This window comes from Pygocentrus nattereri, chromosome 24 (assembly GCF_015220715.1).
Source record: "Pygocentrus nattereri isolate fPygNat1 chromosome 24, fPygNat1.pri, whole genome shotgun sequence".
Lineage (NCBI taxonomy): Eukaryota > Metazoa > Chordata > Actinopteri > Characiformes > Serrasalmidae > Pygocentrus > Pygocentrus nattereri.
Genome location: NC_051234.1, coordinates 5,412,356 through 5,907,129, shown reverse-complemented (window position 1 = coordinate 5,907,129; position 494,774 = coordinate 5,412,356). Strand labels below are relative to the sequence as shown.

The following is a 494,774-nucleotide window of genomic DNA, read 5'->3' as shown; positions in this document are numbered from 1 at the left end:
AACGGCTGGGAGCGTTCATGCGGACGATGTGCGGAGACAAGCGAGATTTATTAAGTGCAAATCCAAAATCAGGGTCAGAACAGTCCATGGTCAGAGAGCCAATACGTAGAGCAGAAGGGACAGACATGACAAAAAAAAGAACACAGAACTCCAAACAGGCCAGAAATAAACAAAACTTCTTCAATCAAAACATACACTTCGAACACAAACCTTACATCAAACATACATCCAAACAACAATTCAAACAAAGACCTACAACCAGACAGGGGAAAACACAGGGTTCACAAGACACAGGTGGAAAACAGGTGGAAACAATCAAGGGCGGAGACAAGAAACAAGGGGCAGAACTGATAGGAGACCAAACAAAGAAGCACATGGACAGGATTAAAAGATAAACACAAGCACATGAGGAGACTGGGAGGGGCCAATCGTGACAATTGTATTATATATAATACATATAATAAAAACTAAATGAGCAGTCCCACAATGAGGGAAGACCCCCCACCCCTTTGAAAATATCGCTTCATCTTTATTTCAAAATCAAGAGCAGGGAGGAAAAACATATTTATTAGCTCAAAGCTAAAATATTAGCTTGGGGCTATAGAGTTATTATAAAATATTGTGCTTTTTAAAATGTTGAAATACATATTAACATAAGTAATAGTTCTCTCTTTTTGATGCAACAAAAAATGAATAAAATTAAGACTATACTGTATCAAACTGTCAATGCCTGGGAAAATGAATAAAATAAGTCTTGAATATGCTGCAAATTCACTGCAATCTAGTGTAAAGAAAATATTAATTTAATACACAACAGAAATGTTAGCATCATGTCACATCACCTAAACTCCATGGTATACTGATAGTGACTCTGCTGTGCCAGGGGTCAGCAACATGCAGCTTTCATTAAGTAAATTTTTAGGTAAAATTAAAATAATTTTTCTTTGCAGTAAAATAAACCTCTGCTGATTGTTCTAAGACAGTTTTTCGGAATGATATGGTCGTAAATGATGGAGTTAATGTAGCCTATATCTGCTAATTCAATCTTTAACCCTGAGGATTGACGCACAGACTGCTGGTCACCATATGCAATGCGGACAACAGTCTCACCCAGTGAAAGATTTAAGATGAACATCAATAACTTCAAGACTAATTGATTTACTTGCTTTTATAAGCACTCCAGCTGGTTTCCTGATACATTTAATCTGCAATGATAAACTGGTAAACACTAAAAAGTGCTTCTTGTTCAAATTGTTCCATTCCACCTTAAGTAGTGCTGCAGTAACAGTCTTGTAGCTCAACCACCATTTAAGGTGAAACAGGAAGATTCAACAAGGAGCTGGTGAATGAGAAGCTGAGTTCAGCCTTGGACAAAAATTGAATGTTAAAAGACGTTTTTGCATAAAACTATTCTACTTTTTAGGAAAAGTTTCCTGCCAGAGATGCGTGAAAAGCAGCTATAGCTAAACTAAAGAGCAAGTCTGGGTTTTCTAATATATTGTATTTTTTTTGCCTATACTAGGACACCAGCACGTACTGAGACACATTTATGGCCAAGATGGTAAATAGACATAAAATGTTATGGATATCAAAGTGGTTTGATTTTTGTTGAAGTGACAAAATGGCTCTTCTTAACATTTGGGTTGCGACCCCTGGTCTATACTATTTTAATGTAATAATATACTATAATAACATACTCAGTTACCTACAACTTAACTGTATAATTACTTAATGGCACAATGAATTACATGGAGTCTACACTAGATTCTGCAGGGTACTGACAGTTTGGAGCCCTCATTTCTTTTTTTATATGTTTTGATATCAGACAATGAGAAACACAGCAAAATGTAAAAGATGCTTTCTTCCCACATTGTCTTACACACACTGATGACTTCCCATTAGAAATTTCAATGAGAAAAATTGAACACAAAAAAACACAAAAGTAGCCTTAATGTAATGATTGAAGGTTCTCTCGTTTGGGCAGGTGAGCAACGATGAAAGAATCCTCTTGAATAAAAAGCGGTTCACATGCTTGTTACCACACAGATTTTTGTAGCTTGAACCGACAATGCTTTTTACAGTGTGCTCTTGTCCCTCATGACAGCTCCACCTCCACCCCCCATGCCAATGGCCACTGTGTGCAAACAGATGTCTGAGAGCGTGCCCGTTTCATTCCCCAGCCTGCCAACTCATGCCACTTTGGTGCCAACCCACTAGCCGCCCGACCCCCCCCGTACCTCTTTCCCCCTGCACTGTAAAAACAAATGCCTGTTCAACCTAAAAAGTGTACTTCATGACTCTACCACCTTCTCTGCCTGAGCAAGCTCAGCGTGATCCTACATCAGCAGTGCTGTGGTAGTTACTGAAAAAAGAGTAATCAATTACAAATCACTAATTACCTTTGATATTGTAATGGAACAGTGTAATTATTATTAAATCATTGCTTTCCTTCTGCTACTCTCTAAAACCAATATAACACAACCATATAAGCACTGGCCTATCATTAGGAGATTGTGAGTCTGATCCCTGGTGAGTCCACAAGAACACAACTAGCTTTACTCTCTGTGGGTGGGTAGCATACCCCCCCCCACCAATTACTCAGTGTGATGCTAGCCAGCATAGAAGGCTGATGTAACAGAACTGGTGATTATTGTTCTCCTCCAAGCGTGTTCAGCTGTACAATGACATTGTGTGAGCAGCATTTCAAAAAGTTGGGGTGGCTGGCCTCACATGACGCAAGGAAGCTTGTGTTTGCCTTTGCCTTCTTAGTGATGGTGGTATTGTTTGATTGAGGGAGTCTTAACTAATGGGTGGAATTGGATATGACTAAATTGGGGAGGATATTATAACCCGCACCCCCCCCCCCCCCTCCCCAAACAAAAAAAAATATGCTGATCATTTTTGAAAACCTATAAAATAGCCACAAGGCCAAAAACCTCAGAACAACAAAAAAGTGCTACATATTAAAATTTTTGAAGAATATAATGTAAAGCCGTGAAACAGCTTTCAGCTTTGCAGTCGAACACCACCAGTCCAGGCATCCTCATAGCTGCAATCCAGTGTTGCCTAATCAACCAGCCTCTGTGGCCATGTAGCTGTGATGTAGCATTGCTTAGGCGGATGATTGAAGTAGCCTTGTCACTGTAGCGTACTGTAGCGCATTCAGTGGAGCATCACTTGTCCAGACAGCTTGTGTGGTTGACTGATTTGTAGTTGTTGCTCCTAGACACTTCCACTTCACATTAACAGCACTTATAGCTGACCAGGGCAGCTTTAGCAGGGCAGAAATGTGATGAAATGACTGGTTGGCAAGCTGGCAGTACCACTGTTTGTTAGAAATGAGTGTGGCTGAAATAGCTGAGACCAGAAATTAGAAGGGATGTCTACATAATTTTGAATTTACTGTATTTTGTTGTACTGTATGTTGTCACTGTGTTTTGAGCCTAACAACAATCCTCAACATTGTCCTCATCAAGCATTGCCCAGTTTATGGGATTTGTTGCTTTATTGTTTATAACGTGATGTAATGTAATACGTAATGATGTACGTCACACACTCTGCTGAAAAATTCAGGACTTCCGGTGGAAAACCACCTTTCCAGTTCCTGTTTTTCGGTCAGACTGATTTGTTGATTAAAATGAAGCTAATGAAACAACAGTTCCGATGAACAAAGGCATTTATCTATCCAGATCTTGCAAGCACTTAAAAATCATCCCTAACCAGCTCTGCTGTTTGTACAGTTTGCCCCGTGCCGCACTGCACTGGTTCGCTCCTCTCCTCCTCTCTCTTTCTCACTTCTGCTGTGCTTTTTTTTACAGCTCTTCAGTGAGATTCGTGCTATTGGTCTGTTTGTTTGTCTGTTTGTTTGTTTGTTTATTTATTGAAACAAAAGAGATGGAAGGGGAAAAAACCAGCAAGCACCAACTGTGGAGGGATGAGATTAGGGCGCGCACATGTAGGGGGAGTTCAAAGAGGACGTAGTGGGGGAAATCAAACTGGAGGAAAAGAGTGCGTGGCCTTTGGGAGAGCAGAGCAAATCTGAGAAGAAAAGACTGCTTGTGTATGTGCACGTGTGTGTGTGTTCTTGTGTATTTTCAGGGCAAAAATGGCCAGTAAAATGGTCCTGACTTTGTGAAGTGTTCATTATAAAAGCCTTGCTTCATTTTTTAAAACTGAAAGAGCAAAATCATTTCTTCCTCATTTCTGAGGTTAAGATTAGGATTAGGTTTAGGATGAAGTTCAGGAAAGACGGCCCTTTCTTTCCCCTTTTTTGGAGCAACAACGTGGAAAATCCAGACTATGGACCAGTTTAAGCTTCCTGGCTGAGACAGTCAGGTTTTGATTTAATATCTGCTGGTACTTGACAAAGTCTGTCATACCATGTGTTCAAATAAATCGTCCAGGGCCTTTAGAAGAAAAATAGCCCCAACATCACAGATCAACCACCATACTTCACTGTGGGGAGGAGGTACTTTTCTGCATGGCTGTCTTTGTGTCCACTCCAAACCCACCTCTGGTGATTGTTGGCAAAAAAAACTTCTGTTTTGGTCTCATTTGACCAAAGAACATGGCCCCATGGAAAGTTCCAGCAACCTTTGGCAAACTGTAGGCGCTTGAGTTTGTTGGTCCTTGATAGAAGAGGCATTCTTCTGGCAACACCCTCTAACAACTTGTGGTTATGTGGGTGGTGTTTGGTTATAGTTTGGTGGGATGTTCTGACCCCAAGACGTAACTATTTTCTGTAATTCTCCTTCTGTGATCCTTGGAGATTCTTTGTCCACTTGAACCATCCTTCTCACTGTGTGTACAGACATGCGGACTCTTCCGGCAGATTCTTAACATCTCCTGTTGTTTTAAGCTTCTTACTTATTGCACTGATTTGGAAATGCAGCTTAACCACCCAAGGTGGCACATCATTAATGTTTTCTCTGGTCTTTCTGATAGTGATGGATGACTGAGGGAATTCGGTGTTTCATCTCATATATGTTCCTTAGTGAATCGAGAAGTTATGGCTGACCATTTAAGTGCTCCTAACTGCTCAGGTCACACTTATTGTATACGTGCAATAGACCACCATGTGTGCACATTTCCATTCCAAGTGCTCATAGAAGTTCTATTCAGTTATGTATAGACAGTTATTCATGGGCTATTTTAACTATGAGGTTTGTGTTGTATTAAACATTGTTTTCACATTGGCCAAGTCATTACTTCAAGCGTAGTTATGTGAGCTATTGTGCAGGTTTAGTTATAGTGCTTACGGTAGTTGTAGTCCATCAGGAAATAAGAACCCTAGCAAACAAAATCACGTGTCTGTAAAATACAAACATCAAAATGCCCGAAATTTGATTCGTTTGGGACAGTACATCATATTTAATGCCAGCAGTGCTTACAGTTTAAAAATAAGTCCACCTCAACACGTCTCTGTTGTTAGAGGTACGCCTGCACTACTTTTGGATGTGCTGTCTTTCCATCTTTAGCCTGTTTTGGAGAATTAACTGATTCGGTAAAAGAAAATATCAAAATACTAAAAATGGTTGAATCCAGCAATACATGTTACTGCTGATAGTGTTATGAGCTCCTTATTTGGTAATAGAGCCTGCTTGTGGTAAATCATAATTATGGAGAAAATGAATTTCACAACATGACCATGAAAAAAACTTTTCCAGTTTTCTTTTCACAGTTAAAATTACACTTCATTACAGTTATTGAGACGCATAATTTTTGAAAAAAAATCTTGCAACTTTTACAGCACCAGAGCTAAGTGCTCAAAATGTTTTCATACAGTCCTGCATACAGAACATTACATAATTATTATATACAGTTACATGCATATTTAATATACATATGAGACATGTTACAAAACCGTGTATCTCCAAAATGGTAACAGGATAAAGTAGAAATGTTATTGATTTTAAATAACAGTTAATGGAATAAGTCATTTTGGGGGATTTCTATTGTTCTATTCATCGTGAAATAACAAACAAACAAAAAAACAATGAAAATAAAGTTTCATTCCGACAGCGACAATCTATATATTACATGAAAGGCATTCTCATATATCTATATAAATATATATAAATGAACAGTGCTGGAAGCGCTCATGCAGCTCCAGACCGTGATGCTACCACCATCAAGCTTGACCGTAGACAAGAGACAGTTCTCTTGGTACTCCTCACCAGAGCGCCACCACACATCCTGGACACCATCTGAGCCAAACAAGTTCATACTGGTCTCGTCAGACCACAGGACATGGTTCCAGTAATCCATGTTCTTTGACTGCTTATCTTCTGTTTGTGAGCTTTCTTGTGCATCAGCTTTAGAAGAAGCTTCCTTCTGGGACAACGGCCATGCAGACTGAGTTGATGCATTGTGCAGCATATGATCTAAACACTGACAGGCTGACCTCCCATTTCTTCAACCTCAGCAATGCTGGCTGTTTGTTTTTTGAAGCCAACCTCTGGATATGACACTGAACATGTGGACTCAACTTTTTTGTTCGACCCTGGCGAGGCCTTTCTGACTGGAACTTGTTCTGGAAATCCTCTGTATGACCTTGGTTACCATGCTATAGCTCAGTTTCAGCATGTTAGCAATCTTCTTATAGCCTAGGCCATCTTTGTGGAGAGCAACAATTCTATTTCTCACACAAAATTTCATGGTAAAAGATTGAACAGAAATGCTCCAAAATTACCTGGAAATTATGATTTCTCCATTGTATCTTACTAAAAGTTAAAGTTTTTGCCTTCTTCTGTAAAGTTACCTTTTTGGAGATAGAAGTCTTTCACCAGTTCCAACAGTAACAATACAATACATATTGTATATAATATTGTTATTATTATGTATTAGTACTTACATGTATATATATATAAGACATATGGGACATAATATTATACTTATTGCATATAGGCACTTCCATAGACATAATACATGTGATTATTATTTATTATATACAAAATGCTTACATAAATAAAACACATATGAGAAATTATTATTATTATTATTATTATTATTATTATTATTATTATTATTATTATTATTATGTATACAGTCACTTATCTTGATATAATACATTTGGGACATTTTTATTGTTATTACATTTATACACTTACATGTACATAATATATATTTAACATATTATTCTTTTGTTTTGGTACTTGCATAGATATAGAGCATATATAACATATTATCTTTATTAAATGTTGGAACTTACATATTATACATGTGGGGCACATTATTATTAATACACATACAGATGGAACATATTTTTATATATGTCTCCATGTCCCACACTGTATAAAACAAACCAGTGTGTGTATGTGTGTGTAGAAAGGACAAGACGAGCTAACGCCGTCTGTACCTTTGAACCTTTTTTCCTTGAATTCTCAGTTCCAAGATAGCTTACCCCAGTTTGAGAAAGCTTTAGATTAGAACACATCACATATCTAGTGTCTTAAATTCCCAGGCTGTGAAGGTTTTTTCCATAACATTCTGGTGTGTTCACTTGGTTAAGCTTATGCTTTACTATAACGCCTAAATATTTATGAGTGAGAAAAGAAAGGTCAAAGAAGACTTTCACTACTCAACTTTTCATTTCATGTTATGTTTCTATTGAAACCTAATCTCAGGAAAAAAAGACGTGTGACTGATGTGACTGTGTGGTTCACATATGTATGGTTCACAATTTTAAATTGCGAAATAATGTCTGCAAGCTTTTCCTTCTCTGTAGTATTAGTGTGGACAGTTATTCAGAAACATACTGTTGTGCATTTTGGGCTATAATTCCTGACTTGTTACAGAGGGATTTTGTGCAAAGCTGAAGTTTCTCCATCAAATCATTCTATATCATCTGATAAATGGCATCTGGAGATGCAGCACCAACTACTGAAAATGAGTGAGATGGTTTGGAGTTTATGATATCAGGTAATGACTCATGTAATATGTTGAGCTGATCTATCACGGGCCTTTAATGATTGATGGTGATGTTAAGATGATCATCAGCAACGGTTTTCCATAAATATTTTGTCTGCCATTCCGACTTAAATCCAATCAATTATTAATTTGACAATTAGATTTTATGATCTGGAACTTACTGTTACAGATGATTCTGAGTTGTTTCAAGGGGAAACAATGAACAGAGGAAGTGAAGCCAGACGTGTCAAGTCAAGTCAAGTCAAGTCAAAGTAACAAATAGCAGATCTTCAAAGATCTGATTTGAGAAACAAATCCGATTTGCCTCCAGTCTGGACATAGCCTCAGGGTCCTCTTACACCTATCTTGTTCAGCCTGGACCTTCTGACTTTTTAGTTTGGTCTGATTCAAAATAGTGGGTGTGATAGGTGCCTCGGACCATGGTCCAGGCTAAAGGACCAAAATTTTGTCTGACAAAAAGAGGTCGTCTCGGTCCAGATCAAACTGAGCCATGGTTCAGTTCTTCTGCAGTGTGAAAACACTTTTTTGGAAGGTTCAGACTTTTGGAACAACTACAGGGACTTGAGGCAGGCTATCATCACCCTTTAAACAATAGAAGATGGAAAAGAACCGGGAGAGAAGTAAAATGAGCAGCAGTGGCACACGGGGAGAAGAAGATTAACCTCTAAATCTCCAGGGTATATTTTGGTTTGTCCATTTGACTTTATGTGACCAAATCATAAGGCAAATTATTCAGTAACTACACTGTAAACAAAGGTATCATGCAGGTACATGATTCGTTCATCAAGGTACAAACAATGTAAGTGTACCCTCAAAGGTGCAACAGTGGTTTTAAGGTCCAATTGTGTACCTTAAATAAGTTTATCTTAGTGGAAAAATAGACTTTGTATCTTTTTATAAAATAATGTATTAAAACAAAACAATAAAATAAAAGCCTGGAGATGAGACGGCGTGTGTGGAGTCAGTACAGCTTAGAAAATATAATTTCAGTGGATTATAGTTCAGTTATGTTTCCTGACTAAAGGTACAGAGATGTACCCCTGTTGGTACCACCACAGTGGCAAAAAGAGTGCTGCCCCAGTGACAGTGTTGTGCCTTTTTTTCTGAAAGTATACATGAAATAAATGCACGTTTTATTTTATTTATTTCTTTTTTTAATAAAAGTTACCCTCTAATGAACAGAACATGTGTTTTATGATCACACATATTACTATAGGCCTACAATTTATTCCTGAAAGTCAAAATTATTACTTTATAAAAGTAATGTTTCCAGAGCAGATCACTGAAGAGACGCCATCTGTTTATAGTTTATAGCCCAGATTTGGGGAAAAACAGGTTGACTTTCAGTAGAAAACAAAAAGTTCAGCTTCTTTTATTATAAGGGTTTAAAATGACATCACCGTCTATTAGACTGGAGAGAGGACGTCATACGACGCCCAGCTTCTGAACGTAGCTTATGAAATATGAAAGTTATGAAGAATATGACAAAAGTGCGTTTTGGAGCCACCGGTGGTTCCAAGGAGTTAAATAATTGTAATTTGATCCAAAAAAGTCAAAAGTCAACTTGAAAAAAGTGCATTAAAATGGCAAAACCTCCACCTTATTTTCTGAGAGGATGAGAAAGAAAGGACATTTGCTTTTCTCCAGTCAAATGAAAAAGGCTGCCTGCCGAACTGACAACACCCAACGTCATACGCGTCATCCTCTATAAACCAATCAATGTTAAGTATAGGAAGACGCAGCCATTATAGGTAATGACGACAGGACATAGGAATATCATGCAAAGTTCTTTAGTGCACTCAATAAACTTTAGCGCACTTAATTAAAGAGTGAAACCAAATCAAATGTATAAAATGTAACAAAAACATGAACCTTGGTTCAGTCCTGGGTCTGGACTTTTAGGTGTGAAAACACTGTGAGTTCTGTTAGTAGTGAATCAGAACAGTACATGCTGTTGACATTGTGCATTATTTGACATTGTTTTATTTCAGAAGATCAGTGAAGTGTCAGGATTCAAGTTTGCCTTTATATATTAGAAACAAGCAAAGCATCAGTATCGTTCCATAAGTCCTCACTCAGCACTTAAACTCCAGACTTACTTACCTGGTGAAATGACACAGTCACCACAAGGCTGAAGTTGATCTTTTATTCGCCAGCTTCTCATTTCTGGCACCTGACTGTTATTTTTATTTGAGTAACATGGGTTTTTTATTTTATTTGGAAGGGTAAAAAAGAATTTTTCCCAGGTAATCCTTACAGGTCAGTGATATCATTTGCATCAAAAATCACTGGAAATAAAATAATAAATATCTCTGGAACTTTGCATGCTACAGACTTACTTTTACTTTGTCCAGAAAGGTAGCATTGTGCTATCGACAAGCCAGGACAACAGCCTCTGATTCGTCAAAAAGTCAGGAACACAGCCTCTGATTCATCAAAAAGTCAGGAACACAGCCTCTGATTCATCAAAAAGTCAGGACAACAGCCTCTGATTCATCAAAAAATCAGGACAACAGCCTCTTATTCATCAAAAAGTCAGGAACACAGCCTCTGATTCATCAAAAAGTCAGGAACACAGCCTTTTATTCATCAAAAAGTCAGGAACACAGCCTCTGATTCGTCAAAAAGTCAGGAACACAGCCTCTGATTCATCAAAAAGTCAGGAACACAGCCTCTGATTCATCAAAAAGTCAGGAACACAGCCTCTGATTCATCAAAAAGTCAGGAACACAGCCTTTGATTCGTCAAAAAGTCAGGAACACAGCCTTTTATTCATCAAAAAGTCAGGAACACAGCCTCTGATTCATCAAAAAGTCAGGAACACAGCCTCTGATTCATCAAAAAGTCAGGAACACAGCCTCTGATTCGTCAAAAAGTCAGGAACACAGCCTCTGATTCGTCAAAAAGTCAGGAACACAGCCTCTGATTCATCAAAAAGTCAGGAACACAGCCTCTGATTCATCAAAAAGTCAGGAACACAGCCTCTGATTCGTCAAAAAGTCAGGAACACAGCCTCTGATTCGTCAAAAAGTCAGGACAACAGCCTTTTATTCATCAAAAAGGCAGGACAACAGCCTCTGATTCATCAAAAAGTCAGGACAACAGCCTTTTATTCATCAAAAAGTCAGGACAACAGCCTCTGATTCATCAAAAAGTCAGGAACACAGCCTCTGATTCGTCAAAAAGTCAGGAACACAGCCTCTGATTCGTCAAAAAGTCAGGACAACAGCCTTTTATTCATCAAAAAGGCAGGACAACAGCCTCTGATTCATCAAAAAGTCAGGAACACAGCCTCTGATTCGTCAAAAAGTCAGGAACACAGCCTCTGATTCATCAAAAAGTCAGGAACACAGCCTCTGATTCATCAAAAAGTCAGGAACACAGCCTCTGATTCGTCAAAAAGTCAGGAACACAGCCTCTGATTCGTCAAAAAGTCAGGACAACAGCCTTTTATTCATCAAAAAGGCAGGACAACAGCCTCTGATTCATCAAAAAGTCAGGAACACAGCCTTTTATTCATCAAAAAGTCAGGAACACAGCCTCTGATTCATCAAAAAGTCAGGAACACAGCCTCTGATTCATCAAAAAGTCAGGAACACAGCCTCTTATTCATCAAAAAGTCAGGAACACAGCCTCTGATTCATCAAAAAGTCAGGAACACAGCCTCTGATTCGTCAAAAACTCAGGAACACAGCCTCTGATTCATCAAAAAGTCAGGAACACAGCCTCTGATTCATCAAAAAGTCAGGAACACAGCCTTTTATTCATCAAAAAGTCAGGAACACAGCCTCTTATTCATCAAAAAGTCAGGAAAAGGGACATGATAGCAATGCGATTGCCGTCACACTACCCTTTCAGGAAAAACTAAGTCTCCAGCATGCAGTGCTCCTGAGAATTGATTTTTTATGTATGATATCCGCTGATGTAGTATATGACATCGTCAACCTGTAAGAGTTGACCCCTTAAATGGCCAGGACCTGCTGGCAGCCCCAAAGTTTTATTACACACTTATATAACCTCAACCAGTCTGCACTGAAGTCCCTTTAGTTAGTGAATGATGAGAACTAGTATATAAGATGCCTGGGATTTTAGCCACATGCTACGAACATGCTGCCTTTAAAAGGCTGTGTTACAGTTACCATCATTTTTGGAGGTCAGTGTAGAAATGGCCAGAAATTAGCTGAATAAAGCACACTGACCTCACAAATCTCAAAGATTAGAACTTTGGACTTAAGACTTGACTGTACTGACTGAGCCTCGGCTGTCTTGACTTGGGACTTGAGTATCGAGGCATATAGTGCATTCCATTCTGAAGGCAGCTGGCTTACTAGTCACTGCCTTCAAAGGCAGCTCTCTTGTTGGGCAGCATTTAACTGAAAAGGAACCTCAGTAGGCATCGCATTCAGGACAGAGCTTCAGAGCCGTCATACGTCATAACTTTGCGCAGTACTGTAATCTGTTTTCTCACAGTCGCTCCTTGGCTTACACTCGCCTCTGACTAAGGTTGATCATGTCAGTGTAAAAGGGGCTTTGAATCTACTTTTTTCCTGCATTGACACTGTTGTGGGAATTTGTGTATGAAGAGCAGGCAGCTGTGAGGACTCGACATCCCAGATAAATAGATAATTGTGACTATTAGTTTATGAATCATTTCAATTCATTCCGTCCTCAGCCACCTTAATAAACCTGCTTTATTTCTGACACACAAAGGATGAACAGTAATGTTACGTTTAATTTTGTACAAAATGCAGATCCCACGCAATCTGTTAAGCAGCTAAGCTAATATGCATTTTATTTTATGCATTCTGGTCTTATTTATGAGCTCAGTCTGAAATTTCGCCGTCATCATTCACCTCACACTACTGTGACTGTAGTAAGTAAAGCAATACAAGACAAGAGGAGGAGTAAAACTAAGCATCAGTTGTGTTTGTTTAAAGTTTATTTCTGAACTTCTACACAAGCCAGAGCATTTTTCATCGTTCAGGGAGAACGTCAGTCTGTAGCGCTGGTCCTGCAGGCTTGTCTGTTCCTCTTCCTCAGCCCCTCAGACAGCCTCTCCTCTTCCTCAGCCCCTCAGACAGCCTCTCCTCTTCCTCAGCCTCTCAGACAGCCTCTCCTTTTCCTCAGCCCCTCAGACAGCCTCTCCTCTTCCTCAGCCTCTCAGACAGCCTCTCCTCTTCCTCAGCCCTTCAGATAGCCGCTCCTCTTCCTCAGCCCCTCACACAGCCTCTCCTCTTCCTCAGCCCCTCAGATAGCCGCTCCTCTTCGTCAGCGCCTCAGACAGCCGCTCCTCTTCGTCAGCCCCTCAGACAGTCTCTCCTCTTCCTCAGCCCCTCAGACAGCCATTCCTCTTCCTCAGCCCCTCAGACAGCCGCTCCTCTTTCTCAGCACCTCAGACAGCCGCTCCTCTTCCTCAGCACCTCAGACAGCCGCTCCACTTCCTCAGCACCTCAAACTGCCTCTCCTCTTCCTCAGCCCCTCAGATAGCCTCTCCTCTTCCTCAGCCCCTCAGACAGCCTCTCCTCTTCCTCAGCCCCTCAGACACCCTCTCCTCTTCCTCAGCGCCTCAGATAGCCGTTCCTCTTCCTCAGCACCTCAGACAGCCACTCCTCTTCCTCAGCCCCTCAGATAGCCGCTCCTCTTCCTCAGCGCCTCAGACAGCCGCTCCTCTTCGTCAGCCCCTCAGACAGCCTCTCCTCTTCCTCAGTGCCTCAGACAGCCGCTTCTCTTCCTCAGCCCCTCAGACAGCTGCTCCTCTTCCTCAGCCCCTCAGACAGCCACTCCTCTTCCTCAGAACCTCAGACAACTGCTCCTCTTCCTCAGCCCCTCAGACAGCCGCTCCTCTTCCTCAGCCCCTCAGACAGCCTCTCCTCTTCCTCAGCGCCTCAGACAGCCTCTCCTCTTCCTTAGCGCCTCAGACAGCCGCTCCTCTTCCTCAGCCCCTCAGATAGCCGTTCCTCTTCCTCAGCACCTCAGACAGCCACTCCTCTTCCTCAGCCCCTCAGATAGCCGCTCCTCTTCCTCAGCGCCTCAGACAGCCGCTCCTCTTCGTCAGCCCCTCAGACAGTCTCTCCTCTTCCTCAGCCCCTCAGACAGCCGCTTCTCTTCCTCAGCCCCTCAGACAGCTGCTCCTCTTCCTCAGCCCCTCAGACAGCCACTCCTCTTCCTCAGAACCTCAGACAGCTGCTCCTCTTCCTCAGCCCCTCAGACAGCCGCTCCTCTTCCTCAGCCCCTCAGACAGCCTCTCCTCTTCCTCAGCGCCTCAGACAGCCTCTCCTCTTCCTTAGCGCCTCAGACAGCCGCTCCTCTTCCTCAGCCCCTCAGATAGCCGCTCCTCTTCCTCAGCGCCTCAGACAGCCGCTCCTCTTCGTCAGCCCCTCAGACAGTCTCTCCTCTTCCTCAGCCCCTCAGACAGCCATTAGTCTTCCTCAGCCCCTCAGACAGCCACTCCTCTTCGTCAGCCCCTCAGACACCCTCTCCTCTTCCTCAACGCCTCAGACAGCCGCTCCTCTTCCTCAGCACCTCAGACAGCTGCTCCTCTTTCTCAGCGCCTCAGACAGCCGCTCCTCTTCCTCAGCACCTCAGACAGCCGCTCCACTTCCTCAGCACCTCAGACAGTCGCTCCTCTTCCTCAGCACCTCAGACAGCTGCTCCTCTTCCTCAGCACCTCAGACAGCCGCTCCTCTTCCTCAGCACCTCAGACAGCCGCTCCTCTTCCTCAGCGCCTCAGACAGCCATTAGTCTTCCTCAGCCCCTCAGACAGCCACTCCTCTTCGTCAGCCCCTCAGACACCCTCTCCTCTTCCTCAGCGCCTCAGACAGCCGCTCCTCTTCCTCAGCACCTCAGACAGCTGCTCCTCTTCCTCAGCACCTCAGACAGTCGTTCCTCTTTCTCAGCGCCTCAGACAGCCGCTCCTCTTCCTCAGCACCTCAGACAGCCGCTCCTCTTCCTCAGCACCTCAGACAGCTGCTCCTCTTTCTCAGCGCCTCAGACAGCTGCTCCTCTTCCTCAGCACCTCAGACAGTCGCTCCTCTTTCTCAGCGCCTCAGACAGCCGCTCCTCTTCCTCAGCACCTCAGACAGCCGCTCCTCTTCCTCAGCACCTCAGACAGCCGCTCCTCTTCCTCAGCACCTCAGACAGCCGCTCCTCTTCCTCAGCACCTCAGACAGCTGCTCCTCTTTCTCAGCGCCTCTCTGCTGCTGTAACGTTTGTTCCTGAGGACAGAAAAAAATCCCTAAATACCGACACTAAACTAAACTAAATGCTACTAAACACTGAACAGCCAGTATTTTAAACCAGACTCTCTCATTTTGAAGAGTCAGCGCATTCACACAGGTAGCCTGCTAGCTAAGCTAAATAATGGAATTGACCATTGAAGCTTACTTGGTACTTGGCACTTACTTTTCCCACCTCTGTTACAAAATGTAGTAGATGTCTTAGAAGAAGAGATGCCTTAGAAGAACCTTTCACTGTTAACCTTCTCTCCATTTTTGCCTGAAATGCATACCCAAGATAAAAGGAGCACTGTTCCCTCACACTTTGGGCTGCAGTCAGGGTCTTGGTCTCATTTAAAAGGGGACAGTCTCAGGTTTTTTTCTCCAACCCTCAGAACAACTGTATGTATTACTACCACAGAGTAACACAGGCTAGAATGAAGAAGTTTATTTCTGCCTAACTCATAGATCTCTAAACTGATCTCTGATCTCCTGCCATCACCTCATGATTTGGATTGTGACGTCTCTGTGGAGAACAGCAAGGCTTTGAAAGTAAAAACCCAGTGATTTGCTAGTATTTACTCATTTGGTGCTTATGTTGCTAATGGGACAATTATTACTGCTGTAAATAATGGATCATAGAATAGTTTACAGGAGATTTCAAGCTTTCTAATGGTATATTACATCACTGTCACTGGACGATTGTGATCTAGAAAAGGTTTTAATTGAGATGTGAAGAACTAAAATCTTGTGAAGAAGATACAAAGTCAACATTATACTGATATGATGATATGATGAGAATAGTAGATAATTCACTTACATCTTTGGAAGACATGTTGCTCACCAGGTTTTGAATGAGTTTTCTTTGGATACTCTTTCGATGTGCTCACAATCATCATATTCGCACACTCAGGAAAAATCCTCTGAAGAGCAACCCATGATCTTCTGCATGTTGCGTGCAATTATATATTTCCACCAGAGAGGTCTCCAAATCCCCAAAACTGTACATAGTGCAGCTTTAAAGAAATCCCATTAAATATAAGACGCCCAAAGGTTCCTAGAACCATACATCCAAGCCAAAAAACATTTAGAAAGGGTGTGATCTACAGCACTCAAAAGTAGTCTTGAATCATCTCTGTCTTTGTTGAATTATTTGATTTGTTAAAATTTTATGGTAATTGTGCTTTGCCATATTAAAAAGTACACATGCAAAAGTACATAATTTCAACTGCAGCTGAAACAGAACTCCTTAAAGTCCATTGCATACTTTGTCATCTTTCAAAGTAGGTAAAAAAACTGTAAACAACTAAGAAAAAGCTGTTGCTGGCATTAGCCATGTTGAACCATGTGTTGAAGATGAATAACAACAAAAGCACATTAGCTTGAGAATGTGGTTTTGAGAGGAAACACAGAAGTAATTCTGCAGTAAACGGTTATCCTAAAAATACATTTTATGCCAAAATTTTATAACAAAACTATCACAGAACAATGTCTCAGGTATCAAGCAACACATTCATAACTGTTTTTCTGTAATAACTTAAGGGGATGTAGCTTTTAGAGCCATTAAATGCTTCGGATGTTCCTAGTACTATAATGGTGAACAATTCTGACTCAGTAAATTTCTCCAGAAAGACACATTTTACACTGAACCATCTAAACCACTGAATGATAGGGTGGAGTGCTGTTGACAGTAGCCTGTCAATTTTAGTACACAATTTCTGTTTATTTGCTGAGTTTAACTTGCTGGAAAAAATAAAACATATCAAGTGTGCCTTAACTTTTGCACAGAGCACAATTTATATTGATTTTTTTTCCCCAGTATGTTAAATTCAGCAAATTAACAGTAGTTGTAAACTCCAATGTGCATAAGTTTGTTCTTTATAGAGACTGTGTTAACTTATTTTCACTTAGAAAATCAACACGTATAATTGGATCAGGGTGCCTAAAATTTTGCAGATGAGTGTCACCTTGGAAATTCCAAAATAAAGTGTGAAAAATGTACCGAAGTGGAGAAACAGACAGGAACATGTTCAAAATCTGCCATGATTGGACCATCCAAAAGAGAAAATCCTGGCAAAGATGTTATGACGCTGTTTTGACTTGCAGTGTGAACTTTACTAGTGACACCTCAGTGTCAATGTGTCCACCAGCCGAACATATCCAGCCAAAAGCGTCCTGTGGGCAGCATCCTTTGACCATTGATGAAGGACCAGAGGATGACCAAGACAAACTGTGCAGCAGCAGATGAGCTGTCGTCTCTGACTTTACATCTACAAGGTGGACTGACAAAGTAGTGGACGGTGAGTGGACACACTGTTTAAAAACTCCAGCGGCACTGCTGTGTTTGATCCACTCATACCAGCACAACACACACTAACACACTACCACCACATCAGTGTCACTGCAGTGCTGAGAATGATCCACCACCCAAATAGTACTGTGTAGAACTACGAAGTCCACCTATATAGTAAGTGGTGCTGATAAAATGGACAATGAGTGTAGAAACAAGTACATAATGTTTGTTGGGTTTACGTTAACCTGTGGTCTCGTTATGTCTGTGATCTTGCAATTGTTTTGTCTCAGTGGAAAACTGCACCTATAACAGTGATGTGTACAACACTGTGGTTAGTGTACTGCCATCATGGTGCTGCATAGGCCTTGTGTCTTGCCATGATATTGTAAAAATATCATTGACCATCCAGAAAAGGTAGCCAGGTAGTGACCCACCAAACAACTGGTGCCCACGTAATTTGATAATCTGGGTCTGATGAGAACTTGACACACACATTAAGACTAAAATGGGAAAAAACCTGAAAAATCAACAACCAAAACGTTAACAATATTGTTGTTTTTGTAGTTGTTATTTCCTTTAGGGGTCCAAGCACTTACTGAACCCCTGTCACTTACACTATTATTATTATTATTATTATTATTATTACATAGAAATGTAAATGCCATTTGGATGCAGATGGATTCAGACACATTGTCATTGATCTACACCTCAGTGATCATCTACATCATTTACAATCGCCATTGACCTGCATGGATTCACTTAGCTTCTACATATCTGAGCAACATTAACTAAAGTTTACTTGTATCTCCGGGTCACCACAATTTCACTTTCCATTGTCTCCATTTGCATTGTCTGTTTCAGTCGAGCACATAGAGTATTCAAAAGATACCAGATAACACCTTTTATGTCTTATTATTCTACATTTCCACATTATAATGCCCTATCATTGGCTGCGGATGTAATATACTCCCTTGGTAATTTATGTATGCATGGCAGCATCATTTGGAGGCTTCTTTCAATTTGGCTTTGTGAGAATAATATACGATCAGTATCAGACAGCAATGGCATATGGATGCTGAATGCATAGTGCTCAGACACGAGGTTTTGACAGATTAATTGTCTTGAAATACAGCTGCATTCAATTTATGCAGTATCTTCCCTCAGACTGCCAAGGGAGTGGTGTCGGGGGGGGGCACCGAATATCAAGTTGATTAATCTATAATTATTAGATCACAAAGGTCCGGGACTGGGTCCGAAGCAGTCGTGGTTAATTATGCTCTCGCGTCGGGTTGCGGCTGCGAGTGACAGACGCAACTATAACTTCCTAATGTCCGATTTCATCCCCTCTAGCTGCCAATTAATCAGTGTCTCTTATTTGGACGCCTGCGTCCAGGAACATAACAGTAACATGCTGTAGGCTCATCCAAATCTGGATCATCTTCTTCTCTGCAAAAGTGTGCCGGGCTACAAAAAAACAGGCTCCATTTGTGTTTTTTAATGCCGACACGCACCGGTTATGACTCACATTTTAGTAAACATATCCATCACATTGCATTTGTGCTTTTTTTCAGGTATTTCCTTTTTTTTCTCTGTCGCTTTGTGTCGGCTGGTTCACGCTATGTTTATACCAACTGCTTAAGTTATTGCATATGCAGAGGCAACAGTGCACACTGAAAAATGAAAAAAGAAAAGGGGGGGGCATCAGAATATTCGCGGGCAGGCCTGAGTGTAGACAGCTCAGAGAAATAAATCTACATCTGCCAGTCCACTCCAATGCAAAACAGCACTGCCTGCCTTAATGGCGAAAAACCATCGATGAAAAACAGATAAAAATATTAAATATTCAGGCTCTCTTTTCAGCCAGTATCAAAAGCCGCCAGATGTGCGAGGCAGGAGTTGTTATCAGGCGGCCAAACGACAGGCATTGAAAGAAATTCCTCTGAATTTCCAAACCATATAAAAGTATTTTATGCGATGCAAATGAATGGTAATTTCTTGACTATGGAGGAGAGAGAGAGGCAGAGAGAAAAAACATGCCAATAAACCCTATCATTTGGGACTAAAACTCCACAAACAGGAGACACTTTCAATTTGCCTTGCCTGTCTCCCCGCGTTAGATGCTGGCGATTGCCGCGAAATTAATCCATTTACCAATCAGTGGCTTAAATTTGAGGATTTCCAGCCCCCCCCCCCCCTTCCCTCTTTTTTTGCCCCCCCCCCCTTTTTTTTCGGAATATCAATAAGTTCCAATTGAAGAGAGGATTCTTTTGCAATTCAGGCATGTGAGGGCGATAACGGAGGAGTTGGCATGAGGAGAGGCAGAGATGGATTAATTATGCAGAGAACATGGAAATTCCGCTTATCATCGCTTAGCAAAGGAGCCCGGCTCACACAATCAGAAAAGCAGGATGAAAAAAAAGAGAGAGAGAGAGAGGGAGAAAAAAAAATAACAATGCAATGGCACCTTCCAGCCCCATCATCTTACAAGTTAGATTTTTCCCTGTAATTAAAAAGTAACATACAATTATATTCATATCTCATAGGGAGACTATGAGTGGGTGTATATTAAATAATTGCATTGGGATATAAGGAGTGGGTGAGGGAGATGGGGCGAGAGACAGAAGGAGAGAGAGAGAGAGAGAGAGAGAGAGAAGGAAGAGGGGGTAGAGGAACAAGTCTCTGAAAACCTTCTTAAGCTCGGGTAAAGGTCCCCTGGGTCGGATTGAACTACTTGGAAATGGAAAAAAAAACAACAACAACAAAAAAAAGCTATCATTTAAAAACCCCAAACAATGACAAAGCTATGAGGGGAAGACGCACAGACTGCCCTCATTCGCGGCCAGAAAGAAAACAGTTGAAATTGAAATGTACTCTGATGCATTTAGCCACTATTTATCGCCCGAACTTTGAAGTGAATGTCCATGGGTAGACTTGGTAAATCCCCTCAGAGCAAGCGTGATACAGGCAGATAGACTTTGTGCAGCGCTCAATTCTACTCGCCTGATATATACAGAGACGGTGGGGTAAGGGGGGGTGGGGGTGGTGGATGCTGGGTAATTTCACATTTCCATGAGACAAATTGGGGAAAGTTTGCGGTGGCGGCAGCAGCAGCGCAGAACAAAACCCTTTGTTCATTTCACTCCTTGCATTTTTTCCCAGGAATGGGAACAAAGGTCTTCTTCCCCAAAACAAATTCAGACGGATTTGTGCTTCACGTCTCCCTCTGTAATGGCAAAGCTACTAACCTTCATTCCTTGTTTTTTCCCCCCTAGTCAATAGATGATATACGAACTGAAACGACTAAATATTTCAAACCGCAACAGGATGGGTCACCGCCTCACTTCTTCAGACCAGTGCAGAAAGCTGCTTTTTAAATGAGAGGAGTGCAGTGTTTTTCAGCACACTGTGCCACACACTCCGCTGTATTTCTGACACCTAATCATTTACGATGAACTCCATACAGTGCTGTGTGAAAGTCAGAGACCAGTCGCCTTTATTTAACATTCAAACCTCTTCAGTTTTCCACAGAACATTACACAGTAGCCTCAAGATCATCTAATGTTTTTTTTTTTTATTTAATTTGTCCACTCTTTACTTTTATTGCAGCTTACACTCTTTTCAGAAGGCTATCTATCTATCTATCTATCTATCTATCTATCTATCTATCTATCTATCTATCTATCTATCTAACTGCTGTCATTGTTGTCAGTTTTCTGCAAGCTTGGTACTTACAACACTCTTTTTCTACAAAAACTGAAACATCTTTAAACCATCAAAGGTAAGACATGAATGGACTATAGACATTTTTCATGCCCACTGTGGCACTATGCTTCCATTCCATGATTAGGTTTAGGCTTTTAGATTTGCTGAGCTGTTTTTTGTGTGAGTTTATCTCTCACATTGTCTTCTTTGAGTTTAGTGTCTATTGTGTGTCTGTTGTCTACCAAGCCTACACACTTTTTCACAGGCCTAGACAAAAACTGATTTCTGCCTAGGCAACTGGATTAATTGATAGACTCTAGCTTGTTTAGGACCTCAGTTGTTAGGTGAGGTTGATGGTTTTGCAGGATAAACTGTGCCATGCACCAAATGGCTTTCAGTGGTTAGGTTCTGGGGTCTAAGTTGGTGAGGCTGAAACTGGCTTCCTATTTCCATTCAACCTTAACTGGTTTAGCAGTTATAGGTGGCAGAATAAAACTGCGACTTCATTAAAGTTTAGGCAGTAATGGCAATGTGATGGATGTTGGCACTGGAAGTCCCTGACAGACCAAAAATAAATGTTTTGAGATATGGATGGTGTGTAAGTAGACCAATAGGGCCCATGACCACCAGTAGCCTAGGGTCCCTGAGCAGGGTAAAGCACCCTGCAGGATTAGCAACAGCAATACATGATTAGTTTTTCTTTCTAAAAAACTTTTTTTTACAATCTCCATTGAAAAAAATCTGAAAAATCTTTGATGAGTCCAGAATTCAGTGAATATTCTATACTTTGCCATAGAGAGGATGGGTACTGACACACTACTATACTACATCTCTTGTTCAGAGCTTTCTCATGGAGGTTTCACCCAAGCAGCAAACCTTCTGATCTCAAGCTCCCACCTGAAACATCTTAAACCTGCTCCGCTTCCTTGAGTCTCGACAGACAGACGGATGAGTGGCAACTGCAGGAAGAATGGAACCTTCTTGGGCTCATTTGCAAGGCTGCGGCCTGCTCCAGAGGAAACCAGCGCACCTGTTGCCAAAGCCTTGATTCCATTTTTGATCAGAATGCTTTCGGACCAAAAAAAAGGCAAGAAGTGGAAGGGGAAAAAAGGCGAGAGGAAAGAAGGAGGGGGAAGAGAGAGAGAGAGAGAGAGAGAGTGGAGGAGATCTTTATCAAAAGAAAAAACTCTTCACCGGACAATGAGTTTTTCCGCCACCATTCAAATGTATCTGCAGAATGCTTGAGTGATTCATTACAGATGATCCTGCGGGGCCACAATGGGCTGGAGAAATGAGTGATGCTATCTCCCTCCTGATGTCATTTTCCTGATCCGCCTCATCCCTTGGCCCTGTGTACCTCCATTAATTAGAAAGTAGGGGATTTCCACTCATCAGCCCGTGCCTTCTCGCGCTCCGTTCCACCACAAAGCTCTGGATCCCACTATCTCCGAGCAGAAACTTCCTCCGTCTCCGGGAAAGGAAGATAAAAAACAAATTCGTGTTTTGACCAACACCTTGCTGGCTGCCGAATGAAGATGACTTTCGGTCACATATGTCCATAAGGCTCTTATAAAAAGCGCAGAAATGATTAAGTTGTAAGATGGCGGTTGGGATCCTTTTGGTTCCTTAAAGATTCCTAATGCTTTTCGCTAAGAAATGTGGAAATGATGCAGGCTTGTGTGTAAAAACATTGTTGCCCAGCTAAAAGCAGTTCTCATAAGTTCCGGATAGATGTAGGATCTTGAAAACAACACTCAACACGAAAAGCCCTTAGCCTTTTGGTTCATTTATTCAAAGGCTCAAAGAACCTGTTGTGGGTTTTTACACAAGTGTAAGCGTTCTTTCTAGAATCTTTGCAACGTGTGGAGGTTCTGTACTCCTAAGAATGTTAATCACATTCAAACGTCACAGTTTTAAGAAACCATAAGTGGTTCGCCTACGGCATCTCTCAAAGAACTCAATTTAGCTTTATTTCTAAGAGTGTGCAATGTAAAAGGCATGTGTAATCTTTACAACTGTGTTGCTGATCCGATGTGGTCTGCCATTGTGCCCATCTGTACAGCACTAATGAACGTTAATAGATTCCCTCTTTAGCAGTAAAGATCCCCCTTTACAAGCTAGGGTTAGAGTGCTAGCAGGCTCGTCCTCAGCCGAGCAGCCTACTGACCATCTGGTGCAATTCTCACCACTTCCATGTTCGTGCCCTCAGATTCATTGGCACCTTCTTCATTGGCCATTGTCTGGGCTCTGATATTGCGAGGTGACATCAACATCTATAGCTGCATTGACTCCTCTTCGTGTCAGCCACTAATGGCTGCAGCTCTGAATGATGCCACTGGCTACCTTGACGGATGCGGCAGAAGAACTACTTTTGGTTCCCTAAAGAACCAGGTTTGAAAAAGATGTATGAAGTATGTATGAAAAACCTTTGAAGTTTTTTTTTTTTAAACTTCATTTCTCTTACCAAGTTAAGGCTTCTGTTAAGAACCTTTCATTTACGTGGAAGTTCTTTCATTTTTAAAAGGTTCCTCACATTCACACATTTCGTGGACATGAATGGACCTTTAACCTTTTCTAGATCACTGTGCTGGTGCCAGAACACTTCCATCAGAGTGTTCACTTCTGTTTTTCTCCATCATTTTAATGTATCAATTCATCCAGCAATACAGTGACACAATATAACGTTACAAGGCTTGAAATCACAGGATTCATGCAGAAGAGCATTTTGTAACATAGGCCATGCTTCAGGCCACTCTCACTCAATGTGACCAATGTGAGCATGTTCAAAGAGAACTCATGAGAGTTCAAAGAGTTGTGAGCATGTTCAAAGAGTTAAAACTTGGTAGACATGTGTTCCAAGGATATAACTTAAATGTCCTCTATTGCCATCATATCTTCATTATCTCAGTGGACTGTTGATTTAGCATCTTCTACACAAGATTTGGGTTCTTTGTTCCAATTCTCAATCAAATAAGAGGTTCCTTAACCTTTTCTAGATCACTGTACCGGTAGTGGCACCGTCGAGGCAATATGGTGTTGCAACACATCATTAGAAAGCTTAAAATCTAGGAATTTGATTGTTGCAAAGATTTTATAATCAGTTATTCACAGCAGTAACAATCATCTCAGTAGTAACATAAGCACCAAATTAGCAAATATTAGCAAATCTCTGGGTTTTTACCTTCAATGAGACATCATACCCCAAAACATGTGGACTTGATAAAACGGCAAGAGTCAAAAATTAGTTTTATGCCTTTAGTAGGTTCACTACACTATACAAAAGTCTGAACAGATTAAAAGATTGGACGTCTCACACTGTCCGACTGGATTTTGCAGATTTTTTGGGCAACTGGAAATATTGGGGGTCACACATTAAATGATTAGGGATCACACACTACTCAACTTTCAGCTGCTGCTGGAACCAAACTGAACTTACTGGACTCTCGCAAACTCTCGCGCTCTCCCATTACCAGGAGATCCAAATAAACACAGGTGGAACTGCAGCTGTTTTCTCTGCCGTTTGCGCTGACGCAATAAAGAAGCAGCAGGTAAACATGTTTAAGTGAGGATCATGGATTTAAAAATGTGATCAGTGGTGATTTATTAGTTTTAAATGTACAGAAACGTGACTGTGCTCATGCTTTAAACTCAGTTCATTAAAATGCGTCACTCCACGCATGAGAGACTTTTCACTTTGTTTACTTGCTGTATTTTCTTCTTTTCAGCTCTCAGTTTTCATTGGCTGCTGCAGAAATCCATTCAGATTGAGTCGCTGAGCAGTTTACACTAGATTTTGCTCGTCTGCTTGAGTCGCCTCGAAAAAATTAAACGTTTGATAAACTCTGAGTGGTCTAAAACGTGATCGGGAGGAAAGAAATCTAAGTCTGCTCCCCTCAAACACGACTCGATTCTCTCTACAACTGTCAACACACAAATGTGTAGACTAGAGCCGACCACCTCAGACTCGGCCAGACTGAGAATTGGGGCTAAAAGTTGTATAGTGTTACCCTGGCAGTAATTCCTAGTTATTCTGACAGGGAAAATGTGAGAGTGTTTTCTTTTGAATGAGACCAAAATCATGACTTCAGCCCAAACAACGGGGGAACAGTGCTCCTTTAACTTTGAGTAGGCCTTCCAGGCAAAAATAGGGAGACAGTTAAAAGGTTAAAGAATCATCCACAAAAAAGTTTCAGGGACCCAAACACCTATGAAAAAAAATCACATCTAATGTGTTATAACAGTAGAATGTTGTTGAAAGCATTGAAGTTCCTGAAAAACACATTAGGCCATATTCACCAACCTTTCAATCATTTAAGAAATTTCTTCTTAAAACTCACAGTTTTCACAGAGATTCTGAGAAGCACTGGTCTCAGTTAAGAACAGAATCTACTCAAACTCAGGAGCACAAAGGTTCAAACAATTCTGCGGTTTAAGAACACATCGAGAATGTGACTGTAGACTTTTTCTTAGGACTTTTCTCAAGAACACATTTAAGAGAAAACTTTTCTATATTGGTGAATGAGGCCCGATGTGTGGAAGGTAGCATATCGCTGTCTTTGGAACAAAATCTCATATCTCAAAAATGAGAACTTTACAGGAGAAGGATAAACCTTCTTTACTTTTGATGTAAGTCAAGGGATCCTGACGTTATTCCAAGTCACTTTGGGTCATTTCTTTTGGTCCATTCTTCATTAAGGTTACACACAATGTAAAGGGCAATGAGCATTTTCAAATAATGTCAAAAACAAAAAAAAACCCCACCAAAATAGAGGTATAAGTTTTTCTTCCGACAGCAGTGAAATATTGCTTCAAACTGTGAATAAATCCTTGAGGTTCAGGGTGGCTTTCATAGATGTGCAAGGTACCAATGCCATGGGCACCAAGACCCCCAAAACCATTACAGGCCTAGTAACACCTGAGATGGCCCATTACTTTTTTGGCCCAGAGTGTACAACGGCCATTTGTCCCTGTGTTTCTATTTCAGATGAGCTTGAGCCCAGAAAAGTTCACGGCATTTCTGACATGTGCTTGTTGACGTAGGTTTCAGTTGTGCATAGTAGTCTTAAATTTTTGATGCAGCCATGAACTATGTTTGTTGTGCTGTTGTGTTTTTTGGCATTGTCCTTTATGCACACAGATTTCTTTGAATTCTCTGAATATTTTAATGTTATGATGCACTGTGGAGGGTGCAGTAACTAAGGTCACAACAGATTTTTGGGTAACATTTTAAATTGTTGGATTATTTCCGGACAGATTTTCGGTAAAGCGGCGAGCTTTGACCTATCTGTGCTCGTTAAGGACTCTCCTAGGTTCCCAAGTGGCGCAATTCTCTTAGCGTTGGCCCTGTCAGGAGAGCACGAGTTTGATCCCTGGTAATGCAACAGCCGTCCATAGCCGGGAGTCCAAGAGAGCATAATTGGCCTCGCTCTCTCTGGGTGGGTAGGATGGGCCGCCCTTCTCCTCCCATCACTCAACACGATACTAGTCAGCACAGGTGTCTGTTAGCTGATGTAACAGATCTGCCGGTTGGCACTTTCCTCCGAGCGCGTTCAGCTGTCTCATGGTGTTGCGTGAGCAGCAGTTCGAAAAAGTGATTGGGTAAAAATTAAAAAAAAAAAAAAAAGGACTCTCCTGGAGCCTTTTTTTATATCCAAGCATCACCAGTTTAAGATATCTTTTCATAATGTGCAAAGTCTTTGTTGCACCCATCTCTTGAAATGTGTTGAAAACATCAATTTCAGAATGACCGTGTACGGACAAAAAACATAAAATATTAAATATCTTGTCTTTCTACTGATTTCATTTACAACCCCAATTCCAATGAAGTTGGGACGTTGTGTAAAACAAAAAAAACCAGAATATGATGATTTGCAAATCCTTTTCAATGTACATTCAATTGAATACACTACAAAGACAAGATATTTAATGTTCAAACAGATAAACTTTATTGTTTTTTGCAAATATTCACTCATTTTGAATTTGATGCCTGCAACACATTCCAAAGAAGTTGGGACAGGGGCGTGTTTACCACCGTGTTACATCACCTTTCCTTTTAACAACACTCAATAAGCGTCTGGGAACTGAGGATACTAATTGTTGAAGCTTTGTAGGTGGAATTCTTTCCCATTCTTGCTTGATGTACAACTTCAGTTGATCAGCAGTCCGGGGTCTCCGCTGTCGTATTTTGTGCTTCATAATGCGCCACACATTTTCAATGGGAGACCGGTCTGGACTGCAGGCAGGCCAGTCTAGTACCCGCACTCTTTTACTACGAAGCCACGCTGTTGTAACACGTGCAGAATGTGGCTTGGCATTGTCTTGCTGAAATAAGCAGGACGTCCCTGAAAAAGACGTTGCTTGGATGGCAGCAGATGTTGCTCCAAAACCTGTATGTACCTTTCAGCATTAATGGTGCCTTCACAGATGTGCAAGTTACCCATGCCATGCCAGGTTTTTGACTTTGCGCTGATAACAATCCGGACTGTCCTTCTCCTCCTTGGCCCGGAGGACAAGACGTCCATGATTTCCAAAACCAATTTGAAATGTGGGCGCGTCAGACCACAGGACACTTTTCCACTGTGCGTCAGTCCATCTCAGTTGCAGGCATCAAATTCAAAATGAGTGAATATTTGCAAAAAACAATAAAGTTTATCCGTTTGAACATTAAATATCTTGTCTTTGTAGTGTATTCAACTGAATATAGGTTGAAAAGGATTTGCAAATCATCGTATTCTGTTTTTATTTATGTTTTACACAACGTCCCAACTTCATTGGAATTGGAATTTACATATTGCCGTGTTCTACGTTCTGAGTTTATATTTATAAGTTATAAAAACTAAAGCTGAGAAAAAAAGTAAAAAGGTTTTGACATGGAAGTGATGATATCCCTGATGGGAGATGATTATATGTAGCTTAAGTGTAAAAATGAGATCTCAAGCTCAGGTCTAAGCTTGAGTCCAAAAAAAAAAAGATTCAAAACAGATTTTCCACTCAAGACACAGCACACCCAAAGAAACGGGAACAGGCGTGATCCATTCTTTATGCAAAGCAACGCAGCTAAAAGTACCCGCGAATTTGCTTGTTGTGTGCACGACTGCAGGGTTGCTTGAGGGTAGAGACCTGCAATTAGCAGATACGTGGGTGGCCATCACTGACTACATCAAGGTTTGTTACTCTGATGACTGCACACGACGAGGCGCGAGCCTCAGCTCAAACCACGCCTGTCTTCTTCCTTAAATATGAAGACGTTAACCTTGATTAGTGTTTCTAATTACAGCGCGCTCCCTTGACAACGGAGATATTTGGGCTCAAGGCTTCTGTGCATCTGTGTATGTGAACTGCGTGTCGTGTTAGAATGCAGTGTAGATTCACTGAAAAAAGGGATGCATTGAGGCATTTACTTGATTCAGATGTGTAGATTAATTATTGCGCAAGACTATATTCCACTGCTTTCTTCTATTCTGTATTATTAATACCTTGTTTTTTAAGATGCCACAAAGGGTTCTTTCAGTAATGCCATAGAGCAGTGGTCTCCAGTCCTGGTCCTGGAGAGCTGCCTCCCTGTAGAGCCTCGTTCCAACCAATTTGCCGCACCTGCTCCAGCTAATCAACCTCTTCCCAAGTCCCTGATTGACTACATCAGATGTACCAGAGTTAAGTAAGGGCGGGGGAGCTTGTTGAATGCTAACTCTTAGGTTGGAACTAAGCTCTGCAGGAAGGTAGACCTCCAGGACCAGAGCTGGAGACCGCTGCTTTAGAACAGGGGTCGACAACATGTGGCTCTGCTGCTTGTTCTAACACAGTTTTAACACTAAATGCCTGTAAACACTGGAGTTAATGTAGAACTGCTTGTTCACCAACCTTTCCCCCTGAAAGTTGGCTCACAGACTGCTGGTCACCAAAGCAACGCATACAAAAATCTTGCTTAGATTTAAGATTTAAGACGAACATTGATAATCTGGAGACGAATGGACTTTTTTGCATTTATAATCACTCCAGCTGGTTTCCTGGTACGTTTAATCTGAAAAGTCATGAAGCTTGTCATTCAAATTGTCCCATTCCACCTTAAATGGTCCAGACTCTGCCGTCGCAGGCTGCATTTAAGGTGGAACCAGAAAATATGAACAAGAAGCGAATGAGAAGCTGACTTCAGCCCCGTCAAAAGTCAAATATTGAGAGTCTTCACTTTGGTGGAAAAGTTTCCTGCTGGAGATGCAAGTTAAGCAGCTATAGATGAGCTAAAACTTAGAGCAGAGTAAAGTAGTTCTGCGTTTTTTTATCTTATACTGGTCCATCAGCACATACTGAGACATGTTTACAGCCAAGATGGTAAAATGGACATAAAATGTGGCTTTTAATTATTATGTAAAATTAATGAAGAACACTGAAAAGGGGATTTACGTCATGGTAACATTTCCATTACCTTTGTCAAGCCAATTTAAACTCCATTATCATCAATCAGAGGTGTGCTTGAGTAGAAGTAAAAATCCACATAAACGTAAGACATTATATAGTATACATTCCAGTGTATAAGGGTAATAAAATAACAGATTAGTTCAAAGTTTTTGTTTCTTTGTTAATGGGTGCTGGTACTCATGCATTGGAAGAAGTGTGGGCAGTTTTATTTTGCACTGTCATGAATTGTGGTTGTTTTAATAAAAACACCAGATTCGAATGCAAAGGAAGATGGGAGAAAAAAATGAAATATTTCCTGGCCTTTGAGTTTTTTAAGAAGTACTCTGAAGGTCCAAATGAAAATGTAAGGAAGAAAATGACATATTATTATTACATACTAAGGCTTATTACTCAGAAACTAGATGGACTGGCTGAGCAGTGTGTAATGAAACAGTGAGCCCTGGCCATTTAAGGGCTTAAACAAAGGATGTAAGTGAAGTAAACTGAATTGAATTTGTGCATCAAGAAGGTTCTACAACTACCGTGACGGCACGAGTCACTGAAAAGTAGCGCCAACCCTGTATTATCTGTGTGTGTGTGTGTGTGTGTGTGTGTGTGAGGCAGAGATCAAACAGCGAGGGGCCACTTGACCTCAGATGCGGTTTCTAATAAGAGCTGAATTTGATCCGCAGGCTCTTACACACACACACACACATACAGGGACATGACTGGGCAGAAAAGGAGCCCCCTCAGCTGTGAGATTAGTTTTGGCGGGCCAGCCTGTGGACACGGGGCTTCTAGTGGTCAGCGGTGAGTTATTATTATAGAGATCCACTCAAAGATGACAGATGAAATCTTTCTCCTCCGGCAGGGCGAGAGAGCTGCAGGTGATACATGATCACAGAGAGAGAGAGGGAGAGAGAGAGAGATGGTTTGATGATGTCACAGCTGCAGGTGGCTGACCCCCCCAAACATCAGCCTCACTGAGCAGCTATTGTGTACGAGTGTGTGTGTGTGTGTGTGTGTGTGTGTGTGTGTGTGTGTGTGTGTGTGTGTGATTCACAGAGAACCTTTATCTCTGCCTCATCTGTGTGGTCTCAGGCGTGATGATCTTGGACTGCAGCCATGTCAGTGAGAGAGTGAGAGAGAGACAGACAGACAGAGTGAGAGAGACAAGCAGACAGAGTGAGAGAGAGAGAAAGAAAGAGAAGGAGACAGAGAGAGAGCGACAAATATAGCTAGATAGATAGATAGATAGATAGATAGATAGATAGATAGATAGATAGATACAGACAGAATGAGAGAGAGACAGACAGAGTGACTGAGAGAAAGAAAAAAAGAAAGAGAGAGAAAAATAGAGATAGAGAGAGAGAAATACAGACAGACAGACAGAGTGAGAGAGAGAAAGAGAGAGGGACACAGAGAGTGAGCAAGAGAGTGAGAGAGAGTGAGAGACAGAATGAGAGAGAGAGTGAGAGAGAAAGAGTGAGAGAGAGAGAGTGGGAGAGTGAGAGAGAGACAGTGAGGGTAAGAGAGAGTGAGAGAGAGAGACAGAGGGAGAGAGAGTGAGAGAGGCAGAGAGAGTGAAAGTGAGAGAGAGAGAGAGAGAGAGAGAGAGAGAGAGAGAGAAAGAGAGAGAGAGGGAGAGAGAGGGAGAGAGGCAGAGAGAGAAGGAGAGAGAGTGAGAATGAAAGGGTGAGAGAGAGAGTGAGACAGGCAGAGAGAGAGAAAGTAAGAGAGAAAGAGTGAGAGAGGGTGAGAGAGAGAGTGAGAGAGTGAGAGAGAGAAAAAGAGAGAGAGAGAGAGAGAGAGAGGGAGAGAGAGTGAGTGAGAGAGAGAGAGAGAGAGAGAGATGCTTGTTGAACTCTTTGTCTGCTCTCTTTGTTCATTACATTGCAGATAGTTGTTAAAACTGTAAAACGTGTAAATATGTATACAGTACTGTTTAGAAAACACTGCCATTACAATAAATACAAATAACATGAATACAGTAAGTGATTTTATATATCAGAAGGCTTTAACAGTCAGAAGAACACATGGTTGGTTCCTGACGTCTCACTGCACTTCGTCTTTGAATGGATTTCTTTAGCTCTATCAGCAGCATCTGATTTAATAGACCAATAGAAATCACCCAGCATCAAACATCTCATTCCAGTGTCTAATACAGAGTTAAAGATAAGCTTTAAATGCGTCATTTGATTGAATCGGCTTAAAGTCAGAGCTGAAACCACATTTCTCACTGTTAAAACACATTTCTCACCTGGACTTCAATCTAAAATCCTTTTGTTTTGAGTGACCCTGTATATTAATTACATGAAAAAATCTTCCATTTTGCCTCTAACAAAAAAAAATCATAACACTACTGCGACTTTAGTGAATGTTTGGGTCGTGACAAGTTTCGCTCATTTTGGGCAGAACTCAACGTGCTAGCCAGCACATGACTAGCAAACCTTAGCAGTTGTTCACACATAAAATCATAATCTATCTGTTCTTTAAAAAACAAAAAAGTTTACTTAATTGCAGAAACTGTGTTTCGGTAGTGACACACAGATTTTCGGACTTTGGGACACATTTGCTTCAAAACAAGGGGATCTAACGGCTCACCATGTGGCCATGAGGGACAGGGATGCAGCCTCACCTCCTGCTCTAAAATGCAGGGGTGTGGCTAAAATAAGACTCAGCCTACGGACTAAAACTCTTTGTGTTCCAGTAGTGACATGAGATTTTTTGAAGAATTAAAAAGGAAAAATTGAATAAATGATAAATCGAAATAAACCTCCCAATAGAAAGTACGCTACAAAAAAATTGATATTTCGTTTATTACTGTCTCAGTTAATGCGCTGTGTTTTTCAGAACACAGTTCTTGTAGCCATCTAAGGTACAAATACTGAATTGTTTTTAAAACTTTTTTTTCATTGTGGGACCACAGTTTGAACTATGTTCAGTATGTTTACATGGATGATTTGTATATACTTCTGCATCTCTATATGGTTTGAAAATGCCAGCTGCCCTTTACATGTCACATAACAAATAGACCAATAAAAATGGTCCAGAATGAAATGGATTCACGGTACATTAACGTGCGTTAAAGAATGTAAAAGAACATTTAAATGTTTTCTTATCCTTTTCCTCTCCTTCTGTTAGAGACTTCAGAGCTAAAAGGTTTTGTTGTGACAGCAACAATAACTTTATAGTTTATAGTTAGCACTGCTTCTGACTGATATCTTTGAGACAAGCTGGTCTGCAACTGTTCCCATAAGAAATGATCCCATTTCTTACTTTTGTCTCTACTGCTTGTTTTTGAGGTGCAGTGATTGAAATCTTCCCATAAGAAGTGAGACCCTCAAATAAAATTGGAGTTGGGCTTCAGAACCATCATCCAACTGTGTTTACACACTGTGGAACTAGACCTCCAAATTTTATGCACACACACACTAGGGGGCAGTGAGTACACTTGCCCGGAGCAGTAGGCAGCCCTATCCACGGTGCCCAGGGAGCAATTGGAGGTTAGGTGCTTTGCTCAAGGGCACTTCAGTCATGGACTGTTAGCCACGGGCATCGAACTGGCAACCTTCCGGTCACAGGGCTGGTTCCCTAACCTCTTCATTAGCAGGCTGCTCTGTAGGCGGCCCGGTCCATCTGCAGTGACAGCAGAGGAGGGTAAAGTTCAGCTCCTCACTGCTGGGCTTTAGTCACATTTAGGGTATCATACGCCTTCAAAGAGGGGGCAATTATTTATTATCACCCACCCCTAATTTTTTAGTGATATGAAGCTGAAGTCAGATATTCACCAGGTTCTTGTTGAAATGTTCCTGTTCCACCTTAAATGGAGTGGCAGTTACGTTCTGGCTCTTTTGACGTCAGAACTGCTGGACTACTTAAGGTGGAACGGGAAATTTAGCTAGCTGGCTAACGAGACGTCAGCATACTTTAGCGGTTCTTCGTGCTTGTAAAGAAACGACGATAATACACTGAAATGACATTAAACTAAGATAAAACTGTGGTTGTCATTTTTAAAGCGAGAAAATTCTTTCGTTTGTTTTTCGTTTTCGTTGGTCGTTTGTTCAGCCATCTTGCCGTTGTTTCCTTGTTTAGAGTGCGCCTCTGAAAAACCTCTGTTTGGAGGGCCATGTAGCCCTAACCCTTCACCCTGCCCCTCCATCTAACCAACAATCGACACACCCTATCCTTAGAAGTGAACGTGCAAAACAAAGGGCTAAGGGCTAAGTGGAAGGGGCGGGGGGCGAAATGGGATTGGGCCTTATTCCATATTTGAAGGACAAAATCTTGGATGAGTCAAATATTTCTTATGTCCATCTTTTCCAAATCCAGTTTTCACCTGTTTAGCCTTTACCTAATAGAGTAATGTAATGAAGCTAATGAAGCTAATGGTAAACATCCTGTTTTCCTCAAACAGCTCTGGACTGTATACTGCAGCTTCTTGCATTGCACTGCATTAGAGTTACATTTGAGCGTGTTTCTCCAATGTTTACGGCACTTTAAGGTGATCAGCCCGCGAGACACACTCGTGTGTGTGATGCGGCATGCCGTGCGGTGTCGGCCCTTGCTCGTGTGTTATCTTATCGCTGGAAGACACCTGTGGGCGGGTGAACAGGGAACAATGATGTGCTGCTGCCGCCGGACTGAAACAGTGCGAGGCCAGCTCCACACTGCTGCAGCCAACAAGCCCCCAGCACTGCCTCCTCTCCACACTACTGTACAGACTCAAAGGCCACGAGGAACCGCCACCCTATGATCTTATTTAAAGCTTTAAAGTCTTTTATTGGTCATGAATCTTTCCTTCAATGCAAAAAGTAGATAATATATCACAACCTATACTTTTGTATAATTTTAATGCCCGGTTGCTGTTCACATTGTGTGAACATTTCGTGATGAGTGGACACCCAGAAATGGCTTAGAATTAATACAAATGTATGGTTTATGGTGAAAATTGGACATACTGCAAAATGTTTGGTGTGAAGAAGTTCCAAGTTGCATTCGATTTAGCATCCGAAAGCTCAGAACAGAGAGAAGAAACAAATCCGCGGTGTACAATAAGTGTGGCATTTCTTGAGTTAACCACTTTAATCACTTCATCACTGAGGAGTGTTGCTTAATTAATTTCTGTAATGAAATGTTTAATCAATTTCAGAATCCAAATAATAATGAGCGGAGACTTCTTAAGGTTTGTGTGAGAAAGGTAATACGTTTTGACCAAAAAGAAGGAGCGGGGAAAAAATCAAAAGGCTTAACCCTGCTTCCAGAGCCATCAGTGTAGAAGCTCCTAAGGCCTCTAATTAGCCTTTACCTCGATAATGTGCTTAATTACTATTGCGCTTTTGTTATGCTTTTTGTTTTTTCTTCCCTTAAGATTCTGCCTCTGTATCTCCAGCTTAATAAGTTATTCCGAATGCCTCAGAGGTGTCCAGTGGAAAGGATTTGAATCAGCGTTCCAATTAAGGAAAGGCTGTGGATAGGTTGCAGAGCGATTTTTTACTCTGAAATCAATGAGAAGCCGTCAACATCTGCCCTCGCATCAAGCCTGGGGGAAATAAAGGTCCCGAATTTGTCAGTCACTTCTTTAGCTTTTCGGTGTTTAATCAGACGCTAGAGCACTTTTATGGGTTGGTCAACACTTAGGCTCAAAGTAGGGTCAATGTGGAGGCTTGAAGAAGAAAGGAAGAAAGTTTGGAGGGGAAAAACCGCGACTCAGGAATAGAAAGAAATAGAAATCCATGGTTGTGGAAAGTTTAGCACTACTGCACTTGTCAAAAATGTCACAGCGGAGCAAAGAATGGCTGGTCGATATCAAAAGTAGCCATGTTAAAAGCATCTTTTTAGTACCAATTCCAGCATGCGTTCAGAACTGAAACTTTCTGGAGATGATGTTATTGTGTCTCACTCAGAGCTCATTGAAACAAGCTGAGGAATTCTGTTGAAAGTGCAGATTCTAAACTTTCAATCCACATTTATTATTGTTATTATTATCATGTGTTGGAGTCAGTTCTGATTCTTGGCTAAAGAATGTCCTCCTGTCTTCTGTTTGGGCCTTCAGGCTTCTGAATGGCTGATTTACGAGTCCTCTGATTCCATCCGTCGTGTTGCTAGTCGTCCTCTTGTACCTTCAACTGTTCCAAGTATAATGGTCTCCTCCAATGAGTTGGTTCTTCTCAGAATATGGCTGACGTAAGAGAGCTTCAGATTGGTTATTTGAGCTTTAAGTGTGAAGTAATACTTGATTTGGTTGATTTTGGTTCTTTGCTCTCCAAGGAACTCTCAAAAGTCTCAAAATTCAATGGCATCAACATCCCAAAAGTCCCATCTTTTCACTCTGTTCTTTTACGTTTCTACAGGTCTTCCAGATTTTCCACTCTGAGTGTTGTATCATCTGCATATTGAAGGTTAGAATGTTAGAATGTAAATTAAATTTAAATGCAATTCATTATGTTACTAACTATGTAAATCACTGTGTAAATACATGTTAATAGTATCACAAAGCAACAACAATAAGCCAACTTCTAATGATTAATAAGCTAATTTTGCACATTGAAAAAAGTTGCTGGATTTACTTTTTACATGATTGTAAAAAGTTTATATCACTTCCACACAAATTAAATATTATGACACCAACTTAATTAACTCTTCGAAATTTTGGGAATTTTTATTTTATTTTTTGGTAATTTGGCTCAATTACAATTATGCTTGCAATAATAAAGTATTTGCATGAAACAATCACACATGCCAAATGTTATTTTCAGGAGACCCTCGGCTACTCAGATATGCCATTATTTGACATGTAAATGCTAAAAGACATTAGATTTTTTAATGATTTTTTTTATATAAAAAAAAATGCACCTGCAAAATTGTGTAATATTTTTGCTTCTGGATATCTTGAAAATAAATGTAACCTCAGATATCTTTTCAGTAATTGAAAGTGCAATAATTTTGATGGTCATTTTATTCTATTTGTTATGTGTCATGCTTCCAAGACTCCATTTCCCGTAGTGCTCACTCTCACGTGACTCCTAACTGGAGTCACATGACTTACCCCCCCCCTCCCCACGCCCAGGTCTCCTGATTTTTGAATGTTTTCACCTGTGCTTTAGCCTACATATATCCCCACCCTGATGTTTAGTCCTTTGCCAAGTTTTGAGTAGTCCACTAACATTACGAAGCGTCCCTTGTCTGTATTATTTCTCCTGTTTGACCTTTGCTTGTTTTTGACTCCGTGTTTTGCCTCTCCCATTTGGACTCTATTTTCTCGTTTTGGATCTTTGCTTGTTTTTCTAGTTCATCTCCTGGTATGCCCCCTTATCACTTATATTTTTTGCTGTTGCTGTCTTGGACTGTTTTTGACCATCCCTTTGTGTCTAAGCCCTTCTGGGAATCTGGCAGTGTCTGATTTCTGTCTGGTCCTGACATTATGAGTAAAAGTCTGGGTTTTGTGTTTAACAGAAAAAATTACTTCATCTCTGTTTCTATCCACTGAACTTCTGTTGACCAGGTATTATTTGGGTGGAGTGCCATTCTCAGCACAGCAGTGACCCTTGAGCTGAGAGTGGTCCACCACCCAAGAACATCCAGCCAAGAGCTCTGTGGTCAGAAACTGGCAAGAGCAGTAGTGCCCAATCCTGGTCCTCACCCTGGTGAGATCCGATCCAACATGCCTCTGAAGGCCTTCATTGCCTGGATCAGGTGTTTTAGGTTTGGCGCTAAACTTTGCTTGGCGGTAGATCTCCAGGGTCAGGCACGCCTGGACCAGAGAATGGCTACAGGCTGCAACCTCTAAATGCACCAACAAGGTGGAGGGACTAATAAAGGGACTGCATTTCCATAAGTAATGATAACACAAATTACACCTCATGCCCAATTTGCATATCACACAAACCACACAAATAAAAATAAATGAAGGTCCGTTTTGAATGGCATGTGATTATCTGTCCAATTGATGTGTGACTGATAAAGGAAAAGTGTGAGGAGAGAAAGCAGCTCAGATAAATGTTTACCTGCTATTATTTCTTTTCCCCTCTGCACATGTTCATCTCCTTTGCATTTGTTTTGGTTCACTTTTGGTCTGCAAAGTGTAACACCTGCTTGGTGCTCGCGTTAATGGTCTTTTTAATGCTCTCCTCAAACCCATTTAAGGAACAATCCTTTCACCACTTCCTTAATTTCTGATGTAATTTCCCCCCCGTAATTACTCTTTTCGTTCCCCCTGTTTATCAGACAATGTACCTGCAATGGAAATATAAAACCTCGACTCCACTTCCGCTGGACCAAAACGAAATTTAATTTGATGTGTTTGGCCGTCGAACATCATTGTCATGGGGGGTGTGGGGGTGGGGGGATGTAATTAAGACAATATTATCTGTTTTTTAGTTTCGCCACAGAGCCAGGACATGTGGACGCTTTCTGATAAGGAGGTAGAAAACCGCAACACAGAGGGATGGCCGGCCAGTATCTGCATCCGTGACTTCAGTGGCTTCCAGCGCAATTAATGGCATGGAGATTGCTGGACAGCCATGCTAATGCCGGATGCGGATGCGTTCGTTGGCTAGCCAGGTAAGGAAACAGCCGTTTCCCTACACAGTGAATGACCAGGCGGAAGGCCACATATGAGTCATGCACACTTGGCCTTCCTATTTCCCACCACTGAGCTCCTAAAGCAACAATGATGTTTTTTTATTACCTTGTCTAGCACTTGACACTGTATTGACCACATCAGTCATATCACATTTGGGTCAAAGAGGTTTTTTAATAATGACAACTTTTTAAAATCTTATTGAAAGCACATGATGTGCGTTTTTATATCTGCGTGCATATTTGCATTATATCTTTATGCACTTCATATCTTGAATATAGTTACTGTTATCAAAGCTTTTACTTTGTCATTAAAACTATGCTGGTCTGGTTGCAACATTTGACTTGCTGCCACCTGACTTTTCAGACTAATTTCAACAGGCACCTACTCAGGCATCTGTACATCTTTGACCTTGACCTTGTGTACAGATATATGCAGAAACATGTATGTATGCATGTATGTATTGGGGCCACTCAACAATACTGATTTTTAATTTTAGAGGTATTGATAGATAACAACCTTTCTATCCAATTCATAATAAAATAATAAACGTTCCATGTGGGTTGACGAGAGGTGTTCAAAGTCCAGCCCAGGGCCAAATGCTGCTTGTGGACATATTTTAATTGGTCCATAGCTTCTGTTTAAGAATGTGGCCTAGCCAGCCAGGTGGTTGCAGCTTTTCCTTTCACCTGACAGTGGCAGCAGTTGTGTAAAATTAAAGTGTAACTAAGTTAGTTAAGTTGAAGAGCATGACATTTATTCAAGACTACTGCTATAAAGCACAAACCTAACACTTGAGAATTTTGGTGAGATGGAAATCTGAAAGAGCCACAGCAAATGTGAGTTCCTCATAATTCAAAAGACTGTAATGAATTCAGTACTGCTACCAGAGTCTCACAGCACCAACCTCTTCTCAGAGCAAGTTTAGTAGGACAGTAAAAAAATGAACCTGTCAAGACTGATCAATAACGTGGCTGTTTATGCTGTTTAATCTGCTTTTCTCATTTAAAAAAGTGATTTCTGAATGTAGTTACTGTATTTATTTAATATGTAAGGAATATTATTTAACAACACTGAAAAATGTATAGATTTTTGTTCAATTTTAGTCCAGTAAACACTTGAATAGTAACTTAATTAATACATTAGTCGTGTTTAATTGTTACTCTAAAACAATTAAATTGTTTGTTATATGTGCTTAGAGAACCATATTCCTCGGAACAATCCAACAACATAGAAAGCCTCATGCATCTTTTACACAGTGATAGGAAACACACTAGCATTCCAATTCAATCCAATTCCATTAAATCAAAATTTTAGTTCATGCACAAATACATTTGGATCAAATAAAGCTTGTACATTAAGGTTTTTCTAACAATTTTATTTGTATCCAGAAATAAGGCAGATTGTGTTATTTGAACTAAAATGAACATTTAAATGACTGTTTTTCAAATTCTTTGTTCAGGCAATATAAATGCTACACATGTCAGCAAATTTAAATTACAATATTACAGAATATTACACAAAAGTGCAATTTAAAATTTTGTGCAGTATAATAATGAATTATAACTCATTGTTTATTAAAACAAGCAGAGAAATTGTGCCAAGAGTATGGTTTCAAAGCTTTTAATTGATACTACATTAATGTGTGCGAGTAGAAGTATAATTTGAATTTGATTGAAGATCATCATTGTGTGCTTTGTTTTAAGTGATACTTTTTTGATCCCACAACCGGGGAAATTCCACCTCCGCATTTAACCCATCTGTGAAGTGAGACACCACAAACACACTAGTGAACACACACACTAGGGGGCAGTGAGCACACTTGCCCGGAGCGGTGGGCAGCCCTATCCACGGCACCCGGGGAGCAGTTGGGGGTTAGGTGTCTTGCTCAAGGACACCTCAGTCATGGACTGTCGGCCCTGGGGATTGAACCGGCAACCTTCCGGTCACAGGGCCAGATCCCTAACCTCCAGCCCACGACTGCCCCTTGGAAGTGAGGAAGTGAAAGCATTCTTTACAATTTTGCTATAACTTTAAAACAAACAGTACAATGTCAGGAAATACACAATGTAAATGTAATACATTTTTATATATATATATATATATAATGTGTGTGTGTGTTTTTTTTTAGTTTCTCATCCAAAAAACACTGCACTTTCTTATATACAGTCATGTGCAAAAGTTTTGCAACATATTACAAAAGAAGTGCCAGAACTTTTTAAGACTAAGTGACCCATATTAGTCTCTCAACGGGTAAATTTCATCTCAGCAATCTAACCCATCCACGCAATGAAACACCACATACACATTAGTGAAGACTAGGGGGCAGTAAGCACACTTGCCTGAAGCAGGGGGCAGTCCACAGCACCTGGGGAGCAGTGGGGGCTTAGGTGTTCAGGGGCACCTCAGTCGTTTACTGTCAGCTCAGGGGATCGAACCAGCAAACTTCTGGTCACAAGGCTGGTTCCCTGACTTCCAGCCCACAACTGCCCCGGCCACATTTTATGTTTAATTTTTTTCTGCAGTATAGTAAATTGTCTGTAGAGGATGTGTGAAGTGATTTTATTTATTTATTTATTTATTTTAAAAAATCAACAAAACTAAGATTAAGGCTGAAATATCCAGTTAGGGAATGGAGTTATAATTTTAGGCAAGGTCAAAAAAGTTGTGCCTATTATTTTTGTGGTCATTTTTGTGTAATTAAATGTCTCTAAGATGTCTCTGGGACAGCAAGCAGTTTGCTGCAAGAACAGGGACGTTACAAGCATAAACAGTACAGAGCTTCATCGGTGAATGTGGCTTTATAATAACTGCTTAAAAAAGCCCCGTTGTTAGAGTTGAAATCTGCCTGGGAAATGCAACCAGGTGTTGAACAGTCATTTGAACATCACTGTTTGCTGCTAGCACTTTCTTTAACTGCTATACTCATTATATTCTTTCTATAGCTGGATTCTGCCCTCACGTAGGCTGAGCAGGTAGCAGGAAGCTTACAGGCTAAAGGTCTATTCACACAGTCTAATTTCTGTGAATGAGAAAAATGTATGTGAGATGTATATTAGTCTGGAATTGATTGGCTACAGTGCTGCATATATTTTTTAATCACTTGATTTTGTTTTGTATGGACACACCAAAAATCAGGTTGACCAATCAGAGCTCGGTTTTGTGATTTACAATCCAAACAAATTTGCATCAAATGACTGCAGCACAAAAGCATATCGCTGTTGTCAGAGGAAAACCTTGTATCTCCAAAATGGCAAATCTACAGGAGAAGGAAGAAACCTACTTTACTTTTAATGTCAGTCAATGGAACCAGAATTGTTTGAAGTAATTCAAGTAGTTGTTTCAGTGTCAAAGACTGAAAAAATGACAAAAAAAAAGGATATATGAGGTTTTATTCTGATAGCAGTGAAATACAGTAAGTGGTTCCAATTACATCTTGACTTGCAATTTTGCACTTGTTTATACAGCTTGTGGGTTCTTGCTTCAGTGAAGACCCTTGAGCTGCTGCATTTGTTAGTTTGGTGCTCATTGATTTATCCGTAGGTCTTGCGGTCTTCCTCAGAGCATGTGAGCAGTGAGGAGTGGGAGTGGAGTGACATGATCTTGCTGCACGAATGAGAAAGAAGATGGTGTTAATACCATGCGCATTTGTTTACCCTAGCAGTTCTCTAGCTTGTGATTGAACCATCGCATCGAGCCTAAACCTTCCAAAATAAGCCTATCCACAGAATGTTGAACTAGTTTTTCAGCTAGTAACCACCACATATTATATTTTAATGAATTCATCAAATAAAGTGTGTAATCTTTAATGTCTTGTCCAGACATTCAAGGCATAAAATAACCATCACAAGAATGGATGATATGGAGCTGAGACTGAGCGGAGTTTCTCTGACACAGAGTGATTACCGATCAGGGAGAAGAGGAAATATCCTACTCCACTCACATACTATGAGAAAGTGCTGAAGGTTTTGCTTTAAAAGCCATTTGCAAGCTGTATTTGAACAAGAGGGCTACAATCCCAGATTCTGTGTGCTGCAGCTGGGCTTCAGCCTGCACTAGTACAGTTCTATGGCATAAAACCAGAAAAATGCATTAACAGTATTGTCATTATTTCATTAACATGTCATTATAGTGTTGTTGCCATGTTATTAATGTGCTGTGAACATGTTATTAATGCATTAACGTTAACCACGCTTGTGGTTACATTTTACTAATACGGCAAAATGAAAATAAGTGTGCTCAATAGTGAAGAGAAAAGCTACTGTGGTGTGCAAAAGTTTAGATGCCCCTAGTCAAATGACATGTTTTTCTGCGTGAAAATAGGTCAACCCAGCCTCAACCGAGAACCTAGTTGTGATACATTCTAATACGCAAATACTGCATGTTTACTGAATTTGGGAAATAAACATAAAATGAGTGAAAAAGCTACAGAAATTGCAGAAAATGACATAATTGGGTTTATTCTTTCATCATTCTTTTGCATCAAACTTTTACATACAGCTATGTGTCAGATGTGTGGAGCATAGCATGGACTCGTTATCTCTATTAATGCAAACATACATATACTGTGATCTTGATTTTTTTCTTTACTGCACACCATTGCCCTAGTGTGTCTCTCTCTCTCTCTCTCTCTCTCTCTCTCTCTCTCTCTCTATCCCTCCCTCCCTCTCCCTAAATGTCCTTATTTCTGTCTGCATCAGTCAGACATGTAGCTGGCGTGACGATTCTTCAAGAGTTCGGAGTCTTGATGAAGAAAACCAAGCTGTCAGATTGTTTTCAATGGCAAAACTAACAAGCAATCTGTCAAACGTTCTCCAAAACGAATCAACGGGAGCGGCACTTCCTGACAAGCAGATGAGAATTAGTTAGGAAAAGAAAGACGCAGCTAATTCAAATGTAGATTCTGTTTGCGGAACCGCGGGGTTTGTTATGGCGGCCGCATCCTAACAGTCGAATTTCTGCTCATTATGACGAGCGAGACAGATCGCACAAATCCCAAATGGTCGCCTTTCATTTGTCAAGCTCGAGCATCGTTCCGATCTTGTGATGCAAATTTGTCTCCCATTAAAATCTGTCTGCAGGAGTTGAAGAGACACTCGGCAAACTTGCCACTACATCGAGGAGCATAAATACCAGTACAGCAGCTTTAACGAGGACCAACGGACTTACACGTGGCCTTGCAGGGTCTGCAAGTTGTTGGGCACCAAAAAGCTGAAACCATGTCTTTGAATCAGGGAACAGGCAAAGGATGGACTGATTTATAGCAAAAACGTCATTCATCACAGCCATAATGGCTTCTTTTTATTATCAATGCAAGCAATGTAATCAGTACCGACACTGTAGGATGTCATTATGTTGTTTACGTGTGTTGTTTGTTTCAGCTGATGCATAAATTAATTTCATTTGTGAACATGTGCAGCCCTGCAATACAAATTTGTCTCCTAGTAAAATCGGTCCAGATTCGAAGAAACTCTCCACAAACTTGCCACCACATCTATGTAAGCAGGCTGCCCTGAAGAGATGGGGGCGCTTTTAGACTTGATGAAAGATTCTTAATCGAAATGCTTCTTTCATTTTTAATAGGTCATTTTACACAAACGTCCACATTCGTATCGGTCCATAGGCGTCCCCGGTGTTACTGATCGTCACTGGTGTTTCACATAAGAAAGGGAACACCAGTGACACTTTAATGAAAAATGCATTTTACAAAACGGCTGCTACAGAGCATCAAACTACATGTTGGATCATGGAATTTCCACTAAAATATGTAATTTAATCCATTTGTGCTCTATTTTTTACAATTACCTCAGAAAAAAGTTGGTCACACCACTGACATCAACTAAAAACTTCATGTGAAATCACGAGCTAAATGAGAAAATGTCTGATAATTGAAAGACACAGTGGACTGACCGTGTGCTTTTCTACATAGACCCTCAGAAAACAGGTAAAGGGAAGTCGAGTGATGTCACCAGTGTGATTTTTATTTCAAAATAAGAGACTTTTTGTTATGCGGTAACGCCACTGACACGACTCCTGGGGAACTTTCATTATGTAGTTTATAATATTTATTTGGCATATGTTTTCTTTGTCATTTAAATCATATATTTCATAGTCATGTATAGACTGTCATTAAAATTGCAGAAAAATGTTTTTTTTTTACCTCCAAATATGGCCTCAGCCTTCACACATGACTGTGGGGACGAGCTCTTCTGTGGTGCTTGGAATTCTATATGATTGATTGATTGATTTAAAAAGCAATATTGCCAAATTGATGAATCAAGAAGGTGTTACTGTTAAAATAACATTGTTTCATTTTAAAATATAAATAAATTGTAACACTAACATGCTTTTTAAGTGTAATATATCTAAATTCTAGGGATACGCAATAGATGTTTCCATAGAATGTCTCTAACAATGAAAGCCTAGTCTTTAAAACGGTTCAGCTGCAATGCATCTTTTATTCCATCAATTCTCCACTGAACCCCTTCTGTGTAAATGTTTGTGATCATGGTCTGTAAAAAGAAAAGGATTGTTTTCATTCAAATGAACATGCTGCCAAAAATGTTTATAAAACAGCAGGAAAAAGAAAAAAGTTAACAATAACAACAACAATGCAACAACTGCTGAAGTATTACAGAAGCATATTATAAACACATGTCTATCTTGTCAGTCATTTGTTATCATGTTGTTATGTGTTTATAATTATGTAATTACACATGATTAATAAGACGATGTAAATTACATTTGTAAAAACTGCTAATTTTTTTTCAATAATTCCAACTACTACTAATTGTAATAGGTGTGTAATTCCCTGTACTATTAGTGCTAACTGCACTAGCATACTTATGTGGTGGAAGGGTTACCTAACCAAAGTTCTGACTTTTAACTGTTCTGTAATAAAATGTCTCGCTGCCAAAATCAACAGTTCAGTCTGTTATACATGTGTAAGTACACAAGAGAAAATCTGCTATATCAGGACACCCTGTTCTGTAAACACCACCTATGTAAAAACTGAAAGGGATAGGTGTTTATTTACATAATAAACATTGTTTACATATGTTTATTTACTGTAATCCATCTGTAACAGTGGATACATCAGTTGTAGTTACATTGCCATTGCACACAATGTTAATGTATAATTACATTGTTATAAGCGACACTATTTTTCCACTTTTTTTGGAACGGATTTTTAAGTTTTTTTTTTAAAAGGATTTTTAGCAACATTGTCCAGTTTGAGTGGTCAGCACAGTAAGATTAAAGGTACATCTATTAAAATTTCTTTTTTTTACTAATTGTAAGCCGTTGTTAAATGAAGTATTTTAAAGCTTTTCATTGGCATTTTCATTAGTTATTGTTTTGGTTGACGCCACGTCATGTGAGCAAATCGTTAAAGTGAAGAAAGTCAACAGTGAAAAGTAACACAAACTCTTTTTTTTTTTTCAAATTAAAGAAAGCAAGAAAAGGAGAAATATCACTCATGAGAAACGTGTTGCGGTCATGAGCCTCCTCAGACGTTTTGCTGCACAATAAAGATGGTCAATTGATTTACTGAACGATATGAATATTTATCTGTGTGATGTTTACGACAAGCTTCGAAGCAGTTTTGTGAGAACGACCCTCCCGTTAACAAGGACCGGGGGAATCTGCTTTGGCCTCGTGAGGTCTGCAAGTCGTCTGGTACAAAGAGCCGAAATCTTGTGGCTTCACGTCAAAGCCTGCGGAAGTTCGAAAGCCAGCCTCTTACTTTTCAGTCTTCCTTTCTTCCTGGACTGCTTGGCCATTTTTTTCGAGCAAAGCCAGGTTTTTGAACACAACCCGCTATATGTTATGCTGTCAAAACGGTGGATGTCCCAGTGCAGGGAAATTAATGAAGCTGGCGATGGAGAATTAGTTCTCGTGTTTGGGTCGGTGGCGGAGAGTGCCAGAATGCAGGTGCACAGCTGGGGGGGACGGCTGGCCAATCCTATGCCTTCTGTGTCTCACATGGCTAACCGCATAGGAGCTCTCTCTCTCTCTCTCGTGCTCTCTCGCTCTTTCACTCTCTCACTCTCTCGCTCTCTCTCGCTCTCAAAACAAAGTATTTAGAAACACTAATGTGGAACTCAGAAAGAAAGAGCAAAGCATAATAAAGGACGGTGGCCTGTAGGGATGAGCGTAGCAAAGCGGGCTCCGAAGCAACAATAATGTTGCCGAGCATTTCATCAGATCAATTTTTGCTAATCTGTATTTGCACAGCAATGAGGGCTTGAAATCTGTGACAAAATGTTCTTTGCAACAGAACAGGTTCGGCGGAGCTGCCAAGCGCGCCACAGCATCCAAATGACTCTGTACAGCAACGTAAAGCAAGTGTTTCATGACAGGTGTGCTTCAGTACTGACACTCTATTTAAAGCACCAATCAGTAATTACAGAAACAATGGCAATGCGACACTCTTGACTTTATTAACGCAGAACACGACGAACAGCAACTCTATGTGCTTTAATGGTCGCTGGCTTGTAGGACGTTAACGTCTTGTTAATGTTCTCTGTTGTCATGTGGATGGACTAATTATACATTCACCATTCCTTTTACTTCCACTCGCTGGCCACTTTATGAGCTCCACCTGCCTTATAGAGCCATTATGTATGAGTAGGTGTACAATTACAGAATGTGGTCAGTCTTTTTTCACGCACAATTTGTCCGCTGCCCTCCACTCCCTTCTTCGCTGGTCAGATTTTGAACACAGGGCTGCTGTCGTGTCGATCAGATATTATATGGATGGTGGACCACTCTCAGCATAGTATTGACACTGCCATGCCGGTGTCTCCAAAATGATAACTTTACAGGAAAAACTTGTAATGTCTTTTTTTTTTCAACATAACTTTAGGGACATTAATTTTGGTCCATTCATCATGAAGATCACACACAGTGCAAAGGGCAACAGACGCTTTCAAAGTATGTTAAAACCTAAAAAAATGACAAAATTGAAGATACAAGGTTTTCTCTCTCTCATATATATAAAGTTGTGATATTCACGCCTATCGTAAGAACTCCTTCTTCACTCCTCGATGAATCACTAAACAGCCAATGTTAGCATTAACACCTGTTTACTTACTAGTCTAGAAGAATTGTTGCACAGCATCAAACTTAATCCCTTTACACGCCAAGATCTGTCTCCAGTGATGGAAAGCAACACCACTGGTAACTCTTATTTCTATTTAAATCACTTCTTATCTTTGTTGTTGAACATGGTTCTGGCTGGGAGCAGGCAGCAGTAATGAAAATGATCGCTTGCCAAGAGCTTTAGCAATGCTAACTTCAGTAGATATCTCTGCAACATGATGCAAACATTATTCAAAACTGTTATTTCTTCACATTCTGTTGATCATTTAAGTTAATTTTGGAATGCTTTAGACTAAAAATCGTGCACATTGCACCTTTAATATGTAGAGCTGTGTGAACTCTGGAGCAGTTCGACTGGGTATTGTGTTAGGGGGTGTGAGGTTTGGTTTGGCCTACAAGGCCTAGGAGGCCTACAAGGTAAGGGTTTCTAATAAAGTAGGCAGTCAACATACAATACTGTGTCAATTGCAAAATGTGGGTACAATACACAAACACACTAGGCTGCAATTTGTATAATAAGACATACAGTTTGTGAGTGTCAGGCTTTTTCATTCGCAAGCTGTAAGCAAACTAGCATGATGTACAAAGTACTAATTACGTTAAGGGCAACTCAACTGAGTGAAGGCAATTACATCCCATAAACCATTTGAGAAAATTCAACCACCTTGGCTTTCGCAGCGTACGTGACTTTCTCCTCCCCAACTCCTTCCCTTCTTTAAAAGCCAACCTACAGGCACCTCTAAGCGAAAGGAGATGGGGCGATAGGACAAACTCACAATTAACAGGAATCGTCATTACCCTTCTCCCCCCGCCAATGCAAATCCAGATAGACGAGGGGTAGGGAAATGACGGCACGGGGGGCTTGGGAGGAGAAAGTGGCTTGCTTCTGTTTGCCGAATTAATCGCTTCCTAAATGGCTCGGGGCCAGGCAAAAGTTAACATTTGCAGTTTCAAAGGTTTTCAGCGCCTGCAATGAGCCATGAAATTACTGCATGCCGGGCGAAAAGCGGCAGCTGATGAAAAGCCCAAGGAGCAGGTCCCACAGGCGGCCAAGGCAGGCTGGGCGAGAGAGCTGCGGCTCCGCTGAGGAAGAGGGGAGGAAGAGGAGGACGAGGAAGAAGAAGAGTCTCCGGTAGAGGCCGTGGAAGTCCGTGAGTAAAAGCCATCCAGCTTCAGCACTCTCTCACCATGACTGAATCACTGATGGACCAAAGGGAGAGGAAGATGAAGGGCTACAGGATCTCATGATTGCAAATGAGAAGCGATCAAGGCCAGAGTCTCATTTTGGGATTTGCAAGTTGTAGCTTTTCCTATTACTTTGTTCATATGGAATCCAATAAAAAGGCCCTCAGCTCTTGTAATTCTTGGAATACTTACAAATGCTTGGAAGAATCTGTCTGGAAAGGGAGGATTGAATAAGATGATAGTGTGAAGATAAAAACAAAAGAGAAGAAAACAAAGAGGAAAATAATCTGTTTTTTTACATTATATCATTATAGATAATACACTGAGTTTACAGTAAATGTACTGTAATTTTAGTTGCAACACTTTTCAGTGCATTATGCTGAGACTGCGTCCATTTATACTAAGTGAAAATAGCATTAATTAACCTGCCTGGCTCTCTGGACCAACTCCACCTGGTGAATGTGATTAAAGCACACAAAATAGCCTATTTTTCTCTCATTTTCACACTTTCCATAAATTCAATAAATCCAATAAATAGTTAATAAAAAAATTATCTAACAATTGTTAAATGTAAATCATTAAGACAATAGAATGATGGCCTTTGTGTTTAACACTAGGGGTTGATTCCTCGTCTTTTTAACAATTTAAGTCTTTTTAATATTTTAAATAAGTCAAGACAGAATGTTTGTTTTCTTCTCATATTCCTAATTGAAAAATCCTCCTTCAGATCAACTTTCAATGCCGCAATCAAAATAAAAATGTACTTTTAATTGTCATATGGACAGATTAGATTTTCAAAAAATGCATATATACAGATATAAGCAAAAGTAGATATCAGCAATAGAAGTAACATACACTATATGGAAAAAAGTATTGGGACACCTACACATTACCCCTACAGGAGCTTTTATGAATCCTATTCTAAATTCTAACGCCATGGGCAGTAATATGTAGTTGGTCCCATCTTTGCAGCTATAACAGCTTACAATCTTTTGGAATGTGCCTGTGGGAATTTTTGCTCATTCGTTCAGCAGAGCATTTGTGAGGACAGACACTGATGCTGGGTGAGAGGGAATGGCGTGCAATCTCCGTTCTAGTTCATCCCAAAGGTGTTTGATGGGTTTGAGGTCAGGCCTCTGTGAGGGTCGGTCATGTTCCTTCACACCAAACTCACCCAGTCATGCCTTTATAGATCTTGCTTTGTGCACTGAGGCTCAGAAAAGGTTCTTCCCCAAACTCACAAAGGTGGAAACTCACAGTTGTCCAAAATGTCTTGGTCCACTGAAGCATTAAGGCCAACCCCTGAAAAACACCCCCATATCATTATCCCTCCTCCACCAAAATTTACAGTCGCCACAGTGTAGTCAGGCAGGTAACATTCTCCTGGTATTTGCCAAACCCAGACAGATAGAGTATGATTCATCAGTCCACAGAATACATTTCTACTGGTTCAGAGTCCAGTGGCGGCATGCTTTACATGCTTTACACCACTCCTTAACCCCCCTACACACCTCATTTGGCAATGTGTATTTTGATATGAGCCATTGAAACCCATTCCGTGAAGCTCCTAACATGCAGTTCTTTTGCTGATGTTGCTTCCAGAGGCTATTTGAAACTTTTTAGTGAGCAATTCAGCAGAGAACAGGCACTTTGTACTTCAGCACTCACCGGCCTCAATCTGTGAGTTTGCGTGGTCCACTGCTTCGTGGCTGAGCTGCTGTTGCTCCTAGATGTTTCCATTTCACAATAATAGCACCTACAGTTGACCGGGGCAGATCTAGCATGGCAGAACTTTCACAAACTGACGTATGGCATTGTATGCCATGTTTAAAGTCACTGAGCTCATCAGTACAACCCATTTTACTACCGTTGTTTGTCTTTTAAGCCTGCAAGGCTATGTGCTTGATTTTATCCACCTGTTAGCACTGGGTGTGGCTGAACCTGAAGCCAATAAATAGGAGGGGTGTCCCAGTACTTTTGTCCATAGTATATCAAGCAGGGATAGTAACCCCGAGGGAGAGAGAGAGAGAGAAAGACAGAGGTTGGTAAAAATGACCTCAAGTACAGTTCGGACGACAAACAGAATAATCATATCACTGAAATACCAATGCTAATGCTAATACAGCCGAATCTGTATCAAGAGATAATATAAAAGAGCATGTGTAAATAGCGTTCCATTACTTTGAACACTAAGTCTAAATAGTAAAGTCACAACCAAGCATCTGCCTTATAAATGCGTCGTATGGCACCTTTTAAAGCAAGTGCAGTCAGTACTTTGTTCTCTGATGAGGCCAGATGATCGAGCAAGCACAAGGCTCAGTATAGAGTGGCAGCATCGCACCGGGAAGTTCTTCACTCTGAATAGCTTACTTGATTCCATGAGCATAAATATTCAGACAGATTACAAACTGTGGCATGGTGAAGCCCCAAGAACATACTGCCAAACCCTCCATTTTGCTTGCATGTTAGAAATAATGCATGTGATTAGGTCATTAGAGAAACTGCTTTTTCCAGATGATGTTCATCAAAATGTAGCATTTTCTGTCAACATTTTGTCAACATGAGCCAAGAAGTTATATTTATAGCTTATAGATTATCCTCGGTTGTTTGTTTTCAGTCCAACACTTTAATATTATATCTGGATGTATGCTGCACACTCTGATAGTGAGAAACATTTTCCGAATTTTCTCTAAATAAGTCTAAGCCGTGCGACTGCATCTGCATAAAGTGATTCTTGTGCGTTTAACCCAGAGGAATAATTCCTCAGAGATTACGTTCAAACGGAGAGGGGGACCAAAGTCTTTATCATGTTATCCCTCATAAAGCCGATCCCATTCCACTAAAACTGGAATGACATCATACGGAATTTTTTTGCTTATCTAAATTTTACGAGGATGTTTTTTTAGTAAATAATTTCCCTCTAAAACCTCCCAGAATATTTTATGTGGGGTGTTTTTTTTTTCTTCTCTTTTTGCGTGCGTTTGATTTTTCATTCCTCTGTACTTTGGCAACGCACCTTAGAGATTAGCACTCTTCTCAAAGCTCTAGACTCCCACTGAGCGCATGCAGAAGCGATCCGGGCCTTGCTTCGCAGATCAATCTGAGCTGGAGGTGGGAGATGAACGTAACACTGTCTATGGAGGAGCTGACCCTTATTTCAGGCCTGTTTCCCTCCATGCTGCATCTGTGACTTTGAACATTGTCCTGCAGAAATGTTAATGAGTGTTTCTCTCGTTCTGGGGTGGACAGGGCGCCCTGTTCAAAACAGCAACGACAATGGCGCAGACTGTCTAATCCAGTCTGTAAGTACAAATTTTTTTAGGGGCATTTTAGTGAACATGACCTAAGCAAGTCTGTGGAATCTGGTCAGAAAATGAGTATTTTTCATTAAAACTGTACTATGTAAGTTTTGTAGAGATGCACCAATGACACTTTTCCCCTTCCGATACGGATACCTGATCCGTAGTTGGTTAGTGTAGTGGTTAACACCTTTGCCTTCTACGCTGTAGGCTGGGGTTCAATCCCCCACCTGGGTAAGCACCCTACACTATACCAATAAGAGTCCTTGGGCAAGACTCCTAACACTGCCTTCGCCTACCTGTGTAAAACAATCAAATTGTAAGTCGCTCTGAATAAGAGCGTCAGCCAAATGCCGTAAATGTAAATGATCTTTCATCAAGTATCGTCCAATACTGAGATACCAATACTAACTCTGTCCAACCTAACTTGCTTACAAGCGCTCTCAGTTATACAATTTCTCTTTTAATGTTTTATTTTTGGTAAAAGGTGAGTACCAGGCTTGAATGAATGGCATTGACCTTGTACCTTGTATCTCCATTTTTGCCTCCATTTTTAACTTTTTTTACAAAACTATAGTTACTCTTTTCAGTGTGTCAATATTTCATGAAAAGATGAAAAGTAAAGGTCCGAAATTGCTTGAAAGATTTTGGTCAATTAACTAATTGTGAGTTATTATTGTTTTTCCCTTCCTCCGTAAAATGATAATTTCGGAGATACAATGTTTTGTTACAGATGATGTTCGTCTTGTTTACTTGCACTTATATTCTATGAGCATTAGACGTGTAAAGTGGTGAAAATAATGTGCTGTTTGATGCCTTTTTGCGGTTTACGATAGTGGTCTGGTGGACCCACCACATTATCGTTTTTTAAAATCATAACCATAACAATTTATGTGAAAATACCAGATGTTTAAAATATCACAAGTGGCCAGTAAAGGGTTCTCCTTTGGCAGCTGTAGCTAGTCAGCAGCCTGTCCATCTTGTCCACCCTCTCTCTTACACACACACACACACACACACACCCAAACTGCACTAACTGTAGGAAGAGAACAGAGTGAAGGACACAGCATCTCCACACATTTCATTCCCCGCAGGTTCACCCAACACCACATGTGTAATGTAAGTGCATAGGGGGTTAACAGAGTGAAGACACTGAAAACGTGTTGTTGAAGGCATTAAAGGCCAAGGAATCTGAGGTGGAAATAACAGTAAATATCATAATTTTTTCTTTTGGGAATCATTGGAAATGAGCCCCACAGACCCCAACACCACACAAGGGTTATTCCATTTATGGTAGAGGTACATGAAGAAACCCCCAAAGAGAATATAATATTTTCAGGTTTTTCACCATTTTACCATCATCAGCATCACATATAAAAACTCAGAACGTTTATTTATTTGTGTCTCCTAGTAACAGGAGAATGCAAGAGTTTGTGAGAGTCTGGGCGAGTTCGCTGAGCAGCGGTCAGTTCAGCAGCAGCTGAAAAGTTAAGTAGTGTGTGATCCCTAATTATTTAGTGTGTGATCTCCAATATTTCAGTCGCTCAAAAAATCTTTAGATTTTTCAAAGACTTTCGATTTTTTAAAGACGTTCAGTCATGGAGTGAACCCAAGGCTTTAAACAAAGTAAATTTAGACCGAAAAGAGACAGATTTCACTGCGTGTGGAGATAATAACATCAAGCCACTCTGAACAGCTAGAGTTGGCAATGTTAACATTACCAATGTACACAACATCAGTTAATGATAAAAGCCCTTTGCTCGTCACAGAAGCATGAGATTGAGGCCGTTACTTGTCTTCAATCCAACCATCTAATTACCCATTCCAAGAAGCGGCCCAAAAACTATGATATTTTAATTTATAAATGTTGCCTAATATTCATGTGTAATTATTATTTGAGATGGGACCCTCTCTGTTCAGGACACCACCTATTAACACTAATAGGTTATAAATATGTTTATCTGGCTGTTAATGTATTAATGTCATTTAAATATGTTATGCCTGAAACATTGAACATTAATACGCCATTGTTGGGTCGGACTCGGAATGGGATGTTTATAGACGGGCACTTAATTAATTAAAGAATACATTAGGATTTAATGTGAATTGTTAACTTTCCTGGCACCCTCATTAATATGAGCCCTATGGGCACTGCAGTACTATAATTTCAGCTGTATCCTGCAGGCTGCTCTGTCTCTCTCTCCCTAACCCCCTCCCTCCCTCTCTCGCTATTTCATGCTGCTACAGATTGATTGCTGACAAAGTAATTAATCACTGGGAGAAATGAAGCGGCTCGCTGGCCCATGTGCGAGTAGCAGAAGCAGCTGAGATGATTCGCTCAGGTCTGACGCACTTCACTAAGTTGAACTGAGTCATTTCGAAAGGTTTGTGCTTCATTCAGAGCATAAAGACACCGTGTAGGCTGTCAGCAGAGCTCTTCATTTGCTTTTACTCCAAAGTCTTGCACAGTGTCCAGCCACACTTATTAAGCACTTTATTAGAAACACATACTTAATAGGTCCGTTATATGGGTCATGCAGTGGTGGACGAAGTACACAAATCATGTACTTGAGTTAAAGTAGAGACACCTGAGGTAAATATCACTCCAGTAAAAGAAGTTTCTCCCTTTAGACCTCCACTTGAGTAAAAGTACAAAAGTATTTGCCCTCAAATGTACTTAAGTATAAAGTAAAAGTACTAAAAGAGTAATTATGACTCTATTGTCCTATCATATTTTTTGTAACAAGACTCTTGCTTCATTAAAATGGTCATAAGCACAAAACACTGAAGATAAACAGTTTCCATCAGGGAGAACCGAGTGGCTCTGAAATCACTTTTTACAAACAAGCAAAGTTTCAGTTTCAGATTTATTTACAACTTAGTTCCAAGTTTAAGTTGAATAAAAACTGGCTTTAAACTCAGGATCACAGATGAGCTCCTTTACTATGTTGATCTGTAGGCGTCTGTTCATAAACATAAACCAGCCCAAACTCATTTACTATAAAATGAAATGGTGTTTGTAGAAATTCAGAAAAAAGCCGCGTCAGTCTCGACTGCATATGTGGACATATTTCTATATTGTGCTCTATTTACACAAAGTTAGCTTAGTTCATCATTTATGTTGAACAGACTCTCCCAAATTTTACGCTGCTGCGCTGACGTTGAACCGTGTGCTGCACTGGGTCGGTATGACCACAACAAGTGACCGCTGGGCCCTGATTCCCCCAAAAATGGAAAAAATTCAGTAAAGTACAGATAAATGAAAAAACTACTTAAAAACAGCAACCAATTACATTTACTTCATTACTGTCCACAGCTGGGGTCACACTACCATCTGGTTCAAAGCCAAAGTTAAAAACGCATTCTGAACTTTAGACTAAAACCCTTTTGCTTTGAGTGACCCTTTCCCCTTTATTATGTTTTTTATTTAAACAAATGGTAGAACATTTCATGTAATCACTACCAAGACGTTCATGTCATTACCGGAACTTTAACAAATGTTTAACAATTTTAGCTAATTTTGAGCAGAACTCAAAAGTTCTAGGCAATACATGACAGCTACACACATAAAGTTGTAATATCTCTCAGTAAAACACAAAGAAATAGCTCTCTTGCAGAAAATATGCGTTTCAATAGTGACAGTTCTTAAGGTTACACACTGATTTTCAGACTGTGAGGTACATTTACTTAAAAATAATGGGAACTAAGTGCTCACCATGTGGCTATGAGGGACAGGGATGCAGTCTCACTTTCTGCTCTAAAATGCAGGGGTGTGGCTAAAATAAGGCTCCTCCTATTGCATCTTTGACACTGCACTGTGAGTGTACAATTACAAAATCCATCTGTTGTTATACACAGTTTATCATCTATTCATCATTACTCAGGTTCTGGACACAGGGCTGCTGTTGTCCAGATATTATTTGTAGGCTGGTTCATTCTCAGCAGTGACTCACGGTAGATGTGATCATTAGTGTCACTGCTAGGTTGAGAGTCCACCATCCAAAAAATATTCAGCACAGAGTGGCTCTGTGGTCAGAACCTGACCACTGATGAAGAGCTTCAAATTGTCATTAGTAGTCTGGTGGAGCTGCAAAGTAGGGGTTTCCAATAAAGTGGCCGCTAATTGAGCTTTTGTACTTGCAATAACATCTGGGCTCATCATCAACTTACAGCCAACAAGTGCATATTGCTTCATTAACAGCAAATCCGTCCATCATTTTTAGACCAAAGGCACCCAAGTCCAGTCCTGGTCCCAGTTTAATAAGCGTGTTAGGAGCATATTTGCTGAATTTAGCATATTGGGGGAAAAAACAAAACATAACGTGCTCTGAATAGGGGGTATGTTAACTTATTTTCACTTAGAAATTGCACGTAATTTGACCAGGGGTGTTAAAACCTTTTCATATGACTGTTTGTATACAACTGCTGATACTTTGTCCATTTACCTGCTAATTTCAGTGGACATGTACCACAAGACTTCAAATTTAATATCTTGCTAACGTGCTTCTACATGGGCTAACAGTGGCTGAAGAGGAGCAACGCTGGACTGGTCTCGACACTTGCTCACTGGGCAGAACAGGGCCATAAGGAGCAGCCTGAGGGCAAAGCAACTCCCTACACCACTCGAGCAGCGCCTGCCCCAGCCTCTCCCCCACTAGCTCCGCTGCTGGCCCCTAATTACCAGCGCCTCTCCAGAACGTCCCGCACCCTCTCCATCTGTCCAGTCACCTCGTAAAATGGTTAACAAATGGGGGGCCGGCACCCGGACACAGGAGAGGTGGGGCCGCAGCAGGGGAGCCTTCATTTCCCAGCTTGCACCAGCAGGCCCAGGACTGGTGGAGCTTGCTGGCCACTATTCATGCGAAGACAGACGGGAAACATGTACGAATTCTTGGGAGAGTAAGAATGGAAGAATTCAGAGGATGCAAAAATGGGAATATCATCAAGAGGAAATATAAGAAGATGCCATATGTTGCTGTATAGAAAGCTGACTTGTTGTGGAATTGGACTGGAATAATAATAACATTGTAAGAAAACAAAGTATCTCTGAAATAGTCATTTCACAGGAGTGAAAACGTGATGTCCAATTAAAAAAAAAGAATATCTTCACATTGATGTTTTTTAATGGTTTATTTCAAATTCAAAAAGGAAAAACACCCAAAAAATATAATATTCCAAAATTTGGAAATTTCAAAGTTTGGAAATTTCAGGATCAGGGCTAGCTAAAAATACATGAGAAATATTTGTACCCAATAAATTCCCTCCATTTCCATATCTACTTCAACCTGTTAGCCAGGTGTCACACAATGTTTCAAAACTAAACCATGAAAAATACATGGCTGTCATTTTTCGTTCAATTTATTCAGTAGAATCCTGCGTTTTTTATTTAAATTCTTCAAGTTTTACAGTACAACTCTTGTTCATTGTTAAGTTTTGGATGGAAACAAAAGGTTGGAATCTTCAAACGTGGAGCGGAAAATTGTCCGGTCAGGAATTGTTTTTTGTTTGTGGTATCTAGGTAGATACATTTTACTAGGTAGTAAAAATTTTTTGTGATAATCATCAATATTTCATACCATCAATATTTGTGCTAACATGCCTCTTGCAATCTTTTGCTTAATCAGAACCCAGTTCTGCGTACGGACATCAGCAAGTTGCCGGGTATCTAATCATACTGTGAACACTTACCTGCTCCTACGCACCATGAGGCATTTTTCAAGAGCCGAACTGAAGGTTGAACATGTTAGATTAATGGTCAGCAGACTTATGAAGTGGCTGAAGAATCAACCGATCATGTTTTGATTTCTATTGGATGGGACCAAATTTGTGAGAAAACAATGTCACTCTAGTGCTTTTGGAAGTCCTGTATAGGTCACTGACTGAAAAGAGCAACAGCTCAACTGGTAGCTCGTTAGAAATGGATAACAGCAGCGGCAGCTCTATATCCTAGCCTCTACGTTGAAAGAATTGCTGTGAAACTGCTACAAAGTAAAATATGGCTAATATGTCTATTATAGGCTTCATTTGAAACACAGTGTCTTTTGGAAGCTTCAAATATCAGTGTTTAATTTAGAGCAGAATAAAGCCCCCTAAAACTGCAAGGTTAAGGTCTTAACAACGTCCCTGCCCCCATCCAACTATTCAAACTTCTTTGTAGATACCATGAGTTTGTAGGTCTATCACTGGAGATTGAAAGGCTATTATCCTCAGCTTTCAAGATTCTCAGGATTTCAAGTTTCCGTTTACCAGTTCGTCTGAAGTTTTCAACCATGAGAAGCTCCAGCACCTATAACTTTCTTCAAGTCATCAGTAAGTTCCAGTCTGAGGAGGACACTCATGCCCCGCTGGCTCATTTACACAATGACACAATGTTCTGTCCTTCTTTAACTTTCGTAGCCATTCTTTTGGGCCTGCAGGTCAAATGCTGACCACGTTGGCTCTCAGCTTTCACTGGAGAGTCTTCGAGAAGGCCTGGTGAGTTCTGACGGCCTTGTACTAATGCGGACAAAAACTTCTACGAAGGCTGGCAGCAGAGCCTGTGATCTGAGGACAGGGCAGAGAGAAGTCCGCTTGTCTGTCAAACTAAGAGAGACAGGAAAAGGGCAGGCCAGCCTCCAGCGGCCCGGGCAGTGATTGTGCGTCCGTCTCTCTCTGATCCAGCCCAGATTCTAAGCTCTTGTCTCCCAGTACCCTCTCTTTCTCACTCTCTCTCTCTCTCTCTCTCTCTCTCTCTCTCTCTCTATAGCTCTCTCTCTCCAAACACTTGATCTTCTGTGTGTCAAAATCGCCTTACAGAAGATGAAGGCAAACGAGAGAAAGTAGCTGTTTGTCGCAAAACTTTCCAACTTTGCTGAGAGAGGCTTGATGGTGCTTTGAGATTTTCCTCTGCGCTGTTCATACTTTTTGAGAAGCAGCTGAGAGGCTGTTGTTTTTCATCATTAGGCTTGAGAACCAGCAGAAACGTATGAAAACGGGCATCACAACAATATTCCTCATGGATGCTATTAATGAACTGGTTTCTGGAACTCAACAAGAAGAATTCTCTATTTTGGTTCTACACACATCATTAAAGGAGAACCAGACAACACACAAAAGGTTTTCTCACTTAATCAATGCTAAAGGCCCCTAACTAAACGGAATGCATAGAGCAACTTTCCACACGTTTTTGGTGATGCTTGATAGTGATTCAAGTTCTAACCTGACCTAAATAAATAAAAACATAAAAATTGAAATAAAAATCCCACTGATGACATCACCCGACTTCCTTTTACCTGTTTTCTGAGGATCTATGAAGAAAAGCATGTGGTGAGTCCACCGTCTTCTACCGTTGCTAGATATTTACTCATTTAGCTCATGATTTCATATGAAGCTTTCAGTTGAAGTCACTGGTGTGACCTACTTTATTCTTAGGTAACTAGGAAAAAATATAATACAAATGGATTAAATGACATATTTTAGTAATTTAGTGGATGTTCCTTGATTGACAACATGTGGTTAGATGCAGCCGTTTTTGTAAAATGCATTTTTCATTGAAAATGTCTCTGGTGTTACCTTGTCATGTGTAAAAGCAGTGAGGATCAGTAACATCTATGGATAAATAGACATTTCTGCAGCAAAAGTTTTGTAGAAAATTGTCATGAGATTATACTTTAAATTGATTTAGAATCTAAGACATGCAGTGTAAGTAACAGGACTTTCACAGCAAATGTGAATGCATGCATATAAAAGGCTGCATCAGCGTTAAAGGTATTCCATTACTGAACTGGGTTCTGAATGTGGAAAGGCCTACACATGCGTTTGTACCCAGGCATTCAACACTTGATAAACAGGAAGGGTTTAGGTGTGGATGCAAGCCAAAGTCAAAATCCTGATAATCCTTGTCTGAGACGTGTGCAAGATCTGAATCCTGGGAGCACAGAGGAATTCAACTTGGCAGCACCTGGCTGAAGTTTGCTGTGGCTGGAAACTTTGGCCTTGTTTTGATTCTGTGGGTATTCGACTTCTGTGACATCCTACATACATTTTTACTGTGGAAGGTCTTGAATACTTTATCGATTGTTATTTCTACCTCAAGATGGAAGTGGAGATGGACCTGAAGGAAGATGCACACAACCCAGCTAAGTGGATGAAAATCGACACGTCCATGAACAGGAATTGAAATACAGGTCAGTGTATTGGCATCTATTAAAGAAACTATAGATACCTGTAATACTGCACCAGAATGTGAAATATCTACGAACCAGTTTAGAATTTTCTCAAGAACAGATAAACGACCTCCAGTGAAATAATAAAGAACTTCAAAACTCAAAAAATGTCGAACTGATCAGAAACGAGAACAAAGAAATGAAAGAAATCGTTCTTGACATTCAGACTAGAAGCATGTGAGACAATCTTATCTTTTTCGGAATTCCTGAAAATGAAAGGGACAACCCATTTACTAATTAAAGACTTTATGTAAATGAACCTGCTGACTGAAACAGTGACAAACCACACTGTACACCATCTTGGAGTCCAATAATTGCAAAATTCGAACACTGCAAACAAAGTCCTAGTGAACCTATATGATGGTTGCTGTTGAGCACAGACCATTCCCAGGAAATTCCTGGAAGGACAAGTGTGAACAGAAGATAATACATAACCAGAAAGGCTAAGTATGCCAGCATTCTTTCCCTTTCTGAGGGTAAAAGGGGTTCAGCTAATGTTATTGATTTCCCAAACTTGCACAACATATTCCATGTGTCACTCTCCAAAGTGTTGAGGTTCAAGGACTTCATAATTATGACTTTGCAAATGGAAAATAAAAGCGCATGAAGACAGCACGAGCCTTGAGCTGATCTGTGTCTGGCCAATGCACCTTAAGAGTATGCTATTGTTCAGTGTAGCTGATGAGCACGGTTGGAGACACAGAAGGCCGAGGCGTCCTCAGGCCCCACTGGGAGGATTCGGCTCTGCTTGTTAGAGCGGGTTTCGACTACACCGCTACTCTCTACTTAGGCTGACATTTCCAATGGCATTGTCTGCGGAGAGACACACTCGAACAGGGGGGACCCGAGCGCCAGAGTCGCTTCCAGCGAGGTGAACGCCACCGCCGGTGTTAAATGAGATCCCAAAGGGAGTGTGTGGGGAGACAGGCGGGGAGGGGAGAAGGAGGCAGCGGCATTATCTAGCTCACTAATGAACGATTGTCTAATTTCCATCAAAAGCAGTCAGAAGGCCTGGGCTGCCTTAGCTCTATCTCTCTCTAAACACTGTCACGATAAAGGAATGTTAAAAGAAAAGGGGGGAGGGAGGTGGTGGTGGTTGGTGGGGTAAGAGCTGTCAAGAGGGGCACCATGGTCAGAAACGAAAGAGACTGAGGAGGAGGGGGGAGAGGAAAAGTTCTCTATCCGTCTCTCGTTATCTTCCATTTCCTGAGCTCTGCCTGGCTACATGAATAATCTTAAAGTACAGACAATCACACACCGCTGCTGAAGATAAAGCGCGAGTGACAAAATATCAGCTTCATCCTTCCAGAGAGAAAACGGAGCAGGAGCGCCTCCAAAGTGGTTATTAGAATATCAGTACAGGCAATAATTAATTTCAACTTTAATTACTCGTGCTGTTCCCGGCGATTAGATCACAGGTCTAAGATGGGTTATTAAAACAGCTGGGAACTATACCGTGTGTAAATGTGTAAGAGGAAGAAGTGTGTATTCATTTCCTCAACTCCTTCTTAACCTGCTTGTTGAATGTTGCAATTACATAAAAAAGAAAAAAAAGGAGCCACACATGATACAGGCGAGATGAGAAATCAGGCAGAGAGGGAGCGCAGACGCCGAAGGAAAAAGGTTCGTTTGAAGAATGCTGACTGAGGCGGAAGAGACGGCGGCGATACCATCGTGCTCAATGGGCGATGCTCAGGTTTTTGTTTCTTGAAGGTCAATAACAGTTTGGAATTAATATGGCTTTGTGATATCCAGGGAGCACAGCATTAGCGGCACTTGCTCGGGGGATTTTTGCCTGGGATCTGAATCAGTTCTAGAAGGAAAACTGATAAATGGGGCATCTTTGCCTCTGCAAAGTCAATTTCTAAATCCGGGAGTTGGAATTAGAGTCGCAACGTCGTTATCGTCATTTGGAGTCAGGGGAGGAACAAAAAATATCTAATTTTTTACCTTCACTGTTGAATAATTTACACGGATGTGCCATGCTTTGCATTACATCTTGTCGAAGAGAATATATCTCCAATTTTTTTTATTTTATTCATCATTTTAACACAGCGGAGGTCCTTCAGCTCAGGGGTTCACAACCTTTTACACCCCTGGGCCTGCCTATTTTACACTAGGAAGTACAAATGCTTTCAACTTTTTTGTTTAAAAGACTGCAATACATGATGTGTATCAACTAACATACATATAACACAAGCCTATTCCAGAAATCAGGCAGAACGTGGGAGCAAGGGGCAAAAAACTGATAAAGGCACCGGAAGGCACTATTGGGGCTTGTATTAATATTGTTTACCATTTCAAAACATTTTATATATATATATAGATACCCAGGCTTTATCAGAGCTCAGTAACACTGAGATTAATAACTGATAATCACATTGATTTATCAGTCTACTCAGGCTTTAGCAGAGCTCAGTGACACTGAAATTAATGACTGATCACATTGATTTATCAGTCCACTCAGGCTTTAGCAGAGCTCAGTAACACTGAGATTAATAACTGATCATATTGATTTATCAGTCTACTCAGGCTTTAGCAGAGCTCAGTAACACTGAGATTAATAACTGATCATATTGATTTATCAGTCTACTCAGGCTTTAGCAGAGCTCAGTAACGCTGAGATTAATAACTGATCACATTGATTAATCAGTCTACTCAGGCTTTAGCAGAGCTCAGTAACACTGAGATTAATAACTGATCAGCACATTGACTTATCAGTCTACTCAGGCTTTATCAGAGCTCAGTAACGCTGAGATTAATAACTGATAATCACATTGATTTATCAGTCTTCTCAGGCTTTAGCAGAGCTCAGTATCACTGAGATTAATAACTGATAATCACATTGATTTATCAGTCCACTCAGGCTTTAGCAGAGCTCAGTAACACTGAGATTAATAACTGATCATATTGATTTATCAGTCTACTCAGGCTTTAGCAGAGCTCAGTAACACTGAGATTAATAACTGATCATATTGATTTATCAGTCTACTCAGGCTTTAGCAGAGCTCAGTAACACTGAGATTAATGACTGATCACATTAATTTATCAGTCTACTCAGGCTTTAGCAGAGCTCAGTAACACTGAGATTAATAACTGATCACATTGATTTATCAGTCTACTCAGGCTTTAGCAGAGCTCAGTGACACTGAGATTAATAACTGATCATATTGATTTATCAGTCTTCTCAGGCTTTAGCAGAGCTCAGTGACACTGAAATTAATGACTGATCACATTGATTTATCAGTCCACTCAGGCTTTAGCAGAGCTCAGTAACACTGAGATTAATAACTGATCACATTGATTTATCAGTCTACTCAGGCTTTAGCAGAGCTCAGTGACACTGAAATTAATGACTGATCACATTGATTTATCAGTCCACTCAGGCTTTAGCAGAGCTCAGTAACACTGAGATTAATAACTGATCATATTGATTTATCAGTCTACTCAGGCTTTAGCAGAGCTCAGTAACACTGAGATTAATAACTGATCATATTGATTTATCAGTCTACTCAGGCTTTAGCAGAGCTCAGTAACGCTGAGATTAATAACTGATCACATTGATTAATCAGTCTACTCAGGCTTTAGCAGAGCTCAGTAACACTGAGATTAATAACTGATCAGCACATTGACTTATCAGTCTACTCAGGCTTTATCAGAGCTCAGTAACGCTGAGATTAATAACTGATAATCACATTGATTTATCAGTCTTCTCAGGCTTTAGCAGAGCTCAGTATCACTGAGATTAATAACTGATCATATTGATTTATCAGTCTACTCAGGCTTTAGCAGAGCTCAGTAACACTGAGATTAATAACTGATCATATTGATTTATCAGTCTACTCAGGCTTTAGCAGAGCTCAGTAACACTGAGATTAATAACTGATCATATTGATTTATCAGTCTACTCAGGCTTTAGCAGAGCTCAGTAACACTGAGATTAATGACTGATCACATTAATTTATCAGTCTACTCAGGCTTTAGCAGAGCTCAGTGACACTGAAATTAATGACTGATCACATTGATTTATCAGTCCACTCAGGCTTTAGCAGAGCTCAGTAACACTGAGATTAATAACTGATCACATTGATTTATCAGTCTACTCAGGCTTTAGCAGAGCTCAGTGACACTGAAATTAATGACTGATCACATTGATTTATCAGTCCACTCAGGCTTTAGCAGAGCTCAGTAACACTGAGATTAATAACTGATCATATTGATTTATCAGTCTACTCAGGCTTTAGCAGAGCTCAGTAACACTGAGATTAATAACTGATCATATTGATTTATCAGTCTACTCAGGCTTTAGCAGAGCTCAGTAACACTGAGATTAATAACTGATCACATTGATTTATCAGTCTACTCAGGCTTTAGCAGAGCTCAGTGACACTGAAATTAATGACTGATCACATTGATTTATCAGTCTACTCAGGCTTTAGCAGAGCTCAGTAACGCTGAGATTAATAACCGATCACATTGATTTATCAGTCTACTCAGACTTTAGCAGAGCTCAGTAACACTGAGATTAATAACTGATCACATTGATTTATCAGTCTACTCAGGCTTTAGCAGAGCTCAGTAACGCTGAGATTAATAACTGATCACATTGATTAATCAGTCTACTCAGGCTTTAGCAGAGCTCAGTAACACTGAGATTAATAACTGATCAGCACATTGACTTATCAGTCTACTCAGGCTTTATCAGAGCTCAGTAACGCTGAGATTAATAACTGATAATCACATTGATTTATCAGTCTTCTCAGGCTTTAGCAGAGCTCAGTATCACTGAGATTAATAACTGATAATCACATTGATTTATCAGTCCACTCAGGCTTTAGCAGAGCTCAGTAACACTGAGATTAATAACTGATCATATTGATTTATCAGTCTACTCAGGCTTTAGCAGAGCTCAGTAACACTGAGATTAATAACTGATCATATTGATTTATCAGTCTACTCAGGCTTTAGCAGAGCTCAGTAACACTGAGATTAATAACTGATCACATTGATTTATCAGTCTACTCAGGCTTTAGCAGAGCTCAGTGACACTGAGATTAATGACTGATCACATTGATTTATCAGTCTACTCAGGCTTTAGCAGAGCTCAGTAACGCTGAGATTAATAACTGATCACATTGATTTATCAGTCTACTCAGGCTTTAGCAGAGCTCAGTAACACTGAGATTAATAACTGATCATATTGATTTATCAGTCTACTCAGGCTTTAGCAGAGCTCAGTAACACTGAGATTAATGACTGAACATCACACTAATTTATCAGTCCACTCAGGCTTTAGCAGGTTTCTGTGTTTGTCAAGAAGCTGTTAACATAGGTTCTTTTTTATAATTTGTCTAATAAGCATGTTTGCTACATGCCATGCACTGATTCTAATATACATAATACACAAGAATTGATGGTGTTTCTTTGAAAGATAGATTTTTTTTACTTTACTTTTCTGCAAAACTGATTGACAAAATGACAAATGTATCTACTGAGACTGTGAAACATTAAAGGCAATTTAATGCACACTTCTACCACAACAGAAAAGAAATAGCTTCCACCTTAGATATTCAGAAACATTTGTTTTTGCTTTTTTGCTTTTTTCCATACTCATTGAAAAACAGCGAGAAGAGCAAAAAGAAACCTTGTCCCAAATGATGACAAACAGGAGGCCAGAGACAGTATTTGTCAGGAGTAATGTGTAGTAGATTTATACAACAGTGAACTTAACTAATGAGGTGTGTCAATGTAGATTTGTATTGGACCCTTTTTCCACCTTCTGTCATGGACATGCCATGATTGATGATCTGGTCTATAACTGTTTTGTCTGAATTTCTTTGAGAAGTTCTGTTCAGTATGGCGTGCATATAAAGCCTTCTGTTTGGGCTCCTCTGATGCAGTCTTTTCCTCTTTGAGTCTTTGAGTAAATATACTCATAAAACCACTGAAGTAATTGAATTTGATTATGCCACACACTTCCTTCAAAGTCAGTATACAAGGACTTTGTTACCTCAACATAAAAGTCAACTGTAACCGGAACAAAAATGAAACATTTCATCAGAATTTATAGTTTCTTTGGAAATGAATTCTGTTTGGAAAAACATAGTTTTCATTAACTGAACTATATTTTCATTTATCATCATCCATTTTACAGAAAAGCGGTCATTGCTACCCACAGCACTACCCACTGCACATATTTTCAGCTTGTCAGCAACCGTGGCTTATTTTTTGGAGTGTACAGTTGTTTCTGTTTGGGATGATTTTCCTTTTGCGGAGGGGGTGTATAGTATATGGCACTGAAGACCAGAATAGGTTCTTTTGGCACTTTTTGGCACATTCTAAAATAGTTTACAGGAAAGTATCTGCTAATACTACATAATACAGCACTAATGAAGTCTGACACTTGAATTCTGTGGTTTTTTGGTTTAGTGAATGATTGGAGGAATATACTCTCTGATGAAGTAACTCTGTAGAAGTTATAGACTTTGATGAAAGTTTGCTTTTGTGGCTGGAGCGTAGTGTTTTGTGGGATTAGACAATTTTGCACAGAAACTGTTAAATTGGCCAGGAATCCTCTGTTTGGTATTGTCTAGAAATTTTAACCAGGAGTGGAAAAAGAGTGTCAGGGTTTTACGGCAGGGTGGTAATGTCAAAGTGGGAGTTTGGGGGGGGGTTGACAAAAACAACTCTTAAACATCAACATCATCCTCTTAAAGGCAGAAACACTCACCTCAGAGTGAAGTGGAAGCCAATGATGTGGTAGACATTTTGGGGTGGCATCTGAGGTGGCCAATCGGATTTGGGGAGGGGGACCAGGCACCCTGGTTACCCCTTTTAAACCGTGCATGGTGCTGTGGTTGACAGTTCTCTGGTTGTAATACCACTAGAGTGGATGTTTTGGTGGAATTAATTCATTTTGAGATTTTGCAGTGTAGTAGCTGTGGTGCATTCTTGTATGAACTGTTGTGCCAAGCTGTTTTGAAAAAGTGAAAAATGCTTCTTAGCTAATGCAAAAAAAAATGTCAGAAGATTTTACCTTCTGAAAAGTTACTTTTCTTTGTTTGGACAGATGATATGTTGCAGTCAACACACTCACTGTTCACTGTTCAAGGTCAAGTCCAGTATTTATTTTCTCAAGACGAGCTTTGCCCAACTTGTCTGGACCTCAAGACGATAACAGGCCTTAGCATTAGTGACTGTCCACTCAGAGTGAAAGCAATTCCACAACAGAAACAGGTATTCCGAAACAGAGTCCCTATAAGCTGGGATGATGTACAAAAAAATCCTCCGAATGTGGGGTATCCTTTTGGAGATCTTACCAAAGTGCTTTAAGAAGTCTTATTGGATCCACTACAGGAAGCATGCTGCTGCTAAGGATGAAAAATACTCTTAGAAATAAAGATGCAAGATAGGGTCATTTGGACCAAAGCCCTCGAAGAATCTTTCAATGGATGGTAAGTTTCATGTCTTTATTATTAAATATTACAGAAGGATTTCCTAACGTACAACCCTGTTTCCAAAAACGTTGGGACGCTGTACAGAATGTAAATAAAAATAGAATGTAGTGATATGCATACAATGTAAACCATATTGTTAAAGGTAAAGACTACAAAGACAATATATCAAATGTTGAAACTGAGAAATTTTATTGTTTTTTTTAAATATCTGCCAATTTTGAATTTGATGCCAACAACACATTCCAAAAAAGTTGGGACAGGGCCATGTTTAGGACTGTGCCTCATCACCTCTTCTTTTAACAGCACTTTATAAGTGCTTAGGGAACTGAGGAGACACTGCTGTAGTTCTGAAAGTGAATTGTTTCCTTTTTTTTGTTTGATACAGGATTTCAACTGCTCAAGAGTTCGGGGTCTCCTTTGTCGTATTTTTCATTTCATAATGGGCCGACTGTTTTCAGTGGTGACAGTTCTGGACTGCAGGCAAGCCAGATTAGCACTTGGATGCTTTTACTACAGAGCCATGCTGCTGTAATACTTGCAGAATGTAGTTTGGCATTGTCTTAATCAAGGCGTTCCCTGAAAAAGACGTGGTCTGGATGGCAGCATATGTTGCCAAAACATGTATATTATCATTCAGCATTAATGGTGCCTTCACAGATGTGCCATGCCATGCACACTAATGCACCGATATACCATCGTGAATACTGGCTTTTGAACTGTGCACTGCTAACAAGCTGAGTGGTCTTTAGCCCGGGGGACATAGTGTCCATGATGTCCGAAAAGAACTTTCTCCTGATTCGTCAGACTACAGAACACTTTTCCACTTTTCCCCTCAGTCCATTTTAAATGGGCTTGGGCCCAGAAAAGGCACTGCTATCTCTGAATCTTGTTTATATCTGGTTTCTTCTCTGCATTTTAGAGTTTTAACTTACATTTGTGGATGAAGCGGCAAACTATTTTCACAGATAGTCGTTTTCAGAAGTGTTTCTGAGCTCATGCAGTGATTTTCACTACAGAATCATATCTGTTTTAATGCAGTGTCACCTGAATTGTTGCACTATTTGACTTTGTCTTTCACAGAGTGGTGAATGTGGATTCTTTTAGTGTTTCTTCCTCATGTTCTTAATGTGTTTTTCCTTTCAAATCTTGGTGTCTTACAGTGTTTCTTCCCAATGCGTTTAGGAAGATTACCTTTTTGAACCTTGGTTCCTTTCAGTGCTTCTTCCTTATGCTTGGATCCTTGGTTCCATGTTTTTTCCTGCCACAGTTGCTCTCTGCTTGATCATTAGGACCTAGACCTGTATTTCTGGAAAGCTGCTTTGGAACAGTGTCCATTGCATTACATAATAAATGATTAGGGTTGAACTGAACTGCTTGCTTAAGTGTTGTTGGTGAAAGTTGATATGAACGACTTGACATGAACTACTGACTGGGCCATTTTGCAGAAAGAAAAGGATGTTCTTTACATGTTTGCCATGACTTTTGACATTAAAACTAATATCCAACGTGTGGAGCTGAACCTGTATATACAGAGTGTAAATCAAATGTAAATATAGCCCATTGTCATAATGCAATGTATATGTTAAAATACAATTGAATATATCTGAGAATGCCTCTTGCTCTCAACGTAGAGTAATTGACAGTAATAACTCTAGATTACTGAGCTATATTGCCTATTGTTAACAAATAGATTATTTCAACTCATTAATTCCCCTCTTTGACTCCCCACTCCTCCTCCATAAGAGAGCATCTCTCCCAGACCATGTGGGGAAAGTGCATGGATGACCTCTCTCTCAGAGGGGTTCCTCTGGCCTCTCCAACTTCTGCAACTGCTCAAGCGCTAGGCAAGCCAAAATGCTGATCTTCACTCAGGAGTGGCCAATGTCCTGCTAAGCGCGTGTGCTGAGATGGTGGTTAGCCATTTGGAAACAGGCTTCGAAAATGAGGAAGGGTTCAGCAGTTTTTCCAAATTAGTTCCACAAAGCTGCCCTTACCCCGAGCGTACGTGATTGATGGAGAATGCTATTGGCCTTTGCCTTCGTCATTTCAACACGGGATCATAATAGGAGCGGATTGGGCCAAGATTCGGGTGTTTGGCATGCTGCAAATGCTACATGTTGTTAACAGTCTGGAACTCAGCACACGGCTCAAGGAATGTTCTTACAATCCTCCACTAATCAGTCGCAGTGTGAGTTTGAAACGGGAATTTTGAGAAGTCAGTGTCAAAGTAGAAGTTGGAAAGCCCAGCGATAACCCCTACAGAGACTTCATAAACATCCGATATCTCTCTAATGCATGTGGTAAATAATGCCCCATCAGCGGGTAGGTGATGACATCCAAGTGAATGGCAGGTCACTGTTTCAGAAATGAAAGGTCACTTAATATTTTAATTGAATCGTGATAAGGACGCTTGGATTGGCACTTTGATAAAAGCTTGCAATCCATCTTCTGATTTAAGTGTTATCTGTTTCAGAACTTATAAACCATCCTGCTCTGTCCCTTCCTTCTCTCTCGCTCTCTCTTTCCCACCCACCCACACGGAAAATGGACTATTTGGAGTGGGGAAATAGCATATGATGGAGGACAGGGATGGGGCTGGGTGGAGCCGTGCTGATTAAGTGATTGGAAGGGTTCTTCGGTCGCCCAAGTGCTTTCTTCAATCCGCCAGATAGCATCGTTCCGAGCCTTTATCTCGCTTCTTGAACTTCTTTTAAACACCCCGCCATCCCTCCCTTGCTGCGCACTCTCTTCATTACAAACTGTCTTCCCTCTTTGGCATCCACTTTCATTACCAAGGTTTATCACCTACATCTTCTTCTGTCACTGCTCTGAATGTGTGGCAGGAGTTTTGAGATTAGCCATCCACATGTGGCGGGAGTTTTCATATTGCAAAGCATTCCGGACCCTCCATCCTCAGCCTCCATAGGCCTAGCATGCCACCAAAAGTACCAAACATTTATTTATAGCTTGAATAATTTAATTAGACGACCTGGGAGAGGCAGGCAACCCATTGGACGTTGCGTATCTGCTCAGCAATCCCACAGCAAATATCCCAACTGCTCAGTCAAATGGGGAAGAACGCCTTGGAGCACAATTTGCATACAGTATGTGAAGCATAGGAGGGCGTCTCTGATGGGGCTTTGATTGATGAGGAAGGAGATGCGCAGCGGCCTTATTAGACCTGGCTGGCTCTCGCTTTGTGGGATTTAAGGCAAACAGCTTAACACAGCTGCGTATTAATGCACAGCGAGGAATCTGAACCCGTGCCTGACCTGCCATCAGATCTGCTGAGTACATAAATCAAACTCTTCATCAGAGAGAGAGAGAAAGAGAGAGAGAGGGAGGGAGGAAGAAAGAATACAGGACTGACAAAGACAACACAGGAGGATAAGCATTAGAGTCAGCCTTAAGATACAACTGCAAAGACACTATTACTGTGAGGAAAGTACAGAAGTAAATTCATTTCTGTTGTGGATGCCAGCGACAGCGTCTGAATTTCAAAATGCGGTAGGCCTCAATAAATCACAATTAGGCCTGAACAAATCTTATTTTAGTGTGGGGACCTGTATATAATAGTGTTAGCATTGCAATAGGCATTACTAGTGTACCTCAAATCCCCAGCACTCAAGTGAGCACAGTTGGCATCACCATAACTTTCAATGCTGACTCCAGACTTATGCATATAACATTAACTATCTTACAACAATGGCACATATCAATGTCTGGGATGTATTAGACAGTAAGTGAACATGTTAGATGCAGGGAAAATGGGGAGGCATGAGGATCTGAGTGACTCTGACAAGGGCTGGATGACTAATGCTATCTGTCTGCAGTGGTGAGTACCTACCAACAGTGGTGAGAGGTATGACAAACCAATGACAGGGTCTTGAGCACTTGGGGCTCATCAATGCATGAGGGCAACAAAGACTATCCCGTCTGGTCCAAACTGAAGGGACACTCTTCTGTAACATCATGTAGAGAGATAGGCATATTTGCATCGCTTACGTGGGGAAGTGATGACACCAGGATGCATTGTAAGAAGAAGGCAAGCTGGTAGACGGAGTGTTCTGGGCAGTGTTCTGATAGGAAACCCTGGGTCCAGCATTCATATGGACGTCAATTTCATATGTGCCAGACCAGGCACACCCCTTTATGGCAATGGTATTCCTCAAAGGCAGTGTTCTCGTTCAGCTTAATAATGCATCCTGCCACACTGCACACATTGTTTGGAAATGGTTTGAGGCACATCTTTAAGGGTTCAAGGTGCTGTTCCAAATTCCCCTTGTCTCAGCATGTTAGAACTGTTTTGACACAAAAATAAACTTATTTCAGTGTTGCACAGTGTGAAGCCATCACACGACATACATCACAGTGCATAATTTTCATTGATAAACCTATAAATGTCCAGTGTGGGACAAGGAACAAAATAAGTGGGCCCAGGCACCATGCTTGGTGGACATGGAAGACTGAATAATTGAAACATTATTAGGCTTGTAATTCAGTCCCAACATGGAAAACAAAGTCAAATGACTGAGCACTTATTAAGGTACAGGTCTCAGGAATGGGCATCTGGATCTACTGGTAGATATGTGAAGGTTAAAGAGTTTAAAAATTAATACTAAAGTTATCGTGACACTATAAAATGAAGGTCCAGGATCTTTCCTTTTACTGTACGCACCCTGAGTCAATAAAGACAACTCTATTTTCTAAACAGGATGGGACAAATGAGGTGATTCTTCTCAGATATGCTCTAGATGGAAGGCACACTGCCAGATTGTCTTGGCTTCCCTGTTTAAACAGAGGCAGAGATAAGATTCAGAGACAATAACAGAGTTGAGGCGATTTGCCTCCGCTTAGATCAGCAGACAGCAGACACGGCAAGCTGACGAACCCCTAAAACACTCCATCTTGCAGCGGCTTTCTCATGCAGATAAGACAGGCCATGCGCGGGGCACACATTTCCATAATTGTCTATCTGTTCGCTTGTACAAACAGTTCAGGACAGACTGCAATAAGAAGCGATTAGGAGAGCAACACTGACCTGTGCACTTGCATTCCATATGCAGTACTAAGGCTTCTTAATTGATAGTCACATCGAGGGGAATTTAGCAAGTTCCGCTTTATTAGAAACACCTACCTTATAGCTCTATTACAGACAGAATTGTGCAAAGTTTGGAGGCCACTCTTTTATTCAATTTATTCCTATTGAAAACAGCCATTTTCAGCATTTTGAAATAAGCAAAAAATTGATATTTAACAGAAATTTACAAAAACAGTTAAATGTAATTGCCATTTTTTTCAGTAAGTTTTCCTTCTTTTGCTTTTATTTCCACTTCTGTTCTTTTCAGTAGACTTGCTTTCAAACTTTGGGGATATTTTTTCACACCTCCAAAATTCAGTCCTAGAAGTTTTTTTTCTGCTTTTTCACTCATGTGAAGTTTTGTTGTCAAGACCAGTAGAGGCAAGTCTGAGTTATGATTGGGACGCAGAGTCTTAGTCACAGACCAAGACTTTGTAGTAGTGGAGTTTGATGCAAGACAAGAAACCATGTGTGAGAAAAGACCAGACTGAAAACAGTTTTTTTTCTTTTTTTTGTATATAAAATAGCAATAATAACATTCCAATCTGCCCTCAGAAGACATTTGAAATTTGGAACCAATGAACACCAACAAACAAATAATGCCCAGTTAAATCATAAACACAACAGATTTTATTTGAATGTATAGAGAAAAGACTTTTATTCTGTTTGAAGATATTGTTAATAATTAATAATAATTTTTTTTAAATGGAGGCATTGCGCTTGGCTGGTCTCGAGAACGACTTCCAAGTCCACATGATGTTGAGACTGAGACAAGACATAGCCTGTTCATTTAAAGCCTTGAGACTGGACTTGAGTGCTACAACACTACTTCTCACAGTGGAAGGACCCGTGGATGTTTCCAGATCTGAAACAAGAGTAGAGCTTGATTTTCTCCTCTTTCTCAAAGTTGACAGCTGAAAGTGCTGTTCGTCAGACGGAGACAGGTTTGGGGGCCTACCAGGTCTTGCATGGTTGTTAGGAGGCCCATTTTCTTAGTGGCTTTTAACCATTTTTGAAATCCACATCTGAAAGCTAATGTTTTTAGCACTTATTTTAACAAGTGAATTATGTTAAATCTAACCCACTCGAAAAAAAAACAAACAAACAAACAAACCAAAAAAAAAACAGAATGGAGAATTGCAGAATTTAACATACTGAAAACAATAAAACATGTGCCATAACTTTTGTACAGGTTATATTTTGTGATTTACCTTTTTCCCCACATGTATATGCAAATCACTTAAAAATCAACGAAATATGGCATTTAATCAGGGGTGCCCAAATTTTTGCACACAATTGTGTGTTTCTGGCCTTAAAGTGTCAGTAAGGTGCACAAAGAATGGACAAAATAAGCACTGTTAGAATAGATGTTACTCTTTGTGTGGGAGGCCTTTAAGTCATTTTCTATTAAATAAGTGTTTCCTGCTTATTGACCAGTACCATAAACGGGTAACTTATAGATTCCACTGCCGTTACACTTGTCGCTGTCACTTGTCGCTATCTCTACCCACTGTCCATTTAATCAGCTCCACTTACTGTATAGCTGCACTTTGTAGTTCTACAATTACAGACTGTAGTCCATCTGTATACTTTGTTAACCCCCACAGGACCACCACAGAGCAGGAATCATTTGGGACACAGATGTGATGGTGGCTAGCTGGTGTGTTGCACTAGTACAGGTGGATCAGACATGCCGTGCTGATTTCTTGATAGAAGATTTCTTGAGTCATAGCCAGAACTCACTGTGCCTATATGTATGTATTAAGCTGATGGAACGTCAGCAGTAAGGCCTCGGAATGCTTTTTCCTTGTTTAGGAATGCTATCTACACTTAATAGCCATTCTTACTGCAAATGAAAAACACAAAAGGGTGGTCTCTGACTGTGAGTGAGTACATGTCAGTGTAAGCCAGGTTAAGAGTGGTCCACCAGCCAAGAGTGGCTCTGTGGTCAGAAACTGACCGCTGATAAAGACAAATTGAGCCAAAAACAGAAATGTACACCACGGGGGGCTGGCCATGAAAAGAAGCGTCTTTTATTAGAAATGCTGGCGAGCGGGTATGCATACTGTATGCGCATTGCTGAAGCTTGCTTTGCTGTGCATTTTGTAATCTACAATTCCCTGTTTACTTATTTATTTTGGTATGTAAATGTCTCCTTTCCATTTAATTGCGGGGAACCGATAAGCGGAATACAACTGCCAGGAAACAGGTAGGAAAATGGGGCGAAGTCAACTTTTGTTATTCTTTTGATTACGCGACATCAAAAGAATACGTAACGTTTTGTCACATCACACCGTAATTAATGCGAGAAAAAAAAGAAGTAAAAGGAGAAGAAGGAGAAGGAGCGCATTTGCAAGAGTGCCAGTTTTTCGGAGAGAGGCTGATTGGAGTGCGGAGCGGGCGAGGCGAGCTCCTCGGCCAGCGCAGCAGTTCGGAGCAAGAGAGAAATAATTAACAGATAAAAACAGATTGCGCTAATGAGACTAGCGTTTGACTAGGATTCTTCACTTGACCTCCGCCGTGTTCTCCTGGCCATTCCGGAGAAAAAAATGGAGGGGGGGAAAAAACACGTCCGATTTATAATTACACCCGGCAATGCAGCATGAAATTGTTATTGTGGAATACCTTTTTGAAAATGTTATCAAACAATTACTTTAATTTGGCCCTCCGGATAACTGTTGCACATGTATGCTAAGCAAAAGAGGCCTCCGGAAAAGGGCCGCTCACGCAGGCAGGATGTTCCTCTATCCCCTTCTTTCTTTCTACCCCCTCTCCTTCCTCTTCCCCTTTCTCCCTTCCACGGATCAGACGGAATAATGCGCTGATAAAGCCGAAATATTTCACGACAAGACGATAATCGGCGCCACCGATACCACGCCGCATTTGAAGCAAGAGAAGAAATAATCTCTTTTATGGCCTTTTTTTGCTTTTTTTTTTTGTTTGTAAAAAATGAATCGCATCAAACGAGAGACAGAGAAACGGGAAAAAAGGCCCACAACTTAAAAAGACAGTTCCAAGATGAGGCAACTCCGGGAGAAAATGACCTCCTCGTTCTGGCGATAAAGTTCGAGCCAAAATATGATATCAGCCCCGGGACGTGACTCATTAGAAATGTGTGTACGGCATGGAAGCCCCGTCTGCTGCTATCTGGCAGCGCCCGGCTTGCCGACTGATAAGAATGCGAATGCAAATGTCCTGATAAGAACTGAATGCAAATATTTATGATATGATATTCCCTGGGAATTATGTGTGGATAAAACAAAGTGCATTATTTCCCTGGATTCCCTTTTCAGGTTTGCCAAAAAAAGCACCCCCCCACCTCCCCTCTTCACTCCCTCCCTTTCTGCTTCTGGAATTTGCATTTCTTCAAAATTGATTGGGCCTGCGTATTATGTTAAGCTATTTGTTTGCTGAGGACGGTAATTAGTTACTGTAATTACAGCGATGACAGTTGCTAAATTGTTTTTAAAGCATTACAGTGCGTCTGTGCCAGAAGATTGCAGCACTTATTTTAGGATTTAAGCAATTGCTGGTGAGAAAAAAAAGAAAAAAAAAAAAACCAGAGAGGAACAAAAAAAATAAAAATCCCCACTCCAAGACCGGAGTGGTCCTCCTTTTTTTGAACTACAAAGCCGCCATTTTCTGAGCAAAGGCATTTTTGAAAATGTCTGCTAATTTGTGCTAATTGCCGCTTGACTGCGTTTTTTTTTTCTTTTTTGCGGTTTTGCCGGCTGATCGCGGACTCGCCACTGATAGCAAGTCTTGCGGGATCGCAGTTGGCTTGAAAAGTCGATACACATGTCTGTGTTCGCTTTGCGGGATCCTTTTAACGTGGGCTTTTATGCTTTGTGTCGAGAAACGAATTTGCTAGCGCGGGCGTAATTGTAATTACTGCGCAAGCAGTCTGGACGTTGGCGCACGCACTTTCAAGCTTGGTAAACATGCATTTCTGTGGCGGCGCGCTTTGATCATTTAAAGGCCATTTCTTGAACTGTGGCGGAATTGTGAAATTATATTGGTTGGGATTGAAGGAAGTCGGCCCACGCAGGCTTATGAGACGTGCTGGCTTTGCAAAACAATTAAAGTACGTTGAACTAAGTGGGTTAACTTGGCCACAGCATGAGGACAGGCAAGGATGTTAAGTTTGTATTGACTTTGTCAAAGATTTTGCTGTTATGTTACTGAGATGCCGTATTAGCTCATTAGATTACATTACAGTGGAGCTAACTGCTTCCTCTTGGATTAACCCCTTAAAACTCACAGGCTATATGCGTTCTAAGGCTTATTATTCAGTAACTACATGGACTACAGTGTGAACTGGCTGAGTTATTCTTGGGTTATAGAGGTATAATATATCTTTGGATGCCAAGGTGGGTGCTGGCCATTTAAGGGTTAAAATCCCTCTTATCTTCAATAAAGACGCATTGCTGTTAGTGTAATGACAGCATGAATTTTTATATATCCTCATGAATAAAACAAATGCTCATTTGGTCAAAAAGACTTTTATGAATGAAATTTGTCACAATAATTGGTTTATCAGATACATTTTATGTGCTAAACTTCAACTTTGACATGCGAATTAGCATTGCCAACCACGACTGCTGAGTGTTGACCTCTGAAGGGGTGCGCCTTCATGTAGCAGCACTGAAGATACAAAATGGGAGATATACTAATTTAAGCAGTGTCTAACATGGCATTGTATGTATTCCTTCTCAAATAATTCTAAATCGATGCTTAAAAGGGAGCCAGAATGGTACAGAGCCAGTCAGCAGGCTAAATTAGCTGGTAAAGCTATCTTCACGTTTGTGTACCTAGTGTTATGGTTGACAAGCTGGCTAAATTGCTAACTGCACCAAAACCAAGGGTCATGCTTTTGAGGTGATGGGATGGGCAATTTCGTAAAGATCTTTGACTTTTTGTCTCACCATTCTACAACAGCAAAATGTGTTTTCTTCATAGGTAGCATGGAGGCTAAAGTACTTATATATATAATATTCTGCTGTGGCGACAAAAATGTTTCACTGTCCCAATACTCATAGACTAATTGGTAAAATAAGAAAAAAGTTATATTATATTGACCTGACCTGGGACTATAGACCACTGTAATTGTGTGGTCATTTTGTAGTTGGCGCCACGCTCTTATGCCCATATTAGGAACTCCGGGTCTCAGCTTCATCTCTCTATGGCCAGAATGAATAGGGTTTTCGAAAAATCGTCCCCTGTGTTAAACAAATATCTTCAGAACTTATGTCCTGTGAACATTATTCTCCACTGGATCCTCTGAACTATGAGATGGTTAAAGAGTTTAAATATGTATATTGCTACATGTGAGCTAAAGCTACTGCGCACTGAATTCACGTCATTAGACTGGCAGCCTCCTTAAGCATGTTTTGTCAGTGTATATTTTCATGTTCAGACTGAGGGTGATGAAAAGGAGTCAGCAGATTTTCCTGCAGTTCTCTGTTCTTCATCTGATGTTCACTGAAACACTATAGATCTCTCCTTTTAGCTTGGTTTGAAAAGATCTACAAACATGTCTGAACTGCTGCACCATTTAAGGAGGAACGGGAAAATTGGAACAAGCAGCCGGCGAAAAAGAAGCTGACTTCAGCTTCGTGGAGGGTTGAAAGGCCTGATATGAGGATCCCATTTAAGGTGGTATGGGAACATTCAAACAAGAAACTGCGAAAAAAAGAAGCTAAATTCAGAATCGTAGGTTTAACACGGGTAGTATTTTAATAAGGAGGTTTAGCCTATCAAAATATCCTGCCCAGAGGTTTTATTTACAGGTATGCCTGTAATTATGTGCTACTGTAGAACATTTTCATAAGGTAGCACAACTTGTCAGAGCATCACCATCACAGCCTGCCTTAGTTTCGTGTAGTTCAGTGACATCAAATTGATGTGCAGTAGCTTTAGCTCACATGTAGCAATATTAGTATTATAGCTCTTTGCAACCTAATAATTCAGAGGGGATCCGGTGATATTTGGGAGAAAAATATACACGGGACGAAATGTATCGGCTTCTGAACATTTTTACGTAACACGGCGATTTTTTAAAAACCCTATTCGTTCTGGGAGGTGAAATGTAGCTCAGACCCGGAGTTCCTAATATGGGCATAACGAGGACTACAGAATGACACACAACTACAGTGGTCTATTATGTTTGCAAAATGCAAAGGCTTTAACTTAACTCTTTAAGCAATTCAGTGAAACCAGTAGTGATATTCCAGTGGTGAACTAGAGCTAGGCCTTCAGTTTGGGCCAAAAGTGTGAAAAGGCACTGCTAAAAAATGCTAACTTTCTCTGTCTGAGATCTGTAATGTTAGTACTAAGCTAGCGGCCGTGCACATGACCACTTCTTGGCAGTTCTAGCTTAAATATGAACATGTGAAGCTTGTAAGACATTCTTCTAAGTAGATCATATTTTTAGGGACCACCCCCCACCCCGCTGAATTTTGATTTTAAGACATTTAGGGAGTCCAAAACATAAATTAGAGGTGACCCTCTGTATTTCACTCAATGTACATCAAAATGTGATAGGTGGACACAACAATCGCTTCCTAATTATGCTGGTAGTTAATCTAATGTGTAAAGCCTTCAGTCCAGCTCCTGAATCTGCTTAGACACCATTGGAAAAAATCCCATTGGATCAGTTTTCCGTTGGGCATTTCAAGAGTTTCACCCTCTTGTTTCCAGACAGAATTTAACAATGAAATAAAAGTATTACGACTGTACTTGTACAGTTTCCATACAACAATCTTGGTAATTCAATTCAATGAGCTAAAAATTAGTTCCCAGGAATCATCATATCTTCTCTGAAGGCCTTGAAGGCCTGAGTGTTCCCCTCTGAATAGTTCCTAGCTTATAAAAGACTAATTCTAATAACATTTGGGGGCAAGGACGATTTTTTTAGTCTTAGCGATTGCCCCTCTAAATTCCTGTGCATAAGATCCAAATTGCTTATATAAATTAAAAGATGAGGTGAATTTATTTCAGCCATTCTGACTCGTGCTTGCCTTTCTGCTCTCACCCAGGACATTAGATAGGAATATGTCGGCCATATGATGTTGAAAGCTCCTTGTTGCACAAAGATAACCAACATGAGACGTTATATATTAATCACACGATACCCCATTACCCAACAGAGCCCATTACTAGCACTCCTCAAAGTCCCCACCCAATAATGAAAGTAGTTTCTCAGCCGTTCTGCTGTGAGTGTATAACAGGATTTATTACATTCTTAATCAGAAAGCATGCACGTCGACCCCCTGATTCCCTTAAGCTGGAAATAGTACAACTGAGCTATATAGAACAAGGCCATACGTATCCTCGGAGGTACGAGCTGTTTGTATATCTTTACTGCGAGCATTGATAATAAGCGTGGAACAGAATTCTGTGAATCTCTGAGGCGCTGTGAGATGCGTGCTATATCTGTCCACAAATGAGCTGAGAGAGGACGCAGAGGAAAGCCTCCTTTAACGTTTATTATAAGGCAATAGAGCTAAATGGAGCTCTGCTGGAGCATTTGAGACAAACAGAGTTTGAATCAGAGCCGAGCAAGACCAAAATGTGTGTTGTCCACTTTGCTTTGAGGTCAAGATTTGACGATAGCAGAAATGGCAGAACTACAAAGACAATAATAAAACAGCTCCAGTTCTAAAATCTGATTGGCTGAGCCATTTTCAAAGTCATTGCGAAATGCTTGATATTTATACAACAGTTCATTCAGGCCGCGCAAGCTGATTGGTTGAGAGGCATTCTGACCCTGATGATTTTTCACAAATACTGTATCACTCTGCTGAGACGCCGTTGCTAGGCAACGACTTTGATAGGAGACGCTCAAGCCAATTGAACATTGGACCGACAGCTGATTGGGTCAGACTCTGAAGATGAGACTACACTAAATTCCCAAACTGGTCTGTGTGGAGCTGGAGAACAAACTGCCGGCTGTGCAGCGAGTGGGCGGAGCTCTTTACTCTGACGTAACAACAAGCTGCTTGTTAAGAAACTATAATTTGGCGGAAGGAACTGCAAATATTAAAACATGTTAAATGACACATTCACGGCCCAAATGATTCATTTCTTACGTTGTTTATTTAACTACTGTGATAGAACGCTCAAGGTCGTGTGTTATCACAAATAACAACACGGCTGTTATGATCTACGTTGACCGAATCACAGCCTTGATGATATTTCACGATAGCACACTCACTCTTGTGTTCTACTGCTTAAACATATCAACTGTACTCTGTATTAATGCACCAAGTTATAATTAACCATTGTGGAATAATCTTTGGCTGTTATGTAGCTTGCAACCGTAGCATACTGTCTGAGTAACAGCTTTGTTGCGCTTATTGCTAATAATGTGTTCAATTTTTTTTGTTGTGTTTGGTCACATTGTATTTCATTTTAATATAATGCGTCACATTGCACCTATCAACCCTTTAATCATGGTAAATCACTGTAAAGCATGGCCTCTCGTGGCTTTTTACTGTATTTGAATGTACTTGTTTCACAAAAGTGTGTTTCTGTCTTTCTTTAGCCGAGATTTTTGCTGCGGGATTTTTCAGATGTTTACTGATACAAGCTGATGTATAAGTGAGTTTAAGTACAAGGAAGGTTTTTCTAATAAATTGGCCAGTGAGTGAAAGTGCATTGAAGGTGTTTCTTTTAAAGTGGCAAGTCAGTAGGAGTACAAGGAGAGTGTTTCTAAGAAAGTGGCCAGTGGTACAGTCACTGTAAAGCAAGGTCTCTTGTGGCTTTTTGCTGTATTTTAAAGTACTTGCTTCACAAAGAAGCAAAAGGTAAGCTGCATTTCAGTAAACTTTCTTTACCTGAGATTTTTGCTGCAGAATTTTTTTTGGTATACAGACTTTTACTGATATAAGCTGATATATAAGTAAGTTTAAGTACAAGTGTTTCTAAGAGGCTAGTTTATGAAAGTACACTGGAGGTTTTTCTATTAAAGTGGCCAGTGAGTAGAAGTACAAGGTAGGTGTTTCTAATAAATTGGGCACTGAGTGGAAGCACAAGGAAGGTGTTTCTAATAAAGTGGCCAGTGAGTGAAAATACATTGAAGGTGTTGCTTTTAAAGTGGCCAGTGAATGGAAGTACAAGGTGTTTTTTTTTTGAAGTGGCCACTGAATGCAAGTACAGAGGCGTCTCATTATGAGTTGGCAGTATATATGACTGTGCTTAAATGCATTGCTCTCTGCACAAATGCAATTTACCGTTTTAAAAACATCATCTTGAATTACTTGTTCAGGATTGAATCCTGACTGTATATCTGGTTGATGTTCCGCTGCCTTCCTTTGTCTTCTCCCCTCCAAATTGCATAGAACATCTTCCTCTGTCAGTAATTAGAAAGCTGAATCTTTAGATGTATGGGGATTTAGATGTGGGGTGTTTATCTCTTCCTTGGCCGTGCAGGAGAGCAGCATTGTGCCCCTGGTTGTGAGGTGACCTCCCAGAATGCACCGCAACGGCATAAACAGCTCCGGATAGGCTCATCCCAGCGCTTAGCAAACGCGGCCTTTGGTGAGAGCTTAATTAGCACCTCGCCGCCCCGATTGCCCAGCTTTCCGCATTCACCAAATCCCTCAGAAATCGTGCGGGATTAAGAGAAGTTGGTTGGTAAATTGGGGTGTGCATCTGTAATTTAATTGCATCTCAGAACATTAATTAACAAGCTACCTATGCAATAGTTAACGTTGTGATTTCTGTTAATTAGCAGCTAGTTGTGATAAAGTCTCCCTGAAATATTAAAAAAAACAATTAGCACAAGGAGGCAAGTGTCTTTTATAAATCCTCAATTGTTCACATTAGAGGTAATATAGCTTGAATGATAAGGATTCAAGAACACATTTTAATTAGTGAGTAAATCTAAATATTTGACATTCATAGGGGAATTAACATGCTCTCATTACAAATACTAAGCCTACTGCAACAATGGATGCAACACAACCGACTCTTTCAATTGAAATGCTGAAGTTATTTTGCCGAGGCTTGGAGTGGAGGTAAAGATCTAAGCAGGGCAGGATTTGGTCTTGCTTGAATGATACTTGCACAGCTATGTGTGAGCACCTATGATATACTAATGACAGGATTTTTGCCTTTGATTAGCCTTTATCTTTGTTCAGTGGAGAGTTTCTTCTGTGTGTCTATCATATATGAGACGTATGAATACCATACCCCTTAGTACTGGAAGTGCACTAGATGTAAGCATTTTGTGGTTGATATAAAAACTATAAATCTATAAAAGGAGAAATCAGTTATGGTATTTCAAAGTGAAAATGCACCAGAAACAGCCTTTTTAGGATTCATATTTGTAGGAAAAGAACATTTAACCTGCTGAATACATCAATTTTTTATTGTTCTTGTTTTATTATTAGTCTGATTAAACAGTCATGAAAAAAAGCCCAGTGATCAGAATTGCCCTCTGAATGAACTTGAATGCTCAATGCAATAAAGGAAGCCTTGTGCATCTTTTATGCAGGGATAGAAAACATGGTAGCTTACGGAAAGTGACGATTTCACATGCTGATACATTTTACTCTGGCTAACATTAACATGCACCGCTATGGCTTCAGTCTGCAACCTTGCAGACCCCTCAGCTAAACTATGCAGTTTTATTTCTCTTCAATAACAAGTATTATACTATTTTTTATGGAAATGTGATTTATGAAGACTGGAAGAAAACTATTTTCATCTCTGCAGGTGAGCAAGAAACAGTATACTTAAAAGTGTTTTTAAATGCTTTTTAAATTGTGGTAGTTGTGTGTGATACAGCTGCTCACTAGCAGCTCAGCATAATTTATGTTATGCATGTGTTACATATACACTCACCGGCCACTTTTTTGGTACACCTTGCTAGTAAAAGGTTGGACCCCCTTTTGCCTTCAGAACTGCCTTAATTCTTCGTGGCACACTTTCAACAAGGTGTTGGAAACGTTCCTCAGAGATTTTGGTTGGTTATTTGAGTTCCTGTTGCCTTTCTATCATCTGGAACCAGTCTGCCCGTTCTCCTCTGACCTCTCACATCAACAAGGCATTTTCGTCCACACAAACTGACCGCTCACTGGATATCTCCTCTTTTTCGGACCGTTCTCTGTAAACCCTAGAGATGATTGTGCGTGAAAATCCCAGAAGATCAGCAGTTTCTGAAATACTCAGACCAGCCCGTCTGGCACCAACAACCACGTCACGTTCAAAGTCACTGAAATCCCCTTTCTTCCCCGTTCTGATGCTCGGTCTGCACTTCAGCAAGTTGTCTTGACCACCTCTACATGGCTAAATGCATTGAGTTGCAGCCGTGTGATTGGCTGATTAGCTATTTGTGTTAACAAGCAATTGAATATTGAACCTAATAAAGTGGCCAGTGAGTGTATGTTACCTATATATCATATTTGTTTTCACCGATTGAGGAGGGCTTTGAGAAACAGTGAGTGTGTTTACATGCACTTAATAATCCGATAACTGCAGAAAATCAGATTTTGTCAATAATCTGATCAACACGTTTACGTTCATTTGAAAAATGAACATACATCATCTAGAAGAGTGTGGTTCATCTGTGCGATACTCAATACCAAACTGTGTTCATATGTGTAATAATAATAATTATGTGTGCAATAACTCAGAGGTACAACTGCTTTATACAAGATGTTTCATATTTATTATCACAGTCATTGCCACTTCACTGTATTCATAAGAACTTCCTGTATCTTGTGTACATATCGCAAATTTCTCTTTATCTTTTGTTTTAAATTATTTTTAAATTATAAATTATTTTTCCTTCTGGGATCAATAAAGGATTCTGATTCTGATTTAAATCCTTCACTTCGTCAAGCATGTATTTGGTTTCAGTGTCGCCCCAAAAGTGTTTTGCTGCGTCTTGTGGCGACGCTGCTCACTTATTATTGTACATTTGCAGACTGCAAAATCTGAAAGTAGTCAGAGTAAGAGCTTATATGCACTGGGAAATCTGATTACTGAGCTGAAATCCAGCTCTACTTATTTGACTTTCTTAATCAGATTTCTAGACCTCTGGTCTGATCTAAGAAATCAGAGGATGCGGTTTAAATGATCATTTGAATAATCAGATGACTGCAGAAATCTGATTATTGGGCACATGTAAACACACTCAATATTTTGAATTACTTGGAAATTACTGGAAAGCTTTGTTGATAATAAAGCCACCATAAGCTGAGGAGGTAGACACACACACACACACACACACACACACACACACACACACACACACACACACATATATATATATATATATATATATATATATATATATATATATATACACACACTACTAATATACAGTATTGTATAGTGCAGAAATCCAAACACATTAATATACTTTGAACAGTGTAACAGCCAATGGTTTTCTACACCACAGTCTCCACAGTGAAATATTTAAATACGGAATATTGTAAGTCATTGCACATATTTCATCACATGGCTCGTCCACTTTCCTTCATATTTCTGTATCGAGTGTAATGAAGTCCCTCCATTAGGAATAAGTACATATAACACATGCAGAACGAATGATTATGGCACTAGACACCTAATAGAACAAACCAAGCGTGGTGGTCCACTACAAATACATGACAGTGTGACCTCAATTTTCTGTGGTGAGTGATATATGCAGACTCTGAGCAGGCAGCATTTCAGAATAGACAGTCTGTTTTGGTTTTGGTGCTGGCAGTTTTCTGATAACCTAGTTTAAGCGGAAAACGCCCCGATTGTAATTAAAGTCAATAGGATTATACATTGGTCAAATAAGCAGAATCAGTGCAGAAGCAAACATGCTATTATGTCAAATCACTTGTCCCAAAGACGTACCATCATTTATCAGTTATTTTTTTAGTCAGTCTAAACATAACCTGGCAGGCCTAGTAAATATTATTTCAGAATTTTTTAAGATGTCAGGTGGAACCTTTCAATTCAGCCATACCTGAAGTGTAACATAATAAAACGTGAATTGTAAATGCAAAAGCAGTGTTGAGAAATCACATTGTTAAAGCAGAAGAGTAGATCAAAAGGCAGAACAGTCCTAGCACTAGTTTAGGAATAAAGGGTTAAAGGAGATTCTGTAAAGAACCAGTGAGGAACAGTTCTCAATGCATACTTAGAGGTTCTCTGAAGCGTATTAAATTAAATTAAATTAAATTAAATTACAACAGAGATTGTCTCTTTATCATTGTTCTGAGACATGACCATCTTCAAAAGCTCAAAGCATAAACTTCGTCTCCTCTGCAGACCAGTTTCTGCTCCCGCCATGTTGAACGTCATAAACATGCGGAACATACTTAAACTTTCTGATAGGGAATGTAATCGGATACAGACGTTTACACAAATATTATTCTTCTATTTAACAGTTTATTTACAGGATTACTCACCTCGTTGAGTCAGATAGAAACTGTATTCTGAAAGGCCTCAATCGGACTAGTCTGTTCTGATTAAGAAGTATGCATGGACGTCTTATATTCAGACTGAGCTATTAGTCGGATTATTAACGGATTTTCAGGCTGCACGTAAACGTGGCTAATGTTGGTGGTCTTACACAGTTGTCTATATACCATCTTTATACAACAGTTAGTTCCGGCCGTGCAAGCTGTTTGGTTGAGAAGCTGTTATTTCACCATAACATCACAGGTTTTTCAGAAACACTGTATCACACTGCTGAGACTCTGTCGTTAAGCAACAGCTTTGAAAGAAGATGCTCAAGCCATTTGAATGTTTTTCTTTTAAACCACACCCGTGATGTTATTTAGCAATAACTTGCACTTTTGGGGCATATTGACTGGAAATGAAATAAATGATTGGGTGGTCTCTGACTTTTGCACTTTACTGCTGCACCACTGCTTCAGCCCATTCCAGTGTTTGCAGTATTATTCGTACAGTATCATGTTGGCGTGATTCATAAAAGCTGTTTTCATGGTTCCACGTCAGACACTGATGGCAGAGAACTTTATGGAGCCTTTTTGGGAGTAGAATGGTGGTCTTACATTTAAAGGGTTGCATCTAGATCCCTGTAACCCTGTCAATAACCCCATACAAACCGTAATGCGTACAAAATATAGATTTATTACACCCTCTTTCGTGAGACAGGGTAGCCCTGGAGCTGTTTTGGCAATTCCTGACTTGGGCTTCATAAGGTCAGGAGGACACATTCAAAGGTTTCTCAGCCAGCTGAAAGGTTAATGGGCATCTGTGGCCTTTCTACACCAACACTGTCAGCTAGTTATCATCTAATATGCAAGATTGCTGTTAACGTTTCTCTAGACGTTTAGATATTGCTCAAGACGCTTGCACACTTGCATTATTGCTGGTTTCATCGTGTACTCAAGGGTCTCTCTCTCTCTCTCTCTCTCTCCCTCTCTCACTCTTTCTTGCTCTCTCTCTGGTGAATGCAACAGCAGGCCCAATAGGAAAGAAGGGGAACAGGCCAGTTCTCCAATGCCTCCGCAGGGACTTCAGTAGGTACGTGTGTGTATGTGTATCAAGTATGTGTGGGAGTGCGTTGCTCATTAGCTCACTTATGTAATTCAGGGTGTTACTAATCCTCAAGTCGAGAAGAGACAAGCACCTCAGCAACAGAGGCAGCTGTCAGCAAAAGGCAGGAACAGAAATTTACATGTGAATGTAAATGTAATGGCAGATTTCTCACCCATATAGAGTACTGTGTAAAAGCAAGATATCACCCCTCATTTATTTAATTATCACTCAAAACAGCCATTAAGTAGAATTTATTCATCATTTCAGGAAGAGATTAGATGTGAAATAATCCAGTTGCATAAGGAAACTGAAAGTCAGAGGTAAATAAGTGAAAGTTTATAAAACTGAAGTTTAGAAAATGATTAAAAGAAAAATGGGCCTCCTAACAACCACCTGCAACACCTAGTAGACGTCAAAACTGTCCCCATCAGATAAACAGCACTCAATGCTGTCATCTCTGAGATAGAGGAGAAAATCAAGCCCCACTCTTGATTTAGCCCTGAAAACATTCACAGGTATTTCTGTCCATCCTTCCACTGAAAGAAGAAAACAATAAAGCAATGAGCCATGAGAGGCTATGTGTTACTGAGGTGGAAAGGGTGTTCTAAAACCCCTATCCCTGCAATAAAATCACAGTAACACATGGCCTCAAGTGGCTTGTTGCTTTTATAAAACGGCGGCCGACATAAAACATGATAAAACACCCGATTTTTCAGAAAATAATTTGAGTTATCATTAATTATAATCGATATAAACAAGTGCTCCAGCTATTTCATATTCCGATCTATTTTATAATATGGGTCTGAAAGGATGTAACAAGCAAAGCTTCTTGTGTTTTTAAATAATGGACTGGCCACCCCAGACTCCAAATCTCAACATCACTGAATATGTTTGGGATTTTGGGATTACTTGGATGGCGAGAAGCAGAAAATGCAACTAACATCTAAGACGGGACAGTGAATCTCTTCTAACAACTGCAGTTTTGTCTACTGGTACAATAAAAGGTTCTGTTGTAGGTTCATCAAGGTACAGATAATGCAAATGTACCCTCCAAGGTACAATGATCATTTCAAGGTCCCCCTGCTTACTTTACTTAGCTTTTTTTCAGGGACCTAATATATTACCTAATATTTAAAAAACAGAACAATGAAATAAAAAGGAGTCAAGACAACCTAAAAAATGCAATTGCAATGAATTATGGTACAATTATGTTCCCTAACTAAAGGTACTGAGGACATATTCCTGAGGGCATCACCATAGTGACCATAGTGGTACCACCTGAGTGACAGTTCGGTACCATTTTTTTCTGAGAATGCTTACTGAAAGATTTACAACACAAATACTGCGAATACTTGACTGCAAATTATGCCTTCAAGCAAAATGCTATCTGATATTTTCTTTCCATAATGGAAGCTAAGCAGATGATGGCCATGGAGTATTCATGAGCACTATATCAACACTACAGCAAAATTACTTGTTTCATAATGTTTTATAATAAGTGAGCATGAAGCAGTTACCATGCTTTTATGAAGGGCACATCATTTCAATGCAGTCATGTTTCTTATTATAAAATGTTCATTGAAGTGGTGTAATGATACTGTAACTGTCCTCTGGGGTTTGATGATATCAGCAATGCACAATGCGCGGCACAGTGTTGTGTAGCAGATGACTCAAACCATAGAATGAGTCGCAATGAGATCACTGATAAACATCAGGCTCTGGTTCATTTTACATTCTACTCATATAGATTTAATAGAACAAAACTGTCACCGTCATTTAGGGAATGTTTCTAACTCTGAGGTGAAAACGCTAGGCTAATAATGCTGTCTGAGGTAACAGATGATTAGCATTTGTCTGTTTATCTAATCTGTCTGACTTTAGCTTACAGTGTTAGCTAAAATAGACGTCATTGGAGTTTAAAATTAAGTGATACTTTTTTTACTCCCACAAACGGGGAAATTCCACCTCTGCATTTAACCCATCCGTGAAGTGAAACACACCACACACACACACACACACGGGGGTGGGGCAGTGAGAACACTTGCCCAGAGCGGCGGGCAGCCCTATCCACAGCGCCCGGGGAGCAATTGGGGGTTAGGTGTCTTGCTCAAGGACACCTCAGTCATGGACTGTTGGCGCTGTTCCGGTCACGGGGCCAGTTCCCTAACCTCCAGCCCACCACTGCCCCTAAATTACAGCAGTGTCGAATTTATACTACACATAAACTATCATTTATGGTGTTTGAGGCTGTTTTTGTAGCAGGTAGCATTCTACTGAAGTGGCTTAGCATGCACCAGCTTCACCAAACCAGAGCACAGGCTCATTATGGCTCACTGAGGCTTCATGTACACAGTTTCAGAGAAAAGAGTCAGTATCCAGTATCCTCAGTATCCACGTTAGCACCAGAGGCTAACATTAGCTCAGCAAGAAGGCTAAACCACCAGCAATATGGGCTCACTGACACTGAACTGAGGCTAGTTTAGAGAATAAAGACTCAAGTCTGAGCGGGTAAAACTGTTTTTTGTGTGTGGAGCTGTAAGCTTAAGATACATTTCCCTCAGTATCCTCATTAGCACCACAGGCTAACATTGGCTCAGCAAGAAGGCTAAACCACCAGCAATATGGGCTCACTGACACTGCACTGAGGCAAGTTTAGAGGATAAAGACTAATGTCCGAGCAGGTAAAACAATTGTGAGTGTGTGGAGCTATTAGCCGAAACTACTTTTGCTTTAATATCCTTGTTAGCACCAGAGGCTAACACACATTAGTTTAGCAAGAAGGCTGAACCACCAGCAGTCCGGGCTCACTGACTCTGCACTGAGGCAATTGTAGAGGATAAAGACTCAAATCTGAGTGAGTGAAATCAACAAAGATAGAAAGATGTGATGATTTGTTGCTGCTCTGCCTTCGTCTACTTTAAATACAATTTGCATAATCGTGCATATTCATAGATCTCTGCATTCTTATTGAATATTGAGGCTTAAGGTTGCTTGTATGCATTTCTAATAGTTTCTTGGACATGGAGAAAATATATAAAAATCTTTATCTAATTATGAACGAACACAGATTCAATTCTTATGTTTTTAATTATGATTTCTATGTACTTAGTGTAAAAATGCATGCATGCAATGTGATGTATCAATCTAAATCCATTTACCTGCATTTATTTTGAATGTTTGGAATGTTATAATCAATTATAATAGTATTTAGTATAGTATGTGCTTATTTTCAGCCTAAATAAAAATCTCAGGCCATTTTCATTTGCAAAAATGAAAAACAAATGTTTTCACACGAAGACTTTTAAGATTAATTCTGAACCACACACAAAATAATCTAATCAAATCCGTGAAATGTGAGATTTCACAAAGAACTGATGGTCATTTCCTAAAGAATTACAAGCATATCAAATCAAATGTGAGGTTAGACTTTCACACCTGGTCAAATATTCTTAACTTTCTTTCCTACAGTCTGTTGCAAATCAGCAGCAGCGAGATTCTGGCCAAATGAGATGCAATCACTATAGTGGACTGGACGGTGGTAGTGTGATAGTGTCTATATCAATCAGACTGACTCACGCAGTGCAATAACAACACACTACTGAGCATCATTTAACCTTTACAGGGCCCATATTGATCCACACGCGGCTTATCAGGCTACGATCAGAGCTCCGAGCTGGCCTCCGCTTAGCGTCTCTGGGTGTTAGGATTCACCGAGCATTTCCCAGCAAGACAAAGCCGTCCCTTGGCGCTCATTAGTTAGTATTTCTCGTGTGGTCACACTTTTATTTTCTTATCTGCTTTGTTCTTACTTCATGCACTGCAACACAGATTCATCTTTGTTTCCAAAGACAAAGAAATGCAGTCTATGGTTTGAGATAGAAACCGTGGGGGCTTAAAAGGCTTGAGCTTGCATTTGAATCTCACTGTAGCTTCCTGTGAAACTGTACTCTACTATGGTTTTCACTTTATACAAGACTCTGGGGCAAATTTACTGAAATAGGTGCTAATTACTGGTGCTGTACAGAAAATGTCCACTGGCGGGAGTGACCAGTTTAGCCAGTTATCTGGGTCATTCTCCGTGGCTCAGTCAGTGAAATTCGGGTGGACACATTTTAAAAAAATCTATCTGATTCATTCCAAAACTAAATCATCTTAATATGTCCATTGACATCTCCTGTTATCATGTATGCAGAAAGGAGCTTATTTCCAAACATACTTTACAGTCTCTGGTGTTATATGAGCATGACATTCTGGTTAAAACTGAAGATTTTGTAAATTGGTTTATTTATTGGTGGTCAGGTGACCTTGTGCAACTATTCACAATAATAATAAAATGATATATGACATTATTTTGACCATTTTAATTACCCAGCCATTAAAGCATATAACAACTGAGACCCATAGAAGACTGATAAGCGCCGTCTCATGCCACGAGAAAATACTGCTCAAATGTATTTTTTAAATAAAGTACATCTTTTTAAATGTAGCTTAACATTAATGATATAAAAAGTTATAGAATGATATAAAATGTTATTTTACATAAAAATAACTACATTTCTCAAATGTAGAAATCGGTTTTGTGACGCGCTGTTTTACAGATGCAGAGCAACAGTGAAAAGGATAAAAAAGAAAAATCAGAGAAATCATAAGGGAAAGGTATTATGTAATCTTAGAAATGTACTTACTGACCTTTGGAGCTGTGCCTGATATTTTAAGCACCTTTTTTAAGCAACCTTTGTGACATGGTTGCTACTAAAGACTCCAGCTACTAAAAATGTGTCTTTTTTCCCCCAGTTGTTTTTATTTCTGGAGCAATACATTCATATTTTTACGTTTCATATCGAAAATGTGACTTTTCGTCTGAAAATGATACCTGATTCAAAATAATGACTCATTTTTATCAAGATTTGGACTTCGATTGTGTGGCATGCCCAACCTTTTTACCTTTACATTGTGTTGTGCCCTGCTGTCCCTATTCATTAAGCAAGATTTCAATGAAATGTGAAAGATTTCACCAGATCTTATGCAAAGAGTTTGAGGCAGTTTACAATTTTAAACAGCATCCCACATTGAATTCTGGGTGAATAGTTACAGTACAGACAGACTGTACGGTGTCAATCACTTTACTGTATGGGTGCTTCCCTGAAGCAGCACTGGACCATAGTCTTCACTGCAATTTCATATTGGGGTGAATTTAGGAGGGATTGTTTGTTTGATTCATTACATAGACTCTCATTATTGTGTGCACAGTCTTGCTATTGTTTTATCCTGGTTGGAAAAACATATGCATTCATAGCCGTAACATCCTCAAACCTTGATTCTTACGCTGCCATTGTGGCACTGCATAGTCCTCATTTAACTTAAGTTAAGTGATACTTTATTAGTCCCACAAACGGGGAAATTCTACCTCCGCATTTAACCCATCCGTGAAGTGAAACACCACATACACACTAGTGAATAGACACACACACTAAGGGGCAGTGAGCACACTTGCCCGGAGCGGTGGGCAGCCCTATCCACAGTGCCCGGGGAGCAATTGGGGGTTAGGTGTCTTGCTCAAGGACACCTCAGTCATGTGCTGTCGGCTCTGGGGATTTTAATAGACTTTTTAACCTGCTATGATATCATAAACAATCCCTGACGTCCCAGTAAACGTAGCCAGCTTGGGGCCCACCAAAGATTTGTGCCCAGGGCCCAATATTTTGATGTTTTGGGACTGATATACTGCTGTCAACTTCAGATGTTGTAAAAAATAAAGTTTTGTACTGCATTTAAAAATACAGTGCAACATGTCATTACTGTAAACTGACATTACAGGATGAGCACTGTAAATATTAATTACAGTGAATGTCGGTAAGTTGCTCCACTGTATTGTTACAGGGTATGATTGCTAATGTCCCAACAGTTAATGCCCCCATGTTAACTTTTCTGAACTGTCCACATGATTTGACTGCGACATATAGAGTTTGTGTATGAGATTAAGTTGATAGTTAATTAAGTTGATAGTTATGCTAAATGTCATGAAAGAGTAAGATTGCAAAGTTCTGATGGTAAATTCAGAGTCGGTCACGTGCAGTTTCACCCCAGCAAGAGCAGCAGTGTGTTCTCCTAAGACTGGAAAGCCTTCCAAGATCATGTCAGTATGTTCTGGATGGAGATGCTCAACAGGGAAATTCTCATATTTCCCTCCTTGCTAATAACAGATATGTTTAGCTTCAGGGGAGCTCGGCTTTAATAGACTTTTTAACTCGAGATCTCGGAGCAGAATTAAACATACGGTGTAATTGAATCCCTGCTTCAAATTGCGGCGGTCCTATTGTAAATCATTCTCTCTGTGTTCTACAGGCCCCCGCTCTCACTCTCAGCCACGTTCCTCACGCGGAGGTAGGGCGTTTTCTGCCTCCGATAAGCACTAACAAATTACCCGAATTTCAAAATTAATGGCTGACTGCCTGCTACTGAGAGATATCATTGTGTCCCCATGAATATTTTGATTTTGCGATTAGATCAAAACGCAGCGAATTCCTAAACAGCAGCGCCCAAGCTCGGATGATCATAGGAGAGAGAGAAAAAAAAAACTCTTCCCTCTTTTTTTTTTAAAAAAAGAAGAAGCAAATTGAATTCCTAGCGAATCTGCTGATATGGAATAATTAGGGAAAGTTCTGTATATTTTTTTCCTCTCCCATTTGCATGACTGTTGATCTTGGAGCGGTGTGATCTACAGCCGTGCAAAATGTTTATTTATTTGTTTATTTTGTGCCACTTGCTGGATTCACCTTGCCACAAGACATAATGGATTTTATTATGATGTTAAAGAGGAAACGTTTACCACCAAACCACGCACAATGCCAGAATGTGGGTTAAAGGGGGGGGGGATGTCATGAATTGAAGCGCATCCTCTCGACGTTGGAAAAGTAAATGTGTGTAATAATCGGATGATATCTTCATTTCAGTTACAATCTTCTGAATTCCCTACTCTTCTTAATTATTATACTGATTCTATCAGGTGTGCTAAAGCTATAGGACAACGCTTGGGTCATTTCTCAGTTTGTTTTTCACGTTTATGTGCAAGGAAACGTTTACATTTACGGCATTTGGCTGATGCTCTTATCCAGAGCGACTTACAGTTTGATCATTTTACACAGGTAGGCGAAGGTGGTGTTAAGAGTCTTGCCCAAGGACTCTTATTGGTGTAGTGTAGGGTGCTTACCCAGGTGCGGATTGAACCCCAGTCTACAGCGTAGAAGGCAGAGGTGTTACCCACTACACTAACCAACCACATGAAGCGTTCATCAAAAACAGGCTAAAAAGTGACATGATACTAGAAAGTCCAGCATAGACAAGCATGCCCAGTCAAAACCAGCATATCGCTGTTGTCGGAACAAAACCTTGTATCTCCAAAATGGTAACTTTACAGGAGAAGGAAAAAATCTACTTTACTTTTAATGTAAGTCAATGGAACCAGACTTTTTCTCAAGTCATTTTGGGCCATTTATTTTAGTCCATGCATCATGAAATTTATATACAATGTACAGGACAACAGGTCTTTTCAAATTATGTGAAAAACTGAAAAACAACAAAAATGGAGAAAATGGAGGTTTTGTTCCGACAGCAGCGATATGCTGTGTTTTGGACGCTGGAATGCTGGTCAGCAGGGATGGAAGTCATTATGCTGATCACCAACAAAACCAATATAAGTTGTGTTCTGAATTATGGATTGCTGGTCAACCAGTATGACTGCACTGGGTGACCAGCTAAACCAGCACAAGACCAGCATAAAATACCATAGCTGAGCTTAGACCAGGCCTACAAAGTGACAGGACATAACAGGTATGTTAGCTGGTAGTTCAAATATCACTTCATCATGCGTGAAGAATGCATCAGCTTCATGCTTTCTCTTACATATTAATGCTAATGGACAATGTAGAGGTTAGTATGGACAATGTAGAGGTTGCAGTGTATGTAGAGCATGTTTTTGTCTCTACATGTGAGGACACATTAAGTATTTGTCAAAAAAGGGTGAAAAAGTGATGTGATGTAGGTGTTAGTGTGCAGTTGAAATGTCACTTTTCATCCCATTTTTGATGAAAGCTTCATACTACTTGCTAATACTAAGGGACCATGCTACGGTTGCAGGGAATGCTGGTTTTTGTGTGTGTGTGTGTTCACGTTGGTGGGAGTTGTGTTGTTTTGCAAGGTGGTAGGCAGGCCTCTGCAGGAGTTTTGTGGAGGGGCCGGCATCTGCAGTGCCTCTCCTGGGACGGGCCAGTGAAGACTGAGCCTCAGCGACAAGCTGCTCATTAGCCAGAGCGGAAAGGAACCCTCACAGATGGCTGTCAGCGTTCAAAAACACAGCCAGGCTTCAGCAGACAATTCAATCGAGGTTTGAGTTCCGTCTGCTCCTTCGTATGACATTGCAATATTCCAACGCTGGTAGTTTATTTCCTTCCTGCTAGTGAAAAAAAGAAAGGAAAAAGAAAAGAGCGGAGCTCGCTGACATCTGAAAATGTGTTTTCTAATGAGTGTGCCGACTATCTAACAGGAGTCCCCCTCCCACCCCCTGCTTGTCATTCATCAGCCTAAATTACTGGCTCTGCTTTTGACGTTCCTTCAGCGCCACAGATGACGCTGTCGTCTGTTCCGTGAACGGCCTGGACGCCGATGACTGCTAAAAAAACATAAAAAATAAAAAAACAGACCAGGGTGGGGGCTCCCAGAATCAATTAGTCTGTTTACCTGTCGCAGTTCAAAAAACGTGGCGCTCCCAAATCCTCCCCGCTCCTGTTGTGTGACGGCTAGCCGATCTCAGCCACTTCGTAAATAAACGGACTGCCGTCCAGATGTAAGACGCTGACGGTGATTCCATCAGCCCTGCCCGATCTCATCAATCTCAAGGGGGACTAATTGCCGGGACACCTGGTGTGGCTCTAGGCTCTTGGAAGCGAAGGAGACGGTATTGGAACGAAGCGAGCTTCATGAACGTATGCGCCGTGACTCGGCAGCAGCTGACCAGAAAACAGAGCCAGTTTGTTCCTTCTTATTTCTGTGATGCTTTGATGTAAGATCCTTATGAATGCTAATGACACATGCTAATTGCGACATATACAGTTAAAATACAACGATGATAATAGCTGTTTATTGTTTTGCCATTCATGTGCACAATCAAAGTAAGCTTATATAACTGACCGTGTGACCACTCATTAACCTCTTTAATAAATGTAGTTACTGAATAATACGCCTTAGTATGAAATAAGCCTGAGATTTTAAGGGGTTAAATCAAGGCCAGTCTTAGCATTCTTGAATTTAACTTGTCTTAACGCCTTGCTGGCAATACATTCACACCGAAGTGCCCCAAAAGTAGTTGGTGTGTGCTTGTCCACAGTGTTTATAGTAAAATGGATGAGCATTTGGAACTGGAGCTTTCTGTATGCTCCTGTGTTTCCTATCACTTCTTATCACTTTCGGGGCAGTCGTGGGCTGGAGGTTAGGGAACTGGCCCTGTAACTGGAAGGTTGCCGGTTCGATCCCCAGTGCCGACAGTCCATGACTGAGGTGTCCTTGAGCAAGACACCTAACCCCCAATTGCTCCCCAGGCGCTGTGGATGGGACTGCCCACCGCTCTGGGAAAGTGTGTTCACTGTCCCCTAGTGTGTATGTGGTGTTTCATTTCACAGATGGGTTAAATGCAGAGGTGGGATTAAAAAAGTATCACTTAACTTTATTGAAGTGGGGGCATTTCTGAACATGTGACCTCACATGGTTTAAACCATATTTTTTGTATGCAAGAATGAAAATGAAGTAATACAAGCTAATCGATTGTTTCCTAGAAAAGTAATGTTAATGCAGAGCTTAAGCTATGATTATCCTGCAGTTCAGGTGCAAACAATATATTTCGCTATTCAACTAAGCAAGACTTTGCTAACACTATGTACAAAAATTATGTATATATAAATTTAACTAGATAACTGTAATATACAAATTTCACCTTAATTTGCAGTCTTTTTACCACAGTACTACACAGGAATACTTGTAGACATATTAATTAATATGGAATGAATTACTGTTTTGGAATAAATGTACCTGCTCTATTTTACAGAATACCTCTCTATTACATCAGCATGAATGTACTGCAGCTGTCTGCAGTATTTAGCACTTTTTGTAATTTATATATACCTGGTATTTCTTGTATTAGTTACTCTGTACTTACATGTTGAACTTAGAAAGTATGCACCAAATATGACTTGGAATGATATATTTACCATTAAATTATAATTAAGTGCTGCTGCATGTGCCTGGCAATTTGTATATAACTTACTTGTACGTGCATATATATGTACCAAAAAATACTTGTAAGTACCACATATTTACCAAATAAATACTAGTAACTTATCATACTGTAAAATAAAGTGCTGCCATTATTTTCACATACTTTATAAATATAAGCGAAGGCTACATAAGATACATTGGGTTGGGCTAGACCTGTTATTCAGATTTTAAACTTAAGCCCTATTATTCAGTAAATACTAATATTAAGTAGTTGTACGACTGAGGAATTGAAGTCTGGAAGGGCCCACGGGTCACGAAAGTATAAAGATTTAGGGAGAATTTCTCAGATTCTGCATAATTACACTGTTGCAATTACACAGTAACAGTTGACAAAATTATTCAGAGCAGTTTAGTGTGAAACACTATTCCAGATAAACGTACAGAGTCAGAACTGTTCACAGTGGTAGTGACAGGAACCAGACGTCTAACTCTCCAAACGTCCAAACTCCCTGACACAAAGTTATTATGCTTACAAATATGCTGCCTGATTTCTTAGACACTGTTTTATGACAGCTTTGAGAAAGTTTAGGCCTAAAATATGTTTTTTTTTAAATACATTTATGATTGAGAGGTACATGCAGGATGTTATGAGCCAAAGAAGTCCACAAAGAAAAAATATTTTTACATACTTACCAATCATATCATTATCAATATTATACACGTATATAAACTAAGAAGACAGGTGTAGATTCACTGGTTGTTTTGGATATTAAATAAAATGACTATTTTTGTGTTGTAGATTATGGGACATCCCTGGTTCCTGTCACCACCACTGTAAGGAAAGCTACACTCCAATGAAACATTGCATTTCAAACCACTGCAAATGACTTTGTTTACATCTCACTAATTGAATTAGGCAGACACTTTGAAAAGTCAGTGCACTTCCCCTTCAAGTCCAGTAGCTATACAAGATTACATTTGTCACAATAGTGGACTACAGGATAACTGGTGCAGCTAAGGGGAGTTTTTCTGGAGAACTGTAATTGAACTAACGGCAGCATGAGCCTGCATCCAGGCTGACCTACTTGTGAAGCTCTCAACTTTTTCTTTTTTTTTTCTTTTGGCTCTGACTTCTCATGCCAACTCTAAAAATAAACCCACTGTCCAGTTTTAGCAAGCACTCAGGCACTAACCTGACACTTGAACACGGTAGCATAGACAGGACACCATTAGAAGAGCTGTCCTCATTAAAAACCATATCCTCCTAAAACACCGTCATGTAACCTAAGCTATTTATCTAAATATAGAATATATGCAAGGTTTCTAAGAAAATTCCTAAAAAACTGTAGCATATTTCTAATTTCCCTATGCTAGCGCCTGAGCCTCAGAGATGCACTGTATGGCCAAAAATATGTGTACGCCTGACCATCACACATATGAGCTTGTTGGACATTCATTCCAAAACCATGGGGATTAATACTGTGGTGTCAACATAGAAGAAGCTGCAGGAAACATGGTGCGTACTGGCAAATGCTCTTTTATTTCAAGGCATTTCAACAGACAGCAAGAAATGCCCAGGCAAGCACTAACTCAACACAAAATCCAGGGAGAGATAATGTGGTAAGACATGACATCTATGGAGGGTTGACACACTGTAAACAAACCTTGCTTGGTCACAATTACTCAAACAACACAACTCCACTAATAACATCAACAACAATAACAACAGTAGCAGTACTTTTTAACCTGGGAACTTTGCATGGCAACCCCTTCTAAGTTCCTAACAGCAGCACCACACCACAGCCACACAGCCACCCCCCCAAAGTTTGGCCATCCCAGCAAACCTCACAGCCCAAACAAATCCCTCGTTCCAGCCAGCACATGTGCCATGGGGTGCACACTTCTTGCCAGTGTGTGGCAGTCCTGTCTCAGGGCTGTGTCCTTGGTACAGTGGCTCCTTAGAACACCTCACACTGTTACGCTTATGCTCTGTGAGCATCGGTGCAGCAGAGACGAGAGTGCTGCGTCCTACTTCTGGACACCACGGAACTCCTCCCAGATCCCAGCTTCAGGTTTGGTTCTACTTAGAGGAGTGGTTCTGTGCAGGCCACTGGACCTGGGCCGGAAACTGTCTTCCCCAAATTGTTGCCACAAAGCTGGAAGCATATAATTGTGTAAAATGTATTTGTATCCTGTAGCATTAACATCACCCTTCACTGGACCTAAGGGGCCCAAACCCTGAAAAACAGCTTCAGCTCATTATCCCTCCTCCACCAAACTTTACTGTTGGCACTATGCATTCTGGTAGGTAGTGTTCTCCTGGTATCCGCCAAACTCAGATTCGTCCATCCAGATAGTGTAATTGTAAGTTGTAAGTTTCCACTGCTATAGAATCCAGTGGCGGCATCTTCAGCACCACTCTAGCCAACTCTTGGCATTGCGCATAGTGATCTTAGGCTTGTGTGCAGCTGATAGGCCACAGATGCCCATTTCATGAAGGTCACAGCGCAGTTTTTGTGCATTTTTGGCTACACAGTGTCCTACTTTTTGCAAACTAAATTCTAAAATACTGTGTAAGTTTTCCTCCTCTACACAATTAAATGGCTTGAAGGAGCTCAGCCCAATGTTTGGATGTAATGTATCACTTTACATACAAAAACATATTTTCTCAAAACACATTAATAGTAAAAGCCAATGATCAGATGCTTTAGTTTTATGTTCATTGCTACGTACCTGTAAATATGTCTAAAATATTCTCTATGGCAATGAGCTGCATTCTACAGAAACAGAAGTTGGATAATAGGCTGAAAAATGCTGGAGCATTAATTTAAGGCCAGTGTGACTGTCCTTAGGTCACTTTACCCAAAATAATTAACCCATTTTCTCATACATTGTTCATTTGAGACAAATTCCCACAAATGACATAGAACCCAAGGTTGATAAAAGCTGTGCCAACTTTGCTGTTTAGCCACATTCTGCCATCTTTGTGAGCGCGAATGTCTCCTTCTGTGGCTCCACGCAAAGATGATGTGGAATTAGAAGAGCTGAACGGCCTCCATATTGTGCAGCCTGGTGGGGCTCCATTAACTGAAATCAAAGAGACCGCCGGAACTCATGGAACCGCACAATAGCGGGGCGGCCCTCTGTTTGAGCAAATAAACACCAAAATCCGCTGCGTCCCAAAGACCATGCTAACCAACTCATTAAGGGGGGTGGGGGGGGTGGAGGAGTGGGGCAGCTGATCTTCCAAGCCAGCTGGTATTATGTTGGGCAGTATCGTTTTAAGCATAAAACGAAGTCATGTGAGCTAGCTTTGGAAACTAAACACTTGGCTCAGCACCAGTGGAGACAAAGCCATGAGTCCTTCTGCATGACTGGAAGATCCAAACCACCAAGAGTGTTATGAGCACAGTGCTTTGAAGAGAGAGTTCAACCAGACAAGTGTTTGTATGAGGCATATTGCGCAAAAGCCAAAGACTACCTTTCATTAATTTCATTTCCAGTCAGAATGGCTGTTAAGAACCAGCAAAAGTTTGAGCACTCCCAGACAAATGAAAATTGGTTGTCAGTGAAGTAAAAATAAGTTAATACATCCTCTACAAGGAATAATACCTACAAGTTTTGCACACAATTTCTATGTGTTTGCTTTGCTTTAAGTTTCATTGAACATATTGGAAATAAAACATTTTAAATGAGCCATACATTTTGCACAAGGACATGTATGTTTTTTTTCCTACCAGTATGTTATATTTGGCAAAAAAACAGTAAATGTGCATTAATTTGCACAGAACTTTCTGTAGAGGACATCAACTTATTTGCACTTAGAAAACTGTCAAAACATGGCAGCACCTAGACTTTGCATGCAAATGCAATATTTCATTTTTCAGTATTTACTGCGTCCACTCTTTGCCTTTATTATGGCATCCATTCTCTTCAAAGAAATCTGCAGGGTTATTTTTTTTTACACCACCAAAGTTCAGTCTTAGAGGTTGGTTGCATTTTCTGCCTCTTATGATCCAAGAAATCTTTGACGGTCAGAACACCAGCAGCCTCGATTTGTAAATTTTCTTCTTTTTTAGCAATTTCCTGTCCTCAGTGAGAGCCTCTTGACAGCTACACATCCTTTCAGACCCTGGGCACTGAGTTGTGATCTCACAGTGGAAGGATGGACAGAAACACCTGTGAATGATTTCAGATCAGAAGCAGCTTGATGTTCTCCCCTTGGAGAAAATGGTTGTTAGGGGTCCCCTTTTATTTTTTGAATTCCAGTTTTGGAAACTTGTTTGACTTTGGGTTTCCTGTTCTCTATGCAAGTTTCTGCACCGAAATATCTCTTGACACAAGGAATAACTTGTGCTTAATATCTATATAATTTAACCATTAACATGTGAACAAAGTCATTCAGAGAGGTTTGATGTGGAAAGATCCATTTTAGGGAAACTCACAGAGTCAGACTTGATCACTTTGGTGGTGAGAGGAACCAGATGTCCACCTCTAAAAGCTCCCTCACAAAAAGTTATTGCATGAAATGGTTATGAATTCTCTGCCTGATTGTTTTATGACAGTTTTTGCTATGTGGTGTTGGCCTTTTTAAATACAGCCATGGCAGAGAGATACAGTCGCATACACAACTCTTGGTCACCCTCGGTCACATGATATGCTTTGCTGATTTTTTGAAGTTCTTTACAGAGAGCACACTTAAATATTACATATTCCTGCCAACTTTAGCGCACAATTTTTATTGCTTTGAATTGATTGAAAATTGATTTTATTGATTTGAACATTTTTATTTATATATAAGATGCCATAACTTTTGCACAGGCCACAGTTTATGTTTGCTACTTTATACCCCAATATGTGAAATTAAATGAATAAATTGTAATTGTGCTTTGAAATGTGCAGATGTGTCCAGGATGTGTTAACCTACTTTCACTTGTTTGTTTAAATCAACAAATGTCATTTGACCCGGGGTGCCCAAACTTTTGTGTGTTTCACCCTGTAACTTTGAAGCATTCTCAGCATTTCACTCGGAAATTTGGAAGACACTTGTAGGTTCACTGGTCATTTTGGATAGTAAATATATTTGGGTTGTATACATTGTGACACCAAGTTGGTAAGTTTCTCTGCGGGGCTTCATTTCACAACACATTAGTCTGACCAGAGATATCAGTGACTGAATTATTACACACACACATATATATATATATATATATATATATATATATATATATATATATATATAGTATATATACTATGAAGTATTTTCCTACTAGCAGAGCATGTTTACCTTTGGGTAAAAACTGCTTCCTAGACTCCTGCATGCTGACTGCCACCACCATGTTTCACTAAAATCAAGCACTGACAGCTGCCCACAGTGGCCACTAGTGGATATATTAGTCAACTTGGCTAGGCAACCCTTGCATGAATCCTGAGCGCATTGTGTTTCTATATTGTTGCCATCTCCTTCCATGTTTGACGCACCATGGAAAGAGGGCAAGAAAGATGAGGGAAAAAGTGGTGTTTATGGGTTAACGTCTCCACAATTGCGTTGGAATATTGCTCTACATGTCACAAAATGCAGGATGATATCGACGACGTCCTCTCCGTTTAATTTGACAGCAGTATCCCCGTGCTACGAGCGAAGTGGGTGCGCGAGAGCAGAGCTTTGGGGTGTCAGGGTAAAACCCTTGAGGCTCGCCTCTCTGGCTGCCATGCAGAATAAAAAAACACCCAGAGACACTCTCTCCCCGTCCAGACACACAGCGGGTCCCTAATGGCTAATAATACAACGATGTCAAATCCCTCATTACTGTTTCCGAGTTGCTCTGGTTGGCGAGACGCTCTCTCACACACATACACACACCTCCATCGTTAAAGAGGATGATTGTGATGGCGGCTGACGGCAGCCTCTGTGCACCTCCAGCCTGGCCTGCCTGTCACTTTGAGTGACGGGATGGGGGACGGTGTGGGGGGGGCCTATCCCAAAGGCCTGGCAGCTGGATGTGCACCTGCAGTTTCACACACTGAGGCTTCAAACACTCTTCTGCATGTACAGACTCACACACACATCCCTGCACTCTTACTAATGGGCAAATGAAGGAGCATTGAATAGCATTTTAATATGAGAGTGTCATTCTGTGGGAGAACGTACAGCACATGCAAAGGTGAGTGAACTCAATGCTAAAATAAAAGTCTTGTTACTTCATAGAAATAATGACACAAGCAGAAGTAAAAGTAGCATCACATATGCATAGAAACCTACGTTTGGTGCTTTTCTTCTCTTTTTAGTGTCCTTTTGACCTAAAATTGCATGCTAATGCTTGGAAGTGACCATGGAAGTACACTGAACAGTATAGTGTAGGGTGTTTACCCAGGTGGGGATTGAACTCCACAGCATAGAAGGCAGAGGTGTTATCCACTACACTATACATACCACAGCATAGTTATATTTAGGTAGTTAATCTAGCTAGCTGCATCATTAACTAGAAGAACAAAAACAAAACACTTAACCAACTAATTACCAAAGCTAGCTACAGTGATTAAAGTGGAGTTCCACTTATTCAAAATATCTGCATAATTTAGTAATGTTTAGATCTAAATAAAGTTTGGTTGTTTGGTGTAGAGAATCTTGAATGTGACAGTCTTGACCCTCCAGCGGGTCCTAGGACGAACCCGGGGTCTTGTCCAGGACCCCGGGAGGCGTCCAGGGGGCATCCGGATCAGATACCCGAATGTGGTCATGCTGGGCAATCAGTTTAGTCAAGCTGGTCATGTGGGTCAAACAGTTAAAGCATCACACTCTAAAAAAAAACTTCCCCTACTCTGGCCAACCTGCTACACTGGTCTAGTTTAACCAGGTGAACCAGTCTGAGCTGGCCAGGCTGTTGTCTTCAGAAAACGCTCACTTAAATCTAAAATAATAATGAACGAATATAGAACTTTTAGCACACTCAGCATTGGAAATGTTTGGTGCTATTTTTCTCTTTTTTGGGAGCTTCTTTGCCCCAAAATAAGAAGCTAATGCTTGGAGATGTCCATGATAAGGCGTTGTTTGAGCAACCGTTACCTAGCACTAACTTTAAGGCTAGCACTAAATTTACTGTCACGATTGGCCCCTCCCAGTCTTCCATGTGCATCTGTTTTGGTCTAGTCCACATGCTTTCTTTGATTTGATTCCATCCCAGTCCAGCCCCCTTGTTTTCTGAAGCCCCTGAATGTGACCTGTGTTTTCCACCTGTATCCTGTTTTCTGTCACTATCCCTGTTTGTATTTAAGCCCTGTGTTTGCCCCATGTGTTTGCTGGTCTTTGTATGCATTGTTTTCTCGTGCTGTTTGTTTCTTGTTTGAGGTGTTTGTATTGTATTCTTGTGCTGTTTGAAGTGTTTGGTGTTTGTTTATTCCGACCTCCGTTGTTTGTTTATCCTTTGTTTCTTTTGTCATGTCTGTTCCCCTTTCCATCCATGTTGGCTCTATGACCCTGGACTGTTTTGACCCTGACTATGGATTTGCCCTTAATAAATCTCGCTTGTCTTCGCACATGCGTCCGCCTCCTCATCGCTCCACCCCAACGTTACAGTTACCAATAGCATAGTAAAATTAATGTCTAGTTGCAAAGCTAGCTAGATACATTTATTACATAATCGTGGAACAATAGCCTGAGCAAGTTAGCTTATGCTCCTTAATGAAACTATGATGGCAGTTTTAAGCCATCTTCATGATTAATGATAATGTCTTGGCACGACACAAATCTATGATGATAAACATATAATGAAGTACCAGATTGTGCTTTTTTGCTTCATTTTACTTAGTCTATACAAATATGTGATGTGCTGGTCATAGCGATGGCAATTTCCCTCTCTCCACCACCCGCCCTGCCACCGTTTTCCTCAACAGCGCTAGCAGTGATGCAAGGTTTTGCATTTTTTTCCTTTGTACCCAATCTGGTTTTTCCCCCTGAAGAACGCTATAGCGCCACTTTCCTAAGCGTTCCTCCTTTTGCTCTTACGTAGAGGGAGCTGTCTGATGTCTTCATGTCTTTATGTGAAACAATTAAGGGCCTGTCAAGTCAGGTCAAGCAAAGGCGGCTAGGCCTGAGTTAGCAAAGGAAAAGAGGCTGGAACAAAAAATTGAATTTCAAGGCTCTTTTTTTTTTTTTATATTATTATTTCTCTCCTCGTCCCGGTCCTTTAAGACACTGAAGTGAATGTACTTCGCCCGTGTAAAAAAAAAAAAAAAAGAGCCCATTATCAAAGCATTAAGATACGATTAGACTGACATTTTCTTATAAAAACCAAAAGACTGGGAGAAAGCGAGAGCGCAAGAGAGAGAAAGGGAGTTGGGGGGAGAAAAAAAAGAGCATTATGAAAAGGAAAGAGGGACTCTGTACTCCAGATCTTATCGTTGGTGTGGGGTGGGAGGAGGGGGGTAGTAGCACACACACTGATCTTTGAAGCCGCTTATTACGGGACTACGCTAAGAAGACAAGTGGACCGGTGTACAGATCAGAGGAATGTTCCTAAACGCACCTGCTCGATTTCGCTATCGTGGCATGTCAGTCAGTTTCAGGCTGGCAGGCGGGCACTCTCGTTTTTTAATATCGGTCTGTCCTTGTCTTTCATCGTCTGAAGGGACTGGTTAAAGTCTTAGAAACGGACTTTTAGGATCAGTGTGATTAGGATCGTGCAAAAAGTATGATTTTCTCTCTTCTTTTTCCAGTAAAGACATGGAATGGATGGTAGGCCCCATGGATCTTGTAGACATGAAATCATGTAGTCACAATTAAATTCCAGCTTTAGTTAGGGGCTTCCTTCATTTACTTTAAGTGCTATTATGAGCTGCATTTTGCTCCACCATCAATTTTCAGTCATTTTGTTAGAAAAAGGGCTCAAGCTGAAACAGTGCACTCTCAGAAATAAAGGTACTAAACTATCATTGGGGCAGGACCTCTCGTCACTGGGGTGGGACCCTCAAGTGTACGTCTCAGTACCTTTTTTCTCAGGGAACATAATTGAACCATAATCCACTGAAATTATATTTTCTAAGCTGTACTGACTCCACACCCCGTCCCGTCTCCAGGCTTTTATTCTGCTGTTCTGTTTTAAAACATTCAGTTATGAAAAGGTACAAATATGAACTTTTCACCTGGATAAACTTATTTAAGGTGCACAACTAGACCATACAACCACTGTTGTAACTTTGAGGGAACATTTACATTGTTTGTACCTTGATGAATGAAACATTTACCTGCACAGCACCTTTATTTCTAACAGTGCACAGTAGCATTTCTGATGATTGGACCCAGAATGCAAGCAGTGTGAAGAACAACAATGTTCTTGTCGACAGAGCTGAGCTGTGAGTAAATGTAGACATTTTGATTTATGGTCTGATCAACGCAGCTCCAGTACAATGGAGACTTTTAACATACACGTCTTTGCTCTTTTTTTCTCCTCACATTTATCTCTGGGCTCTTTCTGTCACTCTTTCTTTCTCTCTCTTCTTCTGCTCCTGCTCCTATATTACACCGGTTAACAATCCTAATCCCCATGGCTTGTGTATTGTAGTATTTTTTCTTTGCTCTTACACACCAAGGAAGTTCCTGTTAATTAGCTGGTTAGTTGTATTAGGTGTGTTGCAGACAGATGACACCTAAACGTGGCAGGCAAAGGTTTTGCACCGAGTCTTGTGCCCTCATAAGTGTTGCTGAGGGCTACAGTGGCAGAAACACCCCCTAAGAATCAGGACAGAAAAGGAACCAAGGAAGGACTCTGTTTGCTGTCCAGTGTTGACCAGAGGAGGATGGGTTCCCCTTTTGAGTCTTGGTTCCTCTCAAGGCTTCTTGCTTTTTTTTTGGAGTTTTTCCTTACCACTGTCGCCGTTGGCAGCACTCATGGGGGCTTGTACCTGGATTTTTCTGTATAGCTGCTTTGTGACGACACTTGTTGTAAAAGGCGCTATATAAATAAACTTTGACTTGACTTGACAACTGAACCAAGACTCAAAAGGAAATCTTCCTAAGAGCGTGAGGAAGAAACTTAGAAGAACCAAGATGTAAAACGAGAAAAAGAAACAGAGGAGCCAAGAACTCAAAAAAAAAAAAAAACTTTTTATTATTTATAACTGCTTTTACACCAAGTGCAAAATACAAAACACATAATTATATAAAGCCAAATAAAACACAATTTGAGTACAGCTGGATTGCTCTGTGTTTGTCTGTCCTCTCAGGGCATGTCTGCAGTGATGCTACTCTAAAATCTGTAAAAGTCGTCTTTCGGTAGCCTTTGCTGGAGTATCCTCGGCCGGCATTTCAAGCAGCTTCTGTCGTCTCCTCCAGAATCATGAAATCGGATTCTGGGTCACGGAGAAGAGGAGGAGGATCATTAGGAAAGAGCAATAACTTTCAGTGTTTCAGTATGAGCAAGAGCATGAGGAAGAAACACTGAGAAGAACTTAGACTCAAAACTTTCTAAGAGCCTGAGTAAGAACCACTAAGAAGAACCAAGAACCAAAAGGAAACATGAGGAAAATTATGAACATTATTCAGCAACCATTCTTCCATTTTTCATTTTTTTCCTTAAAACCCATTAACGCAGTTTTCACAAAGATTCTGACATTGACCAGTGTTTTCTTAATTGAGATTTGCTCTTAGGTAAGAACAGAATCTACACATTCAAGAGCACAATGATGTGGGCAATTCTGTGGTTTAAGAACACAACATGAATCTGATGTAGGCTTTTTCTTAGGACCTTTCTAAAGAACAAATTTAAGAAAAAAAACTGATAGGATAGTGATAGAAACCGAGAAATTAAAAGACAAAAATATGCTCTCCAAAACCAGAGTGTGATGCAAGTACCCCCTCAAAAATCAATGTTCCAAATAACTGCTTCTTAAAGGGTTTTTTTGGAGTAGTTCCTGAAAGAACCATTTTAGTTCCATAAGGCACTTTCACTTAGCCATTGGCAGTGGTAGGTGGAGGACAAGAGGACATCAAATCAGATCCAACAGAGAAGAGATGCTGGAGATAAAACTCAGTCAACTTCCTGGTGGACAGGTTGTGCTGGACATATAAAGGGTGTTAGATATGTAGAGATTATTTTATATTATTAAGAAATAGGGGTTGAAGACTAGTTGACTGGTTGACTTGTAAATTTTGTTTGGTGATGAAGCTTTAAGCTTGATGCCAACTAGTCTCTGATCAAGTAATTTGACAACGTGCCTTAGAGAAGACAACAGGGGAGGAGCTTGGTGATCTTGGGGTCTATGTCTTTGGCTTCTCGAAGGCTAGCAAGGCATGTCAGACTCTACAGACCTGTGAAGTTTGGTATCATTCGCTTAATGCTCCAACGAAGTACTGTGCTTCAAAACCCACCACTGAATGTCATTATCTTCAGTTTTCCAAAGACTACAACAAAAAGGCATTTGTCTTCGTAAAGGGAGCATGATGCCATATAAACCTGTGAAGTCTGAAGTCGGTTACTCTTATTTTCGCTGAGTTAAGGTGTTCTAAATTTATCTGGCTCTCTGGACCTCGACCGTGGACAAGTGTCTTGGCAACAATGCCTTTTTAGATTCAAATTTGCAAGATTTCAGGGTCCGTATCTCCGGTTCCCCGAAGGCTAGCAATGCGATCCACATGTTTTGATGCTAATCACATGGACACCTTAGAGAAGACAACAGATATATCTTTGGCTTCCAGAAGGTTAACAATGCGATTCAGGGCTCGTTGAAAAGGGAATGTCACAGTCTACGAACCTGTGAAGAAAGCCTTCATCACAGATTTTTAAAGTGGCTTGTTGCAAAGTATTCCCTTCTCCTTGGTTTTATTCTTGACATCATCAGCAATTAGTCAACATCACATAACTTGTGCAACCCCTAATAAGAAGCATATTGTTCTTCCTATCCTCCTCTTCTCTCTCTCAATGTTCTCTACCACACCTAATCAGATGTAATCACCATATCCCTTTAGGCAACCGAGCTCCCCATGGACAACTCCTCTATGGAATATTCTGCAGGATGGCTGGCGAATATACGGGTGTCCCCTCCATGGTGTCCCCTCCACAGGCATCCCATCCACAGCACACCCACAGCTCATCAGTCTCCACATTGTGCTAATACATCTGACCCCTGCTTAATTAAAATAACACGCTATCTTCTGCTCAGCACCATAAAAAGAAAACCGAGAATCAGCACAGTTTGAGAATTATTCCAACTAATCACTAATTAAGATTCCGCAAAACAACAAGGAACCCATGGAAGATCAGTCTATTTTTAGGGCAGCAGAGCGGAGGAGGGAGAGAATTGCACTCATTCAGCAGAGGAGAGCCTGTAAGCTTATTATGTGAACCGAAGCTGGGTTTTAGGCAGCGAGGGCCGGAACCTTATTTGGACCAGCATCCTCAACCAAAGGTTATCTTGCAAGAAGTAAACATGTGCAAGTCCAGAGTTCTTATTATCATTTTGCTGTCCTACTCAAATGTGATGGCGTTACTACATCATTAAACACATATTTGCATGATTAATTCACATTTTATGGACAAGCTGCAGCTTTCGTGGTATCAAAAATCATGTACTACAGCAACAATGAAAATAATTGCACAATAAAACACTTTTAAAATTGCCGGATTGCTTTCTTGCTTGTGAGGATGAACATTCAGTCTGCAGGGCTCAGCACATTGAACTGAATTCTACCTTTGGCGTTAGTCAGTTCATAACATTTCTGACCTGCCCCAGTCAACAGTAAGTGCTAGTATTGTGAAATGAAAGTGTCTAGGAGAAACAACAGCTCAGGCACGAAACGGTAGACCACACAAACTCATAGAGCCACTGAGTCCTGAAGTGCATAGTGTGGAAATCTTCTGTTGTATCACTCATTACAGAGTTTTAAAATGACCTCTAGAAGCAACATCAGCACAAGAACTGTGTTCTGGGAGCTTCATTAAATGGGTTTTCATGGCTGAACAGCTGCAGGCAAACCTAAGATCACTGCACACAATGCCAAGCATTGGCTGGAGTTCCATTACAAATATGACACCTGCAACAAATTCCAAGAAAGTTCGGACAGGAGTATGTTTGCTACTGTGTTACATCATCTTTACATTTAACAACACTTAATGATCATTTGGGGACAAAAGACAGAAACTGATCCAGTTTTGAAAGTGGAATTATCTGAATTATCTGCTTCTGTAATACAAGCCTTCAGCCGAGCAAACATGCAGGGCCTTTATTGTCATACCCTGCACACATTTCTAGTGGAAGATCAGTCTAGCACCCATACTGTCTAATTATGCAGTCATACTGTTGTAACACTTGCTGAACATGGCTTTGCGTTGTCATGTTGAAATACACATTGATGTCCCTGAAAAAGACGGCATCTAGAAGGTAGCACATTTTGCTCCATCATATGTTCTGTGTTAATGCTGCCTTCACAGATGCGCAAGTTACACACTAATACCCACTATGTCATCATAGACTCAGACTTTGGAACTTTACACTGGTAAAAATCAGAAAGATTATTTTCTTCTTTTGTCTTGACCCAGAGAAGATGGCATCCATTCTTCCATTAATAATCTAGACAGTTGACTCACCAGTTCAAAGAAGTTGGTGTCATTTCTGAAAGCTGTTGACAAGTCTTAAATTGCATTTGCGAGTCCAGAAATAAAAAGTATTTATTGAAGACAGTTTATCAAAGTATTCCTGAGGCCATGTGGTGATCTCCATCACAGAGGCATGCTGGTTTTTAATGCAGTGCCTTCTGAGAGGTTGAAGGTCACCAGCATTCATTTGCCCTTTACAGGCAGAGATTTCCTGATTTTATTATATTATTATGCATGTTAGAGCATGAAACACTTAAAATCCTTGCCATCACTCACTGAGGAACATTATTTTTAAACTGCTGGAATTTTTGCTGAGGCATTTATAACGAAGTGGCAAGCCTTGACCTGTCTTTGCTCATAAAGAACTAGGCCTTTCCTGGATGAGCCTTTTATACCCAAGCACGATTGCGTCACTCGTTTACCTTTTCATTTGCAATGTAGACTCAAATTGCCCCTGTTCGAACATTTTTGGAAAAGGTTAAATGAATTTATATTTACTAAAAACAGTGAAGTTCATAAGATAAAAATATTACATACCTTGTCTTTCTAGTGTTTTTGTTAAAATCACTGCTTTCTGTTTTTGCTTGCATTTCACATACTGTTTCAACTTTTTTTGGAGATGATAGCACAGATTGGCACACGTGACGGAGGCCTTAAAGCACGTTTATGGCATGACAGGGCTATAAAAAGGCTTCTCTCTATAGCTATAGGGAAAGATACTAAAGGATATGTTGATACTGTTGTCTTCTGCCATCTTTTGCGCTGGCTGCCGTTGTGGCTCGGCCTGTAATGCCACGGCCCAGCTTGTTAAGAGGATCTCATTATCATGAGCTTTCCGCAGTAAGCCGGAGATTTAGTTAAATATAGTGGTGTTGTTTTGTCGCCCCTTTTTCTTTTGGGTTTTTTTCCTCTCTCTTTCGGGTGGAAAAGCTGGGTCGAGCCGATCCCTCCCGTGACAATTTCCTCACATCCAGCCGCCAGCGTTTTCTCTTCTTCCGCTGCGGCGGCCAATCTCCGACCCAGGGCCAGGGAAGCGATTGAAAGAGGGACTTACATGTTTCAAAGCATGCTGGGAATTGGGGAGCAGGCGGCAACCCAAAGTATTAAAGCTCAGATGCTCACCAGCGTGCTATGAAAGAGCCCGGGCTTGTCCCGACATTCAGAGAGAACGGATAAGGAAAATGCACAGATTTCAGAGTTGTTTCAGTTTTATTGGTTTTAATCATCAGACAGAAGGAGCAGGAATAGCATAGGGGAGCTACATAGAACTAAATGGCAGGTGTGCCATTATAGAGTAGTTCTACCAATTGTTAAAAAAATGGCATAATTCAAGTATTAATGTAAATAAAGTCATCCAGAGTGGTTTAATATGAAATGCTCTGTTCTATATAGTCAGAATGGTGTACAGTAGGGGTGATAGGAACCAGACGTCTGAAGAGTTTAATGTTTCTAAAGGCACCATCATAAAAAAATTATGTGACATGAGGTTGCATACGTGTTGCCTGATACCCAAGACATTGTTTTACAATAGTTTGCCATTAAGATTGTTGGACTTAAACTATTTTTAAAATATTTAAATACGGCATTGTATACATGTATGTATGTATGTGTGTATATGTGTATATATATATATATATATATATATATATATATATATATATATATATATATATATATATATGAATGGTTTAAGTGAGCATAAATTTATTATGTAATTTTACAAGTGCTCAGTATGAACCTCCTCCAAAGTACAGATAATATCAACACAATAGTCAAATTCATCCCATACTCCCTTGAACACTGGAATATGAATTTGTATGTCATTGTTTCCTACGTGCCTCATGGTTGTAAAAATATGACACTCTGAAATTGGATTAATCTTTTTCAATCACCCTATATATATATATATGTGTGTGTGTGTGTGTGTGTGTGTGTGTATATAAAGTCTTGTAACTCCGTTTTCCAGTTTTCCCGTTTTTTACATAAGTTGAAAGTGCCTGGTTGTATCACGCTTTCATGATGAATGAGCCAAAGGATATGGCCTAAAATATGTCGGGTTCAATTGACTTACATTAAAAGTATGTTTTTTTCTTCTCCTGTAAAGTCGCCATTTTGGAGATACAAAATTTTCTTCTCAACAATTGGAGTAGGCAGAAATTTTGAAAGATTATAAACAATTTTCCTCTTACTCCAAATGTATTCAATCGACCAAAATATTTTTTTCTGTCTAAAGCTTACATGTTTGCTTTTGCACTGCAGCTACGAGGCTAATGTAGCTAACAACTAGTGGAAGCTTTTAGCCACTGGTTAGCATTGTTCAAACGGCATGCCTGAATCATAACACACTTGCCTAAAACCATGCTGAGTTGTTAAAGCTACATCATGCAAGAATTTGGGATTTGGAGACATCTCTGGTGGAAATATGTATTTTCACACAGTTAAAGGGAAATTCCATTAGGTTCAACCATTAAGATTCAAGGCCATTAATAAGATGTGATATCTGGTGATGTCTGGTGGTGGTAAATCTGACTAATTAATTTTTCTGCGTGGACTATTTTGCCTTACAGAACTTTGCATGTACCTCTCCACCATGAATGGGTTTTGCTGTAACACATAATAGGCCCAAGTCTCACCTCCAAACTGTCATGAAACAATATTTCAAGCATAAGTGTATTTGTAACGTGTAATAACTTTCTGTGATGTTGTTTTTAGAAGCATTAAATGCTTCAGAGATCTGGTTCCTATCATCACCACTGTGAAAAAATCTGACTTGCTTAGTTTCACAAGAATAGCACAAATATAAAAAAGGAATTTCCTTTTAAATTCGACTCCCAATCTGTTTGTCTTTGTTTTTCTTCTATAATTTTGCACTCTGTCTGCATTAAAAATCTCAAAACAACGCCCCCGTAAATGCCTTCAGTGTGCACCCCCCACAAAGCTATCTTGGCTCTTCTCACCTATTTTCAGGCCTGCTTAATTAGAGAGATCATCTCGTCCCTGAGCATGCAGGAAACAACACCGAACACAAAACTGTTTTCTTTTTCTGCAATTATGGAGATCATAATCACCATCGCTGAGAGAGATTCATTTACATTCTCCGTTTGGGGGAATATTGTCATCTCTCTTGGCGCTGAGCGTGTTTTCCTCAGAGACCCTGTGGCTATCTACGGGAAGGATCTCTGCGACATCTCCACCACAGCGCAGCACCTTTCCATATTTATTTAGCTGTCATGTGTATCTGAGCAGATCATTGGGAGCGATAGGTGGAGGAGATGAGAAAATAATTGTTCTCTCAAATGGCTGTTGGGCTCATTTTATAGAAGGAAGGTTCCAGGAAAAGCAGGTAGCGATGATGAAATTGCCTGTACACTCACTGGCCACTTTATTAGAAACACCTACTTTGTACTTCCACTCTCTGGCCACTTTATTAGAAACACTTTCATTGTAGTTCCACTCACTGGCCACTTCATTAGAAACGCCTACCTTGTACTTCCACTCACTGGCCACTTTATTAGAAACACCTTCTTCACCAAGTACACAATCAAACCAATACACTGTTTTATTTCTTTAAAACAAAAACTGTTTTATTTCTTTATTAATTGTTGTTATCATTTTTATGTTAAAAAAGAGCCTCAGAATTTAGTTTTGACTGTAAAAAAATCCGTATCCTGTACCAGAAAGTCTCTACCACAGCATAATGGGAGATTTCTAAAATTAAAAATCAAATAATCAATATGAGCTTTTATCTACCTACTTTTAAGTAAAATAAGGTGGAAATAACATACCAGGCAATAGAACAGCTGAGCAGCCAATTGTCCAATTCCTTTTGAGCCCCTACAATGAAGGGGCTCTGCATGAAATGGTTGCAATTCATGCAGTGTTTACAAGATTTCGACAGTTTGAAGGAATTTGTGGTTCTCAATCCTTTTTGTGTTTATGCCCATCAGATCTCTCACTGCATTACCCAGTATGCATTACACAAATACATCATACAATTATTGGCAACCCCACCCTCCATCACAGCAACACAGAAATCCACTGATTACCTTAGTCAGCTGGAAAAAAACAGTTTAGAACAGGTAAAGTAGTTATATTTCTCATTCATAAAGGTTCAAGGTTTCAAGGTTCATAAATTGTCTTTGGATTCTAGGAAAACTTGATTACTCTAGAACCTTTGCATTACGTAGAGATTCTTTTAAAAGGTTCTTCTCACTCACACGTCTGGGTGGGTCAAACACGAGGCCTATGGGCGAAATTAGGCCCCTGACACAGTCCTATTCAGCCCGCGACATTGTTTTAATTTTCTATTCTTATTAGCCCGTTTCACCCCAAGATGCACTACAGTCCCCAGTATGCACTTCAACATTGTGTGTGCACTGACCCTCAACAACAATCTATGGGCCACCAAAAGAAAAGATGCCTGGTGTCTAGTTAAAGCAAATTAGCAGTTTAATAAAAAAAATATCTAAAACCATTTATTTCTATTAAGAATTATATTGGCCAAGTATTGACTGTCTGTTTATCTGTTAGCTAAATGTTTCGAATAAACAACGGCCAATGGAAAAATCAAATAAAAACCTCCCATTGATTTGCTGAGATTTTTTCCATTTGGCCATTTTAGTGGTTGAGTTTGACACCCCTGGTCTAGAGGAGGGCTAATACAAAGCCCTGGTCTAGAGGAGGGCTAATACAAAGCCCTGGTCTAGAGGAGGGCTAATACAAAGTCCTGGTCTAGTGGAGGGCTAATACAAAGCCCTGGCCTAGAGGAGGACTAATACAAAGCCCTGGTCTAGAGGAGGACTAATACAAAGCCCTGGTCTAGAGGAGGACTAATACAAAGCCCTGGTCTAGAGGAGGGCTAATACAAAGCCCTGGTCTAGAGGAGGGCTAATACAAAGCCCTGGTCTAGAGGAGGGCTAATACAAAGCCCTGGTCTAGAGGAGGGCTAATACAAGGCCCTGGTCTAGAGGAGGGCTAATACAAAGCCCTGGTCTAGAGGAGGGCTAATACAAAGCCCTGGTCTAGAGGAGGGCTAATACAAAGCCCTGGTCTAGTGGAGGGCTAATACAAAGCCCTGGTCTAGAGGAGGGCTAATACAAAGCCCTGGTCTAGAGGAGGGCTAATACAAAGCCCTGGTCTAGTGGAGGGCTAATACAAAGCCCTGGTCTAGAGGAGGGCTAATACAAAGCCCTGGTCTAGAGGAGGGCTAATACAAAGCCCTGGTCTAGAGGAGGGCTAATACAAAGCCCTGGTCTAGAGGAGGACTAATACAAAGCCCTGGTCTAGAGGAGGGCTAATACAAAGCCCTGGTCTAGAGGAGGGCTAATACAAAGCCCTGGTCTAGAGGAGGACTAATACAAAGCCCTGGTCTAGAGGAGGGCTAATACAAAGCCCTGGTCTAGAGGAGGACTAATACAAAGCCCTGGTCTAGAGGAGGGCTAATACAAAGCCCTGGTCTAGAGGAGGGCTAATACAAAGCCCTGGTCTAGAGGAGGGCTAATACAAAGCCCTGGTCTAGAGGAGGACTAATACAAAGCCCTGGTCTAGAGGAGGGCTAATACAAAGCCCTGGTCTAGAGGAGGGCTAATACAAAGCCCTGGTCTAGAGGAGGACTAATACAAAGCCCTGGTCTAGAGGAGGACTAATACAAAGCCCTGGTCTAGTGGAGGGCTAATACAAAGCCCTGGTCTAGAGGAGGACTAATACAAAGCCCTGGTCTAGAGGAGGGCTAATACAAAGCCCTGGTCTAGAGGAGGGCTAATACAAAGCCCTGGTCTAGAGGAGGACTAATACAAAGCCCTGGTCTAGTGGAGGGCTAATACAAAGCCCTGGTCTAGAGGAGGACTAATACAAAGCCCTGGTCTAGTGGAGGGCTAATACAAATCAAACAAAACAACACATGTTCTTGAGCTAAACAGCTGCACAGTACACTCTTTGAAAAGAGTTCTATAATAATAGTAAACAAGACGTTTTGTGACTTGTAACAGTAGTGGAACCCTTCAAAATCAAATCAAAGCAAATCACATTTATTGTCAGATCAACATGAACACAGGTGAGCAGGTGAGTGAAAACTTTAGGCACATAGTTCCTAAAATATGAATACATTAATATACACTAGTATTGCACTTTTTTCCAAATGTACAAGTTTTGGAAAACAGTGCAACATATTTTGTCCATGGTGCTGCATAGAATAATGTTTTTTAAAAACTTTCTTTAAAAACTCATGTATAACCAGGGGAGGACATTTCAACATGTAGGCCATTGTTTTCATAGGAAAAAAATCCACATATGGTTGTTTAATACTGTTTCTACAGCACGTAAACAAACAGAAGTGGCGTTGAATGCACCTCAAGTCCAGCCTACAACCTGCCAGCCAAAAGAAGGTTGTGGTGCGGCAGGGACCGCCCACCCCGTCTCCATGGTAATGAAAGGAAAGGCCGCAATTCATAATAAAAGCGGTTGTATCGTATGGGCGTCTACTCTGTGTACATTTTTGATGATTCATAAGTTTGTTGAAAAGTTCTATAAGTGAGCTCATTTTAAATTGTCTATGATAAATGAACATGTTAACCAGCACGACCCGACTGAGCTAACAGGCGTACTAATGTTAGCCATTCTCTATGCCTTAGATGTGTAGTAATCTTTAATAGGAGTACGAGATATGCTGGTTGAAAACAAAAAGTTTTTGTATATCTATCTATCTATCTATCTATCTATCTATCTATCTATCTATCTATCTATCTATCTATCTATCTATATGCAATATTAGTCCACTTCAGGTCAGAGAACTAGCCTATAACTCATGTTTAGCCACACACTCAGAGTGGCCAACGGTTGGCGAGGGAATCGACTCACTTCAGTCTGCAATGCAGTGTTAACTTAAACAATGCATGGCTACATATTGTGGCGCTGCCACTGGACTTGGGCCAATTGAGGGAGTGGAGAGGAGCACACGGAGGACACCCAGAATGCCGTGCGCCTCTCTGCAGCCTTTGTTTAGCTCAATCTAAGGCGTTAGTTGTTGGTGTTTTAAAGCGGAGATGTGTGAACGTTTTGGTTGTGCTTTTTCTGTCCTTTTGAAGTGTCATCAGCATGATTGAAGTGTTACGTCTGCTTTTTAATGACCTGTCTCTCATTTTGACTCGTGGTTTAGTTCTTGAGGTGAATGATTTTAAGCAAAGCAATGACATCTGCGTTAAGTTTGTATTATTATTTCGTTTTATTTATGTATTGTTACTGTCTGAAATCTCTAAAATGGTAACTTTACAAAAGACGGTAAAAACCTTCTAAACCTTCAATGCAAGACAATGTAAAGAGGTTTTATACCAAGGGATTTTGGAACATTCCTATTGGTCCATTCATCGTGACATTTCCAACAATGTGAAGGACAGCTGCCACGTTCAAATAATGTTCAAAAACAAAAACTCGGCAAAATTGGAAAGAATCGGTGCTGTAGCGTCAGTGCTGAAGTAGACCTGTGGTCATTTTCTGTTTAAGGAAAATTCTCCCTGTTAAAACACTTTAAAGTTCTGTTCTTTTATTCTTTTACTGTTCTTTAGCAGTTGCAGGTAAACAATCCTGAAAACTGGGGGTGCTGCGGCCCCCTCCCCACCCCTACTTCCCGCATCCCTGCATGCATTTTTCAGGTAGTAGTTTAAACTGGAGAATGCTTTTCTTAAAACCATGAGGGACTGAAAACCCGTAGTAAAAAATAGGTGCTAATGTTTGACGTGGACGGAAACCCTGTACCCAGTACAGAGTGGCTAAGTATACGTTCTCTTCTCTTTCTTCCTTCTTTCTTCTCTTCTCGTACCTCCGTGACATTTGGGGCCGAGATGGCCGGGGTCACGTTGTTACCTCTCGCCTAAAGAGGAGTTTAACACGGCGAGGAACTTAAGCCGGCAGAAAATGTCCTGCCTGATTCGGAAAAGCGATAAGTTCAAATATCAGCCTCTCTTCCCTAAACAGGATGTTGTTGCTCCCTGCTTTCAATCTCTGCAGCGTGCTGACCCATAATTCCTTTCTGTCTTTCAAACCGCCGCCATTTAGAGCCTTTCAGAGATGCATCTGCAAGTGAGGATGTCACAAAGGTGCCCTGTTCAGCCACAAAAATGTCTGTACAATAGCTGAGATTGTTTGCATAAGAAGGGGGAGAATGGACAGAGGGAGACAGACAGACAGACAGACAGACAGTAGGAGAAAATGGAGAAAAAGAAAGAGAGGAAAAGAAGGAAGGGAACAGAAAAAGGACCACTGCTGCTCAAGGGTGACATCTAGTGGCCGCACCATGTAAAAAAGATCCTGAACAAACAGCTCAGAGCCGTTTGTCGGACGAAATAGCAGGAAAAAAATGGGTCTAATACTGTGATCAGTATTATTTGTATTGGCTGGGGCCGTCTTTGTTCTCAGATTCATCCAACTTCAATTATAAGAATAGCATTAAAATATCAATTAATTAACTCAATGGTAAGCAGATTGATTCATTCTAAATAAACATCAGATTGCTGCAGCAAATGAGTTCTGCACTAGCAGGGGACTGAGGGGGTGGCAGTTTGTACACGATTATCGGCTGACACGTGTATTCACAAATCTTTTAATTAGCGCAAATAGATAGTACGGAGGCTGCAGTGGAAACTGCGTCACTCGTACAGTGCGCTCGGAGGGGGGAACGCTTTGCAATTATGCAGAGAGATTATGACCTTGAGTTTCTATCACAATCTGCGTGCTGTTTTCATGGGGCCCCATTGTAGGGGTGGCCAATATGACGATATTGCATCATCATCGTGATAAATTAGGTCACGATACTGTTTCGTGGGTATTGTCAGTACTAAACATCTGCATCTGCGTCATAAGAATGACAGATGCAGAGCCTGAACAACAACAACCAGTGTTTACTAACTGCAGAAACTGTACAGTAGCTGATTGGACCAGCACATTATGACGTCATCATATTTTCTTAATTGATTCGTAACAGTTGTTTGATTTTTCCTCTTGTTTCTTCTCACATGGTTTATTTTTTGCAAACCTTGAAGGCAAAAAAAATAAATTTTATATATATATATATATATATATAATTGTAACTACAGTTGTGTGCCAAAGTTTTGGCACCCCTGCTTTTGTTGCTATTATAAGTGAAAATAATTGTAATAGTTTTTAAATGCATGATTGCTGTTTCTGAATTTAACACATTGGGATATTAAAGAATAAAACAAAATGTGGCCTGTGCAAAAGTTATGGCACTCTTTGTATTTTGTGTTTCATTGCTTTCCGCAGTGTAACAAATGAATAGATATCGGCGCACTAAAATTCCAGTTTAGGTTGAAGTTCCCTGTAGGGGATGTGACCAGGGGGTGCTCCAACTTTTGCATACAATTGCAGCACTGCTGTTCGGATGGCACATTTTGTCCATTCTGACTACACATTATGACAAACTGTCGAAAATGGTTCGGCAGTTCAACCTAAAGCAATGACTTCGTATGGTAACGACTAAATTAGCCAGTTTTATTCAACCTCAATAAATACTTTGACTACTTTATTCTCATGTACTAATTTATGTATGTTTTTTTTATTTGAATTAAAGTAGTTCAGTTGTTTGCTACCATATGACGTCATTGTTTTAAGTAGATCTGACGAGCATCTGATGTGCATGTCTCCTCCAGTGAATGAGCTAGTGACCATGCACTGTAAATGATAACCTGTCTTAACACTTAATATACCAGGTCGATTCTGATTTTCCTGTATTGAGGAGACTGAACTGAACCCATTACGTTACGGCTTCATTGTGCTTTTTAACATTAGAGAACTTTAGCTTCAATTAATATTGAATCATTTGTTTGTATCAATGAATCAATTGCTCATTAAAAGGCCCATATAATGCATGTTTCTTGTATATTATTGTTCCCCCGATGGTCCATTTATAACTATTTATTTTGGGTTTATGTGCTAATTATTTTTATGTATCCATTTGCCAACCTGCACCTCATCATTGAGATTGATATACCCTCACTGATGCAACAAAACCTTGTATTTTTGTTATATATTTTACGTAATTTGAAAATGGCAGCAGCTGCTTGCACTGTATTTAAATCATGGCGAATGAACCAATACAAATGCCACAAAATCTTATTTCTTTAACACACATTGAAAATGAATTTCTTCTTTGGTGACGTTGTTCTGGAGATGCAGGGACAATGTATAAATTACTTCTGTTCTCTTTGGATGCCTCGTATTGTGGCTCAGTCAAAAAACAGTCCAGGCTGCAACACTCTTTATGACTTCAGTGTCAAGGGGCAGGACTGAGCTGCTATAGGCTGAGCAGGTGGATATAAGTAAATGTAAGTTTTCCAGGACATGAAAATAGTTCAAAACAGGCTATTTTGTATTGGCATATGTTTTGAAACTTTGACAAACTTTACTACATCAAACTTTACTACATCAAACTTTACTTCATCAAATAACTAATGAAATTTTGGATTTCCATGATATGGGAACTTTAAGAGACACACACATGCACAAAGTTATGAGAAATGTCAAATATTTTCCAAAACATATCCTTAAATCTTGTAGCTTTTCAAGAGAAATGTATTTTAATGTAACACAGTTTTCTTCCATTTCATTTAATGAAATGTCTATGGAGTGAAAAGAGAAACAGGCATTTTCAAATGATATAAAAACACAAAAAGTTATGAGGTTTCAGGCTCACAGTGGAGATAAATTTAGGAAATAAATTACCACATTTTATTGACAATAAGAGAGATGCTAAATATTCACCACTGTTACTTTTATTTGTTCAGATAAAACCCAGCTATTAAGAACTACTTATTCATTTTTCAGTGTGAAGAAAAAAACTGAAGGCATATGTTTAATAGTATGTTATACAGAAGCCTCAGCAACTACATATCATATCAAATACATTATCAAACTCCAAAAATGATAAGAAATAACACTTTTCTGGAGTGGTAGATAATTAATAAATGCTTAACAGAGTATTGGTAGCACATCAGTCAAGTAGCAGTAGTGAAGCATCTTAATACATTGAAGTAAATATCTTGTAGATGTTCTGTCGATTTGTTTTGTAAATATGTTACTTCCATTACACAAAACCTAAGCTTACCAACTTTACCCAACACCTAACCCTCACCCTGGACCTAATCCAAACCCTGACCTGAACCTCTACCCAAAACCTAATCCTAACGCTCACCCTGGCCCTAATCCAAACCCTGACCTTAACCTCAATACTACCCCTAACCCTGGCCCTAATCCTAACCCTAACCTTAACCTCAACCCAAAACCTAATCCTAATGCTGGCCCTAATCCTAACCCTAACCTTACCCAACTTTATCCAAAACATAATCTTACCCCTGGCCCTAATCCTAACCCTAACCTTAACCTCAACCCAAAACCTCATCACCAAAGATGCAGTGAAAACGGGCCTCCTAACAAAACCTAGACCCACAAAACTGTCCCCATCAGATAAACAGCACTTAAATCTTTCATCTTTAAGCTGCTTCAGATCTGACAGATTGCACAGGTGTTTCTGTCCATCCTTCCACTGTGAGAAGACGACTCAGTGCTGTGGGTCTGAAAGGCTGTGTAGCTATTCAAGAAGATGTTACTGAGAAAATAACAGACAAAAAAGAAGAACATTCACACTACAACACCAAACCATTTGAGATGCTGAGTAAACCTTTATGGACTGAGGAGTCTACATTTGGATTGTGAAAAGCAGAAAATGCAATAAACTTCTCAGACTGAACTTAAATAGGCGTGGATAACTATCCCTACAGATTAGTACGAAAATCTGAAAGCAAGTCTCCTGAAAAGAGTGGAAGCTGTAATAAAGACTAGTTGGACAGTAAAAACTGGAAAAATATGGTATTATGTTTACTTACTGAGGCTTCTGTGAAGTTCTCTGTGATTTTATTTGTTTTTATCTTAACATTGAAAAATGAAAAACTTGCTTAATAAAGACTAGCTGGGCTATAACTTTTACACATTGCCGTGTGTGTGTGTGTGTGTGTGTGTCTTCATCTGTCTGCTCTGCAGTGTAAAGCAGAGCTTATCTCAGTTTATGAAATGTCTTTCTGTAGCTGTACACATTTGATATAATGGGAATCAATTGGCACATCAACATACATATCACTTCCCTGCATCTGAATTTCTGCCAAGATGTGTTTAATCTCTTTTTGAACGTACCGAGGTGTGTGTGTGTTGTGTGTGTGTGTTGTGTGTTGTGTGTTGTAGTAGCGGAACAGAGGCAGATGGCAGCAGGCGGCAGTGCGCAGCCGCAGCCCTGGAGCTGCACTCAGCATCTGCACACGCAGAAAAGCCTTCATCACACAGATACCCCTAAAGTGCATGTAATACTTCCTCGATTTAATGCAGTTTTTAATTGGATAGGGGCCCATTATTTTTCAATACAGAAGGGGCAGTGAGGCACGTAAAGCTCTTGAATATTTTTGCAAATCGTGTTCGACGGCACAATGATTAGCCGTGGCACTAAATTTGCCTCGCAAAATGAAAAGCAAACTTCATGCAAGGCGTAATTTAATTGTTTCCCTTCACATCTGCCGCCTCCCATTGTTGGAAGCTTAACGTTTTTTTCCTTTCTTTTTTTTTTCCGAGTCTGCTTAACCTCTGATGCGATGCTCAACATGCCACACTGTGCCATGTTTGGGAGAATCAGGGGGTTGGCACACGCCCTTCAAGAAAACACAGAGTCGACTGTGGAAACATGCACATCATGGAGTCATAATATGTCATCATTACATGGCCCGTTATGTCCCAAAAAAATACCAGTTATATACTATCGTCCTGTTGGGACAAAACCTTGCATCTCCACTTTGTAGGCCTTTTTATTTTCTAACAGAAATAGAAAAACGGCAGTTGCTCTTAAAATTTTTAAAAATGTCATCATGCAGAAATGCTTTAAAATTACTTAGAAAATACCTTATTTTATTAACTTCCTTTTAAAGTGAAGAAGATTTTGTTCTTCCTCTTGTATAGTTGAGTCATTCTGTGGAAACGTCTACAGATATATTACACTTGGAAAACATGTCAGGGTTACAATTTATTTCTATTTTGAGAAATCAAAATAGCAATATTGTTTTTTTTTCTTCAAACCAGTTGTACAGAATTCCAAGCACCACAGAAGGCTGAGTGGCATATTTTGATGTAAAAAAAAAACATGTTTTTCTGTGATTTTAACTGCAACAATCTATACATGACTATAAAATATATGATTTAAATGACAAAGAAAACATATGCCAAATAAATATTATAAAATACATAATGAAAGTTCCCCAGGAGTCGTGTCAGTGGCGTTACTACGTAACAAAAAATCTCTTATTTTGAAATAAATATCACACTGATGACGTCGCTCGACTTCCTTTTACCTGTTTTCTGAGGATCTATGTAGAAAAGCACATGGTGAGTCCACTGTGTCTTTCAGTTATCAGAGATTTTCTCATTTAGCTCATGATTTTATATGAAGCTTTTAGCTGACGTCACTGGTGTGACCGACTTTATTCTGAGGTAATTGTGAAAAAATAGAGCACAAATGGATTAAATTACATATTTTAGTGGAGATTCCATGATCCAACATGTGGTTTGATGCTCTGTAGCAGCCGTTTTTTAAAATGCATTTGTCATCAAAAATGCCACTAGTGTTACCTTTCTTATGTGGAACACCAATGACGAGCAGTAACACCAGTGACTTCTATGGGTAGATATGATATATACATGTTTTATACTATTATTTACCAAATCTTTATCAAATGCAGGTGTACTATTATATATCAGTTTATTAGCAGTTATATACTATTACATTACATACCATATGATACTATCATACACCATTACATTTTATGCTGTTATTCTCTGTCAAATACATATTATTATACTAGTTATATACTGTTATGTGCCCTTTTATAACTGTTACATTATTACATACATTATATATTATTACATGCCATATTTTACAATCATAAACCATCACATTTTATGCCAATATTTACACATCAAATACCTTTGCATATCATTGTATACCAGTTATGTGTTATTACATACACTTTTTCTATTACATGTCATCTCATACAATCAAATGCCATCACATTTTAAGCCATTTTTCCACCAAATACCATAACACCATTATAACCCAGTTATATACTTGTACATACCAGTTTTATACCATTACATAAAATTATGTACTAGTATATACCGTCATATGCTGGCATATGTCTTTATGCCATTATTTACCACCAAATACCATTATATTCTACTTATGTACTATTATATATAATTATATATCAATTATTTGCTGTTGCAACCATTATATGGCAGTTATATATTATTATACACATTGTATGTTATTCTGAAATAGTAGATACCACTATATACCAGTTATATACTATTGTATGCCATTATATACCAGTTAAATACTATTACATACTATAGCATATGCCATCACATACCATCACATTTCATATCTTATATTTATGCATGACTATATGTTAGGGTTGTGTGGATTGAACTCAATGACAGTAAACATAAGAACTGCCTGTATTAGGTGATTTCAACCAATCAGAAGCAAGCAAATGCCTGGCAGTGCAACACCAAATACTAAGGGGGTATTAAGATGTCACGCTTCATCTCATAAAATGTGGTGATGGTGGTCTTCTGAGCAAAACATAAAGGTCTTCGGTGAGTGGCAAAAATGTAAGGCTTTATTTCATAACGTGTCGATGAAAACTATATTAGCATTTGCTGCATTGACAATATTTCCCATTTCCGTCTGCGTCCATGTTATTGCCATATTAACATTGTTTGTCTTCTCATTAGACTGTATTGAACATTTAATCCACTAATATAAAACTACAGACATGTTTATACCTGCAGTCTGAAAACGATGTACATGTTGTGATTCAGTATTCGCTTATGAAATCAAACTATTGTGTTGTTCATCTTTGCTTTTCACTCACGGTGTAAAACACCTGATTTAGGAAAGCTGTTCAATGTTACAAATCATTACTCACTGCTGCAGAGCCACACACTCTGCTCTTACTGGAGGTGAATGCTGCCATCTGGTGCTACACAGGCTTATATCACTCCATTTGACCACACAGCTTTGTCTGATTTGACTGCAGTTATACTCAGTTTGAATGCTTCAGTAAAGCTAAACACAGTGTTAGCCAATTAGGAATGTAAAATTTCAGGCTTATTACACACTAAGGCTTATCATTCAGAAACTACAGGGACTTCAATGCAAACTGGTTGAGCTATTCTTACTTTACAGAAATGTGTAATAAAACTTTGGGTCTGCCTTTGGGCCCTGGCCCTTTTAAAGGGGTTAATCAAGAAAGCTGCCTTATCCAAATTCATGTTTAGAATAAGGTTCCTCAAAGATCATCATCATACCCTTTGTTCTAAAAATCCCTTTTTTTCATAGAGAAAAGGGCAGTTCAGGCCGACCTAATGCTGTAAGTTTAGAGCAATGTGCATGTGAGCTCAGGTAGACCCTGGAAAAGTTCATTTTTTCACCGAAGGAGTCAATTTCACACTGATTTCACTCCACTTGCCGAAAAGGCGTTCATTTCTGAATGTTTCGCAAGTGTTGCGTGTGAAGTGGACGTTAAAGCCTCTGAGACTGCTCCCCAGAGCAGTGCTGTTTTAGAAACTGTGGGGGTTCTGAGCAACATGCTACTTGGAGGTCCCTCAAGCCACCTCAATCCTACCTCAATCAAAAAAGGTTCTATATAGAACCATCTACAGCACATTCTCCATCAATTTAAAGAATGCTTTCACAATGCAAAGAACCCTTTAACCATGCAAAGTGTTCTTTGAACATTCATGGTTCTATTCAGAACCATTGTCTATGCTAAAGAATACTTGAACACTTCAAGAATCATATTTTTTAAATGTTTACTGGTCAAATTACATGTTGTGTTGATTTTCTACATGATGGTTAACACATCGTCTACAAGGAACTTAGTTCTGCATGTTTTAGTGTACAATTTATATATATAAATATATATATGTGTATATGTATTCGCATGCATATGAAATTGAGTGAGATCCCATTCTTAATCCATAGGGTTTAATATAATGTCGGCCCACCCTTTGCAGCTATAACAGCTTCAACTCTTCTGGGAAGGCTTTCCACAAGGGTTAGGAGTGTGTTTATGGGAATTTTTGACCAATCTTCCAGAAGCACATTTGTGAGGTCAGACACTGATGTTGGATGAAAAGGCGTGGCTCACAGTCTCCACTCTAATTCATCCCAAAGGTGTTCTAGTGGGTTGAGGTCAGGACTCTGTGCAGGCTAGTCAAGTTCTTCCACACCAAACCTGCTCATCCACATCTTTATGGACCTGCTTTGTGCAGTGCAGCACAGTCATGTTGGAACAGGAAGGGGCCGTCCCCAAACTCTTGGTGCTGAAGCATTAAGAGTTCCTTTCACTGGAACTAAGGGGCCGAGCCCAACTCCTGAAAAACACCCCCATGCCATAATCCCCCCTCAACCAAACTTTACACTTGGCACAATGCAGTCAGGCAAGTACTGTTCTCCTGGCAACCACTAAACCCAGACTCATCTATCAGATTGCCAGATGGAGAAGCGTGATTGGTCACTCCAGAGAACACGTCTCCACTGCTCTAGAGTCCACTGGCGGTACTTTACACCACTGCATTCAACGCTTTGCATTGTGCTTGGTGATGTAAGGCTTGGATGCAGCTACTCGGCCATGGAAACCCATTCCATGAAGCTCTCTACGCTGTTCTTGAGCTGATCTGAAGGCCACATGAAGTTTGGAGGTCTGTAGTGATTGACTCTGCAGAAAGTTGGTGACCTCTGCGCACTATACGCCTCAGCATCCGCTGACCACGCTCTGTCATTTTACGTGGCTGACCACTTCGTGGCTGAGTTGCTGTTGTTCCCAATCTGTACCACTTTGTTATAATACCACTGACAGTTGACTGTGGAATATTTAGTAGTGAAGAAATTTCACGACTGGACTTGTTGCACAGGTGGCGTCCGATCACGGCACCACGCTGGAATTCTCTCACTAATGTAAAAGCAATCTGCAGGCCTAGGGGCTTGGCTTTATACACCTGTGGCCATGGAAGTGACTGGAACACCTGAATTCAGTGATTTGGATGGGTAACTGAGTGTTTGTGCCAATATAGTGTGTGTGAGTGTTACACTTTTGCTTTTTTGGGTCTACGTCCCACCAGGGCAGAGCCTGTGAACTCCACCCACATCATCACACTGATAACAAATGAACACAAATTCCCACCTCTTGCAGGCTGGTCCCTCTATGAAAGATCAAATTATACAGATTTTCAGCTCAATTAAAAAAATACAGATTAAACAATTCCTAAAAGTGCAGTTTCACAAAAAGCATTCAGCAACTGACCATTTGCTTGTATGACAACTATGTGGAGTCAATGAGTTTTATGGTCTTTTCTAAATACAAAGGAAGATATCCAAATGATTGACCTTGGTAATTCAAAGGACACTGCAGACAGTAGATAGACATGATGTTGAGGGTATGCTGCCGTTTTCCTTTAACACCAGTCCAAGGTATGGGGCCCTAATGAAGTCATATTCTCTTAAGAATGTTCAGTAACACTGAAAAAGAGAAAGGAGACTAAAAGAGCTGCAGCGATGTGCAGAGGTGCTGTGCTGCTACCAAGACTTTCTCGTTAGCATTTCCTACACTGATTGCTCTTCACATCGCACTGCAAATCCTCTTAAGGCATGCAGTAGTGTTTACTGTGTGTGTGTGTGTGTGTGTGTGTGTGTGTGTGTGTGTGTGTGAGAGAGAGAGAGAGAGAGAGAGAGAGAGGGAGAGAAAGAGAGAGAGAGGTATTTGTAAGCCCAGAGGACTTGCTTATCTCACTAGTACATGCATCTTTGTCTCTCTGGAGCGTTTCGCCTTTCTATTTTCTTTAAGAAGCGAAAACAAATAAAGTTGCAAAAAGATGACGTGACATTGACGACGTTTCCCCTGCGCTGAATGGGCTAAAGCAGGCTGCAGATAGGGGGACGCTGCTGTTCACTAGCTGATGCAACCCAGCCATGGGCCTGGATGTCACACCACAACATATAATGAATTAATAAACAGGGCAGGGCAGAACAGATATTATTCACATGTTTTAGTAAGACACAGTGAGTACTGATAGCACATATATGACCAGTGTAGCCTTTGTGATGCCACTGGCAATCACTGCATATCGCTGCCCTCTGAACAAAACCTTGTATCCTCATTTTTGAAGTTTTTGTTGTTTCGGGCATAATTTGAAAATGCCTATTGGCTTTTACATTGTATGTAAATTTTATGATCAATGGAGCAAAAGAATTGTCCCAAAGTTACATGGAAAACCGTCTGGTTCCATTGACTTACATTAAAAGTAAAGTACGTTTATTCCTTCTCCTGTAAAGTTACTATTTTGGTAGATAAAAGGTTTTGTTCCAACAACAACAATATGCTACTATACTGTAGGCAAGTACAGCCACTAATAGTGCTTAAGTGGGATAGATATTATAATTTAATATTTTATTTGTTGGGTTATGTCGCATCCTGTGGCTCAGTATGCATCCCTCAGTCTCATCAGCTGTTTTTTGTTTACATCCATCAATGTTCTCTCACTACAATACCCAGCATGCAATACACAAATATGCTGTATGGCCAAATGCATGTGCACACCTGACAATCTCACATTTATGAGCTTGTTGGACATGCCATTCCAAAACCATGGTTATCAATACTGTGCTGCCCTCACTTGTGCAAAATAAATAAAAAAAAACTGCTACTCTTCTGGGAAGCTTTCCACAAGATTTTGGAGTGTATCTGTGAGATTTTGTGCACATTTAGTCAAAAGAGCATTTGTGAGGTCAAGCACTGATGTTGGATGAGAAGGCCTGGCTCGCAGTTGATGTTCCAGTTCATCCTAAGGTCAGGGCTCTGTGCAGGCTACTGGAATTTCTTCACACTATACCCGTGATGCTGGAACAGAAAAGGCTCTTCCCCAAACTGTTGCTGCAAAGTTGGAAGCAAATTATTGTCTAAAATGTCTTTGTGTACTGTAGCATTAACTTCACTCTTTACTGGAAGTGAAAGGCCCAAAGCAAGAAAAACAGCCCCAGCCTATTATCCCTCCTCCACCAAACTTTACTGTTGGCACCATGCATTCCAGTAAGTAGCATTTTCCTGACATATGCCAAACCCAGATTTATCCATCAGACTGCTAGATAGCGAAGCGTGATTCGTTGAGTTAAGTATTTATTGTAATGTATTGTACTGCACTTATTGAAATGTATTGTACTGCACTGTGTTTAACTGTTTCTTTTTCTCTAGGTATCAACATGGGCTTTTGTGTCTAGGAATATCTGAGCTCATGACTAGCTTTTTCTCTAACCTATTGTAACTAGCAACGTCACTCTGGATAAGAGTGTGGCGGTACTTTACACCATTCCAGCTGACACTTGGCATTGCACATAGTGATCTCACCCTTGAAAAGTCTCTAGTTGTTGCTGGTGGGTTTCTAATGAAGGTTTGGCTTTTTTTTAGATGGGTTGACATCAGAGTGTAAAGGATTCTAATTATTTAACATGTGACCTGGGACCCTTTTCAAAAGGTTCTATATAGAGCCAGTTTCTTTACTAAAGAACCTTGGAAGAACCATCTTTTTTGAGTTTGTGGGTGACCAGCTAAACCAGCACCAGACCAGCACATGACTGATTGTGTGCTGTGTTTTTTCCAGCAGCGATGGTGCAAGCCAAGAGGCACGAGCTACTCTTTTTGTCGGTGAAGATTCCAAGTCATCCAGGTTACTGAAAGTCCAGCAGCAGTAAAATATGAACTTCTTAAATATGTTTTGATGTTACTCCTTCAAGAACACATAGAAGTCCAGTTGTTTTGACTAAACTACACTCCTGCTGATGGTTTTGTCCTGGTTAGAGTCCAGATGTAATAGAGGATATTGGGTCTCTCATTGAACACAAACTAGCTCAGCAATGTTTTTCAACTGTGTGAAGCCATCAATGCTCAGTGGAAATACACTCACCGGTCACTTTATTAGGTACACTGCTAGTAAAAGGTTGGACCCCCTGTTGCCTTCAGAACTGCCTTAATTCTTTGTGGCATACTTTCAACAAGGTGTTGGAAACGTTCCTCAGAGATTCTGGTTGGTTATTTGAGTTACTGTTGCCTTTCTATCATCTGGAACCAGTCTGCCCATTCTCCTCTGACCTCTCACATCAACAAGGCATTTTCGTCCACACAACTGACCGCTCGCTGGATATTTTCTCTGTAAACCCTAGAGATGGTTGTGTGTGAAAATCCCAGTAGATCAGCAGTTTCTGAAATACTCAGACCAGCCCGTCTGGCACCAACAACCACGCCACGTTCAAAGTCCCTTAATTCCCCTTTCTTCCCCGTTCTGATGCTCGGTCTGCACTTCAGCAAGTTGTCTTGACCACCTCTACATGCCTAAATGCATTGAGTTACAGCCATGTGATTAGCTGATTAGCTATTTGTGTTAACAAGCAATTGAACAAGTGTACCTAATAAAGTGGCCGGTGAGTGTATATTGAGTGTATATATTCTGTAAAAGGTTATCTGCAAGGTTAACCACAAGATTTCAACATTTAAAGAAATTAAAGGGAAACATTTCTCAGTGTCACCCACCCCTCCAGCCATGACTTTCGGGACTCCAGTTCTCAGAACCCCCTGGGTGATCATGTGACATCAAGGCCACCCAGTTCCACCTATCAAAGATCAGCATCACAGGACAATTGATGTTTTTCACCTGTGTATGTTACTATATCCAGTTAGCCCAGGCTTTAGGCTTTGTCAGTTAAAAGGTTTTGTTTTGTCTAAAGAGCTACAGAGCATTCTTATCAGTGTTGTTCCTTGTGTATCTGACCCTTTGTATTTATTGACTTTGCCTATTGCCTGTTCCCTTTGTGGATTTCGGTTGCCTGGATGTTTGCTCATGATTGCTTATTTTGGAACTGACCTTTGCCTGTTTTTTTTACTTCAATTGCAGATTGTGGACAAACAAGTAAAGCCTATTTTCATCTTTTAAACATGAGCGCTTGACTAATCTGTCCTGTTACACTCATACTAAGTCACTTTATCTGTTTGTTTAATGATTTGCTGTTAAAACCATTAAAAGTATGGCAATTTGGGCCTATTTTATGCCCAGGAGTCTAGTACCAGACCGCATTTCCTTTCATTTACAGTTCCAGAGCCTTTTGCCAAAAGATTTGTATGTTTTCAGTCAAACCTATTAATTTTACCCACAAGTTGGCTGAAATAGCTGAGAACTGAAAAAAAGAACAGCTTTACAGATCACTTTTTTATGCTCAATGAACCTCTTCTGATCCAATGTATGTTTGACCAGCACCCTTGTGGCAGAATTAATAAGAACTTGCTCTAATTCCAAGTGAAAAGTAATTTGAGGTCAAACATATGGAATAAAAAATGATGATGCTGACAATAGTATTTCAAAATAACAACTAATTTTGTTCAAATATTGTCTTATTTTGAAGAATTTTTAGAATAGAATTTTTGCATCAGAATAATTGTCCTCAAACTTTAACTCATTATTTTAACATGATATGTCAGAATATTTACTTAAGTCAAAATTAGATTTAAATAAGTAAAATACGTTATTAGTTGACATCCAGACAAAACATCTGGAAAAAAAGGCAAAAACATTGACGTATTGCGAGCATTATTTAGCCTTAAACTGACTAGCAGAACATAACTAACAGTGAATGTCCAGTGGAGACCCTGTTGGTGTTGACTCATTCATGTAATGGGCTCCCTGTCATTAATGTACTAAACTGGTTTGTACTTTTGTTGCCTAATAACAGTGAAGGAGAGCTGCTAAACCTAAGATATTATTAGTGGAGAAAGAAGGAGAAAAAATAAAGGTTATGATTGAAGCATGATTGATGTCTGCCCTGCGATGGACTGGCGTCCCATCCAGGGTGTATCCTGCCTTCCGCCCGAAGACTGCTGGGATAGGCTCCAGCATCCCCCCGCGACCCTGACGGAGAAGCGGCTTAGAAAATGGATGGATGGATGGATGATTGATGTCTGTTAGCCATGAGGAATGTGTGTTTGAGGCTTCACTGGGGGAAAGGGATGATGACCGTCCTCGTGAGAAAAGAGTCATGACATCAAAGACATGACAAGATCTCTTGATTTCGTTGTTGGTTACGCTTTTTTGGTTTCCTGATTTCTGTGTTTTTGTTGGTTTCACTCAGACTGATATGTATAGTAGTGTCGGCGCAGAAGAAGACACAGAGTCTGCCATTTTCTGTCAGGAAAATACTCTTTATTGAAACACAGGCAGAAAGTGGATCTGAAATTCATGAGGAAATGAAAGAAAGTCCACCACCAAAGAAACACACCAGTTTCCCTGCGAATTAAGGCAAAAGCATCCAAACCATACAGGCATCTTAAACTATACATTAATTGTGCTTTTTAACTGGGAGTGCGACACATTCTGAGAAACACTTAGCATGGCCAACCCACACAGCCTGAACAAAGTCCCTGAAGGGGCACATATTCCTGGACTATCCACTGCGACCAGCACTTGTCCTGTGAGGTGCTTCTTCCTCAGCAGCAAGCACCCCCAGTCCTCTCTTGGGGCTGTGTACTTGGTGTAGTAGATCCTTGGCATACCCTGATGTGGGTGCGCTGTCCTCCTCTGAGCACAGCTGTGACATCCGTGCGGCAGCTTGACCATGCCTATTCCAGTTGTTCCATGCATTGCATCCAGCACTGTCGTCATCAGGCTGGACACTAAGGATGAGTTTTGCCCTCTTTCCTTGGTGGCAGCTTCTCAAGTAGCAACACATTCAGGAATTTTTCCTTTTTACGCAGAATATACCTGTCAAACCATTGTGCTCAGCTTGACCTGCACAGTTATCTGCAATCATTTTAGCCTTTGCCTCTCTAGGAGCAGCCACCTGGCATTGCTGGAGGGCTGTGGTCAACACCAGTTGTGCTATCCCCTCTGAAGCAACACAGCTGCGTTGCGATGACGGCCACCATCTAGCTGTAATACCAGGTGAACAATTGCAGCTGTTCGGAGTACAGCTCCCAGGCACCTTGACCGTAGCATGGTAAGTAGACATGAGCTGTCTCTCTCTCTCTCTCCCTGGGTACCAGATGGGCTCTGCTGCCAAACCTCACTGCGCTGTTTCTTTTGCTGTCTTCCTCAGCCAGCCACCTCAATCTCAGCTGCCTGGGCCTTTCCAGGTGGTGGCACCCTCTTCCTTAGAGCTATATCTTTTTCACCACAAACTTTCAAATTTAATGATGACCAATTCAGCTCTCCCATCTAAGCAGCTATATCCCACTACTGACACCAGTGTAGCATCAGCACAGAATACTGAAGTCTGACATTTTCTGTTAGGAAATTTCTCTGAAACTAAAACTCACAGGGAAATGAGGGGAAGGTCATCAAGAGAGAAACACAGTTCAAAGATGGTGAATGTTTAAACAGACTACAGAAGAAAGATCAAAAACACAACCAAAACGTGCACACATCTTAAATTTTTAACACAGAGTGTGGCCACTTTGTATGGCCACACCCCCAAAGCTCCTGTGGTGGATTTATAAGAAAACCTCATATCTCCAGAATGATAACTTTACAGGAAAGGAAAAAAACCTACTTTTCATTTAATGTAAGTCAATGAAACCATGATTTTGTCCAAGACATTTTGGGCCATTTCTTTTGGTCCATTTTTGATTAAATTTACACACAATATAAAGAGCAACAGGTATTTTGAAATGATGTGTGTATGTGTGTGTGTATGCATATATATATATATATATATATATATATATATATATATATATATATATATATATATGTAATCACATCAAAAATTGCACACACACACACACACACACACACACACACATAAACAACAAATTACTACAGTGAGTCCACAAACTATGATAATGTGGCCACAAATTACTATATAGAGGCCAGACATTACTACACTGCGCCACAAATTACTATATTGAAGCCAATAATTTATATATTGAGGCAACAAATTAATATATTGAGGCCACAAATTACTAACGGCACAAGTTAGGAGAAACGTAACTCGTGGCTTCAGTATATTAACTTGTGCCCACGCCTTATTAAAAATGATCTCCATGTCACCGTTAAGGATAGCTCATGAGTTGATGACATGTGGGCGGATCTTTTTCAGACTATCTGGGGCAGACTTCACTAAAAAGGGGTCGAGCTGAGAGGCAGATTAGAGACTAGTGCGCCTGCAGTCCGTTAGTTCTAAGTCTGCACACCAGAATACCTACAGTACTTATTTTTAAGCCTGTAGTCGAGCGTGTTATGTTTCTTTAGTCATAAAATTAGGTTCCTGTCCCTTGCTGATTTAGAAGAGGGAGTAAACTTCGCTGGGTCACAGAAATAAACTACGCAATAACTTCATCACGGCATAATAACAGGTTTATCGGGCTATACGAGGCCAAATAGCTAAGTATGACGGATCAGTGCCGGATTGTGATAAAAGGAGGTAAGGTCGTGAATGAGGACCGCTCGGAGACGGCGGATGTTCTGCTTGAAGACGGGCTCATCCAGGCTGTGGGCCCTAACCTGCAGGTACCACCCGGAACGCGGGTGATCGATGCCTGCGGGAAGCTGGTGTTGCCCGGAGGAATAGACACGCACACGCACATGGAGCTGGCCTTCATGGGAACCGTGGCTGTGGACGATTTCCACACCGGGACCAAGGTACCAAACAACCCCCCTGAAGACACAGACCCCACCAGCCATAATCAAGACTGAGGCGTTTTACTAGATCCACAGCAGCGGTCAGTGTTTAATGGACTCTGAACAGTTCAAGAGTTCATTCAGCACAGTAACTTCTTTAACTTTATTTATGGGTCATGAGATGAGATGAGGGTCGAGCCCACGGCAAGCAGTCTGTTCATGTTTGTTCATGCTTAAATATGTGCACTTGTTTGCAAAGGTGTGTGTGTGTGTGTGTGTGTGTGTGTGTGTATAATGAATAGTGATTTTCTGGATGTTTTTAGTGTGTTTGTGTGTTTGTTTACCCATTTCCAAGCCTCTCCTCGGGGAAGCCCAGTATTATATGTAGTTAAAAAGCAGCTCCTGGTTTGAATCAGTGCTCAGTAAATTGAGCTCATGATATAATTGATGATATTAACGAGTCTCTGTGGCGGCTGTGAAGGTGTCAAGGAAAAATATGGACCCGAGAAATTCTTGTTACTTTTTATAGTTTTTATGTTTATTTGAATTATGAATACGACATTATTCTAATGTATATCGTGATAAACTCACTGCTAAGGTCATTTGCTTGGATGCCTAAAACTTTCACACAGTACTGTATATATGTGTGAGTGTGTGTGTGTATGTGTGTGTGTGTGTGTGTGTGTGTGTATATATATATATATATATATATATATTTTATTTTATTTTTTCTCTCTTTATATTGCATGTAAATTTAATCAAAGATGGATCAAAAGAAACGGCCAAAAATGAGTTGGAAAAATTCTGGTTCCATTGACTTACATTAAAGGAAAAGTATGTTTGTTTTCTTGTCCTGTAAAGTTACTATTTTGGAGATACAAGGTTTTCTAACTGACAACAGATAATGTGTGTGTGTGTGTGTGTGTGTGTGTGTGTGTGTGTGTGTGTGTGTGTGTATATCTCCCATAGACAGTCATCGAAGTTCAATCTCAAATATTACTACATAAAAGTTTTTACAATCTTTTTGCATCAATAAATTATTAAGATGTAAACAAGTCATTCAGAGTGATTTGATGTGAAATGCTCTGTTCCACACAGACATACAAGTCAGAGTTGTTTACAGTGGTGATGAAAGGAGCCAGACGTCTGAAGAGTTTAACCCTTGAAAATCCCAGGCTTATCACATACTAAGACTTATTATTCAGAAACAACAGGGACTTCAATGCTAGTTGAGCTGTTCTTATGTTATAGAAGTGTGTAATAAAACTTTGGGCCCATCCGCAGGTCCTGGCCATGTAAGGGCTTAATGCCTCTAAAATCTCCCAAAAAGCTGTTACATACCTGATGTTTTAGGTCAAAATCTTATCACAAAACCAAAAGCAAGTTCTTTTGAGGTACATGCAGAGTGTTGTAAGACAAAATAGTGCCAAAAGAATTTTTTTAGATTTACCACCATCATCAACATTGCATGTAAAAACACATGCAGTTTCACTGGTTGTTGTGTAGGGTTACTTGTTTCGACTGTGCTTCATTTCAGTAAACGACTTTGTTTACATCTTAATGATTGTATGTAAATTCTTCAGAGGAGATTATTTCAAAATCTGGTCATTTTGCTTTCATTCAACACTGATTATTTGTTGTTTCTCTGTATGTCAAGCATAACGTAGCCTGTCACACAAAAAGACAGAGAAAAGTTTATTTTATGATTTTTTTTGCAATGTTAACCTAAATGTCATGTAATGAACTGTGAAAAAAACTGATATTAGAGGCTTCAGCTGGATAACAGGAAGCGTGGCAGCTAATTGGAAATATTCCTCCCATTATTTTGCATAAAAATCTAAAATAGGTCAGTGATGTGGAAAAATCTGTAAGAGCAATAAGTAACTGAAAAAAAAAGATTCCTTGACATGAAAACATCTAATTAGCATGTCCATTTGGCACCGATCTTGTGGAATGACTCCTTCTTTTGGCTAAAACTGTGTTGCTGTAAACGAGTTTTATTCATGTGCAACTCTGTTGACACTTTTGAATCATTAAAATTCATTCTAGGATTATGATACCAGAATTTTGATATTTTGATACTGGCTTGATACCAAAACAGTACAAAACTTTGATAACACTCATCATTGTCTGAACACCAGTAGTGTGCTCCATTCTGAAGGCAGCTGCCTAACTAGCCACAAGGCGGCTCTCTTACCGGGCAGCATTTTAACTCTGAGCCGCTCCTCTTCCTCAGCGCCTCAGAAGGCCGCTCCTCTTAGTCAGCTCCTCAGAAGGCCGCTCCTCTTCCTCAGCACCACAGACAGTCGCTCCTCTTACTCAGCCCCTCAGACAGCTGCTCCTTTTCCTCAGCGCCTCAGGCAGTCGCTCCTCTTCCTTAGTGCCTCAGACAGTCGCTCCTCTTACTCAGCCCCTCAGACAGCTGCTCCTTTTCCTCAGCCCCTCAGACAGCCGCTCCTCTTCCTCAGCACCTCACACAGTCGCTCCTCTTCCTCAGCCCCCCAGACAGCCACTCCTCTTCCTCAGCCTCTCAGGCAGCACCTCTCCACTTCTGTAATGTTTGTTCCTGAGGACAGAAAATGTCCCTAAATACCGACGATAAACGAAACTAAACGCTACGAAACAGTGAACAGCCAGGATTTTAAACAGGACTCTCTTGTTTTAAAGAGCCGGCGTTTACACGGTTAGCTCAAACTGCCAGAATTTCACCACAGGAACAGGAACGCACCACAAATATTTATTGGACTGAGCACGAGCAGACTGAGCAGTTTAGTTGCTTATATGTATGCAGGGGGAAAGCCTTTAAATTTACAGTATGGAGAGGATGTTTAAACCTTAAAAATCTTGAGTGTTATGAAAATAGCTGGTAAACTGATAAGACCTCGCTCAGACACGACCAGTGGGTTATTTACAAGGCAAGAGCTATATTGGGCAACATGGAGCACCTTCTTCATTTCCACCAACAGTGTCAGTGTCGGAGTCAGAGGGCCTCGGTACAAGTGAAATAGAAAGAAGCACAAGCGATAGCATTACACGTCCAATTGTTTTTCATATTTAAGTTCTTGTGACGTAACAGCCTGTGCATGGTTTGAACCATGCGTTCAGCACATGGCTGTAATATGAGAAGAGATTGCTTGACAGGAAGGGGGGAAAACTGACAGCTTTGCTTAGAGTTCTGAGAGAATCCCTCCTTTCCTTGATGAATAAGGCTTGGGCTGAGAGAGGACAAAAGAACAGGAAGAAAGTGGGTTGGTGGTGGGGTGTGAAACCTTTGTAACAGAAAACAGAGAAAGTTATAGGATGTCAGATTGGAAGGAGGAGGAGCTTCAGGCATGGGGATCCTCCCAAAAATAACTTCATTTAATTCATCACAGTTGCAATGGGAATTCAAAACACTAACCCAGGGGTCAGCACGCATACTACAGCTGGAATGAGTGAGAAGGTATTCCAAACTCAAGACTAGTTAAGTTAGGGTTGAGTAATATAGGTTAGTTAAGTTGGCTAATCAAAGTGTTGGGAGTGAGTCAACTTTGATGTTTGTGGAAGCCTTGAATAACCCAGGTAGCAAAATATTTCTCGCCCACATCCTGGGTTTGTTCTGAGTCAGTATACGTCTGGGTTCGTGGCCCATATCTGGACCACACACTGTACAGTGAGTAGAACTGACAAATGTGGCCTAAACCTGGCCTAACTACATTGTTGGTCCACAAGATTTACGCCAAAATTGGCCTGCAGGACCTGCAACGAGAAGAATTGTGCTATTTAAAACCCATCAATGGAACCACAAAAGATGAGGACTTGGCTAGAACCTATCTTTCTGCAAACTCACTCTGCATGGACTCTAAGACAATTCCAAGACAAAGACAACCCACTTCACTCCAGTGTCAGGTGGCTGAGTAGTGGAAAAGTGCTTGAGAGTTTTATGAACTGCCTTGATGCAATCAAAGCCTTTCTTGCTGAGAAGGACCAGCAGTATCGGAGGATGTGAAGTGGCTTGGAAACGTATGTTTTTGACAGGCTTTACATCACATATGAATGAACTCTGTCTGCATGCAGGGAGCTGGACAGATGGTCATAAGACTGTTTGAGACGTGGAAGGCATTCACGTCCAAATTTAAAGTTTATGTGGAGGACACTTGAGAGAGATTTCCACTCGTTATTCGTTTAGCGCACACTAACGTTCAGCGCAGCTAACACTTTCATGTGCATGAAGGAGCTTGAGTCAGAATTTTCCAGAAGATTCGAACAGTTTCAGAGCGATGACCCAGTATTTTCTTTTGTCATACATATGGACAGGCTGTCTTTGAAAGACACGGATTTGTCAGTGTTTGAATAGTTGGGCATTAATGAATTTGAAATGCAGCTGATTGACTTCTAGAGGTCATCAGAGTTTTGCGGGTGGCACTTGCAGTCTTTTTTCACGTGTTGGACATCACTTCCAGACAAATTTGACAGTTTGACGAAGATTGCATTGGCAATGCTGTCAGTCTTTGGATTGACATTTCTGTGGGACCAGATCATCTCACACATGAATTCCATCCTCAGCAGGGTTACTGCTCACCACTTTTAGGCCTGTGTTCAGCTCAAAGTTACCTCGTATGAATGGGCTCCGAAGTGGTGCAGCCATCATAAGCATTAGCCGTATCACCAGGAGATAGCAAGTTCAATCCCAGATGGTGCCACAGATGTCCGTGGCCAAGGATCTAAGGCTACATGCACGCAGCAGTTAAGTGGCCCAAATCTGATTTTCTCACCAAATCTGATTTTTTTGTTTAGCTGTTCACAATATTTTTAAATGTGATCTATATTTGACAACAGTCTGAACAGATAAGCTCCTAAACTGACCCACTTGTGCAAAAGAACAATTCTTCATGTTGCTTCACGTGGCTCGTCCAGAGGTAAACAATCACAACTGCCAACGAACACCAGTCCCTTCCAGAAGGTTCAGTTTCATCTTCACCCGTGTCACAGGAGCCATCATGAAGCTTCAGTGACTGATAGCTGAGCTCATCACCCAGAATGTGTTCGAGCTCCGTAAAAAGGGAACAGTCACTTCTTTGGTTCGTTTCCTCTGATTCTTTAAATTCTGCTTTCAGACTTTTAACTGTTCTTTGATGCTGAAGTTTCCTAAAGAAGTGTAATTGAATCAGTGTGAGGTCAGAGATTTACACAGGTATAAGTTACATATTGTATTTATATGAAAGCTGCTTAAAATAATTGGTTGTGATGAATCGCATTATAATGTGTGGTTAAGCACAATTAATCTCATTTGTCTTATTTGCTCATTAGATCCTGAGGATTGTTTTCCATTTAAAACCAGTGTATTATGTTACAGCTACATGTGTGGACAAAATAAGCTTTGACAGAATTTATTTCTTATTTTAATAGTTCAAAACTTTATTACCGTCATGTGAAAGCAGTGTTTACATGCACAGAAACATGAAAGTCATTTGATTTACATATATGATATCTATATAAGCTATGAGAATGAGGTTAATGAGAATCAACTTCAGCCTCAAGTAAAACATTAAGAGACATTTAGCAAGAAACTATTCTACTTTTGTGGAAAAGTTTCCTGCCAGAGATGCGAGAAAAGCAGCTAAATATGGCTGAGCTAAAGCTTAAAGCTTGTGTTTTTGTTATTATATTTTTAGCCTATACTAGTACATTACCACATACTAAGACATATTTATAGCCAAAATGGTGAAACGATACTTTAATAAAATGTTGGTAAAATGCTGTGCCTATCAAGGTGGTTAGATTTTTGTTGAAACTTGTCAAAATGGCTCTTCTTTTGGGTTGCCAGCCTCTGGTATAGACAGTTTGCTCTTAAATGTTTTATAATGTGGAGAATATGTTCTGTCTTGTGACGTTGTTTTTTTTTCGGTGACAGTTGGACCAGAAAGTTACAGTCAGGTGTCAAGTTTCATATTATTGCTCAGCTTTTCATATAACATGTACATGATACAGTCGAAGGCAAGCATTTAAACACCCACCAGTCAAATCACTGTGTTCTGAAAATTGGTTAATACGTCCTTTCCAGGGAACTAAAAATGGGATTTATCTGTACAGCTGCTTTTCCATCTGCTTACTTTTTTACTTTTTAATCATTTTGTTGATGTAATCTTCTTCATTTAGAGATGATTTTCACAGATAAATCAAATACATTCAGTGTGTTCCTTCTTTTCTGTGTTCTCTCCTTGCAGGCTGCTGTAGCCGGAGGGACCACTATGATCCTGGACTTTGTCATCCCACAGAAGGGGGCGTCTCTGCTGAAGGCGTATGAGAGGTGGAGGAGCACAGCTGACCCCAAAGTGTGCTGTGACTATTCCCTGCACGTAGCTGTCACCTGGTGGGATGATACTGTACGTTACTGACACATAATAGCAAAACTCATCTACCCTGACTTGTTAGTGTTTAAAGGAGCAGTCTGTCGAAAAATTTGCACAATTTTCCTCTCACTCAAAATGTAGTCAGTCAGCCAAGATGTGTTTGGCAACCAGGTTTACAGTGTAGCTATGAGGCTAAATAGTAACAGAAGCTTACATACAACAGTGAGCGCTGTTGAAACTGAATGCCTGTCATCAGCAGTTGCCTCACATTGTGAAGTAACGCCAAATAGACTTGATTATGTGGTTTCTGATACTCTATCACAGAGATCACTAACAGACGGACCGCGGTCCGAGTCCGGACCCAGACGCTGTCCTATGCGGACCTGGACCTGTAACAGATAAACCATGGAGAATTGTTCATTTCGATGGGGTAGTCCAAATTTAATCGGCGTAACTTTTCTAGCCATTACAAACAGCGGCCTGAGAGACTCACCAACCAATCACATGCGCTGTGAAATCACATGTGACGCTACTCAGCCAATCAGATCTGTGCATTACGATGTGCACTGAGACTGGAGTGAGTGATGGACACACAGGAGGGACGAGGCGAGAAACAGCAGTCAGAGAAGAAAGTGAGTCAAAGGGTTATTTCACATGATGTGCTCTAAAAAGAGAAAACTGACAGTAAATGTTGTTGAAATTTGACTGAACTGTACTTTATCTGAAGAATCATTTCGTGATGCAAAGAACCCTTTATTGAGTGTTATTCAGATTCAGATTTCAGATTCAGATTCCTTTAGTGTTCCCAGGGGGAAATTGCAGGCCTTATATATGGTCTTATGGCCTTAAATAAGCTGAGGAACACATACTGACTTATTTAGGACTCAAAGATGAGGACTGTTGACTTGGGACTCAACTAGAGGCTCAACTTCGCTGACTCGGGACTTGACTAGAGACTCGACACTCTTGACTTGGGATCTGACACGAGACTGGAGTGTGGGGACGTGAGACTTCAAAATCGCTATTAAGTACAGGTACAATTTTCTAATCAAACAAAGAAGCTGAACAATAGACTGACCAACCCAGAGTCCAGACCTCAGCATCACTGAATGAGGGATTACTTGTATCATGTGAAACAGAAAGTGCAAAACCAAGCCTGAACTTTGGAGGTGTGGAAAAACACCCCTGCAGGTTTCCTTGAAAACCTGAACACAAGTCTCCTGAAAACAGTGGAAACTGTGGTAAGGGCAAATGGTGCAGTACTGAAAGATATGAGATATTATATTCAGTGTTTGAGGCTTCTGAGTAATTTTCTGATAAATATGTTTTCTGCTTTTTTATGACGCTGGAAAATGAATAGGTTGTACGCTCTTAAAAATATGGTTCTTCAAGGGTTCTTTAGTAAAGGCAATGATACTGTTTAGAGCCATGAATTCGATATAGAACATTTGCATGCTTAACCTGTTATACTCCTGGGCTTTTTACATACCAGGGCTTATCATTCAGTAACTACAGGGACTTCAATCCAAACTCGCTGAGCTATTATTAGCTTATGGAAGTGTTTAATAAAACCATAGATATACGTACCTAGATGTCCATCGGGTTCGTCGATGGCGCCACCATCATAGGGCGGTCAACATCACTGCTGGACTGTTATCAGTACCATTACACAGCAGCCGTTTAAGAAAGATACTGTCCAAAATGATGCTATTTCAAGAATATTGCACTCAGACAGTAGGATAGGATTATATAGCAGAGGGAACGCAGTGATCCACGCTCATGTTTGTGTGGTGCGTATTGTCTGTGTGATGTTTGTGTGTAGATATGGCCGTGTGGTTGGTGAAGCTCAGAGAACCTGTTGATGTGATTGTTTTTCCTCTGGTTTTATATGAAGCTTATTTCATTTAATAGTCTATTCAGGGGATCTTAACTTGATGTAGTAGTTATTCATTTACAGTGATGGTTTAAATCCTTTTATGTAAATGAATAATCTCAAATTTTTGGGTTTGAAATTGAACAAATCTGTAACACAGATCTCCATCTGACTCATTGTAGGTGAAGAAAGAGATGGAGATGCTCGTGCGGGAGAGAGGCGTGAACTCCTTCAAGATGTTCATGGCGTATAAAGATGTGTTCATGCTGCGTGACCATGAGCTGTACGCTGCTTTCTCTCACTGTAAAGAGATTGGAGCCATTGCACAGGTCCACGCCGAGAACGGAGATCTAATTGCAGAGGTGAGACCTTAAACCAGTGTCTGTTAATGATTAAAAACAGAGATTTCTGCTCAAGGTTGTGTCCTAAAATGGATGAACCAAGCTCTCTTTGTTTTGCTTAGAATGTTTGCTGAGGGTCGTGACATCAGGCGGTCAATAATGAACTCCCTGATCACCCTGAATGCAAAGTCCAGAATGATTAGAGAACCTTTATAGTCAAGCAAATGAAATGAGCTCAGTTTAATAAACAGGAAAAACTAGGAATATGGAAAATGACGCACAACACAGCTGAGAAATAGATACTTACTGTGAGCTGATCGGATAATGAAGATGTGTTTCAGTTCATCACAGCAGGCTTTCAGAATGGATGCCTATGTTGAGAGAGAGGAGCATGTTTGCAGTGAGATGCTTTCAAACTGCTCTCTCATCTCTTTTAACACAGAGGTCACAAATTCTTGTCTTGGTCGTCAAAGACTTGTGAAGATAATGGCCTGTAATTTGGCCTAAGTGTAGGTCATACTGTGGTGAATATGAGAAAACCTAAGGCGTCTACAGTTATTACTGTCATTCCTTTCTCATTTTAATGTAATAATGTAATTACATAATTAATTACGTAGTTAGTTTTGTAATAAATTACATTATCACGTACACTTGAGCGGGCATGGTGGTGAAATAGTGAAACTTTAGCCAAATCCAGACTTTCCTTTAGCTCTAGAGTTATTACTGTGAGGTTGCTCTATGATTTAGTTGTAATTATGTAATTAATAATTAATTACATAGTCGGTTAAACATTACATGACATCATCACAAACAGTTGACAAAATTTTAGCCATGCCCCATGTTTCCTTTAGCCCTTAGGAAGTCTAGAGATTTTGAATCTGAGATTTAAATGTAATTATGTCTTAACACTCTTAATTACATAATTAATCATGTAATAACTTACATAATTGTACACTTGATAAGCATCTTGGAGGTATTTTAGCCAAATCCATCCTTTTCTTTTAGCTCTTAGGAAGTTGAAGGCTATTATTGTGAGCTTCCAATATTATTTTAAAGCAGTTATGTAATTACATGATTAATTACGTGGCTAATTATGTTATAAATGAGGCTACATAGTCACGTACACTTAGATGAGCTTGTTGGTTGAAATCTTTGACAAATTCAACCTTTTCTTTAGCTCCTTAAGAGAGTTGAGCATTATTACTGTGAATTTGTGATAATATTTAAGTGTATTATGTAATTACATAATTAATTACATAGTTATGAAATAAACTGCGTTGAAAATCTTGAACTTCTTGAAAATATTCACTCAAATGCATCTGATTCAGTTCCTCTTTAAATTCCTGTTCCCCTGGAAAATCCCAGTCACAGGCTCACCGTCACGCAGCACTGAAACAATGGAAAGTGAAATGGGCGGAAAGGTCTTAGGCCTCAGTTTAATAATGCAGTCGATGGCAAAGCAAAAATTGGCACCTTTCTGGAACCTCTTTTACTTTCCGTAGTGGCAGTATTTGTTGCTTTTTTTCTTCTCAGTGAATATGCGAACTCCCAAGGGCGTGATTCGTGAAGGGGAACATGAATTTGAGGGGCAACTGAATCTGATGCAACACTCTTGTTTTGTCCTCTTAATAACATCATGCGCAAAAACATATATTTGAATGGTTCAAACCTATGTGTTCGTCATTTTGGCCAACTTTGACAGCCCTAGTCGTGAAACGGCATGTGTTAAGTTATGGTCTATGTTGCAGCTTGTTTTTTTGCTGTCATTGCTCAAAGTTTCACTTTAAATTTAGCTTGGAATGTCTGAATTGTGTTGACCAGTGAAAAATGCTGCCAAAAGTTCTTGTGTAAAAACAGTTTATCTCCTTTAAAAGTCTTACTACATACTAAGCCATATTATTCAGTAATTGCAGGGACTAAATAAAATGAAACAGCAGTATTACGTACCTGAGTCATGCTGTGGACTGTGTACTTCTTCCTTTGGAAGTGGAATATTTATTTCACAGTTTGAGATGATGTAATGATGTTATTTGGATGGCTGGTTTAAGCAAAATGCATTTAGAAACATGTATTATTAACAGTTTAGTTGTTTAAGAGAGAGATGGTATCGGGCCCTGCGATGGACTGGCGACCTGTTCAGGGTGTATCTTGCCTTCCGCCCGATGACCGCTGGGATACCGATACTGATGGTATACTGATACTGATGCTTAAGTATCAGCCAATACCGATACTGGGGGGCTCCAGCATGTTATAGAGATAAGGTTATACCGGCTATTTCAAGCTGTGTTTTTCCTGCGCTTGGTTGCTGTAATAGATACATTCTAGGTATTGAGTGGCCAGGCATTATGCTGGGTATTTATCAGGCAGTACCACTGGGGGGCGGCAAATACACATTTTACAAATGGGTAGAAATGGGTTGGCTAAGCAAGTCTGCTGGAGTGTGAGACTGTAAAATCCACAGCAATGTGTGTCAATATGGAGCCCCAGTTGTTACACACCATTATTATTATTATTATTATTATTGTTGTTGTTGTTATTTTCATAGGCAGAAGGTTGCTTAAAAAATATATCGACATCCAACAGGTGTTTAGATGTGACAGATATTTGAAACTGATATTTGTGACATTTAGGTGATGCTAGGCTGCTGTGCTAAAATATCTGCTTTTTATTCATTTTGCTGAATTTGAAATGTGTTGTATTTCACAAATGTTTTGACAGTAAGGGAACAGGTTGGAGGGTGAGGCCTTTTAATTTGCCTTTTCTCCCACTTAGATAGATACAATCTAGTCTCTTCAAGTCTACATATATGTTATGTGGTCTCGATTGAAATGAAAACTTTGTGGCCGATGCTGATAACAATTTTAAGAGGCTGAAAATTCCAACAACCAATAATATCAAGGGATGTAATTTTAGATTGAAATTTTAGATTTTAATTGTATATTCCAGTAGTTAGAAACTCACAATCATAAGTATTACAAATATCGTTTGGTGTCAGACAGAGGAGGATGGGCTCCCCTTTTGAGTCTTGAGTCTTTCGAGTTCCTCTCAGTGTTTCTTCCTCTTGCTCTTAGGGAGTTTTTCCTTGCTAGTCTCCATTGGCGGCGCTCATGGGGACTCGGACCCGGATTTGTGACAACACCTTTTGTAAAAAAGTGCTATATAAATAAACTTTGACTTGACTTACCATGACTGTTTTCATCAGTTACCCGTATTGCAGTGAACTAGTGTTACAAGTCGGAGAAGGTAACAGATGAGATAAGGCACTCTTAAAAGAAAAAAGAAATTCAGAGATATGCAAGTCTAAAAAGAGGAGATTCAGTCTCCTAACAACTGTGCAAAAACCACCGATGCCAACCAGCACTTAAAGCTTTCATCTTTGAGAGAGAGGAGAAAACCAAGCTGCTTCAGATATGAAAACATGTCTGTCCATCCCTCCACTATGAGAAGACAGCTCAGTGCTATGGGTCTGAAAGGAGGTGTAGCTGTCAAGAAGAACCTCACTGAAAAAAAGGAAAGAACATTTACAATTAAAAAAGCTGCTGATGTTTGCAGGACAATAAAGCACGTAATTGTCATTGATATATTTGCCAGTACCAATAAAACTGTTTGTTGCCAATTTTAGTGTTACGGCTCTAGTTAGTATTATTCTACAGCCTATGAAATGAAATCTATACTGTAGAGCTGTGCATCTAAAAAGTTTGGTAAGTTTCACAGCTGTTTGCTCTGAATGGTCTAGTCATAATTATAACATTAACAAATCAATATTTTGTCACACAGTGCTTATTGGCTGTCTGTGTGTATATATTTAGGGTGCCAAGAAGATACTGTCTTTGGGCATCACAGGGCCGGAGGGCCATGAGCTATGCCGTCCTGAGGAGGTGGAGGCAGAGGCCACCCAGCGTGCTATCACCATTGCCCACTCTGTAAACTGCCCACTCTATGTAGTCCATGTCATGAGCAAGTCTGCCGCTAAAGTGGTGGCTAACGCTCGGAGGAACGGTGAGTGAGCAGCAGTCAAAAGCATTTATGGATTTATGTTTTTTTTTCCTGCAGAATATGGTTTCAGTAAGTGTTTCATCACCTTGTATTTATTTACTTGTTTTGAAGTCAATGAATTTGATATGCAATGTAAACACATTTTAGAACATACTGTTCACTTCTAGGTTGATTCAGTTAATGTATGGAAACTCTGCTGTTAAAGCAGCCTGTGTTGAATTTGTCATAGTTGTGATATCACAAGCACGAATACATTTGCATATCACCACCCATTAAGTCTACAGCTGATTAACCTTCCATTCACATTGAAGTGATATGGGGTGTTGTTACTGCGGACAGTCTGAGCAGTATTACTGGAGTGGAAGATGAGGGAAAATGATTAAATGTTGTGCTATTCCTGTCTGTCAGGAAGCAGATAAATCATTGCAGCTTTCCAAAGGTTCCACACGTCCGAGAGCCGTGACCCATTGTCTCTGATGAACGTTTTGTTCCACATTTTAGCTCATACGGCTTTTTAAATGAAGCACGATGCAAGGTAGACAATCAGAACAGAGGTCGTTCACACACACATATATATATATATGTTTATATATATGTATTACATATACATATGTGTGTGTGTGTGTGTGTGTGTGTATATATATATATTATATATAGTCACGATAGCCCCTCCCAGTCCCGTCCATGTTCGTGTTGTGTTTTGGTTTAGCCCATGTGCGTTTGTTTTGGTTTCCTAGTCTGGCCCCTTGTTTTTGGTTACTCCGTCCCTGATTGTCTCCACCTGTGTTTACACCTGTCCCTCGTTTACCCTTATGTATTTAAGCCCTGTGTTTTCCGCTGTCTGGTTACTGGTCTTTGTCTGAATTGTTTAGATGTTTGATCGTGTTGATTGTTTATTGTGTGATTCTGGATTGTCTGTCATGTCTGCCCCCCATTCAATCTGTGTTGGTTTAACGAACCTGGACTGTCTAGACTATGACCCTGAATTTGCCCTGAATAAAAGACGCTTATCTCCGCGTATGCGTCCACCTCCTCGCTCCCCAGCGTTTTATTTATATATATATATATATATATATATATATATATAAACTAACTCAATGAAGTCTGCTAATTCAGTTATAAACATAAGAGATTCAGCAACTTCTGAATTTCTATGTTAAGCTGACACTTGTGTACAGTGATCTCTAAAATAAACAAAAAAAATATTGAAATTGGAATCTAAAATTCAATTGCTAAGTTTGAGATCCATAAATAAGGGTTTGTAGTTTGCTTTCCTCATGAAAAGGATGGCAATACAGGGGTGCCTAATGTTAATTAAAATACTTTGCTATATCCTGTACTTTATGCTTAATCTCATCCATCTAACTATATGGAACTTGCTCCACCAGGCCGAGTGGTGTTTGGGGAGCCCATAGCAGCAGGACTGGGCACTGATGGCACTCACTACTGGAATAAAGACTGGGCCCATGCTGCAGGCTTTGTGATGGGACCCCCACTGAGGCCTGACCCCAGCACCCCGGGCTACCTGATGGACCTGCTCGCAAAGTAGGTAAAACAGGGTCCAAGGCCACAGTTACAAAATTATAATATAAGGTGTTTTATTTAATATAATGTGATTATTTTTTTATTTGAAGCTGATTTTTTTTTTCCACGATACACAATATACATATTATATTTTTCTGAGCTTTGCAAACAAGTTGGAACAGACACAATGCACCTAAAAACAGTAGTTACTTATTAGATTGAAAAAGTATAAATAAGTAGACCTAGAGGAAAAATTAAACTACTATGTGAAATAATTGAATACAATAAAAATCCCCTACTGTGATTTGCATTTCTCAAACCCCGTATTCGAAGTCGCTCCAGTGTTCCTCGAGTTGCAGCTACAACACTAGGACCTAGGCTTGTCACTATTATTAGATACTCGCCTGATCGCAGTTATTTTAGCTAATCATAATTTTGTAAGATGACAGCAAATATTGAGTACATTTTCATTCTGAATTGGTGCTGTGTTACCTTTAGAGGGCAGTGGTGAGTACTGCTTTACTGCTTGTTTATTTGAGCTCAAGCTGTTTTTGTCTACAGTTGTGCTTAACGAAATACTGACAGGGAAGCACTAGGAACCAATCTGGCTGATTTTACTCATGTATTTTAATGCAGTTTGATTGTGTTTCAAAACATGTAATTGTTAATTGCAATTATATATATATATATATATATATATATATATATATATATATATATATATATATAGCAATATATTGTCAGATAAAATTTCATGAACAGGACAGGCCTTTTATGATGACTTGGCTCAGAAAGAGGCATAAACCCTGTTGGTGCCACCAGCCCCTTTTTGGTGCCACCAGCCCCTTTTTGAAGTAAAAGTTGTGCTAGGTGGAAAATACAAGTGCAGGTTTTTCAGGAAGGACATTTTTGTGTAACTGCTCTTCATTATATGGCAGCTATGCATATTTCTGACTTTCAGATTCTGGACAAAACTTTGCACAGTACATTTTAAAGTCCCATAGTAATGTTATAAAGACATCAAATTAGTGCCTTATATGAACACAGTCTTCATGACATCTTTTGTTAGAAGTCCATATACAGTCAGGTCCAGAAATTAATTATATTACTTATTTAGTTCTCTATCACAGCAAGTAAAACAATGAATATGAATTTGAAGTGCAGTTTTAATTTGTGGGTACTTTTATCCAAATCGGGTCAACGGTTCAGGCACTACAAGCATTTTCATACAGATCCCCCATATTTTTATGAGTCCGAAAAGTAATTGGACAAACCAACATAATCATGAATTAAATTGTCGTTTTTAACAGTTCGACTGAAAATAACTGCCTGAAGTCTGGAACCCATAGAAATCACCAGTTGCTTCGTCCCTGGTGATGTTCTGCCAGGCCTTTACTGTAGATATCAGTTCCTCCTTGTTTTTTAGTCATTTTACCTTTAGTTTTGCCTTCAGTAAGTAAAATACATGCTCAATTGGATGGAGGTCAGGTTGACATGGCCATTGCAGAAAGATTTTTTTGTTTTGTGTTGCTTTTGCAACATGCTTAAGATCATTGTCCATCTGCTCTGTGAAGCACTGTCCAAAGTTTTGAAGCATTTGCCTAATTCTGAGCAGATTATGCAGTCCAGTCTCTCCGAAGGGTTTTTTGTAAATTATTTTTCTGACTATTGATGGCTTTAATCTGTAATTTGAGCTTATATTCATTATATGTTATATTATAATTATATTTTATTAGAATTTTAGCTCCAGTTTGCTGTGATACACAGCTAAAATAAACTTTGCTGACATCTATGCACAGTTTTTTGGAATATTTATGAAATATTAAAAACAGTATTTATACACGACTTTCAGATGCATTGTTACAAATTTTTGAGAGATAAATGAAAGTTGAAATATGTAATGCACATTATTATTAATTATGCACTTTTCTCTATTGCAGTGATGATCTGAACCTGACGGGCACTGATAACTGCACATTCTCTGTGTGTCAGAAAGCTCTGGGCAAAGACGACTTCACTAAAATTCCCAATGGGGTCAATGGAGTGGAGGACAGGATGTCTGTCATATGGGAGAAAGGCGTGGTCAGTCATGGGCTTATTCTTTCCTAACAGTTACACAAAGCAATTAAAAAATAAAGTTGAACACACCATATCAGTTACTTCTTGATTAGCAGCTCATATTTTTTAATACATCGTATCATCGTCAATATCTAAAAATAATCTGCAATATTTTTTTTTTTGTCTAGCTGCCAGTGCTATTCTTTTTTCTATATCAATATGTTATCTGTCAATCTAGGGTTCTTTACTATATTTATATCATTTTTACTCTGTTCTGTGTTTAATTAGCCATCTGCAATAATTTGTATCATTTGATTCTCAAATGGATCTTAGATCTGTGTTAAATTAGAAAAAGCAGAACTGTTTTGGGGGCAGTTTAAAATGACTCCTCAGATGGGAGGAGCACTGGTTAAAGGCTAAAGTTAACAAGGTCGCTTCCCAGCTATGTAGATACTCTAGTTTGTTTTTCTCTGGTTGTAAAAGGTTAAAAACTGACTACTACTGCATTACTCGGTCACTAGCAGCCACGATTGGTTGACCCCACAGAGATTCTCAATAGTTGTTTGCAGAGTGCGAAATATAGGTGTTATAGATGCTAACTTACTGCTGAAGCTAGAATGTTTAGTTTAAGAATTTTTGTCGTTTGTCTCTTTTCTAGCTTGGTAATGTGCTCTTTCACGCATTAACTGAGATCTTTTCTCTTTGGATTGAGAAAAGAGTCACAATTCACTCTTTCCACCAAACACTCTGGAAATTGAGTGTTTTCAGATTTATACATATGCTGTGGCATAATGTAAACTTTTTCAGAGGTATCCCAGGCTCAGTTACAGTTTCTAGGCTATGAAAGACCAATTGGGTGAATCATGTTCTGCAACGCCACCCTGAGGCAGATCAGTGCAGCTTCTCTAGTTAGCTAAAAATACCAAAGACAGAAGCCTGATTGTGAGTGAAGCAGCTAAATAATGAGCTTTCCCTTATTTTGTATTTGAGCATTTATTTTATAACCAACAGCATCACGCAATAGATTCATTTTCAGGGAGCCCCTGAATTTTGATTTTGAGACGGTCAGGGAGGTTAATGTGGATCCCCAATATTTTGCACCTTGTTTGTATGATGTATTTGCATAATTTTGGCAAACCAATGAGTCTGAGGCATACAATTTGCACTACAGAAAACTGCATAACACATCTAATAACATTTTAAACACTAGTTTTAGGCTGCAGTGTCCCTTAAACCTTTTTCAGACCTCTACTTGAGCCAAGTACTTACTGCTACCATCCAATATCTAGTTTATCAAGTCAGTCCTTCATTAAATTTACTGAAGTGAACTGCTGCTGTAATTGAACAAATCCATACAATGGCTGGAGTGTAGTGAGAAGTCCAAGGCTGTGTTCTTCTAACTATATTCTTCTATGTGAAGCGACCTTGGGTTTGTGAAAGGCGCTATATAAATGTAATTTATTATTATTATTATTATTATGATTATGATTATAATCAAGATATTAATTTAATTAAATAAAAGAAAAAATGCATTTTACTTTATACTTCATATTCATTTGTATTTATCATAATGCCATATAGTGCTTTTACTGACTGAGATAAATATTATTAAACTGTTTCCTTGGCGCAGCTCTGTATATGTCAACTGAATCAGGGCGAATATTGCCCCCTAACTGTTTGAGTAAAATGAAATGAGTTCCGCAGTGCTGCTGTTTCAGCTCTCAGCAGCACTGTGGAAGAGAAAGTTTCTGCCTGCCAGGTGACCTATAGGTGCAGCTCAGGTTTTTGCCTAGCTAGCTGAAAATGAAAACGATGTGGTGTGATTTATGGAGTGTTAGAGGACCTGCTTCGCAGCACAGTTTAAGACTGCCTTTTTAGTCCACTGCGTGTGTGGGGGGCGAAGCAGCCCCAGGGAATAAGAGCAAAGCATTCACAATGTGAACGTTTACTCTCCCCAGCATAGCGGAAAAATGGACGAGAATCGATTTGTAGCGGTCACCAGCAGCAACGCTGCAAAAATCTTCAACCTTTATCCCCAGAAAGGGAGGATTGCCAAAGGCTCTGATGCTGACCTGGTCATTTGGGATCCTACAGCTACCAGGTAAATACGCTCCTACAGTAACCACATTAGTGCATGTAGTTCACTGAAGATACACCACCTTTAACTGCAGTTATCACAGACCATAACTAAACATTTTGGAATTTCATATTAATTCTTTTTCATCTGTAGTCATTGAAAAAAGCATAGAAATGATGTGGAAAATGCAGATTCCAAACTTCATATTGACACCACATTTATGTTTGTGCATTGTAAATAATCTGTAAAGTTTAGTAGTTTAGTTTAGTAGTTTACTGACAGCAGTTGCTGTACAGTTATTTAAACTCCTGCTACTGCATTATGAAATTACAAGACTTAACAGCATATCTTAATATGATGTTGCTTCAGCTCTATTACATAGTACACTATATTAAAAAACTATATTAAAAAAAGTGTTACCATGTTAAAAACCATGTTAATGACATGGTTTTGGAATGGGATGTCCAACAAGCTCATGTAGGTGTGGCAGTCATATGTACCTTTGGACATATTGTGTGTGTGTGTGTGTGTCTATGACTATATACCGAGAACTTTATTAGGAACACCTGTACACCTATTCATTCATGGAGTTATCTGATCAGCCGATCATGTGGCACTAGTGCAGTGCATAAAATCATGCAAATACAGGCCAGACGCTTCAGCTAATGCTCAAATTAACCATCAGAATGGAAAAGAAATTATTTTAACTGTGCCGTGATTGTGCCAGACATCTCTACAACTGCTGATCTCCGGGGATTTTCAAACACTACAGTCTCTAGAGTTTATTTAGAAAGATGCAATCAGGAAAAATATCCAGGGAGCAGAAGTTGTTGATGAGAGAGGTCAAAAAAAATGGCCAGGCTGGTTCAAGCTGACAGAAAGGCTACTGTAAAAACCACTCTGTATAACTGTGGGGAGTAGAATAGCATCTCAGAATGCACAACACGTGAAACCCCTGAGGTGGATGGGCTACAACAGCAGAAGACCCTGTCATATCTCACTTCTGTTTGCCAAGAACAGGAAGCTGAGGCTGCAGTGGGCACAGGCTTGCCAAAACTGGACAGTTTAAAACAGGAAAAAACATAGCCTGGTCGGAAGAATCTCAGTTTCTGCTGAGGTGCATAGATGGTGCCAACAGCATGAATCCATGGTCTAAACAGTCCAGGCTGGTGGAAGTGGTGTAATTGTGTGGGGAATGTTTTCTTGGCACACTATCAACGCTTGAATGCCACATCCTCTTGAGTATTGAGATGAACACAGTTGGAATGTGAGGGAAATTGCACCTGAAAAATGCAGGAATACGTGATGCTTTAATGTCAACATGGACCAGAATCTGTTTCTAACATTATGTGCAAGCCATGTCTACGTTCACCTTACAAGCCTCATTTATCAAATCTGACATAATGGCTTCACACACGTTTGATCAGAACTTTGATCAGCTCTCAGCTTCATTATTACAGTGAGACGAAGGTGAAAAAGGATTTTCCACCATTTACAGGCTTTAAAATCTGGTTTGCGCTGCTGCCGTGGTAACGCAGAATGATGGTGGAAAAAAAGCACATACATTTCAATCCGAGCATCACATTAAGTTCGCATCTGATCTAGGACCACATATGAAAGGGGCTCAGGTCAGATTTGAAAGATAAGATTTGTGTGTCCACACATGATTTGTGCCACTTCAGTCTAGTAATGTGAACGTAGCCTGTGTCACAAAGAATTGAGGCTGTTTTGAGAGCAAAGGGAGGCCCTACCATCTATTAGTATAGTGTTCCTAATAAAGTGCTTGGTGAATGTGTGTGTGTGTGTGTGTATATATATATATATATATATAAAGAAAATGTATCATTTATTAAAAAAAGAGTTGTCATTAGTCCCAGATTAAAGTAAATTTTTAAAAAAATGCTGAACTTAGTCATGCATCACAGGCCGTTCTGCCGTATTGTGCTGATTGGGTTCAGAGAGTGTAACTACTACATGAGACAGTGTGACTTTTTTCCTAAACTGCAGCTGGTTGCACTTTTTTATCTCCCTCTGTTCTTGAAGTCTTGAAGGCTTTTGAGTCACGATCTTAAATTTCTGTGCACTGAAATGACTTGATAAGCCTAATCTCTGTCTTTTTTATAAGTAAAGCGCTGCAGGGCGCAGTGTAAGTAATTATAGTTTAGAGGAGCTACGTTGGCTCTGATAGTGGCATTTCATTGCATTGCTGTATTCTGTAGGTCGAACATGCTGTCTCCTCACTAACAGCAGACCTTGTGCATTCACTACAGTGTTGTCACTTCATTATGACGCAAAGTAGGTCCCTGTGGATTGGCTGAAGTCTGTAGAGCCATAAATGGTAATGTGTGCCGCGTGTTCCGTCTCACAGCTGCAGGCATGTGCACATATTTATATGCGTGCACTGTGCTGACCCATGTACAGTGAACAAAATGCTGCACTGAATTTGCTTAGTTCTTCATTTACTTCATATGATTTCCAGATGAATAAAATGTATCACATCAGCACTGTTTTGTCTGTTATTTACTTTTGACAGTGACTGTGTTGATGTGATAGATTTAGTTGGTTTGGGAATGAAGCATATTATCTAAATCAAGCAGATTTGTTGCGGAACAACCTTAGATTGAAACACAACATTAAAGTGGGGTGAACCCACCATGAAATGTTCTAGTTTTATTTAAAAGCTTTTTTACACAATGTCCTACATGCTCACAATGTCCTACATGCTCACAATGTCCTACATGTACCACTTCTCTTGGAATACATTGAAAAACAAATTTTAGGCCACTGTGAGGGGAACTAGGGGTCCATATTGTCATATTGTTATTTACTATTCAAAATGACCAGTGAAACCGCACAAACAGAGACCACTGCTGAAAATGCTTCTACTTTGCACTCCTTTCTAGTTTAATACAATTTTAATTAATATTATTTAATCCTTTCCAATTTAATACTATGAACACTTTAATATTTGTTCATTACAAATCATAATATCAGCATAAAAATTGGAGAGAAAAGTGGAATGTTTGCATGAATTAGGAATTTCTTAGTATTTGGTGTTTGCTAGCAGTGGACAATCAGAAATCAATCAGTGGCATTTCCCTTTAAGTTGTTTTGTTTTGTTTTCTTATCATTCTAGGGACATTTATTCCCTCATTAAGTGCGTAATACAAGAATCCATACACACACACACTGACTCATACACATACAGAGGCAGCGGAAGCAGCAGAAGGCCATGTGTCTTACATAAGTTGGCCACACGGAATCTTCTCAGTCTGAATCTGGGCTAACTCCCGCAAGGCCAATAACGAACTGCTGCTGTGAGCAGCCGAGCGCACGCTGCCCGGCGTGCTGAAATTTAACGTAAACCAAGCACTGCCTAATGCGAGCTGAGGGCTTGTGTAAGAGCGGCTTATAGAGCAAAGCGCCTGCACCGTCATCCGCACTTCCGCCGCCCTGGAGGAGGACGGAATAATGCACAGTGGCCCTCTTTATTCCAGGAATTCATTTACAATCGAGTGCGGGTCAATACTGTGGTGCTGCAGCTAGACTGTGTATCAGTACAGCAGAGAAGATGAATCTGAGTGGAAAAATAAATAGAAAATAAAGCTTTGAAACCAATAAAGAAATAATCTTAAATGTAAATGACTACATATTGTTTCTTGTTCACAGTTTAAATACAAGTTTTAGATTGAATTTCACAATATTCCAGAATGTGTTACGATTTTAATGGCTTTTTATATACACACAAAACCTTGTATCTCCGTTTTTGATGTTTTTCAGTTTTTGGCATAATTTCAAAATACCTGTTGTTCTTTACATTGTATGTAAATTTCACCAAAAGAAACCACCCAAAATGACTTATTAGATTCCTATAGAGTTACTATTTTGGAGATACAAGGTTTTATTCCGACAGCAGCCATATGTATATGTAGTTGTTTTTCGGTTTTTGACAAAATTTGAAAATACAAGCTTCCCTTTACATATGTGGGTAATTGACTTGGAAAAAAGTCTGGTTCCATTGACTTACATTAAAAGTAAAGTATGCTTTTTCCTTCTCTTGTAAAGTTACCATATATGGTATATATATATTTAAAGGGAAGCTTGTCTTTTCAAATTTTATATATATAAAAAGAGAGAGAGAGCGAGAGAGATGACCATTGAAGAACACAGCAAAAGGAGGTTAACAGATGAACTGAATCACAGTCTGGCTGTAATTGTACAACTACAAAGTGCTCCTACATAAGAAGCAAACCTAAGTAGGTGTTCGAGATTATAGATAAAATGGACAGTTTGCACATATTTGTATGGTATCTTCCAGGATGACAGCACAAGGGGTCAAAAAAATTTTAATGAGGATGAAAATGACGTACATCGCATGATGTGGCCTTTGCAGTCACCAGCTCTCAACCTAGCTGAACACCTGTGGGAGATTTTGGACCAACATGTTAGACAGCACTCTCTGCCACCATCATCAAAATACCAAGAGAAGGAAGGAAGATCATCTAGAAGAACAATCTCCCATCCCTCTAGTACAGATCCAGAGTCTTATAGAGTTTATATCAAAGCACATTAAAGCTGTACTGCCAGCTCGTGGTGGCTCACCTTCCTAAGACACTTGTGTTTTTCCTTGAATTTGTTACCCATTTGTATACACACCAACTGGTAATCTCCTTTGTCCATTTTATCAGGTCCACTTACTATATAGGTGTACTTTGTAGTTCTATAATTACAGACTGTAGTCCATCTACTTCTCTAATACTTTGTTAGTATATAGTATTTGTTAGTTGTGACACTGAGGTGTTTAAAACTCCAGCAGCACTGCTACTGTGGGGCAGTCGTGGGCTGGAGGTTAGGGAACCAGCTCTGTGACCAGAATGTTGCCGATTCTATCCCCTCGGCTGACAGTCCTTGACTGAACCCCCAACACCTAACCCCCAACTGCTCTGTGGGTGCCGTTGATAGAGCTGCCCACCACTCCAGGCAAGTGTGCTCACTGCCCCCTGGTGTGTGTGCTTGCTAGTGTGCATGCATGTGGGTGTTTCACTGCACGGATGGGTTAAATGCAGAGGTCTAATTCCACAGTGTGCAAACACAGTTGGGTGATGGATCTGAATTCAATACCAGAGCAACAATGTAATATAATTTTCTAGAGTCTTGGTTTTTGTATAATGCAGGTTGAGTTGGTCAGTACAGGCTGTCTTACAAGGTATGTCAGACTGTGTTAAGCTTAAGTGTATTATTATCTAATGGTGCATCATCATCACTCTGCTTTACCGAATAGTCAGAGACAATTACGGAGACATGGCCTGTCCAAACGAATCATGAGGCACTGTTCCTGCACCGCTGAGCTACAATACATGCTCATGTGAACACCTGGAAGTAGACCTGATATAATATTAACTAAGCTAATAGTGGGTCTTAAATGCATCATAGCCTGAGGAAATATGTAGCCTCAAAAAGCTAAAGCTGCTAATGAGGATATGAGCAATAATTTGGGTCAGTTGGCATTAAGAAAGCTACTGCTGACCCCTGCGCTGAGAGCTGCTTTCCATTTTTAACGAAGATTGCCTTTAAATAATGCTATCTGGGCCTGTCATTTACGTTTGTCTTACCACCAGTTTTTCCAAATTTTTGCACAAATGAATCACTGATTTATTCAGAGTGATTGGATTTGAAATAGTTTGCTGTAGAGAAACTTACAGAGACAGAGTTGTTCACAGTGGTGGTGATAGGAACCAGACGTCTGAGGAATTTAATGCCTCTAAAAACTCAGAAAGTTATTACATGCAGTAGTTTTGAACGTGCTGCCTGATGCCTGAGACATTGTTTTACAGTAGTTTTGCACTAAATTTTTGCTTTTTAAAGCCCTACTTTGGTTTTCAAACGATGTTAGTTAAATTGTGTGTTGTGAAAATATCTGAGTCAGTTTCCATCTCACCAGCAGTTATGTATTTTTTTCCATTGCACATGCGCATTATTACTGTCATCATCATCAACATATTATATTGGTCATCATACAGTTTCTATGAAGGCATTAATGCACCTGGCCTTTTTCTTCTTCTCCTCTAATCATGAAGAGCCGAGAGCTGATCAGAGCTAACGATCTTTGTGATAAATGCTTATGCTGCTAATTTGTTGTCGTTGTTGGTGATGATGATGTACGTGGAGCGTTCATGTGATGCTACTGATTTGGATTTGCTCGTGCAGATTTCACAGTGTTCACACTGACAACATATACGGGTCACTTACATACATGAACATGAACCGTCAGATCTGAGCAATGAGATGGAATTGAGCAGTGAGGCTATTAGTAGTTGTTACTGTTACTATTAGTGTAACAGTAATAGTATTAATAGGGATCTTTCAAGGGTCCATGGTGCTGACTGGATGATATGAGAATCTGCATTGTTTAAATTGGCATTTTAATTACTGTTATCATTGGCATTAAGTTTTTCATCAATCTGTTTTGTTTTTTATTTTTTCTCTTTTTCTAGTATTATATTGAATCAGATGGGTGCCATTCAAGGTTATAACACTGAAATGGTCATTAGCTTTTTTTTATTCTTTTTTATTCACTTTTTATTTAGTTTGAGTTTATTTCAGTTAGATTTCAGTTTAGTTTCCCTTAGTTTAAGTAAAGTTGCATCATTAGTTTTTGTTTTAGTGTTTGATTTAGTATTATTTACCATTCACTACTAGTTTTTGTTTGGGAGTGGGTGGCTGGGGGCTGGCTGGTTGTTTTTAATGGCTAATATTTATGTCTTGGAGCTTGTGTGTTCTCTGTAGAGGATGTGTTAACTGTCTTTCGCTTAGTAAGGGATATGACTGTATATCAAACATTTGTACACAGAATTCAGCAGCTGCCTAATGAGCTCTATTATAAGCTTGGCTTCAGCAGGTTGTCAGTTCTGTTCTCAGTGCATTGAGATGGGGAAATGATTTATTGTGGTGATCAGTGTGGTAGAAAGTAGGTTGGAGTATTCTTTTAATTGCTGCATCAGTAAAGAGGCTGCCTACCTGTTTTGCAGGTTGATTTCAACGAAAACCCACCACCAGGCTGTGGACTACAACATATTTGAGGGCATGGTGTGCCACGGCGTTCCGCTGGTGACCATATCTGGAGGCAGAGTGGTTTACGAGGGCGGCCGAGTGCTCGCTGAACCTGGAACAGGACGGTTTATTCCCCGCAAGCCCTACGCTGAGTTTGTGTATAAAAGAATTAAACAGAGGGAGGAGGTAAGAGAACTAGCTTCTGCCCATCAGTGCATTTATTGGTGAACTGCAGAAACTGGTTTATTTTCATTTATTTACTTATTTTTATTCATTATAATACTTATTTTTAGTAACTATTATAAATTAGTTGATAACTGCTCTGCTGCAAATATGTAAGTGATGTAGTTATGAGAGAATTTAAAGCACTTGCAGTTTAAGGGATACAGTAGTACGCAAAAGTTTGGGCACCCCTGGTTTTAGTGTTGAATTTTTAAGTGAAAAACCGTTGCTGTTAATTTGTTGGGAAAAAAATAAAAACAGAAATGTGGCCTGTGCAAAAGTTATAGCACATTTTGTATTTTTGTCATTTTTTCAAGTATTTTACTTATTTCCAATATGTTAAACTAAAAAAAATTATGCACTAAAATTTTCAGAAAAATGCATATTTAAGTTCCCTGTACAGCATGTTGATTTATTTTCACTTCAATCAACAAAATGTATTTGACTGGATGTGTTCAAACTTTTGCATGCACACATATGCTTGGTTCATCTGTTTATTTGTATGTATGTATGACAAAATGCAATATAGAAGCATTTTTAAAGTGACAATTTTTAATCCCACAAATGGGGAAATTTCACCTCTGCATTTAACCCATCCATGAAGTGAAACACCACATACACACTAGTGAACACACACACTAGGGGGCAGTGAGCACACTTGCCCAGAGCGGTGGGCAGCCCTATCCATGGCCCCCGGGGAGCAGTTGGGGGTTAGGTGTCTTGCTCAAGGACACCTCAGTCATGGAGTGTTGGCGCTGGGGATCGAACCGGCAACCTTCCAGTTACAGGGCCAGTTCCCTAACCTCCAACCCACAGCTGCCCTTATTTTTATTTATAAGTGGTCTCAGACTTTTGGAGCTCACTGTAAGTTATGTGTTATGAGAATTTATAAGCGTTATTGTTTTTGTACTTTAAAATAATTAATCTTGCCACTTTGAACTCTGCTGTTGTCCACAGATACCTTCTGCAGTGTTTTCCACACATAGGCTACACCCCCCCATTGCTTTATTTGAATACCCAGCATAGAAAACTGAGATGAGTTTGGATTTCCATATATTTTGAACAACAACACCATCCAGAGTCTCTCAGGCTTGATGGAGTGGATACGTTTGCAAGTTAAAAAGGAGATCTGAGCAGGTTTATCTACAAATTACACTATTTACAAGAAGACAGGCAAACAAAGAAGTCCAGGCAAAATAGGTGAGGTAGAGCAGGTTACCCAGGAAACAGGAGCAGACTTCTAGTGAGGGTTATGGGAAATGAAGTCCATAGAGGACGGACCATTTGTAACAGTGAAAGTTATTTTTGTTGTATGAATGTTTTACAGGGTGAAAAAAACACACTTCACATTTTAAAATCATTGCCATTGGAAAAACCATGCAAAGACGAAACAGAAAGTAAATCGAATGCAAATGTAATTCACTATCTACCCGTGCAGCTAATTACATAGTTACTTATGTAAATAGTATAGCAAACTTGAAACTTCTCAGGTTTCTAGTGGTGGAGATAATTAACAAGATAAGACATATTGAGCGCTGCTACTGAGTGGGAGTTTCAGTGATTGATGGCTCATTTTGTAACCCGGTTGTGATCTGGGCTGAAGGCTATTCTCTGATGTACTGTTTCTACATTTCAGGTGAGGAAGCCCAGTGCAGTGGCCAGGAAGCCCTACAGTGGAGAGGTCATGTCTTTGGCATCAAATAGATCATAAACTAGAAGGAAGAGAGTGGATTCCTCAGGGAGTCTTTTCTCTCAGGGTGGAGAATTGTTCCTTATTCCAAGGGACTGAGCATAGTTCATCAACCGGCCTCAGTTCGGAATTCAGTTCCTCTTCTGAGTGAGCAAAAGTTAAAGGATATCTGTCAGGGTTAATCCTGTTCTGGAATGTGATGTATTGAATTTTTCTTCCCATACAGCTGCACACCATCCACAACTATTTCAGCAACATTAAGACAAAGCAGATTCAGAATGGATCATGCTATCTGGGAGAATATCTTAGTAAAAACATGCTACTGTGAATCTTGTGGGCCCAGAAGAGATTTTATGCCAGGAATACAGATCAGCTGGTGACAACTTGTTAAACTGGATTGTGGTGAAATTCACTGCTAACAAGTGTACGTCCCCTTTAAAACCCACCCCTAAAGTCCACGAGTCCCTACACTTTAAATCTCTTGAATACAGTCAGTAACACAAGGAAAATGAACTAGATAGCAAAATGCTGCTGTTGGCTACCAGTTTTTTTGAGGATGTTTCGGTCATACCACCTTCCTTTGGCTACTGACCTGTTCGGTGTCCATCAGACAAGCACACCTTTGCCCCCAGATGTACACAAGTCCCCTACCTAGGTAAAAGTACAAGTACTCTGGTAAACAACTCTTGTATAAGTTGAAATATTGTTTACATTTATACTCGGTAGGTACTTAAAAGTAGGTAATAACCAGGTCAAGTAGTTTTTGTACATCAGGAGATGGATGGGATGTTTTTTTGGATGTAATTACATCTCCCAGTATGCACTGTCCTTCCTGAATAGGTCTCGCCACTATTACTTTCTCACTGCATTCAGAGGTCAGAGTGTTATCCGGGGTCTGAACAGTTGAGGAATCCACTGTCCTACTGTTTGCTCTCCACAAGTATATGTAACTGCAGTCTGGAGAACCAGTGGGCGTAACTAATAGGTGGAGACACTGTTAATAGTTTCTTGGATCGGCCAATCATATAACAAGTATGAACTGTCAATCCAAACTTGTATCGGTCGATCACAAGTGTGAATGACCTGTCTCTCATTTTGTGCATCAGGCAATGGTTTGAAGAAAAGTGCAAAAAGGCGTTACATACTGTTCAGGCGGAAGTGGGAAGATAAACCAACACTTTTTTTGTTCACAAAAAGTTATTTAATAGCCACTTGGTTCCTAATGGAAAGCGTTTACCTTCAGTGTTTTGTGGCTATGATAATTTTAGGTCTCTGGTATGCAGCAGTTCCCTTCTCACAAAACTGGGTGTTAAACTAACCTATCAACATCAAGATTGCATATTAATGATTGGCCACTTCTGCAAAAGCAATGAGATAGAGGATTATATTTAATGTACCTCCCCATTGAAAAACATCATAGAACCCATTAAAAGTGTCTGTTGGTTCCTAGTGGTTTTCAGTACTGGCTAATGGTTGATGGGTTGATATCACAGGGTAAAGGATTCAAATCATTTAGTCACGTATTCTGGGACTGATTCCGTATGTTGTTCGTTTCCTAATGGTCTCTAACTGCAAGAATTTTGAGGGCTTTAACATGTTTTACAGTAGTTTTGTGATGATTTTTTTTTTTGTCTAAAATGTATTGTACTCTATTCATGGTGGAGGGATACATGAAGGGTGGTCTACGGCATAAACAGTCACCAAAAAAACTTTTTTCAGATTGACCATCAATATTACCAAACTCAGAAGATACGTGTAGGTTCACTGTTTTTTGATAGTAAATAAAATGGCTATATTTGCTTTGTAGACATGATGAGAGGACACCCTGGTTCCTATCACCACCACTGTGTCTGTAAGTTTCACATCAAACCACTCTGGAAGACTTTGTTTGCAGTACAACCACTGAATTACACAGAAATTGTCAAAAATCAGTGGACGTTACCCTGTAAGTACAGTAACAAAGTTCTTATACTTTGTTTCTTCCCACCTTCCCACACTAATGAATCTACTGTACATTCCAAACTACATTTAGCTCAAAATTTATTGTGGTTGTCCCAGATGTTCTTGTTACAAGATCATGTCTGGCCTCATGAGACTACTGTGGACCATATAGTGCCCATGTATTCCAAATATAGACTGCATGAATTGTTGACTTTTGTCTTTATTTATCACTTAATGCATAGGAATCATATTAAACTGAGCTATAATTCAATGTTGCATGTAAATAAAATCTCTAAATATAGTCTTACAGTTCAGTAAAGTTAGTCCATAGCATTCACTGAAGCAAAAGGGTAAAATAATAATAACAAACATACATTTCCCTGTGATCATGTCATATCATGTCATCATGTCTTATTCTAATGTCAGAGGTTTACAGTAAAAAAGCACTGCTGTGATAAATGCTTTCAAAGAGTTTTCTTCATGGCTTTTGCACAGTACTGTGTGTTTTTAGAACCAACAAGCTGATGAAATGTTCAGTAATTTGTGCTGTGGAACAGTTCATATTTCAAACAAAACAATTAGACACATTCTTTGTTTACAAAACTGCTAATACACATGACGGGACACATAGAAAAAGAACTAAAGTATATACAGCATATTTACAGTGTAAGGTTTGCACCTGCTCTGCATTCAGCACTTATGCAAAGGTATCATATTAAAAATATACCTCTGAAACATTTTGTCTGCACTTTCCTAAGAACAGAGTAAGATCAACTGAAAACAAACCTCACGTAATTCTCTCAAGGTTTTGTTCATGACGGAAGAATATGGGAAACCAAAAATGGAGCTGGAAAAAAGAAAAACAGAAAATTATTAAGGGAATAAATTACTCCCCAGTAGAGTAAAGCCAATGTTCCTGCTATCAGATCTCATTTCAAAAGTTACTGTGTGTCTGTGTTCTGCATTGACTGCAAGGTGTTGTTTATAACATTTACAGGGCTAAATGGCCAAGCGTCAGTGTATCACTGCTGTTAGAGCAAAACCTTGTAACTTCATTTTTGTTGTTTTTTAGTTTTTGGCATAATTTTAACAAGCCTGTTGCTCTTTACATTGTGTGTAAGTTTCATGACAAATGGACCAAAAAGAACAGCCTAGAATGACTTGGTAAAAAGTCTGGTTCCATTGACTTACATTAAAAGTAACGTAGGTTTTTTCCTTCTCCTGTAAAGTTACTATTTTGGAGATAGAGGTTTTGTCCCAACAGCAGCGATATGTTACTGAGCCATTTAAGTATTAACGCAGGTTTACTGTAAACCCATAGGATAAATCTCCAGAATAAGAAACAATGTTTAGGCTAGTATATGCCAAGAAATATTTCATTTGTATTTGTATTGTGCTGTTATTTTCATGCAGATAGTAGTGTTTTCAGGGTAACACTTTATTTGAGCCCTGCTACATAACACTGACTTTATCAAGACATGGCAGATTTCATATTACATCCAGGGACCTCATTACAGCTACACCCTAACTCTAAAATCTTATCTTTTTAGTTCACTTCAGTTACAATTGAGTTTAGGACGGTAGCAATTACAGGATAACGGCTCTTAAGCTTAGAATCATATTCTAACTCCAGATAAGAAAAGAGTCTAGTAGTATCCTAACTAGACAACAAACAACATTTCCTAAACACTGTCCTAACTTCCGTTTTAACCCCTTAAAATCCCAGGCTTATTACATACTAAGGCTTATTATCCAGTAACTACAGGGACCTCAGTGCAAACTGGCTAAACTATTCTTAGGTTATAGAAGCGTGTAATAAAGGTTTGAGCTTGCTGGCAAGTCCTGGCAATTTAAGAGTTTAACTGTCCGTCTCTATTGTTTTTAGATAAACATGACCGGCAGCATTACAATTTCACTATAACTACACACAAAGGTGGTTCTTCAAGCCTATATAGAACCATGAACACTCAAAGACCCCCTTGCATCATTAAAGGGTTCTTTGCACTGTTAAAGAGTTCTTCATGTTGATGGAGATTGTGCTGCAGATGGTTCTAAAATAATCTTGTAAAATTGTTGTAAAATAAGATACTATAAGCTATATTTCCTAAATATGTTTCCTAGATTTGCTTCCGGAATGTTAATTTGTAAAATAAAATCTTATCTTAAGCTGGTCTGATCTCAAGAACTAAATGTAGCTCATTTCATAAAGTCCTCCAGTGTTTACATTTGTCTATTTAGGTACTGTCACTTTAAGAACTGTGAGTTGGAAAGACTTGTACAATCGCGTATAAGAGACAGACCTTTAGAATGAGGTTCGTTGAAACACCTGATTGGGTAGTCGGAATGTCAATCACATATTTCCCCAGTTTGGATAGGTTAGGGGGCGGGACTAGAGACAAGATGGGACGGGATTGGAGGAAGAGGAAAACCGCGGGAAAAAACGAGAGATGGAAGCTAAAAAAAGGTGGGTTTAGCGGAGCTGGAGCGTTTTTACAACGCTTTTCTTTTGGATTAGAGGTTTGGAGGAAGACTGTGGGTGATATATCTTCCTGAGGAGATATACTTATATACGTGATATATATTTACGTGAGCTATAGTCGTTTTGAGCACGGAGCGTGACGGAACCAGCGTCAACTAAGGCCCGGTCCCATTTCACCCCTCGCCCCTACCGCTGAGACCTCAGCCCTCCGTTTTGCGCGTTCACGTCTGGGGTAGGGTGTCCCAATTTTAGCTGAGATGGAGGGGCAGGGGGAGGTGTTAAGGCTACATGGCCCTCCAAACGGAGGCTTTCCAGAGACTCACTCCAAACAGAGTGATATGGGAAAAAAAAGAAAAACCGGCAGGATGGCTGAGCGCGCGACCAGAGAAACCCACCAATGTGAGATTTTTCTCCAGTAAAAATGACAGTGACCACTGTTTTATCTTAGTTTGATGACATTTCAATGTATTATGGTCGTTTTCTTCATAACGCACAAAAATCGCTAATAGCATGCTAATGTCTTGGGAGCTAGCTAGCTAACTTTCCCGTTCCACCTTAAATTGTCTGGCAGTTCTTACACCTGAAGTGCCAGAATGTAACTGCTGCACCATTTAAGGTGGAACAGGAACATTTGAAGAAGAAGCTGGCGAACATCTGACTTCAGCTTCATATAACTGAAGAATCAGGGGAGGGCAATAATAAATATTTGCCCCCCCAACCGCCTTTGAAGGCATAAGATGCCCTAAATGTAACTAAAGCCCAGCAGTGAGGAGCTGAACTTTACCCTCCTCTGCTGTAGGTTAACTGCAGACGGGCCGGGTCGCCTACAGAGCAGCGCTAGTAGCTGTTAATGAAGTGATTTTTTTTTCCATTAAACTTGTCCCATTTCATAAGGCAAGATTTCAGCCACTACCCCTTTTAACCCAGTTCCAAGGGTTTAGGATGACACTCAAAAACAATGGGTAGGGGTAAGGAGAAGAAATGGGATTGGGCCTTACGGGTTGTTGCTGTTTTTATGTGTGTGTGAACTGGTTTCTTGCAAACTGTGGTTCATTGTGTGTGGACTACGTTGTTTGAGCTGATTCTCTAACCCAGAAACCAGGTCAGATAGACCCCACAGCTACTGGAAAGCTGTGAACGTCCTCTGATGAAGTTTTCCACTGTGCTTTTAATGCAGTATCACAGATAGCTAGCATATATTGGTCCGCTGGCTTGATAAGGATGGCACCCTGCTGACTATTTGCCATTGTTGGTCCACCCTCGGGCACCCAGATTACTGTGCTGCAAGCAAACTTAAACTAGTTTTAATCTCCTCAAGCAGACTTTTAATGCACAGAGACTTTTATTTTAGAAAATAAAGTAAGACAAATATTACAAACAACTGAGAGAAAAAATAATGGCTAGTCCTGATATAAAATGATAGAAAAGTTGTAGCTGACACTGAGCTAGATTACAATTATTTACTAAAATAATGTACAAAGTATAACTAAAGAAAGGAAGGAAGGAAAAATCAGTAAATTGGGCTGTGAGTGGAAAATGAGCGATGATAAGTGGAAATGTGTCTAATTATCTGCTTAACTGCCAGTGGGCTGCCTGGAAAATGCTGAGCAAAAAGCCAGTGGACGATCGTCTTTGCCATTAACTAAGACTAAGAAAAAAAGACTAAGAGTGAAGCACAACAATAATTTCACCCCATTAATGTGTCTGTCTTAGTTTTTCCTCATAATATAGACTTATGGAGCACATTGAATATTTTCATTCTGGGTTTAAGTAATCCGTATATTTCTTTGTTTCTAAAGCTGTGAACCTGTAGCCTCGTCCCCTGATTTCAAACTCCGTTACAGGACAGAAGTGCCAGATAAGAAGTTTTTGTACTGTTGCCTTTGTAAGGTAAGATCATTTCTAAGTTAGGATAAGAATTGCTTCTGTAATATGAATTTGTGAAAAGTCTCAACTTGACCTTATGTCTTAATTTAGGACTAAAAATAGGAAGTTTCTGTTATACAGTCTCTGTAATATAACAATGTTTTATTGCCGTTACCAGTAACATGACATGTCATTATGTTTGGGGTCATGATGGTTAACTATAGTGCACAGTAAAAAATAGCATAAGACATAAGCTGATGACATCAAATATTAGGGCCTCTGTCATGATAAACACCTACGGTCATGTTTTGTCATGATAATGATGTAAGTAAGAGTAATAAACCAACAACATGGCCATGGAATCGCAAGCTGTTTTTTAACTCTTATTTCTGTCTTTATCACGATGCAACTAATATTGTTTTCTCAAGATCACAAGACATTTTTGCCGTCAGGGTCATTATGAAAACTGTGTAAGTCCATAAGAGTTTTGTAACCACAGACAACCCTTTTTACTTCTGTTGTTCTGATTGTGACATTCCTTCACTGTGTACATTTCTTCTTATGAAATGTCTTCTTAAGAATGGTTGGTAAATGAGGCCCATTGATCAAGAAAACCAATGAAAATAACTCATTATGATAGAAAAACAGTTAAAAAACACTGGCCACTTAGAAGTAAAGGTAACAAAACGTTCCTGTATTTGTATGCAAAATCCGACAACTCAGAACAAAATATAATTCCTGCTAAGACATGTTTATGGCAGGGTTGTATCAGTGTTACGCAGCAGGGTCCAAGTAACGTGTTCTCACTTGTTTTCAGTGTTTTATTTACATTTCTGTGTAAAGCACCTCAGGCACCTGTAACTAAAATTAAGTGTTATTAATAACCCTAACCCCATTTCCAAAAAAGTTGGGATGCTGTGCAAAATGTAAATAAGAATAAAATACAATAGCCACGTTTACATGCAGCCTGATAATCCGTTAATAATCCAACTAATAACTCAATCGGAATAGAATGTATATTCAACAAGACAACAAGACGCGGAATATAATGTAAACACCTCAATCGGAACAGACTAATCTGATTGAGGCCAATCGGAATACAATTTCTATCGATTGAACGAGGTGGGTAAACCTCTAAATAATCGATTAAATAGAAGAATAATATCCGTGTAAAACGCCTGAATCCGATTACACTTCAATCGCAAGGTGTAAGAACGTCCTGCGCATGCGCGTCATAGCAAAAGGTTTAAACTGTTCAACATGGCGGAGGAGAAGCTGGCCTGCAGAGGGGACGAGGTTTATACTCTGAGCTTTAAAAGACGGCGGTGAGGTGGACGTCCAGCTTGTGTGTCTCAGAGCACGACGTCTTCCTTTATAAGTGCATGTGAAGGACGTTTTTCTGAGCCTGACATCAGTTTAAAGCCTTTAAAAACACAAGCGGTCAACTGGAAACTCATCTCACGCCGACTGGACCTCACGTGATGATCGCTGCCATGGTAGCGTTTACTCTCAGCGCTGCTCCAAGCATGCGCGTCATTCTGCATCGGATTACTTGTAGCGAGCATGTAAATGAAGATTTTCATCAGATTGTTGAGCAGAGTGAGCAACACCTCAGTCTGAATCTGTAATCTGACTGTATTCAATCGGATTGGCAAAAATCTTTGCATGTAAACACAGCCAAGGATGGACAAAATATTTAAAGCCTATATTTAATTGAAAATGGTGCAAGGACAACAAATCAAATGTCAAAACTAGAAATTTCATTGTTTTTTGAAAAATATTTGCCCATTTTGAATTTGATGCCAACAACACATTCCAAAAAAGTTGGGACGGGGGCAACAAGACGCTGGTAATGTTGTGTAAACACCTGGTGGTTGATTGGCAACAGCCCAGTAACATGATTGAGTATAAAAGAGAGGTGGAGTCTTTCAGAAGTAAAAATGTGGAGAGGTTCACCACTCTGTGAAAGACCATCAAATAGTGCAAAAATTCAAGAATAAAGTTTCTCAACGTAAAATAGCATATTTTCCTAATCTATAGTAGATAATAACATTAAAAGATTCAGAGAATCTGGAGAAATCTCTGTGTGCAAGTTCATTTACAATGGACTGAGGAGAAGTGGGACATCCAGACGACGTCTTTTTCAGGGAAGGCCTTGATTATTTCAGCAAGACAATGCCAAATTACATTCTGCATGTATTAAAACAGCATGGCTTCGTATTAAAGAGTCCATGTGCTAAACTGACCTGCCTGCAGTCCAGACCTGTCACCACTGAAAACATTTGGTGCATTATGAAATGAAAAATATGATAAATGAACCCCTGAACTGTTGAGCAGCTGAAATTCTATATCAAACAAGAACAGAAAAACATTTCACTTTCAGAACTACAGCAGTGTCTCCTCAGTTCCCATACACTTACAGAGTGTTGTTAAAAGAAGAGGTGATGAAACACAGTGGTAAACAGGCCCCCCGTCCCAACTTTTTTGGAACATGTTGTTGGTATCAAATTCGAAATGGGCAGATATTTTTTCAAAAAACAATTAAATTTCTCAGTTTCAATGTTTGATATGTTGTCTTTGTATTGTTTTCCTTTAAAATATAGTTTACATGATTTGCAGATCATTTCATCCTATTTTTGACATTTTGCACAGCGTCCCAACTTTTTGGAAATGGGGTTGTATTATTCATTCATTTAAAAAATGCATTAACACATATTTATTTGAAGCAAATAAACATAAATCTGGCATTTAAAAAAAGAACCCACTTCTGTGAAACACCACCATATTTTGCTCAGGTAAAAAACACAAAAAGAAAGAAAACCAACCTGTGTGGCAAAAGACTTCAGGGTTTGTTTTGCAGTCGGAACCTTCCACTTGGATCTTTTGTTCAGGATCTTTTTGTGAAGTGTAGTGATCCTCTCTTCAGCATGATCTGAGAAGAACTGCTCAGACACCAGGAGCCTCATCTGGTCCATCTTTGAGGACACCATGACCAGAAGAAACAGCGAGCCAAGGATGGCTGACAGAGGTGTCAGAGATTCGTATAACCACAGTTCCGGTTGTGGTAGGCACTTCTTTTCAAAAACAGGCACGTCATAGGAAAAGTTCTTCACTTTTTTTTCCTCCTCGATGACAGCACCTACAAAAAAAGCTCCTTTCTGTCCCAGCGAGGGATGCAAGGAGTGGAGAGAACACGAGAGAAAAAGGCCACAATGCTGAACAGTGTGTAGCAGCACTCTTCCACACCAAGCTAGATAGATACCAACTGATTTTAATCAATTAGCCAGTTTATATTACTAACATTTTTACTCACTGTCTGCCCTTTTAATGTGTAGGAGACTTCAGTGGCTGGTTTTCAGACCAAGTGAGAGTTTGTAAATTTGTGAGCATCCAATAACACATTATTTGGCCTAAAGTGGCTCCTCCTTTCCCACCCCATCTTACTCCTGCCCCGTTATCTCTTATTGTCATATAATTTCTTCTCATACTATGGCCACATATGAATTCACCTTAATTTCCTATAATCTTAACCTTAAACTTCCATAACCTAAAACTAACCCTCACCCTGTTCAAGGAAGGTTATTGATAACTGGAATAAAATAATGCACATAATCAAAAAGTATCCTTTTTAGTAGAAGAAAAACAGGTCAAAAAGCTACCTATGTACTGAGTATTGCTGTGGAACTGCTTAGTCATTTCTGAATTTATCAGCGCTAGAAACTGAAGATTAGGGCCTGAAAAAATGCTTTGTTCAACTGAGGGACCTCAAAACCAGACCACTTTAAAAAGCAGCTTATGGACTCCTGCGTGGTGCAGTTGTCTTAACACTGGAGATTGTGAATTCGATCTCAAGTGATACTACAGCTAGATGTAGATTACTTAGTTTGATGCTACCCAGTGCAGGCACTGACATAACAGAACTGGCAGTTAGCATTCTCCTCCAAGCGTGTTTAGCTGTACAATGAAATTGCGTTAGCGGCAGTTTGAAAAGATGGCGGTATCATGTGGCTGGGGAAGTCCTAACTGGTGGGTGGAATTGGACAGGACCAAACTGGAGAGAAAATTGGGGGGAAATGCCAAAAAAAGGTTCAGCCTCAGCCTGAAATCAAACTTTAACCGCAGTTCTAAACCTAATCTTAACCTGTTGAAAATCAACTACATTTCACTAGATAGTTTTTAGTTATTTTAAATATCTGTAGATAATAGACTTAATGGAGATCCCAACAGTGTTCAGATTTTACCTCCATTTCTAAAGCCACAGGAACATGAAGTGGCTCCAGCTCCTCCAACCGCTTCTTCAGAGTGATGATAGTCCAGTACAACAGAGCATCCATTCCAACGAAAAAGAGCCAGCCCAGGCTGTGAGTTATGATAGGGAGGCTGAACTTAAGCATGGCCTTTGCTTCCTTTTTGGTAAAACCAGCAGACGGAACCATGACGTAACGTTTTGCCTCCTTCTTGCTGAGGGGGAGAACTGAGGGCTTTCCCTGCAGACGCTGATTTTCATCATACTTTATGAAGTTTCTGGTGATGAAGATGTTTTGCTTTGGGTCAGAGCGAAACCTCCACAGGTATAGCGCTGTGAGGATGACCAAAACCACCACACCCAAAAGTGGAGACACCGTCTTTCCCACGGAGGACACTGTGTCAATCACAGCCAGCATGCTCTCTGCGGTCTCATTCAGAGCTCTGTCTGCTTCTGCCAATTTGTTTGTGAAGTTCTGTGAGTGTACAGTTGGAATAAAACTGTAATTTGTATAGTAATTCCCAAGTGTCACATGTTCTGGTAGGCCTTTTTTGAGTTGAAGAGCCACCCATGTCAGCATTTGTATGTAATTTTGGAGGGGTGGTAGATTAATGGCAACTAATTTCTCCTCAACAGTGCAGAGCAGACCTTTAGCAAGTCCTCTGAGGTTCTTCAGTATGTTTCGAATGTTCAAGAAGATCACTATAGTTGTGCCGGCCGTGATGAGCAGGTTCCTACCTTGCTTCAAACCGATGGACATAAGAAAGAGAGTCCAAAAACAGCGGACTCTCTGAGAGAAGCACATGGCTATTGTGATGCAGAGCCAAAATGCACCAGTGGTAGCAATGGAAACCCCAAAGCCACATTTGAAGGGAAAGAGGAGGGCGAGAAAGAGAAGGACGGTTAAAATGAGACTGGTGAGCAGGCAGGAGATGACCAGGAGAAGCTTCTCCGCCCTGCTTGTTTTACTCTTTGCTGTGTAGATGCCACAAATCCTGGATGAAGTCTTGCACAGTGTTGCCTTCAACTTGCCTGGGTTCATCTCCATTGTTGGCTTTGTTGTCTGAAACCTAGTAGAAAAAAAAATATATATATATATATTTATATATATATTTTTAAAGGCCTTACTTTTTCGAGCTGCCACAATTTGAATATTTCCCAGCTCTGGTCCTGGAGAGATCTATCTTCTACAGAATCTAGCTAAAATCCTGCATAATTGGCAAGTTATTCCAGATTCTGCCCATGATGTAATATCATGGGTTTGGTATAATAAAATAAGTGTAGATATATAGTAAAAGTTCATACTGGGGAAAAAATATGAACACTTTTTCGCTACATATTTTGACCTAAATAAAATAATAATAACTAGAAATGTGCCTTTCCTGAAGGAAACGCAGGATAGTTGTGCAGCGATTTTTGGCTGCTATTCGGAATCCATGCATCCAATCAAAAAGCTGTATACAAGCACGCATCTCAAGCCAGACAATCTGGAGTTGGAACGGCGTCGATATCTTGAAAACTGCGGGACTAGTTACGCAGCAAAGAAATGGCAGAAAAATAAATAAAATAATAAAAAGACGAAGAAGATAAATCGGATAACAGTATAGTTGAGCAGTGCGCAACTATAATACAAAATAAAATCTAAGTGATCCTTTCCATGATGACTTACTGGGGAGATCAGAATGTTTTCATCTAATAATAAAAATGGATGTATATGATTTAGTTTATATTTAGTTGGCTATACGTGATGACTGAAAATTTTGAAATATATCTACAGTATCTCACAAAAGTGAGTATACCCCTCACATTTCTGCAGATATTTTATTAGAACTTTTCAAGGAACAACACTATAGAAATTAATCTTGGATATAACAAAGTAGTCAGTGTATAGCTTGTACAGCAGTACAGATTTACTGTCCTCTGAAAAGAACTGAACACACAGCCATTAATGTCTAAATAAATGAATAAATAAATGAAAAGATCTTCTTCTTCTTTCGGCTGCTCGCTTTAGGGGTCTTCTCCTTCTTCTCCATCTTCTCCTTCTGCCCAGCAGCTCCATCTCCAACATTCTTTGACCAATATATCCACTATTCCTCCTCAACACATGTCCAAACCATCTCAACCTGTCCTCTCTGGCTTTATCTCCAAACTGCTCCACCTTCACTGTCCCTCTGATCTGCTCATTTCTAATCTTGTCCACCCTTGTCACTCCCAACGAAAATCTCAGCATCTTCATCTCCGCCACCTCCAGCTCAGCCTCCTGTCTTTTAGACAGAGCCACAGTCTCCAAACCATACATCATAGCAGGACGCACTGCTGTCTTGTAGACCTTCCCTTTCACTCTTGCTGCTATCCTTCTGTCACACATCAGCCCTGACACACATCTCCACCCACTCCATCCTGCCTGCACCCTCTTCTTCACCTCTTTTCTACACTGTCCATTGCTCTGGATGGTTGACCCAAGATATTTGAAGTCATCCACCTTTACGACCTCTACTCTTCACCTTTCCACCTGCCTCCCTTTCATTCACACACATGTATTCCGTCTTATCTCTACTGACCTTCATTCCTCTCCTCTCCAGTGCAAACCTCCACTTCTCCAGATTCTCTTCCACCTGCTCTCTACTCTCACCACAGATTACAATATCATCTGCAAACATCATGGTCCATGGAGCCTCCTGCCTGACCTCATCTGTCAACTTGTCCATCACCATTGCAAACAAGAAGGGGCTCAAAGCTGATCCTTGATATAACCCTACCTTCACCTTGAAACCATTTGTCACTCCAACTGCACACCTCACCACTGTCTCACTATCCTCATACATGTCCTGCACCACCCTAACATACTTTTCAGCTACACCTGACTTGCTCATACAGTACCACAGTTCCTCTCTTGGCACCCTATCATATGCCTTCTCTAGAGCCACAAAGACACAATGTAGCTCCTTCTGACCTTCTCTGTATTTCTCTACCAACACTCTCAACGCAAAAATTGCATCAGTGGTACTCTTTCTGGGCCTGAAACCAAACTGCTGCTCACTGATCTGAACCTCTCGTCTTAGCCTTGCTTCAACAACTCTTTCCCATACCTTCATGGTGTGGCTCATCAACTTTATACCTCTGTAGTTACTGCAGCTCTGCACATCACCCTTGTTCTTAAAAATGGGCACCAGTACGCTGCTTCTCCACTCATCAGGCATCCTCTCACTCTCCAGGATTTTGTTAAACAACCTGGTTAAAAAGTCCACTGCCTTCTCTCCTAAACATCTCCATACCTCCACAGGTATGTCATCTGGACCAACTGCCTTTCCATTCTTCATCCTTTTTAAAGCTGCCCTCACTTCCACCTTACTAATTCTCTGCACTTCCTGATCCACTATCACTCCCCCTGTTGTCCTCCTCTCTCTTTTGTTTTCCTCATTCATTAGTTCTTCAAAGTACTCCTTCCATCTACTCAACACTCTCTGTTCACTCACTAGTACATTTCCCTCTCTATCCTTTATCAGCCTAACCTGCTGTACATCCTTTCCAGCTCTATCTCTCTGTTTAGCCAAACGATACAAGTCCTTTACTCCTTCTTTACTGTCCAGCCTCTCATACAGCTCATCATAGGCCTGAGCCTTTGCCTTTGCCACCATTCTTTTCACTATGCGACTAGCCTCACAGTGCTCCTGCCTACTTCCTTCATCTCTCTGGTTATCCCACTTTTTCTTAGCTGCCATCTTCTTCTCAATACTCTCCTGGACTTCTTCATTCCACCACCAACTTTCCTTGTCTTCTTTCCTCTGACCAGACAAAACACCCAACACATTCTTGCCAGTTTCTCTCACCACCTTAGCTGTAGTTTCCCAGTCCTCAGGTAGCTCCTCACTGCCCCCAAGGGCCTGTTGCAATTTTTCCCTGAACTGCCTGCAACCATCCTCCTCCTTCAGCTTCCACCATCTAATCTTTGGCTCTGTCTTCATTGGCTCTGTCTTGGCACCTCCCTCCACTCTTGTATGTCACCATATTTGTGATCCGCATGATAGTTTTGGCACAAGTTTTACGGATGCCCTTCCTGACGCAACCCTCACCATTTATCCAGGCTTGGGACCGGCACCAGAAGTACACAAAGTTCACCCCTAATGGCTGATTTAAATAAATGAAAAGATATATATATATATATATATATATATATATATATATATACACACACACACACACACACACACACACACACACACACACACACACACACACACACACTCACCGGCCAATTGCTTTTTAACATGGCTGCAACTCAGTGCATTTAGGCATGTAGTGGTGGTCAAGACAACTTGCTGCAGACCGAGCGTCACAATGGGGAAGAAAGGGGATTTAAGGGACTTTGAACGTGGCGTGGTTGTTGGTGCCAGACAGGCTGGTCTGAGTATTTCAGGGTTTACAGAGAACGGTCAGAAAAAGAGAAAATGTCCAGTGAGCGGCAGTTGTGTGGACGAAAATGCCTGGTTGATGTGAGAGGTCAGAGGAGAACGGGCAGACTGGTTCCAGATGATAGAAAGGCAACAGGAACTCAAATAACCAACCAAAATCTCTGAGGAACGTTTCCACCACCTTGTTGAAAGTGTGCCACGAAGAATTAAGGCAGTTCTGAAGGCAAAAGGGGGTCCAACCTTTTACTAACAAGGTGTACCTAATAAAGTGGCTGGTGAGTGTGTGTCTATGTCTATATATATATATATATATATATATATATATATATATATATATATATATATATATATATATATATATATATAGTAATTGTAGTGACTTTACAATCACTAAAAATTTTAATTCAATTTTTTTGTATTCTGTAAAAAGAAGTGAAATAAGGGCTTAAAAGCCTTGATGGTCTTGTGAAGCCTTGAGCATCTTTGGAGCATCTTTTCACTCATTTTTTGAATCCTGGTCTTACAAACAGGCAAAAACAGGACTATGATATTGTTTACAACAACATTCTATGAATTACCAGTAAGATCCAACTTCACGTCAGGCAGCATTTCTTCATTTATTCCATATAAATAACTGTTAAAATTTTAAAATTGTTAATCATATGTGTAGATCTGCAATGGGTTGTCCTAAGTATGTGCGCAGTATGTTTAGCCTTGTGTTCTGATGGCCACCTCAATACCCTTGGCAGTTAGAGGCCTCTGACCTCTGGCCCCCTTGACCTGGTCAATAATCCATTCCAGCCTGGAAGGCCATTTCCAAGTGATGAAACTGACACATCAATGCATAAAACTTTATGATTCTTATCTTCTAGAATGACAGTCACTCAGATTTTAGGTCTTGTGAACTGACAGATAAATAGCACTCAGCATTTTCACAAACTAGGCTGGTCAGTCTCAGCACATTTTATTCTTATTATTTTATTATCCTGGATGGTCAGTTTGGCAAGAATTTATAAGCTTTAGAGAAATAACCCCTCAATTGACAGGTATCAGAGCGAAAGAAGGACATCATCTGGATTCACAAATCTGGACTAAAACACACTATGAAGGCCTGTTCACCCTTAAAACATGGGAAGAAATCGATTTCTTGAGTAGCAGCAATTAATACAGGGTGATTTAAAAATGATTCATCCTATTAGTGATTAATTTCACTTGTAAATCTTTACAGAACAATTCAGTGAACTGTAAATGGTTTAAATGAGCATGAAATTTATTATGTAATTTTACAAGTGCTTAATATGAACCTCCTCCAGATGTACGACCATAGTCAGATTCATCCCATACTCGATTGAGCGTGTCGGGTGTCGCTGCACTCACGGCTCTTTCAGTGCGATTTCAGAGATCATCCAGTGTTGTGGAACCAGCAACGAATGCTCTGAGCTGTTGGAGGTTCACTGACGACAAAAATCACACTGCACAGTTATGACAGATTCACTGTTATTGAAGTGGAGACCACAGAACACTTTCTGCTCAGGGGTCTCATCTCCTCACAGACTGAAGGGATCCATCTTCTACTGACAGACAGAAACTATATGACCTCCTCTTTTAATTGGTATGTGATTGGTTCCTAGATGTCTCGCAGTTATTATAATAAGGCACTTTGAAATGGGCTGAATCTTTTTGAATCACCCTGTATATTTCTTTAGAAACTAGAACCAAACAACACACATAATGAGTACAGGCCATTCTGCACAAAAGACAACCACATGGGGAGTTTCACCTCCTCACACAAGAGCTGAAGCTGCATAATGAGCGATTCTGAAAGTATTTTTTGTGTCAGTGGGAGAATCCCAGGCTCTGCCTGTGCTTGATGCTCCTTTCATTAAAAGAAACAGTTGCTGAAACACACTGACCGTCTTCTCCAACCTCTCAGACCTTGACAAAATAAGTTAAAACATCCTCTACAGGGAACACACTTAAATATGGCATTTTTAATGGAGTTTAATAAAAATGTGCCAGAACTTTTGCGAAGGACACATTTTCCCATCAATGAGTTAAATTCAGCTAATTGTAACGATTTGTCAGAAACCAGACGCTCGCGGATTAAAAGGTCAAAAGGTGTTTTAATAGGGCTAGGCAGATGCGTGGTCAAAAAGCAGGCGTGGGTCAAATCCAAAAGACAAACCAAAAACAAAGCAGTGACCATATCACAGAGTAGACAAAGCCAAAAAGGGGCAAGTCAAAACACAGGCAAAGGTCCAAAAAACACTGATCAGCAAACACAGGCAACAGTGTAAAAGGGCAAAGGCAAAATTGAAACAATGGTCAAAAACGAATAACAAACAACACTCAGAAACATGCTCAGTATGTTCGTAAAGAAGCAATACTTCGCAAAGATCTAAACCAAAGCCCAGGCTTAAAAACTGTTCTATCTGAGTCATATCACTAAAAACACAGGTGCAAACGGTTAGTACTCAGGAGAACGTGATCTCTGATAGGAGCACGTGAGCTCCTCAGAGGTCATGTGATTCCCCACAATATTGTGGGTAATGGCATCTGTTGGGTTATCCGAGTCGGAGGGAAGTTGTGTCGTCACGTGATCTTCCTGAGGGTTGTGGGACATGAAGTCTTGTGACATGGATTGCAAAGTCTCTGTGTGTGACAGTCTCTGTATGTGTTCACTTATTTTTACTTAGATGATCAACATATGTGACCAGGGGCACCCAGACTTCTACACACAACTGTACAACGAGTGTCTTTTCTGTGGCCAAGCAAAGGTATGAGCATATATGCAGTATGATTTTAGAGGCAATGCCGACCTTAAAGGAGAATCCCACACATTTTTCTAAATGTCTGCACAACAAACAATAGCGTCTTTTAAATTGGTTCAATGAAGCAATAAACCACTGGAGACCACATGTAATGCACTGCCTCAAGTGGCCTATTGCTCCTATAAAACAGTGCTCAAAATATGATTAAATACACACTTTTTTTAATAAAACAAATTATTATTAATAATAATCGACAAGAAGTATTCTGCCAAGAAATGTAACTAGCTAGTTCCTGTAAAGTATGGTGTCATTGCTAAGCAACCATGGACTACTGAATGCAGAGGACGTTAGGTTGTGTATTATAATCATTTCATAAATTTTTTAACTTTGTGTTGTATAACAATGAACAGATGATTCTGTTAAATGCAGAAACTTTCACTTTATAAGCACTTTTTGTTCACCAAATTACCACCGCGAGTCTTATTTAGCACCAATCCAGTGGCACCCCTCTTTTCCTGCTAGGGTTGAATCTCAAATGGCTCCGTGCTCCCTACATAGTGCACTACGTAGAGATTTAAATACTCAATAACCAATGCTCTATTTGGCTGTAGAGGCTGGAAATTGTAAACATGCATAACTAGCACACTATTTAGGGAGTATGGAGATTATGAGTATGGAGGTATGAATGGAGATTCAGCCTGGGTTTGAAGCTGCTCCTGACTGAAACACGAACTTTGGAAGCATGTAATTCGTTCAAGTAATATTTTTTAGACTTTTACGCTGCCGTTTTATAGTTAATCATACCGTAAGTACTTTAATTCAAGCCTGTGATAACGATGGAGTGGTTTAGGCTGTTGACTATCTTTTAGCATGTTAGCTAGCTGATCAGCTTTGTTCTAGTCGCCCCTCAGTTTCAACAAAGAACGGGTTCTCAGGCTACATTTACACAGCAGGGAAAAGTGGCTCAAATCTGACTTTCTCACCAAATCTGATTTTTTGTTTGTTTGGCTGTTCACATTATCGTTTAAATATGATCTGTATGCGGCATCAGTCTGAACAGGTCAGCTCCCAAACCGACCCGCATGCGCAAAAGAACAGAGCTTAACGAGGCTCGTCCAGAGGTCAACAGTCATGATGGCCAGTGAACGCCAGTCACTCCCACAGCTTCAGTTTAGTCTTCACCAGCATCACAGGAGCGATTATGAAGTTCCAGTGGTGGACAGCTGGACTGATCACCCCCAGTGTGCTCAAATTCGCCCTAAAAGGGCCACGTTATTTGGTCACGATCACTTCTTTGGTTCGTGTCCTCAGATTGTTTAAGCTGCGGCCTCGGGCTCCGCCGGCCGCGCTCAGCTGGATCGTTCGAAGCCTCTTTTAACTCAGAGCGGCTGCGATGAGCCTCCTCTAATTTTTCGGTACAGAAACATCAGCCTGAATATTTATGAGTCTCAGCAGCGCAAAATGATGACAAATGTCGAGTTGGACTGACGTAAAAGTCACATGAATTCTGATCTGACTGTTCAGATCCGCTTTGCCGCGGATTTCAGTACCACATATGAAAGTGTCTCAAATCGGAACTGATGTCAGATTCAATGCGTTTTTTGTTGTTCACACTGACACACAGACACACATCTGTGTCACACATGATGAAAAAGATCGGCTTTGGGCCTCTTTTACCTGCTGTGTAAATGTAGCCTAACATTTTTCCATGAACAGCACAAGGGCTTTTCGTGCTGTGGCGCAGTGATACAGAGTTCAGGTGTTGTGAAGCGGTCATTGGCGCGGGTGTATCGTGGATTTTACAGGCTTCAAACGCAGCTCAGCCAATCAGGTTTTAGGGCCATAACTATCTGTGTTTTATCGTGTGAAATGTTGCTCTGTAGAGAAACATATTGACTAGATTTTTTTTGTGTTGTGTTGTCTACAGTGCAAGCACATCCATTTGATTTACTATCCAAAATGACCAGTGGACCTACACCTGTCTTCTGAGTGTTTATATGTAATACTAATGATGGTAAAACATTGGTACATCTCCATCATGAAAAATAGGCCAAAACTGTTGTAAAACAATGTCTCAGGCATCCAGCAATGCACTAGCAAACATTTCATTTCATACTCGGAGCTTTTAGAGGCATCAGATGCTTCAGACCTGTTCATATCACCAACATACGACAAGGAAAACTGAGCAAGATCTGATTAAAAATGGACACGGTGAGTTTCCGTCAGTTTCAGACTTGATGTGAAAGACTGCATTAACATGCTGTTTTCAAATCTGGCCATGCGTCCCCCCCCCCCCATAAAAATCAGATTCAGTGTGAACAGGCCTTTATTCACAGGTGTACATTACTTCACCAGAGAGGCTGAGGCCACAACCCTGCACAGCTGAGGAATTCATAAGAAACATTCCACACTGCCAGCCTCTCTAAACTGGATCAGCTGTGACTAAAGCACAGAACAGCAAAACAAACACCAAGCAGTGCTGTGTTCAGAGTCAATATAGACTATTTAACTTCCATTTCAGAGTAACTTCTTAGAGCAACACAATTAAGTCATTTTGTAGCAAGACTGATGAAAAGCTGTTTTAAGTTGTCACCTACCTCCAGCATCCATCCGCAGACAAGCTGTACTGACACTCTTGTCAGAACTTGTTTCCCCTTTTTATTTTTGGTTCGATTTTTGGTTTGAGTCAATACCACTTGCTCATGCTTTCATGACGCATAACAACAGCCACTGAGGCTGGCTAGTATTTCTCTGTATTACAGTAATACAGGTCCATTTATCTGCATGAAACTCAAGACGAGACAGTTTGAGAATATATTCCAATACGTTATCATGGACTATTTAACAAATAAAATGTAATAAATAGTTAACTATCTTGACAAAATTTGCCACATAAATAGGCATAGTGTAAACAGCAGTGTTCAGTTCAGACATACGGTTGTGTGCAAGTCTGAACACCCCTGGTCAAATATCGAAAATCAATTGGTGATTCCTAAGTGAAAATCAGTTAATACACTGTCTACAGGGAGCGAACAAATAGTTTTTTGCAAATTTTAGTGCATGGTTTCTGTTTATTGCCGAGTTTAATATATTAGAAAAAATAAAACATAAAATATAAAATGTGTTTTACAAAGGCTGCATTATTTCCCCAATATGTTAACTCTAGCAAATGAACAGTAACTGTGCATTAATACGCAGAGGTTTGTTCTCTGTACAGGATGTGTTCACTTATTTTACTTAGAAAATCAACATATCATGTGACCAGGGGCGGCCAAACTTCTGCACACAACTGTATGTTGCAGAACAAGCGTCTCTCCTGTGGCCAAGCAAAGACATGAGCATATTTGCAGTATGATTTCAGAGGTAATGGTAACTTTAAAGGTGATTTTTTTCCAATGAATTTTTGTACAGCAAATAATCAAGTCGATTTTCAGTTTACATGCATATATAGCCATTATATATATATATATATATATATATATATATATATATATATATATATATATATATATATATATATATATATATAATGTGCCCTAAAGCTTGGCATAAAGTAAGATGCAATACAATGTGTGTTTCATTCAAATAGATAATTTTATCTCTTATAGTCTCAGAAAACACATAAGCAGGTCTATTTGAGATCTACTTAGAATTTTTGCTGACTGATCCTCTTCTATCTACTTCTTGCTACAAACCTCTTAATTCAATATGCAGTAAATAGTTAATTATTTACAAGGCAATAGCGCTGCATTATTGGCTGACACTATAACTGGCCCCTATGCATAGTAACATAATCACATAACAAACACATCAACAATCAATCTAATAGCTTGTTAAAGATGATTCTGTAACATGTAATGAAGTGTTCACATTTGAAATATTAAACATTTTTAGAGCCGTATAAATCATACAGTATCACTGTACATGATTTTTGTAAATGTATTATCTATAAGTGTAGTAATATGACATATTTTCCTTAATACATGATAAAGTCACATATTTGTAACAGGTCCCCGTTAGGGCTTGCCAGTATGAGGAGTTTTCATTATCGTGATCAATTTTATCACGATGAACAATATGCTTTTCTGAGCTTCTCACTGAGCACTTAAAAAGACCACAGTGAGTCTTATTTATCTGTAGTGCAGTGTTTAGTGAAATGCTGAAAATCATTGTATTTCTAGTGTTTCATGCCAGTTTTTAAATGTGGCGCTACAAGTTTGTGTCAAAATATCAGGATACATTTTGCCATTTTGGCCACCCCTAGGCCTGATTAATTATTATTATTATAAACATAAATGTTTATGTCCAGAAAAGTATATATTATCCCATTAATAATATTAAGCATTAAGGAAAAGTTTATGCATTACAAAGTAGCAGAACACAAGTCATTCATGGCTATTATGAATTGTTTTTATACAACAAAGTCATGTCATATTACATCATTTTAGAATATCAAAGAACTAAATAAACTGTTATTAGAGTTGTACATGAGTTATGAGTACTAATAAATAATTACTGAAAATTTGTAGGCCACGGTAAATTGTTAACAATACCGAAGGCATCATTCCTCGGAAGAAAACCTTGTATCTCCATTTTTGTCATTTTTCAGTTTTTCACATCATTTGAAAAAGCCTGTTGCCGTTTATATTGTGTAATTTTCATAATGAACTGACCAAAAGAAATGATTTAAAATGGCTTGGAAAAAAGTCTGGTTCCATTGACGTCCATTAAATGTATGGTTTTTTTTTTCCTTTTCCTGTAAAGTTACCATATTGGAGATACCAAGGTTTGTTCCAACAACAGCGATATATCGCATTTTTATTAGCAGTCTTAAACAAACTGTTCAGCTGTTTGTTTATTTGGGCCCGTTAGTATGAAGTTGTTATTTTGATGTGGACCATATGAATGTTTTAGAAGCTCCTTAATATGTACCGTAGACATGGCTTTGCCACTAGTAAGGTACTCGGGTCATTCTTCTCCAGATGTTCTCAGAGTTGTGATGAGTAGCGATCTACAACACGCAAATTCAGTGTAGTATCCATTTTTTTATTGTTTAATTTGAAAAATAACTTACATAAATCTCTGTACTCAACCATACTTGACCAAGACATAGCCTTGGCATGAACACATTGCACCAGAAAAAAAAGAGAAGGCATTCAAAAGGGTATATAACATGTCTCTGTCATCAAATGAGACATTATCCCAATTCCGCAAGATCTTATCTATAGATTTGATTATTTTTCTTTTTTTTATCCAAATCCCATGACTTCTGACACCTAATATGTACAATTGAAATCAGAGGGAAACTATAGCTTGTTACAGAAAAGAAAAAAAAAAGATATTGAATGAACACCAAAATAGAATTCCATTTACATGGAAGAGGAATAATGTCTCCATATAGTTCCATTCAGACATTTTAACTAGAAGTCATCTACTTCCCAGATATGAGAAGCTTTGATAATTACTAAAAATAGAAAATAAAAAAATTAATTGGTCTTGGCTTGTAAATCAACTAACAAAAATATATTAAATGAACTTTACTTTCTCAAAACTACGCAAGAAAACTAAAATCTAGAAACTCATATTGTGTGGCAAAATTTCCGTCATGCAACCCGACTCATCTGAGTTCCAACAGACTGTTCTGTAAAACTGCTCTGCACAATACTGCAATCGTCTGTGAGATACAGGATCCAATTTGGGATCTTTCGTCCAGAATACTTGGGCAGGGGGAATAAATAATCTTCTGAAGTAGTTCCATCAGGATATGAAATTTCCCTCGTCATTCTTTTCAATCGGTTTAAAGAACTGTCAACAAGGTATGACGTCATCGGGTGGAATGTTTGGTTGGAAATTGCTCTGCGGAGGTCCGCTAACGGCCAGCCAAATCTTCTTAAAAGTCAATTAGGGCTTAGGGACGAAAGCAAGATAGTCGACATGCACTGTACAATAAACTGCAAAAAAAGTTCTTCTATTTTATTTTTTTCTTCCAAATATCATCTTTATCAAAACATGCTGTGTTACTGCACGGTGTGCCCAAGCCATGTTGCAGAAAAGTTCCTTTTCAACATGCTTGTTAAATCAATCAAATCCAAATGAAGTACAAACTAACAGAACACAAGACTGTACGAACTCAACAGCCCTGCAGAAACATCAGGACAATATTAGGGTGGGGGGGAGGGGGGGACGACAGCAGCAATGAAACGTACAACAGTTACCCTGGGACAAAGGGGGGAGAAAAAGAACCGTACAATTTGCACATTATCTTTGTAAGGCGTCCGCCTTGACAACGAAATAAATCAGGAATTTCTATTTTTCTTCACCTCTGTCACATAAACAGACTTCTGTAAATAAACTCATCATAAAGTTTCTTAAGTTTCTTAGTTTATCAGTATGTCCGTAAAAATACAGTACAGACCAACAGAATGGTCTCGAAGATAATAAAACAGGGTTTCTCTTTTTTTTTTTTAAATCACGCCATTGCGTTCACTCCCCTTGAAAACCATGCACTGAAATTTCTCTTTAAAAATAATAGAAATTTTTGAAAATGGCTGATCTTTTCATTTGTAATTTTCAGGTTTTTTTTTTTTTGCAAGTTGCAATCTCAAGAAAATAATTATTTCTTTTCAGCTAAATTTGTGTCCATGCAAAAATAAAATCAAATAAATAATAACCAAAAAACAAAAAAGAGAGTCCCCATTACATACAACATCAACAGAGAATCCGTTCAAGAAAAATTCCTGTGAGCATTTCAGATCTTCGCTTTTACAGATGCTGACAGCCTTCTCTGTATTGCATTTTAAAAGTCTACAAACAGTCTCGTGATCAACTACAATGTGTGCATATCTGTGCAGGTGGTTTAAGGTTGTGGCCACTGTTTAGGGCTCGTACTCTGCGCAGTCTCACTGTAATTCAAGCTCTCAGTGTGTATCTCTGGATCTGTTGGCATGGCTTGACCCAGGCTCTGATAAGAAACACTGTTAGCCCATTTACATACAAATACATCAACATTTAAAACAATGAACAAAAATGGAAGAGAGAAAGAAAACGTAACGATATTTTTTTTTCTTCTTGTGTTTCAAAACAAAACAAAACAAAAAAAACAGGGCTTCTGTAGAACTCAGTGACTGGTTCCTAGTTCAAACCCATTCCCAATGGCTTCAAATATGATGAAACAGGAGTCCATCTCCAGCTTCCTTCATCTGCCTGTTCCCCGTCTCGTGGGGGCGCTCTTCATGCACGACGATGTGCGAGGTTTCAGGTTTTATTTATTATCATCGTAATTTTTTGTTTTTTGCGAGCAAACACAGGACCGCTTTTATTTTCTCCCCTAATAAACAGGCTCAGAAGACACAACACCAAGCATGCAGTGTGTTACCGGGGGGAGGGGCGCGACCTGTCGCAAAATCTGAAAACTCCCGCCCACTGGCTGCTACAACAACGCTACCGATCAGCGCACCGCTACGAGCGACCGAATGGTCCAGACCCGCTGTCCAGAGACGACTGGGAAGCTCTTCTAGTCAAGGGGGCCAACGTCGGGTCCACCAACGAGGAAGGAGGAAAGAGCTTGAACCAGCCAATCACCATGTTGGACAAGTCCAGCTCGTCTAAAAGAATCTGAACAGCTCCCATAAAAGATTTATGGTCCATTCGCCCATAGTCTCCCCACACGATGATCTGATGGGAAAAAGAGAATGGCTGTTAGTCTGATACCCAGTCAACAAAAAAAGACCATGACAAACCATAACCGGGGGTGGGCAATACAGCAAGAATATATCACTATACTTGACAATTGTTTTCACAATATAAAATTCATATCACAATATTTAATTTTTCTAAAGCTTGATAAGTGAGAAGAGACACCATGCACAGCAAAGACTTTACAGTGTTTTTCCAACCTTTGCACTACATCTGGTTAAGCATGGCCTATTACTTTTGGACCCTTGGTATCAAACTAATACAACTACCAACAATACAGAAAAAAGACAGCTAAGCCACTTGGGAGGCTCTCTGAAACCATTTTTAATGAAAACACAAAGCTGGTCAACATTACTTCAGTACTGATGATATCCATGTCCTCAGCTTAAACCAGATCACTGACATAGCAGAAGTACATGGTGAACTAGATGCTCACCTGTAAGACCTTCCCTCCTGGACTCTCCTCAAATGACAGTTGCTGCTGGTAAAGAGGGTCCAAGGTTTTGCGTGCTACTTTTGTTTTCTTTTTGGCTATGCAGGCTCCATTCTCCAAAAGGTAGACCTTCACGTAAGGGGCTGCATGAAAACAGAAGGATATGACTGAGTTTAGACACAGGTGTGGGTTTATTGGAAAATCAATCGGTGATGCAGTTCAGTGATCCAACTGGACACTTACCTGGCAGTGCCTTGGATCCTGGTTTCCCCACGAGGCCTCTGGCCCGAATGACTTCCACTTCCAGGGCTCCTTTCTTCTCCACCATTCCGATCTGAATGTCGCCTGTATATGGAAAAAATAATCCAGGATGAATGATATAGTAATTTCATAGCACTTCATTTTTTGTTCGGTTATTGTTTATTTTGTTAGAGAGGCAAGAATTTGTATACAAAATAAGGCAAGAAAGGGTTCCCAACTAGGGGTTTAGTTTTAGCTCTTACCCATAGGAGGTGTAGCCAAAGTCTGTCTGCCCACCAGTTGGGCAGGGCCTAGTCCATCCAGGAAGTCACTAAACTGGCTGTCTGAAGACAGTCTCACTCCAGGGAAGATGAGGCTGTAATAGAGAGAACTTTGGTTACTAAAACCTTCAGATCCAAGAACGCATGAGCATGACGTAAGCATTAAAGCATTATTCTGGCTTATTTGAGCTGGATTAGTTCTCCCAGAGGAGGCTGTGTAATGTAAGCAAGCAAAGTTTATTTATTTAGCGCTTTTTACAACAGGTGTTGTCACAAAGCAGCTTAACAGAAAAATCAACATTACAGAAAGAAAATCTGTGTCCAAGCCTTGGAGACTCATGGGGGCTAATGTGAGACTGGCTGATTTATAAAGGACAAAGTATATGTGTAATAGTCGGGATGTATGAATGTATGTGCCACCGCCATATTCATTAACAATAATAACATGTCCATTAACAGGTTTTGTTATTCCATTACTCTGGGGTGGACTGGAACAGGACTCCCTGAGGGAATTCATTAAGGGAGCTCCAGATTCAGCCAATTACAGAAGAACATTCTCTCTATAATTAATACTGTCAAACTGCAGACACTACAGGATCTGACTGGTAATCATTTACATTACAGTACTTCCACAAATGAATCCAGGTGCAATAAGGCTTGGTTGTGTGTTCTCTGTGTCCATGTACTACTAACTTTCCCTCGGAGCTAAAGCTGTTCATGCTTCCGTCTGTGGACTCCCGACTGGCCTGCCGGGTCATTCTGTTTCTCATCTCCACAGCCAGGCCTGTTTCTGTGCTCCTTTGAATCGTGCTGCGCAATTTCTTCCCTCCAGCCTCTGCAGAAAGACAGAGAGAGAGAAAATGAGATTATCAGTCATGGTTTCTGAGTGAATTTTGTACTGCTCTAGGATGCAGGAAGAGGCACTGGAGTTCTGTACACAAAACAAAAAAGGTAAACGAGCAATAAAGCCTACCTGACACTCAACACTCTTATCAGATTCACACAAATTCCATAAAGTAGATCTGCAGCACCCTTGTAGTTCAACACCCACCGACATGCCACTGCTATGCTGAGAATGGTCTACTACTTAGATATCACTCATTAGTGGCAGCTCTATGGTGGTCTCTTTCCATTGATGGACAGGGCAGATAGGGCTGATTAACTGTCCATCCACATATTGACTAGGGAGAATAACTGAAAAGGCGTTTCAATAAATTGGCCAATGTGTGTCGCTACAGTGAATGTGTTTCTAATAAACTGGCACTTCAGTGTACAACAGAGATGTTTACGAGTTGCTTCACATGATTCCTGAGTCTCCAGTCTTTAAGAGAAAATTATAGTTAAGCCTCATTATTAGCAGCTGGTGCTACTTTCTATAGAAGTTACCCTCTACTAAAAACCTGTCAGCTTCGTATAATAAACCTTGAATCACTGCAAACTTTCCGGTTGAAGAGCAAAACTGAAGTGCAACATGCAATAAATGAGATGCTCAAAAAAAGAGGCAAAAAACTTGAGTCAGTTTGTATTACAAGTATGGTAATTAGCTAGTGTAATAACTAATCCAGCTGAGGTTTAAATTCAGTCTATTTAAGGTTTTAAATACGTAAATCTGTAACTTAATAAAACTTTGGCTAGATTAGCTAACATTTTAATTAGCTAGTGGACTAGCCAGCATCCTTACTATAACACGCTAGCCAACAGTTTCAAGCTGCCTTTCTTTTGCAGTTTTTTTTTTACTAGCAATTTGTTCTGTCCATCAGATTGAAGGTTTTTCTTTGAAGAAATACTTATTATATGAAGCAGTATTGAACCTGATGCCACTGTGAGCTGCAGGAGGACAAAAACTGACATGCAAGTTGGAAATAGTTGTATTAACTTGCCGTAGTAATGGTGGTGCCACTGTTATGATCAGTTTTGTTGATGCTTTTTGCTCAGGCTAAATTTTCACGTCAATAGTCTCATGTCCAAGTGAAGTCGCAAGTCGGTCAACATCTCTAGTGTGTCTAGCCCGTGACTCGTATAGTGCATTATTTAGTAAATGCAAAAATACCTGGACATGAATGTGTCTGACAGATGGTGTTCTAATAACACATATGACTAATCCTCAGAAGACTAGATGAGCCTACTGCCACAAACATAAACACAACCCTATATTTTTCCTCAGAGCTTTGAGTGTGGCCTTACAGCCGAGACCGTCATCTTTAACTGCACTGGTCCAAGTGCTGATGTGATAATGCAGATATATTGTTTCTAAATAAGGGCACAGTTTCTGTTCAGATAAATATTTTTGGCTTGGTGCTTATTGTGTTATCCGTGCCCTTCAGTAGACAGAATGCAACATACTCCTCCATCACACACACACACACAAACACACAGCTCCTCTGGGCTTCCTCAGCTGATGTAAGGTGACAGCTGACTTGCTTTATCAGACCTGCTGCTCATCTTGGGGTGAGGAAGTGACAGGCACTGTGCACCCACACGTGACCCTGTTACTGCTTCGCTCCACCCTGTGCCACTGTGCCGCCCCCTCATCTCTAGCCTGCACACCCGGTCAGAGGAGGTCCACAATCACTGGCACCAGACAACACACACCTCATACCATCACGGAAACCAGCATTTCATAAGCACTTCATAGCCCTTTAAATTTTAGGCATGATATTCAGTAACTACTGAAAGTTTGTCACTAACCACTATGACACTGCTAGGTGAGGTATGTTTACTAATACTACAATACTAAGGTATCTGCTAATGTTCTTGAAATATCACTTGATGGTGGACAGATGAACCACTGTGTCCTTTGTGTTTTGACCATCCATCTAATCTAGGCTGAAAATAGTTTAAATCCACATATTAGTTACCCAAAGTAATATGAACTATACAGTAATATATACACAAAAGAGATGTTATCATAAAGCAGAATACAAAAGGTTATCATTAGGGTGGTGCAATGACATCCAGTAGTATTGGCAGATATCTGCTTTTAAAAAATGTTGGCATCGGACAAATGTTTAGATTTAGATTATATGAAACCGATATTTAGCATATTGGGGGGAAAAAGGCACATTTTATATTTTATGTATTATTTTTTCTAATGTGTTAAACTCAGCAAGTAAATACAAATAGTGCACTAAAAGTCACAGAAAAAAAATCCATAGAAACGTTTGCTCTCTGTAACTTATTTTGAACTAAGTTTACCTGATGCTGAACTACTGTGTTGAGATGTCTGTGTTATTCATTTTACTGCATTTATAACTCTAAAGAAATAGATGTTGTGTTTCTCTGTAATCCCTAATTCAGGCATCTCTAGTGCCAATTTATACATTTTATAAACGTTGACGTATTGGCATCTATCAATACGTACAAGAAAAACACTGTATATTGATTTTGGCCCGTGACTCGTATAGTGCATTATTTAGTAAATGCAAAAATACCTGGACATGAATGTGTCTGACAGATGGTGTTCTAATAACACATATGACTAATCCTCAGAAGACTAGATGAGCCTACTGCCACAAACATAAACACAACCCTATATTTTTCCTCAGAGCTTTGAGTGTGGCCTTACAGCCGAGACCGTCATCTTTAACTGCACTGGTCCAAGTGCTGATGTGATAATGTAGATATATTGTTTCTAAATAAGGGCACAGTTTCTGTTCAGATAAATATTTTTGTGAACAGACACACCGAGACAGACGGCAGGAAGTGGGAATGGTTTTACCACCACATGCACAGTCCTTGTGATTCAGCATCATCTGCTTTTATACCTCACTCTAAATAGCAGCTGAGTACAACATGATTCTGAAGAAATGCTGAAATAACTCACTGACCACACAAACCCTCCAATGACAACAGAGACGCAATCAAACAATCATGACCGCCTGGGCTAATCAGCGTTGGTAATGCCAATGCCCTCGTTAATAGGATCATAATTACCTCCGAAAGATAAACTCATTTCCAAATGACATTTGCAGAAGGAAGAGACCACTGGCTGCCTCTTCCTAATTATGCCTTTTTATCCTCCATGATCTGACAGAGCTGAATGAAGGCTATCTTTATTAGCTGGACCAAGCAGAGAGTGTTAGTATTGGTGTTACTGTTCAGTACTGATGCTATTAAACAAGATTATAGATCGGACTCGGGACACTGTAGTTAAGCCCTTCTTTCATCGACAAAGCCCATTCTCATTTTAACAAGATTAAATATATCAAAAACGGCTGAGGGAGATTTTTTTCTTCAGCCCTCTTGGATCTTATTAACACCAAGAAGCTAACAGAGAAAGAAGGAGCAAGCTAGAGGCTTCAAGGTCAGGATAACTAGCTGCCCAGTCTTGTGAGCTTGTTTTATGATAATATCCTTGGCTAAAGCTAGGACAAGATATGTCAACGCCATCTTCAGGCAGTTTTCATTCATAAGCACATTGAAAGTACGGCAATTAGTATGGAATGAGCATCACATGCTAATACGGGAAATATTATTCACAAGAGATCGCAAGACCAAGAATTATAAAGGCACACTGAAAATAATGTGTTACTCTACGAAACTCATTACTTTTCCAGGCAGAAAACAATATGCCTCTTTATCTACACATCTTTCTTCATGTGCATAACTTCCAACCGTGCACTTGCACATCTTCACACTGTTATCCTACGAAATTCAATTTATTTTTCAAATTGAAACAAAAAAAAAAATCCTGCAAAAAAATACATATTTTCACATGCATTTCATGCACAACATACATATGCATACGTATGTATCTAAGGTAATAGTCACAATCATCATGTGAACAAAAACAGCAACTTTCATCAACAGCCCTCCAGACAAGACATATATGCACATATATTCCAAGCCACTGTGCACGAATTCCACAAGTAGGCATCTACAATCAATATACAACCTTGCAACCATACAATCACCTTATCTTGACATTGCTAATAGTTTCATTTCCAAGCCTTCATCATTAGACCGTCATTCAAAACATGCATGTACTCTAAAGCAATTGACATATCATCTCCATTTATGTCACTTTTAGCAACCAGTCTCCTTGCCCTTACCTCCATCCTCCTCGTCAAAGGAGTTCATGCAGGGGAAATACACGGCCAGCGCCTCGAACGAGGCCGACAGGCTCATGCGGCTTTGGGACCGCTGCATGCGGCCGTTTGCTCCTCCTCCGCTGGCCGATCCGGTGCTGCCATCGTGGCTCTGTCTGCCCATGGTCACTATTCTACAGCTTCTGCGTCAAACAAGCTCAAATGGTGCCGGACTCTTAAGCTTTTAGCTGAGCGAGACAAGCTGTGGTCAACTAGCTGCTTCAAATAAGCATTAAGGCCCATAGACAATAATACAATGGAGTGTAATGAAGATAGATGAGTCTTTTCTATGGTTGCGTCTTCTAGTAGCCTGAGCTCCCTTGAGTATGCAGCACTAAAGCCAAGTCTATGCGCTCTGAGCTGCGTGTTCGTCTCGGCTCCTCTCCTTTACAGCGCACACGCATAGTAGGGGGAGGGGAGCAAAGCCCCCCTTCGTTTTTTCTCCCTCAGCCAATCAGAGGATGCGCTGCGGATGAGCACCTCGAATGGTCCTCCGGGTGCATGAGCTCTACCCAGAGATACAGCAACAGAGAGTGTGGGGCCATTAGGAGTGTCAGCATCTCCTCCTCTGCCCCTGACGTCCAGACTGGCCAAGGGCCACATGCCAGTCACTCACAGTTCACGTGCTGAGCAAAAACACACACATACACAAGGTGTGAACCCCCTCCCCCCATTACTTATCTGTTCTCCCCCTGTCATGACAAACAGAGCCTGCTGTTTGTCTCCCTATAATTGCAAGTCTCTCGCCTCATCCTTTTATTGATCCATCATTTCCCAGCATGTGTTGACCAACGTGAACACTGCTGCGCATAGACCCCTTATGATTTAAAGCTCATTCTAATGCTTGATACATGAAAAACAGTTCATTTTAAACTGTAATTAATGCACAATCACTTTATGACCTGTGCTATAAATGAATGTTAACCCCATTTCACAGCAGATATTAAATATAACTTACTGTTTTTGAAGACCTTCACCTGAACTAAGCATTTTTTTTCAATAACACTGATGTTTGTTGAAAATGTGAATGATTTACAAAAACGAACTGGATTTTCACCCTAGTAGGCAGGGAAGCAAGTCAACATTTATAAAAGTGTTTTTTTCGTGTTTCTTTTTTTTATTGTGACACTTTTTTGTATATGGAAAGCTGTCAGTTGTCAGTCATGTTTTATTATTATTATTATTATTATTTATTTATTTTTTTTTTTTTTACAGTAGGGAGCCTTATCTCTCCCTTTCACCACACATCGCTTGCTAGCAGCTCAGCACAGAGTCACAATATTTTGAAGATTAGAGAGCTGATACTGCTCTAATTAATCTGATAACAGTTACAGGCAAAAACATTTTATTTACTATATTAAAATACTCAAGCCGATTTCAATGTTGACTTAGCAGCAATTTGATCTGCATCAACACCAGTCCATTCAAAAATGATTTTTTCTTATTTTATGTAAGATGATAACTCACGCAATGGAGAATTACATAGTATTAACTACAAGAATGTTTAAATCAATATCTAAAGTATTTTGAGACAACAGATATTAACAATATAAAGTTTATGAAATGACAAATGCTACAGTGAATCATCTGTCTACAGTCATTTTTGTCAAGTTATCTGCTTCAAGGCTTGAACACTGCTTTCAAAGTTTGTGGATATTTCATGTATTATAAATTAAATTTTTATAAATTCAGTTTGCAATGCATTAAAGCTTCTACAGCTCTGTTCATGGACAGTTTTTTTCAGCATCCTAATGATAATCTGAAATGTGAAAACAATATCAGCATATTAGAATAATTTTATGTATGTATCTGTAACCAAGTTGATTTACATTATAAAAATAATGTTTTTTGGAGTTTTGTTTAAGGAGGCTTACATATACTTCATCATGTAATGTACAGAGTAGGATAGTAAAGCAATAATCTATAATAAGATGAAAGCAATACATCTTAATATACTTTGGAAGCAAGAACTGCATCTAGGCACCAGCACACAACATCAGACTTCATTAGAGAAAGCTAGCTTAAGGAGAGGTAAGAGCTCTAATGCTTATTGATTTCTTGAGAATGCCAAGCCTATTACACAATTATGACCTTTACACACAGAGCCAGCTGCTTTGAAGGCACTCATCTGAAGAAAACCTAAAAATCCACGTATACACTGAGATTAGAGATGGGTGAGTACAGTGGGAGGGCTAATTGCAAACATTCATTAAAGGATGAAGATCTGATTTAAAAGAGAGCTCTATCCTTTTATCCACAGTTACTGATGGGAGCTGTGCTCCTGGAGGTTTACGAACTGCTAGGTTCAAAGCTCTTTTCATAATAATATGGCTTGCAGGACTTGGTATCAGAAGAAATATGTTGACCAAATATCAGTACATTAGTGTGTTTCAGTTCTGACATATTGCCTTATTGATGCTACTCACTATAGCTGAACTAAAATAAAGAACTCAACCATGCAACTCTTATACACGAGAGGGTACCAGACGTATCCAATTCCAACCATTAGTTAGGATTTTCCCAGTCACACAACTTCACTAGTGTTAGGAGGCTTACTAAGCTACCACAGAATTCCTCCAAGACCTGTGAAGCACCACCACTTTCTGAACTTCCGCTAATGCAGTGCTATAAGACAGCCGGAAGCCCTCGGAGGAAATCGCCAACTACTGGTTCTGTTACATGAGCTAACGGACGCCTGTACTGGCTAGACCCCCCAGAGAGCGAGGCCAATTGTGCTGTCTTGGACTCCTGACCATGGATGGCTATAGTATTACCTGGGATGGAACTTGCGATCTCCTGAAGAAAGTGCCAATGCTCAGATGGTTGCGCCACCCAGCAGCACACAAATTAATTAATGATGCAGTTTATTAACATTCTGCGAAGAAAAATAGCACATATCACAACGCAAATCATCTGGAGGTTTTCACTGAAAATGTCAAGTGTTCTCATTGAAACAAACCATAAAAAACTATGAATCTAACATCTTGAGAGAACTAGTTACATACTCGTGTGTAACACATTTAAAGGCAACATCAGTAGTTCACTGCAAGTGAAAAACATGATACTACTAACTGAAACTTCCAGTAGGCTAGCAGTGTCCATGCCATGCATCTGACCTTTCTCCACCTCAGGGATTAGTTTCTCCTCATTTATTTTTGGCCGGTTTAACCATGTTTTGACAAAAGACGGCTGGTTTCTCACAGTTTGTAAAGTGGAACACAGCGCAGTACGACGTGTCAAACATAAAACTGAGCTCTGCCACTCGTGTTTGGTGTAAACAGCTTTGTTCATTACAACGGGATCGTTTTGGTTTTGTCGTTGTTACTCAGTTTACTTGCTGTCAGTACAGTATTTTTTTTGTCAGGCTTGTTAAGTTAAATAACAATAAATGCCGTCCGTCACAGCCCAGCCCTAATTACAGATGAACAATATTGGGGGGAAGTCACATTGTGATATTTAGGATTATTGTGATATTGGAAGTTCAAGGTCAAAAAACGTACCCACACGTTATTCCCAAGGGGAGCTAATATCACTCTATAAAAGGAAATGATGCATTTGAAAGGGGAATTAAGGCAGTAGTTCAGTCCAGCACAATAAAGGAATGCTGTATTGTGAACATATTGCTATATTTTGCATGTTATGCCTTCCAGTATATTGAAAAGAATTCCAGATGTGATGAAGTTAAAGATAGATCTCCATTATTCTGTATAAGTGGCCTAACAGACATGGTGTGATGTAAAGTTCCTTAAACTTAGCCTTTTTAAACTTAAATAGAGCACCTTTATTAGACACTTTGGTAGCATCCTTTATTGAACCTACCATACACTACTTTGACCTCACAATGCGCTATTTTGATTCTGCTAAGCTGAACTATAGCTGTCAGCGTACTCTCATTGTGGCTCCTTTGCCAAATGTCAGTCTGCTGTGAGCTCTAAAACAACAAGGGGGCACTGGGGAGGGTGGAGATGTTTTGACAGGCTGAGCTGTTCTCAGAGTAAAGCGACAAGTGCTTTCGCTTCAAGGAAACTGACACAGCAGCCGTGCCAACCTGACAATTATTGTGTTCATCACTCCTGCATATGGAGCAAATAAGTCCCCCTGCCAAAGGGCTTGCTCAGAAAGTTATTAAACAGTTTACACGGTCTTTTTGACACTAAACAGACCATTCACACATCAAACTTTAAAGAACCATCCACTGAAAGGTTCCTCAGGTAAACAGAAGTGGCGCTTCTTTAGCATTGCTCTAAAGAACCATTGTAGGCACCTTTATGTTTAAGAGTATGGACTGTTGTTGTAGAGTCATCACTATCAGTGTAAAGAATACTTTATTAAAGCTAGTATAGTATACACTGCATCAAAGCTAGCATGTATGGATACAGAGGGGAGGGAAGGTGCGTGGTATGGCTCAATAATACTGTGAAAATGACACTTTGCTTTCACATAAGTATTGTGATATTTTACAAATAAATATAAATATTCTAAAAACAGGAAGTGAAACAATTACCTTGATTAACTGTTCCAAAATTGAGCTAATAACAACAAAATGAGTCATTATTCTTATTATGCAGTTACATATTGCAATTGCAACACACCTTGCAGTACATTGACACATTAGGAAACCCTTGATTTAACCAAAACTGGTCACCGTGTTTACACCACACAACAAGACTAAACTACCTTGTTTTACTGCACAGAATTCATCACACAAGTGTCTACAGTACAGAAAAAATAACAGGGTGGTTGTCCAGCCTGCAGATGCCTGTTTTATCAGTCATTTTTTAATCAGCTGGTGTTTTTTTGTTTTTTTGCAGATATTTGCTATCATAGTTCTATTACTACAAGTACTACTACTAAACTCAATACTAATGATGGTTCATTATTTCTGACAATAATAATAATAATAACATTGAGAAGACAATAGAAGCTATATATGTATGATTTTTACTAACTATTTAAATTAAGTTTGCGTACATATCACGTTAAGTTACAGGGAAGTCTTATTGCCTTAAAGAAGAAATTATCCACTGTGCTAAAGGCATCCCATTTAGCAAAGAAGGCCATAAAAACCTGCTTTCCTGTAGATTTCTTTTTTTTAAACCTATTTCTTAACTGTGACATGCTGTGTCTACTGACATTTCATGAATGAATCCCTCAACAATTTAGATGACTCTCTATCAAGCTCTAAATGTACACAGTAGCTGAATAATAGACTCGAAGATGATTTCTGCAAACATACTTACACAAATGTCTAAAGTTATCCATGTGCATAATATTGACCATTTCCTCTTCAGAGTGAAAAACCCACCCCCCCTAAAGCATATATGCTAATAAAGCTAGCAGTATAGTTTCTGAGCTAGCTAATGATTAATTAATTAATTAATTGACCCTTATTAGTCCCACAACGGGGCAATTTCAGCTCCGAATTTACCCCATCCGTGAAGTGACACCACATACACTCTAGTGAGCACACCCAATCCGCATCGCCCGAGGTGCAGTTGGGGGTTAGGTGTCTTGCTCTAGGACACCTCAGTCAAATGCTGTCGACACTGGGGATTGAGCCAGCGACCTTCCGGTCACAAGGCTGGTTCCCTAATCTCCAGCCCACGACTGCCCTGTAACATGTCTTGATCAGTCAGTCAGTCAGTAACTAAATGTAATATTATTTGCATATTACACACTTTCACAATAGCAATATTGCAAGGGTTGATGCTGCCATAGTTACCAAACAGTCCATTTACCTTTTGTAATGGGTTACATTTCCTTTTAGTGCAGAGGTAAAATGAAAACTGAATCAAGGAGAAAGTGGACTGTGCACAGCACATTCTTGTGTATGTTATTAAAATAAGAGAAAAAAGCCAAACAAACCTGCCCATGCATAAGTTAGCGCTGATTAATTACAGTATGTTCGAATGTCCTGAAATGGATTTATGGGTCAGTTAAAGCCATATGGTGGTGAGTCACACGAGTCGGCATTGCTCATCTAGGCTGACACACAGACACCACATGACCAAACAACACCGCAAAATAAGGATGACGAAACTTGGACAGTCCAGTTTTGTGATATGTGGTATTACAAAGACATTGTAACTTCTCCTTTAAAAATGAAAAAGAAACTCAAAAAGAGTATCAGGTGTTGAATCAAGTGCCTGTTGCCTTCTGATATAGTGGGTTCTAAGTCAATGTTTTACATCTACAGAGAAATGCAATCACATTATAGTCTGTGGTAGTCAGTCATATGCTACACATAGAAATTAAGAGGTAAAAAAACAGTATTCCTTTAAAATCTTATTTTTAAGGGCCAGAAAATGCTTTTCCATGGACCACTGTCACACATCAGTTAGCATTTCAAAGACTAAAGTCCTCAGTACAATGGCTATTTAAAGCTGTCTAAATTAATTCAAAATTTGCTCATCTGGGACAGTGACAACAATTCAATTACTAGGCAGTATATGTACCAAGTGCCAACGAGGCACTCAGACGGAGTGTCTGACCGAAATGAAAAGCAAATGTCAAGCATGCGTCATTAACATAGTGAGCTAGCGTGTTAGCATATTACACTGCATGTAAATTTTGCTCTTTATCATTTAAATGAGTCACCTGGGTGGACAAGCAGTGGGGTGCTTGTTTTAAACTAGCAATCAGAGTCAGTTCTGACAGCCTTACTAATACATCTGCATGTAGACGGTGCCAGGTAGCTGCTGTGCCATCTGTAATAAAGCACAGAGACACTGAAATGATCACCAGTTTATACCGGTGATCTTTCCATAATCACCAAAACTTTACAAAACAGAAAGAAGAGGAAGGCAGGAGTTAAAATGTCTATATAAGATGACTTAAGCATAAAGTATGTTCCTCTTCTTATGTTTGCTTGCTCAAGAGTAGTTTGTAACAAAATGAAAAGCTACAGATCATGTTTTGTGATCATGTTCTTCACATATCAAATGTGACAGCATTGAGAAATTACAATATTGAAGAGGAGTCTAATAAAAGGCCTCTGCAATAAAGGTGTAAGGTTTTGTTTCATATAAAATGCCCACAATGCTTTAATTAATTAGTGCTTTAATAGTAATAAGTTAAACATATATAAAAGCATCATTTATAGGGTACTTTCTATTGGGAGGTGTCAGTCCCAAACCCTAACACATAAATTTTACCTTATCAAAACAATACCTGCATTTATTTGTATTTTTTCAGTATTTTTGGTTTCTTTTAATGTGAAGCTGAATAATTTAGATACTTTTGTAATTGGAAAAATGTAAAAAATGATGTTTTCATGTCACCACTGAAACAGACTTTAAAGAAAAATGCAGTCCTATGTTTTCATGTCACCACCAGAGCAAGTTTTAGTCCACATGCAGAGCTTTATTTTAACTACTCCACTGCATCTCAGAGCACTAAGACAGCATCCCTGTCCCTCATCTATGTGGTGAGCCATTAGATCACATTATGTTGAAGTAAATGTGTCCCAAAGTCTGAAAATCAGTGTTATACTCAAAATTCAGTTATACTCAAAATTAGCTCAAATTGTCACTGCTGACACATTTGGTAAAGTTTTAGCAAACTGTTTTGGTAGAGATACAATGGACTGGTCAATCATTTGTTTATGTAAGTAAGGTATAGGGACATTTAAAACAAAATGATTTTAGTTTAAAGTTCAAGTCAGTTAAAAATCTGAAATGTGTTTTGAACTGTGACTTTGATCCAACTGGTTAGAAAGGTCTAACGGACGAAAGTCCAGAGATTTTCAGACATTCTTTCTTATACTAATATATATATATATATTATATCCTACATTCTCACATGACAAATTTCTTTCTAATAAACTAACAAACATTCCACCTCTCACTGGATCCTCTGAGGTTGTTACATAATCAAAATATGAACAAGGGATATCAGTGGGTGACCCCCTAACAGGATGCTACTTATGGCCCCCAAATGTTCAGTTCAGTTTCTTGTTTAGTGGTTCTAAACAACAATGTGACCCACTGATTAATGTACCACCCACAGTACATTTGAGGTATAAGATCTGTGAAGGTGGAATGAAATTAAAAATACCATCACAGTGTTGATTCATACTGTGAACATTCCTGTCACAAGCCTAAAATTAATTATACCCCTTTTGTGTGAGCTGTGTACATTTCAGGCAAAAAGAATGCACCACCTTTGAAAAGCAAAAATGGTTCAGACATGCTGTAAGCTAATTAACAGTGAAATGACAGAATTCTAGCTATGAAAAATTTTAAAAATGCTCAAAAAAATGTAAATATAGACCACAGGGTTTGGATGCTTTACAGAGAGTACACAGCCTTTATTAAATGTGCAACAGAATGACTTTATAACATCTCACTCTGCAGCAGTTTAAACTGGTATTCTTAGCTCTGTGCCATTAGCGGTGGGAACATGAAGAAAGTTTGCCCTTCGACTATTTAATTGTTTATTCTAGCTTTAAAACCTTTTATGTGAGCCAGTTTATCACTCCTCTAGTGTTAAACCAACCTCAATTACCAGCTCTAAACACTCTTTATATTTGCTGATCAAATCTCTTCCTGGGCACTGGTTCCTCTAACACTTTAACCCAATGCAGTCTAATCATGTCCACATTTCTGGGTATTAAGCAATGACAAGACTAAAACAATATTTTATAACATTTTACACTGTTTCTGAAAACTGGTTCTTGTATGACAAAATATTTACTAAAATATAAACCTTAAGCTATAAACCAATAAGATGTAATGATGAGATTTACATCTAAATTGAACTATGTGCCACCTACGTTTAAGATTAAGAGACCCTTATTTGTCCCACAACGGGGAAATTTCACCTCCGCATTTAACCCATCCGTGAAGTGAAATACCACATACAATCTAGTGAGCACACACACACTAGGGGGCAGTGAGCACACTTGCCCGGAGCGGTGGGCAGCCCAATCCGCATCGCCCGAGGTGCAGTTGGGGGTTAGGTGTCTTGCTCTAGGACACCTCAGTCATGTGCTGTCGGCTCTGGGGATTGAACTGGCGACCTTCCGGTCACGAGGCTGGTGCCCGTGACTGCCCCTCCAGCCCATGATTTATATTCTTTGGTAGCAACGGGTTGGACAAATTTCTGTTCAAAAGTTTGGAATCTCTTGTAATATGAATGTGTTATTTTATACACAATAATAATTAAAACAATCTAGATTCAAAGCTTATGAACCAAATACCAAATATGTATAGATGTTTTATTTAATGTTACAAAGATGCTGAGTTGGTATATTCTGTGCATGTATGAACAATGTTTAAAGTTATCTACCTCAAGATTTGATAGCCACAGAAATAACTATGACTGCATATGAACATATTGGAGAAAAAAATATGTGAATGTGCAGAAGTTACGACACATTATACACTCACCGGCTACTTTATTAGATACACCTGTTCAATTGTTTGTTAACACAAATAGCTATACAGCCAATCACATGCCTCAGTGCATTTAGGCATGTAGAGGTGGTCAACACAACTTGCTGAAGTGCAGACCGACCATCAGAACGGGGAAGAAAGGGGATTCTGAGTATTTCAGAAACTGCTGATCTACTGGGATTTTCACGCACACCCATCTCTAGGGTTTACAGAGAAAGAGAAAATATCCAGTGAGCGGTCAGTTGTGTGGACAAAAATGCCTTGTTGATGTGAGAGGTCAGAGGAGAACGGGCAGACTGGTTCCAGATGATAGAAAGGCAACAGGAACTCAAATAACCAACCAAATTCTCTGAGGAACGTTTCCAACACCTTGTTGAAAGTGTGCCACGAAGAATTAAGGCAAAAGGGGGTCCAACTTTTTACTAGCAAATGTACCTAATAAAGTGGCAGGTGAATGTATTTTACTTTTTTGAATATTTTAATAATTAATAAACAGAACTTGGGCACTAACCTTTGCAAAAAAAAAAAGTTACATTTAAGGTTGTTTCCTGTAGAGAAAGGTCTGTAGGTGACCCAACCGACCACAAAACCTCCACAGCCCACAAGATTTAACCTCCCAGATCACTTAACATGCAGATGTAATAATCAATGTAGCCTGTCAATTTAGCTTTATTTCATAATTGAATCCAAAATAAACACTAAAAATAATCAAACACTTTTTATTTACATCTAAACAATTAATCTAATGAGCTCTTGTTGTTTGGCAGCTACCAAATGCCAAATGTAATGCTGAAGAAAAGGAGGTCTGGCTCTGTTTAGTAGGTTTAGATTCATATTTGTCTCCAACTGACAGCATTTATTTGGCTTCAAAGCTTTAAATAAATAAATAAATAAATAAATAAAAAGACTTTTGAGTGTTACTGTTGCTCATTTTCTCTTCACATATGTAGCCTTAAGGCCTTTACATACAGAGAGTGATGTATTCATGCAGTATTTTTGGATAACAGTAAATTAACTTGATAATATCTTGCATACCAAACATGATTTTTCTGAAGGGCAAAAATGTGTCTTTTTAAGTGCACTTTTTTGACATTTGCTTCATTTCGATTTATGCTTTGTTTCCTTGGTTTTGTCAGGCTGAGATATAGTTTTTATTTATTCATGATGGATGGATTTCATGAAAAACTATATTGCCGAAAGTATTCGCTCGTCTGCCTTCACGCGCATAGGAACTTGAGTGACATCCCAGGGTTTAATATGATGTCGGCCCATCCTTTGCAGCTATAACAGCATCAACTCTTCTGGGAAGGCTTTCCACAAGGCTTAGGAGAGTGTTTATGGGAATTTATGAGTTCTTCCACAAGCACATTCGTGAGGTCAGACACTGCTGCTAGACGAGAAGGCCTGGCTCACAGTCTCCACTCTAATTCATCCCAAAGGTGTTCTATCGGGTTGAGATCAGGACTCTGTGCAGGCCAGTCAAGTTCTTCCACACCAAACTGGCTCATCCATGTCCTTACGAACCTGCTTTGTGCACTGGTGCACATGCAGTCATGTTGGAACAGGAAGGGGTCGTCCCCAAACTGTTCCCACAAAGGTGGAAGCATGAAATTGTCCAAAGTCTCTTGGTGCTGAAGCTTTAAGAGCTCCTTTCACTGGAACTAAGGGGCTGAGCCCAACTCCTGAAAAACAACCCCACACCATAATCCCCCCTCCACCAAACTCTACACTTGGCACAATGCAGTCAGGCAAGTACCGTCTCCTGGCAACTGCCAAACCCAGACTCACCCATCAGATTGCCAGACAGAGAAGCGTGATTGGTCACTCCAGAGAACATGTCTCCACTGCTCTAGAGTCCAGTGGCGGCGCTTTTCACCACTGCACTTGACGCTTTGCATTGTGCTTGATGATATAAGGCTCAGCCATGGAAACCCATTGCACGGAGCTCTCTACACACTGTCTGTAGTGACTGATGAAAGTTGACAACCTCTGCGCACCATGTGCCTCAGCATCCGCTGACCCTGCTCTGTCATTTTACATGGCCGACCACTTCGTGGCTGAGTTGCTGTCGTTCCCAATCATTTCCACTTTGTTTTAATACCACTGACAGCTGACTGTGGAATATTTAGTAGTGAGGAAATTTCACGACTGGACTTTTGCACATCTGGTATCCCATCACGGTACCACGCTGGAATTCACTGAGCTCCTGAGGGCGACCCATTCTATCACTAATGTTTGTAGAAGCAGTCTGCAGGCCTAGGGGCTTGGTTTTATACACCTGTGGCCATGGAAGTGATTGGGACACCTCAATTCAGTGAATACTTTTGGCAATATAGTGTAGCTAGCATTTCGCCAGACTAATAAATAAGGTCGGCCTTACTATGATTTTCTATTTTTGCAAATACTTACTGAATCAGTCATATTTAAAATACCCTTTAGTTAGTCATATAAAGAAAAAAGGTTAAAAAATTAAATGGCTAAAAATGAAAGCTGTTTTCTTCAAAATTATCATTGTACAGTATCCTATAAGCAAAAACGTGATGTCTCATGTGTTGACCTTTTTTGAAATTAATGAAATCCTCTAACAGTCCTGAGACAAATCATGTAATTGCCAGAAGCTACGAACAAGCAGCAAGAACATAGTGCAAGAACATACGCTTGATGATCAAAAAGCAAAACAACATGATTCAAGCTGCAGCGGGGAGCCAATAGCCTGCCTTACAGCTCACTAAGGCATAAGAATCCAACATTCATAAGCAGACAATAAAACATGTCAGGTTGAAAGCAGACAGTGTCTGGGAGCCAAGAACACTCATGTTTTTCTTGAATCCGAAAAAATTCCACACCTGTGACAATAATGACGGAGACGTAATATCCCGAAAGGCGAGCACAAGCATGTCCGGTTTGTGGTGTGGATGAAACGGTGGTATGTGTGTGTTCATGCCTGTGATCGATGAGGCTCCAGACACTGCAGTGTGACTGGGTGTGTGGATAAACACATCCTAATGGAGCAGACGGGTGTGTTTACATCCTTTGATAACTGTCTTGATCCTGTGCAGCCCTCCTCACTTCTGCACACTTTCCCGCCTGTGCCCTTTCTGCAAATCTGCATGGGCAGGAGGTAAAAGGCAACCAGCCAGGGATGTCACTTGAGATCATAGCACAGAGTGTATCATTGCGCTTACATCTGGCCAAGGCTTTTGCCATTTGAGCTGTATCCAGGCCCAGAGCTGTTGGCCCCTGAGCACAAATGTTTGGCAGGTCCCTATCTGGCTACGTTTTTAGGAGGTCAGTGAATTTTTTATGATAGTACAGCAGGTTACATAGGATAGCACCATTATGGTTGCACACTGACTGCAGCATTGAGAAGACCACTACCTGGTTTTCAGACCATAGGTATTTACAAGGATTATGTTATGATATAATCCTACTCTACCATTCTTCTTTTAACCGTTGTAAGGTGTCCCCTGAGTGCTTTGAAAGGCGCCATTACTAAATAAAATGTATTATTATTATTATTTATTATTATGATATATGTAATAAACCCAAGGCAATAATTGACATAGCAATAAGCTAAATATAAACAAAATCATCATTTATGGGGTACTTTCTATTGGGAAGTATCTGTCCCAAACCTCAACCCCTAAATTTCAGCTTGTGAGTTTTTTGTATTTTGTGTTTGGCTTTGGAAATGGGCACCCTATGTCCTGTTGAAGTATCAGGTCTCCCTGGAAAAGATTCCCCAGGTATCTGGAGCTTCAAATTCAAAGTATGTTCAAAGAAACACTAACTCTCCACATAACAAAGACTTAAAAGTTCACCTGAGGTAATGGTTGCTGGTGGAAAGGCTGCCTAGAAACACAATGATAAATTTTAAATTAGTTCATTTTTTTGCTGTGCCGCTAGCAAATTTCATCCCCGAGTTAAAAAAGCTGTTTAAATTTTCTTATAATTGCTCACAGGGACCCTATTGGCTTGGGTCCCTGAGCATGTGCTCATAAAACCAATGGGATAATCTGGCTGTGCCAACTGCTGGGCTTGTCTACAACAGCACTGTCATGCTCCCTGGAAGAAGAACATAAGGTCGTAGGGATCCACTACAACTGAGGCCACCAAAACATTTCAGCCAAAACTGGTCAAAATTAAAGATTAAATGACAAAAACAAGAAATACTGATTAAACACTTTATTTTCTTGGTCAGTTAGTGCAGAAGTTTAAAGCAGAGATCAATGGTGTGAAAAAGAAGTCGGCCGTATGGACTATTTCAGAGTTTCTACAAGGAACATCAGACAGAAGACACAAGACAACACGCAAGAACCTCTCCACCAAGGGTTTTTCAGACCAACTGGAAACAACATTCTGCTTAATACGCAAAAAACAGCAAAACTACAGAAGCAGAAAGGTAAATTCCAGCAAGCATGCCGGTGCCATCTGAAACTAGTTCATGAAACAATGGAAAATTCACAAACAACAGTGCTAAAATGCAAAGTATAACTTAAAAAAATTAGAGTGCATCTCCTTGGATGACCAACAGTTCTGTGTTGGTGAGGATATTTGATCAATAATAAAAGTGCCTCATTATAAGATACCATTTACTCACTGGCCATTTATTACAAACCACTACCTATGGTACAAGTTACTTATGTTACTTAACACTACTCCACTTTATGAAACATTAGTTTATTTCGCTTATGTCATGGTAAATGGACTGTGACTCATCATTTTGCATGTTAGTTAAAGGGTTTTTTCCAGACCTACATGGTCTGGTTTACAAAACTGCATTTCAGTGCAGGGTTTATTGCACAGCTTCCAGTGGAACTGGTTCATCTCATGTACTACTTATGTGAACTAATGAGTCAAAGACCTCATAAGGTGGCCAGTGAGTAGAAGTACAAAGTAAGTGTTCCCAGTAAAGTGGCCTATGTAGATACAATTTTTAAAGAAATCAGAAGCAAAACCAGTGTAGGTCTGGAAAGACATGCAAGCAGCAGTGATATTCTCTCCCTCAGCAGTTATAGTGCAAATGTGGACAGATGGCGAGAGGGACGTAAAGAGTAGAGAGAGGGAACGCTGAATAAGGGCCAGAAGAAACTGCAAAATTAACACCTAGCACATGCAGTCGACAGACAGGAATGCTGCAATTGGCATGGTACACCTGAATTATGGCATTTGAGCTAAAAAAAAAAAGAGAAAGAGCTATAATTAAGAAAAGAACTTACTTAAAGACTGATGAAACTGAAAAAACGATGAATGATGCACATGTGTGCACTATAATACCAAAATGACAAAAGATAAAAGCAAACTGTGGTTTTCCCCTTAAGATTAATTTCCTTGCATTGCTGACTAATTCAAATGAGGAAACAGAAAAGCAGAACGAAGCATTAAAACTGAATCAGAAAGGAAGTTCTTCAATGCTGTGCAATGAGGAACGTGTGTAGGCTGACAGCAGTAGGCAGCTTAGCTGCAATCTTTTAGTTGGATGACCACGCTGGGGTCTCACTGAAAGACTCAATAGACCCAAAGACGAAGCATGGAGTGTATGAATGTTATTCATACAATATTGTTTTATGCCTTTGGTGCAGTTTTACAACACTGGTGAGCCAAATAACACACCAGTTTGCTTTATTGCAGAAAAAAAGCACAACATATATATTTTAACAGAAAACTACACAGAAGCCTCAAACGTGTTTACCTTTTATTAAAGATGGGAACATTTTTTTTTAGTTATTATCTAGTCTTGGAAATTACATTTTATTACACTGTATGATTTGACTGAGCATGGGGACAAAATGTGCAACAAACATCAACATCTAATGTTTCTAGCTGCCTTTACAAGGACCAGAAAAGAAACCACATGAACAAGAGTAAATCAGGAGAGAACATTTCAAACAACCTAACAAAAACAAAACAACCTAACAGGTGTGACATATATATATATATATATATATATATATATATATATATATATATTTTTTTTTTTTTTTTTTTTTTTTTCTCTCTTTATTTTTATGTTTGGTGAGCTCTTGACATTACAGGCTTTATGTGTCAAATACATTCAATAAGAAGTGCCAGTGGAACAACCTTTTACAACATTTAACTTTGAGCTTGTTCACTTTGCTCAAACATTCGGTTTTGACACGTGAATAGAATATTTTTCAGTTTAATCAGAACAAACACCTCGGGTGTAAACTGAAATGTGCTGTGGTTCACACTTCATGAGAAATCTAACATTCAGAGCTGTTATGTTGACAAAGCTGGGATACACATGCCTCACCGTGCAAGAAAATCAATGAATTATACTCCTAAAATTAGCCATCACTGTGTATTTATATACACAGTACATTTTTGCATAACTGTAATACTTAAAGTTTTCAGATCATCAAACTACTTTCAATATTAGACTAGGATAACCAAAGTAAACACAAAATGCTGATTTTAAAATATTTCATTTATTGAATTGCTGTTCAGCCTTATCTGGCCCTATGTGAAAAAGTAGTTGCCCCTTTAGCTACTAAGTCAAGCTGTTAACTGAACTGACTACTGGGTTCAATTTTAGCAGCCACACCCAGCCATAATTACTGTCAGACCTGTCGAACCTAAACATCACTTAAATAGAACCTGTCTGGTAAAGTGAAGCAGCTAGAAGGTCTCAAAAAGCAGTGCATGCCATGTGTAACCCTTCAGTCAGGGCTACAAAGCCATAAGGGTCTGGGACTCTACAAAACCACAGCGAGAGCCATTATCCACATATGGATAAAACTTGGAATTTTAGTATACCGTCCCAGGAGTGGCCAGCCTACCATTATTTCACCAATTGTGCAATTGTGGACTCAGGAAGTCACGAAAGAACCCAGATGAACATCTAAAAACTGCAAGCCTCACTTGCCTCAGTTAAGGTTAATGTACACAATTCCACAAAGGCTCATCTTGCATTTGGTCAAAAACATCTTAATGACATCCAATAATGTTATGTGGACTGATTTCATTACTCTAGACCTGTAGCTACAGTACAAAATTAAAAGATGCAGAGACTGGTCACAAACACATCTTGCATGAGTAAAAGTAAGTTTAACAGGAATCCTGCATCTGTGTCTTGATCAACACAGCAAAAAATAAACAATAAACAGCACTACTCCCAAAACCTTACTACAAACACGATAACCTCAACCTCATGATCACCCCACCTAATGCTCCAACAACCCCAAATGCAAGCCATGGACAACAAGCCAGGCAAAATAACCTGAAAGATTCAGGTCGAGATTAAGCAAACCTCTCACTATCTCTCTCAGGTGAATGTAGGTTAGGGCAGAGTTATCCTCAGTGGGGGAGAACTCCGCCTGGAAGCTGGTAGGCCACCGTGCACCTGAAGAGACCTGGACCTCTCAAAGAGGAACTGCAGAGAACAGTGAGCTAGCTAACTCCTGCCCACCCCATACATCATCTTGCCTGCATTTGCACTTTGGAGACCCCGCTGAGATTAATTAGAGCCCTGTGGAGGCTGTGGTGCCGCGTTAAGATGAGTGCTCAGGATAAGATGAATTACTGTTAGCTTCAGAACAGCCTATGTGTCTTGCTCATAAGCAGAAATGGGGAATCGGGGATTGGGGTGGGGTGGGTGCTTGAGGGAGTATGTTCACACCTCGAAGAACTGCACTGAACCGCATGACAAAGCAAGGGAGGGCTAAGTGAATAATGAATAGGGAGATATCTGGGGTAAGCACAACCAGCATGACCTGCCATGGTGATACAGAACATATAGGTGTCATAGTGGACCAAGTTATAGCACTACAGCAGGTCTTAGAATCCACTACTGTTTTTTTTTTCAGTTGAAGATTTTTTTTATTGAATTTTATTTAGTTTTATGTCCAAAAATGGCAATATTTCTTCCAGCCTGACCTTTTTTTCCCAAACTCTCTTAATCCCTTAGAATTAAACAAGCAGGCTTTGCAGCTTGAAGACTGATGTAAGAACAAATTACCTTTGTTCTGAAGTGTTTTGACTGGATGACATCGTCATACATTGCTTCCCAATGGGCAGAAACAGCACTACGTTTAATCACAACTTAATTCCCCACAACTTAATTTGCAATAACTCTGCTAAATAGTGGTCATACATAAATGTGTTCAGGGTTGTGACATCAGAATACTTTAGCAGAACCTTAGTAGAACCAAGAAACTTTAGTACATATGAATAGCTACCTACCTTGTACAAGAGAAAGAATCTCATCTGGACTCACGTGGCATGTTTCTTTTGGTTTCAAAAGGCAAGATAAGAAACTGCAAGAACCCTGGCGGAGCTTGGCCAGACACTGACCTGCATGTCAGCCCACTCATACTGGACAATAACTGACCCAGTTCATGTGTCACTGTGCTTTGGAGTTACTCCAAAAGCAATCAGCCACAGAACACAGCCTAAAACAACAAATCGTATACAGCTTTAGCATTTTAAAATCTGTTTACTTCACACTCTAAAAAGGCAGTCTATAATTGAACTGCACCTGATGACTCAGCTAATGTTGTTAAACCAGCATGCAATGAATTCAGCATGAATGATTTTTTTTTAATAAAGAGGGATGCTTCAAACACTTCAAGGAACACTATGAAAGTAAGTAAAAATGCCTTGTTGATGTGAGAGGTCAGAGGAGAATGGGCAGCCTGGTTCTAGATGATAGAAAGGCAACAGTAACTCAAATAACCACCTGTTACAACCAAGGAATGCAGAACACCATCTCTGAACGCACAACACGTCAAACCTTGAAGAAGATGGGCTACAGCAGCAGAAGACCACACCAGGTGCCACTCCTGTGTCCGCATGGTCTCACCGAAATTGGACAATACAAGATTAGAAAAATGTTGCCTGGTCTGACGAGTCTCGATTTCAGCTGCGGCGTTCAGATGGTAGGGTCAGAATTTGGCATAAACAACATGAAAGCATGGATCCATTCTGCGTTCTATCAACGGTTCAGGCTGGTGGTGGTGGTGGTGATGTAATGGAGTGGGGGACATTTTCTTGGCACACTTTGGGCCCCTTAGTACCAACTGAGATTTGTTTAAATGCTGCAGCCTACCTGAGTATTGTTGCTGTCCATGTCCATCCCTTTAAGACCACTTCCAGCAGGACAATGCACCATGTCTCAAAGCTCGTATCATCTCAAACTGTTTTCTTAAACATGACAATGAGTTCACTGTACTCCAATGGCCTCCACAGTCACCAGATCTCAATCCAATAGAGCACCTTTGGGATGTGGTGGAACGGGAATCATAGATATGCAGCCGACAAATCTGCAGCAACTGCTTGATGCTATCATGTCAATATGGACCAAAATCTCTGAGGAATGTTTCCAACACCTTGTTGAAAGTATGCCACGAAGAATTAAGGTAGTTCTGAAGGCAAAAGGGGCCCGACCTTTTACTAGCAACCTAATTAACTAGTACCTAATAAAGTTGCCATAGAGTGTCACACACAGTGACATATGCCAACTTTATGAACTGGGTCAGTTATTGTCATACAAGGTAACAATGTAAAAGACATAACATTTGGTCTACTAAAAAAAGTGCTTCACGTTTTGGCAACATTATTCGCCAGTGTTACTGAATGATCAAGTGACAGGCGATCTGTCAGACATGACTAGAGTGTTCATAAAGGTAATAAAATCATATTTCACATGCTAGCTCTGTAAGTAAGATTCATACAAGGTAATATTTTTCATTCTATTTTAAATTTGAGAGGCATTTTGTAATTCCTAAGACGCATTGTTTTATGTTTTGTGTTGTGTTACTGTTAACTTGGGTCAACTTTTGAACGCATTCGACCAATTACTGTTGTCTCTGATGCTGACACGGCAACAACCAAGATGATGGACTGGGTTTTTAACAACTGTCAAAAGGATTAGTTTGTTTTCTGCTTCATGATGTGTGGTGCTACACCTCAAAAAGCAGTTCAAGCTTGGTTACAGACCAAGCTACGGTTTGTCTCCAGAATGAGGCAGTCAAACTCTTCATGCTGCTTTGGCTTTTCCAAAATTTCAAAGTGAGGAGCAAAGGATGTAATTTGGACATACATTCTGCTTGTGTGTTTTGTTTTTGTTTGGGGTTTTTTGTGGAATAAATAAAACAAAATTAGCTTGTGTTGTACATTCAGCCCCCCAAAATATGAGTAAAGAGACCATAAGTTTGTCTATATATTGTTCAGTTCTTCTTCACTATTTTGCACAATGAAATATTTAAAATTGAGCTCTTGAGTGTGGCTCTTATTAAAAATAAATAATAATAATTTCACAATAATAAGCTACTGTGAGTTATAAAAATTTATTATTTATAACAACTTGAACTGTATTACTTGATTAGTTAAGCTAGATAGAGTTAGAGCACAGATATTGGGTGTCAGCAGATGCATGAGGATCAGAAGGTATCAGCTGAGAAAAAGTGGTATAGATGCATCCCTACAAATATGTTTGTAATCTGGATTTAACGACCCTTCTCAAGCATGCAGTCCATACATTCTTTAGAATGCTATTCCAGGGTTTAGGAAATATGTATGAAAATCTTCCACGAGTTAGGCATTTGCAGGAAGCCTGCCTCAACTAAGCAAAGAGGTCTAGATGGGCTATATTGCTACAACAGATTAGCAAGACATGGCAGAACTCGGCCATGAAAATCTTTAAATGTCAAAAGCAAGACCTTACAGTCAATGTGGAACTTAATATAAAGTTAGTGTAGACTGATTAAGAGAAATATGCTCAAACATTTTTTTCCTGGTAAGCAAATTATATTATAGTCTTTGTTGCTTGTTTCTTAAAAACAAAGTAAAGGTCTAATTAAAATCAGCCAAACAGTGAGCCACTGACTGATTTAGCTGAAAAGAAATAAGAATTGGTATCAGGCCATGAAATGACAGGCCATGGTGTGGTAAACTGTCAATGTACTAGCAATTCTGAAACACTCATTTCCCCTCTCTCTGCAATGCAGCATTGCTGTCCATCTATGGTCTAGAGTGCACTTTTAGAGATTATACAGAATGCAACCAGGCACCGCATTCTACACTGTACAGTCCATAAATACAGCAGCAAAAACACACAACGCAGCGCTTCCACACACGGCACAGCGAGGCTAAATCGAGTTAGTGTTTAAAAAAAAAAAGAAGCTAGAAATCATTTTCAGAGAGCGTCAAAATAAAATAAAAAAAACAACTGTTTCGGCAAAGGAATTTCAAGGCAGCCGCCAAGTAGTCACGTTTTATGCTTTGATTATATAACAATCATCAGTCATTGAACTGTTGTTTTAAGTGAGATCGGTTTATATTTTCAGCCTTATCCCTGCTGACAGCTGTAAGAATGACAAGTGGTATTTTGGCCCATATACAGAGAGTAGCTGTAGCCAACTGAAGTAAGAATGGCCAAAAAAGCATCTTGTTTTGTTAATGCTTGATGGCTCAGAGGCGGAGGCTTATTTGCAAACCTTAACTTAGCAAAATATCAACAGCAGCACATGCACACACACAGTGTGAGACAGAGGCTAGTGTTGCAGTGTTCTGTTCAGTATTTTAATACTACAGTTCAGTAGTCTGATTAGAGGTGTCACTGTTCTGATACTGGGCATCAGTAATACTACAGGTGATACTAGAAGAAAATGCTGGATTGGACATGATATAGCAAAAGTATCTTGACACTTATCCTAATTATTAATTTTAAGTGTTTGTCAGCCCACTGCTATCAAGTGTATGAAGTCAAGCACAGCCATTCAATCTCCATAGACAAACACTGGCATGAAAATGGGTCGTCTTGAAGAGCGCAGTGAGTTTAAACTGTCATAGAATGTCACCTTTGCAACAAGTCAGTTTGTGAGATTTCTGCCCTGTTAAATCTGCCCCAGACAATTGTAAGTGCTATTATTGTGAAATGGAAGCATCTACTAGCAAGGATAGCTCTGCCACTCACTACAGTGCTCCAAACTGCCTCTAGAAGCAACATCAGCAGAAGAACTGTGCACTGGGACCTTCATAAAACAGGTTTCTCTACAATGATCTTATGTTCTTAGAAACAACCAATGTAATGTACAAACCATTTGCATTCAGCACAGCGTGGCTGACTGAGGCCACTTATTTAATTTCTTACTTACAACCCGAATTCCAATGAAGTTGGGACGTTGTGTAAAACATAAAACAGAATACGATGATTTGCAAATCATTTTCAACCTATATTCAATTGAATACACTACAAAGACAAGATATTTAATGTTCAACCGGATAAACTTTATTGTTTTTTGCAAATATTTACTCATTTCGAATTTGATGCCTGCAACACATTCCAAAGAAGTTGGGACAGGGGCAACAAAGGACTGGGAAAGTTGAGCAATGCTCAAAAAACACCTGTTTGGAACATTCCACAGGTGAACAGGTTAATTAGAAACAGGTGAGTGTGATTGATTGAGGGAGCATCCCTGAAATGCTTAGTCGTTCACAAGCAAGGTTCACCAATTTGTGAACAACTGCGTGAGCAAATAGTCCAACAGTTTAAGAATAACGTTTCTCAACATGCAATTGCAAGGAATTTAGGGATTTCATCATCTACAGTCCATAATATTATCAAAAGAGAATCTGGAGAAATCTCTGCAAAAGAGTGCGGGTATATACTGGCCTGCCTGCAGTCCAGACCGGTCTCCCATTGAAAATGTGTGGCGCATTATGAAGCGCCAAATACGACAACGGAGACCCCGGACTGTTGAGCAACTGAAGTTGTACATCAAGCAAGAATGGGAAAGAATTCCACCTACAAAGCTTCAACAATCAGTGTCCTCAGTTCCCAGACGCTTATTGAGTGTTGTTAAAAGGAAAGGTGATGTAACACGGTGGTAAACACGCCCCTGTCCCAACTTCTTTGGAACGTATTGCAGGCATCAAATTCAAAATAAGTGAATATTTGCAAAAAACAATAGTTTATCCGTTCGAACATTAAATATCTTGTCTTTGTAGTGTATTCAATTGAATATAGGTTGAAAAGGATTTGCAAATCATCGTATTCTGTTTTTATTTATGTTTTACACAACATCCCAACTTCAGTGGAATTGGGGTTGTATTTGATTTTTTTTTTACATCTGAACAATACTGATAAAAAAGGACAGTGATTAGTTTTTGCCATAACATCACTGTGGTATCTAGCATTCTGATAGTATCGGTCAGTTTAAACTCTGCTCCTGTGACAAGTCTAATGCAGACACCTCAGAGAGAACATCAAAGCTCAGAGTCTTAGAAGCATTAGGAAGGTCATAGATGACAGAGATGAGATTACTTCCACAACACCAATCCATTACCCACAGCAAGACAAACAGTATCACTTTACCACCTTTGAAAATCTTTTACAATTCAGACAATATATAACTGCTTCATGTCACAACTTACTGTGAGTTAGACTATCACCACCACTGTGATAGTGAGAACATTGTGATACTACACTTTTTTAAACCTCAAAATTCTTCTTCTGTGACAGCCCTATAGTGTATACATTCATCAGCAAACTACATGTCATGTAAAGAGACATGTGATACCTACATAACATAAAATTCTCTGAGAGTTCAATATCAGTATGAACTTAATATAATGTATATATACAGCACTATTTTATTCTTTATGTCTCTATAACATTTTTTTTCTGCTGATACAGATTTTGTAGGGTTTTTTTTAGAGTGGGGGCCTCTTAAGAGAATGGGGAGCAATTATTTGATATTTCAGGCCTCCAGAAGTCTGTTAGGGACAATCGAATACTATAAATCAGCACACTGGTTTTAGCTTGCTCATGAATAATATGAGCAGGATGTAACCCTATGAAATTCTATCCCGCAGGCTGTGTCATCAATGATTAATTACAGCTATCTGCAGGAACTACGGCGCTTCCTGTACTACAAAGAGCCAGGCTTGAATTAGCATGGCCAGACATTCGGGCAGCCAAACGTCTTTGCTAATATAAACGCGATATTAACCTTTGATATGGGGGTTAATGAATGTTGAAGCTGTCACAGCAAGGAGAAGGTGGGGGGGTTAACATTTATAACTTTTTGCACTTTCTTAGTGTCATCAGCAAACCACAATCTACAGCTTTAATTTGAACCGAAAATTAAGATAAACTTTTACATGCTAAACAACTGAAATCCATGCTCCGCTCACACGTGCATTCCGTCATAATTACTCTTGTGAGGTTGGATAAGCTATAAAACGTTGGCATGGATCACACTCAGCATACGAGAAAACTGTAAAGAACATTTCTGTTTTTATCAAAACACTTATGTATGTTGTTTATTTTAGAATTATATATTTTTTGTATATGCAAAAAGTTTGGATGTAGAATTTTTTGCCATGTAATCAAGCAACGTCAGCATGGTGAGAATTCACTGTAGTTTCCAACCTGCCTAACTCTGAATGTGGAAACTCAATAGTATGTAATTGCTCTAATCAAAGATCCCTAGAGTAGTTGGGATTTTTAGCAATGTTGTGTAAGGCTTGTCAAACCTTGTCCACTTGTTGCTACGAAGAACATACTTGTTGGCAATAAAAAGATCACCAAAATAAAAATTCTTGGCTGAAACCAAAATAATTCAGGACTCACAATAAATAAATATTTGTATAAAATAAACATACTTAAACTATTACAGTATGTAGGGTACAATATATGCCACAAATGGCTGGTCACCCAAGCCATAGCTTTAGATATACTTTGCAGTCGTTTGCCAATGTTTTGTCATTTCAAAACTGAGGCCACAGATGCATTCAGCGTGCTAGCTTTCTTTTCTGCTTCTGTTGTTTTGCTGTATTCTGCATATTGTTGTGTTTTCAAACGTATCAAACCTGCAACCTCTCAACTCGTCATGAACATTGATTACAAATCGCTGATGTTGTTCATTGACTCCATTTGATTGCAATCAACGTTTTCTGTGTTTATCTGCTGTGGCTCAAACTGCTTGAACGTGTCTGCACTGACCAATGCAAAAAAGCAGGAAACTGAGTTTCATTATTATTTTTCTTAAGTCACACATCCATGTTCTCTGAACAAATATAGCTATATAAAGCAATTATACGCAACTGTATATCCTGGAATTTATACATACCGAAATAATATTCTCTTGTGTTCATGTGCTTTACCACAAGTTCCAACAAATTATTTCCCTGCTCTTAGATCGATTGAGTAGTAGAGAAGCAGAGAGAGAAAGTGAGGGAAAAGAGAAGGAAAGAGACAATGCACGTGACAGGTGATGCCACTGGTAGTGGTTGCAGTCCCAGAGGAGAGGGCAAAAGAGTGCTGCTGTTTCAGAACAAGCATCCTGCGCATTAAGGCAGAGAATGAGGAGCCTTTCTAGACAGAGTGACTCAGAAAGCCTGAAATAACCCACTTTTGAAAAACGCCACCCTTTGAATTTGTGCCTCCACCAGGCAGCTGCCAGGCCTTCTGGGTAAAGAGCAATGAACTAGGGCAGAAAGCTGGAACAGACTATGCACTCCATATACAGGAGAGATGAAGGCCTGTTTCAAATATTAATATGGTCGAAGGTTTACATCTTGCACGTGTGTATGGCCGTCTTGGGGAACAGCACTCTCGAAAGTCTGACATGAGCTGCCCAGATTTCTTCTTCTTCACAGATGCCGTGCCATCTTATTAAGTCTAGCTTGAAGCAGACATCTCTCAGCAGCACACTGCTGACTAATATAATACAGCACGTTTGATACTGGTCAAGACATTTTGAATTTTGAGTTTTTTCTTACCTCTATTGATCATATACTTCTACATATGGCATTCTCTGCAATCAAGTAAGTACCTAGAACAGCACAAATGGCCATGGCTTATTGTTCACACCACTGGAAACAATGAAAATATTAAGATCTCAATAGAAGTAATTACTAGGGCTGCAATGCATATGTGATAAATTAATATAATTTGAATAACTGTGTAGTGTTTTAGAGCTCTAATTGGAGGCAACAGCATCAGACTTAAAGTCAATCCACATAAATTACTAGCTAGCATGCTCTTAATTACATTTATTTCTGAGAGTAATTGAGATTGTGCTGGCTAGGTGTAATCCAAATAAGGCTATGTTCACATTACAAGCATCACTGTTTCATTCATATCTAATCTTTCATAATGGTTAGTTCATGTTAAGTGACTTATGTCTGTCAGTGTGAAAGAATCAGCCGTCAAAGATGACCCACATACACACATTCAGATTAATAACATTTGCGGGAAAGAATCACAAACAACAACAAACTTAATAACAGACAAGCCTGCGCTGCAAAGATAATTTGCTCTGAACAGCCGTCAGCGTTACTAGAACATAATGAAGGTGAAAATGGGTCACATGCTGCTGCAGCATTTACTGGCACTAACGTCAGGTTAGGAGCGAAAAAGAAAAACACACAAATTCTGACCTGACTGTTATTATTAAGGTGGCATGGCCACAAATCAGAAATGTATCTGATCTAGAACTACACATGATTCATATACATATGATTAAGAAGTATAAGGTTTACATGTCCACGCAGCTTTGAAAACACCTGATATGTGTCACATTAAGGCAAAGTTGTGTCATTTGAGCTTGGTAATGTGAAAGTAGCCCAAGTTTCCTACCCAGTTAACATGCTCTCAGATACATTTATTTCTGAGAATCAATGAGAGCGAGTTACTTAGCAGTTTAGAGCAGCGGGAAGCTTGTTTTGATTCTCCTTGCAGTTCAGACGAAAAATAATTAAGCCCAGCACATGCTCTGGTAAAAAGCAGTTTTTTGAGCAAGAAAGACTGGTATGGTGCACATTTACTATGTCGGTCTCTTACTTGTTGTTGTGAGACAAAATAACCCCTGAGTCTTTGTGTTTCCCACGTAGTGGCTGTTAAAATGTTTAGACCACATAGTCTGCTAACACAACATGAAAGACAAAGAAAGAAGCTACTTTCTTCTTTGCTATGATGATTACATGGTTGATTACATGGTCCTTCAGTGCTATCGGGGATGCATCGAAACACTCGAGTTCACACTATGGATGTTACGTGGTCGTCACTGACCACCTCTGAAGGATCACAGCCCATCTCTGAGATGCACTGGACCCCATTCACACCTGTACTTTGTACTGTTCACTGGTGTTTAGATCACCCAGGACATTTGTTAATGCTAGGTTTGGGAATATGGCATTAAAAACCCTACATATATACAATTTTATAGCAATTTTTTTTGTCTTGAAAAGGAATTATTGTTTGCTAGCATTGTCCATGTTTCAAGACAGAATGACCACAACTCAGATAGAGATGGGAAACATTCATTCACACAAACATTTAATCACACAAATTCACTGGAGACTAACACAGTAGGCTAAAAACTGCCCACACTGCTATAACATGTTCATTTACCCCATTCACTGACAAGAGTTGACCAAAAAAATTGTTTCTAATATGACTTCTATTTTACTGCTATTATTAAATCACTCCAATTAAATATGCCTTGAGCTTTATCCATATAGAAGATTTGAATTCACATCTTGTGCCTCTCTCACCACCGTCGTTATTATTTGAATGTCTGAGATAGCAGACAGTTCCACAGAATATTTACAAATTCAAAGATTCGATAGTTTAAGCACTAGTAATGACAGATGACAAACTCCACAAAGACAACGTCAATCAAATAACCTCTAAACCGAAAAAAGTTCCAATAATAAACCTAGACTTTTGCCACTTGTCTGTGTGTCCTCCATCTGGAAGGACGTCCACTCACACTGCATCAGTCCCTCCTGGCTGTCTCAGATCCTTCAGCCAGAGTCCGGAGACTGTGTTTGCAGACATGACAGAGTGATAGAGCTCACGGCGATCAGCACAAATTATTAAAGCCCTTCGTCGGATCAGCCAGCCATGTGCATCAGCTATCACGAGCTGCCTGACGGGCTTTTTTCCCTTTTTTTTTTTTTAAAATAACACGTGGGCGTCACCAATGGCTCTATACACGCTGCGACCCAGAGCCGGTGGACTGGCGGTGATTATGGGTCACCTGAAGACTACATGGAAGAGCAAAAAGGCACAAAACAGCAGCTGAAGTACTTAAACATTAATAACCGGATGTGGGTGCTTTCACGTTTCTTCATGTGATCAAACAAAGTGGGGCAACACAATTGGTGAAGAACTGCTGATTTCCTTCAATGGGTCTGCATCAAATAAACATCTCGCTCTTTCATTCTCCCTGTCTGTGTCTCTCTCTCTCTCTTACTCTCAGGCCAATAGCTATTGAATGTTCCTTTGATGAGACATTCAATAAACTCTGAAGACTAAATACACAGTCAGAAGATGACGCACTGAGCAGACCAAGTGCTTTTTACAAGCATGATGAAAAGAACCCACTGTATGTAGGTAGGATTCATAACTTCTCATAATTGGTCATGAGCATTTGCAAAGAAAAAAAAAAATTTCCCATCAATCCAAATCACAACATAGCTCCAGCTATTCAGCAAATTATGACACTGATTGCTTCCAATTTTCTTCAAGGCCATCAATAATAAAGGTTTCAACTAAATTTTATGTTATTCTCTAAAAAACTGGCATTTATGCTCTATGGCTACAGTGAAAAACACGTGTGAAGACCCAGGAATCTCTGCATCCCTCACCAACTTCCCCGTTACAAGTCCCTTCCAATGAATTATAGATGAAGGGGCATCTTATAAAAAATAAATAACTGCATGCTTTTCTACATTTGCATACAATTTTTGCACTTACCTACATAATTCAAACAGCAGAATAACTTACCTAAACAAATTAAAAATGGTGCAATATTGTCCCAAAAGTAATATTACGTAGATTCTGTATGCTCAAAAACAAACTGGCTGCAATTTTGAGATAAAAATTCTAAAAACTGATACAAATGACCACAAATTTGTAATATGCAGGTAACACAGATTGATGAAAATGTATTTGATTTGCAGATATGATTGGCCATGGGCATTCTTAGGTGCGGATATTCGGGGCTCCAATGTTTTAATGACAGCCCCAAATGATTTTTTTTATCCCACGTTTTCATCACAGCACCAGCATTATTTGTCAGGCCCCTGAGCCCTGTTCCACAGTAGCACAAAGGCTGCAGAGAGAGACATTATATTATGTGCATTTTACATATTTTAGGTTAGCAAAGGGCAAGTCAGGGCTATTAATATCATTTATTGTAGAAATTGTGATGACTATATTCAGGTAAGTTAGCCAGCTAGGAAGGTATTAATTCACTAGTTAAAATACCTTATTATTCAGTATAACATAGATGAAGCTTAATCTTAGAAATCACTAATCATTTCTTGATGGTACTACTAACATTAATCTGGCCAATTTTAGCTGCCTATTTATATATGTTAATTTAAATCGAGAAACATGTTGGCTTTCAAAAACAGTGAGTCATGTTCCTGTTTCATTTAAGGGTTATGCTTTCTTGCTTTGACGTGCTTTGCTGAACAAATGTCTGGAATCTCAAATTGCCTGAAACCGGTGTGTAGGTTGGTAGGAAGGTAGACAGATGGGGCTACTAGGATTACATCAGAGCAGAACCTGAGACCAGTCAAATATGCCAAACTGTTGCTGTCCTACAATGCATTATAGGTGGCCTAGCAGTCAATACATTACAGTTGTTACAGTTCTCTGCAGCATCATAAATGTACAGTATATTGCACAACACTGTGTTAGCCAAAGAATAAAAGCCTCTTTTCTGTGACCAGACCTGCAAATTAATTCAGTGAATCACATTTAGTCATAACTACAGCCAAAAGGCATGAAGTTTTGAATAGTAAAGGAAGCCTCGTACATCTTTTACACAGTGATAGAAATACAACAGCAAACAGAAAGCTCTGATTCTACACCATGATATGTTTCACTGTGCTCAATGTGGACCATAATGCACTGTAACTAATCTGGTGACAAATTTGTCACTAATCTGGTTGTCAAATTCTCAGAATGGATCACTGGCAATTGGTTAGATAGAGTTAACTGTCCTACCCATGTGTATTGTGCAGTGTCTGTAAAGGGTGCCTGAATCAAGTAATATACTAACAAAATGGATGATGAGTGGTCTTCATATGGAGTAGATAACAGTTTGTTTATTAAAATGTGTTTATCAGAACAGAAAACTAGTCACTTATAATAGTAGTGGTTTATCAGCATTTTCACCAAAAACAAAAAACTGTATAACCTTAAAATGGGCAAATAATAAGATGGCCATATAAAAACATGTAATATAACCCTACTGAGATAGCTACAATATACAAGCAATACCTACATATGCAAGTGATTGTAAGGAGTGAATAATGCATGCCGCTTTCCCATAAGCTTCACAGCGAACCTGCAGTCCTGTGAATATGAACTCATCAAGGCAGTATGAGAGTAACACCCACCACTGTCGCCTAACCTAACATTATTAATAAAACATGCATAGAGCAAGGGCCAGAGCAGGAGCTATGGCAACATGAACAGACCATGGTCATTACAGAGTCGCCAAGATTTGATAGCCTTTGAATATAAAGTGGCACACAGCTATGAAAAAGATTTGGAGGAGGAAGAGCAGCTCCAAAGAAACAATACAGCAGGAAACTGAGATACACATCAGCAGCTGTCCACAAGAAAGACAGAAAGGAAAGAACAAGGAAAGATTAAGAATCCAAATTATCTAGAAGAGAGAAAACAGTGAACATTCACAGCATTCCTGCTTCTCCGTCCTGTGGTGAAATGGTAAGAGATGGGTGATATGGCAATAATGTATCACGATATTTGCCAGATGATACAATATTTCGATACTCTGCATTTTAATGATACATAAAATCCTAAACTTTTCTGAGGCATTTAAAGTTGAAATAGATACAAGACACATCAAAGCATCAAAGTCACATTTAAAAAAAAAAGTGAAATCCATGAGTATATATTTATGCATCGCACATCACTACATCCAGTTAAACAGGGCAAATTGCGCTCGATTGAAATTCTGGGACTGAAACTTTGGAAAACAAAAATAAGTATGCCATTTGAGAAATTCCATTTTAATGAAACCTACGCTTAAGCAGTGTATCTTAAGTACTGTCAAAAAGCGTGACATCGTAATAACGATATACCGTCATATCACCCAACTCTAGTTTCATCCCTTCAGCTGTAAAAGGCAGTGGAAATAAGACCTGTTGGATAGAAAGAGTTCCAGGAAGAACACCTCAAGGTTCATAAAAAGGGAAGGAAGAAGGGAAAGAAAAAGATGACGAAGAAGTAAAGTAAAATAAGAGAGGAGGAGATGGGAAAATGAGGAAAACACACCCAGACTGACACAAATATACAAACAGACAGACACGTTGTTCGTCTTCTTACCTGTCTGGCTGAGCTGTGAGGCGCTGCGGCTCTTGCGGGACATGCCCACCACTGCAGCCATCTTGGCCCCAATGCTGGAGCGTCTCTTCTTGTTGTCGCCACCCACCAGGCCCACGGCTGTGTCTGACTGGCTGCCGTCCGTCTTCTCCAGGCTGCATATATTTCCACCGATGCTGGTGCTTTTGGTCATGTTGCTGCCACCCGTCACGCCCATTTGCCTGTTTTTCATTTTGGATGTAAAGTCGCTGTCAGTGGATCCACCATGGATAAAGGGAAGGAGCACATGGAAGGGAAAGGAAGGAGAAGGCAAAGGGTAGGGACAGAAGGGAGGAGAAAAAGGGAGAGAAGGAAAGAGGTGAACAAGGGATTTCAAGGAGCTCAGGATTAGGTAGAAGGTAAAAGGTTGTCAGGTATGGGGCCAGAGGTTACCTCGTGTCCCTCTTTTTTGTGAAAAAATGTGGCTGCCCAACCGTCCTACTGGAGATCTGTCCTCCTTCAAAGTTTAGTTCCAACTCTAATATAATACACATACCTCTAAAAACATACCACTGATTCAAAGCACTGCTCTAATAGGTGCTAGTTGATTGCTAATGAAAACGAAGAATTCCCTTGCGAAGAATTTTCACCTGCTAAACATGACTAAGTGACTGAGTGATCAGGTTCTGTAAAGTGCTTTGCATCTAAATAGTCACTTCAAATTTAGGTTTCATGTACTGGCTTAGTGATTAGTTTTCAATCTGAATGATAAATAGAATTTCCAGGTTATTATAAGCATTACAACACTTGTCGGAAGAAAAACTCATGTCTCCAATACGGTAACTTTACAGGTGAAGGAAAAAAAAGACTTTACTTTTAATGTACATCAATGGAGCCAGACTTTTTCAAGTTGTTTTGGGTTATTTCTCTTGGTGCATTCTTCATAAAGTCTATACACACAATCTAAAGGACAACAGGTATTTTCAAATTATTCCAAAAACTGAAAAAAATGGAGATACAAGGTTTTCTTCCGACAACCGCTTTTGTGTGTATCAATGATAAAGAGGAAACCCATACCAGCAGGATCTTACACATGTATGTTTGGATTTATAAATGTCATGTATATGAAGTATTGCTGTCACAAATAGCATGTTGAAGAAGTGTATATGAAGCAAAAGGTTTTTGTTTAACTAGTTCTAAACTGAAAAGCTAGGCAGCTAACAGGCTAATAGACTACAATGATATTCAGATATAGGCTTTTCCCAAAGATAAAACCGCAATATGCAAAGTTAAGAATATGCCACTTGCATGTGTTCATGTTTAATAGAGGTGGCCTAAGATACATTGACCTCATATGCATTGAATATGCAAAACAAAAAACTGTTATTTTGATTTATTAATTACTCATTAGATCAAAATAATCGATAGAATACTAATATGATTGACAGTGACAACCCGACTTTGATTAGGTGGATCATGATCAAAGCATGATCATATACGTTAAACTAGGGCTGAAACTAAACTTTGCAGGATGGGTGGATCAGAGTTGGGCACCCCTGTATTAGACAACATTTTGAGGAAAGCGTGCTTACCTACTAGTCCCAGCATAGAGTGCAAGTGTAGAACTGGCCTTTATAATGAAAGAAACCATTCTTGTGCAAATTGTTACCTTTGTCAGTATTGTTTACAGTCCAAGCTAATATAGTGCAAAATGTTACATTCTTGTATGATAAACTTGTGTTGTATTAAACATCCACCAAAGTCTGAATGGTTAAAAAATTATACAAACATTATAAAACCACACAGAGCCGCAAAATTTGCTGATCAGACCACATCTGAGAACTGTCTCGGCATGGCCTAATCTCATTATAACCACTATCGATCGACATCTCTCTGGCCCAGATTCACCTGCTATGCCACTCAAGCAGCACTCTATGCAATGCAGAACTCAACATAATGCTGCAAGCAGAGAACTCGACAAATACAAGCCCACACATGAGCTACAGCAACGGTATCAAATCTTTACATCAAGGGGGACCAAACCCCAAGTTTTGGTGAGCTGAGGGCCAAAAAGACAAAGAAATGTGGGCCAAATCAAGCAATTCTGTTAATCAAACCGAGGTTTGTACACCAGATAATCCCTATTCACAGGTAGTGACCGAGCTCTCACCAAGGCTACATTATCTTACGCTCACTACTTTGCTTTTCTTTACTAGGTTACTCAGACTTGAAGAGAGTGAGGAGGGACAAGCACCATCATCCCTGTGATGTGGTAAAGACTGATTGAAGAATAAAACTGCCCAATCTAGGCTGAAACGACAGAAATTCTGGCTAATAGACAGTGAGAGGTTATTTTTGGGGCCTACATGCACATTGGCTACCCACAAGACCAACATTAACCTAATTAGTAACCTAATTAGAAACTAACCATGGATTTAGGCTCCCCGAGGCTTTAACAGTGATGTTTGAACAGCACGAAGTTATGATAGTACAGCCAAAACATCATCAGACTTTAAATGAATTGTAACTTCATTAGCATGGCTACAAAGTATATATATATATGTATATATTCTCCATGTAACTGTTCAACCTTCAACCTTATAATAGAAAAATGGGCTGGAAAAAGTATAAGTATACACATTTCTGCTGCAAAGTGAATTAGCAACTGCCTCTAATTTCTCAAAATTGTCATGTTTTACTGATGCATGTCAACAAAAACAAAACTAGGCATTCTCAAAAGAGAACTGTGAACCTTCATTCTCTAATTTTAAAAACGTAGAAGGGAAACTATTTCACTGGCTACTCAGATAGCAAAGCCAGTAGTTTCTCTCTTAGGTCACACTCTGGGTCACAGATGGCAGTGCCATTGTTGGAATCCAAACTTGAGTCTCACCAACAGAAAGCAGTTCTCTTAGCAGAACTTTGCATATATTTTAGATTTTCTTGCTAATTACAGTGGTGCTTTTTTCATTCCCATCTCTTTCAAGCTTACCTCCCATCAAGTTGCAATTCACAGAGAAGCAAGACCTTGAGAGCCTAATTTTTTCTTCTAAATGTTTTGGCAGAACTAAGCAAACGTGACTGAATTAAGGCTTTAGACTGGCTGTGAGACAAATGACTTCCTAAACAGAGGCTTTTAATGAGAGCCTAATAAGTATAAATGTGTCTAAACGATCACCCTGAAGATATTCAGTGCAAGGCCTGATTCCTTCTCACACAATCCCTTTTGTAAGGGCAATTACAACAAATCTAAAGATGCCAGTGACTTGCAATCACAGCACTCTGACAGCGCATACTTCAGTTAGAGTAATTTGACCTGCAAAAAGTACAGCCAAAAAATCTGAACAAATAGTATTAACCACGTCATTACACATTAATGTGCGCTACAAAATGCTGCACAGTCCTTAACAGAAATGCAAAAACAGTGCACACGAACAGTAAAAGCCATTTCCCCAGAAACAGAATAAGCCTACAACTGGCCCTTCAGAAGTCAAAAATAAACTTGAGCCACAAAAGTAAATCATTACAATACTTTTCACGATACCTGATATGCATCACAATATTTTGGTTTTCTGAGATTTGATAAGTTGCAACTGACTACAAGCCTGTAGTGCCACACTTAAAAATACTGTCAAAAATTCTAAATACAATGATTTTTCAATGTTTCACATACTTCACTGCCCCAGTCTGTGAATACACAAGACAAAAAGCTGAAGGTTGAATGCCATAAAACAGGCTGTTTTTGCAGCTAAGTTTACAAACAGGAACTGTACAGACTGGAGTGAATGGAACATTTTTGAAATGTTCAAATCTCCAGGACAGAGATTTCAGAAAATGTGTATATTTCCTTGAAATTGGCCCTTTGAAGAAAACACTGTAACCTATTGATTTTAATTTTTTGACACTTAAATGTTTATTGAGATTTCTTTCAAAATATACATATATACCAGGGGTTGGCAACCCAAATATTAAGAAGAGCCATTTTGTCCTTTCAATACCAGTCAAATCACCTTGTCAACCACAACACTGTATGTCCATTTTACCATGTTGGCTTTAAATATGTCTCAGTATGTACTAATGTACTTGTAAAGGATTAAAAAATATACATGAAAATTGAGACTTTGCTCTGCTTTAAGCTTTACATTCCAACTTCTACATCAATCATCAAATCATTTGGCAAATACCAGATGAAGAAGAAAGGCACTGTTTTAGCTACTGACCAGTTATCTACAGTCCTGTCAGCGGATATCAAACAGTTGATCATGGACGATCAGTCATATTTTTAGCAAGGCACTTCTGGCTCTTCTGACAGGGGCTGGAGGCGTCAGCTCTAGACGACACTGTGCTCATTATGCAGGCCGCTGTGAACTCCAGCAGAGCAGGTGAGCTGCTGCCAGCTTGTCTCCCTGTCACTCTCATTATTCTGAAAGGTGGGTCAATGCTTGGCTGGCAGCGACAGGGGAGTAGATAGAAATTACCTCTCCTTCATCTCCATAATGAGGAGGTCTTAGGGTGGCTTTTAGATATGGGCACATTGAAACTTAACTTTTGTTATGGAAACTAACTAACCTGCACTCACAATATGCTTTGCAATACAATACAAGATGCAGATACATGGACAGTGTAATATATATATATATATATATATATATATATATATATATATATATATATATATATATATATATATATCACATACTGAACTGTAATGCTGTATATTGTACACTGGAAGGCAATATTGCCAGACACATTCTGCTTTGCCATGTATAATTAAAATCGTACTAATAGTTTTTCATAGTATTCACAGCTCTTAGCTAAAAGTAGCAATGCTAAATTTGTGGTAGATAAGAGTGTATGGCCATGCAGCACAGTGCCAATATGCTTCACAGTGCCAATAAGCTAAAACTTGCAGATGAACTCTGGGAGATGGAGCAATCAAGTTTTTTAGGTTCTTAGATGAAACATGTTTTAGAGGGATGGAATCTATTTGACAAAATGTCTAGTAGTTCCTCTTTTAAATATGGCACTATTGGTCTGTTTTAAATATGGCACTATTGGCCTAGAAAACTATGTGATATAGGTAAATAATGAAGCTACTTATATTTTGTGTAAGTAACTTCTCAAAACTACAGGAGACCTATGGGGAGATACATGTGGAGACTGAAGATCTCCCTCAGGACTGCATTCAAATCTGCCTGTCTGTGTGTGGGAGAGAAAATGTATGAAAATCACCATCGCAAAGGCATGAAAAGTCAGAGGGACACTTGTTCTTCTGTGAGAATCGCTTACTTGCAAGTGCCATATATTTCACTCTAACAGTTACGAGGTAAACCAATTTGCCTCTCAGTGCTGGCCTGGGCAGCTCGCGCCAAGCTGAGAACATGCTGGAGAAATCTAGTGCACATAAAATGAGCGCACATGGCCCACTGTGAATGCCAGGCCACTGAGTTCTGGCATCTTCTGCAAAGCATAACAAAAGGCCTCTGACACCTCGACAGATCTGGTGTACTGCAGGATTATTCTGTTTGATGCCTAATGTACCTCGCTTGCTCAAACACAGACTTGAAAGGCATGGCCTACAAACACACTGAACTTTTAATGAACATGTCATTATTTACTGGCATGCCCGGCAGTGCTTTCTTTCATATAGGGTAATGATATTAAAAAATGAACTAAGCACTGGGTTTCACTGGCCATGGAGAAGTAGTTCTATGTCCTTGTGAAAAGACAGTGACAAGATAATAAAAAACTACATCTAAAGTTTTGTTGGAAATTTCTCTGCTTCATTTATTCCTAACTCTGTGAGTTCATTGCTTTGGTAAAGCACTGTCAACCAAAGACATTATAATGGCTAAAAATGAATGAAAGCTAGCATTGACCAGTTAGTATGTTTGAATTCACATAGAGCTAACTATTATGCATTTAGTGTGTGGCTGATGTATTAGGTCATAGTCTAAGGTCAAACTTGCCATTCCTCAAGCATTTTTACAACCCCCTCGAAACAATCTTATGAGAAATCTGAATACTCAATGTTCACTACTACTTACACAGCTCTAGCCTTTACTGAATATAAAAAGCTCTGGAGCAACAAAGTAGGTCTTCGAAAATTAATTTCAAGTGAAGAAGGGTACTAACAAGCTAGTTAGTATAGCATAGTCACAGCCTCTCCTTAAGACCAGTCGGGGGTGTGGGGGGTACCAGTCTCTATAGCAACAGGGAAAACCAATGAGGGATGTCTGCTTAACGACAAATCACTGCTGTGATTTGCAAACAGAAAGTAGTACACTCCTATGTATCTGTCAGAGAGCGGAGAAAAATCGTACCTAAATACACCACAACTGCACGAGAATTTAAAGAAAATTAAAACAAGACTTGGTTAGTAATCTAAGCATGACAATAATAACAAGATCATTCTTAAATAAAATGGTAACAAAAATAAGACTAATGTGCATGATTAGATTATATATTGCAATATATAATCTCTGGCTGCACCGAGAGCGGTAAGCGCAAAGGAGGAGGGCTTACTGTGCTAGTCAATAACCGCTGGTGTAAACCTGGTCACATTACTATCAAGGAACATACCGGTTGCCCGGACATTGAGCTGTTGGCTGTTGGACTCAGGCCATATTATTTACCACACGAGTATTCGCATGCCATCATCGTGACTGTCTACATTCCCCCCTCTGCCAACCCGACGTCGGCAGGTGACGTCATTTACTCAACTACAGCACGTCTCCAAACGCAACACCCAAGTGCCTTTATCGCCATATCAGGTGACTTTAACCATGTCGCTATGGCCAAGGCACTACCACACGTCATTCAATATGTGGACTGTCCCTCCAGAGAGGAAAGAACACTGGACCTGCTGTATGCTCATGTTAAGGACGCATACAGCTGCTCTCCCCTCCCCCCTCTGGGTAGGTCAGACCACAACTTGGTTCACCTCAGCTCCTGTTATGTGCCGCTGGTGAAGAGTCAGCCTGTGACCAAGCGGACAGTGAGTAGATGGTCTGGGGAGACTTACGAGGCACTGCAGGATTGCTTTGAGGCTACTGATTGGTCTGCACTCTGTGAGCCGCACGGAGAGGACATCGACGGGCTTACAGAGTGTATCACGGACTACATTAACTTCTGTGTGGACTCCACTGTCCCAACCAGGGCTGTTAAATTTTACCCAAACAACAAGCTGTGGGTAACAAAGGACACTAAGGCTCTCCTCAACAAGAAGACAAGGGCCTTCAGAGCTGGAGACAGAGGTGAGAACGATCCAGAGGGAACTGAAGACAGCTATCAAGGAGGCGAAGGACAAATATAGGAGGAAGCTGCAGTGGAAACTCCAGCAGAACAACATGAGGGAGGTCTGGAATGGAATGAGGACTATCATCAGCTTCAGGTCCAGCAACAACGGAGGAGTAGAGGGCAGTGTGGATGGGGCCAAACAAGCTAAATCTATTCTTTAACAGATTTGACATGGCAGGCTCTGCCCCCCCCCAGCCTGACTCCTCTGCTGCCGGTCCTCAGCAGACCATTCCACTCACCCCCCCTCCCCCTCCTGATAGCCTGCCCCCCTCTCGTGACAGCTCATCTCACACCTCCATCCCTCCCCCACCCATCACCTCTACAATGTGTCTCACTGCTGACCAGGTGAGAAGACAACTGAAGAGACACAAACAAGGCTGCAGGCCCTGATGGGGTTCCAACCAGGGTGCTTAAAGCCTGTGCCGCCCAGCTTTGTGGAGTACTTCAACATGTCTTCAACATGAGCCTGAGTCTCCAGAGGGTCCCCATGATGTGGAAGACATCCTGCATTGTTCCTGTTCCAAAGACGCCACGACCCAGTGACACCAAGGACTACAGGCCAGCGGCACTGACGTCTCATGTCATGAAGACCATGGAGAGGCTCGTCTTGGATCAGCTCCGACCCATAGTCCAGCCTTTTCTAGATCCCCTCCAGTTTGCCTATCAGCCCCGCCTTGGAGTTGAAGATGCCATCATCTACCTCCTCAACCGTGTATATGCTCACCTGGATAAGCCAGCCAGCTCTGTGAGGGTCATGTTTTTTGACTTCTCCAGTGCATTTAACACCATCTGGCCTGCTCTTCTGGGTGATAAGCTAACAGTGATGCAAGTAGATGCCCTCCTTGTGTCCTGGATTGTTGACTACTTGACTGGCAGACCACAGTATGCACGCCTGCAGCACTGTGTGTCGGACAGAGTGGTCAGAAACACTGGAGTTCCACAAGGAACTGTCCTCTCTCCCTTCCTCTTCACCCTCTACACCACGGACTTCAGATACTGCACAGAGTCTTGCCACCTTCAGAAGTTTTCTGATGACTCTGCAATAGCTGGATGTATCAGCAAGGGAGTTGAGGATGAGTACAGGGCGACGGTAAAGGACTTTGTCGCATGGTGTGAGCGGAACCACCTGCAGCTCAATGTGACAAAGACAAAGGAACTGCTGGTGGACCTGAGGAGGGACAAGGCACCGGTGACCCCTGTGTCCATCAGGGGGGTGAGTGTGGACACGGTGGATGATTACAAATATCTGGGTGTATATATTGACAATAAACTGGGCTGGGCTAAGAACACTGACGCCCTCTACAGGAAGGGCCAAAGTCGTGTCTATTTTCTGAGGCGCCTTAGGTCCTTCAACATCTGCCGGACTATGCTCAGGATCTTCTATGAGTCTGTGGTGGCGAGTGCTATCCTCTATGCTGTTGCATGCTGGGGATGCAGGCTGAGGGTGGCAGACGCCAACAGACTCAACAAATTGATACACAAGGCCAGTGATGTTGTGGGTGTGGAGCTGGACTCACTGACGGCAGTGTCGGAGAGGAGGACGCTGTCTAAGCTGCAGGCCATTATGGACAATGGCTCCCACCCACTCTACGACACGGTGATGAGACACAGGAGCACATTCAGTGCAAGACTCATCGTACCAAAATGCACCACAGAGCACCACAGGAGGTCATTCTTACCTGTGGCCATCAAACTCTATAACTCCTCAGTCGGTGTGTGATTCACAAAACTCAATACCAAACTGTTCATATGTGCAATCATAACAATTGTGTGTGCAATAACTCAGAGGGACACTAACTTAATTTAAAAATTTAAATAGTTGAACTGCTTTATACCAGATGTTTCATATTTATTATCACAATCACCGCCACTCTACTGTATTCATAAGTACTTAAATCTTGTGTATATACTGCAAATTCCTCTATATTGTTTTAAATTATTAAAGTGTTTATTCTTTTATATAAATGGCTGCAACTGTAACAACTGCAATTTCCCCCTGGGATCAATAAAGGAATCTGAATCTGAATGTTGTTTATGTTGCAAAATGAATGGTTCTGGGTAAATATGTCAACTTACAAGTTAAACCAATACCAATTCTAAAAGCAGCCTATCATCACCCGTTTTGGCTACGTAGTTTGAGCTTTGACACCTGTGCGAATTTGAAAGTGCACTGGAAGCTCCTAATAGGCTCTTTTTACTTTATATTTTATATTTACTGTAACTGGGCTATATTTTACACTTGGTCTACATTGATGTGCAAGGAAAAGACCAGTATTCCTAAAGAAACTGAATCATGTGGACCCAAATGCCTTTCATGCAATGACTCACAAAGTGAATTAAAAGTTCCTGTACAGCACACTGCTATGGTTTGGAAGCCAGGCTGGCAGTAAAATGTTCATTTAGGATCTACAATAATAAGCATAAAAAGAAGGACTACTATGCAACTATAATACTCAGCATGTAAAATACAAATAATTGTATTTTCTTCTTTGCCATATGTTAAAGTGATACTGTTGTAATACTAACCAATACTAGAAAATAGAAATACTCCTCCACTCCCTGGCCTGGCCTTGCCAAACCAAGAAAATTGTAAAAGTTGGCACCTCTTTAACTGGTATGTAGAAGCTTCCATTTATTATTAGCAAACTTAGCTTTCTTGACTTAAAGCAATGCCTATCAGTCAAGATGTGGTGTTGAGGGTTTGCTTCTTTAGTTATGTACTGAGGCTACAAGATGAGGCTGGAAGGTTATAGCCATGAAATTAGCACTAAGCAAACTACATGTCCAAATCATCACAGCCAGACTGGGTCAAACTCCTTTAATAATCTCTTGCTTATGTGGTTTAAGACTTTCTTACATTGCTATGAACACTGTATGACATACTGTTATCTATGAAAATGGGCAACGGTATAGACAAAATCTGGGCTGTAAAATGCCTACTACCACTGTTTTAAGCAATATGATATACTTTTTTATTTGTATAGACAATGGATTGTTATTCAGCATCACAGGCCATTTGAAAGTATCTGAGATTACTCAACAACTCTCATTCAGGTGAGATGTTTAGATCCTGGACAAGCTAAGCTTCCATTATGTTAACTACATCAGCCTTGTAGTTCTCCTGCAAAACTGAAGAAGCACTCAAACACCAAACATGTCTTGACTGTCTGACTGCATTTAGATAAAAAGGAAAACTGTATACATTTGATTTTGGGTTAAACTATTGTTTTCAGTGTTCTTTTAACAGTATTTGTACCTTCTAAAAAGTCTAAAAGAAGAGCCTGCCAAGGTGACCAAGGTTAAAAGCTAAAGATGTAAACAAGAGTAGCCTGACGTATCATGTTCTCCAAGAGCAGAAAATCCTGAAGCCAGCGCCAAAAAACATGCCTGTCCTTCCTCTAATGGTGAAAGAGAAGGAGCCGTCCAACTGACCCTTTAAGCTCTTCCAGGAGGCTCTGGCAAACACACTGGTCCACTCAGCAAATGTATTTGGAACAGTGTGGCCTCTCTCTGGGGATATGTGTAATTCTTGGCCCCTGTTGAACAGCGTGTTCCGCTCATGCAGATTGTGCTAAGTGCATTCTCATCTAGGCCAAGATGTTCTTCCTCCAGTTAAAACAAAAATCATACAGGTTCTGTTTGGGGGTGTGCATATAGGCTGAAGCGTGGTTAAGTCCATTTGCCTGTGTACACTGAGCTGCACTCAGGTTGAAATTGGATTAGCGTAGTATTGAAAGCTAAATGTGATTAAAAAAACTACCTTGATTAGAAACCACTGGTGCAATCCTGCTCATCCAAAAATGTCTGACATTATATTGTCTCAATTTAGGTTCTGACACATAAGATGATTCTACAGGCAATAATGAAGCAGCCAGGAGGAATCTATACAGCCAAGGACACCTTGCTTCATCAGTGCTCTTGAAAATATAGATTTCAAAAAAGGTTCTTTGGAATGACACTGTAGATTGACCATTTTTGTTTTACAGAGAACCTTTTAATAAATGTTTTTTTAGAGACCATTTCTAGGTAGCACATGCTAACTTAAGACAAGATTAAGCTGTAGATAAGAAATGCCTGCATATGCAATAGAGATAAAATCGAGAGCAGATGACTTGCTTGCTTGGTTTGTTTCTTCTAACAATGTAAAATGTCCAGTGGTGGAAGAGGTCTTGTAATTAGTGTAATTTCTGTGAAGCCATGTGATGCAGAAAATCTGTTTCCATGGGAACCATGCCCCAGACTGCCCAAACCACATACTTTCATTTGGCCAGGAATTTGATTTGTATATATGATGTAAACAAATACATTAAAAAATATGAGAACAAGGAGTGGTTGTGTACCTTTATATACTAGACAGATTCTCTAAACACGCCAATGTTAATTTCACTACTGAAAATTGCATCAAATACAAGAAAATGAAAGAGAAAGAAACCTGCCCTCAAGTCACCCCTTCTAGTCATGACAATACTGCAATGGCACTAATTTGCAGGGGAAAAAATTAGCACAATATCGTTGTCGTTATAAGTTGCCCGGTTTCCAGGGAAACGTCAAAGCCAGAGCAAAGAAGAGAGAGATTAAATACGCTGACTGGGACTCGCTACTCAATTTATTGGTGGATTACATGCTTCCAGCTTAGGGGACTAATTTACAACAAAAGTGGACTAACTACCATCTTGGTTACAGTCTGAAGCAATATTCAGATTTCTGCTCATGTTTCAGCTTAAAGAGACACTCTGGCCAAAATGAAAGAATTAACCATCGCTATATCTGTTGTAAGTATGCCAACTTGCCTTCTTACAGTGCAGTAGTCTCTAGGGCAGGATTTTCTGGTTTAAAGACCTTCTGATGATGCATCCAGAAGGTGAAAAAAAAATCTGGGATTTCAAGTTCTTTGGGGTGGATACTCTAATAAAGAAACAAAAGTGACACCAATGCTAGATAGCACCACAGATGTATTTATCAGCCTCTAGATGAGTGGCTAGCAGTATTTCTTGAGTTCTGTATGGATTCCCAAAGATTGTGTGATGTATTTGCATAATGCATGCTGGGTACCGTAGTGAAAGAACACTGATGGGTGAAAAAACAAAAACGACACAAAATTGTGGATTCTATCAAACTGATGACGCTGAGAGATGGAATGCTGCACTATAGAATACAACGTAACATACAAATAACACTGCTAAAGAAATATGTCTTTCAATAAAATGAAACAAATATACAAATCAATTTCAGTGTAACAACAGTAGGGCTGCGTGATAAAACAATAACGTTAATTATCGCAATATAACTTTTTCTTGATAGGGCGATAAGAAAGGTTCGATAAATTTTCGATATAATACACCATTCTCACACTTCCATATTCCAGCGACAGCCCTTGCGGCATTTTCTACTGCAAGGAAAGTGACACTACTCTGCTGTCGCCAGCACAGGGTGCACTTCCGAGTTTTCCGGCATGATTAGAGAGCGACGAGTGAATGGAGTCTTTAGCAATGGCTAAATGGCTATTTGATTCCCTGTTTGAGTGGAGTGAGTGGCAATCTGTTCTCCTGTGACCGAGTGTGAGTGACGAGGTAAGTGGCGTACCTGTACTGACCTACAGTGAACTCACCTCTTTCTGTACATCCTAACAAGCTTTAGCAGCGTTAAATCGCGCCTGCTCCTCTCAATTAAAGCGCTGTTACAGCGCTGTCATATTTTAGTATTAGTGCATTCCAAAGCAACGAAAGTGAAAGAAAGAAGTGGGTTCATGCAAGTTACAGTCCTGATTTAAACTAAAGTAAACTGAGGAAGCTGTGTGGTAGCTAGCTTCCCAGGCTAGCCTTTTTTTTTAGCAGCTGGCTAACTTGAAGCAGCACTCCGTCACGGCCAAATGATGTTACTGTAGATCAAACAAGACACAAAAGCACTGCTTTCAGTTTAAACATACCTAAAAGGAGGACTCTGTCTGGTGTTGATATATTGTGGTTCACCCCTTAAACTACTACGATAGAATAGAGAAATCCAGTCATCTGGTTTGTTGGTGTTTGAATACTGTGATGTGCTCTCACATGGATGTGGTAGGACTGAAGGCAGTAAAGTGGTGTGATCCATCACTGACGTACTGAGCCAGCTAATGTTTGCTGTTCGTACTAAGTTGATGCTGTTGAGAAGCTAAACAGTTTAGCACTGTTTTTGGCCACTTGTTTAGCACTTGTAACGGGATAGCCGAGCACTCGTCACCAGACAGCTCCACAGTAAGTCAAGTGTTTGTTGTGGTCTGACCTTAAAGGATAGTTTAAAACAGCAATTAACCCCCTTGGAGCAAAAATCAGCCTTCAAACTTGAAAGAAATAATGATTTGACATTTATTGTGATATATATCGATATCAAACGATATGAATTTTGTTTATCGTGACAACACTTTTGGCCATATCGCCCAGCTCTAAACAACAGTAATGGTTTAACGGCGTATATATGCTATATTTCAATCCAGCAGCATTGGTCACTACTGATTTTGGGCTTCGGTTACAGGGATAAAAAATCGAATAATGTATGAATCAAATCTGCAACTTCACTCGTTTAAAAATGCCTGATGTGCTTCAAGCTGTGATCTTTAAATGAATGTGTGCAGCAGCTGAGCTGCTGAGGGCAATACTAATGAAATTCTGTTTCATCTTAGCAAAGGCCAGAGCAGACTCTACCTGCTCAGAAGACTGAGGTCATTTGGAGTGCAGGGGGCACCTCCTGAGGACCTTCTTTGACACTGATGTGGCATCAGTCATCATCTTTGGAGTGGTCTCCTGGGGCTGCAGCATCTCAACTGCGGACAGGAAGAGACTTGACAAACTCATTAAGAGGGCCAGCTCTGTCCTGGGTAGCCCCATAGACCCAGTGCAGATTATGGGAGACAGGAGGATGTTAGCCAGACTAGCATCCATGCTGGAGAACAGCTCCCACCCCATGCATGAGACTCTGGCAGCACTGGGCAGCTCCTTCAGTGACCAGCTGCTTCACCCCACGTGTGTGAAGAAGTGCTTTTGAAGGTTCTTCCTTCCTGCTGTTGTTAGACTGTACAACCAGCATTGCTCCCAGTAGAACCCTCTCCACCCCTCACTGGACCTCACACACCTACAGAACATAAACTGTGATCTTATCACCTTTTCCTGTGTGCAATGTAATCAACACTTCATGTGCAATATATTCTTAAAATATCTCTATAGTGTAAATACTCTTGACCTTTCTATTTAGAACTGTTTATATTGTAACTCCTCAGTACCTCATGCGCAAAACTCCATGTGATTTTCAGGCAAAATATCCTTACAATGTAAATATCTTAGCTTTTTTATTTATTTATAATTCTTTATTTTTGTTATTTTTTGTGAACATGGTTGTGTAATATGGGGATATCTGAACTCATCTTAGTAACTATTTCCTTATTCAGATATTTGATGGTCATGTGTGGTTCACTGAGCGTGCAGTGTAGTACAGAGAATACTTTGAAACAAGCACTTGAACTTAACGTGTTAAAGCTGCACTATGTTCGTTTTGGGGATTTGGAGAAAATTTGATGGAAATATGCCATTGCATGCAACGAGAGGAAGAATATTTTTTGTAATGTTGGTGGTTGGTGGGATTTTCAACCGTGGCTTCATCATTTCCAGCATATTGAATAGAGCTGGACTGTGCAATCGATTAGAAGTTACTATTAAGATCCCCACAGAGCGAGTCATTTGTTTCGCTTCTTAAGAATAGCGGCTGCTTGAATCAGGTGGGGAGAAGAAGCTGCTGAGACTCTTTCTGTTTTCTCTGCAAGGCTGAATTAGGCTTCCTGTTCACTGGTTTCTTAGTAAAAATTTCCTGTTCCACTACAAATGTGATGTGATGTTTTCACTCATTAGCACAAGTATTTGATCCTCGTGTTACTAAATGTCAGTATTCGGTCATCGTTCAATCTACCACTCCCCATCATTATTGTACTCTAACCAAACTGTAGACTAACCAAACTGTTTTTTTCCCATTCCATGAGCTGCCCAGAGCTTTTTTAACATTTGTGGTTATCACTTTTATGAATATGATGGGTTTTATTAAACAGATCTACAGAAACCATTCCTGGTATCACTGGCATGAAATCTAATTGTTTTGTTTTATAGTGTGTATCATCTCACAACCTCTATATCAGAAAAGAACTATGTTAATATGTGAATTGTGGTACCTCTAGTGTGTTTTAGGAACGTCTGTGGTAACTGAAATAAATGGATGGATAAATTGATCCATATCTGTTTACTTAATCAGGTATTTGTATTAGGAATGTGCGCTTTAGATTTAAAAATTAGCATCTGCAAAAAAAAAGAAAATAAGAATTCTTAACATATAATGTAAGATAATGGATAAAGATTTACTTCAGAGGCATTGTGGAGCATTTCTATTAGTCTATTCATCTTAATAGCAGGTTTTGTTCAGGCAGCAATGATATGTATTGAGTATGCGTTTTTTGTGGCGTCAAAGAATCAACAGCTTAATAACCATAAAAATAAACAATATGGATAAAAGATGAAGAATGACTGACTGACTGACTATACTACACTTCTTTCACCATGCCTCAGTGTCCCCATGAGAAAAGCACTGGTGAGAAAGGAAACATAAACTCCATCTGCATGCTAGCCTTATATGGTATGAGCCAGTGACTCCATTTACTGTTGATTGTATTTTTTGCATTTCTTCTCTCATATGTACAGTGTGTTAGTCATAAGATTACATAATAAGCACGCTGATGACACATGCTCTTTAAATGTTACACAAGTCTGTAAATGAAGCACGAGTCACTCCTGTACTGCTAACGTAACAGCCACTGACGTCACTTCCTGTTTTGAGACACACATTAAACAGCTATATCTCAGCGAACACTGATTAATGGCAGAAGAAGCCAATGTGTACTGGACCATCAGATGGACACATGACCAATGATCTAACCGCCAGGCATGAACGCTTTTACGCTCAGCTAAGCCTGCACCCTAGGTACGTGTTATTAGCAATCTATACAAATTAACTTCAATTGAACTGTCCACCGCGCCCATGTGCTCATTCATCCACAGGTCCATTTCACACAGAGCAAGATGACGAACAGGCCAGGCTGTAGCCATGCTCAAATCAACGGTCAATGTACCCTGTCAGTAAATGATTAACTGGAAAGAAATCATGTTCCTCAGATAATCTGCCTCACTGCAAAATTGACCAGAGTCCAACTTGCCCCTGGGGGGCTGATGAGTGTTGTATCTCTGCCTTGCGAAATATTGGAAAATAAAACAGTTGCTAAACAGCATGGGGGAAGCTGTAATGCAACAGCAAAATAGAGCAAGTTGACAAAAAAGCAAATTCACTATAAACACCGTCAGCTGGTAGCCACATAGTGCTACCTGGCCCCCACTAGCTTTTATTTATTAAAACATTTGCATTTCTGTATGATATACAGTTGCTAGTGCCCTGCGATGGACTGGCGACCTGTCCAGGGTGTATCCTGCCTTCCGCTCGATGACTGCTGGGATAGGCTCCAGCACCCCCCCGCGACCCTGACGGAGAAGCGGCTTAGAAAATGGATGGATGGATACAGTTGCTAGTTACATACTGCTACCTGGCCCACAGTTGGTTGTACTCATAATAAACAACCTCAGCATTTCTAAGTGAAATATTGTTGCTAGTCATATAATGCTAACTGCCTCCTACCAGCTTTCATTCACTATAAACTACACTGATTTCTTAGTGAAATACAATTGCAAGTCACAGACTCTTAACTGACCCATAGGGCTTTTTACAAATAACAACATTAGCACTTCTGCATGAAATACTGCAGGTAGCCATTTTATGCTAACATGCCCCCTAATAGCTTTTATTTCTGAATACATTAGCAATTCTAAATCAAAATACTGGTCATAGTCACACAACGCTGGTCATATGCAGAGTAAACAGCTTTAGCACTTCTGCATGAAATACTGTGGGCAGCCACATAGTGCTAGTCATTTAATGTTAACAGGCACCTACTAGCTTTAATTTACACTTTAGCATTTCTAAGCAAAATGCTTGTCACAGTCACGTAATGCTAGTCGTATGCAAACTAGCCAACTAACTTCGTTATAATCAGCATTAGCATCTCTGAGTGAAATAATGTCTCTCATCTCATAATTCTAGTGACAATGATAACTGGCCGCTGCTATCTTACCATTAGCTAACATTACCATTTCTAGTGAAATACTGTTCCTAGTCACATACTGCTAGTCATATAATGCTAACTAGCTAACTATTAGCTTTCATACACTGTAAACAGCATTGGCATTTCTAGGTGAAATACTGTCGCTAGTCACGTAATGCTGACAACATGATTTCTGTGAGAAGTATCTGTGAGTATCATTTTGGTATGTTACACTGTGCACTCAGCTGGGACCGACCGTAGGCCTTGATAAAACACATGGGGCATTTGAATGGAGAGGGGTATTAGGACAGAGAGCAAAACAACTGATCTATCAATTTCTTGATGTGAAGCAATGTAATCCTTTGATTAATTAGAGCAGCACACGAAAGAGTAACACAGAGACACAAAGCTGGACATTTAACACAAAGCAAATTATAAAAATGGGGCACTGACAATAATAACAAATTAGCTTCAAGGGGTCACCATGGCTTGTTCTTTGCTGTATCCATACAAATGCTTGAAACCTATGAGCTTTCAAAAGCTCTTTATATCGTCCTATTTAGATTAAAGGTTATCTGCTCACTTCCTTCTGCATTGTATTTTGAGGTCCCTGGGCTGAAAATCAGTGTGCAAGGCTAGTGCACAGTCAGTATATGTGTACAAACAATACTGCAAAATATGACATCCTGGCAAGCGAAACCATCCAAGATCTATTCAATGTAGCTAAAGTTTCGCATTTTGAGATTGTTGTCAGAATGTTATGAAATTAATAACTTACTTTTTGCAATTTGTCATTACTTGAAGTCATTTTATCTACTAAAACTTATTTTAGAAAAATTGTTTCTTTAAACAATTCACCGGCCACTTTATTAGTTCAATTGCTTGTTAACACAAATAGCTAATCAGCCAATCATATGGCTGCAACGCAATGCATTTAGGCATGTAGAGGAGGTCAAGACAACTTGCTGAAGTGCAGACCGAGCATCAGAATGGGGAAGAAAGGTGATTTACGTGACTCTGAATGTGGAGTGGTTGTTGGTGCCAGACAGTATTTCAGAAACTGCTGATCTACTGGGATTTTCACGCACAACCATCTCTAGGTTTTACAGAGAACGGTATCCAGTGAGCAGCAGTTGTGTGGACGAAAATGCCTTGTTGATGTGAGAGGTCAGAGGAGAATGGGCAGACTGGCTCGAGATGATAGAAAGGCAACAGGAACTCAAGTAACCAACCAAAAAAAGTCTGCCACGAATAATTAAGGCAGTTCTGATGGCAAAAGGGGGTCCAACCTTTTACTAGCAAGTTACCTAATAAAGTGGCCGGTGAGTGTATATAAAACCATGAACACTCACAGATCTCTCTGCACGATTGAAGGGTTCGATGCATGGTTCTTGAGATTGATGGAGAATATGCTGTATAAGGTTCTATATAAAACCGTTTTGGGAAAAAAATGGTTCTGCTATTGTTATGATGTCAAGCTTGTAAAAATAGAAGAACCCTTCCTGGTGCTTTACAGAACCCTATTCAAAAAGCTTCTGTATAGAGCCACCTACAGCACATTCTCCGTCAAGCTCAAGAACACTTTCATGGTGGAAAGAACCCTTTAATCAGGTAAAAGGTTCTCTGAGTGTTCATGGTTCTATATAAAGCCTAAATAACTAAATAAATAACTAAATAACCCTTGAAGAACCATCTTTTTAAGAGTGTTAAACAAGTGAGAAAAAAAACAAAGTCATCTAATAATCTCACAACAATCTAAAGTGTGAAATCTGAGATATTGACTAGATTTTAGATTTTTTCAGTTGCCAAGTTGCCAGTCTTTGCAGTGCAGGCTTGGGATCATTGCTTGAAGCCTAGTGTTCTCAATTATTTATGAGTATAAAGCACATACTTTTGTCTTGTTATCTGAGTTTTTACTAACTCTCTATAATGTCTGGAATCTAATCCATAGCTCAGGTGCCTATTGATCCTTATGATACTCAATTACTGTAAAAGGGGCTTTTAGAAGAATGTATAGGAGTGTATAAACACATTAGGGCATCATGACAGCATCAAATGCATTGATTTTGGAAAGTCAGAATCGCTTACACGCATACGTGTTCTTTTTTGGCCAAAATAAAATTCTCAGGGTGGGATGTAAAACTCCAGTGTTTCCATCATCTATATTCCACCAATGCATGAATAGCTCCTCTCACATCTGTGTATTCAGTGTATTTTTAAAAATAATTATGAATCGCACTGAAATTAACGAATCAAACTGAATAAACTCCTAAATAATCACGGTAAATTGAATAGTTGTGACATCACACCTAGTTATGTAGCTACAAGCCATGTTAAGGCCTGTAGCCACAGTATCAGATACAGCTTGTCGCCATGGCAATGGCAGTTTACCTGAGGTCGTTCTCTGAGAACCTCCTCTGGACCATGTCCTCGTTAGACTCCTCCTCCTCTCTATCTACACTACTGGCCCGTCTCTCTGTCTTTCCAGCCCGCCCAATTTCTTTCCCCACCCCTCCCTCCTCCTCTGGCAACACTGCCCCAACAGGCTCCTCCCCCTGCATAGCTCTGCTGTGGCCGAGGCAAGCAGCAGCAGAAGCAGGAAGAGCGATCGTCATGCAGAACAGAAAGAAAAAAAGTAGACGAAAAATAAGCACAGTGAAAACCAGCCAACACTACCCAGTAGTGTTCTACAAAAATACTGAAACAGATGACTGGACTTGTAGACATAAGACACAAAAAACAAGTACAAGAAAAAAAAAATGAAATTGGACAAATAGGCACATTTAACAAAGCAGTAACATACAAATGTGAGGCAAATTATAACTGAATGAGCAGTTGTGTTGCATAAATTAGCCTCATCATTTAACCCTTAGAAGTCACAGTTATCAGTAGCAATAACAAAAGCATTTTGTCATTTTATATTAACCGTCTCTCACTTAGGGCTCTCAGGTGGTATGACCATCTAAGCCAGGGATCTTTGTCTTGGCAGGCCAAAGTACAATGTTTGTGGTGGGCCAAAAAAACCAAAACAATTCACAAAGATAAAACAATGCTATTTTAAAAGGAAAAAAATTGATGGATAGTATTGCATGTATGTACAAAAAATTTGTTTGCCGTCTCAGTGGATGTGGAGGTTTGGTGGACCACATTTTGCACAGACCTGGTCTAAGCATCGTTATTAGTTAAATCACTAGTGATGCCACAGCCATCCATGGCTAGGACACTAAGAGTGTATATGAGAGAGTATAACTGGTGTCACTCTCTCTTGGATAGCCCTCAATCTCCCCTTGTCACCCTGGTAAACGCCGGTGCAGAGTAGGAGTGGCCAATATTTATATCAGTGACTTTAACTGCAAAAATAGGTGAATGTTTTTCTTTCCCCCGGTTTTCTGCCCAAATTAGTCATTTCCAATTCCACCCGCCAGTTAGGACTCCCCCAATCACACTATGCCATCAACACTAGGAGGCTTCCTCTGAGACCTGCGAAACCAGCCGCCGCTTCTTTTTTCTTTTCGAACTGCTGCTTACGCAACATCACTGGACAGCTGAACGTGCTCGGAGGAAAACGCCAACCGCCAGATCTGTTATGTCAGCTAATAAGACATCTGCGCTGACTAGCATCGAGTTGAGTGATAGGGGAGCAGGGGGGCCATCCCACCCACCCAGAGTGAGCAAGGCCAATTGTACTCTCTTGGACTCCCAGCTACAGATGGCTTTAGCATCAGCAGGGAGCGAACTCGTGATCTCTTGATGATAGGAACAACGCTTAGACAGTTGCACCACTCGGGAGCCCAAATTTATGTCTTTTGAGTATGTTGTGGTCAACTTTTTTTTCTCCAGTGTTGTTAACTGTAATATACACGCCTCCCAAGTGAAATAACTTTTTGGCATAAATTGCAGAACTAATATTAATTCTATCCACAAGTTATTATATTATCTCTGGAAACCTAAACTTATATACTGCAGGTACGTTATGATATTATTGAAGAGCAGATCCCCAACTACAATAATGCTATGAAAATATTCAGACAGTCATACTCCTCTAGTGTAATTAATAAACACAAAGATAATATCAAAATCCTTTTTACACCATAGACTTAACCCTAACTTGTCTGCTAGTGTGGTAGATGGTGCTTTATCTTCTAAAATCTGTGAAGAGTTTGCAATTTATTATCAAAATAAAATTGAATATCAATAGAATTGATAAGACAGAGAATAGCTCAGCTGACTGAAACTAGTTCCTATAACCTTCTTGATAAGCCACCTACCGAAAAAACAATAGCATGGATCCTTCCATACTAAACCATTTTAGACCAATTTCTAATCTTTCTTTTTAAGTGAAGTATTAGAAATAGTTACCTTCGGCTAAATGTGTATGCAATATCAAAAAAGTTATATGAGAAGTCTTAATCAGCTTGCTGTTTTTAACTATAGCACTGAAACAGCATTGGTTTGTGTTGTGAATGACTTCAGGTTTAGTGCTGATGCAAAAAAAAAAAAAAAAGATCTTCTATTTTGGTCTTACTGGATCTTACTGCAGCTTTTGATATTCTTCATGTACGGTTTAAAATCATATTCAACGTGTAGAACATTCTTGGTTTCTGTTTCTACTGTTCAATTAAAACTATGTCTGTTTGGTGTTTCTTTTTAACTTCATCTATCTTTGTCTTGTGTATTGCAGAATAACATTGTTATGAACTGAAAAGTTATTGTTGTGTCCAGTCTTTATTTTTTGCAGAAATAACCTTCATCCTTCACATTTTTGCCACGTATTTGTCATTGTCTGACACTGAACAAAAGAAATATGTCAAAATGTGTCTGTACATAGCGTAAATCAAATGTAAAAGTAAGAACTACCTTGCTATGTACTTGCTTTTGTTTTCATGTAATAGTTACTTAAATTACACAGCAAACAACAATGATAACTGTAGACTTCTAAGGGTCAAAGAATATGCCTAAGAGACTTTCATAGTCATAATGATTTGGTTTGCCATCGATGGGTGTCTACTGTTATGGTGAAGTTCACATGTTTGGCTCCACTCAAATTACTCTACAGAGCCAAACCCGAACTCACTCAGTTCAGGAAATGAATCATTATAAAAGGCACATTTCCTGTTTGAAGAAGGAACCTTGCACAGGGGTTCAGAGAAAACCCCATGTCCGATCCCACTTCCACTCGAAACTGAAAAAATTAGTAATTTAGATGTTCACCCACCTCTGGCAAACGTTGCTTGACCTTAGCCCTGTGTGAAAGCAGGGCACAGTGGCGGGGGGCTCACCTGATCTTGCGGCTGCCCCGTGGCCGTTCGGACTGGACAGACATGTAGCTCGCGCTGCTGAAGCGAGAGGCACTGCTGCTTCTCGACACAGCGGACACGTCGCTCACGTCGCTGTCTGATGACTTGGCAGAGAGGTTATCTGTCCCTCGCTGACCGTCCCTGCCTGTCCGCTGCAGAGAGAACAGAGATCTGTTAGGGAGGGGAGACGTATTTGTCCCTGATTCTAATTCGAGTAAGCGTTTACCCTTTTTCATAATTCAGTTATAAACCCATAACATTCAATTCTACAAAACGATGCTTGATTTAAATGCGTACATCCTTTCCACATGAATAAATGATATTACATAAACACAATTATTCCCTGAAGTAAATCATCTCGAAGACAAATCTGTGTTATGTTCTATTCATGTAGAAATGAGGTACACATTTGAGTGAAGTAGTCACGTTGTTTTTTAAGTGTACAGTGTATTAAAGATTAAAGCCAATATGTTCGCATAAAAAAATGTATTAAAACTGCTAATGAAACGCTTTTAAACTGTTTTCTGAGCTTTATAATATGCATACAATACGTGCAGCTATTCTGATACATTGCAGTACACTAACAGGAAGCATAAAGGGTATAAAGCTTGTATTGTTTCATTGCACAGTGGAAGAAAAATCTTTGTCGCTCAGATAGAACGATGCAGATTATTTTTCTTCACTTTTTTTCCAAGACTTTTTTGATATTGTCTACGATTCTCTGTTCTCCCGAATGCTACGATGACCCTATCTGGATTAAGTGGTTCATCATGATGATAGTTACTTATAATTGAAGAGCCTTTGTTTAAGACAAGCATTCAAAATCAGGCATCTAACAAACATACGGAAGCTACTCAAAAACTCAAAATCATCCAACAGTTTGGGTGCCCATGGCCAATTTGCATTTTTTATATTGTACGTGACAAGTTAACACACCCTCTATGGAGAACAAACTCCTGATGTGTTAACTTATTTTCACTTAAAATATAGAATTTAACTGGGGGTGTTCAAAATGTTGCACTGACTACAGCTATTGCAAAGCTAATACATAGCTTTTTCCATCAAGTATCTGATCCAGAAGTTTCTGCTCACACTTGGTATCAAGTGACAGGTAGCTGCAGCACGACTAACAGTTTGATTAGTCAATTAATCAAACAATACTCAATAGATCAAATGATTATTGTTGTAAAATGGTTCATATAAATGTTAATGTTAAGACAGTTTCACTATTACAACAAAATATTAATAACTATTTAACATCCTTCCATTTCCTTTTAGCTACATTTAGTGTTTGAAGAAATCAGACTGGATCCTTCTAATCTAAAGCTTCATTAGACAAGCATTACTCAGATCTGGGGAGTTAGCCTCAGATACTGAAGCACCACGGCACAGATAAGTACACATCTGACTCAACTGCAGAGCAGGGAAAACAACTAATTGGGTAATGCTGCAGTTTTCCGATGATGCAGACACAACAAAGCTGTGATGGCTAGTATCAACAACAAACAACTTCAATTAAGGTTATATCACTTTAAAGTATGCCATCTGAAATTATTTTCATATTTTTCAACATTTTAAACATCCAGTCATTGTGCGGCTTACGTTATTTAACAGTTGCTGATGGTTTCTAAATGTGAAACAAACAGCTTTCTTTGTTTCTAGATTTTAGAGAGTGTCTGTGGGAATTTGTACTCATTCAGTCAAAAGAGTATTTGTAAGGCAGACATTGGATGAGAAGGTCTGTCTCACAATCGGCGTTCTACTTCATCTCCAAAGTGTTCAATGAGACTGAGATCAGGTCAGTGGATTTCCTCTATACCACATTTGCCAAACCATGTCTTTATGGACCTTGCTTTGCTCAAGGCCCAGTCATGGGACAGGAAAGGCGCTTCCCCAAACTGCTGCCACAAAGATGGAAACATCTTTGTATGCTGTAACATTAACATTAAACTTCATTGGAACTAAGAGGCCCAGCCTAGCCCTAAAAAACAGCCCCAGACCAGACCAGTAACCCCACCCCCCCACCACATTCTACTGCTTGCACAACACCATCTGGTAGGTATTGTTTGGATGCCAAGGGTACACTCCAGAGAACACGTTTCAACTGCTCCAGAGTCCAGTGGCGACATGCTTTGTACCACTCCATCTGACGCCTGGCCACATAAACCTATTTCATGAAGCTTCTAATGCACAGTTCTTGTGTTGCTGCTGCGTCCAGAGCTATTTGGAACTCTGTAGTTAGTGATGCAATAGAGTTTAGCTGGTTTTTCACACCCTATGCTCTTCAGAATTTGGGAGTCTGCTGTGGGAATTCGCATCATCTACCATTTCCATTTCACAACAATAGCACTTACAATTGACCAGTATGACCAGTGGTGGATGAAGTACACAAATCATGTACTTGAGTTAACGTAGAGACACCCAAATATTTCTCCAGTCTTCCCTTTAGACCTTTACTTGAGTAAAAGTACACAAGTATTTGCTTTCAAATATACTTAAATATTGAAAGTAAAAAAAAAAAGAATCATGGCTCTGATGTCCTGTTACTGTTTTTGTAACAAGACTGGCTTCATGAACTCATTTCAGGTGAAAGTCCTCCAGCGTCTCTCTTGGTAAACCAGTCTTTTAATAGAACGTCATTAATTAGTGACGCTGACGTCTATTAAAATGATCATAAGCACAAAATACTGAAGGTAAAAAGTTTCCATCAGGGAGAACCGAGTGGCAGTTTCAGTTTAAGATTTATTTACAACTTAGTTCCAAGTTTAAGTTTAATAAAAACTGGCTTTAAACTCAGGATCACAGATGAGCTTCCTTTACTATGTTGACCTGTAGGCGTCTGTTCATAAACATAAACCAGCCCAAACTAATTTACTATAAAATGAAATGGTGTTTGTAGAAATTCAGAAAAAAGCCGCGTCAGTCTCGACTGCATATGTGGACATATTTCTATATTGTGCTCTATTTACACAAAGTTAGGTTAGTTCATCATTTATGTTGAACAGACTCTCCCAAAGTTTTACGCTGCTGCGCTGATGTTGTGCTTGCACTCGGCTGGAGAGTCCTACAGGTCAAAACAAGCTCAAAACAAAGTGACTGCTGTGCTCTAATTGGTGTGTTTGCTTCATTTTGACAGGTAATGTTTTGATAAATGAAAAAACTACTTAAGTACAGTAACGAATTACATTTACTTAGTTACTGTCCACCACTAAAAATGACCCAGTTCTGAGTACATGGTGTAATTTCCTCTTTTCTCCAGCAACTGGATAATTCTAACCTAAACGGCCTCCAGTCTTTATTTATGGTGTCCCTGAGTTCTCTGCCCCTTTTGTAACAGCAGAGCTTCTAGACTGCTTTAGCTCCTCTATGACGACTGTAAACATAACGTCCTTCAAGGCGCCTTCATGCTGGCCAAACAGACAGTATGACAAACAGCTTTTCTTTACCTGCTTTTAATAGCACTCGCAGGAAATGTGGAGCTGAGCCAATGCGATGTTCCTCATACCACGCGCTTACAAGGAAGATGGAGGCGTGCATGAATGGCCAAATATGGAGCAGAGATTAGTTTCAGTGCAACCCCTCATGACTTATTTGCTAGAAAAAGCCACGCAGTGTGTCTTAAAGCAGCCACTAAGGAGCAACACTGTGTTCTTTGGATTCTTAAGGACCCAACAGATCCAACTTCAAAGTATGGCAAGACAGGCCATTTTAATAATTTTTTAGAGGTGTCAGGCCTGGATAAGCGCAAGCATAGACCATTAATTAACTAGAGTGGCTATGTTTTAAACTCCTGTGAGACTGAGCTTGTGCTGCATTGTCAGCATGCTGGAAAATCTGGAACATATTTCTGAAGAAGTAGGTTGAAATATTCTTTTGTTGGAGCCAAACTGTGCTATTGAAGACAGTAGCCCACATTTAATTAACCATTATAGAAAGCGTACGAAAGCTATTAAGCTATTGTTTTCCATAAATATTTTATTGGTTTGGTTATTTAAATATAGTTAATGGTTTTAATAAACACAATTATATGAATGGATGACACATTTATTAATTAATGATAATAATAATATTTATGTCTATCTCAGGATTCTGAGTTTGATATACATTTAAAAATGAGAATCACCTGTATGAACAATTCTTGTTACTTTATATATATATATATATATATATATATATATATATATATATATATATATATATATATATATATATGTTAATTGTTGTTAATGTTAATAAATGTTGTTAATGTTAATAAATGTTAATTTATACTTAAGTCCTTGTAGATGGCCTTTAAATAAAGTGTTACTGAATATTGTACAGAAAATAAAATACGCCATTTTGCACCACAGACTGTCCAGGAGTTGGCGGCTGCTTTAGTCCAGGTCTTGGAGGAGATTCCTCAGGAGACCATCCGCCACCTCATCAGGAGCATGCCCAGGTGTTGTAGGGAGGTCATACAGGCACGTGGAGGCCACACACAATACTGAGCCTCATTTTGACTTGTTTTAAGGACATTACATCAAAGTTGGATCAGCCTGTCGTGTGTTTTTCCACTTTAATTTTGTGTGACTCTAAAATCCAGGCCTCCATTGGTGAATAAATTTGATTTCCTTTGATGATTTTTGTGTGATTTTGTTGTCAGCACATTCAACTTTGTACAGAAAAAAATATTCAATGAGAATATTTCATTCATTCAGATGTAGGATGTGTTATTTGAGTGTTCCCTTAATTTTTTTGAGCAGTATATATATATACATATATATATATGTGTGTGTGTGTGTGTGTGTGTGTTATTTTCTATACAATATTCAGTAACACTTTATTTAAAGGCCACCTACATGGACTTAAGCATAAATTAACATTTTTAGAGCAGAGCAATACTTGAGTTTTTATGAACAGCTTATGCCCATAAATGACACTATACTGACAAAAAGGCCCAAACACTACAACGATAGACTGTCATGAAGCATTATTTTGACTTATTTTAGGAGGACACACCTGTTCAGAGGTAGCAGTCTGACCTTTGGGTCTGGAGCCCTTGCACAAGCATTAAATCACATATTCATAAGGCAATACTTTAATATTAATAAACATCTTATGCAAGTAAGATGCCGTACGTTTTTTTCCTTAAGCCCATTGACCACTGGGATAGGCTCCAGCTTCCCCCGGCACCCAGAAGGAAAAGTGGTTTAGAAAGTATGTGTGTGTGTGTGTGTGTGTGTGTGTGTGTCTGTCTGTCAGTCATTTACCCCTACAAGGTTAGTTATTCTTGTCAGTGTGTTACATTAGTTAAATGCAATTATATGACAATGACAATTAATTACATTATAAACTTCAATTTAATTTCCAGCCAAAACAGTCATTAAGTACATGTTACTCATTCAACAGAAGTGATTTATGGTGTTCTTAAATAGGCCTCTGCTTTATAAGTTAAATTTATTGGAAATGAAACTTAACGGTGTTATAAATTTAACAATACGTTGGTAGCTTTAGTTTAAAGTGGCCCCTTAGGTCAATACACTGTCTATTTACATAACAAGTCATTTACTCAAACAACTTATGGCATTGTGATTACTGTCATCAGTTACTGTTATAAGTGTCAAAATTTCATGATGAACGTACCGGTAAAATGGCCGAAAACTTGAGTTATGAGGCATCTTACTATCATTAACTGAAAATCAACAAAAATTTAGATAAAATGTTTTGTTCCAACAGCATCAATACGTAAGTCAGTGACTTGCCTTTAAATGGTGGTCTTGGTCCAGCCTTGAGTCGGACGCAGCTCCCTGCTTAAACTTTTCCACCTTCAGTTTCATCTGCCGTGCTCTTTCCTCCACATCCATGGCACCTGCCAAGCACATGGAACAATGGTGAGTGTGTGTATGTGTGTGTGTGGTGGGGGGAGAGAACGTATGGTTATAAGGCTCTAATGAAGTTTTGGGTGAAGCCTGAGTGGGAAATGCGGGTCAGGCTGACAAACCCCGGCACTAGCCCAGTTTTGGGTGTACTGGTGCGTGACCTAAGAAATTGCTTTGGTACGGGCCACTACTCCAACACTTAAACTTCATCATCTTTTATTTCAGTCTTTACAAGTCTAGTTATTATGTGCCAATGTGCTATACTATTTAAATCCAATTACATAATGACAATAATTACAGTGCTAAAGTCAGAGACCTGTCAAAAGAGCCATTAAGTATAAGCTGTTAATTGTTCAGTTTCTGAGATCAGATGTAAAATAATCCACTTGCACAAGGACGAGGAAAGTCAAATGAAAAAGATGATGACTATTTGAAGACTTAAAAATAAAATGTGACTCCTAATTACCAATTTTGACCACTAAACCTACCACCATTAGAAAAACAGTGCTTATAGCTTTCATCTTTAAGAGAAAGGTGACATGGGAGCTAAAAAATCTACAGCAGTTTCTGTCTGTCTTCCACTGTGAGAAGACCAGTCATTGCTCTAGGCAAGAAAGGATATGTAACTGTCAAAAAGCCTTTACTGAGAAAAGGAAACAGACAAAAAGAAGAAAATTTGCACACCAAATGAAGAAGTTGCTTGTGTTCTTACAAAAATGAATAACTTGTGCTTAATGGCTGTTTTAACGGGAAATTAACAAAATGAGGGCAGTCTCTGACTTTTGCACAGTTCTGTCTACATTTCGTTACAAAACAGATTATATGTGCATCCTATAAAAACAGGTTACAGTCTTTTTTTCATTCAGTTTTTCAATCATTGATTTCAATGTCAAAAATGACTACATAAAGTTAGAAGTAAAAAAAATAGCATGTAGTAAAATGATAATAAAACCTACTTCTACCACACATATCTGGATTCAATTTGAAGTTTCATTTGTGCTTTTTTTTTTACTGGATTATGAGAGAGAAATCTATAAGTTAAGGAAATAATGGCCAGCTAATATATTTCATTAGTCTAAATTGCTGACATAATCCAAATATGTAAACAGAAAAATATTTGCATTAAAAACGATATTCTGAATGCGCAGACGAGCGTGTTGATGCTGGGCTTCCACATTTGATTCATTTAACTGTATGTGTAACCCTGCATAAATAAACACTAATTCTCTGAGTTGTTAATCAATGTAGGGCATCACATAAACACTACCAATAGCCTGATCCACAGAAAGAGGCATAGCTCTGCATGTGCAGATATAGCTCTTTCCAAGAGATCAAAAGAGACTTTGGTCATCATGTTTCGGGAAGATTTGTTCTGAGCCGTGCTCCCACAGGTAACACAAGTCTGAATGTGATCTATTTTCTGTTCTACAGTTCTAGCACTCAAGGCCAATTGTGCTGATTCTTGAATTCCAGCAGTTTGTCCTGGGCCTTGCAAAAACAAAAGAAAAACAATATTTGTACAATTTCGTCTACAAGCTGTTTCTTCATTTTTCCATCCAGTCTTTAACCTCTTATATGGCAGGGCAGATTGGTGGGCTAAAAGTTTCACTACATACTTCGATAAGCTAAGAAAGTCTCAGCTAGTTTACAGTGAAGTTCCTGTAGTTACCGAATAAGAAGCCTTAGTATGTAATAAGCCTGAGATTTTAAGGGGTTAATGTCTCGGGAGCATGTAGCATACTGAATCAGTGTTGAACCTTGGTTGCGTGTGGCATGCTAAGACACTTGTTTTGATGAAAAAATGTGAGGAGAATGCTGTTGTGCTCTTGATTCCTAACTAAGATGAATCAGCAGCGCTCAGCAAAGTCATATATCCATTACTGTATTGCTTCAAATTACATAATAGAAATTCTAAAGCTCTTCTATAGGCCTACATTTCCAGCTGCAAAGTCTTCATCTTTACTGTAAGAAGTGCTCTCTGGTATTTATGTCACATATTTTTGTTATCATTGCTTTAAGAAATGATGCTTTGCTCAGCTTTAAAAAGTAACATTCCTCATTCAAAAGTGTCCATGACAGTGTCCATTGACAAGATATTGTGGCTCGATTTCCTGACCGGAAATCTTTTTTTTTTGGCATCAGTGACACCAAAAAAGTCCAGCCAGCCTACCTTCATCTTCATTCTGTGGGCTTGCTTGCTCTCTCTTTACTTTTGGTTTATAAAGATGGCGATGAGAAGCAATGCAAACAGATGGAGGAGAGGAGGGAAAAAACAATCTATGAATGACTGTAGCCTATATCCTCAAAACAGTGTTGAAATCACACACGACTTGGGAGTAATTATGGAGTATTAATATCAGCAGGTCATTGATATTGACTTTACTTATTGACAATACTGTTACGAAGCCAGCTTTATTTATGAAACTGATTATATTAGCCCTGATTGAAGGGTAATATAATCTAGGCTTTGCCAGTCTATATGTTCACCGTAACTATAAAGTGGTGGCATGACAAAGCAACAACAAGACTTAGGACAACGTGCACAGCGCTGGCAGCTGCTGTGAATCCATTAGCTTGGCTTCATGACAGGGGTCAAAAGTAACTCCCACGGACTTTCAATGGAGAAATGAACAGGCAAATGAAAAAGAAGGAAGAACACTGCGGTTCCTCGTTACAACATTATTGACTAAGAAAAGAGACTTCAGCATCAAATTATCTGAAAGAGTAGGATATATACAACTGTGCAGTTCAGAGTTCAGAGACCAATCTTCCTTTATTTACTTTCCAGTCAAAACGGCCATTAAGCACAAGTTCATTTTTCAGTGGCAGGAAAAAAAATCTAAGATGGATTTTTTTTGGACCTTTCCTTAGAACAAATTTAAGAAAAAACTTAGGAAGAGATTGTGCATAAAACCTTCCTCCACATATCAGACATCAGGTTTCTGTGTTTTAGCACAAATTCTCTTTTTTGGTCTATTTCCTTACATGAAGGCTACACAGCTTGTCAGACCTATAGCACTGAGTTGTCTTCTCATAATAGAAGGATGAAAAACACCTGTGCATTTTCCTCTGTATCTTTTAATCACTGTTTTGGAAACATCTGTTTATTTTTTCCTTTGATGTCCCTCTCTCATGCAAGTGGATTATCTTTATCTGACGGTGACTGGTCCAGTTCCAGTTCAAACGGTGCTGAAACATATATCGAGTTTACTTGTGACAGATTGTTTGGTGGTAATTCAATTTCATGTAATTGTTTCATCATTTGAAGTAAACCACCAGCTTGAAAGTGGCAGTAATGAACAGTGAGAAACAGAAAGACTCACAAAAAGAATGGAAGCTGTAATAGAGGCAGTAGGTGGATACATAAAATATCATTAAAGAATGATATTATATTTAGTTATTAAGGCATCTGTGAAGTTTTTGTTAAATATGTTTCTGCTTTTTTCTGACACTGAAAAATTCATAACTTGTACTTAATGGTCATTTTGATTGGAAATTAAATAAATGGTGACTGACTTACAATACTGTACTATTGATTTGCCAGTTTATTATGTATACCTACCATACAGGTAAATTTTTTAGGTATACAATTACTGACTGTAGCCCATCATTTGGTCAGTGGTCTTACATAGGTCCCTTATTATTAATCAGTGAGGTAGAGAGGGATGACAAAGGCCAGATTACAGCTCTAAAACCTACTAATGCACCTACATAGTATATGTGTGTATGTACAAGATGGGTGTTCTAATAAACCGGCAACTCAGTGTACATATATCTCTCCATCTTCCTCCCTCCTCCAGATATAAAGACTGTATATCGCTACCAATCAAGCAAGTTCCAGATGAATTGCAGCCCAAGTGACGTTAATTGTCTGTGACCAGACAGTTCAGAGTGAGTCAGGCCAGATCGACTAGAGTTGTAACTCTTTCAGCTGATGCAGGATGAGCATGATCCGAGTAAGAGAAGCAATAAGAGAAGGAAGAAAAGTACAGAAGGTAAAGAAGGGTCAGAGAAGACGGGCAGACAGACCTGAGTTTGTCCGAGCAGGCGACTCCGTGTCTTCTGGAGAGGGGGGTTGGGGGAGGAGTCACATCACACAAATGGACAGACACAGACAAAGATGGGTGTGAGAGGGTGTGTGTACCGGAAGATTTTGGGGGGGTGGGGGTGGTTGTTAGAAAAGTATGGAATATGTGGGGGTTAAAGTGTTGAGGGGTAACATCAACAAAACAATACAACAACATCAACAACAACAACAGAAAATTAAAGGGAAAAAACACATGATCACCACAGGAAACACTGCACAGACTGGAGAAAAGTTAGAAAAGGAAGGAAAGGAGGAGAAAAGGAGGAGGTAATTTTCCGTGCTAAAGGAAGAAATCCAGCAACGTTTTCTGGAAACGTTAAAGAGATGTTAATAGAGAATGCTAATAAGAGTGAATGAACGAAGACACAGAGCCCAGCAGACCTGAGATAAGGAAGAGAGGGGCAGAAAAAGAAGGAAAGAGGGAGGGACAGAGGAGGGGGAAAAGCTCCAACGACAAACGCTAGCATGAAGAAGGTGAAAGACTGCAAAAAAAAAAAACAACAGTCTGCCATCTAACCTAAACAAAGACAGCAGCACTGGCCGCAGGAGTCTGCACTGGGTCTGTTTTGTTTTTATACTATGTCAGGATGTGTGAGGTCATACTCGTTTCCCATATACTGATGTTGCATATATGTATATGTGTGTGTGTTTATTGAAAAATAATAAAGCATAAAATAGAAAATGTTCCATAACATAATCTGTAATAATAATATGTCCCATATGTATTACATATAAGTAAGCAAGCAAGTAACTTACCACACACAAAAACACAAATCAGTGTAATCACATTTTAGTCTGGTGCAGGTTATGTAATGAAATCTCTCCCTCAAGGCACTGTACGCCACTAATTGGACTGCACCCCCCACACTGTATATTCAAATTCCTTATCAGTGTCTTCAGAGGAAACAGAATCTGCTGACTGTAGTTCGATTTTTTTTTCCTCCCCCTCTTTCATTTTTTACCCTTTAGTAACAATGAGCTGTACTTTCATCTGCAGCTATCATTAATCACACTCTGAACAGAGCCTGCCTAAGCTTGCATAACCCAACAAGCTTCTCATGCATCCGTATCACTATCCTACCACATACAACCATTTTAATGTGGATAGAATTTTCAATGGGCTTCTAAATCCCAAAGAATAGAATAGACTAGTATAGTCTAGCCTGGAATAGCTAGACTGACCGTTACATTGTTAACCTATTCAAACACTGAAAATAATCCACTTAATAATAGTGTAATCTAGTCCAAAACTAAGCTTTCGTCTTAGTGGTGCCCGACTGATCATTTGCACAATAAGTCAGCTAAAATGAGGGTTCCACAGATTTACTGGCATTGAGAAAAATGTCAATAAAACTTCACAATTTACAAGACACTCCATTTTATATCACAATTAAGCAATTAGGCAATATCACAACTGTATTTAAATCGAGGTAGATCATTGCAGCCTTGATGTTAGCTGCGATAACACACAACCTTGAGTGTTCTAATAAAACAAAAATAAAGAAGCCCTGAACGTTGTACCAGTGGACTTCTGCATTAGGTATACAGCCATAAAACTTTCAGAGAATCAGGTTCATCTCAGCTTTTCCAATATGTGCCAGATTAAAATTAATGTGTTTTTGTTCCAGCCCATCTGCAAAGCATTTCACAGCCCATCCGTTACTGCTGTTTGTTTCTGTCTAATTCCAATGTGATTAGTTATTCCGTTGTCATACCGCCGCCCACCAAAAAGCACACTTAGGGGCAATGGTAGGTCCAGAATTCGACCCGGTATCATAACCTTCTTCAGAGTCTGACCAAAATGGGCTGCAGGAAAGATATAATCTCTTTTATATTAAGTAGAAACCTAGTTAACGGTAAACTGCAGCCTAAAGCGAGTCATTCCTTAACAAACAGTGCTCAGCAGAATGATAAAGTTAATGTGAAAAAAAACATGCTGTTATCACCAATATCAACACTGATAAGACTTCTCAACCAATCACATTGTGCTACTGAAACTAAGTGTTGTATAATGAACAATGATATTCACAGTTCACAGCAGAAAACTGGCCATCTTATCGTCATGAAGCCTTGGTTAACAAATACTACTTGAATATGTTAAATAATTGACTATTTTTTCAGACGACATCGGTTATTATTCCTTTTGGCACAGGTATCAGTGACAAAAGTTTTAAATCAGTCAGGCCCTAAGCAAGACTCCAGTGAGCCTCTTCTCTCGCTTCTGAAAACCAGAGTGAGTGAGCAAGCGAGACAGAGAGAAAGAGAGAGAGAGAGATGCAGCTCCATGATGTCAGGGAGGATAAGCATCTCATGCGCCATTCTCTTCGCCACTAATGCGTCTGCCTTGTTTTGCATCTAGCACCGTAACAGACTCAGTCACTTAAAGAATGACACTGGAATGAAACAGAATGCGAACATCTGTCTAACGCAAGTTTAATCCACTGAGTCTCCACTGAGTCATGTATGGTGCAGCTGTGGTGTAGGTAAGACCGCACAGTGAGCCAGACATTTCTCTATGGTCCTTTATGAGTAGATATTTGGATACATATAGTATATAGCAAAAAACATAAAGGCATCCCACAATAATGAGGGTATTCAACAAGTCCTTAATAGCACTACACAATATGAACAGAATTTTCTGCTATTATGAACATATATTGCTTTTATGTTGCTACCTACAGTTCTGATACATCTTGCAAACCATCCCATATCTAATATTTTTCTCAGCCTTGTATTGTGCTTCATTAAAAAGAAGTCCAGGCTGAAACTCTCCTTTTAACTTAACTACAGGTGGAGCTAAACTGCTGAAGGCTGAATAGGTGAATATATGTAAATGGGCTTCATAGCATCTCAATAATAATGCATTAATAAGGAGTTGTTTTTGCAGCTTTGTGGACTCTAGAATGATGTGAATGGTACATTTTGAAACGTTAAAAATGTTTTTGATAAACTCTTTATTTTAAAAAGATTTTTCAACGATACTGGTCCTTTAAAATGCACTGATGAATCAATAATGTGACGTGGTTAAAGACAGGCTGCATTATTTACACAAAAATAATTGACTTTCACTGGATTATATTACCTTGATTCACAAAATTCATTATTTAATTCGTATCTTGATTCGATATGTTTTTCAGTGCAGCAAAAATAAAGAGTGGCTGAAAATGTGCCATGTTCATTTGTCCATTTTAAGTTTATTAGCATATTCATCATCACATAAAGGTGATATTTAAAACAGAATTGGCCTTTAAAGTGACCCAATCTAACACTCTAACCACAGATATGTTAACCTCACGGCAACACAACAGCCACAAGGCAACATGCTAGTCAACTCATTTGTCTCATACATTCATGCAATCAGCACCAGCTGGTCGTTCACAGCTTGCTTCGCTCACAAGGTCATGAGACTGCGGTACTGATGCAGCTGCCTGAGGCTCAGGAGGTACGAGAGGAAACACAAACACTTTGTTGTCCATATAAGGCTAAAGCTAACTCCATAAGGCCAGCCATTCCTTTATGTCCAGTACCTTGATAACAAAGTAGACAAGTACAGATGCAACTACTGAGGGTCTGCTGCTTTTTTATCTTTCATTTAAACCATGACTGAAACATCCCTGCCTCAGATATTTAGCCAAATGGGATAATGTTAGTATCATTTGCACCGTCTGTGCATCACATTATCTGTGTTTATGTGTGGCATAGAAATAACGTCAATTGAGTCTTTTCAAAGGTTCTATCACTAAAGAGGTTTCAATACAAGCCCTGACAGCATCAGATAAGCACTGAAACAGCACAAGCTAATTGAAAGCTTCACACAAACCTCTGAGGAAAGACTTGTTGCTAAGGCAAACCAAACTAAACTGTGAGGCCCTAAGGAACACTAACATGAAAATCAATTTCAGTCTCGAACAGCAAGTGGAGAAACAAGGTCCATCCAATCAGGCACGGCAAAACAAACTGAATGACCATATGGCAAAGCAGTTAATACACAGTCAGCTGACATAAACACGCTAATCAAAAACTGGGAGAGTAGCTTTTGGTGCTGGAACAACAGAAATGCTTTAAAACCACTGCAGAATGCAAATATTTATTTCATCTATACAAAGTATCTGCATGTTCTGGACTATACTGCTTGGTTTTAGTAAGCTTGGACTGGAGCTTCAAATGACACATCGATTTTTATTTAGGTGACATAAAATTGCCAAACATCAAGATTTCTCATCTATTTGTGCAGCAGCATTTCTTTCAGTGCCCTAAATCTGTCTAAAGTACTATGGCAACCAGCCAGCCAATAAGAGAGTTAGACTGTGATACAGGTTATAACATTTGTGTTGTTAGACTGAATAAAATAATCCAATCTCCAACTACTTCTGTTCTTACCATGGCTGCACAACGTATTAACACTGCTACATATTTCATTCATGAGTATTAAAATGCTACAACATTTAAAACAGAATCAATAATGTGACATGGAAAAATATGGAAGCCATACAAGGTCATGGTTTCCCCACATAGTAGCATGACACACATACTAGCAACCACTTAGGATAACTTAGCAACAGCCTATTGCACTTAAGCAACTACCTGGAATACCATAAGAATGGCCTGTGCTGACCTATGGTAACACAGCAATTTCCAAGAATCAACTCAGCAACCACTTGGATAACATAGCATAGTAAGCACCTTAGATACTTAGCAACACTCTAGCAACCATCTAAAATAAAATACCACATGAAACACCTTTCAATACTATAGGGTCGCTGCAATGTAAATGAAAACCTCAATGCCCTAGCATAGCAACTGCAAGTAAACACCATAGCAACCACCTGGAGTACCACAGCAACAACATCTAACAACAACTTGCAATATCCTAGCAACCACCTGGAATAATATATGAACCACTTAGTAACTCCTTAGCAAAACTTAAGACAAAGAAACAGCCTCGCAACACCTTAGTAACAACCTGGAATAACAAAGCAACTAGCAGCCATTTGGCCCATCAATAGCATAGTAATGACAATGACCTAGCACCCATCTAACAACTGTCAAGCAATGCCATAACAATGTACCACAGCAGCCTCAGAGCTACGACATAGCAACTACCTGGAATTATTATATAAACATAATTAAGTTCTCAAAAACAATCAACAATTATTTACAACTGTTTTAACCTTTCAAGCATAATCAGCTGCTTTTGTTATGTTTGTTAACAAACTTTGTCCTTCTAGTTTTATTTGCTTTCTCAAGTATCTTAACATAACAAACTCTGTTTTCTCAAGATCTGGAGACGACTTGCTTGAGATACTGCTAAAACCTAAATGAATTAGCAACATAACTACTTCAAAATCTTGCAAAATCAAAACATACTGTGCTGTCTTCAGAAAACAGGGCTAGCAGTTTGTTATATAAACAATGGAAAAGGTATCAAACTGTAATCTCATTCATCTCAATCTCTTTACACAGCAAAAGTGATTGGTTAGCGGACTCATTTGCATACTGCAGCCTTCTGCAATATATATGCTGCAAAGTTGATATCCCGATAGTAAATGATATATATTGTGTAGCCTTAGTTCTTATTATACTCATTCCAGGCCTCTTTCTCCTGCTTTTCACACTTTCTCAGAGCTGTGATTAACACAGCTCACACATTTCTCTGTTACTGCACGTTCTGCTCTTTGCACACTCAGAAAAGGGGCCAGTGGACAGTCAGACTTCAGAGTCTTTCAAAGAAAGAAAGGAAAGAACACACAGTCTAGCATGGAAGAAAGCACATGAGGCCAGAGGGTAGCAAAAGGTCCAATCAGGCAGGACCAACCTGGTGGAGCCGGAGAGGGGTGGCCATTAGCAGGAACGGAACCATTGTGCATGTGCCGCTGGTCTTCCCACGTCACCTCTACCAATGCAGGTCAGTAAACATGGTCAGAAAAAACACAGGGTCTGCTATGCTGCCTGCAGCAGTGAGTGGACTGACTGCTTGAGTCATGTGCACTAGGTATAGCATGAGTACTGGTTTTTTAATTAAATACCACAGTACAAAACCACTGCAAGCATAATAATCATACCACTTGAAATTTGAATAATATTGATATCTAAGTTTTAAAGGTGTAGTGAAGTAAATAGTCTACCGCTACAGACAAAAAGTACTCTGTAAAAGGGAGAGATCACAATTTATTTTATTCCCAAGCAAAAAAGTTCAAGTAATTCATTTTTCAGCAACAGGAAAAAAGTAGAAAACACATTTAAGAGAAAATTAAACATACGCCTCAACAACTAAGTATGATTTCTTTTAAACATTGATGTGTTTACTTTTTGCTGTTACTTTAGCCTCCATTCTTTTCCAAAGGCTTGTTTTTCAAAGAAATCTACAGGGATATTTTTGCATACCTGCAAAATTCAGTCGTAGATGTTAGCTGCACTTTCTGCTTCTCACAATCCACATTATTCCAAAAACATTCAATGATGTTAAGGTCTGAGCTTGGAGGTGGTCACTTCATTGTTCTAAAACACCCAACAGCTTCTTTGATTTATTTGACAATTGTTTATTTTCTTTTCTCAGTAATGGCTTCTGAAAGTTACACATCCTTTCTAGAGTTAACAAATATTTAATTTCCTCATAAATATCTAAGTTATAAAAATGTATAACTTGTATTTTTTTTTTCTGTCTGGAAATGTATTATAGAAAGAATGGTCTCTGTGTTTTGCATGGTACAATAATTATAAACAGTAAACAGTAACGGTAAGTAGTGATAATTTCATATTTATACAAACTGTATGTTTGGTTCTATAGAAAATACAATATAATAACATAGGTTTGCATTAACGTTTGTCTTACACACACTTAAGCAATCAAATATTAAAATATTGTAAAATTCAATTTAACTTTCATAGTGGTACATGTCCCACTTATAATAAACTATAGTGATTATTTACAAATAATAATAATGAACTTATTTCTCAGTTATATTATACCTCTGCAAAGTCTGATTTTGTGACCAACTGTATATCAATCATTCGTTTTTGCCATTCTGAATGGAATCCAAGTTAATATCTCGGCCATTTCAGCACTTTCAAACTGAACAGCTCCTTTCATGAGAGGATTTTGCTCCATCTGCTGGCCAAATGTTGTAACTGTCACAGACTGAGAAAAAATGCTATGAGGTGAAAATGTCTCCTCAGCTTGATTTCATGCTAACGTAAAGGCAGCAGTCTACAAAATCATAAAGCCTTGATTGCTTCACCTCATAATACTTCTATTTTATAATAATCTTTACTTTTAGCTGAAAAATGGTCCACAACTGTCACAAAACGGGCTTATCAGTTGTGCTGGTATGAATCACTTTTGACAGGCTTGTCTAAGCAAAGCTAACTGAGGACGAACTGAGCTCAGTCTCATTTAGTGCAAGTACTGTGCTGCAGATAATAAGGGTACACTTGACTGGACCGGCAGGTTGGATTAAGGGACAGTGCACGAGATGGACTGACACTTAACTATGGGGACGGTTTGGCTGATGACCCATCACTGAGAACTCCCATCACTTTCATTTAATAAAGTCTCCCTGAATCCTCCTAGTTATTCACAGCACAATGCATGAAATAGACAACCTGCTATAGTATGATCAAACAAGGAAAAAAGGAAGAGAGAGTGAGAAACACAGACAGTGAGAGACTGTGAGAACAGAATGCGGAAAAAAAGAGACAGACTGACCCAGAAAGTATGAGAGGCCGTGTGGGAGTTGGAGAAAAGTGGAAGCCACAAAAGATGGCAAACACACACAGGCATACGCACTAGGGCCCAACCGATAAAAACATTTGTGACTGTTTTTTTAAGAGGAATTACATAGATTCTTTTAAATTTCTATAAATTTCAATAATTTAGTTGTTGAGATGTACACAAAGTAATTTAGAGATATCTGATGTGAAATGGTTATAACCAGTATATAACCAGTATAACCTAAATAACCAGTGAACCTAAATGTGTCTTCTGAGATTTGAGATAATGTAACATAATGTTGGTAAATAAGTGGTAAATCTTTTTTAAAAAGTTTCATTGGGGACTATTTTGTCTTGCAGCATCCTGCATATACCTCTTCATCAAGAATTGATTGTATACAACTATTAAAGTACCGTCAAAAGTGGCCAAACTGGCTTTTTTATATACTTTGATTTCTAGCTTTGTAGCTCCCAACTGAAGTCAAAAAAGGGCCAGATGCAGCTAAATAAACAAATAAACTCAGTGCTGCCCTCTAAAACGAATACAGCATGCAGTCCAACGTTATAACCTTTGGTGTTTTCATTAGACTGTTTAGGTGTCAATAACAGGGTCTATCAGAAGAGTTTTTGCAGATACCGGTACATTTGCAGGACCTCAACATTGGTTGATAATGTCGAACAATCGATCAGATCAGCTGGGCCCTAAAGTACACATGCCAAAAGGCTTTTGTCCAGAGAGCAGACGTCACTGCAAGTCCACACCTCAGTCAACACTTGCCTTTCCGTCCATTGGCTGGAGGTCCCTGAGGCCTTTCCTCATAGTCTTTCAGATACAGAGCAATAATAGGACATACAATGAACACAGACAAGCACTTCTGCACATTCAGACAGTTTCCTGTATACAGATTAACCATTTACACTATATGGTACTGAATAAACTTAATTCAGTTATGTACTTGAATAAAATAACATGACATCAACACAAATATTGATGAAAATAACCAAACAGTAAGACAAACCTGTGTTGATGTAAATTACTTGATGCACACACTTGTATCATGTAAATTTAATACAGCACTTTTTAACTAGTTAGAGAAGATCAGTAATAGAATAACCTGTCTAGAGTTTAAAGAGTGGATTCCAAAGAGGTTTTTTTTCCCAACACACTTTAATGGTTAAGATGTAAATAAATCATTCAGAGGGTCTTCATGTGAAATGCACCACTCTAGTAAAACTAAACAGTTAGAATTGTTCACAGTGGTGCTGACAGGAACCAGACATTTGAATCATTTAATGCCACTAAAAGCTCCCTCATAGAAAATTATCAAATGAACGGGTTATAAATACACTGCCCGATGCCTGAGACATTTTAGGATTGTTTCATAAGATTTTGGCCTAAAATGCAAGCCATTCATGTTGGAGAAATAAGATTTACCACAATTTTTCTATAATTAACATTATATATAAAAGTTTATAAATCATGTGTAGGTTCCCTGGTCAGTTCTGTTAGTGATTAAAAATGGCTATTTTATTGTAGACATTGTGACCCCTGGTTCTTGTCACCACAACTGTAAAGACAATCAGACGTTTTCCTACATCAATGGACCATTTCACATCACATTTCTATGATTACATTCTTTGATTACATTCGACTGAATTATGCAGAAATGTATCTATGCAAAAATTGGTCTGATTTCTCTTTAAGGCCTTTTCTAAAATGAATTTGGATGCTTAGTCCACTTAAACTATGACATGGTATAATATACTCTGAAATGCATAATTTTGCTAATCAACGTTTGTGAATAAATGGTGAAATATCAAAATATCAGCACTGAACCGGAAAAGCTGATACAGAGTTAACTGAATATGCAGCAGTAGAGTCTCAGACAAACACATCTTAAAAAGTGTGGTCATGTGATGCTGGAAGAACACAGACGAACAGCAAACAGATGGAGGGACGGAGGAAGTGCAATCTGCTGGAAACTCCTCGCTATGCCAACATGGTGTGTTTGAGCGTAAGAGCGTGTGTGTGTGCGTATGTTTCTCCTACACCAAAATCACAGAGTGCTAGATGTTGGTAAGTGTGTGGGCGTGAACTGTGTGTACTGCCATGGTTCCCGAACCATGTGTCACAATTAGTGAAAATGAATTTTTTCCTGGCCCTGGTGGAGGTAAAATGCTCAGAAAAGATGGTAGGGCTTTCAGCCAAAAAAAAGCAAAAAAACTGAATACAAAACAGATTAAATTAATAGAAAAAAGAGATTAACTGCCGAAATCCCAGGGGCTGTATTACAGAAACTTCCTCTCTTTACAACTAAGATAAGATCGGACAGGGTTAAAATAAAATTTTCCATTCATATTACATATTGAATTCTAGCTTATAATAAATGTATGTCTTCTGAGACTAGGAAACCCTAAACTACTCATTCATAATCGATAATCAATTGGTTCGTCTATTGCCAAGCAACCTTCAACGCACGCACGGCTGAAATGTCAATACGTAATAAATAACGTAAAGAAACGCACGTGAAAAATGTCAAAACAAACCTGAAGTGAGATGACCGGGGACTGGAAGTTACTGTACCTCCTGCCTTTTAGCAGGGCGTGGCCACTCCCAGGTTCAGTTTCCTTTTACTAAGGCTTTACCTGGCCTGCCAGCCGCTCTGACATTAAACAGCCTCACATTCGCTGTCCCCACATTATTCATTGCCATCCCTGCAATATTTTATTTGGCACGTTTTCATCGACAAGAAGGAATGAGGAGAACACGACTGCAGTGAAGTTCAAACTGCTGTTTTTCAATGTAAATATATGCAACACTATTATGTTAGTCACAGTCAACTGTTCTACTGTCCATCACAGCTGCCTAAAACGTTAAAATTCTCTTATCAATATAACAGCTAATGTTACAGCAAACAAGAGCATATAATCGAAGTTCGGACAGTACTTAGGACATTTGGTCTAGTTAGGATTCTTCTATAATAACAAAAATTGAGATAAGGCTATGAACTTAGGAACTGTTATGACTACACAGAGTAGATTTGGGAGTTTCTGTAATGCGGCCTTTGTTCCATATCACTTCTATAATAGTTTCATAGCAGTTACCAAATAATTTCTGCTAGTTATATAGGCTGTTATAGTAGTTACTGGGGCTAGCATGAACTATTTGAATGCATGTTCATTATGCTTATATTCAGTTCTCTATTAGGTATTCCAAAGCTTCACCTGTCTCTTTTAAACCACAGAAACTGTAGCTTAAAGTGCACATTTCATTAGTAAAGGCCTTTAAAGAGCAGAGCTATTGTTAATACGTGTGCCGTACTTACTGCTGCTTTCCATGACAAATCAAAACAGTGAAGCAAGTAATTCAAACAAGCTAAAACTAAAACTGTGATGGTCATAAATATAAATGAATTCTATTTTATTCATTCGATGCTTTTGGCATCTACATGATGTATAACACCTGTATTTGAATGATGGTGCTGCAATCATGGCTCCTACAACACTATACAGTGCACAAGAGACTAGGCTTTAATTCAAAGTTGTCTACTGGATATATTCTGAACGGCAGTAAATTATGAAATGTAAATATTTTTGCAAGAAGAATGATTAAGAATGATTTCACAACCTAGTACTAGGGAATACCAAAGAGAATACAAAGCTTGTTAAATTCTGATCAAGTTAGCCCCACTAGTTACTGAATAATAAGCCCAGAGTTTGAAGGGTTAAACAGAAAATTGGGTGGAGACTCAGGAGGACAAACCTGCTTCTCCATCAAATGACTGTACAGGGGTGGAGTAATAAATAACAGGATCCTCCTCCTCTTCATCTGGGTGTTCAGAGACAGAATGCAATGGATGGTTATGATCACATCACAAAGCTCACATGGAGAGGGGTTATGGCAAATAATATGCAAATATGGTCAAATTAAATAACGTATGTAATGAAAAACTATTTTTCGCTAAGTTCACAAATCCAGGGAATACAATGTAAGATATAAAGTTCAATATAAGAACTTAAAGCTTAGTTCAAATGAAAGCACCTAGCTGAGAAATTACTAGGTGTGGCCTAATATTCTAATGAGCTTGACTGATCGACAACCCTCTGTCCAAGACTCCAGCCTGCTACACCACTGAAGCAGAACTAAACAATGTGGCAAGCATACAAGCTCAGATAATCAGGATTCATAGTGGTACCAACTCACAGATGGTGATGGTGAGAATAAGATAAGATTAAGTGACCCTTATTTGTCCCACAACAGGGAAATTTCACCTCCGCATTTAACCCATCCGTGAAGTGAAACACCAAATACACTCTAGTGAGCGCACACACACTAGGGGGCAGTGAGCACACTTGCCCAGAGTGGTGGGCAGCCCAATCTGCAGCACCCGGGGAGCAGTTGGGGGTAAGGTGTCTTGCGCAAGGACACCTCAGTCATGTGCTGTTGGCTCTGGGGGTCGGCTCTGGGGATCGAACCGGCGACCTTCCGGTCACGAGGCTGGTTCCCTAACCTCCAGCCCATGACTGCCACCAAATAAATGTTCTATGTTCAGCTTTCTGCTGCTAGTATACTTTTACTTGGCAGTTGCTTTCGTGTGTTGGTTGTTTTCACTCTGGTTTCATTAGATTTCATTCTGGTTTGCTTTCACTTTACTTCTCCTTATGAGTTTGCTTTCCCTTCCCCAGTTTACTTTTGCCTGCTAGTTTGCTTTTAATTGCTAGTTTGCTTTCACTCGCTGGTGGCTTTAACTCATTATTTTGCTTTCAGTCACTAATTTTGTGATCTCTTATGAACTTTTCTCTTTTCTTGTTACTTTTTTTGCTTTCACTTGATATTTTGCTGTCCCTTGCTCATTTGCTTTTGCTCGCTAGTTTGCTTTGCATTTATTGAAGTCAGTAAGATTGCTCCAGTGGGAGTTTATAGTTTTGTTGAAAGCTATGAGACCGTAACTACATACCAACCAAAGAACATCGGTCTTGTGACTCACAAGCCCAGACAAGCTCTATCTCGAGGAGAGAAACTCTATTAAAGTACATGCAGACATTATAAAGTTACAGATTCTTTACAAAAGATCAACATTTGGCTAATTATGAAGCTATAATGTTTGCATTGCCATAAGCTTGAAAATAGGATGTAATACACCAGCTATACACCAGCTACTCAACAAAAGAACTATAGTGTCAAAAATCTCTGCTTTTAGACTTTATAGGTGAACTGAACCCCATCTAGAGTACATTCGTAAAGTCACTCTTACAGACCAGACTGGAGTAGACTGTATTGACCAAATTCTGACCTCTTGCTGCTTTGTCAACTGCCTATTGACCACTAGTCAGCATATATTCAGCTGTTATTTCCTGTATTCACTAACACTGTATAACCATCTTGAAAGATTTTCATCCACAATAGTGACCTGTGCACAGAACAGCAGTCCATGCTATCCACTGTACATGCACTGTACATGCAGTAAGGGTGGATGCACATAGTGCCGAGGCTGCTAGTGCTGGCTGGCTGAACACTCACGTGCTTTGACAGTGATGAAAGGTTTTCTCTCAGGGATCTGACAGCCCCTAAGGCACTGAATCTCTCTCTCTCACCCCCCTCTCCACCCGCCGTCTCTCGGTCTTTCATACACAAGCACACAGCCACTCATTCACATTCTCATGCAAGACAGGTTTTTCCAATAGGTACAAAGCTAATTGTCTCAGAAAATGCAAGCTCGTCATTTTCGCCTGCTGTGCAGACCACGTTTCGAAGGACTGGCTCTAGGCAGTGCTTATGAGGCGGATGGACTGTTCAACAAATTCAATGAACGGCCCAGAGGGAAGTAATTTCAATAATGAGCAAAAAAAGAACTATAATTGCATTGTACTGAAACCCACATTAGGCTGGTAATCTATTGACACCAGCAAAAAAAAAGATGCACTTATATCGACCTTTATTTCTCATGAGAGCATCACAGTTTCTGTAATAAAAATAATCAATAAAAGCATTTAAAGGAATACTCCAGTATCTGCTGTATCTGTGGTACACAATCAATTACCACAAAAGACTTGTGTTGTATGTTGACTGGGTCAGATTGGTTACTCGACTCAGACTCAAGACTTATACAGTAAATGTACAAACACCTTAGTTTCAGTCTTTCAGATCTACTATGGTCATGTACATTATTGTGCAATGCTGCTCGCAGCAGCATCAGGTTCAACATGACTTTGAATAATAAGCCTTTCATACATCAGGTTAATAGACAGAACAAAGCACTATTTGCAGGAAATGTAGCGTCTAAAATAAAGACAAAACAACTTGAAACTGTAAGCTAGCATGTAGTTTGGATAGTAAGTATGCTAGCCAAAGTTGTATGCAAAGTTTTAGTAAGTTACAGATAACATTCCTTCAAACCTTGAGAAAACTACAACTGCATTAGTTACTGAGTGAGCTAGCTCATGTGCTATATAAACTACAGACTAAGCAACTGTTTCAAGGCGTGCTTCTTTAGTGTAGTGCTTTAGTTATGTCCTTCAGACTAAAGGCTTTTCTACAAGGAAAGGTTCGCTGTCTGAAGCTGTGAACCTCACAGGTTTTATTTAGGAATCACTTCTGTGAAATGCAATGCCTGCAGTTAACAATGGGAATAAACTAATATTCTGTACTAAAGACTTGAGACTCGACTTGGAATCACACCTCAGTGAACTGAGACGCCACTCTGACTGACATATATTGATTTGTGAACATCTCCAGTTACCACAGACACAAATTTCTCAGAAAAACATTATAATAGAAGTCAGTAGGCAGGTGGTTCAGCAGCTGCCTATTGGCTACTATAAGAAATGTAAGTACATGGAAAAGCCTCAAAATTATTATTCACAGTCATCAGCCATACCCCACAAATGCAGCACATAGAGATGAGGTTGAAAAATGCTGAAGTATTCCTTTAAGGCATTTTCTTTCTCAGGACAGTTTGTAGGTATTTGCATTTGGTTTTATCACAACATTGACATGGTCGCACACTTAAAAGAGAAACAACAAAGCAACACATCTACCTTCTGTCACAATCACCCACATTCATTATGGACTGCCTGCAATAGCCCTGGCTCCATTAAAGGCATACTTCTCCCAAAACAGTGATAAATAATGACCGAAAGCTAATGGGGCAGATGTCGTTACGCTCGCTTTAAGTTACTGTTAGCCATGCTACATTCCATTAATTGTGAGAGACATTAGCTCTATAGTTCAGTAGGCTCTATTAGCACATTAGCATGCTTATTAAATTATTCCTTGATACTTGTATCAATCTAAGAGAGCAAACATCGGCCCTTTGTACTTAGTACTGAACAGCTTTTTCTTCCAGGGTGAACAGCATCAGGGCAGCAAACTGAAAACTGACTTGCTCCTGCATGCAAAGCTAGGGCTCCCGGCTATTGCAGATGGGTTTAGCTCATAGCAGAACCTGAATCTGAGGGGCTAAACCCAGACAAGCAGGCTACAGACCTGGATACAGCTCGACTTCTTCCTGTCTGTCTTCTGGGAGAGAAACGAGAGGGAGGTCATGAAAAACAGATGCTCATGCACTGGCTGGTGCTAGACCATGCATGGCCCCACTGTAACCATGTGTGCCACCAGCAACACTCAAACAGCCTATGGTCAATGACGAATGAATGGGTTGACAGCAGTGTTGTGATCAAGTCCAGTGACTCAGTCCAGTCTGAATCAAGTCCCAAGTCACCAGTGGTCAATAAAAGGATAAAATACATTAAATGTACAATATTGTGCCAAAGTCAGACAAAAATGTGAAAGAGTGGAAACTGGAGTGAAAAAATGAATGAAAATACCTGGTACACCACCATAACTGTTACTATCAGATAAACAGCATTTAAAGCTTCCATCTCGGAGAGTCTTTTGCACAGTCTTGTGCAGTTTTAGTTAAGGATGGACAACACGATTAATACAACATTACACATGAATATCCACACTTTGTACTGTGAAATTCAGTTTTTCTGAAGTTTGCAAACAAGCTGGAACAGACGAAATGCACCAGCAACAAAAGCAAAAAGAAGCCATTTACAGTTGTTGTTAGAAGATGCACATAAACTGTAATGACAATGGCAATTCTATGCTTCATATGTTTGTCTACATTCAAGTAGTGACGTGCAATTAGATTTATTACTTATCTGAGAATTTAGAGAAGAATATAGAATCTAGGCTGATATTGACAACCTGCAGTTTTCTCAGTATTAATTATACAACTAGTTGAACCCAATATGACACACCTCCTGTTTAACTATACGACAGCAACAGAGACTGAGCTGACGAACACAAAACACAGTCATAGTTAAATCATGTAAAATATATCCAAACCTAACCTTTACCATGAGATTAATATAATACAAAAAATGTTTAGTATGATTAACTTTTAATGAATAACATGTTTTTCTTTTTCAACAACAAACATTAACCGAAACCGATACCCCCCAGTGCTTCAATATGTATATAATTTAAGTTTGTAATAACTGAAAATCTTCCTAAAATTGGCCACAAAGTGATCCTATCAGGCCCTGATATTGCTACCCACCCACCACAGAGAGCAAATTAATCGGCTTGTTTCTTTAAACTTTGAACATCATTAGCTACCTTTTATAACATCAAACCAAGTACAGGTCCAACATCAAGTCATGCACTTGTCAAGTCCAAATCACTGAAACTTTTCTATATAAAAGTACTGAAAGCACACAAAGGAAATTTCATAACAAAGTGCAGCAAGCATGCAGTGAAAATATGACCTATTCAAGGTTCTGATATTATTAAAGGTTCCCACCAAAACTCTGATCACCCGATACATTTTTCCAAAGCGTCACAAATAATATTTCAATGTAAACATAGTCCAACACATGCAACTGAAGGATAACTGTGATGGTAAAGAAGACAAAGAAAACAACCAGAACATCCCTCAGTAACACATCACTCCACCATCTTCTTGGAAAACAATGTAAATGTGAAATTGCAGATGACTTACTTCTTTCTAGTGTTCCCTTCGGAGGCAGCTGTGGTAGCTGCCGGCCTCTCCTGCTGTTCATGGGTGTGCTGGTGGGACTGGTTTGGACCGATCCGCTGCGGGGGTGCGCCCTGCCACACACAAACAGCACCTCATTACAGATGGAAGCTCCAGTGTATGTGAGGATGAGATACAGATGGCATAAGCAGAGATGCTAATCCCATTAGACACAGAAAACAAATTAATAAGAATAATAAAAGTGTTACTTCTTGGTCTTTCAACAAGCAACATTATTCCACTTTTCTGACTTTGATATTCTTTGAAATAGCCTGTCCAAAAAACTAGACCAAAACCAAGACCTGATACTAAAGGGCGGCATTCGTAAGGCTACATGACATCTTTGTTAGCCTTTTCTGACAACTGACTTAAATCTACATTAACATTTTTAAAGGCTTATTCCAACATCAGCTATCATAAAGACAGCTATACGCCATCTTAATTTACATCTTAATTCGTCTCATTTCAACTATTTTGATGCTTCATGGAATACACCTTTGTAAATGATTGTATAGGTATATGCAAAGTTGAAATGTACTTATGTAGCCATCATGTAGCTTTATGAATGCTGCCATAGATGTTACTCAATGTTCTGCTAGTATACATTAATATGCAGTATTCTTTAATAATCCGCACTGCTTTCCTTTTATTTGCTTTCAAGACTGAACCTTACAAACCGTATCCATGTTGTCTTCTAACTGGTTTATAAGCTGAAATACATCATAACATTTTCTATTTCTTTTCATCTACACTCTTAAAAATGGTTCTTAAAATGGTTCTTCAGACTGATGAATGTGTTGTTCATAGTTCTACATAGAACCTTTTTGAAAATGGTTCTATATAGCAGCAAAAAGGGTTTGCTATTATTAGGATATCAAGCTTGTAACAAAATAAGAGAAACTTTTTGGTGCTATACAGAACCATTTTCATAAAGACTCTATATAGAACCATGAACATCACATTCTCCATCAATCTGAAGAATAATTTATGTATAAGTCATGGTTCTAAATAGAACCACTGCCTTTACTAAATACTAATTCTATTTAACCATGGGTTTTAAAGTTATTAAGCTTACCATTATAATGGTTCTTAACCCTGGTGCTGGAGTACCACTGCCCTACATTTTGTAGTGCTCTAAGGTGCTTGTTTGGTGTGGATCTATGAAACTTTTCCCGAAGTTTGGACCATGACCTGCTGAAATCTGTGGGTCTAGGTCAGCTTCAAAGTAAACCTGAAAACCATATTTGTACATTGCCTCTCACCAAATCGGTGTCCAGCATCGAACATGTTTCTCCGTTCTTCTGTCCTGTTCTTCAGTGCGGTACTGTCCGTATAATCTGCCTGTTATAAAAATTGACTCTTCAAAAAACACATCCTTTACAGCGAAGAAACCTAAATATGGCATTTTCCTGCAAATTTTAGTGCACAATTTCTATTTCTTTGTTTAACACGTTGGAAAAAATAAAACATAAAAACAATTTTTGCACAGACTAAATTTTATGTTTTATTTTATTTCTCAGTTTTGTTAAATTCAGCAATTAAAAGGTAATTCTGCAATAAGATGTCCAGAAATGTGCTCTCTGTAGAGGATGTGCTAACTTATTTTGACTTCAATCAACAAAACTTTAAACTGGGGCACTGGGGACCTGGGGCAAAATTTGTATATGACTGTATGGGAGGGAGAGATCTTATAGGATGGGATTGTATATTTGGCATTAATGGAGGCAAGTAGCTCAGTGTTTGTTTCCCTACCAAATTCCTGACCAATAAGTGATTATAATTTGGAGTACATTAGCTGTTGCAACCCACTGAACCAAAAAAAAACCCCATAATGTCACAAAATCCAAAACCAAACTAACAAGATGTGAAAAGAGTCCACAATCTGTTCACCTCATTAAAGACTTGTTAATTAGTGCACTAGTTCCTCAACATGTGCAGGGCAGTGGAACTCCAGGCCCGCTAATAAGAACCATTTAGTTATTAGTAATAAACTAAAGCACTCTACTTGTCCTTCATCAGTGGCCCCAGAATGTTCTCAGTCCAGTAGAGACACTGAGGTTTTTCAAAAACCAAAACATCACTGCTGCATCTGATCCACTCGTACCAGCGCAACACACACTAACACACCACCACCACATCAGTCTTACTGCAGTGCGGATTCAAAGAAGTGTATGAAGTGGCCAGTCTGTGCATACATTAAACACTCATCAGTATATAAGGATACTAGGACTTGCTGTATGAGGACAATGAAGGGATTGAGAAGTGTCAGCTGAAAAATGGTTGCAGTAATCATTCACATATATGCTGGTTTACATATATAGATATTCTGAAAAGAAACAAGGCCATGCACAGCCTTTTTGATGCTGAGAGGATGTAGAGGCAGAGGCAACACAAACAGAAACTGCATGCTTCATGTTGGCAACCCTTTTTAACAAATGGTGTCTGCAAAACAGGGAGGAAAATGCCAAACCTTTGTAAAGTATTGAAGAGCCCTTGAAATTCATGCAAGTTTTCTCTATGACAAAAATAAATGTTTTTTTTTTAAAAATCACTTTTGTCGCACTGTGGTGAACAAAAATTATGCTACACACATGCTACAAAGCAAGCAAACATGCTTGCTCATTGAAATGACACATACAAGTGTAAATCTACTATTAAATGTGAGCAATTAAGTTATATTTAATTATTGAATAGCAATACTGGCTACTCTAACTGTGTGCTACTGCCAATGCAACCTAACTAGCACATTTGACAAAGCAGAACATTTGTAGTCTACCAATGATGCAACACAATGCCATTTAGTTTTTGACATAGAGAAAACAAGCTTAGACCCAGAGTCCCTAATATGGGCATGTTGCCGACTACTGAATGATGACAGGATTTCAGAGGTCTATATGTATACAGAGAAAGAAGTGTGCAGCTGATGTTGACAAGTGTAATTTTAACCCCTGCAAAAATACACAATACAGAATAAAAGTGACTTTAGTTTTTAAATAATAAGCTGTTTTTCCCAGTGACAGTTGACAATTAATTCAGTACATAAATGCACCTTAAAAATAAATTGGAAAACTTGAAAACATTGTGCAAAACATACTGCTTAACTAAATCAGGAATTAACTTACTCTAAGCATCAGGCTGCTTAAAAAATAACTTGGCTACATTTACTTCAGCATTAGCTTTGCAAGCAAGTAAAAAAGACAAGGATTCTGCACAATGTTTTCAAATAAACTTATTCTGCATCAACGTAAACTCTGAAATAGCATTAAAGAAGAGCATGCAAACAAAAATATAGAAGAGCTATGCAGGAAAAAAATTCAAGTCATCTATCAAATCAAACAAAAACAATACTGTCTGTAGTACTGCCTGTATAAAAAAAATTGTTTTGGCACAGCAAATTGTATCTCCCACTGTGTCGCTGCAAGAAAAGCTATGTTTAACCTCATTCTTCATTATGGAGGGAATAAATTGAATGAACCACTGAACACATCACAAACAGAATAGAAATAGAAAACGAAATAAAAAATGAGTCATACATTTGGTCATGTTAGTAAAGGAACGATCAATGGAAACTCAACACCATTATACTCAGCCTGAATATAAGTGGTGTGCTTTGATAATGAAAAACAAAACAAGTAGAAACTACAAGAAGAATGTTAGTATCTAGTGATACTACGGTGTAGAGTGGCTTGGCTGGTGCAAAAGTAAAAGCACTGCTGCAAAAAACGGAAAAGCACCGCTGTGGAACAGAAAAAAAGGGAGTGGCTGATTGGCTGACTGGGTGGGAGGAGCGAGGGGGGGGATGGTACGTGGTTATCAATTAGTTGGGGCAGCCGAGCAGGTGGAATTGGCTGCTCTGGTCTGGATCACCTCGTTAAGGCGGGGGAGGGTGGCGCAGAGTGTCCAGATGGCAGGGTGGGCATGGACGATCTCATGTGGTGGCCGTCTGGGGGTCGCTCCGTGGAGCGGGAGCGGGTGTACATGGCACGTTCCATAGCGGGCCGCTGGTCAGCCGAACGGGACCTGTGGTGAAATTCGTGCCTGTCCGGTGCACCGTAATTCCTGAAAGAACGTCATGGAGGAAGGGGAAACAGGTTGGTTGGAGCTCATTGTAAGCAGGGGTCATGGTAGAAGGAAGCATTAAAGGTGTGTTCTTTACACGAAGGAGGGAGCAAATGGAGCAAAATATATCAAAGATCCACAGTGTGGGTTTCTGGAATTGAATGGAACACTTCAGTCTTGGATATATTGAGGTGTTTTTGGTCCTCAAGTGCGCTTCTTGATAGTCTCTGCTAAAGGAGTATTCTAGTGTTTCTCTACTTGCCAGCTGCTTATAATAGAGGCCACTGGGCTTCACTTATAATTGCTAATCACTTACAAAAGAAGCCAAAGAGCAGTTACTAAATGCAACTGACTGATTTGTATTATAAGAAACTTTAGAGTCAACAGAACAGAGTCAGAATCACGTGTAGCGCTAGTGGGATTAGGACAAAAGTTTGGCCACTGTGGGGGAATGTCAAATGTAGCATGCTTTAGATGTCCTGGGACAAGGGCTGAACGATTAATCACTTTTTTATTGAAATCATAGTTTTAAAGAGTTTTCAAATCGCAAGAACTGCAAGTCAAAAAAGTGAACATAATAAAACAGCCCTGGACCTTAATTTATACATCATAATTGCAATTTAAATTCCAGTGGCAAACAGAATGGTCAGAAAAATCACAATTAGATATTTTCCCCAAATCATTCAGCTCTACTAGGGGTCTTATTCACATACCACATTAGGAGTAAAAAAGCTGATTGAGAGCCATTTTTTTTACCATGACTGAGATAAATAAAGAAGAATCAGCTCTGAGATCAGTCACAAAACAAGAGTAAAAGTGCAAGTAGTTTTTTTATAATTAACGACTGAATGCTTGCGTAATTTTTGATCACATTTTTTTGTCTGAATACTGAAATGTCACACACAATTTTCTCAACAATGATTTCAATGTGTAGCTTGACAGCAGGACAAAAAAAAGATGAAAAATGCTTTTCGCTCCACATTGTGAGATTCCGATTGGCCAGCACTTGGCACTTTGCACACTGCCACCATAACAGCCACAAGTATAGCTCCCCCATCAAATGTTTTAGCATCCCTGTAAAAAATAAAGTCTGGGCCACCCTTGGACACTGGTATTGTCCAGGGTAATTAATCATACACTACAGATGTGGCAGATCAAGATCAGATCAGAAATATTCCTTTAGCACATACGTTTCACATCTGATGTTTTTTTTTAAGTTAATAATGAATGAAAGCTAGTAGGAGCCAGCCAGCACAATGCTAATGAGATCATGCTAGTTGGTCCCCACTAACTTGAACTCACTGCCATGTTAATTTGGTTTTGGTGAAGTATTCTTTTATATCACTGTTGGCAAATGAGGTACATTCTGAATTATGAAAGCAGTCTAAACTGTGTTTTTACACTTTCAAAATGCTGGTCTCTTGTATTTCGGTTGAGTTTGGCACCAGATCGTTCCATCCAGGTGTGATAAATCAGGTCAGTGAGTAGACGCTAACCCTATTCAACACTAGAGAAAGAAATGTGAAAACTACCAAGCAAAAACACAAGGAAACACAAATACAAAATAGTACTATAAGCGTAGTATAAGAGGTAGATTTTATAAAACAAAATCCCATCATTGAATAACATTTAAAAGTACAGGAACTTAAACTAACTTCATCACTTAAGATCACATGTACACATAACACTAAAAACTGGAACTGAAATACAAAAAGACAATGAATTCAAAGTGTATGAAAAGTTGTCCGGCAACAGGTTGTCCATCTGTTAAGTAAAAAAAACAATGTGGAATAAATCACAGTTAATAAATGTGTAATCCTAAAGGGAAAGGGAACACTCTTTAAGCTTTGAAGGGACCTAATCATATCTTCTCCTAAAATGACTATGCCCACAGTCCTACATCACTAGCATCACAATCCTAGTTTAATGCAGGAAACAGGAAAATTACCTCAGTCTTTATCTACCAGAATCCAGCAGGAAAGAATGACAAAACTCAAAAAAGTTACTTTCTAATGTCTATGTAAAAAATAATACAATAGCCACAATTACTATTAGCACAACATTATCTAACACTAACTTCAATTATATTAGAAAAGGGGCTGTTTAGTTGAATGAAACCCACTAACATCAGTTTAGACATTTTTCCTAGCCTTTAGAATATCTACCAACTAGCTATTATCTAGCAATTCCCTTATCTGAGGTAGAAAATATGCTGGCTAGCTCTGTAATTAGCTAACAAGTGCATCGACCCGCAATATGACAACATTTATCGTTATCATAGTATATTATGTCACAATATTATTCTGTGAGTATATCATATGTATCGCCAGTACGTAAAAAGCATGGACCAGCTTCATATTTCATTACAAAGAGGCTATAATTACTGAGGTTCCATTAGAAATACAGCAGTGCAGGATGTCAAATGTTGAATACAAGTCACTATATTCTTTGTTTTTGATTATTTTCTATCTGTTACACTTCTTTTTTGTCTGCTCAAACTTGCCAGATGTCAGAAAAAATAGATGTTGTGGCATTCTGTGTATCACAAAAGTACTTGAAGTATTGTGATATTATATTTTTGCAATATCATCCATGTTTGAATTTACAAACATGACAGATGAATAAAATTGTCACAGACAGTCACAGACGTGATTTCAGCGTTGATTCCACAGGTATCACTGGGTAACACCAGGTTTAAAATGTGAACAATAATTTCTGGGGAATTTTGATATTGAACTCTGCATTTATGTCAACTTCATCCCTCACCCTTCAAAGTGGTCACCTGAGCCGATACATTAATGGAATAGCCCTCGAGATGGCTTTAGGGACTGCCTCAAGGTGTAATAGCAGGGGCACGTTAACAAGAGTGAAACCAGGAGGCATATTGAAACAGGGTTTCTCACCCTCATCCCTCTTCTTTTGCTCCATCTTTTCTCTACACATGTATCATTTCTTTATTTATTTTCTCCCCTAGGAAGTTACTGTATCCTGACAGCAGTACAGTACAGGAGTTGTAATATTTACTCCAGGCTTAGAAAGCTCTTCACGACAAGCCCTATACTATCCAGCTGAGAGTGGGCCCACCACTCAGAAAAGATGTGCAGTTTTTGACAGTTTAATTCACTGGTGGCCCTGCGTTTCTGATGACACATCAAGTTCCACTTGCAGGAAAACGCAACGCTCAACGTTTCTGACTGACAGCCAGATGGCGGTGAGAGCAGAGATAGAAGGAGAGTAGAGAACGAAAAAGAGAGAAAGAGAGAGAGGGTGAGAATACAAGATACATCCTGTGTTCCACGTTTGGATGGCCAGTGTCCACTTAGCACAGTTAACACTGCAGTAACATAGAATTGACCAGAAACACATTAAGGCTGCACAATACATCTGTTAACTGTTATCCCAAAGTTGGCTTCTTCACAAAAGGCTGAAATATACAAATAAGTATTTTAATAAAACACAAATATTTTTATGAGCATCGTGAACAAGAAGTTCTCAGTGAATCAAGAGATTCTTGATCCAACAAAAGCTAATAAGTTTACTAAAATGATGCAGGCCAATGTTTTACCACATCACTGCAACTGGTTTCAAAATACTGTGATATATAAACTGCAATTGCAATGTGTCCTAATATGATCACAACATGGTATGTTGTACATATTGTGCAGCCTTAAAACTTGTTGACCATTTCTGACCACTGACAAAGTCACTGATGGCAAAACAGATGGGAGTCTCCACGCAGGTCATCAGTAAGAACTGAAGACATTCTTGTAGCCGTCAGCTGCATAAATCCACTTGATCCACTGAAGAGCATACAGAGCTCAATAAATCACTCTCAGGATTTACATTGGGAGTCAGACGTACTGGGTGGTGGGTGAACAGCCAGAACAGACACAGAGACAGTGGCGTAACTTGGATCTTATAAACTGTAGTGCAAAAAATAAATAGGCACCCTATTGTTAATTTAATTTTGAGCCATAATGGCCATTATGCATGTACAAGTTATCAAAGTCTACAACCTATCAAAGAATAAAATCAAAGCTATCAGCATTTAACTGGTCCACACTTCTCCCTCTCACTTTTGTGCACCTTACTGCCACTTTAACTCATCCTCCCAGGATTAAAACCATGAGTTACAGCTGTGTCTTCCCAACAAAAGTTGTTCATAAAGGAGTCATTGACATTATGTTCCCCATCAAAGAGACACTAACGTTCACACTAGCCACCCAAAATCCAACACATTTCTTTCTGATGTGCATCTAAAAGAGCCAAAGGAGATATTTCTGAGCAGATCAGATATAAGATATGAATCTGCATAAGGGAGGGCAAAGCCAAAGTGAAACAACAAGAGTTTGAAGAATCCTGGCAGACCACCAAAACTGGCATTCTCAGATAAACTAGGATAAAATCAAGCTCCACTCTTGCTTCAGAGCAGAAAAAAATCCACAGGTGTTTCTGTCCTTCCTTCCACTTTGAAAACACAACTCAGCACTATGAGTCTGAAAGAATGTGCAGCTATCAAGAAGCCCTTATTGAGAAAATAAAATGGATGAAATTACAAATCAAAGACAAATCTGCTGGTATTCAGATCTCAACATCAAAGTATTGAGTCCAGACCTCAACATCACTGAATGAGTTTCAGATTACTTGAATCGTGAGAAGCAGAAAATGCAACCAGATGCTTTTAAGACTGAACTTTGGAGGTGTGAAAAATATCACAGTGGGTTTCTTTGAAAAAACTAAAAGCAAGTCTCCTAAAAATAATAACAGCAGTGATAAAGGTAAGGGGTGCATACATTATATACTAAAACATTTGAAATTGTTTTAAATGTTGAGGTTTGAGAGTAATTTTACTAAACATATTTTCTGCTTCTGATGATGAAAACTAATGGGTGTTTTTACTGTAAACTGCACGATGAAAGAGTGCCCTCTGACTTTTGGACAGTAATGTTCGTCTCTGCCAGGTTGGTGTTCTAAAGTATGGTAATGGTTTGAGTAATTACATCAACACAGCTCCCCATGAGTCATGAGCGCAAAACTGCATTAGGGATGTAGCGATGTAAGGGGTCCAGTAAAGACATTAAGGGTCCCAGTCACCATAGGCCCCTTTACTATGGGCTCCAGTGTGATTCCCACTTTGCACTGCTGGTAGTTACGCCACTGCACACAGACATACATTTACAATACAACTGTCTAAACGCAGGATTGGCACACAAAAACATTACATCAAAATGTGGAACTGTCAGCGAAAAGCAGCAGCTCAGCTACTGATTTTAGCATGAAAGTTGAGTTCCGCTCCTGAAGGAGCACAGACGACGCTGGATGTTAGCTAACATGCTATTCAAAGTATGCTGCCATCCAGCATGAACATTTACAAACAAATGCTGGTGGCAACTGGGACGGAACATCGAAATGGCCGACACACAGAGACTTCAGTGTGGGTACCTCTCCATGTCATTGTAGGCTCCTTCAGAATAGGCCCGGGCCATCCTAGTGGAGCGCAGTAACCTGACCGCTTCTTCTCGATTGATGGGGTACACACAACTGCCTCGGCTGTCGAAGAGAGGGTGAGGTAAGACTCTGAGGCCTGACCAGAGCCTGTTTAGGGGAGCCTTCTCCTTTCCTATTCATAGCAACAACACTAGAGGGTGCACGCGAGAGTCCTCAATGAATGGGAGTGAATGGAACCAAATGGCTAAAATGTAAACTGTTTCCAGCCATTCAAGTAGAAACTTTGATTTTGTTTGGGAGCAGAAGGATATTAAAAAAAAAAAAAAAAAAAAAAACAGTAAAAATGTATCAGTCACTTCTATAGGAAATTTCTGATTCATTGTTAAAGTGTAAAGAAAGCCATACAGCGTGGTTTCTCTGCTTTAGAAAAACTTGCTACACAAATTCTCAGAATTGTATACAGGATGGTTTTTTTTTTTTTAAGATTAACCACTTTTTTACAAGTAAATGTAATACCTAATATGTACTGTGCAGAACTCATATAGGTTCTCTGGTTATTATGGATAGAAAATACAACGTCTAGGGAAGAGTTTATGATGAAATGTTCTAATAAACAGCAACTTAATTATTTAATAGTTATTTATGTAATAGTTAATGCTTGCTAGCATATGCATCAATAGAACCATTTGAATTATTAACCATTTACATGCAAATAACAAATACTATTCTGAATCCTAGAAGTCTAATTATTAATTCAAAAAGCTTTTTGTAGTGATTTAGTTATCAAAAATCAAAATAATTCAAATATTAAGAATTTACTTAGTTACATGAAACTTATTAAATACGGATGAATCTATATCTTGTTTTAAATGAATGAGTAGATATTTACTATCTTACAATGTAACTTTTTTTAATCAGTATTAAGTGGTTAACAGGAATGCTTATTACTCTTACTAGACTTAAATAATTCATTCATGAAACATCCCTTAATTATTTGTATTTCCTAAAATAAAGAGTTCTTAATTAACATGACAGCTTTTAATAATGCACAACTAAAAATTATGTATTATTACCTATTAATAAGCTATTACATAATGAAAAGCTATTTTTAGAAGAATGTTATTATCGCATGTTAACTGCTTCTCTCCCATATACCATTTCAAATCAAACCACTCGGAATGACTGTTTACATCTCAAAGACATAACTATTGACAGAACTATGAAAATAACTTGCCTAAATTCCTCTTTAACATTTAAAAACAAACACTCCTTAGGCAACTTAGGCCCCTGTTCGTTTCATTTGGACTCTCTTGTGAGTGCTCTCTAGAGTCTAATCAGTCCAGAAGAGGTAACTCAAGGAGATTTTTCTCTACTACACATTCTAAGACATATATAGATACATACAGGGCATTACTTGGGCACATTTCCTGTAATTTTACGATATTGTCACAATTAGAAATTAAATTCAAAGATTTATTCCCCTAATAGCTCACTCAAGCTATAGTATGGTTTATGGGATTCATATATCATATACACATAACATACAGGAGAGTGCCAGATCTCTGCTGGACAACTTTTCATACATACAACCCTTCAGGAAGGGTTGCAACATACTATAGGCTGAGTTTCTATACAGCACAATATAGTATGCTGGATACTCAAGCAAGAAATACTTGAGGAGCTGTTGGTGAAGTACTGTATTTTTTTTATATTCTTTAACACTGTCACACATATCACTACTAATTAAGACACTGGAGATGAAATAATGTTTGAGATGAGAAAGAAGGTTCTCAATGAAGTTTCTAATGACATTCTGTAGAAATAACAAGTATAATGCATTAGAAATGAGAGAGGCTATACAGTAGCTCACCATTTAACTACACCAAAATACACACTGGGAATTACTGTGTATATATTTTTCACTTCACTGATAAATATATACAGCTGCACAACTGTACTAATGTCATGTGGATAGAGCATGATGTGAATATGAGGAGATGGGATTTAGCATGTTTCTGAATGCTTCTTTATTTATCTGTCTTTTGAAATGTCTCTTCATTAGAGCGCTCATATAATACAGTGTGCTGAACTGTTGGCCACTGCTGCAGAGACAATAGCAAATTGCAAGCAATATGCCATTATCTGAAAGGGCTAGCATCAGTGGTCAAGACAAGCAGTCGCAGGGGTTTCTCAAAGCCAGGGTTCTGATGCTAAATGATTTCAAATGATCTATTTCCATCTTCCATGTTAACCCTTAGAAACAGCAGTTATCATAAAAGATATGAAGTCATGTTGTAATATTCTATATTTCTAGTTAGTTAAGTATTTCTTACTGGAATTCTATGGAAGGTGAAGATCATTAAGCTTGAATTTGTACCACAACTGTGTTTGTAAGTACAAGAGTATTAGGCAAAGTATTTTATTTTTTCTCATTTCTTGACATTGAAATAAATGAAAGAAATCAGAAGCGCAGACTTGAAACTGTTGATTCATAATCAAATACAAATGTAACTAAATAAGTAATTACATAATTGACTGTTTACAAAACTCGTCTCTGTTAGTTACTTTTTTCATGTCCACCAAACTTTTAGCACAGGCTAGTTCATTCGCACAAAGGAAAATCTAGACACACACAGAGCAGTGCTTTATAAATAGTATAGCATATGACTGTAGGGCAATTTATTTGAAAAAAGAGCATTATTACATTATTACCCCCTTAAAATCTCAGGCTTATTACATACTAAGGCTTAGACTTCAGTGCAAATTCTTTGATTGACTGAGCTATACTTACAGAAACGTGTAATAAATCTTTGGACCCACCGGGCCATTTAAGGGGTTTAAAGGATAGTATATAGTACAGCACACAAATGTAGGAAAATTACTCAAAAAAACTTTGGAAACCATGGTTCCATTAATCAAACCAGGAATTATTTTAGCTACTGGCTGTTAAATCATAGCTTTATAAATCTAATAATAAGGACATGTGAGTGACCAAAGCTACGCATTCAGATGAGCTAATGCTAGTGTTAACCCTAAAGCTAACACTTGGAGGTAGTCAGTAGAGAGTCATAAACTGAAGAGAACACGTCGACTTGTAAATGAGGCCTCTTATCAAACTTTAATTAAATGTTTTAACTGCTAACATGAGCACTGTTTAGTCTTGTTTAATATCTTACATACTGACAGGTTTGTTAAGAAAAGCTACCCTAAATTGTCACACTGTTCGGTAAGTGCAAGTAATAATGTTATTATTATTGCTGGTAAAAATTCCACCCTCCTGATCAGGATAGCATTTGTAAAGCATTATCATCAGTAACATTATTCCAAATCACTTACTCTAGTCATTCTTACAAATGTACTACTACTGCCATTCTCACTGCAGGTTTGCTCCAAGGAGCTCTGTTTTAGGGAGAGGAAGATGCACTTAGAGACGGTTGTGACTGGCTGAGAGGCATGTCAATCATTACTTTGAAAACAGTCAATTGGATTTAAATAGTATAGCAAAACTTTACACTTCTAAGGGTTAAACCATGACTGAGTATGTGATGAAAATTTGATTTCATTTCACCTCGAGGAACCCATATTGATAGGTAGGGCAGACAGACATGGGGGAAAAGATCTACCTGAGCTCCTTCAGCTGATGGTCAACAGGCTGACTGTGTCTGGTTCGAGGTAGGGTGAGAAAATGACTGTAGGCGGATGGAGAGAACAGAGGGCAGAGGAGGAGAGCAAGGTGAGAGAGAGATGGAATTTGGAGGTAGAGATGGGAAAATGGGCCCACCCCATCCAGGAGGTGGGATGGAGAGCCAGTAAGTGGTCCAACCGGAGACCAGTGGGTGATAGTAGTCCACTAAAGTCCACTGATCAGCAGTCAAATCCCCAAATCACACAAGCCACTTCAGAGGGAAGGATTTGTATTTTTCCCATACTGAAAACTCCATGCAATATAATGCGTTATAAGTATATGTATACATGCAAATACGCAAATTACAGTAACAGTAGAACATTCATTGTAAATCCCAGTAAAATTGGGGAATGAGTGATATACCATATTTTACAAAGGAAGAAAAATCATCAGCATCAACACAGTTTTACAACAAAAACACAGTGCAAGAAAACAAACCATCTTAAAAAAGAAATAAAAAAATGTATAAAAAATACAATAATCTCAGGCGCATGCTTTTGTCTCTCTATATAAATAGTGCACTCTGATCACATTTACATTACTACAACATTTACAGAATCCCATTCATACTACTGTATCTGCTCTTTTAGGGGTCAAAGCAGTCTTTGGCTTTTTTTAAAGGCTGATTTGCAGAGGAAGATCAGAGAAGGTTACGTAGTTTTTGGCACTCGTCAGAAATTTAATATGGAACATGGTGTTTGCCAAAGGACTGCTTCAACCAAAAATGCTACAGCAACAGTGAATGAAAGCTATTCAGAACTCATGCTAGAAGGTCTTGTATGATCTCTTTCCAAACTAATGTTAACTGCTTCATTCTTTTTGCGTGATGTATTTTGGGACGAGCAGTTCTTTATAGTAAAGAGCAAAGCAAAGAAAGAGAAAGATGAAGGGGAGAAGAAAATAACCATACCTCTGAGGAGGGGGAACGCTAGGTGACCGTGAGCGCATTCGGTTTATATCCGCCGACCGCGAGCAGTGATTGGACGACAAGACCTGCTCTGGCACAGAAAGAGTGGAGCTCTGAAGGTCCCGTCCATTTTGTCTGTAATCTGCAGGGAAAATATGCAGTAATATGGTCAGTGACAACATCAGTGACATCAACTTTAAAACATGACTAAAAACTTTCAAGTGTTTCGTGAACTGTTCTTGCTCCTGTCTAATGTAAACAACTGCTCTAACTTTTGCAAAATTTAAAGCTGACCAGTCGTGCCTTCAGACTTCAAATTTAAGACGCTCTGCATAAACATTCAGAACACAAATCATGACATTCTGTGGTGTAGATCTAGAAATATTTAACTCTTTTATTCCTATAAAGCTTGATTTCTACATCTCCCAGTTTGAGTCGGTGGGGGGTGTGGCTATATCAGCACTATACACGCAAGGCAACTCCTCCTCATCTACCGTCAGTCAGCTAGCATTGTAGCTTCAGTAAGGATCTGTATTTTATGTGGAATTAAAAACGCATTAATAGGGATATTTTACTTTTCTGTGGTATTTGTTACCTTACAAACCCAAAATCACAGACATGACCCATAAAAACACTGTGACACAGCCTAACGTAACGGATAAGACAGTAGCATAATGTAGTCTACTTACTTATATTTACTATATATTATTGGCCAAAGCTAACCAATATATTTGGCCTTACCGTGGCTAGCTTTAAACAACAATGTGATGTCAGTAACTCATAGTCTTCACGCTTTTTTGTCATGAGACTAACTCCACAGGTAAACCATTAACTAACAAACACATTAATAGACTTTAGCTTGATTAATAGACTTTACCTAGATTTTTTTCAAACCTGGCAAACCTGACGCAGGACCTTCTGGCATTAAAAAAATTGTCAAATGAGACTGTCCTGAAATAGTTCAGCAAATGACAGCAGCAACTCTAGGCCTCTAAGAATTAAGAGACTTTTTGTTAACAAACTCCTACATTAGTGATTCCATAAATGGTCAGACTTCGATGTAAATCACCAAACAGGCCTTTCGCCTTCAATCAGAAAACAGCTTTTGCAACCCAAACCATAATAATGGCTGTGAGAGCGATGTGCGCACTCAGATGGAAGGAGTTCATTATCCAGCCATCAGCCACGCTGCACTGCCATGGCTAAGGTCAATGCCTAGCATGATTGAATTTGACTGCTATCCAATGGAGTGCATCACACATTAAATAGGCAAGGATATAACCGTGGATTTAAAAATACATTTTGGAGGGGAGATATTGCCTGCTTTGGCAGTTTTAACTTCGTCTTGCTTCGTTTTCAGTTTTGTGTGAACATTGCTGACTTAATCTTTTCATGTCAAGTGATAAATTCATACTGAAACAGCAAACATGCATTGATTCTGAAATGCCAAACCTAACAAGGGTTTAATACTGGGAGTTACAATTAAGATGCAGATAGAAACAAAAAGAATAACATGCATACAATGCTAGTTTGAAGTCATTATGATGCCAATGAAGTAATTCAGACCAATATTATATGCTAATGGTAGTGTGGTCAACACACAAATATACACAGCCCTGTTCTTCCACAGTGTCAATACTGTAGAACCAACATTGTTATGTGGTATTTATGTGGTACTATGGAGTTCTGAGCACTGGTATTATGATTATGTGACTAAAATGAACCTATTTCTAACTTACTGGCTTAATTAAGTCAATCAAATTTCTTTTTACGTATTCCTTGCTTGGCATGAAATTAATACTAAAATACCTTTTTTGATGAAACACTAAAGCCTTTAGGCTAAGAGAATGAACTTTTACAAACAAGGAATGCCACCAATCTGACATCAAGAACCATCCTGACCTTAATAACTAGATGTTTGGAGCAGCTGCCTCCTGTTTTTAAGAGACTGCTGTTAAAGACAATACAGTTTATTCAGAAAAACTGTGAAAAGGTTCATGTCTGTGCAACAATTTACCACACAATTCCTTATAGTCATATTTTTAAAAATGCTTCTCAAACTCCCGTAAGCATTATTAGCTAGACAGGTAGGTGAGAACATTAGGCAAAAGTCAGTTGGCAAAACGGCAGACTAAACATCAAAGTTATGCAAGGGTGTCAAAATCAGTGAAACCCACGTACATGCAGACCTACCTGCATGAACACTTGCTTGATTTAACTACTGTGATAACTGTATCTGGCTGTGCAAACCTGGAGAGACAGCTACAGTATTGTTCGAAGCTCTTAGGTACTATCTTGGCAATAAGTGTGTTTTTTCCAGTAAAAACCCAATTCAACTTGACCCTGCATTTACACCAGCAGCAGCGTGACGCAACAAAATGATGGAGGTCATTTTTAATAGAGCTGGCGATTTCCTGGCGACGTGAAGTGGGCGGTGTTGATGAAGCAACAAAGTTGGGCAGAGAGGAGCAAAGCAAGGTGACAATTACCAATAGGAATTGAGCACTGAGCACCATAGTACGCTCTTTATCTCCGCCACTGTGAAACGGTACACTCCATATAATGGTAGTGGTGCTTTCACTTGAGATAGACAGTTATCGCAAAGACCAAATACCATTTTCCTCACAAACTAACTGCACAGACACAGGGATTCAATAGAAACAAGCACACAAGTGATTTCTCATGAGGATTTTTATTTGTAGTGGGAATGCATCTGATTTGTGCCTGGCGTAAGTGAAATCATGGCAACCATCGATAAGCGACTAGTGATTTGGGCGCCAAAGTGGCTGGTGTGAATGCAGGGTAAGAATAAAAGCAAACAGACCTTAACGCAGAAAAAAATAACAAGATTGCAAGAAATCTAACAGAAGAACAAATAATCTCTGCCTTTTCTGAGGAGAGGTTTGGAATACAATGGCATAAGCAAAAAACACAAAATCATCTCTAAAGATCTTGTGACTGTGACATGCCTTGCAATAAGATAACCTAATGATCCCTTAATATGTCATAAAATGGACTTGTACTCTTTTTAGTGCCTTAATTCAACCAAAAAGGCTGTAGCAAATATGATACTGATAAACAAACTGTCTATATTGTTTATCCCTACAAAAATCTGACTCTGATGTTGTAATGTCCTCATAAAGCTAGGAGACTGTACTGGAACAACACTGTACCTACAAATCAATATTAAAAGTCTTTTCATTGTATCAGCCTACTTGGCTCTAAAAGCTCTCTCTCTTTTCACCCACACACAACCCCTCCCCCCTTCTGAATGACCTCAGACTGCCTCAGTGCAGTGCAGCAGACCTGGCCGAATTCAGCAGAGCTGAAAACAACCACAGCAACACAGAGAGGAAAAAAGCAGCAATCTATAATTCCTCTGAATGGTAATCATCTCTTGCAGGAGGAAGCGCAGAGTCAGCACTTTTACACAGGAGGCTGGAGAGAGAGCCAGCAACACAGGAGGGAGGGGGCAGAGAGAGAGAGAGAAAGAGAGAGAGAGAGAGAGAGAGAGAGAGACAGACATACAGAGAGACAGAACAGAGAAAAAGAGAGAAAGCACAGAGAAATGGAGAGAAAGCAAGGAGAGAAAGACAGGGGCAGAGAAAAAATGAGGTAGGGAGAGAAAGGTGGGAAGGCAGAGAGGGAGGAATAGAAAAAGACAAAGCGAGGGAGAAAAAGAGACTGGGGCAGAGAGAGAAATAGCAAAGGGGCAGAGAGAGAAAGACGGGGCAGAGACAGAGAGAAAAGGGGGGAGACAAAGAGTGAGAGAGAAAGCAAAAAGGGAGAGAAAGGGAATGAGTGAGGATATTGAGAGCGGAGAGGGAGAAAGTAGAGGACAAGAAGGGAGGGAGAGAAAAAGGACAGAGAGAAAGGGAAGGAGAAAGACTGAAGGGGAGACTCAGAAACAGCAGAACGGGAGAGATGTTTAGTGAGAGAAAGAAAGACGACCAGAGAGAGGACATCCCACCCTTAAGAAACTAGTAAGGAATGGATCGGAATTTTCAGAAGCTGTATGCATGAGGGGAGTTTCCTCGTTCACCTCTCTGACAGTAACTCCTGCTCTGAAGATGTTTGTGGCAAGATGAAAAAGGGAGGCCTATAAAAGATCCAACGCTGTAAAGAGATAAACTTCAACACAACACTAACACTAAAAATCCTCTCTATGGCACAAATGATCAAAAAAATCCCAATCTAAAGAGAAGTTAGGCTTCTACTAAGAGGTAGTTGAGTTTGAGAAATGGTGTGCAATACACTAATGTCTAATTGTGGCCCAAAGCCATCAAGAACTGGCAATTGTATTTTTGGACTGGGGGTGTCATTAGTCGGAGGCAGATAATTTATATCATCTATAAAAAGGACAAAAATACACTGCAAATGTAAAATTTGCAGTAGCAGCTGACTTGACACCTGAATTTTGCCTGCACAGTTCTTCACTGAACTTGTCTTAACTGATCACGTACATTTGGTGAAAAGAGAAAACTGTGTGATTTTTGAGTGCACAATGAACAAACCGGCAGAGAAAAAAGCTGAAGTCTGCATAGGAGCTAATACATACTGGTGATATACATACTAACATGAGCCCTCATAGCCTGTGTGTGAACGCAAATAATCATCAGCTTTGCTGGATTATGATATGAATGCAGTTACCTGACACGACTCCAACACCGTCCTCACAGTCATAGTCAGAGATCTCACTGTCACTAATCCTATGAGATCCTGCAGGGGGAAAGGAAAAGAGAAAACAGAGGGGTTATTACAAGCCAGGGACACTGCCTGGAGCCCTAAGATTACATCGTATACCATTAATGCTTGTTACTGTTTATTACTGTCTGTAGGCCTGATCTAGACCTGTTAACGATTTAGACAAAATTCAACTTCAGTATTAAGTGTTATGTGTGCGTGTACACTGGCGTTCCACAGCAGTGGCTGGAACACTCACTACTGAGTTCCAAACTGCCTTTGGAAGGAACGTGAGTACAAGAACTTTGTCTGCAGTCTCATGATTTAGGTGTCCATTACAACCACAGTGAACACAAGCCCAAGATCATGTGCAATGCCAAGTGCTGGCTGAACAAGCGCAAAGCACACCAAAACTAGACTCTGGAGCAGTGGAATGCCTCATCATCTGGCAGTCTGACAGGTAAAACTGGGTTTGGTGGATGCACGTCAACACTATGTGATCCAAAGTTCCAAAAGCAAAGTTTGGTGGAGGGGGAATAATAGTCTAAGACTTACACCCCTTAGTTCTAGTGAAAGCAATACTCAGGTGTCCACACTCTTTTGTATATTATTTAAAAGGCTGATTCCAAACTTATGTTTGGTAGTGTGCTTATGAGGCTTCTTTAGTGGCTCCAAAAAGTATTTAGAAACTTTTACCACTGGTAAACTTTAATGAGGGTCTCTAAGTTTATTCATTAAATTTTACAAACATTTTGTGGTTGTTTTTTCTTACAATGCCGTTGCTGAGCTTGTGTCACTGATGGAATAATGTATTCAGAAATGTACAACAGCATTTTGGATGTAATCCTGCAGATCTATAAAAAGAAACTGCTCAAACAATACATTTTTTAAACATTCCAGCTGCTTTATGAAAGAATACAAAAAAAGACTTTGTTACTTATTACGTTTTTTTTTTAAGTATGGCACTATTGTCCAAATACTGTTTCGGCTACTGTATCTCGGTCTTTATCTGATTGGTCATAGTCAATTCTTCAGAATAATCACAATTGGGGAGTACTGTTTGTTGTAATAAATTTGTCATTATGCTGATGCAGGTGCAATTAAGTCATTCTTAACTGAAAGCAATCGTAAATTTCAAACCATTCAAGGAGAATCAAACACAGCCCTTCCTCACCAACCTGCTTTCAGCTCCACAAAACCTGAAACACGCTATTCAAGCATTGCACGAAGACAGAGAATAAATTCTTGTTGTTTTTTCCTTTAATCCATCCATTTCAGTCTTGGGAAACAAACAAGAGTGGAGCATTTCTGCCCTGGTCTACAGCGCTGACGGTTTTCAAAGTTGACACTTTGAACGGGCAACTCAATCAGTCAAAGGGCCTGGCACAGATTGAGTGGGAAGGTTACTAGCCGTGCAGAAGCTCCACTTCTTAGATGCTGCGGCCCCTTTCGGACCCCCGAGCCTCCGTGTTCACCGCTCAGTCAACTTAACCTGAACAGACACTGCAGCTTTTACAGGAATGACAGGCGAACAACTCTCCTCTCACGTCCTCTCTCTCTCTCTCTCTCTCTCCCTCTCTTGATTTCTCAGATTCACAGAAACTGTTATAGCACTCCCGTTTTTAGATCAGTCAGTTCTCTCATTTCCTCACACACAGACATGCACACAGACACATTTTTCTCTCTCCTAAGAAGTGAAAGAATAGGCAGAACAAGCCAAACCAGATGTATGTGCATGAGAAGACCCGGTTTCAAATGTGTAACGTAACCATACACAAATAAAATATACAGAACTTTGCAAAAGACAGAGATGCCCTTTCATTTACTTAATTTCCAAATTGGTCAATAAGTACACATTCATAATTTTCAGGAGATATCTGTGTAGATTATATATGAGATAATCCACTTGTATAAGAAAGGGGAAGTCAAAGGAAAACAGTGAAAATCAGATGTTTCTGAGTTTAAAGTTCAAAGTATAATTGCAAAAAACAGAAAATGAGACTCCTAACAACCATGCAAAATTTGGCAGACCAATAACATTGCCACCACCAGGTAAATAGCACTTAAGGCCTCCATCATTAAGAGAGAAGAAAATCAAGCTTCACTCTTGCTTCAGATTTGTAAAAAAACACATAGGTGTTTATTTCTATCCTTCCACTGTGAGAAGACAACATTATGGGTCTGAAAGGATGCGTAGCTGTCAGGAAGCCCTTGCGGACAAAGGGACAATAAAAAAAAAAGAAAATGTGCACTAAAACATTGAAACTGGACACCTGAGATGTGTATGCAGATCAGTATAAATTTGTAATTGGGATTATTTGCAGACAGCAGAAGCAAAAAATGCAAACAACTTCTAAGACTGAACTTTGAAGGTGTGGAAAACTATTCCTGCAGATTTCTTCAAAAAACTGAAAGCAAGTCTCCTGAAAAGAATGGAAGCAGTGATAAAGGCAAAGGGTAGACTCACTAAATCCTAAAAATGTGATATTATATTCAGTTGTTGAACTTTGTGTGTGCACGTTTCTGTTAAATATCTGCTTTCTTTCCTGACGCTGAAAAATAAATAACTTTATTGCTGTTCTGACTGGAAATTAAATATATGAAAGAGTGGTCTCTGACTTTGCACATCAATGCAACTGCAGGCTTTCAGTTTACTTCTTCTTGCCAGTTAATCATGCAGCTGAGCTTTTGCCTTTCTACTAACTGAGAAAAGAATATGCAAGTTAAATGACTAAGGCCCTGTTCACACACGATCACATCACAAGTGGACAGCCTGTACAGGTGTGAGCAGGACCCAATGCATCTAGTCAACACACTGTGATCCGATCACTCACTCCTTCAGCTTTCGCGGGATGCATATGAGCACACATTGATAACATTTATAGTGTGAACACTGAAGTGTCTCGATGCATCCTCGAAAGCAGTGAACGACTGCCCTTTGTCATCACAGCAGATATGAGGGCAACTCTGTAGCTTCTTGTTTTGTTTCTTCTTCCATTTATTTACAAGTTATGCTGGCAGTTTATGTGGTCTAAATGTCTGTAACAGACCGTATATGTACATGAACAAGGAGACGTGGCACATTTTTGTCTGAAGACAAAGGCAGCAAGAGTCTCGGGTAGTAAATGTGTGCAGTATATTTCCTCCAGTATGGAAAAATCTGATCAGAAGTGGTTATTGGAGACATGTTCAGCTACATTTACATAAAAGTCCCATTGCTGAAATCAGATATTTTGCTCAAATACAATCTCTCTGACATGACAATTCACACTCGTTTAGGTAAGTGATTCAAATCTGTCATTAATGTGAACAAACCAGCGTCTTGAAATGACCCTCATGCGCACATCCTACTCAGAAACGTCACGTGAATGAGTCACGTGCATCTTCAGTAAACAGTAGGAACGAACCTTCGCAGTGAAGATAACTAACTCTGATCAGCTCTCAGCGTCATTATTAGAGCGAGACGAAGGAGAAAAAGGGGAGATGAGCTGCTTTTCGACCGTTTATAGGCTTTAATTTCTGTTCGGCGCTGCAGCCATGGTAACGCTGAATGACGGCGCACGCGCAGTGGAAAAAGCACACAAATTCCAATCTGAATATTCACATTAAGGTCGCATGGCCACAAATCGTATACGTATCTCTTCTAGTACCACATATGAAAGTGACTCAGGTCGGATTTGAAAAGATCAGATTTGCATGTCCTCACAGCCCTGAAAACACCAAATCTGAGTCACATTAGGGCAAAAAATCTGATTTGTGCCACTTCAACCTAGTAATGTGAACGTAGCCTTTGAGATCCATGTAAATGTGAGGTGTCAACAGTTTTGCCTTGTGTTTTTCACTTGTGATCAGATCACTTGAAACAGATGGTAATACCAGGTGTGAACAGGGTCTAAAGGACAACAATGTTAAAGGACAGTTTTTTAAAGGTTCTGTGTACTTATGTGTTTAAGATGTGAAGTCATTTAGAGTGGTTTGCTGTGCAATGGTTCATTCAAGAGAAAAAACAAACGATTTCATAGGAGTAGTGATAGGAACCAGACATCTGATGCTTTTAAAGCCTGTAACAGTGGCCTCACAGAAATTCCAAAACAATGTTCCAAACAATGAAATGGTAAGATATATTCTGACTGAGCCTACGGAATTGTTTAACGATAATTTTAAAGAGGTTCTGGCCTAAAACTTACATTTTTTGAAACACATTCATAGCAAAGAGGTACACGCAGGGTGTTGTAGGGCAAAAAAGTGCCCAAAAACTTGTTTTCTATCACTATCATTATAAAGAGAACTGAAACACTGAGACCTGAGATGTGTGTCCAGATGATTCCCCACTTTCATTAAAAACTCTAAATTACTTTTATGACTCTCGTGCAACTGAATTATGTAGAAATGTCACAAAATCTGAGAAATTCTCCTTTAATAAATGCAGTTTTCCCAAACATTCTACAGGTGTGTAATTCTACGCTGCCTTAATATAGCTGTTGTTTCTCTACATATGAAAGCTGTATAACAGACTAGCCTATTTATATGAATGCTGACAGACTGACTTTCTAATTTTATATGTCGCCGTTTAGCAGTAGGTCTGTTCCTTTTTTCCTTCTTCCAACTAAAGTGCAGCCCTTTCGCCCTTTGTCACTCAAGTTAGTTTCAGTGTGAAATAGTTATCACCATCCAAGCGTTCAATGAGTGAATGTCGGTTAGAATCACATTTTAACTGCACTAACAGTCAGACTAATATTAGATCAGTGTTGTGCACGTAAACACTGTCATTAACAGTGAAAGTCACTGCCATAAGGCTCTTTGTCAAACTCCAGAGATGTTCTAAGAGTTGTAATAGTGTTGTTCTGTTGTTACTCTGTCAGCACATCTACACCTAGCCACTATGACAGCACCAACTGTTAGCGGCAACACAACAACAAATTTTTTAGGCTATACAGAGAACTGCACACAAAGCCGGCTGCTGCCACCTTTTGCTTTTGACCACCTGTAAGAACTCAAGAATAAAAACTTATTGAAGAAAACAAAAACAACTACAAAGCAACCAAAAAACAGAAGCACACTCAAACAAAACAACACTGCACACACAAAAATACAGGACAAAAAACACATACATAACAACCAGAAAATGTGTCAAGGGTTCAGTTCAGTATGTGTGACAGCACTGATATGGGCAGCCAAACAAAGCGAGTTAATAACACAGCATAACTTCACAAACAAACATTTCGGGCAGTCATTTGTTAGCTTGTCAGTGTGGTATTCTGTCATGTAAAAGTTAGCCACAATGGAGCTTTGACAGAACTGCAGCAAAGAGAGAAAAGCACAACACTGCCGAGGAAAATCAGAGGGCACTGTGGGAAAGCGTGGGAAATGATACCATGTATTCTTTTTGCATCTTTGTGTCTTTGTTTTTTTTTTCCACAGAAGCAAGAGGAAGGAGTGGTGGGAATATCTGACTGCAGAACACAAGGAGGGAATTCATGGGCAACTCCGCAGGAAGCGGAGTGGACATGCAGTGGTCTTTACCTGAATTGTATGAAATCGGGCCTTGCGCTGCAAAGACAACGAGGTCAAGAGAAAAATGATGCAAAACCAATCGACCAACTATTTCAAACTGTTTCACTCTGATTTAAAAAGAGACCAGGTCATGACGGACGAATTTATGTGAGAAATAATAAATAAATGAAAAGTTACTGTTGAATTTACTGTGTGTAAATTTACAGAGCGTGAACTATCCCTGCTGTGATAAACAGGACTCAACGATTCAATTCCATTATGATTCTTTAAAAAAACGATTCAGTGCATCACTGAAAATCTCATATTTCACTACCTTTCAGTTTAATTCAGATATTGAGGTACAATTTTCGATTAATTAAAAAAAAAAACATTAAATGCACACACTACTGCTCACTTGTTATATTAATAACTGTTATTCAATAACTTATACAGTGTAAATAAAAAAAGTTGATAAACAATTAAAATAAACTTTAAAAATATTTTGAGAGCAAAAAAGTGAAATAATAAAATTTAATTATCTATTTATAGTAATTTCTTGTCACAATATTACAATGAACTGCTATTTGATCAGATTTAGTCCTGCATTTCTGAATTTGACATTGTCTAGAATTTCTTAATTCTACTATAAGTTAATTCTCAATGCTATGCAGCCTTTTACATTATAGTGGAATCTATTCATCACTGAAAATGCCAGTATTTTTATAGCTTACGAATTAAGTATCATATCTTACATTTTCATACAACAAATAATATAATGGAAGATTCTGTCCAATCTGGCAACCCTGAACAGACTGCTGGCCCTGTTTAAACAGCACTACAAGCTGCATGAAAGCAAAAAATAAATATGAAAATAACTTTTTGGTCACAAGTTTTACTCGACAACATTGACTTTATTGCCTGGTGCAGGCTGAATAACTTTCTTACGGCATGTGCTCATTTATTCTCTGTATTACATTAAATAGAGAAAATGCTGGACTGCAATATCTTGTCAAGTAAAAATTATTTTAAATTCAGTTGATATATCTGATACCTAAAATGTTTCTAGGAATATTATTGTTTAACTTATTTCTAAACTTTTTTTAGTAGTTAAGTCATTTTATCAAGTATTTCATTATATTGACAAATAATTTTGTGTGTTAAAAGCATATTTCTTGAAACAAGCCATTTAAAATAAGTTAAATATCTTATCATTTACAATAATAATCTTATACTAAGCTCAACATGAGAAATAATATATACTGAAAACATTTAAGATATTTTCACGTTACAAAATATGGAATTTTTTCAGCGTGGCCAGCAATCTGGAGCAGCAGGAAACTATGTATTGCACCTGGAGTTAAAACTGTATCTGTTCAACTTGCGAGAATATTGTCAACTGGTGCCAATAATACCAAATTTGGTATGGAGAGCTGGACACTGCATGCTTCTGGATATAAACAGTTGTTTGACTGCCCACAAAGTGAGTAAGTTCATAAAAGTGGTAAACGTTTCAGTTATTTAAATTGCTTTCCCGTTTTCAGGTATGTTAATTATCATATTTATCAAACATTATGGAATGAATCTTGCAGCAATACAATACACCAAAGTCCGTTGTTTTTGGAAAACAGCCCAAGAATTTATGTAGGCCTAAAAATTATGTGCATATTTGCTGATCACTATTCTGATTATAACCGACTTTAACAAATCAATGGAGTTGAATCGCCACCTTCAGAACAATGCATGTGTTTTACACCCTTACACTGAAGCAGGTGTAAAGTCAGTGTGAGGTAAGATTAAATGCGATAAAAGAAAATATTCATACTCTGCAGTCTGCGAGCGGTGCTGTCTCCATGCAGTGTTCTTCTCTGCAGGTAGGGGGAGCTCTTGGGTAGGGGCACTGAGGAGACATCATGTGTCTGCAGCTTGTACCAGTGAGGCTCATCGTCCATCAGTGCTGTCTCCAGTTCGATCAGAATCTAAAAGAGGATACATGCATACTACAATCACACAACCACAATCAGTTCCTTTTCCTTGTTTTCTTAATATACACTGTCTATTGCAGCTGACACACCAGTCCTGATATAAGACATAGGTAGCATATATCTGAGTGACGGTATTTCCTGCTTATACATACGTATTATTTTGGAAAATCTGTAGTTAACCTGAAAGTTACTAAAATGTAATGCTTATACTCAACTACATTTCCAAGAGCAAAAAAACACATTTCTACTCCTCCCATTTCCATTTAGACCTTTAGAATCCTCTCATGCCAGGCAAGTTTATTTCTTTTATTCATTTATTTTTATAATTCATACTACCATAAAATCATCCTTCTCACAACTATGCTAATTCACCGCTGTGCAAAGACCAACATCGTCCATTAGTTGCCACACCACACACAGAACTTACTGAAATGAGGCTGACACTGAAACAACGCATATTTGCCAGGGTATGATCAGCTTGTCAAATCCTGATTTTATTTTAAGTACCATTTGTTTTACTTTTATAGATTCAAAAATAGAGATGGTGTATCAGTGGGTGGCTGATAACCAATCCTGTAATAAATCTTGCCTGAAATGATGTGGATTCTGGGGTGGAGTGTTTGAGTAGCTTGATCGACTACTTTTAGATGCTTGTCTTAAGTGAAGTGCTTTAATTATAAATAGCTCATTGTACTGTAAGTCATATTTAAAGAAAAGAAGGCTTTTATATCAGTTTTGGAAAAGAAAAGGGGGTACTGTGCCATCTCGGATAAACTTTCAATACTTTTTGTCTTTTACTCAAGTCTATTTTTTAGCTCCAGACTTCCACTTTTAACCGAGTACCTACCAGTAATACAGTTTCCTTGTACATTTTAGTACCTTGCAATGAGATGTGAAAGGAACCTTTCAAAACAAATTGTTTATTTAAGTTTGCTATGTGTTATCAGTTGTTTTCCTCTCTTTTTAGTAACACGATTTACCTAATTCTTTACCAGGTGAGGTTAAAGGCTCCAAGCACATGCTTAATAAGCTCACCACAAGGCAAAATACAATGGTATGTAAATGTGTTGATTGCTGTTGGAGCAGGTACAAATTTAAACTGTGCTGGGGATTCCAGCACTTCTATTAAGAACCTCTGGCTTATTATACTTTTCAGCTACCTATCAGGCCCTTTAGAGGTTGAATCCAGTGTATGAGTGGTCCTCCAAACCTGAAAGAATGCTGCTAGAAGAACATTTTTCATTTCTCACCAATCCTGGTGAAGCTCAAGTCATCGCTGGGGTAAAAACATTCTGAAGAATACCAAGTACATAATGAAGTTTATGCTGCTGGATTTAACTTTCAAATTTCAAACATCAAAGACTGCATGATGCATTTTTAGCATTTAGTACAGGACTTCATGACTCCAGTCCCGGAAACCGAAAGTGCTGAAATGAACCAGCCCTTCATGAGTGGCTAAACTACGCAGCTATCACTCACCTCTCCCAGGAACTCACTCTCCTCCTCTCGGACGCGCGCCTGGTCCCACAGCGTGATCTCAAGCATGCGCTCCCGAAACTCCCGCCGGTGCACAGGAGAGTACATAAAAGTCTGGTTCCATTTGGGCTCCAATGATTTCTTTACTGTTTTTGTTCTCCTCTTGCTTTTGTCGCTGGAGGAACAATAATTCAGACTGTTTTTATTTACCATCTTGGCAGAAGGAAAGCTGGGACACACAGAATGACAAATGAGCTAAAATCTTTCGAGCACTAGACCACAGGTGTAGCGTAAAGCCCTCAATAAGTTTAAGAACAACAAAAATGCCCTTTAAAAATACTTAACAATTCATACGTTTAAGCTAAGGCTGTGGCCTGCTAAGTGTAAGATTTCTATTAGACTATTTCAGTTTACGAATCGCATTTGTATTTTATTATTTATTTGCATTATCTTTATTTCATGATTTATACATTGACTTATTTGTCAATATTTGCAAAGCTGTAGATATTTCTGTCAATGAAAGTTAGGACCATGTAGACAGCGAGTGTGTGTAAGTTTAATGTCATTCTAGTCAACTGAACTTTCTGTCCTTGTGTGTCAGACATGCTCTGAGTGCATGGCAGCAGCTACAACAACAAGAAAATTACAAAATCCTCATTGTGGGTGTGAAATTTGTAAAGATGATTCTAAGAAGGTGGAACATAAACTACTAACCATGTTTGCTAACAACTGTTGTCATGTGAAATTGTAGTCAACAATTTAACAACTTCAAAAGTGTAATTTTAACATTTTGGGTCTGCCATCTAAATGCTAATTTTAAAGGTAAAATTATCGCAGTATTTACTTTTAAGTAACAGCTCAAACTGCCATGTGACTTCTGACTTTAGCCCCTAGCTCAGCAGAGCTATTAAAAATAGGAAGAAAGACATCAGAATCACCGTTATAATGGTAATTACTTCTGCTCAATAATGTGTATATTTTGTGAATATTACTAACATTTACCTTTCAGAAAAATTCTGAAGTGTTTCTTTGTAGAATCACTTTTTCTTAAACTAAAGTTTTCATGGTGGCTCTGAAATCTGTTCAGGATCTACACTCGCTCAAAACCAAAAGTCAAAGTAACATCACAAAGAGGATCTTTGCTTACGGAGTGAGATTTCACATTAAAAATGCAAGTGGACTTACAGGGTCCCTCTTACCCGGTAAGTCCACTTGCATTTTTGCACTTGCACTTGCACTTTTTGGGTCTGTGGCCCTATGCGACATTACGGGGTCTACCAGGCAACCTTGTCTGATTGCCTGTGCTTCATTATTATCATGTTGCTGTGGATCACAGCCTTTCAGGGCCTCTAATAACCTTCAATTAGGGTGTGAACATTCCCTCACCAGGACAGTAAAGAAAGAAACAGTTAAGATCTCCAGACAGCACCTGGTTTTGTGAGGCTTTATCCACTCTCCACCATATCACTAACACCATTAGTTGCAAATCGTTTAAGAAATACAGCCTTGCCCAAATTTGCTCTCATTTTCACAAACATTTACTCTCAACTTTCGCAAACACTATTTTAATGTCCCAACAAGCTCCCTCTGCCCTTACCTTCTGTCTGGGAGGAAGTAGATTTTGACATAGGGGTTTCTCGGCCGGCCATCTTCCCGCGAAGGCAGGTCCTTGGCCGTCAGGATGGTGACAATGAGCTGATGGCCCACTTTATCATACCAGAGTTTGACCTGCACAATGACCAACACATTTTTAAGGGAAGAGGGATCTAAAGGGGTTTTGGTGCATACAGATGCTATACAGTAATCTACTGTACATACATCAATTAAGACAACTCTAACTCATGTTAAAGGAATACAGCAGCATTTTTCATCAGCTTTGTGCTGCAGTTAAATATATCAGGAAACTCCAGCGTTGAGGACCGTTTAGTGTTAAAACTGTTAAAACATTCAGCAGAGCTTTATTTTACTGCAAACGAGGATTATTTTATTTTTACCTAAAAATCTAATTCTCCTGTGGAGCTGCAACAAGGCAGTAAAAGAGTTGCATGTGGCTCCGGAGCCACACGGTGCTGAACCCTGGCCTATGGTATAACATCTCATGTCTGTCTCATCCTAAGAGCTGTACTGTTTTCATATGTAATGACTGTAGTTTCAAATTCACAGTACATGGTTGCATATTTCAAACATTTATTTACAAAATTCAATAACTGGCAAAATGGTTTGTTTGAAATTACCATTGAAATTATTATTGAAACGTTTAAATTGTCATCTGTGGTAACAGTACGATACAGATGCAGCAGATAGAGATTAGGTTGAAAAATGCTGTAGTATTCCTTTAATTATATAAATTTTTAAGACATTCTGTATCAATTTATTTAACCTCATTCCTATTAGTACTACTATTATTGCTAATGCTTACTTTTACAGTAACCTAAATTCTAGATATTAAGAGGATAAAAGTGAGGTACATACATTTAAAGTAAGAGGAAATTACACTAAAGACACTGAAATGCCAAGAAAGAGTGAGATACCAACCCTGAAGTGTTGTGTATTTTTTAATGTAATATAGTAGAAACTAACTAGTAACTAACCAAGTATGAAAGCATAACTAAATGATACTGAAATACCAAACAGTTTCTAATTATCTAGCTAATCTAGGACATAGAACGATATTCCATAATTGGATTATTGATTGTAGTAACAAGGCAGTGAAAACAGTTACTTAATTTTAATGTTTAATCAGTTTTATGGGGGTAAAAACGCAGCGCAAAGACCCCTTAAGAGTCTTATATGGTATGTGTCTGTCTATGATCCGAAACTGGGTTGTAAAAGAAAGCAGTGATTTTATACTTTGTTTTTACTTACTGTCCTCACCACTTTTTAAGATTTTTTACTACTTACACATGTGAGTTTAGCGTGAGTATGTTTGTGTTTACCACCTTATTAATCCAAATAATTATCCAGTTATGAGAAATTCAATTCTAAGATATTTAACTATATATATTTTTCACTAAGCATTCTACAATTAACTCATTTTACCCAAAATCATTTTAAAGTTTGTACAATCTTTGAGTCATTTTGGTGCAATTCAGTTAGACCATCATGGAACTTGACCATCATGATAGCAAAAATTATTACCCAGTACTTTGGAGTTTGTACCACACAGTTATCCAGTTAATAAAAAGAACATATTAGCCTATTATTTTAAATATTATTCAGGAAAGGTCCTTCCTAAAGATATAAGCACAATAATTGCTTGCTATGTGTAATGTTAACTACAATGTCTGCAACAGAGTACTTTATAATGAAGTACACATGGAGTTACATTTGCAAGAAAGATTTGTAAAATTAGCATCTGCCCCAAAATGAACAAGGCAAATGAGGCAGGAGACTGAAAGCATAGCAGCAGTAGATTCCTCATGCAGTGCCACGCAGCAGACAAGCACCCCGCTTAATGAAGTATGGACAACATAGAAACACACTTAGAAGTCAGACAAAGAGTGAACAGACTGATCACCACAAAGAACAGAAAAAAAACAGGAAGATATCACAGAAATAGATCAAATCTTCTAAGCCTTTGCCCATACTTGCTATAGTGGCAAGGATATACTATTATTACGTCATTCTCGTACAAACAGTCTATTCGGACATCATTGTAAAGGCATGCAGAAGGGGACAGCATTCAGTTTGTAAGCAGTCGAAGGAGAGATGTACATATGTATGTGTGTATGTATGTACAGATATGCTACTGTGCACTCTATGTTCAACACTGCTGTCAAAATATCTAGAAAACAAGTCATTATTTTGAAATAAAGAGTTGTACTTTCAACGAAATATGGACACATTGATGCCAGAAGTATCTCTGTTTGCCTGGTCACTCCGACAAGCACAAAACTGTTTGTAGACTGTGAGTAATTAGCTCATCTTTAAGTAAAACTGTCCCTTAAGGTATAATGGGTTCATAAATTGTCATACACTATTGCTACTAGAAAGCCCACCTAATTTCCAAAATAAAAAAGACACAAGAGACAAAATTATTGTCACTCAATCTATCAAAACCTGCTTATTTACTGTGAAATGTTGTTTCCTTGGAAAATGAGCTTAATTTTATGGGACAAAAAACTGCTGCTTTGAAATGCAACATGAAACTTCCAGTGGCCACACATTAAATGAACACACACTACAAAAGATGGTGAATTAACATTATATACAAAACTGTTCTGCAAAGCAGTTTTGCTTCAGCATTAAATAAACATTAAACTCTCAAAGGAGTTTCTTACTATCCCCAGATCAAGAGGATTCAAATCAGGACTGAAAGGTTTAAAGCCTCCAGGTCGTTTCAGGTTACAAGGAAAAAGAGTCAAATTTGTCCTTGCAAACTCGGCAACATTTAAAGAGACACAATCATACCTAGCGTAATGTAACAGACAGACAACACTGCTGTTTTTTGTTGTATAATAACTACAATATGATATGTATAGCTTATATATAGCTTTGCAATAATGGTAAGTACATATACGCAAGAACTGTGTCTCTTCAAATCTTTGTTTAGATTTTCATCATGCAAATGATTCAAGCCCCAAAATCATATGTTGAAAAATGAAGTAACAGTAGTTGCGATGGCAGTAAACAAAGGAGAAAAAAATAGTCATATATTCTACACAAGCAAACAGAAAAACAGGATGCAGCCATTTTTGCTGTGCAATTTCAACAGAGGCAAAAGCTAAAAAACAAGAAATAGGGGGCACAAGGGAGGGGGTGGGGGTCTTTCTCATAGACAGCGACCATTACCTGAACCCTAGGGTTAAAAGGCTCGATTCTCCTACTAAGGCTTTGGCTCTGGATAGGCAAAGTTAATGACAAAACAAAACAAAACAAAAGAACAATGCAATAAAACTAAAATCTAAAATGACACCACAAATGTTAGGGGAGCTTAGAGAGAGATACAGTCTAAACACTGCAGGTTAACAATAAGCACTAGAGACAAATACATCTGAAATTAGTTGTTCTTAATAGAAATAAGTTTCAAATTAAACAAACTTTTTCTGCCAATGTCAAATGCAATACTGCTTGACTCAAAAGTTTTTTTTTCAGTCATGGAAAATAACAAGCAGAACATTTACAAAAACATATAATTATAATTCCATCCAAACCATCAATTCAATTTAATCTATTGTTCTGCATAAAGTTGTAAGTGTTAATTACGGAAAAAAGTGACATAAATAAACTTTTCTTGCCTTTATTCTCATTTACTCACACTATAATTCATTCTCTTCACTACAGCCACATCAATTAGGTCCTGGTTTCTGAATACGCTTTAAGGAATACTCCAGCCTATTCTCTATACTCTGCATCTGCAGCAGATGGGCAATAATTCTGGCATGTTTCCCTGTGGGTCAATGTTGTGCATTTTTTGTGCCATTGCTCTCCTATAAAATAGTTTAACAGACTCATGATATACTGTATACTACATATTATAATACCTCCTTTAAGGGAATACATTTTCAGTGCATCAAAATAAAACAGAATTTCCACAAAGGTCACATGGCACAGCCAACAGCAAAGGACTTTAATGCTGACATATTTTTAAGAAACTGCGGACAGGATACTGCATCATAAAGACCCTGATTGACTTTGATAGTGTGATGCCAAGGTCATTTTGAAAAATACTGAAACACTTTTTTTTGGGTAATTTTTCAGTTATGGTTAGGCTGGTTCAGTTTACCACGTCTGGTGATGGGACCCCATGGAAACCATGAAAATGTCTTATCGCTATGATAATGTGTGTTTCTTTGACATAGAAAGTGTATGTATAAACTTTTAGTTTCTAGAATTCCTAGAGTTCTATTATAAAACTCTATGAAGAGGTCCAAGTACAAAGTCTAGTTTATATACATTTTACTAGTGGTAAGTAACACAATGTTTTCCATTTGGGAGAAAAAAACAGATTTCCAGCCTAATTTACAAAATGATTTTGATGATTTTAAAACAAACATTTACAGAACTCAACAACTGCTCAATGCCTTCTATTAAAAGTGTGTCTGAAATGATTTTTTTTAACTACAGGCAAATGTGTTGAAGACATTGCCTATGGTCACTGACAATATGCTACAGATGCAGCAGACTTAAAAAATATGCTAGAGTATTCTTTTAATGATTATTCAAAGGAGAAATGGTGAATAAAGTTAAGACGCCCTGCTTATTTCATTGGCTTTGTAAGCAATGTTGTGGAATATATCACAAGACGCAAGTATTTAAACTGAATCTCCTTCCCAGCAAACAACAAATACATAGAAACACACCAGATTATGCTACCCAAATACACACACAATACACACATGTACACGTCATATAGTGTTAAACACAGTGCACTGAGGGGGTTGATTAGATTCACAAGGAAGTTGTGCTTCTCCAATTCAGGACATTTAAACACAATTCTGACTTTAGGCCTGGACAATATGATGATATGTTACAGATACAGTGATAACTTACATCACAATATGTATATCCTGGGTATAATCATTACATTTATAACACTGAACAACTGCTAGTATCTTAATAAAGACACATGTAGACGAATTAAGGAGAGCCTGTGAACTGCATAAAGCACATAGTAACTGCTACTTGTCTGTAGGAGAGTAAAAACACATCATTTCAAAAAAATCTCTGAAAAAGGAAATATTAACATTAGTAGTGGGCAGATGAAGCGGTATAGCGGTTGAAACTCTTTGTGTAGTCAGAACCATTTCACTGACACACTACAAATAGGTGCAGATAACATGATGTACTAACACTGCACATCACGCTAACATTAGGGTGTTTAGCTATAGGGCTGAGTAAGGGGGGGTGCTTCTATCATGTATCAAATGAAAATGCTGCTGTCCAGTCTGTTTCAACTTTTGGGCGGACCCTTAAACTTTTCATTCAAAATTTCTGTTTCTGTTTCTTAAATCGTCCAGCAGTTGCTGGAGCTGCTGCTCCCTTTAAGGTGGAATGGAAAATTCAGACAAAAATATTTTTTTATTTTTTTTATTTTAACTATCCTTATCTTAATTTCTAATGTGATTTTGAATGTAGTGATTTTCTCTTTTAAATCTATTATTTCATTCAGGTGTTATTCATGTTTTTAACTTCTAGTTTAATTTCTTTTTTTTTAAAAAAACAACACTGTATTCACTGACTCTGTATTTTCTCATTTGTGAAGCACTCTGAATGACAGCCATGTATGAAAGGTGCTATATAAATAAACGTACCTTGCCTTGCCTAAAATAATTTTATTTGAAAAATATATATTACATATATACATATATGTATGTATGTATGTATATATATATATATGTACACAGTATATCTCTTAGAAATTTTAATTATACAATGATATACATACTGCTCACTACTAATTTACATTAACTAACCATAAGCCACTCCTTAATTTTGCTGACTCAAAAACATACTAAATCAAGACACTCCTACAGAAAATGAAAATACTGTCATAAATATTGAGCTGATACATTTTTGCCGTATCTTCCTCTCCTACTCCTTACAGTCTGTACTGATGGTGATGAGCACCTAATTATTCCTTGAGCAGCCCTTTAAACCTTACACCAATGATGCTCATGTACTGGAGGAACTTGCAGGAACACTTTACAGATTGACAAAGAACACACGACTGACAGTAACATGATCAGGTCTAGTGCTAAGAATGTTTGGGTTCGTTCCAGCGCTGTGGCCTAGCACAGACACCGTGGAGTCGGGCCAGAGCCTTATCTTTCCTTCATGTCAGCTTTGTTCACCTCACAAGTGTTTGCCAACCTCTTAACCCGGCTTGAAAACAAAACACAAAACCTAGCACTTAAGCTACAGCTTTGATAACTCCAAAGGATCAGGATCTCTTATAGCGGTTCTGTCATCTAAATAACCTACTACTCTTTTGCTTTGTCTAATATCAAAGTGATCTAACCAGGCTTGAAAAAAAAACATGGCAGCAGAACAAAAGCCATGACTAGGACAGCATAGCTCAGGGGATCAAGATCTAAGTAAAATCTTTACAGTGCCTGTGTTGCCTAAATGACAATAGTCACGTTTACATGCAGCCTGATAATCCGGTAACAACACAACTAAGAGCTCAAGTGAAATAGACTAATAGTCTGATTAAGGCCATTTGGAATACAATATCTATCAAATTGAACAAGGTGGTTAATCCTGTAAATAATCCATTAAATTGAAAAAAAAAAATAGCCATACAAACACCTGTATCTGATTTCTTTCCCAATCAGTAAGTTTAAGTATGTTAAAGTTAAGTAACGAGTCATAAAGTGACGTTTATAACGTTCAACAAGGCGTAAGCCAGAAACTGGTCTGCAGAAGAGACAAAGTTTATTCTTCAAACCTAAGACTTAGCAGGATCGCTGTAAAGCTTGCAATAATGAGCTGTTCATATAAGTACAATTTAAAAAGCAAATTCTGTCTCTTTATGCACCTAAATTAGAAATTAAATTCTTGGCTAAAAACTAAAAAATAATTCAGAGGCCTAATGATTTAGACATAAAATCACTAGGTCAGTGTTTCCCCAAAAGTCTGAGATCACAATGAACATTTTTGGGATTTTTTCTTCAGTTGAGTCTGGAAATAAACAACACAAAGTTTTATATGAAGAACTATTCAAATTCTGCACTATTTCTTTGTCACTATTGAAATTGAAGCAAATTTGTCAAATTGTCTGTCTTCTGTCTTCTACATATACGCAGCTTGGGTTGGGTGAGCACGAGTCACAGTGGAGAAGACAGCGAGACAGTGAGCAGAAAAAATAAGCAAAGAGAGAAGGCCAGGTCAGATATTCTTCTTCCCTGCTGTTGTGTTGGACTTTGTTTGGCATATTAGTTTGGCTGTTATGAGTACCCTACAAGTATGAGTTAGCACGTTACATACTGTACTTGTGTCAATAAGGCACCTGTACAGCCACTACACATAGCAGCCAAGTTGTCCTGAACAGAATTTGCTTTCTTTTAGTTAGAAAGAAGGAATAATTTTCTGAACACTTAGTGGTCAATGGGCTATCGTAATAGGATTTTTCTAAATTTCTGCACAATTCCATCACTGAGATGTAAACAAAGTTACTCAGAATGGCTTGATGTGAAAAGGTGAGTTGTAGAGAAAATCAGTAACTCATGTTTTTTTACAGTGGTGCTAACAGGAACCATACCATCCAAAACAATTAATGAACCTACTCGTGTCCTCTGAGATTTTATATGCTGATAATGGTTATGCATTTGTCATTAATCAATAATCATTTTACTTAACAACTTTTTGTAAGGAAGACTCTGCAGACATCTGTTTCCTATCACCTCCAATTTCTCTACAGCAGAGCACTTCACATCAAAACACTCACATTTGATCTATTTAATTATGCAGAAATTTGGAAGAATCTGCAGAACTTCCCCTTAAACACAATTAGAAGAAATGACTATATGTTAGTGCACTTTGGTAAGTTTAACAGACATGATGATTGAAGTAAAAAGTGTTTCTAGCTTGCATTGTCCTATTTTTTTTTCAACCATGCTTAACCCCTTTATTTGTAGTGATTACGGTTCGTACACCATGTTATTTGCAGGTACTCTATATAATCACAGAACCAACAAAATTAAGTTTCTATGGTCAGTCACAAAATCCTTTGATTCACTGCTTTTCTACTGTCAAAGTCCATAAAAGACAGCTGATACTTTAATGCTTCTAAAAAAGAGCCTCTGATAGGCTGTAGTGTGCCACATGAAAACAAGACATTTATTCATATTTTAATAAAACTAAAGCAAGTATTTGTTTCTAAGGGCAGAACAGACCTGAAAAAGGCCTACGCCTTGGGAACAAAGCATATTTCAAATCTGTGGGAAATACTGCTATGTGGAAAAAATGTTTAAACTGAGTAACTGCCTTTTATCAATTTATTGTGACAGCCTTACTTTTCACATTGTAAAACTGATCTAACAAGTCTCCAAGCCTTAGAGAAGTAATCTCCAAGGAAAATGGACGTAGTGACATTTTGTCAACTGACTTAACGCATGTTTAATAAAATAATAAAATGTCACAACAATCTGTCAGCGTGCACTTAATCAATTCAAATAAAGAAACAGCCTTTAAGAATGACAGCTATATTAAAAATGTGTCTAAGGTCGTACATCGACCTTCTAATAAAAAAACACCATCTTTTCCCCGCTGAGCCTGTACAGAAGAGTGATGCATTGTGGGAACTCACTGAGAGCTGTCCGGATAAGTACTGGGGTGCGTCTCGCAGCATGCCAGGGCTCATGGGGGATGTGACGGATATGGACGGCCGCTCCATTTTCTGTGACTCAAAAGAGCTGGAACCTTCAGGAGGAATTTAATAAAAGGAGAAGAGAGGAGAGGAAGAGGACAGAGAATTCGATAAAGGTGTGAAACACAGGGGTTTATGGTCTGCTGTATTCCGCATAGGGCTTGACCAAGATGAAATATTTGTCTGTCTGTTACTGATTTTAAAGGGGAGTTTTCAAAAAGCCTGCATAATTCAATTGCTGAGATGTAAACTAAGTAATTTATAGGTGTTAAATGTGAAATGGGTACAGTGAACAGGAATCAAGGATTGCAAACACTGCAAAGATAAATTCTACATTTTTAATAATGTAAATTATTCAAATAAGAACAGGTTTTGATTCATTTTACATGGTTTTGTCATTTATCAGCCTGTACTGCCAATATAAATGGGCAAATGACGGTGGTCCACTTAAACGTCAACCATTAAATCCACAAAAGTGAACGGTATTCCTTATATTTGTACATAATAAACAGTCACTTTATCTAAAGTGTTTTCACTGATACCAATAAACTGATATATCTGTCAGGCCCTAATTCCTGTGACAAACTGCAAGGCTAAGAGTCTTGTTTTATAGACTTCTGGAGTTCACCCAAGAGCACTGCTACAGTCCAGCCACACGGTGGCTACTCACTTGATTCCAGCTGTGTGTGTGCACTGTCTGGTATCCTGGGGATATCTCTGCAATGAGAGAGAGAGAGAGAGAGAGAGGGGGAGAAAGGGAGAGAGATCAATAGAGGCTAAAAAAGAGTGCATGAGCTTTTAATGACCCTAAGCACCACATTAGTCTCTATTATAGTGTCAGTAGAGGCTGGACCAATATGCTGAACTGAAATCAGTTTAGCTTGTTTTCCTTGTATTGTCTACACTCACAATTTGGACAGAAGTAGCTGCTCCTGCATCAGCACTTCAGCGAGAGCATTTTTTTTCAGCTGTTTCTAGCACAAAGCAGAAACAGACATAGAAGAGCAGAACAGCACACTCTGTGTGGAGGTTTTCTAGGGTACCTCTGCTTTCAGAAGCCATTTGCTTCCTGCTGTTTCCTGAAATGGAGCAACCACACAGGCTGCTGGGTAGATATGTAGTTTTCTTTAATATAGCAAATATGGTGAGGGTACCAAATGTGTTCCAATAAGACAACAAGGACCTCTTTCACAATCATAGTGCCAAAAGTGGAAGCTCTTAGTTGAAAAAAATATTAAAACTCCTGGAAAAGTGCTGCATTATATCCACATTTAATCTGGGAAACACTGAATTAACTTCATCCAAATGTGTACATGGTGTCCACATGAATGAAATATATTACAACACAATTCTCTCTTTCAGTTTACTTAGTCTTAGCAACTAAATATAACATCAAATTTGTCCATATTTAGTATGTCCACACTTCCCACACATCGCAGTTGTTGGAAGCAAAAAAATCTATCTCAAAAATAACAACTTTACAAGAGAAAGAAAAAACATACTCTACTTTTAATGTAAGTCAATGGAACCAGACTTTCCATCCAAGTAATTTTGGGCCACATTTTTGGTCCATTCATCATGAAGTTTACAGACAATGCAAGGGGTAACAGGTATTTTCATATTATAGCAAAAACTGAACACCTTAAACATAATAACTTCTGCCTAAAGGCCTTTTTGACTGATAATTACATAAACAAAAGCATGGAATTCTGCACAGTACTGTACACTCTGCAACTACGTTAATATAATGTATTTCAGTTAAAGTAGAAATGATGCACACTTTTGAATCAAGTCAATTAGATGAACCACTTTTTACAGTGAAGGTCTCTGAGTGAAACTATTCAAAACATAAAGAGAATTTACCACAGTGGTCTTACCCAATAGGTCGGGAGACGACTAGTTCCACCTGAGGCTCTGGCTTTGATTCTAAAATGATATTGTAAACTTCTTTAAATGTGGCTCCTTGTAAATTCCTCCCATTCCACTCCAAGACCTGATCACCTAGAAAACAGAAGAAAAGTAATTGACAAATGGCTTTAAAAGGGTATTTATTCTGTGATTTCTCAGCACTTTTATTGTATATTAACTCCTCACTCATAACTATCCAACTTGTGTTAGTTTCAGAGTAATTACCAAATATTTTTTATACTTACTGCATGATAATTCTGAGATTTGATGACTGAATAATAAGCCTGGGGTTCACATGGTTAACATTTTACCAATAAAGGTATACTCTGTGATGCATAAGCTATTAGTGGAGGTATGCTTTTTCTCTAAAATTACCCATAAAGCTGATGTTAACAGCTTCCATGACAGTAATACAAATGTGAACAGCTTCCATATAGGTAATGTAAATAAAAGCTTGCAGCTTCAAATTTTAATACTACTTCTGAGTAAAGCTACTATTTAAGCAGAGCTAATATGAACTGAAATCTACTAAATACCTGGTCTGAGGTGTCCAACCGTGTCTGCTAGACTTCCTTTCCTTACTTTCGTGATAAATGCACAAAGTCTACCAGACTCTGTCATTTTCCCCCCAACCACCTGTTCAAGACAGTGGAAAACACAATCTCACAATTAATACACAAATACTGTCAATTTAAAGCATTAAATTACAGCATTAAATTAACTCCTTAAAGTACCCACCAGAAGATAAAGACTTCTCTTCATCCAGACCTTACATATGGTTTTACAGTGGTTACCACGAAATTCAAAACAATCACTGAATAAAAAGGCTAAAAATGTTCTCTCAATTTCCATCTGCTGCATCTGTATTATACAATTGATTTCCACAGAAAATCATTTTGGCACATTCTCTTTAACTTATTCAAGAAGCAGACACACGGTCACAATAGACTTATGACAGAAACTATAGGGAAGGTGCCTAAGCAGGATTTCTATCCTTTTTCAAATTATTGGAGTGTTTCTTTAAGAATAATAACTAAACAATGAGTATAACAATGAGTATTAAGATATTATAAACAATATCTTAAACAACAAGTATTAAGTATTATAAACAATGAGTATTAAGTTTAAGGGAGTGAACAATTTTTATACAAGTAAATCCCAACAAAGAATCACTATACCGCTGGTATGTCATCAGCAAACAGGCTGGTCATTGCATCAAAAACTGCTCTTAGTAGTCAAAAGTGTCAATCCAATAGGATTGGTGTCTCCAAAACCTTTATCTTTACTAACTCTTTTGTTGACTAATTCAGGTGCTTAGCTCTTACTTTTGTGGATACCGGTATATACTATGTGCTGTACGGACCGGTGAGTGAATAGTAAGTTTCGCAACTTTAACAATGCAACGCATTATTTCAAACTCTGAAGTTTTCCATGATATGGGCCCTTTTACCACTCAGTTTATCTGAAATGAACAGCACTGCAGATGATCAATAAAAGACCTCCAAGCTTTTGGGACTGGTCCACATTATGTTGCTGAGGAGCTGTCCATGGTGCTGAAAAGCGCTGACTGATAGGAAAAGGCCTGGAGGTCTGTACTATCTGTACTATAAGCCCCACGAACCCATTTGCCTTCTCAGAGCATCATACAAATCAAATCCACACTAATGGCAGCCCAACACAAACGTACAAAAGGAGATTACAGAGCTGCCTCCTGGATGAAAATGGCTTTATGTAACGTGAGGCACAGAGCTGCAGGGAATCGCACTTGTGTTTGAGCATGTGTGTATACGTTTGTGTGTGTGTGTGTGTGGGTGGGTGGCCTGTGTGTGATCAGCAAGCTGCCGCTGGGAGAAGAGGCTGCAAGATCGCCCATTCAAGTTCACTCAATCAGTAATGACTAGTCCATCTCTGGATCACTCTATAGCCACTCAGCTCTTTCACTCAGAACCTCCTCTTTCACCAGGACAGCTCACACACACACACACAAAACACACACGGCTCATATACTCTCTCACACAATTAAAAGAGAGCCCCAGCAAATTTTCAACATTTCTACGTAATTCAGTAGGTGAGATGCAAACATGTAAAGTCATTCAGGGTAGTTAGACAGGAAATGGTTTAACTTAACCCTGTTTTATTTATAGTGGTGGTGATGTACCGATCATGAAATTTTATGGCTGATTCTGATTCCGATGGACAATTTTACTGCGCTTTTTTAACAATTGAAGGTCACATTGTGTTTGGTAAATAACTATATGAAACACTCTAGTCCTACTGATTGATAAACCAAACTGGCAATATAAACAACACAATGAGCCATGCTTTACCATTTTAAATTAGCTGCCTATTTAAATAATATGAATGATATAAAGTGCTACACTGTAAGTAAAAAGCTACTGGCTGTTTACCACAAAGAGTCATGCATAATTATGCTACAACATTTTGATGTCAACAGCATTCAAATACAGCATGAGAGCACATATTTACGACATAGAACTGCAACAAAGATCTGGCAAAATTAAAACAACAAATTGGCTGATTTGAGCACAATTCCAATTATGCACCCTTAGCCATTATAATCACAATTTTCCTACAACCACCAACCCTTTTAAGTTTTTATATGTAATGTTGATGATGGTAAAACAGTGATGAATCTTTGGGGATTATTTTACCCTATAAAGTTCCTTGCATCTCTCTGCCACAATTGTTTTTTAAATACTTTTAGGCCAAATCTTCTTACAACTACCATTAAACAATATTCATACATATCAATATAATATTCATAACCATTTTTATGTAATATTTTTCTATGAGGAAGCTTTTAGAGGTGGATGTCTGGTTCCTATCACCACCACTGTGAACAATTCTGACACTAAGTTTCATATTAATCCACCCTGAATGACTTTTGTTTGTATCTTAATCATGTAATTGGGCAGAACAGAAAAAAAAGTGGACTTCCCCTTTAATGTCTTGCCTGGTCACCAAGCTAAGATTACATTAATCCTTTTGCACGTGACAGTTGTTTGCAACAGATATTAAATAATATCAAATGGAAAGGGTATTAAAACAACCCACAGCAGAAATTAAAATTACTGAATATTTTTATTACAAACACAACCACAGCAGATACAATGTTTGTACAGATGTACAAACATGCAAATGTTAATGTTAATCAGTGAATGATTAATGAATATTGTTTAATGAACTAATCTCATAATGGAGCCATAATCTTGTTGGAGTAAGACAGCTTTGGGAAGTGCATCTTTTAAGTATACTGGTTAATCAGCTAAGCTAATAAACATGTGTAATTTCTTGACTATTTGCATGTGCATCCAAACATATATGAAAACATTGTAGAAAACATTACTTAATCTGCATTGGCTTCGTATCAAGAAAGAATTACAGCCAGTTCAGGGTTACTTTTTGTGGAATTGTGCCCTGTTATGAATCAACATATGTGAATGGACTAAACATGCAACCCGACTGTATCATTAAGAGGTAACATAAGGTTAATGTCCACTAACGTAACTAGAAATGAACTTAAATCATTTTTATTGCTCCATTCGTCATAATGAAGTGTCCTTTCAATGTAAAGGGCAGCTGCTGGTGTAAATGGTGCAAAGACATAAAAACAGAGTTAAGGGGTTTTCATATTGTGGCAATTACAGTGACAGAGTATTTCATACACAGCAACAATAAAAGAGTATTAGTGCACTGCAGAAGGTCCACATTGCCCATCTCAATGACCTGCCCACAGAGCGAACATGCACGTTCACTCAGACTCACCTTTAAACCCAGGAGCGCTCCAGAGTCCCGTGGCACGCTCCCGTCCTTCAGGCGCTTGTTGAGCAAAATCCGGCCAATCAGCCGATCCCCATCTTTGGATGGCTGCCACGTGACAGGGTGCTATTAGGTTGAATTAAAAAAGAAAGTCTTTTTCACAACTAAACTTGTCCAAAGAATCTAATTTTGATATGTAGAGTGGAAGACTACAGTGGGGGGTGGGGAAGAAGAAATCAGTTTTAGCGTTCAGGTGATCACATGAACTCAGGTTCGGTTACTGGTCAATCAGCCAAAAACATTTAGGTGAGATTAGTGATGCTTAGGGATTAGTAAAATGGAACAGAAAACTATGTGGTATTTATGCCATTTCCGTTTCCAGCATTAATGAAACTGCTCTTGCTGCTTAGTACAGCTGCAGACCACCCAAAATGTTGTCAATCCTGACAACATGAAATAAGTAACATTTATAGTTTTTCTTTCTTTTTACATGCACAAGCGTTAGGCACTCCAATCTGTTATCCAAAACTCTTGCCTTGTTTATATTGTAATTAAACAGCTTAGTAGTTAGCTTTTGCTTGTGTCTTTTTATTCCAGATGTGTTTTGATTGTGTTGCTGACTGTACTCTGCTTTGGACTAGTGGAATTTGGGGGTGGGTTATAGAGGGGACGTACCCTTGTTTGCAATAAATTTGCCACAATCCAGCATCAAAAGTTTAACAAGCTGTTTCCAAACATTTATTTTTGTTTTGAGAGACCAAGCGGTGAACTGCCCTGTATTTTTATTTCATAACCACATTTAAATGTTTAGCCATTGCACCCTCTGGTGCCTCTGGAACCTGTCCTACACATACTGATTATCAAGCTATATATATTTAAATAACACAAATATCTTTATTTGTTAATAACTTTGTCCTAATTTATATGTACTTTTTATTTCTTACTTTCATAGCCCAGTGCTTAACTATTTTTCATCTTGAACCTTAAATGACATTTTATTTTGTATATTACCATTCATTAAATGAATTACATAACATTCATTTAATTATATAAAATTAATATTAAATCAGCCCAGAGCTCATGTGATCAAATGATTGTGGTAGTGATTAGCATGCAAGCCCCTCCCCCAGGTCCCCCCAAAATGCTGTTCCCAACCCTGCCAGCCCGCCAGCACCAAGCACAAGTCCCACAGTAAAGAAAGCAAACAACACAAACACAAACAGCAAGATGGACAAAGCACAAGAACCACCCCTTAACAATGAAGAACCATGTGATAATAATCAAACTTCAACATATATGACAGTGAAAGGGAAAAAAGAAAAACATAACTTATCTGTGCCAAAACAAACCCCCCTCCCCCCGCCCAGCTACACTGTGCGTGTGTTGAAGTGTTCTGGTGTGTCAGTGCTGGAGTCGGTGGAGAGTGGTGGGTTTTCTGGGGTCTGTGGTGGTCCGTCCGGTTCTGTTGTAGGGTTGGGGTGAGGTTGGTTTGGGGTAGGTTAAAGAGGGCGTACCACAGAGGGTCTAGGGCCTACATGAGAGGCCTATATGCCTTGCTGTAAACGGGCATGGTCACCACATTGCAACGACACAAAAAAGAAAAGTGAGAGAAGGCTGGAAGGGCATGCACCTAGAAAGGGGGACCCCACATTCTCTAAGTGCCATGACAAAACATATACATCGAGGAGTGGAGGTATAAGTGATACTCCTGGCACACACTCTAGCTCAGTACCCACACTACGGCACGATCAGCTGCAGCTACAAAAGCCCACAACCACAGAGCAAGCAAGAGGTCCCCCCTCCACGCTCAGCAACATCCCAGCTACAGCCAAAGTGCTGCCAAAAACAAGATAAACGCAACCAAACAAAAACAAAAAATTCCAATAAAACAAAAAAGACATTCTTAAAGTGATGGTTCTGCCAAAAAAATCAAACAAACACAATTTGCCCCCAACCCCAAATGTAGTCCATCAGTCAAGAAGTTTGGTTCTATAGTTTTGTACTAGAGCTACAAGGCTAATGTGGCTAACATATAATGGATGCATACAGATAAGATAGCACTGTACAAACTACATATAAAAAGAGATTTTTTAAAAGAATAAATACATTTTCACTGGTCAAATATAAAAGGTATTAATCAAAATATAGCACCGACGACTGTAAGAGTTATGATGAAAAATACTGTATTTGATAATATTGAAAAAAAAGAAATTAACCAAATTGTTTAAAAATATCCAAAGTGATAGCCTGGTGGAAGGGTCACTAGGGGTCCAGCAGAGACACACTCTGTCAAGTGTGATTCATAACAATGTATGACATGCTGTTATCTATATATTTTATTATATTATGCTTATGTTTTATAGTATGTCATTTTATAGTATGTCAATTTGTTGCAGTGGAAGGCATGTGTGTGATGATTCAGACATCTGTAAAATAGCAAAGTTCAGATACAATTCAGACTTCAAGACAGCTGCTACAACTGTTTTAAACTATGTAACATACTTTTGAGACTACTTAACAGTTCATGGTTTGAGGCATGTATGATAGCTTATTTGATTTATGTGGTTAGCATGATGCTAATGTGTGGCTCTAAGTTTCAGTTAGTTATGAGCCAGATTAGCCTTGTATCTCCAAAGATTCAAGAGAAACATTTTAGGCACTAAGCACATCATAACTGACCGACTGCATTTGCAGTAACTGGAGAAATATGTAAATTTGATATATGGCTGAACCATTGCTTCAAATAACTCAACACTGATAAAGGAAACCAAATCAACATTTCACCTATTCACAGTCATTGACAAAAATGAAAGAAAACACAAATCAAGAAAACTAAAGACCAGATGAGAAGACAAATAAAAAGAGCAAAACAAATAAATAAATTAACTCAAAAGAGAGAGAATGCAGGCTGGAATAGGTCCCAGTACCTTCTCACTATGGCTATGCTCCTCGTTTAGGGTGGTGCTACTGCATGTGTCAACGCCCGAGTCTTTAACCTGCGGCTCACACCACTCGGCATCCTCTTCCAAAGAGTGGCCCCAAAAGCGCACCATTTTCTTTTGGCCCTCTGATAAGATGTGTGCCTGCTCAATAGTTTTTCTTTTTGCCCTTTGACTGTCCCCTACAGGCGTGGAATAAAGAACAAAAAGGAAAAAAAAAGCAAAAAGAAAGAAAGAAAGAAAAAAGACATGCAAAGGTGAAAATAAATCAAAGGAAACCATGAAATGACAAGAGACTGAGGGGAGAGAGACAGAGAGAGAGTGTGAGAGAGAGAAAGAGAGAGAGAGAGAGAGAGAGACAGAGAGACAGATAGATCGAGGTAGGTGGGAGTAGGCTCCGCATGTCTCACCAAAGACATAGAGGAGGTATCGCTGCTATGCCACGTCGCATGGTCCCACCAGTGGCCATCTAAATCTCCTGTGAGTTCCCCACATGCGCACACAGACAAACACACACACACACACACACACACACACACACACACACACACACAAACACATACACACCAACGAGCAGCAGCAGAGAGCACAATGCAAAGAGTGAGGAGAAAAAGAAGTTCAGGGAAACAGCACAGAAGGACATACATGGTCAAAAACACATACAAAACATGGTCATTCACTCACTCATCTTCACCCACACACACTCTCAGGCTGCCATCTGAGTACGATATTGGGGGAAAACTCACATTATGATATCACGCCTGTACAAAAAGCCTACAAAGTTGCCAAAGTTCGGGCACCCATGTAATATGACATGTTTTGTTGATTTTCTGAGTGAAAAGTTCACACATTCTCTGCAGAGAACACTTTTTAATGCACAGCTGCTGTTTATTTGCTGAACATAACACATTGGGGAAAAAAGTGAAGAAAATGAGGCTTTTGAAAAAGTATGTGAAGCATGTTAAACCCAACAATTGTGCACATAAAAACAGCATATTCAAGTGTGTTCTCTATAGCTTATTATAACTTCAACAATCAACAAAACATATAACATCTGCTACATAGACCACAGCACCAGATTTCAGACGTTTCATAATACAGCTTCAGGTCTTTGGTAAAAACACAAGTAAAAACTTGTCTCAGCTCTTGTTCATCAGGTGAAACAGGCCTTTTCAAATGGCCTTGGGCAAAAAGGCTTTGGAGAAGGTATCAGTCTATGTTAGCTCAAATTCTCAGTAAAATTCATGAGACATGGACAATTCTGTTCTTTCTTTATTATGTGTTCTTTCATTTCACAAAGAATAAGCTTCAACTACCTACGGCTGCTTCAGAGTTAGGAACCATCTCAAAATTATGCTCTCTGGGACTCCTGTGCATCGATGGCTGTGGCACTGCCAGTGAGAATCAGCCTTAGTTTTATGCCAAGAACACAGAATAGCACTTTAATCGGGAAACTCAACAATATGTGGAGAATTTAAACTCCCTCACAACTAATTCTCAACAATCTAAACATCCAATAGTTGCTGCGAAAGAACACATATGTGGCCAGGGCATGTATAAGTCAATTCAGATTGTGGTTCATAATTCTGGTTAAGGTGCCACAATATGGACAAAACACCATATTGTGATTGTACTGCTACATACGGTCATTCTTCCAATATGCTGAAAACACATTAGTGAACCCTTCATTTGACTTAATGTGGTTAAACACTGTAAACATTATTTCTGACCAAACTTTATGTTTGTTGGATCGTATGAATGCCTTGATCCATTCAAAGAACATCTGATTGATTTAGAAAGGCCACATGCTGGATATTGCACTCTGTGACATCACTATTGCACAATAGTGAAATTTTCCATGAAAGTGAAACATTCTGCCCGAGGCAGCATGGCCCTGCTATTTTTGTTTTTTCTTTTTTGTTTTTCTTTGTCCAAAAAAGAAGATAAAATAAATGAGATGTAGTTTTGAGTAAAGTTTGCTGAAGGGAATAGCTTATCACACAGCCTGCAAGGAGCAGGATGGAAGGCAGCAACATTTTAGTGGTACAAAAAAAAAAGAGCACAACCCTGACCTCCATCTAAAGTGCTACTGGGTCTGCTTTGGGCTCCTGACTGAAGTTTCGGATGTATCTTTTGCAGTGGGCTTCAGAAGGGAAACTAATGTTGCAAAACAGCTTACAACATTAGGACATTAAAATAACTATTTTGAGCAGTATGGTGTATGCACCCCACTCAAATGATGAACAGCTGGAAATGAACACTCTTATCAAAGTGCATTTCACTTTCAGGGGTGTCTGTGATTTTTACGAGAGCATGAGACTTTTCTAACTTAAAAGAAAGAGGTTGTAAATCTAATCACTGCAATAATAACTTACTGTACAATCATGCCTGATAAAATCAACATTAAATATGAAGGTAATGTGCAAGATATCCTTATACATGAATATACATTAAGGCATGCTCTGCTATACTACAATAGACCAGAATGTATTAAATATTTTTTATTCCATGTTTCATCCACTAATTTTTCTAATGCTTAGGCACTTTTACCTTGAGCTCTTGATGTCTGACCCCACTAAGTATGATATAAAGAATATATTAAGAACTTGCATATGCCAATAAATAAAGTATTACAAAATATTAAGAATTTGAGGTATATCGATATCATGGTAATTCAAAAATGGCCACATCGCCCACATTTACATCTTCCAAAAATGTATTTCTCCAAGTGGGTTCAGTTAACCAATGACAGTTCAAAAAGATGTGGTGATACTTCATGTGACATGGAGAAAGCCCGTGCTAGCCTTAATCCTATTAATGCTGGTAGCATCATGTGACATGGGGTTATTTAACTAGTGGGTGAAATTGGACATAAATAATTTCAGATGAAAACTGTGAAACATCTACAAGTTTAGTACTCAAGTACCTGTTTACAGCCTTATTACAAACATAATCGGTTATTTGAACTTTTAAGCACCTTAAAACTGGTGTCGGTCACAAAATGTTCATATCTGTGGGGCCCCTTCTAAATACACAAAAACAGGCACTGAAACACAAAAATACAACTATGAAAGATACAGTTTAGGGAAAATAATGGTTATGATTATCTTAAATTTTTTAATTAGTAATTACCTTATGACTATAAGCAATGACGACCAGCTTGATATGGTAGCTAGGTGACATCATGTTACATCATTACTGCTATATTAACTTTAATAACTTCAAACTTGTTTGGGAATTTGAGGACATTTACTTCATCAAAAAAGGTTTCATGCATAAAATAATGTTCAAAACAGCAGCTTCCCTCCCTCTCTTCACTCTCTTCTTGATTTCCCTGAAATCAGCGCTGCTCTTTTTACCTTTGGAGACTTTGCTTTTCACTCTCTGCTGCTTCCGTTCACTTGGCACGGGGATGAGCTGAGCATCAGCAGTCTCAGTACTTCAACTGTGGGGCCCCTCTCTCTCTCATTTCTAATCTCTCTCTCTCTTTCTCCTCTCATTTCCCATCTCTCTCTATCATTTCCCATCTTCTGTCTTCTTCTCTGTATCAATTTCCATTCTTTCTCTCTCTCTCTCTCTCTCTCTCTCTCGCTCTCTCTCTCCATCTCTCTCGCCCCCTCTCAGCAGGAGCCTGAATTGCTGAATCAGGCTTGCGCACAGGTCTGAGGCTACTGTCTCTAGGCTCTCCATCACCCTGACAACTCAATAAAAACCCAGTGTAAACTATTAATTGGATCATTAATTATTGACACTGTTTTTACTACAAGCGGTAGGGTGGGGGGGTGGAGGTTTAGGCACAGGACGAGAGCGAAAGACAAATGAAACATCGCATGTGTTAATAAAATGAGCATTGATACATGGCCCTCTTGAATGGACCAAAAATAACTTTGTCAATAACAACAAACATAGTCTGGTTTACACCTCGTGGGAGAAAGCAAAACAATGAGGGTTCACTTTTAAATCATGTACAGTTATCTAAAGCCAAGGTAAGTTTGTTAATCCAGCATATTTTACTTACTATACGAATTCAAGGTGTTTCACACACATAAACGTATAATAAAACTGATAAAAGACAAACACAACTCCTTGAAGATAAATTCTGAGTGGTCTGATATGAAGTGGTTTATTGTAGAGAAGCGGTCTGATGTGAAGAGGCTGATGGTAGAGAAGTGGTCTGATATGAAGTCATTTATTGTAGAGAAGCGGTCTGATGTGAAGTGGTTTATTGTAGAGAAGCGGTCTGATATGAAGTGGTTTATTGTAGAGAAGTGGTCTGATGTGAAGTGGTTTATTGTAGAGAAGTGGTCTGATGTGAAGTGGTTGATTGTAGAGAAGCGGTCTGATGTGAAGTGGTTTATTGTAGAGAAGTGGTCTGATGTGAAGTGGTTGATTGTAGAGAAGTGGTCTGATGTGAAGTGGTTGATTGTAGAGAAGTGGTCTGATATGAAGTGGTTTATTGTAGAGAAGTGGTCTGATGTGAAGTGGTTGATTGTAGAGAAGCGGTCTGATGTGAAGTAGTTTATTGTAGAGAAGTGGTCTGATATGAAGTGGTTTATTGTAGAGAAGTGGTCTGATGTGAAGTGGTTGATTGTAGAGAAGCGGTCTGATGTGAAGAGGCTGATGGTAGAGAAGTGGTCTGATATGAAGTGGTTTATTGTAGAGAAGCGGTCTGATGTGAAGTGGTTTATTGTAGAGAAGCGGTCTGATGTGAAGTGGTTTATTGTAGAGAAGTGGTCTGATGTGAAGTGGTTGATTGTAGAGAAGTGGTCTGATGTGAAGTGGTTTATTGTAGAGAAGCGGTCTGATGTGAAGTGGTTTATTGTAGAGAAGTGGTCTGATGTGAAGTGGTTGATTGTAGAGAAGCGGTCTGATATGAAGTGGTTGATTGTAGAGAAGTGGTCTGATATGAAGTGGTTTATTGTAGAGAAGTGGTCTGAAGTGAAGTGGTTTATTGTAGAGAAGTGGTCTGATGTGAAGTGGTTTATTGTAGAGAAGTGGTCTGATGTGAAGTGGTTTATTGTAGAGAAGTGGTCTGATATGAAGTGGTTGATTGTAGAGACGTGGTCTGATGTGAAGTGGTTTATTGTAGAGAAGTGGTCTGATGTGAAGTGGTTTATTGTAGAGAAGTGGTCTGATGTGAAGTGGTTTATTGTAGAGAAGTGGTCTGATGTGAAGTGGTTTATTGCAGAGAAGTGATCTGATGTGAAGTGGTTTATTGTAGAGAAGTGGTCTGATGTGAAGTGGTTTATTGTAGAGAAGTGGTCTGATGTGAAGTGGTTGATTGTAGAGAAGTGGTCTGATATGAAGTGGTTTATTGTAGAGAAGTGGTCTGAAGTGAAGTGGTTGTAGAGACGTGGTCTGATGTGAAGTGGTTTATTGCAGAGAAGTGATCTGATGTGAAGTGGTTGATTGTAGAGAAGTGGTCTGATATGAAGTGGTTTATTGTAGAGAAGTGGTCTGATGTGAAGTGGTTTATTGCAGAGAAGTGGTCTGATGTGAAGTGGCTGCTTGTAGAGAAGTGGTCTGACGTGAAGTGGTTTATTGTAGAGAAGTGGTCTGATGTGAAGTGGTTGATTGTAGAGAAGTGGTCTGATGTGAATTGGTTGATTGTAGAGAAACATAATGACACTGATGTCTTTGAAATGAAGTGATGGTGATATGAATGAGTATAGCCATTTTAGTTTATTTCCAAAACTACCAGTGAACATACACAAATTTTATATCTAAGATGAAGGTAAAACGGTCATAAATCTTTGGAACAATACTTTTTATCTCCATTGTTTTAATTTTTTTACAGAATTTAAAATTCCAAGTGTCACTTATAATGTATAAAAATTTTCATCATAAATGTGCCAATAGAAATGCTCCACAACTACTTTGAAAGAACATTTTACCCTTTTCTGTGAAGTTGCCAACAGTGACAATGTGTTTTGTTTCAAGAATATGACAATCTGTTCTGTTTTCTCACCGTGCATGTACCTCACCACCTGGCATGTAATTTAAGAACACATTTTAGGCCAAAAAAAAACAAAAACATTTCTCAGACATTAGACAGCATATTCACATCCATTTTAATATAATAATTTTCTGTGTGGGAGCTTTTCAAAGCATTAAACGCTCTGGACTCCTTGTTCCTATTAGTCATGAGCCGCTGTGAACAATCCTGACTCTAGAACAACTGAGTGACTTTGTTTACATCTTAACCAATAAATTATGCAGACTGTTTCCTTCTAAGTTCATATATGGAATCTCCAAATGTTCAACTGGAGGAATACTTTTTTTGGCCTTATTATTTTGATTAGCTATATTTTCAGAAAACAAGCATTTGGACATTCTCTTGAATTCAGGACGCAATTAAATGCATTCCATTCCAATTTTTGGTCAATTCAGTTGATATACTTACATAGCTTAAAAATTCCCAGCTAAGCAAAGACACCATCCTGTCTTTTGGTCATTATAAAATGGAAGAAGCTGATCACAAATTTTACTTTAAGATACTGTATGAATAGAACTAGGGGCAAGAATGGCAGTAGCAAATTAACAGTTTTAATTACTCTCTGTGGCCCCATAATAATAGGTACATTTAGGACTAATTAATATATTGGCCAATACTGATACCCATACAGCCTTTTTAACTGCAATAATATATATATTTTTAAGTCATTTTTTATCTCTAGATCAAAGCAAAAATTAAGACACAGCCTATGATCCCACTGTAAAAGCCAAATTTCACCCATTTTTAGCCAAAACCAATTCCCATATTTGGCTCTTTGTGCAACAGTGGCCGCAGAGCCACAGCCTCAGTCGAAGCATGGACCGTCCTAATGAGCCATGTCTGCATTCATCCTCCGCTTTGCTCTTTCTGCAGCTTTTTCGCTCTTTCTCCTGCTCTGTCTGCACATCTCCTGATCGATACAGAGGAAAACAGAAAGCGAGGGACAAGGCACTAAATCAGGGTTCGTTGCCGCACACGACTACAGCTTATTAAACTTCCTGCAAAGTACCCACCACTATCCCAGCATCCCTCTGAGCTGCAGCATAGCTGTGTCAGGCAGCGTACACAAGTTACATTTTTCTCTTTTTAATACACACTACACTTAGTTTGAGGATAAAGGCTACAAATAAAACAGGGTGGCATTACAAAAGAGTAACCCATTGCTTTGCTCACGTGGATGTATCAGATATATTTCCACACATTCTATTTGCTTACTTTATGTACCAAAGCGTTGCTTTCACATCTCTAAAGGTGAAAGCACTAATTTAGGACATTATACAACTAAAGCAAAGTAATTTAAAGTTTTCCTCAGTCTGGAATTCAGTTCATGTCATAAGGCAATAACTGTGGATCACTTAGGACTGGCAAATGGCCCTGAGATAAGTGTAAACATGTCTTAAATTTGATCCCATGGGCACATAATATATATGTATGAAAGGTGTCATGTGAACACCTTTCCAACACGCAATAGATGGCTGGTGAATTTCAGCAAAATTCTCCTCTATCAATGTAAAATTTGGTAGTCCTTAATCTTCACCTTAATCTTCTTAATTCTCTTCTGTCCTCCACTCATTTGTAGTGTATCAATGGCACCTGTTTGACCTCGTTATCTGTATAAAAGACACCTGTCCACAGCCTCAAACAGTCAGACTCCAAACTCAACCATGGCCAAGACCAAAGAGCTGTTGAAGGACACCAGGAAGAAAATTGCAGACCTGCACCAGGTTGGCAATCAGTGCCAGGCGTGTCCCCTGCTTAAGCCAGTACATGTCCAGGCCCGTCTGAAGTTTGCCAGAGAGCATATAAATGATCCACAAGAGGACTGGGAGAATATCATGTGGTCAGATGAAACCAAAATAGAAATTTTTGGTAAAAACTCAACTCGTCGTGTTTGGAAGAAGAATAATGCTGAGTTGCATCCCAAGAACACCATACCTACTGTGAAGCATTGGAGTGGAAACATCATGCTTTGGGGCTGTTTTTCTGCAAAGGGGACAGGACAACTGATCCGTGTTAAGTGAAGGATGAACTGGGCCATATATTGTGAGATTTTAAGCCAAACCTCCTTCCATCAGTGAGAGCATTGAAGATGGAACGTGGCTGGGTCTTCCAGCATGACAATGATCCCAAACACACCGCTCGGGCAACGAAGGAGTGGCTCCATAAAAAGCATTTCAAGGTCCTGGAGTGGTGACCCAGTCTCCAGACCTCAACCCCATAGAAAATTTATGGAGAGAAGTGAAAGTCCATGTTGCCCAGCGACAGCCCCAAAACATCACTGCTCTAGAGGAGATCTGCATGGAGGAATGGGCGAAAATACCAGCTACAGTGTATTCAGACTTACAGGAAACGTTTGACCTCTGTCATTGCCAACAAAGGTTATGTTACAAAGTAGAACTTTTGTTATTGACCAAATACTTATTTTCCACCATAATTTACAAATAAATTCTTTAAAAATCCTACAATGTGATTTCCTGGATTTTTTCTTCTTCTCATTTTGTCACTCATAATTGAAGTGTATCTATGATGAAAATTACAGACCTCTCTATTCTTTCTAAGTAGGAGAACTTGCACAATCAGTGGCTGACTAAATACTTTTTTGCCCCACTGTATGTAAGCAGTCTCCTCACCAATCACCGGTGTGGCAAATTTACACAATTTTCCACTTACTTTGGATAAAATCATCGATCATCCAAGATTCGTTCTTAAAACTGCTTTCAACCCACATGTGGTTTAGGACACAGTATGACTTACTGTGGACTATAAAAGTGAACAAAATATCTTGTAGCTGAATGCTACAGGCCACTTTAACCGACTCCCTTTCACATTCACGAAGGCATATCAACACAAGATTAAATTTATGTTGTTCCTATTTATAAACATGTATCTTTGGTAAGTAGTTATTTATAAAAAGAAACAGCAGAAATCAGGAATGTAATCTGTGGTGTCCGTATGCCTGCGTGATAAGTGCACAAAACAGGCAGTTAGGTGCACAACAGTTATTGACTGAATTGACAGACTACAGTGTTCAAGATACAGTGTTTTGTTCATTTTTATAGTTAACACTAAGGCTTTGTTCACACAGCAGGTAAAAGTGGCCCAAATCTTTTTCTTCATGAGTGACACAGATGTGTGTCTGTGTGCCAGTGTGAACAGCAAAAAACACACATTAAATCTGACTATTTCAATTCCGATTTGAGACGCTTTCGTATGTGGTACTGAAATCCAATACGTAGAAGTCTGTGCCATCTCAACAAAAACCTGAATGTGGTCTGAGTGGGTTGTGAGAAGTTTGGGGATGCATTTAAAGATGAGTGACTTCTGACTTCTTGTGGCTGTTAACAACGTTAGCCCCATATGCTCTAGTTTGCAATTAAAGAAACAAAATTTGGACACCAAACATGTCTTGGCTGATTGACTGCATCCGATGTAAGTGGAAGATTATGTAATCGCAAACAGACCTGTTTCTTCCACTGTTTAACTGTTGTTATGATTAAAAATGAACAAAACTACAAAAAAATACAGAAATACTAAACAACTCAATGCAGTTTGAAGCAAATAGCAGTTAACATGATGCTAATGGATGTGTACAAGCTTCCTCATTAGCTACTTTAGCCTAATAGCTCCAATAGAAAACTAAAGATGTAAACTTGGCTGATTGACCACATTTGGTCTAAGCGTTAATTTGATTTTTCAACAAGCAAACACTTTAACTATTAGTAACTCTTTAACTATTAGTAATTTTCATAACTCTCCTGCTCCTGTAAGACAGTGTGAAAGCCATTAAGTACAAGTCATGAGAGTTTTTCAGTCTTCTGTGCAACACCTCTCAGCTCTCACATCTGATAAAGGAAGCTGGACAGGTGGCTTTATCTGGGCTGAAGTGTTTTCCCTCTCTTCTTATAGGAAAAAAGCACCTGACCTTCAGAGGAAGCTGCCGTTCCTCCTCGCTGTTGTCAGAGCCGGTGTTGGAACCTGGAAATCTTGGGCATCAATAATGTAGGCCTGCTTTCTCCCCTTTGTGCTTGGAACAGTTATATAAGGAGAGATGACTGAGCTTCTGTCTCTGTATCTCTTTTGCTCCTCCACTTTGCTCTCTTCCATCAACCCTGCCTCATCTGTCTCTGCCGTCGTCCGCCCCGTCCCTCTCTTCTTCTTCACACACACAGGGAGGCTGCTGTCACTTAAATGTCCACCAGTAAACCTATTCATGTTTATCCCACCCTCAGGCCAACAGTAGGCAGATATTCAGCCAAAAGCTTGACCAAATATTTGAAGTCCTGAGGGTAGTACATGATGTTTTTAGAGGTGTTGAATATTTGGACAATGTTGGAAAAAGTAAAACTGAGATATTTAAGGATTTTACGATAAGTATTGTGATAGTCTACAGTATATCGCTGCTTCTGAACAAAGCCTTGTATATCCAAAATGGTAATTTCACAGGAGAAGGAAGAAACCTACTTTACTTTTAATGTACGTCAATGGAACCAGACATTTTTCCAAGTCGTTTCGGGATCTTTCATTTGGTCCAGTCCCCATTAAATTTGCACACAATATAAAGGACAAAAGGCATTTTCAAATTATGTCAAAAACTGAAAAACAACAAAAATGGAGATACGAGGTTTTATGTGATATGTAGACGTGATTTGTAGACATGGTACAGAGTTATTTGCATAGTCCATTGTAGATGCTTTGTAGTTACTCAGTCTGTCTTTAACTAACATTCAATCAAATACCAATGAAATGCAACTGAACTTGAAGCTGAGTGTGACAGTCTATTAAATCTAACCCTATATCTAACCCTAACCTGAACTTCAAGCCTAAACCTAAACTCCTTAACCTAACCTTAACCTTTATGTTGATACTAAACTGATTATCAGAAAGTTTGCTAAAAATGTAAATATATTTAGCTCATCATCAAATAAAGTGTGACTGTAGACATGATCCAATAGGGATGTGCATTGACAAATTTAGATATCAAGAGTTAATGAATGGATATTTCATTAACTGTGAGAGAAGGCAAAAACAAAAATGTATGCTGGACCAATTAACACAGGGTTGGTGCTGGAATCCTCAATGGACGATGTGCCAACATGTTACTTTGTCAGAGAAATAGGTTTTCTCTGTTTCTGGACCTAGCTAACATCAGCTAGAGTACTTGGCATAGTAAGCAAAAAAGCGGCATACATCTGTCTTCTCAATCATGTTCTTAACAATGCACTCACATTGAGGTACTTGTGTTTGGGAGCAGCAAGGTGTAATATACACACTTACTCACAAATACGAACAAAATCACTACATTTTACAGTCCTGTTCAAATGTAAAATTTCAAATGTAAAACATCTTCTTATGTTTTCAAGTAGTGAGAAGGCCTTTGTATGCTGTAGCATTAAGTTTCACTATAAAAAGACAAACCCTGAAAAACAGCCCCAGACCATTAGCCCTCCTCCACCAAACTTTGCTGTTGGCACTATTCATTCCAGTAGGTAGTGTTCTCCTAGTATCTACCAAACACATATTCCTCCATCAGACTGACAGATAATAAAATTTGGTTCATCACAGAGAAGATGTTTTAACTGCTCTTGTGTCCAATGGTAGCACTCTTTGCACCACTTCAGCCAATGCCTGGTATTGTGCATAGTGATCTTAGACTTACTAATCAGCTACAAAACCCATTTCATGAAGCTCCTGACGCACAGTGTTTGTGTTGATGTTGCTTCCAGAGGCAGTCTGGAACTCTGTAGTGAGTGATGCAACAGAGCATAGACTATTTTTGTGCTCGATGAGTTTGTACGGTCTATCGCTCTGTGGCTGAACTGTTTCTAGACGGCTACATTTCACAATATTGGTACTTAAAGTTTTCTGAGACAAATCTAGCATTGCATAAATTTTACAGACTGACTTGTGATATCCTACAACAGTGGCACATTTAGTCATTGAGTTCTTCATTATGACCTGCTCTACTGACCTGTCTATGGAGACTGCATGGCTATGTGCTTGATTTTATAGACCTGCTGAAAATTAGGTTAGCTGTCCACATACTTTTGGCCACATACTTTTGGTATTTAGAGGGGAAATTAAGGCAGTAGTTTAGTGTTTTGATTAACATACACTGGCAGTCAAAAAAGAATTGCTTACATCAACACATTTCATACACTAATGTTTAGCAACTGCTTTTGATGCATGTTCACTGAAAGGAGGAAAACAACAATTGACAAATATTCTGACAAAATACTGAGAGCATCTCCTCCTTGTCTCCTCTCATTAAATCTTTTTAAAATTAAGATGAAAACAATATTGGAATTATGGAAAATGCAGCTGACAGAGAATAATATTTCCTTCGCTGTCTGCTCAGGGGTCTGTGGGTGAATCCCGATAGGGAATTATGTAATTAGCCTCCAAATTTTAATTACCTTTGCTACACCTTCTTTAATTAAACTAAAGTGGTGATGACACAACTCCGAGCCACAAGGACCCAACTAGCTGCCTGTGTCTCAAGCTGACAAAGAAACAGTGGTGTCACTGGAGTATTTCATCACACAGGAACAATTCATTTCTATTAGCGAGATACAGCAAAAGCTTACAGTCACTCTGCTCTATCTCTCTTTGAGTATCTCTCGCTCGTTTCACCCTTTCTCTACTCTTGTTTTTCTTTTCCTTTGTCGTGTAACAGAGTCCATTAAAACAGAATGAACCAAGAGATCAGAGCCAGCCAGGGTGCTGGAGGAGGAAGGGCAAAACGAGAGGGCAGCTATGTCAGCCTGAGATATATATATACACACACACACACACACACACACAAAAATACATACACACCTACATACACACACACAGACAGAAAAGGGGACATGAGGGCAAACAGTAATGAGAACACACACACTCTGCTTAAGGGCACTCCAGGGTATCTTCTCAAACACATGGCCACACTCCGAGCATCTCAGACCACAACATTCATACTGCTGAAGTGCAAGAAAGTTAAGCATTATATGACATGGAGGATGTCCTGTGAGCCTAATATTTGACATATACACACTACCGTTCAAAAGTTTTTACTGTTCTCAATAATATAGAACCAGTCCGTTTATATATGAAATTTCAACTTCACTAGTTTCAAATAATTAGTAGAACCCTAGAGGAAAGAGATGTGTCTAGGGGGACGAACGTTAGCACCAGTTAGGCCTGTGCAACATTTGAAAATTATTTATTTACTTGTTAAAGACCATGATGAATTAAAATCTTTAATAAAAATCATACACCATGCAACCATGTGTCCCTTCTGGTGTAGGTTTATGGTGACTTGAGTGCTCATAGCACTATTTGGGGGAAAACTTCAGACTGCAAATGATATCAGAAGCCATGCTTACGTGCTTTAAATACTGAAAAAGAAGCCATTTTCCAAAGTTACAGCAGTGTCGTTCTGATATTGAGCTATAAAGGCCTTTAGAAAACCATATAGTGATACATTTTCATAATTTTCATAATTTCACTAATCACTGGGAACCTTAATCTGTACAAAAATGCTGCAATTTTTTTCTCAGACTGTAAATCACACTCTGAGAAACCCACAGCAACAGCTTTTTAAGGCCCCATAATAACTTACTGTTTTAACCATTTAATTATTTGTATATATAGTAGATAATAAAAATCAGAAATACAGCAAGTGATTCCCTTTGAACGGCAGTATATATATTAGTACTTAACACACAAACAAATAATGCAAAAATACAGAGTATCTACATTCTTAAAAAGAATACTTCACCCAACTTTGATAACATGGCCAACAATGGTAATTCACTACTAACACAGCATTTTTGGGTACAGCATTCTTTTAAGAAACGAGTTCTACTGAATTTTATAATAACTCTTCAAATAACTATGAAGTTGGGCTGCAACAAACTTATTTATTGAAGAGGCTGGTTAGGGAAAAATCGATGCAGTGCCACATCGTTTTCTTATAACTATAGCACTCTGTAATGCTCAATAATGATAATAATGCATGCTGTGTTTCCTACGGATTACAAATACTGTACAGTAAATGTAGTGAACAATATATGTATTATCGTTTTGATCCAAAGAATAAATAATTTATAGTAAAGAACTTAATGGCAGCGCTGTGATGTGGCACTGTGAGGAGACCTGAATAAGAAATGGTAATGGTGGCATTACACCATGTAAACAAACAGTATTTGTCAGCATGTGTCAGGGTCTTTATGTTTCAATTTCTGCCTTACCTTTCTCGCTGACTGACTCGCTCTCGATCTCCACATCCTCACAGCTGGTGTACTCTGGTGTTGTGGCCAGTTCCTCCTCAGAGCTGCTGAGGGACACCTGCCTCATCTTTCCCCCGCGTTTGCTTTTATGTGGTTTGGGCGGCGGCGGGCGCACAGACTCAGACTGGTCAGAGCTGAGTGAGTCGTTGCGTAGCATGCTCTCCATCTTCTCCCGCTTGCTCTTGCGCACAGCTGAGCCAGGTTCCAGGTGCTGCTGACTTCGCCTCAACGGTGGTGGTTCCACCCCAACAGGTCCACCCCCCGCCGGCGGGCTGTGGTTGGATGTCCGGTGGGTGTGGTGAGGGTGACCAGGACCAGGAGGGTAATGAGGCCTAAGAGGGGGCCCCAAGCGATCATCCATCTCTGTATAGGCCAGTGAGACGTCGCTATGGCGACGCTCATGTCGAAAGCGGGACATTTCAGCATGCATCCGCATCTGCTCCTCATATGGCTGCGGTTTGACTGGATATCGGGCCAGGTTGGGGTCGCTGCGGTAACGGGTCTGGTACTCCTCCTGTCGCTGTCTCTGCAGCTCATGCTCGCTCAGTAGTGGGCCATCAGGGATGAATCCTGGCTCAGGTGGGTACTCCTCCTGGGAGTGCCATCCACCTCGCCGAGCACGGTATGCCCCTCGCGCCGATTCCGCATCCTCATAGGGGCTGTAGCCTCCACGCCGCTGCCGCTCCCCGGCCCCGTAGTCGGATGGTGATCGTGGCATACCAGCCTCCCCCGGGGCATACTGTGAGGGCTCGGCCCGCTCCTCCCTTTGGTCGTACTTTTGGTTTGGGTCCCTGGATGCTGAGGGGCTTCTTTTCCTGTTATACAGAAGAAAAGTAGGGGGAAATGTTAGATGTCCAGCCAGGTAAAGCAAACAGAAAGATATACTTATCCAGTGGTCTTCAACCCTGTTTCTGGAGATCTACCTTCCTCCACTAATCTGCCATACCTAGTCCAGCTAATTAGGGCAATGGTTAAGCCAAATGGACAAAAGAACTTTAGCTTTCAGAAAAATCAGATCTGTCAGAAAATGCATCAGAAATGCCTTAAAGCCTGCAACACAAAACATCACCGTACGTTTAAGCATTTAAGCATACGTGCCTAGACTGCGTCCATTTTTAGAGATGCAGTATGTCATACAGTGCCAGAAACCACATCAGTAAGTCTATTATTTTTTGCCAATATTTCTGTCATATGCAGTCATTTACTGCAATGGAATTCCTACGACAGTGAAATCAGGTTCATTATCGTTTTAGATGACAAGCGTTTTAGTATAATCTTTGGCTAGAAAAACTTTTATCTGATGGCCATAACCAAAGTGCTACATTCAAAAATGTGAACATTAAATAAAAAACTAAAAAATGCTTGATTTGACAAGAGGTTCTCAAACTTGTCCTTAGAACCCCCATATGGTCCATATTTTTGCTTTGTCCATGGGAGCTGGGATTAAGTAAAGACATGTACTGTCTTGGGGTCTGAGGACTGATACCACTGGCCTAGACTGCACTTTGGATAGTTTGCCAGCTACCCCAATGACTAATGTTCATTTTCAGTAAGTTACAGCTAAATTTTAAACAAGTAATTTAATTTCTTTGTTTTTCATGTAGATGTTTATTGAATTGTCAAAGAAACCGCAAGACTCTGATACACTTGTTTTTGTCCACATCAGGTGTACAATCATTCAGCCAGAGTCATTCTGGACAGAAAGCTATAACTAAGGCCATAACACAAGTCTGTATCCCGTGCAGTGTGCGCTGCAGTATGCTGCACTATATCAAAAAAAAAAAAAGGACTAATCAGGGTAATGGTAAATGCTGTTTCGTTGCCCAGCCCTACTATAACATACAAACTCAGTCCTGGGGGTTAGGTGTCTTCAGCTCACAGGTATCATGATTCCACCAAGGAGAAAGGCGTACACGTCTACTCTTTTCATATGTCAGATCTCTGCTCTCTGTCATGCTTTCTCTCACTCTTGAGTATTACACTTTTTTGACCCACATACAGTTCAAAAGTATGTTCCAGATGCAGTCAGCATCTGTTTTAATCATACATTTTTGAGTAGCTCAATTAAACCTGTTCTCTTTCATAAAGGATGCACTTTTTTGATAAAGTATTAAGCTACTCAAAGCCATTTGTTACAATGATTTACACCTCAGTGCCTTCATAAAACACAAGAAATACAATATGATAAACCAATGTTTGAATGAATAGTTAATTATTAATAAAAGTTGCTTGAAAGAAAAGAAGTCCAACAAGCAATGTAGTTTAATAATAGCAGGCTATAGGTAATTAACTTCAATTAAAGCATCAATACAGAATTCCACTGATTCATTAATGTGTGTGTTAATCTGCCTTTCCTTGATAAAGCACTGACACTGTCTAACTGCTCCGCAGCTTTTCAACATGAATATATTTTGTTAACACACTTTGTGATTTCATCTCCAGTGTGGACATTCAATTCTCTTATACCAATAGAACAAAAACAACAGTGATAATTGAGGTTCTAATTGTTGTACTCATGTCATGAGTATCAAACAGAATAGTTTTTAAGCATGTGAAATGCCAAAAATAAGTACACCTTACCCTTAGAAGTGTAAAATTAGCAGAGGTGTATACTCCAGTCATGTGACTTGAACTTGAGTTCGACTCGAGTCACAAATATAATGAGTAGAGACTGAACTTGACAGAATTGAGAGACTCAACTTTGACTGACTCAGACTTTGACTCGGATTTGAGCCTCATGACCCAGAAAGACTCGAGACCCGAAGCGGAAGAAAAGTGGAGAGGCATCTGCCTGCAGACGGGACTCTACACAGCCAGCTACTTTGCATGTGAATGGATTAGTTTCCTGCTGTAAATTCCATGTACAGCAGCATCCTCAAATGTCTGCTGCTGTGTTTATGCTCTGCTTATTTTATTTCAGAAGACAAGTGAAGCATTTAAAATTCAAGTTCGCCTCCATCAGCTACAAACAAGCAAAGCATCGACAGCATCAATAAACCCAGCTCTCACTGCAGGAAACCTCCCAGGCAAACTGACCATTCTTCTCATGGTAGCAGAACAAAAGAAACAGAGCATTCAGAGCAGGTCATTCTGGTTTCTGATGCTCTCAAATAACCAAAAATTATCTTCAAATACAATTTTTTTTGGTAGTTTAATAGGACTTCAAACAACTGAATTCTACAGTAATGTCTCATTATACTGCTTTCAAGGACCACTGAATGCAATCATAAATAAGAGCAGACATCAATGTGTAGTAAATGCTAAACATGCCATGTGTAAATTGGGCAGATAGCTAATTGGGTGCTGGCATCGTGCTGTTTCTCACCAATGCCTGGCACTCTTTTAGAAGAAGGTAGCATTCTACTGCAGTGGATTAGGATGCAATGGTTTCACAACAACACTAATTCATTTTAGCTCACTGAAACCTCGCTGATGCAAGTTTTGAGAATTAAAAACTCAAATCTGAGCATGTAAACTTGTGTATTCATGCACTGAGTTTCTGTCCTAAGCTATTTTTGGTGCATGTTCAGTCACATTTATTAAAAGCTAATGTTAGCTTAGCAAGAAGTCCTAAACTTTACACACAACTATGCAGGTTCATTCTGGCTCACGGAAGCCTCACTGATGCGAGGTTAGACTCAAATATAGACTCAAAGCTGAGTGGGTAGACCTGTGTATTTGTGTGGTAAATCATTAGCTCAAACTACTAAGCACCACTAGAGCTTGTTAGCTTGGCAAGAAGCATGAACCACCAGCAACTGCAGCTCAGTGACGCTGCACTAAGGGATGTTTAGAGGACGAAGACTGAGCAAGTGAAGCCAAGTGAATGGAGTGACTTAGACAGAATCTTTATGATTATTAAAGCAATAGTGAGAGCTTATCTTTGTTTCTGCTCTGCCTCATCTCAATCTGTTCAGACAGCAACAAAGAGTGTGCACAGTAGCGGGGGCAGGGGAGGGGTTTATAAATGGGGCATGATCACATAATTGCGCATATTCATAGATACAAATACAAATACAAATACGACTAAGAATACCTTTACTGTCACTGTACAAGCACAATGAGATTGTAAATCAAAAGAAAAAATAAGATCAAATTAGAAAAAGATCAAATTAAATATAGATAAACAGCATAATTACAGAAGAAGAATTCTTAATGAGTGTTGAGGTTTAAGGATGCTCCTATGCCATTTTTGTAACTTCTTGGGCATAAAATAATATATACAAATGTATAACACATAATTTATTAATCAACATAGGTAATTTTTTTGTGTTTTATGACTCTAGCGGGACATCAAGCACAAGAAGTGGCATGAGCCCCTTACGAGGCTCTATACTTAATTTAAAGTATGCTTAAATGCTTAAACGTAGGGTGTTGTTTTGTGTTGCAGGCTTTAAGGCATTTCTGATGCATTTTCTGACAGATCTGATTTTTCTGCAAGCTTGACTTTACTGTGTGTGAAATGCTCGGTGGGCTGCAACTGAAATCAGACCTGACAGATCGGTGTGTGTGTGTGTGTGTGTGTGTGAGAGAGAGAGAGAGCATGCAGTGCTCTCCATCAGTCTACCTCATGCATTATTCAGGAGGTGCCGGACCCTCGGTCTCGCTCCATTCACAAATCTAAAACGCTGCCGCAGCAGAATGTTGTGAGTGTTCAGTGTGTGTGCGCTTGTGTGTTTGTGTGCACTCTTGGCTTCTGTCAGCCTGCATGATGAGCGTGTATATGTGTGTTGACTGGAAGGAACATGTCAGCAAGAGGTGCAACACTGTGTATGTGTATGAGAGTGTAAATTGCTTTGGCAAGTACTCTCAGTCAGCCTGCCGGGACAGAACCCCCTGAACATATTTGGTCATGAAATTCTCAAAAGGACTCGGACAAACATACTAATCTATCCTAACTCTCGCTCTTTCACTCTCTATCCCTCATTTTCTCCCCTCTTCTCCCTGATCTCTCTTGGCTCTGTTTTTCACCTTTCTGTTCACGACTCCCGGCCCGATCCTCCACCCGAGCAGTATTCTCTCGCACACATACACGTGGAATTGGCAGGCTAAAGCATTACATCACACATCTACATTTCAGTCCAGTCCAGAGAGCAGACACTCCTGAATGTTCGAAAAATGTGCCAGACCACCTGTCCCTGCAAAAACAGCCATACACTCAAACTCATGCTGCCTTCACAGACCCGCATAATACCCATATAATAATGATTACAAAGTCTTTCTAGAGCTTTATAATCAGCTACAATAGTGTGATACAAACTCACCGGCCACTTTTATTAGGTGTTCAATTGCTTTTTAACACAAATAACTAATCAGCCAATCACATGGCCGCAACTCAATGCATTTAGGCATGTAGAGGTGGTCAAGACAACTTGCTGAAGTGCAGACCGAGCATCAGAACGGGGAAGAAAGGGGATTTAAGGGACTTTGAACGTGGCGTGGTTGTTGGTGCCAGACGGACTGGTCTGAGTATTTCAGAGACTGCTGATCTACTGGGATTTTCACACACAACCATTTCTAGGGTTTACAGAGAACGGTCCAACAAAGAAAATATCCAGTGAGCGGCAGTTGTGTGGACAAAAATGCCTTGTTGATGTGAGAGGTCAGAGGAGAATGGGCAGCCTGGTATCAGATGATAGAAAGGCAACAGTAACTCAAATAACCACCTGTTACAACCAAGGAATGCAGAACACTATCTCTGAACGCACAACATGTCGAACCTTGAAGAAGATGGGCTACAGCAGCAGAAGACCACACCGGGTGCCACTCCTGTCAGCTAAGAACAGGAAACGATTAGATAGAAGATTAGAAAAATATTGCCTGGTCTGACGAGTCTCGATTTCAGCTGCGACGTTCAGATGGTAGGGTCAGAATTTGGTGTAAACAACATGAAAGCATGGATCCATTCTGCGTTGTATCAACGGTTCAGGCTGGTGGTGGTGGTGTGATGGTGTGGGGGATATTTCCTTGGCACATTTTGGGCCCCTTAGTACCAATTGAGCATCATCTAAATGCCGCAGCCTACCTGAATATTGTTGCTGACCATGTCCATCCCTTTATGACCACAGTGTACACATCTTCTGATGGCTACTTCCAGTAGGATAATGCACCATGTCACAAAACTCATATCATCTCAAACTGGTTTCTTAAACATGACAATGAGTTCACTGTACTCCAATGGCCTCCACAGTCACCAGATCTCAATCCAACAGAGCACCTTTGGGATGTGGTGGAATGGGAGACAAATCTGCAGCAACTGCATGATGCTATCATGTCACTATGGACCAAAACCTCTAAGGAATGTTTCCAACACCTTGTTGAACGTATGCCACGAAGAATTAAGGCAGTTCTGAAGGCAAAATGGGGTTCTGAATTAAGGCAGTTCTGAAGGCAAAACCTTTTACTAATAAAGTAGCTGGTGAGTGTATATATTGTCTATGAGGGTCATTCTACTGAACTGTTTCCCAACCAACTTTGGATAAGCAAAATTCTTTTGCTTTGAATGACCCTATACCTGAATTATATAACAAAAATAACTCAATATTCCACTTTGTCACTAACAAAACCATCATAACAGTACCAAAATGTTTTGGCAGTGCCTGGTTCTGCAGTGAATATTTTAGTTCATTTTAAACAGGATTAAAAAATCAGTACTTTCAGCAGTACAGTTCACACATAAAATCATAAATATTTTTCATTTAAACACCAAAAGGTTTACTTAAGTGTAGAAAATGTGTGTTCCTATAATGACAATTTTTAAGCCCTACAACATATTGTACTGACTAATAACAGATCAATCAGTCTTACAATTTCAAAAATGTATAATTCCAATTTGTTCCATTAATCCTGATGCAAAGACAGAACTATTGCTGCTGTTTAATCTGCTGTTCATCCTTATAATCACATGATTTCTAAGCGCTGCATTTGTGTTCATCTTACAAAGCTGAAAACGTTTTTTATTTCGTTTGTGTTACAAATGCCTTTTTTGAACATGAAAACGTATGATACACACTTTACCGTTACTCTGACTGAACAAAGCAGCAATAAGCGTTTAGCAATCTCAACTGCAAAACTAAGTTTTAGTCCGTAGGCAGGTGCTTTATTTTAGCCACACCCCTGCATTTTTGAGTAGGAAGAGAGACTGTTTCTCTGTGCCACATGAGCTGTGTTCCAAAGCCTAGGCTGCAGCTGAGGTAGGCTGCATTCCTCAGCTGCTAAGTCATAGCAGGCCTTTGCAAAGTGAAAGATCCTTCGTATACAGCCTAGAAATGCAGCCTACGTTCAGAGTGATTTCAAGGGCACATCAGCTGTTTCCTTAGAGACCTCAGTTACCCAGATTTCCCTGCGCATGAACGACACGAAGGAGAAAAAACAAACAGCACCACGAAAAAGGTGAAAACAAAGCCGTTGGGGCAGAGTATGTTTTAAAATGTAAGCTGTTCACATCCTTGAATGTGTCTTTGTTAACTTATAGAGTGTAAAATCATTGGTTAATTAAATCATATGTCCATATATCCATGCAGCCTCGTTAGGACTGTTCCATTTGTTTGACCAATTTGCTACTAAGGAGGAGTCTTCTTAGGACAGTCCAACCGACCTCGGCTGCAGCCTAGGCTTTGGGACGCAGGTATGGTGAGCAGTTAGATCCCACTGTTTTGAAGTCTGAAACATGTCAGTGTGAAGCATTAGGAATGGTCAGCATCGAAACATATTTTCTTTTGTAATCAGGTAATCGTGTTTGTGATTTGATCAAAAATATTGTGATGTTATGTGTGTAATTGTTCAAAGCTGTGTTTTTTTTTTTAAGTTTTGCTCAAAATTCAGTCAGAAGCCAGTTAAAAGTCCAAAATGCATTTGCAACTATGACTTTGAAACAGTTTGGTAGAAACATAGATAGATAGATAGATAGATAGATAGATAGATAGATAGATAGATAGATAGATAGATAGATAGACAGATAGATTTTTTTTGTGTTTATAAGGTGATTCAGTGATCTCTGTGTCTCTGGAGATGACATATCATAGAGTTTTGACCTGAACTGTCATATAGCGTGACCACATTCAGAACATACAATACAAGTCTGTCTAATGCAGACTAGACTGATTTACAAAAACAGAGGGAGATGCTGCATATAAGGTCCAAACAACACTGGACTATAAGCAATTATTTTCCTCTTTTTCACCGTCATCCTTATATTACCCCCCACTCATTAGCATGCTACATCTATCTTTCCTCATTTTCTCTTTCAGGGAATAAGGTCAGCGTGATACAGATAAACACACACGCACAGACATCAAGCTTAAGCGTTCTCTGCAGAGTCAAGTGCTGACCTGGTTAGCCACGAATTACAAAAAAGAACCACTTGTGCACATCTAAATGAGATTTTCCCAATGGTGCATCAAATAACTCTCCACTGCATCTGCCCCATATCCAGCAGTGGAGAAACATCTGTTCTGGTCCCTTTCACATAACTTTGGATCTCCAGAGCCCTTGACTTATAAACATTCACTATCTACCATTGTTTAAAGCAATATATAGGTGAGAAATCTAATTTAAACAATTTCCCTTTATCCCCAATGTAGTTAGTCAGTCTAGACATGTTTGGTGTCCAAACTTTGCATTTTTAAATTCTGTACTGAATCTACGAGACTAACGTGACTAACAAGTGATGGAAACTTGCGTCCCACCAACTACCATTAAATCATCACACAGATTCAAACCTTGCAGACTTGTTAAGAAATCTATACAACTCAGAATATTATGTTAATAGTCAATGGCATTTTTTTTATTAAAAAGGGACATATCTGCAATATCTATTCAATGTGTTCATATTTATTAAACAACTTTTACAACAGTAAAATCCCCTTTTTAATAGGATAACAACGGTACCACTCAGAAAATGTCAGCCTAGTGCAACCACACCTTAATATGTATAAACAAGTTTGGACACTCACATTAACCCTTGTTGTAAAACTTCCATGTTTCGTTACTGTCAGAACAAAACCACGTACTGTATATCCATTTGTGTCATTTATCATTATTTGACTCAACTGAACACAACAGATGCCCTCTACATGGCACCAAAATTATATGATAAAAGGACCAACAGAAATGGTCCAAAATTACTTAATCATTTCACCATTTCTTTCCATCAAACATTATTAACATTCTTCTCCTGCTAAGTTACCTTTTTCGGACATATGAGATTCTGTTCTGACAGCAATGTTATTTTCTTTCAACATTATTATAATAAAAGCACATTTTCATGTTTTTTTGGGGGGGCTCACAATTCTTGCCTTGGTTAACTGAATCGCTCAATCATGACTCAAAAATGACATTTTTAAAAATAGTCTACTTATTCAGCAGATATGATCAGACTAATTAAAAAAGATCAACCAGATCACCAAACATCATACATTCCATAATCCTCCACTCATTTCAGTTTCTGCAGTTTGAGCAATTCTCAGGAGCTGGTGGGAGAAAAAAAGTGGGGGCATTAACCCACAAACACATACACAGGGAACAAACTTCTCACAAGGTGCGGGGGCGATGTGGAAAAGCCGAGATTAAATTAGAAACGTGGGTGACAATGGTAAGAGAACGGAAAACTCAAGTAAAAATGGAACGTCTGCCAGGCACAACACAGGACTTCTCCTCAAGCAAACATACAGTCAATGCAAAAAGTGGAAATATGTTAGCACATTCTCTGCAGAGAACTTAAATATGGCCATTTCTATCAATTTTAGTGCACAATTTCTATTTATTTGCTGAATTTAACACATTGGACAAAAATATAACCTAAAATATACCAACATTTTTGCACAAGCCAGATTAGATTTTTTTATCAAATAAACAGTATTCTGCATTAAACTGTGCAGACATGTTTTACAGAGAATACGTTAACTTACTTCCACATAGAAAATCAACAGAACACCAAGGCGACCAAGATGGCCAAACATGTGCATGCAATTGTTAACGTCTAATGGTATTCATCTTACATGTAGTCTTCTTTTTTGTATCATCAACAGCAGCCTTCAAAGCCCACAAAAGAGTGTCTCACTGAGTCTGTCCTACGAATCCACCGCACTCAAACCCAAACCCTGCATCCATACAGTCCAGAACCTATACTCTTATGGACATGTCTCTGCCCAGTATATTGGTCACATGTAAACTGACCAAAATTGCAATTTAATGAAGAAAAGCTTCTGCTGATTCTGCTCACCAAATCTGCCGAGGTCCAACGAAAAAAGCAGAAGCCTTTTTACGAGTCCCTGCACTTTATAAGCATCTTCTCTGTTGTGTGTCCGAGAGAGTATGTCCATCCTCATCCTCCTGCCACCTCCCTGGCTTAAAAACAGCCGCAAAGCCTGCTGGGAACTCAGAATAAGGCTAAAGTAAGCTATCGCACAAGAGGGGGTGGAGCCAGTCAGGGGCAGAGGCCGGATTAGGTCATTTAGCCTGGGCTTGATTGGTGGAAATCCATGAGACTCGGCCTATAAGATGCCTCACCTGGGGATTTGACCTAATCGGCTCTAAGAGCGCATCCACACAAAACAGCATCCTGAAACTGAACAAGCAATGTTTTCCAGCCTTTTTTCCAGCCTTTTTCCAGCCAAATGATTATCCCTGAGATTATCTCATTTCTTTGGCAGACAGATACAAGACCAGTGTTTGAACACAGATAATCCTAACCATGATGCTTGGAGGTTCACATAGATGTTTGCTAAAACGCTTCTCACAAGAAAGCTTTATTATTGGCAAGCCCACCTTTTTTCTATTGATACAGAGTCCAAAATCTATACTGGCTGATATCTGTTTTTTCCATTATTCCACACATTGAGGTCAACACATTATAAATGTGTCATTATAAACACATTATAAGTATACAGACTCCACTCACTGTATGTAATAACTATGTAACATGAAGCTGCCACTATACAGTAGATTTGTTATGACATCATGGTTTCACAGCACGTCATGGTGTATTAATCATTAAGTTACTTAAAATGTATTCTGGCTTTTATCCCCTTTGAGATTGTAACTGTTACAAAGAATAATAATAATAAAACTTTCTGAACTTTATAATAACAATAATTTAAGTGCAGTAAAGACCCATGTGTGTTAGTTTAAGAGTGGAGTTTGTATTTTAATAGTTTGAATATCTGCAGTAATCCTACATTGTTGAAGTGAGCACAGTATTTTCATTACAGTGAACTGAAAATTGTTTCATGTCCCTGTATTCACGTATTTGCTTCATCACTGATTTTATAACCTCTTAAATGGCCAGGGCCCACCAGTCCAGATTTTTAGTACATATTTCTATAACCTACGAATAGCTCAACCAGTTTGCATTTAAGTCCCTGTTGTTACTGAACAAGAAGCCTTAGTTTGTAAGTAGCCTGGGATTTTATGTGTTAACTGTAAGATGTGACAGCTTTTTTTTCTTTTGGTTAGTACATATGCCTACCTTGTATGTACATTCTTTGTCCATTTTTTCAGGCCTACTTATCATATAGGAGCTCAACTGCTTAATTGCAAACCGCAGTCCACCTGCAGATTTTGTTAGCCCCCTTTTACCCTGACCGCCACTGATTTGGGTTATTTTTGATTGGTGGACTTTTCTCAGTCCAGCAGTGACACTGAGGTGTTTAAAAACTCCAGCAGCACTGCTGCGTCTGATCCACAAACATGCAAGCACTACTTCAGTGTCACTGCAGTGCTGAGAATGATCCACCATCTAAATAATACCTGCTCTGTGGTGGTCCTGTGGGGTCCTGACCACTGTAGAACAGGGTAAAAGGGGTCTTACCAAATATATAGAGAAACAGATGAACTACAGTCTATTACTGGAATATGGAAAGTAGAAATGATAAAGTGGACAACGAGTGCAGATACAAATACGTGTGCTTAATGAAGTGGCTGATCCGTCTATATCATATTACCCTTTGCTACTACAACATCTGAATACTTTAACATGAGTGCTCTGCCAAAAACAGATGTGTTGACAGCTGACACAGTTGTGGAACAGTTGTTTTTCGCAGTTAACCACTCTGACTGATGTTAGCTAGGTCTAGAAACAGCATAAATGTATTTTTCAGATAAGGTGACATATCTGAGATCATTCACTGAGGAAAAAATAGTGCACAGCAAGCCAAAGTTGTACTGGTTAGCTTGGTGTAAGCTTATTTAACTCATCTGAAGAGGCAGCCTCTGCTATTCATCTGACATGACAGCCACCAATGTTCTTTGGGTACCTCAGAAAATGTCATCTACCAGAGAAAACATGAACTTCCTGAAGCTATGAATAATGGAATCAATTTTAGCATGATAAGATTAAACATTTTTGTTTCTTTTAGCTTTTGCCTCACTTTTCTATACAAAGCCGAAAACAAAATTTTTTTGAACACACTCAATTAAGTTACATAGCTTGGATTTTCACAAGTGGCTAATAAGGTCAATATTGGTGCAAATAACTGTACATCAAATCCATGCATTTGGTTCACTGATAAAATATTTACCATTTATAAATTAGCATTATGAATCAATTGCTTGCTTTTTAAAAAACAACACTAGAGCTAACAAATCACTATTTAATTTAAATTTAATTAAAAAAAAGTTTAATGACTGAACATTAGCTAAAAAATGTATATTTTCATGCTCCAGTAAGCAAACCATACACCATGTTCCCACCTACACAGCTGTACAACAAAATGATGGAACATTTCTTAGTAGAGGGAAAAGAAAACTGTATCAGCAGAATGTTGCTTGAGACAAACAGGGTTTTGCCACGCGTGACTAATAAACCGTCTCAAATCTGGAAATATGACAGTAGTGGAAGTAAGAGGGCCTAGCCAATTAATGTCACTGCTTTGAAAAGTTTGCAACCTCCGAAGGCATGAAGCTAATAACGGATAGTGAGCAGGCGGTAGGGAATAGGTGAATGACAGATGGATACATGAAGAGCAACAACTACAGGTGCTGCAGTAATCTCACTTCTCCCAATAGACTTCAAAATTCTGATTCATGTTAGAGCATGAGCTGCACTGTGGAAAAAGGGGGCTGGAAAGGTTGATCTGAAATATATGTGAGATATAAGACTGATGAAGAACACTGTGTTCATGTAATATGTTATTTTGCTTTGCTCTGAGCACCATAGTGTACGCAGCATTTTGCTAATTAACCCAGAACAAGAATTTTAGATGATAGCACATCACAACACACGTTAATATTCCTTTTTTTTCCATATGGGGGCTGTGAAACGATACGTTTTGTTAAATGAATACAGTTAGACTTAATGCTGTAATGATACTGAGAATGGTTTCTCCAGTTCTGTTGTCCTGGGAACACTTTAGTTTGTTACACTTTGCAACCTGGATTACAAAACTATAAATAACTCCAATAAAATAATCCTATACTCAGACTCCTAATTATGAGTAATTCCCTACTATTTCTATTTGTGTAACTTTGTACAGTCATTAATGCCATGTGAACTGTATAATCTATCCTGAATGTAACTGTAATGGGTAGCCTCCTCTCCACAGGAGCAACTAAAATGTCGATGTTTTGATAACTGATTGGATTTGGGGAGAAGTTGGGCCTATTCAAACAACAATATTAAGCTGCATTAAAAACTCATGCAGTTCAGTAATTTCAAATCCTCAAAAATGTCAAAACGATCGCAAAGCAGTCCAAATTTTGTCCACCCACGAAAGTACTTATCATTCCGCTAAATCCAACCAAAATCTGGCAGCACTGTTCTTCACACTGCTCAGTTATAGGGAGTCCTGGATTCCGCAATTTGCTGGTAGTGATTGAGCCAGAAATACCCACTTCTCCGCACATGAAATCAGTCATCACGACATTGACTTACATTTGAGTCACTCTTATTGAGAAGAGGCCTTGCTCTGCCCATCTGCATCATTTGCAGTAGACCTTAGCAGTTAACGTACCCAGCTTATTACTGATGCAATGGGCCTACATTTAGCTTAGATTACACAGCGCAACACAACAGGTCACATGGAATTACTGACTGTACGGAAATTCTTAAAGTAGGATCTCAGCCAGAGGAGCCGCACTTCATATAAAAACATAAGATCCAATCAGAAATGATCTTGTGTTGCTCAGTTCACTTATGAGATACTGTCTTACAGTCCTCATAGTTTTTGCTTATTTTTATTATTAAGGCATAATAGCACGAGTTTGTGAAACACACATGTGCAACATGTAACACAGATTTTGCCCTTTTATTTATACTATTTTTTACTTATTTCATGTATAGGAAGATGACTTGTGTCAGTTAGGTTTTCAAGAAGCACTGCTGGCTTATGTATTGAAAACCTATTAAGATGCAAAAATGACAACAAGAATCATATTATGAAAAATATGTATTGTTGCAATCTTAGTAGATGACAAATGCCTTAAAGTTACTTGGTAACTACTTGGTTAACAAGTACAAACATAATAAATTCAGTAAACCTTCATTTTCATTCCATTAAATATATACAAGTAGAGTAGAAAATTACCCTGTATTGATGCTCTCACTATGTGGTATGGCTGTGCTTTGTACTACCTGCTATGCAGTGCTTTGCGATGCTGTGTACAGCGTCTCATGTGCATTGACATTTAGAAGTCATTACTAGTGACAAGAAAAATATGGTGTGATTTGATGCTGTTTCTCACTTGTAGCTCACTGAAACAAGTGAAGAAATTTTTTAATTAAAGTAGAAGATGAGATATTCTATATGATTTGAATTTGTTAAAAAGGTAATGAAGTGTGGATAGTGTTGTTATGCGGAGAGAAAAACATCCTTTGCTTATTTGTCTTTTCTTAATGTTGAAACAAACACATAAAAGGCTTTGTGCAGAATGTAAATATATTTGATTGTCACTCATGATATAATTTTTCCATTTTTCCATTTAAACATTACAAAAAAATCTGATTAGAACAAATCCAGTAACAATGCTTGTTACCATATGAACTTCATTTTTTAAGACAGACAATCTTTCAAAAATAAACAGGAGGTAAACAGGAGGTGCTGCTTGTGAAAAAAAAGGGTTTAGAATGTTTCAACCAGATTTACTGCACTTTTGATAACCCTACTCCCAAGACCTTGCATTTACTTAAGATTACAGTGAGTCAGAGCTTTCCATCTGTTGGGTGATTCAAACCCAATTTCTTAATTTTTCTTTTCAACTGAAATGTACACACATGCGCGCAGACGCAAGCCAAAAAGGAGCTGGGCATCTGGTAATGGCAGGAGCCCATAAACCCCACGTGTTAGGGAACATTCCAGAACAGGAGGACACAGGAAGCAGCTCAGCACTCTGCACCACAGTCATTAAGCCCCCCCTAGAGCTGGCGTACGGAGATATTGTGCTCCTGCCATGTTTATCCTTCACATTTTGAAAAAGCAGAGGCTGAGGCTGACCAGGCCCGCTCTCCCCAGAGCTCAGGCAGGCGGTAAAGTAGGCCACAGTCCGACAGGACACATTCAGAGATCAGCACAGGCTGCCCAGGCCGTCTACTGGGAGTCAGCTGGGCCTCTGAAAAATTCTACTGATTGGGCTCTTTTACCTAAAGCCAAAAGTACAAGCAGACACGCTATTACAGGTCTTCATGCAAACAACAAGCAGTACTTAGGAACTGAAAAACAAAAACCTTTACTTCAGATGCCTGGGACATATTACAGAAACTCTGAAATCTTATCTGCTTAGTCACCATGACAACTTCAGTTAAGACTGAATTTAGGACAGAAGCTATTACAGAACAGAATGTTATCTATTAACTCTATACGAGAAAAGAGTACTACAGAAACATCACAACTAGAAAAAATTTCCAATATACTGTTCTAATTATAGGACAACCCCGGAAGTGTCTTAACTTCTGTTTTATCTGTCCAATTCTATCGTTTTATACAGCGACAGGCAGCACAGTTCACTGTTACTAGCATGATGGCATTATATTTAACTACACTGAAAATGGTGGATTTACTTACAAGGTTTTTTTCTAACAGCGTGAAAACTGATGAATAATGAAGAGACAGAGTTAAATGTGTGTTTGTTTAATAGAAGGAATAATGTTAGATCGGTCAGCTGAAGCATTTGAGGAACTGAAACTGGAGTGCAGAAATGCTTTGATAAACAGCACGAAGCGCTGTCATAATACTCTTAACTTCAAGTTTGTGGCACTTTGATTGATGGTAGCTAGCTGTCTGGCTAACTGATTATTTTGATTACGTGTTTTCATGTACATTTACAGCATCTAGCAGACGCTCTTATCCAGAGTGACTTACAAGAAGTGCTTTGTCTATCTAGAGAAAGTATCTTTGCTAGTTACCAATAGGTTAGAGAGAAAGCCGGTCCTGAGCTCAGATACAGCCAAGAAACACAAAGTCACTGTTGATACCCAGAGACAAAGGAACAGAGCTGAACACAGAACAGTGCAATACAATAAAATACAATACATTACAATCAATACTTAATTCAGTGCTCATTTAAGTGCTGTATAAAGAGATGTGTATATATTTCAGCTGTGTGCGTATGGTTGGTTGCTAGTTAACAGACATGAGTTGATTATTGACTTTGATCAAGTGGGTTAAGATTTCATAACTTAGGTAAGATAAGACACTTAGATAAGAGATAAGATGCTTTAAGATAACATAAGACTCCTAAATGGAGATAAGATTTGCTTCTGTAATACAAACTTATGAAAAATCTTATCTTGACCTGTCACAACTTGACCTAAGATAAAAAAGACAGCACGGCCCCTGGTTCCTATCACCACCTCCTAAAACCACTCATTTTTTTTCTTCTCATCAAACCAATCTGAATGACAACAATTTTGTCATTGTGTGACGAGCATTCTTGTTGGCAGTTATCTCCCATCCTAGTCTTTGTAGCGTTCAAGCCTTGATCTAGGCCCCTCCTAGTTGCTGGGTCCCTGAAAATTCTTTCCCATTATGGGTGGTGCCATTTACCACAACTTTACTTAGAAATTCCACATATCATACTGCACCTTTGATTGTCCCACAGGCACAAAGTCACAGATCAAAGAGAACCACACATACAACCAGACAGTCTATTGCAGAAAATCACAACTGCAAAAAAAAAGGACTATCTGTCAGACAGGCCTCATGTAAGGCTTTTAACTGCAAAGACTAAGATTACAGAGGCCCCCCACAGCGTGGAGTAAACCTCAGCATCCGCACTGAGCAATCAACACCAGAGGGGCTGCAATTAACATCTCATGCAAACTGTTTCATAGCAGGAGGAAACACATACATCCTGAACTGATCTGTGACAAAACTTGACCACATCATACAACTGCTTTTACCACAAAAACCCATTAAAAACAGCAACTACACCCAGACATACACTTGTCTTTATACAGGACATGTGCTCCCCGCAAGTTATCAATTTATTAGGAGACATTGCTGAGGACATTAGATATAAAATAACCCTTTTGCATAAGTCAAATGAAAATATGTAAAAATAAGTGAAAAACCCATTTTGAACTCCCAGTCTAAACGTAAAATTCTCAAAAGATACAGAAAAAAATGGAACTCCTTACAACCATGCAAGACATGATCGACCACCAACGCTGTCACCATCAGCTCCACTCTTGCTTTATAACTGAAACATACACCAATGTTTCTGATCATCCTTCTGCTGTCAGGAGACACTATGGGTCTAAAATGATGTGTAGCTGTCAAAAAGCCTCACTGAGAAAAGGAAATATATGCAAATCAATGAAAGAAGCTACTGGTGTTCACAGAACAGAACAATTTTGATTACTTGTATCATGAGAAGTGGAAAATACAACCAACTTCTAAGACTGAACTACAGAAACGTGGAAAAGTATCCCTGGAGAAAAAAAAAACATAAAAACTTCCTAAAAGAATAAATAAATGAAGGAATAAAATTCAGTAGAATTGACCGAACTGCAAGAAATCATGGATGGTTTTATAACTTACTTTAACTAATTATTAACATTGCATTCGGTAGCCTAGTTAACTAAACAACATGACGTTCTGTTCAGGTAGAAAAGAAAAAAAATTACAGTGAGTGAAGTTGAAATCCAGCTGAGGAAAATGGGTTTCAATTAAATGAACATGCACAAAATCAATTGCAAATAGATTGGCTCAGTATGTGAAATAAAATCAGAAAGTAGCAATTTGTAAACTACGTTTTACCATCTGAACCTTATTGTTTTTTAGAAATACACACTAATTCTAAATATGAAGCCTGCAACATGTTGCAAAATTAGACAGTTTTCTGGATTCCATTCATCTTTTGATGATAGCAGGCACTGTAGAGGGCGAAATACCTAAAATCCTTGCACATACTCAAAGAGGAACGTTTGGTCTCAAACAGTTGGTCTATTTGCTGATTCATTTTTTGGCAAAGTGGTGAGCTTCGACCCATCCTTGCTCATAAAAAATTGGACCTTCCCCGGATGCTCCTTTTACACCCAAGCATGATTACATCACCTCTTTTTTAACAATATTCCTAGTCTTTAATTGCCCTGTCTCAAATTTTGCATGTGCACCAAGCATCAATTTCACAATGAGCATACACTGACAAAAAATAATGAAGCTGTTAAGATAAAACAATAAATCTACTGTCTTTTTTGTTTGAAATCAGGTCAATGAATTTACAAATCACTGCTACCTATTTTTATTTGCATTTAACACACTGGCCTAACTTATCTGGAATTGAGTTTGTAAATATATTACACAATTTGCCTTCTTGAATGAAGGAAATTCTTATTCACTCTATATATCAACATAGATTAGGGTTAGGGCTAACCCTAACCCTCTCTATATATATATATATATATATATATATATATATATTTTAATATACAATAATAATAATATACATTTTAATCAAGCCAGTTCAATGCCATATTTTTTCAGTGTATAGAACAGCCACAATCTGTTGATGTAAATCAGCCAAGAGCTTATAACGTAAATGTTAAACAGGATGCTTCCGGTGACGAGCTGCATAAAGGCCGAGTAAAGCATTCCTGTGAATGAAAGTCACATCATTCATTTTCATAAATGTACTCCCACGAAAGCATATTAGTATTTGTGAACTTACTTACAAACCTTCAAGACATAATTTTCCTTCTAGAAAGCAAAATAACCAGCCTAAGACACACATTCAGACTCTCTCTCTCCCTCACACACACGCTTACTTCAATACTTCTCTTCCTGCGTCTGCTAACTATGCATTTTTCATTGCGGTGAGGAGGCTGCATCTGAAATCAAAGGCAGCGGCAGCAGCATCGGGCAGCTGTGTGTGTGCGTGTAGCTGCAGAGATTGGGGGAGAAGGTAATGAAAAAGCCAGGGGTGAGTCAGAAGACGCTTCAATAATCACAGCCCCAAAAATAACCACATCTTAATGCTGGGGGCCCTACTTTTCATGGCAGTCTATCCTCCGTTCCGAACTTCTCTCTCTTTCTGTCTCTTGCTCTGCTTGTCTGCTACCCTGTGAACATTAACTACTTGACATGTTATGACACAAGTGTCTGTAAATTGGAGAAGCTGTAGCTTCCAACGGGGCTGGCAGGATAAGGCAGTTTGAAACACATATAATAATGCTACATTTAAAATGACGCAATCCATCAAGCCTTTATGGTCATTCGTAATGTGATTAATATGAACGCTGTTACGTATATTTGGCACGTTAAGCATGATCTAAGAAAGCTGAGAATTCGTCAGTTTTTGTTCTGTTTGTCATATGAATAGGAAAAAAGTCAAACATCAGCCTCACTTCATCACTACTCTGATTAAACAACACAATTAAAAGCTCTTAACCATCCAAATTTTGGTTGGAATAAAACACCACACATCTAACAATAAAAGAAGCCTTCTGCCTCTTACATACAGTGTTAGAAAACACAGTAGCACACAGAAAGCTACGGTTCAACTTCCTTAATTAAATTTTACTGTTGGCAATGGTGGCCTAACTGCTCTGGCAGCACACTTAAACGAATGGCTTTGTATTTTTACTCCAGGCTTTTTATTTAGTCATTAATCTTAAAGAATTTTTCTTTTTCTTTTTACTTTGAGGAGAAGCAGTGCCTCAAATTTCCAAATCTGTCATTTGAAAACAGCCTGGGATTCATTATACAGCTTCAGCTCTTGAATAAGGCAGTGGACCTACCCGTCCTGTTTTTCACTTTTTTGTAGAACCTTTGTACCCAGTAACTTTCTTTCGCAGTTCTTATCATAGAAAAGTAATACATTTATTGATGCAACAAGTCAGGGGATCTATTTCTTCTTCCTCTTCTGCGTTCTTGACTTCTTAAAAAATGGCCCAGAACTTGATTCCAGTACATAAAACACTGCCTCCAAAAAAAATTATGTAACACAAAGCATAATAATATATTATTCGCTGGCTATAAATGTTTTATATGCACATATTCTGGTTCAATAGACATTTAATTGAATCATTTTACATTTAATTTGTATTAACATGAACAGAAAATAGCAGAACAACAACATAATGTTCATTATTTCTATTTGTATTTCTATTCATTATTCGCTTACCTATTTCTAAAAAAAAATAAAAAATCAAAGGTAAAAATATCTGAAGGTTATTATTCATGTTCACCTTGTTAAATATACCAATTGTATATTATATATACCAATGTAGAGAAGATGAACATGAATAAACATCTTTCTTGGTACTTTTAAACCTGGGTTGATTATGACTTAGATCCAAATGGCCACAGGGACAGAGGCCCACAGCACTGTCTCAAGCAATCACTGGCAGTTTATTTAGAACTCCATCAATTATGATAAAGGAACCCCAAGTGCTACAGCAATAATTACCATTATGTCTGGTGTGCAACACTTTGCAGTAATGCAGCACTTTGCACTGCCCATGCACTCTGAGAATTCAAATCCCAAAAGCATTTCCCTCCTGTCTCCACTATGCACTTCCTGTGATCACTCTGTGATGCAATGAGTGCATTATGCATGCTTTTGGGATGGCAGTGGAGTGTCTATTGATTTTATTTTCATACTGAGGATGTCTAACAATTAATTTGGAGTTAAATATATTTTTTCTGTTTAGTCTACCTTTTGTCGTCTTGTCATTTTATTATTGTTTGCTTGCGATAATCCAACAGTCCAAGAGTCTACACCCTATGTATGTGTCAAACACAAGGCCCACGGGTCAAGTCAGGCCCGTGGCACAATCCTATTTGGAATATATTAATTTTCTATCAATGTTAGCCCATTTCACCATGAGCTGCACTACAGTTCCCAGCATGCACTGAAATGCCACCCCCTCTCCAACACCGATCTATGGGACGAGCCACAAAAAAGGTCTAGTTTTGTCTTGTTCAAGCGAATGGGCAGTTTTAAACAACATTTTGTACAATGAGGCATTTAAAGAGGTTTAATAGTCATCTGCAGCTAAAGTATTCTTTTGCTTGTAGTTTATTTAAATGTATTTCTTAATCGTTCAAGTATTCAGTGCTTACTTCTTGGCCTTTGTACTTTTGGCATATTTTGAATAAACAATGGCCAGTTTGGGTCATGGCTAAATGTTCAGAAAATAAAAACACAGTTGGCCAGCTGATTCAAATTAGATATGTCTACCAAGAACTACCAAACCAGGCCAAGAACAGCCACCCCATACCAAGAACTACCAAAGCAGGACAAGAACAACCAACCCATAGTAAGAGCTACCAAACCAGGCCAAGAATAACCAACCCATACTAAGATCTACCAAACCAGGCCAAGAATAACCAACCCATACTAAGTACTACCAAACCAGGCCAAGAATAACCAACCCATACTAAGAACTATCGAAGCAGGACAAGAATAACCAAACCATACTAAGAACTACGAAACCAGGCCAAGAACAACCAACCCATACTAAGAACTACCAAACCAGGCCAAGAACAACCAACCCATACTAAGAACTACCAAAGCAGGGCAAGAATAACCAACCCATACTAAGAACTACCAAACCAGGCCAAGAACAACCAACCCATACTAAGAACTACCAAACCAGGCCAAGAACAACCAACCCATACTAAGAACTATCAAAGCAGGACAAGAATAACCAACCCATACTAAGAACTACCAAACCAGGCCAAGAACAACCAACCCATACTAAGAACTACCAAACCAGGCCAAGAACAACCAACCCATACTAAGAACTACCAAAGCAGGACAAGAATAACCAACCCATACTAAGAACTACCAAACCAGGCCAAGAACAACCAACTCATTCTAAGAACTACCAAAGCAGGACAAGAATAACCAACCCATACTAAGAACTACCAAACCAGGCCAAGAACAACCAACCCATACTAAGAACTACCAAACCAGGCCAATAATAAAGAACCCATACTAAGAACTACCAAGCTATAGCAAGAGGAGAGTTAGTTTCTGACCAGAAAGCATGTTTATTTCCTTCACCATAACCAGACGTGCTGAAATGGTTTACTGGAAAAAGAGGAGAAAGGTGCGGCAGAACAGTTAAGAGGATCCTAGCCTGTCAGTGTAAGGAGCAGCCTGCAGTCTCCCTCCCTCTCCTATCATCACACAGCACAATGCTAGCCAACCTACAAGTTAGCATAACCCTCCAAGCATGCTGAGCTTTCACATGATGTTGCATTGGCGTCTGGAAGACACACTTGCTGGTCTTCGTCCCTCCCAACTTGGCAGCATTGTGGACTGGGGGGAGGCTTAGCTAGCAAGTGGGAAGTGGACACAACAAAAATTGAGGAGAATTATGTAAAAATCATTAGCCAGAGCATTCAGTAAATGGACATCTTGCCCCAGGAGTAAGAATTTACTGTTCATCAGCACTAAATAAAAATTTTCCTGTTTCAAAACAAACTGAGGGGAGCTAAAGGCCCTCTATCTCTGTTTCTCAGTCTCTCTCTTTCTCAGGGTTGTTCCGGTCAGGGACGTCACAGCTGGTGGTCTCTAGCTGTCTCAGCGAGGTTTTCCAGGAAACAGCGAGAGAAAGACTGGAGCGCCCTGCTGTGTCGCCCAGAGCTACAACAGCATGCACAGCCACAGCCTGGCCTTCCCTTCTGCTCCAACACACACACACACACACACACACACTCACACACTCAGAATGCATACGGGATGGAGATGCTACAGTTCTCCATTCGTGTTCACTCACATTGCTTGTGTACGACACTCTGGAAGCGGACCATCCCAAGGGTATAACACTAAATGGCAAACAGGCAGAAAATAAACTCAAGCTGAAAGAGTTATAGATGAGGCTGTGGTTATCATGGACTTAAAAGAACCTCACAGGCTGCAGAAACACCTCACAAGTAGTGAAGGAGAACAAGGAAGCAACAATTTCAATACAGTTGCATATTGGTACACTCCTAGCCAATACACAGGAGTTCTGATTCCTGACATTGAGAAGAACATGTGGGCCCTTAATGCTATAATAGTACTATGAACATTTTGGCAGAGTGGTGTGGAATACGGGTCTTGCATACAAGGCTACCACTACTCAAAATGGCTTGAAAAACCAAAATAAAATCCCACCTGATAAAATTTATTAAAATTACCCTCTCAAAATAAAGGTTCCTAAATAGTTCTTGACTCAAATGTGTAGTTTGTTAAGTGAAATCCAGATGAAAAAAGTGATTTATAAATCTGCTTTTACCTGTATTTTAAAATACTACAAATAAAAAAGTAATACGGAGACAAGATATGTAATGTTTTGCATTGTGCACTTCATTGTACACTCATTCTGACATTGATGCCTGCAAAAAAGTTAGGACAGAGGAAATTTAAGACTAGAAACATCATGAAATATTAAAAATAGAAAAAAGTAAAAATTAAACAGGTGATGTGGTCATGCTTGGGTATAAAAGCATCCACTTTGCTCATTATACTCCTTTCACATATAAAAGAACACGTCCATCAGTGCCCACACACTTCCATGCGTCCTTTAATTTGGCATGGATGTTAAGCATTACATCCACTAGGGTGCAGTCCAGAGTCAAAACTTTCTGACAACAAAAAAAATCCAACAGTGGAGGTCATAATAATGTACAAATTACAAAATAGATGAAAGAGGCACTAGTGTAGACTGTGGTGTTCTGTGAAGCCAATAAATACTTTGTGACATGTTAACAGAAATTTTTTTTTCACTTATATTACTTGAACAAAACTTTTGTCTCACATGAACTATTGGCTACACTGGCCCCATTGCTTCCAGTGATACTGCTCAGTACCAGTGGCTTTCAGAGAACATGCACAAATATGGACTAAATAAATACAGAGTACAGGCAGAAAGCTTCACCCATATCTGTATTTAAGGTTGAGCAGAAATGAGCCTTAAGACTAACTTTACTCAGCAAGGATTCTAGGTATTTCACTCTGTACAGTGCAATAACATCAAAAGACACAGGGAATCCAGAAAAATCTCTGCATGCAAAGGGCAATGCCGAAAACCTTCACTTAATGCCTATCCTTTTTGATCGCTCAGACTGCACTGCATTAAAAACCAACTCATTTCCATGATGGATTTCACCACATGGGGTCAGGAATACTTTGACAGTCAATATACACCATCCGTCACTGCATCCACAAACACAAGCAAAAACTGTACTAATGCACAGAGTAAGCCATATGTCAACAACGTACAGAAAAGCTGCTGACTTCTCTGGGTTTAATCTAATCTGAGATGGACTGATGCACAGTGGAAATATGTTTTGTGGTCTGATGAGTCAACCTTTCAGACTGTTCATGGAAATAATGGATGCTGTGCTCTCCTTGCCAAAGAAGACTGAGGACATCCAGATTGTTACCAGCATAAAGTTCACAAGCCCGGGTCTGTCACAACATGGGGCAAGTGAAGTATTATACTAGTATAGTACTTGCACTGTTTTATTCAGGGATGTCCATGCTATCTGCAAATATTACAACTGCATGGCAGCATAATCAGAGACTTCATAACAAATTAGCCTACTACAAAAGGCTAACTGTTTAGGTAACAAAATATTTAAAGGATAATATTAAAAATTAAAGGTTATAGCAGTGAAGTAAGCATCATAGAAACAATAAACTCCAAAGAATAATCTTCTCTAATGATTAGGCAATAACCGACTAAAGCAAGTCTCATATTCTACCAAAAAAGATGCTTCATCGGGTATGGAATTTAAAAAGTTTCTGTGATCAGCAGCAGTCAGATAAACTGATTTAATCTGGAAACTGAGGCCCCAACATAACAGTGCAGCTAAGACTGTGCTACAAGTGTGTGCTTTGCTTAATACAACATTTGTAAAAGTAGGCAAAAGAATATCATCAAATGGCCTTTTTTGTGGTAAAATATCCCAAAGCTAGAGTAAAACATGACAAAGGAGGATAAATAGAGAGATTTGGAGAAGAGAGTGGCTAGTTGGGTTAATTGTAATTGAGGAAGACAGCAGCTCTGATATGGACTGGCTGGTAATGAATTAAGGAGGGTCTGCACTCGAACAGGCTCGTCTTATCTCCGACAACGTTTATCTGGAAACCATAAAATGCCCTTGAGTTCCTCCACGGCAACTAAAGACAGCTGTGTGTCCTAGCAACTGCTGAGCACAGCCCGGGTTTATTAGAACATTATTGAGCATAAGAGCATTATTTATTTTTTATATCAGATGAAAAACCTGAACAATGCAAAGCCTGGCCTTGCACGCTCCTGACAGAATGTTCTGGCAGAGCAAGTAATAAGCCTGATTTATTATTTTCTCTCAGGTTCTTCTTGCAGCTACTCGAAAAATGAAATCAAGCACTCCTCTAAAAGTATCATATAAGAATAAATGCATGTAGCAAAGGGAGAACCTTAGTGAGAGGAGAGGAGAGGAGAGGAGAGAAGAAGAGAGGAGAAAAGTATACTGGAGCATTTTTTAGTTTATAAACAAACTGCATGCTGTAGAACTCCTTCCATAATTTGATAATGCATCTAACTGGATAATGTATATGGAGAAGTTAATCAGTCGTCAAGTGTTCATAACACTCCCACACCTTTCATTGACATTCAAAGTACTACATATAACATATCGCTGCTGTCGGAACAAAAACTCTTTTCAAAAGATCTTTTCAGTTTTTCGACAGAATCTGAAAATGCCTGTTATCCTTTACATCATGTGTAAATTCCATGATGAATGGACCAAAAGAAATGGCCAAAAAATAATTAGAAAAAACGTTGGTTTCTTTGACTTACATTAAAAGTAAAGTAGGTGTTTTTTCCTTCTCCTGTAAAGTTATCATTTTGGAGATACGAGGTTTTGTGTGTTGTGTTGAGTATGCAAATGTGTCTTACTGGTGACGAGTTAGCATTATGATTGATAGAAACATTCAGATCATCGGTACCAGCTGTTGCATGGACCAGGACCTAGGATCCAATGAGGCAGTGGCAAACAGTCTGATGTTTGATGTTTGCTGCTTCAAAACAAACTGGACCTCAGACCGCAACAAACTAGACAGAGACAAGAAATTGAGAGACTGCTGTGTTTTTATTTTTATTTGACATATGAATGAAATTTCCCTGGTTGAGCCATTCAGCTAAACGGGAAAACTTATCTTCACCTATTTGTGGTACTTATGACAAAACTGCACCAAGATGCACCAATACAGGAATTCTGAACCAGTGCCAATATCTGATCTTGAGCATGCTAAACAGTCTTCTGTAAAGGCCACCGCACACCAGAAATGTTACATCACACAGCGAGCAAAAACTTTAAAACGTTTTTAATGGAGGTACGTGCAAACTTAAACTGTGTTGAAACTGTGTTTTAAGTGATTTTGTAATACTTATACTTATCATAATACTTTTAACTTTCATTCTTTAGTTTGTTGCATTGAACTGATCCATCACTGTGACACTCTTTGTTCGTATTTAGTTTCTTTTATGGTGCTTACAGTGCAGAAAAATTATAGATGAACCATTATTTACACATAAAACAACCAAAATCATGACTGTTATTTGTAGCATTCATATGCCAGTGTGATGCGTGTACAAGTGGAGAGTCAGAATTTGGCAAAAACACAGTTCACACAAGTGAACTGATATAAAGCGTGATCATTGAAAATTAATACTTTATTTCAATCAGTTTATATAAGCAAAGTGTAAAAATGAGTTTTTATCAGTTACCAGTGTTTTAAAATGGTTTAAAAAAGCAAATGTCAGCTGACACTGATTCTGATATTCTGATGGTCATCTTAGCAGGCCTCTGTATTCAGTGTCATAGGCTAAGACTAACTCTGTGTCTCAAACTAAGTATTTCCATAGTATATCACCATCCACTATTATAGCAAAGACGTTCTTTCACACTGTTAAATGAAAATGAGTTGTGGCACTAATATCCATCGCTAAGAAAGATCGCCTAGTAAACACAGAGAAATGTGTGGAATGTGCAATCTTTCACATCAATATAACTCAGCAAGATTAATTGATTAATTAATTAAGTGACCCTTATTAGTCCCACAACGGGGAAATTCCACCTCCGCATTTAACCCATCCGTGAAGTGAACCATCACATGCACACTAGTGAGCACACACACACTAGGGGGCAGTGAGCACACTTGCCCGGAGCGGTGGGCAGCCCAGTCCACAGCACCCGGGGAGCAGTTGGGGGTTAGGTGTCTTGCTCAAGGACACCTCAGTCATGTGTTGTCAGCTCTGGGGATCGAACCAGCAACCTTCCGGTCACGAGGCTGGATCCCTAACCTCCAGCCCATGACTGCCCCGAACACTGAAATTGTGATCCTCACTTGACAAAGAAATAAAAGTCCATCAACTGAAGCATGTCAACTCTTCAGTACATGTTTAAAGTCATAAATGGATCAATAAATCAATCAATCCTATTACTTAGTGATAGATAAAGAGTTCATTTGTGATTCGACAGTGATAATACTTCCAGAGGCCTGTCCTTCATGAAGGACAAACTCCCCTAAAGATTCTGTGTTGAGCATTATTTCAGAATATCTTACAATATTTTCTATGTCTTAAGTTTCCATTTGTTCTGTCTGAGTATGATACTATGATGCATTTTAGGTACTTTTTAATTTAAAGCTCATATCAAAGTAGTTTTTAAAGAAACATCAGATTAAGCATAAGCCGATACTTAAGGTTTCAATACTGATTTGGGTATAGGAAAAGAAAAAGTGGTATTGTGCCATCTTTAGTAAATTTAAGTCAATCAATGGTACTTTTAAACAATGTTGTCCCTTTGAAAATATATTTGTGAAGCTCGTAGAGGCAGAGTCTTGTAGCCTGAACTGTTTTAAGAGGGAATACACTAGGAAAGCCCTTTAAAAAAAAAATCAATGATTAGGCATAGATAATGAACATGACTCCCGGGTAAAGTGAGTTGTGAGCTCCTCTGAGAGAGCAGCTGACCTTCGTGGAACATTATACAGTCGAGGAGGGTTAGGGGTTCGCGGGGTGAAAGCAATAGTAGAGTTACAGTAGGTTAGATAAGAGCATTACGGAGTATCAGGCTAACTAATGGATCCAGTGTATAGACATGCAGTGAGCGTGAAGCTAACGTTTCCCTTTCCTTCATTAAAGAGGGGAAAACCACACATCCACATCCATGGCATCTGCTTTACTGCTGAACACACTATTCTCTAGAGAGAAAGACGTCACTCATGGGACAGTATTTGTAGAAAGCTAATTATGTACTCGCACATAAATACATACAGCATATTTTGTCACATTCTCTATTCATAGCAAAAGTAAACACACAATTTGCCTTATTGCCTAGAAATAACCATTTTTGCTACAGAATATACACATTTGCAAAATGAAGATATGTTGCTGGAGTTTGTAAACACCTCAGTGTCGCTGCTAGACTGAGAACAGTCCACCAACCAAAATATCCAGCCAACAGCGTCCTGTGGGCAGCGTCCTATGACCACTGATGAAGGACTAGAGGATGACCAACACAAACTGTGCAGCAGCAGATGAGCTATCGTCTCTGACTTTACATCTACAAGGTGGACCGACAAGGTAGGAGTGTCTAATAGAGTGAACAGAGAGTCCAGCAGCACTGCTGTGTCTGATCCACTCGTACCAGCACAACACACACTAACACACCACCACCACGTCAGTGTTACTGCAGTGATGAGAATGATCCACCAACTAAATAGTACATGCTCTGTGAGGTTCCATGGGGCTCCTGACCACTGAAGAACAGGGTAAAAGGGGGCTAACAAAGTATCAGAGAAACAAATGGACTACAGTCTGTAACTGTAGAACTACAAAGTGCACCTATAGAATAAGTGGAGCTGATAAAATGGACAATGAGCGTGGTCATAATGTTATGCCTGATTGGTGTAGATTTCATGGTCTAAAAAAAGCTATGCTTTTCATACAGACATGTCGGCTTGCGGTGCTGAGTAACCGAGTTAATCGTCTGATCCATGCTAGACACAATAAATGTGGTATCACTCAGCATTTTGTTCATAAATGATGGTGTGGTAAGAGTAGCGTCTTTTTATTGTAAATAATAAATATAATAATAATAATAATAATAATGAAATTATAATAAATTAACAATTTTTTAAAACCAGATGTGAAACAGTTTTTACTGTCACTGTTTACCGCTTCTACCAGTTATCACCTGTCATCACCAAGTTAACCACCATCGGGCACAGGCCTAACATACATACACAGCCTCTCTTCAAATCCCTACTAAAGATGCACAGGCAGGGTATACTGTACTGGGCATATTCTCCAGAAGTACAAAGCCAAGCTGAGCACCTGAGGGCACTGTTCTGTAGAAATGGCCACTCTGGCGCATGGAAAGGCAGCATAAGCCACTTTCACCTGGAGGAACGTTCGCATTCCTGCCATTAGTGCACTAGCTCAGCCTCTGTTCACACATGCTCCATCTTTTCAGAGAATCAGTCACGCTCACTGAACATGAAAGAATGCAGATGTCCCTGTCCCAAGTCGCTCTATTGAGAAAGACCAGAACTCCTCTCTATCTAGCTCATTTGTTCTCTGTCTTAAGGCATGGCACGATACTTCCTCCCTCTCTCACTCTCTACTCTCTGTGTAAGGAGTGGATATTACAGGTCTTGGAAACATAGCCATGTTTGGTGTTTGTCTGACTGCCCCGTGAGCTAGCCATTAGTATTTCCTCTTCAAGTCTATTTGCTTTCCAACTGATTTGGACATTTAAGTATCTATAAGAGGTCATGGGATAAGTGCTTAACTGTAGAGGAGGGAAAAAACAACACCAAGAAAGAATGTAGAGCTGTAGCTTATCTTTCTAAGGGACATCAGTGGTGCTGCACAAAAATTTAGCATCATGCAGAGCAATACATTTCTAAAGACAGCTGAGAGAAATCAGAGTCGGATGAGTAACATAACAGAGATCACCTTAGATGAGCGAACGAGCTACAAAAAAACAGCTAAACTGAAATATATTTTAACTAGCTAACATTAGCCTAGCCTATGTAGCAATAAAAGGTAAATCTGCCTTCTCAGTGATGTACTTAGCAGCACACACATGGCTGTGCACCCACATTAAGGCTTTTGCGTTTTCAGAGTAGCAAAGCATAAAACAACATATGAAATTTTCACATTTTACAGTTTTCTTAAAACATGAAATTGGCATTTCAGTGAATTGCTGGTCTGTACATTTTCTCCTTCCCTAATGAAATGCGAAGTGTACCCAAATAGTGATTCGAGTGCTCAAAAAACTGGCAATGTTGACACACACACACACAGACCTGCTAAGTCGCTTCTCCTTCTGGGTCGTAGGGGGTGCTGGATCCTATCCCAGCTGTCATCGGGCAGAAGGCAGGATACACTGTGGACAGGTCGCCAGTCCATTATAGGACAGATAGACAGACATACACATTCACTCACACACTCATTGTCTAGGGGCAATTTAGCATTTCCAATTGGCCTGACTTCATGTCTTTGGACTGCGGGAGGAAACCAACGCAGACACGGGAAGAACATGCAAACTCCACACAGAAAGGACCCTGGTTGCCCAGCCAAGGAATTGAACCCAGGCCCTTCTTGCTGTGAGGCAACAGCGCTACCCACCGCACCACCGCGCCACCTGTAGACGGACTCTTAAGACATGAAATTTCTTTATTTTTGAGACTAACGTAACTAACAAACAATGCCAGCTACCTACCAGCTTAACGTCATGCAAACTGCATGCCTAAATCACAAGCTTGACTCAACCCATCTTTGGTTGTTAGGTAATATGCGACTTCTGGTACTGAATGACTTAGCTGTGGATCTTCATGGATTCTTTAGTAAAGGCAGTGGTTCTATTTAGAACCATAAAATGGTTCTTTGAATTGTGAAGGAGGATTTGTTGTATATGATTCTGTATAGAACATTTGGAAAATGGTTATATATATATAGCACTAAAAAAAGCATAGGTTTGACATTTTAACAGTAGAACAACACTTTTGGTACTATATAGAACTATGTACCTTCATAACTCCCTTCATTTTCTCTTTCATCTTTGCTCTAAAGCTCACTGCAGTTATTTTCCACAGTTGTGAGACTTTGCAATTATTTGATTATATCACAACAAACAGAATGTGAACTGGGTGTGTTTTCATCAGTTGGTCAGAGATATACAAAGGTAAAATAAAAGAAAGGTTGTTTCTTGAGTTCCTATGTTGTTTCAACCTTTTTCTTGAGCTCTTATGCAGTTCTATTCTTCATGCCCATCAAACCAAACCCTCCAGAAGATGATGAGCACCACGTTCTGGTTCTGGCGCAGGGCTGCTCCTCAGAGACTAAGGCTGAGCACTGAGGCCCTTAATTCTGCCTGCCTGCCTCCACAGCTGCCTCCACATTCCGGCATGCTCTCAGCTCCCCCCCACACACAGCCAGCCAGGCCTCCGCTGAAAGCCAATTTAGGCCACTCAGGACCAGCAGTACTCTACAATGTTGGGACCCAGCACTCAAACTTGTACTCCTCCTTATTGTGTTAAAAAGAACTTTTCACCAAATGCCAGTGTTGCTAACAAAAACTACAGCTATTCAAAATTGGTCAGTAGTGCTGGCTGGTATCGATAAAATTTAAATTGATAAAACTGATAAAATTCCAAGTATATCACAATATCAGAGAACATTTAAGTTTGCATTAATAAAGCTTGTTCTGATTGGATTGTTTGTTGTGTTTTTTTCTCTTGAAATCAAAACAACAGACAGTCTCAGAGACAGGACTCTCCAAAGGGAGCCTGTAGTGTTGTGAATGTTAGCTAAAAGAAAACGTACTATTAGATAAGCTTTTACGTGTTTTCAATTCCTCTTTCAAGTCAATCTGAAACCATCTGAAGCACCCAGCAAACGTGAACATGCCTTGCACTTTTACAGTATACTAAAAAAATGGCTCATAAAGCTGACATGGCTTGTTTGAATGGACCGTTTGATCTGTTTTCTTCTCTAAAAATTAAGAGACCAAAGGGAGCCTAGGGTATTGTAAATGTTAACTAGACAGAAGAGAGGCCAAACGTGAAATCTAAAGATGGCCCAATATATATTTGAGAAAGGCGTCCTGTCAGCTTCAGACAAGATGTTCAGGCTCTACAGCAAATGACATACTGGATCATTTTAGTTATCTATTAGCATGACTAAAACTAAAGATTAGTATTGCCACCAATAGTGATATACGAATACAGACAACCACCACCGCTAACTTCCAGTTAGCATAACACTATTGCCCACATTAGCATTTTGGGCCTTTCAGAGTTTCTATGCTGGAACCTCCCACACGATTATTCAGCCTTGTGACGTATACTGAAGCTTTATGGCTAAATCGCGAGTTATCACTCCTATATCTTTCTCTGCTCTAAGCCTCACTCAGTCGGGCCTGACCAACTCCCTGACAGAGGGGATTACACATCATCCACACTATTGATCAAACAACGTTGCCATGGCGACCAAGCCACGGAAAGGAAGAGCATGGCGGTAGGGGATATTCCAGCACTGAGAAACTCCAATTAGGATTTATCTTTTCTCCTCCCATTTTTTCTCCTTCTCGTCTCTCCCATTCTCTCGCTCTCTCTACAGCAGGAGAAAGTGTTGTTTGACGCTGCTGCCAGTGTCTATATGGGCTTTTCATCCCAGTAGTACAAAAAATCTTTTATGTCAGTTATGAACAAAAGCCCATCAAACTAATATCAAACCTGAATCTAAATTACCTGATGCTTAAAAGTCAGGAGTTTTGCTGTACATTCAAGGTAGATAATTACACATTTAATTACAAATTAAATACTGTAGTAATACTTATCAGAGCTGGCTTCGTAAATAAATAAGAACATGCCGATATTTGGCGTTTTCCCAACTCTGCAGAATATAATCACTCACTTACACTTTTAACCCATTAAATGGACAAGACTTTCCGAAGGATCCTGGGACAAATGTTTCACACTTATATAACTTGAGAATAACTCTGTCATCTTGCATTTTAGTCAGTGTAGTTACTGAGAAATAAGCCTTAGGTTGTAACAAGTTTGGGATTTTCAGAGATGTACTGTTAAGTAAGTTAAGCAGTTAATTATATCTACATTCAATTTACATTCTCTATCAGCATGTTTTAGTCTTCGCTTTAGGCTTTTTCCTTTCAATGTCAAAAGGGACAAAAATATAGCAAAAAGTAAAGATTTTTCTTTCTGCAAAACAAGATTCAAATCAATCAAATCATGATAAAATATATTTTGTTTTACTTACAAACACAAATGTGGCGTAAACTGAAACTTTAGAAACCACAAATATGAAAGAATTGATCCACTTGCTTCAACTAGCTACAAAGTACAAAATTATTAATACTAAATTAATCCAATTTAATCCAATTTATTTTTATACTGCTGAGTAAGACCCAGGGTAACAGTGCCAAAAAAAACTGTCTAAGAGCAAGAACACGGGAAAAAAATCTAACAATTGATGACTACTGTTAGATTATCATCTGAATGACAATGAGAAATAGCGCTTTGGAAACCAGCAACTACTGTTAAAAGCATTTCCGAGTCAAGTTAAAGTTTATTTATACAGAGCTTTTTACAACAGGTGTTGTCACAAAGCAGCTTTACAGAAAAATCCAGGTACGAGTCCCCATGAGCGCCGCCAATGGCGACAGTGGCAAGGAAAAACTCCCTAAGAGCAAGAAACCTCGTGAGGAACCAAGACTCAAATGGGGAACCCATCCTCTTCTGGTCGACACCGGATAAAAAACAGCATTAGAATAAAACAGAATACAAAACGTGGAAAAACAGGTGCAGCAATGTGAAAGTAAGAATTAAGACCAGGAAAACCTGTGACTACTGTAAGAAGCCTATCATGATAACCTGCTGCTATAAACAGTATGTAAACAGCTCAGTAAGGTCATCAGTCTCTAAGACAGAACAGTTCCAGTTAGAGGCCATGCAGGCACCAATGTCATCAGGAGGATGAGTGAGTCAATTACACAAGGCTTGTGCAGAGCACTGTGCATGTTTGGATGAATAGTACAATAGTATTACTTGAAATAAGTGCAAACAGACATCATCAATGCCATATTCTGGGTTTACTTGTACTTAATGACAATATGAACACAAATAATACTTAACAGTTATAAATATCCAAAAATGGAACAAAGTAGAGTGACTGGTGAGCTGGAGCTGAACACTTATTATTTTCACAAGGCTTATTTTTTTCATTGCTGTCTTGCATGAGTGAAAGTCCTGTTTGTCGAGCTTGTCACTCAGCTCCAAAATTCTGCACTACGGTAAGGGTCAGGCAGGCATTGGCGGGCAGGAAGGCAATGGACAGCAGATCTGGACTTTAGCGAACAATTGGCAGCCCCCATTAGGAGCAACTTTGAAACAGGCATGCATAATGCATGGGGCTGGAGAGGGGAGCAGAGTGCATTAGTGTGAGGGACACAGCAGGACTGGACACAGATCAGAGGCCCTGGTTTTATTAAGGAAAAGAAGCTCACATGGACAGGGCAGCATGATGCTGCTATGGAACAAGCAAACAAAGCCTAGCCATAAATGTACAGTTAATATAATTTAAGTACTGATCCTGTTTGTTGCTGTAATAAACACTGCATTTTCCACATTTTGCGTCATACAGTACATTCTCTCTTAATGGGACCACCAACTGACTAAACTCATCCACAAGTCTCACAGGACAAGACATAAACTATTCAAAATTAAGAATCAGAAATCAGAGAATTTTGTAAAATTTCACAATTTTTAAACTGGGTAAACTTCCTGCTGCATACCCCATCACTCCTCATACACAAATATCCACGTATCCTGCCATAATGCATGTGAACCATTTTAACTTATAAAATCAATCCACCTTAATACATACATATGTTTATGATGTGATGACACAACACACCACATTTATAAAAAAGCCACTAAACTGTCAGTACAGTGGTCCCCTCAAGGGTATGTAAGCAGGGTCTTTGAGGGAGGGTCATACTCAATTGAAATTATGTTTATTTTAATTATGTTTTTTTTTTTTGAAGTTACACACAAATGTGTCCCTTTTCCTCAGGAAAGTGAATATAGTGTAGCTTTTAAGGTACACAATTTAAGGTACACTACTGAACCTTTGAGGCTATATTTACATGGTTTGTACCTTGGAGACCAAAAGTGTACTTATACAGTGTTTTTTTCTGACAGTGCTTGCTTACAATGTTTACCTCAAATAACTAATACCTAATAAATAAATAAATAATGTTACGGACGTTTCTGTTCTACTCTATTCTAAATGTGGGTCTTCTGTAATTATAAAGGTTGCAGCATAAATATGAAGGCACATGTGTAACAGAGTGTCTGCAGCTGTCAAATGAACAGCAAGTAAGAAAATCTTCACTTAACCGAGCCATAGACCACGTATATCACATTAACATCATTAACTCATAATTTAACACGTAAACACGTAAACCAAACGCTAATGTCTAAGCACTGACCACAGCAGATACAAATAAACCACTAAAACTACGATCTAAACTGCATCTGTGAAAGCAAAACTAACTCAGGTACACGGCTCACAAGCAACATACAGGATTACTGTGCATGATTTACACACATAATACCTCACGATAAACTGAACAAACTCTACTGTCTTTAGCTTCTTCTGAATGCATGCTGCCCTGAAGGGGCTGGAGTAAAACACTTTCCTGCCCTATATAACCTTTTATGAAAGAATAAAATACTGAGCTATTGGACCAAGAGTCCAATAGCCATATCTGGGAAGTACACATGTAACCATGCAGATGGCTGATTAAATGAAATTAAATGAAGATTAATGTTGAAACTTTTTGACATGCCCCTCAGGTTGACCTTAACCTGGGGGTATGCCTACCACAGTTTGGGAACCACTGTTCAAAGTCATATCAGTTTCTGTTAATAAGAGGTTTTAGCACCTTCTTTAAAAAACTACTGAACATTCAGCAGCTCTTTTGATCACGGCATTACCTACATCAGCTACATTACACTGAAATACAATATAATTTTGTAAACACCGTTTTTCTATGAACAAAATGCCATCTCCTTGTCCTGGAAACCTATTCACACTTGGCTTGTCTAGTGAAGCAGCATGCAAAAACATTGAACCTTTAAATTATGCTGTCGCCTGAAGAGATATTGCTTATTTTTAGCTATTGTTTACTGCTGTATTAATTTAGTTCTTAATGAACAGCACCTTACTTTGGCAGAACACTGTCAAACATTTTTATCATTACAACTCTTCACATTCACAGGCCACATTTAAGCTGATTAATCAATTGTTAGTCGATGATTAAATTACATGAATGATCCAATGTCAAAATATTACTTTTTACAGTCTTATTGGGGACAAGTCGTTGGTGTTGGACCAAACAAGGGTAGGTCCCCTCAAAAAGCTGCCCCTAAATTACACTTGTCAATGCATTTTTAATGCCCACAGTGCAAAACACAAGCAAAACAAAGTAGCACACAAAACACTATCGCTGGCTAATGACACGGTTTTCATCTGTAAGAGTCAATATGTTCTCCATACCTAAAAAATTTACAGGCGTAACTGAAGTTCTTGGGATACTTTTCAGCCACATTAACTTATATCCATATACAAACCACAAGGTCGTTGTCCACCAAACAACACTGTTGAGCGCACCACTGAATTGGTTCACAAAGTTCACACTCAGTTTGTCTCCACCCTAACAAATCTAAATTCCTAAAATCTAAATTCGACCTCGAGCCCAAAATTTCTCATGGTTATTGCGGACATTCATTACAAGATTGCGTCTGGCCCCACAAGACTACTCATCAGCTAAATATCCCTTTATTTGCAGTTCATTTTTGCAATTATACATTGAAATAGCAAAATGATGTTGTAATTTTATTTTTTTTATTCATAGCTCATTAAACATATGCAGAACTTCTGTTAAAAGCATGGATTCCAAACTTTTAATCAACACCACATATGTTTATGTAAGCAGAAGAGGAGAGCTTTTAATGTTTTGACTGTTATGAAAAGTTACTGTTGCCTAGACAGTCTTGTCTTGTTCGGAAAAAATGCCAAAACTGCAGACTCTGTCTAATCTATCGATACAAAATGTAAACTGAATGTAAATATAATTAATAGTGTAACTTACTACACAATTAAACATGTAGTTATGTCATCAATAGTCAAATAGAACAGCAAACGTCAAAGGGCTAACAAAGACTTTAGAAATTGTGAAAACATTCAAAATTTGCAAAGCAGAGATACTACAAAGCCAGGATTGGGAATGCTGTTACAGCATTTGATGTGCCCCCTTCGATCAGTAGAATATGAATATAAATGCAAACAAAATGCATGTTTCTCATACCAGAATTGATTTTGATGTCCAATATTTTTCACAGGACAACAATTTTATTGGCTTATCTTAACTTAATTTGCATATAATCTTGCTATGCTGACCTTTGACTATCCTTCAGCGTCACCTATAGTCCACAACAGTATCATGCAAACTCATGCAAAGACGTTTCTACAGCAAAGTGGCCAATTTTGTTTTTGCTGAAGAGATTTTTACATAAGTACCTCAAACTACTAATTCAACTTCAATTCAAACTTTAAAAGGCAAGACCTGTCACAAAGAGTCATCTTTCAATCAACACTTACAACAAATACCTTCATACACTCTCAGAAAAAAAGGCACAACACTGTCACTGGGGCAGCACTCTTTTTGTCACTGTGGTGGTACCCTCAGAGGTACATCTCTGTACCTTTAGTCAGGAAACATAACTGTACCAGAATCCACTGAAATTATATTTTCTAAGCTGTACTGACTCCACACACCCCGTCTCATCTCCAGGCTTTTATTTTAATGTTCTGATTTAAAACATTAGTTTATAAAAAGATACAAATATCTACTTTTCTACTAGGAAAAACTTATTTAAGGTACACAATTGGACCTTAAAACCACTGTTGCACCTTTGAGGGTATACTTACATTGTTTGTACCTTGATGAACGAATCATGTACCTGCATGATACCTTTGTTTACAGTGTATGACATGGCTAGACTGGCTCTCAGTGAAAATGCCCATTTACATGTGTGTCATCTTGTCATGATGAATTACTCTGTATAACGCAGTGCTCAAAATGATACCTAGTACCAGTTGCTCTGCACTATTAAAATTAAATGTGTCAGGAAACAAGGGGTACCTGGAGCGTTGATCTTGAAGAAACACCTTTGGAAGTCTTCAATGTGCGGCTCTTTAAAAAGTGCTATTTATTTTCCAGGGGAATTCAAAATTGCTACATGACTGAATAGTTATGATATGAACAAAGGTGTTCCGATTGGTTTAATGTACAATGCTTCATTCTAGAGAAACAACTCAGAATTGGTCCCAGGGGTGGTGACAGAAACCAGACTTCTGAAGAGTTTCAGGCCTCTGAAATCTCCCTCACAGAACATTATTACATGAAACGGTTACGAATACACTGCCAAAACAATAGTTTTAACATATGATTCTGGCCTTATATGTAGTTGTTTCTCAACATTGCAACTCTTGGTTGCTGTTACTAGCACTGTAAAGAAATCTTTACAATGAGCCATTTCATATCAAACCACTCTAAATGACTGTTAATATCTCAGCAATAAAATCAGTGGAATTTCCCTATAAGAGTGTATTCTAAGCAGCCCACAGGCCCTTGACATCACCTAACAGAAAAGAGCTTCCTACAGGAAAGAGCAGGAGAAGCTCTAAGGTGCAGTAAATTAAAAGCAAAAAATAAAAGCAAAAGAATAAACTGGTTCCATCAGCGTAGAATGTCCTCTTGTGAAAAGCATGTGGTAACTTTACTGTGTTGGTTTGTTATGCATACAAAAGGCAGGATGTGTTAGAGAAACGACTCTGAGCCTCTCTTGCCCCACCGGACAAAGCATATCACTAAGCTTTCATGACTCAAACCCTCAGGGCCTTCCAGCATGGTTTTGCATTGAAAGGCTCTGGCCATTTACAGGCCCTGAAACCTCAGAGGGAATGGAGCTGCGAAGCGGTGGGAACTGAGGGGCTCTGTGGCTTTTAAATGCATGCACACATCCCAAGTGTATGTGCACATCTTCTTCTAACTCATGCTTGTGGCTATGCTTCTGTACATCACAGAAATCTATACTGCCCACATCTTTGCAAATAGCCTTCTAGCTCTCTTTCTCTCTCTCTCTGACACATAGACACACACTCTGAGTCAACAGTACCCATAAAAATCTTTCCCATCCCATTAAAAGCCCAGCACTAAATAACCAGAACCACAGCATGAGCCATCTTACCTACCACATGGTACACTATATGTCCAAAAGTTTGCAGACACTTCATCCGGCACTTCTTCTGATATCAAGGCTTTTTTAATAGAGTTTAATAGAGTTTGCCCCAGCTACTCTTTCAGCAAGGCTTTACACTAGATGCTGGAACATCATTGTGAGGATCTGATTGCATTCAGGCATAAGAGCATCAGTGAGGTCAGGGAGTGATGTTAACTGAGAGGTTCTGCATCACGCCATCATCCCAAAGACATTGGATGGAGCTCCATTACTCCACTGCTCCACAGCCCAATGCTAGGGGGCTTTATACCCTTCTAAACAATGCTTGGCACTAGGTATGGTAACTTCATGTACAGCTGCTCAAGAGCAACCCATTCTATTATCAATGCCTTTCTTCAGGACTTGGGTAAATAATGGGTGCACCTTAAAGTAGCCAAATTCACAAATTAGTAGTGGCGTCTGGGTACATTTGGACACATAATATATGTCATGGTCTAAGCCTGTAAAAGCCTGAAAGGAGTTTAAGCAGCAGTATGTCAAAATTTTGACTTAGTGTTTTAAAATATTGACTTGCCATTTCTAAAATGATTATTTTTCTCAGAATATTGACTTACTATGTCAAAATAAACATATCCTATGTTGAAATAATAACTTAGCATGTCAAACCTCAAGAAAATAAGTTTTTATCTTGAGATGTTATGTCAATATTTAGAGAAAATTAGTCATTATTTTGAGATATTAGGTCGGTATTCTGAGACAATGTTTCATTGTGTCAGAATGAAATGTGAATATTTTGAGCAAACAAGTAATTGCTTTGAGATGCTAAGTCATGTTTTCTTTTAGAAAATAAGTAAATATTGCATGATATTAAGTCAATATTTCGAGAAAATGAGTCCTTCTTTCAACGTTGTTGACACAGTACAGCCAAAAACAGGAGAAGGTGATTTTTTTCTCCTCTCTCTGGCAGGAACAGGCTTCCATAGCTCTGCTTATACAAGGCAGCGGTGGGAAAATAGAAGGAATTTGCAAAACTAAACGCTCGTGATGCCCAAGCAGCGGCGCATATACACACGTACACTCATGCGGCAGCGGAGCATCTCTCACACACACACACACACACACACGCGCGCACGCACACACAGCTCGGCTAAATCGTAACATTTCTCCGCTCCTATTGCGATCACCGCCGGTTCCTCTGCCGCACTGCTTCGTCAGAAAGCCAAACGCATTTGAACTGCATTAACTGCATCCAGCAGGCATCTCCTGATCGATACCTGCCTCCACGCTCTCTCCCTCTCTCTCTCTCACACACACACACACACAGAGCGGAGAAAAACTGCATATGTCCCACTCCGTCCCACAGGAACTGACTGCTCACCCGATGTTGCTGAGCGCCTGCTCCAGCAGCTCCGTCTGTAAAATGTTCTGGGGTGCATTGAAAGCCCCATTAAAATGGGACAGCACCGAGCTACAGAACTGACGCAGCGTCTCAAACTGCATCGTTATTAGTATTTTTTAATTCCCCCCTTCCTTCCTTCTTGCGTGCTTTAGCGCTTCCTTCCTTCAGCGATGATTCAGGTTCACCTCCCGCACCTCCATCAACCGACCGACGGAGCGAGTGACTACCTCCAGGGGAAGAAGAGGAGCGCAGCCCAGCGCCCTGCTGCTCCTGCCGGGCTCCCGCAGCACAGCTGGCCGAGCCGGGCTGCTTCAGGCATCGCGATCCCAACTCAAACCGAAAGAGAGTGAGAGCTAAATAAATAACCTATATAACCCAGATACAGCGAGCAGCTCGGCACAGAGAGGAGAGGAAACCGAGGCTAAGCAGCTAGCAGAAAGTCCCAGTCCAACATTGCTCCCTTCTCTTTTTTTCTTTCCTCCGCTCGGCGAACCACGAGGAGAGAAATGCTGCTGGCGTCAGGGCTTTTTATTTATTTCATTATTTCTTTTTTCCCTCTGTTGTAAGTCGAAGCTAAATGGCCACCGTCCGCTTTTAAGAAAAGCATCCTAGCAGACGCGAGGCGTTCCAGCTAGTTCGTGTGGAAGGAGGAGGAGGAGGAGGAGGAGGGAGGGGGTGAAGGGAAGGTAGGGGGCGGGAACTTTTACACAAACCGTTGAGGGGTTTTCTGCAAAGCGATGGCGAGCGCTCGACCACTACACACCAAGCACAGGCAGGGAGGGCTGGAGGAGCAGCAGAGACTTCGATTTGAAGCCAGTGAGTCTGTTCACACATGGCAGCACAAATTCGATTTTTTTTACATATCGAATTTTTTTTGTGATTAGCCAGTTACACCCACTCTCGCGATATTTGTATCTTGTCCATTCACTGCTTTATTGCACATCGTGTTAGAGCTTTCACAGTTACTGTAAGACTGCATCTTTAGTGCAACATGCCGGGAAACCATGGATAATGCACATAAATGATCACAACTACCAATCAATATTTGAGCTAAAGACCAGGCAAACCAGTTCCTGAATGTTTTACATAAAACTGTTTTGTACGGCACTTATTCAAGTTGTTAAGTGAGCAGCATACTTTGACTTCTTACATCAGGCCTAGAAATCCAATTAAGAGAGCTGGATTTTAGCTCAACTATCAGGTTTTCCAGCGAATCTGAACCCATACTCTGATTTCTTTTACTGTGCATAAGCGCAAACAGCGAGCTGTCACAGAAACAGCAAGCAGTGTTTTACACTGCGTCCGCGAGATGGCAACAAAAGACTTTTAGAGCAACGCTGAAACCAACTACCCGCTTGACAAAATGAAGAATTTAAACATTCTCCATCTTGTTGTTCAGGGTTTCTCAACCTGTGGGCCGCGGACCACCAGTGGGCAGTGAAGCACCCTCTACAGTACTCAGAAGGAGGCAGCAATTCGGGCCGGTTAACATCACTGTAAGTCATAAAAAACTTAAGCGCTTTGTTTAGTGTGGACTTATCACACCTTTTTATTTAGTTCACTGTTTTGACACGAGTGACACTCCACCTGTATTCAGATCTGCAGCAAACAGCTGAACCGGTCCAGCAGAAACTGTGGGTCTCGGTCCACTGAAGAAATGCGCTGTGTAACCAAACGAGCTAATTCATCAGTGGAGCTGGCTTTCCTTCTCTTCTAGAGGCAGAACGGTGCAGTACAGTCAGCATAAGACTGTTTTAACAACCGCCTCCTTAGACACTGAGCAGAAGCTGCTGTTAAAAACAACCAGATGAGCCATAAAATCATAGAGAAGAGATGCATTTGATTTCAACTCATGGATTGCGCAGCATATAGTTGGCTGAACATCAGCGACTTGAGAGGTTAAACTTAAATAATAAACCAATGACAAACAAGCAGATATAATGTAAGACTCATCATTGTGGTTAATTGTGACGACACTAATCCTAAAGCCCAGTGAGTGGAGTGAGGTTTATTTCAAATGAATCACAAAATCCCTCAAAACTAGAGACATCTTGAGATCAAACTGCAGCTCCAAATCACATCCATCTTGTAAAGTTCTATTCTTTTTTTCTTTGTGCCTTTTTCTGACATCACTACAACTGTGATTTTCTAAAATATACCTGCAAATTGTGAAAACCTGCTGATGACCAGAATGGCCAATCTGATCTTTTTCAAGACCTAACAGCATTTACACTAAGAAAAATTAAGTTGTTCTTTTTAAAAGGTTTTTAGTTTTCCTGTGGGCTGCTGTGTTGTAGTAATTGTGGTTACACACAGTTGGGCTTTGGGGTGGAAAAGGTTGAAAACCCCTGTTCTGGATGATGTATATTCATATTTTTCACAAAAATGACTTGAGGCACGACATGACAATTAGTTTTATGTTCCACTGACGTCACGTCATCTTCTGCAAAGCTAAAATCTGCCTTCTGCCTGATTCCAGAGTTTTTCGATTAACCAATTAATCAATTGCACATACAACCCCAATTCCAATGAAGTTGGGATGTTGTGTAAAACATAAATGGAAACAGAATACAATGAATTGCAAATTCTTTTCAACCTACATTCAATTGGATACACTACAAAGACAAGATATTTAATGTTCAAATGGATAAACTTTATTAGTTTTTACAAATATTCACTCATTTTGAATTTGATGCCTGCAACACATTCCAAAGAAGTTGGGACAGGGGCGTGTTTACCACCGTGTTACATCACCTTTCCTTTTAACAACACTCAGTAAGCGTCTGGGAACTGAGGACACTAATTGTTGAAGCTTTGTAGGTGGAATTCTTTCCCATTCTTGCTTGATGTACAACTTCAGCTGCTCAACAGTCCGGGGTCTCCGCTGTCGTATTTTGAGCTTCATAATGCGCCACACATTTTCAATGGGAGACCGGTCTGGACTGCAGGCAGGCCAGTCTAGTACCCGCACTCTTTTATTATGAAGCCACGCTGCTGCAACACGTGCAGAATGTGGCTTGGCATCGTCTTGCTGAAATAAGCAGGACGTCCCTGAAAAAGACGTTGCTTGGATGGCAGCAGATGTTGCTCCAAAACCTGTATGTACCTTTCAGCATTAATGGTGTCTTCACAGATGTGCAAGTTACCCATGCCATGGGCACCAACACACCCCCACACCATCAGAGATGCTGGCTTTTGAACTTTGCGCTGTTAACAAACTGAACAGTCCTTTTCCTCTTTGGCCCGGAGGACACGACGTCCATGATTTCCAAAAACAATTTGAAATGTGGACGCGTCAGACCACAGGACACTTTTCCAAATTGCATCAGTCCATCTCAGATGAGCTCGGGCCCAGAGAAGCCGGCGGCGTTTCTGGGTGTTGTTGATGTTGCATGGCAGTTTTAACTTGCACTTGTAGATGGAGCGACGAACTGTGTTCACTGACAGTGGTTTTCTGAAGTGTTCCTGAGCCCATGTGGTAATATCCGTTACAGAATGATGTCGGTTTTTAATGCAGTGCCGCCTGAGGGATCGAAGGTCACAGGCATTTAATGTTGGTTTTCTGCCTTGCAGAGATTTCTCCAGATTCCCTGAATCTTTTGATGATATTATGGACTGTAGATGATGAAATCCCTAAATTCCTTGCAATTGAACATTCTCAAACTGTTGGACTACTTGCTCACGCAGTTCACAAAGTCGTGAACCTCATCCCATCCTTGCTTGTGAATGACTGAGCATTTCAGGAATGCTCCCATTATACCCAATCAGGATACTCACCTGTTTCCAATTAACCTGTTTTCCTGTGGAATGTTCCAAACAGATGTTTAGTGAGCATTGCTTAGCTTTCCCAGTCTTTTGTTGCCCCTGTCCCAACTTCTTTGGAACGTGTTGCAGGCATCAAATTGAGTGAATATTTGCAAAAACTATAAAGTTTATCTGTTTGAACATTAAATATCTTGTCTCTGTAATGTATTCAGTTGAATGTAGGTTGAAAAGGAATTGCAAATCATCGTATTCTATTTTTATTTATGTTTTACACAACGTCCCAACTTCATTGGAATTGGGGTTGGATTACTGACAAAATGAGATTTTCTGCAGTTATCGGATTATTAAATCCATGTAAACATATGCATCGTGGACCCCTAGTGAAAGTCGATGACTGGCTCACTTTTCCACCATGAAAATTCTACTTCATTTTTTGTTCACTGTTGCACACAATTTGGCACTGTGCTTATTGCTGAAAAATACATTAGATGCTGGGTTCAGGTTCTAGCTCAGACTACACCTTTGTCATAGGGCAATGTAATCAACGATGATATCAGCAATGACTGACAAGTAACCTGGTGATGCTTCAGAGATGTACTGTCTTGTTGGGAATTACCCAGAGAACTACACAATACTAATTTAATTTTAATTAATTTAATTTAATTAAAAATATGTACCTTAAAAGTTTTATTCCATTTAATAGGACATTATTAAGCTAATACAGCAAATTCCCCACTGTGCAAGCACTGATGCAAATTTTGAGAAAAGCTACTGCAACATCAAGCATTTTAGCCCATAACAATGCCAAAAAAAGGCTATGATATCCTGGTAGGACCGATACACAAAAATTAATTTAAAAATAACTAAATCTTCAGTGTGAATGCTCAGATTGAATTTCATGTTTTTTCATTCAAGAGGGTGACACAGTGGCAAAAATGCAGCTCCTTCAATATATTTCAGTTAGAAGATTTCAGACTAGAAAACATACCTGTAAGTAGAGAAAATATGCATTGTCATGTTTTTGCGGAAAGCTTTGCTGGAACGCATTCTGACGTACAGGCACATCTACCAAAGGAAAACTAGATGGGTGGGCAAGGAGATCTGACAGAAGTCTGATTTACGCAACAGATCTCAAACTGTACAAATCTCGCCTACGCTCCAGCTGTGAAAACGCCACCTACCCGGACAAGGTCTGTGTATGCATCAACCACAGACCGTATGAAAAAAGCAGTAAGCAGATCACAATAAGTCAGCTGGAATCCTTTCATGAGCCACTGGCCAGCACTAGCCACTGGCCTTAATGTAGGGCGGTGGTGTCCTTGACGCCACTGGCCTACATTAACCTCCCACCCCCCAAGCTTTAATGTGGAAAATCTTGCAGTTTGCAGTTTAATAGCGCTTTAAATATGACACTTTAACTGCAGCGAGGAGAGGCAGGTGGGTAACTTATATGAGCAAATGCACCCCAAGACTGTGCAGGTGCAGTTTAAGCTTCGTGCTGCCCCCACCCCCCAACCATTTCAAACGCTGCTCTCAAGACACACGACCATGCGCACCATGAAACACTCCTATGTGCCACCTCAGCATTTCACACAAACGGCTCCCTGTTTTAGCTGAGGCTTCTATCATGCCATCAGCTCTATCAACTGCATCGTGTAACATGGCACAACAGAAGCCTCAGCCAAAATAGCGAGGCATTTCTTTGAGATATATTATAAAACACAGGCCCAAATGCAACCAATGTACTACAGAATATGGGCGCAATCCCAATAAATACCTGTTAAAGGGGAATATAACATATTTTCTAACGTATCTGCATAATAAAACACTAAATGCAGGTGTAGACAACACCATTCAGAGTGTTTAGGTGTGTAATGCTCCATTCCACAGAAATTGAGTAAGAATTTTTCACAGTGGTGATAGAAACAAGATGTTTGAAATGGTTTGAATACACTGCCTCATGTCTGAGATATTGGTTGATGATAGTTTTGAGGTAAGATTTTGGCCCAAATAATATTTAAATTCACAGATTACAGAGCAGTAATCTACTAGTATTACTACTACTACTACTATTATTAACACCAAATGTTAAATCTCAGAAGACACATGTAGGTTCATTGGCCATTTTTAAGTTTTTATATTTAGGTACAAATAATGGCTATATTTATGCCGTTCACATCAAAATCCCTGCAAATCAGAGTTACGTTTTCTTACAAAGAGCCATTTTACATCAACACTGAAATTCTGAAATATCTGGGGAATTCTCCTTTAATTTAGGTATTACTACATGTATTATTAAAGGGAAATTACATTGATTTTACAATTAATTTTTGCATAAACTAGCATCTTCTGGTTACTTCTATAAAAAGCAAGCAGGGTGTTTGTTACCCCTTGGAACATCAGTTTCAACAGAGATTTGATCATTTTCTTTTGCCGCTATGATTGTTTTCATCAGATAGACTTTCGGTTCCGCTATGTCAGGGGTTCCCAAACTTTTTTACGGCTGCACCGCTAATGCTGAATGATGGTTTTGGAGCTGCCATCCTAATGACGTCTTTTTCAGGTAAGGCCTTGCTTGTTTCAGCAAGATGATGCCAAACAACATTATTTACATTTTGCATAGCATGCCAACTCTCTTGAAAACAGGCATCTCTGCTGTTGTTATTCACTGGCTGATCGCACTTCAGTTGCAAGTGACCATGCATGCTGCACACAGCCACACTGACAACAGGCAAATGCTGCTGGCCTGTGAGGTGCAGAAATGGCATGGTTCACACTTCAGATCTAAAACATACCTTATTTAGTTGCTCTGGAAGAAAAAAAAAAAAATGCACTAATGCAGCTTCCTTGCAAACCATTCATGCCCAAACTGTGACCTACCAGTGGGCTATGACCCACAGTTTGAAAACCACTGGACTATCACATCACTTATTCAAAAAATCTGTTACTATTTCTCCTTGAGTGATAAACCAACTTTTCCATCTTATCCAAGCGTAACAAAAACATTTTTTGTGAATTTCTGGTGTTTCCAGCCAGGAAGGCTCAACTACAGCTGTTTTATAGTACAAAGACACAACACAACAAATAACCGTCAACATAAGTGTTATCCAACTAAATATTAAACTCAGCTGCAAGTAATGTGGCATGATAGAAAACCCAGCTAAAACAGCAAACTGTTTGTGTAAAATGTATTATAGTACACAGAGCAACCACAACAAATGTATTATACTACAGAGCTGCAAACACAACAAATAACTTAATATACTGTAGGAGTTATTGGACTGAATGAATATCCTGCCCTGGATAGAGGAAAGTCAGTAGCAATATACAAGGCTTTTCATAAAAGCAGTTGTTTTTGTCAACCCCCACTAAAATGAGCTCGGCCTGTTAGGCGCCATGTTGTGTCTTGCACTAATAAGACAACACAAATGCATTTTGCTGATGGTGGGAGGAGGTGGCGATGGAAAAAAAAGTGTGAAACCCTGAGAAAACACCACAGCCGTAATTAAATTCGAATCCCAGTGCAATTATTGTTGTTTTATCCAACCGCTCTCTTCTCCCACTCGTCTCTCCTTCTTTTCTCTCTCTCCCTCCCTCTCTTTTCGTAACCGTGTGTTCACTCGAATGACACCTCGGAGACCAAGACAAATTAGAGCCCCTTCCCACGTTATTCCAGGATATAAATAGGCTGTCAGCGCTTTTTCAGTGGAGGAGATTGGGAGTTAATTTAAACATTCTTTAAGATTAATGAACGTGCTTTTTCAGCGCTTAGACGGTGGGAGCTAGATTCATCAGCACGCTTTTCCCGGGACTGTTCAGATGGGCCTAGCCCGGTCCTGGCAGCCGCTCATTCAGCAGAGTGTTAACTGAACTGGAGTCAGTCAGCACAGAGATCTGCTTAAGATAAAGGCAACACAACTGGAGAAAAGACTGGAAAACATATAAGCAGTACATCATCCACTGTTCTATACGTTACCATTCAAAAGCATGGGTGTTTGTGTTTGTTTATATACAGTTATATAGTTTCAACAAATTTTTTGTTAATTTTCTAAGTGCAAAGACGTTAACACATCTTCTGCAGGGAAAGAATTTAGATGTGTAGTTTCTCTGCAAATTTTAGTGCAGAATTTCTATTAAATTAAATTAGTAAAAAACAATATAATGTGTGCCAAAACCTTTGCACAGGCCATTTTTTGTTGTTTTCTTCCAACGTGCTTTTTTCAGCAAATAAGAGGCAACTGTGCATTACAAGGTGTTCTCTGCAGAACATGTATTTTCACTTAATAAAGAAAACATGCAATTTTACCAGGTGCTGCTCCCAAATTTTTGCACACAACTGTAAGTATAAAACCAACTTGGTTGAAAATAAATTATTGTAACATAATTCTAGTATGACGTCTCTCATGATTCACTTTGTGTGTTTCAAATAATTAATAAGAAGCCAAAAAATGACATTTTGGATGTTTTAGTATGATGAACAGAGCTGCAGAAAATGTTTTAAATTTAATAAATAAATTTTAAGTTTAATAAATTAAAGTAAGCTCCATAACACTGTGAAAGATGATATAAAATTGGTGTCTAGTTTATACTATTTAAAGCTAATGACCATAATAATGTAGAGGTTTTTAATGTATATAAAATAAAAAATGTTTCCTGACATTTCTTTAAAACCTTTACATATGAGTAATTTCATTTTTAACCAATGCGATGCAAGTGCAATGTTCAAAACAGTTCTACTTGTAGGGGAATGAACATGTTAATATCACTTATATACAAAGGTGCACTATATAATGGGATTCAAAAGTTTGAAATAGTGAATACATAAACATGAATTGCAGTTTTAGCCTTGTGAGATCGTATACCATTGTCAGATGGCAGGCCGCAGTCACTACCAATTGAGAACAGTGTTGTGAAATGAAGGGTTTCATGGCAGGCAAGAGACAGACACTTTCCAAAAAAAATATATATATAATAACTCATTTTTGCATAAAAGGATGGATGGAAAGTAATTTGGTAATGCCACAGCAAAGCCTGCTTATGGGCCTATAGCCTATAGCAGTATATAGCAGAGTCTACAGTGAACCATGACTAAGCCAAGCCTTCAGTTTGGGCAATAAATGTCAGAACATGGTCAAAAACAAGGGAAAAAAACACAACTACATTGATGCTTATTTCCAGTAGCATCCTTATGGGAATCTAATAGCATGTCAGCGCTAAGCTAACGCCAAATTCAGATGGACATGTTTGGAAATTTTTTAATCATACATGGCCATTTAAAGCTACTACAAACATTCCATATTTTATCTAAAGCCTGGAACAGACATATTAATATACAATGTGTCCAAGTATTTAGAAATACTTTTAAATCACTGAATTCAGCTACGTGAAGGTGCACCAACTATACGATCTCCACAGAAAAGCAAAGCCAATAGAACAGGATGCTCAATAGCAAGCAACATAAAGCCTCTCAGTACCAGGCTGTGGAGCAGTGGAACCTCATTCTTTAAAGTGATGGAGGAAAATTCAGTACCATCATGAGTTGGAATGGCATTTGTGATTGAGAATTAATTAACCAACATGACCTCACTAATGCTTGTGTTCGAATGCAATCAAATCCTCACAACAGTGTTCAAACTTTTTTATATATTATATATTTTAGTCCTTCAGTTACTGCAATTTTTCATTTCTAACAACTGACTGAAACGTTCTGGTGAGACTATCATTTAAAAATAAAATAAAAAATAAAATATAATAAAATATATTTCATCATCAGAATTATAGCCAAAAGGTGTGTTGGCATAATAAATGTCATGTGGAAATGATCTACATATTTAATTCACGTAAATTCAATCAAGTATTTTTTTCAGCTTTGTGAATCATTAACCATGTTTACATGCGGCCTAATAATCCATTAATAATCTGACTAATAGCTCAATCCGAAAAGAATATGTCCATGTAACACCTCACTCGAAATAGACTAATCCAATTGAGGCCATTCGGAATACAATTTCTATAAACAAGGTGGGTAATCCTGTAAATAATAACATCCGTGTAAATGCCTGTATCCGAACGTTAGAACATTCATGACGGGAGCATAAACTGGTCTGCAGAGCAAGTTTATCCTCTGATCTTTAAAAGAGCGGCGATGGGACGAACATCCAGCTTATGCATCTCAGAACACGACGTCTTCCTCTCGGCCGTCTTTACTAAAGACGTGAAAAAAGTTTTCCTGAATCTGACATAATTTTAAAGTAATTAAAAACACAAGTGCACAAGGTGAAAACTCGTCTCACTCTGACTAGACTCACGTGATGTTCGCTGTCATGGTAACGTCTACAGTAATGGTTTTCTACTCATGCATGTCATTTTACTAGTAGTGAGCATGCAAACAGAGATTTTCCATTAGATCACTGAGTAGAGTGAGAATATAAAAACCTCAGTCTCCATCTGTAACTGGAATGTACTCAATCGAATTGGCAAAAATCTTTGCATGTAAACACAGCCAATGAGAGTAATTCTGGTTGTGATATCTTCTTCAGGTTTGTGTTCTATATTGTTTACGGTAACCATTTTAAGATGATGCTGTTGGATGAGCCTTTGTTGGCAGAAAAAAAGAGTTCACTCATGCGGTCTTGAAAGGAGCTGTGGAGTCCACTCAAGTCAAGGCCACAGCGCTCTAATGCATTCTGTTACATAATGCTGGAGCGAGCTTGGGTGAACACAGGCACAGTTTCAGAGCCATATGGTATGCTCGCCTTAAACCTATCACCTTTCTGCTGAGGAGAAGCGTTCCAACGTGTGCAGGCCAACAGAAAGAACAATGTGTGTATCTACTAGTGAGGGGTTTTATGCAATAATTCATGAGGCCAACCCCAGTGATCTGAAAGAACAGCAGAAACATTTGCCCCGTGGCCCCATGTGCATGTGTATGTGTGTGCGTTTTCATCTAACAGCACTCGTTCTGACCTAATGCTGGATGTTGGGCTGTCTTGGTTTAAGCAGCTTAAATCCCACCAGTTCTCCTGAGTTGTTCAGGTACATCTGGCAGGTAGAGCCAGGTGAAGCCCACCATTCAATGCATCATTCAATGAGGAGCTCTGTATTTTCAGACTTAGATGTTCATACTTACGTCTGCCTGTTCAAATTGATAGTGACACAAGCACAATAATTATAGAACTCAACAGCATTGACAAGTCACTTTATTAAAGGTGGAGACTAGATTAAAGCAGAAATAGATACATTTGTGGCTTGGGATTAAAAAAAAACAGGTTTGCTGCAATTTAATTTAAAACCTTACATTCACAAATCTTCCAAGTGTTCTCATGTATTTAATGACTGGAACCTCTTTCTGCAGACCCCCACAGACATTTTCTCAGACACAAGGGAAATAAACTTCAATATTTTTAGTATAATGTAGCAATATAAAAATATTTTTCCCCATAATCAGATTATTTTTCCGCATAGTCGGACTAACTAGGACACTGCTTTCTCTCTGTGTGCGAAATGTTGTCTTTGTTTAGCTGCTAGCGAGCAATAAGGGATGAAAAAGGGAGCTGTGGGAACTCTCTGCTCTGCTGTGAAAACAATCTGGACCTCTCCAAAAAGACTGCCACACAGAGATAAAGACGACAATTGCAGCTTTCTTGACATCAAGAAATTGAGCACGGCAGCTCCCAAGTGGCACACTGACTAGGAATCTGCCCTAACATTGGGCGATTGTAAGTTCAATCAATCTCGTGATACCTCAGCCATCCACTGTTCCAAGACAGCATAACCTGCCTTGCTCTCTCTGGGTGGGAGGACTGGCACTCCCTCTCCCACATCACTCACAGCAATGTTAGCCATGATTTACAGAACAGGAAGCGAACTTGCAAGCACTTTTTGTTATCCAAAGCAGGTGTCTATTGGCTGACATAACAGAATTGGCAGGTAGTGTTCTCCTCCATGCACACTGAGTTGTCCAATGACATTGTGCAGGTGGCAGGCAGAAAAGATGCAGTGACACGTCACATGTCTTGGAGAAAGTATGTGCTTGCCTTAACCCTCTCCAACACTTTTCTAAATGCTTGCTCTTCCATGTAGATGAAAATCTAGTTTGCTTTCAGTTTTGTAAATAATACACAAATCATACACTGTGAAAAGGGGTTCAACAAATCATTCACAAAGAGAAATGCAATAGTTTGTGCTTAAAAAGCTTAAATGTGCCATTATTTCTTGTTTGTTATTGACAGTATTGAACTATAGTAAAGTAAATAGGAGCACTGCTGGTAACACTTTACTTGAGCCCTGCTAAATAATATTGACATAACCATGCCATAAACATGTTACAGCAGATATTGATCAATAATATAAGAGTGGCATGTTCCTGTTACCAGTAATTTGTCATGACAATTGTCTGACAGAGTGCACTTAGTAAAAAACTCGGATGTGACATAAGCTGTCATAACATCAAACATGTCTGTCATGACAATAACCAGCAACCTGTGACAGCATATGACATCTCCATGGCATATTTATGGCACAGTTATGTCAGTGTTATGTAACAGGCTTCAAATAACGTGTTACTGTGCTGCCATATTGTAGTGATGTCACAGAACTAAAGCTCGAATTTCCCAGTGCGAGTTATGAGTCGGGGGCTGTTTGAGTAAATTTTTCCCAGTTCTGAGTCATAAACACAGCATTATTCACACAGACTCAGCCTTATTTCACGGTTCTATTCATTAGATGAATAGTAGTCATGGGAAACAGAACATCGTTTTGACACCACCTAATTAAGGTTTCAACTGCAACACAACACAAGCAAATTCATGCTCTAAAACTCTCTCTTTTTCCAGCTCTCTCACTAACACACGCCAAGTCCAGGTGAGATCACCTGCCCTTCCCTGTGGCGTTCTGCACGACACACTGCCCACAATCCCCTGCCTCCTGCAGACGCACAAGAACACGGGATCAACATGACATGCAGCGGGTGGCCTGGCTACAAGGGTGCAGACATCTGTTTGCATGAAGGAATCTAATCAGGACCAGTGGAATTACTGTCAGGGCACTTCACACACAGCGATGAGGGAGCGAGAGAGAACGTGCTGTCCACAGAGAGATGGGACAAAGAGCCCTCTTCTGGTCAGAAGCAGAAGTGAAGACTGGCAGAGCGCTCTGCATATCTGGCTAAAAGTACGCAAGAGAACTAGGACTGTCACTAACGATTATGTAAGTAAAATAATAATCTACTGATCATTTGACAGTTCATTTGACAATTATTGTAGTTTAAAAAGAAGCCAAACAATAAGAATTGACTTAAGGGAACAATGATAAACCACACATAGTCTTTTGAAGACTCCCAAATACTTCAACTGAAAATGATTAACTTATAAGCCTTAAAAAAAAAATCACACATACCGTACTGTACAAAAGTCTTAGGTACTTAAGTAAACTCTTCAAAACCTTTCATGAGTAACATTAGAGAAAGGCAGATAAACACTAAAGCTGTAAACACTATCAATAATTAATTCTTTTAAAAAATGTAGTTTATCTTTCAAGCTCGTTTGACAAAGTTCCAGATTTCTCCTGAACGCATCCAGCTATTGCATGAATTTGTTCATTTCCATCACACACTTGATTTAACTTAATGAAGCACTAATTGGCCAAACAAGGCATTGGCTGATAACTACAAATAAAACCAGGCTTCCACAAGGAGGGGTTTGGAAATGGATAAGCCAAAACAATGACATATGTAAATGTATTACTTATTGAGTCAATATTATCTGTATTTCTTCTAATAATTTGGGGTTTTTCTGAACAAAAACTCTTTCTACCCAGATAAATAACTTTTTTAAATATAATTTCTGTCGTCTCAAGCGCCTAAGACTTCTTCACAGTACTGTATTTACAGAACATTTGACAGTTCGAATAACTCTGGTCAGACTACATGTTTAGTTGCTTTGCTACATAAAACTAAGTGATTTATACAGTTTTCTAAAAAATATACCTACATATGTAATTTCTGTGCCAATTTTAGTGCACAATTCCACTTTTTTAATTAACATATTGGGCAAAAAAGTAAAACAAAAATTAACACGTGCCATAACATTGGCTCAGGCCACAATTGATGTTTTTTTGGGGTTTTATTTATTTATTTATTTAGTATTTTTGATTGTTTATTTTTATAACATATTGATAGTAATTTACCCTGGGGTGTTTACATGTTTGCAAATTACTGTTTATATAAAGAAAAAGCATATAAATGCTAAGAGATAGCCATACATAAAAAGCAAAAAAATCTGTATTATCATGCAAACTAATCATCCATCCATCCATCCATTTTCCAAGCCGCTTCTCCGTCAGGGTCGCGGGGGCAAACTAATCATCTCACTTCGAATTTTGCTTTGAATCTTTGCATCCCAGGCAGACTTACACAGACAGTGGGATGATGTAATTAAATTACCATAAATGCATAATCAAAACATTCACATTGATTTCTTCTGGAAAATATAGTGAAGTTGTCATATCAATAAAAAAAAACAAAAAAAAACTCAACCCAATTTTTTACCATCAAGGCTTGAGTACACAAATAACACTCTCAGTATGTGTATAGATTTGTATATGTGGTCTTTGCTCAAAGTGGGTGTCCAACAGCAGCAGCTTTCGCTCTGCAGTTTCATTCATTTAAACACATTTTCTCCTGCTCCTACTATCATCCTACTCTCATAGCATGCTTTTCCAACATTAACATTTCTTTGTGAGTGCAAGGTTTATTCCACAAACTCAAAATATATGTAACATCTGGAGTCTACCTTTGGCATAAGCAACTAAAGCAAGAATACCTGACACATTTTGACTTTCTATAGATTCTAATCTTTTCAAGCCACTACAGTAAAGAAAGAGGAACTTCTTCTTAAGGTCTAGACGCTTCATGCTTATATTACAGGTAGCAGCATATTTCTACTGATCCAGTGTGAATACTGCAATCCATCATGAAACAAAAAACTGCCTTGTTTTTGCAGCACTTAGTGGCAACAATGTATGAATAATTAGTGGCTAATGGTTTGTGGCATCGCTGACATTCAAACTCACAATGACAAGGCTAAACCTTAAACCAGACTTACACTGTGCGATTTTAGCCCATTTTTAAGCTGATTTGGTCAGAGTCGACTGAATTTCATGATCGGGCCGAATTTCAGCTTCATCGGCCATCGTTTGTAGCATCATATGTAAATGATGCCCGATTAAGCGCCCAAACGAGCTCCGATTGGATGGATTTCTGACATGTCAGAAATTTTGGTCGCTTGTCTCACAATCTGAACAGCTGCTCCTACACAGAGGCAAAAAAGTCCACATTTGTGGCACCAGCATCCGTGTATGCCAACTTTGCTCTGTTGAGTTAAATTGCGAAGTATAAGTAAATACAGTGTTTTTTGTCTTCGTAGAGCTGTCTGTCTGTAGATCGCCTGCTCTTTAGCACCAGTGCACAGTGTGGCGCAAGTTAGCAGAGTCAATCTAGCAGTTTGTCAATGGCTGAATCTGGCTCCTACACCAAAACAGTGCAATTGTTTGTCCAGTATGGAATTGTGCACACATGGCTGAATCTCTCAGACAATGATGCACATTATGGGTGCAGGAGTAACTATTTTAGTATGTGGTGCACTATGTACAGAGCAGGGAGACATTTGAGATTCAGATTTTGCTTGGGACTCGGAGGCTCAGCCTGTTGTTTTGAATGAAACAGCTTTATTGTAGACAGAGCGTCTGTAGTGGATGCATTTCACATGCAGTGTGAGCACCCATGTCGCAACATGTCAGGTGGGTGATTCAAACGTAGAGTGTGAGTCACCAAAGAACAAGATTTCTAAAATTGCAGTGTATGCCTGGCTTAAGATGGTTTTACCTCTGAGGAATTAATTCCCCATTTAACTACATCACACTGGTAAAGGCTGAAATGGTAACTATCATGGCTAGTTTAACTAAAATATGTAAAATGTATCCAAATTCCTTTAGCATGACAACATAAAACACACAAAACTTAAAGAAACTGTAACAGACCAACTCAATGCTGAAGGTTTATACCTTCAGGACCCTGCTCTTTACTTTATAATCTTGCATTGTACCATGGCAAAGCTGACATTTACACCGTCAAGATTTTGCTATATACCTTACATATTCAAATCATACTGTGCCAAGGTGAAGGCTGCCCCTTATTGTTTAATCCCAGTATTCCACTATGAGAGTCTGAGAAACTTTCAGGAGCTACTCATATAGCACTGGGACATGCATCCACTGAGTTCCACCCAAAAGCTTCAAGCACTTCCCTAAACACAAACCTCCAACCATGTACACCAAGCCTGTGACAGTTCCAATCCGTCTCAAGCATTGGTAAAAATTTTAAAGTGCCCGTCTGGGCCTCACCTGTCAGCAGCAATGTCGCCGGGCTTCAGCCCCGAGCCGTTGTCGAGGGAGTGCTGGCGGGAGAGGCCTGGCGCCCTGCTTCGGTCCCCTGGGGGCCCCTGGTAGAGGAGTGGGGCCTCCTGCAGTTTGGCTTTCTTCTCCTGAGGAGCTTCCTCGTGGCGTCTGCGTGAGACACCCCGGAGGTCACTCGCACCTGGGGGCAACGCAGCCCCTGACCCACTGTAGAACCAGGCCCCGGACTTGGTGAGGATTTCTTGTTGTTTTCGGCACAAGTTGCATACCCACATTACCTGACAGCAAAAGAGGAGAAGGAAGGTTAAATACTGGGCTTGGTGCTGGCAGGTCTTCATTACATTACACTGGGTAAAGAGTGCAAAACCATGAGATATTATGGAAATTACGCATCACAAAAGGGAAGTATAAAAAGGAATTAGCTGTTAGAGAGTTGATCTCGCAGTGTTGATTAGCAAGCATGTGTAATGTCATATAGGAGCCCTGGCTCTATAGCGCTTTGGACATTGAGGTTGCTGCTAGCTACTGCCCGCTAATTATCATGGTTTTGCGCTCCACACCTCTTTAACGTGAGATGAGGATGAGGCTGAGACTGCTGTTGTGGGAGAAGGCAGTTCATTAGCTCAGCACAGAGTGAATTAACGATTGTAATAGAGAAACCAAAGCTAGTAAAATCAGCTATTTTTTTCCCGACCCCCCCCCCCCCCAGAATTATGTAATTAGAAGTCCCACAACGAGCTGTCAGAGTAAAAGAAAGCAGTGAAGTCGGGGTTGGTGACATCAGCAGTGGTTGTTTGTCCTCAAACACAGTTTCATAAAAGGCTCCACATGGTATGAAACTATGAAAAGTGGACCAAACATTCATACACGAAAAAAAGAACAACTGTCATGTGAAAACGTAGGTGGGGAAAAGAAACAAACTGTCACAGACTGACCAAACAATCAAGGAAACTACCTAGAAAGGCTTTGCACCTGGTGGTACAAACCCCTTATTATAGCGACAGTAATAAGAAAAACAATCATATCCGTTATCCATATCCATTAACTATTTAAGATATGTTATAGATACCCAACAAATAAGTTCTAAGAACTGTCAGCCAAAAACAGCTAATTTGGCTAAGAAAGAACCAAAGTCAGTTATGTCCTAAAAGCTTTTCAGAACTGTGAATTGAAGCACTGAGTGAAGTACTTCATAGACCTGGCTTGTAATTCACTCATTCACTCACTCCCCCACCCACTCACTCATATGCTCACTCACTACTTCAGTTTAGCAGGCGATAGTGCACTATTGGCACCCAAGCAGCTTTCTTTCTTTCTTTTTCTTTCTTTCTCTCCCTCTCTCTCTCTGTATGCAGCAGCATATGGCACTGCAGACTGTCCCTGTCATTTTGGCAAAAAGACACTAGTCTAGCCAACGTGAGAGACACCAGGAGAAATCCTGAGAGAATGAACAGAAGGAGTGAAGAGGAGTTAAAGGAGTGCTTCGCTCAGGAATGCTAACATAGCCATCAATGAATGAAGGGAATTCATGAATGAAATTAAAACACCGTCATTTTCCATCGTTAGCTTTTACTTATTAATAGCAATGTCAAATTTTGTATGGCTACACATTCCTTTAAGAGCTGCCTGAGGAAAGAGAGTGGATATGCAGTATAAGAGAGAGACAGAGAAACAGACAAGACATGGACAGAGAGATGTCTCATCTCTCTCTCCCTCCTCAGACTGATGGAGAACAAGGGTTGAACAGAATGTTCTATCTGAAGCAAGGATGTGTCAACAGATACTCTGAGGAAAAAAAGCACTTAACAAGTTCTCCTAGATGTCTACATGTATTTGTATTTGTAACTACATCAAACTACGGTATGACTGTTGCCTCTTAGGCTGTATGTACTAGGCACTCTGTATCGGTTTGGCTTCTAATGTCTGCCCAGTTGGCCTGGGTAAGGGTGTCTTAATAAATTAATGCAAATGAAACTGGTGAAGAGTTTGCAAAGACCTAGTAATCAGTGTCATGTTTTCTTACACTGCTGAGAAAATATGTAAGACAAGCCACTAATTATTAGTGCTTTATTGGCAGGAATCTTGCCAATACCTAAAAATCCTTGAGTCAATATTATGTGCCAAATGATATATCTGTCGAGGCCTAGAACATACAAGAGCACATCTGAAAATTGGGTTGGGCAGTGCCACTGCAGACATGCATTGAGGCAATAACCCAAAATTGGATTGATGGGTTGGTTCTATCTAGCTGAGCATTTACATGGACACACAACACAGAATGACCTTCTCTTTATCTGCTTCAGCACAGAGCAAGGGTGACCAAATGCTAAGCTGGTATAGCTAGACAGTTCCACTCACAACCAAACGTTACTGCAAGGTCATTTTCTCCTCCCTCAGGTAAAAAGACAGTCACCTTCTCTCCCTTAGGGTCACGGCAGAGTCATCCACTGACCACCCTGAAGCTGCTATGCTCCACCACTGGGTCCTCTGGCCTTACCAGCCTTCATTAGCCCGATCTCTCCACCCTCTCCTGGACATATCCCCGTTCTTTCAGCTCCTGCCAGGGCCCAGCACGTCAGCCCTGACCCATTTACCCAGCCCCAGATCGCAATTAGCAAAGAGTCAGCATCGGTGCTCCTCTCCATCACTATCTGCCAGGGGTAATTAAACACGCTCAGAACCCAGGAACCGCTGGGCACTCTCTCTCACCATCCTGAATATCTAATAGCACATTAGCATTCTCCAGCCATGGGATGAACTGGGGTACTTCTCTGATCACTCCCGGAGCTTCCAATACAGAGAGTGATGGGTCCACATGGTATACTAAAAGGGCTCTTGATTTTTCTCAGTTGAAACAGCAGGACTGATTGCATGGGCCACCACCCAGGATACAGCCCAATGCTTTTTGTTTTGTTTTGTTTTTTGGACTAAAGAAATTTCAGGCAACACTGTCCAAAATGGAAGAAATCAAATGCTGTTTTAAGTGTTTTTGAGGTTTAAACTGCTGTAAAACATTGCTTCTGTATCTAATCTAATCATTTTGATTTGCATAATCAATAAAATGGAATAAAAGCAGATACATTGCTTGTTACCTTGTCAAGCATTTTATAGTTTCAACAAATGTTTTTCAAATGTATCCTTGTATAAAAACCAACTCTTCCTATGTTCTTGGTACGAATGTATACCAAGACTTAAGGCTGACTGGGTCAGGTCTGCCTATATGAAAATCAGCTTTGCTTGACCTCTCTTTCTTTAAGACTGGTTTAATTCTGTGGTGATGTGCACTTGATCAATCAAGTCGCTCACTGCTAGCTGTGCCAAACTACTGTGCGATTTTTGGGATCAAATTAAACCGTGTGTGTTGTCCCAACAGCAATGTAAGCTTTAATGAGCGGCCAATCTCTTCAAATAAAAGAGGGGCTGATGCCTAGCCCCACCTCTATAATCTATATTCTCCAGTCCATGGCTAAATATTTTTAATATCTTGCAAGTCTCAAAGTACCCTAGCTATCCAAGACAGAGCACAGAAAGGTTACTAGAGTTGTTAATGGGATTTTCACTATTCTCATTTGATGTTGGAAGCTCTAATGAGCACGTAGGCGTGGACAACATGGCAAAAAAGTACATCACAATACACTGAACTTTCAATATGCATCATAATATTCAGTATTTTTGAGGTTTGATGCGTTAGAACAGACAAAAAGAACTAAACAGGACTAATTATGCTCTCTTTGTGACGAAACATGCAGTTGGTCCATATTTTTTACACATTGCCTCAAGCATAGTCATTTAATGTGATGTTATTTAATACAATAACAATAAATATTGCCATACTCCCGAACTCCACCTGTAAGGGTTCAGCCAATAACTGACCTGGAATTTAAGGCTGGAAAACGATATAAAGGACAGAGACGCATTACCCCAACCTTCATCTACACTCCTCTTCTCTTCTCCCCTCCCTTCTTTCACCATTCCTCTTCTCTTGCATAGTCACCTCTTCCTGAGTTTGCACATTTCATAGTCATTGAACCTGAGTCCAAAAATAGACTCTAATAATGGACAGTTACACAGACACAGAGAAAAACACTCAGAGGAAGACAAAATGCTGCACACTGCATTAGCAGTAGACATCTTTGAATCGTTTAGCAGCTGTTGTTGACCGTCACGTTGTACAAGGTGCTGATATTATATAGTCTCTGTCGCCAAATAAACTGTGCTCATATTTTGGCCTCTCTAGCTTTAGTCTGCTACCCTTTCAGACTGACCTGAACAGAAAGCGCATTAGATATTAATCTGTGGATTTGTTTGCTTTCCTTATTTGACTGCTAAATATGTGCAAGAGCTCTTTTACGATGACACAAGCCATTCTGCAAAGATAGACTGGTTTGCTCTCATTAGTCCTGATTTTAAAGTGCTTTCCGCTTTTCTCAGTCATTTAGCCCCCTCTTGTGGACATACAGCCACACTGCAACACTGTCATAGTGAAGGCAAGAGGCGACGTTGCAAAGTTAGTGAGCCCAAACTCAAGGAGGACTGCTTTGTGAATAATAACTCAATATTTAGAAGGTTTCCTTTGCATTGTCTGCAAAACAATTTGACAAATCACACTGCTCAGTGTGTACCTGTGAAAAAAAGGGTTGATCATTTCACAATGACTACTGCACAGTTAAACACTGAGCTGTGTGATTTGTCTTAAATAGTCACGGATTTTCTGGTTTGTGTCCTCTGCTCCCACATTGCTGTCGATATGATGAATATTTGGCCTTTCTCATATGACAAGACAGCGTTCAGTACAAAGCAGAGGAGATACATGAAAAGATGTAGTGAAATATTGATGCGGCGCTGAGTGAGATGTCATCTGTATCATATGGCTGTGTTCCTCTTCACCAGCAATGAACTGGAGCTAGTCTTAAAGAATCCTGTGCACAAAAAAGCCTCTTTAAAATGATGTAATATGAAAAATTGACTCATTTATATTGGCAATGATATAGCAATCATAGCTGTGTAATATGACAATATGTATCGTCATTGTGATAAGTTACATCACAGTGTCACAATATGCTTGTCTAAGCACACTGTGGATGTTATAATTACTTAAAAACCCTTTCCAACCGCACGTTTGATTAAAATGAGCATAATTAGTCCAGTTTAACAGGATGTAGAGCAGCACAGTGTGTAAAATATTGAATATAAGTAACTGGATTCAAAATTGTTCATGATATTTTTATTTTAAAATGTTGCAATACTTTGTTCTAACTTATTACTTGTCAGACAAAATATAGTGACACATTGTGTATCATATAAAACTTGCTGAAGCACATAAGTGACATGAAGTTTCAGAATCTGAAAATGCCTGTTGCACTTTACATTGTGTGTAAATTTCACAATGAATGGACCAAAAGAAACGGCCCAAAATAACTTGGTCATTTTGAAAACGTCTAAAAACGTCTGCTTCCATAGACTTACATTAAAAGTGAAGTAGGTTTTTTTCCTTCTACTGTAAAGTTATCATTTTGGAGACACAAGGTTTTCCACCCAAACAGCGATTTATATATGGGTGAGTTCAGATTAGTGGGTCATTAGTTGAAATGATACAGTGAAGGTTACCGCCACTGGTTTTGTTGCTTTTGTCAGCCAAGGATAACAAATGTGTGCTGAATATGAATGAATGTTACTCAGATGTCGCTGCATATGCACTGAATATAGATGATCACTGTGCTTGCATTTCTAAAACACAAGGCGTTCCAAAAGCTCAAGATAAATAAAGGCAATAAAACTCCTGCGTATACAGCACTCGGTGAGAAAATAAATCTGGACATTTTTCAGCAGAGAAATGCAAATGAGTGGCAATATAAATGAAATAAATATTGCACAGCATGCGGCCGAAAGGTTTTGACGGATGATTCTGATGGTTGCCAAAAAGTGTCCCACTTGAACTCGCCCTACGTTACCGTGTGCCGTGCGCTGTTTAAATGCTGTAATGCTATTTGGTCGAAAGTGACTAAATTTTGTGATGAGCTTCATCACTCACGTGCTCCAGCAGCCCGGCACGTGGATCATGAGAATTTAATGAGCTTCTATATTTAGTGTGCAGCGGCTCATAATAGACCTTGATGCATATTCATGCATTTTGTTTTTCCTTCCAAGTTTAGAGAGACCTGTTAATTACTGGTGTTAGGAGCGAAGCGGCACGTTCGAAAATAGACTCTCTCTCCTTCTGCTCGAACCTCACACGGCTGCTGTTTCTGGTTCAATCCCGGCATCCCTAGAACTTGGAGCAGCTCCAGCTGCAACTGGTTTCAGGGTTACATATAGACAAAGAAGAGCAGGGACACATATGCCATGGGTTGATATGGCTGCAGGCGTATCTGCTGTCCAGTACTGGTTTGAGAGGCTGGGCGATGGCAGAGGTGGACAGCAGATATGTAAGAGTTAATAGCCCTTACAACAAAGAAATTACAGGATTTATATCCTATATATTACTGTAGTAACCTATAAAACATTTAGTATACAGTAGTAAAGCACAGTATAAATCTTACAGGAATCATGCAGACATCACAGTAGAATTATTGCAGATGTTTTTCAGAAGGTCAGGTTTAACCTAACACTGTTTCTAGAAGATGGCAGATGTAAACAGGACATTTATAAGAGTTAACAGTGAGCTTGGCCTCAACAGATGGAGTCAGCTCTTACTTTCAAACATCCTAATAACATTCAGCCTGCTGCAGAACATCTCACAGGAAAAGATGCTGACGTGCGCACTTACAAATGGTTCTTCAAGGGTTCTTTAGTGAAGGCAATACCTATTTCTCAGAACCATGAGTTCCATAGAAGCTAAATGGGCTTTTGCATGGTGAACCTGTTCCTCAGATTGATGGAGAACGTGTTATATGCAGTTCTCCACAGCACCAAAGAGGGTTCTGCTGCTGCTATGGTGTCAGGCTTGGTGCTACATAGGACCATTTTCCAAAAAGGTTCAATGTAGAATCATCTACACATCACAACATGTTCTCTATGACTCTGAAGAACCATTTCACCACGCAAAGAACCATTTAAGCCTGAAATGGTTTTAGAGCTCACGGTTTAAAATGGAGCCTTTCCCTTTAATAGCTAAATTGCCCCTTTTTTCATGTAGGTGTTGCTAACATTACCATCTAATGATCTTTTTATAAAATCGTTATGCTTACCCATAATGGACATTTGTTCTGGTTCCGTCAGGAAAAGGTTCAGTCTGACGGTTTAGAGTATTTGTTCCAGAAATCTCCACCACATCAACGCCTCCAACACCTCCTGTCCCAACGGTTTCCCGTCGAAATGTTCAGTTAAGGCTGTCCAGCCGGTTAGACTTCGCCTTTCAACACATGGACTCCTCATTTAACGGCCACGACAGGAGCCAGAAGAAGAAGTTTGGGGGAGAAATGAGGGGAAACGCGCTGACATGAAGCCGGTGAGACGACGAGAGCACAAGAAACGGAACCATCCAGGAAAATACAAGAACGGCTCGCGCGGTGCGGTTTCCCGCCACAGAATGAGTGGCGCTGTTCTCATTACTAATACATATGCACGAAGGGGGCGGGGCCTCGCTTATTAGATATGCAGAACCTTCGCTAACCCCGTTCATAGAGCTTCGTTGCGTATGTAACGTGTTAGGTCAAATCTCGCGAGATCCTGGAGATACAAACTCAGTGTGTGTGCTTTCACAGTGCAGATCCAGATGAGCATTTAAAGGGGAATTCCACCAATTTTTCAAAATTTCTACATTTCTGCATAATTCTTCTTCATTGCGATATAAACATCAAAAGTCATTCAAAATGGTTTGGTTTGAAATGGTGCATTGTAGAGACTCAGATTTCTTTACAGTGGTGATGATGGGAACCAGGGGTCGCCGTGGCTACAATGCAAATATGGCTCTTTTGTTTACTATGCAAAACCACCCGTGAACCTGCTTGTGTCCTCTGAGGCTTATATGTAATGTTGATGATGGTAAAATAATGGTAAATCTGAAAAATTGATCTCTCTGTGGGGCCTTAAAATAGCCTTCATGTACATCCCCAACACCAGGAGTGGATTGAAATCAACGAAACAGATGTTTTAGGCCAAAATGCACAATCATAAAATCACTACACAATCATAAAACAAAGTCTCCGATTCATAACCGTTTCATGTAAGGTTCTTTCAGAGGCATTACACTCTTTAGACGTCTGGTTCCCATCACCATCGCTGTAAGCATACCTGTTCACACCGAGTGTCTAGTTCAAGTAAATAGGCAGGTTTAAGAGACCTTGCTCCCTGGGACATTAAGTATTCACGTACAACTTCAAGGTCTACTACAAGTGTCTGTATTTTACTGTTAAAGCTTTTGTATATTTTGAATAAACAATGGGCAGTTCACTGTCTAGCACAGCATCAATTAAAACTGAAATAAAAAAAAGCTTTTCTGACCCATGGATTTGTTGAGATTTTTTAATATGGACCCTTTAGAGGTTGAGTTCGGCACCGCTGCTCTAGAGGGAAGCATTTTAAACTAAACCACTCTGAATAACTTTGCTGACACATTAACCGTTTAATTCTGCAAAAATCTTGAAAAATAGGTGGAGTTCTCCTTCAAAATTGATTTTAGGTAATTATTTATTTATCTGGCAGATAAGTAACAGTTAATACAGGACAAATTCCAGGAATTTATATAAAAAAAAATTAAGAATACTATACTATTATACTGTTAAGAAGAGTCTAAAACATAATGGTTTCTAAACTAAATGTTATAGTCATTTAATGAACACTAACTGAATAGCACCATATAAAACATCTTCCAAAGGTTAACATAACTTTCATTGCAACTACCAAACAAGCCTTTTATCAAGGCACAATACAAGAACATTCATCAAAACAACCACTATTTAGATTAAGATACTGAACCTCTTGTCAGCTTGTTTATTCAGGACATGATCTACTGAGGTAGTGGGTGAAAAATGGCCAGTGCTTCTCTCCACACACACACACACACACACACACACACACACACACACACACACATATATATATATATATATATATATATATAGACACACCTCAAACCACTCTGAATGGCTTGTTCACAATCAGGCAAAACGCTTTGAACAATGGGTGGAATCTGCACCCTAAAACACACACCGTGTCTGTGCACAGAAACAGGCCTACTACACCTGAGTAGGCCATAGCCTGTAATTGGTGCTGTTTCACTCAGTCCAAAGCTTGGATGTCAGTGAAAAGAAGCGCGTTGAAATCTCTTCCTTTTTTTCCGTCAGCGTTGTTCTGCTCTCCCCCATCACACAGAAAGCCATGCTGAAAGAGATCGTGTTGTCTGAGACAGCATGAATATTTACAGGTGCAGCAAGCAGAGCTGTTGGACTCAGCACTCTGGGAACACGATAGCAGGGCCTAAGCTGAGCTCTGGGAAATCTACATGAGGCAATGTCTGTGTGCAAACATGACTAAGGGTTTGGTCAGCCTGACCACATATCGACTTAAAGTTCTGCCTATTCCTTTATTTTTCTAGTAGTTCATTTGTTTGTTTGTTTACCCATTTACTTGTGTCTGAAATTAGGCCTATATTTAACAATACAGAATACAGAAATTCCATATGCAAATTAAAGGGGAATTCAATCAATTTTCCAGCATAATGAAATTGTCAAGATGTCAACAAACATCATTTCAAACACTCTGAATGACTTTTTGTTGACATCATTTTATTTTCAGTTTAATTTTATTCTTTGTATGTATGGTTCCTATCACCACCACTGTGATAGGAACCAGACATCCAAAGAATAAAATGTCTCTGAAAGCTAAATTACAGAAGGTTATTACACAAATTAGTTAGGAACCTGCTGCTTGATGCCCGAGGCATTGTTTTACAATAGTTTTGAGATAATCTTTTGGCTTAAAACAAAATTGTTCCCAAAGAAAACATATTTTTTAGATTATTTAGTTTATTTTTTTTACATATATCTAAAAAAAGACTTATGATGCCCTCATCACTGTACGGTTGTATAGACATTTTGTCAAATTACTGTCAAGTGGATTGCCTAAACACTGTCCAGCCTTAGTCAAGGAATCTGATGGGCAGCACAGAACAGATGGTCACTTTCTAGTGTTCAGCAATCCTATCTACAACCTGTTTCACTGGACAGCCTCTGAATTCCGCAACCGAACACACTGGGCGCCATGCAGTGGATGTGCAGACGGCATGGCTCTCCAGACACTTGAGTACCAGAGAACTGAGGAACCAGAGATGACTTGGAACTTCCGCCCAGGCAAGAGAAATGACCTTGCTGACCCGACAACTGAAGAAGGCATTCAAGACGCAGCAAAACAAACATTATGGCAACACCAACACATATAACAGAAACATGGCTCTCAGAAAAATGTTGTAGCAAACTGTACAACCTAGAAAACTAAAGAAGACGCAATTAAAAACAGCCAAAATACAAGACAGAATTTTGAGGAACACTGTAGCTCATGGACAGGCTATGAGAGCAGACTCATACCTTGCTAACAAACAAGGACGTCATCACTAAGGTAAACAGGACTTTTTAAAAGGAAATTCCACAGATTTCTCAAAATGCATTTTTAATTAAATCATTGTAATTCAGAGTAGTTTGATGTGAAATGGTGCACTGTAAAGAAACTTATATTAGCGGTAAGAGGAACCAGTGGGCGTGATGTCTACAATGCAACTATAGCAGTTTTATTTACTATCCAAAATGCTGAGTAAACCTACACAGGTCTTCTAAGTCATATTTATAATGAAGTGTAATGTTGATGATGGTAAAATAGTGGTAATGCATGTAGACCATAAATTAATGTTTTAGACCAAAACATTCTCAAAACTATAATAAAACAATGTTTCAGACATTGGACAATATATTCATAATCATTTCGTTTAAGAACTTTCTGTGAGGGAGCTTTTGGAGATATTAAACCCTTCAGACGTCTGGTTCCTATTACCACCAATGTGAGCAATTCTGACTCTGTCAATTTCTCCATAACGCACCATTTCACACCAAACCACTCTGAATGACTTTATTTACATCTTAACCATTTAACTGCATGGTATGTTTAAAAACTCAGTTCCCCTTTTACCCTTAAAAGCCAATCCCCTCCAACTCAGCTTCATCACAAACCCACTTCAAGCTGGAATATGAGCTCCTTTATTATCTAATCAAACAGTTTTACAGTAGGTTTGCAAACTGAGAAAGAGCAAATGTGTTTATTGCAACAAAAAAAATCACAAGTTGTTTCCTGTCACACAGCCCCTCCAACTGAGACTCCAATTCCCATAACCCCTCAGTTGATTGTATGTCAGCGCAACACACCTGTTCTGTTTATCAGGTGATCTGTTTAGTTAGCTTTATAAGCCTGGGCTTTAACTTAGACACTTTGTGAGGTACTGCTGCTGGTACCAGAGTTATGGAGCGTTTCATTATGCATTCCGATTTGTTGTTCCTGTTGATTGACCACTGCCTGTTTGTTACGTCTCTGCCTTTGACTTTGTTATAATAGTGTTTTCCTGGTTTTTGCATTGTTTTGGACTTGAACATGGCCTGTTTATAGACGACGGCTTCGGAGCTCCCTCAGACTAGTAAAGCCTCTTCAACTTTTACAAATCAGCACGCATCTTCATTCTGTCCTGTTACATTGCCACTGTCTCAGAGAAGAGTTTCTTTCAGTCACCGTTACGACAGAGCAGGAGCTGCTCTGCAACTACCAAGGTATACACTGCTCTGCAACTACCAGAATACATGTAACGTCATTATGTAATTAGAATACCAAAAAGCTAACTGTACTCCATTACTGTTGTAGAAAAAAAGAGCAATCAGATTACAGGTACATTATAAAAAGCAGGATCACCTTCAAATCATATACATCTATAGAAATTTTTTATTTTTCCCATATAACTAAGCTCTGCAGCTTCACAGAGCCCTGCTGGTTACATCCCATATAAATGAAAAAACAATGCATAGCCACGCCTTATTAACGGATGGAAATGAGATCCTAATGCATGGCCACAAATTAGAAATGCGTGGTAATGAGATAATTAAGTCATGGCCACGATTTAGTAGGGCATGAGAACGAGATCATGCCTTAATAAGTTGTGGCCACACATTAGGATCTTGTTCCCACACCTTACTGAGTCCTGGCCTTGACTTAAATATCTCGTTCCCATGCCTTAGTAAGTCGTAGCCACGCATTTAAAAAAAAAAATTATTCAGGATGTCACCAGCAGGCTATATTATACTACTCCATAGCAGCTATTTTTGTTTATTTTTATGTCAGGTGTTTATCCTGATTTGCCATATCACCTACCATATCACCTGATTCTACAGCAGCAAACTGATCTGACGCTAAGCTCCTTTATTCACTACAGCTGCTCCATAAAATTCTACAGCTAAATGAAATTAAACTAAACATTTTAAAGTGAGCTGATATTACCTAACAATCCAAAAACATGAAAGGAGAGAAAAATCTTGTGTCACGATTGGTTCCTCCCACTCCTCCATGTGCTACTTTGTTTACTTTGATCTTCCATGTGCGTTTGTTTTGGTTCTGTCCAGCCCCATTGTTGTCTGACTCCACCCCTCATTGTTACCACCTGTTTCCCACCTGTCCCTCGTCTTGCCTCTGTTATATAAGCTCTGTGTTTGCCCTGGTCTTTGTTTAATGTTAGATGTTCTGATTGTTTGTTGGTGTTGTTTGATTCAGTGTTTCTCTCGTCATGTCTGAACCCCAATCTCTCAGTGTTGACCATTTGAACCTGGACTGTATCTACCACGACCCTGGATTTGCCCTTAATAAAAGTCGCTTATCTCCACATATACGTCCACCTCCTCGCTCCACATTACAGTGAGCAGTAAAGTTAGTTTCGTTTTCAAACAAACTATTTCTTTCTCCAAAATGATGGCAGTAAAATGATGATGTGTAAATTATTATTATTTATAACTAAAAACATCCGTTTACACCTTGTTTTCATGTGAAACTGTACCTTTTTAAATTTGTAGGACACGTTTGTATGGGCTACTGAAACTGTGAGTTAAGAGGGCGTCTACAAACTACATCCCAAACGCAATCAAGTAAGTCCAAGCTTGCCGAGCTAATATGAAGCCTTATAAGCCAGTACAGGCTTTTCAGCAGAAAAAACACAAATGATGCCCAGTTAGAGTTATGAGAATGGCCTCTATGTGGAATTATTGTTAATGAAGTTGTGCCTATTTTCTCTGCTCAAGAGCACACTCAAACTCCAACAATGTATACTGTACAAATTTAGCATCTTCATGTTAAAGACGATAAATTTGTACAGTATACATTGTTGGAGTTTGAGTGTAGGCACAACTTCATTAACAATAACTCCAAATTAAAAATATTTTTGCATATTTCTTCAGACTTGTCCATTTAGCTAAATATGACGTCAGCGACTGTCAGTTTAAAGCACAATATGAGCTCCTCCACACTTATTTTGAATAGCCGATTTCCGATTGAAAGTACTTGAGCTGAAAAAAAAAAAGATTCACAACTTCATCTAAACAGGCCAGACTCATTCAGGAACAACTCTAAAAGATTTATAGTTTATTCATGAAGATTTTATTTCAAAGCAACTGTTTCTACTGGCTCGTTTATAGATTTTCAAACAGAATCAGTCGGTCACAATTTCAATAAAGCCTAACTGGCTGTGTCTTGTTTAAAAGCAGGCATAGTGGCATAGCTTTAAGTAATGTCTACTATCTACTATTTCTTTCCCAATAAAGTATCGAAAATGACTATAGTATTTTCCCTTGTATAGTTAGTATAAGCAGGTTTTACATGGCAACGCAGAAGTAATGAAAAGTGAGGTTACGATTTTCAAGAATCTTTAAATAAAGTAACCTCATTACTTTTTTATAGAAGTAATTAGTAACTTGTTATTAATTGCCTTTTTTGCGTAAATACAAGCTATGAGTGAGAAATAATTTATATTGAATTATACCATCCCTTTGTATTCACAGGATATTTTGATGGTAAAAAAACTATACACTATTCTATTACATCTAATACTGCACTATATACTACAGGACAATATATATTTTGCTGTATCCCATTTAGTTATATTAAAGATGCAGGGTTGTGCGAGATGAGTTTGTAGGGAAACACCATAAGCCAGGAACACAGCCAGTGTGTGACAGGGAACACTCCAGCTGACCTCGCCTCTGATGTTCACTACAGCTGCACCATCTGGACCGAACAGAACCCGACACTGCGGCTATTATCGCCCGGCACAAAGAGACTGGCCCCATGCCAGAGCACCACCATGAGTTTCTACAACAGTATCACCACTGTACTCCTCTAAAATACTGCTGCGGGGGCAGTCCTGGGCTGGAGGTTAGGGAACCAGCCCTGTGACCGGAAGGTCGCTGGTTTGATCCCCTTGGCTGACAGTCCATGAGCAAGTCACCTAACCCCAAGTTGCTCCCCGGGCGCCGTGGATAGGGCCGCCCACTGCTCCGGGCAAGTGTGCTCACTGCCCTCTAGTGTGTGTGTGTTCACTAGTGGGCATGTATGTGGGTGCTTCACTGCACGGATGGGTTAAATGCAGAGGTCTAATTTCACAGTGACACAGTGACAAATGGTTGTTAATTCTAATTCTATTCTAATTCACTGTAAATCCAAATAGAATCACTGTATTCTACCATCATACTGCTGCTTTATAAATCCAAACAGGCTCATTGTATTCTACCGTCATACTGCTGTACTGTAAATCCAAATAAAATCACTGTATTCTACATCATACTGTTGCAGTGTAAAAACACACTCATTGTATTCTGCCATAATACAGCTGCAAGAAAGAATCCAAATATACCGGTCAGTCTAATCAGTACCAATCCACCACATTACATCACTTTATTACTAATGTAGCTAGAGTCACTGCATTACTTCACAACACTGCTTCAGAAGGCTAATATTATATTAGCGACTACGTTACATCACAACACTCATCCAGAGTCGCAAGAGTCACTAATTCACAACACTAGGTGCTGCATTTTGGTCTCATACAGTGTGGATTTGAAAAATGGCAAGATTTAAACCAAAATACATGAGTATGATGTAGGTTTTGATTTGTGTTTTAAAACAGTTTAAAACAGCATATCACAGGCAGGTAGATGGTTCTGTCACGAAGATTTCCATGGTGCAACACACGATCCAGAACACATAGCTCCTCCCTCAACACAGAACAAGGCCTGCTCTAATGCTTGTACTGTCCCATTATAAACAAAGGACAAAATCATTAGAACAAGAGTGACACGGTCTGCTGTTTCTGAGCACAGAATAAGAGGATCTCAAGCAGTCTTCAGCAACATCAGTTCTACCACGTACTGTTCTACCATGATGTACTGAACACTTGCTTCTGAAAAATCTGATATGGAAATGGAGCAATGAAACAAATGTGACATTGAGAAGATCTCTGGATAAAATATGGCATTAAGGACTAAGAAACTCTTCATAAATAAGCTCCAGTAAAGGGTAAGTTTGTTAGCAGCATTAGCACAGCTGGCCAAACTATCCCTTTCCATTTCCATCACAAAACCAACACCTACGTTCTATACACTTTAATTTCCCCACATGATTGTTTGTGGCATAATCTGTTGAAAAAGAAAGAAAAAGGATGCTAACCACTTTGTCCTCCTGTTGTGATTCCACAGGGGGGGAGAAAAGGAGAGAAAAGAGAGGGGAAGGACCGTGAGTGACATTAAGACACACACATACACACACCTACACACTGTTGTTTCAGTGCCTTCGGCCTTCTGACCAACAGCCCATTATTCAAAACCAGCAGCAAATTCCAGCTTTAAACACATTAAGAAGAACAGTTCAGTCAATAATGCTAATGTTGCTAACACTGGATGAAAGCCAAGAGTCACTAATTAGCCTCATGAAAATGACATAGAGACCACCTGATTCCATTCACTGTTAGCAAAATTAGCACGTTTGGTCGAGCTGTTTAAAGTTTAGACAAAACAAACATCAGTGTCCTCAAGCCAAGACATGTTAAGGTCAGAGGAAGAGGCAGAGTCGCCCTCTTGTGGTCATTAAACTAACTGCACTGGCTTGAGTTGCCTCCAACTTCGCAAGCGAGCAGCCGAGAAAAGGCGCCTTTCGTCAAAGTCTCCTGGGTCTTAATCCAAACGTCCAAATGTAAGTCCAGGCATGTCTGTACTCATCTACAGCTTTAATGAGTTCAGTGCACTGAGATAAGAAGCAGTGCCAGCTCAGAAATGGAAGACAACAAATATGAAAACAATAGGAAAGCCTTTTCTTTCATCATGACTTCAGGGCTGCAGGCCTGAGGTGAAAAAAGGAGGAGCATGAAAACACTGATGACTATACACTATTTAAGTAATGGGCTACAGTTGCAGTGCATATATTAGCTGTTCACCAAAGTTTGTATTGTTGAGATCATCTTAACTATTGGAGAAAATGGTTAAAGGGGCATTCTGGCCAAAAATGTGCATTTAATATGTTATTTGTTATGTTATGAAGTATACCGTAGTGCAGTATTGCACTCACCAGCCTCATTGGTTTGACATCATCCATCAGTTATCTCTCACTACAATACCTAGCATGCATTGGGTAAATACCAATAGCACACAACCAGTGGGATTCTTGAATGGCAATCAATCTAGAGCCTAATTAATAATTCTGTGGTGCTAGCAAGCACTAATATATATATTTATTTATTTATTTATTTATGAGTAGGCATGTTTACGACAGTCTAAAGCAACAGGTGAAGTGTTTTTTTTTGTTCTTTTGGCTGGACTGACCTTTTAAGCTGACTCCTGCTTTACCATTTCAAGATCTGTGCAACAATGGTAAAATCAAACTTTGATTTAATGATTAGTGATTAAATTACCTGCTAAAGCAAAGTCATATCCAAAAGTTCTTATCCTAAATTTCATGCAGATTTGCCGTCATGTCGTATGACATGCCTGTAATATTACATTAACACTGAATATTCAAGAAATGTCTGCCAGATTAGCGCAAGGGACTGTATGCTGCAGTACAGTCAGGTGCAAATGCCTGAGGCCAACCTAGAAAACTGTTAATCCTGAATATTTATTGTGTTATTGTTTACTTGTCTGTATTCTAATGTGAGTATTTTTCTGATGAATTATACATTCTCAACACTCATTTCTTAGATAAATATACTAATTTTCACAGGCAGCCTGAGGGAAAATCCATTAGCATTAACACTAGCAGGCCCGGTCAGCCTGAGCAGTCGTACCTTGTTGGAGCGGAGTGACACCCGTCCACCGCAGCGGGCGCAGAACTTGGTTTGGCAATACGAACAGAGGTGGCCGCAGCCATCGGCAAACTTCGTCTTGTGGCAAATTCCGCAGGTGGGCGCATCGCCCTTCTGCTCCGGGGCAGTCTGGGACTCATCTGCCATCTTCTTCACCTGGTCCTTATACGACTCAAACTGCTGGTGCAACTTCCTGCAGGAAACCAGACACAACACATCAGAAAGACACACACATACAGCAAGAGGAACACAAATCAGCACCGCCATGTCTTAATTCAGTCCTTTCGATCACAGTTCAATCAACTGAAAACAACAGCTGCACTTTATACTGTGTGAACAATTCACCGCAAATGGACCAACTGAAATACTTTGGGGGAAAAATGTACATTAACATACTGTACATCAAGTTAAGAACCTTTTTTCTTCTCTTACAAAGTTAGAGAAGATATATGACGTTTTGTTACAACAGAGATCAAAAACAGGCTCTTTGTGATACAGAAGAATTTAAATTAAAATACATATTATGTGTATTTGCCGTAGTATATCTATTTCAAAACAGTATGCACTGTTCAAAAGTTTGGAATGGCTTGTCACATTCATAGGCTTTTATTTACAACAATAACTTGCATACAGTACTTTAAGCTTTAAGATAGTTCCAGATATTTTTAATACATTTTTATTTTGTATAAAAACACATTATTAATTCATAAACAATATACTACACATACTTTTGCATATTTTAATGCACAAATACGTTTTATTTCCTGAACTTAATACACTGGAGAAAAAATAAAACATAAAATGTGGCTTTTGGCAAAGTTATATTTTATAAATTATTTTTCCCATATGTTAAACTCCATCCATCCATCCATCTTCTAAGCCGCTTCTCCGTCAGGGTCGCGGGGGGATGCTCTAAACAACTAAAACGAAATTGGAAGATAAGTGGATGTGAACTTTTTTTGCACACTGAAAATCAATTAAATACACATGAGTGTGTGTGTGTGTGTGTGTGTGTATATATATATATATATATATATATATATATATATATATATATATATATATATATTTAATATAGAAACTTTTGTAATATTTAAACTTGCATATATATATATATATATATATATATATATATATATATATACATACTTTAAAAGTATAGTAGTTTTTCCTGTAAGGATATAATTTTGGAGATACGACAACAGCGATATGTGTGTGTATATATATATATATATATATATATATATATATACTTTTATAAATGTATATATGCAGAAAAAGAAAAAAAAACATACAAAAACAGCATAAAGGGTACCTCTGTACATACATATTTTATAATGTTTTCTTTTGTCTTTGTTTGTCGTCATTTGATTTTTGTTTTGATTTTCCAAGTAATCGATTGGTAAAAAAAACAACTTTAATTCACACAAAAATAAAATTATCATTATCCATTCCCTCAGATTAAAACCACTCCTTTACTACTAGTAGGTGGGGTTTGGCGGAGTGCCAAGCAGTGGCCGAACCTAATTCGACTTTCTCAGGTTCCTCATCGTTTAATGAATCATTTGCGCCTGTGCTTCTATTTCAGGGCCAGCCGTAAGCTAACACCAACCGCATTCACAGTCCAAAGCACCACCCGCTTGTGTGCAAACGCTGCAATCGCGTGGTGGCAAAACGTCACGATGCTCTCTGCATTACAAAATGCTTCTCAAGTTCTAGTGTCAGCTAAACAATACAGCAGCGATCACAAAGCAACACATTAAAAGCTTGTTTAGTGGAACAGCTTGGTGAAAAATCCAATTTACTCCCTTTTCCCATTTATTCCAAATCCAACCGATCAGCCAAGACGAGTCACTTCGTTAGTTTTCCCACTGTAGTTTCAACATGTTAACACATTTGTCTAGTTTGACCCTTCAAACCCTCCATAGTTCCATCATTCCTGCAATGCCAATGCAATCCAGCCACTGAAATGCCATGAATGTATCACCTCAGGACGTTGAGGCGAACAAAAGCAACAGCAAGTGGAAGACTCCAGTTCCCCACAAAACAAGACGCAACGTAGTGAGGAGCACTGAATGTAGGTGATAAAAACTATAGAGTGCATTCACTCTATTTTCGTGTTCACACAACAAACTATTATCAACTATTAAAGTAATAAATACAACAGGATGAGCTGGTTTTGTCTACTCATATGGCTACAACAAAATGTGCTACTTTTTAAATGGAAAAATCTTTGTAAAATTTAAGCAAATAATACAAATGTGATTAATCATGATTCATTACACAAATAGATGAGACTAATTGTGATTTATTATTTTAATCATTGTTAATTTTAAAGCATTCCAATCTAGGGACCTATTTATTACAAAATATTCACACGATTTAAAAAGCAGCTGGTGTTTTGAAGTGGTGTAAATGAAAAAAGACATTTAATGTCTTTAGCTTGTGACAATTTAGAAATTTAGAGATGGAAAAAACTAAACTGTGACTAAACAGTGATTTTGTGTGCTTCATCTAAAGTTTATTTGTAGAATGCCTGACATCTGTGCTCGATAATGAGTTTGAGCCCATGGGATGCACTGTTGGTAGGGTGGGTCCAGATAGCCCTACTAGGCAGAAACCTGTTTCTGATCAGAATGTAGTTTTGATATCCTCACTATTATTCCTGGTATGATAAGTGGTAAAAAAAGGAGCAGGCGTGTCCCAAGACTGGTAATATAAAAGCAAGTGGACTTTCTAGTTCACTACATAGTGAGTAGGGAGCCACTTCAGTGACAGTCTACCCTTCTTATTGATTGTGGGACCTTGACGTGACCCGGCAGGAGTCAGCGCTCCAGGGTCAGCGCTCGGAGTTCGAGGGTCAGCCAGTGCGTCTGCAACGCTACCTTTGTGCCCGCATGACGCACATGCATTTTGTATGGCACCTGTCAATCAGCCGCCACCGTGGAAACCGAAACTTGCAGCGCGCTCCGTAATCTGCCGATTAGGGCAGTTTTGGCCCCTACATCTGCCCCTGCAACATGCATTAGCGGGCTGAATTATTGAGCACCTGTATCTCTTTACCGTGTGAACATGCTTGGGTGTTAACCAGGAGAGATCAGACCCGCTCTAGACAGAAGCATTTTCATACAGCCGACCACGTGACCAGCTCAACACTGGCAATGTTCATCACTGCAACACATATATACCCGTACAATGCCCGTACTTGGACAATTCAACCATAACCTTTGATAAACCTCTTCTTTAGGTCAATTCATCAAATGTTTGACAAAATTATATTTGTTTGAAAAACACTTATAGCACATCAGACTGATTATGGAGAAAGTCTGGAGAAGAATTCCTATCAGATTTTGCGTGCTTCATCTAAAGTTTATTTGTGAAAAGCCTGACATCTGTGCTCAATAATGAGTTTGAGCCAATCGGATACACTGTAGGTAAAGGTGGCCCAATTCTGATTTTCTCAGCAAATCTGAGTTTTTTGTTTGGCTGTTCACAATGTCTTTTAAATGTGATCTGTATGTGACATCAGTCTGAACAGATCAGCTCCTAAACTGACTCACATGCATGAAAGAACAATGCTTCATGTTGCTTCACGCGGCTCATCCAGAGGTAAACAATCACAACTGCCAACAAATGGCAGTTGTTGCTGGAGGTTCAGTTTCACTTTCACCAGCATCACAGAACATCATGAAGCTTTACTGACTGACAGCTGGGCTCATCACCTAGAATGTGTTCGAGCTCCGTAAAAAGGGCTCGGTCACTTCTTTGGTTCATGTAACCAGATTCTTAAAACTTTGCTTTCAGACTTTTAACTGTTCTTTGACGCTGCAGCCATTTCTTTAAAATCTCTTTGAACATGGAGCGGTTTTGATAAGTCTCTTCTAATTTTTGGTACAGAACCATCAGCCTAAACGTTTATGTGTTATCAGCAGAGCGAAATGATGACGAATGTGGAGTTAGATTGACATAAAAGTCCAATCTTGTTGTTCAGATGGAGTCACTTTGCTGCATATCAGACATAGACTGGAATTCAGTGCCACATTCAAAAGTGTCTCAAATCGGAATTGAAAATGTCAGATTCAGTTTTTTTACTGTTCACACTGACACACACATCACATCTGTGTCACTCATGAAGAAAAACATTTGGGCCACTTTTACCTGCTGTGTGAACAAAGCCTTAGTTCCCCAATGCAATGAACATAATACATTTTAAGTACAACACAAATGACGAAATTCTCTCAGAAACCACTGTATATATGGTTAAACCCCAAATTATATTTTGCTGATTTTCTAAGAAAATAAGCACATCATCTACTAAAGGAGCTTCTCACCGAACAATGCTGTGCAAACCTCACCTGCATGAGCTGACCCTCCTGTTGATGCCACTGCTGCTGCTGCACAGACTCAAACCACTGAATCACGGCCATTCCTTAACCTGCTTTTCCCCTTTTCTGTATTTTAATATTTTATATTAATGCTAAAACCATATTCTCTGTGCATGTCGCTCTTTTGTTATTCTTTGCTATCCAATGTCGACCAGAAGAGGATGAGTTCCCCTTTTGAGTCTTGCTTCCTCTCAAGGCACATCTACGATAATGCTATCACCTGCTAGCGTCCCTATGGGAATCTAGTAGCTTGTTCGCGGAAAGTTAAGGATGACTCACATGGACATTTGAAGCTTGGAAAAGACATTCTGTTTTACTCGCTTGTGACTAACATATTTGCATATTTATATATGTTTCACAGCGACTCAGCAGAGAGCTCTAGCAGCAGTACTGCAATATTTGCAGAGTGTAACTACAATTCTACTGAATAAAAATGAACAAAAAATTACACACATGTATTTTTTTTAGTTCCCAGAAAACTGCTCTGAAGGCCTGGAAGGCCCTGAGGGTTCATCATCATCATCATCATCATCATCATTAACCGCTTAGTCCAGATAGGGTCGCTGTCCCTAAGGGTTCACTTCTGGTAAATGTGGCATAAAGATGTACAAATAACCGATACGGAGGTAACTAATGTCAAACATTTACTGCATATCCAAATGGGCTTCCAGTGCCAAGTACATAACACCACTGCTAGCCAAGTACATAACATCATACATAAGTTTAGAATATTTGTCTAAACAGTGGCTGTTTTGCTAAGTATTTGACATTTTATGTGCTTTTCCCATATTCTGCCTTAATGAAAGGCTTGTTTGGTAGTTACAGTGAATGTTACACTAACCTTTAGTAAATGTCTGGACTTTTAGACAATGGCTTTAGTTTATCAACCAATTTGGTTTACAGACTAAGGTTTAAGTTATTAACTGACTTATCTGCAACAGTCCATCATCAAAGTACAGTTTGAATACTGCATTGTGATTATATATATATATATATATATATATATATATATATATATAAATATATAAATATATATATAGATAGTGTAAATAAAGGAAATATGACGTATTGAGGTATAGACAGTCATCTGGTGCAATGCTGGACTTTTGGCAATTATTGAAAGCTGACCTGTCAAGTTAGAGTTACGTTCATGACGTGCATTTAAAAAAAACATGATTTCAAGGTCTGGCCGAGAGTCATCTAGCGTCATCTGTCATCACAAATGTATGCCACTAACACCTCGTCAGCTCTCTATAGCCTGACCTCCTGTCCCACTGACCTACCTCACCTACTCACGGACTGATCCAGAAGCTTCAGGTGTGCAAAACATATTTACCCACTCAAGCACACTCGTCTTTAACACACTATCCACAACAAGTCAATCTTGTTTGTTTTTTCCTGGATTGTAGAAGTAAACCAGGATTTACAGACCACATTATACATCCTTACGTACTGACGTCACAGCACAGGCCCAAAATGAAAGTCTGTCTCGATATTGGATCTCAAATGCAAAATCAACATTATATATGACGTATATACAGATGACAATAGTAGATAATTCATTCACATCCTCAGAAGACATGTCCTTAAAAAAGTTTTGACTGAGTTCTCCTTTAAATCTCTTTGAATGCGCTCTCAATCCTTCAGATTCACACAACCCCCCCAATAAATAATGTTTTTTTCCGCATGTGGATGCTTTTACACATTTCCACCAGAGAGGTCTCCAAATCCCCAAAAGTGTCACAGTGCAGCTTTAAAATCAACAAATAAATAGAAGTTGTGCACTAAAATTTATAGAAAATGTCATATTTAAATTTGTTCCCTATAGAGGATGTGTCCTTATTGTCAACAAAACATGTAATTTGACCAGGGGTGTTTCACATTCGTTATGCCAGAATTTTAATCAAACCAAATCTAGCCTGAAAACATTCTACCAAATACAACCAAATTTTACTTAACTGGGTCTTGTTCATGGTTAAATTAAGCATGATTAATGAAATTATAACATAAATATGAAATTCTTTATTTTCCTATGATCTTCCATCAAAATTTACTACATTTACTACACCCTATCATCAGGTCATATCATCATCGCATGCTCTATCCGTGGTGATGCTACATGGATGGCTGGGCTACACCGGATGGCCCAGTGGCCAGGAGTGCAAGAGAGCACAATTGGCCTCGTCACCTTATGATTTTTGGCTACCTCAGGTCATCTAGTAGCACTACGTACACCAAAACCCTTCAAATCTTACTGCTGAGAGATGCCAACCTATGCCACGGCCACCACTTCACATCCTGTCCACAACACACCCCACCCTGACCCCAGAGCAACTCTGGGCCCAACGAACAGCGGGCAGGCGGACGGATGCCTCAAGCCTGGAGGGGCTCCAGTGGACCTGGCAGCAGGCAGTGGGTCAGATAGCATGGCGGCCAGCTGCGACACACGGCTCACATGAAACCATACGCTGCTGTCTCATAACAAACACACAAACCCACCTCATCTCAACTGACACACTGCCCACATGAAACCATACGCTGCTGCCTCATAAACACACCTCACCTCTGAGCTGACGCTCTGCAGTCTGGAAACATAAACCAGCACTCTGATACTGACTTCTCATATGAGTGACAGGACAGAGGCTCACAGAGCAGACCTTTATGTCACTTCTCTAGGTTTATATGTGCTTTCTAGAACATGTTCTTTACGTGTAGGGGTGGGAAATATGATGATATTAGTAGTTATTGTAGAAAAATATTAGTTTCTGAGCATATTGTGGATATTGCCAGCACTTCAAAGAATGCACATCAACTGCATGTTTCATTACAATAAGAGCATTAGAGAGCACAGTTGCTCATTCCTCACTCTTATAACATAAGAATAACTGTAATAAAGCCACTTTGCATTGCTTTTCATGTTCTGAATAATCAGCCTTAAATCAGGACATCAGAAAACATTTTTTACACCTCTCTTCAGTGATAAAGCTGTTCCATCTGGACGGCAATAAATTACAAGTTTCTAGTGGGTTGTATTTTCTATGAACCTCAATGATTACATCACACCCGCACCAAAACTAAAGCATGATAATGTACAGCTTCCATTATAACCAGTCTGTGGGATGCTAAAGCTCTCCCAGTGTAGAGAGGATGGAGGCTACCACCCAGATCTACCACCCTGACCAAGTATATGGTGGCAAAGCGTCCATTGTTTTGCAGTTGTTTACTGGAAGTGTTTAATATGGTAAATAGCTGTGGTCAAAAACAACAGCCAGGACAAATAGAGAGAACAAAACAATCAGACCACCAAGTCTGGATAAAAACAGTAGATGATTCAGCTCATAATTCGACGACGTGAAGCACCATGTGAAACAGTTAATTGTGTAGAAACTTACTGACATGGATTTCTTTATAGCAGTGGTGATAGAACCAGGGGTCCGAAATGACCTTCCTATGTCTTCTTAGTTTTTATATGTACTGTCCACAATGGTAACATAGTGTTAAATGTGAAAAACATCAGTTTTGTTTAAGTACTATTTCGCCTGGATGCAGCCCACGAATGGCTTTTTTTAAAAATGTGTATTTTAAAATCTTATCTCAACTATGATAAAAGCATCATCATTCATAATTACTTGATGCATTAACTTTCTGTAAGGGATCTTTTTGAAGCAATAAACTCTTCAGATGTCAGGCACCTATAACACCACTGTATGTTTCTGACTCTGTATGTTTCTCTAGAAGGAAGCATTACACACCAAACCACTCTAAATGACTTTCTTTGCGTCTTACACTTCAATAATGCGCACATTTTGGTGGAATTCAACTTTAGAAGGTAACCATATCAACACCTTTTGAAGGATTCTCAATTCATGTTTTTGTCAGACACCAAGATTCGGGGTTTGGGGGTTCAGGGTTTGTTTTAATTACTTTTAATTAAACTATATTAAAGTCATAAATGCTTTAAACAAGACTGAAATGTGCCAAATCTTATGCAAGTAAAGTATGTTACTGTACAGCAGAAATTCTCAAACACAGTTAACAGAAGTCTGTTCACATAAATTAATTAGGCTACATCAAATTCAACTGCCACACTAGGCAGTAGAACTGCCTGTTGGGTAGTGTAGTTTTCACCTGACCAGGCACATGGATGAAGGCACCCGTTTTACTTACGGTTCCGGCTCCTTCGGAGATTCTTTTTGGGGCTCGTTTTGGGACTTTGTCTGCGGCTGGAGAACATTATTCACCAGCTCCGATATCCCGCTAAAGGGACCTTTGAACCACCTGCACAGACAAGCAGGACAACAGCGAGGCTGACCGTCAGAAAAGGACACACAGAGGGGCTAGAGCGGGCAGTAAAGGGGTCAGAGTGACCAGCACTACTGTAGCTGCACTAGAGCACACACTAATGTGGGGCAGAGAGGAAGGGAACCAGCAGCTACAAAAAAGGAGGCACATCAACACTGCTCACTCCACCAGGGAGAGAGAGAGAGTGACAGAGAGAGGAAGAGAGAAAGTTGAGAAGAGACATATTAAAGCAATAGTTCAGAAAATCGAATAATTTCCCAGTTAGCTCGAGTGTGGTTGATCAGCCAAGACGTCTGGTGTTAGCAGTTTGCTTCTATAGTTTGGTACTAGAGCTCAGAGGCCAACGCAGCTAACAAGAAAAGGAAAGCTTACAGTTAAACATTAGCATGATGCCCTAATCCTCACACATTTGCCCCAAAGAGTGCTGAGTTGTTTCGTAATCTCAAATAGAATCGCTTGTGTGGTTTCTGACACTGGACGATACACTGATGGTCAAAAGTACAGCAGACAAGTAAAAACAGTAGCAGCATCTTAAAACCTGAATTTTGTCTGTATATTTTTGAAAAACAGTCAAAAACCACATAGCAAGGTCTGATGACTTAACAACTTGACCCAATTTGAATCAGGGCTGCCACTATCAAACATTTAAATTTTTTGAATATTGAACATTATCTCAAATATTTACATATTTTATAAGAATAAAGTTATGTGCGCTACTGCATTAACTGAACTCATTTGTTATTCCTTCTAATAAAACTGAGCTGAAATGCTAGATAGATACTAGAAGATAATAAAAAAACAACACAGATAAATAATTATAAACGAACAGCAGTGAGTGACGCAGGAAAGCAGAGAAAAACAGTGATTTTTAATCCTTGTGTGGTGTTCAGGTCTGTGCGGCCCATTTTCAATGTTTCCAAAAAAACAAAAAATATGCTATGTATTATTATTTCAACCAGATTCCTTGGCCTTTGCTCATTTTCTGTGAAGAAAATATAAAATATCTTCACTCTGTCCACCGCCCACACGTTTATATTACACGTGTGGTGTTGGGGTGAAGCCACAGGGAGTAAAAGTGCGGAGGTGCTGTCCTTCACTCTGTTCTCCTTTTACAAGGCCTGCTGTTAGTGTGTGTGTGCGTGTCTTTGTGTGTGTGTGTGTGTGTGTGTGTGTGTGTGTGTGTGTGTGTGTGTGTGTGTGTGTGTGTGTGTGTGAAGGTGGACAACATGGACAGGCTGCTGACTGGCTATAGCTGCTAAAAGAGAACCCTACACTGGCCACTTACAATATATTAAACATCCAGACCACTGAGTAACAGGGCTTTTTGACTTGTTTCAAGAATTAGTCTCCCTGTTCATTGTCAATGATTTTGAAGATACACTGCAAAAAAAGCCATTCAGAAAAAAACAGAAAAATGAGATGCATGACCTTTCTGCACTCTCAGAAATAAAGGTACTAAACTGTCACTGGGTCAGTGTCCCTTTTGTCACTGGGGTGGGACGTGTAAGGGTACATCTCAGTACCTTTAGTCAGGGAACCTAACTGAACCATAATCCAGTGAAATGAAATTATCTAAACTGTACTGACTCCACACACCCCGTGTCGTCTCCAGGCTTTTTATTTTACTGTTCTGTTTTAAATTATGAAAAGGTAAAAATATTTTTCACCTGGAAAAACCTTTTTGAGGATCACAATTGGACCTTAAAACCACTGTTGTACCTTTTCTTTAATTACGTTAGAAAAATAAATATTTTGTCATAAAAACTTTCGTGGCAAGGTTATACTGGACCTGTAACACTTCAGATATACTCCTGTATATATAATATGAATGATGTCTGGCCCAACAGGTTAACTTCGTTAGCCTTGTAGCTGCAGTGCGAAACTACAGAAGCAAACTCCAGACGGCGAACATGTCATGGCTGATCGACTCCATCTGGGGTAAGGGGAAAGCTGCGTACATCTCATTTTTGGCCAAACTACTCCTTAAAGCACGTAGAGCTGCAGCCAGTAGAATACAGGTTGCGTTGAACAATCACATACAGTACGCCCATATGTTACACAGACACAGAGAGGGATCAAACACGCCGTCTCTCTGGAAGTGACAGATCGGGCCGAGAAGCAGGTAAAGCAGGACGGACGCATCCAGCCTCCGACTGGATGAAGCAAGAGGCCGCCAGCAGCTCTCTTACACAGCCAATAAAGAAAAAAGCATTGACAAACTGTAGCCAGCCAATCACCAGAGAGAGAGGAGAGAAAGAGCTGCCAATCACAGAGGAAGCCACAGAAAATAAATAAAGCACAGTGCACCAATGACAGGGGAGGGTCAAAGCCTGGAGCACTCTGGATAAAGAGATACTTACTGCGCTGACTGAGGTTTTGGATCCTCTTTGACCCTAAAAATAAAAATAAGTGACCAACTCAGTGGGGGAGGGGAACACAACAGAAAGACAAAAAAACAATTAGGATAAAAGGAATACTTCAGCGGTTTTAACCTGACCTCTATCTGTCACGTCTATAGTGTATGGTCGATCACCACTGACCATGTCAATGTAACGGTTTTCGGTTTTCAGTTGTAAGAGAAAAATGGGCAAAAATATTGACTGAAAGAAAAGATGTACTAGGCCTGCAATGAAGTTTCAAAATCTAAGACGTCACAAGTTTAAGTTGTAGGTTTTATTAAAACACTTCTATAACAAAAGAACAGCTCAGCCAGTTTGCATTGAAGTCCCTTAGTATATGATAAGCCAGTGAAAATGTTGGTGGTGTGGAGCCATTTCACAATTTCTACGAGGGACTTGAGATGATGTTCATGCCAAGTATCAAGAGGGTAAACAACAATGAGGAACTTCTCCACGAATACACAGAACACAGCTAAGCGCCAGAAGCTGAAAGGTAAGCCCCTCCTACCATGTTAGCGTCATCTGTAGTCACAATTTTTTAAAATAATTTAAAAAAATGAATAGCCAATATGCAAAGAATTCCTAAAAATAATGGAATTTATTGCCTCGGATGACCAACTGTTCTCTGGAGCTGCAGACATTGGATTCTGTGGCATTTACTGTAGTCTACATACTGTAATAATTTTATTAAGTTTATTTTATGTACAATGCTTTATTCATTGTCAGTTTTTCAGGTTTGTGCCCAAGTAGTCCTGAATTTCAGCCAAGGATTTCCACTTCAGTGCCTCACTAGTTCTGAATAAATGATCAGTGCTGATAGAATACACCTCTACAGTTACACTGTCCTTCTGTACTCAGCATCACACCCATGGAAGGAACGTTAGAGATTAAACAGGTTTTCTCTATTGGAAAAAATGAATGCCATAAACGTGCTAGTGTTTCCTCTGGTGAACAAAAATGTTCCAAAGCTGATATGGTTTGCCATACGGCCATTTTTACTATGAATAGCACTGGATCTTATGAATTATGAGGTTAGTAAGACCTCAAAATATAATTACTGCTACAAGCAATCAAACACTGCTGCACACTGAACGAACATTATAAGACAACCTCACTGGAATAGAAGCCTACACTCCTAAAAAAGATAGCTCTTCATGGGTTCTTTAGTAAAGAAAATGGTTCCATATAGAACCATGAACACTGAAAGAATCCTCTGCTTGCTTAAAGGGTTCTTTGTATTATAAAATGGGCCTTCAGCTTGATTAAAAATGTGCCGTAAATTATTCTATATAGAACCTTTTTGAAAAAGGGTTCTGTATAGCATTAAGAAGGGTTCTTCTATTGTTATGATGTTAAGCTTGTCATAATAGAAGCACCCTTTTGGCACTATATAGAACCCTTTTTAAAAAATGTTCTATACAAAACCATCTATAGTACTTTCTCCGTCAATCCGAAGAACCATTTAACAGTGCAAAGAACCTTTTAATCATGCAAAGGGTTCTTTGAGTGTTTATATAGAACCATTTTCTTTACTAAGGAATCCTTTTTAAGTGTGTGGAATAGAAGCCTACAGTTTGAGTAGCTGGTGTTGTTATATAACAGTGTTGAGGTTTAATTGCAGATTTATTCTCTTTATTTTCACTTCAGGGCTAAGTGTTAGTTTACATGTAGCACGGATGTAGACTTCTTCGTATTTTGACTGCTAAACAACCTCTGAATTCAGAGAATCTACTCCCAGGGGGACGTGTACTCTCAATAAAGCGATTTGAATAATTTCTGTTTAAACCATGAAAACGCCTTTCACTTTTCCCCATAGAGAAAACCTGCTGAGAGTTTCTACCACACTTAACGAAGCCTGGCGCCGAACGCTGAACGATGCACAACTTTAGAGGCTTATTCAGCAACTCCTCGATTGCTCTCTATTACAGGAATGTTTTTAGTACTTAGAAAAAATGACTGTCTGTGGTGATCAGTGATGTAATACAGTTGCAGCAGACAGAGTTCAGGCAGGAAACCGCTGAAGTCTTCCTTTAAAACAAAAGATCAACATAAACATTGAACATGAACACAAAATAATTACACAAATGTAGTAATGATGGCATTAGCGTTAAAGATGCAACACAAAACATGTGAAAAGAAGACAGAAATATATCATATCCACATGCAAAACAGATCAGGTGATAATTCAGATCAGGTATAAGTTAAAAAAACAAATTAAAACAAGCGCATAAGAGACGCATAAGAACATATAAATGAAATCAGTAACAGGCATATTATGTGGCTCCCGTTCCTGATGTTCTCCCAACCTCCTCAAACACTCACATCACCCAAACGGCAAACCTGTCAACGCTTCTCGACTGAAATTAACGGTTTCCCAACAACAATTAGTTGGCTGTTTGCCTGATGATGAAGCATAATTCATTTTTTTTCCACTGTCCTCTCTCTCACAGTGAGAAACGGAGCACAAACGGAGCACAATTTTTATATTTAAGTGTAATTAAGTATATAACGGCTTCTTGCACTGCGATAAAATTGATTCACTAAACAAAATCATCTTAAATCTAGCCCAAGTGTCTAATATCCCATTATAATATAATATACTAGGCTTATTTTCAGACATACTTTTATTTTTCACATAAAATAATTGTGCTTATTTCAAGAAACACTACAGATAATTTTGCTCTTCTTGCAAGCCCATTATCTGCCAATGAAATAAGACACTTTGACCAGATAAAAGTACCTAAAACAAGTAAAAACATGTACAGATATAAGTGAAATAATCATATTCTATTCTTACGACATCTTCAATATGATAAATATTACATATTTATTCCACTTGCCAGTGTAGTTTTGTTTTTTATTGTTGTTGTTTTTTTTTTAAGAATGTAAATTTGTTTTAGCCACTTGATTAATTATGGGTTCTTAAATAAAGGCAATGGTCCTATTTAGACCTATAAGATCTATATAGAACTCTTTCATACTTAAATGGTTCTATGCATGGTAAAATGGTTCTTCACATTGATAGAAAACGTGTCATATATGGTTCTATACAGAGCCTTTGTGAAAATGGCTCTATACAGCACCAAAAGGGTTCTCCTACTGTTGTAAACTTGACATGATAACAATAGCAGAACCCTTTTTGGTGCTATACAGAACCATATACAACATATTGTCTATCAATCTGAAGAACCTTTTCACCATGCAAAGAACCACTGTTTATATAAACAGAACCATTCCTTTCATTAAAGAACCCCTGAAGAACCATTGTTTTTAAGTATTTACTCTAAGCACAATGACTGTAAAACGTTCATTCATTCCGATAGAACATATTGCTGCCTGATAAAGGCCGAGCCAAGTATCCACTGCGGGCCAAGGAAGTCCAAGCCAGAGAGCTTTAAGTTACAGTCCACCAGAAGCATTACTCTGCAGAATACACTAATTATCTTAATGAAACACTAAACAAGAGTATCTCCAGTAAAAGCACTTCAGCCTGGAGAAGACAAGCTAAGAAAAAAAAAAGTTCCCTCACATCATTTCTGAGGCCAACGTGGAGAACGCCAACATGGTGCCAAGAAGAAAATGCCCTGATCAGAGCTCCTCAGTCGTCCGAAAGCGCCTTTCGCCAAGAGAGAAGTTGTGAACGCCACAGAGAGGAAGCCTCCAGCTTCATCTGAGCTTCAAGCAAAGACACACTAGCTGACACCAGAAATGAAAACTAGCACGCCAGCTCCTGCAAAATGACACCATCGGCTGGATACAGCAGCGTTAGTCAGTATGATTCACAGAGGAGAATCCATTCCCTCATCTCTGTCCCTTCTCTCATGTTGTGTGCTGCCAGAACACTCAATCAAGCGAAGTGGACAGGCACTGCCCTCTAATGGACACAAGAAACAAGTCATTCAGGCTTACTAAAGGAAAATACCCAAAGATATCGACACTATGCCAAGTCCAGGACAACACTGGTGATGTTTACTTCAAAGACAGTAGAGGAAGTTTATAGATGAACATTAGCATGAAGTTCATTTCCACCAAGAGCTACAAGGCCAAGAGCTAAAGTCATGGTTTAATCAAAAATCATATTCAAACAAAGTTTTTGCAACAACAAAAAAAAGTGGTCAATCAGCCAAGAGATATTTGGTGTCTGAGGTTTGCTTTTTAAGTTTTTCCACTGGAGCTTTGAGGCTAATATTGCTGACAAGTCACAGAAGCTTACTGTTAGCATCACCTGAAGCCTACATAAAGACACTCTCGCCTCAAATTAGCTGTATCTGGTTTTTACACTGTATGACACACTTCTTAAACACCTAAAACACAACTGTTTTACATCTAAAAAAGTGCTGGTTTTGTGTTTTTTTCTAGCAGGCATAGCTAAGTCAGATACCTCGTTCATTACCTATCTGTTGTATATTACTACTAAGGATACTATAAGCAGAAAATGAACATTTAAGCTACATAAATGTGCATAGATAGCTATGTTCTGATATTTTTGGCTCAAAACAGAGATGAAACTTTTTATAGCATTTACAATAGCCAGACCAATGCACTGGTTAAAGCTACAAATTCATATCGCATTTCATCTAAAAAAAAAAAAGTGCAATAATAATTAATAAAATACATAAATAATGTTGGGGATGTTTCTGAGAATAATATTATAGCTGCGATCCACTCTGATGTGACTGTCAGAACACAGGAAGGAGAAAGAAGAGTCACCCTTCTGTAAATGCAAAAGCAGCAGCACAGGTAGTCAGTAAGAGGACACACGTGATGAGAGTGCGTGCCTCCGAAATAAACAGTGAACGTTGTTTATGTCACAGTATCATCATTTAAGCAATTAACAGCACTAGACTAGGTAGGTCTACAAAAACATAACGAAAATCCTAAATGTTAAAAGCAGCAGGTTACAAACTGATAACTCACTAATACTCAGTTTCTGTCAAGATACGCGAATTTCACCAGAGTGAAACGCCTTCTCCAACAAAGCCTTTCATGCAAAATATTAACAATCAAAACACAAAAAAATTGTTACTACACAGGCTGGATGTTGTACCTGTTAGAAAAACCAGCACAGACCAGCATAGTTGATCACCACCAAAACCAGCATATTGCTGCTGTCGGAAGAAAAACTTGTATCTTCAAAATGATAACTTTACAGGAGAAGCAAAAAACATACTTTACTTTTAATGTAAGTCAATGGAACCAGACTTTACTCCAAGTCATTTTGGGCCATTTCTGTCAGTCCATTCATCATAAAATTTACAAACAATGTAAAGGGTAACGGGTATTTTTAAATTCTGTAAAAAACTGAAAAACGACAAAAAAGAAGATACAGCAGCGATATGTTGTGTTTCAGATGCTGGTATGCAGGCCAACCAGCCTGAACATGTTGGGTGACCAGGTAAAACCAGCACCAGAGCAGCATAAACTAGCATAGACCATCAAGGAAAAATAGCACATTACCTGATTTGAATACAGCATCAGTTTCATTCGTTTCACTTACACGGACCATTTATAAATGTCAACACTGCTAACACTGGCCCCTATTTATCAAACTTCTTAGAGTGGTAATACTGATCTAGGACTAGTTTATGCTTAACCTGATCTTAGATCAGTGCTTTTATTCTGAGATGCTTTAAAATTGTGTTCCATTTTATTGACGAACCACCTCATGTTTATCCATGACATATTTCAGTACAGTGTACTATGTTAAACTGAAGCCTGGAAGCTTTTACTACTTGTTAGCTACATTAGCCTTGTATCTCCACTGCCAACAGCAGCTGTTACTGAAAATTGTGCTTTAAAAAAAGGAAGAAACCGGCAAAAATGGTTTTGTTCTAATAAGGACAACATTAAGAAATGCAATCTCATTAAATCCACTCATATTGGATTTTACTGGTATCGTAATTTACTGTTCTTAATTATCTCTTGACAACATTAAAATGCTTGTCAAGCACTACTTCGTTCTCTCTCTCTCTCTCTCTCTCTCTCTCTCTCTCTATCTCGTTGTGCAACGAAGGGGTGAACCAGTGTGTGGAAACCCATGCTGACGTGATGACCATACAGAGAGCCCTGAGTCATCACATTCTCCTCTCCTCTAAACACACATCCCCCATGTCACCATCATCACTATCATCATCACCGTCGTCATCAGAGCTGTCAGGCCTAGAAGCAGCCAGTAGACTGCTAATAGCTCCAGATGGGATGGATAGACAGAGTTGTTCTCTTTCTCTCTCATTAGCACAGGCTGGTAGCCTTAAACAGCCTTAAAGGAGCAGTTCAGTGACATCAAATTTATATAGCTCTTCTCTTACTCCGAATGCAGCTGATCAGCCAACCCCTGTGTGGCACAGTGGTAACTATGAAACGGGACAATAGAACACTGCATCACTAAAAAGAGTAGTAGCATCTTGAAGCCTGAATTGTTCCTATACTATAGAGACAACAGCATATCATACAAACTACATGAGCAGGTCTATCTTTTCCACCAATTTTTTTCCAGATATAAACAAAGTCATTCAGAGTGGTTTGACCTGTTCTAGAGAAATGTATAATAGTGGTGGAACCAGACATCTGAAGAGTTTAGAACCTCTAAAAGCTCCCTCACAGAAAGTCAGTGCATTAAATGATTCTGAATGTCACCAGAATGCATCACCATCTATCAGCATATATTTACTATATTTCCAAAAGTATCTGCTCGTCTGCCTTCACATGCTTCTTCTGGGAAGGCTTTCCACAAGGTTTAGGAGTGTGTACATTTGTGAGGTCAGACACTGATGTTGGACGAGAAGGCCTGGCTTGCAGTCTCTGCTCTAATTCATCCCAAAGGTGTTCTATCAGGTTGAGGTCTGTGCAGGCCAGTCAAGTTCTTCCACACCAAACTCGCTCATCCATGTCTTTATGAACCTTGCTTTGTGCACTGGTGCACAGTCATGTTGGAACAGGAAGGGGCCGTCCCCAAAGTTGGGAGCATGAAATTGTCCAAAATCTCTTGGTGCTGAAGCTTTAAGAGTTCCTTTCACTGGAACCAAGGGGCCGAGCCCAACTCCTGAAAAACAACCCCACACCATAATCCCCCCTCCACCAAACTTTACACTTGGCACAATGCAGTCAGACAAGTACCGTTCTCCTGGCAACCGCCAAACCCAGACTCGTCCATCGGATTGCCAGATGGAGAAGCGTGATTGGTCACTCCAGAGAACACGTTTCCACTGCTCTAGAGTCCAGTGATGGCGCTTTACACCACTGCATTCTACGCTTAGGCCACATGAACTTTGTAGTGATTGACTCTGCAGAAAGTCGCTTCCACTTTGTTATAATCCCACTGACAGTTGACTGTGGAATATTTAGTAGTGAGGTAATTTCACGACTGGACTTGCTACACAGGTGGCGTCTGATCAGGGTACAATGTTGGAATTCACTGAGCTCCTGAGAACGACCTCTTTCACTAATGTCTGTAGAAACAGTCTGCAGGCCTAAGGGCTTGGTTTTATACACCTGTGGCCATGGAAGTGATTGAAACACCTGAATTCAATTATTTGGATGGATGAGTGAATAATTTTGGAAATATAGTGTATATACAAAACACATGGTTCACTGTTCACTGGATGTTTTGGAAAATTGTCTATATTTGCACTGTAAACATTCAGAGCCCTGATTATTATCATAATAAAGAAATCTGAGTCAGTGGTTGATGTTTCACATCAGCCATTCTGAAGGACTTTGTCAGTCAGCGAAAATGAGTAGAATTTCTACATTACCCAGCATGCAAATAAATCATACAGTCACTGGGAATCTGCTAGCCACTATCCTGCCTTCCGCCCATTGACTGCTGGGATAGGCTCCAGCATCCCCCCCGCGACCCTGATGGAGAAGCGGCTTAGAAAATGGATGGATGGATGGATGGATTCCATCCTCCGACACGATTTAAAACCAGTGTTCAGCGATTTACAGATTGCATAATGCTAAACTGGTAGCTGTAAGCTTCCATTGCTTGTTAGCTACATTAGCTTTGGAGCTCCAGTAAAAAAAAAGAAAAAAAAAGAAGCAAACTCTAGACACCAAACATGTCTTGGACCATCAACGCTGATTCTAAACTAATAGTAACGAGAGTTTTTCCTGGACGTGACTGTAGACCACTTGCTAACAATGAAAAGAAGACGTGAACTCACAGAAGAAGGCGTGACATAAAATGCAATGTAAAATTCAAAATTCATGTGGCTTTTTTTTAAAATAACATTGCACCACTTTATCTGAAAATATGAACATACATCATCTAGAAGATGAAATCTTTCATTTCGTCAAGGATGTATTTGGTTTCACCATCACTCCAAAAGCTGTTTTTGCACATGCACAGACTGAGAAATCCGAAAGAAATCAGAGTAAGAGTACTCATTCACTGAGAAATCTGTTTACTGAGCTAAAATTCCTAATCGGATTTCTAGACCTTACTCAGATGTAAGAAATCAAAATTTGCTGCTTACATAACTGCCTGAACAATCAGATAACATTGAGTGCATGTAACCACACTCAATAATAGCCCTCAATAGACAAGCTCTCCTGTCATATTTACTCCCTGGTGCTATAGTTTTTAAACTATGGGGACTGAATGATATTGAAGAAAAAAGTCACACCATGATATGCTACGATATCCTGCCTTCTGGCCAAAGACTGCTGGGATAGACTCCAGCACTCCCTGCAACCCAGAAGGATAAGCGGTTTATAAAGTGTGTGTGTGTGTTTGTGTGTGTGTGTGTGTGTGTGTGTGTGTGTGTGTGTGTGTGTGTGTGTGTGTGTGTGTGTGTGTGTGATATTTTATGTTGTTGTGATAAATACGTATCACTCTACCAAGAGGAAGGATGCAATCTGAGGGGGGGAGGGTTAAGGCAGCAGTTCCGTATTCTACCAAGGCCTACTTATCGCTGCTATCCATACAAAACCTAATATCTCCATCGCTGTCATTATTCAGTTTTTGACGTAGATTGAAAATGCCTGTTGACCTTTACACTGTAGGTAAATGTCATGATGAACGGACCAAGAAAAACGGTCCAAAATGACTTGGAAAAAATTCTGGTTCCATTCAGTTACATTAAAAGTAAAGTATGTGTATGTTTTTTGCTTCTCATGTAAAGTTACCATTTTGGAGATACAAGGTTTTGTTCTGACAGTTGGGTTATACTGCTCCATATTGTGATATACCTCCCAATGTACTTAAAGCACATTAGAGAAGCCCTTGCTATAGCTTAACATGGTTAAAGACTGGCCTATATTATTTTTGAACAGAAGTAGTTACACATATTAGATCATGTGAATACCCTGGTTCATCCTAACACCCAATTAACATCTGTGACAAGTCAGGATGCTCACAGCACACATTAAAACATCCTGTGAAACAGGCCAATATCAACAATTAACAATTATTATATGGTCCTAAAAAGCAATTCCATTGTCAAAGCTAAGGACTTTATCAATGCAAAGAGATGAAAGACCAGACATCATCTCACAAAAGCCATTTATACTTCTGTTCCCTCTAATTAAACCTGCCTTAAAATCATGCCAGTGATTTTCTCTCTGCTGTAATCCTCTTCTAAAAACAGGCAGTTGTAGTAAATCCTTGATTATGAGCACAACGTAACACATATCAAATCACAGAGTGGGCTAAAAGTGGAGGTTAACACACAGCCTTTTAGTGAGATTGGTGTAACTCTCTTTCAGACCGTAACAAGAGAGTGTTGTGTGTCTCTGTTACAGTGGGTCATTTCTCTCTCTCTCTCTCTCTCTCTCTCTCGCCACCCACTAAGTCCCTTCACCAGCAGGGCACAGAGGGAAAAAAAAAGACCTGTTATGTAACGTCAAGCTGAAGCCAGCATGCCAGCACAGGGCATAATTACTCTGCAATTAGAGCTGCCAGTGTGCCAGTCCTGCCCAGTCAGCCGACCTCTCAGCATGGCTGTAGAAAGCGTACCATCAGCGCCCACCATAGTGCCATCTATAGGACATGCCTGAGGTTAAAGCAGGGCAATGGACTGCCTACAGTGTGTGTGTGCATGTGTGTGTGGTATTCACAGTGGACAGTGAATGCGAATAACATTGCTTGATTTTATACAGTGTCAGGATGTTTGTACGACCCTAATTCCAATGAAGTTGGGATGTTGTGTAAAACATAAATAAAAACAGAATATTATGATTTGCAAATCCTTTTCAACCTATATTCAATTGAATACACTACAAAGACAAGATATTTAATGTTCAAACGGATAAACTTTATTGTTTTTTGCAAATATTCACTCATTTTGAATTTGATGCCTGCAACATGTTCCAAGTTGGGACAGGGGCATGTTTACCACTGTATTACATCACCTTTCCTTTTAACAACACTCAATAAGTGTTTGGGAACTGAGGACACTAATTGTTGAAGCTTTGTAGGTGGAATTCTTTCCCATTCTTGCTTGAAGTACAACTTCAGCTGCTCAACAGTCCGGGGTCTCCGCTGTCGTATTTTGAGCTTCATAATGCGCCACACATTTTCAATGGGAGACGGTCTGGACTGCAGGCAGGCCAGTCTAGCACCCGCACTCTTTTACTACGAAGCCACACTGTTGTAACATGTGCAGAATGTGGCTTGGCATTGTCTTGCTGAAATAAGCAGGACGTCCCTGAAAAAGACGTTGCTTGGATGGCAGCAGATGTTGCTCCAAAACCTGTATATACCTTTCAGCATTAATGGTGTCTTCACAGATGTGCAAGTTACCCCTGCCATGGGCACCAACACACCCCCACACCATCAGAGATGCTGGCTTTTGAACTTTGCACTGATAACAATCCGGACTGTCCTTTTCCTCTTTGGCCCGGAGGACGAGACGTCCATGATTTCCAAAACCAATTTGAAATGTGGACTCGTCAGACCACAGGACACTTTTCCAAATTGCGTCAGTCCATCTCAGATGAGCTCGGGCCCAGAGAAGCCGGCGGCGTTTCTGGGTGTTGTTGATATATGGCTTTCACTTTGCAGTGTTCCTGAGCCCATGTGGTAATATCCGTTACAGAATGATGCCGGTTTTTAATGCAGTGCCACCTGAGGGATCGAAGGTCACGGGCATTCAGCGTTGGTTTTCTGCCTTGCTGCTTACTTGCAGAGATTTCTCCAGATTCTCTGAATCTTCTGATGATATTATGGGCGGTAGATGATGAAATCCCTAAATTCCTTGCAATTACATGTTGAGAAAAATTGTTCTCAACAATGTTGCTCACAAAGTAGTGAACCTCGCGCATCCTTGCTTGTGAACAACCGAGCCTTGTTCCAAACAGGTGTTTTTTGAGCATTCCTCAACTTTCCCAGTCTTTTGTTGCCCCTGTCCCAACTTCTTTGGAACGTGTTGCAGGCATCAAATTCAAAATGAGTGAATACAAAAAAACTATACATTTTATCCGTTTGAACATTAAATATCTTGTCTTTGTAGTGTATTCAATTGAATGTAGGTTGAAAAGGATTTGCAAATCATCGTATTCTGTTTTTATTTATGTTTTACACAACAACTTCATTGGAATTGGGTTATTTATATATATATGTATACAGTACAGGGTTACAGGGTGATTAAAAAAAATCATCCGATTTTAAAGCACCATATTTTTACAAGCGTGAGGCACCTAGGAACCAATCACATACCAATTGAAAGAAGGGGTCATAGAGTGTCTGCGTCATCACATTATCATAGAGTCATCATAGAGCCACCAGCATCACCAGATCTCATGCCGTGTAAATTTTTTGTGGGGGTACATTAAGGATTCTGTTTATTTGCCACCACTACAAACAACACCAGATGATCTCTGAAATCGCACTGAAAGAGCCGTGAGTGCAGTGACACCTGACACACTCAATCGAGATCATACTGATTCATATTGAGACCTTGTAAAATTACATAATAAACTTTACGCTCATTTAAACCATTTACAGTTCACTGCATTGTTCTGTAATGATTCACAAGTGAAATAAATCATTTTGAAATCAGATGAATCTTTTTGAATCACCCTGTACCTTTGTGTAACAATAACACAAGTATATGTAATAGCATATTTGTCACATTTTACTGTATGGCAATGTTCATAAGGCTATATTACACCCACATAAGCTTGTCATGATAACTGGCATAACCATACATAAATACTTATAAATGCTTATTCCAACAGACGTCCTTCACTGTAAAGTGTGATCAAAGTTAGCTAAAGCAGGCTTCATGACGGATGATACCTATATTTACAAACATCCATGTAGGGTTATGTCAGTTGTCATGACATTCTTATGTAGGTGTCATACAGCCTTAGGAACAGTAAAGAGTTACCAACATGTTTGTATGCATTATATTTATAGAGGCGCTGTCATAACAGCCTACATTTTTGTTGTTTTTTACTTCTTTGCATAATTTGAAAAATCCAGACTTTTACGAAAAAGAGACCAACTACCCAAAAACAATTGGAAAAAATCATATTACATTAGCTTACATTAAAGGTTCAGGAGGTTTTATCCTTCTTTTGTAAAGTTAACATTTTGGAGATATGAGGCTTTGCTCCAACAGTTACGATATGTTATTACTTATGTGTAATAATAATAATTATAATAATAATTATAATAGCATATCCCCCATGATCCATCTTACCTTGTGTTCTCACACAACATGAATACATAAAAATGATAAGACTTATTAGTTTCATTTCTTTGGCATTTCCTCAAATCTCTGATAATAATTTACCTATTTTAACTAAAACTACTAAACATATTTGTGTGGAATCCCTTTCATAACATTTTAAATAAGTAAATTTTATATTTCAGCTCTTAAGTGCGTATCTCTGAGCTAAAACAAGAGTTCAGGTGTTCCACTGAACATCTGAACAAAGAACAGAAGATAAATTGCCTTAAAAGAGCTCTAGATCCTCCATAAACACACAGTGCAAGTGAAAAAAACCTAAAATCATTCCTCAGAACAGCAGACACCTCCTAATTAAGCCTTTCCCCCCAAAGAGCACAAGCAGAAGCTTCTCTCAACGCTTCTTCCTCCAAGCCGAAAATTAGTGGAAACTAATTTAAAGCAGCACTAAGTAAGAATGTTTTGTTTAAACTGACAGAAATAGCTTTAATCTGTCAGGGGAGCATAAAATCTGGTGCACACGCAAGTTGCCCAACTTTGTTATCTTGAGATCACAAGATATGCTGTGTTACCCTGAGATCATGACTTAACTTTCTTGTGATCTCAAGATAACAAAGTTGATATCTTGAGATCACAAGATAATTAAGTTGTGATCTTAAGACCATAAGCTCTGTCTGGGTTAAAATTATGGTGTCTGAACATTTTATGATGAATGGACCAACAGACTCAGTCTAAACTGACTTGGAATAAAATCTTTTTACAATTTATAATAATGATAAAAATGAGATCGGCTTCGCTCTGACAGCGACAATTGGGTATTGCTTTCACATGTCGCCTTTGCATGTCATGGCAAAAGTAGCTACAGAAGTGTGAAGAATTGTCTCGCACTGAAACTGGTTCTGTGTTTGAATGCGATGCCTCATGTGCTGCTGGTGAGGTCTGGAAGCCGTACCTGTGTGTGTACATGTGAGTGTGTTTGTACATTCCGCCTGCCGTTCACCTGATACTGAGAAAGTGTGTTTCACTGAGGCTCTGAGACTAGCTGCCTGAGCATGTAACACCGTGTACAGATAGCCTTTCAGCTTTACGGGGTCATTCGGAAAGAGTTGTGTTCGTCTCAGACTAAGTAACAGTAAAAGCCAGAGCAGTAATCAGAGACGGGTAGAGTAGCAGAAACCCGCAGTCAAGAAAGACCATTGTTACTTCAGTTAAATAAAACTGGAAACCTTGCCAAACGCAAAGGAGCTCCTGAGTAACATATAGAACTGCTGTGGGACTTCTTGGTACAATCAGCATCAATCTGCATAGAAAACAGATGCTTCATTCTTCTCTTTCTGGATTCTCCATGGATTCTTGAGCCTGGCAACTATGTGCAAATGAAGGCGCATTCCGGCCTGAAGCCAGAGTTTCATATGTTTTTTGGTGCATTATGCAGTGCACAGTAGCGCAGTATCACTCAGCCTCAACAGTTTGACAGAATTCACCATTTTGTATCCTCTGTATGTTTTCATCCATCATTAAGTTCTCTCACTACAGTACCCAGCATGCATTACGCAAATACTTCACACTGCCTTTGACTGCTAGTCTAGCCACTGATTCACAGCATACGCAGTTTTAAAGTGGTGGCCAGTGCCACCCCATGAAATCTGATTGGCCACCCCAGATGCCACCCCAAACTTTTCGACACATCTTTGGCCTCCACCTCAGTGTTGGGTGAGTTTTTTCACCTATGAGAGCGGACAAATGTCCCAACTCTCTCCGCCACTGGTCCAGAGGCTAATATACACAAGAATCAGCATCAGCCCTAAAAATCTTCCCTAAAGCTTTATTTTCCCCAAAAAAGTTCCTCCCAGCTTCAAGAGGTGTCATCAGAAGGTGGTTTTCCCAGTTTCCTAGAACTGTAGGATGCAAGTAGGCATGTTTCCAACACATGTAGTGACAGTTACCTTTTTATTTGGGCCAAGTGTCTCTTCAATAACTAAAATACAGCTTAGGAGAAAGTACAGTATTGCCTTCACTCATATCCTTGAGTAGAAGGAAAGGCTTCATTCAAAGGTGCAAACCCAGTACATTGAGCTGGTTACTACCCACCTCAAGTAATGGATACCCTCCCTTAGCTCAGAGATGCAAGCTTCACTTCATTAGCATACGACATTAGCACAACCCTGCATACACTCACACACACCAATACACAAACACACACAGAAATGAGCATGACGAAAACAGATATGGGGCAATGATATAGTCCGTTAATGTGGTCTTACTACACGTTCCTATATCCAGCCTGACTGGATCAGTCACCTGATACCTATATCAACTTCCATCATCAGCTGAAGATGTTCTCCGCTGCAGTACTCAAACAACGGCCCACAGAGTCAGACAAGCCGCCTTACGATCAAAACAAGTGTGCCACTGAAGCAGCCTTGAAAAACAAACATCAATCCTCACTCTTACAGGTGCAACTACACACATACAATCAGGTCCAAGGCTCTTTTATATTATGAGACAAGACTGGATTTAATTTTCAGTATTTTATGTGATTAAAATGTCTTGAATCTACAGAGCAGCAATTATGCGGACCATTCTACTCAATTCATTATAATGCATTATACGGACCACTCTAGCAGGTTTAATTTGCAGCCCCACAGTAAAAAATCTTAAACAGCAGTTAAACATCCAGCTATCTTAGATATTTACAACGATTATTTATATAAACCCAAGGAATTAATAGAGAGAGTACTAAGCTAAATACACTCAAAATTATCATTCACAGGGTACTTTCTAATGGCAGGTGTCAGAACCAAAGGCTAACCTTTAAATTTCAACTAATGCATTTTTTTTATATATAATTTTGAACGAGATCTTTTGGAGTCATTTTAAAGTGATAATGAAATATTTAAATTTATCATGACTTTAACATTTAAATATAAAACCTCATGAAATGCTGTCCCATGTTTTCATGTCACTACCGAAACACAGAGTTTTAGTTTGTGGGCAGAGCCTTGTTTTAGCCATTTTAGAGCAGGAAGTGAGGCTGCATCCCTGTCCCTCATGGCCACATGGTGAGCAGTTAGATCCCATTGTTTTGAAGTAAATGTGTCCCAAAGTCTGAAAATCACAGTGTAACCTGGCAAAAAGTGTCACAACTGAAACACATTTTCTGCAATTAACAAAATATTTTTGCATTTTAATGAAACATGTTATGATTTCATGTGTGTAGAGCAAGTACAAGCTAACACTGTCACTACTGAAACATTTTGTAGAGTTATTATTTAGAGGTATTATTACTTATACTTTACTTATAATGCTATTATTATTGACAAAGAACTAATTAATTATAAGATTAACATAATTAAGGTACAGGGTAATTCAAAGCAAAATGTTTTTAGTCTCGAGTCTGAAAGTTAGAAGTCCTGAATGTGTTTTTATCTCAGTATAACGATCCATATACTACTCAGAGTCTTGGGCCACTCTAAATGTCTTTTTAAGAATAAACAACCTATGAAAAAGCCCAGACATCTGAGTGTGGGTGCAGGAAAACTTTCATGCCACATCATATCCACATTCTTATATTTTTAGCATTTCCAGGAATACTGATGTAAAAGGCATTACTGCAAAAAGATCAACTACTACACCACAGGAAACTACAGTCTACCACAAGCAGAACACATCAGAGGCTGACGTACTATTATTGTACTGTATTAAAACCAGATCTGCTCCAGATATTCATAGTAGGCGATAACTGGCCTGAAATTTACTCTAAGAAAGGCAGCCAATATAAAGTCTGTGAGATAAACAGACCAACACTAATCATCTCTTTTTAAGCGAGGATGTGTATATGTACCCCGGTACTCGATTAACCGCTTAACCATGAGCCAGATGCTGCAGTCACTATCCATGTGTCCATTATGTATCATGATGAGAAGACAAGGAAAATGTACAGGCTAACAATTCAGTGAAACATTTTTGCTCGTATCTGCAAGTATGTTGTGATACACTTTGCTATTCTGAAACAACGTATTATGTGAGTCACGGGTGTCCAATTCGTTGATCGCACGATGCATGTTGGTACATTGTGCCTCGTTCTAACAGGCTCTCAAATTTCAACACTTTCTTACTGCTTCTGACAGCAGGCAGGTCAAAGAGATTGACTGATGATAAATTTGGCCGCTGTTTTTTTAATTTACTGCTTGTTAAAGCCCTGCTGTTAGTTCTCTAGCAATCTAGAAAGTTTTCATTTATCTTCAGCCAGTTTGTGTAGCTGCATTTTTGCCTACATGGACTCTTTAGGAAGATGAATGTGAGACCGATAACAAACCTGTTCCACACAGAGCAGGAGGGGGACTATTTTTTTACAATGTCAAACTCCCAATGAATCCGCTTGATTTGCCAAGTAGCCACCACACTTCTAAAGAAGGGGTACTTCGAGAGGTATTTTTGAACTATAAACAGAAACTACGATGAATTCCCAGCTGAAAGTGAACTCAGGAAGAAAAAAGAGGTCCAGAGTGCACAAACCTGACTGACAATGAAGTCAGTGTAATTTTTCAGTCTTTGCCCTGTAATGCTGACTATCAATATAGGTCACTCAAGTGCATTAAAAAGTTTCAAAGGGCGATCACAATGACCTGTCCACTGGAAAAAGTAGTAGCCACAGAAGTATGGGCACCCCATAGGCTTCTAAGTGGAGATAGATGGCTATAATGCGTCTTTATCCGCCCTCTCTCTCTCTCTCTCTCTCTCTCTCTCTCTCTCTCTCTCTCTCTCTCTCTGCAGTGATATTATGGGATTAGTACTCAGTGGTGCTGGCCACGGCGCTGGATCTAAGCTTACAGATGCACCGAGTCAATCAGCACTGCAATGACTGACCCCTGCACTCAGAGTCCTACGTAAACACGGACTCACGGGATTCGCACTGAAACCGATGCTCTTTGACTTTACAGAAAAGGGAGAATAAAACTGCCCTGGTCCACTTGCAGGCATTCAGGTCTCAGCACTACTGGCCAGAGCTTACATAAGGAACTAACTTGCCACACTATGTGCCAATCAGCAGCCATTCTAATCCACATCACTGCCATCAATCAAACAGATGTGCCCCCTCCTAGTGGAGCTGTAGTTAAGCTAAGCAAACAATCCAGCTACAGGGAATCTGAAGGCCACACAGAATGACCAGACAATGTACTGTATGATTATTTGGTACAACTCAGAGTTATTTTGTTAAAATGCGCTGAACACACAAAGGTGAACAGAGGAACCACGTACACAGTAATGAAATACAAGCAATACAAATAATGTGTTGTTTTTATGGCTGTATAGACACACAGTCACATTACATTTCAATATGTTCAGTGTTAAAAAATTTATTTATTCTACAGAATAAATAATAACCAACCACCTACTTTATTAAGTACATCTCCTTGTTTCTGTGCTCATTGTCCATTTTATCAGCTCCACTTACAATACAGGTTCACTCTGTAGTTCTACAGTTTCAGACTGTAGTCCATCTGTTTCACTGATACTTTGTTAGCCCCCTTTTACCCTGTTCTTCAGTGGTCAGGATCCCTACAGGACCACCACAGAGCAGGTACTATGTGGGTGGATCATTCTCAGCACTGCAGACATGGTGGTGTGTTATGGTGTGCTGTGCTGGTGCGAGGGGATCAGACAGAGCAGTGCTGCTGGTGTTTTTAAACACTGTGTCCACTCAGTGTCCACTCTATCAGACACACCTACCTTGTCAGTCCACCCTGTAGATCACATAAAGTGGGCAAATGCAAGTAAAGCATACACCAAGAGAACAGTACTTGCATGAGTGCCCTTCTTGGATGACAGTGCTCCCATCCACAGGGCATGATCTATGAGAGATATGTTATTTGCCCATAGTTTATTGAATATTAGAATCAATTAAAATCTATTCTTACTTTCCAGGATACATACAGCTCAATTACAACCTTCAAATTTTAAAGCTGTAAAAGTCAAAACTCTGACCTATTGGGACCCATAGCTGGACCCAACTACACCACATCAAACTTGGACACATCAGAAACCAGCATATACACAATCTTCACAGATGGAATTCACAGACTGGATAGCTTAGCTGACAATTTTGTTTACAAACCATAAAAATAACTCTACTATTTCACTGGCTGACTCATTTTTCAGTTTTGCTCTCAGATTTTGTTTTCATTTTGCACAGCCAGTGGCAATATATGAGATGTACAGATCCAGAACCTTGAAACCGGTGGTCCAGAATAACAGGAGAGCTAGGATTTGGGGCAGTACAACAGTGTTCATCAAAAATTCAGGGCATCTTTCAGTCTTCTGAAGGTTTGCATTTTCTTTTGAAATTGGAAATTTGCTACACTTCAATTAAGCAAAGGTTTTGCTGGCATAAAGCAGCTATGTGCTAATGCTTTGGGTACATAAATTATTAAGTTTTCCCTAATATGTTAATTAAATGATTAGGTTAATCTGAGTGGGTTTATGCCCGAGACATTATTTCAATATAGTTTTGAGATCAGATTTTTGCCTAAAACATACATTCATGGACAGATACAAGCAGGGTGTCATAAGGCAAAACAGACCCAAGCTATTTTTTGGGATTTATCACTATTTTACCACCATCAACATTACATATAAAACTCATGTAGGTTCACTGGTGGTTTGGATAGTAAATAAAGTGGCTATAATGGTGCTGTACACATCGTAACCTCTGGTTCCTATTAGCACCACTGCAAAGAAATCTGAGTTGATAAGCTGTTCTATAATAAACCATTTCACATTAAACCACTCTGTCTACATACGACTGAATTATGCAGAAATTCGGAAAGATTGAATGATAGTCAACTTTAAAAGCACATAATGAAACTCTTTTGTTGCCCAAAACTGGAACAAACACCTGAAATATTTAAGCATAGTACTGAGTCTTACATTATTCTGAAGGAAGTGCTGTCATACAATAAGCCTGCTTGGCTTTAATATGTGAATATATGTCAAACAGACAAAGAAAATGTGCATTTTTGTATAAAACAATTTTAAAAACATGCTCATCCTGTGGATTCAACCACTACATGTACATGCATATTCACCATATTCCATACTGACCTACAGGCAAATTCCATACAGGCACACACCACAAATGCCCTTTTATATCAGCCACATTAAAAATGTATATTCTGTATGAGTTCACTGTAATACAAAGTATTATTGCCTGTTGCTTTCATTTATACATTAAAAAGCTGCTAATGCCTTTGGGGCAGTGGCATTATATCAGAAGGGCAGGAGCTTGTCTACTTAAAAGGAAACATTAACCTAATGCTCGGCATTTTAGCAGAGCTCTGTTCAGCTGGACTGTTCAGAAGTGATGCGTACGGTTCTCCCAATGCAATTGTGGTATAATGTAATTAGACATCACATGAACACATGCACACATTTCTCAAGCATGCAGCACTACAAGCAGGCTCCTTATGCAGGTGGTGTCTTCTATGGAGATGTCAGCAGGTACAGTTGAGAGAGACACTGAGAGGAACCAAGACTCAAAAGGAAAATTTGCAAATTTTCTATTATTTTGAAGGACTAAATTAAATCATAGCAAAAATTGTGTCCAACTAAATTCAGGATTTTTTTATGTGGACAAAATGCAGGTCAAAGGCCCAAGGGAGCAAGCCAAGGGCAAGAAAATCACCCTAGGAGCAAGAAGAGGAAACCTTGAGAAGAACCAAGACTCAAATCCATCTACTTTTACCCCTACCCCTTGTTTTCAAGTGTAACTTAGTTACAAGGGGTTGTGGTTGAAATCGTCCTCCACGAAATGGGACCCTCAAATAAAAAGAGCATCACTTCATTAATAGCTACTAGCACTGCTCTGTAGGCGACCCTGCCTGTCTGCAGTGACAGCAGAGGAGGGTAAAGTTCAGCTCCTCACTGCTGGGCTTTAGTTATATTTAGGGTATCATACGCCTTCAAAGAGGGGGCAATTATTTATTATCACCCACCCCTAATTCTTCAGTGATATGAAGCTGCAGTAAGATATTCACCAGGCTCTTGTTCGAATTTTCCCGTTCCACCTTAAATGGTGCAGCAGTTCTGACAAATAAAGCGCCAGAATGCGACAAGTGCGCAATTTAAGGTGGAACGGGAAAGTTATCTAGGTAGCGACCGAGACATCAGCAAACTACTAGTGATGTTTATGCTTGTTATGAAGTGAAGGACCATAATACATTGAAACAAGATAAAAGAGTGGTTATGGTCATTTTTAACAGAGGAAATTCTCCCATTGGTGGGTTTCTCTCGTCACTCACGGAGCCATCATGCCGGTTATTCTTTTTTTCTCATATCACTCTTGTTGGAGTTTTGCCTCTGAAAAGTGTCCATTTTGGAGGGCCATGTAGCCCTAACACTTCACCCTACCCCTCTATCTCAACAAACATTGGGACACCCTACCCTTATGCATGAAGGTACAAAACAGAGGGGTAAGGGCCGAGAGGTAGGGGTAAAATGGGGATTAGGCCCAAGACTCAAAAGCAGAGCCATCCTCAGCTGATTGACACCACACAGCAAAACAAAAACACAGCATAAAGAATGAAGAATCAAAAAAACGATTATAAAATACTGAACAAGGGAAAAATAGGACAGGAGATTTAAGTTACCCAGTGATAATCAAAAAGTACTATTAGAGGCCTTGTATTAGGCTCCTTGATGTACATTGCATTTACAACATACAAGCAGGCATAATAAACAGGCCCTGGTTCTCGCAAAGGAAAAAACGCCAAAAAATGTGGTTGCCATGGGCCCAGGACAACAGCCAATGTCTAGCCCTGGATAGCTGTATGTCCTACAATGTCAGAAACCACATAACCAAGTCCGTTTATGATTATTTAACAACTTGATGCAGGTTGAGGCCTGAAATACTAATTGTGAGTTACAAGCTATAATTACGTGTTAGCTATATTAGTCTTGCAGCTCCAGTGCAAAACTAAAGTAGCAAACTTCAGACACCAAATAAACATCTTACTCGATGAATCAGACTAAAGTGAACAGGGAAAACTGTGTACATTAGACTTTCAGCTGAAATACAACATTTAACAGTTAAACATTTCAGATTTTTCAGTTCACCACAGTCTATTTATTGTCCAGCAAGGCTCCACTGTTCAATCGGCTCACGAGGAACCACCAACATATTTCTCCTTCAAACTCCTGCAACTCTCTCTGCTCAAAACACACAGCACAGCCTTTTTCTCTTTGTTTCTACTCCTCCCCTTTTCTCTTGTCTTCTGGGAATAGCAGCAGCCATGGTGTTCATACACAAAAGCATGCTGAAGATGACCTTTCTGTGGCCACTGAACCACCCCCACGGGGGCTTTCTGCACGAGAAGCTTCGTCAAACAATGACCCTTGAACAGCAGATGGTGGAACATCCCAGAACCCTATAGAGTGTGCAGTACACAGCACCGTTTGATCTACACAGCCATTTAAACATGTGAAATCACTGATTACATTACTGTCATGTTACATTTGATCATTTACATAAATGTAGATTTCAATGTTTTAGAATTTAGATTTTAGAAGCATTTTAGGACCAACAAGAAGATACTAAGTGATAAATAATAAAGATCTATTATCATTATTATTATTACTATTAACAGCCATTCTTGTAAAGTTATTTGCCACCTGAAATTCTAGGCATCCTGGATATTAGTTATATCTTCATTCTTGGTGTTTTATAGCTGCAGGATGGAGTCTGGCAGCATCACACCTGGGAGAACATTTCAGTGATTCTAACATGAAAAATCATCTGAGAGTAAAACAAATAGGTAATTGCCATGAGTTCAACAACCACACAACTACAAAACCATGCCCAAATATTGTCCTGTTTTCTCTGTGACTGATTTGTTAAAAAGCTGTTGCGCACCCTACAAAGGCCAAAAGGTCAGCGTGTTAAGACCCTATATCTACTATGAATAGAGCCCATTCTAAAACTGTTAGCAACAGTAGCATTTTTCTTTATCCATTCCTTTAATATTTATGTTGACCAAGTCTATACTTAAGCACTACAGTTTATCTCCATTGCAAATACTATTTGGTTAAAGTTCTCATTTTACTATAAGCTCCTCAAGGCTTTAATTACAGCTTCCTAGTTTGCTATACCTGTGAGGCTGCGCAAGATTAGCATCCCTGCTAGAAAAACCAGCAAAGACTAGCACAGCTGATCACCACCAAAAGGCATATTTTGTGTTTTGATGCTGGTATGCTGGTCAACCAGCATATTGCTGCTGTCCGAACAAAACCTCGTATCTCCAAAATAAGAACTTCACAGGAGAAGGAAAAAACATACTTGACTTTGATTGTAAGTCAATGGAACCAGACGTTTTTCCAAGTCATTTTGGGCCATTTCTTTTGGTCCATTCATCATGAAATTTACAAACAGTGTATAGGACACCAGGTACTCTCAAATTACGTAAAAAAACCTGAAAAATAACAAAAAATGGAGATATGAGGTTTTGCTCTGACAACGGCAATATACCAGCTTCAAACAGCATAAAATGCATGCTGGTCCTTGGGATATCAGAATACAGGGATATCAGAATCATTTTATACATTTAACCACTACTGAAAACACTGCTTCCAAAATCGCCCATAATCTCTGTGAACCACAACATGCTTTCACACCAATGTACTGGGAAAACTCAACACCCCCAATACACTTCAAAGTCAAAGCCAAACAACGAGACTGCTAACAACACAGTCGAAACATTTAGTTTTAACAAAAACACATTATGATCTCTCAGAAAAGACTGAACACTCCATGAGCTGGAGGACACGATTGACAGGTGCATTTATAACCTTAGTGTTTCTAGCATAGCTTCACATGGCTAGTAACTGCACTCACTCTCTCTCTCTCTCTCTCTCTCTATCTGGCTTTCTCTGTGCGTGCTTCAAGGCTATTACGTAATAGCAGAGCTGTACTGTACACCACGCCGGCCCGTTCTGTGGCACGCTGTTCCACTCTGTGCCCTGAGCCGCTAAACTGCCCCAATGCTCCAGCTCCAGTTCATTTCCACAGGAAAAGCTAATGTTGCTCACAGTACATCAAAACAAGCGTAGCATATGCAGCGACATGAAGCAAATCTGTGGCTATTGGTTAGCAGGTTAGTAGCCGTTTTGGCAGGTTTGATGAAACCAAACTGTTCCTTCAAAGAATCTGCAAAAACAGCCAAATTTAAATTCCTTTTTTTTTTTTTGGTAATATCACACATTTGCCTGAGAACGCTTCAGCCCCGCCCATTTGAACTGAAGTTATAAGGAGGCTCAATACATGGCAGCCAATCAGAACAGAGCTCATTTACATGTACAGTCATAGGCAAAAGTAGTGCCTCTGGTCAAATTATATATTTGTTGGTTATGTAAGCGAAAACATTAACATAGCCAACACAGAGAACACACTTCTGCACATTTAATGTACAATTACTGTTTTTCATGTTAGATAAGATAAAACATGCCATCTGCAGACATGTTGTGTTCTCTGCAGAGGACGTGTTAATTTATTTTCACTTAAAAAAACAAACAAATGGTCGGTAAAAATTAATTATAAAAACAGGAAAACAACAACATATATGAAAAATATATGATATGGTGCCTTTGCTAATATAACTCGACATTCTAAAGCACGGTAGGCCATTCTCATTGCTAGCACAATCTGACTAAAATATCCCTTTAACTACAAGCTCTATAAGAGTGCTGCAATATAATACCACTATCTCCCCTGCCTATGAACCCAAGCAGCTGCCCAAAAGGCTTGAAAACAGGTCGTGAGTGGTGAAGCCACAGCAGATAAGCTAATTCACTGAACAAAACACCAAACGCTCCATTACAGAGCCTGCCGAGCCTTCACGTATATTTATATCTGGTTCTACACAGGTCTCTACCAGTGGTTTGCACATTTTAATGCTTTTACTGCTCTAATATACTTGTTTCAGTTCAGGATGGCTTTGTTATCCCTCCTAGATGTCTGTTGCCTATACACCTTGAATGACTATTCTTACATATTTTGATTATTTATTTAAAGCCGAAACAAGCAAGGGAATGCATAATGTAAAACTAGACCATAACTTCAGACCTCTACAGTGAAATTAAGTATAAATGAGAACATGTTTTCCTACAGATCTACAGTCTATAAGGTCACCCTACCAAAGCAATTCTCCATCACTTATGCATTAGTGTTGTAAATGAAGGTCTGCTGAATTGAGAAAAAGTACAAAACCATCTATTATACCGCTGTATATATAATGGCAAAATTTCACCTCCGCAATCACCCATCCATGCAATGAAACGCCACATTACACACTAGTGAAGACACACACTTGGGAGTGGAGTGGTGGAATGCCCTATCCGTAGTGCCTAGAGATCAGTTGAGGGTTAGGTGCCTTGCTATCGGCTCAGAAGATCGAGCCGGTGACCTTCCGATCGCAAGGCTGGTTCCCTAACCTCCAGCTCACGACTGCCCCAAAACAGGTCACAAGTCAAATTACAGTACTGTGCAAGTCAGAGAGCCAAGTTTTCCGAAGAATCTCCAGGGATATTTCCTATACCTCTAAAGTTCAGTCTTAGAAGTTGGTTATACTTCTTGCTTCTCACAGTCCAAGTAATCCTAAACATATTCAGTGATGTTGAGGTCTGGACTCTGGGGTGGACAGTCCATTGTTCTGAGAACACAAGCAACTTCCTTGATTTGATTTGTAAACATTTTCGTCAGTTGTCTTCCCTCAGTAAGAGCTTATTGACAGCCACAAGTCCTTTCAGGCCTACAGTGTCTTCTCACAATGAAAGTATGGACAGATACCTCAGATCTGTCATGCTTGTTATTAAATGGGTGGCCAGAGTGGCTAGTGCCCATCCTAAAATCTGACTGGCCATCCCAGATGCCACCCCAAAATTTCTGCTACATCACTGGCTACCAGCACACTGTGGGGCAGGTGTTGTGCCTTTAAAGGGAGAGTTGTTTTGCTATCAGTGGAATAACTCTCCAACAACTCTCCCTCTCCCCCTGTCTGCCCACCAGTCATTAACATCTTTAATAACGTCTGTAAGCATTGACACCGTGTTGGAACTACTTGCTACCCCTTTCCACCCCTAATAAAATTTTCAAGATCCACTACTGAGCAAGACAGGTGCTTGATTTTCTCCTTTCTCTCAAAAATGAAAAATTAAAGTACTGTTTATCTGATGAGGACAGAGCCTGCAAGTCTGCTGTACCTTATATATATTCCCCTCGAAAACATCTGAATGGAAAAAATATACTTAACTGCTGTTTTGACTGGAAAATAAATAAATGAAGTGTGGTCTCTGACTTTTGCACAGTACTGTATGTCATCACATAATTGCATTTAAACAGTATAGCCATATCCAGTGTGACAGAGGACAGGCAGACTCCAGAAACTGGACTGGGAACCACTGCTTTTACTATAATACTACACACGCTCTTAAAGGCATGTTCACAAGTGTAACAAGGCCATGTGGCGTGTGTTTGCCCTCACAGTGTCCTGACCCCTGGGGGCTCTCAGAGTGAGGGGGGAAGGGAGAAGCAGTGAGAGTAGTTCATGGTGGAGGGGAATATGGGCCATGAGTGTGTCTAATGCACGTTCCTCAGAATGAGAACTGCACTCTATTCAGCTCATGACCACTGCTATTATGATGGGTGCTGGAGGAACAGGGCGTTTTTGAAGCAGCTGATAATGGCAAGAAAAAATGGGGATGTTTGTTGGGTGTAAAGGTGTAGCATCAAACATAAAGAATCTTACAAGACTGATGAGCAAATCTGTTCACTCTAGGCAGATATTTCCAATCATACAAAACCAGAACATTATGACCACCTGATTAATATGATGGAGGATCATGTGATACCAAAGCTGCTCTGACCCGCCAAGGCATGGACATCACAAAAACTACAAAGGTGACTTGTCGTATCTGATACCAAGACATTAGAAGCAAAACCTTTAAGTTCTGTAAGTTGTGAGGTGAAGCCACAGAATCTGACCTTTGATTCCAACACATCCCACAGACGCTCAACTGCATTGAGATCTTGGGAATTTGAAGGCCAGGGCAACTCCTTAAACATCATGTTCCTTAAACCATTCCCAAGCAGTGTGGCAGGGGGCATTATCCTGCTGATAGAGACCAATGCCATCAGGGAATATGTCTGCCTTGGTTGTACCTGGTTCAGAAAATCTTTTAGGTAAGTGGCACATGTCAAACTAATGGCCACATGAATGCTGGACCCTGGGATTCCCAGCAGAATATTGCACAGAGTGTCACATTACATCCACCAGCTTGTCTTCTTCCTATAGTGCATCCTGGTGCCATCACTTCCTTGGGTAAACTGTGCACACATAGAGATTTTTTGTCTACATGATGTAAAAGAAAACAGGAATCACTGGGCCAGGGGACCTTCTTCCATTGCCCCAAGGTCTAGTTTTAATGCTCCCATGCTCTTTGTAGGAGATTTGGACATTGGAAAGGGGTTAGCATAGAGACTCTAACCGATCTCTGGCTGCATTTAATGTGATATCATTAAAAATTTCTGTCAGTTTGGACCTGAAGGGGTCCTTACAAATTCATGAGCCCTGGGGTGCCCAACACTCATGTTGCCAGTTTGTGATTTGTCCCTCCTCAGAACACTGCTGGTAGGTACTTAGCATTGCTAACTGGGAGCATCCCACAAGCCTTGTAGTTTTGAATATGCTCCGACTCAGTCTTCTCTCTTGCTTAGGTCTTCACGCCTGCCTGTTACTCCCGCAAGAAACACTGACTGTTCACTTACCATCTAATACATCCCAGACCTTCACATGCACCATTATTATGAGATAATTAACGTTATTCACTTCATCAGTCATATCATTAGTTCTTCACTCATCTTCAATAGCATGGTCTTCTGTTGCATGCAACTGTATATGTAAAACTGTATATGTAAACACTAGTCTACACTACATGCCAGATTTTAACCCCAATTTTCCCCTTCTGACTAATTTTCACTGTCTGAATCCATTTTCCAAGTCAGGAGCTCAATCGGAAGTGATCGAAGGCACAGATGATCTCATAGTATGAGAGAGGAAACAAAGCGATCTTCAGCTCTCTGATCGAGCTCTGAAGTAATCACACACACACGTACACATCAGCTAAATTGCCGGGGGAGCTGGAGCTTATCCCAGGTGTCATTTGGCAGAAGGCAGGATACACCTGGACAGGTCGCCAGTTCATCACAGGGCAGACAGACAGACATACACACACACAATCACACACACATTCACACCTAGTGGCAATTTAGCCTGACTTCATGTCTTCAGGCTGTGGGAGGAAACCCACACAGAAAAGACCCTGGTCGCCCAGCTATGTTACAGCTTTTAATATTTAATATTACTTAGCAAGTCCTTAAGAGTTCTCCAGCTCTGTCAAGTTTCCTTCTAAACATATCAATTTTGAACCATCATCAGAATTAATACCTTAATTCAAAAGCATCGCACACTTGCCTCAATGCAAATCAAGCTGGTAAGTAATCTCACATAGGCTTGCTTATGTGGTTTCCAGCCTTGCACGTAATGTCGTTATCTAGAATGTTGTTCTTGTTATCTACATCAGCCTTGTAGCTCCAGTGCAAACTTAAAGAAACAAACTTCAGACAGAACTTCAGACTTTTCTGTCTTTCTTCTTCATCATAGTCTTATTCTCTACTCTCATCATCATTATCATCATCATCATCTCACTCAGTCACTGCTTTCCGGGATTAAAATCTTCTTCTCTTTGTGAAATGACAGTAAGTTGGCAAACACTCTGAAGCTTTCTCCATGCCTCGGTTCTCCCAGGACTCCTTGGCTTGGATTCCCAGCCTGTAGCGTTTGTGTGTGTGTTCTCTATGAGGAGAATCCTCTGTCTTGGTGCCATGGTTACAGTGTTACTGCAGGGGCACAGGGTATAGCGTGATGCCACAGCTACAGCTAAAAACCTCATTAGAGAGCACTTAACCAGTTGACCCCCTGCTCACCATCACCACTGTCCAGACACAGTTTGGACAAAGACTGAGATGGAGCCTCAACAGCAGAGCAGCAGGTCAACCGTGTCCGATCATGAGAGGCCAATCATGTCTTCTTTAGAGACTATGTAGATTATTTTTCATATGTAATTTTCATTGAATTTGATTTATAATAACAATATTATTTATATAGTACCTTTCACTGTGGTTATAAAATCTCTATTAGTAGATTATAAGAGTGCTAGAAGCCAGCCTAACGGTATAAACAGGGAGAAACCTGTTCTTCTGTGAAGCCCCATCATTGGTCAGTGACAAAATGCCATTGACAATTACAAATAATATAGGATACAATAATAATATAGCCACAATGGTCCCAGGCATTTGCTAGCCTCAACAAATATGTTTTAATCTGGATTTAAAACACCTGTCAAGGATTCCTAATATTCTCTGGAATGCTGTTCTACAGTTTAGGATCGACATAAGAACTAAACATCCACCAACTGAGCTGTATGCAATCTTAACAGTTCGCAATGTAACTGCATTACATAACTGCATTTTCCAAAGTAAGGCTGACATTACAGAGTGAAACTTTCTTGTATCCTTCAACTTTTTTGTTATTTGAGGCATACATGAAATTAAAGCCTCCTGCAACTACTCGAAACTTGTTTGATACTTAGCCATAGCAACTGCAACGGTCACTACTTTGTCATACACATTTAATGAAACAGCCAATCAAATACAAGGTAACGCACAGAGTGCTCAGGTCAAACAATACCATTTTAAGTGATTTGTTACAATCAACACATAACAGACAACAGAAGCTGGCCTGTCGAATTAATAATGTTGCTGTTCTAGTATTTTCTAGAGTTTTTTAGTAAGCAGTCAGCGCAGTTAGCTATTCAGCTAGTTAGCTGGCATTAACGTGACAGATATATTAAACTGCAGCTTGCAAACATTTGTTCTGATTTGTTAGCCTGCTGTATCATGATCAACAGAACTAGGCTGCTTATTTTGTCCTTTATTGACATAAAAATGGCAGAAAAATGCAAAAGTACACTTTTGGCAAATGTTGTGTTGATGTAATCTACTTCATTCATGTCTACATAATGTACACATTTGAACATATCAAGCCAATTTGAAGCACTATTGTTTTCACATGATTTTTTGCAGCTAGAAGGATATTATATATATATTTATATGAATAATGCTAGCTCTAAATCTTACTCACTAGTGAAAGCATCAAATGTGTTGAATTTGCAAACATCACACTAACGTTCTTCACATCTCAAATACAAAAATGGTTCTTTTAAGAATCACTCACTGGAAGGTTCTTTAGAGAAGCAAAAGCTATTCATTGCTCCAAATCACCCTTTTAAGATGGTAGTTCAAATTTTCATTGTAAAGTAGAGCTGCAACAATTCATCGATTAATCAATTCGTTCTCAACCATTAAATTAATCGCAAAATATTTTAGTAATGGCTTAATCTGTTTGAGTCATTTTTGAAAAAGTGAAAAATTTCTGATTTCTGCTTCTTAAATTTTCTGGTTTCTTTGCTCCTCTGTGACACCAAACCGAACATGTTTGTTATGGTGTGGACAAGAAAAGCCATTTGAGAATGTCATTTTGGACTTTGGAAAACACAGATTTTTCACAATGTTCTGACATTTTATAGACCAATCCACTATTCGATTAATTAAGTAAATAATTAATGAACAACTATAATAGTTAGTTGCAGCCCTACTATAAATCCAGCCTAATGCTGTTATTACGGAAACACCTGTACTTCTGTGAAGCCCTGTCATTGGTCAGTACTCAACATAATGTTATATTAAACGGTCTGTCTGTCTGCGGTAATCAAGCATTGTTACATGCTCTATATAGTCTGTATATGGAAAACACACTGTAAAAACAGTCTGTTTTGAATTCCTGTCTTTGTGATGACACAAAAGCCACTATGATATACACAGGGGTTCATATATGTAATGTATTGTTTGCATATATGTAATTGCATCGTTTTTGCACGTTTTGCAAAAACACATCCTAAAATACCTGTTTTTTGGGGCATTTTCACAATGAAATACACCTTAAATGACTTTTCCATTCATGGAGTTTTATAATCAGTCAATAAATGCTTAAATCTAGTGCACTTCCTGCATTAAATATGACATTTCAAGAGCTGAGAGCTTGACAAATTTTTCTTAGAAGACTATCTTTACCTTTTGTTACTTACACCACGGTGTATCCGGCTTTACTTTTGTCAAGACAACCATCAGAAATGCTAAAGTACCTCTTTCAGATCTAGACTGTCAAAAGTGTCCAGTTACATTTATATTAGATACATTAGATAGATTTAGATTGAGATACTAAGCTCACAATGAATGGCTGACATCAGCAGGCTAGCTATCTGGGTAACAGTCATTATGCTACCTTATACTAATGTGCTAAAATATCGTGGATATTTTAAATTGAGCTCATTTTCCGCCACAAATAACATTAATCACAAAAAATAGAAAAGTACTAAATGCCACCGTGGTGTAAAAAAATTGGAAAGTGAAACACCACTTATATTGCTGATTATGGAGGTCTTGGCTGCCTTCATGCTCCGTGTTGACAGTCATTACCATGAAGACTGGGTGGGCTGACAATTGGCTGAAGGGGCTGCAGGCTAAAGACTGAACTTCAACACTTCGCTTCATGCACACACTTGAGAACAGACTAAATCAACTACATGCACTTTTTCTCTGTGAAAATAGTTACCTGTTCTGTCTTTCCTTTCTTGTGTAAATGTAAGTGATGCAAAGGTCGATATGATTCCGGTGTGAATATGAGTTTGAATCATCATTGCATCCATTGTATCGTCGAAGCATATCGCTGCTGTCGGAAGAAAGCCTTGCATCCCTTTTTTTCTCGTTTTCCAGTTTTTAACATAATTTGAAAATGCCTGTTGCTCTTTACATTGTGTGCAAATTTTATGATGACTAGACCAAAAGAAACATCCCAAAATGACTTGTAAAAATGTCTGGTTCCTGTGACTTACAATAAAAGTAAAGTAGGTTTTTTCTTTCTCCTGTAAAGCTACAACTCTGGAGATACGAGGTTTTGTTTCGACAGCAGCGATATATACTCTATTAAGCTTACAGCAGTTTAGCTTCACACATTCATGCTGAAGTTATAAGGAGTGTTTAAGCCCTGACTGCTTTCTTTAAATAAGGTACAATACTGGGCAGCCAAGGAGAAAAAGGTTATATATATATATCATTCTTAAAGGCATACAGGCGTAAAGAGTACAAGGAAAATGGACATGTAAAAATTAATTTTGGTACATAAAACTACACCAAAAAAGCAGGATAAGGCCCTTAAATGGCACAGCGAGTCCTATTAGAAGTATGCAAGCATACTCAAACAGCAAGGGGGTCAAATATTCATATTTAACCATCCATTATGAATATTTAAAAGCTGTACTGAGCTGATATGGTCAAAAGTACTGCCCCTACAATAACCTTACAATACCCTGCGAACAGCCTCCCTCTGAAAAAAAATAAAAATAGACGAAGGAGGCCGGGGGAGCACATGACAAAGCCGGAGCCAACTGCAGGCCTCCGACAAAGAGAAGACATGAGGTCTACATACGCATTAGTCATGAGCTACCTAGCTCACTGTTGTTTTGTAACTCTACACCACACAATATGCCAACAGATCAAAGGCTGGGGTCCATGTCTGTACTGGTGGTAACCACTGACGATCCTCATTATGGACGCGCGGGCTGGAGGCACCGAGCTAAAGCTCATTCACTTTCTTTCTTGTTCTCTGACTGAGGAACAACAAAGTGGCCAAATGCTGAATAGCGTGTGAGAGTGAGTATGTATAGGATGATTCACACACCAGCATGAGGTGGCTGAGGCTTGAAGTCGATGAGTCACTTTAACCATAAGTATTGCACCATCTCTGCTCGGTTTCCGCACGCCCACCAGCATTAATATTTAACTAATGACGAGAAAGCGCCACTACACAGGCTCCATTATGGCTCTGTAAGCTGTCACAATCATTCCAAAGGCTAAAGCAAACAAATCCGTGTACAGAGGGGGCCTCATGAGAACGTGCAACACGTCATTCGTTTGCTTTTCCTGACCACGTAGCTACTACAGAGCATGCTCCGAGAGCATGTGAACAGATGAGGCAGGTGAGCGTAGATGAAAGACCCTGGAGGGCCACTCTGGGGATTTTCCTGCTCAAATGATGGCTCCGAACAGCTCAGTCAATCAGATTTTACAGAACCGGAATGGCCTGTCTTATAAAGTTAATCACCAACTGGAGAATTACCAAACCAGGGATGAAAACTCTGGCTGATAACTGACCGCTGTTAGTCTAGAATTAGCCATTAAACAGCAAGACTAAAATCAAGAACACAATCCATCAAAATACCAGAACCACTTTACAATAAGACCCTTATAAAGGGTTTCTGGATGGTTTAAATTTGTGTATTAATGTTTATCACGTCACAAACGCTAGGGAAGAACATTAAGCCACATGACTTCACACCTTTAAATTGTCACTAATCTAATCTAATCTAATCTAACAACTGCCAAATGTCTAACATTGCTGCTAACTAGGATAGAGGAGCTTGTTAGCTCTAGCGTAACTAGAAGGATAACAGCTGTCCTCACCACAGAACAACTGTTTCCAATTGCTAAACATTCAGCAGTGCTGCTAACTAGGAGAGAGAAGCTGGTTATCATTAGCTTAGCTAGTATATTAACAGTTCTCTTCACCACAGAACTTGTTTGATTCTGGCTAACTAAAGCACCAACACAAGTTTAGCTAATAAGGATACAAATCTGAGGGAGTGAGGTTGAGCAAGTGGCGCTGAGGGAACAGAAAGGCAAAATTAAACCTGTTCTATGGTCGGCTGAATAGCTAAGTTAATATTAGCTTAGCAAGCAGGCTACACACCCCACAGCACAGGTTCAATTCTGACTAACTGCTGCTCTGCTGAAACAAGCGTAGATGATAAATCTGTCTGATGTCTGTTGTTGTGTTTGGGACTTGGTTAACAGGCCAAACGTGCTGCACGTCACAGCACAAGCTGGGTTTCAGCTAACTGATGCTAAAATGATGCCTGTTTAGTGGATACCTCAGCGCAAACGCAAGTGAGTGTTAAAGTGGAAGCCCAAATTAAACACATTGTGAAAAATAATTGTTGTTTTAATTTTAAAAAGTTGTTGTAACGCCGGGGAGCGAGGAGGCGGACGCATATGCGGAGATAAGTGACTTTTATTCAGGGCAAATCCAGGGTCATAGTCTAGACAGTCCAGGTTCATTAAGCCAACACGGATTGAACGGGGGGGCAGACATGACGGACAATCCAGAATCACACAATAAACAATCAACAAGATCAAACATCCAAACAATTCAGACAAAGACCAGTAACCAGACAGGGGAAAACACAGGGCTTAAATACATAAGGGTAAATGAGGGACAGGTGGAAACACAAGTGGAGACAATCAGGGGCGGAGTAACCAAAAACAAGGGGCCGGACTAGGAAACCAAAACAAACATGGACAGGACTGGGAGGGGCCAATCGTGACAGTTGTCCAGACCTCCTTAAAATTCGGAGTAAACTGAAAGTTAATGGAGCAGTAATCTGTGTTTTATGCCCCACCACATTATTATCTGAAGTTCAAATAACTCAAAACTTTTAAGGCAGGAGTCGCCACTGAGCCGCTGTCATGCATAGTTTTTCTACGTTTTTCCAGGCCCTATTTTTTTCTCCTTTCTATCAGCACCTCCTATCAATAAGCCTCTCTATATAATATAAATGGATAGAATGTGTTTATCCGGCTCTCCAGATGTGGAGCAGAAATCATAACGCAGCCATCATATACTGTTATCATTTTTAAATACCGTTCTATACCTTATTAGATACGTTCTATACCGCCCAACCCTAATAAATACCTTGAGCTGTTCTATTTGTTAAATGTAATATCTGATAAAGCTAACAGGTTTAATGCTGGCTGTTGGAGAACACAAAGACAAGTAACCAGCAAGATCTGAGGTTTAACAGCATAGACTAGGTACAGTATGTGGGTTCATTACTTAGCAAGCAAGAGGCCACTGTTGTCCTTTTTATTTATGTGTTATAACTGCTTATACCTCAGTCCTTGAGCAAGACACCTAACACCCAATTGCTCCCCGGGCGCTGCTCACTAGAGTGTATGTGGTGTTTCACTTCACGGATGGGTTAAATGCGGAGGTGAAATTTCCCCGTTGATCAAAATACTTGATATATGCACAATTATGACCATCTCTCATTAGCTAAATTCTGTATTAATGCATGAGACATTATCATGAAACACAGTACATGTGAGACATATACATGAAGAAATCAGCCCTCAGAAACGTGTGAAATGACCAGGCTCAGTGTTGAGCTGCCAGCGAGCAATGGGGATGAAAGAGCAGGAGAACCCTTTATGGGATCTTCATCTTTAAAAGTGTAGCTCTGCTTAGAGATGACCAGGCATTGAGAAGGCCAGAGTTTGACAGCATATGCCATTCTAAATCAATGGTATCATAGTGTACTTAAGATATAAATGCCACAATGACACCGTGTTTGACTTAACGGGGAACTCCACTGAGTCAGATCAGAAATGCAGAGCTATCCGCTCTGAGTTTAGTCCAACACATGATTAAAAGCAGATCAGTAGCAGACAAATTTCATTGCCTTTCTAAATAACACCTACACCATGTTATATAAGAGCTTGTATCCAAATGACAGTACAGGTATATAACACATACATACATCCTATTTATTCATTTCATAGATTAAATCATCTCACTACACTGATCAGAAAGGCATCATACTATAGTGACATCATACTATCAGACCAATACCATGTGGGCTCATTCTGTAGATAACAGAGCCGGCATTCGTGTTCATAACTAGCTCTAATAAACTACCGAAATTACTGGAGCTGTATTAATAATATAATCTACACTCTACGTCCAAAACTTAGTAGATGCCAGTTTATGTAACCCCTTAAAAGGCCCTCAGCAGGCCGAGAGGTTAATTACACACGTCTATAACCTAAGAATAGCTCCACCACTTTGCACTGAAGTCCCTGTAGTTACTAACTAATAAGCCTTACTATGCAATACATCTGGGATGTTAAGGGGTTAAGGTTTCTTCCAATTAATAGAAAGATTGCTCTCCTTTTGCAGTAACAGTCTCTCCTTTTCTGGGATGGCGTTCCTCTCGATTGCTGTGAGGATTTGTTTGCAGCCTAAAGAGCATTACTGAGGACGTTGGATGATAAGTCCTGGATCACAAATCATCCCAAAGGTACTCGATGGAACTCCATCACTACAGAGAACACAGTCTCACAGCTTCACAGCCCAATGCCCGGGGGCTTTGCACCCCTCTAACTCGGCATTAGGCATGACGACCTGAGGCTGCTCCAAAGCACTGCTGATGCTTTTCTATGGAGATTATACACGCTGTATGCACAACTGCACGCCTGTGTCAGCAATGGGTGCACCTTAGAGTAGCTGAACGAGGTGAATTCACTAATTAGAAGAAGTGCCAGGAAATATAGCGTCTCTACAAAGACTACTGCAAGCCTTTAAAGGGGAACTCCACCACCTTTCCAAACACTTTGCAGGATGAAACGGCTGAGATGCAAACAAAGTCATTCAGAGTGGTTTTGATACAGGCCTCTCCGTTCTAGAGAGACCTCCAGAGTCAGACCCGATCACAGCGGTGGTGATAGGAACCAAACGTCCTCCAATAAAAGCTCCGTCGCAGAAAGTTTTTACGTGAAGTATTTCGACGCATGCTGGCTGATGTCCGACACTTTGCGTAAGGACAGTTTGCGCTTTAATCCGCCTGTTTTAATCCATTCATGGCGTATTACTTTCAGACTTCATGCCTGTTTCACCATCATCGACATTACACAACAGCTCAGAAGGCACCGCGGCTTCACTGGAGGTTGTGGGTAAATGAAATGTGACCCCTGGTTCCTATCACCACCACTGTAAAGAAATCAGAGTCTCTACAGTGAACCACTTCACATCAAACCGCTCTGCATGACTCGGTTCACATCTCAAGGACTGAGTCGTACAGAAACGTTGGAGGAATGGTGGACTTCCCCTGCGAGCTCGACCAGAGCGAGCCAGATCTGTGTAGCAGGAGTGGACAGCGCCGGGGTGCTGAAAACGCTCCCTGCTAGCGTCACAGCAGCTGAAGCCCAACGCATCCACCAGATCCTCTCTCTGCCTGCTCTAAAAGTGACCGCATCGATGGGTCAGAAGCTAGGAAGGGCGATGTGAGCGTGAATGATGTAAATCTGTTGCACGGTGTGATGTAAAATGTCAAAAAGAGTGAAAAATGGCGTCTCTCAATAGCCAACATGGCTAGAGAGCCAAGCAGGCCTGGGATCAGGGCTGGAAGGATGTGATGGGGCTGGCTAAAACACGGCAACGTGGTTAGAAGCGTCCCTGATGCTCTCCAGCACGCAAATCAAGAGCCAAGCTCGCAGGCAAAATCGAAAATCACATCAGTTCTCACGACCTGAAGCACCAAAAGACACCCAGACCCGGCCTAGCGCGTCTCCAGCACGCACGGCTAACGCTACTCAGGGCTGCAGCCCCGGGCTTACTTCAGCATGGACTGCTCCTTCTCCTCCTCTCGCCGCTGACGGTCCATCACGTCCAGGATGATCCTCCTCTCCTCCTCGGTGAGGTGGCTCAGGTCCGGCATGTCCGGCAGCACCGCGTCCGGCCCGCCTCGGGGCCCGAGAGGAGCGGACATCTTCACGGCCACTTGCTGGAAAAGAGAACAACACCGACAGGCTTAAAGCCCAGCCAAGCTGCGCGGATGTACACCTGAAACGACGCTACACGCGGCTAAAGTTGGCTTCCTAGTACTAATTTCCCCGTTCCACCTTAAACGGTGCAGCTGTTCCATCCCGGCGCCCGTGGAGCACCGCTCAGCCGCCGCATTTAAGGTGGAACGGGAAAATTCGAAAAAGAAGCCGGAGAACAAGAAGCTAACTTCGGCTTCGTGCGGGCTATGGCGGCGGCCGTCTTTCAGCTAGCTGCCCTGGTCGTCTTTTACCCCGAACACGGGGAGCTGGGATCATAACAGAGGGCTTTTATAACCTCTCTGCCACAAAACGGGTCGAGCTGGAGCGCCCTTGCTCCTAACGGAGGCTCAGAAACAGAGGAACGCCGATAGCGACGGCGAACAAGCATCTAGTCTAAAATCTCTCCAGCCGCGCGTCTGAGGACACAACAGGAAACAGCGCGAGGAAAAACAGCGTGTATTCCAGCTGCGCGCGCTGCAGCGCGCCATCTGTCCCTCACCCGGACCTGGCAGATGTGTGAGAGGTCAGTGTCAGCGCTTGCCTTGGATGTTATTCTATTTTGCAGTCATGCTAAATCTTTCCCGTCCTCGCCGCCGTCATCCTCCGAGAAAAGGCTCCTGGCATCCTCAACGTATTCAAAACGCGTCGAGTCCCGCTCTCAGGCCCGCGCTGCTTCGGCTCTCCTCCTCCGCTCCCTTCTGCTTCGCCCTCTCCTTTCGCTCCAGGTTGGGTGATTCTTCAAGATTCCTTAAACACAGGGGGGGGGAAAATGGACGCAACGAAAAAAAGCGGAGAAAAAAATCCTCACTGGGCGCGTGGGCGGAGCGACGGAGACACGAAAAGAGAGCCGGGTTTCTTTTCACGCCCGCATTCCGACAAGCCCCCCCACCAGCCCTGGGATAGGCTGGCGTGATGTTGCCTCAGAAACAGCGGGGCGTTTGCGAGATGCTGCGTTTGTATATGCGGTTAATTCTTTTATATTAGCCGCCAATCATTTCATTCATAAACTTCTAATTCAGTTCCTGCAATCGAAGCTGAACATTGGATCCCTGCCCTTAAAATGATCAATGAGAAGAAGAGCAACGCTTTCCTCAGATTATCTGGAGCTTTGCAACTTGTTTTGATGGCCCCAGCGTCTGATTGTCATTGGGATTTTTGAAATGTTAATTACTGATCTAGTTTGTTTCTTGTTTGTTTCATTTTTATGTTATTTTAGACTATTTTGCGACTGTTAATTAGCATTTTAGCATAATATTGACGTATGTTGTAGTGATGCATTATAATTGTTAGAATTGCCTGAATTTAAAAAATGGACTACCTGCCACAAAATATGGTAAATGTAAGCCACTAAAGTTCCAAAAGTATTCACTCACCCATCCAAATCATTGAATTCAGGAGTTCCAGTCACTTCCATGGCCACAGGCGTATAAAGCCAAGCCCCTAGGCCTGCAGACTGCTTCTACAGACATTAGTGAAAGAATGGGTCGCTCTCAGGAGCTCAGTGAGTTCCAGTGTGGTACCGTGATCGGACGCCACCTGTGCAGCAAGTCCAGTCGTGAAATTTCCTCACTACTAAATATTCCACAGTCAACTGTCAGTGGTATTATAACAAAGTGGTACAGTTTGGGAACGACAGAAACTCAGCCATGAAGTGGTCGGCCACGTAAAATGACAGAGCGTGGTCAGCGGATGCTGAGGGGCATAGTGCGCAGAGGTCACCAACTTTCTGCAGAGTCAATCACTACAGACCTCCAAACTTCATGTGGCCTTCAGATCAGCTCAAGAACAGCATAGAGAGCTTCATGGAATGGGTTTCCATGGCCGAGCAGCTGCATCCAAGCCTTACATCACCAAGCGCAATACAAAGCGGCGAATGCAGTGGTGTAAAGCGCCGCCACTGGACTCTAGAGCAGTGGAGACGTGTTCTCTGGAGTGACCAATCACACTTCTCCATCTGGCAATCCGTTGGACGAGTCTGAGTTTTGCAGTTGCCAGGAGAACAGTACTTGTCTGACTGCAATGTGCCAAGTGTAAAGTTTGGTGGAGGGGGGATTATGGTGTGGGGTTGTTTTTCAGGAGCAAGTTTGGTGTGGAAGAACTTGACTGGCCTGCACAGAGGCCTGAACCTCAACCTGACAGAACACCTTTGGGATGAGAGTGGAGACTGTGAGCCAGGCCTTCGCGTGCAACCTCAGTGCCTGACCTCACAAATGCGCTTCTGGAAGAACAGTCAAAAATTCCCATAAACACTCCGAAACCTTGTGGAAAGCCTTCTCAGAAGAGTTGAAGCTCTTATAGCTGCAAAGGGTGGACCGACATCACCGCTTCTCCTTTTGGGTCGCGGGGGGTACTGGAGCCTATACCAGCGGTCATCAGTTGGAAGGCAGGATACGCCCTGGACGGATCGCCAGTCCATCACAGGTCCACAGCCATACCACTCTGAGAACCAACATCTAATTACTAATAAAATAAGTCTTATTACTCATATGTCGTATTATTTTACACAACATAACATTGACACTCCTTGTCCATTTTGTATCAACCATGCAGAGACCATGCAACCATGTTATTCACCCATTTTAATATTGGGCGAAACCTCTATGCCTTTATTGTTCATATTAAATAAAATATATTGATCATTGAGCAAACTTATTATTTGGTCTTTGGGAAAATCAGAGAGCCAAGTGCACACATGTATACATGACAAATCTAATTATATTCTAATTATATTATATTCAGAAGTGTAAATTCTTAGGCAAAAGGTCCATTTCTGTTGCCCTTGAAAAGGAGATGGAACATCACATTAATATAGCTATTGGAACTCAAAGCATGTATGTACATCCCCCTAGCAAATGTATGCGTGTGTACACTTTATTTATTTATTTATATGCATCTGAGGTTGAGTACCTTGTTTTGAACTACAAGCCAATCATAAGCCATATTTGCCCAGTCACAGAGCAAGAGGCTAGATACTAGCCTATTTGCTAATGCTAGCACAAGGTATTTCTCATTACTAGCCAATCATAGCGTAGGAGACCAGATACTACAGCCAATCACAGCACAACGAGTACAAACTAGTAGCCAATCCAAGAGCATGAGGCGGGCTTTGTCTGAATACGGGTGGGAAAAACAATAAAGCGTATAGGTGTGGGGAGGACGCTCGTTCATTGACAGCCAGGAGGGGAGCAGCTCGAAAAGGCGGAGTGGAGTAGGCACTAGAGGATCAGCACCGTATTCTAAAAATAGCACGAGCCAGAAATGTCCACTAATAACCCAGTCGATTCATAGTGGAGGATTTCCCACGCCTGCATTCACTACAGCGGCCAGCGGAGTAGAGAAGACTCAAAGCAGCCTCACTTCACAATGATGTGTACTCGCTCATTCACTGCGTAACGTCCATAAGAGCAGATCATTGGGGCGTTTCTCTACAGGAGCTGATTACTGACGTGATGGTGGTGTGCTAGTGTGTGTTGTGCTGGTATGAGGGGATCAGACACAGCAGTGCTGCTAGAGTTTATTAAACGCTGTCCACTCTATTAGACACTCGTACTGTGTTGGTCCATCTTGTAGAGACAGTAGCTCATCTGTTGCTGCAGTTTGTGTCGGTCATCCCCTACTCCTTCATCACTAGTCACAGGATGCTGCTAGCCCTTGGTTGGTGGACTATTCTCAGTCCAGCAGTGACACTGAGGTGTTTAAAACCCAGCAGCACTGCTGTGTCTGATCCACTCAGACCAGCACAACACACACTAAACAGACCATAACCATATCAGTGTGACCACAGTGCTGTAAATAAAATAAAAACACATGCAGCCCACTGCAACCGGCCCTAAAAGTGCCTTAAAAGGGCAAACACCATATGAGTGACCATGACCAGTTTTCCAAAGGCTTCCTTAAGAAGCAGTGGAGAAAGCCAAGAAGAGATTGAGCTGAGGAGATTGAAATGATGGGATTACAGAATAAGGAGTGCACAGGGAGGCTAGGTAGAGCTCAGATTAAGGGGATAAGTAGGACTGATTCAATGAACTTCGCTCGTTAGGGTGCCAAGGTTATAATCAGGTATCAACAGGGCTTTATCAGAGATGGCCAAGCACTTCAACCAGGCAATACAAAAGTAACAGACAATGTGAGGGTGTTTTATCATGAACATCATGGCTATAGATCATCACAACTGTGATGTTATTCACGATAACACACAACAGTGAGTTTTCTATTGGTTTCATGGAACAGTTCTGCAAAGTGAAGAAACAGCGCAAAAAAACCCCAAAAGTTTCAAATGTTTTTGCTTGTACTAACGTCTTTCATTAAAAACAGTAGTTTTGTGTTGCGACCATGGAATGATATGTGCCGTGGCGAACCATGATTAGAACCAGGCCCTCTGGGTTTTGGCCATAAACGTCAAAACTCTGTCAATTCCTAATTATGTTTGTATTTAATGTGTGCAAGGTCTTTAGTTTGGCTTCTGAAGGCCTAACCAATGGGAGAGCTTTTTCAGGTGTATCTATTCAGAAACCATGTAGAAAAAAATTGATCAATGTTTTGTCGACCTTTCAAAATTTTATACCTTTGGGTTCCAACCAAAATGTATCTGTGAATTAAGAGTATTACTTTGATACTTGCAGAATGTAAATATAGTGGTCATAATGATTCTATTAAATGAAATTGAAATGCAAATGACAGACATAATCAGGGTTCCCATAAAGGCTTAGAAGACCCTCTCAGGGTTCCCCAGTGGATACAGGTATGGCCAGACTGTGTGGTCTACTACTGTTGTATAAAACATAACATTAGTTATGTTTTTTATTTCTAAAAAAACTTCATAAATCTTGAGGTTATGATTGTATAAAGTCTATTTATTTCTCCAAGGTCTGTGAGTAATTCAGGTCATAAACATTCAGGAACATGACACCTTACTGCTGTAGAACAACCTAGTAATACTCCACAATAATGTAGTACAGAAATCACTTAGCAGATTCTTTACAGTGATAATAAAAAGAACTATGACCCTTGACGTCTCACTATGACCATCACAGCTGGTCTCCAGACAGTCCTCCAAAAAAACAAAGTAAAATATGGATTAGCTGAAAACTTGTTCACCAAAAAAAAGTTTTGGAATGGCTTTACTGGAGGGGTCTTCAGGTCAAAATGTCTTTAAAGGATGGGCGTGTTCGTTCAGGATGACTGAAGCCCTTCAGCAAATTGGCCCGTTATTATTCCACTACAGACACCACGTGTTTCTCCTTCTCGGTCACCAAGGGAACGGAGCCCGGCTTGCTGTGTTTGCGTACGTTTTGTGCCCTGAAAAAAAAAAAACAGAAGAACAAAGAGAGATGGACAATGAGAATGATGCATGACTCACTCATTCATTTCCTCCCTAGCACAGGTGAGTCCAGCAGCAAAACACACAAGCACTCAGGAACCAAATTCACAGAGCAAAGCTATGGTTTTGGGCTCCTGCATATACATTTAAAGGAGAACTTCACCCTTTATCAACCTGTATTCGGCAGCATACTCCACAGGTTAAAATCCATCAACTTTAAATTGGAGCTGCATGATTAATCATATTTATCATCATGATACAAGTGTCCATAAAGAACAAAGTGTTAAGGGCTGCGATGACAACACAGATCAAATTACACTATACCTGCACAGCAGCAGAGTAATGTAATCAGACTGGAAGAATTGTAGAGTTAAGAGCAGCAGTGTTTACTTGTGAGTTAGTCAACCACTCTGCTATAGAGCCAATCACAGAACAAAACATACAGACCTTAAAAACTACTCTACCCTGAACTGCTACCCTGTACAAATGCCTCCAATGAGATATTTTTTACTCCCAGGATGGTGCATAAAACACATGATGTAATGGCTACTGTTACAACAAACCTGCATCACCATAAGGAGCTTTTTGCTTTCTGTAGGCTTTAAAGAAATGCCTGTGTAGAAAAACATTCAAAGAATGCTGAGAGTTTTTCTAACAGCCTTAAATTTACACAAATAAATATGCTTGCAATTGTGATAAGTAGCTTCATTTTTATATTTTATAGCCAGAGATGGTGTTTTATAATTATAATTTAGATTTTATAAGTACAATTTAGCACCTCTCACATTACAATATCCAACAATTCTATTGAATCGATTTAATGGCAATATTGTACAGCCCTACAAAAATATGCAGATAATAGAAGGTGTTGAAGTAACCACAATTGTACTAAGAACATTTGGACACACATAACTTCATACCCTGAACTGGCGACTTTACGGGAGAAGGAAACCGTTAACTTTAATTTTCTCTAACGCAAGAAGATTTTGGACTTTTGTTCTATTCATCATGAAATGTTCGCACAATGTAAATAGCAGCAGTCATTTTCAAAAGATATTAAAAAAAAATCAATCATAATCATGTTGTTTGTGATTGCAATTAGGTCTAGTGTTAAATGTATGAAGCAAGAACAGCTGCATCAGTATAAAGAGCTTTTTGCCATTACAGAAATAAATGCTTAAATGAAAGCTCAGATTTCTTTTTAATTACAGAGGAGAAATTATTTACAAAGAATTCATCCTGCTCTTATCATTATAGTTTGTTGTATCATGATTGCAACTCTTGTTAATTGGGAACATTTCATCCAGCCCTAGAGTGAGTGGACCCCTCACATGGTGTTAAGAGCAGCACTGAGAAGCTACAAGGCAGCAAATCCACCTTCTCCTCTTTCCCTCCACCACACAAGTGAAGGAGTAGTGCCTGGAATCTGGCCAAGAGCTCAGAGCCCCAGCATGCAGCCCATAAGGACCTTTCAGCTGGCCATTGGAGCTCGGCCACAGTGCAAGAGCAAACACAAGCAGTAAGCCAAACTGTGCCAAGCAGCCTGTGCCAATGCCCCCTGCAAAACCTGTATTAATATTAATAACCAGATCTAAAGCAGGGTACTTGTGTGAAATAGTTATTTTGTTATACACATGCCAGCTGTCTCGCCACTGTCAAGTAACTGCAAACAATTAAGTTGTGACATATACTCTAGCAAGTCTCATGGATGGATAGCTTCTAAAAGCTTTTTCATTTCCAGAAGAATCCCAAAAAAATGTTTCAGTTTTTACTCTAACCAAGATGTCAATTTAGCTTCTAAAAAGTTATTACAGTAAAAAGAAGTTGCAGATGTGGTGAACACATTAACCCACTGCATTTTTACAGTAGTCTACTCTCAATTTGCCAGTACGACAGGATATTCTGTATCCACCCTGCAGTCTACTTAATTGTCTAATATGTCTAATGTGCAGTTTTCTAACGCTTCACCTCATCACAATGATGCCGTCATTCAAAGTTCTATGTGTGACATTAGATCCTTAACATTTCAGCTAACTTTCACAGGCATCACCTGTTTTACTCTTACTGTCCAAATCGTAAAATGGAAATTTTAAGCAAGATATTGCATGTATTATATGAATATAACAGATCATCAGGACTGAAATAATGCTTCATACACTGTGACATATCAATGTGGAGGTGGCAGTTTAACTATTTATATCCATGTCAACAGATCCTCCAGTCACTGTGTATTTTTACAATAATTAAGTGAAACTGAATTACAGTGAAGTGATGCACTTAATAATTTTACAAATCATCATCAGTATATCTAACGTGAGAAAAGAAAGAACTTTTGTTGTTTTTTTTGTTTTTGTTTTTTTTTGCAGCACTATGGAAATGGCTTGGTTACTGCTGAATATGACAGAAGGCTGGACCGGGATGAGCAGGGATAAACAAAGGAGAAGAGAGCACTTACTTCCTACGTCGTGCTTCCTTCATCTCACGCAGCTCTCGCTTCTGTTTGAAGAGGTCTCTGGGCAGGTGGCGGTGGCGGGCAATGCGTCGCACCTGCGGATGGTGCTGGAACTTGTCCCTCAGCTTCTGGTTGTAGTTAAGAGCTGCCTTCTCTCTGGGGGTAAGCTGTAGATGACAGGGAAAGGTTGAAGGTGAGGGTGGAGGGGAAAAAAATGTAAGTGCTCAAACGATGTTGAAAAGATAAAACACATTTGGCCATCCTTCTGCCACTGACCACAGACATCAGAAAAAGCATGTTTTTGCCAGAATTTAGTTGCAGTGGAGGCTAAAGTAGCTAAAAAAACTTAACCGTTCATAATCTCAAACAGACTTGATTATGTAGATTCTGCCACAGCACTGAAAGATCTGCCACCCTTTGAGGCCAGGCTGGCGGCCCACAGTCCACGGTCAAGGGAGCTGAGGGCCTTTGGGAGGCTGTATGGACAGATAAGCTTTGAGATACATATGACAGGCAAATTATGCAGACGGCACAGCACTGAAGTGCTGCTGAAAGAAGAGGAAACCATGTTCTGATGTTGAATTCCCTCATTGGTGCTGACCGTCATAAAACCACGTTCCCTCCACCAGGGTTCACTGAAAGCCATCATTTCTGGCGTGTTCAGTTCCTGAACTAGAGTACACCGTAATATATGATTTTTTTCTGTTAAACTCTGTAACAGAAAACTACTTGATGCAGGCAAATAATCATATTTCACCACATCTGACTGTGATATCTGCATTTCAACCTCATTCATCCCCGGTTTGAGTGTTCGCTATGCTTATTGTGCATGGAGACCAGCACAAACAGATCCGGTCCAGTTTAGCTTTGTTTTCATCATGTGATAACAGGGCGACCTTGGATTTTGAGAGCTTTATTGATGTGTGTTGTACTCTCTTTTTGCCTTGGTGTCCAGTGTAGCGCTCGGTAACATGCGGCAGAGTCAATGTGGCTCTTTTACTGCCACCTTGCATTGGCACAGCAGGATTCGATTTTTAGGTAAAATAATACTTCTTTGCAGTAAAATAAAGCTTTGTTGAGCATTCTAACAGTTTCAACAATAAATGGTCCCAAATACTGAAATTTATGTATAACTGCAAATTCACCGACCTTTAACCCTGAATTTCAGCACACAGACTGCTCGTCATAGGCAAATTCTTGCCCAGCTGGTAGCTAATAAAATGGCAAAGAACTGAAAGATTCAAGAAAATCATTGAGAATTTCCAGACGTACAGATTCATTTGCACTGATAAGCACTCAAGCTGGTTTCCCTGATATACTTAATCTGCATTGAGACTGTTGAGAGAAACTGTTCTACTTTTGCAGAAAAGTTTCCTGCCAGAGATGCGAGAACAGAGGCTATAACAGAGCTAAAGCTTAAAGCAGAGCAAAGTACGTCTGCATTTTCTTTCATATTACATTGTATTATACATTATTTGAGCCTATGCTAGGACATTTGCATATATTATGCAGATATTTACAGCCAAGGTGTTCAGACATTACACCTATAAAATAGACTAAAATGTTGGCTTGACTTGTTGAAATGGGACAAAATGGATCCCTGGTGTAGTGTGAGCACCCTCATGACAAAATGACAAGGAATTCTGTTAAAGAGGGACGTTACGTTTGTGATGTTCCCTATTTCAAAAATCTATTAGTACCTTAAAAGTCACGTAGCACAGAAAAAGAAATGTCTGGTTAAAAGGCTAGATGTCAAAGCTCCCCAAACCTATGTTAAAGGAATATCTAACAGCACCAGCATGATCACAAAAAGCTTAGACTTTCCTATGTATTTAAAGCACGAGTTCTATTAAACTGTATGCACTATAATTGCTATTGTTTATTCACACATGAACAAAACTGATCCATTTTGAATCAAAGCTGTTCTTGTTCAAATTACAAAATCAAAACAATCCATAACTACATAAGACATCTAAAGTCTCACCGTCCCATAAAACTCCCCTCCCACTGCCTGCAGCTCATCTAAATGCACCCTCTACTAAAGGCTTTCATTCTAATTAAAAGCAATGATTTTTTTTTTCCCTCCCAAATTTAATTTGTTTAAGGCCAATAGCTGCTGATGCCATCGAAATGCACTGCTTCTCTAGACAGAAAGGAGAGGCCCATTAAACCTTATTTACAGCATTCTTGACAATGTTCACGTGTGAGATGATGAACAGCACAAGCTTTTATAGACTGTATTGTAGACATTAACCTCTGCAACATATACCACCATAAACCTGTTACAGGAACTACTACAGTAAAGAAGAACGATGTTCCTTTTACAGTAACATTTAAGAAACTACAGTAATGAGTGAGGTAAGTGCAGAAGGGAAAAGGCTGACAAATATAGCTGGCATAGTTTTCCCTTTCCTGTTTTTTGTTTAGCTGCACTATATAAGATTTTTTTGACAGAAGCAGCAATAATTTACAAGTCAGATGTAAAGGGTCGGAATTTCGCATCATACTTCTTTACATGCTAACATCACAAGCACAGGTTTAAAAAAAAGGTGTGACCTGATATTTAGGCCTCTCGTGTAAAATCAACCTTATACTGATGAAAATACAATGACAATAATAGATAATTCACTCAGAAGGCATGCCCTTCAAGTTTTGACCGAGTTCTCTTTGAATACTCTCTTTCAACATGGTCGCATTTCAGATTCATTCGCTCAAGAAAGGGGTCCAAAGCACAAATGATGGCACAAAATGTTCTGCATGTTCTGTGCAATTATACATTTTAGCCAGAGAGGTCTCCAAATCCCCAAAACTTACACAGTGCAGCTTTAATAAGAAAACATTTCCTTTTTCAACAACGGGTAACAGCGTTTTTAAGGCTACCTCCATAAAGACTGAAATAAGGACTTAAATAAAGACTTAACACATAAATAAGGACAGAATTGCATATGTGTAAAGCAACATTTACAAATAAATAATCGCAAGATAAATGTTTTATGAAAGAATATGACGCTGAATTGACATTATTTAATAGAACTTAAGGTAGAGGAGCAGTTCTAAAAAGTATTTTGATTTTGGTCATTTTCATACATGTTCTGTTAGGTATGAACCTTAATTTTCTTATGTACAATTTTATAAAATTTTACTTTGTCCATATAAGTATGAAAGTTGAATGTACTGAAAGTTACTACAGATGTGTTTAATTTTGGTAAACAATTTCTGTCCTCAAAGTTTTATCAAAATTGTGTGAGTGCAGACATATGCACAGATACACAATCTGCACAATATTTTGGTTTTCTAAAATTTAGTAAACTGTAACAGACAAAACGGGACCCATAGAACCAGAGAAAAGAATATAATAACTACAATGATTTTATTGTATGATTTAAGTGTTTTACAAACAGCACTGCATTAAATCCAATTAAACAGCCCTGATTTAGCTCACTTTGTAATGAAATGTTGTTAGGGAGCGTTTAAGTATTGATATTAAATATATTGCCATATAATAAAATTAAAAGATCATCATATCACCCATCTCTACACTTACATTATGAATCCATAATCTGACATGGTTCTAGACTGGCCTGTGATATTTTGACTTTTTTTTTTTTTTTTTTTTAACTTTTGTTGGACTTCACTTTTCTCCTCCACCTCCTGCCTCAGTTTCAAATCTGTGTGTTTGTTCTTTTGCAACAAAATAAAACAAACAAATAAATAAATAAATAAAAACAATTTTACTATGTGTTTGAGACTCTTGCTTCAGTTCAGCCGCTCTGTCTGCTGCCACTGACCCAGGAAAATCAGCACTATTTCACAAATGTTTAGAGTTTACAATCAGCATTCTTTGCCACACCACAAAAGACTGAAGACCTCCGATATGAGATGTGACAGGACGGTCATCCAGACAATTCTCTTAAAGGCTGAGCCTTGATTCAGCATGTCCTCTAAATTTAATTAAAAAACCCTACAACTTGATTGTTTGATTCTTCATTATTTTTCCAAAGTGGCCAGCTTTAAGTGATTGGCCCGATTTAAAGTGCTGACAGGTGCACAGCTCATCTGATCCGTTTAAGAGAAAAGCGTCAGAATAAATCTTATCCACTGTACATACAGAGAGGAGATGGGCCAAAACCCTGCCAGCACTGAGCTGCATTAAAAAGTCAGAGCCACTGAGGCTCAGGGACGATGGAGAGACCTCTTAAATGAATACAGAAATGAACCCCTCTCTGTCTTCTCTCTCTTGTAAATAAAGGCTGTATGCGTATTTCTACTTTATCTACAACAAAATTAACTGTTAAGAAGCACAAATGTCAGAAATGTCACATAAATCAAGACAGTTTGTCTAGATCAGGGGTCAGCAACCCAAATATCAAGACAACAGCGGGCAGGGGCTCTGCAACCAAACAGAGCGAAGGCTCTGCAACCGAACGAGAGCGAGACCTAGTACCTAGGTAGGGAGTACCTAGTAGGGAGATGCATCTACTGAGACAGTGTTTTCTCCTCAAGTCTGCAGTTGACCAATAAGAAGCTGGATAACTTTAGTTTTGCGGTTTCCCCTCGCTCTGGTATCTGATATGTTTGTGTGATGTCTTGACAAAGGAGTTGGCTGAAGTTTTAGCACATATTTGATCCTTGTCTTAAGCAATGTCAGCACTCTGTCACCATTCGGTCTACCACTTCGCCATTATTGTACTCAACTTGCAAAACTAACCATTTCAAGCAGCGGCTAACAAAAGTTTTAATCCAGTTCCAAGAGCTGCACATTGGAGTATTTTACACTCATAGTTATGACTTTTGAAGTTTTACTTCAGACTGATAACGTCCAAACTGCCGATGCGCTTCTGGGCAACTGAGGGAACTACACTATGTGTATGTAGTTATAAGCGTCTATATATTACAGATGTGCTTGAATTTTAATTATGCATGTTTTTTTACAGCACTTTCTAGATGAACATAATGTCTTGGTTGGGTTGTTTGTGTGTTTATACCATTATATAAGCAATAAACTCACATTACAACTGCTTGAAGAGAGAAATAAACCAGATGGCCTTTTCTTGGCAAAGGCTGAGTGGTGGCAACACTGCCATACAGCTACTTATTGAGAGTGATTCCCTTTCTTACTGAGCATCATTCTAAGTGCTTGGCAGTGGCTTCTACTGTTGATGATGGCAGATTCTCTCCACGTCTAGAGTATCAGTACACTGGCGTCCAGCCACATCAGAGACAAACCTCTTAAAACACAAGAACACCCCTGAGGAAGACCATCCAGAATAAGCTGGAGAATCATTTATCTGTTATACCTTATCAGCTTAGCTGGCATTGAGCTTGGTCACTAATTTCGATCAAGTAATTTGTCAAACATAAGCCATTATCTGATTGTTGGGTCAAAACACCCAGAGAAGCTCATACAGGAATGTCTGCATTCTTCAGCATGCTGATAGAAGACTTGGGCCTCTTTTCCATGCAGGTAACCTTTCCACATGGACATGGTTCGACATGGAACACTTAACCTCTGGCTCAGTTAGCTGACCGTACTCGGGGGCCACAGAAACGTTTGGTGGGACGATGTCACGGCGTAGCTTTTTGCTGATCAGTTCTGTTTATGCCAGTAATGTGCCACCGCATCCTGCTGCACCACTCCAAACCTCAAAGCATTCAAATAAATTCAGTTTGCTTAAATAAACGATAGCAGTGCACAAATTTAAATCCACCATTCAATAGACAAAGTTTCAATTTAAAACCAATTTCTAAATGTTAAACGGCGCTGCCTAACCAGTTAAACGAGAGCAGCTGGTTAGCGTGAGCTCGGCTAGCATGCTGCCAGTGCTGCTCACCACAGAACCAGATCCGATTCTGACTGACTTAAAGCTTTACTGACACAAATTTAGAAGATAATGACGTATATCTGGGGAGAAACGTCGAGTGGCTGATGTTAAAAGGGACAGAAAGCTAAAATCAACCTCTTCTGGTGTCTGAAGCTGGACCCTCCTAGCTAGACTACGGCTTATCCAGCTCTACTACCCTAGCTAACATAGCTTAGCTAAAGAGATCCAAAGCAGGTTCGATTTGACAAACTGGTGCTCTGGTATCACAAGTGTAGATGATAAAAACTTATAACAGCGAGAGCAAACTCGACTGATCGGTGTTGGAGTGACAGAAACCGAAATCGGACGCGTTGTGTTAGAGCTTTATGCTGTAGCCTGCTAAGCTAATGCAAATGCACTGTGCCTCCCACTGAAGTACAGACTCAGTTCTAGCGTACCGATAATTAAAAACACATGTTCAGAGGATAAAGACTCGTATCTGAGAGTATAAATTCGAATGACTGGTGAAGAAGCGTTAAAGATAAAAAAAATAGGATTGTTCTGTGGCGCTTTGAGTTCTACCCAGGCAACAGCTTCTCTCAAGAGGTTAGCCACACTCCTTGGATGGAGACAACATGCGTAGCTTATAAATTACATGAAACATAGACCTTTCAACAACTTTACAAGCCAGTCTGAATCTTCACAACCCTCCCCACCTCTTCAGTTACTGATGTATCCCACTTGGGTCTAGTTTAAAATCAACCATTTAAAAACATCAAGCACTAAAGCTCAGAACACTGAACAGAAGGAACACAGGAATACATCATCGTATTAACAGGAGTTAGAAGTTCAATCCTAAAGGCTCACCAGTCCCAACTTCTCCGAGGCGTTGGCCTTCCAGAGCCGGATGTTCATTTCATCTGAGCCGCTCAGGATGTACTTATTGTCAGCTGACCATTTCACACAGATGACGTGCTGCATGCGCTTGGTGTGGTACACCTCCCTGCAGTGAGATAAGACAGATCAATTATTTCAGATTTTTCTCACAAAAAAAAAATATTAATAAATTTTTTCCCCCATTTTTATTAGGCCCACTTTCTAATTCCACAAATAAAGGCTGCAGTCAGTCTGTTTCTAGGCCGTTAGCCCCCCTTTTATCCTGTTCTTCAATGGTCAGGACCACCACAGAGCAGGTATTAGTTGTGTGGTGGATCATTCTCAGCACTGTAGTGACATTGATGCGGTGGTGTTTGTGTGTGTTGCGCTGGTAAGAGTGGATCACTGCTGCTGGTGCTTTTAAACACTGTGACCACTCACTGTCATCTGTGCAGATGCCTTAACATACATCGCCCAGCCCTACACCTCACCCAAAAGTGACCATCATGATGGTGTATTAAATACGCAAATCTGGCTCTCCTCACTCACCTGCTGTGGCCACTGTTTTTGGGGAAGATGCGGATAGTCTTATCGAAACTGGCTGATACAAACTCTTTCCCTGTGGGGGAGTAGTCCACATCCAGCACAGCAGAGACGTGGTCCATGTGTACGGTCACTGGAACGTCCAGGCGCCTCATATCATATGTGTACAGACTGCCAAGAGAGAACAGATTAACATTTATTTCATCAGTGAAGTGTAGGAAATCTAGCGATATCATGGTCTGAGTACTTAGTGTCCACAAGGCAATTAATGAATTACCATGTTCTATTCTTTAATAAAGAAGTAAAATATTTTTAGTTCTATGTATTTTATATGGCTTACTTGTAGTCCTCATTGGAGCATGTGAAATTGTATGCTTCCATGGGGTTCCAGCACAGCGTGTTACTTCTCAGTTGCATTATGATCTGAAATAGAACACAGTGTTATCAATCGCACCAAGATGCAAAAACACTAAAGGTCCTGCACCTTAAGGGCTTATAAACAAGACTGTGTGTACCTTTTTAAGTGGTGCAGATTCCCTCATGTCGTACAGAATGATACTTCTATCTGAGGCACAGCTGGCAAGAAGTTCAGTCTGTCAAAACAAGCATTTCATAAAGTTTTTATCCTTTCCACAAAAATATAAAATTAACAACAAAACCTGTGTTGACGCATCAATGTGTGAGTGATGTCATCAGCATGTCAGACTTTTGTTTTGGTGAAACGTTCAAAAGATTTATTTTCTCCTGTCATTCATTGTGCATTACCTTCAAATAATTTCCGCTGTTTAAAAAATGTGGAATACATCATAACCTGCTACTGTAATGATACTTTCACTATGCACTTTAGACTGTAAACACTGCTGATATACATTGTTATGCTTATATTCAACGTGTTGTAACCTCATACCACTTAGTGCAATACCTGCTCTCTTGCAAGTACAACAAATCTGTCATATGCTTATATGCTGGGTCAGGTTGCAGTAATATCAGGGGAAGGTCTGCTGCCAAAGCATTTCACATAAGCCAATGCTGTGACAAAATAGCCTTTTCGACAGATTCTCTTGGGGGGAAACTTGCAAGATCAAGTGAACGAGGGCACAATAAAAGTAGCCTTTTGTTAAGTTTTGAACTCAAGCAGCATAGGGGAATCTGACCACTTCCATGCCGACAGTTCAATCCCGGAATAGTTTGAAGTAGCAGTGGGTGACACGCCAGTTCATCTTCTTGAAATTGGCCATAACCCTTATGACGATGTGCCACAGAAAACAACGTACATACAGTACAACATGCTTGTTTAGCCAGTATAGCTGCCACTCACATTTCTGTAACATAAGTTTATCTATAAACTGATCAGTTTTTTGTACAAGGCAAAACTCAGACAAAATTACTTCCTTTAACCATCCTTTTGTAGCTGAAATAACTGCAAAAACCACCTTTACTGGATAACGTATGTATGTTTGCACTCACCTCCACAGGATTATAGCGAACACAGCTGAAGCTGTCCACCCCCCAGCTGAAGGAGCGGATGGGGCTGCTCCTTTGCTCGTCCCAGATATCCACAGTCTGACCGCAGGTAGCAAACGTGCCTTCTGTCTGGTGGTGGTCAATGCCTGTGTATACCGCCTGCAGGAGAAGGAGCACAGCGTTATAAATCACAAATGGGGGCAACTCCATATTAAAGACCATGGTGTTGGAATGGCATGTCCAACAAGCTCATATAGGTGCGCTAGGTATGTCCACATACTTTTGGCCAGACTGTGAATTCACAAAAAGATCAATTCCACTTTTAAAGAATTATATAATCATAGCACACCTTCCCAAGAATAGTGTTCAGAGGCTCTTCCTGCAGCCCACGACCAGGAGGCTCCATGTTCCACTGCTTGACAGTTTTGTCATCTCCTACCTGCCAAAGAAAATAAGAACCTTTCAGAACATCAACCTTACCTCAACACGCACATAGGAGTGGACAGTGGAATTATATTCATAATTATCATGATTAATTATGTCACAGTAAGCCTTCCTGAACAGTTCACAGACATACTTCTATATTTCATTACCAGTAGACCATAATTAAAGGGAAATTCCAATGTTTTTCAAAATGTCAGCATTATTAATTATTAGTCTTTGAGATGCAAACAAAGTAATTGAGTGGTTTGACTCCTTTACAGTGGTGGTGACAAAAACCAGGTGTCACAATGTAAATAACACAAACACAACCATTTTAATTACTAAACAAAGCAGCTACTGAACCTCCTGAGTTTTTATATGTAAGGCTGCTGATGGTAACACCGTGGTAAACCTGAATAAATAAGTGTACTTTGCGGACTATTTCACCTTACAATGTCCTGCATGTACCCCACCACCACGAATAGATTTCAAAAAATCTGTTGGTGTTTTCATCCAAACGCTACTTTTAAAACTACTGTACAATAATGAGTGTGTTTACTAATCCGATCATAATCATATTTTAGCAGTAATCTGATTATTCAAACGGTCATGTAAACAGCATACTCCGGCTTCTAGAGTAAAATTAAGAAAACTCAAAGAAAGCTGGATTTTTGCTCAGTAATCAGATTTAATAAAAGAGCATACATGCACATTAATCACTGCATGTATACTCACTCTGATTTCTTCCGTTTTCTCGGTCGAACAGACTGCAGTACCGGAAATAAGCACGTAGCATTTACTACAGCCCCTGTGAGATGGCATCAAAATACTTTGAGAGATGCCAAAACTGACTACACTTAACGACTTAAATATCTGTCATATTGTAGATCATGAAAGTTCATATTTTCAGGTAAATGTTCATGAAGTTTGGCGCTTTGATCGGATTACTGACAAAGATTTTCTGCAGTTATTGGGTTGTTAAGTGCCTGTAAAGGCACTTTTTACTGGGATACATCACCATAGCAACATGTGCAGCACATCTAACCTACTCCCAGGGACGTTAACATTACGATGTAAATGCACTTTACATCTTAGACATCTGGCAACTTATCCATATCCATTTCATGTGAAGGAGCTTTTAGAGACAGATTTCACATATTCAGACATCTGGTTACTACCAGTGTGATTGACTAAGGCCCAACCCCATTTCACCCCTTGCCCCTAACACTTAGCCCTACCATTCTGTTTTGCCCGTTCACGTCTAGGGGTAGAGTTGTCCGGACTGTTCTTGAGATGGGGGGGTAGGGTGAAGTGTTAGGGCTAAATGGCCCTTCAAACGGAGATTTTTCAGAGGTACATTACAAACGGAGTGTTATGAGAAAATCCCTATGATGGCTGCACAAGCGACCAAAGAGACACAATCATGTAAGTATTTCTCTGTTATAAAGCCGTTGTATTGTAAGAACCACTGTAATAGCGTTTTATGGTCATTTCCTTCATAACACGGATAAAAATCGATAGTAATATGCTGATGTCTCGGTCGCTACCTGTCGAAATTTCCCATTCCACCTTAAATGGTGCAGCAGTTACGTTCTGGTGCGTGACGTTGCTGCACCATTTAAGGTGGAACAGGAAATCGATCATGAAGCTGGCGATTAAAAAGATAAGCTCAGCTTTATATCACTTTATATCACAAGAATTCTTGGTTGCGATAATAAATAACTGCCCCCCCCTTTGAAGGCGTATGATGCCCTAAATGTATTTAAACAGTGAGGAGCTGAACTTTCCCCTCCTCTGCCGTCACTGCAGACAGGTAGGGTCGTCTGCAGAGCAGCGCCAGTAGCTGTTAATGAAGTGATGTAGTTTTTTGTTTGTGCTCTTTTTCATCCAGTAACTCATTTGATTGATTAATGCGTAAAACTGAATGAATCACGAGCGCCCATGCTTTTCAGTCTTCTTCGGATTAATGGCAAATATCAGCGCAATGTACCATTTTTGCTATAGTCTGGAGACAAAGCAGGAAAACACAACCTGGTTATTTTTTCCAGGCTATTTTAAATATGATTCACCTGTCCTGGCATGTGGCAAGTGAGATCTCCACAGCTGGAGACGGCGTATTGGAAATGGCCGGAAAACCTCGTCTCTTCTTTTTATGTAAAAGTCGCTGTCGACAACTGACAACGTATCCGGTTCTTGAAGGGTCGTAACATTTCATAGGGGGAAGATTTCAACCACTAGCCCTTGTAACTCAGTTTCAAGGGGGAGGGTTACACTCGAAAACAAGGGGCAGGGGTAAATATAGGAAATGGGATTGGGCCAAACATTCACACGTAAAGTACATTTCTCTGGAACGACGCACATTTAGCAAAAACATAGGAATTCCCCTAAAAAAAAAAAAGGTTGATCTTTAGCATAGACCCATGCACACGCTGTGAGACACATTGTCAAGTACCGTGAAAAAGGAGGATCCACAAAAGCGAGAGCATATTCCCCTCACAAAGCCTTCGTGAGCTTGGATTGTGCGCATGCATTCACGCTTGCTCAGGTTCCAGATTTTCACCTATAATGGAAAACAAGTAACAGACTGTTAGAGACATCAAGAGTACAGAGGGCTGTCTCACAGAGCAGGATCTCTTGCTTAGCAGGCTAACTTTAAGCTCAGTCTGATCTTTCCATCTTATTGTGGTGGAGGGATTTTTACTACGATACCTCATCATAGCAAAATATGCAACACATCTAACCTGCTCCAATGGACGTTGGCATTAGGATTTTGTTTATTTATAAACTTTTGCACCAATCAGGGCAAGTTTCTGACCACACAGGGACAGAGGTTGACCTCTTCAGTCCTTTTTCTGAGTCACTTTTTTATTCCATTTTCTTTTTTTTGCGGCATCAATCATGTGAAAAATGTTGCTGTTTAGTCGAGGAAACAAATCATACTTTAACTATAGATATCAAGAATATAAAGCAGCCACTTCTCCATTTAGGACTAACATGCTATCAGTGGTGACAGAGTTGCTCTTTCGCACTATAAATGCTTCACCTTCTACATATTTACATAAATGCCATGCTTATCCAAGTTAAACGTGCTTCATGAGAAAGGCCCTTGATGAGAAAAGCGTGATCCCTGACCAGTGGCCTACCTCTCCATCACAGGCACCTGACAACACCACAGACAGAGTCTTTGCATGCTTGGCCAGGCAGTTAATGCCATCCCTGTGGCCATCCAGCGAGGCCACAAAGGGCTTTGCGAAGATGCGTTCCAGCTTGGTGGCATTCAAAGCTCTGGTGTACTCTCTGGACACTTCAAATGGGTGGATCGTAGGGTCATAATTTCTGGGAACTGGAAGAAAATGACAGGTAAATTCAACAAAACTCACAAGCAAGCGGAGCATCCACAGATGGAGGAACTCCACAGATTTTTCTGCATTTCTGCTAAATTAAAAGGTTAACATCGACAAAACCAATCAGAGTGGTTTAGTGTCAAATGCTCCATTGCAGAGAAACTTAACTGACTTGTTCTCAACTGAAGTGTTCTCAGTGTTGGTGATAGGAACCAGACGTCTGAGGAGTTTAATGCCTCTAAAAATTCCGTCACAAATGGCAATGAACACACCGCCTGACGCTGTTTTAAAGTAGTACTGTAATAAATTTGGATCTAAACCTTACTTTAATTTTTAATCCACTGTTTAATGCATTCTTGGAAGAAGGACACATGAAGGGTGGTCTAAGGCAAATCAGTCCCAAAAGAAAACTTTTTTATAGACTTGACAATTACTTTACCATTGTCACCATAATATATAAAACTTCCTAAAGACACTTGAAGAGCCCCTGGGGGTTTTGATAGTGAATAAAATAGCGATGTGTGTTGTAAACATGGAGACCTCTGGTTCCTATCACCACCACTGTAAAGAACATTTCTCCACCACGACTTTGTTTACATCCCAGCTATTGATTTAGACACGAATTTGGAGAAGTCCCCTTTCAATGTATATCGAGGGTATCATTACTGTCATGTTAGAGAAACGCTGGCTTAGCTGAAGCTCCACGTTTGCAGGCGAGCTGGACGAAGGCTGTGCTATGCATTAGCCAGCGTTAGCACGTTAGCCTCAGCACTCACCACGCTGGATGTCTCGCGTCGTCTCCCGAACATAATCGTCCGGGTTCCTGCAAAGCACTTTCACCTTCATGCCGCCTTATTTATCTGCGTGTTGTTATGCAGCTTGGCTTAATCTCAATCTAGTCACACGGCGCTGAAGCACACAGTAAACTCAACATGGCCCAACCACGTGTTTACGTGACGTGATAAGAGCGCGCAGGGAAAGAATGCGCATCCAATCGCGCTGCTGCCCCCTGCTGGTCGAACAGGGCGAAGCCTAAACCTGTAATATTTATCACTTCACTGAATTAAAGACTCAAGTAAAAGTAGCAGGTAGCGGTGGCGATGTATGAGCACCCATGTACCAGTACCTAAGCATAATTAAATGGTTTCGATTTAAACAAAGCCATTATGAGTGGTTTTGTTGCGAAACGCTCCGTTTTAGAGAAACTTACCGAGTCGTATTTGTAGCGGTGGTGATAGACATACGCTGCCTGATGTCTGAGACGTTGTTTATGATAGTTTTGTGATAAGGTTTTGGCTCAAAATGTATTTTAATTCATTTATTTTAATCCAATCCTGGCGGAGGAGTACATGTAGAGCGTTATAAAGCAAAATAGTCCCCAAAGAATTTTTTTCCTATTTACGATTACCATTATCGGCATTACGTATAAAAACAGGGGGCACATGTAGGTTCCCTGGTGATTTTAGATAGATAATAATTAAAATGGCTATTTTTGTGTTGTTGACGCCCCTGTGGAGAAATCCGTAAGTTTCTGTACGGTAAATCATTTCGCGTCACACCACGCTGAGTGACTTTGTTTACATCTCAACCACTGAGTTATACGGAAATTTTGGGAAAATTGGTGGAATTCCCCTTTAAAGGTCTAGTGCTGACCAGGTTCTGGTTTAGCTGGTCACCCAGCATCACCAGTGACCATGACCGCACCAAAACACAACAGCATATCATCAGATAAAATGGACAATGAGCGCAGAAACAAGGTGATTTTAATGTCTGAGCGGCGTGTCTGTCTCCGCCCGTTTGGCCTGGGACGTGAAATACACGAGGGGGCGATGTTGCCACATAAGTCAGTGGTGAATCCACCGGAACTGCGCTAGAAGAAAAGGCTCGGCCGGGCGTGTGTGCGGTGGAGCGCGGGATGTGCGGGACTGGGTAGGATGGAGATACTGGGCAGCACGTTTGATGATTCAGTCTTTGAGGAATCTCGGAGCAGGGTCTCATCAGCGGCGCTGCCAGCATACAAGCCGAAGTCCTGCGAGCCAGAGGTGGGTACATTGACCTGTGTTTGCCGTAAAGCTCCCGCTTTTCAGCTCCACCAGATAGACGAGCTGAAGTCCGAATGATCCGTTCCACCTTAAATGGTGCAGCAGTTCCTTTCAGGCGTCTGTAAACACAGCAGCTACGTCCTGCTGCCTGCCGCTCTGTTTAAGGTGGAACGGAAAATTCGACTAGGCAGCTGGCGAATAAAGCTAATTTCAGCCTCGTCTCTATCAGAGGCTTAACTTATAAACAGCTATTATCGTTACTGGTTAGTCTGTGAGCAAGTTAGAGTGTTTACATCTTGTAGAAACTAAGAAAACTAATAGATTTTTGAATTTATATAACCAGGTTTATGGAGAGACACGTGATTAACTGGCTTTCCTCGTGTGTGTGTGTGTGTGTGTGTGTGTGCATCCTCTTTAGACATGTAGGTTTTTTATATGCAGGTATGTTGCGTTGCATCCTTACTCTCTGACGTCATGATGTGCTTGGACGCTGTGATGATATTGCTGAGATTACTGTTCACATTTTCTTATGTGGTGTCTGATGTGTATTGGCCTGACGTTGGTTGTATGATTCGTATATTCTTTAAATAATAAAAAAGGTGAGGTAGCTTGTCTTTATTTCACCTTGTGGTGTCTTTAAGTACAACTTCTGGTTCTGATCTCTTGCCTTTTGCCATTGTTTAATATAATAACAATAATATAGTTGGTAATATACCAACTTTACAATGTATTAGACACACATTCTTTATATCTACCCCCCATGACCATCCCCTGAGGGAGAAGCAGCTTAGAAAATGTGTGTGTGTGTGTGTGTGTGTGTGCGCGCGCGCGTGTGTGTGTACACTTTATATCTAAATATCAAATATTTGTACCTAATGAGAGAGGAACGCAATGTAGCTTGTCCAAGACAACATGCTACCTTATTTCTATGTACACTATGCAATAAATACAGACAAACTATGCCAACGCTGTACAGTAAATTCTTTTGTGCAATACACAATAATTGTACTACTACACAACCATTAAGCGCAGGACATAGGCATGCCATTGACCAAAACAGCAAGGAAAAATGGACCAGCTGTAGGTCCCTCTACTTTGACCATTAGTGGCCAGTGAGTGAATCTCAAGGCAGGTGTTTCTGATAAATTGGCTACTTTTTGTTTTTTCGAATATGCAGACATATAGAAAAGTGTATGATTTGGGCAAATGCTGTGGCACAACTAATATTGCATGTTTCATTTTCTTCTAATATGTTAAACTCAGCAAATAAATAGAGCACTAAACTAAGCAGAAAAATGCCATATTTAAGTTTATTCTCTGTAGAGCATGTGTACGTATTTTCCTTTAGGAAATCAACAACACCTGTAATAGCCAGTGCCCAAACGTTTGCACACGACTGTATATATCAGAGCTGAATCCCGTCTGTGATTGTCTGTCTCACTCATTCACCTGACTTTTCTTCTTTGGCTTTAGTGGTTTTGCCACTACGAAAGATTTGAAGACGACCTGGATGAGCAGAAAACCATGAAGTTTCGGGCAGACCTGAAATACAGGAGAAAACAGTATCAGGTGATTTATTGCTGAGTGAATAAATGAGTCCAAATTGTATTTCTCATAGTGTCTTGCATTCCTGTCACAGTCCTGAGTGTCCTAATTCAGATGGCATTGTTTCTATTTGAAAATTACAGGGTGCTTTAGATGACTACAAGGCTTGCCTTTCGTTGGTCCCGAATGGCAATCTGTCTCTCAAAAGAGACGTCCTGGATAGTATTGCACGATGCTATAGTCATCTCGGGTTGAGAGAACGAGCTCTGGAGATCTGTGAAAAGCTGGTAAACACAGTTTCATTCTTGCTTACTGCTAAAAAAAAAAAACAGCATAGACTGGTCATCTTCAAAACCAGCATAGTGTGTTGTGTTTTTGATGCTGATATGCTGGTCAACCAGTATGATTATGCTGGGTGACCAGCTGAATCAGCAACAGACCAGCATGGAATGCACTGGTTTATGCTGTTTTTTGGGGTTTTTTCTTTTCAGCACTGGAGTAATTAGTTGAATCGATGTATAACAAAAATCATTTTGCCGCTGCAGGTAAACTTTCTTCCAGTAGGGGGTGTTTTATACCAAACTAATAATATTACCATTCAGGTTCTGGCACCTGGAATAGTTAATCAAGTAGTATTAACAACAATAAGCCAAAAGAGGCCATACATTACAGTGATTTTATTTCAGGTAAGGGTGTTATTAGATACAGTGCAAAGCAGATTATCACTGTAACCTGTGAATTATTCCTTTTGTAAAATATTAGACAACATAAAATATGATGAAATACACAGCTTTCAGTAAATGTCTTTCTATATTATTAATAATGATCAAGACGAACATTCAAAAATAATATTCCTTTTGAGTATATTGTTTTTGCCAAGCAACCATGGACTGCTGAAAGAGAACTAGAATGTTTAGGATATCAAATAATGAGTATTTTACAGCGGATTCAGCCAATCAGATTTTGAGACTGGAACTGTCCTTTTTATAAAATACACTATACACGTATGGCCACACACATCAACTGAATTCTGTGTTAATTTGCCAAGTTTTGCAAACAATATGGTGCTTAGCAGCCATAATGAACATGTAACTTAATGGAGGTGTTTATGCATTATGTATAGTAAATCAAATTATTTATCAACCATCGATACATTTTATTTTGTTTTATCATTTTCTAAAAGCAATAAGTCACTAAAGGCTGTGCATTGTAGCAATTCTAGCCTGCTCAAGGGGAATTCCACAAATGAAAAAATTCTGTATAATTCAGTCACTGAGATGTTATTTGGATTTCTTTACAGTGGTGATTATGAGAACCAGAGCTTGCAATGTCTACAGTACAAGTATAGGCCTTATTCCAAATCCTCCAGTGAACCTACCCTTGTCTCTATATATAAATTTTATATCTCTCTCTCTCTCTCTCTCTCTCTCTCTCTCTCTCTCTCACACTCTCTCTCTCTCTCTCTCTCTCTCTCTCTCTCTCTCTCTCTCTCTCTCTCTCTCTCTCTCTCTCTATATATATATATATATATATATATATATATATATATATATATATATATATATATATATATATATATATATACACACACACACACATTTTTTAGTGATAAAGGCTTTTATTTGGGGAGTATTTCACCGCACAGTATCCTGCATGAACATATTTGCCAGGAATTGATTTTTTTTTTTAAAATATGTTTTGGGTCAATTGTATCTCTAACCTTTCGTAAAACAACGTCTTGGTCATGAGGGAGAGTATTTATCCATTGTAATGTAATCATTTTGTGTGAGGGACCACAGATGTCTGGTAACTATCATCACTACTGTAAAGCTTTTCATGTCAGATCGCTCTGAATGACTTTTTTTTTATTTACACCATAACAACTTTATTTAATAAATTATGCAGATATGTTGAAAAATTAACAGCCTTAAATAGCTAATTTCTTCTGGTTACGCATACACGTTTCTAATTCCTGGTACTGATTTATTTATTTATTTATTTTTTTGATAGAGAAAAGAGGCAACCAACACTTGTCACTTGACCTGCATCCTTCAGCTAGAACTGACCATTCATGAGGGGAGCGGCAATCTAAAGAAAAGCATATCTAGCCTGCAGCACTTGTGTTCCATTCACCCGTTCAATCCATGGCACTGGTTGAAACTGGCTACAAGCCACCAAAGCCTCCTGGAGTCCTCCACCTGCCTCGAGAATCTGAATCACATTTTGGAGCCACAGGCCTTAATTCAGCAGCAGGAAGAGAGGAAACTGGCACAGTTAAAGGCCTCCATGTGCTTCGTTAGAACAAGGTCTGTTCATTCAGTCTCTCACACAAATGGTAGAAACCCCCCCTCCTTTATTGGCACAGATTGAGATGAAAAATATTTTCCTATTTTTCATTTCTTCAGGCTACTGATTGAGATACTGAGGACTCAACAGTTTTCCTTTGTGCTGGAGAAGAGCAAGAGAGCCTTAAAGGAAATTGAGGAGTCTCTGCTAAGGCTGCAGCTAGAAGAGGAAACACTCAGAATCATCTCTGAGGTGAGACATATTGCTAGTTTTACATAGGTCAGACATCAGAACAGTGTAAATAACTATTGGTAGATTTCAGACTTTGTAATTACATGGACATGTTATTACAAGGCCTGTATTCTGACTAGTTCCAGACTAAGTTTTAGCTTCACTGAGCTTAACTAATGCAACCACAGTTAACCCATTTTACACCGACAATTACAAAGCTTCTCTGTTGGTCTAGTTCTAGAGACTCAGGCTATGATTAACCGTCATGCACGTGCACACAAAAGCATCAGGTTTATAGCAAACAACTAATCGTGTGAAACACGAGTTTGCTCTACTGAAAAGTGTTATATTTTGTGTCACTGATACCACAAAGAAGGGAAAAAACAGGAGATGACCCAACAGGAGATGTCCACTTCCACTAGAAGGTGGTCCCTGATTGGACAAAAACTCACCCTGATTGGTCCAACAGCCAAAATCCCACACTTAGCTGGTCCTGGAGCAGGTTAGGAGTATATATAGTGGCATAAGTTGGCTTGGTGATGTAGGCTAGTAAAAAGTGATGCACCATTGTGAGCAAATCCAGGGTTCGACAGAATTAAGCTTAGTCATCTGGCTAAGAAATGCTGCTTTCTGAGACCTCTGGTATGTAAATCTAATAACAGTTCATTTTGATTGAGTCTTAGAAATTATTGAATCCATCGGCAAATTTTGATTGGAATATTTTTATATGATTCAGAGTTGTTTAAAAGAATACACTCAATGACTGATGGAAGTTCCATCACAGTAGTTGAGTAATACACCAGGCTTTTTTGATTTCTATGTTGGCAGATAGCCCAAAAATGTTATTTTGGCAAACATACAGAGTCGAATGCAAAAGTTTAAACACTCCCGGTCAAATGACCTGTTTAGTTGAGTTTCAAAGTTAAAATAAGTGAATATTAAATATTGTGTTTTCTGCCAATCTTTGTGTTCAGTTTCTATTTATTTGCAGAAATTAACATGTACAAGATAGAAAAAATTAAACATAGAATAGAAAATGTGCCATAACAAGGGGTCTTTGTGCAATAAACCAGGGGTCTTTAATTAAAATTCAGTATGGTCCAGTTAAACAAAATTTCCTCAAGCAAAGGTCCAGAACATCACAATGTCTAACTTGCATTATGATTTAGTGCCATATACTGTTTACTGAAGTAGCTGAGTAGGAATATCAACATCTTATACAGTCAACACCTGAATATCAAATCAGATAAAGTCCAGTTCAGTCAGATTTCAACAGAATTTGTCATTTTTTTCTTTTTAGAACACGACATGTGAAATAATCTGGCTCACTTTCTTCTCCGACTGCTGTCTCGCCTCGTCCCTCCCTGTGTTTATCGTAATGCACAAATCTGATTGGCTGATTAGCATCACAGGTGATATTTACAACATATGCGGTTGGTCTGTGAGTCTCCTGTGAGGCTGCTAAACCGGTACCGTAATGATTATAAAAGTTACACTGATTAAAATAGGACCACGTCGAAATTAAATAATTCTCCATAGTTTATCGGTTATAGGTCCAGGTCCACATAGGACAGTGTCTGGGTCCGGACTCTGACCATGGTCCGCCTATTAGTGACCTCTGCAATAAACAGTAATTGTGTGCTGAAGTGTGTTCTCTGTAGAGGATGTTATTTTATGCTTCTTTTCAGCTCAGAAAATCAACAAAGGTCATTTCACCAGGGGTGTCAAAACTTTTGCATACTGTTAGCACATTCTTTGCTGAATATTGTTATAACTGTTGTATTAACAGCAGTAATTTTATTAACTCAGAACCCTTTAAAACCTTTGCGTTCAAATACAGCCTTTCAGTGGCATCTTTCGCTGATGGTTGTCTTGATAGGTTATTTCTTCTAAGAAGTTCGCTGCTGTCAAAACAAAACCTTATGTCTCCAAAATGGTAACTTTGCAGGAGAAAGACAAAACATCCGTAACTTTTAATCTAAGTCAAAAGTCACAGATATGCAGCTATTTCCCCCCAAAAGAGTCTGGCTGGAGACATGCACTCTAAGACATGTGCACTCTCAGCCCCAGTGTTGTCAGTAACGTTTACATTGGGGAACGCTTGCAGCAAACTACGCTGGACAGTGCTCACAGGACAGATGTGGATAGGTCAACAAGCAGCAAACTAATAGAAGCGACGGCAAAGTGGAAAACTTCAGTTCCCCTCAAAACAAGACGTGCAAGAACATGCAACAGCGAAGGAGCTGAAACATCTAACTACTGTTTTTCACATTGGATGTTGGTGATGAAAATTGGAAACTGCATTCACCTTATTTTCATGTTCACCCTGTGTTCATGTTCAAGTTGAACTATTGAAAGTAATACATACATTCAAATAAGGCTTATTTTGTCTACTCCTATAGCTTTCCCTTCATGGCTAAATTAGAGCAAATAAGAGAAATGGGAAGAATCGCAAAATAAGAAACACAAAATAATGTGATTAATCACTAAATTATTTTTATCATCTGGCAGCACTATATTTTACACTGGCATACATACTAAAGGTTTAAACGTCTGTTTACATGCAGGTAATGGCAGAAGATCTGAACCCAGAGAAGATGCGGGAGGAGAACCAGGATGGTGAGAGTTTATCAGGCCTTTCCATCAAGGACTTTGAGGAGAGGTGGTGGAACAAACTACATGCATGTCTTCTAACAGAAAACAGATTTATCCAGTGATAAGGTGTCAGAGTGAACAGAAACACAAAGGATTTTACGATAAAGGAATGTATTTAAATGCTTGTGTATAGTAATGCCAGTTTTAATCTGTCTGTGCAGTAAAGAATGAAAGTTTTTGTATGTTTTAGGTTTTTTAAGAATGCAGATTTTAAAGATTTGTGACCTGTAAATGTATTGACTATATATTGCACTCATACACTGTGAGTTTTTGAGCTGATGTCATTACAGATATTAAAGTGAAAAAATGGCTGTTTATTGATCTGCTTTTTTTTTTATTAGAAAAAGTGTTAATACAGCTATTATAAAATATGAAATGAAATATATGATAAAAATATGATCGTATATGAAACAGCTGTAACTTGCTAGCGGTGTGTAACTTGAGCATGGGCCCAATTTTAGACGCACAGTAAAAAAAAAAGTAAAGTGAAATCCGGTCTGCTTCTGTAAAATAGGTACTTTTACATTAAACTATGAAGAGCTTCATTCCAACATGCTGTATATCCATTTTGAACAATTTTGGATAGGAGTTTTTGCAAAGAATAACAGCTGATGTATAATGGAAAACATTTTTATTTCTCTATTAAGAGCGATATTATTCATAATACAGTACATTTATATTTCTCATGTTTCCCACTCCCGACAACATATTTCTTAAGAAAAAAGAACATTTTCAAAAGTGATCTATAATCTATAAAAATGATTTATGATCTATAAAAACCCCTTTATATACTCAATCAGCCTTAATGAAGAAAAGAATGCATAATGCAGAAATGCAGGGACCTCCAAAACAGGCAGAAATCGCATTTTATAGCTACAGTGAAAAGGGGTTAAAACTAAAATTGGGTCATCAGTAATTTTAAGTATGTTGCAAAATGGACTGATTTGTGTTTTTTTTTTTTAAATAACCATTTACAGTTAAATTTATGTTAAATATCGGCTTATGACGTAAGCAGAACGCAAAAAACGAGCAGGAAACAATCGGACCTCAAATATAAACAAAGATATGCATATTAAACATGTCTATAAATATATGTAATAAATATATGTAATAAAGCATATTAAGATATGCTTTGATCGGATCAGATCCCCATATTTAGGATCAGAGTGGGACCTCCCTACAAACTATTCATGAACATGTGCCTAATTTAAACATGTTCAAGTGAGAATTGTCAATTCTGCCTTAATTTTTCAATTCTTACCCCAGATAGTTCAGGTTAAAAGGCAATAAAACAAATATCAATACCAATAAATGAGGCTCTCCTAATCTATCAGACAGGCAGAACACTGTTTTCAGGAGAAACGTTTTCAATAATATAAAGCCAAACTGTTGTTGAATGGTATTAAATTATGCTAGTGGACTGAGTTTTTCAAATAACCAAAGTGATTCCAAACATTGGAGCAATAGTGTATGAATTACAAGCTGAAGCCTGTAAAAAGCTCAGGAACCCAAGGAAACACATTACAGAACCTGCGACTGCTGTTCCCCAAACACAGCACTGTTTAACCTGGTATGCGAAAGCCGTTGAGAGGTCAGTGGAACACCTCCATGGAGGTAGTGGTAGTTGTTGTTTTGAAGGTGCCGAGGAAGGTTCCCGACATTATAATTTCTGGGTAAGAAACGCTGAGAAACTCCCGGCCAATGGATCCTCTGTGGGAGCCAGAGTGACGTCAGCGGTCTGGCAGTGAGGAATGGCTGGCTAGATAGCCCGGACAAAAGGGGTAGAGGAGAACTGAAATTCTGGAGTTGGGAGACTTTATTGACATTGGCCTGTGGAACCATGTTAGCATTCATTTCTGGAGTTGGTGGGTCCATGAAATGTACAAGAGGACTCAGGTCATCTGAATCTGGCAATGTAGAGAATTCTGGTACTGGTTTTGAGGAGGCGTACAGCCGGCGAAACTCAATGTCAAAGGCCTTCACACTTGCCCCTTTGAAGAGCATTGCTAAGCTCCTGTCAACCTGCCAGGACAACCAGGTAAAGCTACAATGAAAGGAAAGAGTAGTTTTGGTATATTACTCATCACAAAAGCCACTCTACACAAGACGCTTACAAAGCTACCAATGAAGGACACCCATCAAGAACCTATTACTCTTTATAGTTTTCATCCATTCCTTACAGAAAGAGGATACTACATCCATTTCCTGAGTTATGATCATTTTTTTCAGGCAATACATATTGCTAAGACTATAGCAAGTCTATCATAAATTACCATTAAATCGATTGTGTTATTTACCTGTATGTCCCAACAAGGACATGGGTGCAGTCTAAAATCATGAACTTCTCCCTAACCTGGCCAGTAAATTTCCTTCCAGACTTGGCGCAGTAGGTTTCTCCATCAATGCTGCGAACTGACATGTGCTGTCAAGAGGAAAGAAAACAACTCAAATGTGAACAAGAAATCTAGTTATCAGACTGATGTTTGTGGATAAAATGAGGCACCAAGAATAAATAATGAACGAGAATGACAGAATGTTGCAGTGCACCAATGGACAAATAGTTACACTTTGTTTTGGGCATTGAAAAGAATTTGTCAGCATAAAGTAACAGGATACCTTTTTAGATTTTTACACAACAGCTTTGGATGACAGATTGTGATTAACCCAAGAACCGCAGTCAGCATCAACTTTCATGTACAGTTAGGACTCACTAGAATGTAGAACGATTCAGTAAAAATAAATGTTCTACTCACAGCAAGATGTGACTTGTTGATCTGTAAATTTCCACACATCTCTTTAAACACCTGCAAGTTGATGTGGTCCAGTAGAAGATAGACAGATACATTACGCTTTTTTGTGGCCTCAAGAATATCACAGAAAATCTCCACATCACTGAAAGTGTCCATCACAATTGCCAGAACCTGTAATTAGGGGTGCACAACATATTGTTTGTTAACCGCCATTGCAACTGTAACCAGTTGCAGTGGATTTTTAACTTTCTCACCAATCTCAACTGTTCTTAAAGGTTCTGTGCAGGCACATGTTACATTCATCACACAAGGCACAAACAATATTAATGTACCATCAAAGGTACAACAGTGGTTTTGAGGTCCAATTGTGTACCTTAAACCAGTTTTTCCAGGTGAAAAGTACATATATGTACATTTTTATAACCTGATGTTTTGTAATAGAGCAATAAAATAAGCCTGGAGACGAGACAGAGAGTCTGGAGTCAGTACAGCTTAGAAAGTATAACTTCAGTGGATTATGGTTCAGTTATGTTCCCACTAAAGGTACTGAGGTTGACCCTTGAGGGTACCACTCCAGTGACAAGAGGGGCACTGACCCAGTGACAGTTTTGTACCTTTTTTTTTCTTAGAATGTAGCTTTTTGATGAAGGTGATCCAATAAACATAGGCTAAATCATTTTGCTAAAAATGAATCAGGCCAAACAGTAGCCATAAAATGCAACACCTCTTTGCTGTCCTTTTTTAACTTGGCACAAGTCTTGTAGACTATGTTGTGCCCAACCTTGCTCCAGTTGATCTCCCATCCAGGAGTTTAATTCTACCCATGGTCTAACATATGTAGGTAGTAATATTCAAATGTAATTATGAAAGGTAGATATCTGAGAGCAGGTCTGGGCACTTCTGACCTAGATCTGCTTGTCCCTTTCCCATAAAAATTGTCCTACACTCTCAGAAAAAAGGTACGATGCTATCACTGGGGCAGTTCCCTTCTTGTCACTGGGGTGGTACCCTCAGGGGTACATCTCTGTACCTTTAGTCAGGAAAAATAACTGTACCATAATCCACTGAAATTATATTTTCTAGGCTGTACTGACTCCACACACCCCGTCTCCCCTCCAGGCTTTTTATTAAATGGTTCTGTTTTAAAACATTAGTTCATAAAAAGATACTTATTTAAGGTACACAACTGGACCTCAAAACCATTGTTGTACCTTTGAGGGAACATTTCCACTGTTTGTACCTTGATGAACAAATCATGTACTTGCATAGTACCTTTATTTCTAACAGTGTATCTAAATATAACATACTCACTGATGTTGCTTTTCTGATTAATTCCCGCAGCAGATCTTTCATGTTGGCTGAATTAGGTGACTGGAAGTATACCTCCACACTGGGAAGCCCCTGTAGGTGGTAACTCCAGTCCGCAACTGGCCAGCCAAAATCCAGACAGGGCGGCTCACTGTCTGAAACCATGGGAAAGTACGTCTGCGAGCTAGACTCTGAGCTGGAGCTGGACATGTCCTCATCATTCACATCTTCAGTGTCATTTTTCGCAGAGTCTTTAACATTGCACAAAATGTAGCCCTTTTCTTCCACAGATAAGAAGTCTACTTCTTCTTCTCTGACCAGAGTGTCCTGGTAGGCATTCAGGCCATGGTCCAAGAGGGCATCAGTGGCCAGTCGGGCACTTTCATTGTGACTCAGGTCTATGGTTGCCAGCTGGGCAGAGGGGCTCCTCATCTCCTGAAGACGACGTCGTACCTTGCCCATAACCCTGGGCTTCAGGTAGAACTGCACAGACAGGCCATTGCCATCCAGTTCCATTGTGGCCTCTGTTGATATACTATTTGTAACACGAACAACTTGACTGCCTTAGTCTCTGCTTTCCTTTGCCTTGAGTTGATCAGCAACACAGTACAAAATGTGGTGTACTAAAACATTTTCTTTCTAGCTAAAACATACTTGCAGTATGTATGAACAGGACAAACTAAGTTGTAGGAAATTAATGTGGTCTTCAAATGAAACCCAAACAAGAAGAAAAGCCTCACAGATGTCTCAAACAGTTGTGAAGCAATTGCATTTTATAGTGCTTTGGGTACTGCACTCTGGCCTATCACTATTCATCTGTGCAAATATGCATGTTGGAATTGCACCCTTAGGGTTTGTCCTCCTTCTGAATAATTAAGAAGATGCAAGTGGCCCCTCTTTGTTTATAACTAAACAAACTTCACCCCCAGGCTCCACTGGGTGGAGCCGAGTTGGACAGGTGGGACGTTAGAGGTTAGACTCAACAAGCTGCATCTTTCCACCATTTTCCAAAGAAGAAAGGAAAGGGCAGATGAATGACAGAGATGGAGATAGGGCTGTCACATCGACTCAGCAGGTGAGCATTAAACACCGGCTGGTACACGAGGCTGCCACAACGTGGTGCTCACCTGTCATTCACCAAAGAAAGCAACAGACCCATTTTCATGCTCTGGCCTGCCTTAATTATTGAACTTGCATAACTGCTTTGTGACAAAAACATGTAAAGTCTGGGAGAAAGTGTCACATGTCCTTTTGGACCCTTCAAAACCTGTGGATCCAAAGAGCAGATCTCCTTGATTAATTATTTGCCTCAATGCTCAACACCTGTACTGTAATTATATAAATTACCTTGGAAAACTGTCAACTTGCACTGTGAATTCTTCCTAAAACTTTGCCTTATATCAGTGTGCCATCTAGTGTACGGATTGCCTGTAATGGATGCTAAAACTGGACATCTTAATTCATTCAAGTCATCGAGTGGTGGAAAACTTTTTAATTAGTTCTGGTTTGTTTTAGGGTGTTTTTTTAAACAAACAGGGAGCCTCCTGTTCAAACACAGACACCCATTATGGTAGTCAAATGGTTTACTGTGTAAAAATGAGCCTTTATTTGCACATTTAATTATGGGATTCCCAATACTAAAAAGAAAGAGTTACATAAGGTTAAACTGTATAAAGCGTAATCCAATAGCATGAAGACTTTTAGCACAAAGATATGTAAAGTGTGCTTGAAGATAAAGGAATGGTTTGATAGAAAATCAAGTTTACATAATTTTCTACTTACCCCAGATGCAATGGATCAGCCAAGAAATGTTCTACATCAAAAATGTGCTTCTTCAGTTTTAAACTGGAACTATGAGGATAACATTGCCAACACCAGATGTCAATAGTAACTCAAATGCTTTCCATAAATGCCTCCCCAAGGCTTCTCTTAACCTGCTCAAACCTCATCCAGATCTTCATTGAGGTCACACATGCTAATCAACTTACTGTGAGCTATAAAGATGAACAAAACTTTACAGTTTTGCTGGACGCTGTGGGCTAATTTGTCAATTTGTTGTGCCAAATTGAAAACATAAAAAGCTAAATTTGGACACCAAATATGGTTTGGTTGATTGAATATATCTGGGGAACATAGAAAATTGTCTACATTAGATTTTTTGCCCAACCATTCCTTAACCTATTTGCATAATAGTCGGTTACATATATAAGGTCACATTAATTTGCAAGGATCAGCCCTTTTCCAAAAGACATCTTGCTCCAGCAGCTTTGCCACATAACTGGCCAGAGTGGTTTTCTTACGGCATGGCAATGCATTACTCAGTGTCTCTTTCAGTTTGGGGAAATCCATAACCTCTGGATCAAGCGTTGACACCAGAAACACACTCTGCTTAAGACCTAACTTCTCCAAAACCTCATCAGTCCATCTCCTCACCTCGCCAACAGACTTCTCCTCAATCAAGTCAGCCTTGGAGAGCACCAGGAAGCAAGATTTCCCCTGGGCCAGAAGGTGCTGTAACAGCCGGATGTAGCCTAGACCAAGCCTCATGGGAGATACCAGGATGTAGACATCACAAGCAGGGAGATTAGAAGGTAAGACAGATGACTGGTGCAAATCAGAGCAAACAGACTGGCACTTCAAGTCCCCCACTCTTCCCAATCCTGGGAGGTCCCATAGAAGGGTATTATAACATTCTGGGTAAGGATACGCCACAGGCTCCTTGGTGGTCTCAGTGAAACCAACAGAAGCAGCTCCTTCTTCGTCATTCTGCAGGCCCAGGAGGGAGTTGAACAGGCTGGAGCTGCCGCAGCCTGTCTCTCCAAGCAGACCAACGTCCAGCCGGAAGTGTTCCAAAGCAGTGAGGATGGAGAGCAGCTTGGATGGTTGATCAGTGAGATCTCTGGGATGAAAGACCACAGAGATTTGGTCCAGGTCTTCCTGGCTTATCTTTCTGCTTTTCAAAGCAGAACATACCAGGGGTCTGTAGAGTACATGTAATGACACAGCATGAGCAAGTTAAAAAGGCTGGATGGAGACATTCAAGGACATCCATCACAATTTGCTAAGGTACATGCAAGAAATGAAACTAGCAAGAATTGAGTGGTTTAGCTACAATTATTGCACACAGACAAACAGATTTACTTACGTTGTGATACTACGTGGTACTTTAGGAACCCTAAGTTCTCTTGTGATGTCCACCAGAAACTGACTGAA

General features: G+C 39.5%; 6 protein-coding genes and 2 long non-coding RNA genes across 60 annotated transcripts; 4 read left to right on the top strand and 4 right to left on the bottom strand.

Moving 5' to 3' along the window:
- The first annotated feature begins 36,697 nt into the window (after positions 1–36,697).
- On the top strand, positions 36,698–43,377 carry LOC108438106. 2 transcript variants are annotated; one of them, XR_001858670.2, is made up of 3 exons: positions 36,698–36,833; positions 37,912–38,094; positions 43,195–43,377. It is a non-coding gene; the product is annotated as an uncharacterized LOC108438106 (long non-coding RNA). The 2 variants fall into 2 exon arrangements; XR_001858671.1 differs by lacking the exon at positions 43,195–43,377 and adding an exon at positions 42,814–42,896.
- A 91,694-nt stretch (positions 43,378–135,071) lies between these two features.
- On the top strand, positions 135,072–164,881 carry dpys (dihydropyrimidinase). Of its 2 annotated transcripts, none has more exons than XM_017715639.2 (9): positions 135,072–135,589; positions 141,775–141,933; positions 143,956–144,135; positions 147,924–148,113; positions 149,499–149,655; positions 151,575–151,716; positions 153,651–153,793; positions 160,798–161,005; positions 162,678–164,881. In XM_017715639.2, exons 1-9 carry the CDS (start codon positions 135,338–135,340, stop codon positions 162,750–162,752), a joined length of 1,506 nt encoding a protein of 501 aa, XP_017571128.1. In that variant the 5' UTR covers positions 135,072–135,337; the 3' UTR covers positions 162,753–164,881. The 2 variants fall into 2 exon arrangements, with proteins under 2 accessions (XP_017571128.1, XP_017571129.1); XM_017715640.2 differs by having other exon boundaries at positions 135,498–135,669.
- LOC108438093 (dendritic cell-specific transmembrane protein) lies at positions 147,579–183,095 on the bottom strand. Of its 2 annotated transcripts, XM_017715642.2 has the most exons (5): positions 183,044–183,095; positions 173,259–174,333; positions 171,843–172,175; positions 165,459–165,519; positions 147,579–147,614 (listed from the first exon to the last, which is right to left on the bottom strand). In XM_017715642.2, the coding sequence occupies exons 2-4, from the start codon at positions 174,309–174,311 to the stop codon at positions 165,460–165,462; spliced, it is 1,446 nt and encodes a 481-aa protein (XP_017571131.2). In that variant the 5' UTR covers positions 174,312–174,333; positions 183,044–183,095; the 3' UTR covers positions 147,579–147,614; position 165,459. The 2 variants fall into 2 exon arrangements, with proteins under 2 accessions (XP_017571131.2, XP_017571130.2); XM_017715641.2 differs by lacking the exon at positions 147,579–147,614 and having other exon boundaries at positions 165,250–165,519.
- Positions 183,096–185,471: 2,376 nt separating this feature from the next.
- Positions 185,472–459,456, bottom strand: rims2a (regulating synaptic membrane exocytosis 2a). Of its 50 annotated transcripts, none has more exons than XM_037533989.1 (36): positions 459,063–459,456; positions 458,315–458,481; positions 420,968–421,000; positions 418,473–418,583; positions 409,903–410,113; positions 408,294–408,305; positions 392,604–392,893; positions 335,246–336,099; positions 321,008–321,201; positions 318,087–318,206; positions 314,837–314,936; positions 314,270–314,393; positions 313,063–313,109; positions 312,333–312,445; positions 306,875–306,922; positions 303,681–303,811; positions 302,087–302,279; positions 300,448–300,601; positions 298,656–298,682; positions 293,100–293,168; positions 288,453–288,591; positions 287,481–287,546; positions 283,852–283,959; positions 278,218–278,409; positions 274,315–274,424; positions 272,793–272,825; positions 257,539–257,571; positions 255,680–255,718; positions 253,393–253,499; positions 247,634–247,803; positions 224,918–225,135; positions 189,789–189,930; positions 189,078–189,190; positions 188,818–188,919; positions 188,578–188,717; positions 185,472–188,120 (listed from the first exon to the last, which is right to left on the bottom strand). In XM_037533989.1, the coding sequence occupies exons 2-36, from the start codon at positions 458,464–458,466 to the stop codon at positions 187,905–187,907; spliced, it is 4,911 nt and encodes a 1,636-aa protein (XP_037389886.1). In that variant the 5' UTR covers positions 458,467–458,481; positions 459,063–459,456; the 3' UTR covers positions 185,472–187,904. The 50 variants fall into 50 exon arrangements, with proteins under 50 accessions (XP_037389886.1, XP_037389882.1, XP_037389899.1 ...); XM_037533985.1 differs by having other exon boundaries at positions 224,918–225,162; positions 459,063–459,453; XM_037534002.1 differs by lacking the exon at positions 321,008–321,201 and adding an exon at positions 321,430–321,497 and having other exon boundaries at positions 224,918–225,162; positions 459,063–459,452.
- On the top strand, positions 247,754–252,033 carry LOC119262376. The gene is made up of 3 exons (XR_005129573.1): positions 247,754–247,865; positions 249,314–249,449; positions 252,001–252,033. It is a non-coding gene; the product is annotated as an uncharacterized LOC119262376 (long non-coding RNA).
- A 3,897-nt stretch (positions 459,457–463,353) lies between the features above and the next one.
- On the bottom strand, positions 463,354–479,716 carry dcaf13 (ddb1 and cul4 associated factor 13). The gene is made up of 11 exons (XM_017715668.2): positions 479,521–479,716; positions 478,544–478,743; positions 477,853–477,960; positions 475,327–475,416; positions 474,981–475,136; positions 474,029–474,106; positions 473,854–473,936; positions 473,520–473,684; positions 472,962–473,097; positions 466,297–466,460; positions 463,354–463,819 (listed from the first exon to the last, which is right to left on the bottom strand). The coding sequence occupies exons 1-11, from the start codon at positions 479,588–479,590 to the stop codon at positions 463,732–463,734; spliced, it is 1,338 nt and encodes a 445-aa protein (XP_017571157.1). The 5' UTR covers positions 479,591–479,716; the 3' UTR covers positions 463,354–463,731.
- An 866-nt stretch (positions 479,717–480,582) lies between these two features.
- Positions 480,583–487,820, top strand: zgc:101716 (uncharacterized protein LOC492784 homolog). The gene is given in 7 exon segments (XM_017715678.2): positions 480,583–480,786; positions 482,260–482,355; positions 482,475–482,618; positions 484,342–484,637; positions 484,737–484,869; positions 487,416–487,540; positions 487,542–487,820. Coding segments are annotated over 7 exon segments (942 nt in total). The 5' UTR covers positions 480,583–480,678; the 3' UTR covers positions 487,582–487,820.
- Positions 487,821–488,647: 827 nt separating this feature from the next.
- Positions 488,648–492,177, bottom strand: LOC108438104 (protein FAM83A). The gene is made up of 4 exons (XM_017715679.2): positions 491,565–492,177; positions 490,257–490,424; positions 489,801–489,925; positions 488,648–489,547 (listed from the first exon to the last, which is right to left on the bottom strand). Exons 1-4 carry the CDS (start codon positions 492,075–492,077, stop codon positions 489,025–489,027), a joined length of 1,329 nt encoding a protein of 442 aa, XP_017571168.2. The 5' UTR covers positions 492,078–492,177; the 3' UTR covers positions 488,648–489,024.
- Between the last annotated feature and the right edge of the window lie 2,597 nt (positions 492,178–494,774).

What these genes read in the sequence shown, in the direction of transcription:
- LOC108438093 (XM_017715642.2), bottom strand. Translation starts at nt 174,311, where the DNA reads ATGGAGATGAACCCAGGCAAGTTGAAGGCAACACTGTGCAAGACTTCA. An exon ending in CTGTGGCTTTAGAAATGGAG is followed by an intron (nt 172,176 to 173,258) that starts GTAAAATCTGAA and finishes TCGCTGGGACAG; the next exon opens with AAAGGAGCTTTTTTTGTAGG. An exon ending in TGAAGTCTTTTGCCACACAG is followed by an intron (nt 165,520 to 171,842) that starts GTTGGTTTTCTT and finishes TCTTTTTTCCAG; the next exon opens with CTCCATTTTTGGTTTCCCAT.
- dpys (XM_017715639.2), top strand. Translation starts at nt 135,338, where the DNA reads ATGACGGATCAGTGCCGGATTGTGATAAAAGGAGGTAAGGTCGTGAAT. An exon ending in ACGGAGATCTAATTGCAGAG is followed by an intron (nt 144,136 to 147,923) that starts GTGAGACCTTAA and finishes GTATATATTTAG; the next exon opens with GGTGCCAAGAAGATACTGTC. An exon ending in TGGGATCCTACAGCTACCAG is followed by an intron (nt 153,794 to 160,797) that starts GTAAATACGCTC and finishes CCTGTTTTGCAG; the next exon opens with GTTGATTTCAACGAAAACCC.
- rims2a (XM_037533985.1), bottom strand. Translation starts at nt 458,466, where the DNA reads ATGTCCGCTCCTCTCGGGCCCCGAGGCGGGCCGGACGCGGTGCTGCCG. An exon ending in CCCACAGAATGAAGATGAAG is followed by an intron (nt 253,500 to 255,679) that starts GTAGGCTGGCTG and finishes TGTGCTTGGCAG; the next exon opens with GTGCCATGGATGTGGAGGAA. An exon ending in AGGATCCAAGGCACTGCCAG is followed by an intron (nt 188,718 to 188,817) that starts GTAAGTGTCCAG and finishes GTTTTCATGCAG; the next exon opens with CCCCTTACGTGAAGGTCTAC.
- LOC108438104 (XM_017715679.2), bottom strand. Translation starts at nt 492,077, where the DNA reads ATGGAACTGGATGGCAATGGCCTGTCTGTGCAGTTCTACCTGAAGCCC. An exon ending in TAATCAGAAAAGCAACATCA is followed by an intron (nt 490,425 to 491,564) that starts GTGAGTATGTTA and finishes CCCTAATTACAG; the next exon opens with GTTCTGGCAATTGTGATGGA. An exon ending in GTCCTTGTTGGGACATACAG is followed by an intron (nt 489,548 to 489,800) that starts GTAAATAACACA and finishes CTTTCATTGTAG; the next exon opens with CTTTACCTGGTTGTCCTGGC.
- dcaf13 (XM_017715668.2), bottom strand. Translation starts at nt 479,590, where the DNA reads ATGAAGGTGAAAGTGCTTTGCAGGAACCCGGACGATTATGTTCGGGAG. An exon ending in CAGGTGCCTGTGATGGAGAG is followed by an intron (nt 477,961 to 478,543) that starts GTAGGCCACTGG and finishes TTTCCATTATAG; the next exon opens with GTGAAAATCTGGAACCTGAG. An exon ending in AATCTGCACCACTTAAAAAG is followed by an intron (nt 473,937 to 474,028) that starts GTACACACAGTC and finishes GTTCTATTTCAG; the next exon opens with ATCATAATGCAACTGAGAAG.